This window comes from Lepisosteus oculatus, chromosome 4, assembly GCF_040954835.1.
Source record: "Lepisosteus oculatus isolate fLepOcu1 chromosome 4, fLepOcu1.hap2, whole genome shotgun sequence".
NCBI lineage: Eukaryota > Metazoa > Chordata > Actinopteri > Semionotiformes > Lepisosteidae > Lepisosteus > Lepisosteus oculatus.
Window position 1 is genome coordinate 38780648 of NC_090699.1, and position 576716 is coordinate 39357363.

At 36.5% G+C, this 576716-nt stretch overlaps 8 protein-coding genes across 55 annotated transcripts; 3 read left to right on the forward strand and 5 right to left on the reverse strand.

Moving 5' to 3' along the window:
* Positions 1-463: 463 nt before the first annotated feature.
* On the reverse strand, positions 464-109625 carry tcf7l2 (transcription factor 7 like 2). 36 transcript variants are annotated; one of them, XM_015347543.2, is made up of 16 exons: positions 108691-109623; positions 108470-108536; positions 108197-108321; positions 71916-72017; positions 63560-63619; positions 24710-24842; positions 19500-19602; positions 17580-17666; positions 12994-13134; positions 12343-12505; positions 11577-11684; positions 10105-10168; positions 9527-9577; positions 8467-8539; positions 6938-6965; positions 2485-2573 (listed from the first exon to the last, which is right to left on the reverse strand). In XM_015347543.2, the coding sequence occupies exons 1-15, from the start codon at positions 108877-108879 to the stop codon at positions 6956-6958; spliced, it is 1476 nt and encodes a 491-aa protein (XP_015203029.1). In that variant the 5' UTR covers positions 108880-109623; the 3' UTR covers positions 2485-2573; positions 6938-6955. The 36 variants fall into 36 exon arrangements, with proteins under 36 accessions (XP_015203014.1, XP_015203013.1, XP_015203015.1 ...); XM_015347546.2 differs by having other exon boundaries at positions 6938-6962; positions 108691-109621; XM_015347541.2 differs by lacking the exon at positions 6938-6965 and adding an exon at positions 7741-7813 and having other exon boundaries at positions 2486-2573; positions 108691-109624.
* A 30702-nt stretch (positions 109626-140327) lies between these two features.
* On the reverse strand, positions 140328-320941 carry vti1a (vesicle transport through interaction with t-SNAREs 1A). Of its 6 annotated transcripts, none has more exons than XM_015347644.2 (9): positions 320726-320939; positions 314976-315034; positions 312523-312633; positions 290185-290262; positions 284644-284664; positions 277501-277585; positions 213420-213490; positions 205397-205458; positions 140328-144070 (listed from the first exon to the last, which is right to left on the reverse strand). In XM_015347644.2, exons 1-9 carry the CDS (start codon positions 320817-320819, stop codon positions 143977-143979), a joined length of 675 nt encoding a protein of 224 aa, XP_015203130.1. In that variant the 5' UTR covers positions 320820-320939; the 3' UTR covers positions 140328-143976. The 6 variants fall into 6 exon arrangements, with proteins under 6 accessions (XP_015203130.1, XP_006630835.2, XP_015203131.1 ...); XM_015347645.2 differs by having other exon boundaries at positions 143984-144070; positions 205386-205458; positions 320726-320940; XM_069189200.1 differs by lacking the exon at positions 140328-144070 and adding an exon at positions 158914-159077 and having other exon boundaries at positions 320726-320941.
* Positions 320942-321272: 331 nt separating this feature from the next.
* Positions 321273-332612, forward strand: zdhhc6 (zinc finger DHHC-type palmitoyltransferase 6). Of its 3 annotated transcripts, none has more exons than XM_015347573.1 (11): positions 321273-321342; positions 322784-323300; positions 324952-325043; positions 326712-326871; positions 327781-327942; positions 328045-328098; positions 328289-328456; positions 329983-330024; positions 330383-330528; positions 331592-331638; positions 332231-332612. In XM_015347573.1, the coding sequence occupies exons 2-11, from the start codon at positions 323034-323036 to the stop codon at positions 332332-332334; spliced, it is 1242 nt and encodes a 413-aa protein (XP_015203059.1). In that variant the 5' UTR covers positions 321273-321342; positions 322784-323033; the 3' UTR covers positions 332335-332612. The 3 variants fall into 3 exon arrangements, with proteins under 3 accessions (XP_015203059.1, XP_015203060.1, XP_006630836.1); XM_015347574.1 differs by lacking the exon at positions 321273-321342 and adding an exon at positions 321349-321742; XM_006630773.3 differs by lacking the exon at positions 321273-321342 and adding an exon at positions 321751-322036.
* A 273-nt stretch (positions 332613-332885) lies between these two features.
* Positions 332886-353514, reverse strand: acsl5 (acyl-CoA synthetase long chain family member 5). The gene is made up of 21 exons (XM_006630774.3): positions 353393-353514; positions 350034-350209; positions 347628-347736; positions 347357-347421; positions 347157-347258; positions 346172-346271; positions 344830-345008; positions 343755-343787; positions 343256-343307; positions 342821-342894; positions 342142-342219; positions 341257-341391; positions 340782-340916; positions 339798-339893; positions 338564-338636; positions 337920-338008; positions 335914-336030; positions 334917-335060; positions 334369-334470; positions 334212-334283; positions 332886-333679 (listed from the first exon to the last, which is right to left on the reverse strand). Exons 1-21 carry the CDS (start codon positions 353508-353510, stop codon positions 333542-333544), a joined length of 2187 nt encoding a protein of 728 aa, XP_006630837.3. The 5' UTR covers positions 353511-353514; the 3' UTR covers positions 332886-333541.
* Positions 350108-383252, forward strand: gucy2g (guanylate cyclase 2g). Of its 2 annotated transcripts, none has more exons than XM_069189202.1 (23): positions 350108-350234; positions 361384-361487; positions 362029-362377; positions 365961-366085; positions 368477-368659; positions 369803-369947; positions 371009-371144; positions 371402-371505; positions 371618-371781; positions 373058-373207; positions 374570-374653; positions 375950-376054; positions 376145-376216; positions 377433-377601; positions 377973-378128; positions 378485-378662; positions 379468-379608; positions 379729-379921; positions 380182-380356; positions 380812-380910; positions 381364-381455; positions 381883-381990; positions 382932-383252. In XM_069189202.1, the coding sequence occupies exons 3-23, from the start codon at positions 362041-362043 to the stop codon at positions 383115-383117; spliced, it is 3102 nt and encodes a 1033-aa protein (XP_069045303.1). In that variant the 5' UTR covers positions 350108-350234; positions 361384-361487; positions 362029-362040; the 3' UTR covers positions 383118-383252. The 2 variants fall into 2 exon arrangements, with proteins under 2 accessions (XP_069045303.1, XP_015202921.2); XM_015347435.2 differs by having other exon boundaries at positions 350109-350234; positions 365961-366070.
* Positions 383253-383399: 147 nt separating this feature from the next.
* Positions 383400-389990, reverse strand: tectb (tectorin beta). Of its 2 annotated transcripts, none has more exons than XM_069188224.1 (11): positions 389882-389990; positions 388842-388919; positions 388315-388505; positions 387923-388074; positions 387745-387817; positions 386540-386643; positions 385864-385947; positions 385547-385709; positions 384720-384795; positions 384361-384393; positions 383400-384276 (listed from the first exon to the last, which is right to left on the reverse strand). In XM_069188224.1, the coding sequence occupies exons 2-11, from the start codon at positions 388861-388863 to the stop codon at positions 384200-384202; spliced, it is 975 nt and encodes a 324-aa protein (XP_069044325.1). In that variant the 5' UTR covers positions 388864-388919; positions 389882-389990; the 3' UTR covers positions 383400-384199. The 2 variants fall into 2 exon arrangements, with proteins under 2 accessions (XP_069044325.1, XP_069044324.1); XM_069188223.1 differs by having other exon boundaries at positions 388838-388919.
* A 3403-nt stretch (positions 389991-393393) lies between these two features.
* Positions 393394-411030, reverse strand: LOC107077398 (EF-hand calcium-binding domain-containing protein 6-like). Of its 4 annotated transcripts, XR_011189455.1 has the most exons (19): positions 410631-411030; positions 409692-409786; positions 408913-409013; positions 408631-408708; positions 408037-408210; positions 404891-405019; positions 404200-404351; positions 402674-402819; positions 401950-402146; positions 399290-399397; positions 398825-398890; positions 398540-398650; positions 397591-397699; positions 397373-397497; positions 396536-396779; positions 396271-396440; positions 395773-395935; positions 394860-394948; positions 394559-394648 (listed from the first exon to the last, which is right to left on the reverse strand). XR_011189455.1 is itself a non-coding variant. In XM_015347558.2 (18 exons), the coding sequence occupies exons 1-18, from the start codon at positions 410935-410937 to the stop codon at positions 394382-394384; spliced, it is 2742 nt and encodes a 913-aa protein (XP_015203044.2). In that variant the 5' UTR covers positions 410938-411029; the 3' UTR covers positions 393394-394381. The 4 variants fall into 4 exon arrangements, 3 of the variants coding, with proteins under 3 accessions (XP_015203044.2, XP_069045304.1, XP_069045305.1); XM_015347558.2 differs by lacking the exon at positions 394860-394948 and having other exon boundaries at positions 393394-394648; positions 410631-411029; XM_069189203.1 differs by lacking the exons at positions 394860-394948; positions 404891-405019 and having other exon boundaries at positions 393394-394648; positions 410631-411028.
* Positions 411031-411729: 699 nt separating this feature from the next.
* gpam (glycerol-3-phosphate acyltransferase, mitochondrial) lies at positions 411730-443445 on the forward strand. The gene is made up of 21 exons (XM_006630843.3): positions 411730-411888; positions 417983-418114; positions 418992-419111; positions 419500-419573; positions 420033-420146; positions 420439-420588; positions 421307-421406; positions 423332-423468; positions 423994-424093; positions 425193-425405; positions 425931-426044; positions 426562-426647; positions 427368-427483; positions 427579-427649; positions 430298-430562; positions 431630-431772; positions 432788-432865; positions 434476-434613; positions 434976-435165; positions 436013-436071; positions 437042-443445. Exons 2-21 carry the CDS (start codon positions 418013-418015, stop codon positions 437156-437158), a joined length of 2487 nt encoding a protein of 828 aa, XP_006630906.2. The 5' UTR covers positions 411730-411888; positions 417983-418012; the 3' UTR covers positions 437159-443445.
* Positions 443446-576716: the final 133271 nt, after the last annotated feature.

The following is a 576716-nucleotide window of genomic DNA, read 5'->3' on the forward strand; positions in this document are numbered from 1 at the left end:
TACTGCCTACCAGTGAACTGTAGTTTAGCTTCACATTTTCTGTAGAACAGACAATTCAGTTTAATAATGGAAACACACATTTTCTGTGGTCCCAGGAACCAAAATAAACCGGCTTCCCCGATACCTGGTAACTGGTGCACTTCCCTTCTGTAGGTTTATCTTGTCACGCTACATTTAGCTGCAAAACAGTCCGTAGTTAAGCCTGTAACATTAGACATCTGTTTATTAAAACGTGTTTCTGGGTTTTCATGGAATAAAATTAAGACTCTTTTCCTTATTTTTGTTAAGGGCCAGACCATAAAATGTGGAACATCTGACACAGTCACTTTAACTAGAAATGACATTCCCTCCCACCTCAATTCTTTTAACGAAACTTTACCAAAACCCTTTAGTTCAAAACACACCAAGTCAGCTCAGGAGAGCAAAAGAAGAATGAAAAAACAAGCAAAAAAATGACAATGAATTATCTGCACATACTAACTCGCTTTTATTAATCCAGAACTGCATGCTACAGATACTGTACAGCATAAACATTTATTCATTACAAAAAATGGTCTTGAAACCATTAAAAATGAAAACAAACAAATGGGAAAAAAGGGAATAAGAGCATAAAATAGAACAGGAACATCACAGCCGTTAGGAAACATTCAAACTATTCACAAAAAATGTCATCATTAGCATCTTAGTAAACCAGAGAGAAATCGAGACAGGTTACAGTCGCGTCATGTCAACTACAATGGCACCGAATGGATGATTTTCTTGTAGCTTTTTACAGCCTCTTGCAACATCAACATGCCTATTTTTGCTATCTACCTATATGTAGTAGTGTACTTAAAAGTGGCAGTTTGTGTGTTTTGTATTTAATCTTTTTTTATGAATAACCTAATATACATAATTTGGCCCATGTGGGTTTATACCTCTGTCTTTTGTTCATTTTGATTATTTGACAATCTGCTACCAAACACATCTGTTATAGCAACATTTATACTACATACATAGCAATCTATGTAACGTCACAGCAAAATATGGTTAAAAAAAATACAGCATAAAATTGGGGAGAAGAAAATTATCACAAGTTTGGCACGGAAAACTGTACATAATTCTACAGTCTGGCAGAGATAAGACTGCGTATTAAAAAAGGAGGGTTTCAGACTTTTCTTCCCCACTCTTGAAGACACTTTCCCCTTAACGCATTCAAGTTTCTTTTGAATAATGGCTTATAGTTTTATTTTTGTAAGTAATGTTGTGCACATAACTATTCCTCAAAAGCATCTACACTGTTCTTTTGGTGGCAACTGGATTTCTTTGAGAAGAAAACAATGGAAAAAAATAAAACTTTTAAAAATCCTTGTACAAATGAATCATTTTTTTATATATATAAGTTGCTTACACTACGAAAAAAAATCTTTATACAATGTGTTAAGAAAGGAAAATATTTTAAAAAGGGACAACATACAAGCAATCTCTAAAGCAATAAATACTACTGGTCCTATAGCGTTGTGATTTTCTTTTGTATTAAAACCTCAGTCCCCCCCACCCCCCCCAGTTAACTCAACCCTCAACCCCCAACCCCAACTCCCACAGAAACATCAACGCCATGGAACAATGCATATTAACACAGTACCCCCCCCCAAAAAAAAATATTTCTGTACATTTAAACAATAACAAATAACATCACGATAAAAGTTGTTCCGCACAATTGAAGAAATGGCACTGCATTCATTGTGCCCTCAAGATATGAACAGATGTAAAATGATTGGTTCGCAAGCTCGTATTTAATACAAATAATAAAGAAGAACCAACTCCTTCGGACAGGGCTAACGTAATATTTTTTTATTGTTTTTTGATTCTTATTATTATTTTATATCAGTCTTTGAGATGTATCTATCTATTGGAACTACATAACAATTATGCATTTTTTATTGTTTTCTTTTTAAACACTAAAAAGACCTCAAACAGTTGTCGATAAAAATTTTGGCAAAATCACAAAGCTTATAATCTACAATTCTTTTTTTTGTTTCTGAAATAATGATGGGTCAAATATTGACCAATGAACTCGATAAAACAAACTAATTCATAGCCATATGGCACAAAAGTTTAAACAAACAAAAAAAACAAGAGAAGGAAAATTACAAAAGGCGAAGACAATAAAGACTAAAGCTAAACAGGGCTATTCTATAGACTTGGTTACGAGCGAAAGAGGCTGGGGCTGTGTCCCAGAGAGAGGATTATGGGAATGCAACAAGGACGTAGAAGGTCTTGCCAGCGATGAAGATCCAGACTGTTGGGAAGTAACAGCTTGGTGTTCCAATGCCCCGTTCTGGGTGCCTGATTTGCCAGCCGAATTTTCCAACAGAGCTAACGGTGATGGCATTGTTAGGTGAGCCAAAGGATCGGGTTTCATAGTCAGTGAGAGAGGTTGCATTTGTTCAGTCTGTGGTTTTGAGTCTTTTGAAGGGGAGGCTATCAAAGAGGGAGAGGAAGGAGGAGAATCTAATAAGCTTCCATCTGAAGAGGGTGGACTGGCGCAGCTGCCTTCACCTTGTATGTAGCGAATGCACTTTTTTTTTCTCCTAGAAATAGGAAAACAGTTAACTGTAAACAAGATGGCAGAGGCACTCTGTAGGACAGCTAGCTGTCTGCTTAACATCCATGTTGCCACAGGTTAAAGAATGCAAAAAAAATCTGTGCTCAATCATGCTAGTCTCAGGTTTTCCAAATCTATTTTCTCATATGACACACTACTAATTAACTACGCTCAAAAGTTAGGTTTAGTTTGTTGGCATTTCATAAAATAGGTCATTAAAACTGGACAACTCCCTTTGTCTGTCAGCAAACACATCAAATTGAGAGAAGACAAGAGTGAAGAAAAGCGTGAAAGAAGAAATGAAGAAGGGCAAACATAAATGGAGATAAATTGCACAAGAACGAGAATAACTGGTTCTATGGCCTGCAGGCTGTGAGTCTGAAATAACATAATTAAGGGTTTGGTAACATAGATTTTCATTTGGTTTGAGGACTTAAGTTGCTCTGCTCATGATGCAGACGGCAACGTTGACAAGAAACTACACCCGTGTATTGTGAAATAGGCTAAAGATTTATCCAACCAGCAATATCTATGGATATGAGGGGGTCTACTGCGTATTGCCTTGCACAACGGGTTAAGTTGCAGCTTTCTTCTTTTTTCTTTATCTCTGGTAGATGCGAGGTTTGGAGAGGGGGGTGGGAAGGGGGCGGCCTCAGTTAGCTTAACCACAACATGATACACATGATCTGCCCCAAAGATATGTCTGTACTGGTGAAAAGTGGCGTCGCTCTGCCACATTTCCGTTTCGCTCCAGTAACTGCCGGGTCACGATCTCCTCATCTAACATGCCTAGAGCTGCTGAAGCTCGTCAGAGAAACAAGCGTTGGGTCTCACAGAATCTCCACGGTGTCGGATGCAGCTCGGCCTTCTTTACCCTGCATGTCTAATCGGTATTTCTCAGAGGTGGCTGGAGCCGCCAAGCCAGGCCTGTCTAGAATGGCTGGAGAGTTCCCTCCAGCCCAAGCTCACAAAGCCCTTTCCTACTTTAGAGGGGAAATGAGCTGAGCTTGAGGAACAGCAGCAACAAGAGAACCTCTTCAAAACCCCTTCCTTCGTAATGTCTGGTCTTGAGTTAAAGAGAATTAAGATTTCAGAAGCCAAGACAAGTCCCTTAAGATGGCTCATTCCAAGCAGCCTACTAGACCCCCCTCACACACACACACACTTTCTGCCTATAACCCTCCTGAGCATCTTCCTTCGATTTTCATCTACACTCACTATAGCTCCTTTTCAGCATGGCTCTTAGTATCAGATTCCACCATAAACTCATATTTAGGAATAAAACTTTCGACTTATGATGTTAAGTGCTGCGATCCACTTCCCATTCTGTCCCTGTTTATTTGATATTGATCGTAATAAAAACATTTCTGCTGAGGAAAAACAAAATTTTGTAATTGTTTGGAATTAATTTAAAATACTCGGGTAAGAATCGTTCCGCAAGTCATACCCCTGCCTGTACCCACGCAGGTTCTGCCAACAAGCATTCAGTTCTTAGACCAGAGTGAGACACAGAGAGAGAGATAGAGAAAGTCGTGTTGGGAGGCGGTTCTGTTAAAGCCACATAAGCCTGCAGTGTCAGTACATGCTAAACTAAAAAAAAGTGTTTCATGCTTTCTCTCATGAACAAGGTGAGTGAAGAGCTGAAAGATAAAGAGTACACAGGGAAAAGAAGGAAAAAACAACAACAAAATGTGTGCAAGTAAAGAATTACACGACATGCCACATTAAAAACAAAGCAAACAAAAAAACAACAAAGAGCTAATGTATCAATTTGATGTGCTCTGACAAATCCCAATAAAATAATCTGACTATAGCCAAATGAAAAGTACAAAGCAATTCAGTCTAAAACAAGAATATGTGCCAGTAAAATTCCTGTAAATAATGTAATCTATTTCATATTTAATATAACCAATTGTTCCCTCTCATTTCACCCATGGACTGGCAATAGTGGTCTATGAGAGGAATTATGCCAAATACAGGATTCGCAATACTGCGGCTCAACTGAGCAAACCTTTTTACCTCCTTGTAGCCTTTAAAACATGAACAAGACCCCTTACTTGACTGAGTCTGACGGTATAAAGATTATCCATGAGAGGACTTGTAGGAGAAAGCATAGTTAATAACTGACTGTCTCCCTGGGAATGTTTTTCTATTAAAGTCAGAAAAGGTCTAAATCTTGTCCCATTTTCTTACAAAATCACATGGAGTTTGTTTTTCAAAAGTTCAGGGAAGCTTTCGCAAGCTGAAACAATTCAGATCCAAGTATGGTTTGGGGACTGGAAAATTATCATTCCTCAGGCAAGGGGATTAAACAATACTTACTTAAAAGCCTTTGTTATGTTATGCCTTGAAATGAATAAAATGATGTCTATATTCCTTAGGTCTCCTTAGGTCTTTACAGTATATACTCTTTAAACAACTATGATGTCTCAGCTGAATGCATCATCTATAAAGCAGATTATTTTAGTACACTACTCCATAGAAATGTGTATGTGTGAATTTAAAAATTCAGTTTTTTTAAATTATAGCAAAAGGCTGGGGAGATTGTGGATGGCATAATTCCTTTTCAACACCACTCATGACTAATAAGACTTTCTTTTTTGTACTTTTCTCACTTCAACCAAGGTCAACCCTACAATAAGCTTCCTATTTATTCATATACTTGCATTCTACAACAGAATAAAGGCAAGACAATGTGTATTTTCAGTACTAAACATGGTTATTCTCAACAGAAATCACACTGTACATGAATAACAAAAACCTGCCAGATGTGAAAGGTCAATCATTTCATGTTGCTCACTGAGATGATTAACAACTGAAGCACAGTTAGAATGTCAGATACTGGGCATGCAAGGGGACAAAACACAAGTGATAGGTAAGCAAGGTAAGAAAAGAAGCTCACATGCACTAATAAAGAAGAATCAGCCAGTGAAAGTGAAACTAAGGAACGTGACTTGCCATCTTAATATTTAATCACTGTGCTGAAATGTTTCAATCAAGATAATGAGCAGTGGCTAGTCTGCATGTTATTCCCTCTATCCTGGCATAGGCTAGGAAGCTAACACCATTGGTAAAATAGTTAAGAGAGAGACAGGGAGGGCCCTCTAAAAGTTAGATTATAGTAGAGTATGACTATCAGAGGAAATAACACAAAAAAGTGTTAATATCCCTTCATTGAGTGGTAAGTCTCACTCCAAATACAAGCCCGGTTTCCTGTATTTATCCTATGTTCCTATTGTGCCCTTCTGGTATGTTTTTTTCCAGACTGCTTCACTTGCAAAATAAAAGTTGTTTTTTTTTTGCAGAACAAAGGGGTTTTCAGTAGTGTGATGAGGATTAAATTGGAGGCTATGCATCTCATTTTTCAAAATGTGTACTCTTAAGTCTTAGCCTTTAACACAGAAGGTGTCAAATTCAATTATCGGAAGGACTTAATGTCTTCAGATTTTTGTTCAACCTGAGCTTTCAGTTATGTAGTTGGTCGAATTGTGTAATTAAATGCATAACTCAAATACTTCTATCCAGGTTCTGGCGGTTTTTAAAGGTAACAGTATTTTTAATGACATGAATGGTTTGCATAATCAATTGCAAAATATCTTAAGAAACACCCTAGATGTGTCTACAAAAATAATGAAGTTAATTGTTTAACAGACTGCTCAGGATGAAACAAGAACCAGAAGATATCATCCCTCCAACAACTGGGTTTCATAACCCTACTCCAAAACTGGGCTTTTTAAGGACTTGAAATAAAACTTAAGGAAAACTGACTTCATTGAGTCACCTCACTAAGGCTCCCAGACAGCTAATTTAAAGCCTACAGATACTGTATGGGCAGCCACTGCTAAGTATGGAGAGTGCCTACTCAGACAGACTTTTATTAAGATTACCAATATGTATTTAAGAAGTGAAAAAAATCTGAGGTGTTGCTCCACTTTATTTAATTTTTTTTTAAATCAAGTTTATATAAAACCTGGAACAGGTTGGTTACAATATGATCGTGTACTAAAGACCATCTTTCATCAATGTGTATCATAGAAACGACCAAGAACTTTATCCTAAAATGTGCTGGAACTTAAGTTATGTTCCACTGATGATGCATAATACAGGCTAAACCCTTTCATTTGTGTTGCATCAGTGCTTCTCATTTTCTTCTTAAAGGAATGGAAAAAAAACAAACTTGTGAATGCTTTAAATGCTTAAAAATAACAATGGAATGACAGTGATAATTCATGCTTTGCTCTTGCTAAAGCAAAGTACAAGCAGTTCCACGAGACAGGACGACACAATGAGTGGAAGACAGAGCAAGCGTTACACAGAGAAGGGTATTACTTAGCAGAAACAAATACCTACCATGAAAATATTCCAAATTCAAAGACTGCTTGTGTCAGAACAAAGAAACAACAGATTTGAACTAAGTAACATTATTAGGGAAAGGGTGTGCAAAGAAGGACAAACCACTCTGGTCCCTCCACCAAAAAAGCAATTGCAAAATGAGAAAGGCTAATCAATGGCTCGGAAATGGGACACAGAATAAGCAGATACTGCATTAGACCTGTAGCAGAAAGTGGGTTGTGGGCTAGAAGTATAGAAAATAATCTGTGTCACTGAGACTATGTAATCTATTTATTATTTTTACTAATGATATATTTAAACATGTATGTTTTCTTAATTAATATAAAACTAAACATAGATATATGTAGTGAGATTATCATTATGGAATATCAAGGTTCTATATATAAGGTTATTTTAAATACATCAGAAGGAAACAAATAAATAAATAAACATAATTGTGTTAATATTACGAACAAACTGTCTACAATATGTATTTCAGTTTATACTGTGTATTTAACACCAAAAATCATCAGCTATCAATGTATCTTTGAAAATCATCATAGTACAGCGTATTTTCTCAATAACTTCTGGATATAATTAATCATAAATTTGCTACATACAAAGCCAGTTTCTGCCACAGAACATTTCTTTAAGAGAACATTTAATTGCTGTGTTACAGCATTAGGCTTCATTTTAGCAAAGGGATCACAGCGTGTTAGAGAGTTTATTTGCATAGGGAAGACAAAAAGCACACATAAGAGGAATACTGCTGGTTTCATTTTGTTCAGTCTCATCCCCAAAAGTTACTATTGGGAATATACCTGCATGGTTTGCACCATAAACTCTGTTGGTCAAGCCCGAACAATGCACGACACTTCTTTGGGGTATTTGCATCTGTTAGCCAAAGGTAAACACAAAAATAAAACAGAAAAGAAAACAAAGTGGACACTGGTCATTGGATATGGCATCTAGCTAGAGCTAGGGTTTCAGCTGTAGTAATTGGTAATCTCCCCTTACCAGTTTTCCAAACATTCCCTCGCCCTCCCAACCAAGCAAACACAGTGAACACCTACACGGTCGATTTGTTCATATCATCACCAATGCAGGTAACTCCACACTGTCGTAGACTGTTTCTGAGGATCGTTTTATCCAATTTTCATTTATATTTTTGAACAATACCAAAAACATCTGGCAACAGAAAAGCTTCCAATTTAAGTTCGTTTCTGGCTTTTGGTATGCGTTGCCCAGAAAACGCACACGCACACGTGACATGAGACCTGCAACTCGAAACAACGACAAGAAAAAAACAATGCCTGTGCAGATTACAGAAGCTGCAGAAATATTGTTTGGGCATAGTCTTTGGGGTCTGTACCCGGCTCACCAATAGCTCACAGAGGCAGGGGAGAAGGGGAGGTTGGCAAGGAAACGGGGGGGGAATTTAACCACAGAAGAAAACATAGATGCGATAGCTGGAAAAAAGGAGAAAGTACCAATTTCAAAACCAGCTGCAACCACAGCCATAGCAAGTCCGGGAACACTATACACACCTGCAAGGGCCGCACCAGTTATTCTGCTGATCAAGGCCAAAGCGCGCTCGGCATTTCTTAGGAGCGCTCAGGTCTGAACGAATTGGAGAAAGAAGCGAGCAGAGAGGGAAGAGAAAGAAAGAAATAAAAAAATAAAGGGAATAAATGAATCTGCTTGATACCAATTACGTAAATAGAAAAAAAAATGGATGCAAAAAAGGCAAAAAAAAAAGAACAAAGAGTAAACGTGGCAATTAAAGCTGCAGTATCCCTTTTCTAAAGGACTGCCGTTTCACAAGTAGAAAGAGAAACGTTAAGTGTTAATTCAGCCGTTAGCAAATCAAGAGAAGAAAGATGTGGCCGGGGTCTCTGTCATTAATGAGAGCCATCCATTTCTGTTTTAAGGTCGTATCTTAAAAGTGAGTTTGTTAAATTAGGAAAACAACATCATGGGAGATTGCAGCTTTGATTACTTTTCTGCAATATACATGATTTTTAGTTCTACATTTTAAAAAAAGAGATAGTTCAGTAGTAGGAGTAAGCAGGCTGCAGAATAGCACTTGTTAGTCCCAGTGAGGGAAAACACTAGGCATTGAGCTTGCAAGAATTAGATCAAAATCAATACAGTATTTTTTAGGTGGAAAGGTTGTGCAGAAAGAGCAAGGCAGGTTAACTGCATATTCATGCTTATAAAAAAAGGACAAGCATAGCTACTAAGCAATTAGATTAAGGAGGTTTACTTTTGGGTTATTTTCTGCAGATTTCTTTGAAACAGTCGCTTTAAAACATACTGCATATTCAATTTGCCAAATGGGGAATGTTGTTAAATAATGTATTGTTTTATACAAAGAAGCATCATTATAAAAACATACTTTTGTGTTATGAACATAAAAGAAAGAAATCAACCAATTAAAACAAACGCTCCAAAAAATAAACATGTCCACGTTACTGATTAGCATTTTTGCAAACGACTTTGCAGTATTACACATGTGGAAAAAAATGAAATAAAAGAAAAATAAGTAAATAAAAAGGGGAAAAAAACAAAAGTTAGTACTTTAAGGACTCAAAATGACATTAGCACCTGTAATCGGAGGAAGTGAAAGGCAAGGGTTTGGAAAATATTCCCTGTGTTCTGAAAAAAAAGAACAGATAAAAGGCCTTCAAAAAATGATCTAGACTGATATTGGCTGCAATAACAGGTTAACTATGCAGTATTTGTCCAACGCACAAAATGGATAAAAAATAAACAAAACAAAAGAAGCAAACCTCCTTAATTTAAGATGGGGGGTGATTTTTTTAAAAGCATGCATCAGAACAGACAGGTACAGCCCACGTTAACATTCTCAACACAAGTTAAGCAAATTGATAACCAAGGCACAGGCATTAACTTTAACACTGGCAGTTAATTGCTCTTGAAACTGGGACTTCAACAACTATTAAAAAACCATAATTATCACAATGTTGGGTTCATGCATTGGCAATTTGTTATCTGCATTTAACAGAGCACAGTAACAGGCAGTACATAACAACAGCTAAATGTTGTGCTCGACAGCAAACCACATACAAATGTGCCAGGCAAAAGCTGCACTCTTTGAGATGTCACAAGTCTGACACATGATGGGTATCCTCTATTATAAGAGATAATTGCTGCTCACTTACCATTGGTCTCTCCTGGTTGTTTATCCCTTTTTCTCTTCTTCTTTTTCCCCTGTTGATTTCCAGTCAAAAAAAAGAAACATAGAAACCTTAGTTATTATTTTGCAGAAAAATAGACATGAAACAAAAGACAGAGACCACATTCTACTAGAGCCCAGAGCCTTGTACAGCCACAAAAGAACATTTTCTTTGGACATTATTTCTGTCTTTTGCTCTTTCTACTTTATCTACTGCTCACTATGACCTGGGTCTGAAGGCTCACAGCATGAACAAATATTTCACAATCTCTCCTGTACACATGTGCTCCAATGTCATTATACGAGACAACTCAACCAGGATTCAGCAAAGATTAACACCGCTGGCCAATATTTAAGAGAGTTTTATAACCATATGTGTGTGATGGATGCTGAATATAGATATTTTTATTCTGATGTTTTTGGTTGCGTTTATAATTATGCGTTTATTGTGTGAGCAGGTATAGTTGCTGCTATGTAGAAGCGATCATTCTGGCGACCATTCCAGACCTGATCCGGCTACTGGAATGTTAATAGATTTGTTACAAGGCTCCATATTGATCAGTTTGGTGCTTTGTCAAGTCTTTTCTTCCACGGCCACAAGACAGTACTTATGGTGGATGGGTAGGCTCAGGATAGCCTAAGTGACATTTATGGTGCAGAACACCTCCCAGAAACACTACCGGAGCTTTCCTTTTCCTTTGAAAAGCAAGGTATTCACACAAAAATAGATACTTGGATTTACTGCCATTAAACACAGTGGCGATATCTTTAAGGGCAACAAACTGTTATTTTATGTGCATACATTTCTTTTGCACTAGCACACAACACATTTTCTAACATACTTTACATATAGTGTCGTCATTTCTTAATCAGGGCATAAAGAACAGTGCAAAAAGGGGATATACTCTAATACTGTCTATAGGTACATTACAACAAGGTGGTATGGCAGTTAGCAGTTCTTCCTCGCAACTCTTGAGTCCTGCTTTTGATTCCTGACTGCTTTTCTATGTGGAATTTACATGTACTGTCTTTGTGGAGTGTTGCAATTTCCTCTGGCTAGGCTGAATGGTGTTTCTACACCGTCCTTGTGTGTTTTTGTATGAGTGCCCTGCAATGGAACAGTGTCTCTTCCAGGGTGTAATCCTGTTTTGAGCCCTGGATAGGCTGTGGATTGCTTTAACCACTCAAAGATTTTCTGACAGTGGATAAATGGACATTGCAACAGGTTACCTGGAGTGCAGTTAACAACTAAATATTTGCGTTTCATTCCATCTGAGGTAAAACATCGCAAGTTGTGAAATTACCAAAAAAACGTGCTGAAAGGAGGAGTCCTGATAAACAGCACTGTTCTACCAGACAAAAAGGAGTCTGAAAAGAGTTGACTTCTATAACCATTCTCATGGAGTAGCAAGCAAATAAAGTCAGTTTTTATTCCTTGTTGAAAACTTAAAAACTCACATAGTTGTCTCGTGCTGACCAGCCCGGGTACAACTGCATGTGAAGTTGCCGTTCTTTTCTTGCCAGCTCATAGTACTTTGCTTGTTCTTCCCTAGATAGAGCATGCCACTGACAAAAGATAAAAAAGGCCCACAACCAGATTACTACAGATTCATGAAAGCTCAAACAGAGAAAATCATGAGCTGAGATCTATAATAAACTTTATATAAATATACCATACAACAATTTCAAACCTATGAAAAGCTAGTATTGACTTAAGAAGCTAGGTTTACTGTCTCTTGAGCCAATTAATCAACGTTCTTATTGCTACAACCAAAGGCCTATAGCCATAGTGGATGCTGATGTACAGGTGTCTCTGTAAATTGCTTTAGGTAGAGGTATCTCTGCTAAATACAACTAATAACAGAGAATACATTTATGGAAATAAAAGTGTGATGTTAACATTAATGATCAGGGAGATATAGCAATGCATTTTGTAACAAAGCCATAAAGCTGTTTAAAAAAAAACTTCTCAAGCAGTTGAACAAACTCACTACTACAGCACTAAAGACAAAAAAAAACGTTCTGGCACTACTGAAGGCTATCGTACTATTTCCGCTTAAATGCGTGGGTGAAGAAGACAAAACAGTCCAAGGCATCTTAGGAGTCAGCGTGCCACCTACAGAGTTCCCAACACCTTATGCAAATTCTACATTGAAGATAATATCAATTCTTCGTTCTACACATGGACCACCAATGTTAATACGGAAAGAATAGGTCTTCCTACCCGCCGGCCAAGAATTTGATTGATAGCTGCGCTTTCTTTCAACGTGCACTCTGCTACTACTTTCGCTCGCATTTCCTTCATATACAACATAAATGCATTCAAAGGTTTCTTTATGTGAGGCTGCTTCTTCTTCTCTTCCTCCTTTTTTGAATCCTGATGTTTTCTGGGGGTAAAAAGAAGGGGAGGGGGGAGACTCAGTGAAAAGACACCGTTTTTGAGTTTTATTTCAGGAGAAGAATAACATCACATTCATCAGTTTTAAGGCTGAGTGAAGACATATTACTTTGTACCTATTTCTTTTCTTGACATTCAAATATGTACACAGACATCACCCAAGAAAGAATAAACACAGCTCAGTATTTTTCATTGTATTTCCAGCAACTACTGGATTCATTTTTTTTGTTTTAATAAAAACAACCTTCTTTCAAGACTAAGTATGTGCCACAGGGTGATTTTAGTTTAAAAAAATGCATTTTAAACAAGAAGTACCAATTATTTATTTCACCTTTTATTTTCTTAAGTAAATTTATATTCTCCTGAACACCTCTGGGAAGGCTTATATTTACTTCTTTAGAGCACTCTTAATTACACAATGTATAGACATTATAGTCAGCAGAAAGAGAAGCAAGAGAATACTAAAGGAGTACTTACGAACTATTTAGAGAGCCAATGTCACTCTGGGAAGACTCTTGTTTGACGCTGGGTGTGACAATAGCCGGATGAGGAATTCCTGTAGTGTGTAAACTGTGGTGTGGAGGGACCATGTGTGGGGGAAACCTGGAGGAGAGAAAACTGTGTAAATAGTCAGAATAAAAATGAACGAAAAAATGCGCAGACAATTTTAATACACTTTGCTGAGAGTGGAGCGAGCATATGCAAGCTGTCACCACTAATCAATCAAGGAAGAATTAAACTTAATGAATCTCATAATGTTGCCACTACACTCTCAGTGTCTCCGTTAATTACAATTGACACAGTGTGACAGTGACACTCCCACATTAGCAGAATTGCGCTAGAAGGAAAACAATTGTAGTTACTGCACATAGAATAAACAGAGCTTTGCTTCACTTAGGATTTGTAGCCTTGAAAATTTCTTCTGAGCTCACAGTAGTGCATTTCCTGTACCCCTCCCAGTCATGTGAGACTCATATCTCTAAAATACAGTACAAACTCTAGACAGCTGACATTTAAAAGCAAGGCATTAAGGGGTTACGTGTAGCCTGCGTGTGTGAACTAAAAGTACAGTATCTGATGACTCAATACGCTCATGTCGAAAAGACAAGCCTCAATCTCAGTACACAGATTTTAAAAATGATCGACCATTGCTACAGTTCCACGAAATGCAATAGTGTATTGACATTAACTCCCCTTAAGATATATTTTTTGCAAAACAACTTTTCTGTGAGCGATTTCTGTGTTTCGTTCTCTCATCTAAAAATATTTAAGTTAGGGCACCTTTCTGGGATGCAAAAACAAAAAGGAATGCCTTTATAGAACTCCCAGAAAGGTTTACAGCTGTTCTTAAAATTGCCTATTTTGTACAAAAGTTCTATTCCACAGGCTTTACAATTATGTATCATTGTCAAAGAACTGCAGCTGTACACTGCACTGAGGCAAAATGTGTAACGGAAACAAGGAGGACCCAGTTTAATCATCACTATCCGAGTTCTCAATAGCGTTACCACAAAATCAATAAAAGGGATCTATAACGAAACATTGTTACAGACTGTTAGTATTCCAGTGTAAATGTTGCCAGATGATGTGACAAATGTCATTTTCTTGGCTTTGAACTCTGGGAGGCCAATATAAGCGAGATGACTTGCTGCTTGGATTTTGTTGTCAATGCCATTGATAAAGGCGAGTCCTGCCTAGACGTGCAACTGCATAAATATGTAAATTCCTCTCTGGGGACACTGTCTGAGCTCAATTGAGCTTGGTGATTATGATGCACTTGGGGTAAGAACTAGGATGGTAAGACAGAATAAAAGCTGGGTCAATCCCTATCTCATATAAGGTCAACAGGCCCTAAAGTGACACCGTATTGGGATCACATGCGAAGTGTGGGACATCAAACTTTAACAGGTGAAGATGCTATAGATGCTTGGTCCTTTCTGTAGAGAGAGGACAAAGCTGTTCATGAAGATAAACCACAGAATAAGAAACCAAAGACTGACATATATCATTAAAAACTAATTTCTTCAATCTAATCTTTGACAGACTTTTGACAAACGTCAAATGTTTACCCCCCTCTAAAAAACAACAACAACTGAAAGATCACCTCTGAACTGAGCTCAGGTGTTAACCCAAACACTAGAGCTACTACAGCACATGCATGGCAGGGCTGAATTTCAATCCAATCTGCATTGGAATATCTTCAGAAGTCGAGGTGGTGTTTGTTCTGCCCCTACCAAATCACCTCGTCCTTCCCTATTATTTTTACGATTATTATTGTTATTATTCAAGGATCCTTTCACTTAATCACAGAAAAGAAAGTATATAGAAGCCCTCACTACAGATCACCTCACAAGTGAAATAACCGTCAGCTACATGGCTGTATACAAATTCAAGGGGAAGAATGAAAAAATTCTAAACAGCTCATTATTCATCACTGTCTGGCTGCATGGCTCCAAGCCAGAATATAATGATGAGCCTAAACTTGCTAGGAACAACTATTTTTTGTTCCTCGGCACTCTCTAGGGTTTTGTTTTCCCTTTCTCCCACCCCGGCACTATTGCTTCATCACTGACATGCTCCTGTTAGCGGCGTGTCATCTGCCTGCCTTTATTTTATGCACGAGCTGTGGGGATGCGTCTTCCTGCAGCACAACCCCCTTTGAGCTGCAGTAGGTCCGTCATTATGCCTCATTCTCCCTGTGCTCTTGTTACATTTCTTCTATTCCAGGATCCAATTTTTTTTTCAAGCCACCGCGTACCCACGTTATGGTTTATACATGATGCTGCTCTCTTTGAAGCTGGCTGATTTCAGAGTCGGCCCTTATCGGGAGAAGCGCCTTCTACCAATTTAGCAGGCAAAGGGCCCCGAAGCTCCAACATCTCAATCTAAAGGGGGTCACCGGGTGGCGCGAATGAGTGTCAGCGAGTGCCGTTTAATTGCCAATCCAGGCTGCTCTGCGGTGTTTAAAGTATAATGACCCATCACTTAATTCTGAGAAACTGCAGCCAGGCATATGGATGGAATGCATATCAAAGGGTTAGCCTGAGCAGGGCAAGGAGCCTACATTTCCTATAACTGTCACATGGATAATAGACGTGTACTTTTGTCACCCCTTTATCAAAATAATGTCTTTAATTTGCTGTACTGTCTTCTTTTAAAAAAAAAACGGGTACCTGGTTATATGCTGTATCAAGGGAATAGCGGGTACAAGAAGACGAGTAGCTTTTGTCATACTAATTCAGCACACAAAACTGCTGTGGACCCCTGTCCCCCTTTCTGTGCCTTTATACTAAGGAAAAAACAACAACCTAAACTGAAATATCACCCAGGTATTCCTGTACAAGAGTCCTTTCCTTGCTGTGTTTATAATGGCCTTTGAACATGCCATTAGGATTAGGAGGACAGATAGTCTCCATTACTGCCTTAATGTTCCTCTGTTTCAAGCACATCAAGCCTGCTTCTGTTTGAAGCCTGCTCCAGCGGGCACATACGTCCTCATTGGTGGACAACTCCATGATGAGAAAATTACGAAGAATTTTAAAACGGAATGGGTAATTGACCAGAAAAAAGTCCACGTGTTCCCTCTGCTCCATTAATAATAATAAAAAAAGACTAGCCACTTTTCTCTGTTTTAACATATAAACGCTAACCTTCTGTCTCCAGAGACAGAGGCCTTGCCTATTAATCTATGCTAATTTAATTACATATTATCAAAATGCATTAGCTGCTTCAGCCCATCACAAAACTCTAAGCATCCACCAATTCAATTAACTGTACTGGAAATCAGATGATCAGAAAATAAACCCATCATTAGGGGCAATTAGTGATTACTTAAACACAGTTCTACTGACTAGTTGGTAAATAAACTAGCAACCACTGGAAATTTAGCTGTAAATAATTAGGGCTGAAAGGAAGGGGGAGGGGGGGGCTTGGGAAACAGCTCAGGGGGGCTTGCGAAGCTTGCGGTGCCACACATCCAAAAAGATCCCTTTCCTTCCTGTGGCTGGTGAATGTTCTGGAGATGGAAAGTGTCACCACCACCATCTTCCATGCCAGTCTGGATGATTAAAATGTTCTGGGTAAATGAGGCTTTTGTTCTACTAGTTTAATTTAATGTGGTATGTGATGTGGTTACATTACGGGTTTTACGTTTTATTTTACATTTATTTTATTAAAGCAAACCTTATTTCTGCAATATCAGGCAAAACCTACATAATGTATTACACAGTGCTTTTTATCCAGACTTTATTCTGAAGCACTGTAGCATGTAGCATGTTTGCACGTAGAATTTATTGTGCTGCCATTTCTGAATAAAGGAAGGCTGTAGTGCATTACAGCACCTCACCTATTGACTTGGCAGCTTATGCTGGGCAGCACCAGATAAATGACAATTCAAAGAGACAAATTCAGTCTTCTCCTTTATCCTCCATTTAATGTGAGATTTACAGACCAACTTTACTTAACAGTCCTTTACCCTTGAAGCTGACCAGTACAAACATCACTTTAAGAGGGGTATCACAACTAAGACTGAAGAATGTTTATTTAAAAGATCATGAAATAACTCCCAGAGCTGGTCATTCACCATGAACTCTTCCTACTTATGCATAAGATACTGCACCCAAGACTGCAATTCAGTTGAAAAGCTATGTTGTCAAACATAGTGGTCCGCAAAGAGCAGCTTAATCTATGAATTAGGTGTGTGATCAGATAATCTCTTACATTTTCTAACAGAAGTACCAAAGCTCTTCAAAACAGAGCGTCTTTAATATATATATATTTTTCTACTTAGTCTCATTAAGTCACAAGAAAATGTAGTATAATACCTGGACATAGTAATTATATTACAAGCAGTAATACCTCTGGAGCCCAAATACTACTAATTAATCATACTTAAAATAATGCTACCACTGCCAGCACCACTAATCGAACCAATTACCATTCCAACACTGATAAAAGATTACCTGCATTGCTAAGATCTAACATTTTACCATTGAGTTCATCATAACAGTGTTCACGGTGTCTGTTGGCAATCAAAAAGGCACACTTTACAGAGCGCAACCCACCTTGACATGGACGCGTTGACAGTGAGCGCAGTGGGGTAGGGGTGCCGAAATCCTCCCGTTGTGATTGGGTACACCGGTTGACCTTGCCTAAAAAGAAGAAAGGCAGAAAGGAAAAAGGTAAAAACCTCTTCCCACGCAGCGAGCGTTCTTCTCATTTGATCAGAACAAAAATCTTGGGGATTGCAGAGCGGGGATCAAAGGGAGCAAACTCTGAACAATTTGAATGCCATAAATCTGATAGGAATGGCTAATTAAATTTTATAACCCCTGCTTATGTCAATAGAGACCCTCTCCCCCAGCTGAAACTAGGTGTTTTGTTGTGATAATTAAAGGCGAAGCGTCGACTGCTTTAATGGAGCCATCACACTAATTGAGGTCTACACTTCCAAAGGAAAACAATAATGAATGTAAATTTATACCAAAATAAAATACAGTGAATCAAAGGGCTGCGTCTGTGCTCGGGGCCTCTTTCGGTATTTAGATCGCGGTGAGAAAACATTAAATTAACAGAGCTTAATTTGTAGCCTTTTGTCATATTAACAAGTGTTGACAAGAGTTACCAGGGGACAGTCCCCATATGGAATTCTGGGTAACAGACTGGCAATCATGGTTCATTACTGTAATTGGACAATACAGTAACATGCAAAATAGCATTCTTGCCACAAAGCAGCAACTAGCGTTTAAAAAAGAAAAGAAAGTCAACTGTGTTGTTGCAAAGTCAAAGCAATGTCTACATGCATGAACTAAGGGCTGCCTATTTTATTTTGCCTCAAGTGTTGCAGCATTCTTAGGCACACAATTGGCAAGATGACTTTAAAGTCACTCGTGGGAAAAGTGGACTGGATTTGGTCATTGCTGTCTTCTGAAAGCTTTAAAACTTTCAAGACAATCACCAGCTACAAAAAACAGAACTAAAACTACAAGTGAACAGCTGGTAGAAAACTGCCCAATGAACTCTGTGCATCTTACATTCCTTGCACCCCTCTCCCTTACCCTATATGCTAGATCCTGAAAATTCAAGCTACACATACAGACAAAGCCATATGAGAAACAAAACAACAGAAATACCTATATGACATTACATCTGACTTTTTAAAAGTTAATAGGAAGCAAAGAAGTGAACATGTAAAACTCACTCAATACTCAAATATGTGCATGGGAGAGTGACTTTGATAAAAAATGATCATTCTTTCTATGCAACACCTTTATATAGGGTGCCTTGATATTGAAGACCTGAAAGGTTCGACTGGCGTTTTGCTTTTTATTTAAGCATAACAGCAAAGGGCCCAATAACAACCGCATCATATCATGATAAAAGTTAGTTTTGTAATTCTTCTGCTTCCTCTTTGCTAAATTGCTCTGATGTTTCTGTTTGGTATAATTTAAGCATTACTAACATTAATTATTCCAGATGTCTCACTGCAACGTCATATTTTATATATATATTTAAGATTTATTTATGTTGTGATAATAAACTGGTAAACACATAAAATGTCCTATACAGTGAAATGTACTGTACAATTAGACAGTGGTTGCACTGCCTCTGTTTTATGGCTGCAGGAATGTACCCACATATCTAAGGTATATAGACAGGTGTCAACCTTAAGGAATGGTAGATTAAAACTTACAAATGAATGAAAATAATTCTAAATTGTTACATAATTTGTGCTAGCTACAAACTACAAGGCATTAAAACAACAAATATTACTGTTTTCAATACTCAGTTGTGTTCTTATTTACTTTTGTTGTGCTGAACGACACATTGAATGTCTGAAATACTGTATGTTCAGTAAGAAACAGTTTAAAGTCAAGTGTCTAGCTAACAGCCACTGTCAAATTGCAGCATCTCAATAAGTTAGACCCATAACTCAACAATTCAAACAGCAATATTAATAGAAAAAGAAAACTGGAACTGCTTACTGTGGTACTAACCATCCTAGCGGATGGGGGATTTGGCCTACTGTGCCCGGCGACAAAGGATAGTATGGAGATATATCTGGAGGATGTGGAGGCCTTGGGATTCCTGTGAAGGAAGAGAAGCATTTTCAGTCTTTCAAAATACATTCCCATTACAAATGTGTACACATCTTATCTGAGAAATTATTTCCTTCTCCAAATTTAACATCTCAATCAGTATCTCAGGAGATTCAGGTGAGCTTCACTGCTTAAAACAGCAGTGTTAAACCAAAACAGGTTTGATCCACTTTCTTCTGCTAGTGAGGTTAAAGATTATAACTAAAGAATCAATAGGACCTCGCTACACCTAAACAGGACTTTTTACACTATTCGATAGGCAGCTTAAAATTCAAAACATTTCATGGACCATAAAACATTTTTTTATTTGAAAAATTATAAATGATTTAATTTATTATTGGAATCATTTGAATGCATCTTACCACATTGAAGATTACATTGTTCAAACAATTCTAAGGGAATTTCTTAGTTCAACTCTGTACTCTGATATAAGAACAACTAATAATGTTCTGAGAAGACCTCAAACGGGCTTATTCCAGTAGAGAGAGACAATGGTCTGTGATACAACTGTCAAAATGCTTTAAGTATCTCCCCTAGTTAATACTCTTGGTGTGATGAAACATGTGCCATCCAGGCCTTAGAAGAATAAAAAGGAACTTTGCAGAAGGAAGGAATATATTGTGTAATATCTCTTTGCACAGTTACAACAGAACAAAAAGTAAACTCTGGCATTAGGTCTAAATCCTGCCTTTCAAAATAACAACTGACCATCTGGAAACATATCACTAAAATGACATACTGAAATTAGTTTCACCACAAGCAGACTCATTTTCCTTAATATATAAATTTCTGCTCCTGACAGATCTCATAACAGATCTTTAAATTGTACTTTCACTAGCCCTCCCTAGAGCTCTTCCATAACTCTATGACACCAGATGATTATATCCTATAGTTATCCTACAGGGTGGATATGCATCTTAAAATGGAAGTTGGGTAATATGAGGCTAAAGGGCTTTGAGTTAAAGATAAAACCATGAATACATAAACTATTTCTATTCTAACACTGTACGTAATGTAAATCAAGAAAGGACAATATTGGCAGACCTGTTGAAAACTGAGACACTAATGTACTGTACAAGGTACCGAAGCTCTGGTGATATGACCGTTAAGCCTTGCTTTGAAATGTCCCTGCTCTCTCTAGCAGGCTTGAGAAAACAATTCTCTGCAGGAATTTTCCACAACTGATTAAACTGTCCAAGATTTCCAGTAAACCTTCTTTTGGCCAGAAGGTAACAAAATGATATGTTAGAAGTAGATCTGTGCTCCACCTACAGACTTTGTACTTAAATGCTTATTTTCAAACGCATGTTTTCAGAACCATCATCACTGCAGTGTAAAAAAACCCAACAATTAACCATGTAAGGTAGTAAACCATGGGCAATTAACACTTAGGAGCAGGAAATTACTCCATGAAGTCAAGTTACTTTCTAGGTAAACAAAATACGCCAAACTGATTTACTGAAGTATATTAATCAGTTGTATGAGAAGTTTCTTAAATTTAATTATACATGAAAAAAGATTCAAGAAACACAGACTAAGGTACTTCTCTAGACATAAATGGATTAGATATGTCTTCAGATACAGGAAGATATCCAACCTTCTGTAGTACCTTGGAAATAATAAATACAAGGTATCTTTATATATGTCGACACAAAACCCTCACACCACCTGTAACTGTAATGAATAACCTGTTCTAGCATGTTGTACCTGAAAACCACTCAACTGTAATTTCACACTTCAGTTTTACCTCTTCTCATTAATTAAAGCTTATGCTCAATTTAGCCATGCCATTAACCATGCCATTCAACAGACCCTAAGTCATTACTGCTCCTTCATGATACTTGGTTATGATAAAAGGACAGGACCAACAACAACAATATTAAAACCAATGAAAATCAAAACTGCACAAATTGAATTACGTACAATAATCAACAAGTCAAAATATATGGGATAGAAAAGTCGCAAAACAAGTTTGGTGTTAAGTTTATTACAGTTCATGCAAATAACGTATTGTCCAAGAGAAACAAGAAGAGACTGTGACTCAATAATGATGAAAATAAGCGATCTTCAACTCACAACAGTCTTGAAATACTGCTGATCTTTATAACACTAAAAACCTTAAGCAGCACTGCTTTAATTCAAAATATACTCTTCTGCTAAGTGTACCCTCACAGCATCAAATTAAGCTATATACCAACTTGAGAGAACCTTGGAGAAACCTATTTCAGAGTCATCATTAAAAAATAATTACCAAATATTTTGCAACTAAGAAAGTGAGCAAGTATAAGAAACTGAAATTTAGGCTTTCTCAAAAACTCAGCTGGTGAGATAATTGTTTACCACCTGATCAGATACTGGAGAAAAGTGCATCACCCTAATTTTTGCTGAACTCCTCCTATATGTAACATTCCCTGGAGATCCTTTGCCATAAAAAGTGGCATACAAATGTTAGAACATTTTTTAACTTGAATGCAGAAGGGATAAAAGAACAACTGAGCTCTTAAAAAGTTACAGCAAGACTTCAGTCAAACAAGACCTGAGTTCACCTTTGTCATCTCTGTCCATTTGCATTTTAACTGCAAGGTCTGATAGCTAATATGCCTTTAAGTCTAGATGAGTTCAGTAAAACTCTTGGTCGAAAGGTTTTGGAAGCACTGGAATTTTGCATATACGGGGCAGTTAAAAGGCAAATTCATTCTTGGAGAAAGACTGTGAAACCAGGGAATTCTCCTGAGAAACCAAACATACTGACTCTGACAACCAAAGATATTGCGATACAAGATCAATAATATCTCAGTTTTTTATTAACAGAATAACAACACTTTCATAGTTGTTAATAAGTAAAATAGTGGAAACGCATAAGTATTTGGTTTCTGCTCTCAAATTGTGGCAAAACGTTGGTTTTGTTTTCTTTAATGTAATTTAATCTGAATCTGGAGCACATTGTAATTACATATTTAAATATTTCAAAAGCGTTATTTTAATACTGCTTTCGAAACGTAATTTCCATCTGAGCTATAAGAGTACTCCATCTAGCAGTAGGTGTAAAGCCCTCAAACTTGTGAATTGTAATTTGTGGAGTTAAAAAAAAAAGAGATCAATCCAAAGAATACGACACTCAAAAAACATTCTGTTCACAGATGATAGCCTATTACAAGATGACAAATATTGCATGTTTTATGTCATCAACAGTGCTATTTTACACACTAGAAGAAAACATAAATAAAAACCTTTATAAGAAACTTACATCTTGTTCCAGAAAATTAATTATGAAAATTCACAGTATTTCTGAATTAAATGATAAGCATGTCAGATCCCTTGATAAATCATTTAAGAAAAATCAACAGCCATAAAAATTCTGCAATTATGTCTTTCTTAATGTCCGGCCTTTAGGCATTTTTTTCATTCTGAGTTCAATGTGATCAATGAGGTCCGGTTGCTACTAAACTGTAATGTGTCCACCTTGAAGAGGTAGTTTCTGTACAAAGTGGGTAAGGCTAACTTTATAAACCTGAATGTGTATTAAAGAAGGAACTCTTTTCTTTTGAAAATATAAGAAACACATTTTATGATAACATTTCAAGAACCATTTTCCTAGCACTACAGCAAATGTGTCAACACGGCAATGTCAAGAAAAATGAAATGGACAGAATAGGAGACAATACAACAACCAGACTGAAGAAAACTAATAGAATGCAACAATTTCAATCCAATTAATTTGCCAATCAATTTCAATTTTCATGCAGAAGCCTTTTAAACTTACCTTTGGTCATTTCTGTTTTCCAGTTAAAAATACTAAAATTCTTCTACTTACAAAATAAAGTGGACTGCTTTTCTCTTAACATCAGAGCTACTACTGTGGGCTTTGTCAAGTCAGTCCTTTAAAGTGCAGTTATAGTTGATGGCGATGTCTAGTATTAGAAGAATGAAATATCTATACAGATATTATTTTCAATTGAATAGAGATGTAGCACTGTATAATTACAAGATTGTATGATTTTTTAAATATACTGTGTAATAATAATAAACACTCTAAACCAAAGGTTGCAATGAATAACAGTTGTTAGAACTCAAGGAGTGCTTGAGAAAAAGAAACAAAACAAAGAAAAAGAAGAGGTCTTCTCTTGCATCACAACTGTATCTTACGCAACAATACATTTAATGTAACTAATTATGTAAATATCTGGGATAAAAGAAACTTAATGCAGCAGGTTAGGCAGCAGTGTGGAGCAGTATTTAGGGCTCTGAATTCTGAATGGGAGGATCTTTGCTTCCAAACCCAGGTAGGATGCTGCTGTGGTACCCTTGAGCAAGGTACTTCATTCAAATTGCTCAAGAAAACAGCCGGCTGTGTAAACGGGGTCTCCAGGTTGTCACTGTAAACTAACTCGCCTTGTTCAATTAAATACCAGGAGCCAGCCGAGTCTCCAACAAATGTCTGCCCTCTTCCAAACCTCTGTACAGTAAAAGAAGTATGAAGAATCGAAGCACTGCTTCAAACTAAACTTGAGTTTGTCTGAAATGCATCCAGAGTGAATAACCTCTAAGGATAATCATCCTTGGGCATATTTTTAATTACTTTCCAAAGATATGCAGGCAGTCCTACCACTCAAATATGCCTTTTAACCACTGAAAATAAAGGTTCATCATGAGAGTTTGCTTGCAATAGGAGAACAGACAGATTGATTCCATCATATTATGCTACATAAAAAAAAAAACTTTGCAATTACATCTTTTCAGACCATCAGGAGCTATGAGAGAACACTTTCCACAGAGATGCCCCCATCAAGACATTTTCCCTTGGACTTTACCTCGGATTTCTGCGAACAGCTCTGGGCCAATTTATTTTGGATAATGAGAACTCCCAATGACACAATCCCCCATTGCTACTCTGTAGATTCCTGTGGCCAAGTTGCATAAAGCGCCTTTCTGTTCCTTTAAACCCGCTTAAGTTTAAAGGTGTTGCCCAGAGCTGCTGAACACACGTCAGTTAACAAAAACGAATCCATGTTTAACTTCTAAGGTGGTACCCGACACGTGTGGTGTTTCGTGGAGCCAGTTCCCAGCTCTTGGACGACCACCATTCCTGCCCTTACCTGTTTTGGGATCCACGTCGGTCTGTAAGTGGGGAGGAGGGTTCCCTGGCGTAAAGTGTTCATTGCTGTACGTGATCAGGGGCGTGAGCGGATGCACATGATGAGGGTGCTGCACTACGGGCACTTTGTTAGACTGCAAGAGAGGGGAGAAACAAGATCAGCTGTGAAGGCTTCAGCCACTGGCGCAAGCACTACAGATTAAACAAATGGGCAGGGGCACTGCAGATTGTGAGCAGAGAAAAGAAAACTGTGATCCTGAGCCACCTGACCGCACTAATCATATACACCGTTTTCAAAATGAAAAAAATGTGGCTAAAATTGTAGGAAGCTTGCAAAAAAACAGTTAGAACCAAGTGCGAGATTGCCATATATTCTCCAGCAGCAGTCGGAGATCTGCCTGCTTGGCAACGTTTAGGACATACGCTTGCAAATAATGTAGCCCAGTTAAATCACTTGCAATCAATGAAAATAATAAAATAATGCTGTATACAAGACAAGGTTTCTTCAGCCAGAATGCTCTTACTCAACCGTAGAGAAGCGTGAGGTGTGAAACGCAAACTGAGCTCTGACCAATGTAAGGAAAAAAAAATAAAGGATGAGTTCAGTTTTGCGATTCAATGTGCAGATTTGCTACACCTCTTAAGCAATCACCTCCCTGGCCTGCATTATAAAAGAAAATATAATTTCAACATTTGCTAAATTGGTCTCAGCAATGTAATCTACTCTTTGTGTTGATAAGTGGCAAAGGCCTTTTTCAATTATCTAAGATTACGGTTTAACAGGGAGTACTGAACCATAACACGGCTTTATACAACTGCAAGATTCCTATATTCCCAGCAGAGGACTTTGACTGAAGCTCTGCAGTAAGGAAATTTAACCAGATTAGGCCACGGCATGGATTAAAAAGGCCAGGAGTAGGTGATGGATGGATTAGAGTCGGGTTTCATTTCAGAAAGTGTCTTTATTTTCTTTTATCTCTACAAGCTCAAGCTAAGACTGGCAGTTCCTAATCAGAATCACAGCAAATGTCTAAACAGCATTAAAATGGTAGCTACATTTGAAGAGTCGGTTGAAAAGATATGCTGTACATAATAAAAGTTTTTTTTTGTCTTCTTTGGCCATTGAATGGTAATTTCAAGCACAATGCCTTGTCAAGGACTCAAGAGCTCCTAACTGCAAAATTTCTTGTCAGTTTTTGACTGAAACAGCTTTGAAACAAGGATAGCTGTTGTCTTGGAAAATAATCTGTGTAGCATCCCCCTTCATTGTGTAGATCACCAAAAGAGAAGGGAGGACTGATTCTGAAAGCATTGAATTTTCCGCTTCATTTCATTATGAACAGCATGGCATAAGTAACATAAATATAGGTATATGAAGTTTGTATCGATCAATTGTTTAAAATGGTCATGTTTAAGAACAATTGAACTGCAGCAAACAAACTAAATAGCGCCACCAGAAAATGTTATACATCTATTGCCTATTGTCCCACATTCCTCAACCATTTCCTAGGTATGGAAAACAAAGGCTGATGGCCTATATAATGTTGAAATACAGTAAGCAGAGTCCCTCTCTTTGCAAAAAACTACCAAGAACGTAGATTACACTGACCACCTTTTTCTGCAGCCCATCTAGTTTCTGACAGATTAACCTCTAGAGAAGAACTACTCCATTTAAATCTCTCAATCTGTGAGAGAATGAACAGACATTTGCCAACGGACTTGCTTCTCCGGGCAGTAAACATGGATCATGGAAACCACCCAGTGACAGAATCGAATGACACCCATCTGCATGTGTGTGATACATCAGCAACAGCAGCTCTTTAAAAAAGCTACAAAAAAAATACACCACATATAACAGTTACTACATTCCAATATTAAGACTTCTGGCAAAATGAAACCCCTGTTTTGGGGGTACCTGGTATCTTGAAGAGGAATTTAAATGTGAAAACCTAAAAAGTCTATAGAAAAGAGGAAAGGAAAAAAAATCAAGGTGTTTCCCTATTTTAGCCCGTCTTGAAATCCAGTCAAGAATAAAAGAAGCTTTGACAGCTGTCAAACATGCCTGACAAGTCAGCCACTAAGTGTGAGTGCTGGCAGCACAACGCTGCCTGTTCTCCTCTGGTAATGATGTGAAAGAATGTTGTCAATTCCCCCCTTTTGAAAGCTTTAGTAAACCATTTAAATTAGTTCTTTTGTCAGGTTTTCTATTCAGAAACCATCCAAAAGGCCATCTAGTATATATACTGTATGTGCATTTTTTTTAACAAGTCAGCGACCTGCAATACGCAAGTATCCAAGCAATGATTTACAACCCAGCTCCCTAACGGTTTATGTGCCTTTTAAAATAAGGTTAGATAAACAATATCTAGTTGCACAGTTTATTTTTCTTTTGAGCAACACACTGCCACTATAAGCTAAGTATACACTGCACACAAGTATTTCTCGTTCATTTTCTCTTGGGAAGAAAAGATTTTAATAGCCCTAGTTCATGAGGACCGGACCGAGTATATAAATACGTACATTTTGTAATCCCCTGTTTTTTTCCAGTTATTGCCTTATCTTTTTTATTCAGTGACAAATCTGATCCTGAGATACCAAATTAAGAAATCCAAAAAGCAACCGCCAAACAACAGGTCAGGGGAGAGTGTATCATACTGCTCCTCAGTGCTGTACTACAATATAGAATGAAAAGGGAAGGCTTGGTATATGCTTCGCTATGGGTAGATACAGTCAATTCTACCCTACCATGTTCCCTCTGCCTCTCTACTGCTACACTGTGACCCCTGAAGAGCACTTAATCAAGATCCACAAGCTAGCAACACAAAACAACCCCCCCCTCCCCCACCATCAAAACATTCACGGTGTGGAATGTGGCAAGCCCAAGCCTTACTGAGCACTTGTACCCCTGCAATGGACCACATCTTTTTCTCCTGCCTGCTAGCCCTGAATTGTACGAAGGGAAACCAAGAGGAATGAAAGCCTGCTATTCACCTCGGAGGCTATTATCAGAGACAGTGGAAACTAAATAAAGACCACAGGGTCTCCCGGCTTCCCTCCACTCCTCTCTTCAGCGTAATGCCACCCCCTAACCCATGCACATTCTCTCCAGCCAGGCTGCAGACGGGGCCTGAACAGTGCTTCTGTGAGCTCACAAGCACAGTAAAACAATTGATGCACAGAGGAAAGCTTGCTGGCTCTCTTGGTTTTACTTTATCCTTTAGATATCAAGACACCAGGCAAAAAGCTACTCCTACTTTGAATTGCAGTTAATATTCAGAAGACTTACTGTACAGATTTGAAATCTACGTCACATCTTACCACTAAGTTCTTGTGTTACCCCGTTGTAGACAGTAATTCTAAGGTTCCACAGAAGGTATGAAACAATCTGGATCTTAATGTTTGCCAAAGCACTTTTGTATCTATGCATACAGATAATCCTGTATACAGAATTAAAACCCTAATTGGTGGCATTCATACAATAGTCACGTGAAGCAGTTCTATATTACTAAAAATGTACCTGAAAAAATGAAAAAAAGAGCCAGCAGATCAACTAGAATAGAAAAGGTGAATTCCCAGATGAAGAACAAACATTCTACATTTCAAAGCAACTAGAAACTTGCAAACCAATCACAAAACAAAACTGGACAGATCCCCAACAATTCCTAAATCTAGAACCAGAAGACAGTGTACACACAGAAGATGTGGTAACCTAGTCGAGCGAAGTAAACTTTTGTTTTAAGAATCTAAATGATTTCCTTAGGGACAAACTTGAAATTAATTCCTTTATTCACCCAAATCTTCCCCCACAAAAAAATCACCCTAAAAGACTTCACACTTGACTAGACATTTTTTCCTAAACCCTACTTTTTGAAAACCTGCTTAAAACAGAGCCCAGCACTCTTTCACAGTATAATGTGGCTTCAGTTGTGTCGAAGGTTCTGCCCAGCGCTAACTGCCCCATTGTTGCTTTGGACAAGGCCTTCTTTCACGGACTAAAACTCTTCTCACTCTGAAAAAAAATGGACTTCTTTTTTTACACTATTTAACACAAATGATGACAGAGGTGCTAATACAATGTTGTCCCCAGACAATACCTCAGGACTGTGTGAAACACAAAACCCACTCCAGTAAAACTCCCACATATTTCCATTCTTGATGTAAAAAAAAAAAGATTACTTCCTGGCTATGGAATTCTCAATACCTTCCAGCCACCCCCCTCACCCCCCAACTTAAAAACAGAAAAGACCAACCTAATGGCCTGAGCTCCCTAACCCTTCAGGAATCCCAGCTTCAAGCCTTACCACACACATACTGCATTGTTGTTGTTGTTTTTTTGAGTGTAAAGTAGTTCCTGTGTCAGCCTATTCAAAATTACAACAGCTGCATGACGGCCATTTTTTCCCCAAAGCTAATTGGGACTGAGAAACAAAACCTTCATACAATAAGCATGATTTATAAGAAACATTCAGTTTCTAAAATGTGACCTATGTTAATTCTGATATAATGATGAACACCTTAAATAGGAGTTTTTGTTTTTAGTAGGGTCCAGATCTGCATCTGGAGTATATTTTGTGACTACAGTGATGCAATACTGCACACGGATTCTTCTTAACATTGTGATACAAACTGTTTAATCCAACATGTAAATAGTTTTGGAGAAAGACTTGCTGAACACTGTGAATCCTGTCTCTAGCTCTAGAAAAAATGAACAACCTGCTTGGTCGCAAAACTGAGCACTGACACACCAAACCACAAATCGCTGCAAGTTCTGTGTGTGGCTGTAATTTTAGTAATGCCATTAAGCAGAATGTCATTTCATTAATCGTAATTGACAGTTTCTAAGCTGGGTCATGGGGGTCCTTGCCCTCACATTGTAATCTCACAATAAGCTGAGCTCTCATCATGAAGTGAGTGTATGTTTGGCCAGACAATGAAGAGGTTAATTCATCTCGGTGCTTGGTCAACCTAAAAAGGTTAAAGCACCTTTATTCCTGATTGCAGCAGTAGTGACAGACATAGCAATAACACCTTTTTCTTCTGGTCTGTGCAGTAAACAATGATTATTGCTGCATTAAATAATAGTCCCGACATTAAAAACCTGCATGTTGCATTAATGTATTTACATGTTTTGGGTACTTTAGGGAAACGGGAAAAAAAAGAAAATTAATTAATTAGGGTTTATTAAAAACACTGCTAACTTGTTGGTCTACATTGTCCCACTCTGAACTAAAGTAAGGAAAGCCGAAAAATGTCTGAATACAGAGAAAATATGCCTTTAGAAACGCAATATTAAACAGAACCATAGAAGTTCCCTTTTCATTTATGCTTTGTGGCACCTCACTGAGCAATTTAAACACTAAATATGAAGGTTGTGACCTCCGGTACCCTCAGGGTCAGTGCGTATCTCCGTGCTTTATATCATGATATGATGATATGTCACCACTGCTCCCCATCTCTAATGAGCTGTATTGTGTACACGAGATGGTTCAGGGAGGAAGTGACCTGACAGGCCAGTGATGGATAGGGGTTCTCAGGTTGACAAATTCCAGCGCGAGCAGAAAGCTGCCAAACATGTGAACCGATAAACAGCAGCGCCAGGGGCTTACATCCAAGTATTCATTCTGACAAAATGCAGAAATCGCATATGTGGTGTATATCCGTGTGTGTGTTAGTGCATTCAAGGGAGAGAAATCCATGACCATAATACTCCCAGCGTCCCCCACTCGCACCATATGTCTTTCCAAAAGGCAGATTATATACAATACTGAGCAATGTTCAAGGCAACCAGAACGATATTTCTCAACTTTCCTTGGTGTTATCAAAATCAGTTTAATAAAGAAAGTAGAATTATTGTTACTTTAAGCGTCAGGAGTTAAAAAGCTTTCGACCTGAAGCTCATTTTTGTTAAACCATAAAACTGGCAGTATTTCTAAATAAGGATCTTTAAAATTTGCGTGTTTAAGCCACATTTACCAGAAATAAATACCAACACAAAAAGATTTGATGAATGAAATAATACAGGCCTGCTTTCCCCCATATGGACTGTTCTCATGAGTAACTAACCTTCAACAAACGGCCTCCTGCAAGACCATGCATGAATATTTCCACGTTAGGCCTCGTAATTGTTAGGCTCAATTACTTCAATTTACTTATGCAGAGCATCACAGGACAAAATAGGGGGGAGAGACGGAGCACGTGGAGATAATCAGGTCATGAAACAGTGATGTCATCGCCACAAAACCTGCAAGTGATCAGCCATCAAATTGGAAACTTTGCTGGAAAAAAGCCCCGGGCAAAATTTTAGCTGCAAGGCCTTGTGAAATTCCAGTGTCGCAGTCAAATTTTTTTCAAAAGTAATTGCCTTTTTAATTTTATTTTTCAACTGTTTGTAGGGAAGATCAAACCGAATATACATCCAAAATATATATACAAAATTGACAAATAACACCATGTAATATTTGACTTCCTTGGCGCGCCCACGCCAGAAGAAACTCACTAAAATAACAGCAAATAATAAGAGAAATCCAGATAAAAATGTGTTTAAATTTTAACACAGAAACACAGCACAAATATGTTATAACCTGATACCTCAAATGCTCTATAAAATAATTTTTAAAACCTTATTGATTAAATTTAGTTTTTATCTGCCACACTCAATATACAATATATAAAAACTGACATTAATTGAGATGATTAAAAAATGTCTTTTCACAGGATCCATAATATCTCCATATGTAAGACACACATACAGAGAATAAAACTATTGCAAATGAATAAAAAAAACTGAATCTAATTTGCCACAGGTTAAATTAATATAAAATGAAGAAAAGTCGCATACATTTTGACAAATGGCAAAAAATCCCAAAACCTTTTAAAAGACCTGTGTTTGTCTTCTGTACAAATTTGATAGAAACAGTATCGCAAGTACAGCAGTCCTTAATGTCATTTGAGGAGCAGGAGAGGGGTCATACTTTCATATTCTAATAACCCCAAACAAACTTCTAATGTAATGTCACAACCCTTTTAGTTTTGAATTAGTTTTATGCAAGATGAACTTCCGTGGTACAAATCAACCATTGTTTGTGTGCAAACCTCAGTAAATGATAAAACCTGAGGTTTGATGATAAGTTGGTGCACTTCTGTATGCAAATGTAGAGTACAGATCTTGCTGGTGGTTGAATTCTGTAAAGACAGAGTTTCACAATGAGCCCCGTTTCTAACAAATCATTTCAGTTCCAATCATTATTTCTATTTGGAAAAAAAAAAGAAAATCAGGGAGCTCTTTGCTCTAGGGAGAAGAGTATATTTAAAAGTTAATCTATTCACTTTATTGTAATGACAAGCTTGTTTCTGTGATCAGAGGAGTGATTTCAAAATTTCTGGGCCAAAGTCTTCCATTTTATTGGCATGTATTACTGTTTTCTTTGTAAAAGCTAAAACAATAAAGAAAAGTTCCAAAACCTATTTTTGTATTGCCGCTTGCTGAAATAATCCCTGAAATTTTGTCTTTCATTGTTTCCAATTAAACTAATGCAGAACAAATAAATGAAAGTTAACAGAAAACAAAAATGTATTATATTCTGCAACATTATTTGTGAGCGCACAGTTTTTTTCTGCTCCATAAGAGACAGAAAAACATCAGCGTAGTTCTCATTTCGGAAAGACTAAAAGGACAGGGACGTTAACTGTTTTCAGAGGGTATGATCTGATAGAACATGATGATACTTTGTACAGTGTGTGATGTACACATGGATGAAACCTTAACACAGGCACTCAGACATCTAAGAATGGAAGGTGTTAGTTAAACTGCATCACCAGACCCTAAAGCTAAATGGCTCAACCTCAAGATTGAGGTTTCACTCAAGAGTGCAATGTCTTCGGGTTCTTTCCAAGATTTCACTCAGGCTTGTTTACAATAAAAGAAACTGACAGACACAAAGGGCAGTGCGATCTAAACATTGGCGTAATTTTAGATACTGTACATGAAGGTGGGACAAGCTCTTTGAGCACATTTCCTGCCGCAAAGCTTCAGAAGGGATGGAATAGGAAAAGAAAAATTACATGATGCAGCAGAGCTTCGTTTTTTGTTTGCTTTTAAATTCACTCTAAAATACAATCAGTTTCATAGTTTGCATTTATATTCCAAAAAATAAGTTTAAATTTTGAATTCTACAAAGGTTCATCTAAATCCACATATTTCTCTTATGCAGATACAGATTTTAACTTGAAGATTTTAAACATTTTAGCTTGAAATTGTGCAGACTGTCGAAAGCAAAAAATATGCACTGGAAGTGGGAAATAATTTTTGTGGGAAAAGTGAAAAAAACAAACAGAAAACGAGTGTCACATCTGGCAAGAACAAGAAGGCAGATCTTTATCCAGGATGTTTTCTTTTTAACTTGTATGTTAAAAAAGAAAAAGTGATTAAAATAAATAATGGCTGATTTGAATAATATTAAAGTAACGCAATAATGTTTTCCTTTGTCAGGCGTGTGGGGGTCCTCCTTAAGAATAATATACTGTAATAGATGCTGAGAAAAAAAAACTAAATTGTTTCCCCGATATCAAAACATCTAACTACTTCATGCAAGTGTTCCTCCTAGCACAGCCACCTTTTTTAACAATCAATTAAAAATTAAAATATATGTATATATGCACTATCTGCAATACACCCCCCCACCCCACCCCCCAAAAATCGACATCCTACCACACATCGCACTGTAGCACAGAGGCAGATCAACTTAAAGAAAAAAGGGAAGGAAAAAAAAAACTGTCCAGATCTTTCAAGCTACTTTAAAGCAGTTGATAGAAGGTCACCTCCCGTGCTGTCCACTTTTATATCACTGGTATTCACGAGTATAAACCATCTGATACGAAGTTCAACGGTCACAGAAGAGAGGTAACAAAAAACCTGCTACTCACCCAGCAATTGAGATTGAGATGCCAGCAGCCGATCTGCTGAAGTAAAGAGAAGCCAGAGGCAAGCGCTCCTCCTTTGCTACTCAGCTCTTCCATTCCCACTAAGACAGCATCCCTCGGGTACATAACCGCTTTGTCTGCTCTTGTCTCTTAACCTTAAGAACTTTTTCCTCGCTGACTAGATGCCGAGTGGGCTTTTTTCCTTTCTTTTTCCCTTCTTCCCCACACAGCTTTTGTCTCTCAACCTCCCCCCCCTCAACACACACACACCACCTTTTCTCTCTTTTGTTTATCTTTTTCTTTTTTGGCTCAAAGTACTAAAAAAGTTGTCTCTCAAGATCAAGAGGTCTCCAGTTTTGTGGCCTGGCCTTTCGCGAACGCACAGAATCCTCCGACATCCTGGGCTCAAGACGCATCTCAATTCTGGTGCGGTTCCGCTCAAGGTGGAGAAGTTTGGAAGGGTAACCGGAAAAAAAAAAACCTCAGCTGCTTGTATTAGGGCAGTGTAGCACTAAACAACAAAACAAAAGAAAAATAAAAGTAGGAGTATTTTCTCCCAGCCAGGTATAAGACACCGACTTGTGTGGGCTTTGCGGTGCCTTTGGGCTGACAGTTCGAAGGCTACAACAAGGTGCAAGCAAGCAAGGCGACTGGAACAGAAAAAGACAAAGGGAAAAAAAAAGACAACAGCGTCCATAAAGAGAGCAAGATCAGCAAAGTGTAGCAAGTCACTTATCTGCAAGGCTGTCAATGTGCTCAGAACGCATTTCCTGGGGAAGGAGTGTCGTGAGAAAGGTATTTTTCTCTTGTCACTTTGACATGGATGTGACACCTACGTGGGGTCTTACAACTGGCTCTTGTTTTTCAGAATGAGAACGAATAGATGAAAAAAAAAAAAAGAATTTCGCACTTAACTCAGACTGACCTCTACCAGACAATGCAACTGCGGCTTTTTTCCCCCTTGCTTAACGTGGGTCGGCATTTGGGGTTGTGCTTTTATTTACCTACTGCTGTTTCTTTTATTTTTGGTTTATTGTACTTGAACTAATACCCCCGACGTTCATGCTAAAAGCTTTTTATCCCTTCCCATGCTGCCACACATTAAGAGCTTTCAAAATAACAGCCAATTGCTAGAAATATAGCCTTTTTTTCTTCAAAAACACAGGCATTTATAGAGAAAGGAGATGCACACTCAATTATTCATCATCAAATAATAGTATCGATTTCAAAAGGTAAATATGATTTGCTGAAAATGAGCATGTAATTTCTACTGACAAAGCTTTCCCAAAACAAGACAACTTTGCTAAGTGAAATCAGCTGTGAAACAGAAGTCATTTTTATTAACTGCGTGGTTTTTTGATTCAATTCAGTAAACAAAGGACCAGAAAAAATAAAATAATCGCTATCTCCTCTGAAACAATTCTTTTTCTTTTCAAATCCACTTTCAATACTCCTGAGAGAAGCATTCATATTTCCCACACAAACTTTTGAAGCTCCAAGGAGAACATTTGAGTCTTAACGTGGTTTTCATTTGGCTTTTCATTTTTTTTTAAGAGAACTGCAAGACAAAAACATTCAGAAAAAAAAAATGAAAAAAAATAACGTAAAAGGGTTTGGGGGTGGCAATGCAAAGAGGAAAAACAAACTAAAGCAACATTTCTGGGGTTTTTTTAGTCTTTTTTTTCTGTTCCCTGCACTTATCTGGCCTTCGCGTGCAAAGCGTCAGCCAGCAATCTTTAGGCCCTTAATACCAAAACAAAACCCTGAGAATTTCCTTTACATGCCAATAACAAAAGCTACAAGACTCCAGTTTGACAAGTAAAAAGCCCCAACAACGTAGCGGCTAATTGCCTTCCCTCCCTCTATTCACAGCCACCACCACACTCCAGCGGCTGCTTTTGTCACACGTGCAATTTCTTAAGTAAACTGCTAGTTCGCTTGCCGGTGATGGACAGTTCCCAATCATTTAGCAACAATGAAGTGCTAATAGTGTGGCCAACGGGATGGGCAGTTTCAGTGAGGAAAGCCTTCTCCTGGGCTTTTCTAAACACGAGGAAGTAACTGAGCAGAAAAAAAAGGGATAAGTGTCTGAAAAAGAGACAGCCAGGTTGAACTATGCAGACGGGAGCTCCATTCAGAGCCGTTCGTTCACGTAACTTTGAACTAACCAGAGAAGCGGCCAGTAGCAAAGTACAAAGAAACACACCTGCCAAAAGTCAGCCTGTTCAGCCTGAAGACGAACCTTGTTCATTGTATCTATCAGAGTCCAAAGAAACACGGAAGTACTTCCTGGCCAGCATATTACAGTAACTAAACGAAGGGGGAAAACCAGAACATGAACAAGTCTAAGAAATGATTTCTTTTTGTGTGAAATTCTCAAATTGGTTGCTTTCCTCATTTGAAATACAGCAAATCTAAGAGAAACTGAATTTCTTTTAAAAAAGAAAAAAGAGTTTCAAAGTATCGGTGCAGCAAAGAAATACCCAGAGAAACAAAAAAAAAAAGCATCAGATTATAGGAGGAAAATGTGAATTGCCATGCGAACTGCCCAAATAACAAAAGGCACAAGAGTTGCATTTCAAAAGCTGAAACTACATTCTTAAATTGAACATTAAAAAGTTTAGCGCCATTTTCCAAGAAAAAGAAACCCTTTACCCTTTGAAAAGTCTCAAGACTACTTCAGGGAAAACAGAAAATATATTATTTAACCAGAGAAAAGATGACCATGCAGACAGTACATTAACAAACCACAAACTGGTACTAATTAACCAGAAGTGAAACAGATCAGATAAAATATCAAAACTAAATATTCTCATAAATTTAGAAACTAATATATAAATATATGTTTTTAATTCAGCTGTTCTCACTAGGCTTGGAAAAGATATGAAGAAAAAAAAACTAACAACCAAAAAAAAAAGCTTAGCTTACCATTTACAACAGCTCTATTTGGGATGCTTCTCGGTTCTTGGTTAAAACAAGCATGCTGCCACTTGCTGTAGCAGACAGCCTACAAGATGCACATCACACTGTCATTGACTAATCCACTGGAGGGCAGCACCCTACCTACAGCAGCCTCCACCAGATTTCAGGAGACGATAACAAAAGCTGAGACAGGCACGCAGCAACATCAGGTCTTCCAAGGAAAGGATGCTCAAGCACCGTCCCATTCACAGAATTATCACGCTTGTTGGGAAAATTCACAATACCATACATCTTTCCCTGCTCATCATTATATCTCCTGTTTAGCCCCCTTTTGTGTCCGTATTTCTTTCTCAGACAAGTTGAATGAATAAAAGCCAGGACTTGCTTTCTGCAGCTTGGCGGACATAAAAATACTTGAGCCCCTTCTACAGAAGTTGCCCTAACGTGGCAAAACTTGAACACCGTCCATCCTCCGCCAAGAACCCGTCCCAAATGTGATCTTGGATTCAAACGAAAGGGGAAAGGCAAACGCATACGCGCACGCAAAAAGAAGTGAAAGGTGGGAGAAAACCATCCGTGCAATTTTTTCTCTAGGATTAATCACTGCTGGTAGTGCCTTTTGCCCATGCAAGAACTTTTTGACATGGTTTCAGGAAAATAAGAATAAAGCAGAAAAAAAGAATGAAAAGATATCCCTAAAAAGCAGTCTCCTTGCTTAATGCTCTCCATGTCTCTGAACAGGACAGAGAACAAGGAGGACGAAAACCAAGAAAGCAAAAAAAAATAAAACTAAAAGAAAACGGATACAAGACAGAAATTCCTGAAGCCTCGGCAATCTATAATTTTGCGCGGCCAAGTAATGGCATCATAAAGAGTGGAAGCCTACTCTTAAAGCCGCGATCCTACCACACAGTATACCACCGCTGTGCGTCTTTTAACCATAGTAGAGAAAAAATGACTATTGATCTTCAAATAGCGATAATTGAAAAGATCAAAAAGATTAAACAAAATCGAGAATGTGCTGACTTACCATGTTATGCTTTTTTTGTTGCAACTTTATAAAAAAAAAAATCACTCAAAGAAACTGCATCGGAGGTGTCAAATTTTTGCAGCAGACTCTGATCGTATTACTTCCGCAGTCCTGCCTTCCAATGCTTCAGAACTTTTCCCTTTCTCTTTTATTTTGTTTGTGGTACCTAGCTTTTTTTTGCTAAAGACTTTAAAAGCCTTCAGCTCAGTAAACCAGCACAAATTATCTTGCCACCTTGCGCTGCTCTGATGCTTTGGCCGCTAACTTTGGAAGGCCCTTTACTACTGCATCAAAATTAGCATTGTCAAAGCAGTTAATGAATATTAATATTGTATTTGTCATTGGAGCTGGCCCGTTGCTGAACTCCAAGTCATCCATCAGGGACAAGATTAAGAACACAATTATTTCTGACTGACAGGGACCAAATCTGCGAGATTTTTTTTAACAATTTAAAGAAAAAGACACAATATCATCTTAAGGAGTCTCCCTAGAGACAAGAGGCCAGATTAATACACTTTTAATGAAGCAGAATTTCATTGTGCGTGAAAGGAGAAATAAAAAAGATGCAATATTCCAACTCTCACAAATTCAGCATTTTGCTGAAAGAAATGAAACCACAAATGGCACATCTTTTCCGACAGCTGTCCAAAATTTTATTCATAGCGTTCTAAGAGGAGACAACTTTTTTTCTTCTTTTTCCATGAAATCTGCATTTTAAGAAGCAGAGGATGAGATATTTTGTCCCACTTGGGATAATTTTCCCTATGCATTGCCTTTAACAGAAGGGAGTCAAAAAAGACAGCATAGTAAATAATTCCTACACAAATCTGACAAGAAACACCTTTATCAAATGTATCAAGTTCCTGATCTATTCCCCATAGTCTCTGCACACTGTCTTTCTCATTTTAGACCAAATGAATTGCTTACACTAAGACCAAAATTTGGAATTCTCTTTTAGTGTGAACATATTAAATGGAAGACCAACTTTCTAAATTTTTTTTCCCCTCTGTGAGTAGAATAAACATCTGTATAAAATGTTTATGCGGTGTTGTGTTCAAAAGATTCTACAAGCCCTAAAGAATTTCAGCCAGACCACTCTTCCATTTGCCATCTTTCTGACGAGACATCTTCAAAAACCCGCAAAGAAAATTAACATCCTCTTTAAAAATACTAAACCAAGTATTCCATGAAAACACTGCCTTTACCTACAATATAAGGTCAGTCTATAACAACAGTCTAAATAACATAAATCAAATCTTACTCGAGAGGCCATGTAAATCAGTTCACATAAAAAAAACCCCGGCAGAATATAAAAACAACATTTGCACCCTTGATATTGGTTGGTTTCACCATTTGGCTTTGTCAAATACAACAACCAACTAAGCTCTAAAAAAAGAAAAAAATGCAAACCCAAATATTATCCGAAAGACCTCTCAAAAATGGGATATTCAGCACTGTCAGTGCTCTTTTCTTTGGGAGAGAGCTGAAGAGCAATCTCAAGACCGCCGTTTTTTACTCTTTTTAAAATAAAATTTGGGGGCAAGAGAGAGGGTATAAAAAATGACAGCTGTGGGCACTAATGCTATCAGACTGGTGAATCGCTGGGGTCTAGGTCAAGCTGTGGTGTCTTCACATAATCCACAGCCCCTGCTGACCACCCCATCAGCCCCTAATACCATTAGCAACCCTTAGATGAACATTCTAAATTGGAGTTTTGTTCTCAAGGTGCCAGTCTGACCCCCCAGTTCCACAACCCATGGGCTGCAAATACAGATGGCAAAGTCTTTAAGAAAACGCAAAGCTGCTTATAATCTAGAAATTTCTGCATATTCTTCAACGCTGGCGGCGGCGACGGCGCCCATTTTACTCTTTTCTCGCACACAATTTTTAACGGTGAACAAAACGAACGCCAATGTTAAAAGACGAGCAATCCTTTAAAAAGATATTTCTCTTTTTAAGAAATATTGAAAAATGCCAATAATATCTTTTACAGGGGCTTACTATAAGCAAACATTGCAAATGAGGTTGAGTTATTTGTGTGGATTAGAAAATCCAGCATCAACACTCATCAATAAAATGGAATCTGCTAAAAAGAAAAGTTAGACATTTTTGGTTAAAATGTTAAAATTAAAAACAAATATACAAGAAAATACTAAAATAAAAAAAGTCTTGTATTTTTTATTTTTTGGAAGTATGATACATTTCCATCAGATTTAATGAAAAGATAATACAGCTACACAAACTACAAATGATTTTGTTCCTCATTCATTTCTATAATTTAATCATTGATAAATCCTAATTTTATTTTTTACAAGGAAGTGTTTTTAATTCAATATTAAAAACATTGAAAAATGAAAGCATTGTGACTACAATTATCTAGTGCTACATAGCATTAAAAGTAATTATTATTGCACGGTGCAATAATTAGTCATTTTTATTTGTCTAGTACAATACTGTAGTGATTTAAATGCAAAAAGGCCTATTACATGTTTAATATTAAATAATGTAAAGGCATAATAATTATTTTTAATAACAATACATTTATATTAGCACTTTCTTCCAAAAAAATCCAAATCCATAAACAAACACCCACATTATACATATTGTGTGTACATTCCTATGGACACGTAAAATTATCCATAAAATTCACAAAGGAGCGGCAAGTTTCTACCAGCCCTGAAACAATAATAATAAGTACAATCTCTTTGTAAAAAAAAGAAAACTAATCATTTCTAATAGACATCTCGCTCTTGCTCTATTTGCCCAGCATGATCACATCAGCACTAGTATCAAATTAACTCTCCGACTTTGAAACTTATTGATCTGCTATTAAGACACTAGTGAACTTGATGAAATGAGTGCTGTAGGTGCATTCGAGACTTCAAAGTCTCATACAGCCACATAAAACAAGCTCCTTTGATCCTAACTCCGATCTGGAGAGGGTTTAAAGCCCAATTCTCCCTAAGCCGCCCTTCACACTCGTCATGTCTGATTTCTTACCAACCGACAACTTGATAATGTTAATTGCGCAGATTTACCAAATGATTAATGTGAAGAAAACAATATCACAGACCTCCCGACACTTCTAGCTATGCATATAGTCCTCTCGGCAGCCAGGCACAAGGATACAGAAGTAACCCTCATCTCAAACACAACTGCTCACTAAAGCAAACTGCTCAGAGCTCGCTGTTTGAGGTTATAAAATACAGATTTCATTGCAATACTGGATATAGCTTCATCCTCTTTCATAGTTACACACAAGCTTAAATATTAACAAAACAGCTTAGGAGACAATTTGGAGAACTGATATTTTCAAGCACTTCATTTGCATGCTTATTTTTATAGCGCCAAATAAAACATTTAGATCAATATTCTTTCCTCTGTCGCATCAAGCCCGCTCAACCTTACATGCCTTTGTGTGGTCATATTCGGTTCAGATGGCATGTCAGTGTTTTGAGGTCAGGTTTTCTCTGTGCCACTGGGTGGGGGTACACGCTGGTACTTCAGTTGCTATTAGGATGAAAAGACCTTTTCGGCAAGGAAAAGGAAAGAGACTGTGTACTTTCACACTTAAATACAGAAGGGTAATCTCAGGCTTTGCCCAAAAGGAAATGGGAACGGAAAAGGAAATGTCAAAAAAATATAAAATATTACATTTTCCCAACACTGCACTGTTTCATTGGTAACAATGTCAGATTAGCAAAATGTACATTTACAATCGTGTAAGTAAAGAAATAATTTTACTTTTAAGAATGATTACTTTTAATCTCATTACACTTATAACCAGCAAAAAACAATCGTGAGCAGTAAATGCTTATTCCTTTAAAAGCACTTCACATTGCCTTTTCTACGCAAACTACTGCTCAGCTGCTTTGAAGTCTATTAACAATACAGTTACTTATTGGTAAAACATATCTACATACTGTTTCCAGTCCTCCTGTGGTATGTCCTGAAAGTCAAGTGTCAAGGCTAAACAACTGAAAAGTAGGATAAGCAACAAATGACAAATACCAGATATTTAAATATAGTAGGGTAAATATTTAATGTTTTTTTGTGCTAATTTGCTTAGTTTTGAATATCAGAGTAGAGAATGCTGAGCACTTTGATGGAAGGCATGAGGGGAAAAAAGCCTGCATAAGAAAATGATGTGACTCTTAATCCATATTTTAAAGGCTTTAGGCGGGAGGGTTCAAATAGAGCATTAATAAAGTATGTTTCTTAAGTGAAAAATAAAAGGAAAGAGCGAGCACTTAAATTCTGAGAAAACAGAAGAATTGTAATTTATACAAAACACAAAAAACATACTAGCCAATTTTCATGAAAACAAGACCTAGCACAGCTATATAGTTATATAGAAGAAACCAGACAGTAGAGGGATTTCAGGAGGTTAAATTCTATGAATGTGAGAATTGCAGACACAAAAATACAGAAGAGAAACTTTTATGCATGTATCATTTTATTGATGTTAGCTATTTTATCTGTAGTTTAAGAAATATATATTTACTTGTTTTTCCACATATATACTGAGAGGCATTAAAAACACAGAAAATGAGTTTTGAGGCCAAAATATTTTTTTTGCATTCTTAATAGCTCTCTGTAGCATTCAAATTATTAAGCCACTTTTGTTTTTTGCCCTAAAATACAGATTATATTAATTTGAAAAACTCAATATCACCTAATGAATCAATGAGAAAAAAATGGCAAAAAAGGTGGGTTACTATAATATGGGTAATTAAAAAACAGTAACAATTCTAACGAAGTTAACACTTCATTGTGACAATGTTTTTTTTATTTAAAAAAAACCCTATGCCACAAGCACAGAAGAGAACTTTCACCAATTAGTGTGGAAAAATAGGAAGGAAAAGCCACAGCGCTGGTGCTCAAAGAGCCAGGCCTCGCGGCAAAGCTGTCATGTCGGCAGGATTGATCAACAGGACCGCTATTTCTAATGGCATGTTGTCATGAAAAGTCAGCCACAGGGAGCCACCTGCCTAACTCCTTATAGACAGCTGAGGGAGGGAAAAAAAAGAAAAATAAAAAAAAACTCCATACCTATTCCGTGCCAGTGTCTTTTACTAACAATTTGAGAAGGGGCTTGATTTTTTTTTTCCTCTGTTGAAATATGACAGGTGTGCTGCACCATCTTTACTTGCCTTGTCCTACTAAGCAAAGCACACATAATGGTTAGAAGCACACAGAATATAAATGTGAGAATTCAAGAAAAAATATCATTGCAACAAAATCCTAAACGGAAAAAAAAATTAAATGGGTCACAGAAAGGTATAAAACAAAGGCTAAGAATTATGCTCTATCCAGAGTTGCCGTTTGTGTACGTGCGCGTTTAGGCTAATATCAGGATTACGCAATCCTGTTAACAATGACGTCAAACTTAAGCACAACGATTTTATATAAACCAATCCCAGCTGGCTTTTTTTTCCATTTGAAAAAAATATATATGGTGCAAAGTAATTTTGACGAATGTCTATCTACTCGATCAGCATACGATAGGATTCACAGAGAAACTAAATCAAGTCTTCCACCGTTTAACACTTCAACCGTTCACCCACCTTGGCATTAACGCATTGTTTTCTCGCCTTTAAGAAAATCTGTTAGAAATCTCTTTTATTAAAAAAAACGTTTTACTGACAATTAGTTTAGCACACTGCACGAGATTCTTCTTTGTCGGTGAAAGAGAACGGAATTTTTTTTCACCTCTCAGCAGCCCCACGCGAGTCTTACCTTGCCAACAAAAAAAGTCAAATAAAAGTTACAGAACTTTCGAGTTCAAGGTAGCGTTCGCACTTGGTGTGCATGTCACGTATGGTAACCTTTTATCGGCGCTGCCTCTGGTCTCATCAGTCGATGAAATTCTCAGCCCGCGGCAATAGCTTAGCTGAGGGACACAGACCAATGGAAAAATTTTCATTGTGTTAGCATTTCAAATGGCGAGGAAAGGGAGAAGAAGCGCTAACTGATCATTGCCAGCGGAATTAATTGGCTATTCTGAGAATAATGTCCCTTACCCAAGATCCTTGGAGGCTGAGCTCTAGTGGAGGCCACATTTTGTTCAGCTTCTTCAAAAAGAGACCGCTTGGGGGTACTGACCGTATTAGGGTTTTAGCGCATTCCCCTAAAGGCCAGAAAAATAATCAGAAGCGCTGAACCAAACTCGACTAATCCGTTTCCTAATTAAACACAGAAATCCATTACACCTTGCCATATTGCATCGCGAAAAAAAAAAACAATTTATGGGAAATTGGAACTTTATGAAATTAGTCAAGAGTAACAAATAACAGAGAGAAAGAAAAGAAAAAGAACAAAAAAGTATAAGAATTTAGAACAGCAATGGAGAAAGTGCTCGGCTTTTTGCCAACGCTCAATAAATGGCTCAAGATGGTGCCACGCTGGTTTCTTTCTTTTTATTCTAAGGGATTTAAGTTTGAGCTTTATTTCGCATCGCCCAAGCATATGCAATGACCCTGACTGATATTAGTGTATCTTTAGACATATCTTAATCTAACCTTTTTAAAGCTCAGTGGCTTTCAAACTCAAAACAGCATAAAGAATGAGCATTGTTGGGCAGCCCTGGGAGACTCCACTGAAGCTTTGGCTGGGTCCAGGGCAGTAGCCCTCTGGATAAACAGCTGCTAATGCAGCCAAATCAGCTCTGCAGACCAAAGTGGGAAAACAACAACAACAAAAAAAAGGATCGAGATTAGGGAACCTTCCCCAAATGTTCCATCTTTCCATATCGACCGCCGGCCTAGCACGAGGTGTCAATTTCGCCCTCCAAAGAGAGCACACGAATTCGCAGCGGTCCCATTATGCGGTCTCTGCGCTCATTGTAAATTCTGTCAACGAAGTCAATCTTATTAACTTCCGCGCTGGTTCACACATGACATTTTCTTCAATTTTCTTCCCGACATCAAAAACATCAATTAGCAGCTCGAAAATAGGAAGGAGCGAATGACAGAGCCCGATAACGTCAACCATTTGAAGCCGAGGGTAAATCTATTCTCCGGTTTCTGAATGTGTTCATTACAATTGCATTTTCAAAGAAGACCTCCAAATAGCAAAGAAATTAAATTTATCATCTAGAAATGTCCAGAAATTGTTTTTTTAATCCTGTGTCTATCTCTTGGTCTCAGTGTGCAACACAAAGTGGAGCGGACTGGATTTTTTTTCTCATTATTACAGAGCACAACTTCCACAGAAGTTGAAACCAAGGAGACCAATCCAAGCTTCCCTATCGCATAAAAACCTACAAGCCTTAAGTAAATTTGCCCAGAAGATAATAGTGTTGACTGGGATTTGAGGGAAAACTAAGCCCTAGGAGCTTCAGCTTAAATTACACAGTCAATTCAAGAAGTACTGCCTTCAGTAAAACAATGCTAACTACAGGCTACACAGCTCCATTAGCAAATAACTTTATCAAAAAATACTGTAAATACAATACTACCATTGTTTGATAATAAATACGATTAAATCTTAAATCATACATGTTTGGTTTAGAGGTGTCAATTATTATTTTTTAATAAAAACTATATACAATACACACATATTATATATAAAACATAGGTGTAATATTTATCAATCATATTCACAACTATCACTATTTATATTAACATATTAAGGAATACTTCATTTCGTTAAGGGTTTTAGTCTTTCTTTCATGCAAAAATCCCAAAATACAATTAAAATTTACATATTCAAAATATTCAACAAAAATGCCTTGTTTTCTGATTTTACAAAGGTCTTCTGAAAGCTAAATCGATAAAGTACTTCCCCTTAAAATGAAATAAAAATGATCAATAAAACATCAAATCCACATAAAAACAACAGTGACAATGAAATATTAAACTGAAATTACAAAAATAATTTTGAAATAAAAATCACACAGGGAAAAGTCTAGAAATCACTGAGTGGAACAGGCTTTGTCTAAGTTTCAGACGCACAGAATGCCTCTTTAAGGAAAGTAATCAGATTACCGCATTAGGATACTTAAATGCCGATACTGAGATATTCTTCACTAATTGACCAGTCCCCCCCAACACGCACACAAGGCTCCACAAAATGTCATTCTTTACATGGAAACAAGATCCTAAACGTTAATAAACCATCTGCTTTGCTCAGCACCCTTGATTATGAACCTGAGACACTTTTGACTTTGCTAAATATGTAACCCAATAAACCCGGGTTAATAACCTATAAGTAAAAAGCTATTTTTTGCTGCGATCTCCGCATCACAAGAAGGGTTCCTATGCTTGGGTTACATCTCCTAGGGAGTGAATAAAAGCAACTTTAGTGGCTGCTACAGACACTTGCTTGGACTTAATGCGAATAGAAAGAGAAGCTCACGCTCTAAAATGTGGATCACATTCCTCCAGCCCATTGATTTCTTGATCTTTTGACATTATTTGGTTGCTTTTTATTTTCTTCCCTGTCTTTTTTTCAATGTCACGAAAGACAGAAATGTCTAAACAACTGATGGTGGGAATATCTATTATCTGTCAAGCCACCCGTTTTCCCGGCATTGAACAATACAGTACCTGATAGAATGCCGAGAATTGGTAAGATGAAAATATATCATTATTTAATGGGCTAATCATATTTCTATGCTATATGCTTCTTGCACAAGACAAACGATGGTATGTAACAAGTGCAGTGTAAACTAATATACTTCAGGTGGCAATTCATAGCCTCTTTCGGAACGTGCAATTAAGTCTCGTTATCAATGATGCTATTTATCTGACTGAATAATGTTACATACTTTATACTATCTCAGTGAAACTGAAGACTGCTATTTTAGTTCTGTTCAATGAAGCAGCACTATATGTTTTCTTTGCTTATGTAGAAGCTTTTGTAATGATGATTGAGAGAATGTTATAAATTTCTATCTAACAAAAAATCTTCACCAGTATTTAACAAACATACACACATTTATATTACTCAGCTCATATTTAAGTATTCTGCTATGTGTGCATCTAGAATACACAAAACAAAAATGACAAAAAACATTTTAAAACTAAATATTTTTTTTTCTTTGTGCTTTGCCGGATGTTTGCAATGTCTGTATTTGTTAATAGTGAATAAGAATTAAAACACACCACTGTTTTTTCATTACATTAAGAACATCACTAAAACATCCTTCAAAATTGAACTGTATGTTACTTAGAAGAAATATATACATTTTTATTGTTTTAAAAAACCTTTCTTATTGTCTATTTTTTTACAGAAATATTCTGCATACAAAGGTATGCTTTTGTTGTAGTTTTTTTTACATTATCTCAATTTCTATTTCAATTTACACTTCGCTTATGACCACAAGAATGTATGGCTTAGTACCCGTGAAGTGTGCTTTGTAGTAAAATAAGACCAAAGACTGTTAAGGCCTTAGGAATTTTTTAAGGCACATTCTGAAGATACTAGCAACATTACTACATATATTATATTGATATTTAACAATTCAAAATTTTAAAGCTAGAATACACCTAGAATATAATAAATAGTAGGACCATAAAACAGCAAATGCAAGAAAAATGCTTAAAAATTGATTAAAGGGCAGTTTTTGTTTCCTTTCCCATTTATTTTAAAAAATCTGAATTTTAAAGAAAAATAAAATTCTTCATCTTAAGAGAATCAAATGGCTGGCAGTTCCATTGTTCAACTGTTCTACTTTCTTCTTTGCATAAAGAAGAAAAGGATTTATAGCAAACGAAACAAAATGAAAGCAATTTTACAAGTGTATTGGTTTCAGTCAGTCAATGAAAGCACATATACTGTATCTTTCATTGCAACAAACAATGACCACAGGTTACTAACAGGAGGCAAGCTTGTGGTCGGGATGTAGTACCACACACTGTCCCTGAAACTCAACACACACCCATCCATTAAGCAGAACTCTAAAATAACTGATCGTTTACAAAAAAATCACTTTACCTGGTTCTTTTTCTATTCCATCTTTAAATTACACATACATAGATTCAGGGAAAAATACATAGATTAAAAAAAAACCTTTCTAAAAATTTTATTTGCAATACTATACACCTTCGTACACCAGTTAAGATAGGGTTAGGACTTAATCTTTTATATTACCAACACCATGCTTTGTTCATTTCTGCTGATACTCCAGACCCTTTGCAATGTAATGGGCTGTGCCATGATAAAAATAAATTTACATTTTCCAATTTTTTTAAGGGATTCTGTATTTTTGTTACAAATTTTGTGACATACTGCTCTGTTAGTATAAAGCATTCGGCAACTGGTAATGCTGTATACTAACAGAGCAGAATGTCACACTACTGGTAACAAAAGTTTTATTTTAAGCGAAATAATATACATTGTGGTTACATTTTGCTCCAAAAACCCAGGAAGTAAGAAGTCTGCCTTGAAAATAATCTATAGGGATGATCTGTTCTGTTCTCTTTTGCCTCTGTGCATAATCAACCTTTTTAGGAAGAAAATGTTTAAAGCAAGCCAGAGATTAACTAAGCACACAATGAACAATTCACAGCATATAAAGCATTTATTTTTAGAAAGCAGAGAACTTACAGAAAGTATGTTCAAAATCAGTTTTTCTTAAAAAACACAGCTTCATCCCTTGTGAAAATAATCATGTTTCCCAAACTACATTAACACACTAACCAGAATTGTTTTTCTTAGTCAAATTAAGTTCACCATGCCACTTTATAACTAACTGTTCGTATCTACCTTTCCAATTACAGACAGAGTTTGGGATTTACAAATTCTGTCTTTCATGTCCTGTGTTAGCAGATAAGTCACTCTACACCATAAAAGAGTGTTTTTAATGAGCTGCGCCGGGGTTAATTGGTTAGCTAAGATCCTGTAGTCATGTGTTTTAATATGAAATTAAGCTATTTCCTGGAGTTTCCAAGACTTATTTAATTAGAACACTTCAGCCAATTTTATTTCCTACAGTGCTCTGTACTATATTGCTGATTTTGTTGTTTTTTTAATGTGATATTTAATAAAGAAAAGGATAAATAGACATAAATATGTAAGAGGTAGATCGTCATCGCTGAGTAGGCCTACATACCTGTTCATAATGCAAAAAGATACAAATGAATACAAGATGGCTATTCCTTTACTATAACCCACTGTTTCTGCTGTAGCCATCTGACTGAGAGTGTGTACAGCACAACGAAAGTATTTTATCTGTCTTCACAAGTGTCCTTTTTTTAGACAGATTTCACTACCTATACAAAACATAATTTACCTTCTTTTAAAGGTTTTCCCCAACTGTTTAATGTCATTATCCAATATGCATTTAAAAAATATTAACTGATCCCAAACTGATAAAAAAAATATCAGTACAGTTCGTAAGGGACCTATAAATAGATTATTTCAGCAATTAATCTAGTAATACAATCTTCGCCAAGGGTTTACTTTTTGCTTTACTTGCTATGAAGGGATTGTAGTGTTTATTGGTTATGTCATGTCAGTCAAAGGCCAACATTCCCTTTCACACAGTGTTCACAACAAAGGCCACAAAGCAACACAGAAGTTGGCATCTCAGCAGCAGAAACTGTTTTAAAAGCTGATACTTTTCCTCAATTTCACAGAAATCTGCTAATCCCCACTAAATGACTAACATTCACTTGTTATTAAGAACTACATTAAGTGAATCCGCCCGTATAAAGGACCTTATACTAACTAAATGTGTTAGGTTACACTTAAGGAATCCTGACAGTCTAATTACGCCATTTGCCACTGAACTCTCAGTTATACTAATTCAATTTATCTTCATTGCCCGCCACTGGAGATTGATGGATAGTTATCATTAGGAGTGACAAAGCACTGCACCAGAGAAAAGCACAGGAGAATGCAATATTATAGATAGGGCTGTTACAGAGTTGTTAAAGCTGAGCAACTCAAGGTGGCTTTTCTAAGGTGCACACCATTGCCTTTGCTAAGCAAAGTCCATGCATAACTTAAAAAATAAGATTGCAGAACGGTAGTTAGGTCAATACCAGTGCAGTCTAGAAACTGTATGTGCTGACTGCAACATTCAGTACTCGAGCAGTCAACTCACAAGACTTTATCACCACTATTGTGTCAAAGAGCTCACCAGTTTTGTTCTTTTTACCCCAGGGGTGGGCAATCCTGGTTATGGAGCACTGATGTATCTGCCAGTTTTCTAGGTCCCTGCAAAGCACCAGCCGGGAGAAGTTAATAATTTAGTCCCATTAAGAAAACAAAGAGCTGATTTAGGTTAAGAGTCGAGTTGGAATGAAAACCTGCTGGCCTGATAACATTAGGATTGCCCACCTGTGTTCTAAATCCAATTATTAGTGTTGGAAAAGGGCAGCGAGTTTATAGAACCAAAGAGGTTTTTGGCACATTAAGAAATTAATATCTAACCAACATGATAAAATCCGGCCTTTTCAGCAAGTGTATTGTAACATTAGATATAAAGACACTGACAAGGTACCAATATCTGCACACTTTACAATTAGCTTTAAAGCTTTTAAAATTTCCACAAATAAGTTACAGTCATAAAGGATGCACACTGCAAGGTAAGAGGGAGCTAAGTACTTCAATTATGCCCTGCATCTATGAACAAATCCTGATTCCTCTACTGAAATGAGATTTTTTCTCTTTCATACTAGCCAGTGCACATCTTATAAAGTACAGCTTGTTCTTCTCCACTCCCACTTCTCACAAGGCCTTTCTTGCATTTGGATCTCTGTTTACTGTAGAGCAAAGTTTCAAACATTGTCTGTTTCAAATAACATGAGAGAATGCCATAAAAGCTCTTTAATTTCTCCTTATATGTGACCTTAATTCCCAATGATGTTTACATTAATGTCAGGTAACCTTGGCAGTGAAAATACACAGATACCAAACATTTGCAAATGTATGATACCGAAGGGAAATAATTATACTGATATCACTGTAATTCCTTTCTTTCTTTCCTTGGTAAAGAAACAGTCCCAAACAACAACTAAGGTCATTCTTCAGAAAAGCAAATAAAATTAAAAATCTTGTTAGATACTGCTCCGGCTTTTGCAAAACAAAAATTCTTGGATGTTTCTCTGTGAATGGCATTCATACAGTATTTTTATTATGCCAAACATTCTAGTCAAACAGAAAAAACAATTTTTACTTTCAGACATTTAGAGTAATGCCTGCATTTTATCCAGCTCAATTTATAACCTGCTCATTTCAGGTCTCCGGGCCTGTCAGAGCTACAGATGCAGAGAATAAGGAAACTACACACACACTATCTGTAGAATCTTCCTTCCAGCTCAAGCCTGGAGTTTCATCATCACATTTACAACTAGGATTTCCCAAATAGCAGACCAGGTGTCACTAGGTTTAGCTCAGCTTGACCACTATCCTTACTTTACCATGTAACATTGACCACTGGAATTTTCCAGCACTGGGTAAGCTTGGGGAAATATCAGTGAGTGATGACTTCACTCCTCTGACTGGCACCTCTGTAGTGACAGCAACACAACAAAACTCAGGGATGTTAATAAAACTCAAGATACAAAATGGTTCCCACTCTAAGGATACTCCTACCCTGATCTTTAGGTACTAATACTCTATTCTGGTTTTATTTTGTGTAAAAAAAACAGCAAATAATACTGATAGTACAGTACACCTTCTCCCTAGCAGATGGTAGAATAACATGAAAAAGGCTCCTGACAGAAGCTCAAAACCTCAATATTAAGAGCTAAAATGATCCAATTTCAACCTAGAGTAGGTTTATGTTGGCTCAATTTTCAGTTTCTTTGCAACACAATCACACAGCAGTGCTATGCCTTATTATGTTTCAGAAGACAACAAGGCAACTAAAATGCAGCATAAAAATCTATTACACTTTCTAATAAACTTTCATATACCACAAAAACTACAAGAAACATAGCTCTTTCTGTGATTATTTTAATTCCTTCTCAGTCTGGGTCTCAAATCTGGGAACTGTCAAAGCTCAAGGAACAGGGGGGTCAAAACTGCAGAGGTCCACCACATCAGCCATAGCCTTGCCATTTCAATTATTAAATTGTGCTTGAATCTCTCAATCAATTAGGTTCAGTGAACCCTACAGAGCCCTTCTGAAATCACCATTTGCAGGCTTTCAGCCAGAGCCCTGAGCAGGTAGCCCTTTCTTTACATCACATCATCTGCTTCATGGTCTTACTGATCTGACAACATGTTCAAAACTGAATAAATCTTAACTGTTCATTTCCATTGTCACTTAGGTAAAGAATTACAGGTCCTGCCTTTGTAACTTCAAAGATCTTTGGATGTTTCCGTGACAACATTCAATTGTGCACATTCTGTATGCAGATTTATATGCACACAAGACAAAAATGACATTAAATGTTTTTAAAATATTGATACATTCAACATGTCAGTTAAGTAATAATCCAGCATGTATGCACTCACTTAAGAGGGCCTGAGTGTATGTCAGATTATAAGGAGCTACATCATACTCGGTCCTGGCAGGGTCCTGTAGGCTCACAACTCTACAACAGCCTGTGCTTAAAGAGATTGAAAATAAAAACTTTAGGAGGCCCGATCGCTTCAGAGCTAATCAACCATTCCTCCCTGCCTGCCCATTCAGCGGGAGAATTATGGTGAAACCCAACCAGAAACGGCCTGCCCTGCTGTAGTTTGTTTAGTAACACTCCACTTGATGATGCCCAAAGGGTGCAATTAAGTTCAATTACAACCAAGTCACTTTTATTAAGGAGTACAAGCTGGCCACGCTGTGGGAGGAGTTGGGGTGATAAGATATCCCTCAACCTCTATGCTAGTGCAGACTACACCCTCCACCTCCCACCAGCCCCTCCCCTCCCCAGCCACCCCTTGCAGAGAACTGGTTACTGTCAGTGCAAACCACCAGACATTTCTGCCCAATTAAGAGAAATGTGTTGTGAATTATAAAAGATAAAACAAAAAAAAACTGGCCTAAGTGACCTAAACTACCATACCCTTACTAAACAGAAACATAACGAAGCACAAATCACCCACGGCAGACCATAATTCTGGCTGGAAAGCTGTAATTTAACCAAAGGAGGAAAAAAAAATTTCACTAACTCAATCTGATTTTGCTTTTTTTATTTGAATGAAAATGGGACAAAGTGTACCAAAAAAGGTAACTTTTTCTCCCAAGAATCGCTCAATTTCAGGAAAATGACTCAAAGAAGGCACTGAGTATCCGTGTTATCCCAGCAGCCATTTCCTTTTAGACATAATATTTCTGAAAAACAAGTACATTTTCCATGGGGTTTTTGGCATTGATTCAATTTAAATTTATAGAACTGGGACAGCTAAATGACACAACTACCCAAAACCTTGTGAAATCATTAAAGGTATGCAAAATATACATGTTAAATATGATCATTGCTTAATACCTTTTACATTTAATAGTGGCCACCTCTTGAAGTACTCCTCATTGGATTTACCTCAAACGGAATTTTTTGCTCCTGAAACTAGGTCCAGATCTGGGGGTTAAGTGACCTCACCAGCTTCACCGATGTCATAATCTGGATCAACATTTGAGCCCTTGGAAGGAAAATGTGGGCACAATCTGTTCTAATTTAGTTCCCAGCGGACTGTCCCCCCTCCCTGTATCCCTTCCTCAGGCATAACATCGGACCACACCATGGACAATACCAGGTGGCAATGATAAAGAATGAGCTCAGCTGAGCTGGCTCATGCCATTAACCTCTCTGCCCTCTTGTCCACATTCACAGAAAGGCAAGCAAGCCTTTTAACGCATGTCATGTTCCATTCATATCTTTTTTTTTTTAGTGGATTATCTGTGGAATACACTGTCCTCATCTTGTTGAAGGGGGGAAATGGGGCTAATTTTTTGGAAAGGGTTCAGAAATGTCTTAACACTAGAATAAGCCTCTGAGGGATGCGATCATCTATTCTCAGGGGGAGATACAACGACTTCCGAAAAACAATCGCACTGAAAAGGACTGCATGCAATGTTAAATACAGCTGTTCCTGCATAGAAAATGTATTCTGTACTTATTGTCACTTAGTTATTTTATTAATTTAAAAGCAAGACGTGCCCCCCCCCCCCCCCCCCCAAACGATTAATTAATCTGTCAGTTCAGGGAAAAGGGTTTTTCCTTCAATTGGCTGTTTACAGACAAGGATCTATCTGCCCTTTTTATGTTGCACTTGGACAGCTTTCAAAAGGACAAGGCTTCTTTCTGCAAGGAAATTCACATCCTTAATAGTTTTCAAAACAGGAAGCCTTACAAAAAAAAAGGAAAGAAAAAAAATAATGCTTAGAGCAATCCAACAGAGTAGCAGCATCCTTTCTTTAGGCAGTAAATGAAGCCTGTGGTTGAAATTTGGTTTGTGTGACAAGTATTAGTTTTCACAGGCTTCTTAAGACAGTTTTACTTATCTGGGATTTTTAAAGAACAAAAAATAAAAAACCATGAGCCCGTTGTGTAATTACCTCTTTAATTTCCAGTGGACTTTTACTTTTTCCTCAACAGTTTAAACAACAAAAAATCCAGTCAAAACCAAAGATGCCATATTATAACCACTTCTGCTATGTTTTTATTTCTCACACTTGCTATCCTCATGTGTATTTCATTCTGAAGAGCCTTCCGCCTATTCGTTCATTTTAATTTGTCTTCATTTGCACACCAACCTGTTCAGTGTTTTGTTAGTTTCTAGGGACAGTGACTGATGTGAATATTTTTTGTGACAAGTATTGTCCAGATATGACACTAGTAAAACTCTGTAAGGAGCCTTCAATAATATTGAAGAATACATAAGAAATTACACATTTAACCTACAAGGTAAACCCTCCTTCATTTTTATATCTTGTTTTGTTTTCCACAGGTTTAAACAAAAGACTCTCTAGCATCCCTCTCAAAAGTACAGCACACTTTTTTCTTTGTATTGTTTGTATCTGTGTATCCTCGATTGATTTTCGCAACCAAAGAGGCACTCAACATGGACAACTTCCTATATTGTGTCATTTCACTGTTTTTTTTTCTTTCAATGTTTCCTCTAGTGACATACCGAACAAACAATAATAAAAGAGAGAAAAAAGAGCAGAAAAGTTTCACATATTGATTTCTTTTGATGCAGAAGGAAAAAGTGAAGGATAAGTTCAAAGCTACAAAGACCTTTTTTTGATCAGCACTTTCTTTTAAGCGAATTTAAACGTTCTGTCCATGATCGATTCCCATACTGCCAGTGATTGGGGAAAACATATTGAGATTTCGGAACTAAAAAGAGATAAGTAAGAGGAAAAGTTAAAGTTACGCCTTAATTATTGCCATCAAATCGTGGGAAGTTATGTCTGATTTACCATTAATATCTGAGGCATTGGAGAGTTCCTGATGCTTTACAGAGAGCAGGCATTTACAGTAAAAGCTTCCCCACACAAATACCCATACGAACTTTCAATCTAGGTTGTCAGGGACCAGATCAGACTTTATGCTCCATTTTCAACCTCTCACCTTAGTGTATCCCGGAAAAGGAAGGGTGTCCACTGGAGGCTCCAATTAGACCATTTCACTTAAGAACTAAACCAAATCATAATCTTTGGCTTCCAAAGGCAAGCAATGCGAAATATCATTTGAAGCCCCTATAAATTATCCCGTATGCCTCCTTCCTTTTGGAAATACTAAAACAAATACAACCATCTAGCATTTGCCTACTACATTTAAGCTGCCCATACTTTGTGTACACTATTGCTATTAAAAACAATGCAAAAACAGGTTCATAACAAATCAGACAAAAGTAGAACATAAGACATTAGCATTGCATCAAAATATAGATGTGCCTTTCTGACTGAAAAGGTATTTTTTTCCAGACAACAAGGGCAGAAGAAAAAAATACTTTAACCTTTTTGAGAGTTACCTCATCATAAAAAAAGCTTGTTGCTATTTTGCTCCTTGTGTAGACCTATGGAAAACACAATCTCACAGAAACAAAGGTCTGCTAATTTTTTTTACTATAAAATACCAAACCATATGAAAGGGAAACTTGGGAGTACCAACCTACTGCATTTTATAAAAACACCTATTTTTTTTATTCTGTATGACTCAAGATAGCCTCTAGGATTTTCATTTCCCTTCAAACTTTCCAGTCCCTAACTTACGATGCATTTTTGTATATACATATAGTTCTTAATATGTGTGTGTGCTTTTGCAACTATAAAAATAAAATAAAAATATATATTTCTTATGTCACTGTGGTTATTTCTCAAGCAAGGTAAACTTTTCTTTCCTCGTTTTTAAAACCGCACTGCGATACAGAACAGCTGCAGTATAAATTAACCTTGCTCTGTTGCATAACTTTAAGAGGCATTATAGTGAATGCTCCAATGCTTCATGCTCCCCACAGGGTTTAAATGGCAACCGTCCAAGTAATTACATAGTAAGGAATTACATTACACTGAAGCAAGCTTGTCCGGGATTGGTTTGTAACAACCCTAAGCACAGTTTAAAAGAAGATAACAATTACTCGAGTGTGACCACACTCCATGACCCTTGAGTGCTACTATTACGGGGCTTGTTAAATTAATTTATCTCCCCTAGCTCCTCCCCATTTCAATCACTCAATAAATCAATCGACACTGACTATTTCAAAGACAAAGTCACATCTTTTTTTAGAAATCGAAACTGGCCAACTCTCAGTTCTGTCCAGTTCTCGGTTCTCAGTCTCACAATATACAAGTTCATTAGAAAAAACAAAACTGCTTTGAGGAACAGGTATTTAGAGAGCTGTGTTTATCATCAAGATTTTCCGATAAAAGCTAGATTACAAATTTAGAAAAGGATATGCAGTGGTTACTGAGCATTTGGCACAAAACTGCTTCTTGCTTCTTTCCCTATATAGGAACAAATGTTCCTATTATATTTTCTACAACATACTATACAGCAGGGCCTTTTATACAAAGAATTAAAAAAAAAAAACATTAGTCATTAGAGAAGAGCCTGGTTTAGGTCAAATACTTTTGCTGTCTGAAGAAGTGTAACATTTCATTTAAGAGCCAGCTTTAAATTGATCAGCAACAACAAGCCTGGTTTGTGGTAAAAAGGTCAGACAAAAGCATTAATATACTGAAGAGAAATCCTACTTACTCCACAACTGCAACACAAAATACACCAAAGGACAACAGGGAAGACAAAGGAACAGGTAAAGGTTAATTCCATGCTGAAAGGAAAAGAAACGTGACACAATGTTTCGGCTGTGGTGCCTTCTTCGGGTGCAGGAAGAATTTCTATTACACTTCGAAATGCCTGAGCAGCATGAAGTAACTAGTCTATTTTTTCTTGATCTTAAAATAACATTTCATTCTCAAGACAAAAATAGTGGAAGCGTAAATATTTGTAAGAATCCAGCAATTAAATAACAACAATACTTCAAGGTAAACTGATTGAACACAATACTGATGTAGCATGCTCTACAAGGGAATATTTGTGATAGAATATAAGGGAAGAAAAGAAATAAAAGCCACTTTTATTGAACTGAATACCTGACAAAAAAGATTCCATTTTATGTACTATTGATGTCAGATGCAGCCAAAAGGCCTTTAAATAATAATATGAATAATGTTCTTTAATACAGTTTTTATAAGCCACAGAAAAAGTCAAATATAATACTTCATTCTGAATATAATCCTCTTTACAATAATTGATGGATATGCTAAATCTGAAGCAACAGGAGCAGTCACTGTCTGCAGTCTGAACACAAGATGGAGACAGTGCTAAACCTCCAATTAAATTTCACTCTAAAATTATTTAAAAAAAAGAAATGAGAACTCTACATCCTGTATGAATAAATTATATTTTAAATTCCTAAGAAGATACTTGCAACTATTCCCATCAAAAAGATCCAGTGATGGAGAACCTTCTTGCTGGAGATATAACAGTGGAGCTTTACACAGCTGTATCATTAAACAAACATGGCGACAGGGATATGTTAGGGTTAATAATATTGCAATAGCATCCATTTAGAGACTTCACATTTGTGACTGATTCTTCCTAGATAGTGGCTATACAAAGTTCATTCACTATTATAAAACGACTAAAGTTCAGCAATTTCACACGTACTTTATCAACACATATTTCTTGTTCGGTCAATATTAAATGATAAAATCAAAATACATGCAGACTTCCCAGAAATAAATGCCTCAGTCTTGAGAGAACAGTCTTGAAGAACGCAGTTTCTGTTAGCGGAGGTCACTTAATGTATGTCGCTCACACGCCTGAATTCTGTAGTTATTTAAAGTTTTTGTGCTGTGGTGTATGGTCAATAAAAACAAACTAAACACCCCAACTCTGTGCACCAGCCTAACTCTGGAAGTAACACATCATCACAGGACACACTTTCCCCACCAAGCTGCTGGCTGATGGGTTCTGTTCACATATCCTCCTGTACACAAGAGTTCCCCTCACCTGTCACTGTAGGTTGTTGTAAATACAGCCAGATCTGACAAGGGCTGGTACTGATGACACATAAAAATGGATGTCTGCTGACTGAGAGCCCCCACGCTCACCTCCGACCCTAATCCTGTCTCATGTTAAGCCCCAAACATTATCTCCCTGCCAACTTTGTTTTCCTAAGAGAGAGAAAAACTAGAGGCTCTGGCTTAGCCACACGCTTGAGTGAAAAGCATATCGCTCTGAAGAGACAAGAGATTGGGAACCACGCTGACTCCCACTAGCAACAGGCTGCTCACACAATTCATTTCCTGTTTCCCTGCCTTCCATGGATCTTGCAGCAATGGATTGACCCCACAAGCTGGATATAATGTTGTCGGAGGAAATTTAAGAGATTCGCTGAGAGAATCAAGAGGTCTGATTCCGAAACAAAGAATTCCAGGTTTTTGAATGAAAGAGTAATATCATCATCATTTTTTTAAGCTTTTTTAAATTAATGCTTTTATGACTGCCCAAATACTGCAAACTTTACCCAATGAATAAATAAAAATTACACACGCATAAAATGTGCAATGATAGGTATGTAAGTAAAGTATAAATAACTAAGTACTGCAGCTGTACTCATTTGTGTCTCAGAATTTTAATGTTTGAAAACTGATTCATGCTTTCCCTTTTTAATAAATATGCATGATAGTCTCTCCCATCCACCTCAATGAGCTTCTACAACTTTATTTTCTAGTGTGCCTTTGGTGGGGGAGTCAAAGCAACTCAGTGACACAATGCTTTGCTGGCATCACAGCTCTGACTGTCTGGTAAATTAACGTGTGGGTTATTCAGAGAGCAAGTCACACTGGAAACACAAAAAGATAACACAAAGCTCACTGCAGATCCACAAGACTTTACGACACTAAAAATAAAATCGTTCAGGTGGCATTTTGTGGTGATTTTCCAGAACCGTGTCAAGAAAACCATGTTTTTTATCTCAATTAAAAGACCATTTAACCACCTACAACCTCAGTCTAAATTTTTAAGAATATAATATCAAAGATTTGATGCTTTGGTTTACTCTTTATCAAGCCGTTAGCCAGCTGGTTACCATGATAGACTCTGGCTCACTATGACCTTGTATTATACTATGTGGTTATTGAAAATGAATGTTTTACCATTAAGTGCTTTGCTTACAATAACATTACATTGTTGCGAGATGGGTTTATATACTGGAGTTAAATGACAAAGACTTGGGTGTTTAAGATTAAGTTTCACAATTATGTCTAAAATATTAATATTACAAATAAGCCACATCCAACATATTACTTAAGAAAAATATGTTTATACCAGCTGGGAGGAACTGCCATACCAACTTTCACCCTTGATCTCATTTTTTAAAATAATTTGAAAACAAACTTCCTATAAATTCATAACATGTAAAAATTGTTACACAAAACAAAAACTGAATTTGGGTATTTGGTCACTCTGAGAGTAAGCTGAGTGACACACACATCTGAAAGTAATAAAGAAAAGAAAAATGAACAATGCAAAATCTTTTTTTTCCGGAAATCAGACACCAAGTATTCCTAAATAATCCTTTAGCACTTTCTGACACCATCTCTGCCGCTTTAACTTGCAGTTGGACCAATCAACATCCTTAGCCCATATTCACACATTCAGAAGGTGTTAAACTCAACTGTCACACAGAATTCAGTCATAACAATAAATTCTTCTGTGGAAATGTCAGCCATACCACCCTCATTCCCTAGAGTGTAAACCAGCCAAACTGACCCATGAATAAACTCTCTTTAATTGTCCTTCAAACTTCAGGGCTTCCTTCCAATCTAAACAATGGATTAAGGGCTAATGTGCTGTAGATCCGTAGGTGGTTTGAGTGGCTTACAAGCATTTTTTTTCTAGCAACTTGCTAAAAATCTCTTGCTTAATGAGATGTCTCCACATTTATAAAAAAAAACCGAAATAACCCTTTTATTAGTAATTTCAGTTAATTATTTGACAGCAGTGTAATACACACTGCTTTTTTATGGACTAGACAGGTGCAAATGCCATTTTAATGAGCTTTTTCTCCTACACACCCCCTGTCCACTTTGTGCCAGAGTACTCTGTGGCCTGGTGTGGTTTTCACACTCGAAGGTGCCGTCAGTCACCTGTAACCGGATGGTCTGAGCACATTAAGAGGAGAAACGGCTGGGAAAGCTTTACGGGGAAAAAGGTATCTTTTGCTAAACTCATGTCTTCCATGTGCACACAGCGCATCATACTCCATCCTCTCCAAAACAATAAATTTGTCATTTAAATGGAAACAAAACTAACCTACCACACAATGAAACAACAACAGATGGAAAACACCCAGGCAAAGCCAATAATACTTTAAAAATGTAGAAATGATTCCCATCCGATTCTAAAATAAACATTCCACAAGTTCAGCACATGCATTCCCTTTTGTAAGTATAGCATGTTGACTCCAAACTGACATATCGGTGAGTGACGAATACAAAACATGGTGCCAACAACAGTAGGGCCCATAGGATTTATGTTTTAAAATCACAACTTAGGGACACAAAAAAATTATCTGGGACTATGATTAGTCACTACTACATTTTCCAAAGTACAGGGTCAAGGCAACAACACAAACCAAGGGGACAGGTAAAGAATTCTTATGTCCCTCTTAGCCATTGTTAGACGGAGTTAGTATTTGTCACTCAACACTAAACTTTCCCAAGCCACTCCATTACACTATTCCAACTGAACGCCGGATATCAACTTACTGAGCGCCCCTTTCGCCACATGACCTTCCAAATTACCCCCCTTCCCCCTCCACCCCTCCCCACTGGACCTGACACTAATTGGTAAATCTGCTGAACCATAACCGGCCCAACAATGAGACACCTGGAGTTCTGTCAAAACAAGTTCTCCGTGAAAACTGCTGAAGCAATAATATGGTGCAACCGCACTCAGTTCCACCACAGAAATAAAGTATGGGGGGAGCAGAAGAAGGAGGAGCAAGCACTACAAAAATTCTTGGCTTCTCTTGTCTTTTACCTCAACCAATTGAGGAGAACAAAACCCTAAAAAACTGTGATCTTCACAGTTCCTTATCCATTGAGCACAACAGACAACTGCCAGTGGCTTAACCTCAAGAAGTCTCCATCAGACTTTTCTTTCCTTAAACATCCAATGAGAAAAGATGTCACAAGCTCTTAACGTGTCAGGAAACAGCAGGCAAAGAACACTTGTTGACTGCATCCGCTTCTTGAAAGGTTTTCAGGTAAATACTGCTTAGAATCGGTTCTGCTTCTGGTATAACTGCATGAACTTAAAAAAAGTCCAGTTAAATGCACTTAAGCCAAGACAAGAAATCATATGCCTATATTTCATTTTTACATAATTCTTTGGGATGTCTTGTATGAAAGGAGCCACAAAAAGTTCAGTACATTCTCTCCTATGTTTTCTTGTTAATCTTTAAACAAAATGTCAATGTGCTTTTTTCGTCCGAACAGAAAACTCTGCACTGCTTCTAAAAGATTCTGACACATTTAGAAAGTTGCTGCTGTTGTTGTTGTTGTTTTACACTTTAACAAATAGCTACAAAGCAATCCCTTCAGAATTCAGGGTTGAGTGGACACCTCACACAACGACACATGCAATCATCCGTCCCACAATGCAAGCTTGGCTTTCTGATTAGCACAGTTATTCAGAACCACAGCCAGCTAAATGGGTTGAAGCCAAGCTGTGGGCCTGCAACACTCCAAGCCTAACACAACATTTGAAAACTTGTAACTGCCCACAAACAGATATACTAAACCAAGTATATGGACTGAGTACACCTCACTGCATCTCTGACTGCACTTCTTCACAGATTTGATTTCACTAAAGCAACTGTGCAGAAGTGATTTTCTTCATGAATGGGTCCCTACTACTCATCTCTGTTGCATAGGAGAACCTCCACATACAACAGCCAGAAAACAATGAGGTAATATACCAAGACACCACAGCTTCCGTGAAAGGAGTGCAATTTTCAAACAGCAACCACAGACATGCTATAACCTGTATAAAAACCCTCAAATTAAAACAACCATTACAAAATGGACTAGAGTGTGAAAATACACAGACAAATTCCTAAGTATACCATCAATGTCACACACCAAATCTCATTCCAGTATCACAATCAAAAACTGAAAAATGAAACACCAGCTGAGAGCAAGACTCTCTTCTTAACCTGTCAAGGAATTAGACAATATGTGATGTACACAATGACTTGATCCACTGGGCTTCATTATTACCAATTAATCCTGTAACCAAATGTTGGCTACCCAAATGCACTGAAACAAGGATGTTCTGTTTATGAATTCTCTAGGTACCAGTAAATGCAGTTTGTGTGCTGCTAAGCTTGTCAACCTTTGACACAGCTCATGGTTCACTAAACTATTACAGAGAAAATTGAAGACAGAAAATGACACACCCAGAATTTCCATCTGAAGCTAGCAAAACAAGTTCTAGCAGTCAGAGATCTTCCACAGAAAGCAGATATACTCCGTAAAGCACAAAAGCTATCCCCAAAAATGTATTTCTTCACCAAAAAACAACGGGCAATAAGAGAAACTCAAATGATACTTCTAAATATGACAAGTGTAATACAGAACTGCAACAATATTCAATGTTTTTGAAGCTGCTTTAAATAACAACTTAGATGGTGAATGTACATAAATATATAAATAAAAGTTGAATGTTTCTGAAGGACAGGAAAGAGATTATAACATGCTGATCGCTATTCTTTACCCTAAGGGAAAGTGAAACATTTGGACAACAGAAATGTACTAATCACACCAAAGTATATACCTCCTACAGAAACTCTGACTAACCAAAATAACACTGCAGGGGGGGCAAAAACTTGGCATATTTTAACACTCCACTCTGGGTGTTTTTTTGCATCATTCTGCACCAAATAATTAAATGAAAAAGACAGTCATTTTTGTTCTAATACAGTTAAGCATATCTTACCAAAGAATTGCTTAACCTTTTTTGAAACTTTTTTAAATCAACAGGTCAACAGTTAGCAGTGTACCAGAAATGATGGCATCTTTTTAAAACAGTTACACTAAGGCATTTCGTGAAAAACAGCATTACCCAGCAGTAGAGATTACCCACCAGCCCTTCATACATGTGTGCAGTAACTGTTTCCTCATAGGTTAAAGGGATTTCGTTCCTGAAAAATGTAAAGAAGCCTTAATGATTCATAGAATATAACCCTGTAAATAAACAAAAAAACAAAACAAGCATCTTACAACCTACTCCTTTTAAAGTCAAGAACAACCACAAGAAAGAGCACTGTAGTATTTGATTACTCAGTCCTGTGAAGCTTCTTCCAGGTTTCCACAAAAAAAAAAAATAATTCTAATCATTTTAAAACAGCATCCTGCTGAGGTGTAATGGGTAGCTTTGTTTTTTGGAAGCACCTACTACACAGAGCATATGGAAGACAGTTACTGCACACGCAGCAGTCACAAAGTAGATTATAATCAAACATTGCATTTTAAAACCAGCTACAAGATACTTGGAATTCAATTCTCACCAACTGAAATTGGTGAAGACTCAGATCTCCCTGTCCGGGGAATTCCAAGCAGAGGGGTCCCTGAAATGGAAAGATGTACGTCCCGAGTCACACAATTATAAACGCACATTATCCAACTAGGGCATGAATGTAAAGAATGTATTTCAAAATCCTACAACCTATTTCTTTAAATCTTAGGTCTCCGGAGAGCATGCCAAACCACATTAGACATACAGATACAGAGAATATGAGATTATCGTTGGTTTGATATCAGTCAGCTGCTTCTGCAGGTTATTAACATTGGGCTTTGCTCACATTTTACTTGATGTCCTTTTATAATTTTATACATGAGAGCAGAGGAACAAGTATTTATTCACAAGGGTGGTTAACAACCCACTCTATATGTATGCCTTTAGGCCTAGGGAGAACAACGAGGAAAAGAGGAGAAGAATGAGGAGATGAAGAGGAGGATTTAAGAAGGAAAGAGGAAAAAGCACAATATAATGCTTTCAGAGACAATTTACACTGAAAGCATTACAAAAGCAATGGGTATCTTCAGGCCTCAAGGGTCCTATAGGCTTCACAGATATCTTTCAATTTACACCTGATTAAGACCTAAAAACAACTGGTTCAGCCTTTTTCCAAGCAATAAACTCAATTAAGACCATATTTAAAATAAAATCTAGAAAACTCAGGAATAAGTAAAGGTTTATTCCACATAGAAAAGTAGAAATAAAGAAACATGTTTTGTGTGTGTCACACCAGAAGCCAAAACATTTTTTTTTTCAATTTTCAGTGTGGAATTAACATTTACGTGTTCCTTTGAGCCAATGTGCACAAACATCTGGAGAACTCTGCAGACGTTGAGTCCTGGAGTTTGTCAGTCCCTTTGAGACACAAAAGCTACACTGTCATCAGTGACATTTTTCAGGTAGCAGCACAGAACCTAGACAGAATGTGAATCCTAGGTCAAAGCTGGTGAATTAAATTAAATAACACAGCCCCCCAAATCCTCTCTAGAATTATGTAGTTTGTCCCCAGAGCAGTCCAACATAACAGTCCCTTTTAGCCAGATCTACCAGTACAGCCAGTGAACGTGTTTCTGTTTCTGTGGACATTTATTCCACAAATAACTGCTGGCAGCTGGCTTGAACCTCAGAAACATGAACCGCCAACTGGTGTTTGAACCAAAAGTTAAATACTATGATTTAAAAAGAGTTTAAAATGTCAGTCAGCTGCTACATCTTCATTTAGACAGAGTCAAACAAATAGGTACTTAAATACAACTGGTGTGATGTCACATTAATATGGAACATCCAACTGAAGAGTGTATTATCGTCAAAACAGCTGGCCCAGGTCAACTGGTTAAAGCTTTGTGAATCCAGCTTATCCCACTTACTAAAAGAAACCCGGTGGGCATTTAAAAATTAAGTTATTAATTTTTTGGATCACTGACTGAACAAGGTGGATTTCTGAGATTTAGTGACTCAAAAAGTATGACACTACTTTTAATAGTCAAAAACCCTGCAAATTACAAATGACCTTTCATTTTTTAAATAAAATATTGATATTACTGTATATTCCCTTGGAAAAACAAGGATAGATCACACATTGTGAAGCGAAGTTCAAACGGAGTTAATGCCACAGAAAAAGATCTCAATACAATAAGGCAAGTAGTTTTTAGTTTCAGAAAACGTAACAAGAAACTCTGCTTTGTCTAAGCTGGATTGTTACGATTGCTGGTATGTGACCTTAAGTGATTTGACATTGTACACACACTCTTGGTGTCTGAATCAAAATCATAACAGCAAACACAAAAGTCTTCTATTGACCTTCTGACTGCCATATGTTATAGTGTCTGTTACAGCTTCTTTTTATTTTACTGCATTCTTGTGCTTCTATGGATATGGAACAATTTATTTTCATTGAAAACCATACATCATCTCTGTTCATGGAAACAATCCAATGTTCAGTGTTACAGGTTGCCTCTAAAAGTTATATAAGTTAGGAGTTACTGAAAGTTATGTTTCTAAAACAGAGATGGCAGAATACTGTACAAAACCATTTGAATTAATTGCACTGCTTTTGTATCGCTAGTTTTAAATCTCCTGCACCTGATAGCCTTCACAGCCATTGCAGAAAATAATTTTAAAAATTACTTCAACCAACAACAGAACTGCCTTAAAAGCTGACACACAGTCCAGATCCTGCACAGGGGTACCTATTAATAGTATAAGTGTTGCAGTGTCACAGCTGGGCTTATTACCTTCCGAATCTGCAGGTGCACAATTCAGAGGAAAGAATACACTTTCAAAATCGAAACTAAAACCAAGAAAATATGTATTTTCTTCCACGATATATAAAAAAACATTTAGAATCCTCTAAGCACATGCGAGAGATACCCTTTGACTTTTGTCTTAATACCCTGACATAGCCAGGTAAGGTTATATTGAAGATAGCTTATTATTTCACTCAGTGTGATATAGTATTACAGTGAATGTTCTCCACTGACAGATACTATCTACCCATTTCAGTTTGTACAAAACAAATATTTCTCTTTCTGCCTAAGGCACAGAAGAGGGATCACTGGTTAATAGTGATATTAAACCAAGACCTTTACAGCACTTCATTACCTTTAAGGCCTTAGAGGTCTTTATACGTGTTGCTTCCTTTGCTTATACCAACCTAATTGGAACATCCCATGCAAAGGGCAATGCAGCATTTCAATCAATAGAAAATACTTGATTGTTGCTGGAAAGGAACTGGTTAGGAAACGGTTAACATTCCAATATCCCCTGCTGCATATGAAAAGCCCAGAAAACAATGGAGACATTGTCCAGAGAACAAGACTCCCAGGGAATGACATTTTTTGTTTCTGCCCCAGTTCCCAGCCTGTCAATTTTAACTACTATCGTTAAGACCTGACCCGCTCCAGCGCAGAGTGAGGTACTCTGGAAAAGACGTTCGCTCTCTAAAGCTCTGGTATCCGTTTTCAAGTTTTTTTTAAGGAAGCAAACTAGCAGCTCCACAGAAAAAAGATAGTGCAGCACATTTTTACAGATGTTTGCCTCCTGCCTCCACCCTCACCGTCTCCTCAACACTTGACTTAGTTTGCTCTAGTTATTGGTCTGTTTTCTGAAGCAGTGGAGACTGGTTTTCTGAATGCTCATCAATACCACAAGAAAACTGAACTATACAAGTAAACGGTACCAAGCTAAACAGCCTTACTGCCATCCAAAAACTCTTCTTTCCTTTCTCATTTTGAAAGCTAGCCCTAATTAAATCCTTATTTCAGTAAGGAAAAAAAAAGATTATAAATACATATGAATCATCCAATATGGAGCACTATTTGGAGAAACTAAAGTTGAAATTTAATCAATTAAGGCTAGAGTGAAATCAGAACTCTTTTAAAAACTATGCTTTAGTTATTTGTTATTATGTTTTAGTTTATGTGCTGCAAATTCCACGTATGCTTTCTGATAACCTTTAATCAATTAACAAACATTAAAAAGGGTTAATAATGCAGTACAAACTAACCCCTAGAAATGTTAAATCTGGTAGATATTAACAAAAAACAGGTTTTTCTCTGATATAACTGTTTTATATATATATGTTTAATAAACATATATAAGTGCTGTTTATTACATGTGTATTAATTCGCTGTCCCTTGCAGACAAGATGACTGTCTCCCATGAAACCAAAAGTGATCAATAACATGCATCCACGTATAAAGTATTTTAAAGTTACATAAAAGTTCAAGTGTTTTCCAAAAAAAAGTGTTTTCCCTTTTTTAAAACATTAAAAAAAGGGAAATAACTTCTCCAGGTCTTAAAAGGCAACGCACCTGGACTTTCTCTTGGAATGCAGGCTGTTCAAAGCACTAAAAGCTCAGCACAGGCGTTTAAAGCAATAAGTGAGGGCCCCCGATATGTCACCCACAGTCCTGCCACTCCAATAGTGCACCATGCCGCATTGTCCTAAGGGTGACTACTGAATAGTGCAAGCTCTGCTGTCATGCTGCTTCATATCACAACCTGTCATGGAGATCCTGAGCTATCCGAGGCACCAGTTGAGTGTTCCTGTAAAATTCCAGCACGAAGTAACACATGTTTCCTATCGGGGGCTAGGAGTTTATCCTCCTCCTTGCACTCTAAAGTCAGCAGTTCCACCAAACCTTGGCAAAAGCTATCCAAACACATATGATGGTTTAATTAGTATTTGATTTCATTCAGAAACCTCAATGCTAGCGAGTGTAGTTTTGATAGCTTAGGTGTACGTTTGCTCTAAGTAGACCGAGATTTTTAATATTTTCAGAAAAAACAAACACTCTTCAGCAGTTTGCAAAATAGAAATAATAACAACTGCCTGCCACATTTCCCTAACCAAACACAGTCTGATTTTTGTTTAACATGAGGCAAAATATAAGACTTTGTGTAATAAAAAGCATTAAATATGAAACACTTTGTATTAAAAAAAGTTTAATTTTTTTCTTCGCACAGATGTTAAAGAGTTTATGTAAACATACTGAGTTTTTGTTCTTTATAAATATTGTAACCTAATTCTATGCCCCTTAACAACTAAATCTGCATACAACAGCAAAATGTGTTAGTGTAAGTTCAGATGTTTGCTCTTACTTTCTTTTCACTCTAAGGGTAGACAATGAGACCCATACCAGACATAGCCATAATTATAGCCAGTATTTTCAATGAATCTTAGTTTCTCACAATATTACAAAATAAAACTAAAAGTAAAAGCAAAACTCAAAGATCAGGATAAGCCATGACCTGACCCTTATCTGTCAACAAAATGAAACTGACAAAACGCTCTTTTAGAAAACCAACAATCTTAAAAACTCCTAAATTGCTGGTAATTATATTTTAACACATTGTAAGACTATTCCAGTGCACTAGAAAAAAGAGGATTTGCTCTTATGGTCAACATGTATTTTCTTTTATTATACATTTGCATCTTCCCTTTAGCTATTATGCACTTTTTTCTTTGGACATTGACCCTTGTGACTTTTAGAACAGCCCCAAATGCCTTTGTGTAAAATTTAAGAAGAAAAGGACAATTAAAATACGGTAGTAGAAAAAGGGGCAGAAAACTGCAGATACTTCTTTACACAAATAGTTGAAGGTGCTTGGTACAAAGTGTTTGATTGTCAATTCCTAGAATCCCACTGGTTTCCTGTAGGATTTATTGAAAAATTAAGCCCCCAGCAACTAGATGACCAAGACATACGAAAGGGCCTGACTTCATACTTGTAAACTTTAAATAAAACATTAAAAAATGTTTAAAAAAATAATCCCACAGAAGGATGATGGATGAAGTACAGTTGCACGGTATCTCTTCAAACCTTCTCATGAACCTGGTTGGGAACTGCTGTAGATCGGATTGATTTTACTACTACAAAATAAGGTGACAGCATCCTGGCACAGTTCTTTATTTCAGAAGCTTTACCTGAGGTTGTAGTAAAAAGGTGCAGAAAAAGTTCAATAAAAAAAAAACATTAGCATGGATCTTTTGGACTCCTCTGTACAAGGAATCCACACCTTAAAAGTCATTTCACTCTCTCTCTGTTCACGCCTTTACCTAATCCAGTTAGGACTCTCTTCATTCATTTAGAGGCACTTGAACTTCAGATTGCTCCTTATCTTCACCACCATCAACTGTGTCCCCCTTATCTCTCCTGTTCAGATTCACATTCCCAACTCTAGGGGTCAAGGTGCCAATCTCTTCCATTTGAAAGGAAAAAAAACGAAGCAAAGCAGAATGACAAAAAAAACATGCAGCACGGTTCATCTCAGGATTTATTTAGAAGGAAAACAATATGTACATAAAAATGACTGGATAGTTTCACACCTGAATGGTCAAGTTCAGTAATCCATGATTCCATGCAGCCAAAGGCACATGGAGTAAAATCAATGCTTCGAGGCATGCTAATAATAATGAATAAAGTTTTTCATCCCAAGCCATTGTACTTATTAAAAGAGATCCTCTTCATTCACCACTGAAGGGCAGCACCCACCTGGGTGATGCACCAAATTTCCCTTCCTATCACCTTTCACAAGATACTGGTAGATAATTCATGTGTAGGATGTAAAGAAAAAGCAACTGGCATCATTGTTATATATACACTTCAAATTGTATTATGCAGTGTATTATGCTGTAATGAAAAGGGTAAAACAACCTTTTCTGTGTGTAGGATTCCTCTAGAAATAGATTAAATACCTCAAATAAACAAAAACCCAGGTATGACAGCATTTAAATTATACTTCTGCTTAAAATCATTTAAGATGAGGACAAATTTCTAGTTTGTGCCACAGATACTTCAGATACTGTGACTTAAATTCAGAGCTAAAGAAGTTTAAATTCTAGAATAAGTAATTACAAACAACACTTACAAAATGTCTCAAGGCACTATAAAAAGACCTTACTCAAGAAGTATTTACAATGTTGTGACTCACAGCCTGATAATTTTTTTTGTTGGCTACCCCCACTTCTTATGGTAAAAGTTAAAAATGTATTGTTCTATTAAACCTAGATATAAAAAGAACATATTGCCATTGTAAACAGGAAATTAACTACTTTGTTTTGTTCCCATAAACATACCGTCAAGACCACTTTTGTGCTATAAATAATGCTTTATAAGTTTCTGTTTCAAATAAATGAAGTTTTCTGTCAAGGTTATTTTAACAGCATTTTGTTAAAATTAGCACACAGTGTTGCTTTCCTGTTTGACAGTTTTCAAAAATATTTTTCACTTACAATACTTTAAGAGCAAAGTCAAAACAAATAAAGGCTTGGTTCCCACAAAATGCAAGCCACTTATTAAGTCACAAAGTAGGGTGCCAACTCGCTAAATTCGCATGACGAGATTGCCCGATTGTTCTAGGATTTACTTTACAACATCCTTTCAAATCTTCACAGACTGACCTTTGGGTGAGAATATTCTGTAAGTACTGTAACACTCAAGGGGAACTTGCAGGTCTTACTGGGAATCAAACCCCAGTCACCAGCTTTCAAGACAGGTGAGCTACCTCATCACCGAAAGGTTCCAACCCACTGTCAAGGCATAAACAATCTCTCTTAGCCCCATGCCCCTGAGGGCTGTGTCTGTTACAATACTTTTTTACTTTCAACTGTCTATAACCACTTTTTTTTAAGTTAAGTTGTTTTTTTTAAGAGAAGGTGAAAAATCCTGGTCATGCATTTTAGTTTCACAGAGAGTAAGAAAGTTTGCATCAGAATCTGGCAAATCTGGGGGCTCCTTCTACGGTTGCAATTAAATTTTATTTCTGTACAACTTGCTGAACAGTCTCGTTATTATACTCTGTTCCTTTCGATGACCTAATTTCCAGTAAGTTTAATTTTTTAGTTTTAAGCAGCATAATAACAAGGCGCAATACAGCAATAACACCTATGCTCTTTTAAAGCAACACTTGGGCATTTTACTGTGTAAGAACCGTCCTTTAAACCACAAGTCAAACTTTTCCATGGCACTGGTGCTCGCATTAAGACGTCAACATCCAGCCAAAATAAGATCCATATCTTGCACTTCCTCATCGTCAGTTTGACACACCTTGTTAGGCAGTATTTTTTTTTAAAGGGGGGCTCAAGTTAACAAATCGACCTAACTCACATTATAGCAATAAAACAGTAAATAAACATTCCAATAAGTCAAAGGTCAGTGTTAAGCACATAATAAGCACTGGCTACCAGGTTTGTTCATCTAATTATCCGGTTCAATAGGAGCACAGTTTCCTCTATTTTGACAGCCTTATTAGGACAGCTGAATATGACAAAAAGAAAAGCCCTTGCTCACATGGTGTTGAAAGTGCTAGGCCTCTGCTAGACCATGAACAATGGGTTCCTATTATGTAATCCACAAAATGTTTTTTTAAGATAAAAAAATATTAAGCGTAATTTGAACCCCCAGGTTCTTCATACAGAGTCAAGATAATTCAAAAAACAAATAATAAAACCATTTTCTTTGGAACACCTGGGCTTTTACATGAGGCTTTCAGACAGGCTTTCAGTTTGCCTCTGAGTACTTCTCATTACCCCTGAACTACTGTATCTCCGAGTGCTGAGGTGACAGAAGCATAGGAACAAAAAACACACAAAAAAGAAACTATAGAAAGAATGTAATTATTACAACTGTCCTTAGCAATGACACTGTGCTGTATGCAACTCTGAAGAAAGACAAAAACAAAAGGATGATTTTAGCACGGTGGTCTCCTACACTGCATTGATCAAGCCTTCACCAGTGCTTGCATTCCTCATTTACTCAAACTTATATCTGTAAGTGTCAGAGAGATATGGCACATGAAAAACAAAGCTTACAAAATTGAAGGACTGACTGGCGTTTACTTACAACGATGTGTGCTGGAGATGGGGACCTGGCATCTTTAAGTGCTTGCCTACTTTGTAGGCCTCCTGCTTGTACATCAAGTAAGGGCCATTTCATCTGGAGGTACTGAATGGCAGAAAGAAAAAAAAATGAAGAAAAAAGAAAAAAATCATGTTAACAATGCAGAAACAAAAAAACTAAAAAATAAGAAAGAAAATGATCATATGACAAAAATAAGACTAAAACCAGGTACAAAACAATGATATGCTACGTATGAATAGGGTAAGAGAGGTGAAACTCGATCAAACATAAACAAGACCTAAACAATTCCAAACTGAACATGTCCAAAAAAATAAAATGCTTCAGATATTTGTCTGATACCAGTGAAATATTTGAAATTAGGTCAGCAACACAAAGTACAATTGTCTCTCAATGGTTGGGGCACAACCCCCATTTGCAATGTTTGAGCAGAACAAGCTTACAGGCAAAGCGTAAAATGCTTTTCACTGCCATAACTTCAAATTTAGCACTTGAAGATTCACAAAATAATAGGCAACCACTCTAGTTTTAGCTTTTATAGTAGTTCCCCATGTCAATAAACAGCTGCACTTTGCATTTCAGATTGCTGCATGAGGAAAGGCAGCTATATAGGCAGCATGGATACTACAGAGGTTTCTGCTGCCAGCTATTTTGAATGAGTGACTATGTTATCTGGTATGAACACACCTGCATTTGAAATACAATGGCTGCTGTTAAACAGTTTAGTTGTACTTCATATTATTCTATTGTATTTGCTGCATTAAGGACCCAATAGCTTATCAGTAGAGAAATGTTCCTTGTAGGCAAGAATCCCAGTAACATCTAGCACGTCTTATCAGATTACATGCCACTTCATTTATTTACTTTTTTCCCCTGAAATGGAAAGCCATTTTAGCGCACAAAGCCAGGCAGACTTTATTCTCCTCCGAGAATTGAAAGAAAAAATAAAATCCTTCATACAGGACCTTTCTGTAATTCAAAAGAACCAACACATTTTTAGATGGTATTCCTATAAATTCAGATGTCCGGGCTTGACTTATCCCTAAATATTTGGGTTTCGCCGTGGAATTGATATCAGTGTGGGGAGTGTCACAGCCAAACTGTTTCGTGAAATTGTTCATTATGCACCTGTGTTTTGCACCAAAAACGCATGACAGTAGGGTCTTTCTTAAGAGTTGGCTATCTCAAGAAAAATAATTTGTCCTTCTTCTGAAATAAAAAAACTGGGCTATCTATGCATTTCAAAGATAAGGTATTTTGTTAGCAAGGAGTTCATGCCAGGTGAAAGTGTGTTGGATTCCCAGCTTTTGACCTAGTAATCTAGGAGAGCGTAAGAGTGGGCCTCCTAACAGGAAAATGCTGTGATTCTCATTAATAATTCTGTGCATTTTATATAGCTCTTTTCATCTCAAAAGATTCCCCAAGCACTTCACATACAGGATTGGATCGCTACAAACCACCACTGAAGCACAGCACCCACTTGGATGACGTATGGCAAGAACCATTCTTCTGCAGCCCCAGGAAAGCAGGCCAGATAGAAAAATGAGAAAATGTTCCACTGCTTGGAACAAAGAGGTAAGTTAAGGTACTGTGCAAGCCTAGAGTACAATTTAGCTAAAACACTGGGGTAGACAACCCTCCTCTTACAAACTGTGCTGTTTTGAATGACTAAAGTGGTCAGGAGCTAATTTTTCCATCTCATTTAAAGGACAGGGGGCAGGGTCCCCAGTCACTGGGAAACTGGTCCTGACAGTGTGCCACTTTCTGCTCTATCCACACTTCTCATGAAAGTAGAGATACAGGAGTACTGACACTAAGGCAGTACTTGAAAAACAAGATTTCATACTCATATAAAGTACAAGGCTTTTCGGGAAACACCCCTCCACAACAAACACGTTGAAAGGAGACCCTTCAGAAATATATTCAACAATAGAAAATCAAAACGCTATGTATAAAAGAATTACAGAACGTAGGAATATTGAATATAAGCTAAACACTAAAACACAAAGACTGAAAGAAACTTTCATAACTAAAGGATGTTAATTCTTCATATGAACTCTTTATCAATAAAGAGGCAAAAATCCAGACTGTTGTAAACAGCGCGCAATCATCTCTAAATTAAGCCATTTTTGTCTGTGCACCATATGAACATAATTAAATTGCTCACTAAAGGGGAAGATTAGGAGGAACTGAATTCATTTAAAACTGTCAATTCCCCCCTCTCTTTTTCTTTTTAAATTCAAGATAAACTCACTGTTCTCACCCCTATTTACAAGGCTTTCTCTGCAAGCTCCCTGCCCTGCATGTTTCTGTACATCTACATGTCAACACTGAGTCTGCAACACCTATAATTTTCTGTTCACTGAAGATGGGACAGAATAGGCGCTTGTAGAGAGTTGCTTATTGGAGGAAATGAGGATCAGTCCTACTGCTGAGAGAGCTAACTTAAACCAGATGGCCTACAGTAGGCCTACAGAGTTACGTTGTGGTAGCCACCCCTAAACAACTCCCGCACACAATGGACAGAGACGCCAGATAATTGCTGTGGCCCCATGCTTGGAGGCACAGCAGATCTTGTTAAGGTGGAAAGTCTGTCTAAAGCAGGGCTAGAGAAGCTTAATGATTCTTGTACTGTATGGCCGAACACAAATGCTTACCTAATGTAATCCCACTCATTTTTTTATGGATTTAGAGGGTTAAAACCAAGTCAGCTCCAGGAAAAAACAAATTGTAAAATGTAGTATATTGCCTTTTAAGAGAAAACTCAGACATAAAAATAAATACAGCATAACTTCACAAATACATAACACATTTAAAAAGAAAGCAGCAAACTTTCATTAACATAGAATTGTAGAATTGAAGTGTTTGCTAAGGAATGCAACTTAAGACAATTTATGGTTCAGTTTGGTGATACAAGATTGACATGGACTTTTACATTCTGCCCCCCCCCACATATTACTGGAGTGGAAATATCCAAGTTAATAATTATTAATCAGCAACTGTCACGAAAGCCAAAAAGAATTAAAAATCAAAAAGACTGCTTCACATGTGCTCTTGCTATAAGAACCTAAACCCTTAGAGGCAAAGGTTGAATTAGTCAGAAAAGGCGCCTCCAAATGACTCAGTAAGTGACACATCAGTTTAACTGTTGGAAGCTTTTTAAAAGGCAATAAAATCACAACCTCGATACATTGACAGTAGTGCAAATGGCACCCATTCAAATCGTACTACGGGAAAAGTTCAAGGCAGCAGTAATCCAAGGAATTCATCCAGCAAACCAAGACCAGAACTAAATCTTGCTGGTACACCACCACTTACACAAGCAAGGGAGGAATATTTCCTGAAGGCATCCTGTTGATAAAGGCATAAACCTGAGCCTCTTGGACTTTCTTTAACCAGGCTTTAAATGCAATTCTTTACTTATTCTAAATTACATTGCCTCATATAATTCAATCCATGGGACTCCTTTTAGACAAAGAAAATTACTGTAATCAGCACAGCATTTCCCACGAGCCCAAGCATACCTCAGGCATGTAGGCTAGTTCTTACAAGAGGGCTTCACTGTCCTCCTGTCAGACGCAAAATAAGCTGAAATAACTTGCAAACATTAAAGTACTGCAGTGCTGAGTGAAGACATCACTCAGAAAAAATATGCAAGAACTCAGAGGGAATGTGCTGTTTGCAAAATTTGCATATAGTTTCTGAACTATACTCAAGAACTCCATCGTGTCCTAAATCGGTAGGGACTTAACAAAAAATTTAAACGGCACAACATGAGATGACGTCGAACATTACTGCATTAAAAAAAGAATACAAGATGATAACCAGGCACTAAGCACCAACTAAAGAAAACTTCACAATACAAAAATAAAGGATTTACTACCATATAACCTTACAATTAGTTTTGTTACTGGAAGGTAAGAATGAACCGCATCACCTAGGCCTGTATAAAACTTCTCACATTCTATGGCAGTGACCTGCACTCAGGATAATGCGCTGTACAATCCATCCTTTGCAGTGCTTCGTTTAGTCTTCTGCTAAATGCAACCTTAGTAATAAAGTCTATTCAAAGATGTGCCTACAAGGCATTTATAGTAAGCAAACCTACATTGTTCTCTACAAGGTCCAAGGATCTTAAAAAATCAGAACTTCTACTTGACTGGTAAAAGAAAACAGAAAAAAAACAACTTGAACAGGCCTTACCAAGGAAAAAAACGAGTAAGGAGCACTGTATTAAATATAGTTATTTGTTCCTTAACAGAGGTATGTACCATACCTAAGCTACTTCTGCAACAGTCTAGGAATAATGTAAAGGGCACACGATGGAGAGGATTTTACTTTAAAAGAGTTTAAAAGCAACATGCAAAGGGGATGCTCCTGGTACTGACAGCCACCATTCCGATATTCCTACACTTCCTAGCCACTTGAAATAAAAAAGGCGAGACAGAAAGATGGCTTTTCTCTCCCCCCACCCCGTGTAATCGTACCAGCTTCACAAAAAAAAACGCTGAATCAAATTGAGCCACGGCGTGTTGTAACTGTGAGCAAAGATCCCCACAGGGGGGCCTGCCTCAGTCATGTGTCTCTTTTCACCCACATTCCGGTGAACTGGCCGCCTCCCTGGTTCCCTTCTGCCAGCCAGCCAGTGACCTTTGCTCTTTGAAAACTATTCCAGCTCTCTACAAATACAGCAGTGCGTTTGAAACCACTGTCTCCTTGCAGTGCGTACTACGTGCCAGTACTTTATATGCTATTCCTTCTATAGCTTTTACAACTGCTGAAATATTGAATGTTCTTGGACGTCCGCTCTAATTAAGACTCGATAACTACAGTAGCTTTTCAGAATTAAATTGCTTCGAAGATTTCCACTCATGACATTTTAAATGCTTTAACAAATGTGAATTAATGTTATTTCTGTACCAGATTCTTAAAGTATTTATCTTTAACTTGCCAGGAAGAGCAAAAAGCAAGCTAAATATTTCAAACTGGGTTTAATGATGCAGCATTGTTCTTTATGCATGCACGCATTACAGCTTAAAGCTGGTTTTCCATTTTTTCTTTCAAATAACAAGAGACACTTTGAGAGACTCATAAATGACAAAACCGACTGAAAAAAAGAGCCAGAAAGCATACAGTATTCAAACGCATATTCAAACAGTTACACAAATGAACGCTTTGGTATTTGCATATAGCGATTCACAAACTGAAACAATTAGTTTCATAATTATAATGGCAAAATTCATCAATACTTAAGAACATGTCCTATATGAAGCATTAAAAAGTAAATAAAAACAAAACAAGGGCATTTCAGAAGCAATAATACTTAAAACCTAAGAATGGGTGTACAATTTAAATTCTATTGTAACATAAAATAATTTACTACATCTTACAGTAAAACAGGCTTTAGCCTATCAAAGCATTTTAATGATTGCATTCAGAGTAAGTTTAGTACTTTTGTTTCTCATGGGTAGTAACTTTTGGTTCCATAACTAAGACATTTTTTTTAACAAAACTATGCCACTTTAATTCTGGAAGGATTACACAAGCTCGACAACACACAGTGAGCTGCTCCCACATTGTAAGCACAGGAAAGGGCTATGTAACTCCTTCACATGAAATACAATTTAAGAGAAAAATGAAAACATGATAGATGTCACAACTCTGAGACCACTTCCACTCAATTGTTACCCCGTTTTTCTTTTTCTGGCGACACAAACGTGGTGCCTTCCCCAGCCTCTCCTACACAGAAATCCCCCGTTTCCTCTTAGACATTTACGGGATGGATCCCATGGAAAAAACAACTCCAGGCTGATAACAGTTGACGTCACATCTGCTTGTTTCTTAACCTTGGGACCCGAGGAGTAGATCCCAGTGGTCTATGCCCACAACATTAAAAATGGATCTCTTGAAAGGGTATTGCATTTATTACTTTAAATGTAGATTTTTTTATAGCACCCTGACCCCTGAGGAAGCTTTTAACAAGTCAGCTGACCTTGCATCTCGGCCTCTGAAGCTTCAGGACAGTAACCGCTAGCTAAGGTTCAAGCCTACTCATGGCCACGAAATGAGTGGTACCATCCCTAGGCCTGTGCTCTCTTAACGAGAGAATCCAATACTCCAATGGATTTCTGGAATTGTGGCATTTTTTGCTTGTACTTTAATTAATCCAATTTAAGTTGCACTCCAAATCTTCAGAATCCTCTACATAGAGGGTGAAATTAACAAAATGCATAATGTGCCATTACATATGTAAAAGGATTTTCACCTTTTCTGGATACAAGACCCCTTTTTCCCCAATAAGGAGCCCTGATTTAAACATTCAATCAATCTGAAGTCCATATATTTCATATATGAAATTCTACTATTAATTTTAAAATATTGAAAGTAGAACCACAGGTCAAAATATCCACTGAAGGTGCTGTCAGAGCAGGTCCACTGTGTAAAGGAATTGATATTTGAACACTGCAAGAGTTGAAGTGAAAAGTTTCCCTTTGTTTCTTTGGAACTCCCAAAACCCCTTGGTTGAAAATCCTAGAGCACTACTTCTATTCCTTGACTAATCTAAAGTGGAAGTAAAATTACAAAACTTTTCCCTTCTCCCTCTTAAGGCACCACAAAGACAAAAAGGCAACTTGCCCGCAAAGCAGAAACAAGAAATCTGGTCTCTGAACCCCACTGGCCTCAAATCGGGAAAAAAAAATCTGAAATGTCCACAAATACAGGAATTTGTAATTCTAATAAACATTAGAAAAATATAACTATCATTTTGCCAAAACACAAAAACATATTTGCACACAATCAACACTGACAAATACTACAATTCATTTTAGTAAATGGTTCCATTAAACGTTGTAACCTCTGTAATGACGATCACAGAATAGATGAGATTAACAATTTTCTGTTTTAACTATTAAATGACTTTACATTTGATGTTTCAAGCACAACCAAAAAATGCCTGATAAACTGCAAATTTCATGTTGCTTGCTGCAATTCTCCAAGAAAGATTTAATTCACTAGTGTAAGGGATGAACACGAGTTCCAGCTGAGAGAACTTTCTTTTTTGTGCTGGTGCTTAAATTATTCTGAGTGACCTTCAATGAGCCACCCAACTGCAGATCAGAACATTTCATAGCATGCTTCCTGGTGCCTCCCTTTGTGGCTGCTAAATGTGATCAGGTCTTCGCTAGAATTAACAGTTTACTTCATAAAACTTGCCTCTTGCGGTTTTCTCCTGCAACTCAATGAAAATATGCAGAAACTGAGCTTTCCAGTAAGTATTGATTATTCTCTTATTTTAAATGACTCCTTATGCAGTATATTAGTGAAAGCAGGATTACTAAAATTAGGGCTATCCAGCTCGATTTAAGACCTGAGAGTTTTTTCTTTATAAATTAAACAATAAACAAGGACAACTATACTATTAAACATAAGAAATTATATAGGCTACATTTCTGAAGTCTCCAACAGTGGCAGGAAACTAAAAAGATACTAAAATACTCATAATAAGTGCACAATTCCTACTTTTGTGATAGTTATCCATAATAAACCCCTTGCTTCATCATTTATAATTAACTCAATTAGCAGTGGCTGGCCAAAGGCCTCTATTGGATTGTAATGATACAGTCATTTTCCTACCTTTAACATATTTAATAGTCAGGTACAAAGACAAGGCAATACTTATCTACAAATAGCTCAATCCACTTTTTGGAGGTAAGGTCAATATTTGTCCGGTGATGTAGTCAGTCTACATAATTTGTGATCCTTAACTGACAATGGTAAGTGGTTTCCTTAAGTACCTAAGCTTGCACAATACCAAGATCTTAAGAGTCCTCATTGTAACTTCATCTTTAAACAGCCTGCTACAGTTTATAAAATAATGTAGTCATTTTTTTTTAGAGACACCAAAATATGCAAAGCCTTGGCCTTACATTGGACAAAAGGTTAATCACAGCTGAAGCTCACGAATGCAGAACAGTCAGGTGACACCCGGCTTAGGTCACTATCACTGCTGAAATGTAAATGGCAGATAAAACCAACAGCACATGTACTGACAAGTATCTACTTCAGCCTGGTATTGCAAACGTCCTCAAATGCTAATCCTCGTTTGCAAGCTTGCCAGGAAAGAAGAGACTGCCAGCAAGCTGACACAGATCCACCAGGCCTCCAACGGGTTAATTTCCAACTGCCTGACAGACGTGCTTCTGAGGTTCAAGTCAGCCTGACCCCCTAGGCCTCAGCCTCCTCCCTCGGTACACTTCAGCCAAGAGCCTCCTCGCCACTCAAGTATCATTTTGTTGTAACAAATTACTCCAACTCCAGGATTACAGGGTGTTCCAAAACCCATTCCAGAGAGAACTGGGAAATAAACATTCCCTCCCCTATTTCAGAACCAGTTGTTTTGCCTTTATAGTTTCCCTCTCTGTATCCTCAGCTTCCACACAGTGCTGGTCCTTACTGGTCTGTTTACCTACACCCCCCTCACTACAACCACCCTCCTTCAGGAAATGAATGACTTAATTGTCTATGATAAAGTGAGAGACAAGGACTTTCCCTAAATCTTCACACACTGAAGAACAACCTGGACCCACTTGTGGAATTAACAGGGGAAGAAACAAAGAAGGTCGCAGTAAACAGTGCTGGCAAACAGCACATACCTGTTTCCCTTTGATACTTTCAGGCAGAATTACTATATGCTGGCCAAAAAGAAAAAGCAGAAGGTGTTAAACCTTGTGTCTACAAAAACATTACAGCTGTGTTCCCAAAAGGGGCAAAACGGGAAAGGGATATAAAGACCGAGACATATATGGTACTACACTGCAGCAGCTCTAAAAACAGTATGGTGTATATGTAAAAGCTATTGGTTAGAAAAGGTCTACATGTGGGATGTAGGATCTAAAGTGATGTATTGGTTTTCAAGAATATTCACAAAAAAGGTAAACCCTTCCAGTATGAACAGATATTACAACTGATGTATCAAATTTACAATGCTCAAGACCAGAACCCTTCATCAAAAGAACTGTCTTCAATGTGTATCATAGACAAACACGCTTCTTCTCCTGTGGAGAATGTGAGTCTGATCACTGCCATCCTGCATGTACAGCAGTACATATGTGGGCATAGCTAAAACCTAGCTGCTTACCAATGTAGCTGCCCCAAGAAAATAATTTTTTTAACTTGTACTTTGAAAAACCAACCTAATTTCAATTTAGCACGCACTTCCTAAATGTGGCAAGAGAGATTATTTCCATTCGGTTTTCAGTGGTTTCAAACTTAGTCCTGGTTACACGCCCATTTTACACCCACTGTGGCAATGTAGCTTATCTGTCCAAAGTGACATTTCAATGGAGTAGTTCAGATGAAGCTGTGCTTGCACTGCAGTCAAGCAAAAGAGATGTCCACCAGTACAACAGAAAGATGCAAAAAATCATACAGCTCATAAGTGAAAGCTTTTTTATGCCCTTTTGACATTTAACCTTTCGTTTGCTTAAAGTTTGCAGGGCCACTATCTTTGTCTGTATGGATACCCACACATAAACAGAGATTGTTTAGACTGAGTTTAAATGCTCTTTAAATGTAAAAAATAGAGCATGTTTGCCTTTGCGCAAACATTCATTCAGATTCCAGGTGCAAATTATAATAACTGGAATTCTACATTCTGTGCATTCCCATATCAGGGATGCAAGAATGGATAAGCCAGAGAACCATTTGAAATGAAAAAAAAACACGGGTCATAATTTAAGTGGGCAAGAACCTGAGATGTAACGCTTCATTTATTTTTTAGATAAAACAGCTTAGTTTCAAACAAAGAAATGTGACTACCCAGAAGAAAGGAAACATCCTCTGCTGAACTATGTTCTGCAAACAAAATTCCTGAACTTTGCAGCTTGCTTTTCAATGCCATTCTTGTTTTTTTTTCATATTAAATGGCAAACATGATTTTTGTTTTCTTAGCGCCATTATTCCGATTACTTAATCCGCAACGGTTATGGTCCAAGCTGTTTTTTTTTTTACCCCCTGCTCAGCTTAAGAATTTGACCCAGCCATACCCTAGCTGTCATCATAAAGTAAACAAGCCAGGACCAAAACCTAGTCAAAATTTGTTCAGCATTGTGGAAACCGAGATAAACATCAAGCCACTTAATGAATCATTCCAAATAAACTTTAGAGACTTATGTGCTTAAAAATGAAGTAAATCCTGTTTGCACCCACCAGTTCCATGAGGCTAAGACAGACATGGAGTCTAAAGTTATTTCCATGTTTTTTTATGTTCCTTGTGGCAAAGGCAGATCGATGCGATAAAAGAATTGTAAAAGGCGAAATGGGTACCAGATACTTGAGTTCCCAGACTTGACTCATTCCTGTTCAAGGAACTAGATTCTTGGCTTGGAGATTTGTTTACCAGTTTGTAAAGGTCTAATTTGTAGTAACAGAAAAACATTTAAATAGTGTTGCATTCATGTCAGTTTTCACGTGTTTTTGTGTCCCTTGTGCCTTTTGCAACACATTGTTGTTCTGGGGAACAATTGTGAAAGATTTATAAATATGGAAATGTCTGCCTTGAAAGTTACAATGAGCAGAACTGCTACCAATAAAAAGATACAGCATGTCTGGTTTGGAAAAATAAACACTGCAGTGTCTTACACTGTCTGAGAAGAGTGTCAGTTTAAGTTTACTGCTACCTCTCGCTACAGTGGCACTCAAGTGTTTTGCAGTTGAATCTAAGTAGCAATGTTGCTCAATGTAGTTCACACATATTAAGACACTCAGCACAAGACTATTTTGAAACGGCCAGAGAAAATGCTAAAACCCTTCTGGCATTAAATACTGTGTATTTAATAACATTCATAATGTGAATGTAATTCAGTTACTTTAATTTAGCCTTAGTGTCTTTCCCCTATCACCTAAGTGGTCCTCTAACCATGTGTAAAATAACTTGGTAAAACTTGGCCACTCTACACTCTCATCTACATCACTGTCCATGCACTTATACTGTGTCATGAGATTCTTACATCTTCCCCGGCAAAGATCAGGCAGGTACAGAAAGCGTATCAACAAGAGTGGAGGGGAAAACCCAAGTGTCAGCTGCATTAAATATGATCAATGAAGTCAGGCAAAGACTAACTAATCTGAAAACTGTCCTCAAAAGCTCAGAGTCTGTTCACTTATTAATGACACCAAAGAAGAACCAGAGAGACAACAGAATTAGGGAGAGTCAGTGTTTATTAATTCTTCATCCTCATTTGTGACTTAAGAGTGACAAAGTAAAAACTAAGCTCTGCTCTCTGATTGGCAAGTAAAACAAATATTATAACATTTTTAGGATAATCTCAAAATATTTTAGAGTCAATCAAAAACATATTAACATCTCCAATGGATTAAGAATACGTGTACTTACCTAGCTCACATGCTTTGCTATTTTAAAGTTCAGTAAAAGCACAGGTTCAGGACTCACAAACAGGAAATTAGGGATACTCAGCCTATGACTTTCTACCTCTCAGCTGAGGACACAAGACAAACAGGTCTACTTTCAGATTTAAAAGAAAAGTGTTCTATCTGCTAGCTTGTCACAATCATTCCAACAATGTAAACAATTGGAAGAGCCTGAGCACTGAAAAAGGGCTGTATTTAAAGACAACATATGGAATTGGGGCTTTGGAGAAGGCAGTAACAGATTTCCAACCCATCTGTGCAGAGGGGTCAATATGCAGAGTAATTACAGAATGGAACACAATGTTTGGACACACACAACTGTCCTACCATGTTAACATCTTCCAAGGCAAACAACTAGAGGTAGGGTCATAGCTTTCAGATTATAATGGAATATGAAATCTAGTTTTTTCAAAACCTAAAATGAGGAATCTTTTCAGTTTAGTATAATAAAAAAAATACATGTAGAATTCCAGTTATGCATACAAATGAGGTCTGTCTCTTTATTTGCTTTTATTGCAAGGCAACTTTTGTTAGCACTTTTTGACTTTTGTTAGCAATTAGTTGACATAGACAACTAATTGCATTCTCAATTATCAATCTCAATTGCTGGTTCAACTGCAATTTTAGGAAAGATGGCCTGACATCACAAGTCTCAAAAACAAAGTAGTGTGCATATCTTAGCATAAAAACACTCCACTCTCTCCTTTGAACGTAGAAGGTTAAATTGGACTATTTGGACAAATTCAAAACTACATTTTACTTGCTACAACAAGTTATGAAAGAATGAAATAGTTTTGTGCAGTTTGTATGTCTTCAAATTGCACAGGACTTTAAGATACAAAGGGTTGTTTTGTAGCATAAATAAATCTGTAAAAACTCAAATTAAAAACATTTGTTATTAGGATGCCAAGTGTAGAATTTTTTCATATCAAATAAAACCTGTTTCAAACTTGTTTTAAATTGCTGATTTATACTTACGAGCCTCACACTAAAAGCCTTTGTGGATTAGTTCTGACTGAACACAAGCATGTCACGGCCTCTGCAAATAAAAAAAATCTATGCTGCAAATCAACCTCTGTATAGTGTTTAGTCACATTTTATCTATAAAATGTGTGTTAAACTAATTTTATATGAGATGTTTGGAAAAAACCTTTTGTGAGTGGTTAACACAGCCCTATCACTTTTAAGTATTAATATCATTAATATTAAACATTATACAATATCTGAATAATATTAATTAATATTAAAAATTAAAAACCTAGAGAAACAGTATAGCAACAGCTGAGTCTTCAGTGTATCTCTTCATTCTATCTAGTCATGTTTCTGTTACAGGTACTATCACAAAAACACACCAAAAATGACAAAAGCCATTTTCTGTAATTGCACAAAAAATGCAATCAAGAGCCTTTGAAATCCCCCTTTCAAAGACCTGTCCTCCCCCAATGCCTATAAGTAAGAGCAGAGCAAAATTAGCTCTGTTCTGTATTTTGTAACAGGCACAAACCTAGACTCTCTTTTCAAATAAATCTGTGAATAAAAAAAAACAGAAAAGAGTCCAGATAAAACTGAAAGATAAGCTACATGCAGCTCTTCATAGCTGCTTAGCTCTTTTAATACACATTTTATGAGTAAATAAAAACCCCAACAGCTCTAATAGCCAGAGGCGGTTTGCAACCAGGAAAATAAAACTCGAATGTGGGAAGGCCTCAGGTTTCTGTGCCTCAGGGCATATGTAAGAGACTCCAACTAGCCTGTATTTACTCTACAGCCAGAAATGCTAGGGGTTCTGAAAGCTGACAGCAGGAGCACAGGCCACTGTACTCCCTCTAAGGCTTTACTGCGCTCCCTCTCCCCCTTCCGAGGAAAAAAAAAACTCCACAGGTTATCTGAAACATAACACTGCACAGACTGGGAATGTACACCACTAAAACTGCTTATGCAAGCATCTACTTACTGCCTCTTTTGTTTTTCTTTTCTGAAATATACAACCAAAGACAGGCCCATGCTCTTAATTCAACATGCCTGAGCCTAATTTTGGCAAAACTCCAGTTCATAGGGATACCCCACTTTCGTACTCCTGTAGTTTTCGTTCATGTTATCATTATCGTCGTAAACAAGAGCCTGCAAGTCTTATTTGAGCTCTTGCATTGAGTGCTGAGCATGTGATTCATGCAGTTGCTTCAGAATCTCCCAAGGCCATTATTTATTCAACAGGTGTGGACAATGCACTGTTCAAACATCACCTGATATTCCAGGAGCCTTCATACACTGTCTAATCATATACCTCAACTCCACTGCCATTTATTTTGAGACAAAGGGCCAGTACCAATATTTTATCAGTGTTAAACATTCAAGAAACTGTCATAATACACAGTGCATTAAAATTTGTTTCTCAGATAGAAGTGTTCAATTTAGACACAAACCAACCCTTACGAAAGGGCAAGGGTCAGACCGGCAGTAATTCTGGACATTAAATCCTTAACCAAAATAAATGCCATCTGATTGAAACAATGAACACAGGAGGAATGCAGTAGGATGCTTGTTTACAGCCTTCACACTAGTACAAAATCTTAGAGCGAGTCAGGCCTCGTTTCTGGTTACACTGTAACAATATATTTTTTAAAAAGGATAGAGAATACAGGTTCAGAGAAGACAGACTGTGGATGATTTGGTTAAATAGGATGTCCCTCATTGAATGAAAGAAGGTAGACAGAGTAATAAAAATGTGGTTAATATTCTCACTCTCATTTGTTTGACTACCGAAGTAGCAATAAAACGCACAACTGTCACAATGCTGAAGCTCTGCCAAACAACCAATACTATTTCAAAAAGGGAAAAAAACAGTTCTTTGGCTAAGGAGGTGGAAGTGTGTCTGGGAAAACAGGCCAAAGGCCTCTGCTCTCCTAAAACAAGTGCAGCCGATTCCTTACGAAAAGCAAGCTTGACCTTACGTTTGCATTTTTAACAAATGACACCACCAAGCTGGGGTGATCCTACATGGCACAGGTACAGCTCCTTCCTGGGCCAATTTTCTGTCAAGTGCTGCTAACGCTGCCTACAAAAGCAAACAACGCCCCCGATAAGTCACATTTGAGACCTAGGGCACAGATAGGAATTCAAATAAATCTAAACATAGGAATGTAAGCAGTGGCTTTTTTAAAAATAAAAAGCAGCCTCAGACAGTCCTTTGAACTGTGGCAATGGGCTTGCTAAGAACAATACAAAATCAAGTGCCCATAGTTAGCGCTTTGCTAGTTTGTGTCACGTGAGCTATCAGTAATTGCAATCATATTGCAATTTGTGTGACAGGGAGGATATTTTTTTACAAAAAAACGGAGAATCACTGGAGAGCATGTGATGAAATAAGACATAGTAGCTACACCCAGGCATCAGTATTTACATTCCAACTAGAAGATGACCGCCTCTTTCAACAAGAGTTATCTTATACTGAGTCACAAACATATCTTCCTGATATGCTGCACAGGTCTCTCGCACTGTCAGCAGTACAGAGAATCAACTCCTGTTTATCAAACACATGTGCAATGCAAACGGAAATCTCCGTTTCAACTTCAATAGCAGTACTGCAACAGCTGCCAAATGATTTTGCATAAGACTAAGGTTTTAAAGTCAGAAGGGCACAAGATGAAACCTCAGACACTGCACAGTACAGCTAAATCATATGCATTTCGGATTTTATTAATTGCAAATGTCAAGGCATCCTAATTTAATGCGATTCCTGATCAAGAGAAGCTGCAGAGTTCAAAATACACAAATAGGGCATTGTTGTTAGAGCTCATTAAGTTGCAGGATAATTCACAGAAAACAAGTACATTTAAGGTCAGACAGATTATTCTGTGTGTATAGGATTTTTTTACCCTAGTTCTCAAACCTGACTTTACTCATTTACACAACCTCTATGCCCTCATCCCCACCAAACTGCCCGTAGTAGGCTACTGTGAGTTGACACTGATAGGTTTATGCAATCTGCAAATTAAGTTAAAGCCAAAGATGCCAATACTGCATCTAAACCCTGTCCTACACATTCTTAAGTTTAAGTCTTTAGGAATCAGTTCTTAACAGCAGTACTTCATTTAAACCTCTTCATTTTCTTACACCAAAATCTCGAGCTGTGCACAAACAAAACAAGATAATCACATAAACATAAACAAAATATCACATAAATCCGACACTCTAGCACTTGTACTAGAGAGTCCTTTATCCCTCTTTGGATTCCAGACAGATATTCCACTCTCCACCATTGTCTTGCACTTCAAGACGAACACTCAGAAAGGTGATATGTGGCAAATTCAAGAGCAATTACAACTTAAAAGAGCATGTTTAGTTTTCCCTATTTAGCAAAACACTGCCTTCCTCCTGTGGAGGTTTGCAGCGGTAGTGTAATAATCCACTTCACTGCACCAACAGTTTGGAATCTGGCTGATTATAATGTTTATCTGCCCACAGGACTAGTCCATGAAGACTGTTTTCTTCTCTCTTGAGATTCTCCATGGTGTGCAGGCATGTGTACCAAAAAAACCTTTTGGAAAACCTGAAACCCTTTCAAACCTGAAAACCTTGCTCATTACACCTCCTTAAAGATGAAAAAATGTAACATAATCAGCCTTCAAGATCAAGATCGGCAAGATCCAGAAATACAATTAAAACATGTAAAAATTGGTGCTACTAATACTGTACTATATTATTTATTTGCCAAACAGATGCAAAGGACATGCACAACAAACAGATTTCTTTATTCCTATGCTCGTGGCTCATTAAACTAATGTTGGAATCTATGTGTGATTGACACCAAGATTAGATGGAATTTGCAGAGTCAAAAACTGGGCGAGACAGTCCGGTTAATGACATACCCTAAAAGAGAGCAAGTAAGCCAGGAACAGTCTAGAAACCAGGGCTAATCTGAATAGTGAAACTGGCCATTTCAAAAGAGAAACTGAAAAAAAAACTAACATGTGGCCTACATAAGATGAAACAGATAGCTAATTTAAAAATTGATATTACTAGATTATCTACATCTTTCATTGGCGCCATTATTCACTGCATCAAATAAGCTGCTGCTGACATTTTACACATCTTCATAAGACGCTGCATTTCAGCAATGTTGATTTACATATAACTATATACAAAAGTATAATACTGAAAATTTTTTAATGGAACCTGAGGCCCACAAAGGTTAGCATGCTTGGGGAGGGGGGGGCAAAAATAAAATGTGGACGAAAAAACTCTGTGGGTTCTTGTCAGCTGAGGCAAAGCAGTACAGTAGAGAGAAAAAAAAAACCCTCAGCCAAGCCATCAACTTGAACATTGAACTTCACAGTAGTGGCTGCCTTTCTCAGCCTTTCTTTTGATGTTACCTCCAAAGCAAAAGATCAAAGGCTTGGAGTGTGGTGTGGGGAAGTCCCAAGCTCTTAGCCTGCCAGCCTGTGATATATGCAAAAGTCTGAGCCAAAAAAAAGAGAGAGAGTACGTCTGTGCTGCAAGCAAGAGAGCAAGCTTGCGAGGAATGTGCCTAAATAGTGCATTTAACTGCAGCCTAATGGAATGGACTCATGCATTAGTTCATTACAGATTAGAAAGCTGCAGGAAAAAAATGGATTATATATTTTTTTACAGTCCTCCCAAAATTTGCCCGCTTGCCCATTTTGTTAATGTTGCTTAAGAGGCTGGGGAACATTTTTTTATTCAAACAACATCTCTTCATTTCTTGTTTAAAGTGTCTTCAGCTGGTTTCTGAAGGGACCTACAAAGTATGTTGTAATGTTTATGCAAACACAGAATACACGGAACAAGACAGCCAGACACAGACGGACTTCTGTGTGGATGCTGTAATTTTGCTTGACATGCTCTAAACTGTTTTCAAGAGTTTAACTCTTTTGGAATGACTGGAGCAGTTGAGAAGTGTTGTGGTTGGGACATGCTCAAGACCCACCCCTTACCCTACTCCCCTTAACCCATTCACGTGACCCATTATTATGAAGAGGTCCAGGTAGCTGACAATGCAGCTACACTCTATGGTTTCTTTTGGCCAAAATTAAATACCTTAACAGTGTCAAACAAACCAGAGCACACTAGGACAGAAGGAGCTGACTCTTCAGATCCGTCAAACACTGATTTGGGGAGAAAATTCAGGGGCCATCGATGAGAGCTGGCAGCCCAGTTTCTGTGGCAAAATCCATCTTAACTCCTGTTCTCTACAAGGGGAAGACAATCACTACAGAAGGAAGATCATGAGTGCACTCAGTTGCTTATTGTGAAATGATACAGCCAAGGCCTTCTTCTTCAGGCCAGTTGCCAAGACTACAAAATTCCTTTGCGCTAAATAAACACGAATGCTGCGGAGCAATAAAAACAGTATAAACAACGATTTTTAATTAGAACTATTTATTATAACTAAAACTGTACTTTAAATACAGAGATGTAAGTCCGATTGAGAATGTTATGCATCTCTTCCTCCTTCACTTGCAGCTTTTTCAGAGTTCTTTTCACTCACATGTCCTCAGAGGACTAATCGCTACACACAAGATTTTCATTTAAAGCAATAACTGTTAAGCCTAGATGTTTTGACGGTTATCAGGTAACGCAGGTTGCAGACTGGTCGCTCCATTCATTTTTATTCATGATTCAGAACAACTGTTGTCAGGTTACAGAGTTTTGCAAAGCTGTGCGGCCTCCAACAAGAACAAAAATAGAGGCAGGTACAATGAGACTTCTGTTGGAAATTAAGGAAGAGAGTAAAAAAATATGCATATAATGTCACAGTATCTCATTTCACCACAGCTGCCAGGCTGTCCTGTTTTTTGCTTTCTTTCGTTGTTTTTACAGGAATTAAGTTGTAGCTCAGATAACCGTTAATGGCAAAGGGTTCTTCTTCAAGGGTGCCAAATCATTTGTATAAACTCCATTTAGTGGCCATGGAAAACACAAAAGAAAAAATGCTTACTAAACCACCAAGCCTCCTTTTGAAAGGAACAAAGTTGATTATACATTCCTGTTTCCTGTTTAGTGTTTCCACCACCTATTTCACACAGGGAACATTAGATAATAAGCCCATGACTTGTCTCCGTTTCTGAAGAACTGTGGCCAAGAGCTAGTAAAGTTGAGAGCCAGAGTTTTCTCCATGGCAACAGCCTATTGAAATGGGTCTACCTGCACGCTACAGGCCAACAAGGAGAATTCAGAACAGCAGCACACTAAGAAAAATACTGCCGTCTTTTATGCAAGATAAGGGACAAACTACAAAATGCATTGCAGCCTTATAGGACAAACTAAAAACTAAAGAAACAAATATTTTAAGAATTCTATGAAGAAGTGCTAAAAAAATAAAAAAGTCTCTATTTCAAGAATCTCAAAATGCAAAAAAAAAATGAATTTCAATTAAACCTACTCTGACTGCACAACTTGTTTGGATATGAAAACTGAATTTTTAAACTTAAATGCAGTATCTTCATGAAATGTCTAAAACCATTTATTGATCTATGACTGTGTAGAAGCCCACAAATTTCAAGCTGAGTATTTTTGTTTTGGAAACATGTATGCATTTGAATTGTGCTGGAATTAAAACTGACAACTGATAAATGAGTCATAAAAAACTCAGCGGGCAAGTTTAGAAACATTGAGTATGCATTCTATGTGCAGTTTCTTTGTGTTGGTAAACCATGTTTCAGTTTGCTTAACTCTGTTGGTTAACTGGTGGAAAGAGAAAATCCCGTACTACAGTAAAATATCATTCATACTCAAGAGTGTTCAGCTAATTCCTTTCACTGACTAGTTAAAAAAAGGGGAAAAAATCACAATACTGACATGTAAGTGCAAAGACCGATTAAGGATTTACTTTCAAAAGAGCTTTCATTGATCTTTTTTGATAGACCTGCGATAAATCAAACTAGATTGACTCACAGGAGAATGGAGCCTAATCCTTTAGTCAGATCCAGAAGAACTCAAACCAAACCAGCTGTTAATTTAGGCTTTACAAGATAAAGCATGAGAAATCCAACCTGATGTACCCCTGGGCAAAGGCTTACATCATCTCTGTAAAGCAATCAACTTATTGCCAGTTTGGAGAGCTAATCAGAAAGCGCTGTGAGTCAGAGCTGTTGCAGGTTATGTTCTGGAGACCAGGGAGCCTAAACAGAAAAGGCTGAGGAATGCAAAAAAAAATTAATATGAAGTGAGCACAAAAAATAGTTCCTTGTTTTTTAAGATAATAACACAGGAGAGATGCACTGCACACAGATTGCAAACAGTACACTAAGATTGTCATGTATGCCCCAGTTTATCCAACAGTTTACCTTCAAAAAATGCTTTTGTGGAATCAGAATGCACTGACAGTTGAGTTCAAAGACCAAAAGCGTATTTTGTGTCTTTTAGGTTATTCGTGATTTTCTCTATAGAGACCTCAGGTCCTTATCTTCACATTAATGTTAGGTTCACAAATTAAACGGGCCACAATGAAAGTTCCAGACCAAAAAGCAGTTTTACAGTTTCCATCTAAACGCTCTTTTAAGACTTAACAACTAAGACTAAAACATATCACTGATTATTATTTTAGTGTTATGTGTATATAATACGCCACAGCACAGACAATTTAAGCATAATAAAATATGTTACTGCTGATAATGTGAACCAATTCTAAAAGGTGCCCAATGCTATCCATAGCTATCCTTGATATCTTCATTTTTATAGTACACTGCTAACTCGTGACAAAAGGGCAAGTCTAAAGAACAAAGCAATTAAGTAATCACGGAGTTTACAATGACAGGATGACTGCACAGTAATTGTACACTTTGTGCAAGGTGCTCAATACAGGTCAAAAGCTCAGCGGGTCTCTACACCATGCAAACTGCAAATACATATTGAAGTACAACAGATGACGCCTGTTTTCTATATAAATACATGAAAACATGCAGCTTTCCATAAAACACATGGATGCCCTTATTAGAGCCTCTCACTCCCTTTAATGTTCTGTTTACCATAAGCAACAAGATCAAATTTGAAATCCAATTTTAGGAATTACAGGGCCTTCATATTGGTTTTGTAGAAGGGTGAAAAAAAACAGACTTGTAGGTTCTGGACTTAATCCAAAGGCAACTGATCCTTACAGTCAAAACAAAACTGCACGTGAAATCTGACTTAAAACAGGACTGCCAGTTACAGTGGCTGCTCCCCGGGATCACAATGACTTTCCATATCAAAGATTAGGCTAAATCCATTTTCCCCCACCTTTCTTACCAAATGACTTCAAATTTAGACAAATATGAGCATTGGTTCATTCCTCCGTGTAAGAGAAGTAGAAAAAGAAGCCCTTAAAAATGAAACCAAAGGCCTTTTCTTTTTCACAACAGAAAAACCTTCTGTCACTTCCTTTTTTTTATTTAACAGTGCTGCAGATAAAACTTCCTTTATTGGTCACAGGGTCAAGAGTTTAATTATGAAGACAGAGTGTTGTAGGAGACACTAAACACACACAATTGCTCAACTATTCCAAGCCCTCTTAAATGATTACCAATGTTATTTGCAAAGAAGGATTCTGGGAATTATCTGACATGCAAAAAAAATACACAAAAGAGGATAATCAAAACTGTAAATAAACCCTTACACTTTCATCAAGCCTGTTATCATAATGTGCTGAAAAAAAAGGAAAAAAGCAGAGAAGGCAGTAACTGTCCTTCAGTGCTCCTCAAAACTAGGCTCAATTTCATGCGTGTTATCCAATTACAACTAGTTTTTCATTTACTACATAATCTGCATAGTGGAAGAAGTAAACGAAAATAAGTTTCTTTCTAAAAAGAAAGTTTGGCCCAAGAGTTCACACTTCACCACAATGTCTTCAGGGACTGTCCCAAGGCTTAATCTTGCACACAACTTACTCAAGTACATGAATGCGCTGCCAATGGCCTCTGTAAACAATTAGGGCTTGGTTTCAAAATGTGAGGCCACAGGTCCTAGGCAACAAATCGTAAATCACAATCAACTCAGTCCAGACCTCTCTCCCAAGTCGCTGGAGGAATACACAGCAGAGAGGACACGATACGGAAAAGATCCCTCTGCCTTGAACTGGAACTGTGTATTACCTCAGGCAGAGAAGTGGAAAAAAGAAATAAGGAAATGCACACCCATTATTTTAGCTTGCCTTCCAATCACTGAACCATCTGAATGGTGTCTTGGTAGAGCTGCACACCCTTTTGAAACAGGAGGTAAGGATCTGATTAATTTCACCACCTAAAGTTTGCATTTCCCCTAAGTTAGGCCTGGTTGCTCAACTGTACAGGGATAGTAAAATGAGCACAGGGATCCAAGAGAGCACACTGTTCCCAGGGCTCTCACTACTGAGGAGAAAGGCACCAGCAGCCATGTAAGTGTAATAAATCTATATGCAAAAAAAGGAAAATAAAACCTCTACAGACCATCTGAGCAGAAGCATAATATAAGATCATGAATATTTTCCCTTTGCAAAACGGTAGGTTCTGCATAACTTTGTATAACAAGATTTCTGAGCAAAACGTCATCAGTGCCGAGCAGTGTTGGACTACATCGTTTCTTAAGGCTGTATTACCATGAAACAGAGTGTAGCACCTTGATTAACAGAATTCATGCAGAACTTCAGATTATGCAGAACTGCCAGGAGCTCAATGAGAAAATGCCGCTGAACAGCAGGAAAGACCACATTGATTTTAAACAGATTCAAGTTTACTTTCCTTTAAAGAAAACTACAAAAAAGAATGAGTATTATTATCCATTTTACAATAATACTTACAATTAGAGAACTTACATGGAGGGAAAGCATACAGAACACTTCTGCAGTTATTAACAAAGATTAAAACAAAAGCAAAACAAATTATATAAAAATCACAACTGCTGTAAGTTTATTTATTTAAATGAACATTTCCAAATAATTTTCCCCAATTTGTTTTAAACAAAACAAAATGAGATGCTTGCTAATCTTAAACACAAGACAGTAGAAGACAGTCCTGTGGATTAAAAGCCCACTGTGGATACAATAATAATCATGGCAGCAGAGAAAGGCATTTGTAGAAAGGCTGTGGAATTCCACTGGCTTAACTAGCAAGGCTAGCAGTTGTTCTTCAGAGAAAGGGGGATGGGATTATAGCCGATCCCTTGTTGTCAGATACAAGCTGAGGACTGGGTCCTTATGTTAACAGGATCTGGTAGCAAAACATCCCAAGAGGAATACCAGCTCAAGTGGTGGCACATTTTAAGTACAAAACAAATGATTTGACAGTAACAGACAGTAAAAGAAAGTGAAGCCTCCATGACCTGTATGTTCCGTAAACAGGCAAACAGGCTCTTTGAAAAAGCAAATCTTGAGGCAATCCAACCTGTAGGGTCTACCATGACATCATGTTGTCAATGTCATTTTCTCTTCAATCACTCTACTTTCTCAATCTCTTAAAACAAACAATGTAAATGTGGCCAATATGAAATGTGCGTACTTGCTAATTTCAACTACACAGATCATTTGTAAAAGCCTGTTGTTCTTCACATAACACAAGAGCAGCCTATCTGAAATAACAGAACCTGACATTTCAGTGCTGATCCCTTCTTGCTCTTGTGCACACCATGGGACAAACTGCTGTATATCAATGTTTCTCAACCTTTTTTGTACCAAGTTCTGGAACAACCGGAATGATAAGGCTAAAAACCTTTCCACAGGAAGAATACATTAAGTAATGGTAATGGTGGTTCACTGGCCACCATTGGTCCAGGAAATGGTGCCTTATCAATGGACCAGGGGTTGAGAAACTTGGCTGTACGTACCCACCTAGGAATTCTACTCTTTTTCAGAGGACTGAAAATTACAACACAAGCAACGTGTTATTGATATTCAAGGTAAGCTTCAAGACTATCAAACGTGCGTGGGGGAGATGCTTGTTCAGTGTAATTGAAAACTGGCTCACGAAAAAGGAAACAACAGCTATCAGCTATCAAATGCTATAAAATGACACTTGATACTTAATTGGGCAAACGATATGGTATGTTCACATAACTACACGTTATTTCTGAAAGAGATATGCACGTTAGACAAATGCAATGAAGGAAAGTGTACTTAAGACTACAGATCCCAATTCTGTTTTATGGCTGGCAAACCCTACCCAGTGGCTTTGCTTTTCTTAACCTATCAGCTGGTAACTCCAGTGAGGTATACTGCTCAGCTCTTTGCATAGAAAACCACAAACCAAATTCTCAACCAGAGTACAGTTAATACAAACTGTGCCGCTCAGATTAAAAAAAAAACAACCTCTCACTTCATCTGTTGTTGATAGTAAACCCATCTCTTAGAAATCAAAACCCTACACACTTCGAATCTGTGGTTTTCAGCTGTAAACCGACTCCCCTTGCTGTTGCTTCTTCTACACTAACCACTGATTTGCATACTGCTCTTGCGTAACACTAAAACAGTTTAAAAGCTTACTTCATACTGCAATCTGTCACAGTGCCAGAGTATTTGTGCAGCTCTCAGCCTGCTGCAGCAGTGTTCTGCACCTTTACAGATGCTCATGAGAAAACGGCCCCTGCTTTTGTTCTCCTACAGTAAGAACAAGGTAGATATTTGTGCATGATAATGTAAACAAAGCAGTTTGTAAATATAAAAAAATATATAACAGGCCAAAGAAACAAACTAGGGTTAACCAAACACTAACATGGGCAATTTCTTCATGCCAAAACACATGTGCAATAAAAGTATGAGCTAAATCCAACTTTCTTGTCTACAGCTGACTTTCATTTCTCATGATTTGACCAGCCAACAATGAGAAGACCCTCACCTTCTTTAAAATAAACTATCAGACCAAAAAGTCCTAACAGCTTCTCACTCACAAATATAGTCAATGTGAAAATGAAGATGTATATCTTTTTTGTTTTCAATGGGGAAACTCTACCTGGCAGCCTCAAGAAGACATAATTGTAATTGCAAAACGCAGGAATTCAAGGTGTCAGTTTACATGAAGTATCAGTGCCACACTAGGTCAATAATATTGGGCAAACAGGCACAGAGACAACTCTGAACGAAAACCAGCAAACAATTCACACAGCACTACAGTACTTTGCATTCAACATGTCAGCAAACTTATAATAAAGTGGAGGCAAAGAGGCATGTCTCAATTTATTCAAGCTAACAATAGTAGTTAAAGACAATAGAGACACTCTTTCTGCCTCATGGACTTTTCATTGGCTCATTTGCACAGCACATCCTCCAGCACTGCAGTTAGTGCATCTTTTTGTCATTTCAGACCAGCCGATCCATTTATATTATCCGCTGAAATGGCGGGGGGGGGGGGGGGGGGGAACTCTGCTGCTGTCCCAAGGATACAGCTTAAGACTGCCACAGTGCATCTCTTCCAGACCGTCCCCCTCTCTGACTAATGCTCTCCGACACTCGTACATCACCCACAAATTGGCCAAATGAATTAACCACGGCTCTGCTTAACATTACGAGATTTAAATGGATTTTCTCTCTCCAGGTCTGCCCAATAATTGCATTTATCCATCTTGTTGAAGTACAGTTTACACTTGCTAACATCATGCCAATTCGAGCTACATTTTCTGCTCCAGTGGCGGGAGCGCAGGAGATTTGTCATCGGATCATAACAGGTAATTCAAACAACAATTAGTTCGATGACTGCCCGTATGTCAACGTCTGCTCCCAGTCAGCACAGCTCAGACCCTCTGCTCCCTGCTCGCTAAGATGAATTGTGCTCACAATTCTTCAATTTCAATCATCAACAATACTGACTGAAACAGCTGACAGTCCAAAGCCAGCAGCCCCATTATGTACGCCACCTCTGTGTGTCTGCAATTGTGGCTGTTTGTACAAGGGAAAAACAGGCTAAAACCAAGGCTTTTGAATATGCAGGCCCGCACAAAGAGGGCCAACTCTTAAAACTTTATCTAAAAGCCACCAAGTGAAAAAAAACAGGTATGTAAAGACACACAAACACCCAGGTCCTTTATATAACTGCCAAGGGATCTTTTTCCCCTTACTTCTATGTGTTTGAACAGTAATGCATTAGGCACACAAAGGCTAAAGGAACAATTCAGCTATGTAAACAAAAAGTAACTTCCTCCTTTTCATACCAACTCTGGAGCTGTACACAATTCAAACAGTAAGGCATTCCTCAATCTGGTTATAATAAACATTTGTGCACTCCAGCAGGGTTAAATGTAGGCCCTGCAAGTGCTATAATGATTGTGATTTTAAGACGAACGGGATTTATTTAGCCAGGAAACACTCCTCACTGATCTGTAGGTTGGGGGTGGGTGGGAGGGCACTGTGAGATCTGATTTCTTACAGTCTCTCAAATGCTTTAGGTAGAAAATTAATTTGCCATATAATTGTACACATGTAAAACATAAAAAAACAGAAACTAATGATGTTCACAGAAAACAAATACATTGAGTATTGGAAGTCACAGCAACATACACCACCACATATGTTTAAAAGGATCAAGTAAAAAACATAATCAATGCTCTAGGTTCAGGGTCATCACATATTGTAACCTCAGTAAACTAAATTTAACCACAAAAATTAAGAACTTTATTTCTCCAAGTTGAGCAAACATTGCCCATGTTGCTGTTTCCAAACTACAGTCATTTCCATTTGAATCTAAACCCCTGCTAGTGTTTGAAAATGCAACACCAACTGAAAACTGGTCAAGAAATGCAGAATATTCAGTCAAATCAGTAGTAACAAGTTTAGAGGAAGTGCCATTCAAAATAACATCTTGGCCTTATCATAAGACCGAACTATGAGGTATAACAAGGACTGCCATCTTAAGATTAGATCTGACCACACTATTAAACGTTAACCAAACAGAGACGTACATTATGACTATACATAAAAATAAAACAATAAAAGTTAATTTTACACAGATATTAAAGTGGGATATTAATAAAGTATGTATGTTAAAATATATCTATTGTATGACCCCAGAGATCATACACAGGAGCTATGAAGGAGTGTAAGAATATAGTGAAAGAATTGTATTTAATGTAAAAAGGTCTCAGACTAAGAATTAATGCCAATTTATGTCTATGTCAGTAAAAGTTAATTTTGTGTTTTTTAATTTTAATTAAAAGAAAACAAAAGGAAACAAACCCTAAAACCAAAACGCACCATCCTTTCATACGTTTTATTTCCAAGAGTTTATTTAAAAAACCTCACGGTGCACTCAACGTGCAGTGTCAGACTGAAAGGCTTGCATTTCATTAGCCATCATAGTTTTAATGCACATTAATCTTCGCAACATTTTGCTCTAAATCCTACAATAATCTCACGATTAGTAAATTAATCTATTTGTGCTTTGGCAAAGCAAGATCCTTCACCTTTTGTGTGGATAAGAATGTAGCACCTTGACAGGCAAACAGACAATCATCTCATAATCATCCATCTGTCCTTGGATTTAATCACAGAACAATTAATACTTTTAATTAGAGGATTAACAATATATAGAGAACTCAATTGCACCTGGCAGCTTTTTATGACTTTACATTATAAAGCCATTTAAAACCCCCTTTTCAATTAATTTTCCTTGGAACTAAATGATTTTCCATACATGAACATATACAGTATGTTAAAAATACATATCTAACCTAAACTGAATGTAAAAGCTATTAGGAATGTAAGTGCCATTTACAGAAAGTAATAAATAAGTATCAGTCTATAAAATATTTCCTTAGTGATTTAAACGTTTTTCATTTTTTTTATATTATAAATGGTGCCATAGGGTTTCAAGGCTTGTTAGGTTGGTGGCCTTTTCAGTATAGAAAAGCACCTTCAGTTTTTTTTCTAAGCAAAAAGACTATTTACTAGACTGTACTATCTAGTTCTGTGCTCCTGAGTAAAAACCTAACATTAAAATATGACAACAGATTACACAAAGATATACAGAAACCTTTTTTCAGTCTCAAATGACACATTTTACAGTAGATTTATGATATACTGTTAATCTCAAATGCTTTTTAAATAAATGACAAATCACAGTAAATTCTGATTATTGTTTTTTACAATTGCACAGAACTGAATTTGAACTATGAATTTAGTTGCTCAGGTGCAGGGCCTTGTTGAGCCACAGGTGCTTCTTGATGCATTTGAAATTCAAGAGAAACTACCAGGTCTATCTCTAGGAAATCAGACGCAATAACAGTGGACAAAGGAAAAGAAAAAAAGAGAAAGATGTCCCCTATCTTCTCACCCCTCATACTTCTTTTGGAACCCTCTACCCTGCCATGCTTGTCTCAAAATGGTGACAGAAGTGTTGCTCCCTTTATACACAGTACGTTGGATGTCCTGACCTAGAACACCAGCCTCGATTACTTAAGAAGTTAAAAAAAGTCAACATGAACAGAATGTCACTGTTCTGTCACCTTTTTCTATTTTCTCCCAGAACTTATGCTGACAGGTAGTGGGAGTAAAGAAAATTAAATGGGGAGGAGGGGTATAAAATATCCAGCTGTACGCAATAAGCAGAGGGAAAGAGCAAGATTTAAAATCAAGAGGAAAAGAAACCACACACATGGCTTGTCTATCAAGCTCTGCAATAAATTTGCCACCCCCCTTTCGGCCAATGAAAAAAAAAGATAAATCTGAACCCTGAAGGCCCTATTCTTTGGACATCTAACCAGGAACTGAGACCCGCTCTCATTACCGTGACATTAACAGCAATTATGCGCCCCATTCAAACACCTATTGTGTCCTGGACGGGCTTCTTTGCGAGCTTGAAATGTTTGGCCTGAGAACTGTTCTCCCCTGAAAGCAGCTCCTGGCTCCACAGTCCATACGCAACACTAACAAGTCCCTTTTTTTCTGTCCCAGCTAGTTTCATTCTCTTCCCCTACCAACTGAAAGCCCCTTGAATGCTTGAAAAAAAAAATGGAAGCATGTCAAGGATTTAGTAAAATCTACAATTGTAGAATTCTTAGTGTCAAACTGTAATTCATTTTTTTAAGAGCTGTAAAAGCGTTTTCTTTCTTTAAACATTAAAATACTAGATACGGTGCCTCTCCATTTTCCTTGATTCTCAAAAGCTTTTTTTGCATTCTACATGTTCTGCTGACAAAAAATACCAACACACTGAGCCGCAAACCCTCTCTCCCCTGCTACTAGGCCTCTCTGCCCTCTCTCTCAATCCAGGTGTCCATTCATCACTTTATTCAAGTTTCTCCTGAAGAAACAAGCACTTGCCTTTGTCCAAGTACTTTTGTACTATGCATTTAAAAATCCCAAAGGTCTTTCTAGTCAGTAAGCAAGGTATAAATTAAATAAATTCAGGTTTACAGCATTGCTCAGTTGTTGTATTCTTTTGGTTTTCCTTAATTTATTTGTGACTTGTCTCAGTGGCACTGCTGGGTTTTTTATAGTTCAAATCTAACATGTAAAAGCTGAATAAGGCAAAAGCTTTCTTCCCAAAAGAAAAATTATTGCTTGAGCTACAGACAATAATTCTATTAAACATACCGATGTTGAATGTTTTAACACAAAAATGAAAAATCAAAACTTCCAACCTATAGTTTTTTTTAGTTAAACACGTTTCAAATAACAGTCTCAATAAATTCTATATATAACCCTCAAAAATGAAGTTTTGTTTTCCCCAAAAAATAATCATGCCTTTGAAAGAACATGTCCTGTAGCTTTATACAAGTGACATTCATTTTCTGTGCTAATATGTAATGTTAACTGTTAATATCTCACAACATAACACAAATGGAAACAATAATTCAACCACCTACTAAGTTGCATTTTAGTTCAGATTCATACAAAAAGAAATTTTAATAATATAAATAGCAGTAATAAAAAATAGATTACACAGTGCACATTACAGAATTACCATTGTGCTAATTGTGCACATAAATGAATCCTTTCAAGTTCATCACACAATCTCCAATGTACAATAACCTTAGAGTCTATGAAAAGCTCATCTCAGGGTTCCGCACAGTTAGCCTACAAAAGAATTCTGCTACTACTGACAAGGAGCTGAGTCCATCAGCTGAAAAACCTTGACATCTTCACTAAGATATGTAAGTTGCCACAGCAAGGGTATAGTGCATAACACAGACCTATTAATTTCTTAAAACCTGAAAGTAATTTCTTCCAACAATCCAGGAATTATACAGCATTATTCATATGGGGGGGGGTGGAAACACTAACAAAGGCAATCAATGACCAAATATAATTCTTAAAAATATCATAGGAATATCAGACTGCTGCTGACTTTTTTAAAAAAATAACTCTCCTAAAAATAAATTAAAAAAACGTATCTTGGAATTTTTCCACCTGGAGTCTTGGGGTATGCATTTTATTCCCCACGCATACAGTGAATAATTTAATTTCCATGTTCCAGTTTTGAGGAACCGTGTGGGCCTATGGACTATATTTAACAGATGACAAAAGTTGCATTCCAGATGTACAGAGCAATCTTTGTGTTTAAAGCTTTATGGAAATGCATTAGACTGGGGCCCGGTGCACAGCTGCAAAGCTAATGCTAGTTTCAAGAAGCAAAACCAGGTTGCAGTGGCCTACTGATAGTCAAACAGAGTCTGGAAACACAAAAGACTAAGGAAAATTGAGTGCTCAAGACACACCGAACACACTTTCAACTCCCTGACATATCGATTCTTTGTTCATTTTATCCTCACTTCCTCCATAACATATAGGCTAGCCTTTAAACAAATTAAGATTTGCATTTTGCTGTGCTTTGTTTTTTTTTTTAATCCACTTCAATTTAAGGTTAAAGGATGGTGAAAAACAGAAGAGATTATTGTATTTTTCTTTTAAAAAAAAGTTAGCACATATGTCGTGCCGATATTGTTACGAGCGCCTTGTTGAAAGAAACTGTAAGATCTCACACCCAATATGATGACTCGCAGCAAAAAAAAAAGAAAGGGGCATCACACCAAAGAAATTTTTAGAAGCTACCTGCTGACTAAATAAAACCCTCTTTTTCAACATGAAACACTTAAGAATAGACAATCATTTCTATGACACTACTTGTAAACAATAAAGACTAAACAAAACTGAAATACAATTTAAAAAATGAGTATCAAAATTCATTAGTACACCCACCCAACATAACAAAAGAAGGATACAGAACTTATTTGCAGAGGAAAATTATGTTTAGGTTGAAGAAAACTGAATAAATCAGTTGTAACCACAAACAGCTTGAGTTCTGGTACATACTTTCAAGTTTCAATAACAAATAGGGATTATCTAATTGCTGAAATAAAACCACTGCATTTTTATACAACAAAAACGTTTAAAAAATACACAACAAAACAAAGCAAGATGTTGGCTATGTAAAATCAGAATGATCAACTTTCCTTTGCATCCAAATAATGCAGTCTGCCAACATCATCAACACAAGAAAATTAAGCCCAGCTAGCAAAGATCCAGTAATCTCAGTAAATATTTACAGCGTGAATCTTTTCCATTCATTCACCAACACTTACAAAACCTTACTGTACTCTACATCTGCAATTCATTGACTTTACAATTTACCACATGTTGAGATGGGAGAGGACTCGGCTCCATTTGAATCACTACACAAATATGCAAGTGATTTATTGTTTTAAAAACTGTAGGACGATTTAGTGCAACTCCACTTTTCCTGAACATTACTCCTATTGGCAGACCATGAACAATTACAGTTTGGACTAATTAAGCTCTGAAAATGTGCTGTGCCCCACTAATGCCTACCAGGCCTCAAATTTATTTTAATGGTGCCAAACTTTAGTGAGGAACTTAACTCCTTCAAATCCAGACCAGACCTTTTAGTTAGTGTTTATTAAGATGAAAAATATAATAAAACAGGGATTTTTCCCCAATATGTGTCAAATGTGAAGAGCATAACAACACAAAAAGGTGGCCTAAAAGCAACTGGAGGATTTAAACCATGTTTCATAAACAAAAGTAATCTGCAAAACAAAAGGTTGCCTACATTCTAAATAAGCTTGGCATGTATTTTGTAGCAACTTAAACAAAACAAGACTCACTACCATTAAACCCCTGCGGATAGCAATTAGGGACCATTAACATGCAAAGCCAATTTGATAAGGTATGGGCCTTTCCTAAATCCTTATTACACCATCGTATTCACCTCTGAGGCACTACAGTTTAAAGCTGCACCAAAAAACACACATAATCCAGACGACAATTCACATTCCATTGTTATGCTTATCCCGGTAAATTAAAAAAAGATATCTACAAACAAGCAAGAACACGGTTTGACGCTTCTAGTCCAAATCTGGCAGAAACGTTATAGCCTTCTCAGCTAAATGGAATTTATTTCTGCTTGGAAAAAAAAAAATTACCTTCATAAAAAAGCAGAACATTTATTTCATTAATCACTCAGTTCCTTCACCGGGCAGATTTTTATTTCAGAGACGAGTAACTGCCACAACATAAGACAAACAAAACAAGTAAAAAACTGGGATGCTAAAAGACAATTGTCAGTAATGAACAAATAAGAGAACAACAGAATGACCAACAAAAATACATTAACAGTCTGGGGTTTGGATATCAGTTAAAATATTTATAGACAGTGGTTTCCTTTTGTTTAATTTCTAACTGCTTATAATTATATAGGGAAACCTGACCCTTTGCCAGAGTCTCCAGACCCTGGATATTATAATGTTAGAGTGGCGTCAAATATCTTAACATTCTTAAATCTTCCAGGCTGTAAATAAACCCTGTGGATTTACAACACTGCATGGCCTGCCAGCAGACGTCTATGGCACATTTCTTTCAGTAGACCTGTTGAGGTGTGATTTTTGCCTGAAGCAGCCCAGTTAACCCTTTACCTTTGGATTGCAGTATAATCTAGCCATTAGACCTGCTCTGCATTTCAGAAAATGTGGACACATAGATAAACAGAGAGATGAGACTTATGAAATGGAACCCGCTAAAGTAAAATAGCATGTCTTTATCTAGAAAAGAAAAACACTGATCGACAGGAATTTCTGTTAATTTGTTTAAACGATGCTAAATTCTGAAACACTTCAGACATAGGTAGTTGGAAAAACAAACTATCAGTTGTTATAGCCACGGAGGTCAGACAAATTAGACAGCCCACCCTTCTCTAACCCCTGCCCCCGAGGAAAAAAAAAAGTGCAATATAGTCACTATACAGCAGGAAGCATGTTAAATCCAGCCTCCCCTTCACAAAGAACAGCCAGACAATATCCAACTAAAATACAGCCCCATGGACAGCTGGAAAAATCTCCTTCGAGTTTTAGTCACAGTATAGAAATGCGCATTATCACAAAAATCTGCAGCTGTCAGAGCCAAAACCACTGTCATTAATATTACTTTTGCAGCTAGTGATGAGACACAGAGCTAAATAAACCATTTTTTTAACCTGTCTTTTTAGAAACTACCATTAGCCCTCAGCTAAGCAAACAAGAGAAATATCATACCAACACTGTAATTATCAATCTGAAATAAGGCATAAGACACCCAAGGCAAATGCATGGCAAACAAATGCTGCTTCCCAAGTACCGTACAAAGCAAGGCTCTGACTATTCATTACGCTGTCTAAGCAAGATGGTAAACCCACCAAACCAAGGGGAAAAAATAAGGTTGGATGCAGTTTAAATAAAATTTAAAGTTCATCACACCAGCATTCACGTATATTTAGCAGGACATAATCATGTCTTATAATTTTGTTTTTTTAATATAATCTTGTGCACACATTTTAAATGATCATACGAGCCATTTCATAATGTCCTAATGTTTGTTGCAAGATAATCACCTTCTTAATTATTTATGCTTAACTATGTAACCCATTTATGTATACAACACAGATAGGTGTTCAAAGCTTTAATGGTATTACACAAAGCCACTCTAAAGGTAGTGAACTTGGCAGAGAATCTACACACCATTATCTATTGTACTCAGCCTAGTAAAAAGGGATGCCGGGCTGATGAGGTCCACAGCTCCACAATCTTTCAGCTTTAATTTCCAGTCATTAGAAAATGATTGAAAGCCACATGGATTTGAATCCACATTTAAATAACTGACTATACCCCCTTGTAAATAAAGCCCAGAATAACCAGTTCAAATGGATTCATTCATTACTGAATGACCCCCCCCCCCCAATACAAGTGCAAAAAAAGTCTACCTTGGATGACAAAAGGACTGAAGAGACCAAAAAAAAGGTATCTGCTAGTGAAAATTTAAAATGCGTGCTAGGCAGAACCAGTGAAGTTCAGCATTCTTTTTAACAAAACCCAAAGAACACCTGTGCTTTTAAAGAATGGTGTGATTTTACCAATTTCCTTTTCAGATGTAATGGCCTGTATAACGATCACTAACACTACAATATAGGGCAAGATTCTGGAATGTGTCAAATGCCCTGTTATCACAACATTTCACAAGGGTGAACAATCACTTTTTATACATTCCTTCATTTCTGTCCTCCACTGCAGGTGTTTTGGAGTTTTATCATAAAGATTCCAGTGCTGCAGTTATTCACTTGTATTTGAAATGATTTATACCATTATATATAAAACTATACTAACTTGATTAACACAGGTCTATATTCAATACTGTTAATATGCACATTATTGTCCAACTTAACGGACACCAGCAAACAAGAAAATGGCTAAGGAAGAATTCAGCATACATGACAACAAGTCAAAATACTGACTCAATCTGAAAGCCTGTTATACTTAAGTATATTTTATAAGTTAAAATTCTTGCAAATAAAAATGCCAGTTCGAAAATATATAAATGAATGTTTCTTTTTTTTACATAACTCTGATGTTACCATCTCGATTCTGCTTTTTTGCATGTTAAAATTGGTTAAGGCCTAAGTGTTGGTGAAATATCACAATATGCAACCATTGTGCCTATGTTAATTTGTTTCTGTATTATGCTGCAAAATCACATGTCTAAAATCTGTCTACTATTTTTAGTTTTAAGGGGGAAGTAAAGGAGTAGAAACAGTAAACAAACCACAAACAAAATAACACCCCCTATTAAACGGGATATAACTAATGTTAATAGGCAACCCCTGCTTGCTGTAGATAATATACACCTTTAAAGATAATTCTAAAAGCATCTGAAATGGAAATGTATTCAAAATATGAAGCAATAAAATGCAGATTACATTTATTTTAATGTACTTTGAAAATAAAGTGCATTCATCTGCATTGAAAATGAAGAAAAATGTAACTTTGCTGAAGAGGATAGCGCTGTTATATTTTCCTGTGTATTTGCTGCTATACCTACCCTATAATACGATATGACAGTTTCTAAAGCAGGGAGTTGTAATTAGAAACAAATATAAAAACCACTGGGTTTAGAAAATTGCCCCAATTGCATTTATATTGTCCCAGTGGGACTGCTATTGTGCTGTGGGATAACGAGTAAATATGCATAATTACAACTACTGCTTAAAATACATAAGCAAAGTTGATAGATGCTATTAACTAAATACTGTATGAATACCTTAATTAAGCATCATCTTTTTTAAATAGCTTATGATTTTAAAGAGGTGCCGTTATTATGGTAATGTTTCCTAAACAGCAGTATTTACAGTACTTAAACATACACTAGGAAGGTAATAATGGCTTATATTTTAAAATATATGAATAACAAAGCCACATTATAAACGCCACCATATGACAACAAGTGGTAATATTTATCTAGGCAGATAAAATAAACATACAAACATCATTCCTATGCTATGACAATTTAAAGCCAAAATCAAAGCAAATACGTCTATGAGGGCAACAGTTTTTTTGTTTTTAATTTTTCATTATAAAAAAGCGACAGGTTATTTGCAAAAATGCATATCAAAATACAGACGGTCTTAAAGTTAAAAACTGCACTTTTAACATCAGCGTAGCGCAAATACGTATTTTTTTGTATCATTTCGTCAAAAACTTGCTTCTGTACATTCAGCGAAATACGAGTATTATTGTCATTAACAGGAGCTCAAAATAAAGTTCCCAATTAGATCAATGATTAGGTCGTTAGTATTTGTATTAAGGTGAAAATCTTACGATACTGCAAACAAATTTCCGCTTCAGTAATAATTAACTTTCGCGTTAATTGTGTGCGGTAAAGAAACTAAGCTAAACACGTCGTCTTGGACTTCTTTGGGAAACGTGGAGTAAACTACATTACACAAATAATAAGGAAACATTTTAAATATATATTTAAAAACAATACCCCTTCCAAAAAAGTTATTTTCAAAAGCAACGCTGACCTAAAAATAAGTGAAATACTAAAAAAAAACAATGCGCTCCTGTAAATTAGCAAACCAATGTATTTCAACGTTGTTTTTGCAACATACAAAAAGTGTTCAGTGAAACGCAAGAAACATGCTCTGTAACAACAACGACTGAATTTGTAATGATAAAAACACTTCATTTTAAAAACATTTGGTTTGGTAAGCAAAACGTTTTCGGATTCGTCTACTACGTTCTTCAAGGTGTTTCAAATGCATATATGTGTATATACTTACACGTGTGTAAATACATTAAAACTCGAACTTCATGTCAATTTACATTTAAATTTTGCAACTGATTTGCATTACAGGCATAGTAAAATAAACATTCAGAACACAACAAAAGACAAATGAAAAGCAAACTAAACAGTTGCTTTGATAATCACCAGATGCAAATGTTAATGTTAACACATAATGGTTATGGTAGGTAAATACATGCCATTGCACAGAACTTGAAAAAAGTTGCGAAACTTTTTTTTCAGTATTAACACACCTATGCATGCATAATTAGCCAGCTGGCTTTTTGTGTGACTTTCGGAAAAAAGGGATAATTATTTTTTTAAAAAAAAAACTTACTGTTCGTGCAGTTGGTGAAAGCGATCCATTTGGAAGATACGGACTCGTAAGATCGGGGATCATTATAAATGGATAACCCGGGTATGGTGGGCTCTTAAACAAACCTCCATCTTGCCTTTTCGCAGCTAACATGGCGGGGGAGAAGAAGAAAACTTTTGTGAGTGCCTTGAAAACTTTTTTAAGCATCCGAGAATCCATTAAAAAACACGCGGCACGCTTACATGGTGCTTTAGTGTGAAAGTCTGTGTGTGAGTTAAAAAAGTAGAAACTCACCCTCCTCTAGACTTTCTCTTGATTTGTCTCTGAAAGTTTCTGATCTAGGCGGAGGCCGTCTTTCCGCCTTGAAATACAATGAAACAGAAGAATTGCATTAAAAATAAAAAAGAAAAAGTTAGATTATTTTTGGGAACAACGTGGTTGCAAAGTAAACTATACAGAAACGGAGAATGCAATGGAAAGTACACGAGAAACGATCCCCGTTGCTTGCTACTTACCTCTGAATCTGACGAGCTGTTTTGATTAGTTTCTGATTCGTTTACAAGAGAAGATTTGACATCTGCTAAATCCCTTTCTGCTGAAGAGTTGTCCGAAATTTTTTCCTCCTGTTCCCCTTCGTCTTTGAAGGAGATCATTTCATCGTTCGCCCCCAGGTCGTCCCCTCCACCGCCGTTAAGCTGCGGCATTTTCCCGAGCAATTTTGGGGGCAAAAAACAAAGTTTTTTAAACCCTTGATCTCTGTGCTTCCGAATCCGAGCTAAACTTTAGGGTCTGTATTAGCGTTTTCCAAGGACTGGCGGTTTGTACAAACTAAAAAGAGGGGAATCTTGGCAGAAAAAGAAGCCGGAGATGGAGCTGAGCCGCTCGGATTGAGTGAGTTGAAGTTGGTCGGAGTGGTTTTCAGTTCAAAGGCGGCGCTGATTGACAGATAGAGAGGGATGGAAATAGAGAGAGTCTGGATTCGGGATTATTGACAGGGAGAAACACACAAGAAACTAATGAGATTCAAACAGGGAGGGACTTGAAGTGACGTTTTCATAAATAGAGAAGGGCAGGAAAGTATTAAAAAAACGGCTTGAGAAAGCTGGCGGACGACTGTGCAGTTTTGAAAAGCAAGTGAGGAAAAGACAGTTTTGAGAAAAGCGTGAGAGCTAAAGCAAGTCACTTCTGTTTGCTTTGTGCAAGCATCGCAGAATAAGCGGAAGGTAGTTAGAAAAAACGAGTAAAATCATTTGGGCGGTATTGGTTAGTCAAAACCCGAGTTCCTAAAATGCCCCTTTTTTCGTTTTTTTCCAGTCTGGAGTTCTATTCTAGTTCTGCAATTTGGAGGGAATATATCATGTTAGTTGTAAAACGGTGGTATGTACAAATAATTAGAATTCTTCACAAAATAACCTTATTTCAGGCTGGCTTTGTTTAAAATGTACTCAAAGCATTTCCCTTTTATCAATTGTTTTAATTTGTATTATTTATATTTTGAAGGAAGCTGTGTACACTGTATACATTAACATTCTATTATTTAAACAGAATAACTTAAAACCATTCGTTAACAATAGGTACCCAACTCGGTGATCTGTACTTTCTAGCTGTGAATAGACCCATTAAGAAAAGGAAAAGGGACGTCATGCATTGTCAATACACTCTGTCATTAACGAAACGAAAGAGAGGCATTCATTTTTTGGACATTTGCAAAATGTTTTTATGTAAATGTAACTTTTGTTAATCAAAAAGATGACTCCTAGATCTGGACAAGAATACGCGTCTACTGTGCATGCTGAATTTAAAACGTAAATACCCTTCAATCGCACAAGAACTACACCTTTATTTTTATTACCTTTTATACGGGCCTATATAAAATTGCAAAATGCCGTAAAATGATTTAATATAGCATATCGCAATTTGTCGTTTCATTTTCTGTATTCGTGAGCGCGAAATAGAAAGTTTGCATACTGGTATTTTTCAACAGAATCGCCAAAAATAAAAGGGCGCGTTAGAAAGAAAGTGTGGGAAAAAGCCGAGAGGGATTCGAAGATCATCACTGATCACTGAGGTCTTTTGAATACAATGCAGTACGGGCGCAACGCGAAGGGCTAATCAGACTCGACAGGTCTTGGGACTAACCTGTATATATCATTAATAAATGAACAGGGGACTGGATTGTGTAAGAATCATTTGTGATGGGTTTCCAAAGATCTGCTTAAGAAATGCCACTATTAGAAATCATCAGTGTGTTAAGCTCCTTATATTACTAATTGAAACCCGTTTGTGAAACCCCTCCATCTATTAAATGTATTCTTAGAAATTATTATAGAATTATTTCTGCCGTAATAATACAGACCATATGTAATTCATTAGGATTCAAATAAAATATGCCTTTAAAAATATCACTAATGAGGGGAGGTAAATGCAGCATGTATTTCTGTGTTCTCTGTGTGCAAGAGTCAGCGCCAAGACTTTTCTGTGTTGTCAGCAAGATCACTGGAGAAAACCTGGAAAAAGACCTTTTTTGCCACTTGGCACAATGGACAGAGAAAGGAGGAAATGGCTAACAGAACTAATCTCATGGCAAGTGTAAGCTTCGCTGCATTAGGTATGCCATAAAGAGGAGTCTTGTTGCACTGTGAGGGGAAGGTGTGGTATGTTGGAGGAGGGATTGGGCGATGTGGAGCAGCAGGAAAATAAATAGGGAAATGGTTTTCAGGGCTGAATCATGATGTCTATAAATCCAGGCAAGTTAAGGCCAAAAAAATGTCTGTAGGAATACATTTTATGTTCTGTCATCTGATTGTTTTCCTTCAAATATCTTTTGAACAAATGTACATTTTAAGAAACAGTTCTTGGTAACACAACTGTACCGTTATGTTTGCTTTGTCTTCGAGTGTGTCCACCCTTGAAGTTTTTAAGCTTTTAAGTTTTCTGCTCAGTAGTACCATCAGTGCTTCCACCACATCTGAAACTTTCCTTGATACTTATGGAACTGGCAAAAACATGAGTCCACTTTCAGGGTTAAGCATAGATTCATGAGTCACCACTGTAAAAAAAAGAAAGATAAATTTGTTTTCAAATACTTAAACTGAGAAATATTCCTCTCTGCTGGTTTATGATATCCCTTGCATCAAGGAAAGCAGGCTTGCATTTCATGAAAAAGAGGCTATTTTTTACAGAATCGAAGGCATAATTTTTTTACGACCCTGGAAAACCAGTTTGTGTGCAAGAAAAAAAATATCTAAATAAGCAGCCTGGAAATAAGCAATTTAAGGTGACTTGCTGACACTTGCTTAGCTTCTCTGCGAATATGATTTTAAAGGTATAGGCACAAAGCATAGCATAAACTATTTCTAGTTCAGCATTTGTCGGGAACTACCTAGACAAACATCATGCTCCAATACGAATGCATGCCATGTTCTGCATCTAACCTAGGCTGCCAAATAAATGCAATTTTTAAGTATGATTTATTTTAATGAAATACCTGTGGGGGCAACGTTTACACTAGGCATAGGTTTGATAAACAAAAGGCATGCAGAAAAGCCACCATGTTGATCCCGTAGCTGTCAGCATCCTGACTTTTCATCTTCTCACTAACCTACATTTCAAAATAATTCCGCTATACTGGGCTTTCCACCATTGATTTCTATACTTGTCATCAGGTCTGAAACCTCCCTCACGTGTGTCGAAACTGTTTTACTGTGAACGGCTCTGTGTTCTTTATAGCAGTGTCACAGTTTTGGTGCTCTGTATTATTGTACAGAATGATCAGTAACTGGTTGCTTGGAATGAGGTAGCCTGACCATGCTTTAGAATCGTTAGCCTGCTGGTTCACCTTCAGTACACAATGGTTGTATGTATTGTGATCTCATGATGGTTATTTTTTTCTTTTTAAATTAGGGACAAATAAATCTGGTGTGACAGCACAAATTATCTAGGTAACGTTCTAGATTTTTTGTCTGTATGTATACTTGTTGAAAGGTAAGAAGAGGTGGACAAATGGACATACCCAACGTGTCTGGATCCCATGTTGCTTGGATTCTCCATACCAGAAAGTCTTGTGGACTAATTGGAGTTCTCCCAAAACCTTGGTGTGTTTGGTGACAAGAAAATAAATGTACACCCGTCACCCACTGTATTAAACATTTGAAAAAGTGTCTGTTACTGCTTCTTTTTTTTATTGAGTACACCGGCATCCTACAGTATATCACCAGGTGGAATCTAAAGCCGAACTGTCTTCAGTTGCTCTCTAACCACCTTTCCAAAGTTATGCTTCTGGAATGGATTTTTTCTTCTCAATGAAGAACATCAATAAATGCTGTTTGAACAACATCCCAAATGGGTGAAAAGGAGCACTATTGGTCACTTGGCATTTTGAAAACAGTTGCCAAAGTGTAATGAGCTGTGCAGTCATATATTCTGTTTCTTCCTCTTATTATCCTTTTCAGAGAGGCTGAGACAAAAACCATTCCGATTGGTTGTCTGGGCCTGATTTGGACCTTGTCTTCAGAAGTTAAGTGAACATGTCAGCTGTCTGAAGAACCAAATGCACTGATAGCCGCAATGAGTGTTGACAAGTTAAAATACACAACGTTCGTAACAATGTTAATTCAGCTGGGACAAAATACTAAGCACAAAAGGGAGCACGTATGGTAACATTCACATCGTAAAGGCTGGACTCATGCAGGGCCTGATGCTGATGTTCATGTACAGAGGTAATGTTATAAAACAGGAATTGTATTTGGGATGTGATTGTTTTGATGTGAAAGGGCTCTACATATGTAATGCTCTATATGTTTGTCAATTCTTCAGTTAAAAACTCCTTTTGATTATAGTTTGAATCACATAGTTTGAATAGTTTTTTTTTCCATTCTTATAATTGTGAGCCATGAGTACTTTCATGATCTTTGTGAAATAAATTCAACCATTTACAAATTCAGTACAATTGCTGGAACTGCTTAAAGTGCCATTGTAAAAACACTTTCAAGACAATGCAGAAATCATTCTTTAAATGGTATCGGTATCAAAATGGTACAAAATTAATCGTAAAAAGATGTGGAGAACAACTTTAAAAGATAATCTGAAGTATTTTTTTTCCAAATAAGATCAAGTGTAAATGGTTAATAGTGAAATCCAGTTGTGGTCCAATGCAAATTTAGCCTCACTGAAATATTTCTGTTCTTAATTAGAACATTATGGGGCCTGTTAATGGCTTAGTCTTTTAATTTCATAGCAACAATCTGTGCATTTTAAAGCTCTTTTTTAATAGTTACTACTTCATGATTTGTGCCAAATCCCCTTAGAGTAAGATATAAAATTCTCTTTCCTAACAAGTGGAATTTGGCATTTAACCTTTAGAATTCAGTCAATTGCAAATTTCCCCATTGTGAGGAAAGCTTTACTAAACATTTTAACACTCTATCCAGAAAGCACTTACACCAGTTCAGATGAATTATATCTTATTAATAGTATGCTGGTTAACCAACCATTATTTGCTTGCAATGTTTTTATATTATGTATATGGCAGTAATGGGAAAATTGATTTCAGCTTTATTTCATTATGCATTCTTAGTTTTATGATGTCTATTTACGATTATAAAAAGCAAATTGAAAACCATTTTTTGAAATGAAGTTCATGTTGTCTTGATGCATGTTAGTATTAGTACCACAGTCAACTAGGGAAGTAAGACCTTTTAAGGTCAGAAAATTTAAAGTAACCATAACCTGCTGAATATTTGAGATGGCTGCTGAGAATGACAGAACTGCAAGAGAGGGAGTGTTTAGAAACTTTCACTGTCACATTAACTTTCCAGTAACCTATGACCTAGGATCTTGGGGCGAGTGTGTAAAAGCAAAATTAACTTCATTATTGATTTATTATTTTACAGATATACCAGTGTATTTGTGAATCTCTGGCAGCTGCCTTTGAAGCTGGCAGCTTCCACATATAAACCTGCTGATTAGGTCAGATATCATTATTTACCATAAGTCTGACAAAATAATAGGTCACATTCAAATAGGGCATTAAAACAAGTTTTCCCATTCCATTTCTTTGTTTTTCCAGAGCCTGTTTCTTACCTAAATTTTCCTTCCTTGAGGTGAACCAGCAAGGCTGAATGAAAGCCCATGTTAGAGGAGAAGAGACTGGGAGCTGGTCAACAGAAATGAAACCTACAGCAGTGAGAGACAGATTCAGGTTATAACTGATTTTAAATACACCTTAGCCAGCAGTGTTCCTGAAGCGAATCAGGAGCTCAGTCCTTTGTGAATATCAGAGCAGACGAAACAACCAACTGATCATTACATTCCTCGGCATGAGTAAACATATTTTAAGACATTGTGTTGAAATCTTGCTGAACAATTAAGTGTTTAATACCTTATAAAGGCCTGTTAGTCTGTCCATCTGAAAAATGTTCCATTTAAAAAGCACCAGGGCTTAGGAGTGACTCAACTAGTAAAAGCTCCTTAGTCCATGCATCTGTGGTTGAGGTTTGGGTTATTTCATTGACAGACTGTGCCAGGATTTCCAAAGTAATGGGTCACCACTGACTGAGCACTGCCAGAGATGGTTGTGTTTGAGTCAACTAGAGCCCAGTTTCTTAACCCCTACACTGTGGCCCAGCACCTGGACCAATGCTGACCAAACCCTGCCATAAACTGATGTAACATTGTTGATAAAACTATATTCTCCCTCTGGACCACTTTTTAGTCTAAGTGGTCTTCCAGGAAGGAGGACCTTAGCGAGCTAATCCCAGGTACAAACATGTTGAGAGACACTACACTGGAGGGTTCCTGTGAGCTTGAAGTGCTGTCAGACACTTGAGATTCACATTGTCCCTCCAATCAGTACTACTGTAACTCTGCTCGTGCGCATCGTGAGACCTGCAGTTTGAAAAACAGAAAGAGCAGGTTATGATGTTCATTGAGACAAAGGTGAGTTAATTATCTTCTGACTCCAAATGAGATAGGTACGAAAAGGTATGGAAGTGCTTAATGATTCAAAAGAAACAAATGTCCATAAAGATATCAAACAGATCTATGGAAGCTAATAGTACATAGTACAGGGACATTCTATGAAAACATTTGTTAATGCATCTGCAGATATACCTGAGTTTCCAATTTTGTTTCTTATGGTAGGTGATGACAACCAGAGCAACTTATGACATACTGTCATGAATGTATTTGTAAAACTATGCTAATTGAGCTTTCAGTCCTCTTCTTTAGTGAACATGGCTCTTAAATTCCTTCTAATTAATGGTGTTCATTTTTATCTAATTTTATACTTGATAAAAATCGTTTTCAAAATACAGAGGGTAGCTTTTTAGGAAGTATCATACTGCTGTGCATTTGAGTTGATAGTACATTTCTGGACAAAGCTTGAACAAAAACTATGGACATACAAAAATTATAAGAAAAATCTCTTTAGGTCACTGTATCATGATAGTGGTGCCAACCAGAAGTTTATACAGGAAAGTCTGACTGAAAAGATGAACTTAGGTACCTTAAACATACTTTTTCTCTGAAAAACAAATGATCATTCATGTCGAGACCACACAATGGAATATGTCAGTGTTGTAAAATTTCAACACTGTGCCTTAAAGTAATAAAATAAATAAATAAAACTGTCTTAATCATTGACAGTTCGTTAGTCCTCACAATGAATAGTGATCTGATCTACTCAACAAGCACAGACATAACAGTAAGCAAACGCTCACTCTAAGCGTGCTCTCAACATTTGGTCTACAGTAGGACAGGACAGACCTCTTTAGTGAAAACTAGACCTCTTAACTACAGAAATGTAATTAGTATAGCCTCCTGATTTATCAGGCACCCTGTACCTAAGCTGCAGAATGCTGAGATGTGTGCTGAATATCCAACAAAATATTTTTAATATAGACATGTTGAGGTTCTTGAATTTTCAAGAATGCAAAGGCCTGTACATTTGTCAAAATGGGTAAAACCTAATTTAAACATACCTGTTTCACACAATGTTGTGTGTTTGCTGCTGTATTCGGCTGACCCAACAGCCATCAACAGCTCTCCGAAAGTAGAGTGCTAAACTTGCACTGCAAAAAGAAAAAAACAATTATAGTGCATTTCATCATTGTTTTTAAAAATGTAAATAGCCTACACAGTAATTTCACACTTGGTACTGTAGTTACAGAGTTAGCATCATTTAGTGTAGTAAAGCACATGAAATATAGTAAATGTCTGTTCACAATGTTCGTTTGACATGATCACATTTGTTGCAAACAGAAAGTCCTGGTATTTTTGAAGTCCAGTATAGAAATCACACTCAAGGCATGGTAATACTGTAACAAAGAAAAGTCTATAACCTTTCTTTGTTTTCTTGTGTTTTTCATTGCCTTCCTTATTTTTTGTCAAACACTACTGCATTGTTGTCTGAGCAGTAGTGAATCGCAGGCTCCTTCTTAAAGAAACAAAGACTGAAAACATTTTAGTCCATAAGCTATGAACACTAACAACAGAGAAGGAGGTAACATTGTCAATGAAGTGAAAGTCAGATTTCTAATCGTGTATGTAAGCCTTCATTATGTTTTCTATGTTTCATGAATGTTTTGGGGTTTTGTTAATAATCTTGTGTTCTAATAGTCTCTTTGCCAGGAACCACACTATCTGTTATGCTCTGAAGCATTCATTGTTATTTTCATTATCACACAACAGCCTTGAGAAAAGAACCTGGTGTTTGTTCTTGTTAATGGAATAATATCATGTGAACTGATGACATTTTGTAGGTTTGGATGTTTGTGCAGTTGATTGTCTAAATTAAAACTACATTATGAAAAAAAGATTAAGCAAAATTATCTTTTGGCTGAAAAAGAAATTTAAAAAGACCAAGGATCATTCAATAAACAGCAATAAAAAGAAATGCTGAAGATCATGGAATGATATTTTTTTTCCCAGCTACACATTCTGGTACCAGGATTGCTTTTTCTTCTAGTTTTTTAGGCAGAAATCATTACACTATGTCACATGAGTGTAAAAGACTCTTCAATGGAGCAAAATTAGAAACAACAGTAGCTGATAGGTGAGGGGCTTGTTTAAAACATGGTCCCAGGTGCCATGGCTCTGTTTCCAATATGTTGAAATAGTACCTCATAGGATTTAATCCTGGTATTTCAATTAAGAAATTAATACCTGAAAATCAATTTGCCCTTCATAAAGTCCAATACATTCATAATGGCTTCAAGCAAAAGACAAATCAATTGATTTCCAGGAGCCACAACACTAGCAGTCAAAGAGTCCATTTTTTCTTTGTTTTTAACTTCTCGCTAGAGGTTTTTGGATTCAAAATGAACCAAATAAAATATTGAATTTATTTTCTGAAGTAAAATGCAGCTTTAGTGCCTGTTTTATGTATACCTTATTCATTTCTCTTCTGCAATTGCATAGGAGGTGACAATTTCTTTTTTTCAGAAATGTAACACCCAAATCTATAGTTTTGAAGATGCAATACAATTTAGTATAATGTCTGCTGTTTAACAGTACATTGACTCAATCACTTTGACCATAAATGTGCAGTGTAATCCTTTTTTCAGACTTATTTGTAAGAGTGTACTCATTTTTCAGACTTTTCAGCCTGTTCAAACCTTTGTTTTTGTTTTTCAGTTCAAGTTTCAATGGGAGATTTTGCAATGGGAGAATTTCAGACTAAAAAAAATGATCACAAGGTTAACTTATGAAAAAAAAGAAAAAATGTAAATTTCTAGTAACATACTAGAATCACAAAAAAGCTTGGTGTAGCCTGTCAGAAAAAGAGCAAATGAAAAGAAGCATAACATGGTGTTGTAACTTTAGCAATTTTTGCTTTTTTAAGGTCTACCACATACCAGTTATTCTCAAATATGCTGTCTACCTTTTTTGTTAATTAACAGGCACAGAAATACATTATAAGTTTACAGATCAGATACTGTATATTTTATCAATATTAATAAGGATACACAAACTCTACTGGTAATTAAGAGAGTCCCTGTGCTTTGATTCAGCCCATTACTAACGCCTCTGCATCTTTAGATTAAAAAACCGACCTCTTTTATTTAATAATATTAAATCCCTACATGTATCTTCTAAAAGCTTTAATAAGACAAAGATAAGATTTGCATCCCTATGCAAGTGTCTTTTTCAATTGATTATGAAGCTGCCATTGAAGTGTGAGAAATTGATGTTTTCCTCTGTTCTTAAGGGTGTCTAATAGAGGAGGAGGGAATTGAGGAGGAGATTTGACCACTTTGATCTTCAATCAGTAAAATTCCCATTTCTTCTTTGTCAGACTATATTTGGTAAATAACAGTGACAATCCACGTGCTTAATAAGATGAAAAAAGTGTTTCACTCATTTGTATTTTCCAAACGTTTCAAGGTAGGAAATGCAATGACCGAGATCCAGCCTTGAAAACCTTGTATGACATTTTTTTTTCAAAATGTGCTCCTTTTTTCAGTCCTGCACAACGTGTTCATTCATAATATTTTGGAGTCAATTGAGAACACAAGTCAATGTGTTCTTAACCATAAGAAGAACATAAAAATTGATTTTCTCCAGGTTTATTTTAATTATTACACTTTATTTTTGTATGAGACTGTAAAATAATATGGTTGTAAATGAGAAGGGGCATTTGATCTATCAGTTTATTTAGTTGCTAGTAACTTATTGATCCAAAGGGCTCATCTAGCTATTTCTTGAAAGTTTCCAATGATTCAGCTTCATCAAAAAAGTGCATTCTAATCTCAGTTCTAATTTTGCTTCCTTACTGATAAACAGCTATTGACAATGTGATCCAACAAATTTATAATATGAATAATTTTCAATATGTGTTTCTCTTCAAAATCTGATCTGTTCCTTTAAGATGTTTGTATCTGACAATCCATTTTAATCCAGAATAATTCTTGTCACTCTTCTCTGAACTCTCTAGAGCACTGGTTCTCAAAGTGTGGTCTGTGTACCACTGGTGGGCCGCAAGCGTGCACCAGCTGGTCCTCGGGCTGACCTCTCTTAAAGCAAGTCTAAGCAGCTCCATTCTTCACATGAACTTTTAAGGTAACAAAAGCATTTGCAAAATATGCAAGTTTGTTCCTAAAAATATTAGTTATTTCATAACATTTTATTCAATATTAATTTTAGTACATGAATAGGTGATGATTTTTACAGGGTAAGAAGTGGACATAGGGTGTATTTGTGACTTGGTGTAAGTGATCCAAGGACCATGGAACTTTGAGAACCACTGCTCTAGAGCACCAATATCCTTGGTGCAACCCAGATGTGTGCACTACATTCTAAGAAATGTCTAACTAGTACATAGTAACCCACCATGGATGTAACTACATTTTTCACCATATGTCCTAGAATTAGTTTGGATTTTGAACTACTTTGGAAGAATGGTCCTGAAGAACGATGGTGATGATGAAGAATCAAAGCTGATGTACTTTAGCCCCTTTAATATATTGTACTACCTGCATGTAGTATTTTGCACTTGTCTACTTTACCTGTAATTGGCCAGGTGTTTGCCCTGTCTGGAATTCTGCATTTCCTTAATTATTTCTAGACGTTTTGACACTCCTCTTACTTTTGTATCATTTACAAACTTCACAAGTTCATTAGCTACACAAAGATTTTGTCTTGAGCAGGTAGAGCAGCAGAATGAATCCAGTTCCCTGTTGTACTCCACTGAAACATCACTCCCTGTCTGAGGCTTTCCATCTAACTAGTCTCTGTTTTATATTCTCCAGCCATTTACAGACATCCTTTTTGTTTCCTGCATTATCTTTCAGCTTCCGGGTGAACATTTTTGGTGTAAATATTTTCTGTTCGTCTAAATATACCATATCAAATGTTCTTCTTGTATCCATAATACACTGTTACTTGCTCAAAGTAATTTATCAAAGTTAAGAGGATCAGACTTTTCTAAACCCAAAATGACCATCACTCTTCCTTCTACAATATATTGTATAGTAACTACAATAACCCAGTGTAAACTCTTCATGTTATACAGTATATATATATCAGTGATAAGAATGGTCTGTAAGCGGATGACTGTTGTGTATTCCTTTTTGTAGATTTAAAACATTTGCATTTTTTCCTAAATTCAAGGTAATCTGATCCTTGTGATGTATTTAAGTGTCTTCTGTGATACTGCCACGGTTATACTTTAAATGAACACTTTACCATTTCAACCTAAGATATATCAGTATCTGCGTCACAGTGAACAAATCTGTGAAAAAAACAACTGAAAATATTTGCCATCCCTTTTCAGGGTGTACAATTCCTCTATTATCTTTTAAAGTCTTTATCTTTCATTGTTCTTCTGCTACTGTAAGATTAGAAGTCCTCTTCTATGGAGGTAAAAACTAATATAGTAATATTCCTTTCTACCTCTCTTTTAGCCTTTCAAATGTCTTTTTCTGATTTGACCTTGCAGCTGAATGAACTCTTGTGATGCTCTGCAGAGCGTGCTCTTGCTCTTGATGTTTTTCTTAATTAAACTCTTAAACCATTTTGGCCACTATTATGTAGACTTCACTTTACTAACTTCTGGGCTGCATGTGTTTTGTGCCACAAGCAGTGAGACTCATATCTTTCTAGTGGGCTTTTCTAAAATTGTAAACCATTACTTTCCACCACATTGCAGGTGGGATATCAAGGTTAGTTCCCATCTGAATCAACCTGCAATTCCATCGATCCATATTCTAACTGCTTCTTCCCATTCAGGGTTGAGGTGGAGCTAGAGCAAGCAATGGGCACAAGGCAGGGTACACCCTGGATTGAACGCATCTATTGCATGGCAATAGATGGGGGATGCATGGGGGATGAGCAAGACAACACTTACCAATCTTTACCGTAATACGATTGACAGTGTCCTGATCGGTGGTATTACTGTGTGGTATGGTGGAGCCACAGTACAGGACAGAAAAGCCATACAGAGGGTTGTGAGGTCCGTGCAGAAAATCACTGGGACCGAGCTACCCTCCATCAACTCGTTATATCTCAACCGCTGCCACAACTGGGTTCTAGCTATACTTTGGGACCCAGTTCACCCTGGCCACGATCTGTTTTCAACCCTGAGTTCTGGTAGGAGGAATCGCAATATCAAAGCACTGACGAATAGATTAAAAACTAGTTTCTTCACTCAAGCAGTCCACATCATAAACAACTCAAATTAGCACCTGCACATATTAGCACCTGCACTTTAAGTTACAGCACAGTCTGCACTATGGCCTGTCTTGGCTGTATTATAATGTCTATTGTCTAAATTTATTGTCCATGTCTGTTTGTCATTTGTGCCTATTTTTTTTCACTAATGTTACTGGGTACAGCTGAACGAGTAAGCATTCTAATACACTTGTTTTAAAATGCAAATGAAGAAATCTTGAATCATGCTGTGATGACAGTTCCCCGATGGTTCTCTTTATTCTATTTTGATAACCCCCTTTTTGCCAAGAAAATTGGCAATAAAACATTTTTACCATTTCAGAGTCAGCTCCTTTCCTCACAATTACACTTTCCCAATCCACACAAAAAATTTGGAATTCCCCGTCAAGACGTCTTCTTCCTTGCTACATAAATTCCGTACTCAATTGCCTAAAGAAATTAATGAACAATGCATTTATATCTGTGGCTGCATTTGGTAGCCCATAGGCCACCAATATCATTAAGCCCACCTAATTGTTTGTCAGTAATGTGATTCACATTTGAGTTTTCTAGTCTAAGTTCTTGGCATGTACTGTAGGCCTTTTTGATTTACATGCTACATTGCCATATCTTTGTTCCATCTGTTCTTATAGAAAAAAACTAGGTCCACTAATATTATATTTGCCCTTGTTACTCTGTTTTAGAACATCACGGTTATCCTCTATCAACATAGAAGTAATTGTTCACAGATGATGTCCATCCTGAAGATATCCCATTATTTTCCTTTTTACTAGCAGGGTTATTTAGAATGTCCCAAGATTTCCACCCTTACAAAACAAGAAAACAAACCTGATGCTTTGACTGAGGTTGTCTATACTTCTCTCCAGCCCAACTGGAAAGTTGTGGCTGATACACTTTCTTCAAGAATTCCCCATGTCATCACCAAATTGCCAAACCAGCCTGAGTATAACAATCTGCTCCCTATGAAAAAGTAATGTTCCTTTGCTCCACCCTTATCTACCCTGAGCACAAGTCTTTATTGTCAACACCTGTGCTGAGTTAACACCTGAGTAGACAATGGAGTAAACATCCCTGGAGCTTTGGCCAGATGGGAAATATAGTCATACCACTAATGTTTAACTCCTAGAACTACAGAATTGAAATGTAGAAAGTTAAAGAGGGTAGAGCCATTGCCAGAACCTTTAATAGTCACCCTCTAAGACTGTCACATTTCTTTTTCAGAATATTAATATAATCTTCATTTTAATTGAACTATTGTTCTTAGTACTTTTATGCCATTTTTTGCCTTTGTATTTCCCTTGCATTTCTTTTACCTTCTTGGTCTTCTCCAATATATTGTGGTAATCGATTATGTATTGTGCATATGGCATGCAGTGTCAATACTGATACAGATCAAACTATTTTTACCTTTACTGTTTGGGAAAAAAATGATTTTCCGATTCCATTCTTGTTTATTATATTAAAATCAATTTGCTGTAGCCACTTCCAAGAATTTAGAGTTGGAGGGCTCTTCCATTTTATTTTGTTGGTCTGTGAAGTTTTGTCCAAAATTAAATTTCCCAATATTTGGTACCTATATTTGAGTAATGAGGTTAATCGTGTGGTATTAAGTCAGCAAATAATCCACACCTTTATACCAATAGCTGGAATATTTCTATGTTATTTTAGCTTTATTTTATTTTATTCTGACTTGATTATTTAAGATGTGAGATTTGCAAAAAATGTCAGCAGATTTTTTTTTTCACATTTAGAAACACCAGATTTGTTTTCTTTCATGTCTCCTTGTTTGAGTACTTGTATGTGGCATATTAAATATTTACTGTAATGGGTGTTTGTGTTCTGTATGCATTTGTTATACTCTAAAAATTAATCTCATAAATATAGATTCACAAAAATAAAACATGTACTTTCAGGCCACCTGCTTCCAATCCATACTCCAAGCACAAAGCAGCAATGAGTTAACAAAAGAGTATCAAATCGAAGGACAGACACATATTCTGTACATAACATTACAAGTTTGCTGGCATTTGGCAGCACACACGGGTCAGTACAATAAAAATTACTGAGGCCACCTTTAGCCAGAGGAAGGCTACCCAGCTCTGCCAGTGTTCCTTTAGCTGTGCCCCACAGTGTAGAGTCACATTCACTTGTGCAACCCAGATTAGAGTTAGTGATATTTGGACCCGAGGGCCCAGCCTGTATACTGAATAATGTGCCTTTATTGGCAGTGCCAATAGGAAGCATGCAAGCCAATGGAATGAGCATCTTACCCAGTGAAGGCATTTGCTGTCAGTGGGAATGGAGACCTATTGTCTAGACATTGCAAGCCTGCAGCCGACTGTGAAATTCCCCAAACACCAGGTGCCATCATCACTGGGTGGGCTCGAAGCTGCCAGGATATCCTTGGCTTGCTGCCCAACCATGACCCCTGGGGTTTCCTGGGTGGCTGCGAACTTTCAGTATTGTCACAAGAGCTGCACGAGTCATGCAGTCAATGTTTACGTATCAGGACTAAGTGCACTGAGCGTGGAGGTGCACTGATGTCACCCCCATCTGAAGTCTAGACAGTGCAGACCTGTGATGGGCTTGTCCACTGTCTAGAGGGTGGCACTGTGCACACTCAGGGCCAGCAAAGGACTGCATTTGAATCCTAGGAAAGGCCAGGGAAACCTGCACTTGGCACATGGGTGTCTTGACCTTGATTTTTCACCGAGGTTGCTTTGAAGGAAAAGGGGAAATTTATAGGGGGAGAGTATAACAGGGCTCAGTGCACAGAAGAAGTTATAGAACTGATGTCACCCCCTTTTGAGTGTAAAACTCTGCTGCAGCAGATAACCCGGCCTTTTGAGTTGTCCAGAGTTGTTACTGTCTAGTCAGTGGCTACATGTAGGACTGTAGCCCATGAGCGACCAGGCTTGAATGCCAGCAGTGAAATGACAAACTGGAATGTCAATGGTGAGCACATACAGTCCTTGTCTCCCCTGTGTAAGCGCAAAGTTGTGTGAGTGAAATGGACAGTTAAATATTTGAAAGATATTCATTACACAAAGACTTCAAATTTACACTGACGTCCCATCCAGGGTGCACCCCACCTTGCATCTGTTACTTGCCGGGATAGTCTCTGGTACCCAACAACCCTGAACTGGATTAAATGATTAGAAAATGGATTTGTGGATTATATACCCTTATAAATTCATTACTACAGTATATTATGTACAAATTATATACTTTCCAGCAGGTGTTGCACATACAGTTTTTGCAATTGTAATGCTAACAAATGTGTTTATAGGTAGAGATAGCTTGTTTTTTTTTAAAAGAAAATCACCAAGGAATTAGCCCTGGTTAAACACTGCAACAATGTGGATGATTATATTTAATTGGCCTTCCTTCACTCGCTTCACATGAGCTCTCGCATATTAGTCTCTGGTGGCCAATAAGTCACAAAAAATTGCGTCTTAAACATTCTGAAGAAGAAGCAAAGGAGGGAGTCAAATCTGATAGCAGCTTCAGAGAGAGAAGGCGAGAGCGGAGCATGGAGAGGAGGACCTAGGGGCTTGCTGGAGGCATCAGAGAGCAAGGGGGGATTTATTTAGTAGATCAACAATATCACACTCAATAAACCCCAATGGATAGAGAGAAAACTGATAGAAGCAGACGTATGTGAGTGATAATTTACAAATGTTTATATCCTTTAAGGAAAAAAAGAAATCGTTCATACTGCTCAATATGGCAAAAGGGGACTATGAATAAAGAAGAAAGCTACGAAACCTGAAGGTGTTACAATAGATTTTTGGGTCTCTTTGTTAGTATTTATTTATACTGATATGTTTTGTTTCACTACCAGTATCAAACATAATGGAGCATTTTTACATTATTTGCCTTTGTTTTGAGAATATGCAAAATGTACCAAATGTTTCCAAACTGGTCCTGGAGTACACCTGTGTCTGCATACATACATATGTGCTGAGATTTAATTGACTAAATTGTGCTAATGACTTGCTTGGTTACACATCTGACTCTGCATGAAAAACAAAAGAGAGATCCCCAGAAATAAAGATTGCTGAATGGCAAATTTCCACTAATTTGATATCTTCAGATATTATTAAACATTTTTTTTATCACATTCCTAAAAACAAAATGACGTTCAGCAATACAAATTTCTGTACAGCAGTTCTGTGTATGGTTTTGTTTTCTCTCAGAGCTTTAACCTTGGCACCTAACCGCAAAAGCTGCTAAGCTCAAAGAATCTGAACATACACAAATCTTTCTTTCACATTTCTGAAGAGAATATACTGTTAAACTTATTTATGTGGAGTCTTATAAACATGTCCCTTGGCAACAGCAGTAACACAACGAGTTAACCATCTGCTCCTTGACCTACAGTCTCCTAGACCACAAGTCCTTCACATTCATGTTCTGCCATTTTATTTTTGTTGCTTTTGTGGAAAGCCATTAAAAGAGACCTTAATTGATTGGATTTTTTGCTTTTTAGTATATTTTATCTAGTCACAAATCTGAGGTGTCTAACACCCTTCCTTTCTTTTTACCAGTTACTTCATGTTTACAGTCTTTTAAAACTTTCTAACTCCGACACGTAACCTAAGACCTTCGAATAAGAGGAGTGAAGCATTTATCGATGTGAGAACTAACCCTCTTCACCAGTGATGAGCGGGGTGAAGTCAAATTCCAGAAGGACTTTGGCTCCTGTACATAAACTGTTCTCTTATTATCCATCTTGTGTAGCCTAGTCCTAATAATCAGAAAACCTGTGTCAGAAAGACTGTTTTCTAACTATGTTTGATTTGCATATTTGAATAATACATGCTGCTTATAAGCATATTAAATGGAATATATCTACAAGTTATTTGAAGACTGAGATTAGCCCTTCCAACTTAATTATAAAGATGTCAAATGTCATTCACTGAACTGCAGCCTCAAGGTTACACCCCTTTAGTTTGCTTTTTATATTCACACAGTATAGATGAAGTGACATCATACAAATTGTCAAGGTCTATTCAGCTGAATACAAAAGTTTGTTTTATTGCTTTAGTTTGAGTACAGTTTGACACTGTATCTTTTACCCTTCCGCAACTTAAAAGGAAGGTACTGACCTGGAATTCCTTTCTGGATCACCAAATGTTTTTTTTTTTGGCATAATACCAGCACCCTAGAAACATCTTAAGTGTGGAGGACACTCACTACAATTCAGTTTCTCTAGTAAACTAGATCTTCTTCACATTAACTACCTCTGTTTATCAAATGACATTGAAGCAGTCTCAGATTTTAGTAGCTACGGTGTTAACAAGGGTCTGTGAGGAGCAGCACAAGTGTTGATTAAGCAAGAGGACAGACATTTAGTAGGAAACCATGAAATGATAAGAAGCTCGGGAATAAAATCAGGCACGGAGTTTATCGTCCCTAAGACCCTACCATCTGAAATATAGAGCTCTTCCAAAGCATTTCACAACCAGACTTAACCTCAATAAAAGTCTGAAAGCAACTAGTGATTGACTGTTAGCAACAGCTTATACCTGCCCTGGGAGTGTCATGCCTGTTAGATGGTTAATTTTGAATTGTTGTAGAGCCAATATTTTAACATACAAAAAGCAAAACGCAATGGCTTATTTTTTATTGCTTTGTGACAAATAAATCCCCTGACAGCTCAACTGCTTAATTCCTGCTGCCTTATTTTACCATTATCCATTATTGTATGTTTTACTACCTTATTTTTTAATGTTGCTCCTTTTCGATATTGTACAACAAACTCCTTTATTCTACCAAAAATAGCATTGTCATTGGCATATATTTCTGTGAGGTACAATTTGACCTTTTGAAGAGCTTCCACAGAATGAATCCATAATAATGGTCCTTTATATCCAAGGAATTGTCCAATCTTAAACGTAAGGTTGGACCCATCATGGAGAAAGTAATATTCACAATTTAGAGAAGGTCACTTGTCTTATGCTTGGGTCCTCACGGTAGCACACCCAAATCTCTCCTGAGTAAGCACATTGGGCAGAGCTTTAGGTACCTGAAGAGTGACAGCCCAGATCTCCAACCACTCATTGCCTCAGCCAGGTGAGTTAGAATCCAAGTATAAATACGCTACCTCTATATATTAGCCAGCTCAATTAATTTTTGGAATTGTAACAACCACTAACCAGCCCAGACCAGCTCCGAAGAGGTCTAATCAGTCCCAGCAGGTGGGTGATAATTACAAACGCCGCCGCACGTGTTAATTCTCTTCAGACGTCTTACCGTGCGGCAGGCTGCATTATTTAAGCCGCTCTTACTCGCATATCAATGCTCGGTATTGAGTTTCCTACTTGTGGCTCTACCTAGCGTTTCTTGGACTTTGCCTTCTGGATTTTCTGACCTCATCGTTTTGCCTTCGGACTACGTTTCTTGCCTTGCCCCGTGGATTGTTTACTACATGTGATTATTTTTGGTATCGACCCTGTTGCTCTTGTCCCGACCACGTATCTGTCTCTCGTTTTGGATTGTTCGCCACCAGTGCTGTTTACTGATCTTGACCTACCTTTCGCCTCCGGATTACGACCCAGCTCCTGGATAGCTCTGTCCGCCTACTCACCGCCCCAGGAATCCTGCATCTGCATTGGATCCTTTCATCACAACCCAGCCATCGTTACAGGAATTCAACCATACAATTAATAAAAGCTAGTTACTTTATCAGTAAATTCTAAAGTCAAATTTTTATTCTTTCTCAGGGCAATTTTAAAAAGCTGCATCCTCTCACAGTACCCCAGTGAACACTTGGTCTTCAAACATATTGTGCCTATTGAAGGATGGTAGGTCCATCTGTTTGGGTACCAAATGTGATCAGATTACTGCTTTGAGTCCCAGTAGATTATCCAATCCTGAAAATTTAGGTCAGCACTATACCAATTGTGAAATTGTAAATGTTTTAAGCCACACATCTCCAACAGTGTGGTCATTGGATCTTCATATGACCCCAGTATGCTCAGCATGACATAAAAATGTACTGGTAGTATCCGTTTTTCACATTTGCATGGTCTGTCCTTGTCTTTCACCCCCTTCTGGGATCGAACAGTTTTATTTGTACTCCAGCACTACAACTATCTCATTACCAAGCACCAGATCGTGATTAGCAACCACTAATTCCTCTCACTAGCTGTGCCAGCTGATCCTCTTTGGCAAGGGACAGCAATCTTGAAGCTGCACCTTTAACAGCAGCAGCTGGTTTGAGGTTTCCTAATCAATCCAAGACCACTCTTCTGGCTGCTAATGGTAAAGCCAGGGAGTAAACCTGCAGTATCATCTCTCCCCTCACCTATAAAGGGGAGGACACACTTCTATAACAACCAGCAATGCGTTCCAAGCAATAATGCCTCCTTCCAGCCCATCCCAAGCTTCTGCAACGCACTACAACCCCATCGAGCCTGGCAAACCGAGACCACCTGTCTGGCACCTCAGTACAGACATAAGCCTTATTGTCTCTCAAGTATCATACAGTCACTGAATCTCACAGGCCTGTGAACCAGCTCAACCCAGAACTGAACAATCCCACTAGTAAACTTCTCATATACCCACTTCTTTCAAACGTGAGACTTTGATTCTGGATGCTCTTATAAGCATCACAATTAGCCCAGAGGTGTGACCAATCACTCACAGGCCCTATCAAACCCATTCCTTTCCTTCATGTGGACTGTCACTCCCTCTGAGTGGTAATTACTCACTAAGAGCTGCTGTGTCTAAACAATCAGTCTGACAGATCCCCTTTTTAGTAAATCCATCCTGACGAAGACTCTCAGTGTGGATCTACACTGGGACAAAAACAGACTTGTACTTGTACAGACTTGTACATACTTTCACAAACCTTTGAAACTTTCACAACCCTTTAGATTCTGAATCTAAACCTGGGTTCTGAGGAAGTACCAGATTCTTCTTATATCATCTTACATGCACTCATTCTTTATTCGATAGCTGCTTTTTTCAGGTCAGGGTTGTGATAAACCCAGAACTTATCACCGAAGCCAATGGCACAAGGTACAGCTACACCCTGGGTGAGACGACAGTCCATCACAGGTTACACAGGAATAATTTAGACACCAGATAACGTTGTCTGCATATTTTCGGAGGGTGAGAGGGAATTGGCTGTGAAAAACACTGAAGAACACAGGGAGAACATATAAACCCCACACCCCAGTCTGGAATTGAACTAGGATCCCAGAGCTGTGAGTGTTAAAGGCCATACCCCCAAAAAATCATATCATATTCTTTCTTTCTTTTTTAGGTAGGTATGAACCCTGGTCCTTTGGGACTGTTACCTCTGGAATTTGTTCCAGCTGAGTTTGTATTTACATGCTAATAATGATATAACGATAAATATTCCCTAAAAAGTATTGAAATAAATAACCTTTATTTTATATAGTGCTTTTCATGGAACATTTTCACAAATAATTTAAAGTTTCTTTTTTAGGCATACTTTTAAATGGGGTTGTTTTAATTGGATTTGTTATTGGTATCAAGCCTGTTCCAATGTCTGAGATTCAGAATGTCCCTCATTCAGGTGATTTTCCTTGAAATTTAGCTAATTTGACCTGTAAAAGAAATAAGGAAATAAAGTGCTCACTGTTGGTGCTACTGATATGTTCTCATTCATACATGCATCAGTTCATTATAAATCATTATTCAGCCAGAAATAAGGGAGAAAACATTTAAAGCAAGCTGAGCAGAGACAGCTCAAAATGTTGTATGTTGAAAGTATTAAAAACAATAGATTTGAAATGGGGTATTTTCATAATTAATGACTCAGTGTAGAAACATGTAGACAAAACAAATATACAGAGCAAACAAATCAATTAAAGGCATCAATTAGCACCAGGACTTAAAGCTGGAATGAAAACCAGTAGACACAACAGTTTCCCAGGATCAGGGTTGGAAATCATTGCTCTATTTCATCTTTCAAACTCAGATTTAATAGATTTTAAGCTTGTACTTGTCAGTAGGTAATATATGTATTTATGTACAAGTTGGCAATGTTTTCTGTAGTTTATTGCAGCAGACTATATGTGTTTGGCCCCTGTTCAGAGGGAATTTTTAAGGTGTGGTGCTACCACATCATGAATAAGCAAACATTCTGCATAGAGTAAAACAGAAGGCTTATAGGTCAATGTTAGTCTATGCATTATAGCTCTGGCCATTGTTGGCCTGTTTCATTGTTTTTTTTCTGTTGCAATGCCCTTCACTTTTGGTCTGAAAAGACACTAGCTGGCTTGTCTTTCAAAATGTGACATGTCAGTGGAGTCTTGGAGTGCTTTTGGTAATTACGATATGTTTAAACAAAAATTCAGGCAAGCACCAGGTGGAAAATGTTTTGGAAAGCGCTGCCATGCAGTTTTTGACAGAACCTCAGTCAAACAGTTGAGCTCTTTCTGTGTTTCTGTCAATCTCTTTTCTCTGAAGTTAATTTAAAGTGAAGATGGACGCCTCAATAGTTTTTAAAAGGTAAAGGAGCTATATTACGTACTCCCTTAAAAATACTGAATCTGATGTGTTCTTTCAGCTGTAGTTAACTGAACCAGACTGAGGAACTGGACTTTGTACTTTGAATGCTGATGGAGGAAAACTGAATGGGCACCTGTGCAACAGTAATGGTAGGTAGAGCTTCAGTATTTTCTGCATCTCTTACAAGAGCACTGGAAGGCTAAACAGTTCATTGGCAGGTGGAATGGTGCAAAACTAATACAAAAAAAACTATGCACCCTAGGACTGCTCAATATTTCATGAATCAGGTTTGAAGCTTTCAAGGCTAGGTCAGAAAGTCTCTGTATTTCAAATAAGGTTTCCATAGGCTTTATTTTGCATAGTTCTGGAGCCAGTTTAAAGACTAGGAACTCTTGACATTAACTTGGGGAACCAGCTGAACCAGATATGTTTATACCTTGAGGTGATTATTTTTAGTGTTTTGTGTGGTGCGCTTTATGACAAAAAGAGAACATAAGATATTCTCTTACAATTTCACAGCTACGCCTAAAATAAAATGGGCAGAGAGTGACATTTCCAGCACACGGAACTCAAACATATGCCTGTGTGCGTTAGTTTAAAAATACATGGTTAGAATTCAAGGGTAAGGTCAGGTTTTATCTTATAGTGGTAATATTTCAATATCTCCACATTTTCTTGAGAAGATAGTATTGGTGCTGATAACAATCCCTAAAGAGTAAGTGGTCTTTTGTCAAAAAAGGAAGAAAGAAAGAAAAGGAAGAAAATTATCCTTAATTGGGTTTTATTTCTAATTCACATTCAAATGAAGTAACTCATTTCCTGGTACAGATGAAAGCCGAATTTTTTCCAAGTAGTAAGTGCAGCTGGGAGTAAACTGAATGTACATTTTGAACCCTTTTACGCCTTTTGTTTTGTTTTTAAACTTATAAGATCCTTTGATGTGCTTATTTTTTTCTAAGGGCCTTTCCTCAAGTGAGGGCTTTTGGTGCTGAACATTGCAGGGAGTGCAATCAATCAGTCGCGTGTAGCACAGGCTGTTCTGAACCCGTGCCCTCTCCTTTTGAAGACATCTCGGTAAAGCCAAGGTAACCCATTTTCAGGCCGAGCCCCAGAACTGCGTGCCTCCGTGTTGTCAGCAACGTGCAGATGTGACTGTTTTCTTGTGCTTCTAAAACAAATATATCACAGGATGCAATTTTTAGAAGGCAGAACGATGGTGTTTATCTGGAAAACATAACCTCCTCCCCCACTGAAAGCTGGCACATGAGTGATTCCTAAATAGATTATTTCTGTACTAATTTTCAGTCATTCTTCAATGAACTTTGTGTTGGTGGTGAGGTGTGGGGTATGCATGTTTATTATTATGAAGAGGATGATGAAGGCAAAATTAGATACTTTATCCCGTGAGGGAAATTGCAGTGCAACAGCAGCTTAGCACAGTCAACACAGAACAGTGCAACGAAATGGAAAATGAACATACCTGGTTGTAGCATCGCACGTAGTTGTACATGAAGACTAATCCAAAAGGGTAGCTATGAAGGGCTAAGTGAAACTCATCAAAGAGTTTCACCCGACGTTCCAAGCTTTGCCACCACTTTGTTTTTAATTGGCATGAGAACTGTGTGTAACGAACAGTTCTTTCCGGACCCTATGCGGACGACACAATCCGACGAAGTGGGGGAAACACTGGGGAAACGTCATGCAGGAATACGGGGCTGAAGACAGGGGGGCGTGTCCAGGGTGCGCTGGTGCACGGGGGAGGTGTGGCCGAGGCGAACAATCCAAAAGAGTAGTCCTTAGGGAATATCCAAAAACACACGAGAAAGTCCAAAACCAGGAGATCCATCAGAACAAGGAATTAAAAACACGAAGGCCGGGTCGGAACCGGCAGACAAGGAACAGGAACAGGGGTTAAAACCTTAACGGGACCAGGCGCTTCCAGGTCCCGGACTCGCAAGATATGGAAATCAGATGCAGAGCCCGGATGAGCGTCAGCGCCTGGGTTTTAAGGTGGGCTGGGAATGGGAAACAGGTGCACCGAATAAAGTCTTGAGTGAAAGGGCTGGAGCACCCTTAAGGAGGGGGGACTAATATGAAATGTACATGAATGCATGCATGATGAATTTCATATGTGAGGAATGTCGAAGTCTTTGTCAAACTTTAGATTTTAAAATGTACAGCTCATAAAGCCATTTTTCCATTTAGAACCACCATTTATTTTTGATATATTCATCCAAAGAACCATTTGTGTGTTTTTCAGGGCTTGGACTGTAGCTTGGACTGTAGCAACAAACCTTACAACTGCACACAGGGGAAAACGAGGAGGTTTAGACAGTCAATAAGTCCCTCTATTCGCCCACCTTTCAGCCAGTCGTCTCTTAATGCATTATAGGCAGCACAGGCGGATACAGGAGGTTCAGCACTGATTGTTGGAGAGGACTGTCCCTCACTGACAGCACCCCATGCCTACATTTGCCCCGGAGGCTACTAGTCAGCCAGCTGTGTTTCACTGCTTCGGTGAATCCTGATCACAACTGGGTTTACCTACAGTACATGGCCTAGGCTCAGTCCTGCAATCATGAACCAACCTGCACTTGGGACACCCCCTGTTTATATCTTTTTATCCATCGAGTCAATTTTGCAATATATTCTCGGATATACAGTTATTTTCAAAGGTCAATTAATCTATTATTACAATTGATTTAAAACCAATCTCTTTTCCCATTTGCTATCTGCAGACTGAGCTATAAATAAAGAGAGCAATGTTTTACAATTCTCAAAACAAGTTCTTTAATTCTGTTAATGGAAATGACCTGGGCAGCATCACAGCTGCTCAGAGAGTTCTTTCCAAGGTAAGTTAAAATAGCACGCAAAGTTTGATCTTAGCGAAAATTAAATGCTTAGGAAATCTATGAACACATCGTTTATTTTTTTTCAACTAAATTGTAGCAAAGATAAAAAATACAAGCATCGAAGTAATGTGCTTTTATATATATAGCGTAATTTAAAACTGAGGCAGTTTATTCCTCTTGGGCAGAGTATTTGCAATTTTTTTCATTCAGTACTAATGATGCTGCATGTGTGAAACATAACCACAACCACAATTTCCATAGGACAAAAAAACATGTTATAACTATAAACTGCTTGTTTATAGTTTTTAAACAAGATAATTTTTGGATAATCATCAAACCAGTGATGTACAAATCTCAAAATTCAACTAGTAATCACTCCAACAGGAACCTGGCATTTCAGGATGATACAGACTGGACTTGGACAAAGAAAGTTTTCTTTATTGTAAGTCTTCCTGCATAAAGGAATCTTTTTGTTACATTGTGTAGCAGCTTTTTTGTACATTTTTGTATGACTTCTTGAAGTTCAATGCGCAGTTATTCAATATCCAGTAAGAAAGCAATTATGTAGCTTTGTACAGCTATAAAAGACTCGGGGCAGAAAGGGGGCTGTTCCTATACAATATAAATGCAAGGTTTTGAACTGGGACATTATTTATACCAATATAGTTTTCCCTGAAAAAGGACTAAAGAGCAACAAAGGTTAAACAATCTGAATTATTTTGATAATTTTGCTATTGAATATGCCTGCAGGCAGTAGTTTCTAAAACATTTTTTGTCATTTGTGTGTTTTCTTTTATTTTACTTAACCAATAGTGAAGGCCAAAAGTTTCACTCTCCTATGTGCCGAATTGCTGAATTTCATATACAATGACAAACAACGTCTGATTCACACAACTTCTGTGAGCTGTTGTGAAGCTGGGAATGAAAAAAAAAAGAAAGCCTATTGAAAAACCTGTAGTCAACAAACACATGAGCAAGTATATGTGTTTGCTGGCTATGACATACATGTATTCAAGGCATCTACATACAGACCTCATGCTTAAATTAACTTGGTCAGTTAATAACATACAGTGCACGTCAGTCCCAATGAGCTGCTTACTGTGCAACTGCATAAACACCTACCATTCTCTGGGAAAAATAAATGTGAGTGAATAATTAATGTTAAATTGACAATCCCTTAATATTTCCTTAATTTTCTTCGTCTTTTATGCAGCACAAAGTGAGCTAAGGTACTGTAGCCCTTTGATTTTGGTCAATATTTACAATAGCTCTGTGGTTAGTCTGACACTGCAAGGAGTCTATCTTATATTGGATTCCTGTCCTGCAGGATAGAAAACAATTGAAATGTTATTCTTATTGATACAAAACCCAAGGAAATGATTATTTTTACAGTATAGATAAGACAAGAAAGTGAGGAATGGGAGGAAGGAGTCCAGCATGGTCTTCTTGAGGAAAAGCACCAAAATATAGATCTATGTTTTTTTTTTTCAGGTGAGGGGGAGTTGTACACACATAAAATTTGAAAACTTTGTGATGAGCCACTAGTGTTTTTTTTTTCTTTTTTAATGGATTGCATATACTTACATTTTAATTGGGATTGGAACACCACTTATGCTACCAGAAAAGAAGAAACACAAATAATAGCATAATGAATTTAACCCCCTTCCAACACGCATGGCTCCCCCGGGGCCAATCGCCACTGCTTCTAGATCACTTTCATCGTTTTCGCACACAAGTCCAAACGGATGCCAAACGATCCTTTGACATGCCAGGAAAAAGAGAATATGGAAATTAGCTACAATAAATGATTAATGAATATACTTTATCTGCACCACTATCATTATTATTCGTTTTTTTTTTCTTCAACTGTTTAAAAATGATTTGCTGCAAGTATGCATGATGCAGGACAAAAAAAGAAAGCGTTTCCAATCCCACGTTTATTCAGTGAAATAATATCACATGTAGGAAAGCTGCCGTAAAATGAGTCGACTCGAGGAAAATAGACCCCAGAATGACTAATGAAGGAATTATTTAAGTGAAGAAAAGAGAACTAACTGGTTCTGCAGAGCACACACACACAGGCACCCACGAAAACAAAAAAAAAAAGCCATGGAGCATTTTGTTGTCTAGAAAGGCATTCTTCTCTGAAGGTCTTTCGATTTTTTTTTGATCAAGGCATCTGTGAATTCCAGGAATTCAGATCTAAAGAAGTGTTTGAAATGCTGCATGTTGCAGTAAAGTCAAAAATATTCTAACCTTCACTCACGTAATTTAAAACTAAAAATATATTCACAGGTTGCCGGCCTCAGAGTTTTGATGTGCAACACTGCAGCAATTCAGTACTGTAATAAAGACCTTCGATGAGAATCAAACCCACCTGGAATATTTTTTTGACACCAAGCGAGGCAATAGTATTTCATATGTCGTCTCATCAATGCTAACTAGACATCTCATCTGTAAATAAAAATCAACATTAATTTTTTTTCTTAAAACAACAAAACAAAACAAAAAAAACAACTAAACAAATCAGGCAGTATAGCTCACAACTCTGCAATACCTTTGGGGATTGGAATGAAATCCGATGGTAATACATTGTGGTACATTTGAAGGATAGTGAAGTCTCATTTGGATCTCTTCCAAATTCTAAATAGTTAGAGTTCAATTATTTTTACTAGATGTCTTAATATTACTTCTCTGTTTACTCAATGGTTATCCAGGGGCCTATCTGTTTGGGAAACCTCTGGACTCGAAATTACTACAGTATACTATTATTACCTTGTGCGTATTTGAGAAAGAAAAACTGTTGCCAAAAACAAAGAAAAGAATACTGAAAGGGTGGTAATGAAGAAATACAACTTATAATCAATAAAGAAACAAAGACATATTTTTGTAATAAATGCTTTCTGAATGAAGAATATACTCTACAGACTGTGAAAACCTCTTTCAGAAAGTTGTGCACACTTTTCTCTCTTCATATTTTTTACTTTGAAGCATATACATTGAAGTAGATTCACTTAATTGAGGTTCATACAGCTAAGCAAATTTGTCTACTAAAAAAAATCAGGAAAAAATCAGGAAAAAAATAAAAAAATGTAATCTGGGTTAAATGGAAATGAAGAGGGGAAAAGTCCTCTACAATAATACCATATGTGTATTTCCCTTGTGGAGAAACACATGAATGCTTTTCTATTCAAAACTAAATGGTTTCTCAATGCATCTTATATTTTAGCCCCTATTTTACTTTCTGTACCTTCTGTACAGTTTTACTACATAGACAATCTTCCAGCACTCCCTTCAATGTAAACATTTTCTTTTCTACTTTTTCTTTATTGACATGTGTTAGCTGTATTAGCTGCATTTTCATTCAATTTATATTTTTCTTTTTCTAACTCTGAAGCAATATGAACAGATATTTCAACTCCTTGCTGGCTCTATGCTGTTCTAATTAGAATTTCAGTCGCGGCTTGTGGGATCTAGTGATTTGGACATATTTTATTTAACCACTTTAGTAAAAGGTAATATTCAGCAGCTGTGATCTATAGCAGAATTACAATTTTCAGGGTCAAGGAGGGATTTTGATATTAGAAGGTTGGGCAGAATTGCTGTAAAATCTCATGAGTTGTCTTTAAAAATGAATGAGAAAATAGGTAATCCAGGAGTCATTGTAAGGGAAAAATCAATAGACCATGTCTATTCGCCTGGGCGATCAAAATCCTTGAAATGAACAAAAGTTGTACATTTTGTTGCACTGAGGTATACACACTCTAGTTCGTTTATATACTGAATGTGCATTGTTTCTCTCATGGCTATAGGTGCAAAGATGTACAGGTACAAATCTGTCTAACTGTAGGGAGAGAGTAAAAAAAGATTGAGGGGTTTTATACTTTTTTGCTGTTTGTCAAATGACCTGGTAAAGGTTATTGCAACTCTTTATGTAAATGATTTGTCACATCAAATAGTTAAGCACTCAGTGTGGAACAAAACCCAGAAGCACTGTGGACCAAGAGGCCTTGGGTTGGGGCACCTCTGCTCTAGACTAAAGAATAGGATAAAGTCTGTCAAACTCAGACAAATTAGCATGATACACAAAACCTTTTTGCTGTGTGTTAAGATTTCCTTCACAGCTTTATTACAGCTGGCTTTTATTGTTACAGAGATAGAATAAAAGGACATCACACAGACCGGTAACCTTTGAACCATCCATTCACTTGACCCTGCATGCCAACCCATATGAGGTCTGTGTGAATCAAATTCCATTTCCTTCCCTGTGAAACAGAACAGGAGCCCTCCGATTGGACTCCTCTTCATGCATATTTCAGCACTGTCTGGGAAGCATCACCAGGGATTCCTTCACTTGCCCTCCCCAGTACGACAGCAACAGTAGTGGCCGCAGAAACTCTCTCTTTCTTCATGAAGGCACAATCATATGGACGTTGATGCTTATGTTCTTGGACCAATAGAAGACACAATCCCATTCCCTTTCATTTAGGTACTCATAGACTAAGCGAAGCACCCGCCCAGTTCATTAGAACGTTCTTCAATTGCCAATCAGGGCAGGACCACCCCATCAAAACTGATTGACTCCTATTTCCAGAAGGATGTCCCGGGTAATGAATTTAAGCTTACATCTCAAGCTTCAAGAAACATGAATGCTATTGCCTTTTGAAGATGCAGATTTCACTGAGACTTCCCAGTAGGACATTTAAGACTTCACTGGTTAGTCATCACATGCAAAGTAGATTGTACAATGGAATTCAAATGACATGCTTTTACCAAGTTCAGGCCAGGCACCACAAGGCTCCTGTACAAAGTGCATTGAGAAATAGTCATTTTTCATCTAAGCTCTCAGTTAAGACAAAAGGAATTTAGTGTTCTTCAAAGAACATGATGACATGGCTTCCATTGATGTGTATGACATTACACAGCTACAAAATGACAGAATTCTTCAAGCCTCACACAGCATTTTCTAATGGCTGTAAAGTTAAAATCAGGATGAACAGTTGTGTGTTGCTGAAACAGGACCTAAAGCTGATATAGCTTTGTACGTGAGCATAAATATCTAAAAGCAATAAAGTAATACTCCTTTTAGGTGCATTATATAATGACTGTAGGGTTTATACAAGAGAATATCCGATATGGCAATTTTACATTAAAAATGTGAATCTATAATGTTATAGAAAAAAAACTGGTGCAGTTTTCATTTAGGGTTCAAATATGAAATATTAGATTTTATGATTAACAATATATTGTTTTTGTTGATGCCTTTATCCATGGCATGTGACAACACAATTGAGTTGTAAACATATAGGGATTAAAAAAAAATGTTAAACTAGAGATTGGTTTAATGATACCACAGAACATAGTATAAATCTAATCCAATAAAGGATACTGTTATTAAATTAACACATTTGCATTTTCTTCATGCAAGAGCACGATAATATGAAAAATTGACATTTTCTCTCATATTTTTCTCATATTTGTTAAGAATTCTAAATCATTTCACAAAAAATGAAACCAATATTTTATCGTATGCATGCCAAAGTACCCCAAAAACCGTATCTTCAACAAATTATTACTTCAGCAGCCAGAATAATCATAATCATACAGTGAATAAGTGAGCTGCAATGCCGATTAGGTGCTGAAGATCAGAACTGCTAGTCTGAATGTCTTCTCCATTGTCATAACCTCTTCCACGAGTTTTGTGATCTTTCCCCCTCTTAGTCTGTTCTGAATAGAACCTCACTCAAAACAGTTATCAGAAAAACAAACTTTTAGAAATGTAAAAGTTGTAGACTGTCCTCCTTAGCAGATGTTCCTTTACCACAAATCTGACTTCTGAATGTACCTGAATGCCAAACACATGGATTACTTTTCCAGCGACTCTCTGGTTGTTTTATGCTGTTTAATATTTTTAAAATGTATTCAAATTTGAGCTGAATCTTCCCCTTTTTACTAAAATAGTCACATCACAACTGATGAGGTAAGACTGAAGATCTGTTTCCCTGTAGCAGTTTTTCACCCAATATCTAATAGAAATGTTAAGCTGACTCCAGTATGAGACAGTTCAATACCATGGATGTATTAGCCAGGCTTCACTGTTGGGCAGTTGAGAGCTGGCAGGGTTGAAACAAATTACAGTGAGCATAAAGCTGACATCCTGAGACAGAGATGACATCTTATTGTTTCTTATTAATTTGAGACAGTATCACAATTATTATTTTGAATTTGATTACTTGAAAGACCCTTTCTGTGATTGTCAGACAAACTGTGTTACTTGGCATTCATTTAAAATTATAATTAATTGTTATAAGTAAGGTTTTATTGTAAATCTAAGCAAGACCAATGGTGTACAACGGCCTGGCCATTCTAATTAGGATTCTCTGTCACCTTGATGAAAATGCACTTTAGTCAGGCTACATTTTTATGTTTAACAAACACAAAGTATTCAAATATTATACCACCATTTGTCATCTGCTGAGGCGACAGTATTTAGCATTCAGCCCTTTAACAAAAGCCATGAAACAAAAAAAATGTAAACTAACTTTCTTATCTAACTGTGGTTTTATGTGGGTGATAATAAATGAAAAGCGCTTCTCAGACCAGCCAAAATGAAAACTATGAAACATAAAAAAGACACGAGTCTCTTGTCTTTTACTTAACACAATACAGCTTTTAATGACAGCACTGTACAACATACGCATTCCACAGATCTAGTATATTCATGACTAAAAGTAAAACAGTCTAGAATGGGAATTGCATGTACTGAATATGGTTAAAATTATAAACACAAGAGAGCAGAAGTGTTACATGGATTGTTAAAACTGGAAAAAAAACAGAACAGAACAACACAAAATACCCAATACATTATTGATGAGTCAGTAGATTATTTCATTTCAATTACTTTAACTGTGGTGCATTTTTAATTTTTCCATGACTTTTAGCAGAAAACCATTTAGGTTATTTGTAGACACATCTTCTGCAAAAGGACAGGTAGTTATTATAATTTCATGAGCAAAATAAGCAAAGAGAGAAAAGAGAGCCTGTTTAACTCTTTCCTTATGTACAGAGTACAAAAAGAACTCCACTCCAGCTTCAGACTGCGGGGAACCTCACAACTGCTGTCAACTGGATAAGAAAGCCAGCAGACGCAAACTGATCTGCACCGTCAAGTACCGTCATCACTTAGGTCCATTCTGGACATGTGCGTCACTCATAGGAAGAGGAGACTTCTAAGTAGACAGCTTGTAAACAAATAATGGACACTTACTCATGCCAGTAGGGGTTGGCTGTTGAACGATTCACGGTTTCACTCAGTTTTGTATTGTTATGGCCTCAATTGATTTTTTAAAAAACGCCACCACTACTTTTCTATATGATGCTGTAAATTCAGAAAAAACAAACTTGCGCTTTTTTCTTTTGGAGTGCTGGACCTTAATGCGCGTTAGTTAGTACATCTTCACAAACATTTAAAAATGTACTATTAATTTAGACTAACGTGTCAAGTCACATTCAAGTTTTGCAACATGAGAGATGTTAATACCTGTCTAGGATTTCTTCTCACTGTGAACCAGTGAGAACCGGCAACAAAACTACATTATGTCTAATAATCATATCAGTACACTACCACTGCTTGCTAGCATAATAATCTCCTGCTATATTTTTTTTAGATTTCTCCATTTATGTTAGAAGAGGAAGAAAGCTTAGTTTAGGCTATGATCAGCAACACATTATCGATAATAGTGCAAATAAATCAAGGTCTTAATTTTTAATCCTGTGATAATTTATTATCTGGTGACACATACCATACATTCAGTTGGATTACAGGGAAGATTGCTTGTGGTCCAGCTTGCAAATTAAGAGTAATTATTTCCTCTCCTGCACTTGTATGTTACTCACAGCTAAAGTCACTTATAGGGGTTAACATCAAGCTTAATTAAATATTAAAGTGTGTCTGTACCTGCTGCTATTGTTGCCCCTTAGAATAAGATATAACCTATTTTTGACAAGTTTTCATCTTTCTCCATGGAAGACGCTACATGAAACCAAATCAGTCGCAAGGAGGAGGGTAATGAATAATCTATTTCATATTCCAAAGGCACCCGCAGCTCCAAGAGGGAGAAAAAAAATTCAACCAGATGATAGTGAGAGTCTGCCAAGGTACCACATGACACAGCTAATGTTTAAATAATAAAAAAGGGGATATAAACAAATCATTAGCCCCCCTAACAGTTGTTTAATGCAATTTCTTAATGAACATAATAGCGGGGACTAATAATGAAAGAAAATAAAAACATCTAAACGGGCGCCAAGTTGTCGGTGATGCTCAATTATTTCCTTGTCAAGTTTTTATGATTTAATGAGCTCCTCTGGGACTGACGGCTGTCAGTCAGTCGTGACTTTTTGACACCATTACAACTTCAAATACAGCAGCAGCCACGCTGTTTTCCTTGGATTTGAAATACTGAAATGATCTGACAGGTTGAGAGAGAAAAAAGTACAGCATGCACACACACTCGCATACTCTCGCATGCACACACACACACAAAAAGCCATTTTTTTCTTTATGGGGCAGACAATCTCTCAATGCTGTAAGGTAATGAAAAACCAATCACCGAGGTCATTATCTGATGAGGTTTCTCATACTGTCAGGATTTTTTTTCTTCTTCTCCTTTTTTTCCCTATATTATTCCTCAACTTAATGATACCTCTCAACGGGTTTGCCCCGCATGGGATGGACAGAGCTGCACAATTTTGTTCGCCATTAATTTCAGCCTTTGAAGCTTGGTGCTCTGAAGCTGCAGCAAAGAAAGCCCCCCACTAAGCTGGTTCCAAAATAAGACAATCCGGCCTGCCTTAAACAGAATACCAAATGGCCTTTTTACAGCTGACGTCAGCCTGATAGCATTTTCTTTACATCCTTTGCAACCTCTTTACATATGCACACAATTCTGTTATTAAGTGTTTAAAATCTTAATAACTTTTTATTCAACTGCAAGATTTCATAATTTGGTACACCCCCTACTAAGTCTGCTTTCTTGGCTTGAAGACAGAAAAGGGGATTTGATCAGCAGAAGTATATTCTGAACGATACCCTTCTACATACAGGCTGCTGCCTCTAGACAGCAGGTTAAACAAATATGTTAACATCAAGCATCAGAAATAAAAGGAAATGAATGAAACTGCAGGGAGAGAAGAACAATGATGACACACTAATTGACAGGAAAATGGAGTCACGTTTGCAGGCATGATAATAAAATATGTTAATACACTCCTCTCTATTTTACACACAGGATAGTTACAATTTGGTCCTGTTACAGCTGTACTGTATTTAATTCCTCCTAATAAATATCAGTTAGGTCTCTGACTTTCTCCACCAAATGTACGTTTATATCTGTCTTTAAACAACACTTTGAAGAGTGAGTAGGATTATCAGGCCACATTTATCATTTAGTTCTTTCCATCCTTATTAAATAACCAAGTCAGCAGTTTTGTTTTGTCTGTTGGAACACACATACACATACAGTAGCTAAATGCTGGTACATGGTCACAGTTTTTTAAATGGAAAAACCTCTCACCTAAAAAGAACACTACACATAGTTGTTTTTCTTACCTAATTAAAAACATGGTAATCATGGGAAACAGACAATTCATTCATTAATAGCTTATTTACTAGCAAGGCAATCAGGCTATATCTGAGGGGAAACATTCTTTCTTAATTACACTGACCTTTGTTTGGGCTAAACTGCTTACAATTTCAGATCACACTAAAATGTCTGTATACTGAGAAGTGCATGAAACCGTTGCATTAAGTTTGATGGTGTTCATAAAGTACATGGGTGCTGACATTAATATTGTACATGATGAAACCCACCAAAATGGTGCATTATTTGAAGTCGTCTTATCTAAATTTTCTATGTGCAATTTAGACTGGGTACTACAATATTATTCTTATTTCGAACACACACAGACAAAAAAACTGGAAGAATTGAAACGTACACACTAGTCACAAATACAATCCACAAAACCATAGACAGGTTCCACTGTTCACTGATCACTCTGTACCTTTCAAAATTTCTCAGGCCTTCAACCACCACAGCAATTCTTTCGGTAAAAAGGATTCCATGCAATGATAAAAACTACAACATTTCCTTAACTGCACTTGCACCTGAGTCAATGTGTGCTTAGGAGGAAAGAGTTCTGTCAGTGCAAAAGAATGATTCATGTGACCAATTTGTCCTAATTACTCCGAACGAATGCTTTGTCGCTATTAATCACACTGGGATTTGAGACGAATCAGTGTCCTCTGACAGAAAAATAAATAGCCAGCACGATGGTGAAAAGGATGATAGCCCCCAGAACAAACATCAGGACACGATTTTGGATGATTCTGTAGGAAAAAAAAAGAAAAAAGTTACTAATGGATAATATGTATGAAAATCCTTCAAGCACTCCCTATGGCACAAAACATCAAAAACTATTGTTTCAGTCTTGCAATAATAATAATAATAATAATAATAATAATAATAATAATCTCTTTTAAAGAACGCTGTGAACACAATATAATTGCAAACATGCTACAAAGGATATGACAACCTGAAATTATACAAAACACTGCACATATTAAAACATACAGTACAGTATAAACACAGCCAATGCATTGGTACTTAGTAACATTTGTATTTGCCAAAATACGAATTTAAAGAAAGTTTAAAATGTAGATATAAAAATGTCAACAAACTTACAGTCTCTGAAGGATAGCCTTTTGAATAACCTAACTACACATTATTTAAAATATTATGGTATCATATACCAACACTATCATATATAATAATTATATATATAAAATATATATATATATTTAAATGTTTCTTCTTATGATTATGATCAGGATATTTTTTAATGGCATGACTCAAAAGGATTAAGTACACACCTTTTAAAAGAAGGAAAAAAACAAACCCATAAGGAAATATAAAACCTTTAAAATGAAGCAGAATGAACAACAGTCACTTCATAGTCATAAGATTAAGGAGCGTGTCTTTCAAGGTCTTAAACAAAGTGTCTTTTGAGGCGTACATAATTAGACATGCAGTACAGTGTGTGAGTTACAACAAGCATGGCATTAAACTTCCTTTACAAATATGACTATCAAAAAAGTTAATTCAGCACATGTCCTGTATGCCTTTTAAAACAATTACTTCAACAAACTGTTTGGCTAGGAGTGGAAAAACAAATTTGACCTACAATGAAAACAAGTACAAATGTTAATTTAAATGTAAAACTAAAGTACACCAAGATGTAAATCATACCTCAAACATTCATTGAGACAGTCATTACCACTTTTATTAATAAATATATGTAAAGCATTTTACACTCAACATGTAATAACTATTTCAATTAAGCTTGTCTTGAGAGGCAAGATCATTCCTCAATCGTTCACAGAACGCAACACACAGACTCACAACAAATGTGGCTAGGCTTGTAAGCCTCTTCTTTTACTGTACCATGAAAAAAAGTACTTCATCTAGTCCCTAGGAATATTAAAATCAATGAATAACTAATGGAATTAGCCCAAAAAACAAAGTTTCGTATATTAAATACTAGACACTAATTTTTCCTTAAAATAAAAAAATGAGACCTTTTAACCAAACAAAGGTCCTAAATGACAAAAAAAGCATGAAATTACGCAGTTATTCCAATGACACACTGAACAAATGTTGTCTCCGGAGCTTCCTTGATAGATTACAAAATTATCACACTTGCTGACATGCCCTGGTAAAAACAGCACCCGTGTCCACTCTCTAAGCAGGAGATGAATGGCCTAAGTTATCACCATTCATCACTCATACACTGGACACTTACAGCTTATCCTTCCCTTGCTCTTCCTAACACAAAATGTTACAGTGTACAAAATCTTGCAAGTCCTGTGTCAGCCATTATAGGATACTTTCTAACAGTCTGCTACAAGTTAAGAATGGGCTTCATGGTTTGTTTGTTTTTTAAATGAAGTTGCTCGGGAGTGTCTTAATGCATGGTTTGATTGCTTCTCTCAGCTTGGCAAGGTGTTTATTTAAAGTAAACCCCTTGTAATTTGAAGTAAAACAAGCAAAACGGAACAAAGCTGGACTTGTCACTAGTCTCGGATGAGAATGAAAGACGTTTTCTGGGAGGAGACATTCGGAAGTGTCCAGACAGTACTACACCACCCCCAGCAAAACTTGTCTAAAGTCTAAAATGTAAAAGTAAAAAAAGGAAATAAAAAAAGAAATCAGCATATGTTACAAACCCACTATCTCCCTGATGTCTCTTTAATCTTCATGCATTATTTAGGGTGATTATTTCCCAGAGATGCCAAGTTTTATGTGTGGTGAGGTCCTGCTGGTACCCAATTTTACAGCTGAGTGGACTGCTGTGCAGGGACAGGAAGGGACTGGATCCCCCTAGGGTGAAGCCATTATTTAGGAGCCATTTTGGGATTTTAATCCATATGTCCAGGCAGAAACCGTTTGATTAAGCCTCTAATATAGTACCAGTTATCACTATAAAATTCTCTGTAAAAGGTGGGCAACAACTTCAGTGCTAGGCAGTAGGTACTGCTCTCTCTCTCATCCCTTTAAAGGTACAAGAACAGCCTTAAAGGTGGCCTGTCATTTAGAAGTTTCTGTTTACTGTATACCAAAGCTGCTTCTCCTGTGGAACAGCTGTGTCAAGCCCCTGTTGATACAGGGCAGTTAAATGGGATATAATGTTAATAAAATTAACAGAACAGCTTACCAGTAGGGCATTTGTTTTACAGCTCTCAAAGGACCTAGGAAGAATATCCATCAGCATCACACTCATTTAGGAAGATGATTTGTATGTTTTTGTTTTCAAAAACCTTCTAATCCTAGATAAACAGGAGTAAAATCTGTTGCAATGAAGAACATATCAGCTTTGTTCTCTTTTAAATTCTGAATTATAATATTGGAAAGCAATCCACTTGTGTTTTGGGTCGCTTGTTCAATGTTTCAGCCTTAACCCCCCCCCCCCAAAAAAAAAAATCAAAGCTCTCCCCCTTTACTTATGCAGACCACAAAGCACAGCTGACAATTCTGGAAAATTGTGCACTTAATAATATTAAGTCCAGTCACTTTGACAGTGACCATCTGTAGCTCAGAGGCCCAAAACACTAATGGAAAAAAAATCCAGTGCTGAGGACTTAGATCTCCTCAGTTTAAAGGCATATACATATACACAGATGGATACGCTGAAAAAACTTAGAAACATTTATTATCTATGTAATCCCAACCAATTAACTCATTTAAATGTGATATTATGGGAGATTATGATGTTTTAAGAAAATGTCAGAGCTCATATTCCCTATTCTTCTCATTACACACTGCATATAAAATGACAAGTGTGAAAACTCATGTGTGGTAGAACACATGTACTTATATGAATTTGCAAAGGCAATATCAGCATGAACAATACACACACAGGCTCACTAGTGTCAATCACATGGCCTCAATACAATGACTTTGTGAAAAAGAGAGGGAACAAGTGCTGGATAGGAACACTGCACTATGAAATCACTAAGGCATTCAGGGCCATCCAATCGGCATCACTACATTCCACTAGTCCTTCCACACTGCAACCAACACAGACTTAGGTATTGTATTTACAGAGTCAACTACAGAGCTGACTTTTTCAGAGAAACCACCTGAGGGACTGCTTCCACAACTTCATAGTATGGTCACTTAGACCCAAATTGTATTATTTTATTCTATTACCATGCTTGTCTCCACATGGCCACAGGATTGTGCAAGGCTTTCTGAATCAATGCGGGATCAGTTTTATGCAATGCTTTGCTGTAAAGTTAAATCTCATCCCGAATGAGTGTCTGCGGGCTCTGTAGATGTGGTTGGCTTTCAATGTCTCTGCCATACCATGAGCTCTAAAGTAGGGATTTCTGGCTTGAATGAACTACTTGACCCATGCCATGTGTATCTTTCATGCCACAACATTGTTTAGAAAAGATGGAATGATTTCTCAGGCAAAAACAAGAAAGAATTGTAAAAATAAGCCTAACTTGATCCTGTCTTAAACTGAATTTTGAATCTAGTATTATAGTTCTAAATCATTTAAATGTATGTACAGAGAACTTATAGCAGATGAATCTCTGCTTCCAATCAAGCTGTTAAAACTTATTCCAAAATAAAAATACAGATTTTGTCACTACCTTTTGACACTGCAATAATACAGTACCTACTGTACAAAAACAATGTGCCTCCAGTGCATACTGTGTAAGAGTTGTACACAAATACCCAAACCAACTTAATAGGGCATTCTGTAAACAAATAATGTTGGAATTCACTATAGCCTAAATACACTGTAGATAGATTTCAGTTTTAACTTATTTTCCAATGATTAAGCAATTCACCGTTAAGTGATTAAGTAGAATTTCCATTAACTTGATTTTGTCACAGGGAGCTTGTTTATATAGTTTGTCTTTGATATGTAACTCAAAGAAATTTAGAAGAAAACCTGCAGTTTTTATTAAAACTGTATTTAAACTCAAAGGATTGCTTTTATTTCAGGTATCTTGGATCTCCTTAAAAGTCCTTTCATATAAAAAAAAACAATAGCATTGTTGTTATTAAGATAACTCGGCAGTCAAGTGGATTAATCTTGTATCAATGCAGTGAAGACCCTCAGACTCCTGCCTACAGTAATATAGATTAATATTCCTGTAGTTCAGATGGCTTGACAACCATTTCATAGGTAGAAGGAGGGCCCCAAGGCAGCCCTAATGCTAATTTAAAAGGGATTAAAATGGAGTAATACTCTCTTAAGCATGTTTAAATAGATATAAATGTCGTCTTTGACACTCTAAGCTTTGCCCTAACAGTAAGCAGAATTAACCTTACTCCCCAAAAGCCATGACTCATTCCTCAGTTTTAAACATCCAAAGAGGCTAAACTGGCAATCCACTGTTATGGGTTTTAACCTGTACACACCACGTTTATTAAGTGAGGCTAGGTGTGTGTTGCTTTATTAAAGCTGCTGCTCCAGTTTTATGCCCATCACTGGTGACTTTCTCTGAGGTTGTTGGGGAGTACCACGGACTTATTTATAAGTTTTCAGTTCCTTTCTGTGGCCTTGTCTTTCTATTGCTGGTTTACAACAAAAAAAGAATCGGAATGAGTACCCTGCTGTGAGCATGTTATTTAAAATCTAACAAAAAGGGAACAGAGAAAGCAGACAGCCAATATCATACACAATACCAAAGACAATAACAACATTAAAATAATCTTTCTTTGAAATATCTAAACCCCCAAAATTAAACATTTAGAAATAGTGCATTAAAATATTTAGCCATCAAATGCATCGAAACCCCAAATGTCAGTTACACCATATAGAAGGAAAAGTGTTCTTTCTTTCTGTGAACGGCAGACGAGGAGAAGTATTACTATAATGGATCCCATGTGGTTAAGTATAGACAATAATAAAAAGTACAACTGAGACTCATAAAAAAAGTCAAAACAGCTGTATGGCGCATTAACCCTGAAGAATGAATTGCCTTTCACTATGTTTTTTCCTTAAAATTATTTTTTTTCTTAATTTAAGCATTATTTAACCTTTTTTATGCTTTAATTTACCGGTTAATTCAAATATTAAAACAATGGGTTATTTTCAGGATGGCAAATATTGAAATCTCTGCGGTCCTGTTAAAACATTAATAAACTACAATGTTATTACATTTCTAAATGACTATACACAACTTATTTCTGAAATTCAGCATGTCATAATAATATATTATTATTCCTAATAATAAAATAAACAGTCTCCTGAGTGGCTTGCTCCGGCTCACTTTGGGCTCCCCAAGCATCAACGTCAGAGGAGCCTGTCTGAAATTCCTCACTCCCATTGTGTGGGAACAGGGCTTGTCATTGTGAGCCGAGGAGCTAGCAATTTCAATATGGGGTGGATGTACGGGAAAGGAAATTCTTAAATTTCAAAATAGGATTAATAAGTAAAAGAGACACCCAGCATTGTGAAGATGTGTAAATGTGTGAATGAAGATTACAATATGAAGACAGGTATACAGAGGAGACAATAACAGAACACTTGACATTGTCAAATTCCAGCAATTTCACTGACTCCATCAGTTTCTATTTTCATTTCATACTATTGCTTTCGATTTTTTTTATATATATACAGTTGGGGCAGACCAACACAATGTAGCACCCAAGCCCAGCTGATGGCAAACCTGCAGCTAGCTAGGCCTGCCTGATGCAGCTTAGCTGTTTACTGACTGCACTACTGGAGCTCTGCTGCATGACATCACACACAGTGTGAGCAGAAAGCCATGGGAGATACAAGATTCTCAGAGAGAGCCCCAAGAAATATATTTGGTCATAAATTATTTTTTGGCACTCTTCCTTTATCTTTGTTTTGTGCCACTGCTCTGGGTTCCAGCTTTTGCCCATTGCTGATAATTCTGAACTAATTCAACTCCTTTTCATTTCTTGCTCTTCTTTAATACTGGAATCCCATCAAATAACTAGTGACAGGCTCTACCGGATCTTCCACAGAATCAAAAGATGATCTGTTGCGACTTTTTGGAATTTACCCCTATTAAGTCCTGGCTGACTTATACATAGATAGAAAAAATCAACATTTTTCTCCCATTGCAGAATCCCCCAAGAGTGATACATCTGGTTACCATGTAGAAGTAAAAGACGTTAAATGACATTGTTTGCAGGTGGTTGTGCGAGGTAGCTATCATGTTAAAAAGCCAGCCTAAGCCCTTTAAATGAAAACTCGTCACTGTTGATTAACCCAAAAGGCAACTCAACTTTACCCTCTTCTTCCCCCCAATAATTCTGCGTAGGACTTTGATGAAGTTGATGCGATAAAGTGCTTAGCATTCGCCAGGTCCAAGAAAGAGAAGAAGAGAGAGAAAATCAGCCCCATAAATCCAGCAGAAAATTGATAAAAGAAAAAACTCCCAAGTAAGGCCGTTTAACAGGGGAGGTGGTAGAAAAGAAATTCCTCAGAGACGGATAAAAATAATGAGGACTTTTCTGTCAGGAAAGATTTACAAAATCGTACCAGCGTTATTAAAATTTAAAATATTTTTTTTTCAGCAGTTTTTCAGCACCCCTTATTACCAGCTATAATGAGGGCAGCAATACACCTCCACAATGTGAAGGCTTGTTGTATGCAATAAACTCAGCTCCCCCCACCTCTTTCCCTCTTGGTCTAAAGGTAGAAGACAAGGGGTTTGACTGCTGCATGCTTACACTCACACGCGTACACACACACTCACCCACCTACAGTATGCGCACACATACAGAAGCTCAAACTGCTTCAGACAATAACACGTTGCGCACTCTGATTTTTTTTCTTCCACTAGGCCAATAAAACAAATAAAAATCAATCGCTGTCTGACCCGTTCAAGGAAAAAAAAATCCTGGGAATAAGTAGCAATGGAGCAGTAAAGAGAAAAAAAAAACGGGAAAGAAATGAACGTCGGAGGGATCAATGTATTCACAAATGGGTTGACTGATGGACAGCTTGCTATCCATCCACCTCAAAGTTGGGAGGTTGTTTAGAAGGTGTCGCAGCTAATCTTTCCTTTCTGCTTGTAATTTTAAGACTAACAAAAATGAATTTTTTATTAGTCTTTTTTCCCCCTTTTTTCTTCTTTCTCTAGAATGCTTGTACTTGTCAAGACAGCCTTTTTTTCTGTATGTGATCTGTGGCAAATCACTTGACAAACAGTGATACCTTTTATAAAAATACATTTAAAGTACATCAATGCAAGGTTCGATACATATGAATGAAATGAAATGAAATAAAATAAATCATCACTTCGTGGGCTACCAATTATCCAAAGCCAGCACACTGAACTGATTTCTAAAATTCTGGTTCTGATTGAAGACCTCCTGTTTCACACAAACATTTCACTTTTTTTTTATTTTGCAGCTCGTACAGGCTGCAGGCATCTATAATGCTTTAAATACATGGCTTTGGGGGGTTCCTAGATGTTCAAAGTTACCTTTTGTGTTACCAGCTGCACTAAAAAAATACATTTTTGCACGCAAGCTTGCAGTGCTGTATTCTCTATAAATAATAGACTACAAGAGACAGTAAAGTGGACAAAGTCATAGGCAGATTTATGCAGTCAGGTTGTAGGCAATTGCACCTGAAGAGGACTTTGATCAGTCAACAGTGGATAAATAAGATGTGAACCCAGTGCTATACCTGCATCTTTCTGATACCTCTAAATGCCTCTTCAATCTATACAAACAGAACCAAAGAGTTTGATATGTTACATCAATACTGTGAAAATCCTGAGTCTTATAATATTTCCAGTGCAAACTGAAGATGCTTCAGATGACAGAACAGGCCACCTGTCTCATCTCTGCATTGCACAACATGCAGGATCATTAGCTGTCCAGGAAAAAAGGCAAAGTATCATGGTACACAAGACACCTTTGGCCCTTTTACGGTTATTTACTAATTGATAAAATGCCAATATGTTATGTTTGACTTCTAATTCTCCCAAATAAATTCTAATTCTCCCAGGATTTGCGAGCATGGTCAAAAAATTACTCCTATGCCACAATATTAACACATTGCTAAACTGTATAAGATTATGGGTTCAAATACTTGGTAGTAAGACACTGTGTAGTGTAAAAATAGCACATTTATTTTTATATTATATTTAATATAACATGCTTTTCTTTTTTCTCATTTTAGTTGTGTTTTTTTATTATGAGTGTGCTATTGTACAATGCCTCTAGCTTGTCAATAATAACTAACAAAAAGAACAACTATTATCTTCACTAACACTGGTATTGGGGGTATAAAAGCCTTCTTGCAAAAGCACTCTGATAAGTTATCTAATTTCATTGCAAGGCGATCATTGCTATATCTTGATTGGTCTATGGTGGTAATATTTGCCCTAATTATATATACACACAAACGAAAAAGAAAAAAAGAAGAGGAGACTTTCAGCATGTGTGCAAGAGGTATGAATGACTATTTACTGGTACAAAACTTTTTTGGGGTTTTCTTTTTTGTAGTCTCTTTTTATTTTCCTTATTCTGAATCAATATCTGGCATCATTTAACATCATTTAAGATCCAGCAATTACTCCATTTAATCCACTGGTACTTTACAATGCTGTGGGCACTGTGTCTTGAAGGCGTTATTTCATGAGTATTTCATACTCATAAACAGCAATTAGAATGTCTGCACAAAATCACCAGAATCACACACACATCATTTACAGTCCTTATAATCAAATAATGTCTAATTTCTCCTTCAGCCAAATCTTATGTTTGCAGAGTAAGAAAAAAATCTGAAAAGATTTTTCTGAGTTTTATTTGAAACGTTTAGAGCCAGTCAGATTCTGTGAACAGAAAACTGACTCTACATGTCAAAAAGATCTTTTACGAGCCTCGCGGAAATGTATAAAATGAGCTCTGGAACAATCCTTTGCTGTACAAGTTCATACATTTTTTATTTGGCAGCTAACAATCTGACTAGCTGCCTAGGCTGGGACTGGGACCTTTGGTGAGAAAGGTGCTGGAGAAAAAAAAAAACACCTTGTTTAGTGTTGTTTGCAGCACTTTCTGGGATTTTCAAGAACTTTTGCCTACAGCACATTTTCACAGCTGTAGTCCCCCTTCACATGATATATGGGTGGCTTTTTTATTTTTCTTATTTTTATATATACAGATCACTACCTCTTCTGGCTCCCAGCCAAAGTGGTAGCTCCTCTCTTTTGTTTGATGGAAAGACAAGGGCCTTAGCCAACTTGAGTGCAGGAGACATTAAACAAACCTGGAGCAGAAGGTCTGAACTCTTCAATGTGCCTGCTCCACTGATTATACACCACAGTCCTTTATTTATTAACTTAAGATAAAGCCACTGCTTCCTAGCTGGAATAATGACTAGGCTCTACCTGTGCCATACGTTTTATTTGGTATCCAAAAGCACCATAACTTTACAATACAGTATTACTTTTATTATAAGATCATCATTCTAAAGGCTGCTGGTTAAATTGTGAAAGAAAATGTGAATCTCATTCCAAATAATACTGTACGTTTACTAAGCAACTTACTGCGCCTCTGATCACACCTTTGCGTAAAGCCAAATTTGGCGCACGGGCTAAGGAAAAGGCTGAAAAAAAAGCATTCTGATGGGTCTTATAAGAGTGGCTGATTAGCTCCTCTGGTTTCGATGTAAGAGACAACCACATTTCTCTGAGGGGGTCTGGTTCTGATCTGTGAAAAATTTACAAGCTGTATAAGCTTCATAGGGAAGCAGGCACCAATTGTCTCAAAGCTAGTAAATAAATTACTTGTTGAGGTCCTGCAAGTTAAAAAAAATCGAGGTTTCTTCATTAAGGCTACTGACTACAGGGGAAGAGCACATGATCAAAATGAAAAGGTGACTATATTTACTTCAGAGAATTTGCAGAGATGACATTTCATGGAATATGTCTACATTTTTTTTTCTTTACCAAAACACTACGGATCCTTGTCAACAAATGTGCTTTGAACTCCTTTGAAAATTATGAAAAGCACCAATTATATACTGTACTGCAGAGGTCTGAAGCCAAGGCTCAAGTCCATAACTGAGGGTGACCCAATAGGGGTGACAACAGTGTGATAATTTGTGGCTTCCATTCACAGTTGACAAAACAACATGCAGCCATTTACTATAGAAGAGGAATCTTTTACATACTAGGAAGCTACTGTGGAACAGCATTTTGAACTGGATTTAAAGAAGCTTGCACCAGGGAGGATCCCTAGACTACTGCTCAACAGCAGCTCATGTGGCAGGACTGGGTATCACAAGTGTCTGCTTTGCCTGTCCTCAAAAGCATACTTAGACCTTGCCTGTTGTCTGTGCCAGTTCAGCGTGTGAAAAGAGACAGCTGGTTTGATAATGTGACCACAATGTTTCATGGTTTCTTCAGGTCAGGAAAGCAGGAAAGGGTCTTGTGACTGCATGGCAAGTGATCCCTACAAAACTGTAGCATAACTGGAAGTAACTTACATGAAACTAAAATGAAAGAAACAGGGAAATGGTGTTGTTTTAAGAAGCACATTTAAAATCACAGTGCTTGTGTTCTTTAATTTTAATGTGTATTTTTTAGATTTGTACCTGAAGCACAGTATTTTTTCTATATAGTTAATAAACACAGATGGCTGAATTTCTTTCCATTATAAAATAAAATATTTACAAAAAAAACAGCAATGTAAGCCTAGGAACACCACAAAGTTAGTGTCCACTTTTCCAACTTTCCTAATTGAAAAAAACATATGATTTATTAGTATATGCTACTTTCATGGAAATTAGTTTTTTCAAATGTATTTCAAGTAACCTAAATATTGGGGTCACATTATTTAAAAAATTATTTGCGATGTAACCAGAGAAAGGATATAAAGGAATGGAACAAGTCTTCGACAGCATGTTAATCAAAAAATACATTTATATTCCTGAAAAGCATCCGTTAATTTTCTTTTGGCACACATAAATACACATAAATCCAGGTACATTTAATATATAACCGTTTTACTCTTGTTTTCTAAGGTTTGATATTTGATTTGGTAGTTCACAAGGGAAAAATCTCATGAGTATTAAGAAGCAGCAAAATAGTGGTGAACAATTGCTGCTATTTTCAGTGAGTGATCAGTGTACTAAAGATAGACATGTTTTTTGTGAAACCAGGAAACTCCATGATTCTAGGTAATCTATACACATTGTCAGACTATAGCAATGTGAAAAATCTGAAGTGCGTTATAAAATGCCTGCTATTAAATTTGTCATGGATTGGAATACAGTACTTAAGTCATTCTGAGTACCAGACAGAATTTTATGATGTAGAAAATGTAATATTAGCAGTGCTCCAGGATGATTGTGAATATTGCACTGTTTAAGGCAAAGAAAGTTGAGCATTATTTCTCACAATTTCAATTCATTGCTAAGATTTCCAACACAAAACCCAGTGCATTCCTTTCAGGACCAGCTGTGTATTATATTACCAAGGTTGTTGAAAGGGTGTAACACTACCCATGAAACCATAGGCCACTAAAACTATGATGTACATAAAAATTTATTGTTTGTTCAGTATTGAAATCTCATTAGGGCTCATAATTCATCGGCATGAGCTGGCCATTCGCTTGCAGCAAGCAAAAAACAAAAACGTTGACCTGCTGTACACGTCATTAGCCAAATCTGGGTGATGTGTTTTTTTATACAACTTTATTACGCATTTTAACTTCTCAGCCAGGTGTCTGAAAGGCTGTCATCGCTTGTGCAGTCTGTACATGGGTTGTATTTGTTTATTTTTCTTAATGTAAAACTGAATGTCTTTTTAAATAGTAAAATTAGAATAGAAGTGTCAATCCTGCCATCCTTAGTGCTATGAAGGGCAGATATAACATACAGTATGATTTGACAGTGTTCTGCCAGTCCTACATGTAATGTTTAAATATGAACACTGTTTCTCTGAAATGGCTCACAGTTATCACCACACTACTTGCATTTCAATTTAAATAGGTTTGATTTTGAAAAATCCAAACAAATGTATAAACAGCACAAAAACATCAAATGTAAAATACATAACACATAACAGATTCCATGACATAAAGCCATTTGTAGGTTTCTTTCAATTATAGGAGCTGTAAATGTTTGCTTTGGTGAATATACAGGCAGTGTGCTTGCTTTTTTTCTGTTGGGTTACAAGGTCATGGGCATTCCACAGATAACTATTACAAAAGGCACAATTGTTACACAAAGAACTAGTCAGAACTTTATAAACCTACAATTATCAAGACATTTCTCAATGTTTTTCTTTTCCCCAGCAAACTGCCAAACACTACTCTCCTAAAACTAGTCCCTTTAGACCTAATTCTCAAGATTAGGATTTTTAATTCTCACAGATTAGCTCTTGCATGTACACTGATTTAATACGATGATCTCTGCAAAAGTAAAAAGGCTACAAAAAGATAGCTATGAACCTTTTAATACCTTCTTATAACATTAAGATTTACTTACAATAACCAAATGTATACAATACACACAATATTTGTTAGAACAAAGTTTTCTTGCTTGTTTTAATGTGAAATGGGAGATTTAAAATTCTTTTATTCAATATTTAAGCACTGTCCCACTTCACATTTTACATATGATAATTTTTTTTAAATGGTATATTATCCATTCTCAATTATTTTTACAGAAAATGATTCTTCCTGTTATTTTACTATGTTTCCTAGTTCTGTTGAGATCTTTCTTTGATTAGTGGTCCCTCCTTACCTTACTATGTCATTCTTGACTAAATGTAACACTGTTCTGCTCTCGGTGCAAGGAAGCAAAGTGAGGAAGTATAATCTCTCAGTGCAGCACTCTGTTGCTCAAGTGTTGAAGATTTCACAAGCGCACTGTCTCTCAAACTACATGCCACTTTTCTAGTAGTCCCCTGCCTTGTTCATTTATGGACTAGGAGAGGGAATTGCTCCTCGGAAGATATTCTCCCACACCCTGTGTAGGCTTGTACCACTTGCACCTACAGTACTGTTATTCGTCTGAGCAATAACAAAAGTCTTTTTCAACACTTTGTGGGTTCCCACTGTATATGCACAAAGGTCTTCCCGCTAGTCTAGGGGATCAGTTCTGCCATGTACAACAAACATATGAAAAAAAGTAAAACCTCATGTTTTTAAAAAGACACAATAATTCCCTCAAGAAAACAATTAAATTTTTGCTGGTGTAAATTTTAACTTGCCTGCTTTTTGTTGCAGATTTTCAACAACAGAGCCCTTCAACAATTAGTCATTAAACTGTAATTGACCTGAATCTCTGGGATGGATGTGAGAATCTGCAATTGACAGAGAAAAAAAAAAGAGTCCAAACGTTTTTACTGACTCTTACAGTTAGACAGTGTTTACATCAAAACTCAAGTTCTTCTGGAACCTAGTGAAATGGGAGCACTGTGACAGACTGCTAAGCGTCTTCAGCAGGTGACAAGAAAGAATCCACATGCAGGGAGGAGGACTCGGAAGTACCTGGGGTCCTAGAGCACATAATTGTCTCCTGGTTTCCATTGCAGCTGAGCTCTCAATAACTAAACTGAACTTAACATGGAAGGCAGTTTTAGCCCATAATGAAAGAGTCCTACAGAATAACATCTGAAAGAATGGGGGCTCTGTAGGATCTAGGCTGATGGTCCCTAGGGTACGTAGTGTTTAAAACTATGAAATAGGCCTGAACCAGAGATCTCCTTTTGGTTCATAATGCTTTGCAACACTTGTTTTTCTAGATCTGATTTTGGCAGAAAAAAAGCCACAAAGATTTATGGACCGTATACAACAGTATATGAATAGAATGACAAGGAAAAAGAAAATACTGTAAAAAGACAAAACAATAAGAAAACAAAATCATTTAAAAAAACCTCATAAGATAACAGAAAGGCTGTGACAGCATGGTCAGACATTAATCTTAAAATCTTTAATTAGCCCCCCATTCCCTTTCTATTAAAGTAAACTCCCATTTTCTATGCCTTTTGTATATATTGTACAGTTTTTTGCCTGATACAAATCCACAAAATATCTGTGAGAAAAATAAAATTCATTCATCCCTCTTAAATCACACTAAAAACAACATTCTATGTAAACATGGAGTTACACCATGACACATCAACCAGTTTACGAACATGTGTGAGCAGCCACACCTGTAACCCTGAGGGCAGCACATAATCAATATGACTTTCAACAGCTGTCACGCTGTAGTTGAACTTTAGCTGAATCTCTGGGATGGAGGTGAGAAACTGCAATGTAACAGTAAATGACACTCATTGTTGAGTAAATGGAGGGCACTTTGTTTAAAAAGCTGCTCTGCTTACATTAGGTTCAAATGGCACTTATCAGAGCTTCAGGGACTTCATTGTGACAGTAGCTCACTGGTTTAAAATACTACTGTCGCAAACATTGTCTTATTTGATGAATAATATGTTATGGTAGCTAGTTTGAATTTCATGTTTTCTGCTGCAATTCACGTTTCTGAGGAAAGCTAAAGAAAGAAAATGTTCCTGCTGACTTGCAGTAGTTGGATTCTGCTTTGCGGACAAACTGCCAGACGAGCACAAAGAGGGACAGAGATACTTTTCCAAGTATAAGATGTAAAAGATGCAGAAACTCTCTTTTGTAAATAGGGTAAGGAAATGGACATCTCAAATGTCAAAAAAACTTTAATGGGCCTGCAATACTAAGTCAGAATTTTAAACCGATTTGATGTTGTAAGAACACAAACAGGCTAAGTTGTGCTTGTTGTTAAAAGCCAGCTGGAGTGAGCTTGACCTCGCCAGGATTTTGCAAAGTTCTTGCAAGTTGGTCTCCCTGCATAAAAACAAAAAAAGATTACACTACATCCCTGCATTTGACACTACAAGTGAGGTTTTAGTCTCTCTAAATAATCTATGTGATTGCATTAAAATTGCAGGGCCTCTTCACTTAACGTTCCCTGTACAGAGTCTGGCTCTCTGCACAGTCAGGGATGGGGAGCTGTGTGCGTTGACGCAGGCTGATTTGCCCATGATTGCTCCTTGCAATCCTGTAAAACAATTTAAAGCGCCACAAGTGAGTGGAGTTTGTTGCAGTAACGCCTTATTGACTTGTTGCTCTGACTCTATTTGGTTATTACCCTGGAGGCCACAATCAATAGACTTTGCACTGCATCAGACTAATAAATCCCAGGGTTTTCTTGGGGCTGGGCCAGAGAAGTGCTAGAAAATCTATGACAGCCGCGCACTGAACACGGAAGAGTGAGGGAGAAAATACAGAAGATTGCACTGGCAGCTGCAAAAAATTAATTGACAAGAGATTTTTGTTTTGTTCACTTCACATAACTTTTTACTGAGGCACAGTGGGTGGGTGGTTTATACATATCTATTTATCCATCTCTGTGACCCAGGGTCAGGGGGTACTGCAACATTTTGAGTGCTGTGGTATTAATTTTGTAATCTGGATATGGCTTGTTTGTAGGAAGGGTGTTGCATTGTTGAGCTGCTGCTACAAAGAAAAGGAACCTGCACTGGCAAGACTTAAATGCCCTTTTCATGTTGAAAGAAATGGACAGGAATTTTTGCAGATAGTTTTAGATTGTTCTGTATGTAAAGATATTTTTATATACACTTTGTTTTTTACACTGTAACCTGCATAATAATGTATATATGCCACCGAATTACACTGTAGAAATATCATTATGAGAATGGAAAACAGTTACAGCAGCACAATTTATTTTTGACCTGCTAGAGGGACTTTGAGCATATCTAAATACAGAATACAAGAATGATGGACAAATGTAACGTTGAATTTATTGATACCTTTTGCCATCTTAAGGGTCTCCTTTTCCTTCTTTTCTTTATTGCCTTTATTCTTCTTAAATGTGAAAGGCTAATGTCTTTGACTAAGAGCAATTTAAACTCGAGCACTTTAAGAGAGGTTTACAGAATCATATTCTCATTTGGTTTAAGAGTATACCTTAGTTAAATATTCTAAAATATACACAGTTCCTTTTCACACTTTGGTTGGATGTATTTGTTTGCTTTTAAGGATTATTATGGGTTCTTTAATTCCAAAGTAGAATATTTCTGTTCTGTCTTTTTTTTCACTTTAACGTTCTATTGACTTCACCAGCAGAAACCGAAAAGGCACGCCTCCAGGAGCCTCGTGTAGGTAAGACTTTGCTACCTGTCACATGTACTGCCAGAAATAGATTTGAGAGAAAAGAGGACATATTGAAATCGAACAATGCCTAATGCAAAAGAAAACTTGTCTTACAACAGGAGAAAGCTTGCTTTTATAATGCTGCCGTGGTTTAATTTCTCTATTTCAGCACCAACAAAAATGAGATCCCAGGGCAAGGCTGCAGAATCCACATACACAGTGTACACCAAATTATTTTATTCTCGGGCACAGACTTTGTCCTTCTCAAACAAGAAAACGGAGAAGACTTAAGGAGAAACAGACCCGGGATTTACATGAGCATAGGCCTACAGTACAAGCACAGATGTAAACATTTATCATAGATACACGTACATCTGTATATATGGATTCTCTGCGTAAATATTGGCCCACATTGTCAACAGCTTTCCAAACAGAAGGAGCCTGTGCTCCTAAGAATTTGAACATTCTGATTAGATAAGGGCTGAGCCTTATGTAAATCACACCTTTTTCTATGATAGATGGTAATTGTATGTACAGTACTCAGTTCTGTGTTTCCAAGGAAGCAAACATGTTTTCCACATTTTCAATTGAACTTGCACTTGCAGATACTCTAAAAAAAAACAAAAAACAAAACAAAATATATATATTGTAACATGAAGAAGTGTTAAAGGTTCTTATTTTCCTTGTGGGCAAGCTGCCCACTCTGTAATAAATAACCTAGATGGGCAATTTACCTGCAGTTTGCCCACAGGCAAAACGTGGCCCCAAAGTCTTACTTAAAGGTACTACTTAAAATGCAGCATCCAAGATTTATGATTACTGCCCTGCCTCGGGTATTATAGAAAGTGTAAACGGTTGTGAAGCACTGCTCTTTCATATTGATCTGATTTGAAAAAAAAAAAGATGTCATGTTTACTGGTCATATATTTATGATGAGGCATCAAGACATGCCATAGCCTTAGCCATGAAATGCATATTTTTACTTTATTCCTTCTATGACTTTTATGAACAACCAACCACTGGGTTTTTTTCCTCTCTCTCTTTTTATGCATGTTCTTTTTCAGGGCTATAACGCAAAAAGCTAGAATCTGAGCCATCTCCATTCTCAAGTTCACATCTGACCCCTAACATCATGAAAGGGGCTCTAGGCATTGACCATTATGTGAGCAGTATCTTTATTTGGCTCTCCTCTCACTACCGGGGAAGCGGCAGAGGGTAGGAGCTTTCATGGCAATGCTGCCGATTTGATATTCAAATAATCCCCCTTGACAGCCATACTGCTGCGTTTTTTCACCTTTCCTTCCCTTTTTAAATCAATGGTATTTCATTTTAATAGAAGTCCTGCTTGGTGATCAAACGAGCAAATACCTTCTGGGTCACCAAAGGGCTAACCAATCGCGGTTAACTCAGGAGCAGTAACAATGCAACATTTAAACATCACACATATGCAAAACACCACAGTATACAGGGAATACAAAACCTGTGCCAAGTCTTTCTGTTCATCCGAAAGTAGAATAATAAATAATCAGAAGAGCAAGAATACCTAGAATATCAGTTCTATACTATGGCATGGTACATGCACTAATGTTTATGTCAGGGGTGGCCAACCTTGGTGCTCGAAATTGATCCTCAATTGCATAATCAGCCCAGATACTTCCAATCACTTTTATAATTCAGGATGAGCTGGAGGAACGAGTTGCAATGAAATGAAATGCAGTTTAACCACCTCTTGTTGATGCCCAACAGATTGCTACTTTCTGTCATGTGCACAAATGATGATGAAAACATCCTACATCCTGTCCCATGTGCAAAGCAAAACCAGGTAGAAATTAAATAATGACATAATACTACTTTCAATTTTACTGCATGCCCCCTTGTCATATGCCCCTTGTGAATCTTTTTAAGATGGAGATATGGAAAAAGATAATATCAGTCTTTATAAGTAAAGACCTGAACTGATCTCTATGACTCATATATCTTCATACTTCTTTTTTCTTGTAGAGTTTAAATCATTTACAAATTTTATGTGATACATTATTTACTGGATGGATTCCTACATACCCTCTTGAAACTTGAAAATAAGAAAAAAAGATCATATACATGCTCAAGCAGAAGGACTTTATGTTAAAATAAGATCAATCTGTGTTAAGCCATGAGAGCACAAACACTCTGAAAGTCAAGATTCATTCTTCTTTCGCCCTAGAATTCCTTTGAACTTTGACCCTGTGCAGCCGCAGGGACCCAGTGTTTCTTAACTGCAAATGAGACACAAATATGAGAAGGAATGACAGAGTAGTGTTGTAAAAAAAGAAAACTCCAAAATACATTTCTATAGCCCGTCTGTGTGCTATGACTATACATAGGAATTTTTCACTGTAACAGTTGTGAAGTGAAAGGGATAAGGAGGAGGTTAAAAAGCAGTTTTCGGTGCTTGGTTAACCAACTGACCTACAGTCAAAGACGTCTTTGTGAGCATGCTCTGGCTTCCTGCCAATCAGATCATCTTGCTGTCTGTCTCCAGGAAGAAAATTGTACTCCTGGTATGCGAGCCATGCCAGAATGTGCAGACAGGGTGACTACAGTGCTTGCCCAACCTGTCTTAGTCGACCCAAAAATATGCTGAAGGGAAAATTACCTGTTTGGCCCAGCACCAAATTAACTCACACTGTAGGTTTATTTTTTTTTCTTCACCAGTAAAACATGTACCTATCTTGTACAGACATTTATACTATCTGGGTGTAATCTTTTAATACCTGAAAGAAACTTCCTAATGCCTTGTGGCAAAACCTCCACAGACAATCCTTGTATTAGATACAGTCTTGCAGGGTGTGAAATTATTTAAAAACCTGCATGTTTGTATATGTGTTTTTTTCCAATAATGTTTATTAGTGGATCATTTTATGCATTTTCTTGCAAAATATTAACAAAATAGAACATTTAGTATAAATCATTGCTTATATATAAATGCTATTACACGTGTGTCAACAAGAAAGAGGTATAAGTGTCAGAAAACAGCTATATTACAAAAAGAAATATCCTTTGATTCAATATTTTGGTCTGGACACTGATAGCCATATTCCAGCAGAAAAACAATTGGAAATTGTTTAATTGGTCCAATTAAGTGAACAATTAGTTTATCTATCTAATTAAGATGTGCACTGAAAATCAGACCCTGTGTCTTATAAAAACCAGAGGAATTCGTATACATTTTTTCACTTCTATATCTAAATATATACCATTCTACAACCCAAAAACTCAGTACATAAAGATACTTTGGTCGACAAAAAATGCTTGGTCTACAGCGTACACAGTATTTGAATTCTGTAGATATTCAAATGTATATGTATATATATCTACATGCATATAAAGGTCTCTTACAAAGGTTGAATAGCAGGTTAGGTATGCTCTATTTAGTAAACCTGACTATCTTTGCAAAATAAAGGTTTCAACTATTCTCCCTCAGGAAACATGTATGTTTTAAATTCCCACTCCACATATACCTGCAACTTAACACACTGCATAAGTCTCTTCGGTACAAACACATTTATTTTGCAAAGCCTTTAAATGTTCCCTTTCAGCTATGCCTATCATTTACAAGCTATTGTTAGTATAGAGTACCAAGCAGAAACTGGGCAGACACATTTCACACTACAGGGCAAGTTGAGAAACAGGTCTAATGTAATAGAAATAAAATACACCATAATAGAATGGAGAATCTTTCTCACAGTTATCAATTAACCCTTTCTTAATGGTTGACCAGTGAATTAAATTTCTGTGGTGGCTCATGGAGATAATATATATAACAAGTGTTGAAATGCTTCTAACTTTTTCCTTTTATAAATGTTTAAACATTTGTGAATAGTGTAATTCAAAGGTTGATAAAATGTGATCTGAAAATAAAGTTTCACTACTGGTTTTCACAGCCTTTAATACTAAATGACACTGCATGCAACATAAGGCACTCAGATCCTTGGAAAAGGTATAATGTAATACAGCAGGCACTGGAGCAAAATTCAGCCAGGTTTTCAAGACTGACATGATCGGTTTCAAAGTACACCGTATATCATTACAAGAAGTTCCATTATATAAAGAGTAATTGAAAAGAGAGCACTTCATGAGGAGGCTCAAACTTGATTAAGAAGTCTTAACAGGCTGGGTTTCTGTGCCCCTAAGCAGTTTGGGAGTATAAGACTCATGACTGGATGGGACCCGAGTCCATCAGGGGTTACCCCCCACACTGCTTGTAAAAGGAGTGACTGGAGCTAAAGATCTTGCTCAAGCTTACAACAGCAGTGTCCAAAGTAGGGACATGAACCCACAACCTTACTTGTATGAGTCCTACCTAACCACTACTCTGGAATGGGCCCACATTCATCATTTGTGGGAATAACAGAGGAAACCCTGACATTGCATATGACAAAATGGAGACACTTTATTGCTGTATCGGTCATTTAAATACACAGGCTTTACACTGAGAAACAGTAACAAAAAACAAATCAAATGCAGAGCAAAGAGGGACAAACCTAGCTTACTATATGTATTAAAACACAATGGACATAACAGAATATTTTGATTGTTCTTATTAACATTATCATTCAAAATAAGTGTTGCTTCTTGCTGTGTCTTGCATGTTTTTTTTTGTCCTTTTTAAGCTCTGCATGCTGATAACAAAAAAGAAATACCTCTAACTACAGTACATGCGGTTACTAACTCTGAAATTTGATAAATTACCATATCAAGAGAGTTATCCAGACTTGTACCACCTGTCCAAAGCAACTTAAACTTTCTGCTCCAAGCTGTTTTTAATGTATATGCTTCATACTTAGTAACCCCTCTGTTAACTGCTGAAAAATTAGGATCACATTTCATTGCCTTTATTGGGAAAATAGCCTTTACACAGTTGGAAATGTATACATCTGTAAACGTTCCAGCCCGTATATTGTAGCACTTAACCCTTTCCAACTGGGAAAATAATCAAAACTTATGGATACTTTAATTCAAGGCTTGTATTGGTTAGTGTCTGTATGTTAATACACATGTGCGCCACACATTATATTTGGCAAGCCTGCTAAGAGTTAATGGGCAGATAGAGATATAGATATCTCTCTCTGTTTTCAGCTTAGGATCTACTCCTTGATCACTTCATTTATGCAGGGTTCTTGGCTTGAGAAATAAGTTCAATTACATGTTAAGGGCCTAAGATGGGAAAAAATGTCCATGGGTCAATAATATCCTGGTTACTTCACAAAGGGAACTTACAAGGAACTGAAAAGAAAGAATCTCTAATCACACATGGGGTTTGCAACAAGGCACCTACATGATATTGCAAACATGTGGCAAAAGGTTTTGTGGTCAGACGAGACAAAACTTGAAACTTTCGGGTAAATGCAAAGTGTACATCTGACGTACACCCAACATAGAGCCAACACTATCCCAACTGTCAAGCATGGTGGTGGCAGCGTTGCGTTATAGTTTTTCTCATCAGTGGGGACTGGGAAACTTATCAAGACTGATGGCAGCATAGACAGAGCAAAGTACTGGAAAATTTTAGAGGAAAACCTGTTTCAGTTGTAAAACTGGGACAAAAATTCCATTTTCAGCAGGGCCATGATTTAAATCACAAGGCAGAAGTTAAACTGGAGTGGCTTAAGAAAGCGAATATCCTTGAGTGGACCAGTCAAAGTCCTTGAATCCTTCTGAGAATCTGTGGAAAGACTTTAAAACGGCCAGCCATAGCTGTGATGTGCTCTGATGTGAGAGTGATTGAACAAACCTGCCAAGAGAAAATGTGGGCGGAAATTGCACCAAGCTGGTAGAAACTTACCTAAAAAGACCTATGGCTGTTAAATGCTGTCATAGGTGATTCCACCAAATAATTAGTCCTTGTGTCTGAATACTTCTGCAATTAACATATTTCTTTATTTTTTCTGACATTTACTGTAACATAACTTAGCCTAAGAAGTTTCAGCTTAAGAATTCAGGTTTTAATTAAAATATTAAGTTTAAAAAATGTGTACCACATTTAAGGATTTTAATATTTTCTTCAGAAAATTTACAAAACCAGAACCAGAATTGAAATAGAGTTGAAATTGTTTCTTTCTTTGCTTCATTCGTACAGTTTTAGAACAATCTTGCAGCTGAAAATATCTACAAAATGGCTACTATGCAAAAGAGTCTTACTTTCATTCCTGGAACTTAAACAACTTGCTCTTCCAAAACCAATTGGTTCAAGGTTAATTCTACACATTAGGTCTTAGATTGTGGTAAATTTATGTTTTCAAATGTTCTGCGATTATAAGGCGATATGTACCATTCGTATTACACTCTGTTAATATGAATGGATAAATGTAATGTGCTGTCACATTTCTATTACATAACGACCTCATTGTAAATAACCTTTTCGAACACCTCCAATCTGGCTTCCGTCAACTTCACAGCACAGAAACTGCCCTGGTCAAAGTTACTAATGATCTTCTAATAGCTTCTGTTTCTGGTTCTCTCTCTATCCTCATTCTTCTTGATTTCAGTGCTGCTTTCGACACTGTTAACCATTACATCTTTCTCGTCTTGAGACTGTTTGGAGGTCCTGACACTGCTCTCAAATGGTTCCAAGTCTTAACTCACTGATTATTATCACTTTGTCTCTCTTGGCAGATTTAGGTCTGAAATTGGTCTAGTTAAGTCTGGTGTTCCTCAGGGCTCAATACTGGGTCCACTACTTTTAAGCATTTATATGTTTTGACTTGGTCAGCTTAAGATCAAATGGCCTCAACTAAAATAAACCTCAAATAATGGACTCAAATAAACATCCAAACCAAACCTGATATTGATATGGCTGTCTCTATTCCATCTTATTCCATCTCTGACATAAAAACTTGGATGGTTCAAAATTGCCTTCATTTTAACTGTGACAAGACTGAAATCATGCCTTTGGGACCCCCATTATCTTTATAAAGCCAATCCTGTAACCCTGTCTGTGGATGGTACTGTACTTGAGCTTCAGTCTAAATTGAAAAACCTTGGGATGATATTTGATTCAGGCTTAACATTCGACCCACATGTGCAGCATATTGTTATAGCATCTTTCTTTCACCTCAGAAATATTGCTAGACTATGCCTTATGTTATCACCAACTGTGGCTGAAAAGCTGATCACCACATTTGTCTTCTCCCGAATTGACTACTATAATACTCTACTTGCTGGGGTTTCTAAATCCACATTGAACAAACTACAGTATGTCCAAAATTTGGCAGACAGAATCCTGTCCAGATCTAGTGCAAGTGATCACATTTTTCCTATCCTGGAGACCTTGCACTGGCTTCCTGTCAAGTTTTGTGTCGACTTCAAAATCCTCGTGCTCACCCATAAGGCTCTGCATGGTTTGGCACCTCAGTATCTGTCTGAGCTATTATCGCCCTACTCCACATCTCGCAACCTTGGCTCCTCGAATTCTGGTCTCCTAACTGTCCCCCAAGCCCGTCTACACTCTATGGGTGACAGGGCCTTCTCCTGTTATGCCCCTTAGCTCTGGAACTCTCTCCCCAATGATATCAGAAAATCATAGAGTCACCTTCTCTAAACTCCTTCAAATCCAGACTTTTGTTTATTTTTAATTGTTGTTGGTGCTGTTGTCATTCTGTAAAATGCTTTGAAAAGCCCACCTTTAAAAGCGCTATATAAAATAAAGTGTATTATTATTATAAATAATGCAAGTTTGAGTTACTTTTGGGAAACAAGTCTGAAATGTTAGTCAGCATATGAGGGCACAATTTCACTTGATACATCTTTGTTTAACATGCTGGGCTTGATTTGATTTAAGTCACATGTAAACCCTTTGTTTTTAAGATGCTGAAAAAAAAACTGCAACTATGCCATGTGGGAGGAGGGAATGGGGTGCCCTTTTCTGCTGCAGTGGTGGAAAACTGTGAGAAAAACAGGAAAACCACATATGAAATGCAAAGGCTTAAGCAAATCCAACGTTCGACCAACTCAGTACAGAATAACCAAATGGATTTTGGGCATTTACAGTACCATTAAAAAAACCTGCCAGTATAAATGACCATGTCACTCTAAAATAGGATTCAGTCAATTCAGTTTATTTTAGTATATTACCACATATTTTAGTTAATGAGAGAGCCTGTTGTGTTATGGAAAATCTAATTTAAGGCTTTTATTTGCTTTGCTGGCTTTATTTTGAACTGTGTGCCGTTTCTTCACTTCACTTTAAAATGCGCTGTGTATTCAGCACTCTCTTGCTGCAAAGTGATTCTTTTCCAAGCTTGAATCAGCATGACTGGAAATTGACACAACTCAGGAGATCCTACTTTAAAGTATTCAGTACACCCTGAACAGAACTTTAACTTAGGGAATTAATAACAGGGTCTTATTAATTTTAATACCACATGAGTGAAGGCATTTTAGTACACAGGTTTTAAGACAAGCTAGATAGCCATCTATGATCTGTTAATATTTATAATGATTAATGTGACTTATTCTCCAGGGGAATTCTTTTCTAAAAAATTTTAAATTATTTTGCTATAGCAAAGGATTTTTTTAGAGATCATTTCCTCCACCAGTTTAAATTCTACTGCGGCCATCACTAAAATAACTAAAAAATTACTAAGAAGTATAAACTTTGTCATTTTTCAGGTTTCACATATCTGATCAAACAGAACGCCAAGACCAGATGGGTGCTTTAAAATTTGTAGCAAACCTTATCATCTCTAACTTTAGCATGCTTTTTATGAATTCTGGTGTAAAATTCTATCATCATCAAATTCTAAAATCAGACAACTGACCAGTTATAATTTTTACATTACAAGGCATGGCATTTATTTAGATTTTCACTTAACCTATGGTTAACAATTAATTGGATGGAAAATTTCAATGGTGAAAAAAGAGTCATATCTATTGCCAGTAGGCAATCACATAATAGTTAATAACAGCTACTATTACATACTGCTGTATGCACTATGCTTGCCGGTAGGCTCCCGGCACCCCTGTAACCCTGTATCGGATAATTGGTTAAAAAAATGATGCAAAGATAAAATACTAATATTAAATTCCTGAAACCCTAAATTCAATACATTTACATTTTTTAAATGCACTTTTGAGAAAAAATGTCAGAAATGTTGCATTGTTCTACTCTTTACACTCAAGTGTTTTTCCCTCTTTATGCAGAAATATTATTCTATGGTGATTAATTCAACTTTAGCCTTTATAATTTTAGAAACAGTTGATCATGATAAATACTGTATTTTGCAGTACAAAAACTATCCTTCTAGTTTTATGGATGTGTAGAAAGGAACAAATATGTAAATGATGCGGAAATCATTTAATTAACATGATTGGTAATGTGATAAGCTACAATGACAGTTTGTGTGGACTGATAAAATGTATAGTTTATATGGAGTTGTCTCCTGAATGTGAATTAAATGGCTGTTTGTCTCTTCACATAATGAAAACTGTATAAACAAGATTCAAATTTTCATGTCATACTACAAAAAACAAGTGGAGGCTTTGAGTAAATTGTTGATGCTCACAAAATACAAACATTGGAACGCTTGATTGTGTCTAAGACGTTTTCACAGCAACTTAGATGGAAACTTTTTTTAAACTATTAACTAAATCTGCATAATACATTACTAATTAATTTCACTGCTCATCCACACTCCCTTGTAAGGTTTTCACTTTTTTCTTGATCTTCAGCTGTCTCATTATTGTAAATAAATCTATAATCCGCAGATTTTTATTCACTTTCTTTGATGTTTTCCTCCTTTTCCCCCAGCACATTTCTGAGCCTTAAGAGTGACAGACAGAGTTAGGTTAGATCACATACATAAATATTCACTAACTGCAGGTTATCCAAAGGTAAGTATATTCAATTAAATATGGGTTGTTTCCTTCTTATTTATTCTAATCCTCAGGTCACTTTAATACTACAACACACTAAGCACTTTACTTACAACATGCAGTTGGCACTGATATAAAGAATTTTATATATTTTTGGCATTATTGGATCATTTTCTAAAGCTATTTGTTTCATCTGCAAAGAAAAAGCATGCTGGCTGTAGAGAGCCAAAGTCATGCAGCACTCCACTTTGAAATTTGCTCTTTCTAGAATTTCACTTCGTGTGCTTCCATTTGTCATGACAAGAATTCTGGTACCTTATTCCAGAAGGTTTGACTACTGAGAAAAAACATGAGCTGACAAGTCCCTTGGATTGCATCCCACAGGTAAAAAATACGCAGAACAGGTAGGTTCAGAAACACTTGGCACTGTTTCTTCCTAAGGACAAGAGATGCAAGTAATGCTAAACCAAATTTGGAGCTGCCTAATTATTTAGGGGGGCTTTGGTGATTAAGTATTAATTAGTATCGATTTAAAACTGCAACTGTTGAACTGATTTTTCAGCCTATATTATTTTTGAATACCACTGAGCGCATCTCACATCCTCTCCTTAATGTGCTTTTGTACTGCAGTTATTTCACAGGTGAAAGGTGACAAAAACTTGTGAAATGAGAGTATATGAGTTTGATCATCTGGTTTATTCTAACTCTCAGCCACCCATTATTAGGGTCACAGCAAGCAGTAAGCACAGAGTGCAAGGCTGACTGACAGCACGTACCTGTTCATCTCCTGCATAAGACATTAGCCTATCATAGGGCCATAGAGGAAGAGAAAATCTGAAACAACCAATCAAACCAAGTACTGTATATCACTGGGAAGGGGAAACAAGTGGGAAGAAAACTGCAAACTCCACACAGACAGATAACAGAGGCCAGAATCACACCCATAAACTATGAGACAGCAGTGTCAAGTGCCACGCTACCGTGCTACATTCTTGTTGTCTCCATGTGTTTAATTCTTCACCAACTGACCTCCATTCAGGCAGGTAAGGAGGAAAACCTCAGGTTGATGATTTTTTTTAATACCCTCAGGATTATTATATGGTACAGAATCCTGATTGTATCCAGCTGGGAGGTTTAAGGTCGCATGCACATCCAACTTCAAAGGTTTTTGTTTGGTTCTTGTACAGTTTCTGTGTGTTTTTACACACCATGTGACATTTGCAAAATACTTTGTTGTGGGTCTTGAATTTGAAGGATTTTTAAATAATCTAATGCCAATGAAAGTGGTGCCTTTTGCTTCTGTTGTGTGTTTTTAGTTGCAATGTGCTTGACTGTAGATCTGGGAAGGTTATACAGCTACACAATATTTTGCCAAATCAACAGGGGATATAAAACCACACAAGGAAAATGATTAGTACAGTACTAATAATTTAACATTTTCCATATGGCAGTTATTTAAATTTTTGGTTAAAGTGGATTGCATTGCATTTGTTTTCAGGAATAAGTCTAAATTACAGAGACAAAATCCAATAAAACATTAATTAAATTTGAGTTTGATGGTTTATCAAACTTTGTTTCATTCCTCATTGTCTTCGTAGTTTTCTTAATTATATCTGTATTTTTTCACAACTTTCTTATAACAACTCTTTATACAATTTACTTCTGAACAACCAGGGGTGAAGAAAGAGGTTAGAAAAAAATATTTATTTTAATCAAAGAGCTATCAGATAATGACAAAAGGTAGTTATCTTAGGTGTTTAGTCAAAGAACTTTCAATTTCTTATCTGGATTATGAGTGAACACCCAATCATCGACTTGGTACTAATGACAGCCACACCCTTAATGTTTTTGTGAACATTCTGACTACGTATGCTTCCAGCATTTCAACATTTTTACAGTGATATCTCTATGTAGGGTTGAACAGAGAGGGTTTGTGGATAAGAATAAGGAGTAAAATATGAGGAAACATTTCTTTAGAAGTGGATTTGCATATAAATAATAAATATTGATACCCTGAAAGAACTAAAAGACTTTCATTCCTGTACTTAACATAATGTTTAACGTGCTGGTTAATCTCTTGCAGATTATTGACAGCTTCTGATATGATCAAACACAATAACAAGGAATAGTTCTGACAGGATTCACATCAACCTGCAAAAGCAAGATCTGATGCCTATTCCAAGCAAAACACAAGTATATCTTCTGACAGCACCAAGTCCCAACTGTCAACAATTGTTGCTTGTTTCAAAGGCAAGACCTCTTCATGTCAACCCAATATCACGAAAGATTAAACACAAACCACGGCATGTTCCATTTAGTTTAATTTTGTATGCTTTAATGTACAAACTTCCTAGAATAATAATCAAAAGTTTTCTGTTTTTATGCATGCAGCATTATTTGTTTTCTTTTTTTCTAGAAAAACACAAATCATTTACAACACTGATCCCAAATATAACAACAAGCCATGTACTCTGAAGAATAGTCAACACCATTCAGGCAAAGGTATTCAGTCTAAACGTCACTGACATATAATAAGCTATAGGGTAACTGCATGAATCTACCTGATTAGGATCCATGTGCCCTAACACTTCACAAAGCAGTTTTAATTAAACAGAACAATAAAATGTTGGATCGGAACATGGTGTCCTAACTCTAAATTATTGTATCTAATCAATGAAAGATATTTGTAGATATTAAAAACAATATGAAAAACAGATTCTGTATTCTTAGAAATTCCACATTTTTAGCAAGCCTTAAGTACCCGAACTGCTGTGTAAGTAGCAAGCTTCAACAAAATAATTGAAAATAACCAAAAAACAAATACCTTTACTGTATACCTAATTTAAAAACAGCAAAAATACCTATGTACAGTGGATATAAGAATTCTACATACCCTTATTGAAATTGCAGGTTTTTGTGATGTTAAGCCAGAAATCAAGATAAATCATGTCAGACATTTTTCTATCTTTAATGTGACCTTGCAACCAACAAAATTCAAGAGGAAAACAAATAGATAATTGTTAGGAAAAATGATTGAAATTAAAAAACCTATAACACCCTGGTTGCATAAGTGTGCACACCCCACCAACTAATACTTTGTGGAAGCACCTTTTGCATTTATTACACCAGTAAGTCTTTGTGAATAAGTCTCTAACAACTTTGCACACCAAACACAAAAACAATTTTATCCCACTCTTCCTGAAAAAGTTCAAGCTCCTTCATATTGTTAGGGGATCTCCTGTGCACAGCCCTCTTTAGATCATGGGATTGAGGTCTGGGCTCTGACTGGGCCATTCCAAGATCCTCCTTTTCTGAAGCCATTGCTTGGTTGACTTGGATGTTTGCTTTGGGTCGTTATCATGTTGGAAGGTGAAATTCCTCTTCATCTTCAACTTTCTGACAGAGGCCGGCAGGATTTGTTCCAAAATATCTAGATATTTGGAGCTAGTCATTATCCCATCTATCTTGACTAGAGCCCCTGTCCCAGCTGAAGAGAAGCAGCCCCAAAGCATGATGCTTCCACCACCATGCTGCACAGTAGTTATGGTGTTCTTTTGATGATGAGCTGTGTTGTCTTTGTGCCAAACATATTTTTTAGAATTAAGGCCAAAAAGTTCAACCTTTGTCTCCTCAGGCCATAAGACATCCACATGGTTTGGGGTGATTGAATGTATTTTTTTGCAAAAATTTAGATGTGCTTGAATGTTCTTTTTTGTGAGAAATGGCTTCCGTCTTGCCACCCTACCTCATAGCCGAAACACTTGCAGAATACAGGAAATTGTTGTTCCATGCAAGGAGAGACCAGTACCTGCCAGAAATTCCCTCAGCTTCTTTAATTTTGATGTAGGCCTCTTGGTAACCTCCCTGATAAATTTTCTCCTTGTCCTGTCATCAAATTTGGAGGGCCGTTCTGATCTTGGCAATGGCCCTGTGGTGCCACATTTTCTCCACTTATTGATGATAGTCTTCACAGTGCTCCATGGTACATCCAATGCCTTTGATATGCTTTTATACCCCTCTCTTGATTGGTACCTTTCAACAATAAGATCCTGTAGATGTTTTATTATAAAAGAGTGTGCACACTTGTGCAACCAGGGTGTTGTAGGTTTTTTAATTTTAATTATTTTTCCTAATAATCACCTATTTGTTTTTTTCTTGAATTTTGTTGGTTGCAAGGACACATTAAAGATGGAAAAATGTCTGACATGATTTATCTTGATTTCTGGCTTTACATCACAAAAACATGCAATTTCAATAAGGGTGTGTAGACTTTTTATATTCACTGTATATGCTAAAATATCCAGAGAAAATGAGCTACAATGTGGTAAATTAAAAAAAATCTTAACATCCAGGTGGATGCTGCACATTGGTGGTGGTGGAGGGGAGATCCCATTACCTGTAAAGCGCTTTGAGTGGAGTGTCCAGAAAAGCGCTATATAAGTGTAAGCAATTATAATAATAATTATTATTATTAACGGCAAAAGCAAAAATATTTACAAAAAGTTTTTAAATCATAAACATGAAAATTAAAAACAGAACCAATAGATGAAGAATAGGCTTTAGATGCTGCTTTTAATACAAGTTGAAAGTGCAATTTTTTAGTTTATACTTATTTTATCCTTCTTCCTTTCTTTGTATTGTACTTTTGAAACTGATATTTTAGTTTAATTAGTTCCCTTTCCCTGGATGAACAGATAGTTCATCACTATTAAAAGGAAAAAATTGAAAAAGCATGATATTTTTTAATCATACAGCACTGATCATGTAGCAAATTCACAGTATTTCTGAGGGTGGCAAAGCTGTACTAATGTATCACACATGACTGTAATTGTTTGCAATTAAGTTTAAGCCCATTTGGAAACGCAGTAACGCAACATGTGTTGATCACCAGTTACTCATCTATATGGGATCCAGTTCTTAAGAATGGGGGGGGGAAGACTTTAAAGAAAGAACTGTGTGTGATGCCTGCTCATAGTGTTACAGACCATAGAGCTCCACCTGACTGATTAAACACTAGTCTGTGAGAATGCCTGTGGTATCCTTCTCCATAAGTAGACAAGAAAGGACTATAGTTGGCAAACACTTTGTGGGAGTGGATGACGCAACTGCTAAGGGTTCATGTTCAACCTCAGGTTTGGCTGGGCAGGGATACACACTTCAAAATACTGAGGAGGATGTTTGTTAATGGATTAATAATGATAATGACAGTGAGAGGTACCATAATGTAGGGTTAAAAACAGCAGTGCAGTTTTAGATTTTTATGCATTCAGAAAATGGTAAACTTAATACCCATCATTAGTGAGAGAATTCATAAATTAACGACTACTGTCATTAAACAAAATGTTTCTTTCACATTTTTGTTTCTTTATGCAACATGCATTTTTATACACCTCCAACAATGCTCTTGTCTTTATAACAGAGTATGGGTCTGTATATTCTATCAAATTAATATCAAGACAACACTAAAGTATTGATGAAACCTCAGCCCCCTACTGTCTCTTTCTAAGGACTTTCTCCTTAGATTATCAAGTTCTTCCAACTTTCCTGTCTCAGGTTGGTGTGGCATCTCACAGGTGGCTTGAAGATACAGGGAGTTGTTGGGTGTACAAATCACAGCACCTCTAGCTTCTAATCTTGATACCTGTACTTTACTGATCAGCTGTAAAGATCGACTATGGGCCATTACAATGAATGCAATTCAGGTCTAGTAAGGGCTGCAATAATTAGGGAGGAGAAGCTGGAGTTTCCAAAGCCTGAGAACAAATGAGCCTCCATCAGCATGTCTCAACTTAAAAATTGTGTTTTCTGTGATTTTCCAATGTTTTTTGGAAACCCGCTGATGAGCTGTACACTGAAAGCCAACTTTAGACACACGAAACAAATGAACATATTTCTAAAATCGAAAGAATTACAATTAAATGTATTCAGGCTTGGTGTCACATTGCCTGGAACTGTAGTTGGTATCATCCCCTTGTAACCTAGACACCACAGAATTTTTCAGCAGCAAAATACCTGGTCTTGTGAAGTCTGTCACGGTCTAGGGAGTGAGACTGTGTAGGCCATGGGCAACTGTGATTGAATCCAAGATACACTTGCCAGAATGGAACCTATCATAGAAGCACAATTTTATGTGAAATAATGTATGTTTATGTAACTAGTTTCATGTTTTGGGGGCAAAATTCTAGGTTTGGTGTGCCAGATTTGGTTGGCAAGTTTTAGAAGTTTTAAATGCCAAGAAACAAAAAAGCAGGGGGTTAACAGCTTTGCCACTTCGGAAGAAAGGATTTGAAGTTGATGCACTGAAAGATCAGATCAGCTTTTAACAAAAATGGGTGTTTTTTTAGCAAGAAACGCAACGGGATTGCAGGGAAAACAGACAAAACTCAAATTGTATTGAGTTTGCAATGCAATTCAAATAATTTGCAATGCAAATCATGTGAAAACAACATACTCAAAGGTAACTGTATAGACTTATTAATGGGAAAAGCTGAAAATATTATATAATTTATGTGTGATTAATATGATGATGCCTGGTATGATAATTGTATCAGTGCTAACTAAATGTATACATTTGTGTTTGTGTATCAGCAAGGTGCTGACTGTAATGTCAGTACAAATGAACTTCACTATAGTGGTTGAGGCTGAACTTTGGAGAAAGGGAAATCTTTCAACTCAATTATGCTGACTCATTTGAACCACAAAATGATAATTCCTTTAAATATTTGTCCGGAAATGGATAGAGACGCAAAGAGCAAATCTTGCTGAATTTTGCAGTTCCTGTGCTTGCAAAATTGCCCTACAATTCTCTGCTACTGGATCATTACAGTTACTGTATGTGTGGGATTACATTCTGGGTTAAGCCTATTGTCAAAGCTCATTTAAGATTTTACATTTCTAATGCTTTCAATGATAGCATTTGCCACAGCAGTCTGTATGACTGTTTTTGATTTGTTTATTACTTTTGCCCCTCTTCCATATGAACAGTTTTGAGTTTTGAAACATTGTTTCTGTGACCTATCACCCATTTTGTTGTCTTGTTTTTTGGCTGCAGAGGTGATGCATAAAGCGCCCGGCTGGCCCATACTGAGTCTCCCTCTAACTGCTGCTAGCTATTCCTAAGTTTTCAGGCAGCTTGAAAAAAGTAAAGGTTTGTTTTAATTTTCCATTTCTGTTCTGACATTTGTTGGCACTTTATTACATAGAGTTGTGGGTGGCTGGCTTTTGTTTTGAGGATGAGATCACTAGATCAACTTTCTACTAGCAACCTAACAAGTTGGCAACGTGGGTAAGTCTAATGGCGCATAACTGATGGGTTGTGGGATCAGGTCCCCGCTGAAGACACTGCTGTTGTACCTTGGTACTTTATCCCATTGCTTCAGTTGTCCCAGCTGTGTAAATTGTGCAATAATAGAGATTCACATGATTTGGAAATAAATACACCTGTTGTTGTAAGGTCCCTTAGTCAGGTAGTGAATTTCAAGCAAATATTCAACCACAAAGTCTAAGGAGCTTTCAAAGACACTGAATATCCAGAATATCATGCATGGCATGGTGAAGTCAATCATTAAGAAGTCACTTCCTAGAGCAGTTAGTCCCTGGGTGAAAACAGACATGATTCCACAATATCTACAAAGCTGATCTGTATTGCAGAGTGGCAGCCATTCTCAAATACCACACGGGGTTTGTAACAAAGCATTTATTTGATACTGCAAACATGAGACAAAAGGTTTTGTGGCCTTTGTTTTCCAAAAGGCAAAGTGTTATGTTGCAAACCCAACATGCACATCACCCAGTCAACACCATTCCTACCGTCAAGCATGGTGGTTTCAGCATTCCGCATGTTATAAGATAAGACACTTTATTAGCCATATACAATTTCTTGTACTAGGAATTTGTCTTAACGTATACCTCAGCTTGCTCTCCATGAGACACAGACACACAGACAGGGAGAGAAGCTTGGTGTCAGAGCGCAGGGTCAGCCATTGTACAGCACCCCTGGAGCAGTTGGGGTTAAGGGCCTTGCTCAGGGGCCCAATGGAGTAGGATTCCTCTGTCGGACGCGGGATTTGAACCGGCAACCTTCCAGCCACAAGTGAAGATCCTTAGCTTTATCCGTGGTGTTGCTGATCAGAAGTGTGATGGAAATACTTCCATAACAATATTTCCATAACAGGGGAAGGCAGTCAAGACTGAGGGGCATCTTTGTGGTTTTGCTGCCATTTAACTTCTTTCACTCATGTTTAGTTTGAGTATTCAAGTCTGATTAAAGATTATTCACTTTAAATATGTGTATATTTGTAATTTAACAAAAATTGATTTCACAGGAAGGGAGTGAATAGCTTTGTAAGGTATTTCACTAAGATTGCTTCAGTAAAATGCCCAGCTGTATTAATGAGTACAAATTGGACGTAGATTTAGATAAAAATGTACAAAGCACATATGAAAAGTTACAAACAAGAGGAGCCATTCGGCCCATCAAGCTCGTTTAGTTGTTAGTAGCTAATTGATTCGAGGATCTCACCCTGCTCTTTCTTGAAAGAATCTGTTTCCCATCCAGTTTTTAGAGTTAATATTTCTGCAACCTGCATGTACCACTTTGTCTTGATTACATTTAATGTCATCTGCCGAGTGTTTGCTAGTATTGAATTCTGAATTGAAAAGTGAAAATATTCACTTTATGAATATGTGTATACAATATTTGTCATTCAACAAAATTGGAGATCACTGGAAGGGGTGAATAGTTGAGCAAAGTACTTCACTAAGATTTCTTCAGTAAAACGCCCAGCTGACTTAATGAGTACAAACGGATATAGGTTTAGCTATAACTGTCAGCCAAATAATAAAATAATAATATGAAGAAAATATTAAAAAGAAGAAAATATTTACAAAATCTCTGTGGAAGCAACCTTTCAAAGTCTTTTCTTTGGGTTCTTACAAGCAGTAACCAGGTGCTCTTCCTGTTGAGGGTTGTCAGAGTGAGTATGCATGCACTTTTATTGAGCACTGTTGAAATGTGGCTTAAACCAGATAACCCCTGTGCCGCTTATGCATGCCCACAACATACAGGCAACCACAGACCAACAAGTTCAAACTTCTTCCCATTCAACTTTTCACAATTCATGTCATTTCATTTATTACAAGGTGAGACAGAGTGCATTACGGGGGAAGTTAGCTCTACAGACATATATTAGAGCCTCCCACAATTTCATACCTCAACAGGTTAATAGGTAAAGGTTACGTTAAAAAAACAATTGGAAGAAAATTCAAAAAATTTCAATATGTACCTATAATAAATGTCAATACTGCAACATACAGTATATGAATAAATAAAAAAATCTTCAAACACATTTAAAATTAGCACATTCTGTAAAACACACTTGAATGTTTGACTAAGTATAATAACTCATTACTAATCCTTTGGCAAAGATGGAGAAGTCCAGATAGGTGAATGTGTTTGTCCCTTAGGTTATGCACCATGCAAACATCTCCCCTGGGATGAGGCTTGATGGCCTATTGTCATCATTCTGTCAAGCAGGTGAAAGGCTCATGGTTATTAATGGGACTAAAGCACTGTATCAGGTAACAGTGTCAGTGAACGAGGGTTACACTATTTACCTCTGCTAGGCCCTCACTTATCTCTCCTCCCAGAGATCTGATTTCAAATTCCGATTCGTTTTTTTACAAGAGAATCTGAGCTGTGGGATCCTTAAGGTCAAAACCTGTTACGCAATAGGATATGCACCTGCATTTTAAACAGCATTTACCTATAATTGCTCTCTCACGATTTTCCAGTGAACTTCTCAGATACATAAGCACATATGAAAGGTTACAAACGAGAGAAGCCATTCTACCCATCAAGCTCGTTTAGTTGCTAGTAGCTAATTGATTTGAGGATCTCACCCTGCTCTTTCCTGATAGAAGCCAAAGTATTAGCTTTGACAACATAACTGGGTAGCTTTTTCCAGAACCTGACAGCCCTCCATGCAAAAAAGTCCCTCCTATTATTTTTTGTATTGTTCCTCACATCATCTAAAAGATTGAAGTTTCAATATAAACACCTAAGTCTTTTCTTAAGTAGCTTCTTCAGAATCACTGTTTCCTATCCAGTTCTTAAGAGTTTTTGTTTCTGCAACCTGCATGTGGCACTTAGTCTTCATTACATTTAATGTCAAGTGTTTCCCTAGTATTGAATACTGGTTAATCTTTATAAACTCTTCTACAGTGTCTACAGTGTTAAATGATCCTCCTATTCTGGGATCATCATTGATTTGAAATAGTTTGCAGAATATACCATTATCCAGACCACTTAGAAAAACTAAGAAGGGCTGTGGTCTTTCTTTAAATTCAAGCCCTCAAACAGGCCTGTACTGTCTACACTGGGGGTTGGTCACCTACAGCACATGTGTCATTATTGGCACGCAAAAGGATTTTTAATGGCATATGCAATGGTACATGCAATAAAAGTTTTATAAGCCACAAAGAAATTAAGTTACAAACAATAAAAACTCTAATTGACTATCTTGTTATTCTTTACAACAGGCTACCCAATGAAAGCTCTTTGGCGTAGAAAAAAATTGATTCACTTGGTTTATTTACTACATTATTTTTTGCAGGGCTAAAAATCACTTGACTGTTCTCTTTGATCTTGAATTCTCTGTCTCATACTCGCAACTGGCTATCAGTGGACCAGACTAGGTTTGCTGATTCTGTTTTGTCTTACTTTGTCTTGCTTTTCTAACTCTGATACTCTAGAAGACGAGGAACAAGTGTTTAAAGGCTCTCTTTTAACCACTCTTGACAGCTTAGCTCCTCTTAAAACTGGAACCAGCTCTGGTATACTGACCAATTGCACTCAAGAAAGCAGTCTCCCGCAATCTATAATGTAGGTAGTGTGTTTATGGCCTGAATGTACATCTTCAGTCTTGGAAGGAGCACTGAATAAAAGAATGCAAGTCCTGCTAGATCCAATTACATCTCACACATCATTGAAAACTGCCGTAACAATCCTAGATGCCTGTTCTCCACCATTAACAGACTGCATTAACCAAGCTGCCCTACTACTTTACCTGCGTCATCTCAACTTTGCAATGCTTTTTAGAGTTTTTTACTTCTAAGATTGACAACATCCAGCATCACATTCTCTCCACCATGCGTGTTACTACTACACCTTACCTACAGGCCTATTTTTGCTGGTTCTCCTCTTTCTTGTTTTTCTCAACTTGACACTGCATACCTTAGTAAATTAGTACTGTGTATGAAATCAACCACCTGTCTAATTTAGATCCCACCCCTACTGTTATATCTCAATCTTATTTTTTTCTGCCCATTCACATGGTCTGACTTATCCTTTCTATGCTAAAGATGCTCGAATCTACATCCATACTAAACCTGACACTGAAGTAGCTGTTTCCGTACACTCTAATTTATCTGTGACGTAAAATCCTGTATGACTCAAAATGCCTTTAATTTAAACTGGGATAACACTAAAGTCATGCTTCTCAGCACCTCCCGTCAGTTATCTTAAACCAATGCAGTATCCCTGGTCTGTGGATGGCCAGTGAATTTAACTGAAGAATCTGAGGGTAATATTTGATGCAGGCTTAACATTTGACCCACATGTGCAAAATATTGTAAAAACATAATTTTTCCATGCCAGCAATATTGCAAGACTATGTCCTATGTTGTCTCTGATTGTAGCAGAAAATCTGATCAAATCTGGTTATATCCGTCTTCTTTAGAGGTTTTTACTGCAACGCCTTACTCAATGGGGCAACTAAATCCACACTAAACAAACTTCTGTATGTCCACAATTTGGCAGCCAGAATCCTTAAAAGGTTGCATGCATGTGATCACGTTACTCCTGTCCTGGAGTCTTTGCACTGACTTCCTATCATCTTCAAAATATTCATTCTCAGTACTCAGTACTCATACCTCAGTACCTAAGTGACTTATTGCAACTTTAGATTGTCCGATTCTGGTCTCCTGTTTGTCCCCAAGCTCACTTACACTCCATGGGTGACAGGGCCTTATCTTGCCATGCCCCAGAGCTCTGAAATTCTACCCCCAAAGGACATCAGATTTGAAGCATTCATCTTTTATGAGGACCTTTATCAAAACCAATCTGAAAATCTAAACATACTGATGGAAAAAAGAAACACAACATTTTCTGGAATGAGAATACCATAGTTATAGCTTATGTACTTTCACAAAAAGTTGTCATTTTGTTTTAAGCCCTCTGACCAGCAATACAGCTTGTGCAGTGAGGCATTGCAACTTGCCAATCACATGCAAGCTCATTAGGTGCACTTTTACCCAATGAGGTCCAGGTGGAACAATGCCTGATCAGGTCACTATTAAAAAGGCCTTAATTCAAAGCTTAGTTCACTGAAAGAAAAAGGCCACACTTAGTTTCTGTGCATTCCATAATGCCTCAAATGTCACCAGAAGCAAGGGAGAGGGCCATTGGCATGCTGCAGGCAGGCATGTCATGTCCCAGCGTTGCCAGACACTATGGAGTCTCGACTGTAGAGAAGGTTTCAGCAGACCGGCAGGACAGATGATCGTCCAAGATCCAGTCGCCCTCGAGTGACCACACCAGAGCAGGATGGACACATCCGACTGGTCCATCTGAGAGATCGTTTCAGATCTGCCACCCGCACTGCTGCTGAAACTGCCATCAGACACAATGCCCACATCAGTGACAGGACAGTGAGGCTTCATGCTGCTGGCATTAGAGCAAGGCGACCTGTCAGAGGCCCTCTGCTAACAGCTCCTAGACGTCACACCTGACTGGCCTGGGTCAGACAGAGGCTGTGATGGACTTGTCAGCAGTGGCATCAGGTCCTCTTCACAGATGAGTCACACTTCAGCCTGTTCCATGCAGACGGGAGGGCCAGAGTGTGGAGATGGAGGTCTTGTGTTTCTTTTTTCCATCAGTATATATCATGTCAATCTCTCTGCTTGTATCCATTACTGCGGTTACTTGTACAAGAAAGTCTGAGAAGTTATCAAAGCAAGAATTACATTTTGAAATCTATGTTAACTATGCTCTATAATCCTACTACCATACAAATTATTCTCTAGTTGTAATGATCATTTCCACAACCTTAAATGTAGTAGAAGTAAGACTTATCTGTCTGTAATTACTGTCTGTAATTAATTCAGTTTTCTAGCCCTTTTTATGGATGGGTGCGACCTACACAATTTTCCAGTCTGTAGGTATTGCCTCTATCCTCAGTGACTGCTGGAAGAATTGTGTTAATGGTTTTTAAACAACTGTACATCTCTTGTTTCCTTAAGTACAATTGGCAGAATACTATCAGGCCCTGTAAATTTATCTGAAGCGCTTCTAATACTTGTAACATTTTTGTCTCCTCTATGCTAATACTATTTAATAAAGAACATTGACTTTGCTGTGCCTGAGGCATCCTGTCTATTTCTTCCTGGTAAACACCTGAGTGAAACATGGATTTGATACATCAACCATTTCCCTTTCATCATCGATACATTTTCCATTTGTGTCTCTGAGACACTTCATCATTTCCAATTATTTTCCTGTTAAAAAATGGAAAACATATTTTTTTAGCCCATAGTTCGGCAATGTAAAGCATTCCAAACATGAATGTGTAAAAACATTGCCTATACTTGCATACTTTGTTACCTTTTAAAGTTTCATGACAGATGTATATTGTCTTAATAAAAAGTGAAAACAGTAGGTGGGTGTAGTTCTCCCAGGGGGAATAAAAAATAAATACCTCATCCCCTTGAAATGTTGTACTCCTTCTGATATGAGGAAGATGGGGGATCTTTTAAACTTTCACGATATCTAAACTTTCAAATAAATCCAATGAAAAATGAGAGTGTAGTGAATTCTTATTCTTAACCTGCTATTTTGAATTGATCTGCTTATTTAAGAGATCAAAGACATCTACTGCAGTGCACATTTAACCTTAGTGGGATTCACCACTTCATTTCTAAATATTAATGATAATAAGCCCCTCCTACCTTGTGTTAGTCAATTACAACATGTATTGATCTACATGTCTCAGAGCCAATTAAAACCCATCTGATTTAATGTGGCCAGGCACTTCAAAGGCAAAGAAATCGATCTAATCTAGCTAACAGTTACTGTAAGAGCAAGAACCCAACACAAGAATCCTACAGATTGCAAATTAAATTCTCAGATGCACACTTTGCTGTTTTTAATATACAGTATTTCTTTAACCAGATGCTTAAGCCGCCTTGCCTTCCTGTCACAAACTAAGTGCACAATACTTTGCTTCCTGTTTAAAATGCTTCCTTCTAATTCAGCGACGCCAGAATGTCTAACGCAGTAAACAAGCAATTCTAGATGCACTCTTTAGTAGAGTCTATATTCATTTGTCACTCTGTGACGTGTATTAATGTGAGTAATTTGTAGTCTTTAACTTAAGTACACACAAGCTATAAAATTTCTACAACTGGGCCATCTGGTTAGTTTTACCACATTTATTTGTGACTCTGGGAGAAATTTCAATGAGAAGCAGAGGTGGTTTAAAGCTTTAACTTAAGTAAAGTAGCTATAAAATATCATTTAATTCAAAGCACCTTTTTACATAAATCTAGCAACACTCCTAGCTATTCAAACCAGCTCTCCTGTCTCAGCTTTCTCTTATTCATAAGAAATCAATTTATGTGAGAATTCAAACATCCCACATCAACTGTGTATTTTAATATACTGTTTTTATATGAAGAGGAGCTGAATTTATATTAATTTTACATCTGAACAGAAATCAAAGGAAAATGCAAGATGTGTATGATTTTTCCTGATTTAAAATACAAGTGAAACACAATATAATTCAATCCCCGTGATAAAATCAATTCAAACATTATGGCGTTACACTGAGACTTTAAGTACTTGAGCTTCCACAATTTTACAGTTTTTCACACAGATAAATGTGTTTTACAAAATTTCAGATAGTTTCAGTATTGTCTGAATAAAGAAAGTTTTCAGATCTGCTAAGCTACAAGGCATGTTTTGAAGTCGAATAATGTGGCAACTATATGCAAACTGATTTGTAAGGTTATAAAATCTAATCAGTATTACAGGTTACAGTGTGGCAACATTTCAATGTCAAAAGGTCTTCTCACTGTAATATTTTATTGCACCACCCATGAATAACTTCAGAATGCACCTTTGAATGTAAAATGTGGTTGTGCTAGAATATTTGCTGAGCTGCTGGATCTATTCTATTTCCATTACTATGAAAATAAATTCAACTTAAGTACACAAGTGAAAAAGAAAAGGACTATTTAATAAAGTCTGACATAAGAAGCGAGTTACACAACAGAAAATGCAAATCTAATCATTACAAATTTGTTTTTTATATACAGTATGTCTTTTATTTATAGACTAGAATCCCTTCATTCCCTGCTATAAGATCGACAGTGTGTGCTGACCTCTTCAACGCTCTCTTTGTGCTGGCTGTTCATGGCTGTGGGTCCATCTATACTGTAGCAACAATGCCACTGTTCATATTGTAATAATACTGTATATGTGGACCCATTAGTCTGCACTCCCACATAATTTCAATTCACTGACCGCAACTGGTGAAGGACTATTGAAGCATCTATAAAAAGAGACTGCAATCCTTTTCAACGCCTCTACAGAGGAAGCCACAAAGTATTCGTAACAGTGAAGGCAAACAAACAAAAACCAACAATAAATAAAACGCTTGTCAAGCAACTCGCAAAAGAAAGCCGTCTATTTCAGCCAAGTTATTAAGACACAAACCTCAATAATTACCATCATTGTGCCAGTATGTGTACAACAGTTGGACTGTGCAAACAAAAGTGCCTGAACACTGGTGAAGCAGAGTCTTTTAATAACGCTTAACGCCATGAATATGCAGGGTCAGTGTGTTCGAGACAAGACAATGGATTAGTTGCAAATTATGAAGAGAAGTTGCCAGGGGATTTTATTGCACTTCAGGGGGCAATCAATTAAGGGTTTTGCAAAATTACACAGATCGTCGCTTAGCTCATGCAGAACTTGCGTTAGAAGCTATTCAGATCAGGAGTGTGAAGCTTTTATGCCGTCCCCTGCCATAACTTTGGAAGTCAATACAATGCGGAGCCGCACAATAACACTCTGGGCAACAGTATCTTTAGTAGATAAATATCTATTTTGTTGTTTGGCCTTGAAAATTGTAAATGTAGATACATTTTAGGTCTCTATGGAAAACAACAACAAAAGAAAGAAAGACCAGTGTATGTTTTTGGCTGGATCATTTTTGTTTAAAATCAAGGCAAGAATTAGCTTGATGACGATAATGGAGCCGGATTTAGTTCTTCATTATTTACAGCTGAGCAAGATCATTTCCAGCTATTTAACTAATGTTGAAAATATGATACAAATATTTGCCAATCCCTTTTAAAAAATATTTATTTTTTAAAAGACTTATTTGGGCCTGGACTGAAACTGTGTTTGACAAAATATGAGACAAAAAGGGCAAAATATAAATGGAATCTAAAAAGGAAAGAACCCAAGAACTCATTTTAAAATGGTCAGTGTGGAGTTTCACACAGTGAAGCCTCATTACCACTGCAAAAAAATCTTTATTTTGTACTTTTTTTCAGCTGTGACTGCGTTAAAGTCTTCTGTAAAAACTCTGTAACCTAGGTCATTTCTAGGAGCCAGAACATGTTTTTTCCCCAATTTCAGCTACACAACAATTCATTCAGTTTAGGAATCAATTATGTGAATGAGAGCTCAGCCGGAATAAACCAGAAAGCATGGACATCACAAGGACAGGGATGGGAGACACTATACCTGGAAAACTGTGATATGGTCAGCAAAAAATCCATTCCAAGAATAGACAAAAAAAATAAAAAAGCACAGACTACTATTTCCTGGAAAGTGCCGTGTACACTGAAATCAAAGAATTCTGGTTTTGGACCACATTAAGGAAGAAGTTTAAACTTGAACATTCAAGAAAAAAAATCAGAGCGGTGTAAAGGTATCTTTTTCTGTTCAGTTCTTTGGTCCAATTTTGCACTCAGCAACAGGGTAGCGCAGCTCAGCTGGTTGAGACAGAATTGTGTGTGCCCTAGCTCAGCTGGGTGGCAGCTAAGGCAATGTAGCACAGCTCAGGCTCCAGCCAGGAATGTGTGTGCTGTCCTCCTCAGCTGTCTGGCATGGCTGCCTGTGTCTCCCCAGTGCAGCAGGCTGGCACTAATACCTGTGCGCCCTGGCTCAGTGCGAGACACTGCTTCAAGCTGCACGCGGTCAATGGCAGGGCATTAGAAAAGGATGCTCCTTTGCTCCCAGCCTTACAGACATGCTAGAGAACTCTGGAAAAAAAAAAGGCTATTTCAGGAATGGCCACAGAAGGAGCAACACCCTTCAGCTTTGCAAAGTGGATTTTAACAGTGACAATCTGATGGTCTGTAATTATTTAAATGCACTTAAATATCTTTTATTGAAATGATCCTTCCTAAATCCCTTAAACACCACAGATGTACAACTTCATACTCTGAGAATTCCTGTTTTTATTGTGCTGGGCAACAAAAAAAAAAGACTCCAAAACAAAACAAATCTCGCTGCCTGAAGGCCGCATAGGACCACACTGTAATTAAAACATAAGTGTCCTACCTTGCTGTTTAGACTTTGTTGGTTCACTGGTTGATTGTTCGAAAACAAATATATTGTCTGCCAAATATATAACTTCAGTGCAGCTCCCCTCAGCCATCAGACATGCCTTTCAGTACATCTCAAAATGTACATTTGTGGACTGACTCTTACCCCATTGGTGGTTAGGCATGAAAACACTATAAAATTCCTGTGGAAATAATTCCTTGTGACAACATGGTTCCCCACGATCCTGCTGCCAGAGTTTGCATCCCCAAGTACAAACAGCAAATAGGAATCTGACCATGACAACCACTTGCTTTTGGAACAATAAGGAATTTTCCTTACTTTAAATATTTTTTGGGAAATATTTAATGTTGAGTTCTTTTTTTACTCTGAATTATAATCCATCCCTAAAGTTGAATTGGGTGAAATCCCTGATTCCTACAATAAACGCTCCATTTCATGAGTGCCTCCTAAAGGACAAAAAGTACGAGGTGTAATTCCGTTGATTCTATTGGTATCGTTAGATGAAAATAATAAAAAAAAAACAATTTTAAAAATAATTTCTGTACAATATATTCGTATTGAATATGCCAATAAAAGATCTATGGCCTAAAGAAAGAAAATTTGAAACAAGGAAGTCTTTTAGACCACCTCTCTGAGGTGAGCTGTTTAGGTTAAACAGCCAATAAACTGGAAACACCAGTCAAGTTTTTCATCACTTCTCCACAGCTGATGTGAGGGCTATAGCAGGTTAACATGGTTGAGAACTAATCGCAGATCTTTATTTTATTTTTTTGTACTTTTCAATCACTTTCATCAAGATTATAATTATTTATAAAGGCGTCTAGGAAATTAAATATGTATATGCCATTTTACTGTCCTAAAAGTAATTATTTTTAGCTAAGATTCAAATAATACCCCCCATAAAAACATGTTGCTTTACAACCAAATAAGAAAATCTAGAATAAACAGCAGAAACTGCTCTGATTTACTTAACTTATATCATACTAGTTTTTTTGTAGTGACCATCACATTTACCAAACATGAACATCTGCCAAAGATTTAATAAAAGATTTGCAAGAAGGAAACCAGTGTTTAAATTGTTTATGTCAAGCATATCCTAAAATACTTGACCACAAAGCAGTTTTTAGATCATATATATCAATGGCTTGTTAAATAAAAACAAATCGAGTCCCACAGTCTGGCAAAAGGCACAGAACATAACCACATCATGTCTATCATGTTTGAAGATGTGTGCAGTTCAACTGGAATCTGGTTTTATGGACTTTGCAGTAAGTTGTAACAAGGACACCATATTTTGTGCGCAAACACAAAATTTGGCTAATCAAAACAGCTTTGTGATCATTGATAGATATTAAGTAATTTGCTATTTGATGCCAAAAAGGTGAGATTTAACCAGAGAAATACTGTGAGAGATAATTAAAATAGTCTTGGTAGCGTACAGATACTGTATTGGTTTAGACAAGAAATATACAAAGGACAAAGTAGGACATGTAGGACAAAGGAAATGCCATTAATCACAGAAGGACCTCAACACCTGACTTTAAGAAAACTGTTCTTTTGGTAGAATTACATAATAAAATACTTTTGCAATTGTTCACAACAAGAAATGACTGAATGCAGAAGAATGTAGTCAGCGTCTTCAATTTTTCTTCTGCTTCCATGTCCATTTCTTTTGACATAATGTATGTTATCAATTCAGCATCAGTGTTGTGTTGGCTCCCCTATTATGTTTCATTTCTTGTTCTATGAACAACACTGCTGCTATTTTTTTCAGAACACCTGTATGTTTCCATTTCTGATGAGAAATAATGACATTTAAATCATTAAGGATATTTAATTACAAAAGATAGGAGAATAGGACTTTTCTGGTGAATACAGGTAATTTCAGGAGCAAGTCTGAATAATTATAGACTGCTGAAAGGCCCCAAAGATTCCAAGCTTAGCCAGTGACCTCCAACTGCCTTTGTCCATGAGCAGAAGAAAAAATTCTCATTTGGTGGCTATTGTGACTAATAATTGAGTTATGTAGAATCTGTTCAACTTCCATGAAAAGGCTGTTTTCTTTTTTTTGTGTGAGCACTGCTCCCCCATCCTTTCAAGAAAGATAATGCAAATGTTTCTATACATGTGAAATAAACATTTTGTTGCCTTTTGACTTCCCTGTGGGTTGCGACTTCCCTGCGATTCTCAGATATGTCAGCTCGTACTGGGGGGGGGGCGGTGGTGGTGACCCAGTGTTCTGGTAAAAAACACTGGGCTGACCGACGGCTGGCACCCGTTCCACCAGTACAAGTTGTGAGGGAGCCTTGCGGCCAGCTGGCGGAAGCAGATCAGAATTACCAGTGAATTGAGGAGGAGAGGCAGGAGGACCGTGTTGGAAGCAACTGTGCCCATTCAGCTTTGACAACAGCCAGAGCAAGCAGAGCCAACAATGCTAGATTTACATGGCAGTACTCTTTTACTGCTTGTAAAAGAAAGCTAGAGCTTTCTCTCTAAAAAAAATCAGTGGTTTAACTAAATCTTATATCTATATCTGGGCACAGTGGTTTACCACTTAAAACAAACAACAAGCAAACCATATACAGTATATATGTACTTATATATATAGAAAGAAACAGTAATACCTCTTTTGTAGTCCAAAAGTATGCACAGTAATTTGAGTGCCAACTACATACGCCGTCTCATTTCTCACTCCTGTCAAGAGAACATCAGTGCCATGTAAAAGAGTCACTGTTTGTACAGTTTGAGATGCATGCGGTGTATCTGCATTAGCTAGCTAGCTGCAACAAGTATTTTTTTCACTCATTTGAACAAATGTGCCAAAAAACAATAAAAAAGATGACAGTTGTAATTTAATCTGCCCAGAAGTGAAAGAGGAGAAGTAATTTGTGAAAAGAAGTAAAAAATAACATTTTTTTATCTGAAGTGAAGAAGCAAGCTCATGCCTAAAAAGTTTAAACAGAATGAAATTAGCTGACATGAAATAACATTCATACTGTCCTTTTTTATTTATCTAACAAGCAAAAGGCTGAATTTTTTCCTCTCCAAAGCTGAAATCAGCTACTTAGGTGTTTATTTCCATTCTAATTTAGATGTTCACTAAGCTGCAATATATTTGATATAACATAAATGTACTTCTCATTCTTTCCAAATATCATGGAACAAATTTACACACTGTCTCAATGTACAATAAAGACAAAATAAAAAATAAAATGTTTTTTAAAAAAAAATGCTGTTATTATTCATTGTGTCTCCATTATTCATCAAATGATGTGAAGGTTCTAGAAGACTTTACTTAAATACTTGGATTCTCAAAGCACCAATAAGCAAGGGGTGAGATGGGGTCCTATTTATGGAACTGGATTTCCTTCAACAAAAATAATATTTTGATACACAGCACAAGATGTCTTTAAATTTAATCTTTAAACTATAATCAGTGATAAACAGGTTTCATTAGATAAATGTTAATTACACTTTTCCCTTTTTATTAATTTAAGCTCCCCAAAACCCCTTTCGAAAGAAATGCATTAAGGACAAAAAAAACCAAAAGATTGAAAAAAGTTAATCAAGCAATTTTTAAATGCTGTACAGAAGCAGCAGTGGTTCTCTCAACTACTTTAAAACAAAAAGACAGTAGTTCATCCCCCAGTGCTCAACACATTTCTTCAAAGCTGTGCAAGTGTAATTTCCCAACCTACAGAAAACTCAATGCAACTTACTGAACAAGGGGCCCCTTAATTCCTCTTTGCTTATTAAAGTTGAAAGTACGGTAATATTGACTCAGCTATTTTCTGAAGACAAACTAACAGTGGGGAAAAACAATCACCCTGCCGAATTAAAATGAGCACTGCACTTGACAACACCAAACACAAAATGGAGACAAACACTATTGTGCTTGACCTTATGTAGTCTCATTCGCAGATGTTTTATGGGAAAAATTAATCTACATCCTTGAAGGAAACTAAATATGATGGGGTTCTGTACATGAACAGGAGAGGGTGGGGGTCTTATACGTCTACATCTTCTAGGTATGTAATCTGACAAAGGGAAATGCTTTTATTCTGTCTAACCCTCTCACATACCATGCAGTACTTTTGTTTTCACCATCTAAGTGGCTGGTGCTGAAAAGGGTCTAATTTTCTTTGTGGGCACTAAAAGACAAGCTTTCGGCCTTCATGCTTCTCTGTTATACTGTGACCATTTGTGGTGTTTTGTCTTTCTGCTATATTTTAAGAGATACTTCTAATCATAATTTTTCTTATTTAAAATTTTACAGAAAATAACAATGGATTTATTGCGTTCTTGTATGCTTCTGCAGCCCCCAGAGTTCTTTCACAATATCCTGAATGAGTAGGAAGCTACTGCTTTTCCGTTTGGCCCCAGTTCTCTTTTTAAAGTTAACCTAAAAAAAAAGACAGCAATTACAAGAAACAATAGCCAACACAGGAACAATGGGAAAGCACCATTTTTTTATCTCTGAGACATTCAGAATATGTTTTTTTTTACCAATTAGTTTTCTTTTCAAAACAAAAGGAGACTTCATTAAAGCTCTCAGATTCCTCTCACTGAAAGTCTGTGTCCTTGTACATCTTTTCAAATGCACTCCCCCTGCCTGCTGAATATCTTTCAGAAAGTAACCGAAAAAAAAGTGACATTGTTTTCTATCACCCAGTCATTAATTTAAAGACAAAAAAGTTTTAATTAGACATAAGAAGGAAACTGAGGGCAAAGAAAAGACAATTCGTGAAAGCTCTACCTTTGTGTGCCAGAGACATGTTAAATGAATGTGAAAGCTAGTGGCGAATGGCTTCTTTCATTAAGAAATAAGAATGAATCAAGTCACAAGTGCCACGCATATAATTTGCTTGGCGCTTCCCTTTACATATTCACGCTGAGCTGTAGTTGATAAAGATTAAGCAATTAGAACATAACATTTTATCAGGCAGCCTTAATTAAAAAGCAATATCTCCATTATAATGTTCCCTGTCATGCAAAGCCCATTTCAGCAGCTATGCTACAAACCTAAAAACGGAGTCTCATCTGAAACAAAAGGTGTTGCTGTACACTGTTTAGGTAAGAACATAATGAAACGCACAAGCTCTAAACTCAAATACCCAAGGCTTAATTTCCACACTACACAATGACTTGTATCTTAGTGGAATCATAAATCAAGGCCAATGTGAGTAATACAAAGCAAATGGGGAATACCCACAGTCACTGAATGATAGCTTAATGATTACACTGACTAAACCGCAACAAAAGCAGGATTACTACTCTTTTATTTCTATGGGTTTACAGACCACCTGCTGTCCCTGGCATGATAAAGATATCATCTTTATGAAAAAAACAGAATTCTGGACTGTCACTACTCTCAAGCTGCCAATACAGTGCCATCACAACATTTCTGGAACAGATGACAATATACTGCTCGATGGGCTTTTCCATAATCTCTCTCGCAGACATTCCATGTACCTGGCCATAATTTTCAAAAGGTTGTTTCATGAAAGGGCAAATGGTGTGTGACAAGTTAGATTTCAGAGTTAATTTAAGGCTTATGTTAGCACATAATTAGTGAACAAAAATCCTTTTATGGTTATGGTTGTGAGGCAACTAGAGATATGCTAGCTTATTCTGCATTTTAATACCTAACAATTTTTTTGTTCCAAAATACAAAAACAAGAACATTGAAAAATGAAAGGGGCCTAGCTAGAAATTAGAGGCCTCCAACTGTAGCTAGCCATGGGTAAAGTAGGACAGTGGCCAGCTGGGGTTTGACCAGTATTTGAACCCCCAGCCTTCAGGTTATATGTCTGGAGAACTGACTTCTTCTTCATTCTCTACAATTATTACAAAGTTAAATAATGGACACAAATTTTTATCTTGGCCAATTGGGGAAATTTGTCCAAACACAAAAACATCTGATAAAAAAAGGAGTTATAATATTAATAGGTATCACTTCCAGTCTTAAAACATGCAGATGTATTTTTACGGCATACTTTTGCTGACAGTAACAGAATTGTATGTCATTGTTTCTGCTGTTTCCACAGATGCAGTTGATGTGGTCAGCCTGAAGAGCTACAGTGCATATGTTTAAAAAATATCTGCAACATTCTAGAAGACTTTTCCCAGGTGTTCCTGGAAGCTGCTAATATCTGAACTGTATCTTACTGACATTTTTCTTCGTTAAAATGTAAAGACAAATTCTCTGTTTTTGTTCTTGTACCCGTCCTAGTTTTAAACTTCAATTAAGCAGGAGTAAAACAACTGTCCGCATATACACACCCTCACCTACTTGACCTGGCTGTGTAAGAGATCCAGTTTTTGCTGTCTGAGGTATGGCTGAGTTGCAGAGGAACTTCCTCAAGCTATGTATGCATCAGACAGACTGACCGGCTCATCTATTTTTGGAAAAAATCACAGGAAACAAGATTGGACAAAATAGCTTTTCATTGTGCAAAACAAAAATGTAATCCTCTCACAAATATTAACTATATTAATAACATGACTTGGTGCAAAAGAGTATTAAACATACATGGACAAGAGTATTTTTAAGACTTCTTTATTTCATGAAGTTGAAAGATCTAGTAAAAAAACTACAAAAAGTCTTATGATAGAGTTTCCTGGACATATCTCCAGAATAGTGTGTTAGTATTCACATGATTTTATAACCTTTCGACTTTTATACACACCATGATAAAAGTCTTTAAGTTGTCCGTTGAAGATTGTATCTCGAAGAGTACATCAAGAGCTCCTGAATCCTAACTGTAGCATTGTACTCACTACAACTCTGACATTTTAAAAGGAATCTTGGTCTGTTAAGACAAGTAGAACAGAGGCAGACAGGGTGAGTGCAGTAAAGAGGAGATACACGTTACAAATTTCAACACAGTGAGCTAGTATATGTTTCACACTTTACAACAAAGCAGAAATAAGTCAGAAGGTTCTCAGCGCAACTTAAATGAAATTCAACTATGAACAGCTTTGAACATTTTAAATCTACCTTAAAATGTAATGATAAGAATTCCACCTGCCATTTTTTGGGTTTCTGATTTAAGGTCACGTTTAAACTTTGACCTGTTGTAGCAAAAACATCCAGGCAACAACACACAGCTTAGTAAATTAAAGCAAGGACAAAACACATTACACAAGTGAAGCATCCATTTGAATTGATAATGCCTACAGAGCTTGAGGGGTCTGTAGACAGAGTATTAAACTTTAATTAATGCATTGTGCAGGGTTGCACAATAGGGTAGGAGGATCTCTAATGTATACCTCCATAGCAAACTTATCCAAATTACACCTTTTTGAAGAAATATTTGTAGTGAATTCAGAGGTAAATGTTTTGCCTGCAGGAAACCAGTCCATCACAAATTTCTGCCTGATAGTCAGCAACCTAGCAGGACTAGGTATAAGGTCTGCTCAGATGTACAGCGGAAAATCAGAAGCATGAAGGAACAGATACCAAGCTGTGTGTTGGAGAGAAATGCTGTAGCATGAAGTGACTGGGCAAAGCAGGTAAAGCTTTTACAGACAGACAAGGCACAAATAACTACTCAGTTTTGTATAGTGAACCTGAGTCTGACTCAGCGTAGCGTCATAACTTCATACAGTATCATGAGATTAGAATGCACATGGCACACTGAAAATAGAGAAAAAAGGCCATAATGCATAGATTCAGTATCAAAATGTAAATAAAATGACATTTGCTTTTATTTTTAAATGCAATGCTTCTACGCTTCCAAGGAACAGCTTCATGACTGCTTAACTCTTCCAAAAACATAATGGCATTCTGAAATTAATGACAGGCAACAGAGACAGTGTGATGGGTCCTAATTGCTTCAAAATGTCCAGAAGGACCCCTATTATCTATTTAAATAGTTTCGTGATATACAGAAGCAGAGTATACAGTTAGCGCTGTGATTCCTGTACTGTTATGCCTCATTATTTCATCATGACAGCTGCCCAACTTGAACCTCATATAAATGGCCTCTGCTGAATAAGTTATCATACAGTGCACAAAAGGGGATTTCTTCAACGAATAATTCAGTGTGTACACAGTTTATTCTAGCTGGCCAAATACTAAAACATCATCCGTCTTAAAGTGACAAAAAATACAAAAGCAAATGATAGCATCATCACCATAAAATGTTTTTAAAGATAAAAAAAGAAACTTAAGTAAATAAATAAGTAAATAAATATTATTTAGAGAATAAAAGCATTCCCTGAATGTTTTTTTGATTCAGTGGTTCCAGATTCTCTTTTGTAATGATCAATTACACAGTGCTTTGTTTTACACTGCTTGAGCCTGGATTAAAGTCAAAGGTAATCTCGCACTGCTAACAATATTTAAATTCTCTGCGTCACTATTTCTTTTCATATAGACAACAATCCCCCCCAGAAATGGCTTTGATACTAATGATTGGCAGGGGAGGTTGAAGTTTCATTTTAATCTGGGCCTTAACCTTGGAACAAGAAGGCTTTTCTATTATTTCTAAGTCTCAAGCACTTTAGAATGTGTCTGGCAAGAAAGGCGCTATAAAGAAAGAGAGTCACTCACTACTGTTATTCAGTACTTGTGTGTCTTACTGGAACTTCTGGTTTAATGCACCCCCTCCCCCACGGGAGGGTTACAGTGGCTCTGATTTGTCAGTCACTCAGCACTAGATCAATAGTATCTGTACCCTTGGAGTGGCACTTTAGCCACTTCAAGAGTGAAGATACTACTGATCTAATGTCACAGATGTGAAGGCCTGTGCACATGTTGCAGACAATCAAATAATCAGGAAATGCATGGGTGAATAAACCTTCACTTTAGTGTCATAAACATGAAATACATACATATCTGTATTATTATAAATGAAGAGAAATACAATAATTAAATTGCTGTTGCTAGCAATGTTGTTTCTTATTTTACCAAATTAAAAAATAAATGTCTAAAATTTCTAATTTTTAATTCTGCTTCATATACAGTATATAGTCAAGGTAAGCTAACAATATTTGCTTATTAGAGCTCAGCAGTGTGGTATAGTTAAACCTTAACTGGTCTTAATTATGAGAATCGGCATTTAGTTACTGGTTACAGTGTCACTATGAATTATGGGATATATGCAAATAATTTGCTGTTTGTATTACTGTTGGTTAAGGTAATTCCTTGCGTGCGCTTGGTTATGAACTATTTCTGTAGCTGCTTTCTTACCATCAGAAATGACGACTGATATAAGCAGTTTCGTGACCTTTGTCTTGACATGTACCAAAAATGACCTAATGTGCATGTTTTTATTTCAAACTGTTAAATGAAAAAGTAAAAATGTTGGTTCAAAGCAGTACAACCAGTTAATAAAATGAAGAGCTGAAATGGTAGCCAGTATCTGACCTGGTCTCAAAAAAATATAGGCTCTTTGAGGTTATGCCACCATATGAAACTAATAATCATATCAGCTAAAAAAAAGAGCTTTGAAGGATCCCAATCCAATACTTTTATCTTTATAAGTTCTATAAATGTGGTACTGTAATAGCTAGGTTATTAATAAAAATCAAATTAACCATAATCAACCTTAAGAATTATGATCAAATTTTGCATAATACTAGTTATGCAAAATAATCAACAGAAATGCTCTCTCATACAAAATCACACATACTGTAGATGTATAATCCTTTGTGATAATTATGACATCACAATTTCCATTCATGTTAAAGTCACCTTTATGTACACAATAGATTTTTTCTAAACTGACCCTGTTACCAACTCATTGGTGTACATTTTACATACATAGAGTAACTGCCTAATGTTTTCTCCAATATGCACATATAACTTACACTGCTAAGAAAGTAAAATAAAAGCACCCTGCTTTTAGCATGTGTCATGGAAATGAATGCCATTATTTCTGTGACTACAGCACATAATTAGCCTGCAAGGCTTCAGATACAGGCTTTCTAATAACATGTCATTTCTGCAGCAGCCTGTTTCTTCAAGAACTGCAGCCCCAGTGGATAAAATGCAAGCAGCCTGAGGATAATAACACTGCAGACCTTTCATCTTTTGTATCATGCTGAAAAAAAAGTTTAGTGCTTCTAGAGATATTTTTTTCTTCTTTTGCAAACACACGACCTATAAATAAAAATGAAACTAGAAGTAATGAAAGAAGTTCAGAAATAGGCAGAAAAGACACCACAAACCTGTCTGTGAGGGGTCAGAGGTTTAATTAATGAAACAAAGAATGACAGATACCAGCGTGCACCTGCGTGAGTGAAGTGATCTGGAATTTGAACGACACCACAGTGAGGTAATGCATTTGCTCTGAATAATAAACAGGCATCTGAAAAACAGAATACATTTGATTCTTTTCTTCACAGAGCACATTAAATCCGAGAAAACAGGTTTAAGAGTCAAAAACACAAAACAACTCCATAAAACAGAAAAAAACTCAAACAGGTTCACACAGCATCACAAGGATTGAGCATTTACTTCACCATGATGTCACATTTCTGCAACAGTTCTAGTTTCAGTCCAAAGTCAAAATCTGTAACAGCGCCAATTAGTTCATCAAAGAGTTGCAGCTTTTTTTTTTAAACACATAGCTGTTGGCACTGCATCATGATTTGGAATTTAGCTGAATGAAATAGCTTGCAGGATAAATGGACAGATGGGCTTCAGGTTGTTTGCCAGGAAATGTTAAAAAGTTCACAGACAACCGATAGTTAAGACTGATAGTCTCTGAAGACCACGAGGTAAAGATATCAATGATAGATATCAATGATACTGAATAAATTCATAGAAAGGAAGAGTACAAATGTAGTACAAGGAATTATCTACACCAATAACGTGAAAAAGATCAGAGCGAGCTGTGAGAGAATATCCTATGGGATAGCAACCCACCCAAGGGGAAGAGGTTTTAATAAAATAAGATTCTCCTCACTTGGTTCCTGGTTATAAAGTTGAGTTCAACACATTTAATAAACCCATTTGGCTGAAAATAATAAGTTAAAGGTAAGAAACAAACAGTAAAGCCTTATTTGTATTTTATTGAACACTTTGGCTATTCTTCTGTAAGAAATGTAACCAGGAAACTATGTAATATCGAAAATAGCATCAGAAAAAGCTAGATTTAGTCTTTGGCAATAATAAGAAGAGAAATGACTTACTAATTAAAAGTAATTTTGAAAAGAAATGTATTCAATGAAAAAAAATCAGGGACTCATTGTTCTTTTAGTGGTGCAATTATTCTCTCATTTCTTTACAATACAGGGTTCAGTACTTACAGCACACTTATAGAAGTATTCTGTGGAGAGCTTTTATGCTTTAGTGACCAGATTTTTCAGATATCAGATATTTATATACACATACCCTGTATAAAGATAGTATGATTTGAAAACAAAAATAAAATATGACACTTTCATTACAATCAGGAATAATACCTTTTATACAGCATTAACATGAAATAATTATTGTCAACAATATGAAAATACAGACTTTAAACAACAAACAACAGCGACTACAGTCTACAGCTGATTTGTGAACCATCCTCCAGTGAGACTTAAAAAAATTAGCAGTTCAGTGATCAGTCTGATCCACTGTTGAGAACGATTCTAAACCCAACTGCTTCTAAAAATACACATTTTATTCAAAACAAAAATAAGTTTCTCAATTTTTCTGACATAAAGAAAGCATATGCATTTTATTCTCTTTTTATAACATATCCTAACCACAACCTTTGAATACGCTTTAAGCCATTTCCATACAATAAAGTCTCCTTAACCAAGCCATGCTGTCAAGATGAAATCTATCAGTGGTTAGCAAATTCTTGCTTGTGGTAAACTAACTAAATAAAGGTTACGGAGTTCATGCCTTGGGATTTAAAAAAAATGGCAATTTGTTTATTCATTATTTGTAATGTCTTCCATGGCATTTAATTATCCATTGCTGATCCTAATTTAATAGCAAGGCACCCAATCCAACATCTTTACTTTGTTCTGCGATTTAAAAAAAATACTGGCATGCTAATGTGGTGTGGAAGTAAAAGTTATTTGCTTTTATCCACATTATAAACTATGCTTAAACTGGATTTTTTTGGGCGGGTTTTTGACAGTTACCACATGATTTTATTGTCTTATATTGTATGATTCATCTATAACAGATGAGAAAAATAAATAAATATGGAGGGAACTCTCGAATTACTATTCCTTAAATTGATTTCTTGAAGCTGAATTTATAATTAATGGCCAGTGGTCAGAATTTTGATCATCATAATTACCTGTTTTGGACTGTGATTTGGACAATGGCACAATTATTTGCATGTGGGTAAAACCAATCATCTTTTCCCACTCATTTTAGCCTAAAGTAAACAAATGAGTACTGCTTTTAAGATTAAGTGTATTTTTTACCTACAGTACAAATTGTATGCATCGTATCGGTTTGTCTCACATTAAGTAAAATAAGAAACTAGGATGATCTGATGATTTCTCAGTTGTAGTCAGTTGCCCTGCCACATTATACCCAACCTAAGCAACATTTCAGTCCCAGGGCCCCTGCACTCCAAGCCTGCATTTTAATGAGTGCACAGCATAACATAAAGGAAAAAAGGAAACTAAATAAATAAAAGAATAAAAACAGACTGAACTATAATTTGTTATATCTTTCAGCTCCAATTAAAAATAATATTAAATCTTTTTGTTAGACTTCACTACTGACTTGAAGAAGGCCCCAAGACTCCCTCAATTTGCATCCTTCTGCAACCCACTGGAATTCCTGCATTTCATTAATTATATGACCTACATATCAGATCTTTAATATTCCAAGCTGGAAGAAAAAGCAAACCTAACCAATACTAAGGAAGTCTAAATCTGGAAATCTTCAGGACATCATCTTTTTTCAGATGTCTCCAGGCTATGCTCTTTGATCTCTTTTCCTGACATTGTTTGCAAATTTGTGAGTAACTAAAGGACTTGGCAAACAACAGTGCAAAATTCAATGTGCATCACTTCATGCTATCAACGTGACATCATAAACCTTTCCTTTACAATTTCATGTAAACCAAAAAACATATCTGCATGATATGTATAGAATATGCCACCCTAAACGTTGTCATTGTTATCATCTTTAAGATAAAATAATGATCCTTAATTTTCAATAATTATGTACTCACACTTATATAAAGATTACAAATACATAGATACATGACAAGAGATGTCTATAGAGTTGTAGAGATATTGGTATCCTGTATGATAAATTATCTACTGTAATTCACTTCAAATGTTTACCACTTATTAGGCTTGAAGGCTGTACAGTAAATGAAGATTACAACCTCCTATGCATTCCAAAACAAGCTCTTGCTCTGTCAGGCACCTAAATGTTTCATGTTTAGTCACACAACTCTGAAATCAGGGTTAATCTATGTATTTTTAAACTATGGAAACAACTACATATTAATGCTCTAGGTTTCCTCAATGTTACATTTTATTGTATGTTTTATTTTTTCTCAACATTTAATTTAATTGTAAGTTGCTGTGTTTAAATTCTTTTTATGTAGAGTGCATTGGTAAATTATTAAACAAAGGCATATATTATTTTAGAAAATACACTGTTACCATTCAAAAGGTGTCAATGATAAATATACCATAGCATTTACATTAATTAGAGATCAGAACACAATATTATATTTAAGAAATTTAAAAATAGTCTTGGTCAGTTACATATCATCTATAATTACGTCTACAACTGTATATATATTACTAACTGTTAAAGTGATATTAAAGAGAGTTGAAATGAATATTGAATATTTGAAACTAAATAACTAGCTGTAAAATTATAAGGTTTTGGTAGGAAAAATGAGAGAAAGTGATTAATATGCAGAAAATGGAATAGAATTCTTTACATAACTCTGTTTTGAGAGTCTATTTGTTGAACCTAATCAAAAGAAAAACTGTTTTTAATTAAAGTCATTTTCACATGAATGTGTATTTGGAAGAATTAAGACAATGAACATACAGTAAAATGACTGGACGAACTCTCGACAATCAATCATTTTTAACTCCTCCTTGCAAATGGAGCCTGAATAATTGAATACTTGTTTCATTCAGCTCTAATGTCAACTTATAATTAAATAAAAATACCAACTTACAAACACAGCATGCATGCGGGTTGCAGAAATCATATTCTGTATACATGTGCTCACTGATGTCTTATTTGTTTTCACGCACAACAGTTCTTTAAAAAATCATGGTGTTTTGTGCAACACCATGAATATGGAACTCTTTCAGTGCAGTATGTAGCCTTTTTTCAGTCTGTCTGAGAGATAAGGCTTGCCTTGTCTCAGCCACATACCCATTTCAAAGGGAGATTCACAGAAGGATTTGACTTTTGATCTGCGTGGCGACTGACTCGACCACCTGCATGCTATATCAGCCATCTCTGAGCATGCGCCCACTCCTTCAAAACACAACGCCGCTGTGATCCAGGAGGCAAGGGGGTTGAGGGGACACAGGAGAGCTTGTGCTGCTCAGCCCCTTCAAATGCTGGTACCTACTCCAAATCTTTACGCTTCCTAAATAAATAATGATGAAAAATAAATAAGATACAAACACTTCACAGGGGCTGTGAAGTCCTCTCCCACACATAACTCTGTTTTTAAGAAACATAAAAGTTAACCGTATCAGGCTCAAATAAATAAATGCTCTACTGTTTTAACGCTCTCGGACGGAAAACAGAGAAAAACATTGTGTAGTCCATTCACTGGTCGTACCAGGACTACTCATCCCTCTAAGGCACTGGTACTGGTCTGTGGGGCTTGAGAGCTCTTCCTGCACATGAGTTTGTCCCCTTCTATATTTAATTGTTTATTGAGTCCTCTGAATCATAATTAAAAGAATAATGGTGTTGCCAGCAGGAAGAAGGTTAGACTCTAAAAGCTCTAAAACTTTTCACCACAATTGTTAAATAAATTGAAGTAATGCAACGAAATGTGTGAATATCACCTTATAATTACAACCATCATCCTCATACTCACAGACAAATTCAAGAAAAAAAAATAAGGCCATCATATAAATATACAAAGAACATAGAGGACCTTTCGTTTCATATGAATAGTTTAACCTCACCTCATTTCTTACTGTTTTCTTATATTCTTTTTCTTATAAATGACTGAAAACACCTAATGCTTCTCATTCCATGTTGGCAGAAGGAAACTAAAAGAGCCAGGCTCTTATGTCATCTGGGCACGGCTTTCATCGACATTATAAATAACTTGATGGAGTTCAATACTCTTTGTAGTCCCTATCTGGGAAGTTTCTGTGATTTTGAGGTCTGCTCACAGAGCCTGCAAGCCCCTTTGGGATAACTCAGCCCATGTTTCATTTTATATGAGATAAGTGCTAAAGGCACTTTTCTCCACCTTGTCGCACGACTGCAGGATGGTGGAACTGGAAGCAATTCTGTGGATTTGTCTGCTTTACAGTCACTTTAACTTGGAGTATTTAGACACAGACATGCACACACTGACTCAAAACAATATTCCAGTTCCGTTCATTTGCATCTTATAAAATAGATGCAAAAGTGCCTGTAAGGCACAGAACTCATTCTTGTGAGACTTAAGCATTAGGGCCCCCCATCCCTAACCCTGACCACCCGTTACTCAAAATCACAAGCTTTTCAAGCACTTTATGTTCCATTGCAGCTTAATAAGAATTTTTACCATACAGCACTCTACTGCACCAGTACTTCAAAATTAACTTGTTAGTCCACGGTACTTTTATGCTTACATGAAGCTTAAGTGAGGCCGTGAAACAAAAGAATCTGAAGGAAAGCAAGTCACTATTTCTACATGAACATACGCTCTGTGGCACAAAATAGCTGTGGTTTAACTGTGAACTGGTGAAGTCAAAGTAATATGTACAGTACCCCCGTCTTATTATGTCTTATTATAAAATAACATTTCATACACTGCTTATACACTCCCTTATAACCAAAACAAAAATGAAGCTAGCCCTAAAACACAGAAGCAAAAGGCAATAATATTAATCAAACAGCCAGACCTTACAGATGCATGCACTTTAATGAATGTGAAAGAAGAGGGGTATTCAAGAGAGCCTTAACAAAAGACAATGGGAGAGTTTGTTTTCTTTGTGCTTGCCAGTTATAAATGACTTTGAAAACCTATACAAACTCAATATTAAGAAATGCTTTATTTTTATTTAAAATAGCTCGTCTCTGCTTTCATACAAGAGAGGCAGACTCTATCAAGCATAAACGCAGCGAAACGCATTGGGCTAGAAAACTCATAAATCCTGATTTGAATCCGCTAACCTGAAAGCCAAGAAAAGCCATGTGTAGCCGTATATTTCTAAATGCTACGTCTGATTAAGTCGTCCCATTAAGTGACAGCTGAACTTTAACATTAATATGATATTATTTAAATAACTGCATGTTATTTACTTTACACTAAAAATGATGAATGATTTCTGGACAGCTCCAATGACATAAAGCAGGCAGGCCCTCTAATGAGATTTGACAAAATGGAGACATATGCAGAATATTGGTTACAGTCCGCATCACCGGGGGCCTTTCGGCAAGCCGTGCTGGTTTTGATTGTCTACAAGCATTGAAGCATCTATTTCAATTGCTACTTCCTTTCTGCCCTGGATTTTAAATTTAGCTGGTGTCATTTACATATTACTGTTAATAAAAAATTTAACGTTACGGTTCAGAGACAGAAATGGAAGCGGTTTGTAAAATGGAGACGTGACAGACGTTAAACTGAACCTTTTTTTTGCTTTTTTAAAGCCTCCCTTGTCTGTGTGGAGCTATTTTTTCATTAGGCTTTGAGAAAAGGATAAAGCCTCCCTCTGAAGTGAAACTCAAGGAAGTTCTACCAACATACAAAGACCTTTATAGCTCCTATATATTGAAGGCTTCTTGTAGTGTTAGACAGGATTTTTTCTTGTTTTCTCTTAATGAAAGAATTAACCATTTCTCCTGTAGAAACAAATAAAGCCTCAGAACATCATGCACTTAACTGCTCTTCAATAAAAAATGGACAACTATGAGGGTAAAAGACCAGTCTCCTCTTGATGGATTATGTGATACTTGCTTTTAGTTAACACACAAGTTGTATATATATCTGACAGGGAGTTATTGTGTTTATTCACTTCAAAAATAAAAAAAAAAACTATAGAAGTTTTTAACACTGCAGCTCATGTATTAATGCAATATTGGATGCAAATAAGAATATGAATTGTCATGCGTGGAATATGGATTGTCAATTTATATAGTGGTTAGAAAAGTCAAAGCAAGAATCATATCTAGTAAAATTGTCATAATCTTAGTAAGAGGCATGTTTAAACTTAAAATATAAACCTACTATACAACCTACTAAAGACCATAGAGAGATATTGTTTGCATAAGAGAATATTCATTAACTACGACAAAGTACCAGTAGACCTGGAGAGCACGTAGGGAAGTAATGTCAGTGTTTTTTCAAAAAGGGAAAGGGCCCTACCTTCTTCTTACCTGCGCAACATTCCTGTCAGGATTCGAGAGCTCTTCCCCAGATTTGCATCTGTTTCACGAAGCTATGCACAAAAAAAAAATAAAAAAAATACATAAACAGAAAACAAAACTGAGGACGCCTAATTTCCTATGACAGTCAAAACGTACACAGCATTAAGCATTAATGTTGTTCTCTATATAGGTATAAGTTCAAAATCTGTACCCAATTCCCCCTATTTTCCCCACTTTATTTTTTTTCCCCAAATTATCAGTGACCTCACCTCCAATGGTGGCCTTCTACTCTCAGTGAGATCTGCACAGTGATGTTTCTGTGGTGCAGAACAAAAATCAACCCCAACTGATTTCACCTCAACGATCCCTGAGAGCATGTGCACCAATCTGGAGCTTCCCATCAGTACCCCAGGTAAGAGTGAGAGCTCCGTTATGCCAGAAATCAAACCAGAGGTGGTCCACCTGACACTCATAAGATGTGTTGGGGGTGTGCCACTTGGAAATTGCCTAGAAATCATCTTTTAGGACCACCTGAAAACAAATCCTTTTGCCTTTTGAGATCCTTTCCTGAACAGATTTAAACCACACTGGTATTAATTTAATGACAAAAAGCTTACAATGTAAAAAAGGTGCGGTTCTTAATGTGTCTTTTCTGACGGTACAACTGCCTGTCATTAGTTAGCATTTTAAAAAGACTTTGAATCGGATCAAATACTGATAAGGAGACAGCGTCTTCTTTTAATTGCAAGTATTCACTTAATTTCTTTTCATGTTGTACATCTGTTTTCGTTTTATGAGTTTGTGATGCAGTATGTCACATTTCACATGGGACCTACAGGGAACATTAAGATGCAGAAACTCAGGAATTCTAACTGTGGTTACAGCAAAGTTCTCTACAAAAACGAATCAGCTAACAACCTTGGCCTCGGCAGCTGTTCTCTTTTCATTTTTTTAAATTTTAAAAAGAAGACAAGAGGGAAACTAAGCATTTTACATGAATAATCGCTCACTTAAATCTATCCTATCTCATTACTAAAGCTTGGGAAGGCACATGTTAGGAACTTACAGTAGATTCGGTATAGAGGCTATGGAAGGTTATTCGGGTCAGAATCATATTATTTACAATTTCCACTAGTATTACTATGAGTTAAAATGTGATTTAATGATGCCTGTGGTGAAACGTTTAATTAGTGTCCATAAAAAAATGGGTGGAAAATTGTGGAAAAGAGCTGTGCAAGAGGTGGTGATATGTATTGTAATAAAACTATTCCAAGTGAATCCAGTCTAGAAGGAATCCAGTCTAGAAGAATTTAAATGGATGATAGTTTTGCAGGAAAATTAGTGCTCTTTCCCCATTTGCAATCTAAGTAATGGCAGTGTAGGGAGGTTATCCAGAAGATATGCGCTTTAAGAAGTTCATACATTATAATATACCAGCTCATCAGTGGACATTTTCCCAGAATAAATTAATAATTCCATTTTCCACATTTTCTCAGTCAGTAATATAAATTAATATAGTAGAAATGAAAACTTATTAAGCATGAGTAAAAATACTTTTGCTGTAGTACAATTTATCAAATATATTAGAACGACACTGAAAAGCATCTGTCAAAATATGTAAACACCTTATAATGGCATATTAACACATAACGCTACATTTTAATTTAAATTAGAATACAAAGGTGGTACAGCAGACTGCAATGCAACTGAATATTTTCTGTAAAAATAACAATTAATTAGTAAGTTTGTTAATTAATAAATGTTTGAAGAGAAGCACTCACCAGATCCCACTAAAGGATCTACAATATACAGCAATTCTACTCAGCAGATCCATTTTGGAACTTGTGATTAGGTTCTCAAACTGTATACTGCTGATTCAAAATCATTACACCATGTATCAGCTCCCTGTGTAAGCATCAGGTGCTACACTAGATGTTTAATTAAGAAATTACCCATTCAAAAATTGATAGGGGCCTGGGGTGCTATCTGCGTGGAGATGATATGTTCTCCCCTTGTTTGCATGGGATTCCATTAGCCAGAGCACCCAGAGGAAGGTACTGTAGGTTAACTGGCTTCTGGGAAAACTGGCTCTGGTGTGAGTGTGTGAATGTGTGTGGTCCCGTCCACGGTGTACCCTGCCTTGTGCTCACTGCTTACCAAGAGAGACAGACTGTTTTTTTTTTAAAGAAATATTAAAAAGAGCTACATCCAAAATTGAGAAATAATAGCATGTTCGCTAAGAGCTACAAAAGAGAAGAAAAAGAAAAATACATTGTGCTGCTTATAGGTAGTAGGCCCATCCTGAAAATATATAAAACACATTCTCTCTCAGCATCTCCTCAAGTCAGTGTCTTAACACCCCTGCCTCCAGTGTTGACAGAAAAAAAATCTAAAAAGCAAACGAATTTTAACGCACTGTGGAACACAATATTACAATAGTTAAGGTGGTAGGTCACAAAAGCTTGGTCATGTATAAAAGCTTTATCATTCAAAATATAACTGTCGTGAAAAACCTTGACTGTTGTCTTCTTTTTAGTGGATTATGACAGATCCGCTCCTAAGTTCGCTGTTTGCATATCAGCATGGCTCAGGCATAGAACAGTGAAAAATGTCAGGGGACATCTGTACCCTGTTCTTTAACCTACCATATAAAAGTGGCTTTAGTGGTACTACAAGATCAATTGCTCCATATTTAGAAGGCTAGAGCTCACATAATGGTGAAGCACGAACATCCTTCAAAGGATGCTCAGCACATGAGGCAGTAACAGGGACAATGATGACTACTGCCAGGACAGATGGAAAGAGGTATGGTCTTCTTGAACATCCCTTGACAGCAGGTGGCAAGAGAGCTGTGGCTGTGTGGTTAGCAGCTTTCAAAGCATTAACTGATGAATGGCTCATGTGTGATTTTAAATGAAACACAAATGATAGTCAGTTGCTCCAAAATGCATGCCACCGAAATTTTCAGCTCAAAGACCTTCAGTAAGTCTGGTCAGCCACTGACTGGACTTTGAAACAATGCTGCTTGATCGAAACCATTACAGCTTTACTAATTTCAATGTCTGGTTGGCATAAAAAAAAAACTGTCACCATTTCTCTTATACTCCATCGCTTTAAATGCGTTAATCAAATGCGTTTTTCTCCTATCACTGAGGGATGTCCGAACTATTGACTGCAGTGAAAGGGAGCCCCAGAGCCGACACGTACCAGAGAACCACTGGTCTCAGATGCTGCGTCTATTTTTTCCCCGTTCTGCTCTAATGTATTCAGACCTCATGAGATGAGAGCTGCTGTGTCCTCCACCATTAAATGGAGGTTATCTGATCACAGTTTATTTGAGGTTGGTCTGAATGTGGAGGTGCGCCTGAGAGAATACTCTCAAAATGTGTGTGTCAAGAGCGCTGACAGTGCTGCTGACAGGGAACCGCAAAATTCTCAGTGTAATCAGCTTTCTGTGATGGGACCGTCCCTGTGAAAATGCGAGGAGTTCTCTTCAAAACTCCACAGGGCGTCATGCACTATAAAATATCTGGCAGCACGAGATAAAATCCAAGACAGCTCTCGCTGGTCTACAGCTTCTTCGCCACAGATGTGGTTTGGGTGGAATTAGGTTTTTGGCAAAGAAGCCAGTCCAAGAGCCGCCTGATGTCTTGCTCTCAAGGATAGATACATCCCAAGGGACTTCCCAGTCTTCCTAAAAATACTTTTTTTTCCCCCAACAGCAATAGCAGGGGCCTGCAAGTATCGAAGGAGCAAACAAGCTACAAGGCCAGAAGACTGCCTCTATATTTGCTTTTTTGCGATGGAGTCAGATTCTAAATGGGCTGCATCATTGCGCAGGCATTTACAATTATTTAATATTGTCTCGTATGCAGAGATTTAAGCTAAAGCCTTAAAAAGTGAGGCCAAGAAAGGTGAAGGACACTTCCAGCAGACAAAGGGGCATATGTTTTATTTCATATTATATTAACATTATAGAAACAGCTACAGCATGGATGGCATCACTTCATTTGCAGGTCAGGGATATGAATATCTAGCAGTTAGGTTTGGTAAAAGCACGTCTTCCTGCTGCTGCATACCTCTTTACATGTTCATTATTCAGCAAAGAGAAAAAAACAACCATTTGTATATGTATTACTAATGGAACAAGATACAGTATAATCATCTAATAAAATCTAAAGGCTTAAAATGAAATTTTCTAATAAAATAGTCAAAGTATGCTCTTTTTATTAACCTAATATACGGTTATGTTTAAAATATGTATAATATTATATATCACCCTGTATTTAATATATACAATAATGTTTCATTCAGAAATGAATGGTTTAAAATGCTAATTCTTAACATTCTTCTTATGTTTCACATCTTCAACGTGTCAAAATCTGAATCTTTACAAAAGCACAGTCTGACACCTGCGTTGCATTTTGCTCCGAGCCAAATAGTGGAGTCAGAGATCACTGCCACGTCACTGCCAGCGTTCTGGAAGAGCCAGGAGAGAACTACAAACTCCAGGATTCTCCAATCCTCATGTGGCAGAGAGAGAGAGTCAGGGGTCATGTGAAAGGCAAATAAACTCAAGGAAAACAAAAAAGGTATTTTTCCAAGGCTGGAGAGTAATGGACAGGAGAAAAGGGGTCAAACAGAGATTCATGCTGGCCGTCGGGATCCGATAGTGTGATGGACAACAGGAAAAGAAAAACTGAAACTTCCTTGGGGAGGAAGGACACCAAAGCTGGCAATGAAGGGCAGGAATGAAGATGATGAAACACAGACCACTGAGATACAAGAGGCAAGACTGGTCATTTCTCAATAAAAAAAGACTAGGTTTTGAGAGTTGGATAGCAGATTGATTGTCCACAGATAGGGATGAAAAAGTGTTCTTGATTATATTGAAGAACCTGTGTTCTGTGTGTAAATAAAATAATATTCTGGCTGAATTGCATACTCACCCCACCTAATACAATAATGATGGATCCATTGAGCCAGCTTCAAAACAACATGTAACAACATGACTGTAATAAGACTGAAGTCATGCTTCTTAGCATCCCCCCATTAATGTTGTAAATCTAACGCAGTAACCCTATCTGTCTAATGGCACTGCACTTGAATTGCAATGGAAATTGAAGATCTTGGGGGTGATATGTGATTCAGACATGACATTAGAATCACATGTACAAAACATTGTAAAAACATAATTATACCATCTCAGAAATATTGCCAAACTATGTCCTACATTGTCTCCAACTTTAGCTGAAAAGCTGGTCACAACATTTGATTTTAATGCCTACCTGGAAGGCATAGCACTGTCTCTTGCTATCACTCTGATTGTGTTTTTCACAGCGTATAACCTTCCACAAGTTAAATACAAGGCTTCATTCAATGCATGTTATACTATGGGGCTTCCCTACAATGAAAATCACAATCACTAATACAACTCGAGCCATATGCCTTATATACAGTAAAGAAGAAAAACCAATGCTGAAAAGAACATTTAATTTAAAGCCTTATTTATGCATATCAACATTTTTAAAAATGTTGCTGTATGATTTATCTTCTGAGAATTTATGCCACAGAAAATTCCCTGCACTATCTTCTAAAGAACTATATTAGATTATTTCATTGACATTAAGAATGTTCATTTCACAGCAAATGTTATTTTTGTTGCTGAACACTACTGCCTTAACTATGTTGTTTTTTTACTTACTGTAGATGCAAAACATACAGTTTAACACTCATGTTACAACTTCTATCGCAACATTTATATTTTTACCAGGCAAAACATCCTTTGGGGAGGGCCAGCCTAGACTCATGGGAGTGCATTATTCTCTGTAGACAGCAGACCTTTGAAAGGAAATGTTTTATTTCCTTTGAAATAGTCTGCAATGCCAACTGACATGTTGTGATCTTTAACCGTTCTTCATAAAAAGCATTTCAGATGGCCCCTAACTGGGATCTGACAATTTTACATCTGCCTAGTAAGGACAGCTATTGGAAACATATCACAAAAGGATTGGATCTCTCTTCTGATGGAGAATGAATCCACTGTTAGCAGATGATGTCTGAGTTCTAAGAGCATACCACAATATGGAAAGTGGACGACTCTAGCTTGTGTTTTACATGAGGAAGAAATGCTTGAGAAGGCGTGCAGTTGTTCAGAGAGAATATCACTTCTCTGATGTGCCATGATCATCCGTGGTATGAGCCTTCTCACCCATGGTATGAGCCTTCAATACCTCAATTTCACAACTGCATTAAAAAAAATAATTTAATTTGCACGGGGAGAGCATCAGTCCTAATTTCCTGAAAATCAGATTTTATTTTATTCTGTTACTTATTATTTTGCTTTAGGGAGTGTGCTCTTTATATTGATAAAAATGCTTCTTGCATTCAATAGTATCACTTTTATTTTGTTCTTTTTGCAAAAATGGGATTGGAGATGATCGTTTGTTTGGTGGTGCTTTACAAATATGTTTGAACATTTCCAAACTAAAATACAATAAAAGCTAAGCAACTATTAAAGCAAATAATATGACTGAATACACAATCAATGTCTTGGTTAAAGAAACACAAATAATTTTATTTGAAACAGAAATGCTAATTTCTTAAATACAAAGTATCTATTTTAACCTCACAACAGTCCTATCAAATGAACCATCTTCTTTCAGTGTGTTAAGGTTTAGAATCTGGGACTTGTTTCTTCATATTTTTCCAAAATATTAAATTCATATATAAATGAGGCTAGGTACCCCAGATCCTAAGAAAAGGTCTTGTGTCCATACGATTCAAACTGTGTACTATGGCCCTACTGCTGACTCACTGTCAGTTATTTATCTTCTTTTAGTTGAGAAGTAAAATCAAGGAAGTGACTTTGCACCAGAAGTTATTAATGCACAGTTGATCCCCCCCTTCCGAACTCAATGAGACAAAAGCTTCCATATTTACCTCATGAGTGCCAATATTGCATGTGTCTTATCAAAAAGTGTTATGGAAGACAGATAAACACAGCGATAGCTTAATGCAAGTTGGGGCTTTAAAATGTAGGCGTATGTTTCATATTGTGTATATGAATATATATTGTGAATAGGCCTTGAGCTAAAATATCTGGAGTACAAGTGACTTCTTGCTGCATAAACATGAAGAAGATATTCTTATCCATCGTAAGTAGCCAAAGTCATAATTGAATGTTCAAAATCTAGTAGTATATCCAGATCAACTTCTGAATTTTAGAATTTTTTTTGTAATACATAAATACATTTTTAAATACCACATTTTAAACTCAATATTGCTGATATTTCTCAACTGAGAAATGTAACTCAAATGTGCTAGACAGTCATCTTGTACTCTTGGAAAGTTTCACATATCAAATTAAAAATGACAGAACATTTTGTGATTTTATGGTTTAATTCACCATACATGTATAGTCTATATTAGTTAGACTGCACTCTCACAACTGTCCTGTGGAAATGCAAAAAATGAGGAATAACAAAAAAAACTCAAAAGGAAATAAAAAAAAGCAAAGCAGGATTCCTAAATGATTAAAATTACATATGTATTGACAAATCACAATAAAGAATCTAAATCTGAAGTACTGTACTTATTCTGTCAAGCTGTATATTGCACACTTACAGTATGTCAAAAATTAAGTGTGTAAGGAACAAATATCAAATATGGTGGAGATGAAACAAGCCTTTACAATCAGACTGAATTTATAGCGTTTCTTTCTTACACATTGTCTGACTGCAAAGGCTGCATGCAAGCAGAGTATAGCATGTGTGGATAATACTAGCAGGTCTAAAAATCAAATCAGTTTGGAGAAATATTCCAAAGCAGCTTTGGACAGTTCTCCCTCTGGAAAACAACTACAATAATATAATAACAGAAACATAATATCGTCTTCATAGTAGGAAGATAACATATTTATATTTTACATCTTAAGCAACTGTTAGTATTGAGGATTTGTGTGAAGCTCTTTTTATTTCAACCACCTAAACAGAAATAATTAGAGATTAAATACAATAGACGAGAAACTCACCCGGTCTCTGGATCTCTGTATTTTTTCTCTGTCAAGGTGGAGATTTTCTAAAATTTCCTGGCCAACTTGCTCTGCAAAATATGAAAATTAACTAATAAATAAAATAGAATTAACAAGGTAGTACCTATACAAACCCATGAGTATTCCTGTCTATGGAAACAAAATTCCATTTACTTCTTTTGTTTTTGCTGGCACATATACAGAAAGACATAATACATAAAACCTTTTTTACACACCTATTACCACAAGGAGATCATAAATGCTAGGCCGACACAGACTCATATCTATAAACATGAGGTTCATGATGTAAGCACAATATTTTTTTGATTAATGGCAAAACAGTCATCATCACTGTTGCTTTCAGAATTATATTTATTTCATTGATTTGCTTTAGATATATTGGCTAAATTGGCCCAGTTTCAATGTCACCAAATCAAAGGAGTGTTTAGCAAATAAGATTAATATCCAGGGCTTGCCGCTTTAGTAGGCTAGTTTATTCAGAAAATAAAGACACAAACATTCACATAATGCACTTCATGAAAATATTTTTATCACACACCTTCACGTGAGGCCTGCTGACTGTTTGCGCTGAATTCAACCTTTGTGCTTACAGCTGCCGGCCGTGACATAAGCACATAACAAAGCGGTTTTATTTTCTCTATTACTTTTTATGTGCACAAGGTTTAAGCTGCTGTTGAACCATATGAAAAAAAGCTGCTTACAGCCTTCAGCCCCCACCTCCTGACTGGTTCCAGTTGGAGCAGGGAGGACTGTGGAGAAACCAGCTGCCGACATTTTCGACATCTCTACCACATATCTGAGGATCAACAACTGCACCCAGTCGCTGACAACAAAGATTCCCTGATGGGGTGACCAGCAAAGTGCCGCACACAACTTGGCACATCTTAAGCTGAAAGTTCAGGTCTCAACACAACCAGCAGTCAGTGCAAAGTAATCCACTCACACCCCCTCCACCCGACTCTCTGACACAGAAGGGACAAAACATTGGCGCCCAGGCGTAGTGCACTGGCTGAAAAATTGGCTTCCAGAATTTGTCCAGCAGCCAACAGGCCCTTTTGATGTTTCACAGTTTGTGCCCTCTGGCTCTCACAGGATTACTGCTGAAATCATTCCAGAGTTGGTGAACACGGGCTAAAGCAATTCCTAGTAGGCAAAGGGGTCTCAAAATGCAAAGGGCTCCATGGTTATTTAATATTAAGGGGTTACTGGATCCAGGTGGTTAGGTCTGGAAGCTGGGACGCTTTTTGCTTTGAAAATAAAAACAAACTTGACCTCCTTGTTCCTCCGTCGTATTAAGATGCAAAGCTATACTAACCCGGGTATGGCTGGATGTAAAAACAAACATAAGAATAATAAAATAAATCCAAACTTAAAGCTTGAATTTGAGGTCCCACCAGTGAGATCATACTGTATTTCAATTTTGCCTTTGTCAACCAACACTTTCTTTTGAGCATTAATTAGAAACACTCTTACATTTTTGTCCTCAAAAAGAATTAATTAATTGCATTAGTTCTGTCTGCACACAGCCAATTTTCATCTTTGAACAAGATGTTTTCTGGAGTTAGTTAACACTATTCTTGCTTCTAAGTTTTATGAGCATTGAACTATACAGTACATACTGTATGCCTGGACAAAAAATGAACTTGTGCTTGTAGAAACACAATTCCTGACTGGGTACTTGCCAATGCTCCTCTTAAAATCTCTGTACAATAGGTTAAAGATGCAACTGCTTTGGATACCTTCTCAGTGTCTAACCTGATATCTTACAGCAATTGAGATCCTTGTAGCAGTCATGCTTCAGAATTACGATGTGAAGATCGCCCCTGACTTAAATTTAAGTAATATTGAACTGTTTAGGACAGAAGCAATTTCACTTTGGTATAAATGATTAAAAGGTCTCAACTAACCAAAAATTCTAATTTAAGAAAGACGTTTCGGATATTTGATAGCATGATAAATATATATCCATCCACTTCTTCCAATTTAAGGTTGCTGGGGAGCAGCAGCCTATCCCGGCAAGCAACAGGAGCAAGGCGGGGAACACCCTGGAGGGGATGTCATCGCAATCCATCCCAGGGCACAAACACACACTCACACCAGGGCCAGTTTTCACAGAAGCCAATTAACCTACCACTATGTCTTGCGATCGTGGGAGGAAACCCACACAAACATGGGGAAAACATACAAACTCTACGAAGATAGCAACCCAGGTCCGAAATTAAACGCAGGGTCCCAGTGCTGCGAGGCACCAATGCTAACCTCTGCACCACTGTGCTACTGGCGTAACATATACAATATATATCTAGATAAATATCTATATACGAAATCGGTGATAGTCACTTAATACAGTTTTTTTATTTTGAAGAAAAACACGAAGTAATTCAATATTTGATTATAAATGTGAGTTTCTTCTCGGTGAACAATGATATCTCATTATAAACAATTTTATTTAATACATGGTGTATTAAACTTAAATCTAAAAGTCTTTAAATCTGAAATATAAGTATAAGGTGTTTTTAAAACTGAAACCTGTATTAGCTGCATTTAGTGCATTGTAAATACCCTAAAACCTGATTTTACATTCACAACCAACACTTAACTAAAGCACCAGCTTCTAAAATTAGTTCTATCCATATTTATTACAGCATTTAGAATTAGTTTTTTTGTTATTTGTAACTAAATACCCCTCTTAGTCAACAGATTATGACCTCAGTATTGATCATATTTCTTAATTTAGTTAGAAAAGTGTCTCAAATGTGCTAGACTGTCCAGTCTGAATCTTATATTCTTAGAGAGTTTCACATTTTCAAATATAAAATGACACAACATTCGATCACATTGAAATCCTCTTCATTCATCATCCATGCATTTACTAGAACACACTGCAGTTGTCTCTCACATTTGTCCTGAATGGTTAAAATCTCACTAGTATTCACCAATCACAATAAAGAAAAAAACTACAAGAATGAACAAAATAAAAAAAAATAAAAATGTATGAGTTGATCAAAAATAAAATTTCAAATGCCTTAAGCAATCCTAAATAAATAGCTACACTCATGATTCTTGTTTTATACAGGTGTTGCATGCAAAAGGGCTCACTTGCAGAAAACAGCTTGTGGAAGTGCTACACAACGGACTACATCTGGTAGCTATACAATCTCCAAACACAAAAAAAATGTGTTACGAGCACCAGTCCTTTTGTTCTTGATGTGTGGATAAATGCATCCCTGCCTTCATTAATTTGTAATCAGAGACAGACAGATTGAAGAATACACAGATTAAATAAGGCAGTCAGACAGATATATGACAGATTGACCAGATTAAAAGAATGAACACAAAGATTAATAATATGAACAATGGAAGACAGGAAAACCTTTCATTGCTTTAAATGCACATCTATCTCATCTGCACCCTGACATGGACAACCCTACAAGGAATCACCACATTTTATGAGGCTGTAGATAAGTCACAGGATTCACATCAAATACTATTTTGTGCAAAAAAAGAACAAGAATGAAAAAGGAAATTCCATGTGGTTGAAAGCCACTGCTTAATATTATTTCCAACTTTATTATATCTACTGTATAACACTGAAGACAAAAACTGAAACATTATCATATTAGCTTCTTCTCTTTATTCTCATAGGGAACACAGGAGACAGATAGTACCTGGATAATTTATACAGAGACCAGTCTTTTTTTTTTTAAACATAAGAGGATTGCCTATTTCTCCCAGAAAACATATGTTTGACAATCTGTATCAGGACCTGATACAGCAATTTATGCCAGCTCTGTTTTGTAACTGGTGTTGTGGTCTATGTGTCTTTTTCCGGTGTCAGGGTAGCTGTGTTGGGCCTTTGGACATGCACCAAGAAGAACAAAAAATATCTAAAAAACAAAAGGTGTTGTTATTAGTTAACTGGGGTCACTGCGGTGCCATAGATTGCTGCCTCACAGTGCTGGGGCCCTGGATTCAATTCCAGGGGTTCTATCTGTGTTGAGTTTGCATGATGTCCCCGTGTTCGCGTGGGTCTCCTCCAGCAGTCCAAACACATACTGGTAGGTGAATTGGCTGCTGGGAAATCTGGCCCAGGAGTGGGTGTGTGCGTGTCTGTGTGTCTGCCATCCTGTCCAGGGTGCACTCTGCTTTGCACCCATTCTTCCAGGTCCCCCATGACCATGACCAAATGAATGGATTATTAGTTAATCTGAAATGTGGGGGTATTGAAAGTGACAATATATAAATAAAGTAACTTGACATAAATTCATCTGACAGCCATTTTTAGATGGAACATTCAGTCAATGATAAATTATTTGAATGACACTACTGATAATGCTTTTTTTTATTTGGCTAATAATCAGGCTTCAGTATGACTCATGATCAGATAATCAAAATCTCTGATTTCAAACTTGTATTAAAAATCATTATCACTTTCACAGAGAAGGTCTTGCCAATCCAAAGACGTGCAAATACACTGTACTCACAGACAGGAGAACAAGAATGAAGAAACTGAAGACCCCCTACAGTAATAAAGATAGATGCAAAATATTTTAAAAATTAATCACTTTTTTTACTGTAAAATCCATCAAAGGCTGATTAAGTCCCATCCAAGCCAAAGACTGTAAAATACATTAGAAGCTCCAATTTCAACATCCCTTGCCAAGTACCAGAAAGATAAATATTTCCCTTAGATATCTGACCACAAATTGATGTTCCCATTATGTTTCCCTGTCCCTGCTGGCTTTCCCTGCTGAATGTTTAGCTGTATATACAATGCCTCCCAAAGGTGAAATGTGGTATATGGTGTGGTTCCAGGGTAAGCCAGTGGAGTACAGCTCTTAAATGGAATGGGATTTACATTTTTATTTAAGAGATATATCCTTAAAGAAGTAAATCTGCTGGTAGGTAAGTCATTACAACATCCTAACAGGTGACCACAGCTATTAAACTATACATTTGTATTATTTGAATGATTTTTCCTGTCCTCATTTTAAAATAAAGTCAGATCTTTTGTTTAATTATGTTTTTCATTGAAAAAGAGCAACTAACATCTTTCACTAAAAATATCTTTGTGATGTGACAGTAGCATCTGAAGCAGAATCTCCTTTTACCTTTTTTTCTTTTACAGAAAAGGGTGCTCATTTCAATCCTGCACAAAACTGCATGAGATTGTTAAACTTTTAAGAACTAATGTTGTTAAACGTTTTAAGTAATTTGAATGGTATTTTTTCCACATGCCCTTAAACACAGGTGTTAATGTTTGTGCCATTTCCCTGTATGAATAATAAACGCCAAAATCCCTCTAAACGACTTTAAAGCTTTAAAAAGCTTGTGTTCAAAAATTAACTGGAATGTGGTACAATATTTTTATACTTGTATTTTAAAATGATATACTGTACTACACGCTAGTACTGTTTTAATTCTTGGCAGTCTCTTAGCTTTTTTATACAATACCAACAGGATCTTATTACACAAGAGCTCTAGGTTGACACTGACAGAAACCTGTCCTCCATTTGAGCCTTGGAATAAATAGCACGACAGAAGCATGGTATCAGAAAATATCCAATAGACGATGAACAGAAAACTACTTTGTACAGGATGTCAGTAGATTCTTTGGTCAAACTATTACACTTTTGCACTGAACTGGTTAATGCTCTTGCAAAGTGGCCTGCTCGATATACAACCAATATTACTTGTTGCCTTTTTATTTTTTTTTAATGAAGGAAGTAGCATAATAGCAACTATGCTGCACTGAATATGAATTTTTCTTAGTTTTCTCTCCACTGTAATTGTTCATGCCCTAAACTGCATCTTGATTCCACTGTATGTTTCTTAACCAACCTGACAATATTGCCAGACTGAAATAGAAGGTAAAACACTGTCACTTTGATGAATTGCATCTTTTTTTCTCTTCTTTATCCCCTTTCTTCATCTTTCGAAGAGGTGCTCGCCTGCTGGAATATTACAGAATGAATTGTCTTTCTGACACTCAGAGATCAACCTTCTGTGAATTAATATCTGAACCAGCAGCAGGCTTCCCCACAATGGAGGCATCTGCTGTCCCAGTGACTCCCTCTACAGATAAATAATTGGAGAAATCATCAATTTTACAAGAACTGTATCATTCCATCTACACACTATGAGATCTCTGGTCTTCTTTTGCCTGGGCTGAAAGGCCAACCCCGACACTTGGTGACACCATAGTTGTACTATACTTTTTTAAAGTTCAGTGAAGGTTGCTACACAATTCTCTCCTGATACAACAACACTACACATAAACAGGTCCATAAGAGGAGCAAAGGTTTGGTTATTGTTTTCACAGGACTTTGGTAAAGGTCAATTAGTGTTCATGAACTACTGCTGTAAGATCCATTAACTGAGCATCTGGTCTTTCTGAATACAAAACTGTGTAATGGCTGTGGTGGGAAGACAAAAAAGAAGCAGAACAAGTGAACAGCCCTGCACACACAGTCAAGACAGTAATGATATTATCTGTCCATTGGGAAACATTGAGTGACAATATTGAAGAGAATAAGGTTTATCACATGAATGAAACTCCTACTCTCCAGTATAGTATTCAACCAGTTATCATTCACAGCCACTTCTTATTTTACACACTACCCTGAACTGAGCTAAGCACAGGCAGATAAAAAGATTTAGACACTTTTCAGATGAACATCTGGAACCAGTGTTAGCGGCGTTTGCTAATTTTCCATTACCCTGAGAAAGCAATAATGATGACACAAAAAAAAGACAAAGTCGTGAAAAGTTTAGTTTGCCCCCTTTATGATGACACATGGAATAAAGTTTGCAAGCTGATTGTGGATGTACTGTATATATGTCATTTTAAACAGAATTATTTTACTTTATACCAGAATCCCTTAGCTTATGTCTTCTTTTTATTATCCCCAAAAGTATAAGCATGAAACCATTTTTCACTATTCCACTGGAATCTTTTCCACATGTTAACAATCTCCTGAATAAGTCAGAATGCAAGAAATCCTGCTGTAATAAAGTAGGAATCTTACTCATAGTGTGACTGCAATACAACATTAAGACACAGACAAAGCAGTGTGCACCTGAGAGGGCTGGACTGATATTTATACTATGGGTAGGGATACTTAATGAAGAAAACTGGAAAATTTCTTAGTTAGAAATGCTCATTCTCATATGGCAAAGCTACATGTTTCATCCTCTGCAGTGCTGATATGACTTTGACCTCGATTAATGTGTGGATAAGGTACAATATGCTTAAACATATTCTGCAAGAGTTTTAATTACCAGGGATGAAACAGAGGGGGTTGATATGATCATTAAAGTTTACACTAAAAGTGATTCGAAATGCTGAATCAACAGAATATTTTGGCCACCAATGTGTGAGTGAGTGTGTGTCAATGTGTTTCTCAAAGAGGTCATACCAAGAAATCTTTAACAATCAGGTGATCAGCTCAGCACCTTTGTGGCTGACCAGGCAAAATCCGTCCTTTGAATATGAATTAGCAGTGGGTAATCACAGCATATTTATTAGGCCTTTCTTCTATGGTCCCAGTCTCCAGTGTGCGCTCTATTATTCATTGCCTGTGCCCTGACCCCACTGCGCTCCTGTTCTGACAAATCATACTTGATTAAGACAAATCTTTATTAGTTAGCTAGTCAACTTTCCCATTTATCACTTGCAAATCTCATTCTCCCTTTCAGTGTGCACTAGATATGACTTGAACAATTTTTAGTGGCTGTTTAAAATGCTTATTACGGACAATAAGTATACCCAGAGACGTGAAAGTCAGTAATGGATGATAAAACACAGGTTTAATAGGTATAAATGACCAAGGCTGCAAGAGTCTAATAGAACAATTTATTTAAGCAGGCTGGAGAAGAAATAAATTAGTTGTTTTTTTTCCTCTTCAACTCAAGACTCTTTTTAGTTCAATAAAACAGTTTCACGTTGACTTAAACAAAATGCCCTTTTACATTTTTTCCACATTTTAAATTAGAGGGAAAAGCAGCAGGAACACAGGAGCAGCTTTTTTAAAAAAAACTGTTAACATTAGCCTAAGGGTTGTACATACATGCACAGGCATATATCAACAGCTTATTTATGCTGTAATTAATGTTTCTTTAAAACAATCAAGGTTCCCTTTAAATACTACCAATGTCCTATTTGCTTCCAGTCAAAAAAAACAGCAACTGGCCAAATTCAGGTATCTTACAATGTGGTTAATATACATTTTTATATTAACTATACAAGCAGCCAAATACAACCCCACAATTGCCTTTATTTTCTTGCTGCAAAATTCTTGGACTTATTTCTTTCAACCAGTGTAACTGAACCATCCAAATCGGAACTAATGGAATTTCACCAGAATTGTGTATTACCTCACATGCAGACCGCAGCCTAGAAATCTTTCAAATTAATGCCTGAAATTACTTGGGAGTAGCTGGATTAACTTTTTTTTTAAATGTTACATATCACCAAAATCCATCAAAACCACTCAATAGATCTTACTCACAATTCAGCAGGCCTACTCTCTACATTCAATTCTTCCAGTTTGTAAAGCTACAATAAAACCCAGGTTTCTCATGAAAAAGTAATACGTAGAATGTAATCGTTGTGTGGCTAATAGGCAATCCTCCAGTTTATATGTTCTGAGAAGACATTTTTAAATGTCATAATTAAATTTAATTCAACTTCTTTCTCATCTAAAATAAGAGCTCAGAACCCCAGTGCTAAGTGAAAAGAAACTAGATGAACAATACAAAAAAGATGGATCACTCGCACTGTTTACATATATTATTATTATTATTATTATTATTATTAGTAGTAGTAGTAGTAGTAGTAGTAGTAGTAGTAGTAGTAGTAGTAGTAGTAGTAGTAGTAGTAGTAATATTAACTGATATTTTTGGCATTTATTTGTATTCATTAATTTTCTACACATCTGAAAACCAATATAAAACCACTGTACAAATTGGGTTTATTGCCAATACAGTAATCATGGTATAAAGAACAGCAAAACTTCTTATTCTACATCTGAAAAAAAAGTATTCCTCACCCTGAAACAAACTACTTACTGAGTTGTCGGAGGCAGCAGGAGGTGAATGTATTAAAACATTTCACTTTTTTTAATCACCTACTGCAGACAATTTATTATCCACATAAAAACATCACAGAGGCGAAGTTGTGAGATTAATGTTATGGACTTGAGGAAACTTGACGTTCCTTCTCTTCTTTTAACAGTTAGGAACGTTAATAACAACATTACACTTGATTAAAGAATTTACAGCTCTAATCAAAACTTGACAGCAAGATCAAAGCCTGTAACTTAAATCTGCCTTTTAATTATCTGTACAACACCACACCTCAGGCCTGTCTCATTCTCTATCTCTACATTCTGCTAAGAAAAAAGATCTAACACTTCTTAACAGTTCATTATCCAATAAAACTATTCAAAGCTTAAAATGCAATCTACACAATTAGTGAGGACCTTGGGGAGCCCACCAGTAGTCTTTATTATAGGCTTTAAATTGAAACACCTTAATTACGTTTGTCAAACAGATTCTATTAGAAACTCTTGTCATTGTAATTTCCATGTTTTGACAGCTCTGGCAAAGGCCTGGCCACCAATTGGCTTGGAGCAGAGCAGAGGGAGACAAAATTATCAAATTCCTACACACACCAAAAGCAATTGCTTTTTGATTGTATTTAATTTATTCTCATCTCTAAAATATATCCCACTTCATCTAGGCAAATCAAAAAACATTGAAACTGACACAACACAAGGCATATGGAAAAAAAAAGACCAAATGGGTTTTCTAATTTTGGGCTTGTGTTTGTGAATGTTGGTTCTAATATAATTCACTCAAAAATGTACATACTGTATATACGCATATACATAGAGAGATTTTATTCATCTTCACTACACGAAAGAAAATAACAATTGCTCTGAAAGCCACAGAAATAGTCATCATAACATCCATTCACAGAAACCAAGCACTTGAACTCAGCTGAGCATTCAACTGCTCTAAAGTTTAGACTTTTCCTGCCCTCATCCTTATTACGTATAACCACAAAATTGCTTTAAACATAATGTGTGTATAGTGAACATCCAAAGCATTTGGCTTTAACTAAATGTGCTAGGCACAAAAGACAGAAGAGGGCATCTTCTGAAGCTCAGGCCTGTACTGATTTATATCATCACTGGAGTTCAGCAGACAGTACGGCACTTGAGACAGATACAAGGATGTTCAGTTGAAGTGAGCAGAGGGCTGTTTTCTTTGTTTTATGTTTTTTTTCCAAAGAAGTGCTTAGTGGTCAGCACTACCATAAAAAAGAAGGTCAGAGCATTCAAGAGAGTGGTCTTCTCTCCCACATTGCCAATGTGTTAGCAAAGAGTTTCAGCCTACAGAGAACATCAGACTAAACTAAGGACCCTGACTTACAGATGTCTGTACCAAATAAATTTTAGGAGTTAAGGCTGAAATACTTTTACTAAATAATAATACTAATACTAAACTTTTAGTTGTATAACATTTACAACAGAAATGATACAGTGCACATTGTGTGATTTCAACCTTGTATGAAATACATACTTTTTTCTTTTCCTACAAATGCATGTAAAATTGTAAATGACAAAGCTAGGGACAGAAACTAGACTAATTCCAACCCGTCTTCAAAACAAAAAAGGAAAAAAAAAACATTCCTGATGATCAATTGTACCATCTAAGAATTCAGTTCTATATAAATTCCAGGTTTTGAAAAGAGACAAAGTATCTCATATCTTTCAGGAACTTGAGCATCTAAGGGAACATATCTGAATGACCTTGTTCCTCAACAAGTAATTAGCAACCAGCTAGCATAAAGGAGATAAGCAATAGATTTACCTCCCATTTTTATTTATTGATCCTTTTCAACATTATCAACATATGACCATAACACTAGTGTCAAAGTACCAGAGACTGAAGGGAAATGTTAGTAAAGTTTCTTGCTCCCTATTTTTATAGAGTATCATCCTACAAATTTGTTTTTACAAACTTATTATTTAGGTTAGGTGGGTGGGGTGGGGGGGGGGACGGGGATGGGGACTGTTCCTTTCTGTCAATACATTGCCTAAAGGCCTCTACAAAAGATCAATCACATCAGAAACTTGTGATATAGTTAGCTAATTAGAGACGCCACAGACCAATGCAATGTTTATTTCTCTTAACTCACAGGTGAATTGTTCCATGTCAGAAAAAATAACTACTTTTTATTTTTATTTCAAACAAATATATACACACCTGTAAGAGCAACCGCAATTTTAAATAAGTTTAGGTCAGATCATGAGTTGAAGAGCAATACTCTTAAACTACCCAAATGAAAAATGCCATTTTGGTGGAATCAAGATTTGTCTGGGGATTTTGTGCTTTCTGTATATTACATATATTCAAATGTTCTTATATTACACAGAGTGACTGGGGATAAGTGTATCCTAGATATTATACAATGCAGGCTCCTGTGAAAGTGAATACAGTTGGCGTTTTTTTAATCTACTATGAGTTGTACACTAATATAAATGCTTACATTTCTCGAATCTAATGTGAATAAATTAAACAGCCAAGACTGAACAATGTCTGCTCTTTTTAAGGAAAGGCAGCTTTACAAATGTTTCCTTTGCCACAACACTTGCTGTAAGGCTAAAGTCAGCCTTGGAAATTTCTCTAAGTTGTTGTTTTCATGTATTCCTATCAAAGCAGCAGCTATGAGATCAGAAGCCTCAAAAAACACACACAAGCAGCAGAATACAAGCTTTGTATTTCGAAAAGTAAGCCACATGTATTTGGATATGTAAATACATCCTTTCCTCCTTTTAGAACCTCGTCTTGGACAGGCACAAAAAGCGAGTCAGTCTTATGAATGGGCTGATGTAAAAAAAGCCTGGGAATATTCAACGGATTGCTCAAAATCTGGAATCGCCTGGAAAAATCTAGTCCCATGTTCTATGTCCGAAAAACCTGTCATAAGAGTTCAAATAGGAATAAACAAATTAGATGATGGTCACGGGCAATCAGATCCTGATCCAGATCCAGATTCTGCAGAAACAGGGCACAAGTTTCACAAGGGCACAGGTTGGAACTACACCCTGGACAGAACTACACACACAGGGGCAATTCAGAGATTCCACTTAACCTAGCTAGCACAGAAAACATACAGCAAACCCCTCTTTCTCACTGAATGTCACACAGCACCATGCAAAACAGAGTGAGAAAAATAATCTTACACATTCATGTCTCTTTTACAGTATTTCACTGTTGCTTTTTAACGAAGTGGCCACATGTGAATACAATAATGTAAGCAGAGCCATACACACCACTACTAAGAAATAACCGCAAACCTCCGAGGTGTGATATTGATCACCAGGCAAAGCAACAATAAGAGCAAAAGTCCTAACACCCAATTTTCAGACTCAAAGCTGGGGCAAACAGACGACATAACTGTTGAGGCATGGGTTCGGTAGCATTTCCTTGCGAAGAGGAGCTGTGATAGAGCCATCTTGAGCAGGCTTTTCTTCAGCACAACTCTGTGTACAAGCAGTTCTGCAGGCTATAAATGCAGGTACTGAAATGTTTGGAATTAAGAACACAGGAAGCTGATAACTATCAATTATAAGAAGCTAATAACTATCGACTATTGATTAGAAATGAAACAAGAGTAGAGTGTAAATGCTAATGGAATAAAATATTTACTGTGGATTAGGTTTGTCTCCATGTGTGATGAAATACTGGCTATTTGTAGTATATGTGGCATATACTGTACAGTCTGTATAACTATATTTGTATCTATAGAGAAGATGGTAGTTTGGTATTTTACAAGGAATACTGCATGCAATAATAGAACAGATACTTGAAATAACATATTCAAATCATAATCAAATTGGAAACTGCATCTTTTGTTAAATAGTACAGACAATGAATATTTATGTCAGAGACCAAATGCAAGCCAAATGCAAGCCACTATAAACATAGTGTATTGCCTACTGCATGAAAGGTGATTTTACCAGTCAGATTAGTCATATCTTCAACCACAGGCTACTGAAGCTTTAGCGAAACATGCTTGGGCATTTGTTTTCCCATCACAAGAGCTTCAAGAGCATCTTCATAAGTCTCGGCACCCTTGAGCCCACACTGCAATTGATCGTAGATACATTAATCATAAAGGCACGCATTCTGTTTACATGCCTACAACTAGTTAAGTACCATTATCATTAAAATATCATTACATGAAATAGCAGACAACTTTAAACATTAAATGTTCATTGTAACCAAGATAGTATTCTAATTAAATGTTACTAATAATCATTAAAGAATTGCTTCTATTTATATAGCATTCTTCATCTCAAAGCATGCCAAAGTGGTTTGCTGCTCCCACCACAGTGCCGCACCTCCCTAGGTGACCCATGGCAGCCATTGTGCACCAGCAGCCCCACTACACATATAGGTTCAGGTAGCCAGGCGAGAAAATGCTTCACCAGTTGAATTAATGAGAACATTTAGGAAGGCCAGACTGCAATAAACCCAGAGCGGAATTCTGCCAGGATACTGGGTGAACAGTCCAACTCATTCAAAAAGTACTACAGGATCTTATGTGACATTTACCAAGTGACTCGGTAGAATGTTTAAACTAGTATGTGTGGACATACAGCTAATAGTAGACACAAATGTGCATATTTAGGCTTATTTAATTTGGGCTCATTCTTTTGAATGATGATAGTTGTAGCTAATGGCTTCTTAAATTGTATGCTATTGGCTTACAATTGGCTACCAGATATTAGTCCTCCTGCTTTACAGTGACTAGCTTTTCACAAACTAATTTTACTGCATTTCATTTGTCCTAGGTGCTAATTCTGCTCAGAGCCATTCCCTTCAAGATCTAGGGCAATGACTTTCAAAATCGGGCCCCAGGTGTGTTATTAGACACAATATGGCTATATCCTATAAAGTAGCATATGGCTCTTAAAGAGTTTGGTGTCACTGCAGAAATAAATATAAGATGAATAAAGAAAATGGATTTATCTCATTTCTTTTCTCACTAGACAATGTGAATTTAAATTTTGAAAGTTCCCACAGGTGAAAGGAAGGAAAGAAAATAAGAAAATATTTCAAACTTTTAGCTTTTTTATGCTTGATTCAGCTATTGGTTTCTGTTTTAACTTCTAGAAAGTATTAGTGTTTTTATGAAGAAATGACAAAAATGCCTTTGTGAGAACAAATGCAGCAAATCTCGACAATAAACCAAATGTTTTCATGTTTGGTCTCTTTCAAACGTTGCTATGGAAAGCGTTAGCAACCTCTTGACATCAAACCTAATGCAGGCCTTCCACAAAGACCTTCAAATGAAAGAACTTTAATTATCTACTTAGATGTACCAATAGGAAGGATGACCCATAAGGTGAAAGTAAATAAAAGCAGGTATGTAATATACAGCCTAGTTCATGAGAGCAGCAATTTAATGTATTTTTTTAACTCTGGACCTAACCAATTGAGGCCTTTTGTCTTCTGTAGTTCTATTAGTCAGCTTTAAAAGAATCGTGCAAATAGAACAGTGTTTCATATTTTTTAAGTAGCAAAGAAATGTATGTTTTGCAATTCTTGATCACTCTTTACCAATTTATTTTAAGTGTTTTTCACAGGGTCTAATTTTCTCATATAAAGGAACTTAAATTATGTCTTCAGAAGTAATCATACCACAGGAAGTTGAGATTAACCGGTTTCACGATTAAAAATGTAATGGTTTCCAAACCGTGAGAATTTTAGAAGCTATGGTAAAATTCAATTTTAGAAGCCTCGCGTTACATGTTGCCCTGAAAAATTCCTCTCGCGAGTGAGTCACGTGTGTGTGTGGTGTGCCTGGCTCGGCTCATGTAAGAGAGCAGACGTACTGTGAAAATGACAGAGGGATATGATATCTCAGCTTTACATCCACCAAAAAAGCGTCTTAAATCGGCAGTTTGGGATATAATTTTGGATATTTAAAAAATGATCAGGGGGTAGTAGAAGACGATGGATATCCAATTTGCAAAACGTGTCGAAAAAACATGGTGGCCAAAGGCTCAAACCCATCTCATCTGCTTCAGCAACTCTGTGCTCACCATCCATCCCTCTATACAAGTCAAGAGAAAGTAGTTAACATTACATTAGTTAGCTGAAGTTAGGGCTTGCCCTTGCTGCAGCAGGTCACAGCAGAGCAGTCCTCTGTGCCTGTTTAACATTAGTTATGTTTTCATTCGAGTTGATTTTGCGGGGATACCTCTATCACTTATCAACATTTTTTCTATCATTGGTGCTCGCCACCAGTCCATCCACTGGCCCTGGCATTAAAGTAAATACACTTTTCACTGACAACGAGTGACAAAGTTCCAAGTGAGCAGAGGGACAGGCTGAGACTCTGACCTCTCTCAATATTTCCACTTGCCCACTATAAAGTATTTCTAAGTAACCAAACGTTACACTATAAAAATCACTGGATAGTTGATGAAGATAATATTTTGGTTCATTTGCCATATTAGAAATATTCTAAAATCATTAAATCTGCTATACACTTTCTGACATGGATTAGATTAATTATCTCACTTGTTAATTCACTTTTAGCCTAAAACTACCTCTGATCCTGATGCAAATGCAGGTCAACCAACTGTTGCAGAGATTTTTGCCAAGTCCATGAAATATACTCCTTCATCAATACAAAGCCCAAGAGCTGACTCACGCTGTGGCGTATTTTATCTGCAAGGACATGATGCCACTTGTTGAAATTGTTGAAAAACCTGGATTTCTTCATCTGATGAAAAAGGCAGTGCCACAATACAAAAATACAAAGTTCCAGTAAGAAGCTACTTTTCCACAAACGAAATCCCAAGGATGTACAAAGAAGTGAAAGCTAGTGTGGAGGAACAGCTGGAAGAAGGTGAATGGTTTCGTGTAACAACAGATCTGTGGACCAGTGGTGGGGCTGGAGGAGAACCCTACATGAGCTTTATGGTTCACTATGTTTCCTCTGATTGGCAACTAAAGTCTCACTGTCTTGAGACGCTGTATTTCCCAGATGACCACACAGCAGACAATATCACAAAAATGGTGGAAAACATGCTCCAGGAATGGAAGATAAATAAAGTCTGTCTGGAATTACAACTGACAATGCCACTAACATGAAGAAGGCATTTAAAAATTTCCTTTGTGTTTGGTTTTCATGTTTTGGTCACAATTTAAACCTAGCAATTTCCAAAGTCCTCATGATACAAAGGGTGGAATCTGCCATTTGAGCATAGTGACACCTGATCCCGGGGTTTTCGAGAAGCTTGAAGAGGAAATGAGAATTGAAGAAAAAACAGGTAGATTTGAACATCCCTGTGCATTCACTGATGCATGACGTGGTCACCAGATGGGGATCAACATTTGAAATGATTTCTAGATTCTTGGAGCAGCAGCAGGCCATCTGTGGAGTGCTAGCAGGAGACAGAAGCACATGGCATCTCATGCCCAAAGACAATGATATCAGTGTCCTGGAGGATGCGAACCAGCTCCTCAGCCCTCTCCATGATTTCACTGACGCCTTGACCTCAGAGAAACTAGTCACCCTGTCCTCCTGAAGCCAGTCCTGGAGCACATCAACAGTGAAATATTCAGAGATCAAGAAGGAGACAGCACACTCACCAAACAGATGAAGCAGATAATAAAAGAAGACATGTGACTACAGCTAAGGCATACGGAGGAAATGAAAAGGGTGCTGAACATCTCCGGTTTTGTGGATCCCCAGTTTAAGGGAAACTTTGCTGAGCATCTTGATGACTCAGTGAAGGCATCCGTGGATGAAGCTATGGCACTTGTACCAGGAGAACCTCCACACACAGAACACCCACCACCAGCAACCACACAAGGTGATGACAATGGAGAAAGAAAGAGGAGGAACAGATCCCCTTCCATCACCAAGAAGAAACGCTCACGTCTATCTGGATTACTGCAGCAAATCACAAATGCAAGACCGAACAGGACAGCATCAGCAAATCCACTCACCAAGAGAAAAAATACTGTAGATCCTCAGGTGAAACTGCACTTGTCCCTGCCTGCAATCAGTGCTGATGCGGACCCATTCGCACACATGGAAGAAATGCCACATCTTTTCAAAGTGGCCAGAACGTTCACATGCATCCCGGCTACAAGCGTGCCTTATGAAGGGTGTTTAGTATGAGTGGCCACATTGAATCCCATCAGAGGTCAAGACTGAGCACTGAAAATGTTAACATCCTCACTTTTCTGCACCATAACATAGACCAAATAGTCTGGAAAAAGTTCTGTTCAACAATCCTGATGCAGCCCTTGACTATTTTATTCAAAAGGTAGATACAGATTTGTATTTGTATATATTTTTATTTTGTCTATTTTTATATATTTTAAATATTTAATTTAATTTATGTTTATAGATACTGTACTATTTTGGTTTCTAAAAATTCTACAGTAAATGTGCTTACTTTACCTCATCATATTTATGTTTTTAATATAAAGGCTTCCATGTTTTATTTGCAGGACCAAACTAAAACATGTTTTTAATATTAAGGCTTCCATGTTTTATTGGCAGGACCAAATGAATGTTATGAAAAAAACAATTATAATAAATTACCTGATAAAAAAATCGTAAAACTGTGAATACCGTGATATTTCCTGAGACTAAAATCGTACCATCAAAATCTTACACCGTGGCATCCCTAATCATACACTTGCAAAGCTTTCACATTTTGAAACTTAACATAACATATTGTACATATTTACACAAAAAACTAAAAAGAAAGAAGCAATGTTATGACTGCTAAGTATTGCTGTGGCAAACCCACATTCTCGTGATTTCAGAAAAAGCGAAGACTTACTGTACCCATGAAGACTAAGAAACTTTCTAAAGCGTTCAATGGCTGAAATGGGGAAAAATGTACTGTACATGAGTCAGCATTGTCATGGTCACTCCACAAAGCTGGATTGTTTGGAAGAGTGGCAAACCCAATGCAAAAAAACACATTTTGTTTGCAACATAGTACTTATTTTGCAAACATGTGGCAAAAGGTTTTGTATTGAGACAAGTCAAAATCATAACTTTCGTGTTGTAATTGCAAAGCGATCCATACATCACAGAACCAGTACAGCACATCACCCATTCAACAACATCCTTACAGTCAAGGACGGTGGTGGCAACATCAGGCTATGGAAAGCACTGAAAAGTGTATTAGGGCTAAATGAAAAATGGAAGGAACAAAGAACAGGCAAATACTAGCATACAACTGTTATCATTTTGCCGTTTTTCATCAATTGCAAATTGCACCAAGCTAGGAATGCAAAGCTGATACAGACTTATCCAAAAGTTCTTGGAGCTGTAAATTGCTAAAGGTGCTTTAATCAAATACTGAATTCACGGGTCTGAGTACTTACACAATCAACATATTTCATTTTTGTCTCTTTGATTTTGGCTGACTTTAACTGGAACTACATCACTTTAGTTATTTCACCCAAGGGACACCATAGGTAGGGTCTTAATAATCTGGCATTTTTACAAGTTATTGTCTAGAAAAAACTGCAAATCCAAAGTAAAATGACAAAAAAAAAACATGAGGCAAAGTGAAAAATCTGAACCACAAAGAACACTGTGCACATTAATGTTATTAACATTACTAAGTAAATCACTTCACGATAACAAAAACATTCTCCATCTAGTAAAGACAATCTAACAATCTAACGCTTTTGGTTCCAAAAAACAATCCTTCACCAACTATCACCCCTTCATTTATTAACGAACCATATCTAACTTTTTAGACACAGCAGAACTAATTTAATTTAACCTCTGAGCCTCCGTCCCAACCAAATTAATTATTCATAAAGGATGGGATATAATAACTCGACTGTCAACACGGTAACCATGTCCTTTTTGATAATCCTCTTTGTTTCTTGTTTTCATTTGTAGAGCATTTGCGTTTAATCTATCATTGAGCGTTGCACTTCATCTTGTGCTGCAGTCGGACAAATAATTTGCCACGTTTTGAAGCTTCTTGGCAGTATGCAGAATTTCTCTTTGCTCACTCCCCACGGGTGTGCGCATCCTTCAGCAGGCCAAAACCACAAAAGGCAAAGACACAGTGATAATAATAACATAACCCGGATACCATTCTGTTGCTTATAAATAATACATGCTGTCTTGTAGAGACAACCTTTTTTATGTTGTTTAGATCACTGGACACCGTTATGATGAGTTATATTTTACAACAGCAGAGCATACGGTGTGGATCATGAAATAGTTGTTTGTCAGTGCAATGCAACATGACCTGTGCATAACTGATATTCACTGAAAGGAAATAATCAAATGCCCTAAGCACTTTGAAGCTATCCATATAGGTGAAATACAGAGGCTTCTGGCATCTACCTCATTCATACTACAGCATACATTTACTGAATTCTCGCATTGTTTTTGAAGTTTTCTTAACTCATCATGTTATTGGTATTTCCAATACTTTAACAAAATTGCTTGAAAATGCTTTAAAAGTTAGAAAAAAAATGTAAGTTGTAATAATTCAAAACATGACATGTAAATGTTAACCTGCCCCCCCCTTCTCCTCCCTCAGTGATTCTCAGCAGATTCATAATATTAAACAATGGCACTTTGCATTTTTCCCATGACAGACACATGGCATGCTGTTTTACAACTGTAGCAAACAACTCACAGTCAAGGGAATTATTTTTCTTTTTCAAATTTCAAAATCACTTTACTTGCAATCTGATATTGAATACAATTGGAGAAAATACAGTGTGGACAGACACAACTTCACACCCCAAACCGGAAAGGTGAAACACAGTACATCACAGAAGTATAGGATGCTAGAGGAGACAATACACTGGATGGGACACCAATTCATCACAGCCTGGAACCTTGGCCTGTGCAATTCAGTGCATTTCATTTGCCTTGCACTGCAGTTTCTTATGCTACATCAATTAATTAATATCAGACTATTATTTTTTAACAGTTATCTATGAATTCATGACATTCCATTATACCTAATTCAATTGCATTATTAATGGTAAGTCATCCTGGGTATACACATAGGAAGAATAATTTAATAAAAATAATGAATAATTCAACAACAAAATGGTGAAGCAGTCATACTTTGCAATATTAATAATACAAAGTACAAAGATGTAATATACAGTACAGTTTACTTAGGAATAAAAAAACTTACAACTGCAACAAGTTCACAAAGTATCAGGTAAAAAATCTTTTTGTAGCAGGTGTACTCACATTTTATTGAACAGGCATTACATTTGTAAATTAACTGATTAATGTTTGCAATCAATGCGGTTGAACAACAAGCAAAACTTGAACACCAGCAAACTGTACATCTGCAATGCATGTTTTGCGCCAGGTTGCAAATACTGTCTTGTGGGATTCTGTCCCATTCCTCTCATATACACAGGACAAATGACAAATATGAGCATGTTCACTGATCTCTGAGCACACACATGTTCCATGTGGCGTAAGTCTATCCTGTATAGCATCCATGGTATAACAGTCATATCCCCGGGGCGGTGGCTCTGTGGCTAAGGATCTGCGCCTGTGGCTGGAAGGTTGCCGGTTCAAATTCCGCAGCCGGCAGAGGAATCCTACTCCATTGGGCCACTGAGCAAGGCCCTTAACCCAAACTGCTCCAGGGGTGCTGTACAATGGCTGACCCTGTGCTCTGACACCAAGCTTCTCTCTCTGTCTGTGTGTCTGTGTCTCATGGAGAGCAAGCTGGGGTATGCGAAAAGACAAATGCCTAATGCAAGAAATTGTAAAGGGTTAATAAAGAGATGTTATTATTATTATTATTATTATTATCATAATTATCTTGCAAGACTGCATAGGAGCAGCATGGTTATATATGCTGTTCTAGTAGAATATTGTCATGTCAGGATAGCCCTGCAGGAAAGGCAGCTAGTGAGGTCCCAGGACTCACTACTGCTCCATACAGTCAAGTAGTGATCAATCACATAACAAGTAGAATTCTGTAGTGACTAGTCAAGGCTGCCAAAACCATAACACAAGGACATCTATTGGTCTTTGGTACATAGAGATTAGTGTATGATTCATCACTAAAGGTTACTTGGCTTCAAATCTGGTAAGTGCACTTTTCCATCTTCTGATGTACAATACAAATGGCAAAGACAATGCTGTCTTGATAAATGAGGTATACCGGTTCCCTTCTGTGCTCTTTTCTTCATTTTCACTACATTCACAACTGGTCAATCAAAATGATGTCACTCTATTTATGCATGTTTGTTTTATAGAGAATATGCACATTTTGCATAGGTGTAATTTGAAAACGTTTCTTTTGATATTTTATATATATATATGTGCATAGGAACCACATAATACATACTATATGAGCACTACCTTTTCAATAAAGAAATGGAACAGCTGTAAGAGCCTGTCAGTCCCTTGTACAGTGGTGCTATTGTTATCACGGTTTTATTTATGGACTCACAGCAGACATTATGAGATGGATAACAAACCATACTGTATACTTGACACAGAGCCACTCTTTCAACTCAGCTTATATGGGCAAGAAGCCAAAAATAAATATTTTATAGGAGAGAGTAAGAACAAAATAATCTGCAAAAACAACATTATAAAAAACACATTAGAGTATGCCTTCAGTGGACAAATAGTATTTTTTCTTGGTACATGAAAAGCTGTTTCTACAAGTATTTTAGTGCATGAATGTCTCGAGTCGGATTATTATCAGATTCAAAAGGAAATATTTTTAATGGAAAACTACATTTTGATTGTGTCCTACCTCGCAGTAATATTGTTATAAGGTGGATTAACTACTGCAACCTTTTCTGATGTTTTCATCTCTTGAACAAATTTAAAGACAGAACGTATCTTACTATGTTTTCTAAAGAAAACAAGACTAAATCTCCCTACCCATCTGTGTGAAAGGAAACCAAAAAGACAACCCTGATAAAAAGGTCCTTTTCTTGAAGTTTTTTTTTTATAGCAGACGTCTTCGTATATCAGCTCAGACACACTTCGGATGAAGTGAGGAACAAGTGTATGGCCCTTTGGATAATTATTTGCAAAAAAGGGGGTCTTGAAACTGAGAGCACATGGCCTTCATTCTCACCCCCCTGCCATTCTCAGGTCTCTCGAGGTGCACAGATCGTCGTGTGCTGCATCGGAAATGAGTCCTGACATCTTCAGGAAAAAAAACAAACTCTGGGGGATCTTGGGAACTACAAAACACAGGAGCTCTGAAAAATTAGTACAAATATCGTGTGATTTGGGACTCTTCTTACCAGGAGACATGAGAAGTAAGGTGAGTTTTCGTGGGTATAGATATGATTGATTCTGGACCAAGGGGGAAAGCAGTTATTGTCATAACCACACTATTATAAACCCTGCATAGTTGAGAGATTGTTTAGAATAAGGTGCTTTGGCAGAAGAAGATAAGACTAAATCTGTTGCTACTGCTTCAACAAATATCTATTTTTTTACAAGAATCTCCATGTTCTTGGTTTTAGCATTGGTACACCCAGTTGCCCGCTGTGAGCACAGCAGTAAAATGGTTAAAAGCATCCGCTTCTATTTTCAAGTGCAGCAAAGCTGAGCCTAATTGAGGCTGACGCATGACAGACTTGTGTGTACAGCGCTGCCTGGTCTCCAAGAGAAGCCGCTGACAGAGGGTAAATGGTGCATGGCACTAGGTCCTGCCCTGGCATGGCATGCTACTGTTAGCACAGTCTGCCTGTCAGGAGATATCATGGAGGCTAATGAAGAGGGCAGCTATTGTTTAAAAATTCTACTACATCCAACTCCCTCAATGTGAGAAATCAACTTTACACAACACAGCACCTTCAACAGACACAACCTGTAGCTTTCATGAAACAAACACAAAGTAAAAACTACTTTTCAATTAACAATTCTCTTAAATTGTTTAGGGCAATGCAGTGTTGACAGGCATATGTAAAAAAAAACATAAAGATAACATTAAAATATCACTTTTCCTAAATTCGATTACAGTCCTAAATCATAGCCATCCAATCAAAAATTGTCCTCATTTTGTGGGAATCCTAACCCCAGCTAAGGATTTGGCTTCAGAGTTTCCACAATCGTCCACGCATTTGAGAGGAAAATATATTTAATTGAATCAAAATATTAGTCGGAAATGACTAAGCAACTTTACATAACCACAGAAAATGTATCAACAATGGTAAAATTCAATTTTTTAAATAAAAAATGCAAATATAGGGATGATTCCAGATCTGAGAGTTTGTTAAGGGAACCCTTCCCAAGCAATTCAGGATTTTTTAATTACATTTTCTTCTCAACAGATAAACGACACACTATAAATTCCTGCAACTATAATTATGTGGGAAAAAGTCAATTAATTGAAGACATTGAATTAAAAAATATATAAGCGCTTTGTATGTTAAAAATAGTTCATATATTTGGAGGTTCAGCCAAATCATTCTGAACCGATATGTCATGTACATTTTAGATATCAGTAAGGACAAAACTCTTCATTGAATGAATGACATCCTTAACAGTTTTTTGGCACTGTAATATGAGCTCTTTTTTAATTCAGACTTTTTTTCATCATGCTTTAAGAACTGATTGATTAGAACATAAATTTAATCCGGTGCCAGTAACCAAATCATGACACAGACAAAGTATAACAAATGGTCTCCAAATTCTTGACCAAACCACAAGTTCAGTGAGACAGTGAAAATAATATCTTTCTAGAAGAACAGAATTTCTTTTCAAATAAAATTGTTTCCATTTGTTAGGCTAAATTTTTTTCTTGGATTTACATCTAGGCAGGGCAATACCTACAGAGAAAAAACATACAAACAGAAGTGCAGTTTAAAATGTTCTGAGGCTTAAAACAAAAGGAAACATCAGAGACTGTTGCTGTTAAAATATAAACGGTTGAGTGGCACTGCTCTGGGTGGGTTTAATTTATATGTATGGGATGACTTAAATGTGTGGGCCATAGCAAATGCAGAACATATATGCATAAATCAAGCTTCCATCTTATTTTTAATTCTAAAGGAAACTTTGAACATGAGTTTGTGTATTTCCTTTGGCTCAATATTTGCTGGTGCAAGTAAGTTGATGACAGCTTGTATTTCTGATTTGTCTGTTTTTAAACACAGGGTTAGCAGTCTTATAAACGCTCATCCAATCATGGATTTGGACTGCTGGGCAGATCTCACAGACGCTGGCATGTGAAGAACACATAAATAACATCTGTTCACAACAACATTCCAGTACCTCTTCCTTTCTGTTTATGGTTACTTCTCTAAAGAGTTCACATAATGAACATTCTCCCGAAGTTTCAGTGTAACCACCCAAGTCTGTCAAAGTATGAATGCTGACTAGTGCTGCCCAAGTGTGGCATTTTAGATACTCTCTCACAACAGTAGAGACTCACACTTAAGATCAGGTCCCACCAAAAACTGCTTTCTGTGATTTTATACAAGCATGTACCCAAATGTGTACAGAAATTGGAGCCCAAAACGTCTGAAATTTACACTTTCTTCCAAAGATCTCCCTTTACAATTAAAATTCTGACATGATCCAATCTAAGGAAAGGAACGGAGGGGGAAAAAATTAAAAAACGGAAAGCCTTATTATCTCTGATGTCATTAACAGCAAATACATCATAAAAATGAATCTAATTAAGCATGCGGTTTGCCCACAAGGCAGTGGTAAAGAAAATGTTAGTGGAAGCTGCTCATTTGAGCAGTCAACTTAACCAAACAACAAAAGTACATGTATTCAGATCTGAGCTACATACAAAACACTCCACTTCAAACTTAAATTAGTTAAGATTATAGCTGTTTTATAAAAATTTGATTAAATAAAATGAAAGGCCCTGGTTAATGAGCTCCCAAGGCTATGGAACAGTTGGACAAGTTGTTAGCTTTCAGCAACACACCCAGGGCCCCATGATTCCAAAAATGCTAAGAGCTGGCATTTGCCACAGCCTACCTGAATGAAATGGCACTGCCATTAGTTAGTTGGGAGACTAAGTTCACCTTCCCCGGGGTTACAAGGTACTTTGGTTGCCATCACATACAAAAAGAAGGCCTTCAACTAGGCCTGGGCATTTTCAAACCCAGTTGTGGAATGCCCCCTGCGTTTGACAGTTTCCTTTCCTGCTGTGCTCTCCGTTACTCAAATGAAGATTTATTAATTGGAACCTTACCTAAAAAACATCTGTTTAACATTAAAAAAATCTCCTAAAATGCTTTTTCTGAAGAAACTGTACTTACAGATGTTTACAGGTACAGAGACATCTCCACTCGTTTAAGAACTGAAAATAAAAATTAAAAAAGAACTAATTAAAGAATAATGCAGGGTTCAATGAATTAAGTTGGAGCTCAGTTGGAAGGAAAGGCAAAAGACACTGGGGTACTCCAGGACCAGGCTTAAAAACCCTCATGTAGGCTAGATTTAAAAAAGAAAAGTAGATGAACATACATTTTTAATCTTACTTAACTATTTATTATTTATATTTTAGCACCTCATTTGTTTTGGCAAAAGGTAAGAGATTACGTGGGCCATGAAGAAATAACAGATTATAACATTTAAGATTCCAGTGAATAGTTAATTTACCACTGCCATCTTCTTTATTTCAATTTCTTTTTTCTCCTCTAGTGAAAGTGACACCAGCGGGATAACACTGCAGTCTTGGCTTATTTGATCGTAAATTCACTCTAACGCATTCACATGGGGAGTTGATGAAGTGAAGCACATGCAGAAGAAAATAACGCAGAGGTTAAATCTGCTTTTTACATAACCATATTAATCAATTATGTATTTGAAAATTCTACGATGTATCACTTACATACCACACTACACTGCATCTACTCCTTTTTTCTTACTATTTCAAAGTTAGTTGGAACCTCACAAAGCAGCTAATAGCTTGTTCAGCAGAGCTGTAGAGTTGCTTTCAGGGAGCATTCACTGTATTTAAGCCATAAAACCAAAACCTACAGAATTTGTGTTGAGTGAAGTTCTTTTTTTCCTTTCAAATTCAAGAATTGTACCATTATGAAGACAGTAGCACGTTCCAAGTCTAGAGTTCATTTAATGGGGACTGACCATCACAACATCTTAGAAAACATAATTTTAAGCAAATTCCAACTTTAAGTTGCATTCATGTGGAAGAGGAAAGACCGCCCCACATACTCACTTTGTTCCCTTTCAAACAAAAAACAAAAAAAAAGAGCATTCTCATTGCTTTCTCTAAGGTTACACTTGTTCATCAAACACCATTGAGGCTTCTGCATTATTGTGTATTAGACAGGTAGCTCATTGAGTAGAGTGGGCACTGAATCAGGACCTACAATCTTTAAACATGTCAAGGGCTGGTGACAGACAAATAGCTTAAATGAAGTATAATGGTGATGACAATAGGGGCTTGGACTGGCGTGTGCTTCATACAGAGACTTTCAGCATCTGGTTGATGGCTCAGAAAAGGACACACTCACCGACCTAGCAGGTAGTTCTGGAAAGCTGCCAGAGAAAGCTTCACATTCTTCTGGTACTTTTCCTGTCGGCGATTAGCACCTGTCAGTGCCCCCACGCTGGGACTGCTGTCATTACAAATAGTGGAGATTAAAATACCAGGCTTCCACAGCAATTCTCAATCTCCTGGCCTGCATGGCATGGAGCAAGAGAGACCAAAAGAGCTGGAAGACTGGCACACCCCAAAGGGATCGAGGTCAGAGAATGGCCGTGATTTTCAAATCTGATTCTCAGCTCCGTTTGGAAGGCACTTTGACAGAAATCTACAATATGTATTATCTTCTCTGTTTCTGTGCCACAAAGAATTGACTGACCTTTTTCTAGCAGCAAAGAGAGAGAAGCCTTCCAGCAAACAGTACAGAGACACACTTCCTTAACGGAAGACACTGTGGGTCTGAGCATATTGCTGTGGCTATATGGTGTTTGTGGCTTGCAGACTTAAGTTCTGTGCTTTGATCTTCCAATGTCTTAAATTAAATGAAAGGGATACAATGTAAACTACGGTAGGAATAGGTGAAAGGTCATTTGTTATTTCTACGATGTTTATATTTGTGTATCAATAACCAGGATTATTGTTTATTTTCAGTTTATGAGAAATGAACGAACAAAACTAAATCTTTTCTGTTCTACCTTAGTATTTCTAATAAGTTCAAATTTCCATCCAGGTCCACATCCATAGCACTCATACAGCAGACTAGAATAGTTTCTCCATTCACACAATGCTTAATCTATTATTCTAACACTGATTTGGAGCACTCGATAAGTTAATTAAAAATGGATTAAATGTTGTGGCATTCTGAATCACCATGCTGTTAAAAGCCAATATATTGAGATTAACCACATTTTTATCTTTGAAAAACTTCAGTAAACTCCTTTGTGATTTTAGACAAGTCCATGAGATCCAACAGGTGTTATAAATTAAGTATCCAGTTCTGTATCCATAGATTAAGAAGGGAACGAGAGGTCACATAACTTCCATTTTGATGATAACCAATGATGTATGTGAAAGGTCTGAACTATGAGAAGTGGAATCATGTTTCCAGAGCTGCTATATTTATAACAGTTCTTCAATGCTAAAATCTTATTCGTTCACTACCTCTCCTATATTTGTGTTATGAATGTAAGTTGCCATAGAAAACAATACTTAACATGAAACGGATTTAGAAAAGACACGTTTTTAAATGTGTAGAGATTTAAAAGATAAACAGTAACTGTCAAAAACCCTCACCATCTTCAATCTCTCATCAATGTATGTCTTTACCTTGTGTTCTGTAATAGCAGTGGTATGCACTTAACATGTATTTAACTGTGTTGCATGATCAAGGAAGACATTTATTGTGCATCCTGCCTACATCGTTAGAATTAATTCCTTAGCAAAATCAGAAGCCTGTGTTTTGTAGCAATTCAGAAGCACTTTCCATAACACGAACTGCTTCAGATTCTTTAGGAACTTCAGATTAGAAAGTGTTTTGAATATGCTTCCTTGTTTCAAAGAACCATCCATTACCAACATTTGTTTTATTGCTGAATAAATGCCCTTAGCTTATAACCTTCTTTTTTAAAACACTTGCCCTTTGAAAGGCTGACAAAATAAAAAAGTCCGCTTTCTTTATGCATTGTAAAACATTTTTTAAAGAATTCTTGCTAATTGTGGGGAAAAGAAAAGAGAAAGAAAATTAAACAATTTGACTACCATTTTCAATGCATTCAGTCTGAGGAATTTCTTTGCCGAGACATCGATCCTCTCTTTTCATAACTACTACAGTAAAAACGTCCTGTTTCCTGCACTTTTTGTTAAATGACAAAAGAATTTATCCAAACCAACTATCTCTACACAATCTCCATTCTGCAAAGGAAAGTAAATTTATAAGTTACTGTATCAACACCAAGATGAAAAAATGTTGGTTTAAATGTTACAGTGGCTTTAAGTGAACTAATTCCAACCAACCAAACAAAATAAGGTACAATATTGTAACGACCCTGTTGCTACAAGTCCCTCCAAGATTATCTAGCTTATAAATTTACTGATGTAAGAACTATATAGGTTGCATCATTCATTGTACTAAACTTGTAAGATGTTTTGACACTGACTAAAGATGGGTAATACTGTAAAAGCATCTATAGAAGTTCTGGTAACTGCACTCCTTCCAAAACATTTAGCAAAAGTCGAGTTGCTAAATGTATGTATTCAAAATCCTTCATTTTCATGCATATATGACATTCTTTGATAATGAAATAAAAGGTATATTAAGAGGGATTTATTTATTTTTATTGATGAGAACTAAATCATTATGTTTCACAAATTAAAAAGGATACAAATAAATCAGAATTTACAAAATAACTGACAAATGAAAACAAAACGTTAAAGGCAAAATAAAGAAGATGATTAAGCACAGTTTCTAAATATAGCTAGCTTTCCCTAAAAATATCATAAACATACAATTGCATTTCATGTTTGAGTTTGAGGTTCATGCAATTGAGTACATACATTGGATGCACTTATTCTGAAACTCAGATAAAACATTTTCAGCCAACTAAACTTCCCCCAAAACCACACTGACAGTAACCTTGTTCATCTAACCACCAAACACAAAACGTTTATGACAATAAACAGAATGCAGACAATCAGAGATCCCGTTGGATAGGCCCAGCTATGGCTGCAGTGAGTGTGACAGAAATTCTTCTGGAAATACTGTTTTGTACCACTGATCCCCTGCAAACATTCCAGGTTACACAAATACTACTAAGTGCTGCTTACATTCAACGTGTTTCACTAGTCCCATTTATTTTTAGGGACAGAAACGCAAAATGTACACACTTTTAAAATGACAAAAGAAAAGGTGAATCAGAAATCTTTCAACATACCATTCCCCCCCCCCCCCAACAGAAATAAGGGTCATCTTTTTACTTTTCTTCTACTAAAGAAACATTTTCAATGTGTTAAGAGCAAAACATTCTCTTTAAAAGTAAGAATTGGACTAACAGGTTTTAAAGAAAAAAGACTGCAAGACACCAACATGAACCAGAAAGGAATCCCACCGTAAAAATGCAAATCCTAAAGCCCATTGGGGTTTTAGTTTTCTAGGTTTCTTCCTGGTACATCACTGCACTACTAATATAAAACTGAAAACATGGACACAGATAAGAAATCCACAGCAGTATGAGGAAAAGTACAAGAAATAAAACTGTTTTTTATATCAGTACAGCAGAATCCCTGTAAAGGTTAATAAAACACAGACAAGTTCTTGAACCTGAAGCTAACACGTCACCACTTTGCCAGTCAGTGAATCATGTCAGTGAATCCATTTCACTTAAGCTTACTGGACGTTGTTTACAATGGCATGCCGTTGGGCCTCTGACAGATTAAGCAACAATTTTGCCTCGACATGTTAATGCATAAACAACTGATAGTTATCACTGAAAGATGCATTAAATCACTTTCAATTAGAGTGCTGCCCCTTAGAACATCTTTTTACAAGATTCCTTGTTTGGGAACTGTTGATCATGTCACTAAAAACACACTCCAAAACATCGGCCTTACAAATAATAAAAAAATGAATCAAATTCAACAACGGCACCTGGCAGTATTAATCTGTTTTTAATTCGATCTGCTGGCATTTTAAATTGTACTATTCCAAATAAAGAAAAGAATGAGCAAGCACATAAATATAACATCTTACAAATAACAGGCATTTTCAATTCTACTATTCTAAATGAAAGAAAGAATGAACACGCACAACAGTTGCACACTAGCTCTTTGTTTCTGCAGACAACTGGCCTTCCAAAAAGATCCTAAAACTCTTTGGAAATCAATTTCATTCTGGGTGCAAGACCTCTTGGGACTAGGGGGCAGGATTTCAATCAAAGCTAAATCATCTGTATTAGATATGGCCCAGGGTGAAAGTAAAATCAGCCAGTCTGGTCTGGAAGAGAAAGTGTAGAGACTGGAAGGCTGAAAACACAGTTGATGAAGGGCGATGCTGTGTGAGAAGAAACCAGTGGAACACACAGAGGAGGCCTTAGAGGCCTATATCTTAATACCAGAAGTATTAGAAGCAAGATATTGGATTTAGAAGCAACAAGATTAGCAAGCAACTACGATAGTTTAGTAGTTACAGCAATGTAGCTTACAGAGTGTGATGGAGATGAATTTATTATTAGTTGGAATATAATTTTCAGAAGGGCGGCACAATGGTGCAGTGGTTAGCACTGCTGCCTTGCAGCACTGAGGCTACTGGTTTAATTCATGGAAAAGCTATCTGAGTGGAGTTTGTATGTTCTCCACGTGTTTACACAAGTTTTTTCCAGGTGCTCTAGTTTCCTTTCACTGTCCAAAGACATATATGCAAGTTAATTGGCCACTAGGAAAGTGTGAGTGTGTGCCCTGTCCAGGGTATCAGGGCCTCATCTGAGTTTTTCACATGACCAAGAGTGAGAAAGGAAAGTCTAATGGAATTGGCTAACACTTTAGTAAACATTAAGAGAATGAGAGAGAATTTTTAAAAATGAGAGAAATAAATAAATGTTAACACATTTTAAGGGTCTACACATTGACCTAAATGGTTTTACAGATTGCTAAAAACACATAGAAAGATTAAGAAGAAAGAAAATGGTTTACATAGAATGTAACAGAGACCAAGTTCAGACTGGGAGTAAACTAAGATTTTAAAAGATTCAAGAGGGAGATAGAAAGTGAAATAGCAAAGGGAGCCTAAACTAATGTCAAGGGCGTTTTTTTTCAAAAATACAATAGCAAAAGATTAATATGTGAAGACAAGATTCAAACTGGTGTATTATAGAGGATCAATGGCTGGCCTATGGTTGTCTCAGTGCATGAGGGTCTAGGAGAACTTTAAACAAACAAAATACCTGTTCTAGGCCATACAGTATACAGTCCTGTGAAAAAGAAAGTACACCCACTTTCAATTCAATGGTTTTACATATCAGGGTATAAATAACAATCATCTGGTCCTCACCATCTTCTATAATTAGACAAATCTAGCCTCAGATAACAGACAACACATAACAGATTTTACGATGTCATTATTTATTCAACAAAAAGTAAGCTAAAATGCAAAACTCATGTGGGAAAAATTAAGTACACCCTTAGTGCTTCCATAGGAATTAAGAAGGTAAGTAGCAGCCAGGTGCTGCTAATCAAATGCACTTGATTAGTTGATCATCAGGAAGTGTGACCACCTCTATAAAAGCAGAACGTTTGGCAGTTTGGTGGTCTGGAGCATTCAGGGGTGTGTTAACACCATGCCTAGGAGAAAAGACATCAGCAATGAACTCAGAGAAGCAATTGTGGCTGCTCATCAATCTGGGGAGTGTTATAAGGCCATTTCCAAACAATTTGAAATCCATCATTCAACAGTGAAAAAAAAAAGGAGAACATTCAAGACAGTTGCCAATCTTCCCAGCAAATTCCGCAAATTCAGCAAATTCACCCAAGTATAATGCTCAAAGACCTGGGCACCTTGCAGTCATCGAGTCGACAATGAACTCCTCTTTATACCAAAGCATTCTAGAGACAAATGTGCGACCATCTATATGACAGCTAAAGCGTGGCCGAAATTGGGTCACGCAACAGGACAATGATCCCAAGCACACCAGCAAATCTACAACTGAATGGCTGAAAAAGAAAAGAATCAAGGTGTTGGAATGGCCAAGTCAAAGTCCAGACCTCAACCCCATTGAGATGCTGTGGCGGGACCTTAAGAGAGTTGTGCATAAACGAATGCCCTCAGACATCAATGAACTGAAGCAATGTTGTCAAGAAGAGTGGGCCAAATTCATCTAAAACGATGTGAGAGACTGATAAACTCATACTTCAAGTTATTGCTGCTAAAGGTGGTTCTACAAGCCACTGAATCATGGGGTGTACTTAGTTTTTCACACATGGCTTCTGCATTTTTTTAAATAAATAATGACATAGTGGAATCTTTTATGCGTTGTTTGTCTAGGTTAGAGGTTAGATTTACCTCATTTTAGGACGATTTTTTGTTATGTCCTGATATATAAAACCATAGAATTGGAAGAGGGTGTACTTTGTTTTTTCACATGACTGTATATCCATTACTGTTCAAAGAAATGAAGGCAGTTATTTACACAACACCTATCAACTAGGATAATTTCATCATGCCTACAGAGAAAAAAAGCAAAAGCAATACCTCATAATAAAGACTGGAGACAGGAGCAAATTAGATATAAGAGGAAACATTTGGAACAAAGCATTTTTTGCTTTATAGGTGGTACAAATGAGAGCAACTAGTCTAATTCCCTGTCTAAAAGGAATGTCAGAAAGACTCAGAAAGACTACGGACACTGAATTTTTCTAGCCTGGAACAGAGAACGTAGAAACTTATTTCAGGTATTCAAAATCCTGAAAACCATTGGCAAAGTCAACTAAGGGTACTTCTTCAAGATCGGTGGCATTACAATGACTTTGAGACACAAGTGGGAATTAAAGTTTAGAAGCATTTAAGACAAAGATATGGCGACATATTGTAGACAAAGGATCACTGGAGTCTAGTCCAGTCGGTTGAAGCAGACTCCATGGAACCTTTTAATTAAGGGACAAAGCTACTTCCAATCAAACAAGCAAGATAAACTGAAGTGTTTGTTTATAACCTTGTGTGATTTGTGAAAGCTCATTTCATTGAAAGGTGCTATACAAAATTAAAGTGTTATGGTCTAAAATGTATGGAATACATTTGTTGAACTACAACAACTGCTACCACATACAATGCCAATAACGTCAGTAGATGAATGAGAACGAAACATTTAGTGCAATGAAAATAAAACATACCAGAATCACAATTAGGATATATTTGGAGTAACACACAATCGAGTTCCTTTCACTGCACAAAGCTGACCTTACTCACCATATCTCTGGGGCATAAATAAACATGCATACACTGTGCAGGCTCTAATCAGAAAGAAAGAATAAAATATATTCCAGCATTAATATTTTAGGGGATAGCCATGTGAAAGAGCATGAATGATTAATTTAGACATCACCTCTGTCACAATATGTTACACATCCTGCCACTGATCCCCCTTTGAGAATTCAAAACAAAGCTTAGTTTTTAATGTCTGGTTGAAAACGATACCCAGTGCATATCTACTTGTAAGGCCTGGAAAATGACTACTAAAAAAGTTTGCTGTACAGAGATCATTTTATTCAGGGAGCTCTTACTTGGCTTTTTCTTGCTTCTTCTTCCCAGTCGTCTGTAGAACGCCATGTATAGCTCTATCCATATTTTACACAATTTTCAAAAGCGCTAGCAATATTCTGAATGCACACAAACATTCAGGGGATAAATTAAAGACAATTCCAATACATTGCAATAATACAACAGACACAAACCTAATTGTGTTCATGATTTAGCTGTCATGGTTATCTGTTCCAGACTCCACTGGGTGTTATCAAGATCTCTGCCACTTATATAATGCCTGTTAGTTCAAGATTTGTGAATGAGGGCCATCAACTCTTTGAAACTGAACAAGAAATGGGAATAACTTGAAAACTAGCACCCTGCAAGCTAATATTGACAAATGTCTTATCCACAGCATTTTCCAAATGGTTCAGTTACTTGAACGGCCACTAATTTAATATTATAGATGTAAGACTGTCTGTGGACATCAGATATACACAACCTTAAAGTCTCACATCAACATAAAAGAAAGTGCAACACAGTAAAAAGTCTCATGTGTAATGCAGAAAAAAATTCTACATCCATCCATTTTCTAACTGCTTTATCTAATGCAGGTTGCAGGTGAGCCAGAGCCTATTCCAGCTAGCAACTGGAGTAAGGATACATTGTAGGGCACACACTCACACCAGAGATTTTTTCCCCTCAAGCCAATTAATCTACCAGTATAAAATAAGATAAGATAAGATAACTTTATTGGCCATATACAATTTCTTGTATTAGGAATTTGTCTTTTTGCATACCCAACTTGCTCTCCATGAGACACATAGACAGGGAAAGAAGCTTGGAGGAAACTCATGTGAATATGGGAAGAACATACAAACTCCATGCAGAAGGCATCCATGGAATATAACCCACGCCACAGAAAAACTACCAAATATAACAGTGGCTTTGATGTGAATGTAATAATAATAATAATAATAATAATAATAATTGCTTATATAGCGCTTTTCTGGACACTCCACTCTAAGAACCTTTACAGGTAATGGGGACTCCCCTCCACCACCAATGTGCAGCATCCACCTGGATGATGCGACAGCAGCCATAGTGCGCCAGAACACTCACCACACATCAGCTATCAGTGGGGAGGAGAGCAGAGTAATGTAGCCAATTCATAGATGGGGATTATTAGGAGGCCATGATTGGTAAAGGCCAATGGGGAAATTTGGCCAGGACGCCGGGGTTACACCCCTACTCTTTTCGAGAAACACCCTGGGATTTTTAATGACCACAGAGAGTCAGGACCTCGGTTTTACGTCTCATCCGAAGGACAGCGCCTGTTTACAGTATAGTGTCCCCGTCACTATACTGGGGCATTAGGACCCACATGGACCACAGGGTGAGTGCCCCCTGCTGGCCCCACTAACAGCTCTTCCAGCAGCAACCTTAGTTTTTCCCAGGAGGTCTCCCATCCAGGTACTGACCAGGCTCACACCTGCTTAGCTTCAGTGGGTTGCCAGTTGTGAGTTGCAGGGTGATATGGCTACTACCATATCTCACCCTGCAACTCACAATGTATGTAGTATGGGATTATGGGTGGGACTGAACTGCATGTTTCACTGATTCAAATGGTTTATAGCAGGACTGAGATATCTGGATTTTTTTTTACTAAAAATGAGGTGTAAGTCTTGGCTGGTGCCCCCCCACTAAACCACACATTTCCACTTAGAGAGTCCACTCATACGGGAGATCATTATATATGGGCCAATTACATCATTCTGAAACACAGCGAGTGAAATATTCCTACAGAATTATTGTATATTCCCACATTAATGATATTCTTCTTTGGATTTACAAAGTAAAACAATCTTATAACATAGGACAATTTCAATTAAAATGTCTGTTTCATTGAGGTTTGTCCACTTCAAAAAAGCAGAATTAAAAAAAGTTTTCAATGACCTATTTCCCATTAAGGGGCATAATTAAAATGACTTAGCAGGACTAAGTAGCCTACTTAAACACTAAATCAGTTAAGAGAGAACAAGGGAACATTGTGAATGTAAACATGTCAAATTGCTGCATTGCATTAAAGATATCAGATCAGGTGAAAACAGTTAACAAACAAAGTGGCCTACAGTGTAATCCCCACCACTTAGGTGACTTGCAACATTTTTTTTAAAGTAGCATGTTTATTACTGAAGGTATAAAATACTTTTAAAAATATTTTCTTTAATTATCAGACTTAGAGACAAAGGTGAGAGATAAACAGGTCTATTATTTGTAAAGCTTGCTTGTCACCTTGTTATTTGTAGACCAATCAGTTCTAGTTAAATGCTTTGTACACAGTCCCTTTCTTACATAAGGCACAGTACAATTTGGCATAATACACCATTGGCACTGTGTACTCTTTAGTAGTTCAGGTGGGTAGCTGCGTCAGCATGCGTAGGCTGCAAAGGAACAAGTAATAGGTTTATTCCATGCTGAATAAAAGAAGAAAGAAACACGTTTCTGCCGTGGAGCACACCTGAAGAATAAACCTATTACTTGTTCCTTTGCTTTGTACTCTTTAGACATATTTGTATCCCTGCATTACAATTAATCTTTTAACACTACAAAAGATAACGACTTTCACTATGCACTTGTATTGTCTGCGCTGCATTACAAACTACACACGTTTTTTAAAATAAATACATTACAAAGTATCATCATAGATTACACCTGAAACAAAATCAGTCCCTTTCATTAGATACACAGTGACCTAGATTGTACTAAAAACTGGAAACGTGTTCCAATAAAATGAAAAACATAACCCATAATACACATGATGCAGATTTACCTGTACACTCTGTTGACTTGAACGATAAATTTCAAGCCCTAGAGAATCTCTGATGACAACGTCTGATCACTCATCACTCTGAGGCCTCGAGCCTAATCATTTCTATGTTCAAGTTCCACCAGGTGTGGAGAGATTTCCAGCAGCCGCTGGCTCTTGAATCAACAATCACAGTTGCTCTGTTACTCAGAAAACTTATATCCATGTTTTGAATTATTTCTTTACTTTCCCCTTCCAAAAAAACTGATATTGCTCTTAGCGTGGCTATGTAACATTCCCTCACCCGTATTAGACAAAGCACATTTTGTACTCCTGTCATGTGTTCTTGCTACCCATGTCTTATACCTTTCATCAGTCAAATCAGGGTTAGTTCTTCTGCTTAATCGTAGTTTGTGCATGGTAAACAGACTTTGCCACTGGCAACTCAGCTAGAGTGGACATTAGACCTCAGAAAAAAACTGACACCTGGAGATGATGAAATTCTTACATTGTGCCATGATTCAAAGTTATCAACAAGTAAACCATGAACTAAATTTTTGTTAAATGTTCGTTGTTCTTACTTAATTATGACAAAATGCTCACCATGTGCCAAACTGAATGGAAAACACATAGAGTTTGTTAAATAGAAAACTCTTTTATTTAGGAATACATTACAAATTAAAGTACAAAATGTATTAAAGTGTGTAAAAATTATGATAAAAGTTAGTGTTTTATCTGTGCCATATACAGAACTTAAAAATGTCTTTGGTTTTTGAAAAACAAATCATACAAGACATACAACAGGATAATCTACATAAGAAATACAATCTACAGAGGTCGTACTGTTCGAAGACTAAATTCAAAGATTTTTGCCCTGAAATATGTGGGACTTCAGAAAAGGGATATAAATCAATATGTGATATAACTGTATGGTATGCTGCCAGAGGTTATTTTTTTTCCTTTCTTGGACAGAGAGGAAGAGAGAAAGAAAAAAAAACTTCCGACATTAAAGTTTTCCTAATAGATTTTGACAGAGAGCCTCCAGGCCTAAAACGATATATAGCCGAGTCAATATTTTAGCAATTTAGTGATTGGCTAAAAAAGAACACAAAAACAAAAAAAAAACACAAACATTAATTCCACATACTTTCACACGGGGCTGACCAACGATCATTATAAAGTCAATGAAGCCTCATCAGCTTATAGCCAACTTGCAACCAGGGACACACAGAGGTTCGAAAAAAACATATTTGCTATTTAAAAAAAGTATTCTGACACTTATTATCAGTTCTGTAAAAAATGTGAAGATGTGTTTATAGTGTACAACTTTTTAAAGGCATTAGGGATTTAAAACATTCTTGTTTTTAAAACAATTGCATTAACCTCTTCGAAATCAACGCTGCAATGCAAACCAGGGAACTCAAGTAGAAACTATGGGGGAATACGTTTAAAAAAAAGAACAGCAAGCAGTAAATTATTTTACCTTGAATATATGTTGCATTTGTAAATCCTTTCATCATTCAATAAAAAAACAAAGTTTGCGTTTTTTGTATTGGGAGACTGGAACAAGATATTAAAGCTGAGACTCTGGGTTCTGTCAAGAAACAGCTGGATGAGATACTCAGAACCATTAGCTACTAGCAACCAAACAAGTAAGATGGGGTCAATAGACTGCTCTCATCTGTGACTTTTCTTGGGTTCTTATGACTGGAAGAAAATGGATCAGACACATACTTGAACAAGGTGCTGATCCGTTTAGTCTAGATATACAGAGAGGTTGACCTAGGGAGAAATGGGCAAAGGCATAAAATCAAAATATACTTATTGCAAAAAAATCAAACACTTCTTTATGACAAATGTTAAAAACAGGAAGGGAAAACAATGGCAAATTCATTACCAATAAAAAAACACAATCACACGCACATGTACAAAGGTAATTTGCATAGAATAGAACACTTGAAGAGTGAGAACTGTCACCACCACATTTGATCACACACAGATACTGTATCTAGCACAGTTTCCACAGTAACAAGACCAAAACCCTAAAGGTATAAGATAAGCTTTGCATTATTATTTTAAACAGGTAAACAAATAAACACTGGAGTGATAACCTATCAGATATAAAGTGAGTAACAAAATAAAAGAAGAAATCTTCTTAAAATATACAACATTTACCCGTTAACTGCAGATTTAGTATCATTCAGTGTAGGTATTCACCAATGTTTTAAAAATTTAGCAGTGATCAGATCTGTTTATTGAAGAAATGTGCTCAGTTTACCACAAATGCTTTGAAGAAAAAAGGTTGAATATATATTTGTTTTTAGAGAGACATTTTTAGGTAGATAGTTTTTTTATGTATTTGGTATAGCGGTCAAATAGTTCTGATTTATCTTTAAATGCCTCTAACAGAGAATAAACATTCTTGTACTCATTGTTTGGGGACAGTATAATTAACCAGTCTGTGGTGTGCTGATTGCTTTAACCTACAGACCACTTTCATTCCTGTAGCTTCATTGATGACTTGACAACCGTTTGTAAATGAAGCAGGTTTGTTTTGTTTTCTGGATCAATTTCACAGAGTTGGTTATATCACAGAATAGCTATCTCTGCGCCTGCCTTTGAAGGGCTCCACACAGCCAGTTCATAGGTGACCATTAAATCATAAGACCTGGAAAAATGACATGTGGTCAGCTCCAGGTTATTTGTTCAGTGAAGTTCTAGACTAAAAATAGAACTTCTAGATTAAATATCTAGGGCAGATGTTCCCCTTAATTGAACAAAATGGCTTGGTCACTTAATCAATAACCCACAAGTGCTACTAATCTATAGAAATTAGTGATTTAAGGTGACCTATTAAGGTTACTGGGTTGGAGACCCCTGTCATAAAATAACCTTCATCTGCTGTAAGCCACATAAAAAATGTAAAGATTATTGTGGTGAAAGATTTTGATCTGCAGAATGATGGTCAGGGGTAGACTGTTGCACCAATTCTAGTGTGCAAAATGAAAAACATATATGCTTATATTAAAAGTGTTGGGTGGCATTAGCACTGATGCCTCATAGTGCTGGGGCCCTGGGTTCAATTCCTGGGGTGCTATCCCCTCCATATTTGCCTCTGTTTGCATGAATGTTAGTTTGAAACCAGTTACTGCCAGGCCAATTCACTATTATTTTGTGTTTTGTGTCGTTTTGTGTTAATCCCATAAAAATAAAATCTGAAACAACCATCCAAATATTTTACCTGCATTTTTTCTTTTGTTCGGAAAAGGTGAGAATGCACCTCAGAACTCTGGCTTTTCGATACTGCCTCATTCCATTCGGTATCATTTTTTCCCAAGCAAGGACACTAGTAAGACTAGTAACCTTAAACTAGTAACCCTCGACTTGACCCTGAAATGCTTCAGCATAGCACTTCCTAATGACTTGGCATAAAAGGCGCTATAAATAAATAACCCTGGGTTAAATAAAGCATCACTCCTGGCAGGAATTAGCTCATCATAAGACAAGGGAGCAACACAGGCTAAGAAGCAGTGAAAGTTCCTGGCATGAAAGCTAATCCAGTGGTACAGATAACTCCACTGTGTATTATATATCCTGCTTTTTCAAAATGCTGGGTTTTCCAGAGGCCTGAGTAATTACCTTGGCTTGCAGGGGCAGTGTTTACTGTGATTGCTGCGCCTATTCTTCTCGCAACTACTCAGCCTGGCTCCACTCAGTTTCCGAAGCCACATGCCGCACTGCAGCCACATCCTTGCCTGTGGGCCCTTGCTGATATTCTGGCGGTCTCACCACAGAGCAAAAACACCAAGACCTCCTGACCATGCTTAATTGGGATGGCTTTTTTCTTTCTTTCTTTGAAAGCCTTGCCTCTTGTAAAGCAGACAGTAATAAAACTGGGTGCCAGGAAGACACATCTCAATTAAATGCCTCTTGCAAAATAAGGGACATCTTCACAGTCACAAATGAGACTCGACAAACGGTGTTGGTTCTACCTACATAGGAGGTCCACAGTTGTCTGAATGGCAATTTAGGTGCAGACGTGTCATTGCTGCCCACTCAGCATGAGTATTTTTAGTTTGGACAGAATTTACTTTTTTGTAACAGATAATCACAGATAAGTGATTAACTCTGATGAGCAATTAATCAGCCAGTAACGAACCACAACTGCAAAGACTTCACATGAATTCCACAATCTGAGATGGAAAGAAGACAGGAAATAATCCCAATACATTTCACAGTGACTTCATGTTAATACACATTGTTTATTCATGAATTCATGAAAAATCACTATTTTCCAAATAAACCTGGTGGGTTAAGTATGTAGTACTAGTGCCACTGAAGTAGCTATTGGCTATTCAAATGATTTAGTTGATTATAACATTTTTCACTTAATGGTGATTTCTTGTACAAAGCAGGCATAGTTGTATAATGGCCATGTGTCCAGCATGTATGTTTAACTCAAGCTTAGTAACAGGAATCTAAAATATCATTAATGCTTCTCATTGAGATTATGATGAAACCAACTACTATTGAAAAATGTGCAAAAATACGTTTTTACCTTATTTTGGTAGTCCTTTAATTTACTTTTTACTTTTTCACACCATGGTTCTCATAAATTCTAATTCCGAAGATGGAAGAGCAAACAGAAAATATCGCAGTATATAATCAAATTCTTTTGCTTTTAATACCTGTGTGACTGCAGTCTTAGGGCAGAAGGAATTCTAGATTAACCACTTGATTTCTACAGTTGGAGGAAAAACAATAATTCCAATGAATTCTGATTTGTTTCATTGAGTGCACCAGTAAGAAGAAAAGTAATATGAGGAGAAATATTAGGGTTGCTAAAAACAATATAATGAGAACAAAAAGGTAACATCAATAAATAACCGACTTTGTTATAATTACAGAACCTCAGAGAGCAAAACTAAACTGGCAACTTCCACACTCCAACGTGTTTAATGTTAAGGTAATAATTGAAGCTGAGCTGAGAATGCTGCGGGTGGAGCAATGAGCTGTGCCATTAACAAGGGATTAGGAAAGCACTGATGTAGTGTTTCCCTTTGATGGGATTATTAACACTTTCTGATTACTGTGGTCCAGTTGTCACTGAAAATATAACCTCCATCTGAGTATAAAACATGGAGGGTTGTGTTTTCTCTGTCTCAAAGCAATTCTCTAATTACTATTTAATACATCTCAAAGAGATGGACTGATAGTCTGGCAAGGAAATTACTTAAAGTCTGTCCCAACACAAAATCATGTTTGTTTTTTGGTTGAACTGAACTGTGTATCAGTTAATATTTATCTTATTATTTATTAGGCATCTTTAAGACTTAGAACAAATAGTTTGGTCTTGTCACATGCTCTTATGTACATTTCCTGACACAAATGTGCACAGGAAATGTTAACCTGTTTTGTGTCATCTGGTTTTGAAAGGAACTGTCACGCCATCTGCAGCCAGAGGGCGCTCCTTCTCTGTCCTGTCCCTAGTTTTCAGTCTGCTGTCCTTCCTGTCCCTCTCTTTCCCTTGGGCTATATATTTCCGGGTCTTGCACTCTGTTCTAGCTCAGCATTGACGTTCGGATGTCCTGAGACCCGCCTAGCACCAGGGCGCCCCACGTCCGCTCCCTGAGGGCATAGGTTTCTATACGGCATTCCTGAACTCTTTGCACTAATGAGCCCGGGCCTTTTTCCCGTCTCGCCGCTACGCATATGGGTCTTTTTCCGCTCTCCTGCTCCCCACGGTTAGTCCCTTTGGACGTCCGTGACAGGAGCGTTAAGATACCTAATGTAAGGTTTATCATCTAAAAATGAACCATAACTATGGGGAATCCCAAAAAATCTCTTTAGTCTAGATCAGTGGTTCTCAAACTTTTTGGACCAAGTACCACCCCTAATCCAACCAAAGCATCCAAGTACCACCTACAAGTCATCATCTCATAGGAACCCCAGAAATTCTCAATGACCAACATGAGCGCGCGCGCATACACACTCACACATACATATAATAAATATTATAATAATTAACTTTATTTGATATAGCGCCTTTAAAGGTGGCTTCTCAAAGTGTTTTACAGAAAAAAACATTAACAACAACTAATAAAAAAGCACCATTTCAGTGAGAGGGGTGAGCCTGTTTAGTTGAGCAAAGCATAGGTGAATTAATTTTTGGAGCCTTGATACAATTCACAACAGAGTCTAACAGATATTAAATCGTCAGGCATTTTCTTTGACAGCAAAGGACTTGTGGTGGATGTTGTAATGTGTACATTAATTTCTGGAGCAACCTCTCTAATTCGTGCAATGTCGGCTTGTCATTGCTCTAGCACCGTCTGTACAAACTCAGACGCATTTTATCCAGTCGAGGCCATTCTCTCCAATATATTCATTCAGAAGCTGAAATATTTGCTCTCCTGTAGTTCCTGTTGGTAGCGGTTTACAGAACAGAAAGTCTTCATGGGACATACCCTCAAACTCATATCTAACGTAAAAGAGCAAATTGACCAAATCGACTACAGACTCATCTAATTGCAGTGATAAAACATCTGCTCATCTTAACGCGCTCTATGAGTGTACTTTTGATATAACCCTTCATTTCAATAATTCTATGAATGACTGTGGCTTTCACGGGGAGGGTGGCAGCAGGTCAAGCTGTTTAGCAGCTTTTTCTCCACACATAATACGTGTCAGCTCTTTTGCCAACGGTAAATAAGGTTCTTCAAAAATAGTGTAGCTTACCTGCTTTAGCAATCTGCAAGCCTGCATTTTTCCGCGTTTCCGTTTTTATTTCCCTATTTATTTAAAGTTTTTATTTAATGCGCATGGGAGCGAAACAGAGACGCTCGGTGTATTTTTCTCAAATTAGAACAGTTCTTAAATATTTTTCTGTTATCACACTTTCGTGTGCTCACAAGATGACCTGCGTTCGTAGCACGTATTTCTATGCATTCCTGTGTTTACAACGTTGGCATTGTTCCAAAATCACGCACATTCTCCTTTCTCCCTATTTGCTGGAGATACAGTAGCTTTTTTTAAATACAATTGGTCACTTGCATCCGTAGCACGCATTCCTAGAGTGGTATAGAATTACAGAGTATCTCTTGTGTCCACTGAAGTATTAGCGTGCACTGTATCGTAGTACGTAGGCTGCGTATTCAACACGTATTAAAATACAAAATATGAAAACCCGTCTCGATTTTTCAGCGCACACCACACAGTTCCAGGGTCATTTGGCGTACCACCTGGCGGCACGCCACGTATCACTGCCGGTACGCGTACCACAGTTTGAGAACCACTGGTCTAGATTGTATTAAACGAATTCCATAGCCAAATGTTAAAGGCAAATTTCCATCAGGTTTAAGACAGATACAAGAAGATTCTTTGGTAAACAGTTGACATCAGAAGGTACATTTGGAATTTATGCTGGCGAATGGAGTGAGGATGAGATTTAACCCATATCATAATGTAAATTTATTTATTCTTACAAACCTAATCCTGTGATCAGACTTTTTCAGGAGTAAGGGATTTACACAAGGTTTCACCAACCAGAAAAACACTCTTTTCCCAATTTTAAACCAATAAAAAGTATATTTCACAGCCAACTTGCAACTTGGAGTACTTTCTAGCCATCAGATGTGGCTGAAGATTCTTTTACTAGTCCAATAAATTTACACGGCAGAAGTGATCGTAACTGCAGTTATGGTGTACTTCATGTATTCCCAGAGAACCCCCTTTGAAAAAAACAAATGTCTATACTATAATTGTTTGGTTACCTCGGCAACACATGCCACCCACCTGCTCCAACCCATTTCAACTTAATCCGATCGATACAGTAAGAGCAAGGCAACTTCAAAATTGATTAGGCATGCTCTTTGTATTAAAGAAGCAGTGTACTTTTCTGCAGTGTTTTCAGACCACATTGGCCCAAACTGACAAAAAAATATATTGAAGTTAAACTTTTTTTTCCCTTTGAATGTTCACTTCTCTGGCATTTTTTTTAAAAATGCCATTACAATGTAATAAACTGTCTTATTTTTTAAAAACTTTCTACCCACCACAGTTTTTCAAATCATCTTCAAATGCATTAGGAATCACATTCTGTTTTTTAAGACAATTTGTTTTGTGTGTTTTGTTTTATTCATTTATTTAACACACAATATCATTTGCTAAGCTTTTCATTACCTTACAATCAACGGTCGAAATCATGATATGTCGCAAATGCATGTTCTACTGAAATGAACAGTCTGCTACGTTTCAGCAATACAGTTGGCTAAGAAGCTATGCCTTCTGACTCCACTGAGGAAAGTGATGCTACTGTTACACTTTAGTTATAGTTTTGTTTATTCTCAAGCGGCCACATTTCTCCCATGGGCTCTCCTGTTAGCAAAGGGCAAACTCTGACAGGGCCATAATGGCACAGTTGTACAACACATACTCCTACCAGCACCTCGTGTACTGTTTGCAATCCGGCTCCAGCCTAGAACTGCTCTAAAGTAATTAAAATTGACGACAAAGGTGAGAGAAACACACCATTCCTTAATTAATGGAGCTCACAGCTAAACAATGACAAAAATACATTAAATAAAATCTCACTGTAATTATTCAAATTGGTTAGACACTTGATATGAAGTAACATACACAGAAATTCATGACTGACAGACAGAGCAATGGGTGCAGCTAAATTAAAAGTGATGGTGAAAATGAACCTGGTGGAAAAAATGAACTTTTCACATCTGGAAAACATAAAAGGTCAGAAATTTTGGCAAGACAGTTCTCTCTAAGCTGTGGCAATTAAAGACATATAATGGTTTCACTTCCTTATTATTTGTTTGTTTGTTTCTTGATGACATGTAAGAAAGTTTAAAGGCTATGTCCATCTCCTTGTTAAAAAAAAAGGTGTTAAAAAAGGGCCACAATTCTGTCAGGAGCAAACACAGAAAAAAGACAAATATATGCTGCGATTCCACATCCTGTAGCTATAATTTATGTAGGTGTTCAAAGAAGAAATGGGCAACATAACTTATTTTCTGTCTCTCTCCAACTTTACATATGATAGAACACTTTACACGCAATATATAAACCCCTTTATGATTAAATGATTATTAAATATAAAAACAGATAGGAGATATTAATTAAACAGATATTAATGATGCGCAGCAGTACAGCAGTAGTTGCAAAGGCAGTTTGCATGGTTCTCTTTCATTGCTTACGACGCAAACTCCTCTTGCCACTACCACTGGCCTATTATATGATGACAATAATCGCAAAATGGTCACTGGTCACCTTTCTTATATTATACTGTCTGAGACTCTTCATGACTGGGAGATCAGGGACACTTGGTTCTACAATTAACAGAAACACCTAAGGTTCCCATCTGAGTTGGGCTGAATATTAATTCAGGAATTTCAAAATAACACTGCAAATAAAAAAATATATTTAGTTAAATATTTTTTCAACAAACAAGTTTTTTATTGTCAGGAGATTCAGCAGTTTGAGTGAAACTTCCTCCACCAGCTTGAGGAAGAAGCAGATTTTTGAAAGCATAGCATGCCAAACCTGCCAAAATAAATGTGCTCTTTCCCAGACTTAATTTAAACCTTTAGTTTTCAACAAAGTATTCCAGTTTAAGGTGCCTGTTAGGGAATGTCAGTTGTTGTTTGCAAACATGGGGATGAATGGGTAGAATGCAGAGTAAGAGCCATATGTCACAATGCTGTCATGAAAGCTTTGTGATGCTGTGAAAGACAACATTCATCAGCTATTAAAAATGTCCCCTGTTTGTTTCACATTGCATCAAAAGCTTCACTAATGTGGTCAATTATGCTGATATTTCAAGATAAAAGCGAATTTTCATCTTTGCATCTTCTTCAGCAAAGTGCCCAAGAACATCTGCATTGATGTCCTAGAAGAAAACACCTACTGCAGTTTACTTTAAAACATACAGCCAGTATAGTTTTCTTCAAACTGGAAAATATTTTGCTCTTGGCATGGTGATATTGTCATATTTCATTGTTGTAACTAAATGAACCCTCAGAGACCACCACTGGGTATCAGTCATCTGTGACTTTCTCTTTCAAAATTACACTATTTGAGGTCAATTATCAGTACACTGTTGTTGTTTTTTTATCTTAACAAGTTCTAAAAGATATCTTCAAAGGAAAGGATCTGTAGGTAATATTTTTGTATAGATTCATTTGACAGAAATAGCGAGTAAAGCTAGAATATTTACAGTACAAACTCGTCAGAATTTCTAAAAAAAAATTCTAAATTTACCACATAGTGCCTAGTTTTGGAAGGTCACTGTTTAGTACTTACAGTATTTAACTTTACATTTTGAAGATCTAGCGGTTCAAACGGATACTGCCCGGATTCCAAGTACCTGTGTTAATGTCTTGTCACAAAGCTACTTTCAACTTCTCCTTTTCTGACCACTTCACAGAAAGAAGCCACAAATAGAAAAACACGTTTTTTTCGATATTAGACCAATTTCCAGAAATTCTGAGGAGAAATACTTCTGAAACACAAAAATAGACTGATGTGTGAAAAGAAAACACCAGAGTTCCAAGGAGAAACGTGCCTGGCATCTATGAGATCTACATTATGCTTACACTATCTTCACAGACAGAAGTGTCTCAGTGAGTATTAACTACTTATTGGTTTGTGAAATTTATATATAAACATGGACTGGGGTGGAGGGGGGAAGTATTAATAGCTCAAATCAAAGGCACAGCTTCTCAACGTGGCACACAGAAAACTAGGACACAGCATGGCTGGAGAGGACATGAAGGTTCTCCCGGTTAGGGAAAAGCTCAGGTGTCACTTCTAACAAGGCCTTCTGTTCACCGCGTTCCTCAAGGAAAACCTGGCCAGACATGGGACTGTGTGTGCTCAAATTAATCCAGGTGCCATGCATTACAACATTGACTCGTAAGTCCATATCCATCAAAAAATTAAATAATAATTGGGGAAAAAATGAAAGAAACACATTTGAAAAGTTCACCCAAAACTACCTCTTAAAAGAGAAACTGAAATAAGTCAGCTGACAACCCACATTAGATGCTTAATTTATTGTCCTCTTGTGAGTTTGGCGTAATCTCTTCAATGTGGAGTATCTGCCTTCCTTCATCTTGACTTGCATATACTTGATCTAAATCAAGGATATATATGGGTCTTTCAGAAAGTTACATTTGTGACTTTGACAAACCTGGTCTCTCAACTATCTGAAGTTTATGAACACATATCAGGCAATCTAAATTCTTTAAAAAAAGGTCTCCCATAACACCTCTAAAGCTCTCTTTTGGAACTGGTCAATTAAAATAGAAAATAAAAATATCTGTAGCTAAAATTGGCCCTAAAATTCCTTGTTCGGGTAAGTTAATTTAATTTTTCAAAACAAAATACTGTATATATGTGAAACGTCACATGATTAAGATCGGTTCATTCTTTAACAGTTAGGAATAATAATAACAGTCTGCTGTTTTGAAGGGACAAACGAACGAAGCTAAAATATAATTAGACAATAATGCCATAACAAAAGCAATATTTAAATAGCTGGGTGGTTGTCTTGTGCCCTGTATAGATCTCTCAAAATGTTTTGAACTCCAATGAGCATTCAAGCAACTGAACCCCATTGAAATCATAATGGCATTTACGTGTTCTATGATCCTTCTTTACAACAATTTGCATTATTAATTGCAGTTATGATTCACTAAACTTTTATTAACACCTTAAGATTTCAGTTGCAATTATTTCAATTTTTTCTTTGTTAATTACCCTTACTATGCAGTCACTATACGGCTCTCTGTGCGGGTGTTTGCGGCCATCTCTGCTTAAATGTTAGATTGTAATTTAAATTTAATTGAATGACATCAACAGAGACACCTTAACATTACTAAGTTTCAGTTAAATACTTTTAAGACATATACAGAAGAGAAAAAGTTCTAATGTTCTGTACACCGCTTTAAGTAAGTCATATCGCCAGTGTAATAAAAACTTAAACATAAACTTTTATCCAGTTTTGCTAGCAAAATGCTTTTCTCTGCGGTTTACAACATGACATTCATCTTTAAAAACAATCTTAGCAGCATGAAATGTGATTAGTTAAACAAACATTCTTTCTATCCTGATCTTAAATTTGTTTCTGTGTCACTGTCTTATTAATATTCTTCTGCAGATTTTTATTATTAATTTTGCAATAATCTTTGTTGATTGTGTTAGAGTCTGACAAGCGAAGGGCTGTGTGAAAGACACAACAAAAATATACCAATATTTTAATGTGAACTAGATTTCTTTAAATAATTTAAATACTCAAGAGAGGGGGAACAAAAAATAATAATGTTAACATGACACAAGAAACAAAAATGATGGTGCCTAAGGAGAAACTTTCAATCAATGTAATCCACAATGCAAATAATTGTTTTTGTAGGGGAACCCAAATGGAGCCACTGCCAAAACCCTTGTGATAGAAAGTCCTAATTCAAGTTAAACACTTTTTTGTGACACATCGAAAGAAGCTGCCATCTGACAGGTTTTAAGCAGCAAGTCTCAGATACTTTCAGTACAAAACCAGTGTGCATCTCTGTATGTGTACATGTACTGATCTTAATCATTTTTCTTTGTATTTAAATTTTTCTAAGTGCATATGAGTAAGGAATTCTCCACAGGATGAGAGAAAGCCCAAGAGCATAATTATCCAACATACAGTCTCTCGGCACAAAATGCCAAACAAATACGCTGTGGTGAGCTAGCCATGGGTCAGCCAGAATTTATGTCAATGCTGTGCAATCCAAAAAAACTCTAATAAAACTGAAATTTCCAGGCACTTAATTTATTAAGAGCTCTGCTGGCATCAGAGGAGTGAAGTAAAAAAACTATAAAATTATTTTCAGGTTCAAACATACATACAGAGGCAAACCTTACCAGAAAGTTAGATACTAATATGATTAGATAGGTAATAATCTTGAAGGAAGTGCCTTTCCCACATCAGTTGTTATTGCAATTCCAGTTTACATGCAGTAGATCTTTTAGTGAAATGCAGATAGAAAACAACTGCATTGTGCATTAGAGGCAATCGACATACTACCAAGGCCTTAAGAACCCCTTTAAAAGAGAAAACTTCATATGCTTCGCTCATTGTGCTCATAACCTCAGATTGGGGTTGAACTTCATTATTACATTCGTAGCACTGTAATGCAAAAATGCAGAAAAAGTACATTTCCACAGAACTACCTGCCGGGAGGAAAAACAGAAACTTCTTAACCCATTACAAAATCTTACAGTTTTGCAACAATGGTGGAGTTTCAATTGCCAGCAAATGCTGACGTTATGCATTGCTTCCAAAAATTTTCAGACGTAAATCCACACTTGCATTTTGTATTTTTCCTAAAGGAGTCTTCCTAGTGTGGCAGATGCTACTGTAGTTATAGCACCCCTTGCTAACAATATTATTGAGGTAAAACCTGACAAATGTATTTCACAACTGTGCAGGATAAATACAGGACCCCCTAAGGTTTACACTGTACATCTGAGCTACAGCAACAGTCCATCTGGCCTAGGACAGGGATAAGCAATCCTAGTCCTGGATGGCCAGGGTGTCTGGATTGAGGTTTCAATCCAACTGCTCTCTTGATGACCTAGATCACCTTATTAGAGGTTTAACGGGACCGATGAACAACTTCTCCCAGCTCTTTGAGTGATAGTGCTTTGACAAGACAAGACTGACATATCAGTCGGTCTGATCAGTCAGTCCCTGCTGGACCGGGGCTGCCCATCCTTGATGTAAAGAATCATTCTAGTCATTCATTCTCTCCGAAGCCCTAAACAAATTATCCCAGCATAAAAAAAATGCTAAAAATTGACCAAACCTAGTCAGTGAATTCTGCTCATTTCTTTATCTCATATTTGCTAACCATGTAAGCATTTTTTTATTTTTATAACATAATGATGATAATGTTTGAAACCAATTTCCCTTAATAACATTAAAAAGCTTCAACATTCTGAAAGGGGATCTTCATCTTTGTTTGTTATAACGTCTTTAAAGTTCACAAATACCATAGGATTAGTGCTCCAGTTGACTTATGGATTTATGGAAAATACCAAAGTTTAGAAATGCTATGCTGAATTGTTTGAAGCACATCAATTTAGAGTGCTGACAATATAACATCACAATTTATGTTCAAAACTTGGGTTCATTCATATACCACCATACCCTTTTAAATTTTTACTACTGCTACAAATGCTTTCTATAGAGCACATAGAGATTTTTAAAGAACTGATTATATTGCTGAGGGGGAAGATAAGTGAAAAAGGTGCAACACTTCACATCTATTTTATACTAGCTGACTTTTGTCTCTGCTGAATGTAATATACCATCTAAACAGGCAGATAAATGGACACATGGATCATATTTGTTTGGGGTTAAACTCAATTTAATGTTTTTAAAATACCAAATGCACACCAAGAATCGGTAATGCAGTTTGCAGATTATGTCTTTTGTTAGATTATTATAAAAAATATATAGAGAGTGATTATATCTGATGAAATTTGAAACTTGAATCTTTGTTACATCCTCCACAACAATCACATACAGATCAATGTTAGAGATGTATGGTTTGTTTTAAGTTAGTAATTCGTAAGGTTAGAAATTTACTGGAGCACTGTATACATTTAAAACAACAACATCTGCATGTGCAGTTAAATTAACCTTTACAGGTTTTATATAAACTTACAGCTTTAATCTATGATCAGAGAAGGAGATTCTGTGTTTTCATGCATCAGTAACACCAGTCTTGTTCTTTAAAATTCAGTGAAACTGACCCTAAAAACTACCAGAACTACAAAGGTAGTGTAAGCTTGCGCTTGCATTGAAGTCCTGCAATAGTCAAGAGGAACCTCATTTGTATATTTCTGGACAGGAGAAAATTACTATGGTAAACTTGTCACTATTATAAGGTACTGCTGAGGGAAAATGATGAAAGAAGAAATGATGATGCTCTACACACAATAAACAAACAGAAAGTTATATTCATAGTCTCATCAGGCTTGGAACAGCAAACAAAGGTCTATTATTGGTAGAGAAATAAATGTTATGTTTCTTTTCAGGAATCATCTTCATGGAAATAGCCATGATTTTAAACACAGTGCTGCAGTGTGAATGGACCCAAAGCTTTCTTTTTTAAAGATTGTTGCCGGAGAGCCTAATTTCCTCCTACAATGGCTCAAGGGCACAGCCTATCTGTGAAATATAATACTGCACTTTCATTTCTAGGATCAAGCTTCAAGATTTCAAAAGTTTGAGATGCATACAGGCAATATGTGATTATTTAAATTACTCCATTTCAAAATTAGGAAATATGCAGCAGGAGGCAGTCCACAAAGATGCTCAGATAATTAAAGCACACCTTACGTCCAGAGAAAGTAAATTATATTTAAGTGTTTGAAGCTGTATTGTTAAGAAAAAAACAATTCAAGACTTTCAGGTAACAAGGATCTGGTTGAAAAGGAATAGAATACGTTGGTCACAAAATATGCATACAAGAAAAATAACTGTTTTTGCAAATAAGAAGAGAAATTCAGAAGAAATAAGCCTTTATATTAACCATATGAGTCAACTGAGAACAAGGCCTCATTTACAAAGTAGAAGTAAATAATTAGAAAAAGAAAATTAAAAGAATGAAGGACTTGTTTCTGATTTTCACATGATAACAAAAAAGTTTAAAAAATTAACTTAATTAACTTAATAAAAAACCTGGGTATATATTATCTCTGCATATACACATTACTTGTTTTCGAATGCATATATGCTGTAAATGCATATATTCATGTGTACAAAAATTGACATATATATTTTAACATAAATGTCTTTTCAATAAGAAATACTCCAGCATTAATTTTACATAACGTTGATCTGATTCCCCTCAAATGCATACTCATAACCATTTTCTTACAGTGCCAAACGAAGCCAATTTCAGATAGGTTTAACTTTGGTGTGTCATTTCAGACCCGATGCCATTCATGCTGATGGACCAACTGGCTCCCTGACAGCAGTGGTGCTGTCCTGCTGACTGACAGATGGACAAACCAGCTGACTTTCCAGCCCAGGCTTTCATCTGCCCCAGCCTCCAAACGGGCTGTGCAGGCGACTGGCTGAAGGCGTGAAGAGGGAGGCTGTTTAACAGGCCACAGGTCCGAGCAAAGTACAGGAAACAAGCGCCATTCCCTGGCAAGATGGTTCAGGTTCCAGAGGAAAAGAGAATATCCAGCAAGAGCTACAAAAAGCAGGGAAGTAGGCTGGAGGTAAAACTGTTGTGATATTCAATGGCTGACAGATTGCCTATCAGACCTGACAGATAGGCCCCAAATAACAGTGACTTAAATAAAAAAAAAATGACAGGACACCATGTAGTCGACAGGATTACAGCACCTCATAATTCTGCTTGCACATAAAGATCGGGAACAAAAGTCGCAAATGACTAACTACACCAAAATGTACAGCAAAAATAATAATAATAATAAGAGGAAAAACATTTGTTTTTCTACAAAAAAAATAATCTTAAATCTGCCTTCCAAAATACAGTGATGTGATAACTTTAGAGATAATGAAATAATGACGAGAATTCACCTGAGGACAGAAAAACACAGAGGTAATGAGTGAAGCACTGCGGAATAATTAGATGGGTGTCATACCAAAGCTGTGCACACCTTTCCTTCCCAAGCCACGCTGTCCTGTGCATCTCATCCCCACCGCATGTGTTCATTTCCCCCCTCTCGTTATTTAATTATGTACTTTAACTGCTATCAATCTACTGTCAGTGGTGTGTCATTTTCATCACATGATTAACATTTATGATCTGAATCCCGAAGTGATAACCGCGTATATTTCGCCTTTCCTTTGGTTCATTTCAGTTCATTTTGAATTTCACTGTCTTAGATCTGTCAGCTCTTTAATGCGCCAATAAGGAAGTGCCCATGGGGTTCCACTTCTTCCTTTTGTCTCCCATTTCCTTCTAAAACACTTTATTAAACAGAATTGAGGCGAGTTATTTTTTCTTTTCACTCCGCATGTCAGCCAAAGGTCATTACAGCTGTTATTTTGTAGGGGGGACAAAGCGGCTTATTTATTTCTGACACCTTTAGAGAAGAGAAATAAGCATTTGAGCATTTGATTGATTTGGTTTTTTTTTCCTTGAAGAAGACTCTTCTGTACTGGCATGATTATAAGACAGTGTTTCTGTGGAGCGATTTTCTTTGCAGTGACAAACATTTTGGCTTTCCACTGGAGGCCTGCTCCCCCAGCAACACATAGTTAAATATGCAACAAAAACTGACAAGAAACTTTCATTAGAGAGGACTTCTCTGATAATCTTTACTTAAGCTTTACAACCTGTTCATTTTCTAGAGATGTCTGTTGAAATTAATCCCATACTTAGTTAAGGCTAATAGTCCGACCAAAGCCATTCTGATTTTGTGAGGTGAGTATTTAAGTAGGATATACATCCAAAGCACTTGCTTCATAGCCATTGCACAATGTATGTGGCAATGTATAAGTACTCAGATGTTACGCAAAGCAGAATAACAAGACTTTAATGCAGAAGCATCGCCTGATACTAAACTATATCTGAGAAGTGCAGGTCATTTTACTTTGAGTGTTCAGATACAATAAAAGAATAGAAAAATAGAAGTAGCTGATATAGTGTGTTGATTACTGAGTTGATGGAATAAAAACAGATTGTCAAACCAAACAAAATCTTTACAATTTAAATTTCAGGCTAGCAACCTGTTTTGTTTTTTGCTTAGTCAAAAAATCTTTCTATTTGCTGCCTGAAATAACACTCGGCAATTCCACTTAACTCGAGCTAATATTATAATGCTGAATTCAGGCTCATAAATGCTATTGAGTCTAGTGTTCCGTTGGTTCTGGCATAAAGTGTTCGTATGCTGGCTCACCATTGTGTGAGCCCCGTTCTTTGTCTGTATAGACTAAACCAGAGATTGCACCTTAGCTACCACATTTCAAGCGTAAAAATACTTTGTGTGTCACAATATATACTGTTGCCAACGACCCACTAAATCCGCAGACCAGCTGAGTCCTACGGTGTCAAAGATAATGCCGATTTATTGCAATGTGTGGCTTTCTTATTCCCCCCCCAACTCACCGATTAAAATTAAGCCGTGAACATGTGATGGCAGAATTAGCACATTTAGCGAGACACTTTTCCCACATCCCATTTTGCGCTAGTGTGGCTGATCCCTGCAGCTGTACGCGGGTGCAATTTTAATGACTCGCTCGGTTTTTGAAGTCCAGATGAAAAAAGCGGCACTCGCCGTTTGTGGTGGCACTAGATATGGAGGCTGAGTCGCTGTGATTGGGGAAGGCGCTGACACGGACTCAGTCTCTTCGATAGGATCGGTGTCATTTTACTCTCCACGATAAGACACCTTGCTGACAAGGCCCGATTAGGGAGAAAAATTATTATTACATTTTCTTTCATCTGACAGGGACTTTGCGATAAACAGTTCACCCTCGGGGGGGTTTATGGGGGCAAAAAGTTTAAAACATACACACACAATACATATATACATACGTGTATCGATAAACTTACGTCTGCCTATAAGTGAACATTTAAGAGATGAGTGAAGTCGTATTTCCATTTTAATAATGCAATTAAGTAACTTTACAAGATGAAGATTAAATTCCCTTGTTTTCCAAATACTCTTTATGAAAGTTTAATTTTGCAAGTACGAAAGCAGAATAAAAAGATTTTTGTAATTTTCAGTTTTCTCAAAATGTACCTTAGTTTTTACACTCATTCATTTATGTAGATCTAGCACTAATATATAATAATAATTATTTTTAAATCTTAACAGATATGATTTTTGTAATTTATATTTTAATTGTGTAATTAATGTGAGATGTTTAATTAATATTTTTTCACATTTTATTTTCCTAAATATAAATTTACCAAATACTGTAGCGAAATTAATCAAATTAAGTTTATAATGTACACTGTATATCATGGACATACTTCTTCAAAACTGACATAAAAACTAGAAAGGTACTGATAATTACTCAAACACTCACTTGTTCATGTTTAAAACTAAAGGTATTTACAATCATTAAGAAAAACCACATATATTGCTTAAATGTTTAATTTAATTCTGAGGTTTACTTCTGTGTAAAAAAACAATGATGCAAAAAATAATAATACTTTACAAAGCAGGACAAAAAATAATAACTGGACTTTTTTGTAGTAAAATCTAACTTTTACATTTACATAAATGTATGTATGAATTACATATTTTCACTTATTACTGTAATTATACAATAATCATTGTTGTGTCATGGACATGATGGATACAATTTTCTGAGAGTAAAATTTAATGATAGAGAACTCATATACAAGTATACTGATGCAGAAAAAACTGAATTACAGACATGTAATATAAATATATATAAAAAACTTCATTACTCTGTTGGTTTCACCTCAAGACTCTGTCAAACCCTTAGGCTTCTGTCAATTATATTAGATTTAATGGATCTTGTTTAAATTTTTTATCTAAGGCTTTTCCTGTCCAGGGATACTACCAGTATTTGCAGCTAAGTCCTATTAAATTAATATTAAAATTAAAAATAAAGATAGAAGACAGGAACATGCCCAATGTTAGGAGAGCAGCTTAATACAAATCACACACTTCACTACACGGAATACAAAATGTAGACAAACAAAACTTTCTGACAAAAAGACAGACACAGACTTAGGTAATCAGACATCAACTTCATGCAACTGGCAGAGCACCTTTTTAAATCACATTAGGAAACACTGGATGCATCAAAGGATAAATTGATAAATCAAAGGTACATGTGGGACATACTTTGTAAAGCAAAAGCCATAGCTCATTGCCAACTCTTTAATTCAATTTTATTTCAAAAAGAAAACAGATTATTTATATAATGTGTGGGGAGGATGTGCTCTTTCCTCATTTCTTGTAATTGCTCTTCCTAAAAGTGCTTTCTTTTGAACGAACGCTAATGTGAGACCAAAATATCATATAAAAAGAGTTCAAAGTAAATAAACTTTTTAAATAGCAATTTGGTTCTAATTTTTAAATTAGAACAATGCAACCTCAAAATTAATCTCACCTAACATAGAGTCAAATGTATGGCTATTTTTTTCCAGAGTGTTTCAGAGTGAGAAAGTACAAATAGAAAAATTAACTACATGTAATAAGTAGTATACTTTGCCATTAACACAGGCTAAATGCAGTCTATCCCAATCTACATTTCTGTTGCTGTTTATCAGTACTTAAGGTAGGTATAAGACGGGATAAAGATCAGAGCATACCAGTTACAGGGACACTTCAGCACCCATTGACTGACACAGCAAGTCTCAAAGCCACGGTAGGCTTCAAAAGCGACTATTTTTTCACTTTTTTTTATTCTATCACACTTTGCTTTCGAGTAAAGCTGTACCAACGATGCTCCCCTCTCTTAATACCACTGCAAAAATCAAAACGCTCTAAACAAATTGATGTACTCTTTAATATAGTCGTCACATCATCATAGGGCCCTCACGTCTTGCTTGGTGACAACTGCAGGGCTGCTTACCGCACGTCTGTAAGCTTTGTTGGTCGCTTCAATGATTTATTACAAAAAAAAGAAAAAAAAGAAGGGACTGTCAATTGAGCTCCTGGCACCTCTGATTGACAAGGCTTAATCAGCTTATCTCTGCACTAATAAAGTTGATGGCCTGTGGAGCTGTTCTGTACCTGGCACTGAGTGAACTTTCAGCAGCCAAAGCCTCCAGGGCCAGGCTAAGGCTCTCTCTGCTTATCTAAACTGGTTGAAATCAATTCCTAATGAGCTATTTCATTTTCAGATCAATTCAGATTGAAGATGAGGAACAGGCCTGACTGACCCCAGTTGGTCTATCCCTGATCATGTTGCTGGGTGTTTTCAAAAAGGGCAAGAAGGAATAACTGGGGTTCTTTTTGTTCTCCCTACCACCAAAATAATATGCTGACACCACATCTGTAAATTAAGATGGTACACGGTATGTTGTAGGGCTTTTCAAAACTTTTCCATTTAAAAGCTTGGCTTGGGGAGTTCTCATGTTCTCGGTTCAGGATGATTTAGCTAAAAACACTAAGAAAGAAAACAACCTTAAGAAATGTTTTGTGCAACATAAAAAAGGATCTTATTTTACTGATTTCTTTCTAAACATTGCCTTGTCTGTGAAATTGTACCATGCACCCTGCTTCTTTTATAAATAAAAATAGTGATTCTTAATGTTCTCTGCTAAAAAGTAGTATTGCCCAGTTCTTATGCTTTTTCAGCTTGTCATTTTATATAGCTCCTCACAAAAGGTTTACTTATAAAAGTTATGTTACTCTCATAACTTGATTTATCAAAAGAATAAACACACTGCACTGCAAAATTTAAGAATGACAAACTATGTAACAGCATTACAAATAGTTTAAAAAGCCAAATTAATACAATATCCAGTGAAATATTTCTAGTTTATAAGCTGGTAAGGCTATTTTTAGATTTGTACAGGGGTATGCCGAGTGGGCAACCTTTCAGAAGGGGCGTGCCAACAGTTAGCTCATGCACTTGTTCTTAAGGATTTGCGTGCTATTGATACATTTTGTAATGTCAATAATAGCCCTACTTACATTTTAATTAATAAAAAAATAGTAATAAAATATTATATTATATAAAATTAATTAATAAGCATAACATACTGTAGACTAAACTGACTTCATGTGTTAAAACACCTGTTTTACAGAGGTTGATCCAAAAGCTGAAATAATTATCAAATTATCTTTTAAACATTATTGGTTTGAAATCTATGTATTTTCCTCCAGTTATTAATATCTGAAATGTCTCAAAAATAAATAGGCATTAAGATGTTAAAGTAAAAGTTGTGAAAAAAATCACAAATCACCCTCAACAAAACACAAGGTTTGACATCTCTAGGTGGCTTCATTAAGGTGCTATTAAAGTTCCAAAAAATGAAAATCAAGTGAATATCGAACTTCAAGCTAACTACATTGTAGTATTGTAGTGCATTTCAAAATCCTCAACATCCATCCACAGAAACACTGAAAACTCCATATTGCTGGTATCAAAGCTGTCTGCTTTAATCAGGAAAGAAAAAACAAATAGGCCAAAATGTTGAAAATCCTGAAATCTGGCATAAAAGTCTGATGCCAGTTCTCACGTACACTTCAAGCTCAGCAACATGAATTGTGCAATGTATTGAAAGTTCTTTAAGGTGTTGGAAATAGAGGAGATTTGAGGTGTCAATGTCCCAGGAAAATGGCACGTTTTGCAAGAAATGCCTTCCATGTTTTAAAAAGAGCTATAACAGATTGATCTGCGCCCTGCGGGAGGAGATTGGTTTTATTTATATGTCTGGTGATGGTGGCTAGAAACATTAGCTTTTGTAACCCATTTTTCTTTGTGTAGTTTGGGGTAGTATTAACCATTTTCTGACAAAAAGATCTTGACTGCATCAAGACAGTCCCCAGACCATGCCAAAACCTTCCCATGCCTTTACAATGTTTGACTTTACACTTAAGAGTGAAAAATGTTAGCAGCAGCATGGAATGAGAGTTTTTTTGTGAAAACAATAGGCTGCCTACACTAAAAATAGTGCAGTACATAAAGAAAGTGAATTCTTCTTTTCTACACCAGAGAGCTTTCATTGGATAGCATGGTGGAGAGAATTACAGAGCAGGCCAACATAGTTTTAATTATTTTTTAACAATTTATTTGTGGCTTATTAGACATTTATTGCACACAGCTCTTTCATTGCACGTGCTGTTAAAAACCTACGTGATCCCTGGTGTATGCAAACTCCTGTCACACAGTAACCTCAGTCAGGTGAAGACTAATCCTGGAGAATGTCCTTTGACTCAGGTGGTATCAGCCTGACATCACTCAGAACCAACTCAGTACAGGTCCTTGTGGCAATGCATGTAAATGAAGCACTGCAGACTTTCCTCCCTATCCAGGAACCATCGCAAGCACATTTGCTACATCTGGCACCCTAACAAAGTCAGTAACTACTGCCTCTCAGGCTGGTAATTTCACCTCACACACAGTTCAACCCAGTGTCGCATTAGAACAGTGTACATCACTGGGGACTTCGCTGATGCAATGTGCAACCAACCTTAAGTTATACAACACCTTCATAGCACATTGGTCTGAAAACACTAGACTAATGACAGCTGTTTCAGTAAAGAAATCAATTAGAAAACTGATTTCAGGTGCTGAATGAGTTGAGAGGATTTTTGAATATTGCATTTAATTGATTTTTATTACATTAAAATGAAAAGCACAAACTGAGATGAAAAATTAAAGCTACCAGGTGTAAATAAAAGACAAGTACATTTAGTACATTGCACACCAGCTTTAAATTTCTACATGAAAGCACTAAACTATTTGACATCTTACATTAGTTCTAAAATCACATAAATTGTAATATGAGTCAAAATGTTTGTGTGTACAAAAAGCATTCAGTGCAAAACAAGATAAAAAAAACACAAACAGAATTATGGGAAAATGTTTTCACATTTACACCATGAATTCTACAACACATGTTTTAGGCAAATATAACTTTGCCAGCTTATTGAGGATACCTAGAAATAATTAATTCTCTAATTAATATTACAGAATTATTTCAGGTCCAACAGACTGAAATCCAACTTTTCAACCACTTAGTCCTACTTAGGAGAACTGTTAAATCTCTGACTGATTGTTACTGCAATTTTTTCGTAATGTGTATCACATGCTCTGAAAAACTAGCTCTAATTCTTTAAGCTGCTGCTGGTTCCTTGCTCCTGTAATACATTATAGATGAGATGGAAATGCTCTTAAGTGGTATCACAGCTTTTCTTTAATGTTTTAATTAGGAATCTACCATTAAACAAGCAACAGTTTCTCTCTATATATGATTTTAGTATGCATCTGTTTAATTTTAACATGCTCTGTGGGAGCATTAAATCCAAGTGTGCAGCTTAGGGTCTCTAATTTATATCTTTAAAAAAAAGGCCAACTTCATTATCTGCTAAGTTTTCCTTTTAATAAGTAGCTCCCAAATACACTGTTTACATAATATAAGCACTCATCAGTAATAACATTAAATTATTTATGAGAAATACAGCAAGCAGCTCAGGTGCCAGACCCTGGCTGGTCTTGTGGATAACAGCACACTGTGTCTGTTAACCATTTTCAATTTCCTGTGGTTGTTTTAAAAATACTGTACTATATTGTGCCTGAAAAATCCCCTTTTAAATAAAAAGTATATTTTTAACTTCTGTGAAAATTATTTAGCCATTAAATGTCATTTAAGTCCAGCCTTTACTACTGATTGTGATTCAGTGACAGCTCAAATATTTCTAACTATATTGCTTCATTCAGAAGCCATTGATTAAAGTTTTATTGGAAGAAAATAATCAGTGAATCATTTTCTCTCTCCATCTTTAGTGGATGAATATACTCATTAAATATTTTATACAGCGTGTTCAAAATTCAACCATTACATAAAAAGAAATAAGTTCCAAGCACACCTACCCTTCCCCTAACAATAACTAACACTGTAGAATAGCATCTTGTGCATGTCCTTTGCACCTACTGTATGTGCAATTGACATATTTAAAGAGAAATACAAAAAAATTATCTCACTGGCCATGCACTGGTTTCCTGCTAAGAAGAGGAATAAACACCCAGTTAGACACATTATATGAGCTGCACCCTTAAGAGAAACTGAAGATGTACATGAGTAGTGGAGATATTTGTAATGGGGATAACGAGGTGCTGAAAGGAGTCGGTGCTTCTAACGAATCATGGCCACACAACCCAAAGTTACCAGTCTCCAATACAAAAGGGCTGCACAAGATCCACAGGTCACATAGTTGCAAAGTACCAAGACTTTACAAGAGTAACTAGAATGGCCACCACTTGTGTGTACCTTTTTTATAGTATGTTCCTAAAACAAATTCACAGAACTTTCCTTAAGATTATGTCCCTGCACCCCCTGAAAGAAATAGGAGGTTAAATAAACCTTTCAACAAGAGATTGGCTAGGCCCTGATTTTCATTTACTGTACCTGTAGCTTAACAAAAAGCATAAACCCTCCATAATTTCATGAAACCCAACAAATAACCCAACCCAACAGTGGAAAAACAGGACAATATCACAGAGGATTTAATAACAGTTCAGTTAATAAGAAAACATGTGCTGAGTCTTAGAATATATATTTTTTCAACATATTATTGCATCTGGTAAGGTTGGTTCCATATTTTGAAAACTGCACCACATCAATGAATATATTGACAATATACTGACAATTCATTCATATAATGAAGATATTGATATCTTTTGCACTGGTTTACACACTCATGCACAAAAAAAGCATGATAAGTGATCTTAATTACATATAATGACTTAATAATCTACTAGCAATTTTCATTAATGCAAACTTTTAGGCCACTTTCCACATCTCTGAGTTTCAACTAATCATACTAATCATTTAGCATGGAGTTGCTTTCAGTAGTATTTATGATTATATGCACTGATATTATTTAGTTTTGAGGAAAACCATAATCAACTGCCCTTAATTCAGACTCATTTGGTATGAAATTCATATTGAATTCGGTCCATATGTTTTTATATTACATATAAAAATATACCAAAATGCTGTATATAATGAAATATAAACAGACATACATACAATAAACAGAAAGGTCCATGTTTTTAAAATTATAAAACTGTGCATCTAACATTTAAATTAAACAAAATGCAATATCTATCCTTTTCTAAAAAAAGAAAAAGTGCACAATGCATATACTGAAAAACGAGGACTACAGCTGCCAACTGTTTGCATTTAGTCACTGTCTTTATACATCAAAATGTTGGTAAATGCTTTTACTGAATCTTTTTCCTAAACATATATCATTTCTATTTGTTATATTAAATACATGAAGTACATCACAGAAGCTACAGCTGCCTACTACAGCTAATTATGTGAGTATTTCAGCACAACTTTTTCTGACAATGGGAATCACTCTTCCTTTCTCTTATTGTAATTGAATCAAATAACACCCAGTGTTTCCGTTTCACTAGCTTTAATAGACTTTTGGAGACAAAACATAAAATAATTAATTAATAAAGCTCTTCAGAACAACAGCTTGTGAAACAGGCCCACCAATTTCAACCCGTTTACCAGGAGAGTCTGAGAGCTTGGCTTGACACCGCCCTGCAGGAAGGCCTCCAACAGCAAGGCTTTCAAATTCAGCATGAGAACTGTTGAGAGCTTTTTCTTTCCTGCCGCTGTCTCAAACAAAAGGCCTAATGTTTGTGCTCAGTCTTCTCGCTTAGCAGCCTAGCAGCTTACGTTCATGTGTATTTATGTTGTTTATGTACTTGCAGGTCTGACTCACAAAAGGCATCACAGGCAGTGCAGTCAAGCAGGACCTTGAGAGAGGGAGGTCCCGGGTTTAAAACGTGCAGTGAGATGGAGCCTGTACAACTATAAAACACGCGAGGCAGCCGTTCCGATGGGCCACACCGGAAAAACAATCACTCTTCTCTCTCACACGTTACTCAATAAAGCACCTTCCTCTGGAGCACATTTCCTTAAGAGATAGAAAGATCCCGATGCATGTATGAAAGGCCTCTGGTTTATCCCTCAAAGTGCCAACAGATACAATATCATGAAAGCCTTTTACGGCAAGAATTGGGCAACTAAATTAAACACGAGCTAATGGGGTAAAGAAAATCTCCACAAGTCTACAGATTCCCAGTCAAATAAAAATACATGAGTTTCTTATCCTCAGAATCCATTGTAAAGTAGATTTTTAAAGAAGGAATGTAAATTGTATTTATGCATTTGTCAGAGTAACTAAGAAAACATCAAACAGATACCTTCTTCACAGTCCTCCTTCGACCTGAATTATTAAATCTGTCGACACCGTACGGATTCCACGCTGCCATTATAGTGTAAATTAATAAACTTTTTCAAACTATAGTGGAAGCAAGAGAAAGTGGGATGATACTTCAAGAATGAGCTTTGATACCTCTCAGAGGAATACAGTGAGCATCAATAATGTGGTGACAGCAAACTAAGAGCGTCAATCTTTATATTTAATCTGTTTAATCCAAATGAGATAATTTTTCTATATTTAATAAATCAAAGCAAAACCAAACAAAAAAAAAACACCGTCAGAGACTTGATTACGTTTATATTGGCATTCTTATTTTTAAAGATTGTTTCTGACTGAAAATTAGAGATCTAGGAGAATGCTTAGGAATTTTATTCCAATAGACCGCTGTCTTTTTTAAATTTAAAAAATACATGGATGATCGAAAATAAACTCACAATGGTGCACGCTATATGTAAAACTGCATCTTGAGCGACTGTCTGCGCTGCTCCTTTGATGTGCTCCTGAAATGTCATGTGTCGTCAAAGCTGCTGTGCATAAGCAAGACAATTTGCTTGCACTCAGAATGCCTACCGGTTTCCACAGCTATCTGGTACCCAGCTTCTAGTCTTCGCGATGACCTTTCCAACCTCTCTGTGTTATCCAGCAGATGTGCTCTCTGAAACACAAACACAGATCGAGAGAGATAAAAACATTTGAGGGTGACACTAGCACAGACCTACCGGATACTGAGCTCCTACAATTGCGTTCATCTAAGTAATTTCACCTGGACATATTCTGCTGATCTACATATTTTTTAAAACACGTATTTACCATATTCTGAACTTATAGTGACTGATAGTATTTTTCTAGAAAACAGTCTCAGTATTTAACCTATCTTCTGACATCACATACATTTTACTTTCTATATGCACCAATTTATGTAGCTATTCACTTACATATTTTCTACAAACTTCCCATTAACTGTATCCATTTAACGCAAATAATGTCCATCTTAAAAAGTCTACGGCAATGGTCTCTGCACAAATACCTCTCACAGATCTTGTTTTCATTCAGTGATATAATATTCTTTCAATTTTTATGGCAAATATATGAACAACAAAATATATAAAAATAAATAAAAATGTATATTTAACTCATCTCTGTGGTTTGTGTTTAGTGCAAGGTCAAGAGCTGATAAAGGGTAAATGAGATCAAAAATATTTGTGGCTTTACATAAAAACAAAATGATTTAGGAAAAACATTTCCTACTTAAGAAGGACCATACGTTATACCTTATACATTATAAGCTAGTGCCTATTTTTCAGAACTAGAACAACTGATTTGCGATAATACTATATAATCACATCAGTGTAAACACTGGTTTAAAACACAATTACAAGTAAAGCAATGCAGGGCATTATGCTCCTAAAGATTTTCAAGTGTACTTCATTAGCCTATTTTAAAGTAATTTTTAGAAGGTAGTGCTCAGATAAAACACCAATATACAATCCCCAAATAGAAAATGTGTTGTACACTTAATTAATCTTCCCTTTCTGAATTGATAAGGTTTTATGAATGGCACACTACATCAGAGAGCTAAACACATTTCACAAAGCAATTAAATGGATAGCTTTTACTTTTGTAATAACTAATTTGTGCACGTGTTATACTGAAGGGACTGGATACAGCTAAAGTGCAGAAACAAAACAAAAACACCAATGTTTAATGCACTAGCAAAAATAGGGCTGAATGATGACTAAGACCTAATGGTTTAAATTTAATAATTAGATGATGAGTGACAACACAATCTTAAGAAACATTAACTTCATTAGGTTATAAATTCTTCACAAAAAAAAGCCAATGGCACTGTCATGCAGTCACATTCCTAACTTTAAATTTGAGAATACAATATTAAAGATGGTTATAATTGTACGAGAGTTGGTTTTGAGACAGTTTTAGGTACAATCTGCAGTAAACAGGCCAGACTACAAAACTAGCCAGTTTCCACTAATTTGAAAACAATGGAATAGGACCCAACTTTGTATGGTATGGCTTTCTTTACTCATAGACTAGGATACAGAGTATTTATAAAGCTGTTTAAATAAGTAGAAAATCGAAATATATTCAAGTTTAAATGAAGAACAGAATTTAGCAGATATTTCATTCATGTTAGGTTCCAATAATGTTTTTGTGCCTGACTGAACAGATGTGATGCATTTAAAACTATTTGTAACTATTTTTTCCACTTTTTGCAGAATGACTACTCACAAGTTTTACTGCAAAGAGAAAATAGTATTTTGGATAATTCAGGTCATCACAGTATGAGTGTGCTTTGCTGCATTTCACATATTAGACTGCAATTGTTGTTTCCACTGTGTGTAACATTTTTTTTTTATTTTTGTATTTTGTGACCAAACGCAAACACACACAGTGGACTCCCGTCTCTCATCTCGCACATTGCCACATCCTCCTCTTTTTAATAAGACAAACTTTTCTTAAGAGAATTTTATTCCCGCTTTCTTTCATTGAAAAAAAGCAAAAGAACTGCATCCTTAGTTCTAGTTAAGCTGTCAAAAGATGTACAAACTAATCACTCCCGGAGAAAAAAAAGCCAAGACGATGTTCCACTTTTCAAAACCGGTTTCAAAGTTTGACAATCAGAAAGAGAAAAAACCTCCTCTGAACTTTTTTTTCCCCCCACCGTTGACAGATGTCATTTAAAATTGCAGAAATACTTTTTAATAGTTTAAAAAAGGGGGGTGCGTGCACATAGGGAGAATGAGCCAGCTCTCCCTAATGAGCCCCTATGGATCTGCGAAGATGCAGGCAGTATTGACATGCACGCTTAAGCTAATACACCTAGACCATGATGCCTGTGTGCCTCGGAGCACCGGCAGCCAGGGATACTGACAGAGTATCTCGCTCCCATCTTCAAAGAATTCAAGTGATTAGTATGTTATCATTACCATTCGAAACGTGATTTCCCTATTCCCTCTCGGCAAAGGTGACACATCTCGGAGAGGCGGCCAGCCGACTGTAGCAGTGAAAGCCACTTCAAAGCTTTCCTTGAATTTCTCTCTCTCTCCCTCTCCCTCTCTCTCTCTCTTTCTTTTTTGGGGGGTGATCGAGGGGAGAAATCATTAGAACAATGTGCTCAGATTGGCATTGACAGGACCTGATGTAAAGGTCAAGGAAGCCATACAGGTTCTATAACAATTAATAAGCACTCTCACATGTTGTATATGTATCCATATGTGTGTGTGCGTGCATGCGTGTGGACCTATACACACAAATACAAACACACTTCGAAATGTGTTAGATTTATGCAGGATAGGATGGACTGCATTACTGCATAGTAAGCTAACTGGAGCAAAATGAAACAAAGAAATGAAATGAAAGACTGCACTGTACAGTGTTAGAATACACTAGTGCTCCCTCTCAGTAGTTTTAAAATATATTGCATTAAATCAGCCCCTTTGCCCTACAAATAAAAAAATCTTTCACTTGAAAATGACTCAAGTTAGAGGAGGGGTTTTTTACAACCTCAAAGTCCCAAAGATATCGTTAGCATTCTCATTCACCCTTCGGAAAACGGTATGATACCAAATCTGGTAACCACACATCAATATCATAAATAGAAAAAGAAAGACTGTTTATAAAGACAGTTAAGGAAACTGGAAGCGCTTAACAGCAAAAAAGCCCATCAATTTTGTATGGAACAGGTGGTAAAATGACACTTATCATAAGCAGGCAGTAACAGGGTGTATAGGAACTTTATTTTATCCTTTTCCCAAATCTTTTAACAGAAACAAATTGGTGCAACAAATCGGAGTTTCACGACTGACTAAAAAGCAGAGATGACTAATTCTGAAATATCACCTATATGCTCCTATGAACAAATGGATTACAATCAAATGTTTTTGATCTTTCCTTCAGAAATGGAAACTCCTACAACATTTCAGAAAACAATTTAATGTGTTTCAATTTTTATCCACATGCAAACTAGCAAAAGAGTTTAGATCACCATCAAGTTGCATTGCTAAAAATAGGTAACATCACATCACACCTTTCTGATGTCATAAACATGAATTAACGCTTATTCTACAATAGGACAGATATACATATATTATACTTAAACATTCTATATACACAAAAATGGAAAGGCATCAGTGAGATAAAAGAAAATAAGGTGGCATTGTTATCTTGCATCTCATTGGAAGCCATATACTCATGTTTAATAACCCATAAGCTACACAGGCGTAGCACAAAACACCAAGGACTGTCATCCAGTTTTTGATCATTAAATGAAAAGTATATAGATTGGAACTCCAAGCTAAGCTTAGACTGCTCTCTTAACTTTGTCACCATGAACACAATGTGCCAAGCACATTTCCAATAGCGCCTTACTGAGAATGTCCTAATACTAACTTTAAAGCACTTTCACAAATGACATCAAATCAACGAAAAGAGAAATACAACTGTTGCTTAGTAAGTTAGCCAATCAAAGGTTTTGATATTCTGATTAAACTTTGTCATTGTGTTATGGACCACTTGGAGGGATATCTTCATGTTTCATGCAACGAACATTTATCTAATAAAAAATGTATTGTTTTTGAAGTATTTTCATTTTTCTTAAACATTTTAGTGTTGTCTGGTGTTTGAAAGTGATGCATGTCTCTGACCATGAAAAGTGTAGGCTATATTATCGAGAGTGGCTCTCGCTTTTTCAAAGATGACCTATAATCATCAAGACGACTACAACAGTTTTACGCTGAAACAACTGTGGCACGCTTTTCTTATTATCGTGACTCACAATGCAATTACAGTCCACATCTTAACATGTTTAACCTATGCAGCTGTATATTCCCAGAAACAGATATATGCACCTGCATTTCATAGAAATACACATATATCAAAACGAAGACCTTTGTTTCTGAAACTAAAATACTCGATTTTTTGTTTTTAGACAGAAGCCTATTTCATTTGTAGTTATTAAGAGTGAGGCAGGGAACAATGCAGCTGTGCTCAAAGATTTTTCTGCCTTCTCCCTTTTTAATATCAAACACTGGTTAGTATCACAATTTTCAAAAGTACAGATGATTCCTTATTATTTCAATGAGGGTGAGCGTCAAACTGAATAATGATGACAGCTCTGATTCATCCTAACTATGTGATCTTCTCAGGGTTTGTTTGGAACATGTAAGACAAGGAATTACAAGTGTCAAACAGCTGTGGATATGGGTGCTAAATATTTAAACATGTTTTTCAGCAGAAAAAAGTATAGTTTTTAAAAGAGAGCTAAGTATATATAAGCTGAATGTCTTTGATGAAGATACTGCAAGAAACAAAATAGCACAGTGAAAAAGGAAGAACAAAATATAATTAAATAACTGCACATTCAAAATGAAAAAATAACAAATAAATAGGTAAACTCATAAAAGTAAAAATGCTCCAGAAAAATTGATGGCTGATGTACTCTTCCCTTTGTGTGTCATCGTATAAGAAAGAACACCGAAATATAACATAAAAACAAGTCAAAAAACACCAAAGATTTCACTCTTCTGATATTTTTAAATTCTGAACTTAAGAACAGCTTTTATATGACTGGGATAATTTATCTCCATTTTCTTTGCGATGGGAAGAGAAAGATGAAAAATGCCTATGAATATACACAGTGAATAAAACAGATCCTTAAAATTCTATTGCAAAAATCAGTAGAAGTACAATGAATACAATCAATAGCTTGACTTTTCTTTACAGTATTATGCATACCAAATATAAACTTGTGTGTATTCATAATATATAAATATATTTACATAACACAGATAAGAAAATCAGGCACTTACAGTGCATCCATGTACTGTATGAGGCCAACATTAAGACAGAACCTTGGCCTGTCTTTTTTGGCCCATTGGGAATTTTTAAAGGGTAAACTGATCACAGTGAATATTTATACATAACTTGCAAAATTATATTTAAATAAAAGTCAAAATCTATTTTTTTCTTACAATATGTCTAGGACAAAAACAATTTCTCTCTCGTGGACGTCATTCTTAATGAAGGAAAAATTCAGAGATTTGTGAAATTGTTTAAGGTAACAGTTATGCGCCTGGGTTTAAACAAGAAGAAATGAAGATTACAGTGCAGCAAGTTACTTATAAAAAGAAAAACATATTTCTGTTAAGTAATAAACGATGGATTAAATACATATTTCTCCAGTAAGTACATTGGAGGTGCACAGGCATGTTTGTTTTACAAAGAAGAGATCTTGGGATATAGACTTCCACTATGTACAATATCTGTTTGTGTCTATGAATACTAAACTAACAATTGCTCTCCTAGTCTTTAGCTGTACAGATACCCCGTGGTATAGAGGCAGTGAAGGCTGGTTCAACAGACAAACGTCAGCCCATTACTCTTTCGTGTTTACAAAAAAAACAACGGAAAATCTTGCCCTTTGCATCTATTCCATGAGAAAGCAGCTGCTAAGCAAACCCTTGTGAAAAAAAAGTTGAAGGCGGTGCTGGCAGGGGGAAAGAATGATCATACTGATGATACGCCTGTAGTTGTGAAATTCCAAAGTTTTCAACGGGCACAGAGGGAAACAAATGCAAAATATGTCTCAGTGAACTTGCAGGACAGCTCAAAACAAAGAGAAAACCTATCACAACAACCAAATATAAAGATAATGTCTAAGCATGTCCCTGAAGCACCAGACATCTTTGAATGGTAAAATATTTCTGTCTTCAAATCTTCTAAACTCGTATGTTTCCTCCTAACAATAGATATGATTAATTTATCAGAAGAATGTATTCAAAAGTATTTTAATTAAAATTTTAACATTAGAGTTTAGCTGTCAGAACTATAGAAAAACATTTCATTCTTTTTGCTTCCAAACTGTTATAATAATAAATAATAACAACAATAATAACAATGTTTGAATTATCAGTCACACTACCCCATTCAAATCGAGATATGATATTTTTTTGTAAAAGCATATTAATCATATGTGTTTACAGAACTGCTGTCCATGTATATAATGTAACTATTTTTTTTATTGCATTAATGAAGACAGAATATGAAACCTACTAAATGGTGTATTTTATTCCTAAATCCTTTTGCTGCAATTAAAGTTAAATATTAAATAATTTAAACTGAATATATTAAAATAGAACTATACTAAAATTAATATTTTGGGACATAAGGTATATGGATTTTATTTTTTTGCCCAATAATAAAGGGAAAAAAAATCAAATGCAGATGAAGATCAATATAAATCTATACAGCAGATCTTTAGGTGTTGATCAATAAGGCATAGATCAATAATCTATTCTTATCTCTTTTTAAACTAACCTTTAAATATCTTTATTATAAGGAAAAAATCTAAATTGTACTGAAGAGCAATCTTCTGGGTTTGGTATTAAACTTCAGCACATGCTTACTGAATTATCACAAGCTGCATTTAAGCACTAGCTAAACTGTTTCACCTGTTGGATGAGGGGACAGATGTCTGAAAGGAGAAATAAAACAATATTTTTTTCCCCCAATGGTAAATGTCTTTAAATAAAATACAAAGCACAATTGAACAAATGTGAAGCAGTTCAAGCAATGGTCCAAAATGAGGTAAGTTGTGAAATGAAAGAGCAATCAAGAGTGTTTTCTAACTAGGGGGAAAAATCAATTGGAAGTTCTGAGGGAATGCCAGACTAAAATAGCTAGCGAGGAAGTACTTACCTCTTCACGTAACTTTATCAACTGCAACATGAACGCACAGAGAAAGATAAAAAGGAAAGAAATGGCAGGAAAGAGATCAGTCATGCGGCAGGGTACAGAATTAACCTTGACGATTTATCTGTTTGCATGTTTAGCATTTAGAAATCACAGACAAACACATTAAACGAAGCTAAACACAGATTCATGCAGAGTTTTTGAACAAACAAAGATCACTTCTTGCGCTGTCACATTAAACAAAGAGAGTGGAATGGAATTCTCTACTCTTTTTTTTTTCTTACTACATCTAAAGTATCATCATCAAGGAAAAAAAAAATCCAAGTCACATCACAGCACTCAATATGGCAAAGGAGAAAAACAAGAATCATTCTGTTCAGTTTTAAAACAGTGAACTAGTAAAGCAAGGGCTTGGAGTAGCAGGCATGTGCTCAGTTTAATAACCATAATACAACTGCTTAAATGCCTTTAAAACCTGTCAGTGCTTCTTACTGCAGATCTACAGGGCATAATTCATCTCACATTTAGATGACTAATGAAAATGTCGTAAATAAATTGAAGTCTTACAAATAATGCTTTTCACATCATAAAGTCTTTTGTTAGCTACACCTCTGGTAAAAATAGGTATTTTAATTTTAAGAGTACAATCTACATATATATGCACATTTTCAATACACATACGATCCTTACTGTTGCATTGCCAAGAGCCTATTTTAATTGAATGCATGTTGCATGATTATCAGCATCATAATACAAGAAAAGGGACAAGCAGAACAAAATCTCAGTTTAAAACATTGCTTGTCTTATCTCATTATTTAAAAAAAAGTCATCTCTATGTGCATAGTTCATACAGACAAATGTCACAAGACAGTGTCATTTAATTGTGCTTATGTTTGCTCTCCTTTATATAAACATACATTGACAAACACACCTGGAGTGTGAAACACACAGAAACTACCCTATCATGCATTACAAGACAAATACATTCTGCAAGAGAAGGGAACAAGTTTCTTAATTTGTCAGTCATTGCAGGTAATTTTTTATCTACATTTTCTGAAAGATTAAAGGTTAGTAGATCTAAGGGGAGGCTCAAGGCCATTATTAGCGCCTCTTCTCATCTTACTTTGTACTGTTTGGTCATTTTGAATTTTCTATTTTTATCATTTGCAAATCTACCAGAAAAGGGCAGGACAAGGATCACAAATTATAAACTCGATCCAGAAAACGGCTCAGGAATTGAAGTTAAATGGCTGCTGCAGCCACAGTGAGACGCGTTTGGTCTGAGTGTTTGCAAATGTAATACAATGAGATGACCACTCATCAAGAATTTCTTGAATCTTCAGTAAAAACATTAGGAATGATAGAGCATACCATATCAATAAAACATTAGTCATTAGTCTCAAGAAAGAGAAGTTAAAAAATATTCAACAAATACATCAGGGGTTATAATACAAAACTCCTTTACATTTTTTTTTCATTTATACTTTATCTCTTATATTACACAACCCTAAAGAAGATATAACAATATATGCTTTCTTGTCAATCCTAAATTACATTTGATCTTTTCTCAACATTTTCCCTGATTTGAGAGATTTTTACTTGAAACCAAAGACAAAGGAGGGCATCACTTACAACCAATACAATGTTCTAGTGTCAGTAAGCTATTTTATCAAGAAACAAAGCAAAGAAATAAAATAAAAAACATGCTTAATTCTGTTTTCTTTGAATGTGGGAGAACGTCGCTGATTATCAATTTGTACAGTTCCAATGGGCTGCCACAGAGGTAAAAAAAAGCACTTTTGGAAAGGTAAATTAAGAAAACAAAAATCTTAGTTCGATCATATGTTTAGTTTCCAGGAAGGGTAGTGCTTTTGTGATGACCAAAAATTTCAAAGCGTTACTATTTACAATTTCAAACAGAGATATGGCCATCAAACACAGTGAAAAACACATCTCTGGCCTTGTTTCTACAAATACACATATTGTTTCAGAAGATGAGCTTCAAAGACAAATTTAAAAAAAAAGTAAAACCAGCGAAACAGGGGAGCAGTTTTACGCCAGGTTCAGAAAAAAGCTTGGGAAACCACAGCAGTGTTCTCTACTAAATAGGGAGGCCATTAAGAACGTCTGTCTTCAAGTAAAAAGCCCACTGCTGATGCGAACTGTCTTTTATTTTTAAGGTCACCACCCCTACGTTAAATGCATTATTTAACGGGCCAAGGTTTAAAACTACACTACAGATGTGGCTATTTAGAGTTTCGCCAACCTGCCATCAGCAGTGATCACTTGCAGGCCCACCACTGGTTTCAATAGGGAACCAAACAAAACTTGCCCTATCTCGTTTGTGCTGCATGGTCGACTGCAAGGCTTCATGAAGGATTTGTAGAAAGCAATACGACCAAGATTTTTTCCACCGTCCCCCAACATTTTCTTGTGCCGGGTTATATATGGATAAATATTAACACTACATTATCGGGAAAAAGTACAAGCTAAATACAGTGAATGCAAAGTATTTTTTTAAATGTTATAATTAGACTTTTTCATGCTCCTGCTTCGACCGGCCTATATTCAAAATTGCACTGCTGCAATTTTCTGTTATGATAATCAGTGCGTTTTTCAAACAAAGACTCTTTTTTTTATTCAACACGGAATTTGATACAAGTGGTAATCTTCCTTTGTAGCCTGTTAAATCTGGTCCACGCCGGCTCAAACCAGCAAAATCTCTTGTGGCCAAGCCTTCTGCTGTGACTGAAATCGAAACGATGCCGCAGAGTTTTTTGTGTGAATGTATGTGTGTGTGTGTGCGCGCGTGCGTGCGCGCGCGCAAGTATAGACCTGTGTGTGCGATTGTGTGTGAAGCCCCAACACGTGCAACGGTAAACTACCGAATTATTAAAAAAAATGCGATAGTGCCAATTCTGTCTCTGTCCGCATACAGATAACGAATAAATGCCGAACTCTATTAAACCGGCCTTTACACATTATCGCAGGGCAAACACGCCATTTTCAGAACTTATGAAGGCTCCCTATTTATTTTGTTATAAATCCTTGGCATGTAACGAACAGATTTGTGTCTGGTAATGATCTGCTCTGCCGGGGCTATATGAAATGATCCTGACCTCTTTCAGATCTTCAGGAATTAAATTGACCGACTTGCCCCAAATCCCCCCCACCACCACTCCTCGCCCTCCTCCCTTCCATCACCCTGCTTCGTTCTATAAAAACTGAAGTTCGTATACTCCATACACAGCAAGACCGAGTCTCGCATTATCACCAGAAGTTTTTAAGATGGAAATTAAGTAAATACAGCATCTAAAAACAGGAAAAAACTGCCACTCATTGCTTTCCTATTTTGCATCGTGTAAGGGTTTAACTATGCGAGTTCGGACGGTGAATCTTTTTTTTCTTTAAAGCTTTCTTAGATTTAGGCCGTAAAAAGGTGAGACAAAATCAATGTATTGAAACTGGTCTTAATGATCATTATCAGTTTTAAAAGTTAAACCAGCTGTTCTTATTATTATTTAGATGTTCCTCTGATTACAGATAAGTTTGTGTTCACACACATTTTAAACACGAGCAATTTTAGATATTGTTAGCATTGACCTACAAATCACAGCGTAAGTATTTTAAATAGAAAAATAGTTTAATTGTGATTTCCCCCCCCCCCCCCAATGTCTTTACCCTGATGAATGCAAGTACAAATGTCAAAAGAAAAAATAAGTCTTGCATCCATGTTTGACTGTTCTTTTAAATAATAAATAATTTAGACACCAAGACAAAAATTAATGATACCAGTGACCATTCGGCACCGAATATACATTTCCTGTTAAGAAAAAAAACAACAGTCAGAGATTTACATGTCACTAAATGAGGAATTCATTGGGTTGCAAAATAATCCCTCACTTGAAATAATAACAGACCACTTAATTAAAGATTAAAAAAGGAAGAATGCTTTTTAAACATTTAAAAAACCAATCTGTTCTAATTTTTTGTGAAAAGTAGATTTTATTTAAAAATGACTTTAAGATCATTATTTGAAAAATGGAATTTATCATTAACTGGTTTATTTTTCTTAAATCTGATGAGCAAAATATGGGTTACCCGACTGTTATTAATATATTTGATAGCACATTTTTTTCATATGTGACAGTTCTGGCAGCAAATCAACCCCCCAACTTCCATAGTAAATGTCACCATTGTTGTTTTTTCACTAATTTGGAGGGGAATATGCATATCAATTACATATTTCAGCTAACGATACATATGTTTGTAAGATGTGTGGTACAAAGGTTAGTATTGAAATGGTAATAAGAGGGATATCAAAAAGCAAACTTTATTTTAAGACAGTTCAGCTGCAGACAATTTCATTCTTCTTTTACAATTTGTATGACGTACTTTAACTATTTAACTGCACAGTTGGCAGGATAATTAAAAATATAATATGTAATTATTCAAAGTGCTATAGTTGGAATTCCAAGAGCTTAGTTCTGAAGACCAGCTGTTTAGGTGAAGGACAGACAGTACACATTGAAGTGAAGTGCTTTTGCTTGTTTGATGCTTCAGCACTTCAGAAATATGACAGAAGTACTAAATCTACATTTAAACATTTGACATACATTGTTTCTGCAATTAAACATTTTAGCGTGTTTTCTTAATAAAAAAACGTACATGCATTGATTCCAATTTAACAAGAAGAATAATAGCATTTGAAAGTATTTAACATCAATTCAGAAAAAAGATGTAATTTATGTCCAAGTTTAAATAAACTGGGTTATTTTAACAAGTTTTACTTAAAGAGCAATACAAGCTTATGGCTATTCAAATAATCATATTTAAGAACTACATAGTCACTAAAAATGTACCAGATTTGATGGATGTAGTTGTAGTGATGTTGATTTTACCAGAAAGCATACATGATGAAACCCCAAGTAATATCATATTATTTAGGATTTGATCCTTAGTTTATTATTTCAGTACAGTTCAATGCAGAGAGATTTTAATAAAATGATCTAAGGTAACAGAACAGTAAGTAGCAGTGAATATGGCGTCTCCTGCTACAAATACTTGTTTGCTCCTCACCGTGGGTTAATTACTGTTTTATTCTACAAAGTGGAAGGTCAGCGTTTAAACCAAAATTATACAAGTACTGTCGATCATCAGGCAGACAGTAAACACACATTTCATCAAGGCTACGCATATACGAATGGACATATTGTAGCTTGGCTTCTGTTGCTTTACTTTTAAGGGTTGGAAGATTAGATACAGCCCATTGTAGGTATGGGGTACTTTCCCAGCAGGGAAAAAGAAAACAAAAAAGAGCATTCTGAAATGAAGGCGACAGACAGTGAGGAGCTATGAGAAAGGAGAGCTTGCGATCTTGTGCCCTAAGATGGAGAGGTTGATTCAGACCTCAGCTTTGCATTGAACAGTATTTCTTCCACATGACTTGCTGCCAATGCTGTTAGTGAGCAGCTTGAGCTGTCCTGTGCAGCTCTGACCTCCCTCACCTTCCAGCCACCCACAAGGACTCCCTGATTAGCGGCCTACCTGACTCTCGGAGGAATTCCCATCATCCCCCAGGAGCTCATTCCGCACCTCGTCACTGTAGGCGATGCGTGACCTTTTCTGAAAAAAAAACAAGAGAAAAAAAGTCTTAGTTCGGTCTTAAAATAATTGGTTCTTCTTAAACACGAGGGCCCCCTAACGGAACTTATGTAAAATAGAGCCCCTTACCTGAGCTGGTGTTTCTTTCATATGAAAATATAAAATCCTTCAGTAAATAATAAAATATATATATATAAGAATGTATTTTAAAAAAAAGTACTGCTTTGCCATGATAAAACCTTTCTCCTATGTGTCACTGCTGTCAGCTCACTATTGTTACACCTCTGTGATAATCTGGATTCAGGACTATATAGAGAATAATTCATCATCTGGGGCTGTGATTGGCGTTGCATCAGATTTGGCTCCCCTCTTACAACAGCACTTAGAGGAAGAGTGAATAATGTGATGTCCAAACTACACTTTTGAGTGTGATCGGGAATTTTAAGAAGGGTGAGCCATGTATAGATTGTTTACACATATAAAGTGGCTCCACATGCTTTTGAAAGAAAACATATGGGGAGAAAAACACATGAGCTTTCATTTGCGCGTTTCAAATCATCTTGAAAACAGTTTAAATTTATACTAAAAAAGGCACAAGTGAAATGGTGGTTTTACAAGTAAATCATTTTTTGCTACCTTCAGATTTAAAGCCCTCGAGTTTAAATGATAGATGTATTGATTCAAACAAGTTCATATATCTCACACATGGTGAGAAACTAAGGCCTTCACAGCTAACTCTCCACAAGTCTGCAGGAGACTCTTACATGAAATACATATTCAATGCCTGAAAACAAAGGCAGGAGGAAGGAACCGCTAATGTAAACACAAATACAGAGACTTTCAAAGCTCTGTGCTTCATTGGACGAGTCTAAATTTCCTTTTACCATTTCCTATTTAAAAATTCCCTGTCAGATTTCTAAAACCACGTATATGTTATAATATTAATTGTACATATTTTGTGGACATCTATTTTGTCTTTTAACTTTAAACATTTACAATTCACCTTTTGATAATATCCTGGAAGAAAATGTGCATTAAAGCATAAAGCTTTAAGTATATCCTAAAAAATTCACTTCTTAAGTCCTAAGAATAACAAGCATCAGATAAAATTGCAGCAGATGCCATTGGTATCATTATATAGTGCTGGGTTAGTTTAAGTGTTTTTTTTTTTTATAAAACAAAAAATGTAAAGATTACAATATCCGACTCTGATCACATTCAGTACAGTCCTTTTACAAATTCAACATAGTAACATGGTAACAGTAAAAATGGTTACAAGTAGGGTAAAGTAATAAAAAAAATCCCAAACCTTGTCTTCAAATGTGTCCTTATTAAGTATTATTACTCCAAAAACTGTACTCTTGAGAGAAAAGCAAGTTTGACTAAAATATCGCAGCTCCATAATACAGGACCAAATGCTGATACATGATTCCATTTATTCGGTAAACACAATCCAACACTAAACTTTTTAAAAAGGACCATATGTTTGTGGCAGGGTGTTTCTTTTCCTTTCAATTTTAAAAACTGCGTGTGCAATTTATTAAATGTGCCAGCAAATTCAAGCAAACAATTTTCCGCTTAGTACTAAGTACAAAAATAAACAGAAATACTCTATGTACAGTAGATGTTTATTCCATACTGAAAAACAGAATGAAAATAAACAAGTTTCAGTTTTGTAACTTTCAGGTGTGCCCCTGCTGATATGCTGTTTTTAGTCTCTATTTTTGAATACTGAATTAATCTTTGCTTAATCCTCTGAAGCACCAGTGCTAACACAACTCTTAACTGTAACCTAAATAAACAGGATATGTTCACAAAAATATATATTTGCACACAAAGCATAGAGAGCCACACATTTACAAAATGGGGTTTAAACAGAAACTATAACATTTAAAAATAAAATATAAATTTAAATTCTCTTTAATAAATCTGAAAAATCAATCCGACATTAATTAATTGATGCTTTTTAGATTCAAAAATAATTTTTATTACTACATTTACAATTTTTAACATTTAATTTTGGTTTCTAAAACTATTTAAAGATACACTGTGTTCCTTTGGCCTATAATAAGCATGTGACAATACAGATAAAAAATACTAATTTTATTGGCCACTGCAATTTAATCTGAGCACCGAAGTTAGCAGTAAGTCAAAATTTTTACAACCAAAAGTTAACAGCAGCAAAAACAAATAGCTCCCATACAAAAAGTATAATTTGATTGAAAAAAAATAATACAGATTGATAACTGAATTCTTAAGAGTTGTTTATTTTGCAGTAAAACTTACATTTGGCTCCAATTTACAATTGAGTTGCCTAGTAAACATCACAACCCGAACAAGCAAAGGCCATAAAAACTTGAGACGGGTGTCAAGTCTGATTACAACCTATTTTCAGTTTTCAAAGAGCAAGTTGTCTGTAATTGACATTTTTGTGGGAAGGTGGTTTCATGATACAGAGATGTTAAGTATTGCAAAGTTACACTTAATGTGCATTTTCTTCTCTTTTTTAACTACTCTCATTTTCTTGATAAACAAAGATAAAAATATTTCAAGCACACTACCGTTTTCCTGGGAAAACACCCACATATTCCATTTTTTTTGTCTGGTTTTTATCTTAAAGCGCTGCTCTGCAACTTTGGGGAATGCTGGCTTCCAGGTAATTGAGACTAGAAGCATCAGAGAAGGTTTGATTCAAATCAGCAGATTGACATCTTCTTCAGACCGGGGTATAAATAGCTGCATTTTAAGTATTCCTAAATTGCTGTTTGTTACTGTTGAGAATATTATCAGCTTTGGCAAAGTAACCTTTAAATGTTTAGCAAACAAAAACAATGGAAAAACAGCGCCTTTTATTCTTCTAAAAGCAAAAAAAAGTGACTGAAACAAAGAATATACATTTCAACAGACATCTGTAGCTTTTCTTATTTCATTTACAGCATAAGTTCCCCTCAAGTAAAATTCTACACTTATAATGATTATTCCCCATTCATTTCATGCTGAAAGTGAGTAGCTGTACTACATATTCTGTTTTTGTTATTGTTCTCTTGCATGACTTTTTTGTGCTTCGTTCAATAAAATACTGGTACATGAAAACAAATATTTGTCTGTATACTGCACACACTGTATACTTCCCAGCATTACTGGTCCAGTAATTTATCCTGTGTTGAATGTCTTATCGATGTTTACTTCCATTTAAACAAAAATCTTGCCTAGGTCCATAATCACATTTTTAGCATTATATAATAACAGCTGAAGAAAGTCTGGGCAAGTGCAAAATACATTTTATTATTATATTATCATTTTTTGTTATTATTGTTGTTGATATAATCATTATTTTTTTCAGTGCAATGAAAATAAAATTGGAAATGTTGTTTTAATACAATTAAAAACCTCAACTAAAACTAACTAACTATTTCACACCAAACCAAACACTTTTGCTCTAGGTGCAGGAATGTTAATCTAAAATGACCAATTGCTTTCAAAGGAAACATTTTGGGGAAGATAAGAGGAGAATAAGAAATAAAACACATATCTAATTTTCATCATTATGAGTCCTGTATCCAGTCATCTGACTTCTCAGATTACAACCACAGAAAATTAGATCAGGTTGGAGCAGAAATCAGCTGGATGTCTTTGAAATTTAACTAAAAAAATGAGCACTGATACCATACCATACTGCAATAGAAAGAGAAAAGAAAAGAAATCCTTTTGAAAAGTTCCTTTGTCACATTTTTTAATCTTGGGCACACATTTGTTTCTATTCCCAGAAGCACAAAAAAGTACAAAGGCCTTTCTTAACTTTGTGTAAAATGGGCTTTGTGGCTCTTAAACAGACGCACCCTGTCAAATTTAAAAATTACTTTTTTAGTGTACTGTAGGTACATTTTACAATTGGTGAGTAAAAAAAAACTAACTTCTGAAGGCATTATGAGTTTTAATTATTAAATATCAATTGTATAAAGTTTCCCCCCCCTAAAGTCTATTACAGAACAAGTTATTTTTCAATCTAGATTAATTTTGCTCAATGCACAAATGCAATTATAATTATAAGTTGCATATAGTAATATATTAAAATGATCAACAGGAGCACTGAATAAAAATATAGAACACTCCTTGAAAACAGATCGTTTGCATGTGCACACCCACATTTGTTTCATATAGTCTTCTTTGTCAGAGGGGAGAGGGTCATTAACAGGAGAAAAAAATGAAGGTGAGAACTCTACTCTTCATCTTCAGTGACAGACAGGAGGCATAATCTATTATTTGTGGAGAAAGCCACAGTCCTGTTATGAGATTAATTATTCCCAATCAAATGATAATCATGTTTTCCCATTTGCACTAACAAAGGTGACATGGTTAAGTACAAATAATTGTTTCTATCAGAAGCTAAAAATATAAAGTGTTCATTAAATTTCTAACATACGGCATAAAATACCCAGGGGCAGAGTTTAATGAGGTTCCCTAAAATTGAACTGCAACTGGTATGGTGAAGTGCTGTGTTTTGTTTTTTCCCTCCCATTTCCAACTCAGTTGGTGGTGTACCATGAAGGGTAATTAACAGTATTTAATTTCTAAAGAGTATTTTACTAAGAAATTCACTGTTAGAAGAAGTGAGCCCAGTCCTGGATTTACTTAAAATTCTGTTTCACTGTAGAGGAATTAAATGGCCGCTTAACCCCCTTTGCTCTTCTGCCAGATGAAATCGGCATTTATATCTGAAGTGTTACAAGAAGAATCCAAAAAGCTGCAAGTCAACTCGAGATTCTTCTCACTACAACTACAGGAAGTTTTATTCTCGCTGTACAACTTCAGATAAGAGAGGAACTGGGGTACTTCCACATTACACAAAAGGATACATCTGCATTTGTGTATAATTATTAATATTATAATTATAATGGCAATATCACATTGTCAAGATCAATAATATTAAAGCAGCTAAAATGGACAACCCCCCCCCCCCAAAAAAAAACAAACAACTTCACTATTTCTATAAACTCCCCCTCCCCCCTAAAAAATATTGTGTAGCCGATGAGGATGACAGGTCAGGTTTTGAAATCTCAATAGTGGCAGTTTCAGACTATCCAGGCAGAGGTAATGTGTGGCATTAAAGAAAGAGGAGACCTTTAAGCAGGCAGTGGTATCAGAACAGCCTCTTTAATAATTCATTTCATCACGGCAGGGGGCTAAAACGCTCTGCGGCGAGAAGGAATATCACACCGAGATTATTTTTGTTTTTCCCTTCTTTTCACCAAAAAAAAAAGCAAACAAATTGGCGGAGGTTGTTCAATTAAGTAAGTGCTCCTTTTTTGTTTGATACATATCAAATCAAGGCAAATGCTAGCAATTGTGGAGCTGCTTCCATTTTATTCCTTGACAGGCGCCGAATCCCACAACACTGAGGGTCCCTTTTACTGTCCATCATCTGTACGATAGGATTTTCCTCGGGCCTTTGGTGGGAAAACGACTTTTTCAGGCGGCACAAAACAATTAACAGAGTTTCCAAAACAGCCAATTGTTCATCGGTTGAGCTGCTGAACATATCTGAGTTAGATTTACAATGCAGTGTAACGATCTACCTTAACAGAGATCGTGTAAGTTAGCTGTGCCTTCACCTAAGAGCTCCTGTCATACTATAATGAACTATATTCATCACTTCTGAGTCTATCCATTCTTCTTCAGCTTCAGATTAAAGTGTGGCTCCCGAGAACTTCCGACTGCATTGGTTGTTGAATCTCTCTTCTCACCCCTATGCTCCGACCAGTGCACCTCACCTGCCCTACTGCAAATACTCTGCACGGATACTGAACATATCAGGGAAACAGAGAACTATGAGCTAACTATTTAAATGATGTGCATCCTCGACAATTCTCAATCTGTTCAAGTTCCCAGGCACAAAAGAAAACATTTTAGAAATATTTTTTTTAAAAGCAGAAACATTTCAAAACAAGTTAAATAATACCCGTGCCATTATATGCCTAGATATACACTGCAGCAAACAGCGGCAGATTTAGTTTTGCATCCATTTAAGAATATTTATTTTTTGTTAAATTAACACAAAACTAAAACACACTCTTACAATAGTTGAAAATGTGTTCAATGTCATCACATCTTTGGAATATGAAATTTTACGACATCACCTTCTACCTTCTTGGAACAGAGAAATAATAGTGAGCAATAATAGAATGGTGTTCTACAATAAGGTAAAGATTCAAAACTCTCTGTATTTTACCATCTGTATTTTTCTTCTATGCTTTTTTAATGTATTATTTAAATGAATTGCATGTGTGGGACATTAAAGGCAAAGAATTAGATGTTTTAATAAATGTAGAACTGTGTATATATGTAATTAAAATGTAAATAAAATATATGTACAAAAGTATGGATTTGTAGGTACATCCATTCTGGTTAAAAATACTCCTAATTATTTTTACATTTAACATATTTTATAAGGAATACAAAAAGTAAACATATTTGTGTTTGAAAAATCAATAAAATATATTTAAAATACTTACCATTGTTATATTTTTCAAAATAGAATTGATTAAAATAAATAAAATACAACCCTCTATAATCTAGAATTTCTTTTTATCGTATAAAAAATCCTAGGAAAAGGCCTGGGGAGTTGGCACTGACCTTTGCTTTCCCTTCCAGTGACCAACTGTGGAAAATCTACTGTGTTAAAAATAAAAGTCCGGATCTTTTAACTAACAAAATTAGGACCACAAAACGATCCATTCACCATGCATAAAATCTAAATCTTGAAATCCTGAATCAAAGAAAATATTTTTTGACAAAGGTTTAAGCCCAACACCACACTTCAAATTTCGTTTCTCTCGCACACTGTCTTTTCAATGGCTGACTGGACTACAACTAAATTCTCTGCAGTCTGAGGAAAAACATCTTTACTTTATTATTTTAGTCAAGTTCTTACTCTTAAAAAATGTAGGGCTGTTAAATCAATCAATCAGCACAACAATTCTGCACACTGAAAGAAAAAGCAAGAAGGGTCTGGAACTGAGCTTCAGCTGAAAGTGCAAATTTGAGTTACTTTGATTGAAGAAGCAGCATATATTTTTTGAAGGCCGAGTTCACTCTGAATTGTTATTTCTCAAGGCATGAAAGCAGATTAAACCTAATATTAAAATATGGAAGCAGTTCTAATGAAAAATCAAAGCTCTTTTGCTCGACATTAATACTTAGCAGTTGGAATGCCAGTATTGCTATGAAACAAAACAGAAATACATGTGAAAAAAATCAATAGAAAGAGCCGGTGGGATGAAGCACATGAATAACCAGAGAAGGTCCTAGTCAGATCAGACCAGTATCTTCTGGCATGCAGTGGGGAATAAAGTGGGACTCCCTGGGTCAACACATGAGAAAAGGTGAGATTAGAGGGAAATGGAGGAGGGATTTCTGGGGGGTACTTCCATCCTGATACCTGGTGAGCGAGGGACCAATTGCCCATTAGCCTGTGGCTACCTACATATGGTTCAGTGAACTCTAGCCTGCAAAGAACAGTTTGCACACTTTTAACCCTTTCCAAGGCTCAGAACTTGTCAGGCAATTTTTTATATCTCGTATTTTAAACAGAAATCAGCACTGGCACTTTTTTTTTCATTTTAAAGCTTATTTTCAGCTGCTAACATTTTTTAAAAAAGAATAAAAACCTTTTTTAAGTCTTCCCTTTCTTTATGTTATGCAGGTTCTCTTTATGCTGTCTGCCTACCTCATTTGCATTAAAATACAGTAGCATGCAAAAGGGGCTTAACCACATCATTAGTGCTGAATATTTATACCTTTCGCAGACCAAGTTTCAAACTCAATTTAAGATTTCTGGCTACTACTTGTTGTGGCATCCCTTTAAATTCGCCTCTGTGGTACAGAAACTAGGCTTTGTGTAGGACTTGTACAGGGGGGAAAAAAGATAGAATTTAAATTTGACACCTTTAATATGCAACAGTCAAGCTTTAAGAATTGTCTGTTGTGGAAAAAAAAAACATTTAATACGATCTCTTGCTATTGATCCTCAGGTAAAAACACTACAGCTTCCTTTGCCTGCATTATTGACATTGACTTGTAGCAGAAGTAAAGTCTTAACATGACACAGAGGTACAATAAAAGTACAGAGGTAAGAAGCATTCCTGAGAATAGTACCAACGATAAGCATACTTAACTGAGGTATCAAGAGATTAAAAACAAAGGAAAATGGCTTTTACATTCCCTGATTGTATGTTCTGGACAAATGTAAGCAACCAGGCATGATACACTTCCACGAGAAAAAAAAATTCTTTATGAGCAAGATAAACAGCATTTTATGAGGTAGCACAGTTACTGATGTCAGTGTATTTTCTCAGTATACAAAGGGCATGCACTTTGAATTATGAAGTGAAGACAAATCTGATCAAAGTAATTTTAGATAGAGTTCCCAGAAACAACTTCACTTCTGATCAGTTTATACAATAGGTGAAAAACATTGATCATATCATCACCTGCATTACATGTTGAAGAAAATATTATCTCTTTTCTTCAATCAACACATACTGTCAAAATGTGCCATTGTCTTCTGTCTACTGTTGGATTCCAAAATGGTTTCTTGTATCTTGAAAATTGGCACATCTCAATTTGCTCTGTGCTACATCAGTTAAATTACCAGTTTAAACAAAAAACAGTTTCTCAAAAAGGCTTTATGATACTTCAAAGGGTAAACAAGATACAGTATCATGGGACCACAAAAAATAAACAACAAAAAAAATATCTGTTTTGAAAGTGCACCCTGAAAAATCTCCTACTCTTTGATTTAATACATTATAAATCACTACCTAAGTGAACAAAATCACCAGATTGTAGGGCTATGTTTGCAAAGCTAAATAACTTATGAGGACAGGTTTACTGATAGAAATTTATCAGTGATGTTTTAATATGTGCATGTGATATAATTAATGTTTCGATCCTAAAAGAAATACGATTGATTTTAAAATTACTATTAGAGATGACAATATCAAATAATGATAATGAATTTTAAAAGAAATCAGTTTGTATTTTATAGATCCATGTTAATACAAATACCCCATAGTATTTTGCACCACCAGCAGCTGCAAGATTCAAAATTAGAGTGAAGTATAAGAAGCAGCACGTGCAAGCAACGTTTAAAGAATTGTTGTTTTTCTTTTGTGTACCTCATTATAGCTTGTTAATTTGTAAGAAGTCAAATTCAAGCTGATGTGCAAGGGTTCATCCAATTCACAGTGTGAATCTGTAAAGAAATTGAGCGAACAGGAAGTGTGTGATTGTTGGAGAGGCAAGTGTCAGCGACTGAGAGTCGCAGTTTGAAGCCACCAAATTCATAATGCATTTCATAAATAGTTTATGAATTTACCCCAAAACTAGCCTGGCAAATCAAGAATTTTTGTCACCTTTTCTAGTCCTGCTTGTCAGTTACTACTGTCTGATGGTGCCACATGGCAGCTTCGGCTTATACTTAAATTTGCAATGAGCCTGGAAGGAGATGCAGTTTGTCAAGGGAAGAACCACAAGTAGGTACCACAGGATCTAACCGGAAAGAACTAATGGCTTCGTTGGCGCAGTAATTCCAGTTTGTGTGTTTTTGTGACTCCTTCTTCTTATTGGGGAAAAAATAAGATTATACCGTTGTCACAGAAGTACATCTCAACCAAATCAAAATCACACAATGGAGACAGTTAGGCAAATACAGTAGATAAAATACAGAATTCTAGAAACAGGAATTGTATCCTGTGTCTTAAGCAAATTATCCATTAAGCAGAATATTTTATTAAACACTGTCAAACTCTTAACATATGTTATATAACTTAATCCACAAAAATGCGTTGACTATCACTTGCTAGGATGAGTATTAAATTAATTTAGAAGCATGATTGTCAAATAAGCATGGTTTAACAAAGAATATTTATCAGACTTAAGTTAGTGAAGAATACTTATTTTGGATACAGAGAAGTCAACGTGTATTCATATTTCAATAAAATTTATCCCTGTTGCACACTGTGTAATTTCTGCTATACTCTGGCATTACAAAAGGCTCTCTTTCTCCTTCATAACAAACAGACTAAAGTCCTTCACCTCTAGTCTTTTTAACAGATTACATTTTTATTTAAATTGTAAACAAGTGAGAAAAGCCATGACAAAATCTTGATCTGAAAAAGCCATTATAAAATCTTTATGTAAAACCAATCTTTTAGAACTGGTTATTGACTTTTAGGCAGTGGTAAGCAGATTTGTGGAAGAACAGCATGATGTAAAACAACTTAAAAATAAAAGGCAAAATTCATAAGAACAGAAAAGATTGTTGTATTTATGCCATAGATCTGTCGTGGTTAAAAAAAATCCCCCTCAATCCTAGGGATTTCCATAATAAATGCAATCTTCGATCAGAATGTCTAACTGGTAGTTAAACTCTAAGAAAACAAAGGATAATCCACAAAACTTTTCAATGGTTTGGAACATGCAAAACAGCTCTGTATTGTACTAAGGCAAAGTATGAATTTTAGGAGATCAAAATGACTAACAGCTTGCTCATTTTCTTTATTTCATGCAAATTGCAAAGTATTATGAAAAGGTTATGGAAGATGGTACTGGAAATTCAATAAGTCCATTATTTTTTCACATTCCTAAAAATCAGTCAAGACTAAAAATAATTCCCTTAGGTCCGAACTAAAAAAATATATAAATTGATGATGGAATCTGCAAACCAATCTGGTTGTTTTGGTTGTATTCTAAGTTAAATTATGCCAAAACATTACACAACAGGTTCTTGATCTGTTTGCAAAACATAATGTAGTACTATGACAGTATTATTTCAACATTCTATTTCCAGAGATTAAGATGTACTAATAAATATATTTTCATAGAGCATATATCACAGGAAATATCACAATATTAATACCATACACAAACAGCATATATTGTAATATTATGGTTTCAAATCATTGTGATAATACTGAATTTTGTTTCAATCGTACTTGTTGGGACCAGTAAATCAATTAATTGAGTTAATCTAAAAAATATATTTAAGAATAAGGCTTGGTCTTGCAATTTTGTAATTTAACCAAATACAGTAGTATGGACCTAGTATATTAATACTTATATATTTATATTTCTGCATGGATAAAATCTTTCCTCAGTAGCCATTACAATATTCTAATGAAGTTCCTGAAGTTTCTCCAAAAACTTAGGACTGTTTTCTAAGTACTGCGGGATACAGTAAAGTTGTCACATTTAGTTTCAAGTACTACTTTGTAAATTAATGTTATTTACAGAGTCAAAGTCTAGCATCATTTTATAGAATGTTAAAGAAAAAAAACCTCTTTATCTTTTAATACCATAAACAAAGATCAGGAAGTTAATATTAAAAAGCTCCTTTAAGGAAAAAGCAAACAAAAACTGGAAGCTTTTGATTTAAGCCTTTTGACACTTGAGTGTCATTTCAATAATTGATTTATTTGCAACATAAATAAATAAAAATATACTGTATTTTAATTTCTATATTTAATGCATGTATTCTATTTTATGTTATTTCACAATCTGCCCAAAACCAATAAGAGACCGCTTTTATTGTCCTAATGAATTCAGTTTTGTTTTTGTTTTACATTTCTAGTGGTGTTCCAGAAATGTTTAACTTTCTTTTTAAGCAATGAAAATCTGTAACACTGGAAGAGACAATGAGATTCTCTCTAGGTAGAATCTGTTCCTTATCTATCATTTCACTGAAGGCTCTTTTTAGGTCACAAGTACAACAAAGAGGAAGAGAAAGCACAGAGAACAATGATAACTGACTGTGGGTAAAAGACATTCTTTGCTAATCACAAAAGTCCTTTTCATAGAACTGGATGTTTCCATGGTTTAAGAAACATATTTGTGGAAATTAATATGAGAAATGAATTATGTACTGCACTGTAGGTATAGACGCATCTCTTTTATTCAGGTGTTTTGAAGAAAGATATAAATGGAACATCTCTAAAGCAGTCCTACTTATATCTCCGTTCTTCTCAAAATAAAATGAGGTCGGAAGCAGTCAAGGAGTTCTATAGCGGCTTTGTACGAACCTCTACCAAACAAAAACACTCTCCTGATCAAACTGTCTTGCTGCTCTACAGCAGAGGCGCATGGCCAAAATTCCTTAAGCAACATCACCACCTGCTGGATATAGGCAGGCAGCACAGCCCACTCTTCCCTTTCCTCCAAAGTGGGCGCAAATCAACTCTCACTTTAGAGCGGAGACAAGGATCACTTGTCACTGCTTGTCACTTGACACAAAACCCCATAATCTCAAGAATCAAACCTTTCTAGAAAGCTTTCTAGGCTCTCCCTTGAAACACTTCTCATTGACATCAGTATGAAGCAATGCGGATGTTTTCTTTTCCTATAGCTGTGCCTTCTGGATTACGGATTCTTCTGACTCCCTTGCAAAATCACCCATGTTCTGCGGTTTTCACACAGAAAAGACCCGCTGAGTCTGTCACTGCCTTAATAAGATCCAGCAGCTCCTTCAGACAGAGAGGGCTGCGCTGTCGACCACCCGATAAGGCAATCTCAACACATCACCGTTTCTCTGCAGTCTTACTCAGTATTTTTTTATTTGGTCTGATCTTCATTTTCCCCCTCACCACTCTTTTTATTCCTTTTGTACTATTTCCAACAACAAGGAGGATCTAGAAAAGGTGGACAGTGAATCACCTAACTGTGGGGGTACTTAAAAAGAACACAGCTCTTCATAAAGCACTTGTCAGTATCTTTTCTTACATACCGATTGTTGTAACTGGCTTAACTTCATCTTCATGTGTATATAGCAGAAAGGTAGCCTAGTGGTTGCTAAAACAGAACTCTAAGAAAAACCTGGAAATCAGGAGAAAAAAATATTTTGCAAAGAAATAAAAGTTTCCCAGCAAATAACAAGAACCTCAGGCAAAAATATATTTTTTCTTGAGATGTATTTCAAATGCAAACTAGCCCATTACCTGAAGCAAATGCGCATGTAAATTTAGATGATATCAGCAAATGTTATGCTAATGTAATAAGAGAGAGGGTCAGACAGAAACGTCTGGATTTACTGGTTTTGATTTCTGGTTCTCCCACTGTGAACGAATGTGTTTTTATGTGAAAAAAAATGGGAAGTGGCTACTTATTTAAAAAAAGGTCTCGTTAATGTGAGGCGACAATGCCTCCACTGAGTATCAGATGTACAGAAATGTTTGGAATGAAAATTCTTAAATTAGGTGCAGAGGAGAAGGTGCAGAGCATCCTTTAAGGAAGCAGTGCACAGTGCACTGCAACCATTTCCCAAAGTACAAAAGCAGTCAAAAGCATCTTTAGGGTCCATGAAAAGCCACACATATTCATACTGGAGAGTAAGAATATTCGCAAAAAAATTTTTTAATGTGAATATGAATGGAAGCTAAAAACATTATACTAAAAATGCATTTTTTCTATAACAGTAGGTTAAGTACCTTATACAGTTATAAGACAATGATTTTATATTGAGCTCATCAATATTAAATGAAAAAGACATCTATATCGCATTACAATGAGACATTTTTCCCTCAGTGTAATAAATGATAACGTATTTAATCAAACACAGCTAATGTTATGTAATTGTGCAGTTTATGGTATTACTTTTCTTTAGCTATAATGGCATTTGCCATTTTCCATGCAGGTAAATAAAGTGAATTTTTTAGGGTATTGAGATGCCCCCTTTTCAGGAAAAAGACAGTTTAAAAAAAGCAAGGAAGATGGCAAAAACTGGTACAATTTTTGCATTCAAAACAGATGTATATTAGGCTTTCCACGTCTCACTAGAAAAATGAGTTCCAATGTCTATGCAATGAAAAACTTTACTACTGATGTCCTACTACTGAATTGCAGAATTGTTTTTTTTGTTGCAATGCTGCTCCCCACACTGAAGATAAGAAAAGAATTAGTAATAAAATGATTAGGGATCGCAAATTCAATAAAGACACCTCTGTAGTTCACTTCTGTAACGACATTAGCTTCGAGCAGAACTGCAGAATTACACAATAAGGCAGTACAGATGGTCAAACTTGAATTCTCCATTCATTGTGTCAACTTTTTAAGGTTGGGTGTAGCAAGGTAAATGTAACATTTTATTTCTTTTTATACTTCCATTTTAAATTTTCATATAAAGCGAGATGATTCCTTCAGCTTACCATGTCATTCCTTTCTCAAAATCTTTTTTAAAAAGAGATGCCACTGAACTCAGCTTGTGCCATTTGTTGCTTTTTGAAATCTTTTAAAGCAAAAACAAGCATTAATTGGCATGCCTCTACAAGGCTAAACAAGATTTTTCTCCACAGTGCCTTCAATGGCCAGGGAGGCAAAAAGCCAGAGTTGTCTAAAATTATGTGACTTGAAGAGAGTTAGTTAGAATAGAAATCTTGCTTTTTAATTTTGGACGTCTTTACATACAGCATCTGAGACCTTGAATTGGGCAGCATGTAACAAAAAAAAAAAGAGTGCATGAATTTCAAATGAGGCCTCCTACAAAAAAAGGCCCTAACGGGAAGGGCAAACCTGATTATTGTGGGTTTGAGTTTAATGTCTGGCCACATATTCATCACCTCTGTTTTGGGGGACAAAATGAAGGCTTTGGTTTAATTTGTTTCTTTGCTTGCCAGTTTTTTTTGACCAACCAGTATTTGGACAGGGACCTACAAACTCCGAAGAGGATATAGTAAACACACGGGTCTGTCGCCTTATTTTCTTCTTAAAACTGGTTCCTGACCTTTGCTGTTGGTTTTTTTTTCCCCGTCTGGCTTTGGCTGGATGCCGCACACCAGATGCCGGGGGCTCAATAGTTTAAATCATGCTGCTGGTGATCTTTAAAAGTAAAATCAAATGGCAGCGATTTCAGTCACAAGAAAAGCAGCTGTGTTGACTATGTAATCCTAACATTTAGACGGCGTCCCACTTTGGCAGGTAGCCTTTTCAAACAAACGGCGCAGAGCTAATTCAGAAAAGTAACATCTTTACGGGCTCCGGGGTGCTCATGTCTATTTATCGCAGGCTAAGTGGAGCCTGTTCTGAAAGGAGTAGCCTTCAGCCAAAGCAAACAAACTCATCTAAAAATGTTACAAAATGTTGGGAACGGCACCAGAAGAGGAAAGAGCCACTGACAGAAAGGAGAAAGACCTGTCATTTCTGGCCTCACCACCTTCTTTGCTCTACTATGAGTGTTGGAGAAGAGTCACCTCCACAATTATTGGCACCCTTGATAGAAATTAGCAAAAAGGGCTGTATAAAACAAGCACCACAGGTAATGAGCTGTATTTCCCACAAGTGGAATATACTTTACTATAAAATAAGTTCCACTGTTTTTAGTACTTTATGCACCCACTTTTTGCAAGGATTACAGCACAAAGCCTTTTTCTATAAGGTTTTATGAAACTAGAGAACACATTAGTAGGGATTTTATATAGTATCATCCCTCCATTCAGAATCTTTCCAGATTCCTTTAATCTGTATTTATGGGGTGGAGTGCCCTTTCAATTCAATCCAGAGATTTTCAATGGGGTTCGAGTCCAGAGACTGAGATGGCCACTGCGAAATGCTGATTTTGGGGTCGAGCAACCACTTCTTTGTGGATTTTGATGCGTTCATGGAGTCATTGTGGGAAGATCCCCTTGAGACCAGGTTTCAGACTCCTGGCAGAGAACACCAGGTTTTTGGCTAGAAGTACTGGTACATGGTAGATATCATGATGATGATGGCTCTATCAAGGGCCTCAGGACCAGTAGAAGCAAAACAGCCCCACCAGCATCTTTTAAAGTATTTTTTAAAAATATTTTACATGTTTTCTTTTCTGCATACACATCCTTCTTTTGATGCCAAACTGTGTGAGAAGTGCCAAAGAGCTCTATTTTTATCACTTTATCACTTTATCAGTCCAAATGCTGTTTAGAAAACTCAAATGTGCTTGGGGGCAAGATATACTTCCATCCTCCATCAGGCAAGTGTAGCAGTTATTCCAGTGGTTTTAAAATTCGTAATTATTGCTCTAATAGTGGCAAGTGGCATATTTAGTTTATTTTTTGTACCTACTATGTGATTTATGAAGGTCAACAACCATTTGTCTCTTTTCATTTGTGAGGTCTTTATGTTTCTCCATTGTGAGGGTGACAAAGGTATTTTACATGTGTGTTACCTCTTTTATATACCCCCAGTGAAACTAGAAGCCTTGGAAGCTCACAGTCATAGTAATGCTGTTTAATTCTATTTTAAAGAGTCTACTGTATAGGGAAGCCAATAACTTTTTAACCTTTCTTTTTTGTGAAATAAAATTGTTAACAAAAAGAGGAATAAATTGCTTTTCTGCAAGCAATTGCAGTAGAATACAAGAATATGGCTTTTCCATAATTTTTATATACAGCTTATATACACACTCTTTTTGTTTATTTTATGCAGCCTTTTCTTGTTCGTATTTATTGAGATGGATAATCACTTGGACGCGACTACAAATGCAAAAGAAATTCTCACAATAAAGCTGCACGATCATCTAATGTTAGAAAGCATGCTCAGAAAACTAACTGGTGCATTTATACATCATAATATGCACATATGAGTGAAAGCTGGATGGAACAAGTGGAGAGAAATAACTGGAATAATCTGTGACAGGAAAATTCCCAGAAAGTTAAAGTGCAAAATGTACAAGACTGTGATTAGACCTGTACTACTATATGGAGCTGAATGCTTGGCAGTTGGAAAGAGGGAAGAGAACTTGATGAGAAGAACTGAATTGAGGATGTTGAGATGGATTCTGCAGATTTCAATGAAGGATAAGATCAGAAATGAAGAAATCCGTAGACGATGTAGGGTGGTGGATGTGGTTGAGAAGATGCGAGAAGCGAGGTTGCGGTGGTATGGACATATCATGAGGAGGGACGTTGAGGAAGTAACAAAGAGGGTAATGGAATTTGAGGTGGAAGGTAACAGAGGAAGAGGCAGGTCCTAGAAAGAGATGGATAGATTGTGTGAGAAAAGATATGGAGGTATGTGAAGTGAGTGAGGAAGATGTGCTCGACAGAGACAAATGGAGAAGAGCAACCAAAGCAGCTGACCCCAGGACAGTCTGGGACTAAGGCTGTGAAAAAGAAGAAGAAGAATATGCACATATGGGATGCTAGGCCAAGGTCCTGACTACTTGAACATTTAATATCCCTTTGCAGTTTTCAAAACAGTAGGTGTTTTAACCCTGGTGTCCTGACTTAATTCCACTATGGGTTAGTACAATCTGTCTTCCTTAAAGTTCTTCCTTAATTCAACTGGTGGAGTTATTTCTCAGTTCTCCATTCTACTGATGCACAATGACTGGTCTTTATTGGTGGAGAAAGTAGGTTCCTAAGTCTTTTCTATACAAAAAATATAAAATTATATTATACCATAATACATCAGTTCACTTCACCAACAGTTCATCAGGTGAATAATAATAAAATAACTGTTTTGTAATGCACAATAATATTTACCCACAATAATATATCAACTTATCAGACTGTTACAAATAAACTTCCCACTTTTTACTCAAACAGCTGAATAGTCTGAATGCATGTGCTATTCCCTGCTTTATCCTGACTTTGCACATTTTACACAATCCATCCTTGGTGACTTTACGAACACCACTTGCATGAGAATATTCGTCCTTGTGAATTTGTCATTGGATAGCAGGGCTCATTACAATCCATCTTTGGTACTGGATATATTTTAAGATAAGAATCAGAGAATGATTCAATTCTCAGACTGTTGAATGTGTAACAATACAGAAAGAGATGATACTTCCTTAAACCACACTAGGGTTGGTAATAGGACAGCTTCTGGTCGTTCATTTGGAATCCAGGTTCATGAATGTTCATGAATCTGCTTGAGAAATTTGTCAAATAAGTGTTTAGTTAAAAGAAGGGACTTCTTGCTTTTTGGGAAAATACAGTATCTGCATTGGCTTTATTTGCATAAGCAAAGGCGAACATAGGAATGAATGACAGATTCCAACATTCCAGGGTATTTCAGACAGTTCTCTGATGCACTGACAATGTCTAGGCGCTGCCTTGTTCTGTGACGCCATCTCGAGAAATGTATTGATAAAAACTGCACTACAGGTGCAGACAAAGACAGGACTACTGTGTTCTCAAAACTGTCAGCTACTACATTTGCTGGATGCCACAATCTGTATTTTTTGTGCTGGCAGTTAGAAAAAATGTCTGTACTCAATAAAAAAAATACCCAACAAAGTTTATTGATATTTTTAATGATGTGTAAATACCTTTAACATGTTCTGGCCAATTAGGCACAGTCAGAGTAACCATAAAGCTGTCCTTTTGAACTGTAAAATTTAGATCCCATTAATAATGTTTTCTTTTTTAATAATACATTTCATGCGTGATTTTCTATTCAAGTCCTCTTGTGCTATAAGTCAGGTGTTAGGTAACTGACAGAAAGATGATAACTTTAAACCTCTCAGTTCATACCACTCTCTTATGAAGAGCAATTGCTTTATGTGTCAGAAACCTCTCTACATTCTCTACTGCTGCAAACAAAGTCTCATTAATATGTTTTTTTTTTGCTTAGGAAAACTGACACAACACCATTAAATTTGGCTTTTCAATCCATGATTATTAATACATAATAGCAAATTCAACTCCACAAAATTATGCAAGCTTCCTGTACTTGCAAGAATTCTAAACACATTAGCTAAAGTTTATTCGTTTGCAGAAAATGCATATCTGCATAGTAACCTGAAGCTATTTAAGTTTTAAGAGCGAACACTTCTAGACCAGCCAACCAATATGAACTAAACGTTAAAAATATTAAAGAGAAGGAGGAAGAAGGGAGGGGATCTAGAATAAACATAATAAATACATGCACCTCTTGAACTCAACAAGTATTATAGTGTTTCCCTCAATGGTATTATGTATAACAGCTACTGTGAGGCTGGAATATAGCCAGCGCCCGGCTGCCAGCAAAAACTTTGTCACCTCCTTTGAAGATCTGAAGTATGTTTACCCAATAGATTTCATTAAATTACACTTCCATTAGGAAGCGCGCAATGTTGATACTCGTCTGCTAGATAAAAGGGATCGCTAAGAGGCATGTCATTCTGGTCCCTGTGCTCTCTGCCGTTCCTAGGCCAATCAAAAGAATCATCTCCAACAATGTTTTTTTTTTTAATTTTGTCAAATACAATGTCTCCACGGGGTTACCGGCTTAAAGATTGCATGGCCATTATCAAAATGAACCTATCATTACAATGCACCTTCGGGATGTCGCTTTAATAGTTTTACAAAGGTTCAATCCGGTTTTAGGGTCAGCCCCCTTCTGGGCCCTGAGCAGGAGGCATGGGGGGCTGCAGGGGGGTGTGGGGGGGTGCCAAGTGCAATCTGGTGACTCAACTGGCACAGCAAACATCGGATCGGGGTGCAAACAGATATATGAAAGAGGGTTTGGGGCCCAGCTGCAGGGGGGCGAGTCATTGATGTCCCTGTCAAAGTGCCTTGCCACCTGACTGGGCTCAAAAGAAGGACAGGATGGAGAGGAGGGAAGAGCTGATGCGCGTTCTTGTGAAGCTTGTGGAGCTAAACCTATCAACAGTGGCAAAGATAACGGGGAAAACAAAAGGGCTTTGGACTCTTCTCTGGGGTTGAGTTATGAACGCCAGCAAAAATATTGGTTTGGGCAATCGGTCACATCTACCTTTATATCATATGATTTATCCTCGTTACTTCTATGCCTTTTATCATCACTTTCTTTTGTTTCAATTACTGCAGACTCAACTATATCCACTGAGGCATTCAAGAATTGCAGTGGTTCTTGTGTGTTGTTTTGTTCGCAGTATCATGAGAAAATCTGTATTACCCTATTTTTGTTAGTTGTTATATTATGTATTTTTGAGCTGTTAAGAGTTTCAAATGTAAGTCACTTTGATAAAGATGTCAGCAAAAAGTTAAAATCACTGCCTGAAAATATCCATACTGGCAGTTCTCACTGGCCTGTATGCTAGTGGTACAGTGGAAGCGGAGCTATTTATTAAAAATGTAGTCAAATTATTTTTTCTCCTCCTTTGAAGCATAAGGAAGTAACAGGTGACAATAAGTGTCACCTCACATATAATTGGTATAATTAAGCTAAACAAAGCTTTGTGCAGACTACATATATTCTGTCATATCTGACGCAGTGGGTATTAATTGCTAGTTAATTAACCACAGCAACAGTCAAGTGTGCTGAGCAAAAGATTAATTATCTAGCAATTAAATGCCCACCATGAGGAAAGCGACTCCTTCTAAACCAGCATTTTTGATTGTGACGCAAAATATCTTTTTTCTCGAATTTTATAATTTTACTGTTTTATGTGCATTTCTTTTATCTTCATTTTATTATTGACTTACCATTGATATTGTCAGTGAATCAAACACAGGCAAAGTTATCTATTCTTCCAATACACAAAAGGCTTTATACAACTCAACAACAACTGAGCGAAGACATATGTTATATGTCCAGATATTTTTCTGTGTTTTTGATATCAATGGGTTGACTTTAAACATTCTGAAGCCCAATGTGAGTCTATGCTTTCACCGATATCAGTGTAGATGAGCCTTTTGGACTGTTTGCAGTGTTGCAATAGTGAGTAATAAATTGTCCATCTACAAGTCTATTTAAACCACAAGTAAAATTCCAACAGACTTTTTTTTAAGGTACAATGATCCACAAAAATAAGTCCTCCGGAAAAAAAAATCTACTAAATATGGAGTCTTTTAATTTCTAATAGCACATTAAAACAAAGACAGACTCACTTTTGGACGCCTAACTGGGACCTACTTGCATAAATTTGTGAAAACCCTGAAGCCAAATTGCACCTCTGTTTAAAGCTCTAAATTGAAGATTCCCACAAAGTGATTTTCAACCACTGGGTAGCAACCAGCTGCTCCCTGATGAGTTGCTAATTAAGCACACTGGCAGGACAGGGTGTGTGGTACTGCAGGATATCATCACTCCTTGCATGCCTTCAACAAGCTGCAAAAGTGGTGATATTCCAAAACAGCACACACCCTGGAGTACTAAATTGCACAGTGATTGTAGAGTGCTGAGGAAGTCATTATAAATGAAAAAAAAAAACAGAAGATGTATTAAAAGCATTTTGTTTTTGCAATTCACCATATGGAATAGTATCTAACCACAAAAATTCAAATTTGACATTGCCAAAGAGAATTTTTGAGCAGTCATTTAATCTAATCCTGCTGAAAATGCCATTTTAAATGTGGAAGACACAAATGGAGGAACAAAGTTTTGTTTTTTTAACATTCCAGAGCAAAGTTTCTAGCCAAAGCTCCATTGAAGCAAAGAAATCTTACAAAATGTGGTTGAATGTAAGACATCAGGGTATACCATCAACAGAACAACACACTGCCAGTTGAAATGAAGAAGAGGGGATTATGCTGTATAATTACTAGTTATTGAAAGTACAGTAACCCTTTAACATTGTGCCATTTTCCACTGGATTTAGGGTAATGAAGGAGTGTGGTTCTAACTAATTTTGACAGTACAGAATCACATGCTTGTAATACACTAGTACTCACTGAAATCCTGCTATGAGTATGAAAATGGATCTCAGTGATACCTACTGCTACATATTTGGACTTTTATATTGTATCTGTAGTCCGCTATATGCCTGCAAGGTAGCCAAAATGCATGCTGTGACTGTTTACTGTGTCTATCAGGCCTTAGAATGGAATTTTATTTTAAATAAATTGTTTGTACTCCGGGGGGTCAGACAAGTTCACAACAAGAAGTAAGTTATGCATGTTCTGTAGACTTTGCAGCAGGAAAAAAGTTAGGAAAAACATTAGCAGCATATATTGAGGGTATTTTTCCCCCTTAGAGGATCAAAATAACCTTGACACTTGAAATCCTTCAGCTAAAGGGAAGAAAAGGAAAGACCACAGCATATAAATTTGAGATTCCCTATATAGCTGAACATAAAGAACTATTGAAAACAGAAGACCATTAAATAAATAAACAAGGACATCTAGTGGCAGAAACAAAAATGTGTCAGGATTAACAGTGCTTATAAAACATGTACTGTGAGATGTGCCTAGCAATGGACCTGATTTAAATAATACAAAGATTTGGAAATTAACCCCTGGTGTCTTGGGAAATTAAGTAATTGTGGATTGGCTGTGCATCAAAGTGAGCCCATGACAGAACGCATGTGTGCACACTGCATTTGTGCAGGTTTGTGATTCAAAGACTTACGAAATCCTTCTCCAGTTTGTCGAGCTCCTGCTTGTAGCTCTTCAGCCTGCTGTTGTACATGCCTCGGCTCTGGACAGGGATCTCTCGCACCTCAAGGTCCATCTGCTCCAGCTGCAAAATCCAGACAAAGCGAAAGGTTCTTTCATCCCCCTCCCACTTCCAGAATGCCAGGCAGCTAAAACAACCTCTCCCGCAGGTAAGGCTGCAATTTCTACAGCTGCTTGACAGTAAAGAGATGTCAAAGGCTGCTTTCATAGCCAGTGATTGATCACCGTGCTGTCAAAACGTGTCACTCTGTGGGCCCATTGTACCTGCGGGCATCTGTAAGGACCAGAGAAATAACGAGGCCAACAGAGCACATTGTCTCCTGACCCTTCATTCATGGCTGCACTAGAGTAGAAATCAAAACAGGATCACATTCGTACAAAGAAGTGGTACAACATCCACATATGTTTGGTGTTTTTGCTCAAACTAAGCACAGTACACAATTTCCTTCAGTTATAACCAACCTAGCAGAGTGCTATAGTAACCTCGAGGCCCTTATCACGGAGACCACTACTTTCAGAATTTCTGCAAAGAATGTGAGTTAATGCTACTTGTACGATGATTTCAGGCAAGTTCTGTCATTTATTTCTTCCCATTGGAATGATAGTTGTCATTTTATTTTGTGTACTTCCCCAATGTTGAAAACTAAGATGTATAAAAAGTATTGTTCTCCTGCAAACAAAGGTCACTGTGCACCTGCACTTCATTAATGAAGTCAGCTCCCTCCTAATTCTGCTTTAGGATATATTGTCCATGTATGTTTGTTTATACATATACAGTATGGGTTTGTACACAACATACTTGTCATTAGTATTACAAATAAGCAAATAACATCTCATTCCAAATTCTTTACAGAGCCACAATGAAGCAGAGCATCAGTAGACACAGCCAAGGAAACTGGGACACAGCTCAGCTAATTTCCTGAAAAAAACAGCCTTCTGGGCTGGTTTATGACAGGTTTTGGCACTAGTAAGTGGCTTAGCCCCAAACCAAATGCAAGGAGTCTGTACGAGCTATTACAATAGCAAATTCTAAACATTTCATTGGTGTGCCAGTAATGGATTCAGATTTTTTTTTTAAAAGGTGATGTTCAGGGTAAACCTGAACTTGTTTATCTTGGACGGGACACCAGTCCATCGCAGCACAGACACACAGACTCAGACATGCACACACTCGTCAAGCCCGTTAACCTACTCGTATGTCTTAAGACTGTGGGAGGAAACCCACGTGAACAAGGGGAGAAAATCCACACAGACAGCGACCCAGGTCTGGGGTTGAACCCAGGGCCCAAGTGATGAGAGGCAGCAATGATATCCACTAAATAAACTTTGCTTTATGTAAATGCATCTCTCTCATTCCAATATTTGATCCCTATCTGACCCCATTAGAAAACTATTACTCATCCTTGAGAAGAAAGGCTCTAATGCCTCCCTTCCCTACAACCTGAACTGACACATACTCCCTTTGCCATTTCAATATGTACATACCCGCTCCAAATCAAAATATGGTATTAAAATGCACTTAAAAGACCATATAATGGCAAATGTGTCTCACAAAATATCATATGATCCCGTATGCTGTATTGTAGTTATGAATTTAAAGTTTGTTTTCCCGAGCATAAATTGAAGGTGTCTCTAGGGAGAAAAAGTTTTCAAATTCTGACAGAAAGAGAAAGTGTGCTATTTGAGATATATACAGTGATGTAATCAGAAATGACAGTCAATTGTGGATTCTATCTAAACTAAAAATCTACCTATGATTCATTTTTATAAGAATCATAAAAGATTGATTTAATATATTTCGCAGAAAAAAAGATATACAGATAAAGAGAGACAATAAACAAGAGGATTCCCCCCCCCCAGTTTAGAGATAAAATAGATCTAGGCACATACATACATGTACAGTATGTCCTCTATATGTTAATGGCATGTGATAGTGCTGTAACAACCACAAACATAAGGAAGAGATCGTGTGATTAACTTTCTGCATTCCAGAAGAGTCATCATCACTGCCAGCTAATTGTTGGTTGGGTAGACATTCTCAGGCAGTGTGACCTTGTCCCCAGTACACAGCTGCAACAATATACATGCGATACTATTTGCTCATGAATAAGATTAGTAATGATCATGATAACAAAACCCTTTATTGGTATAAAATCATTGTTTGTGCTTTCACGAATTGTCATCAGAGGAGCACATAAATAATAATTGTAATAGAATTCAGTGATGAATATAGCTAACATCCCTCCATCTCTAAAATGCTATTAATTAAGTGCAAAACATATAGTACAGGTACCCATGACTGATAAATATGGATCATTGTTCCTTACAGGTCTCTACACAGATGAAGATGTGTACTTCTTACAACTCAGATTTCTTAAGAGTACCAAACACTGATCAAATACATACCAACTCCCTTGCTTCTTCAAGCTGTTTCTCGACATTTAGAACCATTTGTTTCTTTTCTTCTGAAAGGGAACACAGAACAACAGTGATGAATTGCAAGATGTTCACTTTCTGGCTTTTGATTAACAAACTGCAAATATAACAGCTAAAAAATAACACTCCATTCACGAAGTATTAGTCAAAAACCAAGTGTTAAGTCATATACATCATAATTCTGTCATTGTCACGTATATGTCTGAGTATTGATTCAAAAAAAAAAACAATACGCCACAAATCAAAATCACTGTAGAATTCATTCATCCAAACAATCACCAGAAAGCTCCTAAATGCCATGGCAACCCAGAGCCTATTGCTGAAGGGCAGGGCACAGACAGGGCTATACACAGACAAAAGCCCATAAGGAAAGTTTACACACAGCATATAACCTAACCAGAATGTCTTTGGAAAGTGACAGGAAAACCAACATGAAGACAGTGACAGCATGCAAACTCCACACAGAAGGTGTGCAAGCTTTTAAATAAATCATTTTTCTGTAGTCCAAAATGCATTATTAATTTTACGTGAATATATTGCATTCGCTCTTGATTAAAATCTGCAAAGGGCTGTCCCTACTTTATACTGAGAATGTCTTAGAAGTTAGAAAAGGGAATTCATTCAACTTTTTTTTCATTTCTCTGCCTCCAGTTTAATCTTTTAATGACAATTACTGTAGCAAAAATAGACTTTGCCACACTAAACGCTGGTGAAGCTAGAGATGATCTATCCCCTAGGGATTTTCTCAGATCTAGCCAGATATCAGAATCCATGAGACATGTCAAACAAACTTTGAGCTAATCCTCAGTGTGATGCGTCACTCTATGACAAACCTGACTGTGAAAGAAAATACATGTTTCTATATTTTTTAGCTTATCAAGCTCTTCGATTCAGGCAAGAAGACAAATGTTATATAAAACCATTTTCAGGAAAGAACTTGGATTTTCTTACTTAATTCCATCACTACTTAAAAAAACTAATTAACAAAAAGTATCACTGTTAGTAAGCCACTGTAGGCATAGATAGATTTAGAAAGGTCTGTGAAACCTTCATCAATTTTATCTTCAAATATCAATATATATCGTAGAATAAACAAACAGTATACACAATAACTTTGTTTTTACACATACAATTGCATACACTGTGAAGAGACAGCATACAATGACATCCAAATGTACTGGGGCAGCAACATTAAAATTTACTTTTGTTTTACATTTAAGCAAGAGACGTATGGGATCATGAAATCAAAACATCTTCACAAAACAATGCGTTTATTACTGCATAATTTCATGTATATAAATGACCATATTAGAACAAAAACTGCTCAATCCAGTGGTTTAAATGGATTTGAACACATTCACTTAAAGTACGTTTCAGAGCTTATTCCTTTGAGGCTATAACTTCATGAAGTCTGTGACCTACCAAATTTAACAAAACTTCATCATCTGATATGCTCTGCTGTAGAAATGGTTTCATAACTTAAAAATGTCAGTTTCAGATCTATTGTAATTACTGGGCTTATTACCTATATTTTAGCCTAGGATTACAAGGGGTTCTGTCTTTTTAGACTCTTCTCTTACTAACTTTGATAAACAGGTCAATCTGCATTTTATCTGTAATCCATAGTGATCTGTTTTCTTGAAGACACTAATATCCAACCCTGCTTAATGCTGCTTTTCCTTACTTTTGATCTGCACTGTACAACTTTCTTCACTGAATAACAACTCACAGTGGAAAAGCAGGAATGCAACAGGTAGGTGGCAACTACTCTGACTATATATCTCATGGGTGGCCAAGATCATAATTAAATAATTGTACATACACCTAATAATTCAAAAGAATAAAAAAAACGTATACAAGTTTTGTTTCGTTTTTTACAATCGGGCCTTAATCAAAAGGGCTACAACACTGCTAATGAGAATTCTACATCTTTAAAACAGATCCCAAGCCTTTCTAATCCTCATTTTGCCCTCAGGTGCAATGCTCATGCTGGTCATCAAATGCATTTTTAAAACCTGCTTGTACACATCAATGGTGCGTACACAATAAACAGCCTGAGGCATGATGCAAAGAATGAAACACTCTTCTATTTATTTGTGTCTCCATTCCTTGCTGTAAGCATTTAAAATATGCATGCCAATTTTAGAGATACAGCGCATTTGCAATTTTTTGTTCTGTTCGGTAAGATAAAGCAACCAGTGGATCGCAGCAGAAAATCTTTTGACATCTTCACTCAAATTTTAATCACCTGTGATTGACAGACACACACAGCTAGTCTTAATCTGACTCAAAATTGAACATTTGTACATAATTGAAGCTGACCTTGTGCCAGAGGTACTACTTCTTTTTAGGCAACTGAAAAGGCAAACCCCATTTGCTTCGGCAGGTGAAAGCTGAATGCTTCAGAAAAATGACAATGGAAAATTTAAAATCTTGCATGACATTTATTTCCAGCCAGAATGATGCACATGATAAATCTAACAACAATGAATCCTCTGTTACCATTGTTAGGATAACTGTAATACAGCTGGAAATAGGGACTGTTGTCAAATAAATACTATATATGCAATTAAAAAAATCTTCCAAACATGAAATTGAAATTCAACCTCATTGTTGGTGGCGTTATTACCCTCTACTTCCAAATAAATCATTTTGCCTATTTAGAAAAATATATAAAAATAATATTTTGTCTTGCTCAGTTTATTGTGAAATTGCATACCATAGTTTAAAAAACATTCTCTTGGTTACTGTAACAAAATTATAGTAATTACAAATATTTAAATCCTACATTTTCTTTAAGCATAGTGCCAGTTAAAATTGTTACAGAATTTATTGTTTTTTTGTACACTGACAAATGTTTAACTTTTAATTGTGAATTCCTTTATTTTGTACCCTAGTCTTAAGATGAAATTAAAACAGTTTATTATGGAGGAGTCCAATAAATAATGGACTCGGAGAGATTCAAACACCGTGGCTGTGTGGCAGAAGTTGAAATGATGGATTGCAGAGATCAGCTATGTTGGGGAAGAAAATCCGATGGAAGAAAACCTATAAGCACAAGCATGTTCAAAGAATCCCTTAATATAAAACTGGAACTCACATTGCTTTGAAACAATGACACATTTGAAACAATCCAAACCTCACACTACTTAGGTTTTCCCAATAGATTTTGGTGTGTTTTCTGTCAGTTTGTAGTTTTTAAAACTCGACAAAGAGGGGGCTTTGTCTCATCTTGACAAAGAACGCTCAGCACTCACATTCATAATCCCATCTAGTGCCACTGCAATCAAACCCTGTCACTTTTTATTCTAGATTTAAACCAAGACAGCGCAAAAAGTGAGAAAAAAAAGATGACTTGGCCTGTGTGGTATGTTGATCTTGCCAATATCTTAAATGTTATTTAACGGTATTCACCAAAGCTGTGACAAGACACTACAAACCTTATCTACAGCTCTCTTGATAGGTTGTTACTTACAAGGCATAATCATCCCTCCCATCTGATTCTATTGACCAAAAAAAAAGGTTTAGGCCTTAAACTGGGCCTACTAAAGAAATAAATACTTCCTAAAAACAAGTGATCAAGCGTGAGCATTCAAAAACTATTGCACATACACAACATATAATATAAATCTAATAATCAAGACATTAAAAAATATTAAAAATAGCCAATTATGCTTCAATACTACAATATACAAGCTCTTTGGCAATTTTAACACAGCCAAAAATCAAAACACTCCTTTAATAATAGATATGCATTTTAAGATATAAGACATGGGAGCTAGTTATGGCACAAATATTGCCATTATTACAATCTAGGTACTAGAATATAGTGCTGTAAAATTTGCACTCCATTGTCAGTTATTTCAACTGTACTTAGTGAAAACAGAAATTAATACTTCAAAGGAGGTTAATGACCAGTGAGATTATGTAAAAACAAAGATGTTTACAAAATTGGGAATCTTACTGCAATATTAACACTTCAGAATTTAAATCCTGACAGGTATGGATTTAAGTTTAAAAAACAACTAGTCCAGAAACCTGCCAAAAGTTGGTTAGGGGCTCCTAATGATTTGTTTCAAAAGCCATACTCATTACAAGTTAAACAGGGATATGCCCCACGATCATAGTGTCTTGATTTCTTTTAGTTAAGATCATTTTTTCACTTGGGTTTGGTCCTTGGGTCAGGTCACCACAGGAAGAGAAATAGTTCTGAACTCTGCATTTTTCTAGAAAAATATGAGATGGCCAGCCAACAGCTATGGAAGGAATGATGAAACACTAGCAGAGGTAGTGCTTGCTTCAGATCTATTCAAGAATCCATTTTTGAAGTTAGCAATAACAAAGATGAGGGGTCAGCAGTACCTTAAAAACCTATACAAAGCTTTCTATATAAAGACTATATGTATTTTTTGGTTTTAGTTTATAAATTCATAGTTTTATCATGATAATTTGAAAATGTTGTACTACATTTATTACCAGCCGGAATGGTGCACATAGATCTATCAACAATGAATCCTCTGTTATCACCATTGTTAGGATAACTGTAACACAGCTGCAAATAGGGACTGTTGTGAAATACTATATATGCAATTAAAATAAAACAATTACAATACAATTACAATGTAATTATAAAAGCATTAAATTATATTTACAGATGTATATAGATTTGTTGATTTCTCTTGGTTTGAAGTCAAAACTGTTTTCTAGTTTTATACAAATATCCAAAACAACAACAATGCCTTCCTGTTTGCACATTTACAACACCATAAATGAGACCAGGTTACTGAGTCAATTACTTTACCAAAAGTCCTTCATAATCTCATTTAAAAGTGTTCCAAAGGTCAGATTGTTATCTCAGGCACCTTTAGTCCTTTTGTTTTCAGATTCAGGATGAAAGGCCATTAAATTATCTGCGATTGTAAGCAATATAATTTCTGCTTTATAAGGAATACAATCGCAACTGTGGTACTTCTCGTGCATGAGTTACACCAAATATCTACATCATTTTGTTTCATACTTGACCTTATGACGTACTTTCCACTACATGAAAGAGCAGCAAAATTAAAATCACAAAGAGGTATGATGCGGTTTAACAAACAAGGAATGAATGACTCATGCATACTACATTCTAACAGGTTTTCTTAAGAAAGAACAATATTAGTTGCACGTCTAGGCTGCCTGGTCTGAGTGGGCTTTTATTTGTTGAGATATATGGTAGCCTCCTGTAGGTACATAAATCAATGTAATTCTAAACTATTCTTGATTTAACTCCTGACTTAATCACTTTCAAATTATTATTTTGTCACACAATGCAACCCTTCATCCTGCATTAGTCTCCAGTGGATAGTAAATACCAGCATGCAACACATATTTAGTCCTTAAAGCAGGCATCCAAAAAAAACAAACAAATATTGAAACAAAAGTCAAATGGCTATCAGAAAGCACTTTAATAAAGCTGTGTACAATTTAAAACATTAGTGCTATCAACAGTAAAGTAGCTCTCCATACAACCGGCAATTGGCTTCACTATGACTCTGATAACATTTATTGTGAAACTGACAACAAGTAACTAATCCCACATAAACACAAACAGTATTCCGCAAATCTGGGACAAGACACTACACACTTTTTTTTAATCAACGCTCATGACAGGCAGTATATTACAAGATAAGCTTTTGATTCTGTTGACAAATGCAGGTTTTTAAAACCTTTCTACGTACCTCCTCCCAGTTTGGGGACTTTCCCGATCTTATTAGTAATTTCTGCCGTCAACGTGCTAAAGTCCTGCTCGTAAGTTTCGAAATCCGAAGACATCTTCACTCATATATTTTATAATAACGATAGAAAACGATTAAAGAGCCCAAAAATGTGTATTCCTCAGTGCACAGTAAGTCCGTCACTTCCTGGTTGAATCCTCACAATTTCCTACCGATGGGGAAACAGAAGGATGATACTTCGGGTTCCAGGGATGTTACGTAAATGTAACATTAAACTTATTGCTCACGTCCAAAAGTAGAAATTAATAATTAAAACATTCTTAATTAATGTATATTTTAGTATGTCAGACGTTTCTGCAATAATCTCTTTGTATGTGCTTTTTATTTTTTTATGTTTCTACGTAAATCTAGCGCTCAGCAAATATTTGTCTTTTTCATTTACATTTTAGTTCATAGGAGTTTAGAGAAAATGTAAAAGCCCCTAAAGTATAGACTTGCTAAAACTGATCACGCTCCATAGTCTTAGTTCAGAGTACACTGATTGACGGGGGGCGGAGGTGCTGTAATACTGTAACACCTTCAGGAAGTGTCAGAAAGAAGCTAGGAAGCGGAGAAGGGAGGTGGGTCTGACTTAAAGAGACAGTTAATGTCTCTACACTTAAAAAATGAGCTTTTGTCCATTCAGTCTAGTTTATTGTAACTTCAGGAAATGAGCGGGAATTGCTAATTGTTTTTCACTTATTTATTTTATTGTCGTACATGTTTTCTTTCTATCCTCAAGGCTGGAGGTACTGAGAATCTGGCTTCATCATCATGAGGTCTGAAGGAGTTAGAGCAGTACGTAGATTATGAAGCGTAAGATAAGAAAGTGCTCGGCTTTCATACTGCGATGAAATAGGACGATCTTGCAAATAATTCAGTTCCAAACACAATATTTAAAAACCAGACAATTAGAGATTTTAAAGTTCAGACAAGTTAACGGCATAATGGGATTCAGAAAAGGAAATTCTGCAACAGAAGGTTCGTAATAGCAGCAATAGTTGCTGCCTAGTGTAGTCCTTGCTTCATGAGTGCAGTACAGTTGAGCGTTTAGTGCCATGGATCTTACAAAATTATTTTAAAATATTTTTAATCTCTATGCATAAATTAAACCCCAAAGCTGAAACAGGAAAAGTTATAGACCTATTGGAAATTCATCTAACCGTTTAGTATTGTTGTTTTTCATCAGTGCAAGGTCAGTTTTTTAAATCAGTGATTACAATCTATGTGGTTTTTGGTTTAGAAAATCACAAGGTAGTTGATATTTATTTCTCGGTGAGTACAATATATCTTTTTATGTTTATAAAGCTGTTTAAACTAAGAAAATCGCACATGTGCCTCAATTGGAAGATCGTGAGTGATCTTGTAAAATTCTTAAAGACCTTTGTCTGAATGTGTGCACTTCAATGAAATGTCGAATTGGTGTAAATAGTACTGTTGCCTTTATTCCGACTTGACTCACGCCTTTTTTAGCCGGACTCGGAAAGGGATTGGAGATGATTCACAGTTAAAAATAGTTTAATGTTTCAGCTCAGGCGGAACCGTGTGCTTTCTCCGGCGGGACTAAATAAGATTGGGGTTTGACAGGTGGTTTAGCAGAGCAACAACAAAGATACCGTAGAACGCGAAGATACCCGTTGAAAAGACGGCTATTGTCCAGACATGTATCTTAAAATGATTTTCAGTCTTTGAAACAAGGATTTAATATATTATTTAATTATATATATATTCTAGTTCTGTATGAAACACGGTCAAACAGGTAGCAGTGAGGCAATCTAAATGTGAAAGAAACTGTTGTTACAGGTACCTTAGTTTTGACTTCTATTTAAGTAGACATTTTTTTACATGGGTGTGGTTCTCAATGACGCATTACAAACAAACCTGTAGCAAATGAGTATTTCTCTAGTTACATAGAATTTAAGTTTTTGTATACTGTATGGAATTCACATTCCCTTTCATATATTGAACTACAAGACGCCTTGTTCATTATTTAAAACGTCACTGTTTTATTTTCATTTCTAGATGGAGCACATCCTTCTGTTAGGAGATCAGCTAGCACTCACCAAGTTGTGAAGAAGAATGCTACACCTTACCCTAAGAGGATGCACTGAGAATTGGACTGTTCAGACTACTTTGAATGTGACAGTCTGGATCTTTGGCAGGAAAACCAACAACTGCACATCAGATTTTGGGGGGATTAACCAAGAAAAAGTGGGGGAAAAAACCACCTGATATTTTTTCACAAAAAGCATTTAGCTGCCATTTAAAAAAAATGAGTATTCTGTCTTCATTCATTAAATTTGAAAATCTACATGAGCTGAAGCGATTGTGCCATTGGGGTCCTATCATAGCCCTGACAGTAATAGCTGTGTGTTCAACAATGGCTGTTCTGGACTCCATCATTTGGTTTTGGCCTTTAGACTCCACCGGTGGAAGTATCAATTTTATCATGTTGATAAACTGGACTGTTCTTATCCTCTATAATTACTTCAATGCCATGTTCGTAGGTCCTGGCTACATTCCCCTAGGATGGAAACCGGTAAGAACTTCGAGGACAGAAATCCATTGCTTCAACAGAGACATTTGCACATAATTTTAGTTTATTACCTGCTATTCACATTTCTCTCCTGCTGATAGCAGGACACATATCCACTTAGTTGTATTTAGTGGATTTCTTGAAGAAATGTGATTTAATTACATTTTTGTATTCTGAATTTGTGATTGCCCAAAGTTCTGCAGGTATTGCTTGCATTAAAATGAAAGTAGGAGTAGTATGCTTGCATAGAGCTGACCATAAAAAGATTTAGTGATGACAGAAGTACAGTATTCAGAACAGTATGTTTTTTTTTTTCAGGAAAATTCCTACTGCCACTCTTATCACTCGCATAACTTATCGGTGAATATGGAAATAGGAATCTGCTTGCTTTTAAACTTGATGAGCACAGGTTTAATAAACCAGTATGTGGACTGGTAGCTTACGTTCCACATTACCAAACTAAAATACAGTCCTTCCTTTGCATGTCATTTCTCATCATATTACATTTCTTAATATGTTAGAGAAGTTGTGGTTCTATAAAAATCTTTGGATAATCATTATTTCACTTTCAGTTACTCGCAAGTATGTACATGCTAGATATTATAGTATGTAAGTACAACATGTATAAATATAGTAGATGTATACACCAGTAGTCAGTATGATCACGAGACTGTTGAACTGAGCGTAAATGCTTTAATACCTTGTTCATGAGAAGGCATCACTCTATCTCTACAGTAGCTCTTATTGTTGCTTCATTTAAACGAGGCTAACTGAATGCACCTTGTAGGCTGCATGCTGAGTGAAGTTTGCTTGTAATACTTTTCATCTGCAGAATTTTCAACAGAGCTGATTCAGTTTTCTTTAACTTGTCTCTTCATATGCATTCTCAGAGTGTGGAATTAAAGCTTTTACTTTCCTGCCCCTTACTGCCCCATGTCTTTCATAGTAAATTCTATCAGTTATAAAGAATATGTGAAAAAAGACTACTTCAATTTTATTTTGTCAGGTAAAAATAAAGTATTTAGTTCTGACTTTTTGCAGTTATAATGGTAAGAATAAAGCCCACACAAGCTTTATACAGAAGACATCATAGATTTTCAGGCATTAGTGAGAATAATGTCTGTTAAAGAAGCAGAAATTTTAAAGAATGCCCAAACATTCTCTTGTAAAAGTAGTGACTCCCTTTTATTAGCCTTAATTGTATGCATTCCTTCTACTTCATTCCTTCTAAACCCTTTGCTTTAGATTTTGTAAAAGTAAGCAAGATCAAATACTAAATAAGTACTGTATAAATCAGTTCCTTTGCAGAAAAAAGAGAAGAGGCATAGAAATTATTTTATGAATTAGGTTTCCTCTGGGGCCTGAGGACACTGGGCTCTCAATTCAGTGCTGAGTCACACTAAGTAGAATGAGGAAACTTTGCCAGGTTGCATACAATCGGCCACTTGAGAGTGAATATTGTTTCCTCACATTCAAGAACTTGTATGAAGTTTCTTATTCACTTCATATATTAGGTTTAAGAAACCTCTGATTATATCTGTATTGGTCCACCAAGCCTCCAAACAGTGTAATCAGTTGAGGGGAATCGATGGGCATGGGTTTTGTACTCTAACCTCATGTTAAACTTAGACTGCGTTGCTTCTTATTTCAATAGGAGAACCCACAGGATATGTGTTACCTACAGTTCTGCAGAGTTTGCCAAGGTTACAAAGCCCCAAGGTCACATCACTGTCGCAAGTGTAACAGGTAAGGATATGTTACAGGCAGCTACGGACAGGTAATTCCATAGTGGTTATTATATATTCTGGAAAACTTGAGACAAACTCATGACCTCATCAATTATTAAAAGGTAATTTTAGGCTTATTAGGTTATTGAATAAAGTGACTCATATTTAACATCTTCAGGTAACAAAATGCAATTGTTTTATTTCTGTAATTTCAACTTGGCATAGTAACATTAAGAATGAATGGTAATATTTAGCAACAGTTTTATTTAACTGTTATATTTTAGTTGTGTACTTTTTTGGTTAGAAGTATGTAAGCCTAACGAACATTTCAAAACTCTGAAATCAGATTTGTTTTTCTTTTGAAGCAGCTAGGTGTGCCTTCTTGTGGCGTCATGGCATGGCACCTCACTGGTCTACTGCGATAGAAATAAATAAATGCACGTTGTCTGACGTTCTGTGCTTGAGAACTACTTCCGGGCTCCAGACCACATTTTTGGGCCTGGAGCCCAGAAGCAGGACTCTTTTTGAATATACCAAGCTGAAAAGGAAAGGAAAGAAACACAACATTATAGCTCCTGAGCCTTCTTCTGACATTGTACTCTCTACAGCCGAAATGTTGTGTTTCTTTTATTCTCACTGTGGAATAAACTTATACTTGTTCCTTTGCAGCCTATGCATGCTGACACAACTACCTACTTGAAACTCTTTCTTAATATACTACTATTTTGACTAAATGCACATTCCATGTAGGAATGGAGTTGGTTATATAAATCTGTGTCTGCTTGAAAGAAATCAGTGCCGAATGATATATTTCCACATTTATATATTATCCAAAACGGATATTTAGTAAGGAAAAATTGACTCAATCACTGTGCTCATTTGTTCTGGATCTAGATTGATCCCTATAGTCCAGAGATCCCCAGAATATGTCTTTAGCTCCCTCTGACATAGAGTCCTCCAATATAAGTACCACAAACGCTGATTGAATTTGTATTGACCAGAGTATCCTCATCTGGCCATACAGCAGACACCTCGGTGCATTGCCTGGTGCCTGTGAGCTTGCAGTCTTGTCTGTGAAAGCTGCATTGGTCCTTCAGTCATTAATTACTCTCCTGCGCACTGGGGGACTTGCAGGCTTGCAAAGAAACTTAGTTGATTAACTATTGGCATCTCTAAATTGTGGCAATAAAAAAAGATTCAACTGTACAGTATGCAATTTCAGCTCAGGCTCTACAGTATAAATGGAATGGAGGATCTGAAAACACAGGAAGTGAAATGTACAGTAAGCGGGGTAATAAATATATATACTGTATATACTCTAGACAGGTTTAGATTCAGGAGCCTGGATATTATTTCAGACTGTCTTAAGGGATTCCCCCCATAAAAGGAAACTTTTCACAAGCTTAGAAGTGTGTAAAATCATCAATCTCCCACAATGGACACAAGTTATAGTGAAGCTGTTGATCTTTTTATAATAAATATGAAGCTGTTGATGTTTTATATAAAAGAAATATGTCCGTTAGCATGACCATATGATGAAAGTGGGAGTCCTTATGGAGGCTAATTTCTTGAAAACAGGTTCTACAATTAGAAAAGGTTGAAAACACCCCTGTTCCAGATTTCCGGAGACTTTAAATGTGGAGATAATTAAAATTTGTAATGTTTGACCTTTCTTTTGTTTTTTCAGGTGTGTGATGAAGATGGATCATCATTGCCCATGGATTAACAACTGCTGTGGTCACCTCAACCATGCCTACTTTACTAGCTTTTTGCTGTTGGCCCCACTTGGGTGCATCCATGCTACTGTTATTTTTGTAATGACTATGTACACACAGCTGTATGATAGGGTAAGAGGCATCAGGAGAGTTAATTCATCGTGAGAATTAAAAAAAAACTCCCTTCTTATTTCTGTAATCACACTGAAAGAATAATAAGTAAAATATGAATATTTTATTTTTATAATAGTTACAATTATTTATAATGGTTTAGAATTATTTTGATACAACTCACATGAAAGTCTTCAACAAAGATGTAGTATCTGGTTTCAGACCAGGGATATTGTTCCTAATACAGTACTTAAACCTCTTTGTAATGAACAACAGAATCATCAGTTTAGAGTTTTTATTGAATATACTGTTTTTGTTGGCAGTATTTCTATCACATTTATAGCAAAACATTCTTACTTAACCTTGAATGTAAACAATGTTAAGAAGGTCTTTCTAGCATGATAAACTGATAGAGTAATTAAAATATCATTTAACCAGAAATTTCCAGATTATTTCACTGCTGATTGGGCTACAGACTTCTTTGATCAGCAATTAAAAGGACGTATTCTTTCGGTTTTGTGACTCGGCAAGACATGCTATTGGTTGCAATATTCAGAGTGCTTTAAATGTTTTCATCCCCAAAGCTTCTTCGTGGCAAGAGGTACTCAGGGCATTATCAGTGTTGCATTATATAAGGACTTGCAGTTCTGAATAGTCCAGAAACACCTATTGTAGGGCTTGAAACCCACTGCAAGATACAAGTTTGAATACCATGTATTAGATGCATCTGAAACTTATATTTTGTCATTTATTCCACCATTAAGCTCACTTTCAAGAATGTCTTAATTTATGATCAGCACTGGCATTCCTGACCAGAAGAAACCTCTTTCCTTAGCCACTGAACTAGTAAGCATAGCTTATGTGATGAACACTGACAGAAGAAATGTTGCTTCAAACATTCGTAAGGAGTTTTGTTTCCTGTGGTGACAGATATCGTTTGGGTGGAGCTCTGTGAGGATCGACATGAGTGCTGTCAAAAGAGATCACCGGCCCATCATTCCCTTTAGCGTCTCAGCCTTTGCTGCAACTCTGTTTGCCTTTGGGCTGGCACTTGGCACTACAATAGCAGTTGGCATGCTGTTTGTCATTCAGGTACTAGAGACTCTGCTGTACTCCTTAGTGTTTTGTTTATGTTTGTGCAGTTTTATATTGTATAAATTAATGTTGTATAATTTGCTGGATTTTAATCCACAGATGAAAGTGATTTTAAGAAATAAAACCTCAATAGAAGCTTGGATAGAGGAAAAGGTGTGTACGTCATTTTTTTTTTTTATAACCAGTATTTGCTTTGTATTTTATTTGTATTTTAACAACAGATTTTTCTTCCGTTTTGTTTTTAATTTATGACTCTCAGAACCTCTGCATGTTTTATGTACTTTTAATTTTGTTTTCTTGTGATCTTTTTTTCATAAATAACTCTGCCAACATGTCTCTCCAGGCCAAAGACAGAATACAATATTACCAAACAGGAGAAGAGTTCATCTTCCCCTATGACCTGGGAAGCAAGTGGGAGAATTTCAAGCAAGTATTTACATGGTCAGGTACTCCAGAAGGAGATGGTGTTGAGTGGCCAGTTCATGAGAAATGTCACCAGCACACATTAACGGTAAGTGTTCTGTCAGTGCTTGTGCTGGCTTGTGAAATGTGCCACTGGGAAAACAAGTTGTCTTTAGATGTATCCAGTAATACCAACTGTTTTGATGCATACACTCAATAAAATACTTCTCCCAGTAGAGTAAGATGTTGTTTAAAGTTTATTTATGACTCAAAAAGATACCTACCTCTCTTTGTCTACTAAATTCCTGTTGGAATTTGATGGATCTATATTTTAACTTATTGCATTTTAAAACAATAAGGACAATTTTCAAATTGAATTTTGAAAACAATATATCTTTTTCTTCGGAAATGTATATATATATATGTTGTGCTTTGTGTTTCATTGCATTAAAAGGACTTAATATTCCTAGTGTTATGTACCGTATATCAGAGGAAATGGAGAAAGTAATAGCAATAGAAATCGCAAGCAATAAAGAGATAAAAGCTTCTTTAAAGGACAGCTTAAACTTCAGATTAAATCATTTTAGAGAAAAGTAAAAAATTGAACACAGCTTTGTTACCACACTTGATAGTACAACATGAAAAGTGTCTGACATGGTAAAAACAAATGATCATTCAAGGTAGCATTTCACACGGAATGTGTTTTTTCAGCATCTAATTATAGTTTGGGGGAATGTAAAAAGTATATACTGCTCAAATTAAATTTAATACATAACCCATCTTTAAAAATCCCTAAGCATTACTTAAGGGTTTTAATAAAATCCAACAATTCATACATACCTTTCCCCATTCGTTTAAACTGTACTGTATCATATTCAGCATAAGTACAATTTACTTAAACATGTTGTTTGTGCACTTCTTGAAAGCATTTTTTTTATTTTTTCTTCTTTTATTTTTGTCTACCCCAACCCTTTCTGTATATTATGGTATGCTGAATCTGGGCTGGGTATCACCCCTGTAAAATTCTTCATATTCAAGCTGCACTACACTAGTGAAAAGGCAATTTACTACTCTGAACAGTGAGAACAAACCCTATAAAAACCTCATGCAGGTAAATTCAGGGATACATACAGGCTGTTGTGAGTTTATTACTGTTTATTGAGAACATAGAGATGACAGAACCCAGGTATTTTAATTAATAACAGGGAGATTCTGAAACCAACTTTAAAATTACATTAAGTTCTTATATAGTAGAGTCGTGCATGAATAAAAGATGATCTAGTCTGTATGTATCTTTAGGAACAATGTTTCCTTTCTTAGTACTGTCAGTTGTTGTCATGACAAGGGATGGCATCTGGCAACAAAAAAAACTTTCTCAAATTGCCTGCTTGTCATGTTAAATCAGTGGAATGCAATCGGAGTAGACATTCGTTATTAAACCTAACTGCAGTCCTTGGCAAAAATCACATGGAAGCACTGCAGCAAGGGTGCTGTTTGAGCTAATTGCATTCCAGTGGTGAGTGAAGTCTTTAATGTTTGTGTATGACTGATTCATTATGGATGTTTTACGCCATGACATTTCATGACTGTATGGCAAAGTGAATGAACCATAACTTCTTTGTTATTTTTTTGCAGATTGAACAACTGAAACAGAAGGCTGATAAAAGAGTCAGAAGTGTAAGTACTGTGCTACTAAATTTAGAACACCAGGGGGCTGTAGAACTCTGTGCAGCTTAAATAAAAATGTTCTTAAGGCTTGTTCAATGTATACAGTATGTAGGCCGATTTCAAGCACAGCTCAGCTATTTTAGTTTTGTTATGTGACTGGAGGTGTTTTGAGGCAGCAGCTTGGTTTGGCGAATACTTGCAAATGCTGTGTTTTGCCAAAAACAAATGAGGCAGTGGGAGAAAACCACTTTCTTGCTTAAAATACCTGTCATCTCACAAGTGCTGTGAAAACATTGCGGATTATATTAAAGAAAATAGTTTTATTTTTTCAATATAAAGCACAAGCTTTTTTTCCCCTTATTGACAGGTACAGTATCGAGTGATCGAAGACTATAATGGTGTTTGTTGCCCACTCAGTAAGGGAGTGAAAACATTCTTCACAACCCCCTGCACTGAGGAGCCTAGAATTAAACTGACTAAAGGAGAGATGATCTTTGCCACCAGGAGCATAAAGTAAGTTCATTCAACCCATTAAGGATGTTAATAGTCACAGCTGTTCAGACGTGAATTAAGTTCTCATTTAAAAGTAAGAATATAGGTTTTCTTATTCATTCTGTGCTTTCTTATTGGAGAAATGCAAACATCTTGTTTTTAATAATCGGTTTGCCTTGTTTACTTGAGTAGTTACAGTTCTTAAAAGACAACTGATACCTAACTTTAAGGGGGTGGGGAATGAAGTGCCTGCAAATTGTGATGCACAAAGAGCCAGATTGCTTGCATCTTATCCAAGAGAGTTGCATATTAGTTAACAGTTACTTCATAATTTTCTTCAAAATCTATCATCCTTTTTTCCTGGTTAAAAAAAAACGAACCGCCCTCCCATTTCTTGTCCTGACAAGTTCAAGATTGTCAAGATTAATGTACAAGTGCTGGCTAGAAAAAGAAACGCACTTTGTACTAGCTAGCCAATCAGACTGCAAATATCCTTTCGGTTTCTCTTCCTGACTCCATCACCTTCCCAGTCAACAATACAGTACATGGGCTGTCCAGCAGTTGTACACTTACTTTTTTGTCTAGATCAATTAAATAAACAAATTATTACCTATGTAGTCTAAAATTAAAAACATTTTTTTCTGTACCTGTGTATTGTTTTTGTGTTCTAATTCCTATATATTATGGACTATTTTCCTCAAAGTTACCAGACAAAATATCACTTTCAAGGTACATATACAGAGTTCTTTATTAGAAACTTGTTTTGTTTTAGTGATAGTGCCCTCTCATTGAAGGCTCTGTTAGATGACCTTGGCTACTTTATGGCCGTTGGCTTGACAAGTGACAGATAAGTGCGCTTATCCTCATCTTTCAACCATAGAACCTTTATTGAAGTGCTGGGCAGCGTTTGCTGAACACTGTTAATCTCAAAACAAAGCAAAAATTATTTAGCTTAATATGTGTGATTAAATATACCACTGACTGGTGAATTCATGAGTAGTTCATCACCATACATAATTCCATAGACACTAGTGAATTCCAGGACATGTTAAGATGGGAAGTGTTTTATTTCTATATTTTACAGATGGTGGATGTATGGAGATAAGGTGCTTGGTGAGGAACAGACAAAAGGTATAGCTTAAACTGGATTTGTATTGCCAGGCTATATAACAAACAGTGTTTAAAAAGACATTGCTGATGTCATTGAAGAAATTGTTTCAGCGTTAGAGACTTTTTGGCCTGTTTATAGACTTATAGGTCAAGTAACAGCAGCAACTGATAGGGTTGCTACCGTTACATGACCTATAATTTTAGAAAGAAAGGAATGAACCTACTGAAAATAAATTGCAGGTTACAAATTATCTATTTATAAATATATTTTATGATATATTATGTTAATCGTTCTGTAGAGGCTAGATAAGTATATGCTTTATAGATTTTATTTATTAATGTTATAAATGTTTTAAGTAATCATTAAAGACCATAAGAAAAATTTTACATATGTACAACAAAGAAAGTAATTAGGTTAATTGTTTAATTGACTACTTGGATTGAGACAAAAGCAGAAGACACTGGGCCCTTCAGAAAGCTGGAGCCCCCCTGTTATGTTTAATTAATTATGTTTCTCTTTATTTCCGCATTTTGTGAAGATGAGTGATGGACCTTCTTGGGAATATTTTATAAAGACTGATTCTTAACTTTGTATTTGTTTGATTGGTTTTAGCTGGAGTTCGTATCCGAGGGTGGTTTCCACGGAGATGTGTTGAGAAATGCCTTTATGACACAGCAAACGATGCAGCAATGAATGAGGAGAAAAAGGAGAAGTGATTTTTTTTTCTTTTTGGTGGGGATATTGAGAGGGGTTAATATCTGGACACATTTTATTTGGTGGTTTTTGACATGTTCTTTTGACAGAACCCCTTACTTGAACCTTTTTCTCTGTTATTCTTGAATTATGCAATTTCTCTGCTTGTTTGAAGCAGGGTTTTGTGCGGTTAACTGTATTTCTTTGTACTGTGCGAATACATTTTTATTCTATTTTGTAACACAACCCTCCATTGTATGCCTTTGGATTTTAAAAAATTAAATCATGTTGCACCCCTGGACAGTTTGTTGATTACATATATACATGTCCTTTTTATTTCTGTAACTGAGCTAATTATTAATCAAATGTAACCTCATCACACAGTTATGTGAATTAAATTACATCTATTTTAACTATGCTTTTCATGAAGCATTATGAAATTGAATTGCAGCCGCAGTACCAGTACAATACAGTACGGTTACAATACCAGTAACAGCATCAGTTTCAATGGATCTCTGGAGTCTTTACATCCCATAAATTAATCTGGGGGTAGTTTACATAATTAGATTTTAAATCATCTGCAATTTGTATTTTTATTTGCATGACAATTTGAGTTAATACAAAAGCTTTCATACAACATTTTCATTGTGTTTTTCCAATGAGTAGGAATGTTTTGATTCCCTTTATACTGGTACAAAGATGTTAGCATCTGCTCTCCAATTCTAAAGCTTACCACTTTAGAATCCAGGCTTACGTATTCTCTGAGGCCTCTTTAAGATTTCCAGGACTGCAGATATACCGAAACTGTTTGTTGTTTCAGCAAAAGTGTTAATAAGAAAACTCTTTTACTACCCATAACTACCGCTCATTTCAGAAGCAGGTAAAAAGTGGTAGCTTTCATGGGTTTAGGGTTTTCATACAGCTACCTCATCTATTTGACAGTTGTTGTGACATTTCATGGCTCTGTAGTAAGTACTGGTTTGGGTATTTTATCTCATAACCTCATCTTAGTCATCCATATCTTCTAAATGTGTTCTCAGAGGCCTAATACAAACATAAAGAAATGCTTTCCTGTTAGGGAGATGATAAGTAGATATGAAGGGTCATATTTTACAGCATATAACTGTGACATTCCTCTGGAATGCTGCAGTTCTTTAGTGTGGCTCTTTTTTGTTTTGAAGCACACACGAGTCCACAAAGATAAATCAAACACTGAACTCCTTAAGATTATCATTGGAGTGCTGCATAGAGGCTGTCAATCTGGTCTTTGAAGAATTTGGTCAGCTCTGCTCTTTTTGCCTTCAGTGTAGGTGTCAGTAGTCCATTTTCGATGGTGAACTGTTCTGGGTGGAGATACAAGTCCTTGACCTGGATTAAAAAGAGAAGGAAATCTATTATAGAAATGCTGGACAAATCTTCCATTCAAAAAGTGTCTGATATCATTTAAATGATTTATAAAGTGACACATACAGTGTCAACTATTTAAAATAATTTCCCCACTGTAGTATAGTGTTCAAAATTGTAAAAACAAAGTGTAAACATCTGTTCTGATGAAGATGTCGGAGCACATTTTTAAATTATTTTCACTATAAAATGTGAATAGTTTACAGTATGTAGGTTTCACATACTGTAGTTTCACATTTCACATGTTGGTTGTATGTGAGCAATTCTTCTTTATTCTAGGTCATATTAAACCGAAACATTGGAATACGCAAGAAAGCCAAATATTAAATATCGCATGATGATGATTTTCTGTTTGCCAGAGGTTTCTTGTCCAACAAAAAATCCACCATTGAGTATTGTGTAGTGTGATATTTTTTTTTAAATTTGAGTGACTCAAAGTTTTGATTTAAAAAATGCCATAGCCTCAATTGGAATGAAACACAAAAAAGGTGCTTACTTGTTCAAAAGACTTAAGCCCAGCCTGTTTTCCTAGCCTCACCATGTCTGCAAGTATTGCTTTTTTAATTTCCTGCACAGAAACCAGACCAGAGGTTAGTTAGAAAGAAAAACGAAGCAGTAAAAAGGTAAAAAAAAAATTTGATTACATACTGTACCTTGTTTATGCAGAGCTCTTTATAGGAACCTTTGATGCCTAATTTTACTGCAAAATCTGGAAGCACTTCTATATCTGGTACCACAATGCCTACCAAACAGGACTAAAAAATAATAAAGGGAAATATAAAACAGTGTGACAAGATTTATGATCCCATGAATATCAGATGCTGCATTAGCTATGCTATGCATTAGCATGCAGGCATTTCATGTACAATTTCAGTTTAGTGCAAGGTATGACACCCATTTCTAAATTAGTGCAAACACAACGAGTGCTGAATGGAGATTTTAGGCTGGCATGAAAAATGTCAGTGTTGTATACAGTATGTATGACTGCACCAGTTACTCTATATCACCACTTAGAAATGCTCCAGAAAATTGTTTACATGACATTAAAAATACTTCAGGAACAGCATGAAGGTGGTACATTAGTACAACGGAATTAACGTATGAGCTTTTATCTGAAGTCTACAACTCATCCAAGGTGAAGTCCTATCCCTGTTTGCTGAACTTTACTGAAGGATAACCTAACAAGCCAGCAGTGTTTTACCTGTAAGCTGTCGCCATGCACAAATACTTGAGCCACAGGCTCACTCCGCACATACACGTTTTCAATCTTCTCAGGAGCAATATACTCTCCTTGTGCCAGTTTGAAGATGTTCTTCTTCCTGTCAATGATTTTAAGCACTCCACTCTGAAAGGAGAGAAGTTATATTTTTTACTATTACTGAAGAGGGACAAATACTGTGCCAGAAGTGCCTTCCAACAACATGTTCTTTTGGCTTCAAGGATAAAGTAGCGGTTAGTAACATCAGTGGTATGGCATGACCTCATAATGATTTTATTGCAGAAACTGAAAAATAAATGACCAATAGGAATACTTGAGGCCCTAGTAAGAGGCCAAATTGAGATTATTAAAATTAAAAAGAAAACATTTTTATGTAGTAAGCTCTTCTTCCAGCAAACAATTCTTTTCTGTTTGAAATCCTGTCCCTAAGGAAATGGGTTTCTGGGTGTCGGGCATGTTTTTAATTACAGGCAGTTCCAAGCAGGCTAGGGCAAGTCCTTAATGTAAAGCAACAGGTCTAGTAGCCAAACAAAACTAACTGGGATGCCCACTGAGACATTAAAGCAGTGAAATTAATTAACATTTCCAATATCCAGGGCCCCTTGTCCAGCTAATAAACTCAAGAGCTATGTATTATACATTATTAGATATACAATACAGCAGATTTTAATAATGTCAGTCTCTGAATGTCATTGTTTTGTTGTATGATATGCTCTTTGAAATTTGGATGCATAAAGGCAGTTCTCTACAAAAGTGAGCAACATATGAAGACATAATCTAAAGTGAATAGGTTCTAGTACAGTCCTTTTGTCAGTTTTGAAGAGCTTTTTAATACTTGATTTGCAATTGATGGTTAAACAGGAAATAGTTTAAAATAGAGCAGTGCAAGTTAATTCCCAAGGACGTGGTCCACAAACACACAAAGACATTGCAGATGAATTCAGTCAGGATTGGGTTTATAATAAAGGAAGGCTCTTACAGGAAGCCACTTTCCAATGTCTCCGGTATGCAACCACCCATTCTCATCTATAGCTTCAGAGGTTTTTTCTGGGTCCTTCAGATATCCTTTAAACACATTTCTGCCCTTGATACAAACCTAAGAGACAAGAAAACCAATAAATATATATGTAATGAGTCAAATGGACCTGGACTTAGGGTCCTCTAAAACATTAAAACCCCAGCCCCTTTCTGTTACCACTCTCAATATTTTTAAAGATGTAGAAACGTGCATCTCACACAATACACAGTACACAGTACACATCAGTCATGCTTCAAACTGTCTGCACATGGTGTTTTGACGCATACAGTATGACAGATCCATGTTGCACACACTCATAGCATTTAACAGTAACACTGAGAAACAAAGGCCAGAATAATAACATTTGCATGATTGGATTAACATGACTAACACATAATGTAGAATTAATCAACTTGTTAGTCCAATTAAGGCCTCGATTAGGTAATGAAAGTCAGCAGGTTTAGAGTTTGGTGTGTAGGCCACCAGAACCAGGATTGGGAACCACTGTTATATTGCAAAGAAACAAATATTGTCAAATAAATATATGTTTTTTGTTTATACCAAAGGGTTAATACAACCTGATTTGCTCAAAGATAAATCTCCTGCTATAAAATTCAAAAGAAATGCACAGATATACAACTTATTTTTTCAACTCAATATTTCCAAATATAGTGGCCTGTGAAGGTTTTATTTACTTTGTCTTGGCACAAAGATTACTTTAGCTGTCTTTCTAAGAGAATAAAAAAAAAACATTTGTAAGTTAAATTAGTTATATTGCAACAAAACAAATATAGTCATCATACAGTATATGGAATAAGCATAAGCAAAAGAATTTTGTTCCTACTTGTTCCCACACTGTGACCCCATTCTAAGTGTATTTGTGAGAATGGCTGAAACCTGCCCACAGGTCTATTTAGAGTCTGCATGTGCAGTAGGGCTGGCAGCAAGCAAGTGGGATCTGAGCATATGTGGGAGGTGGTGTCTGCTTTCAGGTATCACTGCTTTTTAACAGTACAGGGAGCACAAATCCCCTGTTGTGTGCTTAGCAATGCAATGTTTATTCCGTAAGCAAAAACGTATTTATTATCTTAAATCACACTGTAACTCTAAATGCTGCTATTAAAAATTCAATAGATTGACCAAATCCTAATGAAAACAAAGCAGAGACATAATGTATTGGGTCTGAAAGGTATTAAAGTTTGTTGGGTGTAGCTGGCGTGGCTTAGGTAGCTACAGCCTGCCCTGAGGACGAAGCTGGCAGATCCCCACACCCGTCTTCATAAGAAATGAGCCAGGCTGCAGTAAACAGGGAGGGAGACATGCGAGGAAGAAGAGTAAAGGAGGTGCTCAGTAGGCAAAACATTTAAAAGTGGGCAAGTTTAGAAATCACACTTCCCTCCCACAGTTCTGCATAAAAACACTATACAGTAATATTACGGCTGTTTATAATCAGAATCCAACCCTACGCAACTCCCACAAACTAACCTGCACTGTTCCTAATAAGACTCCAGTCTTATCTAATTCCTGCGAATGGCGTCGCATTGACTAATCAACCAATCAGACCTTTCCTTCATCACCTCACCCGCTACCTCCTGGAATACTTGAGATCTCATCACCTTCACCTTCACCAAGTGGAGCTCCTTGTCTCAGTTTTGAGATTTCCTTGCTTATAACTTGGCTTCTGAACCTTTGGCTTCCTGACCAGTGAACCTGTCTTTGATCATGACTCTTGAACTGTGATGCAGATAAGTACACTCAGACTTTCCTTCTACCTCCCCTTGCTTTCACTGAGATCTATTAGTCACTGCATTGGTTCCTATAATTCATCTGGCATTAGTGCTGTGACAAGTACTGTACATATCATAAAAATAATTATCTGTATGAATCATAACCTCTGCTTTCCTCAGTGATATTGAGCGTTTCAGCAGAATATGATTGACAGGACACCTGTGTCAGGTTATTATTACCTCTCCCTCCCCATTAGCTGCGAAATAGTTCATTTCTTCAACATCAACCAATTTCACAATGTTGCACGGGACAGGAACCCCAACATGGCCTGTGCATTCAAATGAATGAGTTTGTTAAGCAGTTGTATCACAGAACTTACAGTACCATACATTTTAAATTATCTTTTTAAAAACAATCACACAAGTTTTCCTTAATGCCTTTAACCCTATTATTGAGTATCTGTTGTACAGTATATTGGTATTCACAAATCACAAACTTTAATTTGTGAGGTAAATGTTAACAATGAAACTAGGAGATAGTTAAATTGGCAAGAGGAAAGCCATTCTGAAAGTCTACTTTTCAAGCATACATACAAAATACATAATTTCAGTTATTGATGCATAAATATTATATCCCATTTCAACAGTGTAATAAAATAGATATGTATTAATGTACTGTAGATGTGTGCAATGGAAATTATTAAGATATTGCTAGCACAGCTACCCGCATCTCATTCTATGAATGAGTCCCAGATATTATTTTCTACAAAGTATTGTTCACTATATATAAACCTTTTACATAATAAATCTATTTTTATCTCAACAGAGATGGGGTACTGCTTGTAAAAAGTAGCCTGTTTCTGTGTTTGGTGCAAGTGAATTACCTGTTGTCCAGTCACCAGGCATGGAAAAGGTACAACCGGCTGTGCACTCAGTTTGGCCATAAGCCTCAAATATCTGAAAGAGTGAAATATGTTTGTTTGGATTAAACAAACCTTGAAAATTATTCAAGGCACACACATGCCCAGTCCCCATAGCTCAATTATTTTAAAATAATGATAACAAAAAAAAATTAAGAGAGTACATTAGTATTCAACAGACGTTCAGGACGAAGTCATATTATAATCTCGCACTTCCACTTAAATGCATATACAATAAATATTTCACCTTTTGAGAAGCCTGTGTGGGCATTTTTCCAGCACCCCTCCCTCCAACCCTTCTGCACACTTGCAGCACCCTCCCTGGTTCATTCCTTGCGAGGGTGCTTGTCAGCCTTAACCTTACAAGTGTGTTAATGCTAGATATTAAAATATCAAGTACACTATCCTTTTAAATTTGTCATCTTGTCACATTAATTAGAATGTTTCTAAATTCCTGTAATGTTTTTTAGTTTAAACCAAATGGTTAATACAACTTTGCTCAACGGTAAATCTCCTGCTATAAAATTCATAAGAAATGCATAGATATACAGTTTGTGTTTTCAATTCAATATTTCCAAATATAGTGGCCCGTGAAGGTTTTATTTACTTTGTTTTGGCACAAAGATTACTTTGGCTGTCTTTCTAAGAGAATAAAACAGAAGCATTTGTACAGTATCTTACCTCAACCTGATCTAACTCTAAATTTCAAGCAATTACAGTAGTTCAGCATTGTTCCAAGACCAGTTAGTATAGCTGGTGGGTCTAATCAGACTGCTCTCGAGAGGATGAGGGATAAATTATTCTAGCAAAGGAAAATGTAATAAAAGCCCACAGCTCACAATGTGTTTAATAGGTTGTAAAGCCACCCTTGGCTAGTCTTCTGTAACTAAAGAAGGTACCTTTTCCTCTGTGCTTAGACAGTGATTGGAGGCATTTCATGTTTTAATTCCTGTTCACTGCAAAGGTTTCCCAGCCAAGACTGTGTGGCTATTACATGCTTCTAACACTGTTCTCCTTGAACCACAATTTTAAATTTGAGGTTCAAGTACACAGCTATCCAAAATATCATAGACCTTTTTGGATATTACATGTGTTCATATGTTAAATTAGTCACTTTTCCCAAACGCATGCTGTTAATGTCAGTAATGAGATGCCTGACACTGACTGTCAATGCATATTAAATAGAAATAGAGCTCACCTGGCACCCTAGGCATGCTCTGAGGAAACTAAGCACCGAGGGAGAGATGGGGGCTGCCCCTGTTACCATCACACGTACTCGTCCTCCCATGGTTTCCTTTAAGAAAGAATGATGCTGCTAAGTTAAGAGGATATAAATCCACATAAAACAGTGGATTCTAGACCATTAGCCCAAACAGTATTCGTTTGCCTGCATTGAAACTACTTGAACTACATTGAAAAATTATACTTGCTTCATATTCTTCTTGTCCTCTTACTTAAAACATTCCACAACAATTTCAAGCTTATTTTTTCAACTCATTCCTCTAGAGCAATATTTGTTGTCCATTTTCTCAATACTTTGGACAATTAAAGGCACAAATCTAGAAAGAGGGATTGTAGTCTTAGGAAATCCAATGAATGTAGACTGAATTTTAGATTTTTGTTTTATGTTTGGAAGAGGCATCTTCCTTTTACGTAATAGAAGGCCACTATCACATATTGCAATTGGAACTTGCATTTTGCAATTGGGTAGAATCTTAAATTTAGTTTGGTTATTAATTCTGAGGCAAATTTTGCACAGGATGTAGTAACAATGAATACTTTTTTTTATTAACAGTTTGTTTCTAGAAACAAAAGAAAATATTCAAGGTGTCAAGAGAAACTAAATTATCATGCCTAAAATACAGTACATCACACAATTTGTTATCAGGAGGTGTAAATTTAAGGTGTAAAGGTGTAAAGTTAGATTGGTGCCAGACAGTTTATGAATATAACCCTCAATGTGACAGCAAAGATATCTATAAATGTTCGCATTACTCAGTCATGGAGAGTTAACATACTATATTTGAAAAAAAGGAAAATCTTCCCTATTAATCATGTCAGCAGGAAAATATTACTTTCACTTTCTATATGAATAATTACAGCTATCACAGGCTGCCGAATTAGACCTTAACATAAGGTGAGTTTTAGCACAATGAGGCTTATTGATTTCTCTGAGGGATACCTGAACTTTGTGGAAGATAAGCTTGTCCCATATGCTATCATTTCTTATGATTCCCTGCTTCACTTCAGAATGTTTTCTTTCAATTGCAAAGTTCAATAACCACTTCTTGAAAGGCGTTTGGGCTCCACTTTGAACCTGACATGAAAATAAAACAAAACATATTGTCTATGTTAATATCTGGTACACAGTCAAATCTATCAAGAATGTGGACTTTTCATTCAGATTGAATTGAATTCGGCACGGCAGTTTTCAACGTCAGCCTCTTCAGCTGCTTCATACTTCTAGGCATAACTGATCTCTTATTTTTCTTCTCACATAAAGATTGATGTTTACCCCAAGTGATGTTGTGCAGACTATTTTTCTAAAAAATAATCAAAACCTTTAGGACCTGCAATCAAAAGTCTTTAGGAAAGATCCAGAAAGGTCCACAGAACTTCACCCACTTTGCAATTTAAATAATATCCCATACTGGTACCTTGTCATATACTCTGTTCAACAGCCGGGGCACAACTGGAAACACTGTTGGGCGTAGAGCTTTCATATCATCAGGCAATAGCTTGATATCTCCTTGGAAAAAGCCCACCTTGGCTCCACTTGAGTACATTACCGTCTGCAAGACCAGGAATAGAATTCATTACCACATACAGTATAACGTTGTAATCATCCCTGAGAGTGTATCTTAACCAGCGACAACACTTACAGTAGGCAGTGTGCTTTATTGTTCAATGGCAAATGTAGTTGTTTTTTTTTGGGGGGGGGGGGGGGGCATAGGTCATATAATCTTTCTCATAAATGTCCTCAATTGCCCTTGGAAAAATAGAAGATTTAACAGACTGCTAGCCGAGACTGTCTGGATTATCTTTATAGCGGAAGTTACTACCTCATTTAAGAGACTTCAAATTCTCAAAGCCTAGATACCAGGCTGTTACCAGGCAAGAGTAGACACTGCCTTAATTGCATGGTTTCGTCAATGCAATCTTACACAAACAGAAAAATAAAAAGTGCATAACATATAGAAGCAATTAATTCTAGCTGGCATTCCCAAAAGCTGTAATTGTGAACATTATAAATGATTGCCAGGCTAAATAAAATATGGATTATAAAATAAGAGGAAAAGCAAATTTTTTTTTAAACCCACCCACACAGAACCTACATTTTTTTAGAAAGGCTGTATAAATACACACACAGCAAAGCAAAATCCAATAATTACAGTGGCAAGCAAACAACAAGTTCAGCAATCTTTAGTGATATATAAATCAAACAGTTTTTAACATATTCACAAAATATAATGTATATGTTTATAGTAAAAAATAAATGTCAGACAAGCTGTTAGAGTTTATGGTAGGATATCTTACGGTACCTGAACTACTCTTTCAAACATATGAGCCAGTGGTAGGAATGAGATTGAGACATCCTGTGGGACAGGGCCAAATGCTGACTGAAAAGAAAGTGCACTGGGATTAAACTCAGATTAATAACAAGCAAACATTCATACCTCAGGAAGGGCCCAGTGTATGATTCTAGTTAAGGTAACAAAGATCTGTGTTTTTACATGAACTTTTCTCTCATGATGTATTACCATTTAAATAAATGATGAACACCAATGATACAGTGTGAGCATCGTTTTAGGATGTTACTTTTACTTTGGTTTAGGAGTATCTCTGCCGCATGCTCCGTGTAACAGCAAAAGAGACTTGAATTCAAGCATGAAATTCTCATCAACAGAAAACAAAATCCACCAAGGCTTACTGAAGTTTTCTGCTGAAGTCCCAGCAGTCCTTATTTTTTCATTTTATAAATAACTAAATAAGTATATAAAACCCAAACGTTTTCCCACTGATTACCAAACAGTGTAACCTTTACAGAATTCATTTTAAACACTGTGCTTTCTATCACATCACATTAGTTTATTAATAGATTGTATCCTTTGTCTCAGTATTAGTGATACAGTTGATTTGATTACAGTAGTCTTTCACAATGTTAAAGTGTTCTGAGAAGCTCACATAAGAAGCAGAAGAAGAAGATGACGATGAATATACCTCAGTGCTTTTTATAAAACCAGCAGCATCTGCTACTACATTCTCATGAGTAAGCATAGCTCCTTTGGGATCACCTAAAGTGAAGAAACATATATAGAATTGGCTTCATGCAGAAACTTCTCTTTTTGCGGCCACAGTACTATAGCACTGGCACAGAAGTATAATATATGAGTATTGGGGGAATAACATAACTTTCCTTGCATAGATTTGCTTTTGATTTAAATTGAAAGTAATATGGAAGCAGTCATCTTCAGTTTACCATGAATCTGTTGTATTGTGAAAAGACTCAAAGCAAAGAATGTGAATTAAATGAACTGGTAAAATGTCAGACCTGAATGTACTTTGTACAGTATAGACTTTATATTATTTGAATTAAATTGTGAATTTAGGCTAAACTGTTGTAAAATGATGTAAAATCACTGACAGAGAACATACCTGTTGTTCCACTTGTGAAACACACAATACTGAGGTCTTCTGGCTTAGGAGGCTGCAAGTAAAGAAAGCAAAATGTATTTGATAAAATAATGAGTTAGACAAAATAAAACAAAAATCTATAAACTAAAATCCATTAATATGCAAGTGATAATAATGTTAATAAGCATCTTATATACATTTTATACATATTAATTATAGAGTTAAAAGGGGAATTTAGAGATACAGACAATTGGAAACATAGTAAGCTAATTGTATGCAAACATCGCACTTTATGGAAGCAAGAAATCATTGGAAATCATATTGTGACTTTTTGATCACCTTAGTTATGCTTAGTTATCACTAAGTAATGCTTGGTTAATAGTTTTTAACTTTATGAATGATCTATTGAAATTGTATAATTAATAAACAGCATATTAACATTTTATTATGTCTCACACTTGTATGCTATTTAGTTTACAACAAAGTTTTAACATACTAAACAAATATTCACAGTACGTACAATTGGTTTCCTCAGGTCATTTTTGCCCAATGTCTGAAAAGCAAGGAACAGCAATTTAAATTTTAAGTGATCAAGTTACTAGATTAAGTACAAACGACACAAATTAAAAAACCTGGCTAATTTAAAGTTAATAATTATGCCGCTATCTGGATTCAAGAATAAAACATGATCCTCTAACTTAGGGGATATAATTAGTGACAGGATTATAAGACTGTTGACAGATTTGCCTGGTCTCATGGGATTTGTTCATGTTTAATAGTCTTGTATTCTTTTTTTCTTCCCAAGGAAATCACATGTATTTTATCTGTTGGCTTGGGCACAATCCCTCACATATGCTGATAGTAGCCTAACAGTAAGTAATAAACTAATGGCCTGTGCAGGTACAAAAAAAGAAAAATCACACTAAGCAAGCATGGAACAGTAAATGTAAAACATTATTATACAGTGATTCATTTTATGAAATCAATATTTAATCTCTGCTCTTTTGCTGAAATGTGGCACGATACTGCTTCTCTATGGTCAATGAGTCAACCCCCCATTCAACAAATCAACAAATCAATCATATCCTAGTGACTGACCTATAAAACCCCACAGCATTTGTTAGTTGTGAGATAAAGTTCATTTGCTCTTCCTTTCTTTGGTAAAAGCACTGGATTTTTTATGTTTCTGAACAGTTTTAAGTTATTTAACTAATTTTATTTCTTTTGTATAATCTTGTCAAGTAAATTCTTTATTTTGAACCTTAACTTTGCTGACCTCTCCTTCTCATTTCGGATCTCAAATGGGCTTTATCCTGTCTAATCAATATTTAACATTTAAGTAACATTGCAGTAAACAAATCTAAAAAATGTATCATTGGGCATGTGTGGAAGCAGAACCACAATAGTTTTGCATTCTTCTGTAATTTATGGAAATTTCTCTCAAAATACACATTGACTAAATCAAAATAATAGAGGTAGAAGAGTTTGAGTTGTGTAATAATCCTTTCAGAGTTGGTATTCAAATGTCCATGAAGGGGCCGACACATACTGTACAGTACAATTTCTGTTGCAAAACAAAATTTGGACCCTTATACCTCCACTTCCTTGAGAGCAAGTATCTCAACCCCACAGTTCATGCCTCGATCCTTCAGCTCTGTGCTGAAAGGGTCCATGAGGACAATGGTGTTAAGCACTGGCGTCAGGCCCTTCTCACAGTTTGTCAGGAGAATTGCAGCCTTGTCAGGTTTGTCGCATATCACAGTGGATATTTCAGCTAAAAGAGAAATAAAAATGTTTTCTAACATAAGACCCTTAATCAGAAAAGGGGAGACAGTAGGAATGGGGCACTTATGAATGACTCACACAGTTTTGTTTTTGCTGCACAGCGTGGTCAAGGCTTTAATCAAAAACTGCTGAAACATAAAGAGACAAACAAACAAAATACTATAACCGTATTTCTTATTAAGAGTTAAGAAACCCGTTTGTATCGCAAAAAATAAATAAAAAGAAAAACCTATCTCCATTATCTCTTATGGGGAAAAATTTGAATCTGTTTGGGCACTAAAAAAACCTCTCTCCCACTTTTACTTTTTTCACCCAAAAAGTGACAAAAGAAACCTTCATACTGTTTGTTTTTAGTAATAATAAACACTGCTTAACTAGTTAGACATCATTAATCATACCTAAGCACAGTACTGTACAGTAATCACTTCATTTGCTTTCTGTGTAATTACACACACTCTCACAATTTTCATTTAATGTCTTAGCACAGTTAGGGTCCATGATAAAGTCTAAACAGGAAAAGTAAGAATGCATACAATAGCGAACAACGCACAAAGCAAGGCGAGGTGAACTGTATCACACGCGTCTCTCTTGCCGCTCCGTAGGCTCTGTGCTAGCTCTCACCCACACTGGGTAGTGGACTGTGATACGAACACAATATGAAAGGAGTTGTATGACGCCTTCCTCTTCACTCTCTACATTTGGCAGAGGTTTTGAATCGCATCTTCGTAGTTCCAAATTTGGTTTTCGTTTTTCAAAATGTGTGTAACAATTCATAAAAGTTTGTTTTAGTTTCATAAAAGTACATTAGTAAAAAGAGGTACTGGTGTACCGTACTAATCTTTGCCTTCAACAAATTCTGGCCAATGTTGGAACATTTGCGAAATAATTCCCAGGGGTAACACTAATTTCTGTGGTTCAGTTATTTAAAAGTGTGATAACACTCGCTTGCGTTTTAAAAAATAAAAATAAATCATTACCTCCGATTTCTACTATTGTATTTGTTGGATATTCATTTTTTGTATACATTTATTGTATGAATAAATGCAAACCAGGTCCTTATGTTTTATTTTGGCTTCAAACAAGAAGGATACCTGACAAATGTGTGGTATGCAATCTAAAGCGGAATATGACCACTAAACCTCAGTTAGTTACCTTTATTAACAATGTATACCAGTGCCTCAGGTCCCAGTGTGTCGTAAAGTGGAACAGCCACCATGGAGTAGGTATAACAGGCAAGCTCAGAAATAATCCACTGGAAAAAGAAAAAACAACCCATCACCATCTGTTACAATCTGTTTTTGAGCATCAGCAAGAACAGGTTAATCATGCTCATTGTTCAGTTTGCTTTCATTGAAGATGAATACCATATGGGACTAGTTCCTGATAGCAAGCACCTAATTTTAGCTCCACAGTATTTGTAATTTATAAACTAAATAGTCTGCAATATGTCCTGTCTATTCTTGACATTGGAATCATTAATCATAGGAGACAGTACCTAAATACCTTAAAATTAGAACTTTGACATGCCTTGAAGGGAATTTAATGAGTGAGCCACAAAAACAGTGTTTAAATTCCACATAATATAAATAAATAATGTAATAAGAATGTAAGCATGGTTGCAGTTAATAGGACCCCCTTCACCCAATATAACTAATTTGCCTTTTTACTAGTTAATTGATCTGAGGATCCCATTCAGCTGTTTCTAATGAGAAATACATCATATCCGCTTTAACAACATGGATGGGCAGCTTGTTTCACTCTTTCACAATTCTATGTGTGAATAAGTGTGCTTTTTGTGAAATAATGTCCCACTGGAAAAGAAATTCTCTTTTTTTTTTTAAAAAGTATCCTGAGAAATTCAGACACAGAATTATCAGAAATAGTTGTTACTTATAAGAACAAGCCATAAGGGTTTAGTTTGACTTGCATGTGAAAATAAGGGAGTTTTTCAATAATCTTAAGAAAAAGGGATTCAAAATTCACTAAAACCATTGTATCTTATTCATATAAGCTGTTAATTTTACTATACAACACTTTGACATGTTTTGATGCATCTCCCTTTTAGAACTTCATGCTTACTTTATGCTCACTGTGTTCTAAATGATCACTCATTCCTTTCCTTGGTAATGTACAGTACCTCTGGCCTGTTCTGGGCAAAAATGCCAATGAATTGATCAGGAGATGGTTTCAGTCCTCTGTGCAGTAATCCTGAGCCCAAATATTCAGCTCTGTCAGACACCTTATAAGGGTACAAAACACGTTAGATGCTACTGTCACAAGATTAGTTCAAACTAAGAAAAGACAATCATAATTACCGACAGCTTTCAAATTAGTTACCTGCTTATATTTTAGCCATTGATAAGGCTGCCTTGGCTTTCTATAGCCCAGACACGGTCCATTTCCTGGAAATGAAATAAAAAAATAATCTTAGAAGAATCTCAAAAGCACAACAGTGAAACCAAAAATTGTAAAGTGAACACTGAAATATAACAAAAGAAAAAAGGGATTTGAATAAAGTATTTTAAAGAATACTTGATATTGAAAGCACCTTCAATATCATATAATGATATAATAAACTTATTTTAAGCAAATCCTTCTACATCCGTACCTGATACATGTAGACCCCTCTGGAAAACTTCATACAATGTCCGGGCATCTTCATAATAGTACGACATAAGTTTATCATCTTTGAGCAAAGCACTTCTCCTTGCCCCATCCTGTTTGTGAAAGAAAGCATTTGATATTCCAAATGTTTCACACATTTGGTGGCTGATGGCTGATCACTATCCTTACGGAGGTTACACGATAATTGTCAATGACAATATGGTTCAAAAGAGTGCAGCATGGCACAGTGGTTAACATTGATGCCCTGCAGTTCTGGGGCCCTGGGTTGAATTACTGGGCATGATCGGCATGGAGTTTTTCCGTTCGCCACATATTTGAGTGGCTTTTCAGATTCCTCCCAGTGTCTAAAAACATATTAGTGGGTTTATTGGCGTAAGGGAAAACTGGACCTGGTGTAAGTGTGTGCATGTTTGTGTCTTTGTGTGCCCGGCAATGGTAAATCCCGTTTGCACTTGCACAGGGGAGCAACACTGTTGCTCACTAAGTGGTCTCTTGAAATGGTTGATACAGAGACCCATACAATCACTTCAATCACCCTCTGCTGAGTCTTGCAGGGTCAAGCATGTTATCAACCTTTAGATAAAACATTGTATTCTATAGGTGAAGTCTGTATATCTGTACTTCAGGTCTAATTTTCTTCCTAGGATCTATTGAGTTTGCCACAAGTGTCACACTCTAAAATCACATAATCCCCTGTACTTTTTTGGCTCCCTGCTGATCTGACACAATCAGAATATTTACCAGGCGACTAAACACATTGTGCCACGTCAACACAATTGTGCATTAGATAACAATTTATTTTTACAAAATATATTACTGCTGCATATCTGTACAGTGGGTGAGATTCCCCCTGTTTGTACATACGGTAAATATTTCTAAAAAAAACACTTAAAGGACTGGCTAGGTGAAATAATTGCCAAGTGTATATCAAAGTCAATTCTACTAATTCAAAGCAATATTGTAATGAGTTTTAGCCTTTTAGCACAATCTTAAGTACTTTAAGAACAATGTTAACACAACATCAAGTACAAAAAAGCGGAAGTAATTTTGTGACTTGTTTATAACTGTGTAATGTTGTGATTTGTGTATAATTCTGGGCATATATACAGTATATAGAATATGAGAGAAAGGTGGAAATACAGTGGGAAAAATGGACAGTGAGCTAATTTTTACATGACTGAGTTCTGTAGGACCACAGATGGTATAGCCATACGGGACCAGTGTGGATCTGATCATGCTCACAGAGGGTTCTCTGTTCAAGTATAAACAATCCAATACTCTTTCTCAGATATGGATAAACATAAAAAAAAAAAAAACTGGTGACACTGATTTTAACTCCTTACTGACTTTGGGTTCAACATTTGCCTCTTTTGCAAACAAATATAAAAAAGCCTTTCCACTATGAATGACCTAGTAATTGCAGGACACACCTTACAAGCAGCCAGACAGACTGCCAGCTCTGTAGATATGGAATACTTGAATTGCATTGAATCGCATGTCATTGGCAAATTTTTTGCCCATCAGGGAAAAAATAAAGCACAACTGTAAACGTTTTTCTTTGTTTTCTTTATTTCACTTGCACAAAATGTGAAAAAAGCTTTTACTTCATTTCATATTGTATGGCCATGGTGAATGGGAAATGTAGCCCCTGCAAGAGTGCAGGGAAGATACACATTGAAGCACTGAAATCACCAGTACATGGGGCCACTGCTTTACAGTGTATCTGCATTATAATTTAGTGTTGCTGAAGATAATTTAGATAAAACAACGAAATACACAATGTACACTGCAAAATGTGACTCCCCTTTACTCAAACCTAACTTTGGTTGTGTGTTTCGGGTCTCTTTGTCTCTGTCTCTTTTACTATTGTGTTGTATTTAATACAGGATATTGTTGTGATCTTTATAGGGTCTATTTAACGGTAAAGGTTGTGCTTAGATTATGCTCTTCATAATCTGACAATAGAAGAGACAAATGAGGACATGCTGTATATGTGGCAGTAAACTTTGTATTATATTAAAGTCACCTTGGAGATTTTTACCATTCCCGTTTAACTTGATTTTAAAGCACGTTTTTGAAGTAAGACTCATCTTTGTGTTTCTTTTCAGAATCTGTGCCAATTTCTTAATAGTTTATGTGAAAAAAAGACCTGAACCACTGCAAAAAAAGGTCACATACAGTAGGATGACTTTAAAAGGTAAAAATTAGTGATTCCCCCCTTATTGCTGTTTTTACAAACCTCCACTTTTTATAAGCATCGCTTGTAGGTGGGAGGTTTATACAAGTCTTCTGGAGTTGAGGGGTATTTGATCCGTGGCATGGAAAGGGCTACTTAATATCACCACGGAGTTTTCCCTTTTGTATGGGTCTTCAAAACACACTGACTTACCTTGATTCCCACAGTCTGCCTGTTGAGGTCAACTGGAAGCTTGATGGGTTTGGGGCGAGTCACCAGCCAGATTAGTATACCAGCGCCAAAGGTGAAGAGACCAGCGATGGCAGGAGTCGGCAGTGGAGAAAACAAAAACTGAAGAATGCAACTCATCCTGAGGTATAATTCAGATCCTGAGAGGAAGTAAATCCGCAAACAGTAAGTCTCAGACAGTTGTGGTCACCTGCAGATGTACAGAACAGAAAATCCAAGAAAGGCCCATTCCCTTGCTTACTTTGCATCTTTTTATATTGATATTAGAACTGACGTCTCAATACAACATGTGAGTAATTATAAATAACTCATCGATATGGAAATGTCTAAACATCGATCTAAGTGCAAAGGTGCACTTTCATCAGTAGTATATGCTTTTGCAGCAATAAGTGTCTTCTTGTGCCGGAAACCACATAGCCTCAAAGAAGACATCAGATCTTCATAAGAGTGGTATATTGCATAACTAGAACATTTTTTTCTCTGAACTTTGTAATATATTCACATTTTCATCCATTTTGCTTTGCTTAATACTGCATATTAAATGTGTAATAGAGGCTATTTATGAACGTTATTAGAGCTTCTGTTTTTACATTTTTGTAATGTTAAGATAGGAAGAGGGTGAAAGTGACAGATATTGTAAACAGTATGTTAGAGATAGAATGCACAATCATATCAAAGTCAAAGTACAACACCTACACACAATGACTCAACAACTGATGAAATCAGAAGACCTTTGCTTGAGTAAAATCACAGTTTGTCTAATTTAGGTGGGAGTGTGCTATGCAGAGTCAACACCTCACATTCACAAATTGATACCGCTGTTGGTTAGGGATTGTACTCTTCTTTTTGCAACAGAAGGCTTTTCTTTACCTCTGACCTTAATTGCCAGTGTACATCACATTTACCTTTCCTAATCTTTAATATGATCATCAAATTAAATGCTGAAACTACTCAAAACTAAATCAGTGACCTGTTGTCCCAAACCAACTCATCGGGTTTCTTATTTAAATCTTAGTTGTGACATTTTCATTGCTGCACAATTTTTAATAGTTATTAATTTTCCAGTATGGCCTGATGAAATAAAGATTCTTGAAATAGGAAATGATAACAATTGGCTGACTGAAACACGTAAAATAATGTCTTTCACGATGATTTCAAAAAGGTGCATGATAAATGATTGTTCCTATCACAGTGGTCTTTCGATTTACGTTTTTATGTGGGACTCTTTCACTAAACAATGCTATAAGAAAGAAAAATAGTATATTATACTATACATTGCTGTCTTGCTGTACTGGGGCCCTGGGATCAATTGTGGACTTGGGGTGTTATGTGTGTGGAGTTTGTATGTTCTCCCTATGTTCAAACGGGTTTCCTCCAGGTGCTCTAGTTTCCTCTCACAGTCTAAAAACATACTGTTGAGTTCATTGCATTCTGGGAAAATTTGCCCTGGTGTGAGTGTATACTTGTCTGTGTGTCTGCCCTGCGATGGACTGCTGTTCTCTCATGGGTGTATCCTGGTTTGTGCCCATTGCTTGCCAGGATAGGCTCTGGCTTGAACCTGAATTGGAAGAAGCAGTTAGAATGGATGGATGGATTTTAGAAGCTCAGTATAGGTAGAGCTATCACCTATCATAATTAGGGGAAATGTTTATTTTCTCTTCATAATATTTTTCTATCACCCTTTTCTCTTAAAGCTTTCATAGTAAAAAAAATGCGCTATGACAACTTTGCATAACATGAACTTTGAAATCTTCTTCACTCCTCTCATACAATGCAATGCCTGTGACTTGACATATCTGTGCTTCCAAAGTCCCACTACAGTGAAATGTCTGTTATAAAGATCATGACTTGAGGTTGATTAGCTCTTCTGAAAACTACTAGCTTACAGAATGTAGTTGGTTCTTGACATGAATCTCTATTCTTGTAAATAAACCAAGTTCAATACATTCTATTGCTGAGAAATCAGTATAGGTAATTTTTGATAGAGATAATTCTTGTATACATTCCTAATTTGGGGCCCCTCAAGAATATATACATTTTCTTAATTTAGGATGTTATTAGTTTACTTCATATACAGTACACTTGTATGGTCTTGAACCTAACCATACTAAAGTAGCAGGTACCCAGATGTGTGCTGGCATGAAAAGTAGTGCTTGTGTGATACACATGCAGCTGGGCAATATTTATCTTCCTGTTCAGAATCACCTTTGAGATTCCCATAAAAAATAATTAATAGATTTATAATATTATTCAGACCAGTATTTCCCAAGACTGGTCCTGGGAGACTCTAGTTTTATCTAGTTTTTGTTCCAAATGACCAGTTAATCACTTGTGTAAATTGATGCTTTTAATTGATCTGTTTGCCTATTTAAACTTTTGTTTAACTGTCTCTGCACTCAGTCCTTAGTTTAAAAAATATGATATTTTAAGTGTTTCACCCCACTCTCTTCAACGTGCAGAACTTCATGTAATCTCTTCTTAACAGTTCGTTGTCTTACTTCTGTCTACACACCTCTAGCATACACAGGTGGAAATGACACAGGATCAAACACTCCCACATTTTTTTTTTATCTTGTGCAGAGGTTCATTTAGTTACATTTAGCTTTCATGCCTCAAAAGGGTAAGGCTTGAAACTCAGAAATTGGTACAGGATTACTACCAGTTACAACCGTTTGTATTCAACCTTTTAAGATCTGAAACAAATTTTAAAAACATGCCTCAGATAGAGTACAAAACTGAAATTAAATACACTATGATTAAGAACAGGGCTGGACCGAAAACTAAAAGATACAGGGACAAAGACCAGTAGAAATCAAAAAGAAATCAAATAATACACATCTACTCAAATAATAATGAATGTACCTCTAATTCAGTAAAATTAATCTCTCTGTAATGCTGGTACAGTTCTATCACAGACAAGAAACATGTGTTTTGCAGATGGTATTGCTACAACTTATATAGTATTTTTATTTCTTGTTCTCCTTCAATATGGGTAACAAAACCAATGGAAATTAACATATTAGGAGAATTTAAGTTTGCTATTAAGAAAGATTAATTTTACAAAATTATATCTTAGTTTATCTCTAAGTCAGTTCACTGTACAGAATGGTACAGCGGTCAAGTAGTAGCATACTGTATTTCATATAAATCTTTCCCTGTCTGTCTCTTGACTGTGTGTCTCTGTGTGACTAATACGGTATTTACTGTACATCAGCTTTTCAAAGGATTATGCCCATGTTTGAAAATAAAAGCCATTCAAGGTAACACATCTCTCTACCTAGAAAAATCTTTCTAATATTAAAAAAACAAGACAATTACCATACCCTTTTGCTGACAATAATCTTCTCTTGCTGTTTTGCAAGCTGTTAGTTGGCACCCTGAGAACTGGGCAGGCGCATTCCTCTTCCGAGCACTGTTTCCAGACTGCAACTGGAGGAACATGGGAGACAGCATTCATAAAAAGCTGACAATGCCACACAAACTTTGAACCTTGGCTGCAATCATTTCAAAGATAACACCTGAGGTCACTAGAAGCACCGCACAGCATTGCACAAGCATAATGAGCAATTGTTTTGGGGAGTAATTAATATTTACATTGTATAAAATGTAAAACATACATTGCTTTATTAATATTTAACCACTTATAAATGCAGCTGAGGCAAGTACTTCTCATTGCTTCATCCTTAAGCATTGTTACACATGTCAAGGAAAACATATTTCAGCATTTTACTGACACTGTGATTACTCGTTTCATTGTAAAAAAAAACAGTACAAAGAAATCATTTGTCTACGATGTAAGGCTCAGGCCAGAACGTTTCAACTTTCAACTTTTGCCGGAGTAACCTTTTACCTAATAACCTAGTGATCATCACTCCTGGTCCTGGAGGGCCACAGCCCTGCACTGCGTGGATCATAGTGAACCTCATTGACTAAAAACGTGGAACCAGGCATAATCCACATCAATTAAATTGGTTTTGGAATTAGGTTGTTCATTAACAATTCAGGCAGAATGAAAACCAGAAAACCCTGGGGCTCTCTGGGAGCTGGAGGGAGGATCACTGCAAGAAATAATAAAGTAAAAATAAATTTCAAAATATAAAAAATGAACTAACAGATTCTCAGTGCATTCTAGCTACATGTCAAAATAGAAATAAGACATAATAAGGGATGCGTTATAAAGAACATACTATATTGCTGATTCTTTATAATCATACAAAGGAAAAGTGCATGAATTGGTGGATTTGTGAACATGTGGCCAATGGCATGTTTAATTACAGTAGTTATCTTGTTCAGAATCAAGTACTATAATGTTACTGTTGCATAATACTGAATACTGAGATAAAAGATTTCTGAAATAAGCCTCATTAAAAGAAAATCTATCAATGTCAGTAAACTACTAACAACAAAATGTGAGCTAAATGTCCTTCACCAGTTGGTAAATTTTCTCATGTTGTTTCTAAGTTCTTAAATTAAATACTTTTTGCCTATCCAAAGAAATGAAAGAAACAGACATGAGTGTGGTGGAAAAAGTATTTGAAGAAAGGCTTTCCCCTAGTAGATAAATGCCACCTGTGAGGGGAGAGATAATGTCAAATTTGTATCATGTTTAAACCTTTGAAAATCAGACTGGATAGCAGTAACACAATTTGTCATTTGTAGTTTATTGCCACAGTATCAGTACTATGCATATACAGTCCCTTGATTGCTGTATGTATTTCATGGTTTAATGTTTCGATATGATTGAAAGGTCAAGCGCAGTAATAATAAAAGGGTTTTACAGCTCTGAAATTTGTACACAGCAGAACTTGAGAAATACAAAGCTGATGTGTTGTCAGTTACAAAGGCCACTTTTAGACAACACATCTGGGATACCTGGATGTGTTATAGCTGTCAACTTTCCATTCAAAGTTCTAGGTTGCATTTCATAAATTATTTACGATAACCCTTTTAAAAAAAATCAATGTCTTTTAAATAGTCCCTATAATGCATTAATGAGAAAAAACACACCTGTGGACAAGTTATAAAACAAATTGCCAAAAATGACAGGATGGCAAGATTCTTTCCAGGGGGAAATGTCTGGTACTTGTTTTGCAAGTGCTGGATAGAATCTGGCACAAGAGAAATTATTTTGGCCTTCTTAACGTGCCTACCTGTGTGTATCTGTGTAATAGATTGCACTATACAGTTCTGACATTTACTGAGATCTACGCCCAAGAGACGAGAACGAGCCCATATGAGGACTGCCCTACAACGTGAATCTTCTTGCATGAGTGCATGACTCCTAGCATGCTGAAAAAGTATTGCATGTGATTTGGGAGATGGCTGTCAGTTAAGACTGACAATGCCTTACAAATGAAAGTGGCCTAGCTTTACCTACTTAAAGAGTGGAGCAGCAATAAATCCTGCCAAATAAGGTAAAAAGAGCAGCTACGGTAATGCATGTATGAATAGAAAGCTGTTAGCCCCTAAACCCATGAACCACATGTTGCGAAGGATCTTTCAGGACTCTATGTAGATGACACAATCCGGAAGGGAGTGAACACACACAGGGGGGAGACGAGGAACTGGGCTAGTAGAGGAACCAGGGGGGCGGTACGTGATGAAGGTGCTCCAGGGGGCGTGGTCCAGCCCTTTGGACTCCAAAGGGAGTCCAAAGGGAAGTCCAGTGCATGCAAAGGTCCAGAGCCGGGTAATAAATCCAAGACAAACAAAACAAAGTTAAAAGTCGGAGCAGGATCCGGTGAGGGGTCGTAGACAGACGAGACAAAGTTGAAAACCGGAGAGGGATCCGACGAAGGGTGTGGGGGGGGAAGGGTTAACGGAACCATGCGCACCTGGTCCCGGGCTCGGCTGGTTCAGGACACCTAGGAGGCGAATGCTACCTGAGCCGCGGACATAGGGCGACTCGGTGATAGGCGAGCCTCCGGGCGTCCGTGTTCCAACGCAGAACAGCATGAGCGTCTGGCTTTTAAAGGTGGGCTGGAACAGGGAGCAGGTGCACAAAATCAACTAAAAAGTGAACGAGCCGGAGCGCCCTTAAGAGGGAGGGACTACAATCGTGACACCACAATGCTTCTCCAGTCTCCAAACCCATTGACTACAAAACCAGCTCATCGAATCCAGTGTAGTAGAAATCTGTGAAAAGATCAGGGAGCCAAGGCTTAAATGCCTGTTGTAATTGGGTGCCAGTTGTCTGCTGGACAGGGGTTTCATTTAAGGGACCAAAGAGATGGAAATTACTGGGAATCAGGGCTGTGAGCTGTGCGGCCCAGCACCTCCTACTTGTAACACTGCAAACATCAGAGATGCATATTGCTTATTAACAAACATCAGCTTGTTTCTTTACCACACTGGGATCATTAACCCTTATTAAAAAAAGATCAGAAGGTACAGCAGACATCACAATCTCATAAACACCGTACAGTGTAGCATAGCTCTGCCTGTTTTATCTTCCAAGAACCAAACCCCTTGGTAATTTTCTTTCATTAAAATAAGTCACTTTTCTCAACATTGATGTGTACAGGTAATGTATACAGTGTATACAAATGTGTACAGGTAATAAATTGGATTAGTTTATATTTAACATCAGTTCACAGAAACACAGATTGAGGCTTACAGGATGTAGTATACTGCATTCAATGTAATAATAATAATTCCTTACACTTATATAGCACTTTCTGGACACTCCACTCAAAGTGCTTTACAGGTAATGGGGACTCCCCTCCACCACCAATGTGCAGCCCCACCTGGATGATGCGAAGGCAGCTATAGTCTGCAACAGTATTTTCACCACACACCACCAGTTATGAGTGGGGAGAAGAACAAAGTGATAAACAACCAATTCAAAGATGGGGATTATTATAGATGTGACCAATTAACTATCACCAACCTTACCTTCATTGTTAGTTTTTGAAATAATTAATCTTGTGTATGGCATGTGTGGGCAGGAGACGGCATGTCATGTCATGTTTCGTTGCCTAAGAGGAACGAGGGATAATAGCCAATCAACCCCAACCTTCATGCCTTTGGGAGGTGGGAGGAATTTGGAGCACCTCATGTGAAATAGGGAAATAGGGAGAAGATACACACTCTACATGGAAGGCACCCCAGAGTGGAATAGAACCCATGGACCCAACTCATATGTCATTCTTTCTCCAAGGCAGCTTTTAAAAGAGTTACAAAGTCAAATCTCTTAGTACATATTTTATTATTTTGATATATTTCAGACAATTTCTAAAACATGTGCTGTATATGTATCACCAAAACTTCAAAGATAAAAAAATTGATAGGTGGTGATTAATCAGAAGCTGCAAATTTAGATTACCGATCAACAAATTAAATTGGTCCTGTGTTCATTTCATGCAGTTTAGCAAACCATTTCCCTTGACACAGAGCGTGACAATTATACAGCACACTATTGAAGAAGATCTTTAAAAAAAAAACATTTTGGCCTTTTTTCTGGCCTCACTGAAATGTCGATGGTTGTATTAATGAGAAGTAGGAACTTCACAGTACTAAACTACATGCCATACTTGATTTAATCATGAAACCATTATATTTAATTATTATATTTCAATTGCATATTGTATTTTCCAATACAACAATATCGATCCACTGCATGCTGTGCAGTATTACTGTATGTAAGTTCCACCTTTGCTTCCACTCTTGGAATACAAAACACAAGTACAGGAGCTTGCTTTATTGAACACAACCCAAGTGAACTCTGACTGTTGCCCCATCAATTGATGGATATTATCAGATAACGAGCACCTTTGGAGTTTGGTTTCCATAGCTGATAAAACCAAGGTTTACCATACTTTTAAGTAAATGTGTGTGAGAACCAGTGCTTTATTTACTATACTGTAGGTATTCTAAATTTAACCTGAGGAGGCAGGACTGCCGAGTGGTTAATATTTATTTCATATTGTTTCATGATCTCGGAAAAGGAAAAAGCAAAATGGTGTGACCTGCATTTTATCAAGAAGAGTTTCACATGGATTTTAATTTACAGCAACATGGGATTCAGTATACTTTATTATTTTAAAGCATACTTAAATTTGCTTAATTTTTTTTAGTTTAGTGGATGGTTTTCTTGAGTTTCAACATGACTTGACTACAAATAGCTACATTGGACTACCTATATGAATTAATATTGTCCTGTTACCCAAAATAAAAAAAGCTGTTGGGTGAAATTCAGAATATCTTTTTTCATTTCTTTTATTAAGAGTGATCCTGAAGGTTTTATACTGTGTTAGGTGTTGTCTTTGTTGTCTGATAAGGGAATTGCTCTCTGTGTTAGTCAATTTCATTTTTAAAGTGATGTTCTAAAAGGGAAACAGAAATTCTTGCAGGCTCCATTTACTCCTTTGCCTTTATTGCCAGACATTTTCAAAGCCCTTTGGACTTCGCAGTATTCTCTTTTATCTCTAAATAACAATTTGTTGTGACTGCTTTGAAATAGCGACTATGTTAATGAGAAGAGAAGAAGGGCACTTCAGGTAAATATCTAATATAGTTATACTATATACAGTACTGTAGGTATACTCTAGGATCATTTTTTATTTATCCCTTTTTTACCTTTAGGCCCCATCACACTGCCTGCAAAAACTCAAATCTATTGGAAGCTACTTAATACACTTAATTAAATGATTATATTATTTATAATCATGAATTACAGTATGTAGTATATGCATTCACTACCACAAGTATAATCCATACAGTGGCAACAGATGCATTGCACCTGATCACTAACTTTTGAGCCCTAGATGCCCCACACTGTTTCAGTGCATCCCCACAAGTTTTTAATAGAAAAGTGTGAGAAATAGAAGACCCACACCATAGCTTTCATATTCTCATCTTGCAAGAAAGCCATAGCTGCACAAACAGCATAAGAATGTGTGATGTTCTGTTGGAATGTTGTTATATTAGGATGAAGTCACAGGAAAGGCAGTGAGTAAGGTCCTAGGGCTTGAACAATGTACTGTAGCACCCTGTAGTCAGAATATCATCAATCATTACAAGTCTTGATATGTAACAACTAGACGCCCCTGTACTGACTGTCACCGCTGGACATCTCCCTATCAATGTTGGTAAGGTGTCATGACTTGTGGTCTTCCAGATCATGGCCAACCATCGATAGGCTGTGTCTGGGTGTAAAATCTGCCAGGTTGCTTAATGTGACAGTAAGCAACAGGCTTGACATTCAAAAGCTTAAATCCCCTCATCTGCAACCTCTCAACTTTCACTAATGAGCTGGATTAGTTGTTATGCAACAGTCAAAGTCACTTAAGTGTATTAGGTCTTGAGTGATCAATTAATCCACATATCTCCAAATGTCCAAAATACAGAAGATGTGATAAATTCCTTTTTTATCAGCAATCCTGAAATACATTATCTGAGTGAAACTTATTCCAGCATTGAAAGATCTGTAGATCAAGGAAACCAGAGCAGTCAGAGAAAACCCACATGAACATGGGCAGAAATCACAAAACCCAGTCATAATAGTGACCATGCAGGTATTATTTATATTTAGGGTCTGCACTGTATGTCACAATGTCTACTCTAAGAAGGGAAGATTTACTAACAAGGTTTTGATTTATGTTGTTATCACTTGCATCACTGACACTTGCATCAGAGAGCACTAGCAAATATTGTGGATTGTAGCATAAACTGCTTGATGTGATAAGGTCTTATTTTGGAATGAACCTGCAGATTGTAGGTTTAGGCCTTGTGCTAAAACATGATATGACTTGTCTTCATAGGACACAGTTCAGGTTAATCTGATCATTTCAGTAGTTGGGAATTGGGGGTGTTACTAATCAGAACTTTTTCTCTTAATATTTGGAAAGTCTTTCCGTGGTAAACTCCAAATAAGTTTATCAGAATTATAGTAAATAAATATTTCAGTTTACCTGTCATCTAAATTTTAGTACAGATAAAGATAACAAATTGGTTGAAAAGCGTTGTTTTGTATTGCCTTATGCAAGTGCAAATATTTTACAATACTGGTTTTGGAAGACAAGTTATTAGAAATCAACAATTTATAGATTATATTTAAGAGCAAACATAGAATCTAAAACAAACAAAAAATGTATGTGCATTTATGTTTTGAACAAAAATTACATTTCTCCAACTAAGTCAGCAGCTGTGTCACCCTGCAACTCACAACTGCCAACCCACTGAAGCTCAGGTGATATGAGCCTGGCCAGTACCTGGATGGAAGACCCCCTGGGAAAGCTAAGGTTGCAGCAAGAAGAGGTGTTAGGAGGATCAGTAGGGAGCGCTCGCTCTGAAGTCTGTGCTAGTCCTAATTTCCCTGTATACTGATGGGGGTCACGATATTTTACAAAAAGACACTTTCCTTCAGAATGTGAAACCAAAGTCCTCACTCTCCTAAATTATTAAAAATCCCATGGGGTTTCTTGATAAGAGTAGGGGTGTTAAAGATGTTGTTCTGGCCAAATTCCCCCTTGACCTTTACCAGTCATGGCCTCCTAATATACCCATCTATGAATTCTGGCGCACTACGGCTACTGTTGCAAAATCCAGGTACTGTAGATGCAGCACATTGGTGGTGGTTGAGGGGAGTCCCATGACCTATAAAGAGTTTTTATATCAGAAAAGTGGTATATGTGTAAGGATTATTATTATACAAAATAACATCACGCATGGTGAGATCATTCAATGATAAATTAAGCTTCAAAAAGGCTCTAGATTTCCATAAATTCACATAATTCTTTTTTACTAAGTCATTTTGCAAGACAAACACCTGGCTCTGCTCTGACCAGCTGAAAAGTGAACATCTTGAATTGACTTTGTTTAAGCAAGCTGATTTTGGTGTAGAGAGCAAATCAGCACAGTAGTGATGCTGGGCTAAAGTCTGTCCTGTTAATTAAAGGTTTCTTTCTGGATGACACCGGAATAGACCCTTGAGAATTAATACGTGTTTCAGTCTCTTATCAACGTATAAAGGCTAATCGTTTCATCACCTGAACTACAAGTGTCTCTCTAGCACTGGAGAAGATCCAATCAGGAAAGATGGAAAGGGTGTTTAATAGGGTGATGCTTTATTGTTCTGGAAATTTTTCTTTCAGCTTTAGAGCATCGTTATCTTTTGTTATTCTTCTTTTAGTATTTTCTAGTGTAAGAAGTAGTGATCAAGAGACCAGATTATTTCTGGGGTTGCAAGCTCCCAGGAATCTCTCTTATCCGTTCAGTGTATTGAGACTGGGATCTGCAATGCAGCTGGCTTTAGACAAGCTAAATTCTAATCCTGCCTTCCTTACAAACTACACTCTGGACTTTGTGTATGCAGACTCAAACTGCGATTCCAAGACTTCACTCAGTTCCTTCATTGACCAAGTGTGGAAGTATAATATCTCAGCACTCTTTGGTCCTCCTTGTGCAGAGGAAGCAGAGGTAAGGAGGCAAAATCTGATACTAAATGTACTGTATAAGCTTGTTTGTAACCATGACATTCTGAATCCTGTGTAAGCCTATGTTGTCTTACATGAGTTTCTCTGTGACACCTTTGACTTCTATAAAAGCAAGCTGATTGCTAGAAAGCAAGCTTTTATATCCTGCTTTTGTTCTGAAGTAGTTTAATGGGTTGCTTTAATTACTGAGCCATGTAATGACATCTTTTCTCTGAAGAAAAATGGGTAAAATGTATGAATAAATGTTTACACATTGTACCATATCCTAAGAATACCTTACTTTATTTTATATATTAGTTAGTGACTCTGAAGAATCTATGCTATCTTGTGAACAGTTATGAAGTCAGAGTTGCCATTAAGGTTAATTCTAAACTAATTCTTCCCTATAGTTTATGAGATTGCAAGTTTTATATTTAATAAATTGTTTTAACCATCATATTCTCTAGAATGTACTGTAGCTGACAAACCCAAAGACTGCTTGTGTTGAACAACAGCTTCAGAGGTGATTGGTTTTCTTTCAACAGGTAACAGGTCTCATGGCATCTCAATGGAACATCCCAATGTTCAGCTATGCCAGTCAGACGCCCAAACTGGAGAATAATGCTGTATATGATACTTACATTAAACTGGTGTCCCCTCTCCATAAAGCAGGAGAGGTCCTGATTAAGACACTGGAGTACTTTGGCTGGAAATATGTGGCAATGATTGGAGGGGGTTCTTACTCAAGCACTTGGGACAAAATTAATGAGCTATGGATGTCAATGGAAAGGCAGTTGAAATCACAATTCATTGTCACAGCTAGCATAAAGTATGATACCAGCAACCTTGCTCTCACCCACAAGAACATTAAGTACATCTCTACTGTTGCTAGAAGTAAGTACACACTCTTTTTTTCCAACTGATTCAGAATCTTTGGGGTTGTTTTCTTCAAATTAAAATGTTGACTTAGTCTGTTTCTGTGATGGAAGGGCAATGTGTATTTTTGATAAGAAAGGTAATATGCCATGTATCTAACAAAATATTCCTAACAAGTTGCTAAAATATTAGCTATATTTGAAATCTATTTACTAATTTTTGCAACTAGAAAAAAAACTTTAGAAAACATTTTTGTTCTCTGATGTAACGTTATTGGTTCCCAACAGGCTTGATGTCCTTTACGATAATCTGATATCTTTTAAACAAGCTTTTGGATGTAGCAGCTATCAAAGTGTATAAATAACCCATTTATCTACGCAGAAAGAGAAAAGCCATTTTTAAAAATAATATTGAAATTTTTGTTTTATAAAAGGTGCAACATTTTGAAGATGTCGGTTTCCACATCTTCATGGTCAGATACTGCTCTGCTTGTTTTTTATTGAAGCAATTGAAAAATTATTTGTTATCTTCATGTACAGTACTATGTGCCTTTAGTATTTTTTAAGAATGTTGTTGAAATTGAAAGTCAGCCCAGGTTTGGTTATGTACAGTATATTAACCCAACTGTGCAAGTGTCTCAAAAATACTTGTAGCTTTGGGGAATGTTCATGGTTACTCTCATTGCAACAATGGTTTGGGAAGACCAACTTCAAGGGCTCAGATAAGTTCCACACTGGGTGGTTAGGATGTATTTTATCCATCCATATATTTTCTAGTATCTTCTTCTGATTCAGGGGCATTAGGGAACCAGAGCTTATCCTGACAAGCTGTCAAGAAGTCTTAATTTAGTAAATCAGTGTAGTTTGACAGGAATGTCCTGAAAGTTTGGAAATTTTTCTAATTCTCTGCTGATAGTGTATTACAGATGGTGGTATTTCATTCAATAGGTGTAAATTCAAACATGATACTTTAACTTTCAAGCAGTTGTTTTCAATATGGCAGATAGCCTTACTGCACCACCAGAACTGTCTAGATTATGTTCACACTGGAATATCTGGAAGAGTTTGGTCTACAACTGGCACAATTCAGTATGTTTAATGTTATGTGTAAAATACAAGCTTAAATTAATAAACCATACGGTACCAAGGCTAGGTGAACAGTGAGCCTTTGGAGCAGAACAAAATTTATTCTCATAAGAAAGGAGAGATGGACTAAAGGAGCAGCCATTGGGTCACATTCCTGTGAACCTGCTCCCTGAAAAGCATGAATGGCAGCAAACTCATTTATTGTTCAAAATGCCTTGCATTTCACTCACTGTGAATAGGACCTAAATTAAAACTTTAAAAATCACCCCATCGATCCACCATACAGAATATACTGTATGTAAAATGCACTGGCTTGATTTAAAATGAACAGACATGTATTATGCAAAGGAACAAGTAATAGGTTTATTCCATGCTGAAAAAAAGAAGAAAGAGAACACAACGTTTCGGCCGTGGAGCCTTCTTCAGGTGTGAGAGAGACAGGGCAGTAGGCAAAGGTAAAGTAGCGGGAGAACAAAGGTTGGGAGGGAGGAGGAGTGAGAGGCGGGAGCAGGGGACAGAAAGAGAGGCCAATCAAGAGGTGTGAAGTCAGAATGGGTGCAGAGAGGTGTGAAATGAAACTTCCAATGAATGGAGAAAATTTAAAAGAACAGTAATCTGTCGTTAAGGGAAGGGAGAATGTGTGATCCTAACTGCAGAATAATTTTAGTTTCGGTGGACTTTCTGATGTATGAGTTCGGAAAACCATCTTTGAGAACACAGATGGAAAGATTAGTGTGGTCGTGGCCGTCAGAGGTGAAATGAGAAACAATGGGCTTGGAGAGATCTTTAATCTTCACAGCCCTGACGTGTTCTCTGAAGCGGTCTCCGAGTCTCCTTCCTGTTTCTCCAATGTAGATGGCTGGGCATTTACTGCAAGAGATACAGTAAATAAGGTTGCTGGAGGTACAAGATGCTGTCTGGGTGATCCGGAATTGTCCTGAGGGGCCTTGAATGAGTGTGGTGGTGGCTGTGTACTTGCAGGTGATACAGCGAGCTCTGCATGGAATAAACCTATTACTTGTTCCTTTGCAGCCTACGCATGCTGACGCAGCTACCCACCTAGACATGTATTATGGCAATTATATGTCACATTTACCGTATTCGGTGCAGGAATAAAAGTACTATTATTAAAGCGGGTGTGAGTCTGGTCAACACCTGAACTGGAGACCTCCTAGGAAGCTATGATTGCTGTTGGAAGATGTGTTAGTGGGGTCAGCAGGGAGGCGCTCACCCTGGAGTCTATTTGGGTGCTAATGCCCCAGTATAGTGACGAGGACAGTATACTGTAAAAGAGGTCCTGACTCTCTGTAGTCATTAAAAATCTAGGTGTGTTGAAAAATCCTAGGTGTCCTGACCATAATTTCCTCCTGGCCCTTATCAGTCATGACCTCCTAATAATCCCCATCTAGGAATTGGCTTCATCACTCTGTTCTCCTCCCCACTGACAGCTGTTGTGTTGGGTGTTCTGGTGCACTATGGCTGCTATCACACAGATCGTCCTGCACATTTGTGGTGATGGAGGGGAGTCCCCATTACCTGTAAAGCACTTTGAGTGGAGTGTCCAGAATAGTGCTGTATAAATGTAAGGATTTATTATAAGCGAACAAAAGCTTTCTGCTTCCAGTTCCATTTTGAATTTTGGGACACTAGTGTTAGCGGTAATATAGCAATATTTAAAAATGCTGGTTCTTAAAGCACTTCGCTCTTTAAAAGTCATTCATGCTTTTTTAAAACTTCTGCAAACCTGATATTACTTAAAAAATAATTAGATAGAGATGTAGATTTCCACTGAAGGAGTTTATAACAGAAGTTCTGGAGGGAGGTAAGATCTTAATTCATTCTGCACACAAGTCTCACACCCAGGTCTTCCTTTCTTGTATCTCTGTTGCATCTCTCCTGCTGCTCCATCTACGTCCTTGCAGCTCTCTAGCTCACTTCTTTCAATAGTGGGGGTGGGGGGTGGCCAGCCTCAGCCTCACATCTGACTACCATTTCCTCAGCTAGATGAGTCAAATACTCTGATAATCCCCTAATTGCAATCAATAGAATCTATCCAAGATACTGAATTCGTGTTTAGGATCAGCCATGATTGAGTTTGATTTTTAACAAGTAGTTGAGTTTAAAAACACTCCAAAAGGTATGGAACAAGTTGAATGGTTAGTTAAGGTGTAGAGTCAAGATATTTTCCAAACAGAGGCCAGTTTTGCTCACTTTAGCTATTTCCTCTTACCCCTAATTATACATTCCTGGATCAGTTAGTCTGAGAGAGAATGGGTTAAGAGACAATCGTATTTCAAAAACACAATGTGAAAAATCTTAATAATAGTTTTATTTGTAAATCATCATGCAGACGGCATAAACACTGTATAGGCAGGGTCCAGGTGTTATCTATTTAACGCAACAGAAAAAATCTTCAACACACTCACCAATCTTCAGGTTGACCGTTGAAATGAAAAAGGAGGGAAAACTATAAATGTCTGCTATGGTTTTCTAACTTCTTATACCTTTTTTTGCAGTTATCATTGTAATTTGTAATTCTGAAGATGTGACCTCATTAATGCTGGAAGCTGAAAAGCAGGAGTTAGTGAACGGACAGTATGTGTTTTTCATTATCCAGCAGTTTGAGGTCAGTGGCTATGTGGTGAGTATATTCTAGAAAAATGAGATGCGGGGAACTTATTAAAATACCTCAGAACTTTGTGCCACAGTATATAGTTGAGCTATAGACATGTACTGTACATAAGTTTTTCTGTCTTTGTGGGAACATCCCACTGACTCCCATTCTGTTCACTACTGTCTAATTCAATTCAAGCTTTATTGTCCCATAGGGGAAATTTGTTTTACGGCACAGTCAAACACAACACAATGCCAAATAAACATCACCAAAAGGGAAGAGAATACAGTAGTGTTACAGGAGAAAAAAAAAGGGACAAGGTAGTTACTTTCAATTGTTTAAGAGTGTAATTACACTGGGAATTAAAATTTCCTGAAATGAAATGAACCCCACATGAGGTGAAAGACCTCAAAACAGTTCTGTTAGTGTTAGATTTAAAAGAATGTGTCATGCCCTCTACTGCTAGAGGGCGCTCCTACTCTGTCCTGCTCATAGTTTCCCTGTGCTTTGCTTATTCTTCCGGTGTGTTTTGTGGGGCTATACATTTCCGGGTTACCCTTTCCTCCTCGCTCACCATTGAGGGTTCGGATGTCTTGAGACCCGCCTAGCTCCTCCGGGGCATAGGTTTCTACCCGACATAGTCTGACCTCCTGAGCCCGGACTAATCCCCGTTTTGCCGCTACACATAGGATCTTTTTTGCTCTCCTGGCCATTCCACGGCATGCCTTTACGACATCCGTGACCGAAGGTTTCTATTGTAGAGACATCCCCACATTGTCTGTCAGGAGTTCCTATCTTCCTAGAGACATTTTGACACCAACATTTAGTAGAGAAGTTCTCTACTCAGAATATTTAAAAAATATTGGATCACACTTTGTTTTTAAACTTTTACAAACTTGCTATTAGTAATATTTTTCTCTCAGTATATTCAGACTTAGATTAGAGACATAGATTTTCAATAATGGAGTTTATAACAGAAGTTCAAGAGGAATGTTAGATCCAAATCTTGCACCCTTTCTCTCTCCGGTGTATATAAGACTCACACCCAGGTCTTCCCTTTGTTACAATAGTAACATTTGTTTATACAAAGGGCTATAGTTGTCAGTTATAAGATTTCTGAAGATGTTTCAGGCAAAAGCCTTATGATATCCATGAAGCACTGCTAGTTACCAAATAAGCAAGATGTGCTTAACATGCTTCTCCCATTCATTTCCATTTTTAAATTTAAAACTAATATTCGTTTTTTGAATTTTTCACGTCTGGGATTATTATCCTTCCAACACGATGGAACTTCATGAGTGCAAAAAATAACCCGTTACTCAGTGAACATTTATTTCTTCCAGTCAGAATGATGGCCAAAGCCAATTTTAATGCTATTTTGTGAATTATTTAATCTTATTACATAGGCATTTGAAGTAAAATAAACAGAAAAAAACAACATTTAAGACCATGGCTAATTTCTGAAGTACTCAAAGAAATACAGAAAATTGATTTTGAAGACTTCAAGAGTGCTTATGCAGTTGCTCTTGTTTAATCACTAATTATATCTCAAAAGTAATTATTAAAAATAATGCTTAATTAGCTATCACAAGTTATCTACTAATTACATGCGGCTCTGTTGTTCTAAATTAAGGCCAGGTGCAACATGAGAAATTGCACTGGTTACTTTTATTGGATTATATTATTTCTTTTAACAATGCAGAGACAGATTCTCACCCACTGGTGTTTTAAAAGGCATAGAACTCACTTAACCAAAGTATGCTCTCTAGTGGTCACTGTACAATTCAAGTGTTACATGTTTTATATTTACCTGGGTTTTTAATTACTTTTTTGCTGCTTTATAAAGCACAACATCAACTCATTATCACTTACATACCAGTACTAATGAGTCCAAATCAAAGGATTACATACAGTATGCAAATGTTCTTGAGATTAGACTAATGATTGAAAGCAAAAGGGGCAAAAGACATTGAAAGCTTTCTAGTTCACAAGATTCTGGCTAAGAAATCAAAACCACGGTTTTTGGGAAAGTTAGGATCAAACGTATTTTGCAGCATTGTAACTTTTGTTCACTAGTGTATGTAAATGTAGTGGAAATGTAATTAACAAATATGAAATTTAAACTTTTGGGTATTGCAAAAGAAAAACTTTGAGAAGGAAATGAGATAACAAAGCCTGTCCACTTGCACATTCTTGATATGTTATCCATTTAAAAAATGGAGAATTGCTTTAGATTTAAAGCATTAAGAAATTTATTTACAGCCATCTTACAGTACGTATAGTATGTAGTACTTCAACTGCAAAAACCCTTGCTTTCATACAGTATACAGTAAATTGAATTACTGTTATTTATTTCTCTCACAACTAGATCCAGAAATTGATTTAGTAAAAACATGAAGTCTTTTTTTTCTTTGCTAGGATTACCTATGGAAACATGCTTCAGAACAAGGGACTAGACAAGATATTTTGAAAGCCTTTGACATGGCATTTGTGATTGCTCTGAAATCCTACAACGGATATGACTACTATGATTTCCTTGAAAAAGTTTATCTGAGACTGAAAGGGTCTCCATTCTACAGCAACCTAACTTCAGAGAAAGAGGTATGTCCCTCATAATTAATCAAATGAGGAAAGCAAAATATAATTATTTTAATTTGTCCTATGAAAAGCTGAAACACTGAAAGAATAAAATTGGCTGATTGTTTAATAATTATTCCACTTGACTGAAGAAACCCAAATAAAATCAAGTGCGTAATAAGTCATACAATAACAAAAACATAATAAAGTTTTCAGATTCGTTGTTACATTTGAGACATTTAAATTCTTCTGCAATAATGCTGCACGTTTATTTCTGTTTTCTATTTCTCTATATAGGAATAAGACCCATATTAAACAAGCATAGTTCTCTCACTTTATATAGTATCTCTGAATGGCTTTCATTTTACCTCAACAATTCATCATTGTTTTCTCAATAATATTTCCATTAATTAAAAATGTTACATAGTAATATATCATTTTAGTTAATAGGAATTTACTGGATGAAACATGAAATTTAGAATTACATATGCAACATGGATATACAAATGTATGTGAAATGTCATCACTTTTTCAATTATAAGTAAAACTTAAACTAAATTATAAAACGTAAAAAATCATAGAGAAAATTTAATACAAACCTATGACAAAAGGTTTAAGCACCTTCATTTTATCAGTGTTTGCATTATATTAAGAAATATTCCGATGTTATGTTACAGCTTGATACTGTTGATACTGTAAGAGGCAAGGAGTCTATCCACTAAGAAGAATTTAGTAAGAAAATAGTGTCATAATATTTTTTGATCACACCCCATTTCATCATGCATGTCGCCAAGAGCACTGAAGCAACATCTGGTTTTCATTTTCGTCATAATTTCCATTTAATAGCACATGGCCAAAGCACATGCAGACATGTGATCGTAATTTTAAAAGCATTTCATCATTCATTCCAGGTACCAAAGTCTCACACGAGGTCCTATACTCTTTGGGAAACAAAACACGTAAGACCTGAAGGACATGTGAGATCCAAAAAGTGGCTGCAAATCCAAGATACTGTACAAATAAACCAGATGCTGTTGACACCCTATACTGTAACTGGAGTTTAACAGTCCTGCTCTACTACATTCTGATGTTCAGTGTCCCACACACCAGACACGGGCTGAAATCCAATGATGCTCTGTTGTTTAATTGCTATTGTTTGTCTTCCAGGTCAGCTCCTATGCAGCCTTTCTCCATGATGCGGTTCTGCTTTATGGGATGGGCCTTAAGGAGATGGTTAAAGCAGGCAAGGATCCACGCAATGGCAGGGAGCTGGTTCAGCTCTTGAGAGACCAGAGCAATATCATGTTCTATGGTAATTTCTTGATCTCAGCCTCAGATCTATGGATGCATGGTTTTTACAATACCTCTTACAGTGAGCCTTCCATATTGTCTGTTTTGGAGCTATTGAATTTTCACCTTTTTTAACAACTGAATGACACCAAAACTTTACATTACACATGTCTATAGGACTTTATACGGTACTTTAAGATTGCACAGTTCCGTCTGGTTGGTTACAGTTCCATTGTTTTGCCACTAGAGGGAGCCTCAAGCACTAGTTGTTGGCGAAGCCGACAGTGTTAGCCAATCACGAATCGACTAGTGGACTGTACCTAGGGCTCCACGCCTCCTCTCCTCAGCCTTACTTAAACTGTGCTTTAATTTTTTTTTCTATTTTAAGTATTGTTTACTTCTACTCTGAAATCAGGACATTTACCTGTTTTTTCCCTGCCTCTAGTATTCTGCTCCTTACCTTGCTTCCTTGTCCTGCTCAGTTCAGTCCTTGTTCTTTTTTTCACATTTTACCTCCTGGTTTCTTTTTTTCTGTCTCCTGCTCCAGGAGTTTTGTGTCTCCAAGGACTGCCTACCTGGTTCTTGATTTCAGTCTGTTTCTAGATTTCCGTTGCAGACAGCGAAATATATACATTCTTTTAGACTTCCCTATCAGCTGGAACCTGCACAGGGTCCACTCCTTTGTTTTTTTGCAACTGTCTAGGCAACCTTAATAATGTACTCTTATCGACTTTTTTGTTTCCCTTGGTTCCAGTTCTGTTTGCTCTATGGTACTCTTTTCTCATGATATAGTTATTTGAATAATTCAAGCTTAGAAGCTCTCAATACAAATATAACAAAAGGTTTGCACTTTTCAGTACAAAAGTCAAATACAGTATTTTGAAAGGTATACCTGGGAAGATGACATTAAAACCTCCAGAAATATCCTGAAATGGGTATGCAATTCTTGTATAACAATAGGGAATAAGGATTTTAAAAACTGATTAATAAAGGTATGAGAAAATATAAAAAACTGATTAGAGTGTAACTGTGGTTTTAGAAGCATAAAGCAATTTCTTTGTAACATTTTGGTAATTCTTTTAGGTGCAACAGGGCTTGTGAAACTAGATGCATCTGGAGGAAGAAATATGGATTATGCTGTGTATGATCTGCAATTGTCTAAGAACATGACCAAGTTTGTACCTGTTTTACAGTATGACAGCTTCAAAAGTACTGTCAGGTAATTATCATTTGTAAAAGTGTTTTTCCACAGGACTGAAACTCTATCAGCAGACCGCAGTGTACTGTACTTTTGTATAAGAAACAAATCACCACATTTGCTCATTAAATGTGGTGATTATGCAATTATATCGGTACTTGAATGTCAAACTGTGTATCATCACTATGTAGCCACTAAATACATCTGTATAACAACAGTGTTAAATCATCTCTTGTCCCTGTAATTCATGTGTAATTATTCAGTATTTCCCATTTTAGCCCCACTCCTGAATTTTCCTACATTTCCTGGCCTAGTGGCAGACCATCAGCAGATAAACCAGACTGTGGATTTGACAATGAGCTGTGTGGACTGCTAATTAATGGTAATGTTTCATTACAATACAAAAATATGTCACTTTTGTAATGAAAGTTTTATTTTTTGTTTCACAAATGGACAATCAACCAACCTCAGCGCATTGAATGTTTCTCTTGCAGATTTATCGGTTTTAATCTTGGTGGTGATTCTGCTTGTCACAGCTTTTTTCGGGGCATCATTTATTACTTTGCTGATGGTGCAAAAATACAGACTCAAAACTAGATTAGGTGATGCCTGGTGGCATATAAACTATAATGACATCACCATTGTAAAAGATCCAAAGGTAAGTCTTTTTTCAGTTCTCCCTCAAAAATCGGTTGATCTTTCCCCCATTGTTTACATGTACAGTACATTGTAGCATTCATAGGAAAATATAAAAAAGTGTCCTATTTCAAACTGAGCTTGCCCTTTTCAATCTCTCCAGTTTATAGAAAAGACAAAAAATACTACTGTGTTTTCAGAATTTTACTCCTGCTTTCAGTGTTATTTTTTTGCCAACAAATGAAAAAAAATGTTTTTCTTTGGTTAAAGTAATAAAAATAAATGAATAAAACAAATGAGAAAAACACAAAAGAGTCTAGTCTAGGCAAATTAATGACTTATTTTAAAATTGGAAATATTACATCATTAGCACTTGAAATGGCCACCCTTTTTATGTACCACTGCTAAAGAAAAAAGGGTTCATTTTTAGTATAAAGTAAATATAAAACTGAGCTCAACAAAAATCAATAAGTTTTCTTATGTTTTCATTAAGAAACAGCATTGACTAAAAGGAGGTACCTGTAGTTACAAAAATAACCGAATACATTGAGACCTCCATAGATTTCTCCACCAACATATTAAGTGATTACATGCTCCATAGGGGGCAGCACAGTGGTGAAGTGATTAGCACTGCTGCCTCATGGTGCTGGGGCCCTAAGTTCAATTCCAGACCTGGGATGTTATCTACAGGGAGTTTGTATGTCCTCCCCATGTTTACTGTACGTGGGTTTCTTCCAGGTGTTCCGGTTTCCTCCCAAAGTCCAAGAACATACTAAGTCAATTGGCTTCTGGGAAAATTGGCCCTCGTGTGAGTGTGTGGATGTATTTGTGTCTGTGTCTGAGTGTCTGCCCTGTGAATGACTGGCATCCTTTCTGGGTTGTACCCAGCCTTGTGGCTGTTGCTTGCTGTTTCCAGACAGTGGTTATTAAAATAAATGAAAAATAAAAGATAAGTACAAACAGCAAGCAGTTTAGGTGGCAAAAAAACATTGAAATAAAGGGAGAGATTGCAGGTTCAAGACCATGTAAGAGGACCACTGAAGGGTCACAAATAACCTCCACAGATGACTGTAAATGTCAATTGAATTTGACACAGTAACATGTTACAGCTGTAATTGATGCTGGTGGTGGATTGACCTGATATTAGGGTTAGTTTTTTTGGAAGGCAGTATATAATATTGATATACATCCTTAACGTTTCTGAAAATATAACAGCAAAATTAAAAGACGAGGATTTTTTTTTTACATTTGTTTTTGCTAATTATTGTTAACTCTGCTTCATTGTATCTCACTCTTAGGGAAACCACAATTTGTCTGTAGCTACAACACCTACAATGAAGGAAAATGGAAGTTGTGGGACCCAGACTTTGATTTCTAGCAGCAATAGTTTTGGCTTGAGAGATAAAATGGGGAAAGAAGTTGTTTATGCTACAATCGGCATATACAAAGTAAGTGCATTACTTTGTGTGATATCATGGCAATTTTTCTCTCAGTGCTCACACTTTACACTTTACACTTTACCCTCTGGTTTTCTTTGTTGTGGATGGGGTTGTTTACATACATGGGAACTTGCTGCTCGTTTCTTCACTAGATAATAACAAACAAAGTTTTATGGATGCTCAGGTAGGAGGCCAAAAGTGAAGAGGTTTGAACATCAGGTACCTTTGGACTTGTACTGTATCTGAGAATACACCTGTGGTCTGGTTCCTACATTTTTCAACTTAAGAAATGGAGTTTATTTAACTAAAATTCGAGAGGGATGACAACAACCACGCTCAATCATTCCCAGCCGTCAGTGATTAGCAATCACTCCCTTCGTCCTTCCTCCACCGAACACTATAAACACTAAATGCAATATCTCTCTCCCTCGCATGCGACTTTTGCATCTCACCTCCACCCCAACTCCACCTCTGCAGCTACCCCTTGGTTACCTTGCGTTGGGGTCCTGGCCTCCTCGTCCTACAGTATGGCCAGGAGGTCGGCCCTCAGCCAAGCGGGTTAAGCCAAATATTTGCTCCACAATAGTTCATTACGTTTTGATTTTGGGCTTTGTCATTCCCCATGAAACAAAGTAATTTAATTATATCAAATAAAGTTTCCTTAAGCTACTTAAAAAAAAATCAGATATTCACCAGCCCTGCTTTAAAAGGAAAAGGTTTCAAAAAGAAACAAACAATCACAGTCTCAATTCTTACTGAAAGAGCACATTCTCACGATGTGGAAGACACATGAAAACTTTTACTTTTAGGTCCCCACAGTAATTGGCATGGTAAGACCTTTCCAGATATCTGTTATAACATTTGGAAGCTCAGATTCACTCTGAATAGAATACAAAATTCCTGAAATAGGTTCTCACATGACTTACAAGACAAGACCAAGACATACTAAAACTTAATAAACCATTTTCTTTCAACGGGTATCATAGTGACTTATTCAGGCAATTAATTAAGGTCCCTCTATTCATCTTTACTCTTGTTTTCAAAAATAACACTTTCTTCCTGAGTGGGATGAAAGTTAAGTTGTCAAATCCATGTGATTTCCAATTACCTTTGTGGTTCAAATATGTGGAATGTTCTAATTGTTTAATGTTGATGATGCATGGGCAGAAAAGTAAAGGAGGAATTGTGAAACAATGCTTTGAAACTGACCGTACCATAAATGGATATAAAACAACTATGTGAAGCAACTATTTCAACAGCTTCATAATTCCAGTGGTTTGCTCCTGTGAGTGATGGGGAGAGTGTAAGTTTGCTGTGCTTTTTTGATATTAAAGTCTGAAGCAAAATGTTTTCATTTTTATTTTCTCTCAGGGTAATGAGGTTGCAATCAAATACATTGAGAGGCAAATTCTTAGTGATATGAGAAAACCATCAATTATTGAAGAATTTCAAGTGGTAAATATTGCCTTCTTATTTATTACCTTACCTTATTTTTATCAGTTTAAGAAAATAAAGGATCTAACAGAAACCTACAAAAGAAGGATAGCACATGTGAATCTTGTAGGGTATGCTCTGTTTCTAGATATAAGGTACAGGTTTAGAAGAAGTTTCGACATACAGTAAACAACTACTTTTTACTAAATTGCTTTCATATGTAGTGTCTTCTAGCTCAACATTTCATATTTTACATATATAGTTTACAATTTTTTTTCCTACATGCATACAATACCTTGCATGCTGGAAGAGGTGTTAGTGGAGCCAGCAGGGGAAGCTCAGCTAATGCCCCAGTATAGTGATGTGGAAACTATACTGTAAACAGGCGCCGTCCTTCGGATGAGACATAAAACCGAGGTCCTGACTCTCTGTGGTCATTAAAAATCCCAGGGCATTTCTCGAAAAGAGTAAGGATGTAATCCTGGTGTCCTGGCCAAATATCCCATTGGCTCTTGCCAATCATGGCCTCCTAATAATCCCCATCTATGAATTGGCTTCATTTCTCTACTCTCCTCCCCACCAATAGCTGATGTGTGGTGAGTGTTCTGGCGCACTATGGCTGCTGTCGCATCATCCAGGTGGATGCTGCACATTGGTGGTGGTGGAGGGGATTCCCCATTACCTGTAAAGTGCTTTGAGTGGAGTGTCCAGAAAGGTGCTATATAAGTGTAAGCAATTATTATTAATTATTATTTGTCTACTGTACATTATATGTCATCTGACTTGTGTCTGCCCAGTTTTGAATTTTATCTATTTTCAGTTACTTCTGCAATGTGAGATGATCCTCCTTATCTGGTATCATCTGCAAACATGACCAGTTTACTTATTATTCTGCTATCTAGACTGATAAATTGTATATTAAGAACGGTGGCATCGTGCAGATCCCTCCAGTACTAACTGTTGGGATCCCTACAGTACAGTACTCTACTAATTACAACACCCAATTTTAACATTCACTCCTTATATGTACCCTCTATTTTGTATTCAATAACCACTTCTCAATCTAAACAAATATGCTTTCCTGAATGCTTACTCTCTGCATTTTGAGAATTAATCATTTATGAGGAACTTTATCCAGTCACCTGATAATCGAAATACACACATCACATGCCCTACATTATGTGTATTCATTACTGTTGTTGCTTGTTCAAAGAATTCTAGTAAGCTGAATATGAATATGGCCTACCTTTTAAAAATGTATTAGTATGAGTGACTTCACATCCATGTTTCATGTTATATTTCTATCTTCAACTACAGATGCGTGAACTGAAGCATGAAAATTTGGTACAATTTTTTGGGGTTTGCATAGAACCACCACATGTCTGTATCATAACGCAGTACTGCAGAAAGGGAAGCATAAAGGTACAATATTCCTTTTTCTTTGTGGGAGATGTTGCAAATGACCCAGATTCCGCAGTTTCAGTTTTGCTTAACTTAATAATATGTTGCCAGGATGTTCTGAGGAACTCGGATATTGAACTGGACTGGATGTTCAAACTGTCTTTCGCTTATGACATTGTTAATGTGAGTATGAGCTACTCAATGTTGCATCTGGTGTAACTACAGTAAGTTCTTTAATCTACCATGTTTAAGACATTTCATGGGGAGACAAAGCTCCTTCAAGTCCCACTTCCCAGGGCTAACTATTTTACAGCAAAATGTCAGTCAGCTTAAAAGGGAGTTTAGATAAGAGGACTTTTAAACACTTGAACTTCTTTTGAATCCCTGTGTTTATTCACTTTGATACTCTCTCATAGGCAAGATGTACTTTTACAAAAATCCAATAATAATGTTTCAAAAATATTTTACTTATTCTTAATGTACTTGAACTACACACATTGTTTCCTCCCTGCTTTTCTTATAAAACCAAATTAAAACAAATTATGTTGTGGAACACCGGAGTATATAAAAGCTTTTTTAATTTAATAATTCTATAGTTAAATTCCCTCATCAACGATATGAAAACAAAGGACATTGTTTTCACAGAAAAAGCTATATACTGTACAACTATTGGTTTTTGTGATAACAGCAGGGGTATGATTTATCACTTAACAATTCCTGTATAATACTTTACTTAAACCAGTTTCTTGGAGGCTAATTGTTTCTGTGAAGTGACTGAGACCTTGAAAAAAAAAACAGGATGAAGTTATAAGCCTTTGGGATCATGGATGGAGAATCCTCTGCTTGCATGGTGCAAAATATGCTGCCCCATGTATAAAACATTACTGTTGTGATTCTAGTGAGTGCTAACTTCACAGAAGGTGAATGATGTGTATAACATATTGTACAGCTATCCAGTTTCGAACTGCTTCTTCCAATTCAGGGTCTTGGGGGAGCAAGAGCCTGTCCTGGCAGGCAATGGCAGGCTACAATGAGGGGGCCACAAGGGGGTACACCCTGGACAAAACGCCAGTCCATCTTAAGGCAGACACACACACTCATCCCAGGGCCCCCTTTTCAAGAAGCCAATTACAGTAACTTACAGTAGCAGTCTGTCTTTGGACTGTGAGAGGAAACCGGAGCACCCGGAGGAAACCCACGTGCACACAGGGAGGACATTCATACTCCACGCAGTGAGCAACCCAGGTCCGGAATTGAACCCAGGGTCCTAGAACTGCGAGACCGCAATGCTTACACTGCATCACGGCACCACCTAGATCTTGTACATGCAGTGTGAAATCAAAATCTTGTGCGGATTGAAAGTGGTTGTTTCAGCTTTTGTTTGTAATATGTTCACTAGGGCATGGTGTTTATTCACAATAGTAATCTCCGATCCCATGGAAATCTGAAGCCAACTACATGTCTAGTGGACAGTCGCATGCAGGTTAAGCTTTCTGGATTTGGCCTGTGGGAGTTCCGTCATGGGACCAAGCATAGGGTGATCCCTTTGGAAAATCCAAAATATGAAGGTGGGTTCTTAGAAAATAATTTTGATACACTCAAGTAAAATATTCTGTTCACTGAAGTAATTAGGAGTTTTCATTTAAATTAAGTAAAAATAGAAATATCTGTCTTTTTTATGCCTTTGAAGAAGCTACCTTTTACGCACTGCACAGCATTTACTCAAAAAGATCTGAAAGAAATAAGATCTGAAAGAAAACAAATAGGTATAAAATTTTATGTTCCCCTTTTGTTTTGTATTATTTTAGTTGTGCAAAACTAACCATCTGGTTGTGAATCTAGTCAAGTTCTTAATGAAGACAATTGTGTTATGAATGGACAGATAAGATTTTAATTCTGCTTTATAGCAACACATGAACAAGTGACTGCTATATTTTAGAGCTCTATTGGACAGCCCCCGAGTTATTAAGACTTGTGCAGCACCCATTTAATGGAACCCCAAAAGGGGACATCTTCAGCTTTGCCATTATAATGCGGGAGCTGATCTGTGATGGTGAGGTGGGCCCATACCATGATGTCCAACTGGAACCTGAAGGTAATTTATTCTCACTTTTTACTTTGACATTGTCTTTTGACCTTAAACTGGAATATTTCACTGAAAGCTTTCCTATATGAGGAACAGAAAATTTTTTATATAGTTGTGTATGTATAACAAAAATGCTACATTTGTTACACAAATATGCTTTTTTTCCATATAGTGTTTGCTTTTTTATTTCAAATTTAGAGATGTTCATGGTGGATTACATATGATATCATTTTATATTTGCCAATATATATGTTCTGCACAGAAAATTGTTTTAAGTTGACTATTTACATACTGTATATCAAGATAATGATTTGGTTTTCTTTACACAATGTTCTAAAGTACTAACTCAAGCTTTTTTTTGTTAGAAATTATTGAACGAATAAAAACTCCTCATTCAGATCAACCATTCAGGCCATCCCTGTTGATTGGTAAGGTCAATGAGGGGATATCGGCCCTACTGAAATCTTGCTGGGATGAAAATCCAGAGCGTAGACCCACTTTTTTATCCATCAGGAGACGATTACGAGAAGCCAGTCCTGAAAGGTTAGTTTGAGAGGAGGTGGCAGATTGCATAAAATTAGAGGCAAAACATTTAAAAAATATTAAGCATACAGGGTAGCAAAAGTCTTGCACACAAACAGGAGGTAATATATATAGTATGTATGTAATGAGCATCAACAATTATGAATCCACTAGTTAGTAGTTCCTACCTTTATAAAAACTTTAATTATTAATTTATTAATACACCTTAGTGAGAGTAAAGAGATGCCAGGCTTGCCATTTAGCCATTTTTAATTCACATACTGTAGTTTAGAATCCTCAAAAACATGATCCCAGCCAACCAAAATCATGAACTGTATACACGAGCAGCTTATGGGAAGTGTTGAAGCAGTAAATCCATCACAATTAACAATCAAAACTAACTGACTCATGTAATTAACATTGTTTTTTTCTTTTTCAATATTTGATAATTGAATTGGCCACATTTTGTATTAAATAATATTCATTTATCAGAAAAAAATCTGTTGAAATAAAATGGCTAAAATACAAGTAGATGATCATTATTTCTGCATAAAGAAATGAAAATAATAAGTGAAAATAACAGAACAATACAAAATGTAAAAAAAGCACTTTTTCACTACAGTATAGATCCCTGCTGTTTGAAATAACTAGTTTAAGTAACAAGACGATGCAGCATAACAAACATACAAAGACACAAACACATCACATCTGGTGGGTTGTCCTTGTTCATCACACAGTGACTGACATGAATGCAAAATGCCTTGAGCCTTGAAGTTTTGTGGGAATGCTTTTTTTTGCAGTGGATTTGTATATTTATATATTTCAGTCATGTCAGTATTCTTGACAACATGGTGTGCAAGCTTGAGAAATATGCCAACCATCTAGAAGACGTGGTTGAGGAGAGAACAAACCAGCTCACAGCAGAGAAGAAAAGAACAGACAAACTTCTTTCCAGCATGTTGCCCAGGTACCATAAGTGCAACTTTTACCCACCTCCTTTTAAAGACTTCCCTTGGCCCCATTAAATGCACTATCAACACATTTCAATCTGTACTCTAATCTGTACTTGATTTTTTTTCCCTTCAAGATACATTGCAGAACAGCTGATGGCTGGGAGATCCGTGGAGCCCAAAAGCTATGAGACAGTGACCATCTTCTTCTCTGACATTGTGGGCTTCACCAGTATGTGCTCCATAAGCTCTCCCTTGGAGGTAGTCAGCCTACTCAACGACCTCTACAGTTTGTTCGATGAAATAATAAAGCTTTATGATGTCTATAAGGTACAGTACCCTAATCCATTTTCTGTACCTTAATCTCATTTTGTGACTGAAGTATATACTGTTTAAGATCATCTGGTCATTAAGATCGTTAAGGATACTTAAGTGCAGCAAAGCTTTGATAATTATACACAGGGTAGGAGTTAACTACTTATTGTTTAGTCATACAAATTAATTTTCTATGATGCATGTGTATTCTTAAAATCATGTTGCTGTGCAAGATCAGCTTTGCATTTTAATTTCTTCTGTTAATCCCATGTAAGGTTGAAACTATTGGAGATGCATACATGGTGGCAAGTGGGCTTCCCATTAGCAATGGCTTGAAACATGCTGAAGAAATAGCCACCATGTCTTTGCACTTTCTCAGTGCCATCATGATGTTTAAAATACGGCACCTTCCAGACGAAACACTGAAACTTCGCATAGGGATTAATTCAGGTAAAACCCATTTCCGTTCAACATGGATTGTGAGTTCTGCAGACTTGTATTTGTTAACTTGTAAAAAGCAAGTAATTGAAAAATAGTATATGTAAAAAAAAACAGTGCAGTTATACATTTATTTATATTTGAAGTGACCAAAAAAATATGAATTAGCTAGTAGAGGTAAAAAGAAATAACTGCTGATACCTTTACTTTAAAAAAAATACTTAAATAATCAATTATCTACAATATGCATTACAGTATGCAAAAACTGTATACTGTAGGTTTTATAATGCTTCTGTAGTATAAACATTGTTTTAAATGATCAAAGTGAATGTATTTTAAAATGTATATGTTCAAAATGAATTTACAGTATGATCACTTGTATAAAGCTGAAGCTAAGGGACACACTGTTGTAAGCGAATATTTTTATAGTAGTTCACTGACTTAAATACACTCCCTTGATTCTGCAGGGCCTGTTGTGGCAGGAGTTGTGGGAACAACAATGCCAAGATACTGTCTGTTTGGAGACACAGTTAACACAGCTTCAAGGATGGAAAGCAACAGCTTGCGTAAGTCTGATAATCAGCATCTTCTACCTGGGTTAAGCAGCTTCTTTCCTCGTTTTGTGGCACTGTAGTAGAATACCTTTCAAAGCGTATCATTATAAGTATATTAAGAAAACAGCACAGAACTGCAGTATTAGAAGAATATAGCTGGACTAGTAAAAATAAAGAGCCTAAAAGCTGGAAAAATATGCATTGACAGAAAAAGGGAGCTTCTTAACAGTTCATAATCTCTTGATTGATATGAGGTACTGTAGGCGTTTTGGGAAAATACAGAGGAGTATTTGCTTCAGTGTCACAATGCGAGACAAGGTTCTTTAATTAATAGCTTATTATTAATGACTAAGGTAATTAATACCTGGATTTAAAATAGCATCATGCAGTACCTCTAGGTATATGTTTTGTTTTGTAAAATGAGTACATATTTTAATGCGATACAATTGTTTTACTTTCAAACAGCTTTGAAGATTCATGTGTCTGAGAGCACAGCACAAATTCTAACCAAGACTGGCAAATTTGAAATAGAAGCAAGAGGAGACGTTGAAATCAAGGTAAGCCTCATACGCCTGCAACACACAATTAAATTTATCAATGTGCAACTTAAAATCACACAAAGTAGGCATTTGCATGACAGGTCCTACTATCCATTCTGGTTACTACAATTTTGATAGTTACTTTTTGTAATTATAAATGAAGTCTACCTTTTCTATCTGCATAACTGAAATAGTGGCATATTATCCGAATATTATCACCATCTTTACATGTACATAGCTCTCATTCTTAAGACTTATTATTTTTTAGCAGTTCTGAAGACATTTTTGCAGTTTACTTTGATTTTCAATAGAGACTACATTTTGTGCTATCCAGCTACAGAGGGGATATACTATAGGATATTTGTACTATGTGAATTTTTAAATAAATGTGAACCGTATCTAAAGTGCATTTCACTAATTTGTGTTGTTTTGGTAATATTACAAGGGAAAAGGAACCCAGAAGACTTATTGGTTAAAGAGCAAAAAAGGATTTATGATGCCCCTACCAGACTCTGCAAGTACTGCAGGAAAATCCAACAAAAATCTTTTGAAGGTATTTAACCTTGATTATCCAGAAAGATTGAAAAAAGGCAGTGTTTGTTGGCAAAATATCAAGCCATACCCTTTACTAAGTAAATTATTCTTGTTCCAGTTGTTTTTCTTTCAGTATTCCAGGCAAAATACTTGCTATTAAAAAAAATCAAAACACACTAACAGAAAAGTTTGAATGGTGAATGTGATTGTGAAAGGTCAGAAATAATGAGAACAGTAATCTCAATTGACCTGCCACTAGAGGCTTTTAGGCCTCTACTGTATAAATTGATTAATGTCTTAAATGGTGGAGAGCAGAGAGTCACATTCTCACATGGGCTTAATTTAGGCTTTGGTATATAGAATACATTTGGCTAGCTGGTATTGTGTTGTTTAAAGTGGGGTTTCTTTTGTTGTTGTCAAGCACTTTATAGGGATAAATTATCCTTGTGCAGTGTCACTGTTTTCCAGTTTCTGTTCATGTGCTCAGGTCTCATGAGCCACCTGCTGAAAAGCAGGCCAATCAGTCATTTTGCAGCAATTAATTCAACATACAGTACGATCTACACAAGTTCTTGCCTCCTTTAAAAATCCAGGTTGACTCCTTTATAAAGCCAGTATGTGAAGACTTTAACAATGCAGAAACAAATCACACAGTGACACCTCCCTGTTTTCTTTTATCAGACTTTGGTTTTAATGACTTTGAGATTATGTGCCTGTCTCTATATAAAATCTTCTCCATAGCCCCTAAACCTAAGAAAAACTGTAACAATGCAAACCTGAATAGTACAAACAGAATTGTGTAATGAATGCAGGGGAATGTGGGTATTTTTAAACAAGATAAAACAGCAATCTAAGTAGAGTCCAGTTCTTCATCTGTGACAAAATGAAATTTTGAAGAGTGTGTGTGTATCTTAGCAACCTGGTTCTCTATTGTGGTTGTGGAATTCTTTTCTCAATTAGGACAGTGAGAAGTGGACTGATGGAATAAAAACCAAAGATCCAGAGAAGAGGGAGAGGAGAAGGACACAGGGACGCAGCAGAGAGGATAGCGGGCAAAGTGAAACCCTGCTGATGAATATTTTGCCTGCAGATAGACAGTACGAAAAAGCCCAAGTCCACAGCCAGTCTCACCTGAGTCCAAACTAAACTAAAACGTCTTTTACTTATAAACTCAGTTCAACACATGAAGTCCAGAAAGGGACAAAAAGACTTACCTAACTTAAAAATGAAATGTAATCAACATCGCTGATGTAATTTTTCAATAAATGTGCTAAGAAAAAAGATTCCAAGTCTCAATGGGGCTGTTTCTATAATAACAATAAAAACTTACATACATAATTATATTTATAACATGATAATTACATACAGTATTGTTTATCACTTGTTTTTTTCCTCAAAATGCAATATTGTGGTAGTTTTCCAAGCTTAACAAATGGTATGCTTAATCTGAACGATGTCTCAAAATTTGTCATGGATAGTAATTTCTTTATGTTTAAATCTTTTATTGTTAGAAAGAATGACAAGTAAGATGGAACAAAGGCACACTTAATTTGAACAGTATGCACGTCTATATATACACATTCCTATAAAATGGGCAGAAACTCTTCATGGAAACACAACTTATGTTCACAAATACTGTATGTTATTCGATTTCTTAGGAAGGCAAAAACATTCACATAAGTCTTCTAATCAGCAAAGAATGATACATACTGTACAATCTACTAAATAAAATGAAGTGTATGTGACTTACTGCATTCTAATGCTTTTATGAATTGTGTTCCTTTTGAAAAACTGTCAGTAATAGAAAAAGTGTTAAACCCTATTTTAGACTGCAGTTTTTAGTGTTAAGAGTGAGGAAGGTCCTTTCTTCCAATCATAGAGTAGAAAAATAAATCAAGGTTGTCCAAACTTCAAACTTTCCCAGAAGCTTTTGCTTGTATAAAACATGCTTTGCATTTTTTAATGAAAGTTTAACATCTGTATAAAAACACAATGCTTGTGACTGTCTGAATTATAACATTTAAGAGCAAAAGGGAGAAAGGGAGACCTTAGATAATCTCCCTGAGACCACAGCATGAAACTTGGGGAAGCATCTTGTTCCACTCTCCTGAACACTGTGTGAACCCCTGTACAACATACAGTACATTGTTTAACGCCATTGTATATTTCACACTTGGCATATAAAACAAATAGATTTAACATGAATTTAGCGCTTATACTGCCCTTTTTTAGATTACAGAAGAAAGCAAACTTCCTAACAGGGTGTTCACTGTGAGCATGAAAAAGATGCAGTATGGCGCCATATCTGGAAAAAAACACAATAAGTCAAATGGGCAACATTTCATTTCTAAATATGCAAGTTTGAAATTGTTTGCACTTTTCTAGTTACCTGCAAGTTTTCTGTTGCTAGATGAGCCAATGGCTGCCAAGAACAAAAGAAACAAAAAGATAATTATCTCTGAAAACACGTCATCATTCCAGAAAAATGTTATTGGATTTTCCTGGCCACGTATGATGGCATCAGCTATACAAGAAATGAAGTCATTCTGATGTCACTGAATGACTCACACTCAAGCAGAAAACACAGATAGAATGAGAGTGCACCAGTAAATGAACATGGTAGGGAAACATGCATAAGAAATTGATCAACTGATGTTGTTACAGTACATGGGACTAACTGATTTATTTATGTGTTTTGATTCTCATCACTCATGTACATTGTTACCTAGTTCAACAATATAAACATACCTTTAACACGGAACTCTGCAGTTAGCACACCTCCATTTGGATCAGTCTGGTGACTTCTTAAATTGCATGGAACAGTCTTAAAACGAAAAAATAAGAGAATACAAAAGGACTAACAACTCCTACTTTCAATATACTGTATACTGTAGACATTCTGTACACATCACTCTGCCAGGAATACAGGGAAGTTGTGCTATCACAGCAACATGTCATATCGTTGAAGACAAGTAAAAAGATGAAGTGATGTTCTGGTGGAAATACGGTGGTGGCTGAGGGGAATTTAGAAATTCTGCAGAAGAACAGCAACTCAAATCTGTAGGCACAGCATGGTGTGCAATTTGACAGCTTAATCCCCACTCCAAGGGCACAGTGCTAGGCTTGTATCTTTTAATCCTACCCAGTGAGTACTCGGTGAGTATCAGTCAAACAGCACAGTGGCAATGGCATGGACACAGAACATGCCAGGCAATAATTTGCCACCTACACAAGGCAATTGTTTCATTAAATAATTGAGAGACAGTTTGAAATGACAACATCCCGCATTTCTTCAGAGTGTAAATCAATAGATCAACTCAGTAAATTATTCAAAACCTTGCTCATATTGCAAATCCTTATTCTCATAGGTTAATGAGCAAAATCCTTTTGGATTATAGCTTGCCAAAATCAGAAGAAGGCACCTCTGTATCATGATAATCTACTTGAATTAGCTATGATTACTTAATGTAATTCTAAGATGTTGCTTTGTGGCTTCATTCACATGAAGAAGCTTCATGAAGATGAAGAATCTTCTTCCTCCTGTAAATTTGTGACATTATCCTTGTCTTACTTACTGGTTGACAAAAAAGCTTTTCACTGTCACATATGTGGACTTCGCAGTGCAGCCAGACAGTTGACACTTTTTCCAGAAGCTGAAACCTGAATGAATTGAATTTGAACATTGACCGGCTGTCTTTTCCATTCTCAAAGATGGTCACTGTATGGTCTGATGAGCAACTGTGGGAAAAAGAGCACTTATGAATCACTCATCTGTTAGGTGTATGGAAAAGTCACAGCTTCAGAAGCTGTAATGTCAAATTCATGCTAATGCAAAACAGGTTGTCAACACAAAAATTAAGGCTTAAGTGAAATGACTGCAAACGAAACACACCTGTTTATAATTAGACTCCATCTCTTTTTGTCAGTGAACTGGGGAGAAGGGGTAGCCCAGCAGTTTTTAATCACAACTTTGAACCTAAAAAACAAATCCAGAAGCTACATGTGATACAATTGTATTCAACAACTGGTATGCCTTAAATCCTAGTAGACAAATACAAAACAAAACAACAAAACAGTTGCAGTGCAAATTGGATTTATGTTGAGTTTATTGTACCCTTGTGTCTATAAGAAGAGTTAATCCTTTGAGGAAACGAATCTGTGCTGCATTCTACACTGTTCAAACATATTTAAAGCACTACTTAAAGTAATGCTATATTTACATTTTTAAGGGTTAAGATAAAGTCTATTCCAGAGCCACAAACTCATCGGGCCAGAGCTCATCCTGGTTTTTGAAGTGTTAAGCAGACTACAGAGCATGTTGGATGGAATGCCAGTCTATCACAGGGATGACTCCCCAGCAATGCTGGTTCCCACTTATACAACTGGGTAGACTGGAGCAACTTTGCTAAGATACCTTCCTCATGTAAACTCACAACCTGTCAGTGATGAGTCCAAAGCGTAGTCACTACATTACATTACATCATGATTGAATTTGAGCTAATTTATTATGGCCAGAGAGAAAGACAATGTCTACTCAAAAATTAAATCCTTACTTAGTGAGAGCATACCTGTTACTCAGTCCTTTTGCCTCAATGCCAATAAATACTTCAGAACCAATCTCTGATGTATCAATAGTGTAGGGGACATCCATGGTATGTAAGAATTTTGAATTCTTTAAAAGAAGGGAGAAATCTTAGCAAATTAATGTAAACCCACCTATAATACAGCAAAGTAATCTAAGGTATATATATTATTTACTGCATAGTATTTAAAACATCTTTTCTGCGTAGGCTTAAGAGAACATGAATATAAGAAATAAAAAATTAGAGTTCTTTACTTCGTTCTTTAAAAAGGTACAAGAAACTAATTTCAAGCTTCTTGAACCTTATTGACATGGCTGACTAATATCTCTTGTGGATTACTGGACCATTTTCATATCAAAGTAACATTTAAAACTATTGTATAATCACTTCCACAACCTCATACCTTACGTAGACAGTATACCTTTAACTCTCTTGTTTTTTAGGGGAAGAGAAACATCACAGTTTCAAAGTGTAAGAAAAGCCTTTCAGAATGTAAATATGGATTCTTTTTATATTTGGGAAAATTAGTATCTTCTTTTCTCCTCATATTTCACTTAGCGTGGCAGAAATACGTTGTGTGATCCTTTACAATACCGAAAATAAAGCCGAAAGTTATTTACAAGGATGATAACAAGTGATCTCACCAATACTGTACAGGCTAGAAAATGTCCAACAGAAAATATCTAAGTAACTGTCAAGTGTTCAAATGGTTGCTCTTTAGCACATTAATTTGATTTTCTAAGGATCCTTTCACCATATTTCAAACAGCAGGATCATTAAGTTACAATGCAAACTGTGAACTGTCAAAACTTTTTTATTAATAAAAGACGAGCGCCCGTAACTCATAGGTTAATAAGAAGTTTTCTATGCTCTCTACTGGCCAGAATTCAAGAGAGATATTGTTTGATCTTTGTTTCAAAAACATAATGAGACCTCTAGAATTTATTGTATAATTATCAACTCTGATACAAGCCAAGGGATGTTTTAAAAAGATTCTACACTAATCAGTTTACTGTATGTAAGATATACCCTGTGGAAAAATGTCTTGCTTTGTAGCGTTCTAAAAATATACATGCATGACAAACTGAAGCTTTGTGCACTGTTTTACTTTTGATTACCATTCCCACATATTTGATTTAAAATTACATTTTTCAATTCCATAAAGATAAAGAAAACAGTTAAATACTTACAGTAAACACGTTCATAGACAGCTGAGATTTAAAAGAGCCTATGCTCCCATTGTTGACATAAACTGTCGCCACTCTGGAATAAGCAGATGGTTTAGTGAAAACACTGCAAGTTATTATGTGAGAATGTCTGTGTAATGAAATAAATTTTGTCCCAAATTATTTCATGCAAATGTCTTACCTTTGACTAAAGATGGCATTGCTCACCAAATAAGAAGCTTTGTAGGTACAGCTGAAGGAATAGTTCACAGGCTGGTTTCTGACCATGAGAGATGTGTCATTGGAGACTATTGAGTTGTAGAAAACATATTTGGGATCTTTGCCACCGAGATACTGAAAGAAACAACACATGAAAGTTTTATTTTTCTGCTCCCTGCTCCCTGTTCTCTAAACACAGAGCTGTTGTTGTATTTAAGATGAATGCTGCATAAACATTATTTAATATACTGTATATGTAAGCAGATCAAGCAGCTGATTACACAGAAAAATCTGTTTGGCACTCATGTCATACATCAGTCTTAGATTGCACAGGTTAACCTGTGTCCTGTTCTTTCATGTCTGTGAAAGTCTTACCTCTGATTGGGTTCCACAGTATGAATTGTTTTTAGGGGTCAGATCAGGAATAGCAAAACGGAAATATCCTGCACTGTTCACCCCACTGTAGCACACACCTCCCAGGGATAATTGGTTGATTTTCCATCCATAAGGACACTCAGGAACATTAGCAATAATAGCATTTGGAAAACAGGTGACCAAGACAAAGTCTAGTAAGAAATAAAAGTACACTAGTTATGTTATTAACATAGAAAATGATTTAAACACCGTACTGCATTGCAGGATTGTCTATCTTAGCAGGCTGTGCTAAAATGTCTGGTTATTTATAATTGAGTCAGCTGTTTGAGTCAGAAGGTATGACTATATAGTTTAGTCTTCCAAACAAGATCCATGAAAAACTGTTCTGCTGTACCACAACAGAAACAAATACAATGTATAATTATTTTTTAATTAGCTGTTTTTCAACAAAAATATGAGGAAGGTTAACTGAGAAAGATTGTAGACAGCAATCTGGGTAGCAGTTCAGTTTTTTAAGACTTACCTACTTTCTGGGGATGACAGGTCCATGCAACAGGCACTGCAATTATCAGAAGACCAACACAGACTAAAGCCATTTCTTATCACTGTGCACAAGGGAAAAAGAAGATGAAAGAAAAAAATAGAATCCTGTCACTTCCTGTAATTGAGGAAATTGTCAATACTATTCAACTGATATTTAATGATCTTTGTGGTTACAAAAGCAAGAACGTTCCAGGTTCAAATCAACAAAAGTTACATTTGAGAGAAAAATCTAGCATTGATTCTGTTCTTTGTATATGTCTGGTTTGCACTGTGCTCCAGTAGCTTTGAACCTTTAAACTCTTCACTATGTTTGGATAATTTCTTTTGAAAATGGAACAGGCTGCAGTATTTGTGAGAGAGTAGATCAAAGTAATTCTGCTTTTACTACCTGTTGCATACAGTGACATTTACTCCTTTATTACCTGAGCGAACTTATAAGCAAGTCACAAATGAAAGCAGCTATGGACAGCATTAATATGCCAAATGTTAAGTATGCCACAAGGAAAAGTATACAGTCTAAACAAGTGTTTCCCATTGCCATACATTTGTATTTTAATTTTCATTTGTAGATCTTCAGTCTTAAAAAGGTTAAATAGAGAGTATGTATACAATTTATTATTTTTCAGATGTCAGCATTTGAACCCTAGATCTTAAAGATCCAAATTTTAAAATGGTCACTCACTAGACCAAATGATAATAATTTATAAATAATTAATTCGATTTATAATTTTGTGTTTTGTGTTTTGAAAATGTGTTTCAGTTCGTTTTTGTATTTTAAAATGTATGTATCAGAAGCTGTTGTACAAAGTAATTTAGTATTACCTGATTCTTACATCATACTCCTTCATTGGCTTAATCAGTTTAAAAAAATATTTCTTACATTTAGTAAACCACTAAATATGAGAATTCTAGATTTGGAATGAAAATAAACTTTTTTTATCAGTAGCTATATCCTGTACATCTGTTAAAGTGTATCCATAAATATAAAAGGCTCTAATAAAGGAAAAAACAAATAATACTGTACCAGCACCATAGGAAGAGAAGATGTCCAATAAGTTTTAAGAGAAGATGTTCATAGCTTCTGTATAAAATTACTAGGGGGAACATCAACAATGAGTAGATGTTTTAGTGACTATGGGTACTCTATGTCTGTAGTAAAAATGGCATGGCCTCTTTGAGAGTATTTATAGCTAGTCTTGTAAAAGAGTCCCTTCTGGAGTGATCACTCATAAAGTGCCTTTGTGAACTGTGTCACAAAAGAGGTCTGTGCTGGTGAGACATTGAGATTCAAATTGCTACCTCTCCTGGGCCGAGAGTCTCAATCAGCATTGACTTTGTCACTCAATTTGCTGCTCCATTTCCTTGATCTTTTTATTTTTACAATTATGGAAACAATGTGGATTTATTCAGGTGTTATTTTTGCCTGCCGAAGCACTGACGTTCAATTGAAGTCAATGTAGAATTAGTGCATATTTTTTATATCTTGCTTTGCCAAAAAAGTAAAAAGTAAAGATTACTTCTGACAAAAAGTGAGCCCTAGCCACACGATATTGCATCATTTTGTTTTTAAATTCACAGACACAGGTGTTCATTTCTAAAATGCAGTGCCTAGGGGTTACCTGATTGCAAGTGTAATTGTCTGTCAAACTCTTTGAACTCAGTAAGATGCTCAAGTAGAGTGCATGCATTAAGAGTGCATTAGTCTGCTTTTAAAACAGGCACAATGAAATAAATACATCACCAGGTCAAACACTGGAGTTGCCATACAGTATATGCAGTGACAAAGATTTCCTTTCATATCTTTAGAAAAGACAAGATATGTTAACTACAAATCAAAACCAGAACCGACTGTATATTCTACATGAAAGCATTCTGCTTTTCATTCTTTAATTAAAAATAGTTGAAGTTAGTGAATCCTTTTTGTTCAAAGCGAGTTTCTGAGAGGTAATTCCTTCCACAGTATGTCAAACCGACATTTAACAGAGTATTGTGCTGAAATGGTTACTGATATGGCTTTAGGAAAACATAGATACTGTACTGTATGTATCATCAAACTGAAGAACAACTAACACTGAACACATACAGTATAGATACTGTATATGTAAGTTTAATCTGTGAAAACAACTCATAGCATCTGACATGAAGATAAGCATAATAATACTTTTTTGTGAAGCCTTTTTTGTTACTGTATTGTATGTGAAATACATGAACTCCTTGAAGCAGGCTGTGTTATTGAACTCAACCAACCTAGGCTAAATCTATCATGTATTACACAATTAGCTGTACAGGTAGATGATGTTTGACAATGCCACCAATATGATACACTGTAGAAGGAAAGGGGCCAATTTAAAAGAGTGGAAACTAGATCATGAATGTATAGTCACCTCCATCTTCACTGTAAGGCAAAAAGAGAGAGCACCCATCAAGGCACAGGTTATCGAAATGGAGTGTCAAATACGTACAGCTCCATTTTCACAGTGGTCAACAATCTGATACAGGCGACAGACAAAGGGCTTTCAAATGTTCTGTCATCTTATGGAAATTGTGGGATTCTGCTTTCTGAAAAATTCACAGAGGTTCAGTTTCACTTAGTGGACTCCCTATAAAATACTTAAAGATGCATGTTGTCTCAATAAAGGTACTGTTTTCCAAAACCCTTCCACATGTGAAGCAGGAATTACCTATACTTGTACTTTAAAAGATGCTAAGAGCAATGAGATCAGGGGGTCATGGTCCATCCATTTTTATTGTTATTGCAAATAATCTTTCATTAGAATTAAGGCATGCTTTGTGTTTTAAACTAATTTAACTAATTAAATCCTCATATAAATCAGTTCCGTTAATTTATTTTGTATAATTTTAAACAACAAATATTTTTTTTTAATGAAAGCTATAAGCAATTTGTTTTGAGATTCATATTATACTCTTTTTCACTGTAGTGTGTGAATAAGTACAGTATATATTATTTACATAATTTCAAAAATGAGCTGTGATTTGAAGTAATTTTTAATAAAAATAAATACAGCTGTTATTTAAAAAATGCAGCCTACTCTATCCCTGCTACTTCTAAAGGGTCTGTTTTACTCACTTAATCTGTTAATCTAGGAAATCCCTGTTGTAAAGCCATGCTAATGATAAAAGCTATTGATTTTGAAAACCCTCTTAAAACAAGGGAAGTCAATGTAATCAGAAAAAAAAAACACATTTCCATTGCAAATATGTTTAACATAACTATAAACTGTGCCAAAAGAGTGTGAAAGCAAATTGATGGTGGATACTGGGTGAGAAAAAGGCTGATGTCAATTGAAATTATCCCTTCTAATATCTAAATATTTCAAATGATCCTTTTACTTCAGTTTACCATCTCAGTAACAAACAGTACAAAAACATTCACTGTCTTTGCGGAGACATTGATCCCCATGGCTGTGGATGCTGCCATCTGCATTAACATAAAAACTCAGTGGAATGCATTTAGAGCAAAGTCCATTTAATACTTACACCGATAGAAATCAGTATACTGGCCCTGCCAGCAGGTAGATAACATTTCTGTCTGCTTTTTCACTAGATAATGGGGAGTGCTCAGTGTCAGAAAAACCACCAGATTCTGTTGTTACGTAAGGTAATTAAAAAAGCTAATGAGCTTCCTTGGGAAGATCGCAATCCCTAAAGAGTAAATTATCTTGATTATTATGATTGAGGAAGCAACATTTAAATCTCTTTTAAAACTGGACAGTTATATAATCCTGCTGCAGTATGTGCTTGAAATCCACCCAATTATTGCATTTATTTTCAGCTCGTGATTCTCAATTTGTCTTAATTCTTTTGATTTTACCAGAATATAAACACTTTTCTTTCTAAACACTCATTGCTATCTTTTTCACTGTTTTGCCCAAGTTAAAAGTTCTCTCTCCATTTATTTTATGGCTTTAGAAACAATACCACTAATTATAATAGTAAATCTGTATATGTACTGTATGTATTCTATTCCTTTTTATGCATCACAAGACATGTTTAACACTTTCTCGCCTCTGGAGAAAGAGTCAATTTCCACCTGGTATGATGTCCCCTCAAACATTTTGTAATATCTCTGGAAGTTTATACAGTAGAAGACTGGTTTATGGCCATGCCATGCTTTACCTTCACTGACTATGCACAAACAATCACAAACACAAACACAAACAAATCTTAAGGGATACACAGTAGATGGATGCATCCCAGGAGAATGGGTATTATACTACAGAATATTAATTTAGGAATAGGAAATGAGAATAGAAGGAAGAATTGGAATAACATTAGTAATTACCAGAGAATAGGAAATAACTCTTTACTTTAATTGTTGTGGGTATCCAGAGACAGGCTTCCCAGCAAACTTCCCAGCAGCTGAGGCCTAAAGACCTTTAAGAAACACCTGGACAAAATCTTAGATTTACTAAGCTACAAAACTACTAAATGACCAAGATTGGCTAAATCATATACTGTACAGGCTAATCAAAATGAAAAAAAATGAAAGAGCAAGTTGAAAAAAATCCAGTCATATTTATAGTCAACTGATACTTTATTGTTTTACTAACATTTTGGTTTACAAATGAGAGAGAATTTAATTTGTGATGAACTTTTCATCATCGCTATTTCCATGACTAAGGAGTTTGAATCTGGTGGTGGCGAGGGAATCATGCTGCACAACCTGATGCTTTCTTGTCAAGACATTATCAAATGGTATAATGCTGTTGCATAGAAGTACAACCAGTTTATGGAACGAGTGTTATGCTTCTGATATAGACAAAAAAAAAAAGTTATTCATCATTTATCCAGCGTGGAAATTTTGCAGACGAACAATGCAGTTTGTGTTGAATAAGCATGATTTAACTTGAGCAGGGAAGAGTGGAGTCCCTGTGAGAGAAGCTTGCCCTTTACTGTCAGGTAATGGGAGATTGATCACCTTTCACAACATGTGCAGCCGAGGCAGGTAAAGATTTCAGCTTCCTTAGATAATCAGTAACCTGTAGGGAACAGGCAGCTTTCATCTGCCTGTGATACAGACTCAATAATAAGCATTTAACTATTGCTTATAACTATTGCAACTATTATTAATTACTATTAATTATTATTAAAAAAACAAATGAATGGAAAATATGTAACTGAAATTGAAATCATTATGTTGTACATTAGTATCACCGCAAATTCATTGTTTTAACAAGGATTCAAAATATTACTGTTACAAATGCACATTATTTAAAAGGGGCTATACATAATCAAATATACACAAAGACATAGCATAGTGCATAGTTTTTCAATATAGGAGAAAAACACGGATAGAATAGAATATCTTTAAATTTCAATTTTTAAATTTCACTTTTAATAGAATATTAAAATTATTCCATACATTTTTTTAATTTGATTGTATAAATCAGTAACATTTTACTTTTTATGACTTTAGTGATGCATACATACAGGACTAAAAGCACTGTTACACCCAGTTCTGAAACATTAAAAGATTAATTCAAGTGTACACAGCACTAACGGCTTAGGATATGGAATGTATTTTTCTCCTCTGGTTTGTTTCGTGAGGTGCACCATTATTCTTTGTAGCATAGTCAATGAACTTTGCGTAGTTAATTTTCCCAGTAATATTTTTATCAAAAACAGACATGAGACGATAAAATTCCTCTTCATCAAGGACAGTGTTGCAAAACTTCAGGACAGATCGAAATTCCGACAGTGAAAGATATCCTGAGCTGTTCCAGTCCAGCTTCTTACAAGCTTGTTGAAGGGACTTCCAGTCTCCACCCAGCTTTAACACACAAACAGGTTCGTTTAACACTCAATGAATTTACTATTAATGTTGTTTTCATGGATGTCATGATCAGCCCCCACACATAATATAAAATCCTACATCATTTTTAAAATCCTACATCATTTTCTGGCATAAAGCTTTAAGGATTCTTACAGATATCCTGAAGTGATTCCTGTGAACAGTAATAATAATATTTGCTTACACTTACTGTATATAGCGCTTTTCTGGATTCTCCACTCAAAGCACTTTACAGGTAATGGGGACTCCCCTCTACCACCACCAATGTGCAGCATCCACCTGAATGATGCAAGGGCAGCCATAGTGCACCAGAACACTCACCACACATCAGCTATCAGTGGGGAGGAGAACAGAGTGATGAAGCCAATTCATAGACGGGGATTATTAGGAGGCCATGCTTGGTAAGGGCCAATGGGAAATTTGGCCAGGACACCGGGGTTACACCCCTACTCTTTTTCGAGAAGCGCCCAGGGATTTTTAATGACCACAGAGAGTCAGGACCTCAGTTTTACGTCTCATCCGAAGGACAGCGCCTGTTTACAGTATAGTGTCCCCGTCACTATACTGGGGCATTAGGACCCACATGGACCTCCGGGTGAGCACCCCCTACTGGACCCACTAACACCTCTTCAAGCAGCAACCTTAGTTTTTCCCAGGAGGTCTCGCATCCAGGTGCTGACCAGGCTTACACCTGCTTAGCTTCAGTGGGTTGCTAGTTGTGAGTTGCAGAGTGATATGGCTGCTGGCTACAGTGACTGGCTGTACCTTCCTTGTGTGTCATCTGATATAATTCTATAGGATTATTGCTAGAATCCATAAGAATTTTGGAACCACAAACACAAAAATGCTTACCTTTAGCAGGGAAATACTAATTGATTCAGAGACCAGGTGGTGGACATAAACACCTCATAAAATAAACACGTCTGAAGCCATTTTCAACATATGTTCAACATATGTCCAACATGGATAAGCAATAACCATCAGGTGTCACTTAATGCACTTTTGAAAATTGTTCTTAAATGTGAAACTCATAAACAAAAGCTGTATGTAATCTCTTTTCCTAAGCAGTAAGAAAGGAACAAAGTTGGTTCCAAGAAAAATACCTTTTGACGCAGTTGTTGGGTGATGCCACTCAGGCCCTTCAGGGTGATCTCGTTGTACATGGCGGGATTTCCTTCGGACCTTTGTGTTAAAGCTTTGGATTGATCAGTTCTCAATGTCCTTTTTTGTTCTTCAAATGGGTGTAAGAAATCTGCATATGAAATTCTGAAGTAAAGAAAGGCAGACAAACAACAATTAATCTCAAATGTCGCTTTTGGATTCTGTAATTTTATAATAATACACAGCAAAGAGAGGGGATATTTTTAGTTTGAATGCTAAAGTACAGGTAAAAGTACAAATTATTGAAGAGATTTAAGAAAAAGTGAAATTGACAAGAAAGTTAGAGAAAAAAATGTTTTGTTTGCTGTCTTAAGCCTCAACATCCTGTAGAAAATGACATTCCAGTCAAAGCTGTAAATCGTTCTGCAATATATCATGTTGTACTGTGAATTGTTTGATTATTATTGCTGCAATGCATTTAAACAAAGGAATAAAGGAACCTGTTGTCCCCACAGCTGAATTTCCTTGCAATCGCCTCATGTTGTGAGTCTGTTAACTCCGGACAGAAGTCTGTCAGCACGTCCTGAAACTCCTCTTTAGTCACAGCTCCAGAGGCCACTGGGTCAAGTTCTTGAAACTGCTTCTGAAGGTCATCGAGCTGGATCTGAACCTGCAATAAGAGTGTGTGAAGTCAAAACACCAGAAATCACAGATTGTTTTTACATATAGTGTTTATGGGATGTATTGGAATGAACGGTACTGTACCTTTGCACAAAGGTGGCTCATTGTTATTTCAGTATCTGAGTTGAGTTTTCGGGATCTTAACAGGAAGTCACTGTCCCCTTTAACTGGGGGGGCTCTTTTGGAACTCGGATAGCATGCAGAGGACAGAGAAAAAACAAAGTGGCGGACAAAGTGGTGGAAATCAAGGGTGCCATCTTGATTCATGATTAAAGTCTCCCAGAGCTTCCTGACCTCTTCTCTGGAGATGTGGGGTTGTATGTTAAAACTGAACAAAAATAAAGCTTTCAAATTAAGAAATAATTTCAAAAAGGTGGCGATGACTATAACTTGCATTGCATACTGTAATAGGAGTCCAATTTTTTTGGACTTTCACAACTTTTTTCTTTTCTTGTGGACATTTTTCCAGTGTGACTTTTGAGTAAAAAGGCATTTATTAAACGACATTTAAAATGCAGTATGTATTTTACAGAAAACAGTGTATTCTAGCATAAAAAGGACTTATAACTAAGAAGTCATGGATTCATATCCCAGGTGAGCCACTGCTGTTACTCTCATGAGCTCATGAGAGTTCTCTAGAACAATGGCATATCATATGAATGGGTAACTTGCTGGAATGGGATGGGTTTTTCTCAGTTGATTTCTGTAGCTAAACAAAGGTTTATTTTATATACAGTACATACAGTACAGAACAAAAGAAAGATTTAATCTTTTATCCAAACTCAGAACATAAACAAACATAAAACAAAGTGGCACTTCAATATATAAAAATAAACAGCTAAGAAGTTAACTATAGTGAGAAGTAATACTCTAATTGCCTTTCTATTAAAACAGTTTAATATAATATACTAAACCTGATACCTTTTCAACAGCTGATACAGAGTTTCTCGAGAGAGTCTTCTGGTGTTCATTTCATCCAGGTTGTTGAAGACTCTTTCAACTTCCTCGACATTATTTTTCACAAGGTCCTTAATAATCTTTGTTAGCTGCCCCAAGAGTGCAATGTACAAAGGTTAATAAAATTTCAAATGCTACATGCAGAAGAATTATATGAGTACATTGGAGAAAGTGCATGAAACCTGGTCTGTGGTTTTCTCTCTCCAGCTTTTCCGAAGCAGATCAGTCTTCGGCTTCCTGCTGATATTGGTTACAACAGTTCTACCATCATCTAAGAAAATCTCCATATTTCTGTAAATTGCAAAAAGAGTAGATTTTTTTCTCTGCCATATAGCACAGAGCAGTTAATATACAGTACATTGTCGTCATCAACACAGGACAGCTGTTTTGTTAACAAACTAACCCATACTGTGAATAGCAGGGAAGAAAATTTTCAAAACTTCCTCTAGCAATTTATTTGTCCCCCAGTCTGCCCTAACCGCTACCTGCTGTCTTGGTTCTGTCCATTGACAGGTGCTGTGAGAACATACAACCCCCTGCCCCCTGCTGCTGAGGGACTGTGAGACCAAAGTGCCGCTTGAAGGGCAAAGACACCTTGAAGAACAGTACTGTTGTCATGTGATTGACCTAATGCTTTATAACCACCTATTCTCATGAGATCACTCCAGAATGAATACTTATTTCAGTAAATACAGCCAATGTCTCACAGCTTTATACAGTATGATTCTGTGGTTATATAAGAAAATAACAGCACGCTTGAGCATGATTGCCTGATATATAACATCCTGACTTTTTGGACTTTAGAGGTGGAACTAGGGGAGGTGAAGGGATACATACTGTACTAGTGAATACTGGGAAGGAAGGAAAAGGGCAGGCACGGTGAATGAATGGGACTTCCCAACCAGACTTTATTGTCTAAATTACATTTCAAAGGAGGTCATGTCATATTAAAAAATAACATTTCAATCCTCAGGGCCGATGAAAATGTGCCAGAAGATTTGTAATACATGTTTTTCCACAGCCCCTTCAAAACATCTGCTTTGCCGTATTCCTACTGTAAATGTGATTGTTGTTTTTATTTAAAACTCTTTCTTGTTTCACAGTCTTCTGTTCAACAACCCGTATTCTTACCTTGTACCAAATTTACTCAGAAATTCTGAATATCTTATGTTTCCATGCTTGTCAAGAGGAACTTTCTCCAGCAGGTATTCAAATTCTTCATCTGTCATTTTCATTGAAAATCTGCTTGGACAAGGGAAGGTTATAGTAATAGTAATAGTAATAGTAATTATCTCTAGTTCCTTTCATGTCAACTGGATAATATAATTTTTCCATGCCTATAGTAATTATAAAACAGATATTTACTCATTATATAAAAACAAAATTAATAAAAATATATATTACATATTGTAGTACCTTGTCTCAATGGCTGCTCTAAACTGCTGCTGACTCACAGTATCCAGCTTTTCTGTGTCCATTTTTCTAAAGAAAACAGATGATTTAGTGAGACCAAGAAGGATCAGTCTGAAATCTCATACAACTGCTACGGTATGTTGTGATGTCAAGCTGCCAGCTATGACTTACATTAACAAATGTTCTCTACAGATATTGTTGCTCTCAACCATCTCTCCCTTCAGTTAATAGTAAAAAATAGCTTTAAAGATTGTCATATGGTTGGTGGTTAAGCTTTACACTTTTTTAAAAAACAAATATAAAATGTTATCAAAATTATTAATCGGAAAATGTAATCTGTTACACCTCATCATGATAAAACAATAATGATTCAACTTACAAAATGTGCATTAGATAATTTAATGTGGTAACCTTAGTTATACACATGTACATGCCTGTGAAGTACAGTATTCTATAACAAAGACTTACTGAAATTCACTTAGCAGAGAAACAAAATCTGTCTGTAGAATGTTTAAGAGCTTTGCCTCCAAAGCAGAGAGTGTGGAATGATCACCGAGACTCCTTGCTTGGTTAAACCTGCATCAAATACAAAGTTTAACACCAATCACAATTGTAGTTGTGGTGCTGCACTGTACTGCATGAGTATGCATTTTGTTTAATGTATTGTATATTCTGTGCCTCTGTTGAAGTTTTGCAAAAAGAATTTTTGTGTGGGATCATGTGACTGAACTGAATATTTTATTCAAAGCAGTACAAAGGTCATTGCTTAGAATTACCACAGGGCAAAACATGTTTAGATTTTATTTGCTTTTATCTGTTCACACTGTGACAACTATTCAAATTGCTACTTATAATAGCAAATGTCTTTTAGTGTTGTACAATGCAGAACACATGTCTTAGAAACATAACAAGACATACTGTACTGCAACAATAGTTAATTGAATACTTATTGGAAAATATAATCCACTCTTATTTGTATATTATTGGTCCAACTACAATTGAAGCCATCAAAACCATGAGTCTTACTTTTACAGGTGATAGATGTTTCCAATTACTGTATGTGCATAAATGGTATGCCAATTTCTGTTTACAGTTTCTGTGATTGTAAATTCAGTGTTGTAACAGGAGCTTTAAATAATTCCAGGCACTAAAAACAGTGCATACAATTGTTTCAGTGAGGCATTTAAGAGGCACAGCCTCTTAAATTCTTTCTTATGCAAGCATGATATACCTGTACATTAAAATGAATGTCTATCATGTCATAATTTAATGTAGAAAAAAACAGGGCAATGTACTGTTTCTAAAATAAAAAAAAATAAACTGGGAACACAGTTAACTCAGTTAGTCTTGCATTTAAAGGGTAGAACAACTATTGTTTGAAATACACACTGGAATAGGACACAGGAAGATTATCTTGTCTATTGTGCTTACACTATATGCAGTTCTGTAAAAAAGCAAGCAGCAATCACATTTTTCACCATAGTGAACAATGGAAAACACAATTGTTTGGTAGAGAAACAACGCTGAATCTCAAGCTTACAGACAGGATGTTCCTTCAGCTTTGCTCTGGCGCTGAAGGGAGAATTGTGGACATTCACCATCGCTTAATAAATCAACCCTACTGCCAGCTCAACTGACAGTATCCTGATATGGGCAGACATATCTTTTTCAACTCCTAGTATATCTTACAGGTTTCCAATGAACTTAGAGTACAGTATGTGTCCATTAACATATAATGAAAGATAACTCTCACTCCATCACTGCATTTAAACCACTGACCAGATGTTAACCAAGACCAAACAATCTAAAATGTGTTTTTTTTTTAAATAATAATTATTTAAAATTCCACATGTATGAAACGTACAGTTCAGTTAAATCTGTAGAATTATCTTCTGGAGCTGTGCCATTATTAAAACAGTAGATGGCAGTAGTATCACATAATTGCAGTATTCACCTTGGTTTATATGGATTGTTGCTCTCCAAATATTGTTAATCAATTTCAACATGCAAGTTAATGAAAATATTTAATTAGTATCTATTTATTTTAAAGAGTAAACTTTGAATTGTAGAACCTAACTGAAATCAAAGACTTGCACAATGCTGTGCTGTACTGCACACATTCTTTAAAAAAAGAGTATGTCAGTTTGAAAAAAAAAAGCATATACTGTACAGTGTATTCACTAGATGATCATTAAAATGTTCACTACAGGCAAATTACTTTGTTGATATTCAAACTTCTCTTAATCCCAGAGTGTTAGTTGGTGGAGCTCCAGAGAATTTCTCCTGATTCCATTTACAACAGATAAATGCATAAGAATCAGGATTTCAAGATTTAAAATGGTTCCCAGTCAGAATTACTGTATGTGCTAATTTATCGGTTTAGGTCCTGTTTATGCCATGGCAAAGTAACAACCTATTCCAGATTCTAATCTGATCATAGATGACCATAGATTCTATTCTTTTATTTTTATCTGGCTGCAAGCATCATGATTGAGTTCAATTACTTATGCCCTGAATTGATCAAAACAATCACTCTTTGTCATGACCACCAGCCAGCAGAGATCAACACGTAAGCGAGCTAATCAGCACCAGCAGCGGATTACTATTAACAAGCGTCGCCGCACGAGTTAACACACCTGCAATTGCTCTACTGTGCGGCACGCCGGGTTATTTATACCATTCTTACCTGATTCCCGTTGCTCGGTATTGAGTTCACTACTTGTTGCTCTGCCTAGCGTTCTTACCCCCTTTTGGCTGCCTGGAATTCTGCCTACACCTTTTGCCTTCGGACTTCAGATCTCGTCTCGCCCCTTGGATTGTTTGCTATCTTTGCCTGTTTTGGATTTGACCCTGCAGCCCTCTTTTCGACCACGATTCTGTCTCACATTTTGGATTGTTCGCACCAGGTGCCTTTACCGGATCTCGACCTACCTTTGCCTTCGGACTACGACTCAGCTCCTGGATTTGCTCAGTACGCTTACTTACCTCCCTGCGACTCCTGCATCTGCATCGGATCCTTTTCACCTCTACAGAGCAGCGTTACACTCTTCCTATGTAATTTAAATAATCTTTTACGTTTTGTAGGGCTCTAGCACCTGAGAATGAGATTTGTGAAGCCTGGGCCTCACCTGTGACTGGGATGCACAAGGACCCTGTGCATCATTCCTTTCTCGCTTCTATCCTGGTAGCGCAGCAGAAAGGCTCTGTAGTCAACATCAGGGGACATATCATCCAGCCCACAGCGTGCAAGGAAGAGACTGAGCTGCTCCTTTTTCAGTGGGAGTTGGAACCTTCTCAAAACCTGTAAAAAGTCTTCTCTGGACACCTGCTCAAACAAATGTGTAAATGCGGTAGATATTTGAGAGTATTCTTGATTCATGCCTTCCCAGTATTTAAAGGAGGAATTAGCATTGATGAAAAATTCAAAGATCATCAATGAAACCTTAGTCAAATCAGAATCAGATGGATACAAGGAGAATACTTGGCCTGTTCTTATACTGTAGGTACAGTATAAAGGTGATATACAGTAGGCAGATAAGGAAATGTGAAGACAATTAATCACATTATTGTTATGTAAGAGAGAAAGATACAGTATACAGTAGACAGTTTTTCATCTGACGTTTCTGGATCAAAAGTGCCACATTAAACAGAAGTGCATTACAGACACACACTAGTGGTTTTAAAACCTGGAGATGCAACAAGCTGAAATCCTATAAGTCGAACAAGAAACCAGTCTTTTCACAGATTTGAAAGACAAAAGCAATGGAAACACAATGACAGAAAGGACTAAAAATCTTCAGATCATGAGGCTACTTCTGTAAAAGGTGAACTAGGAGGCAAGAGCAGTCTTACTTTGCCTGAGGTCTTCAGATCAAAGCGCTGAAACTCCACCATCATGTCCTTGAATCCCTCAGTGAGTTTTTCCTTAAGCCACTTCTCCACATTCAGTGAAAGATTCCTCTCCTGCAGGGACTTTGAAGATCTTTTTTCTGAAGCCTCTGCATTATAAAATTTTAAATCTGAAGAGCTTTGATGCTCTTGATTTTAAACCCAATGTTTCACATTCTGCTGTTGTCCATACTTTTGCTCTCTGTTTCTTTGGTGTAAAGCCCTTACATCACTGATAAGAACTTGGCTCAAAGATATTTTATGCTTTTCTTCATAAACCATAAGAATAGACTTACATCTTCTACAGCTAAGTTTATAATACAAAATAGATGTACCTACAGCTTCTACATGTACAGTATATAATAATAACATACACAGTATATATACAGTACATGTATATAATGTATTTAATAATCAAAAGTGATGATACAAATGTGTCCAAGACATTTACTTTATGGCATGATATATCCATTATACACTTATGTAAGCTATATGTACTCAACATCAAATTCAAGTACATTTGGGTTACTCTATAGCACATAAACCAGGTATAAGTCAGTGTTATCAAATCATTAAAGGAAGAGTGAAATTAATATTTTTTCAACTGCAATCTCATTTAGTTTTTATTAGAATCATGTAAAATTTAAAATGGGGAAGAATTGCAGAAGAACACACTACAGGAAACCCAGGGTTCAGATTTGTCTGTGTGCTGACTGTTAATCTAGAAGGGTTGAATTATCAAACAAAGAAGCTTCACTGTTATGTGAGCTCCAGACTTCATGGTGTGTGGGTAACAGGTAAACCAAGCTCCTGAATTGCACGGCGTTGCAGCTGTCAGCACATGTGTTGCCGATTTGCACTATGAAGCATTTAGACGCTTACAATTCTGAGACCATCACATTCTTGTCTGTTTGGCATGTTGAAGTAAGCTCTCTGAGATCAGAACTTCAGTTTTGACAATAGATTCCACATGCAGGAACGGGCCAGAAAGTAACCCAAATGAAGGATATTCATGCCCCTGTAATATGGTAGCAGAAGTACTGCACTGTATGTGGATATACTGTACAAGGGGAATGTGCTGAAAGAACCCCCCTACTGTGGAGCCTCTCTGGTGGTCCATTAGATAAGTTACACATTTACTTTAGCCTTACCCTAATATTTCACATTTTGAGTGTGAAATTTGCCACAAGCAAACTAAGGAAAGTAATCTTGAGAACAAACCTTTCAGATTGTGCCTCTCTCCAAGCAGCCCATAAATAATATCTATACTAAGGCCAACTCTGGTCTGAGCGCACCATTCACTAAAATAAATTCAGTGCAGTAACTGTAATTGACAATACACAAGTAAACTGTGTTAATATTTAATGCACATTTTCTTCTGCTGTTAAAGATAAAAAAACCCTGATGTGGCATTAGATATCCACTAAATGCTTACTCTTAATTGATTGCTTCTATGTGCCTGTGGGATTCCAGAGTAATGAATTTCTTACTTGGCTTGCCCTGGGGCAGAGGTGTGGTGGATACTCTGTTAAGGACTGCCAGAAGACTTTGCCTTCGTTCCTCGGCAGGGCTTGGAGCTTCAAACCCTAATATCCTCATCAGGTTCTCGACATTAACAGCAAGCTTTCCTTCTCTGTCATACCTTGATGGAGCAGTATTTGTGTAGTTAGGAGAAAATGCTGAGCAATAAAGATGGTGTGAAGAATAGTTGAATCTAGTTTTCTTATAAAGTGATGAAACTTTAAACCCCACACCGTAGATACATATTTCATTAGTTCAGTCTGATGAAGCTACAGTGTGAAGTATCATTTTTGTGGTCTAAGTAATTATCACATCAATACAATGATTCATTATATTCTGACATAAATGGGTAAGATGCTATTGCCAGTGAATATACACCCACTTTTCCCGCTACAATTTAGTGTAAGATTTAAGAGAAAGAAAACAATACTGCCTTGTGGATTTCTGACTTCGGTTTCTAACAGCATATTTCTCACACTTTGATTTTCCATTTATTTTGGGAAGCACTTATTATTTATTCCATTTATTTTGGGAAGCATTGTAGGTAAACAATCAAATGCATATTTATTTTGTTAAAGCTGGCCTTTCCAAGCCAGTTCAGTGAAAGATTGAAAGAAGAAATTGCATCAGAAATGTAGTCATTTGAAGTCACGTTGCTACCTTTTCCAGAGTCTCTCAAACTCCTTATTGTTTGTTACTATTCCCAGCTGACACAGAACTCTCCTCATGTCTGATGGGTGCAATAGAGCCTCCTCCTTCTGATCAAATAGACTGCGAATTTCTAAGGGCCTGAGGTGAGAGAGTAACAGATTGCTATCATTGACTCTCAGAGGCTATTTTGTCCAGTGAGTTCAATGCTGGAACTGCAGTGCAATCACCGTTTGATATCCTACAGTACAAATTATTAAAGACTGTTTAATAAGATCATAACAATAAAGGACTAGATCTATGCAATAGTTATATAATATGAAGATAAATTAAATTCATATGCTATATAAAAAGTGAGAAAATAGTAATGCATTGGTGATTGGCAGTTTTAAAAATAAAATGGTAATGCTCTTCCTGTTGCGTAAGGAATATACTGTAAAGTAATTTAGGATAATTTAGAAGCATGTTTTTAGGATGATTTAAAAGCTAGCATAGATAATGGTTATGAGTCGTCCCCCCCCCCCCTAGACTGCAGGATCCATTGCTAATATTCATCATTATTCGGAATTCAGTATCAGTAGCTTGTCAGTGAAGAGATCTCAGTTTTTGTACAGTTGCAGAGATTGTTTTTATGGACGAAGCTTTAGGCTAAAGCACTGGTATTTAATTAACAATATTCAAGCAACAAACAAAAAATGGTAGTTTCAATAACTTTTTTGCACAAAGACATAACATTTTGCAATGTTTTTGAACCCTATAAGACCAAAGAACAGGTCAAACTGTTATATTAACTCAGTTAAAAACAGCGTGACTTTCCCCTTAAGCAACACACATTTGGTTGTAAAAGCTTTTTGGTACAGTACATTGGCTAAACTTCTGTTTCGAAACACAGTGTGCTCTTAACTGTTTGTTCAAATGTTTGCATGGCACAAAAAGGGACACCAGCAAAATGGGTTCTGAGGCTTTGTACCCTAACTAAATGCCATTGCTCTAGTCTTGGCCAATCTGGACAGATTAGTTATTCAAGCTGAGAAGTGGGCTGATAAACAGGCAACTCACAGTACATTGAGTAAGTGACCTGGCTCTTATTCAAAGAGGTTATCAGAATGTTTAATGTTCATTAGACTTTACTCCCACTATGCATTAATATAAATTAGACTGTAGTCTTGATTTGGCACTGATCGTGTAATGGAGTGCATATTTCCCCAAGTTATGTGAAGTCCAAGATTTCCCGTTTTATTAGATTGCTTTAATTTGTAATGTATTTATTTTCACTTTGGCATTTATCAAACACATTTTTAGTTAATGTGCACAGTAAGCACAAATATATGTATTAGAGTATTTTGTTATTCAGTTAAGCACATGTTGGTTGCACAGGTAAGCAGGCTTGTAAGTACTGTAGGCAGGTATAAATACTGTATATTAAGAACAGAGGCATAACTGTATAACTGAACATAAGGCATATAAAGATGTTGTTAAGGGATTAGTACCAGAACATGTCTAAGTGCTTTGGCCAAACTTTTTTCTAGCCAATAAAGCCAATCCAACTTCCACAAAAATGAACCATCAAAAGATGCTGTGAGACAAAGTGCTCCATAGAGACTCTAGAGTGAGTTGTACATGAACAAATTGCTGCTGGTGTCACTTATCATAGGAGCTCAGTTTCACATCTCACCCCAAGGCTGAAACACTTACTCAGCAAACCTTTGAAGCTAAGCTAAGTTGTGAGCTAGGTGCTGTACCTCCTAACAAACAAATCATGAATTTGTTTTCCTTGATTAGTGACTCTCATAACCTCTTTGTTTGTAAAATCTAGTACAGCTGCTGAACTGATAACTGAGATTATAAAAGTATGCAGTCTTAAACCAAGCATATAACACTTAATGGCCAAAATGGCAGTAACCTCCATAGGCTAGCATGTTAGGTATGTCACAGCAGCAACTAGTGTACAATTAAGAACAGGATATACTGTAATATGTATTCAACAAGACTGAAAAATCTGCCCCTTCAAACAGGATTGCCTTCAGCTCAGGTTAAAGTAAAGTAGAAGATTGGAATTGACCTTCAGGCACCACTGGTTCAACCAGTTTTCAAAGGAATGAGCTCTGGGGATTGTTGCGCTCAGAGAACAGGATGAAAGTCCGTCTCACACAGGCTGCCTGCCACTATCTGCTTATTTGCCTGCTGGTCCTAAACATTTCCAATTTAATTAAATTTTAATCTGCAGTTTATGACATACTGTATTATACCCTATAAAATAACATGATACTGCTATAAAAACCGTATCCCTTTCATGCTCCTTTATGGATGGCGTGACAGTACAGTGGTCAGTGCTGCTGCCTCACAGCTCTTGGGGCAGGGGTTTTGGTTCCATGATGAGGTGCCTTTTGGATGCAGAATTCACCCTTTTTCATGTGGGTTTTGTCCTGGCAGTCTGATTTCTTCCCTCTTCTACAGACATGCTGGCTAGGTTTTATCAGCCATTTTAAATTCTCCTTCTCTGTGAATTTGAGATTTGAGAGTCTTGTGTTTCTAGGCTGCAACACCTCACCAGGACAACTATATTGATAACGGACAGAAGGATGATCAAATTTCCTTTGAAAGACAAAACATTTATCTCTCCTTTAACCCTTGCATCTACTGTTAATGATGTAAAACTGGGATAGACCAGATGATCTGTATTTAAAATAAACACACCCCTACCGGAAATATCATGATCGCACCAACCTCAAAGTGTAGGAAACTGCAGCTGCTGCTGTGTATGTAACAATGAAAGGCTGTCCAGTATTGTTGTCAAGTCAAATCAATCTTACGGGAGAGTTGAAAAGCCAAAGTAAAAGTCATTTTGTTTCATTTCAAACTCTATACCTGAAAAAACTCAACTATTCACCTTTACCTTTGAAGGTCAGTGATCAGCATTATGCTGCCTCCCTGCCTGTATCATCATTTAAAAGCCGGAGGATTTAATATGAGTATTCATATTAAAAGAAAGCACCCAATTCCAACAGATGAGTTTTGTTTGCATAGCTGGAGTTTCTCATCACCTTATATTCATTTTTATTTTTCACACCATAGAAATAGCTTAAAATATACTTTCATGCTGTGGGAAATAACTGAAATTCAGTTCTGTTTTACAAACAATGCATGCATTACAATACCTTTCTCTCAATAATTTCTTTAGGGCCAAATGAGCCTGAGTTGCAGTTTTCTTTGTATCGTCTTGTTTTCTTTTAATAGGATCCTTCCAATCTGCTTTGCTGTCATTGTCCCACTTTCCCAAACTGCGACAAAACGTTTCAACAGAGATGGTGATTTTGTCTGTCAAGTTTAATCTGAAATAAAAAGAAAAAACACATCACATACAACATGCCTAAAAACGTACTGGTGTGCACCACATGTCTGTATTTTTTTTCCTGATACTTGAGTGCCAAATTCATCCTGGTTTCTTGATGTTTAAGACCCCAAAATGCAAAAAAAAAACTTCAATTTCAATTGATTTCAAGTAATGTGTATATTAGTTGTACAATTAATGTAGTATAACAATAATTCCTCACATTCACAGTATGTAGCGCTTTTCTGGAAACTCCACTCAAAGTGCTTTACCAATGTGTAACACCCACCTGGATGCAACAGTAGACATAGTACACCAGTACGCTCACCACACATCAGCTATCAGTGGAGAGGATAACAGATTAATGAAGCCAATTCATAGATAATAAGCAGTATATTCCTTTCATTTTGCATGACCTCACCTGGATAAAAGAGAGGAAAATTCTTTTCCACTGATAAATCTTCCCAAATATTTTGTGACGATGATGAGAAGAGCATCCCTGTAATGCATAGATTGACATCCAGTAGCATTCCAAATGTAAATTCAACAATTCAAATTTCATTTTGGATAAATTAAAATGCATACAGACATAGATTTTGAATACTTTAAAAGACATAACTTCAGGTCACATTCTGCATTTAAAAACATTCACAATGTGCAAGACTAAGTACACATATAGAGATAACAATAAAAAATGAGGTACCTGGATACATTTCCTCTGCCTGTTGGATCATTGGAAAGGAACAGTCTTTTCAAAGAATAAAAGTTACCCGATTTAATCTTCTCACAAAGAAGGAGCTCAAGCTTTAGAGAAAAGCACAATAAATGAATTATCCGTTTAAAGCAAATTCAAAAGGTATTCACTTAATTAAGCAATTTGGTGGCTTTATGCTCCTTGTCAATTAAAAAACAATCATTAATCTGATAAGAAAAAGAAAAACACAAGAGCATTAGAATGATTTCAAATGAAATGTAGCATTTCAAGCCCCGATCTCGTTTTTTAAACACTGTTAAATTGCTACTCACAAAAAATCAGATCCCATACATGGAAATGGAAAAATCCTAATCAGATCAGCTGCATTGTGTTAAAAATGCTTTAGTCAAGGGTGATCTCTTACAAATGAAGGAATAAAGGATGATTATTATCATTTGGCAATGATAAAAAAAATGAAAATGAAAAAAAAAGATCTAATAACCCAAACCCTGTAGTTACAATAATATTGTCTTCCTGTTTGAGATTATTGATTGATCAGAAGACATATTCTCAGCCTGAATGACTCTACTGTACTGTCTGTTGCACTGTCTGTTGAAAGAAGGACAATTATTCACATACCTACAACTGTACACCAAATACCAGGATCATGTAAAATATGCCATGAACAGAAACCAAGCACTGAAAGGCAGGAATTAACAGAACATGCTGTTGTGCAACATGAAACAGAATGAACAATGGATTGCTTCACACCCTTGTCTTGTCCTTACCTCATCAGTCCGAAGCTGAATCTGGGTTCCAGGCCGAAAAGAGGTTTGTCTTTCATCTTCAGACATATATGCGTGATCCGGCATTTTTCTGTCGCCTAAGCATAACAGATTTTCTTCAGAATTCAAGTGCTAGCTCTCAGCACTGGGACAGGGACAGGGACACAGGGACAGCACTGAAACAAACTACTTCACATACTGTATCTGTATAGTTTGTTGTTAGTCACCCACATCTACCACAAAACCAAAATGTAAAAAGAACAGAAAAAATAATTCACAGGATAGACATCAACACTGGAAGACAGCCTGCTTAGGCTGTGTATCATGGACATAGACATGGCTGTGTATCAGTGCCTTTGACATCTGCCTTAAAATCATCACTATACTGTAGCTCTTTTGATTGAACTGACAGTACACACATGTCATTGACAGGAAGATGGGCCATCCCAGTTTATACTGATACAGCATTTCAGGTTAACCACCTATGCTGAGGGTCATGCACTGTTCATGGACTGTGCAATATCTTGATCAATGACATAAGAATGGTGTCCAAATTGCATCTAAACAACCACTCTGTTGTTGTGACCCCACTACCCCATGTGCCTTGCCTAATTGTGAAGAAGCAACATTGAGAGATAATGTCAAATTATTCTAGATGTCATACTATGACAGATAGTTAACAGTCTTTTTACACCCAATGCCCCCCAAAAGGGTCTTGTTCATCTTGTTTTTAGAAACTAAAAAATCCCTGCAACACATATTTTAAAATTCATACAAGAAGTCAGAAAAGATAAGGATCCTGCTCTCATCTGATAGGATGGTTGTCTTCTGGCGAAGCTTTCACAGGTTTTAAACTAAACTTGTGCAATTGAAAATAGTAAAAAAAACAGTTATGCTATCTACAGTATGGTGAAACAAGACTACAAAATATGAAAAACCCACCCAAGTTTATCCAATAGTCCACCTTTTTCCAGGTGTCCAGTTTGTTAAATTTATGCCTTTTCACTGTTTCTTCCAATGAGGGGTGAAACCGTCCTTCTCTGGGTGACGATTTGTCAGCTTCCCCACGACAGCTTCTCTGAGGCTGGTCCCAGGAGGCAGACTTCACATTCCTCCCAGCCCGAGTGGAGATTCCATCCACAGAGAAAGAGCTGGGGTCCCCGAGTCTTGCCAGGGGATGTGGTATGTCAGGAAGTTTGGACGGGATCCCCGCGTGGGAATTTGGTCTTTTCATGATCGCCACAGCCATCTTGCCTCTGCGTTTATGCAGAAAAAAAAACAAAGAAAGCAAGCGTGAAAGACAGAAAAATAGTTCAGTTAGATCTCTTTTTGGCTCTGACAACATCAACAACTCTTGGTTGCTAATAGTAACCAATCCTTTTCCCTTTCACCAGAAGACAAAGGCACTGCAGGGGATCAGGGAGGCTATAGAACAAGTGTACTGTATATCATGTGTATTATTGCACATGAGCGTGGTGTTTATTGTGATTGAAGTGAACTTATCATTTGCCTGTACCCATTTGACAATTTTTATGATATTATTGTTAATAATAAATCACAATTGCTAATAGAGTATTACACACTAATTGGTGCTGAGCTACTGTATATCAATTGACAAAGCTTTCTTCAGGACAAATGCATACAGATAAGAGTGACAAAGAATAGCAGGGCAATACCAACAACACAATGTCAGAATGTACAGTATAAACTATCGATATGCAAAAATCTGCATTTTAAGCCAGCTCCTACAGGCCGAGGTTTTCAAAATTAAATATACATACTGTACAAAACTTACACAGTTGGAAAACAAACCTCACGGATAGAATATAGATCTTGGGAATTAATAAACTTCGAATCAGCCACTATTGTTATTGTTTTCATTAACCGTGTCAATCATTTTTTAATACAACCTAGCGCAGAAGAGATATTGAGGTACACTGAATAAATGCTGGAACACAAGTTTAACCAGATGAACACGTAAGGTGAAACAGCGCCACTTATTTGCCTCTCACAAATCGAGGAAGTACAAGCCGCATGTGCGGACGTTAAAGAGAGCTGGGCTTTCTTCTGCAGCTGGGAGCTGCAGTGTGAGCATGTCGGTGTGTTCACTTTAAGCTTCTTCAAGGACGGAAACGACAGGAACGGGGGGCATCTTTAGTTAAACACACCAGAGATGGTACAAAGAGAGCTTGTTTATAAGGTAAGAGCTGAAACTGCCATCTACTCCGTTGGTCGCAGAGATCGGGAACTTGTATCAGTACAGTTATAGTGTCAAAACGAGTTGGTAAAATACAGTAGGGCTTAAGGGCCTTATTCTTGTCTTCAGCATGCTTCAGCTGCAGCCGGTATTCGCATCACAGTGCTGTTACTGTATACGGTAGGTTATAGTGACGAAAGGTTGTGGACTGTTGGTAAGTCGTGTCAATCTGTTTACGTGGTATTTTCATTATTATATTGTTTTGAGGATATGAACTTAAACCTACTAGGCTGAAAAATGTTAGCGTATTAAGTGGAAACTGGCGTAATGTAGTAACCTTACAGATCAGTGCAGTACCGTTGATCACCGCAAAGCGAAACGACTGGTTTACACGCAAAAGAAAAACTTCAGGATTCTGCTCAATAAACCTCGTAAAGAATCGAGGGTGTCGACAGCTGATGTTGCATGTACTGTAGTGCGGTCCAAACAACGTGGGTGATACGCTTTGAGAAGAACCACAATTTAACATAGAACGGAGTTTTATTTTTCCATCAGGCAAAGTAGTTTAAACGCATGCTCAAGTTCATTATGAAGTTTCAGCGGCTTGAAATAGACGCTGTTATACAAAAACGTGTTAAAGACATTGACAGCTGAGCAACTTCAAGTTTTTCCGTATATTTTTATTTTGTTAGTTTTCCACAGCTGGATACCGTGTTCCTAGGCTCTTAAATAGTTAAAACTACTATTCTGGGGAAAGTAACTTTCACAAATTTAGCCATGTATTCTTGCAGTTGTACGTTAAATATAAATGAAGATCTGCCAAGTCTAAATTTAAATTAGTAATCTACCAGGTGTGAAAATAGAAGGGGATATTTACTCCGTGCTGGCAGGATAAAACAAAGTTTTATGTTGAGCGTTTTTAGAGGTATCTTGACATTACAGGAAACTGATATATCATACAGTACAGCTACGCCTGCCGACGAACAGTACCTGGGATGAGGGTGTATTAATCATGACAAAGTTACAGTTTTTGTTAGCGTCTGGTAATGGGGGAACTGCTTGTCCATCTGTCTTTGCTTCTGGATGTATCATTACCCCCCCTTAAATTTAAAGATCTTGTCAGATAGATTATACTTGGTTTGTTAAGCTATATTTACATGTCAGTAAACATTTAACTTCTTCTTATTGTTATTATTATTGTTAATAATAATTCACTCAAGACCCTTCCAATTATTATATTTTACTTTTAATAGTTTTTTTTCTGAAAACAATCCTACAAGCCTTGTGCAAGATATTTTTTGTCTCTGAAGTCCTTTATAAAAACCTTGTTATGCACCTAGGATCTTATGCATACTTTACATACAGTAGAATGAAAAAAGTCGCAGGCTGTTAAGTACACTTTTGTATTTTAAAAGTTTGTTTGACCGTATAACCAAACGATATTTAATAGTTGAATCAGGTTATTTTGTCATAATTGTCAAATGGTTATTTTTCTGTTTAGTAAATCTATTGTGTCTTAATTAAACTACATGACACAGTGAAATTTTATGTACCTACATTTAACAATATTGTTGTTAAAACAACTACAATCGGCTGCTCGAAATATGAAGCCTAAAATTGAATACACAAACATTTTAAGATTCTGTGGTTTCTTATCATTGAAGATAATCATTTCTGCTTATTCTTTGCGTAAACATGTTGTGTATTGTATTTTGAAACTGTATGTGTCCCATTAGTTCTCATACCAATAATAGTACAAATTAATCAAAATAAGAAATTATTAAAGATTCTGTTTTTTGTTATGCTATTTTTTTCAGTGATTAATATTAGATGTACAGCAGTAGTTTTGGAAAGCATGACTCATTAGCTCTATGACAATGCTACAGGTATATCTTTTTCTTAAGGCAGTTGCTAAACTACGGAAGCGCATTGCTGCCACTAAGGGAAAAAAATTGCTCCCTTATATCGTAATTATGAGATAACGAATTTTCTTGTAATTACGAGATAGCAATGCTTACGTCAGTGTATGTACAACCTGTTACGTTGTGCACTGAACACATGTAGAAGTATGGTGAACTTGGCTGGCGCTTTCAGTTTAATGATTGTGTCCAGCGCTGCAGAATTTGTACAGATTGCAATTTTTATGAATGATGAAAAGTTTCACCAAAATATGTTTTGCTGTAGGTTTAACATTAATATTGGCATCTCCCTGCGTTGGACTAGTGTCCCATCCAGGGTGTGTTCTGTCTTTCACCCAATGACTGCTGGGATAGACTTCAGGCCACTGTGACCCTGAATCGGATAAATGGTGATTGAAAACAATGAAGATGATGTTGACGATGTCTCTAAATTGATACTCATGTTTTAGAATAATTGAAATGATATAGATGAAAGGAATTTTCACATGTTTTAGTGCAGTAACTGTAACATAATGAGGGCAAACACTTTCTCCTTTTCTGTGCGAAACTGTGTGAGAATAATTAAAAATTGATCCTGCTACCTGCAGTGAAAAGTAGTACAGACCCTGTGGCTCTGCCGTGTTTAAAAAAATATGCATCTTCGAAAATAAAAGGCAGACCATTCAGCTTGTTTATGTACAATACAGCCCTATTAAGACAGGATTAAATCAGGTATATTTATCAGCCTCAGCATACTATCATGCTTGTACCTTACTTTTACTGTTTTTTTTCAGCAGATAAGCCATTTTCAATGTATCGCACGGTCAGATTTACTTTTGCTTCTCTAGGACTTAAAGTGGTGCTGATTCAGGCTGTTTTCTTCTGCAGTATTTGTTTGTCCACAATTCCCAGGGTCTTTTCCTTTTGTTTCTAATTAGCGTTTCCTCTAAATCTTATAACAGAAGCCCATTATTTATTGTGTTAAGTTAACCTAATTTCTAGTATTTTACATGCCTACTCTAAAATCTCAACTCTGAGTCTTTGTAAAGGATATTAATCCTGACTGTATTGTAAATTTCAACATAAATGTTATTTTTTAGCATTTTTCAGGTTAACTTTGTTTAGGATTTTCAAGACAATCGTCTCGTGTGGCCTTGTAATGTGCACCGCAGTACTTTTGGTTCAGTGTTTGTTTCACCTTGGAGTCTTGCACAGTTTTTTTTGTTTGCCTTCTGTTTCTATAGCTGAAAAACAAACAATAGAAAATGCTATCTTTCCTTGTAGTTTCTGCACAGTTTGTTTATTTGCATACGGCTCTTCTTTTTCCTTTGCAACGTGAATTATTATCACAACAGTTCAGTTGTTGAAATAATATAAATCGTAGTCCTGTGTTTGGATTGTGTACTGAATGCTTTCCGGGCTCAGCTTAAGCTGGACAAACAAGACCTGATATGGTATATAGCTTCCCATAACATAATGCATCATGTAATAGTTTTAAATGCGATTTGGCAGTAGGGTGCTTACAGGAGAAAGTGTAAGCAGTGCATGCAAATGCCAAAAGTTTTTTTTTTTCAAAACAATTATTAACTATATTTAAATAATAGGAAAATGAGACTATTCAGTTTTGATTCCTTGGACTCTCTTCCCATTTTTTTAAATTGCCCCCCTCCCCTCACATACCGTCTTACAACTGGAGGGTACTCCCTATTTTGTTCTTCGCTGTTGCTTGGTTACTGTGTTTGCTAAGTGGGTCCTATGATAAAGCAAGTGAAACATGCTTGGAATGACCAGTTTTAGACCTCTGCACTTAATGTTTTGTGACTCTTTGTCTTGAAGTATTTCACTTGTAACGTGTACAGAATCCGATTGCTTATGCCACTGTTCCTGCAGACACTTTATCCAAAGTATTTATCTTGAAATACTTTTCATCCCAGTGTTTGAATTGCAATCTGTATGATGAGATAGCGTAGCCCTGGCCATTCAGTTCAGTAGACTGTGTTCTACATCCTGCAAGGTCTTATTAATATGTCACAAACACCAGGCAGGAGCTACTAGATTGCAGTTTGAGGTCAGTTGAGTCTGAGCTGCAGGGCTTGAAGTAAAAGTGTTTTTGTTACCACATTCCTTTTTAAACCTTTTTAACATTTTGTTTTTAGAATTTCTCCTTTTAAAATGTCTAATGCTGACATATATAAAGTGAATGCAGCTTTTTAAAAACGTTCATTGGCCGACGAGATTGAAATCTGACAGGTTTCCAACTTGATTTTGTGTTTTGTGTTGAAGCAATCTAAACATTTGAAGTGTGAAAGATGTTTGCATTATGTTTACCTGGAGAACTTAAATTAAGTAAAAAATATTGCACTGGTTTCAAGTGAATCCATTGTATTCAAAACGTGTTTTGTCACATGCCATGAACAAGGAATTGAACAAATAGATTGTACATTAACTCCCAATTAGCAAAAAAGTGTAATAAAACTTTATTTTGAAACATATCAAAGTGTCTATCAAAAGATTATTAAAGATCTTGAAACTGTCTTATGTACTTCTTTTCTCAGAAGTTGTCTGTCAGTTTTCTATTTTTGCTCTTCTCAGATATGTAGAAGCTTACAAAAGTTATTAAACAAGCTAAACTGCCTAAATGATATTTTGTGCTATACTGCATGCTACAGTAGGTCTAATTATAGTACTTGATACATGTGTTGAAAAACATTTCCAATGTAATAGAAAGTGTAGATTTACAGTAGCTCTGTTTGTTGTGGTACTTACAGGTCTGGTTGAGGATTTTTCTGGAGAGACAACCTGCACTATGAAATGTCTGTATCTTAGCAGGGAGTGTACAGTAGTGAGGATATTAATAAATTAATAAACACAGTATTTTCATCCAAGGTTTGAATATGCAGAGCTTGTCTGAAAAAATATATCCCCTGAGCAGAACCATGTTTGTGTGTGTTTTGTGTCTTTTTATTCCTCGGTTTTCCTACATTGTGCTCTAAGTACTAAAAGTATCCATAAAGATGCTTTGTATAGAATGCTGAATTCATCCCACTTTTCAAGAACATTGTGGTAAGCTTAATCAGTATTTCTGAGTTTGTTTGTGTACATACCTTGTGATGGGCTGCCATACTGACCAGGATATAAGGTTGATTTGCATATTCCCATTTTTTTAGTCGCGCTGTGCTCTAGCCATAGTAAAAGAACACCGTCTGGGCCTGGAGAAATTGATGTGTCGGTACACAGTAAATATTCCTTCTGACAACAGAGCCAAGGATGTTGATCAAACCTTAAAGTGAGACGGCAGCACAGACAAGACTACAGCTTGCTGAGTTGTACCCAGCACCCACATACTGTATAGTGTGTCACTATTTGTGAGCTGGACACCTGGGGAAATGGTTTTAAAAATCGAATTCAGTGTAATGTGGACTGAGGCCAGAAGACCTAGACTGGGGGTTGTATTACCTAATAGGAGAGACAGACCAAATAGCAAAAAAAGTCAGGGAATTAGTGTTGTGTAGTAATGCGGTTGGCAGGAAAGTATAGATGGGACAATTCTCCTAATTGTTTTTACCGACTGCTGAGATACAGGTAGCTTGAACTTGCTGTTAGTGATTACAACTCTGCGCCTGCAGGTACTGTAGGTATAGTGCAATATGCAGGATAGTATTTCTCTTCACTCTGGAAGTGTGTTGAACGTGCATGTATAGTGCCTATAGAAAGTGGATTTCCAAAGTGGAAATTAGTATTGTGTACTATTGTGTACTAAGAGCCTGAAATCTAGATTAAATTGGAAGTTATTTACACAACAACTTCCAAGTAAAACACATTCAACACTCAAACATTCTGAAAAGTAATTGTAAATGAAAGCCTAGAAAAAATGGATTGGATAAGAATACACACCCCTTTGCAATAGCAAATGTAAATTAGTTCCAGTGTTACTGATTGCCTTCCAGATTATTCAACATGCTAATTAGCTTCCACCTGTGTTAAATTGTACGGATTCAGATGATTTTGGGATCATTAATGCAGCCAGTAACTGTAACAGTGATAATTAATGAAATCATTCGAAATATCAATATAACAGCACCAAAGTGTTCAAAACACTCCAGAACTGATTCGAAATGACCCTGATTTCTCACATTTTAAACAAAAGCCTTAGACTAGTATGTTTGTATTTTCATCAATGATATACATTTCTTTTCCAGATCTATTACTGGTACGGAATATAAAGGGTGATGGAGGAGGTTGTGGTCTCCTTTGGAACCCAGGACAATGTGTTTATGGCCAGTTCCTTTGATCAAGGTGGAAGTCGATGGAAGTACCCAGGTGAAGAATTGGTATGGAACTATTTTATATTAATTCTTAAATTGAACTTTACAATACACTTTTGTACCTTAAGAGTCCACAGTGCCAAGATACAGAAACCCTATCGTTACAGCAGTGGGTTTTTTTAATTTATTTTTTAGATAACTGTATGGGTTGCTTTTGTGGGTGGGGATGGGGGGGGTGTCAGGTGGGTAGGAGGGGCTGTTATCCGCAGATTTTTGATAAGTGTATTTGACTACAAAAATAATAAAAATGTATTAAAAAATAATGTAGTTTAATCCCTAACATGTAGGCTTTTAATGTAATGTATATACCTTACGAAGGGATATAAGGTATATAAATTGCATAAAGGGATGTGTATTGAAATGATTTAATTTCAATTTTTGGTAACTGCTAGTGGTTGGCTTGGTGGTCCAGTGGTTAGCATTGCTGCCTTGCAGAGCTGTGGTCCTGGGTTCCACACTTAGGGTGCTGTCTGTTTGGAGTTTGTATGCTGCCCATGCGGTTATCCTCCGGGTGCTCCCGTTTCTTCCCACAGTCCAAAAACATGCTGTTAATTGAATTGGCTTCTGGGAAAATCGGGCCTGGTGTGTCTCTGTGGGTCTGCTTACTGGCATCCCCTGCAGGGTGTATCCTGCCTTGCGCCCTGCTTGTTGGGATAGGCTCTGGCAGTCCTGCTACTCTGAAATGGAAGAAGTGGTTAGAAAAGGGACGGATGGGTAACTGTTAGCTAGTTGTAATGACCCAGAATACAGTTGTTTTCACTTCCACTGTCCGAGGTGCTGTGTCGAATCTTCGACCAATTCTGCGTGGTTAGCCAACACAGCCCCATGTTTTAAAATGCAAATGTATATATTTTAAGAAAACAAAATTGATTTTTCTTTCCAGGAGCGCAGTTCTAGCCCTTCTGTTTTGAGATCTATAACCTCAAAATGGAAAGAGGGCCTTCTAAACAGAAAGAGACCCTTTGTTGGAAGGTGCTGTCATTCCTGCACTCCTCAGAGTCAGGTAGAAACTCCAGTTTCTCGAAATGCATAATTTTAACATCTTCAAGGTTCAACAGATTTATAGGGTTAAAGAGGAATTGCCAAGGATAATTACAGGGATTAGAAGTTCTAAAAAAGCTAGTTATATCCTCTTTTCAGAATTCCTGTCTTAAGAACTCTGTTTACATGTGGGGATATAATGCTACGCTTATCTGACAGATTTCTTTCTATTTAAAAATCATATACGAATGTGTACATTTAAATCTGCTCTGTAATGGATTATATAGATTCTTACATCATGACTTTCTGTCCCTGATGTATAAAAAACTTTGTTACCAACACAGACATTAATCTGGGCCAATTGACTATTAAAGTGAGGCACAGAAATACAACATATTTTTGTCTTGTAGGAAAAGCTCTTCAATTCCAGTATTCCTTCTCTGGGTCTGCGGAATGTCATTTACATTAATGAAACGCACACCAGGTATGTCTTGACTCAGATGGGACATTTTTTTTGCCAGCATGTGGGGATCAGTCACTGACAAGTTAAAGCAGTGTCTTGATTACGCCTATATTTTTCTGTTTGAAAACTCACTTGATTGTTTTCCATGTATGTAGTTTTTCCCACTCAGTGCATTAACTGATTAACCTTTGAAAGATCTAACTGAAAGATTTCTCCATGTCAATAAATATCTCATATGTACACATAGTACATTTATAACTCAAGAAGGAGAGCCTGTTTTGTATACATATTTTCCAGATTAGTTTTATCCCGTGAAACATTGTTAACTGGAGTTTCGAGCCAGGTGCTGTGTAAGCGGTTGCTAAGTCCTAATGATCTGCCTTCTGCTAGTGCATCCATGTGTTCAAGATGGCAGTATCGATGTGGACTGTGTGCCGCAGTGGGTAGATTGTCATTTTTCCCCATATTGTTTTGCTGTAGGCACAGGGGATGGCTGGCCAGGCGTCTGTGCTACGTTCTGTTTGTCCTGGAGCGTGATGTTCGGAAGGACATGTTTGCTAGGAATGTGGTGGAAAATGTATTGAACAACAGCAGGTAGACACAAGCTATTCGTGCCTGTTTTTTTAGGTCTCGCAAAAAATTCTGACATTAACTTAGTTTTTTAAAAAATTCAGTTTTTTACAGCATGTCTTCAGATTATGAAGTTAAATGTATCACGGTTGATAAGATATTAGCATCACTAGTTCCTCCTACAGTATATACATGAAAAGACAGGCATATTTCAAATTAGTGGGCCACAGAAGCGCACTTAGAATGACTGTAATGCATTATCACGTGCCTACCTATTAATTTTCTTTAAGAGTTTTTTTTTCTTCATTTCTTATAGAGTGGAGAAGGCTACCATAGAAGTAGCTTCAGAAAACAGCCCAGGTGTGATGGAGTCCAGGATCGACCGCAAAGCTGTCAGCAGAGTGAGGAGAAAAGCCAGAGGAATTCTCCAGGAAATGGTGGCTAATATCTCTCCCTCCTTTATTAGGTACATGTCCACTTTATCATATGTGATCTTTATTTATAGCGTGTCATGTGAAAGCAGTAAGCATCACTGAGGTAGACAGCTTTACATCTAATATTACTAATTATTTTATAAATTCTGCATTGTCTTTTTAGAAACATTTTTGTGAAAAATACCCAAATTTTCAGTAGTAAAAGTAGTATATTTTTTATAATGGCAATAGAATTTTCATTTTTGAAGATGCTTCCATTGTATTTTTAAACATATTTTGTAATTTCTTGTTCTGATTGCTATTGTGGAATAGTACCTTGAGGTGCTGGTTGTAATTGAATTTGGCAGTAGAAATATGCCAGATAGAGGCAGTAGTCTTCTTTCTTTGTGAGCCATGTCTGCAAATGGCTTTGGAAGGGTGCCAAATTGTATGCGGAATGCTGCTACTTCCTGTTCTGACAAAAGCCATGCATCGTTTTAAAAAGCGTTGCAGAAAGAAAACGTTTCAAAAGAAGCTTTTGTAAGATAGTGCAAGAAAAAGGCTAACAGCCTTCCGTTTTTTTATTAGGCAAAGCAACTTAAAGATTGATGTAATTTGTTTGCTTTTACAATTGAGCTGCATTGTCAAATTGTATGTTAGTCTTCAGAGTAAAATTGGATCGCTGGAGACTAGCTTTAAAATCTGAAAAGTAGAGGAACAGCATATGCAATAGTGGGTGAGTAAAAAAAAAACTGTTTTGTCCCTGAACAGGTTAACTGGCTGGGTGCTGCTGAAATTATTCAATGGCTTCTTCTGGAGCATTCAGATTCATAAGGGGCAACTTGAGATGGTGAAAAAGGCTGCCACAGAGGTGAGGAATTATGAATCCCTAATGCCCATTGAGCCTTCTATGTACTGTATTTTCTGAAATATTTGAATAAGATTAGATAAGAAAATTCCCCACTTTGTACTGAACTTTCTGAGCCACATTTTGCAACAATATTTGCTTTGAAAGGAAACAAAAGACTATCGGGCAGGGTTCAGCTGTGTATTAGGGGAAAAAAACAGTTAAAAGTTTATAAGATAATTTTGCCACATAATATTTATTTTCTTTGGAAAAATAAAATATTTATTTTGGGAATATTTATTTTTTAGAACAAAATGCAAAAACCTGACCATTGTGAAAGTACTGTAGTTACAGAAGAAAATGTAGAGGATGTAAGAAGTCACAGTGCAGTTTAACAAATGTTTGAAATTAGTTTTAGTTTGTTACATACTGTATAAGACCATTTTCTGGAGAACACCCAAGAGGGCACACAAGATGTATCCCCCAGAGAGCTTTGAACCAACCCAAGCAGTATTTCAGGAATGTTTTATAGTTTGAGTACAGCTCTGGTTACTTTCTGTTACTAGCGTGAAAGGGTGTTTAGAAATGATCATTACATATGCATTAGTGCCTATAGAAAAAAATATTTCCACGTGGCTCATGGGCTATTTCTGTAAGGTTATTGACACGTTTCAGTTATTCCTGAAATGTCACATACAACAGGTGTCCGTCTCACTCTGCAAAGAATACATTTAGAGTGTGCACAGCTCTGGTCAGGAATGAACCCTTGTCAAGCCAAGTCTTACAAAAAGGTGCATTCATTGTAGATGAACAAAGATAGCTTTAAAAGTAGCAGTGTCATAGAAGTTCTGCTTTGCATGTACTGACAGGCCTGCAGGTTAGTGAATGTTGCTTTAGAGAAATCTGGTTTCTGAAGGATAGCAGGTGGGAAACAGTCTATGGCTGTTCTTTTTTTAAACCATTACCGAGGGATTTGAATCTCAGTGTACAATTACTTTTCAGAAGGTAATTAACCATTCTCGGTAACCTGGTTACAATCTCTTCCACAGCTCTTAGTCTCATAGATTCTCCTGTTCTTTTTAACAAGAAATCCATACCTGAGATCTTGAAGATTTCAAGTTCCCTGCATCTGTCTCCATTCGGCAGAACTGTCGGCATTTTCATGTTGCATCGGAACATTTTTTATAATTGCTCCATGGAGAAAGTTGTTGATTTTGTTGACACAAGTCTTTATTGAATTATTGAGTACACTAATGTCCCTGCCAAAAAGATACGTTGTGTTAGGATGACCTGACTGAGGTGATAGCTCAATGCCCTTTCCATGGTTAAAGATTACACTGTGTCCTTTATTTATCATTATTGCAACATTAGTAGATAGCTGTCAGTTATGGCAAAATTTTGAGGGGGTGTCACTGGTTGTAAGAACACTTGATTTGCTTGAATATATCTCATGATTCCTAGTGTTATAGGATGTTGTGCACAGGGTGCACTTTGTAGAAATTCAGTAGAAATGTGGCCTGGGGTCATTATCCTGACCTGGCTTGAGTGCATTTTAAACACACACCTGCTGTATGTGGCATCTCGGAAATAACCGAAAGACAGGGGTAACACTGTGCCATAAATGAAACTATTTTCTATGATTCCAATATATTAGTAATGGTCATAAACACCCATTCATGGTAATAATAAAGGGTGGCTATGGCAGTACATGGACTATAAAACTCCGTAACAGTGCTGGAATTTGGGGCACTGGGGGGGATACACTTTGTGTGCGTCACCGTCCATGTTCTCTAGAAATGTCCTTTTCATCACAAATTAAAACTCATCTCAATCCTCTGCTGAGACATCTGGTATCCCTACAGTGCATTAATTGTCACAATAGTTTTTTTGCCCCTTAATAACTGGTGAATACCTAATATATTGAAATGTGATTTGTTCTTGTTTTTCAGCAAAATGTTCCGTTAGTGTTCCTGCCAGTTCATAAATCTCATATAGACTATCTGTTGATCACCTTCATCTTGTTCTGTCACAACATTAAAGCTCCACACATTGCTGCTGGAAACAACCTCAATATTCCCATCTTCAGGTTAGTAAACCTGCAAGTATCATTCTCATTCAATGCAACTGGGTATACTGTATCTGGAATCTGGGAACTGAAAACATATCCTTAATTATATATTGTGGTATTCAGTAACGGTTCTTGGTGCAGTAACATCTTTTGTAGGTTTGTGACTGTAATGTGACATAATGTCCATTGCTCCCTTTTTCCTCTGGTGCATTACATCTTTAGAGTCTAAGTTCTTTTCTTAGATAAGCAGGAGTATAACTGTGGAAGCCCCTGTTTCCTGGTTTTTAATGTCACCTCTCCGTCTTGGAGTAAGACGGTTGGTAAAGTAACAGTGGACAGTAGGTCATTATCAGTAGGTTTTTGGGGAATGTGGTGCAGACAAGAACTACTACCTTGTCTCCCTCTGCCACCCTCTTAGACTGTTTTTTTTTTATCTTTTTAAATTGGAATTTCACTCATTGCTGATTTAGGGTAGATTTACGCGTTTCAAAATGGCTTTTGTTTTAAAGAGAATGGGTGTTGATGTTTCTTGTGTGTCTGCAGCACGTTGATACGCAAACTTGGAGGTTTCTTCATTCGTCGCAAGTTGGATGAGAACCCTAGTGGGAAAAAGGATGTTTTGTACAGATCTCTTCTTCATGTGGTGGGTTTAAAATATTTGTTTCTAACTGTACAGATAATGGCAGAAAATTGTCTGGTAAATCAAGCATGATGTTCTTCCTCATGGAGGAGTGTAATGGGGTTCTTGTGCTATCCTTAGCATGATTATGCTTGTGTGCTTTAACAGCATGCTAGTATTATAAGAATGTTAGAAAATCCCAGATGAATACAGTACCTTTTTGTCTAAAGCACAGATTTTGAGACTACGGATGAAACCTAAAATATTTTTTTGTTTCTCTCCTTAACCCTAATATACAGTATCTCTAAAGTTTTAACAAATGAGTCGGCTCCTGTGCTGAACTGTCAGTGTGCTTGAAGGTTATATTCACCTCTGAGTCAGCTTTTGAAAGATTATACATTTAAACTCTAGTGCATTGCTATTGAGGTTAAGATGTGATTGTGCTAGACTAACCAAGAGACATGTCTAGATCAGGCCACTGACCATGTCAAAAGTAGATTAGGTGGCATAATGTTACAGTATATGGCATCCATGTGTTCACTGCTTTAGTGGTTCTGGAAACAGGCCTTAGTTTTCATAGAATTAACATGAGTCAACTTAATCCAAAATGAAATACTCTTGATCCGGTTTTCGTGTGTTTGGTAGTTTAAATTGAACCCTGAATAAAATGCAAGAAAAGAATGGAAGAAAATGCAAGAAATGTATTAAAAAATAAATTTTAAGAAATAAATCAAATAATAAAAAACGCTGTGTTGGTTCTTTAGTGCTGCAGTTTTAAATCCAATAAATGTCTGCAAATTATAAACCTGTTTTTTCTCCCCATCTTGCTGGGAACTGGCAAAGCTGGGGTTAATCGTGGTCTTTTCACTACCCTTTTCATGCTCAGTACTAATGCAACACAAGCAAAAATCTCTTTAACCCATTGGTTTAATAGAAAGTTTAAGGTCTAATGTGCATTTGTTGATCTTACCTTCTTCTTCATACATTGCTCGTAGTGGCAGAACTGTTTCATTTCTCCCTGTTCTTGGCTGGTCTCATCATGGCCTCATCACGAGTTCTGAAATGAAATTTGTCCTGCTTGTCTGTACTGATTGAATTGAGTGTTGTGTGTGTCTCTCTTCAGTACACTGAGGAGCTACTCAAACAGCACCAGTTTCTGGAGATATACCTGGAAGGCACTCGTTCACGCAGTGGGAAGCCCTCCCCTGCCAGAGCAGGCCTGCTGTCCATCATAGTCGACACCCTGTGCTCAACTTCCATCTCAGATGTGCTTATAGTCCCTGTGGGCATCTCTTACGACCGCATCATCGAGGGCAACTACAACAGTGAACAGCTGGTAGGACAGTTGAAATTGAATTTTAATGCCAGTGTAATTAAGGAAATTATCCACCTTAGTTCTCAGTTATATTGGGGATGGTTCACACTGTTAAATAGTTACTACTGTACTTTGTAAGTAGAGTACAATGAGCATTAGAATATTGTTTCCGTCTGGAGATATGTGGTGGCTGTACTGTATGTTTCAGATTTTCATTATTGATGCCTAACATTTGCAATTCACTATTGGGTAAACGTAAGTTAAACTAGTTCTTCTTTGCATCTCACCATAAACTGCTGAAATGATTTTGCCCCGTTTAAAAATTATGGCAGCTCACTGTCTCAGCAGTTTCAGCTGCTTTCCAATTTGTGTTCATACCAAAAATCAAATGCTACAGTGAACTGCGAAATTAAAAAAGCTACAGACCCTAGCTAATGGGCCAGCAGTCAGATGGACTTTGAATTGGCGTAACCCCTTTCATATGAAGGACTTCACAGAAATGCCAAAAGATCTGTATTCATCATCCTTATGCATCTCTCATTCCAGGGGAAACCCAAGAAAAATGAAAGCTTGTGGAGTGTAGCGCGAGGGGTGTTCCGAATGCTGCGCAAGAACTATGGCTGTGTCAGAGTGGACTTCACACAGCCTTTTTCTTTGAAGGTGAGGTGTATTGTGACCTGCATTTCCACTCCGCACTTATTTTCCCCATGAACAGCTTCCATCATATGGAGTTATTTAACATTTTATTGGAATCATTGGATTTCATTTGTCATTTAATAAGATTAAACCAAACTCTTTTCCCTTTGTCATAAAGCAAATGCACATTGAATTATTTTAAGAATGTATGCATTATTAGTATGAAGCAGGGGAAAGGACTTTGATAAAATGAAAGATGTGCATTAAAAGATAGTTTGAGAGTTTTTGATCTGGGAAGGTGAAACAGCTTTGTGCTATTTAAGTTGTCTTTAAATGGACAATTTCCGTATTTTCCTAGTTGCATTCCAGTTTAAACAAAATACAGCAGTTTCCCCAATTTGGAAGAAGTGAACTGTTTGCAAAGACATTTTTAAACATCACACAAAATTCTCAGTTTTCCCAATTTCCCTGCAGTACATTATGTTCTGCCAGACATGAATTTAATCACATTGCCCTGAAAGACCTTGCGTATTTATTTCAGGAGTACCTGGATAGTCAAAGACATCGGCAGCTTCCTGCTCCGCTTACACTGGAACAGCTCCTGGTTCCCACAATTATTGCAGCACAGTAAGTTTTGAAAGTCACCCAGAATTATAAATATCAAATAGCAGGATTTAAAAAACAAACAAACTGATAGGTGGCTATTGGAAGGTTTTTTTAAATGTGGCGTCACATGTGTAACCTCTTGCAAGCTCAAGATATTCTTGCTTTTAATTCTGCAAACTCAGAAAGTCTGGTGAGTTGAAGGATAACATGAATATGCTGCTTCCACACAATGCTCATGCTTCAGCATTGAAGTGAAATGTACATTAGTACACCGAGCAGTCTCGAGTTTTGGCCTAACTTTGTTTTGAAGCATGCATGGAGGTGTTTTACTTCCTGCTTTACTCTTTTACTTTATGAACAGTGTAGGGTGAAAGTTGGTAGATGTTCCTTATACCATGTCTGGAGTCTTTGCTTCAAAATGGCACTGTGGGATGTGGTTCAGGCAGTGATTTGATCACTGTCTTATTTTGGGACATTACTATTTTTTATCTTTACAAATCTCCTTTTTCTTCTTACCTCATTTGATATAAGTCTAGTTCTCCTTGTGGTTTAAAATTTGTGTCACGAGTATTATACAGTAAGTATGACTGCTGATCAAATTGAATTTGATTGAAGAGGCTGAAGAGATGCACAAGTGGTGTTTCGCTGTTGCATGCTTTGTGCAATTGTGCTGCGTTTGTTTTATTTGCTGTGAGGTTGTGAGGCTCTGTTTTGGTTTCTCAATGGATTGTCATTTCATAGGCCAGACCAGGCCCTTTTCAATGGTGAGGAGGAAGGTCATCTCAGTTCCTTGGACCTTACAGATGAACCCTGGAGACGTCAAGTGATTGGAAACTTGGCCAAGCATGTGCTCTTCAGTGAGTGAATCTCTTTTGGTCTTCATTTCTATCTCTGATTATCTCTTTTTCTCTTATGACTTTTCTTATAAACATTCTCATTTTAATGTTTCCAGCCGCCAATAAATCGTCAGCTGTGATGTCCACCCACATAGTTGCTTGTTTGCTCTTGTATCGACATAGACAGGTAAGTCATTGTTCTTCTTTTTTTTTTCAATATTATTTTTTGAACATACATGGGCTTTTCTTTGCCTGTGTCATTTAGCAACCAAACCACAATTCTTTGTTTACAACTTTAACCTAATTGTAACTAAAGGTGTTTTGAGTTTCTAGTGCTTTAATGTTCAGTAACGACTGAATACTAGTTAAAACCTGTTGCTGAGCTAGTGTGGTGACATTTTGCCTACTTTAGTTCAGACAGGAAGATTAGATCTTCTACCGCTCTCTTCAGCAAAAGACTGAAAAAAATCAGAGTGAAGCTAAATGCTTCATAAATGGTAGAAAGCCACTCTTCCATACATTATGGTTAAATACAGTAACTATCCAGCTAATAGCTTTCAACTATGCGATGACAAAGACCTCTAATTGCAGCTTCTAACTTCATCAAGAACTTTCTACCGTTTATACTGACAGTTTCCTAAAGTGTATTTTTTTTTGGAATTTCCTGTTAGACAGGAGACTTCTCTTGCAGAGTTAAAATCTGGTGTAAAATGGGGATGGAAATCTGTTTAATTTCTTTTAATAGGCTTTAATATTGAAAAGGTTTGTAACTTATGTTTTAGTTTGCGTTCTGAACTAGCAGCAAAAGAAATCCCAAAATAGATCTAACTGGTATTTCAATTAGCATACAGAAAACTGGGTTCTTCTTTCCTAATGTGATGTTAAGGAAGTAGAATGAATACTGTACTGTACATTGGGAAATTAAACATGAAATTAAATATAATTTATTTTAATTTATTCTATTGTTACAAATGGGTTGTTATGAAACTGGCAAAAATCAGGAATTGACAGAGCGGTAAAGTCAATAAGTAAAATAATTAATTAGAATCCCCAATCTATAAGTGATATCTCTAGAATATAAAAGAGCAGTTGGTGTAATTAAAGGTACGTGAATTCTTTATTCTCTGGCACAGTTTTGGTGAAAAGAGTAATAATCCAGGCACACTTTGTTAAACAAATGTTTATTAGCAAGGACAAGACAAACACTAGGCTAAAGACAACAACACACAAGTTACTCTCTACAGTATTTACAAACAAGCTGTTTCAGAGACCTAACATTCTAATCACCCCCCAAAAAAGTACCTGGGTGGGAGACCTCCTGGGGAAAAAACTAAGGTTGTTGCTGGAAGTGGTGTTAGTGAGGCCAGTAGGGGGTGATCACCAGGGTCTGTGTGATACCCCAGTATTGTGACAGGGACCCTATACTGTAAGAAAAAAAAAAGGCGCTGCCCTTCAGATGAGATGTAAAACCGATGTCCTGACTCTCTGTGGTCATTAAAAACTCCAGGGTGTTTCTCAAAAAGAGTAGTGGTGTTACCCTGGCGTCCAAAATTTAAATTGGGCAAAATTTCTCATTGACCTTCACCAATCATGGCCTCCTGATAATCCCTATTTAGAGCTGGCTTCATCAGTCTGTTCTCCTCCACACTGATAGCTGATGTGCAGTAAGCGTTCTGGCGCACTATGGCTGCCATCACATCATCCAGGTGGATACTGCACATTGGTGGTGGTGGAGAGTTCCCATTACCTGTAAAGCTTTTTTTGTGGAGTATCCAGAAAAGTGCTACATGAGTGTAAGGTATTATTAATAATAATAATTAATGCAATACAACCTGCAGTTATATCTCTCTCTTTCTGCAAATCCGGGTGCCACAAAATAAATGCAAGCCTACATTATCTCTATTCTAAAAAACAAAAATGCATCTTAAGCAAGAGAAATGTTTAAAACCAAGATATTTTTTTATTCAGGAAACCCTAAAAACACAGAATAGCAAGCTCTCTCCAGCAAGGTTCAGATACTTCGCTCCAGTCAGGTTTTGTTTGGATGATGATCATAGAGGCTGTCACCTGGCACAAGCTTCAAGTTCCAGCTCCTCTTGTTGTCTGACCTTCTTTCTCTCCTCTCTCCCTCTTCTTCTTCTTGTCCTTTCCCCTCCTCTGTGGTCTTAATGTGATCTTATGTGATGTGTTTTTTGTATTGCTCATTGCAAACAATTAACCCACAACTTACCTAGATATACCAAGCTAATCTTTACAATTCTTTTTGCTTGAAGGGCTCCCCACATCTCAGCAGACATCCTTTCTGCTTTGAAGCTAGAGGTGCCAGGTGTCACAAACTTTAGCGAAACACTCCCTAGTTGCCTAAAGCTGTCACAATATTATGAATTTATTATTGAACATCAAAAATGGTATAACAAGTAACCAACATGTTTTTTTCAGTCATAGTTGTAATTTTGTTCATGAAGTTACAACTAATGCTGTTAATTGATTCAATGTACTGTACAGTACATGGTGGATATGCATTGTATGTATTGGTAAACTGGGATTGCCATTAGAGATCTATCAATGTATTTTTTAGTCTTATTTGCATGGTGTTAAAGTGTTTATAGTGCCATGTGGTTATACAATCTGATAATATAATTCTACTTGATCCCTTGCATGTACTGTATACTATTAATCCGTTTGGATTGTAATATGTAAAATGGTTTATAAGTGTCACTTTTCTATATCTAGTTCACAAATTCTACCAGATTAAAAGCAAAAAGAAAACCTTTTCAAGAAAAAGTAAGCATCTGTTATAAGCAAGTGTGACATGGCCATTGTGTTCTGCTTCAGGGTGTGTACTTGTCTAAACTAGTGGAAGACTTCTTCTCCATGAAGGAAGAGGTCCTCTCTCGTGATTTTGATCTGGGCTTTTCTGGCAACTCGGAGGATGTCGTCATGCATGCCTTGCATCTTCTTGGAAACTGTGTCAATGTGACCACTTCCAGCCGCAATACGGAGTTCTTCATCTCTCCTGCCACGACCATTCCTGCCTTATTCGAGCTCAACTTCTATAGCAATGGTTTATTTCATGTTTTCATTACGGAAGCCATCATTGGTACGTACAATCCAGGGATATGCCATTACCTTGCATTACAGTGACGAGTCTTGAACCAGCCAGTCTTTTATTGAATATTGCTATGCACAGAGAAAAAAATCTCTTAAGACTTGATATGCCCCCGCCCCCCCCGACAATTGTATTTAATAACACATTCTCCGTAAAGCTAAATCTGCTTTCCGTAATGTAACATTTCTAATCCCTTGTAGTCAAGAACATTTTGAATTGGATTTGCTTGATATATCCCCCCCCACTATTCGGCCCTGAGATATTTAGAAATTAAACTCATTATTCACTTAAGTGATTTAAATTAATTTTTAGCGGTCTGAGGTTCTAGTCTGTCACACTGAATGATCCATCCGTTCCCTAATCACTTTATCGAATTCAGGGTGATGGTGGCCTAGAGCCTATTTTGGCTCACTAAGGGTGCAAGACGGGAAACATTTTGGACGGGGAACAAGTCTATCACAGGGCAGACTCATACCATGGGTCAATTTTCTTAGAAGCCAGATTTCCTACCGGTATTTGGGCTTCTGGAGAAAATTTGGCAAACACGGGGAGAACATACATATACAGTATTCATACAGATAGCATCCCAGCTCTGGAATTGAACCCAGGGTCTCCCTGGTGGGTGCGCTGTACCACAGTGCCACCCATATGAAGGATCGTAGCTAAGAAACACTGGTTTAAGAGATTTTCTGAATGTGTGTAATGAATGATTTGGGTATTAAAAAAAGTGGTCTCTTGTTCATTTGCATGCTACTGGACTGAAAGAGACATGAGCAAGTTCAGTTTATGGGACCAGTTGTACAATATATCGTTAAGGTCCTTCGTCCTTTGGTAGTTGATGATCTCCACAAACCTGCGAACATTTGCATAGATGGTCTTGCTCATCTATGCAAAAGTCACCTATGGTTTGGCTATTTGATATAAAGAAGATATCCTGTGGACCATATTTCAACAGGAGATATGTTCATGATTGTAGAATTCATTCCATAGAACTGGCCTCTCAGTAAGCAAGAGTCATTGATTACCATTGTATTCTGTGTTACTATTCCTCCTCACAGCTTGCAGTGTCTTGGCTATATTGAGGGAGCAGGCTGCAGAGACAGTGCAGAGCACCTCCGAGATGATGGTGAGCCAGGAAAGGCTTATCAGAAAAGCAGCTGGGCTCTCTCATTTCTTAACAAATGAAGTGGCTGTTGCTTTAGTAAGTATAAGGCTTAGTTTTGTCCTGTCTTGTCCACAATCCCCCCTTAACTCCCCCAACAGGCTGATTGAATCAGCATGATATTATTTGTGTTAACTGAGTTTAAACAGGCTGTCCCTGAAGATGTGTAAAACCTGGATGACGTCTGTGGAGAACAGCGATATTATGAATATCTGATAGTTCACATAAGAGCTCCACCAGCTGGAGAAAAAACTAAATCCTGCATAAAGTAAGGGTAGTGGATTGTGATCCAAATTATTTTCATGCCACTCCGTAATCTGTTTTCTGGATTTTTTAATTGGATGATATTTTCAAAACCTTATGCGGTTTGTGGCTGATGTATAAAACTGTAGTAAATCCTAACCAGGCTAACCAGCCCTTGACAATGCCTCCTCCTCAGTGGACTTGACTGTAGTGAAAATAAAAGTTTTGTGTGGTGGATTTTATTCTGACTGTTGTAAAATAATCCAAGTCTCAACATCTGTCTCACTGTCTGTTGCTCCTTCCTTATGAGGTCAAAAGTTTTATTACCTTGCCTTTTGTGTTCAGAGCAAAAGGCTATTACTCAGAGATCTGGGTTTGTTTTTACAGGTGCACACATTTAGTTACCAAGCAGTCTCCCGGCTGTTTCAGCCTTACCCAGTTTCTGTTTTGTATTGGCATGCTTTGCTGCAGATACAGTACATTGCCAGTGACAGGCAGTATAAAGGCGTCTCAGGGAGCGTGACCCACTCTTCCTTCACCTTCCCTCGTCCAAATAATCCCCTGATTTCAGTCCAACCCACACTGCTGCCCTCATCACAACTTCAATTGAAAGCAATCTTTAAAAATGTAATAGGGTTGGACAGCAAGCGTTTTCAAACATCTTGTATAATTCATGCCGTGCCCTGTTCATGCAGTTCTTTTTGAACTGTAGAAAGCAACTTATTATTCAGTGACTCCTCCTATTATTTTGGGTGGCAAAGTTATTCAGTGCTTATTTTCCAATAATCATTGAGAATTTTTCTTTAAACAGCCTTGCCAGATGGTTTATCAGGTCTTTGATGACACTGTGGGAAGGTTAATCCAGTATGGGATCCTCATAGTTGCTGAGGTAAGATACATGGATGCTTTAGTTGAGAAGATTTCCCAAGATATGCTGTTTCCATATGACATTGATATATTCCCATCAGAAAACGATGGTTAAAAAAACATTGTTTTTGATGTACACCAGGACACATGGATCAATTGTGGGAAAATGTTAATGTTTTGTGTTGTTTTCAATTTGCAGTTTGCATCTTACAGGCACTTCTGCAGTGTATGTATTAAGGTGTTTATTCTTTTTAGTAGCTTGAACTAGTGTTCTAGCCTTTTGCATGCATTGCATCAGGGATGGAGAGGTTGTTGAGAAGATGATTTGTGAATTTTTACTAGTTTTGAGTTACCCCTAGTCCTAGGGACTGGTTTAAGTCGCAAATTATGTATGGCTTTGTCTTAAGTATCTCCCCCATCACTGTCCTTTCAGAATCTTTGGTTAAAATGGGTTATTAAATTGAATACAGTGAAATGATTTAAAAGCAGCAAACCTTTAAAATGTGGTGATTTATCCATTATAATAAGAAATTTGGAGTCTTAGCCAACCCTTCCATCACAAAAAAAAATGTTATAGGATATTATATGCATAGGCATAAGTAATTATAATATAACATTTTATAGGCTATTCTACAGACGTTCAAATTAAAACAAATAGCAGCTATGCTACATGCTTAAATAGCGGAATACTATCAAGTATGGTTCAGATATTTTCGTTATCAATAGGTACTTTGTGCTACTGTACATTTGTGAAAGGACTACAATGGTATTACTGCATGTCAACTGCATGAATCATTTGGTTACCTACTATATGCCAACCAATCCTTAAATGCAAAGGTGTGCCAATGTTTATTTTTAGTAGCTGAGCTGAACATAAGCGAAGCCATTGGTTTATGGTATATATTTAGTGTCTGTGTGCTTACATAAATACTAAATATTTGAGAATACTTTAAATGGTACGGTTCCTCCTGTGATATAATACTTTTGAGTAGATATTATTTATGGTCATGCAAATTAATGAGACTTTTTAGCACATTTTTCTGTATTACATCTAGCAATACATTCCAAAGCCTTTCCTTGATACTGTACTGTACATAGTGCTTTGTATGGAGTTAACAGAACAAAATTGTCTTCTAATTCATTGATATTCTATCCATAATCTCTATACATGTATTTCCTAAAACTTTGGTTTCATGGAAAGGTGACTAGAGCATGTCAGTTCTACAAAACGCTTAAACTACAGTATACATGCTCAGTGAGCTGATGCATTTAGATGTCAGCTTACAGTTTATGCTTAGAGTAAGCAAACTGGTGTCCTTTACCAGTTCTTTGTTTGAATTGTGGAGGATGTTGCTCAGTTTTACCTAAAAATACTGCATGTGTGCAAAGGTCACTTGTTATAGTATTCCAGATATTGCACAAAAAGGTTTTGCATTTAATTTTGCACATTTGCAACGCGGACTATGAGCTCAAAGACAAATTGCCTGACGTTTTAGCCGATCATATACTGTAAAGACATATCGCCTGTCTCTCCTCTGATAAAGCTGTGGGCTTGCACTGAAAGCATTCCTACGCCGACCTGCTTGTTCTTCTTTTGGCTCATGTGATTTGATGTGCCTGTTGTCTTTACAGGAAGAGCAGGAGGAGCTGAGCCCCAGTCCTACCGAGGAGCCCTGGCCGAAAAAGTTCCCGGAGCCCCTGTCCTGGAGAAGCGATGAGGAGGATGAGGACAGTGACTTTGGGGAGGAGCAGAGGGATCGATACCTGAAGGTATCCACCATACCATGTGCTCTTGCTTCCAGGATCTGGCTCCTTCTTTCCAGTTAAAAAGACAATGTTGGGAATTTGAAGGAAAAACATTTAAGAATTGGGGATTGCTAAACCGCTTCCTTTGCAGGGGATTTTGACGCCTTAATCTTTCAGTGAATAAGACTTGATTTCCCTTCAGATTGTGCTGGATCACCTCTGAAGTGGTCTTGGCCATGGGGTCTCCACCTTCATGACTGATGAATTTTAGTATAGTGTTTAGTACAATGTTTCGAAGAAAGCAGTTGTTACCGTTTCTGCAATGAAGAATGCGTTTGTATCCCACTATCCAAAACGCTAACGACAAGACTCTCTAAATGTTGTAGGTGAGCTTGTCTCCAGAACACCAGGAATTCTTCGGTTTCCTGCAGAGGATTTTGGGCCCTGTCCTCGAAGCCTACAGTGCGGCAGCCATCTTTTTGCACAGTTTGAACGGTCCGGTTACAGAAAGGGAATACACTAACCAGCTATTCCGATTCCTTCTGACAAGGAGTGAGAAAAAGGTGGCAGTATTTGGTGAGTCATTCTGAAGAAAAAAAAAAGGTTAACGAAGTTTCCACCTTTTTAGGCTGTGCTTTGGGGGAGGGGTTGAATGTTGAATTTGTATCAAAATTGTACTTCTGTTAATAAGTAGGGTTTCCTTCATTGAAGAAATATTTTTTAAATAAGTATTTGAAATTTGTTACAGTCCATTAATCTGTTAAATGAGTGATAGGTTTGTTTGAGGAAAAAATATGATGTGGGCAACTTAGGATAATGATCTCAAAACAAGGGCTCTACATAAGATTGTCCATGTAAGACAAAATAATTTATCCTGATTTCTTTTACTTTTAGCATGCAAAGGTTATTTATTGTAAGATCTAGAAATAAAAATGTATCTTTTCTATAAGAACTGTGTTTTTTATGTTTGTAGAGAAATTATCAAAATTTGATTCAGTTTTGCTTTTAAAAATGCTGTTTCTTTTGATGAAAGCATTTGGAGGCAGTACAAAGACACAGAATGAATGTGTTTACATGGGGAAAGAAAATTAATGTGGATATCTCCCGTTTCACTTAAAAAAATGATAGACCCAGGTTACTAAAGCTCTTGTAATTATGTAAGTCTTCTAGATTTGTAGGCCCCTTAAGTCTACAACTGAGGATTTCTCGAAGTATTTAAATAATTAATTGAGTAATTAAGTCTAAAACTGGATCATTAAATTAATTAGAGTGCTCAAAACTTACATCATTCCCCCGGACCAAGACTGGGAACCTCTGGCTCAGAGAGTACATGAATCTTGAACAGCCTTGACTCTTATGTTTAACTAACCTGACGGCAATCTTCTGAAATGTTTTGTTGCAATTACTTTTCCATTTATTGTAGGAGAAAGTGCCACACACTACCTTGTGAAGAATACAGTGAAAACGTTTAAAGAACTGGGGGTAGGTGTTTTGTAAGAAAGCATTAGTCTGTGAACTTGTATACTTTTGCTTCTTTTGAACAAGACCTTAAATTTATTGTGCATGTTCTAAGATGTGGTATATTGAAAATAACCTACTGTATATTCATGGTTATCCTTCTGAATACCTTATTCTACTGCAATGTGCAGAAATTATTAATTGAAAGCAGATTTTCAGTATCAAGAATACATGCTTTAGATTATTGACTGGTGAAAGTGCCATTTTGAAACCATTGTAATGTTATAGTTTTGGATCTTAACTTAGATCTTTTAGTGCATAAAACTATAGAATGATATAGAAACTCATGCAAATTGCTGTATGCGATTCAAGAAAGGGGAATACTACCTCTTGTGTGGTAGTGTACAGTATATACTGTATCACGTGTTGTGTTTCATACACAATCTATAGTGAAATCTTACATTTTATGTGTCTTCTACCTGTTTCATCTGCATATTGGAATTCTTAAACCATTGTGAGCACATATTGACATGTATTATAATTTTTATAATTATAATTTTACTCAACTCTGTGCTGCTGCCAGGATGTGAACAATTTTTGTGAGGTGAAAGTAGTTGAAAGTACTGTAATCCGTTTCTGTATACGACTGCCGCATATCCGCTGGCCTGTGTATACCCACGGTTTAAGAATCTTTGTATTCTTGAGCAAATTAAAATTAGTACTTGCTTTTTTTTTCCTGTTAAGACCCAGCTCCAGTGCATTTGTACAGTAGTATAATAATGTATTGATAATGTTTCAAAAGTATAGGCCACTCTCAACCAAGCATCTCTCTAAAGAGGATTTTAAGCATACAGTACTTCTGTTATCTACATTTTTGTATATCTTGCCCTGGTATTGTTCTCACCATAGTGGATTATGCCATGGCTAACTGTACTATAAAATGCTGGAAATGAAAAAGAAATGTAGAAAACATTTTTTTCTTCACTGTTTGCAGGTCTTCAAAGAAAGAAGTGAAAACAGGGTGACAGTCCTGGAACTTAGCAGTACTTTTCTACCTCAAGCTAACCGTAACAAGCTGCTTCAGTTCATCCTCTCTTTCAGCTTAATATAACCTGCATTTTAAAATATTCACCTTGGGGAAAATTCTCAGTTAGTCAGTGTGCAAAAGGGCTTTTACTGGATAGTAAAAAGGTGCTAATTTATGGCATAGCTTTACCTGGAAGTGCCTTCATAAAGTACTAACAAATAGGAGACTCATCTTTCTTTTGTAATGAATTGCTGAAATATTAATGTGCAGCTAGTCTAATTGTTAAACACGTTAGCACTGATGCATCAGCACAGCCTGTGATTTGTATTCTTGAGTGTTTGCTTTCAGTTTGTATCCTTTCACTTCCAAAATACAGACGTAGTACTCATCTCTGACTAGGAGATGAATGTCATTGACGGAACAAAAACCGTACAAGTTGCCTTCATTGTGAAAGGTTGAATAGACACTACAGAAAGAAAAGGAAAGAAAATGTTAATAATGATATTTATTCAAGAACCCTACATTGCATGTAATAGGAAACAAGCATTTAAAGGATTTTAAAAAGCAGTGAAAATATTAATGCAAGAAATAAAAAGGTGCTTAATTTAGTGTTATTCCTGAATGCAGTTGGGGTTCTATATTTGGTCAAAGTAAAAAAATGTTAATGGGATTGTATATTGCTCAGCTCCCTGGTGAAGCTGTCGTGGCATCTTAGTTTTAGGGCATAGATTCTAATACTTTGCATACCCTGAAAGCCAAACATTCTTCCAAGGTGTGGGTTCTGGGTTTCATGGTGTTTAGCTGAAACCAGTATTCTAATGGACGTCATACGGTAAATGTGCTTTTTGGAGGTTGAATACTCTTTAACTAAAAGGACTGGCACTGACTATATTGATTTTTACACCTTCTGTGGATATCCTGGACATTTGTAGTGAATGAATAGTCGTTCTCTTGGTGATGTCTGTTTTCTCTTGGAGGTGATTTATTCCATTTTTTTTGCTGTAGAATGGCATGTGTTGAAAGGGGGCATTTTAGTTAACACCACTACCATGAAAACATTAATAGTAGCTTTTGAAGGTTTGTTAAAGGCACATACAGTATTTGACAGCAGGTCAGTAAGTTCGTTGAACAGTGCACTTAAAATGGTTCTAGCCATGATTTCTCTGTACCTCTTGCCAGTACAATCCTGATAGTGTGCAACAAATCATAGTGCAAGTTGAACTTGTGACATCACTTTTCCAGGCCTCCCTACAGCCTTTAAGTCGGTTTCAGTGGACAGCTTTTTGGCATGGCAGTTTTTCATCCGATGCTTGTGTAACTTGGGAAGCTAGTGCACAGAGGCACAGAAATAAACTTCACATTTATTCCAAGACCCACTGGAATCTCTGATACTGTTGACTCGTTGGGTCCTCTGATACTGTTGACCCATTGGGACCTCAGATACTGTTGAACTACATTGTGGTTATGTCGAAGTTCGTAGGGGGAGTTTAGAGAGCTAGTGTCTCTGTGTTATTGGAGACCATTGTGATGATGTCACTCACCAGTACTCCTAGCCCTCTACTGCAAGGGGCCTGGTCTTTTGTGATTGAGGGCTTGGATGCTGATGGTGCAAGCTGTGCACATGAAGCTGCTCAAGAGAGTGGATCATGTCCTGGTCAGGACCACGCATATCATGCATATACTCTTGTAGGCCCATCTTTCTTTTAAACTGTGAATAAAATGGATCTATTTTGGTGGCTCCACAGGCCATCAACAGGACATCCAGACCTCAGGTCATCTTGAAATGGCTTGAAGTCATGCTTTAACATAGGTGATCATTTTGTTTTAATCATTTCAAGAATTATGAGGGTCTGTTACCATATGCACCACTGCTGTTTTGTCAAGGAAGATAGAAGACTGTCAAACACTGGACAACATCTTAATTTTAGTGAGATTCATACTTTGAGTGAAGAAGTTTAGGTCTAGCCAGCCGATACCCTAAAGCCAAGAATTTAAGTAGAGTTGTTTTAGTGTAAAGTAGTGGCGGAATAAGCTTTAAAGTGAACCAAATTGCTGTGATGAATCTGAATTCCTTTTTCTCTTTATTTTCATTTTCAACCCCATAAATTCTGCAGTGTGGCTTAAAGCAAATGCAGACATACTGTAGAAAGTTATGTTATGTGGTTATCAGAACGTTTATTAAGGAGTACTTCTTTTTTCTGACTAAAGCAGACCAAGGTGAGTTCTCGGTTTTGCAAAACAAGCTGATATCCTTTGTACGGTAATTTCTTCCCTTTACAAAATTAAATTTAATTTGCCGTTGAGAAATAATTTCACAATAAACTTCCATTTGTGTTGAGACTGTGGGAGGAAACCATTATGAAAATGGGGACATCTTAATTTTAGTGAGATTCATACTTTGAGTGAAGAAGTTTAGGTCTAGCCAGCCGATACCCTAAAGCCAAGAATTTAAGTAGAGTTGTTTTAGTGTAAAGTAGTGGCGGAATAAGCTTTAAAGTGAACCAAATTGCTGTGATGAATCTGAATTCCTTTTTCTCTTTATTTTCATTTTCAACCCCATAAATTCTGCAGTGTGGCTTAAAGCAAATGCAGACATACTGTAGAAAGTTATGTTATGTGGTCATCAGAACGTTTATTAAGGAGTACTTCTTTTTTCTGACTAAAGCAGACCAAGGTGAGTTCTCGGTTTTGCAAAACAAGCTGATATCCTTTGTACGGTAATTTCTTCCCTTTACAAAATTAAATTTAATTTGCCGTTGAGAAATAATTTCACAATAAACTTCCATTTGTGTTGAGACTGTGGGAGGAAACCATTATGAAAATGGGGAGAGCTGGCAAACTCCATGCAGACAGCACCCCAAGAATTGAGCCCAGGGACCCAGCAGTGCGAGGCAGCAATGTTAACTACTGCACCACCTTGCTGCCCCCTAATGTAATCATATAATTGTATGATATTAACGATTGCGTAATATAACTGTATATATTCTCTGATACGGGTTGCGCTGTTTTGATTAAGAGGAATGTAAAAGAAGGAATAATAAGAAAGGGGAGTGTTTTATTATGAAAGATCTCCAAATTGCATTTTCTATTCAAACTGTTTTGGGAGCTGTCCATATACAGTAATAAGTCTTTACTCCATTTCCACAGAGCTCTGCTTTTCCTGTTTTCAATGTGTAGATTCAAATACGATCTGGATGTGTAAGGGGGAAATCAGGACATTTCCTTTTAACAATTTAAGTTGCAGTTCTTAACGAGTAAACACAAGTAACTGGAGAGAAGTTACAGCAAACTGTGAAAGCAAGGAGGGCATTGTTTAGTTTTGAGGAACATTTCCATCTTCCTTAGTGTATTGATTCTCTAGTCCTTTTAGTGTTTGCATTAATAATTTTCTGCTGTATTTTGGTAGTCGTGTACCTTATACCAGCTTTCGAGCATGCTGCACACACTAATGAAGTGATATACAGCAGGAATAATCTAACTAGGCCAGCAAAGCTGAAATTCTCCCACTTTGAGCAGCTACCTAAGCCACTGTGCTCTAACCTTATTGGTCTGCGGTGGAAATAGATGCTTTTTTATTAGAACATGCATTATTGAGCCATTTTGAACTAAAGCCATATAACAAATAACTGTGAGAACCTGAGGATGTGTGGCTTGTGAATTATATAACATCGCAGGCAACAATTTTATTTGTAATATGCATGCATCTACTGCTGTTGAATGTTTTGTCTGAAGGGTATAGGCTTGGACACCACTGTAGTTTTAATTCACCTTAGGTGTGTGATTAAAAGATACTTGAAAGTTACTGAGAAACAGCATTTTTCAATTTGAATGAATTATGTGGTTACCAGTTGAGTACAAATTCAATTACTGTGCTCACAGAACATACTGTATACAAATCCCTGCCAGCTTAAAATGAACTCCCCCCAGATGTGGTGGGATTCTTTCATTTTCTGTGATATAACATTTTCACCTGCTGCATGAACATCCTGTTTCTTGTTTTTCATGGCACTCAGGGTCCATGCTCTCAGAGACTGCTGCATTTTGTTGCCCTTGTGTCACAATATGGTACAATATTTAATATCTCTATGATAAGACTGCTCATATCATTCATTTTAACATGGCAGGTTGAATGTGGCCTCTTTTTCCCAATATTCTATATATATAATGTTTGCATGATATAAATAATCCTTCCTGTACACTTGACCACCAATTTTCAGTCATTCTGCTCAAAGTTGAGCAACTTTGAAATACATTATTGAGTACTGTAAGTTACCTAAGATGTTGTACAACAAAGTATCTGGCAAAGCCTGGAAGACTGAAATGAGTTTTTTAATATGCTTTCAGAAATGACTGTAATTGAAATGAAATTAATACTGCAGACAGCTCACAAGTTAAATGTGTTTCAGGGCTTAAAGTGCAAGGATGGTAGGTACACTGCTAGTTCTTTATTTTAAATGGTTCTCACTGGGGAATGATAGCCTGGTATTAATGATGACATAGCCAGATCCCCTGTCTGGGGAGAGCCAAGGGGAAAGCAAACAGAAGAAAGAATGATAAAGACCTGCATTTCATTGGAGAAATGTTGGATCTGTGGCATGAATTGATGCTTGCCTCTCCTGAACTTAAAAACCTGGAAATGTACCAAATCTGAATTCAGATGGAAGATCAAATGCTTTGCAGTGCAGCAACATCTAGATCTTTCACCCAGAGTCAAGAAAAAAATATTAAAAACTGTTTAAAGCTGCAGACATAAATATCAGGCTTTTGTAAAGCTGTAGAAAATATTAACACATATTAAATTCATTAGACTGCTGAAAATCGTAACAGTTGCTAGTTCCATAAGTTTTGTTAATTTGTAAATGGTATTAATTTTAATAAAATTGTGAGTATCTTTGTTGGACATTTAGTGTTATCAGCATGTGTTAACCACTTTTTTTGCACTCAAACTTTGGAATGTCTCTATTTTTTATCCTAGCCGTTTAGTAGTAACAGCTGTCACTCAGCTTGACTCCGTGCTAAGCCTGCGGTGCCAAACTGGAGAGAGTAGGACTACAGTATGTATGCTTTCCTCTGAAATGCAGTGTCAGATCATCCAGCATTTTTCACACTGCAAGTCCCACAGTGCCTGCAGGAAACTTAGCATTTATTTGATTGAGCAATGCAGCTCCCACTTGTTATATCGCAAGCTCACAGGTGACCCAGGGGTGTCACTATTACACTGCAAGCCAAGAGCAATCACTCTGCCCAGTCCTGGTCCTGGAGGTCTTGAGTGTACATATGCTGGTTTGTCTGATGCAGCGCTATGTGTTGAGCGACATGAAAGCCTGCTTAAATGTATTGTGCAGGTTGAAACTTAGTAAGGAAGTCCATGAGACAATATTGGTTTTGACTTGGTATACTGGCTGGCTGAGTCTCATGCAAATAAAGGTCTAATGAATCTGTCAGCTTGCTAACTTTGATTGTGCTTGGGGTTACATTGTTTAACACAATATTAAATCTTTTTTTTTATATATTGTGTTAACACTATAAGCAAAGTCCCATTTTCAAAATACTGGCATTTCCACTGATCGCTTATGCGGGTGAATGTAACACCACTGTAATATAAATTATCTGTATTAAATATTAACAAGGACCTTATTTCCAGTGCACACTCAGTAATAGTGGTATGGCATTGCTTCTTCCTCAATTTGGCTTTATGCACTGGGAAACCAGACTGTACAGCAATAAACTCTGACTGCCCTTCTGTGAACATTTAGTGCGCAAAACACTTCTTCTGTCTCTCCCCAAAGGTAAATCAATTTAAATATGAAATTGTGCTATATATACTGTATTAGTCTTTTTGATATTTGTAAATGAACTTGTCCAGAACTCAGCAACATTGTGAATGGATACCGCTTCATTGAGAGAGGGGTGTACATTCCCTTGAAAGTTTGCTGACTGCTGAAAGCAGTGCTGTGCTCTCGTTTACTTAGGTTAGTTCTGAATAGAAACTCAGTCGCAGTAAATGAATTAAAGAACTTCAGGACAGTACCAATAAAAGCACTTATAAAGAATAAAGCTCCTCTATAACCTCTGAACAGGATGCCTTTACATCACCAACAGTATTTAAAATGTTAAAATGCATGCTTGCAAATATTACCAATGTAACATAACCTTTGCAAAAATGAATTCTATTTGATTAACACAACTATAGCATATTCATGTTATTTTTTGATCTAATGGTTTTTAACAACATGTCTAAGAGTGTAGTGATTTGTGCCATTGTTTACATACTTTGTTCTATTTTTTTTATTTTTTGCCTGTTGCATAGTAATTTTAATGTAAAGCACAGTTGTTATTCAGTTTTTTTTTAAATAAAATAATAGATTAACAATAAAATGGTTCATGTTAATGTTGTGGTGAGGTTTGGTGTGGAAATCTGAAAAAGTTAGATTAGGCTTTAATGTTTTAATGGTTCTGGCTATACCTTTATACAGAGACACTGACTGCCATTCACATTATTTACAGGGGAACTGCAGTCCCAATTACACAAGATGGCACTGTGCTTCTCTGGTTATGTCATCTGTTTTGTGATGTAAAAATGAGTTATGGTGAACATTTGAGCTTTTATTGTGGTTTGAAATGCACTCATCAGTTCTGATTCTTTCTTAACCTGAAATATAAAAATAATGTTGCAGTTCCCCTTTAAGTCAACAAATAGTGGCTTTGACCACAATACAGTTCAGGTGTGCACTGTTAATTAAATATTAGTGTTTTTTAAAGCTAAAAACTTCAAAATTAAATTGCAATAGAATCTATCAAAGTACTACCATTGTAGTTGTGATACTCCAGTATTAGTTACCATGTCTACTCTTAGTATAAGTTTCTGGAACAAGTATCAAATTTGTGGCTACTGGCCTCAGATGAAGCACCCGCAAAAAAAAAAAAGAAAAAGAAAAAGGTTCCTCTGAAGATGCACGAAGGAAGTAGTTTCTGGTAAGAGAAAATCTTTAAATACTTTGTTGTTAAGAAAAATGAGTTCTTGTTTTCTTGAGGTCTTGTTTTTAATGATGCCCGGAACGGTAAGTAAAAGTTTTTATGTAGTATGGTACTTGGTTTTTTTAAGGATGGGACCTTGAAAACTACACAAAACCGATTGCAAAGTCTGATGGTGTTACACCAAAAAATGTTAAAACTTACTTTGAAAATGTGTTCTAAATAAATCTTAAAAATCGTATAGAGTATCTTTGAATTGTTCCATTAGCCATTAGTAATAACTGTAAAATTACATAATGAAAAACACTTACAGGGAACACCATAAACATTTCCAAAATACAGACGCACGATCCCCAGACAGTAACACTTATTTTCACAAAGGTTAATTTCATGCTCTGCTGATGTACACTTGCAGATACAAGAGCAACATTATGTGTTCTATGTAAAGTCTTCATTGCTTCAATTTCACACTTCACGATGGCATATTGCAGTTTTAAGTCTGCATGTCTATTTGCATTTTTACATTATTAGCTTTAGCTTGGGTGTTATCTAACTGAAGGTAAAAGTATTTTTTTAATAAAGAGTTATTGAATAAAACCTGACTAAATAAAATAAAGCCTTTAATTATGAACAGTCAGCTTCGGTGGAAAAGAGCAATGTAAGTGGGGAGCAGCATTAGCATCGCAAGTTAATGTGCAAATTCCACATGGAATTAACTTTTACTTGTGTCTCCATAAGATACAATATTTTGCATTGTTAAATGGATTCAGTGATGCTTTAAGTGTAATTCAATTATGCAAATATTGTGAATCTACATCTTATATGCGAAATGAAGCCTTAGAGAGCTGAAGTTGAATTCATTCTAAATTCTGAGGTATAGTATGCTATTGAAATTTAATTGGGAGGAGTCTTTTGTGTTGGACACTTTTCCTGTAAAAGTGAAATGACTCCTCGGGCTGAAAAGTGGGTTTTTTTTGTTCATATCTAGTGAAATCAGCGAATGGACATTCTGATGGAAGATCGTTGTAGATTTTGGGTTACCTGTTGACCTTAGTTGACCTTTGTAGAGCTTTCTTGTTTTTACTCTTAACGCCTCAACAGTTTTTAAGTTTTATTCCCATGATGTTTGATTGGCCTGCAAAGTTCACACCAAACAGTGGTTTAGGTCAAGTGTACTGATGTCATGGTGGTTCACCAACAAACCTTTCCAAGTTTAAACTTTATAGTTTGTACAGTGCCTTTGTAAAAACAGAGGATTATTGGCATTCAGTCCTTGTATTGACAAAGAAAAATTCAAACTCATAAATTCTGGAAATGTATTTGCATATTTTGTTCTGTAGGTGGCAGTGATAGTCTGTTCTTCATATTGCAGGTTCCTAGGTTGCGTGTACAGATTCACTTCAGTGCTGTTTTGATCGGACTAGGGCTTTTAATTAATTAGACGTGAGTGTAGGTTAGGGGTATTTCTAAATCTTTTTCTTGGTGGTTGACGCAAGCCTTGTATTGGCGCTGTTGTTTTTCTAATTGTATGTGATGATAGTTTATTAAGGAGAATTAATTAAAACTAAGGCCTACTTAACATGATGTGGTAGAATTCAAACGAGGAGCAAAAGAATGAAGTTTAAATTGGTGCTCTTGGGCAAATCTGATATACTGAAGGGAATAAACAGTGTAGGTACTTCTCATTAATTCTGGTGCTTTTGTCACATCCTCCTTGGCAGCATTTCCACTCATTCTGCACGTGCCTAGAGTTATTGAAATTTCTGTAGCTTTGATGCACGGCAATGGAACAGTTAGGCTTAAGCCCAAACTTGCAGAATTCATACTTACGGCTAAAAATGTAATTGGGGGAAAAAAAACATATTTTGAGACATGAATTCAAGTGTAATGTTGCAATTGTGGTTGGTAGCTGCATTGTACACATCCCGACATCCTTTGATTTCTGCGACTGATTAATTGTGAAATCAGCAAAGGAAGGAGGAAAGTATTGGTTAGCATTTGTCTGCGTTCAGGATAACAAAAGCATTCTTCTTGGGACTAAAAGAAACTGCATTCCTTTTAAAGTTTAAACACAGATATTTAGTTAACGAGACTTCATTGTTTAAATTGAATCAATGTTATCACTGGGATTATAAATAGTGCATGAGACAAAGGGGATCCAATGAGATTTCAGATAACAGATGAAGATACTGTAGTTTTAAAGCCTTTATGATTTGAGTAATAGTGACATGAAGATTGTTTATAATAAGTCCTTCCTCCCCTCATTTTTTTAAATAACTTGATCTTTTAAGGAGATTTTCTTTCATTAGTTTGCTTGTACTGTACCCTCTTTCATATTTTTCCTTGGTTTAAAGTACCATGCTCAGAAACAGGGAAAAAAAGCTGCTGTTTTTACATTGTAGATTTAAAATTGTGAAAGAACAAACACAATAAGCTACAAAAGATAGCTCAGAAAAGACACATTAATTAACAGCACCTACCCCACAGTGGCTGACTGCTCCTACATTTAAAGGTAATTTTAAAAGCCTGACAAAACATCTAGCTGCAATCTAATCTCTGCTTTAGAGAGTGATTTGAGTACAGCTCACAAAGTGCAACGAAAGGATATATTGTTTCTTTTATTTGTTTTGTCTCAAATTTATACTTAAATCTCAGACTTCAGGTATGTTTGTGGAATCATTATTGATAGAGTAAAAAGCAGAATATTTCATAGATTTGTTTTGGGTGGCTAAAATGTTAAGCCATAAGCATACCTAAGTAAACAAATTATCACAAGAGCACATTTCATTTTCTGACAGCTTTCTCCATATTGTATCTTGATTTACCAACTGATGAGATTTTGACTAAAGTCTCTTAATTGAGTTCAGGAGTTCAGACTTCATATTAGCATTCTTTAGCATGAACCTTTTAGATTGATGGGTGACACCCTGGCTAAGAAATGTTCTGAACCTTCCATGAGGAGCAATCCCAGGAGGACTTATACGGAGTATGGAAGGCTGGGAAGGAAGTATTAATATCTTGAATTTGTAAAGGTGCAGGATGGTATGGGTAAAGTTGTGTTGGGTCTGTCTTCTTTCCTGAAATATAATTTCTAAACACCATTTACTAGCTCATACTATACAGTATATGACTGAGTTACTGTCAGTAATATGTTTCACCTTCAGTCTGCATTTTTTACTTAAAGTCATGATTGATTCAGTTTTGTTTCACCTTCATTGCATATATTTTTTTAATCTTTCTGCAGTGTGCTTCTCAAATCTATTTGCTTTAATGCAGACGTGATGTTTAATACATCACAAAAGCTCCTTGCATTAAGCTTGTTTGGGTTTCAGTATTGTTCATGACCAAACTTCCCAGGTGTTTCTGCGTGATGGTGAGGAGTTTCGGCTGTACAAGAATCTTTCAACAAAGCAGTGCTGCTTTTAGAAAGCAAAAACACATAATTACAAGTGCATGTACTGTAAGTGTACATATGATGAGAGCTCTTTTAGATAATACCGTCTTTGAACTGCTTACAAATTCAGGGCCTTGTCACATCAAAAGTGAAATAATCTGAGATACTTCTAATGTAACAAAAGAAAGTAGACCCAGATTTGTATATCTGTTAGCCTGGCCTTGAGTACCACTGAGGTCCTTATCATCGTAACGCAATTTGCTTTCATATACTGTACAAAAAGGTGCAGAAGTTCTTGGAGAGAGGGGCTTGTACAGTCATGGGGTGTCTATCTTAGCCTGGCAGGGAGCATTACTGTCCACACAAGAAGCAAATTAAGAACACTGTCTCTACTGTATAGACATGCCTTCTTGTACAATAGGGTAGGTGCAAATATGCAATATGATGCAATACTTAAATAATGTTATTAATACATGTTGTGGTGTAAATTAGTATTGATTTCCAGCTCTGGAATGGGGCTTGACTCGACACCTTGTGTAAAATGTAATGTGGCATTATGTATATATGTCCAGCACAACAAAATCTGTGCATAATTATTTTATGCTGTACATAACTTGATCCTTTCACGTTTTCATTCATGGTGTGAGGTGCCTGTGGTAATGTAGTATTACTTGAAATACAGTATGATGTTTGAATTGTGGGGCAGCTAAAGCACTGGGACTGCTAAAAGAGAGGATTGAGATTCAAAAGAAGGTAGCTCTTTGTGATCTGACTGCTCATGTTGCCTTGCAGCAATTTTCTTCCATGATTTAGATGAATTATATATGATTTCCCCAGGAGAGCTGGTGCCCTTTTGTTAGCCAACCTGCTAACTGTGGAGTTAGAACAAGCTGAGTTCTTCTGACAGCACGCTGGGGATTATGGGCATGATTCTCCACATATACAAAATGGAATAGAAAGAAAGTGACTGTTTCAAACATGGTCACATAACATTTACTTTATACTATTATACTAAGGACTATACTTTATACTAAGGACTATTTTTAAGATCAATGTGGTTGTTTTTTATTGCATTGAAATCCTTTGACATTTATCTGCAGCTTGATGTCATCCTGTACTGCAAATAATGTACTGCTTATGCTTATATACTAAGTATTTTGATATTTGCACTGCATTTCCAGGAATCCCTCTTTCCTGATTTCATCTATGTTACATGTTTAATTCTTAACATAGTTTCAGTCAAATTAGTTTGTGCTCCAGTTGGTGCCCACCTCCTATAGAGAAGCTGGTTAGATTTGATTGGCAGCAAACTATTCTTTTCTCCATGGTCCTGCAATTGACTGGTATCCTAGTCATGTGCTCTCAATCTCATTTTAGGCTCTATGCACTAGGATCTGACTTGTCACAATCCTCACTAGGATAAACTGCTTACTTATAATGGATAAATAGTTATTATGAACCAGACTAGTGCAAATGGCATCTGCTTGAATATTATGATGTTATATAACATTATTTTTGTTCTTTTAACGGTACCTAAAAAACTAAGCACATGCAGTACTAAGGTTCATTACTGTACTATTTTCTCTCATTCACAATTGAAGTGGCCACAATGCTACAAAAATAGCATTCATATAAATGCTTTCTATTGGTTAGCACCATTATGTAAAATGGCACTATCATTCTGCTTTACAACAGAAGTAACAAATCATCTCAAAATCTGGCAGCAATTTATTTTGCATCTGTAAATGTGAGACCAATACCTTTAGCAGTTAGAAAATGCTTTAATACTAATGGTGATAAAAATGTATTTTTAAAACTATTGGCCATACAGAGAACATCATATCACTTCTGGCACTGCCACAGTGTACCTAAGTCACTGCATTTGTTGAAGAGTTCTGTACTTTACAAAAGACTCAGATACCTTACAAGGTAAACAAATATAAAACTTGAAATAATATTTATCACTTTTAGCTAATGACGTTGTATTAGATACAGGGTAGTATAACATTTATTTACAAATATATTGAAACATTTTTTAAAACATGAGGTGCATTTTTGGGGTCCTACAGTAAGTTAAAATCCTGAGATGTTATCTGTGTGGAGTTTGTATGTTCTTCCTGTATTTCCATGGGATTCCTCCGACAGTCTGTGAAGTACCGTATGTGTGTGTGTTCCAATTGTGTCTATGAGTGCTCTGTGAGGGATTGGCATTCCATCCAGGGTGTATCCCACCATGCTCCCATTGGTTGCCAAGATAGATTGTGGCTTCCCCTGATCCTGTATTGAATAAAGTGGTTAGTAAACAGATAGAAACATGTATCCTACTACTTAATAAAGCTGTGTTGACCAAATATCCTACAGTTGTGTGGTATTAGGAGTGGTTGTGATGTAGAATACTGTATGTCAGAGATCTCAGTTTGCATTGCTTGCTTACCTCAGTTATGAAGTAATCAATAATTATGAAGTGGCAAAAATAAAGTTTACATAATGACAACATGTTTATGGCAATAAATGTATGTCTATACAGTACGTTTATATGGAGAATCACAAAAGTGATGCCAGAGTGCATACGATTCAGCACAATTTCATGGGTTTTAAATCACATTGCAGGGAATGAAAGAATGATGAATATGTTGCTCAGGGAAACATCACAATTTAAAGGATACTCATGGTATATGATTACAGAAGTGACACCAGCTGGGTATTATCAAGCCAGACCCTGTGAATCACATGGAACTACCCCAGACGTGCCATGTGAGGGCTTTCTTCTGCACAGCAAAACTTCAGCTAGCAAGACAGGTGAACATACTGTAGAAGAACATCCAAACTTTTTCCAATAAGAGGTGGCCCTTTCCCTCATCTGTCCAATTGATTAGTAACTGATTCATCCTCTAATGGTTTCATTCATCTATTTTTGAGCGTCATGGAAGACTCATACTGTATATCTTGCCTGCTTCCTTATATTGGTGGTGTTCGCATAATGCTTCGAGTGTCTCATTTACAGAAGTCAAGTTTGTTATTCATGATAATCTCGCAGTACTGCACTACAGTGACAATTATTAATGTCAAGGTAATATTTCAGCATAATTCTGCTTGTTCCCACTTGGTAAAGATCAATCATGACTTTTTGATTTAGCCCAGGTTCAATGTGTCTAAACCCAACAAATGCCTGATGGAAAACAATGTCAACCACAACCAATTAATGTCACTGATACAGTATACTGTAGCAGGAGCTATTGAGGTTGTGTACATGTATTGTAAAAAAACATATTGTCCATGTGAACTTCTCCATATTAACAAAAAATTAAAAATTCATTAAAAAATCACTGTAATAGAAAACACTGATTAATATTATCCTGGTGTGTTCCATTATATGGTCCTGCCAAAGGTTGTTGTTTATATTTTGTAGGCAGCAGGAAGAGGTCTAAAATATTATGTCAGCATTCCTTGTTTGTATGCGAATCAGCAAAGTGTCCAGTTAATTAATTCCAAATCTTTCTGAAAAGCAGCTTTTTTTCTTTTCCCCTACAGATAATTGCTTAGATGTGGCTTTAGTTTTTTTTATTCAGAAGAGCGCTCTACCTTAAAGCAGTTCCATTTGCACTGTATTCAATGTTTCTTCTTGAAGGAAAAAACAAACTCAATCCTACAAATTGAAAATGAATTCTGTATGGCCCCAGTAGAAAAAAAGTGATCCTGACTGCTGGTCCTGGAGAGCTGCAGCCCTGAAGGTTTTATATGGAACTCAAACCCCTCACTGACTGTTAGTACAGTAAATCAAGGCCATGTGAGTCAATTATCAAAGTCATTTGTAGGTGGTTGGAGTTGGAGACAAAAGCAGTAGAACCTATGGCTCTCCACGACCAGCAGTGTGGTCACTGGCTTACAACTTCACTGGAGTGCTTTCTTATTAGAAGCCAATTTTATTTGTCATTATACTTACACGAGTGCATGGTACAGTGAAAAGTGTTTCTCATTAGTCTCTCAGGTATACAGTATATCAATATACTGTATAAATAGAACAGAAGACAAGACAATAGACAGTAATACAATAACATTAACAGTGTAAACAACAGTATGGTCCCAGTGCAAAATTGTCAAAAACTGTGCAAATACGCAAACAGAGAAAAGTATACAAACAGGACAAAAACAGTGCAAAAGTAATTCGGCGAACAGTGCAAAAAAATACAGTGCTGAATATATAGTACAACTAGTACAGTTTTAAGTACAATTTTGGCTTACATTCAGTTGTCGTGTTTGTAGTGGTGTTGGAGTATGATGGTCACGTTTTGTGAATATGGTTCAGAAACATCCAGGATTCTGCTTCGAGAGGAGCCATCCGATTCCCTTCCCAGACTACTGTTGTGCCACCTGTATGAAAAGGGTTAAGCAGTATCGGGGCTAAACCTGGTTGTTGTTGTTGGTAAGATGCCCCTTTTAGCAAACGAGAAGTGCCATGTGTAATTGTGCATAAAATCATTCAACCTGATGCAGAGTTTAATGAGGTACCTAGGGGAAGTACTGTATGAGCTGTAACAATTTATTATACCAGTAGTTCGCAGCTCACTTTCAACTGTCCATATTTGTAAGGAGCTGGTAGAGGCTTCAAAAATGTTGTGGAGTAGCATGGAGAGAAGAAAAACAAAACAAAATGCACAAATCCTTGTGACAGATTTTATACAGATGCATTCAAGGCACATTTTAGATATCTCTAATTATCTGGGGAGAACTAAAACTTTGGATTCACAGCTAAAGACAAGTCATTTTTAAAAGTGAAATTCTCCTGCCTGTTTTCAATTGCAATGATGTGGGAATTTCTTAGAGTTAAATTCAGGGTCAGAACCTTCCTTGACTCTTTTAGTTTCTCCATCTCTTTTATTTTGTGCTGTAACTTTCTCTTAAGCCTGTGAAGTCGTGTTTATGTGCTTAAAATATTCCCCATAATACCTATTTAATAGACTATTCTGCTTTTCATGGTGTAATTCCCTGATTGTGAGAGTGGGATTACCTTATTATCCATGATTGTGAAAAGCACTTCAAAGGTTGTTTTCCTTATCAGAAAATGACATTAATGGTATCCCACTTGCCTTTTTGGCAATTAGAAAAAAAGTCTTCTTCAGACAAATCATTAAAGTATTTTTCATAACACCCAAGTCTATCACCAATTTTGTTTACAGGATACTTGATAATAGAATAGTAGACTGGACAACACTTGCTATCAATCTCTCTAGCAACAACCAACATTACAGATTTTTCCATAAAAAGTCACAGTTTGTTTTTAGCATTGAGTCTTGTCGGTAGACAGTTGAAAGGTTATGAAATGAGAGCTAAAGACAAACAGAGCACAAAACATCAGAGAATAGAAACTGGCTGACGATATTTAGTCAACATAAAAATAATAAAATTAAATTAAACATTTTCCCCCAGAAGGAAAAAAGAAAGTAACTGTTTAGGCTTGTCAGTTCCCCCGAAACAATAATGCAAATATTAAATAAATGAACAAGACCCTGTAGCAGAATGAAAGAGTATCACTTTTAATACTGAATGTAATGCTTTAGAGAACGCAAAGCATAATAATTTAAGATTTAAGATTTTCTTACCTTTTCCCCTTTTGATTAGTCCATATGTCTCCCAATCAGATATGCCTCACTTCTTTAACATTTTAGTATTTTCTCCTTCAAATGGCAAGCACTAGTAAAAAGCTATGGATTTGTTGAAAATATAACATTCTGGATACAATAAATGCTAATATTGTACAGTATATGAAATATATACTTTATACTATTTTTCTGAAACAAAGACCATCACTTCAGGTTTTTGCTGGCGTTATGAAATCGGCCCTTTGGTAATCGGTAAATTATAGAAATTATTTTGTTTTTAAAAGTGAATTTAAAAGTGAACCCTTTTCTATTTTACACTAATTTTAAGAAAAAAAATGGAATCCTTTCTTTTATAGCAGAAACTGGGAGGCCAACCACTGGAGCCATGCATTTCTTCCTCTGCATCTCTAAAAATGTCATATTTTGATGTAAGAGAATAACAAAGGACTTGAGCAAAGTTTTCTCAAATTCCAGTATCTTAAACCACAGACTCTTCCATTTGTGATGGCTCAGAAGAGAAGAAAAGTGTGTGACAGTGCAGTTCCATTTGAAAAGCAATAAAAAAGTAATGTCAAAAACATTCCTGCCCTAGATAAATAAGCCTGACCCCAAAACTGATTACTCAAACGTTTTGCTGAGTTTTAGGTTTCTCCGAACAACAATTCAGTCAAAATTAAAACAAAAAATATAGTATTCTCTCGTCTCTGTTTAAATGACCCTATCTACTGTACCTACAGTACACATTGGACTTTAAGCTACAGTTTTCATTTTTGATGTTCATATTATTAAACTGCACAGTGTTATCTTTAGAGTTATTTTGAACTCTAATTTCTACTTGAAGTACTCCTTATTTCACAAAAGTCACACAATATGGACTTGGTTGGTGGTTCTGTAAAAATGCATTAATCAATTTGATAAGATGTACTCAGAAGGTTAGGAACAATGTGAAACATGGAGGAAAAAATGCATAAAAAGTAGCAAGCAAACTGATATCTTTGTAATACAATTTCTGTATGAATACATCAGTAGTGTGGCACTCTTTGTTAAAAATTACAATGAGCTTCTTTATTTTCAATTCCTTTTTTGTATTGATAATTAAGAAAATATAATTGCCCAATGTTTAACCAGCAGTGTAGGCTTAAATTGTCAGGAATTAGTCAACAATGTCACCTGCACTTCTGCTCTGATGAATGTCATGATAAAGGGTTTCCCGGCTATACACGCAAGAATGTCCTGTGTTCTTTGTAATTAAAATTTTGTCTGACTCTACAGAAGGCCACTGCTGCGATTAATTAATCTTCTGAAGGTAGCAGAATAGTTAGGAAAACCTTAAAACTTGCCTTGTTTGGCTTATCTCACTTTGAAACTTGTCATATTGGGAACAAGCAGAAACATATGCACACAGTCTGGTACAACTCCAAGCAAGTGCAATCTGAACATTTTAAATGTGAATTTATGTCGCTCTTTATTTTCCTTTAGAGAACACAGAAAGAAATAAAAAGAGAGCTGCAGGTAAGTCATTTCTCTGCTTCCAGTATTGGCTTAGTGTTCTTTTGTTTGTTTCTTTTCCCTGGTTGAAAGCTCATCTCATGAAGTGGCAGAGATGGAGCACAATAATAGCTCTTCGCCTCTGCCCACTTTGTTAAACTAACGCCAACAGACAAGAATCTCAGGAACCCAGGGCCATCATAGATGGGCATCTGTTTAGGCTATTTCACAGATGATGGGATCTTTAATCCTAGCCTGCGCCTCTTGATTAATTCCTAGAGTTTCAAGTACAATGAGTCATCCTTAATGGTCATTGAAAGAACGGGAAGAATCACTTATAATAGGATATTGTAATGCTGCCCTGGGCACTTCATTAGTCTTTTGAAGAATGCCTTCCTCACAACGTGAGATGCCTAAAGGTAAATAGCTCCAAGCAGAAACCTCTGTGACTTCATAATGAATTTTGCATTTCTATTAAACTCTATTATTCCAACCTACTGAAGGAGGCAAAGCTCTCTACACTATAACGCTATCCATTCTTCACACAGCACTGAGCAGCTACTGTATGCTTTCAGAATTGCCAAATAAGGTCACAGGTATTTCAATTGTAAATTACATAGAATTTTAGTGACCGGATTTCAGTCTATACAATTATGAGGGATATTTTGCAAATAGATATTACATTTCCTGGATAGATGGGATGATGTTGATGTACAGATTCATTTGCAATGTGGACTCATGATCACAAGAAAGTGGATTACCGTCCCCACGGCAATCTTTAGATTTCTATTCTTTCTCATTGTCCTTTTACTCCAGATATCTCAGTCAGAGTAGTTCGTTGAAAATGTGTCAGTATTTGAGAGGTAGAGTTAGCCTGTAGGACAGGCACAGTGTAATCTAAGGCATCTCAGTTTGCTTAATGGCACACTACATCAGAAAGGCTTTGAGCAACATGAACTTAGGACAATGCATTCAAATTCAGATTCTTTCTTTCATCTTTACTAATTATATTTTGATTTCATGGGTATTCATTTGTGAGATGGACTCCAAATCTTTGTAAATATATTTTTTTCAAGGTCAATTTGGAATTTTTCATTAAAATAATAATGTTCAAGGATATTCTATTTCCAAAAAGAACACTCGTGCAAATAGCTATTCTATTGCAAGATACAGTGTATAAAATATATAAGAGCAGAACCATTTTTTATATGTACACTGTAGAACACTAGTCCTGAATATTAAAATCAATAATTTTCTAGTGCTTGTGCTAGTAATTTAAAGAGCTATTTTTCTCTTATCTTCAAGAAGTATTAAGCACTTTGCAGTGGAAAATGGTTACCAAGTAAACGTTGGATTTCAGAATTAGCTACTACAGTATATACATATAGTGAAGTGTATGAATTTAGACATTTTCTTCGGTAAGTGTTGATGACATTATAGTAAAGCACAATCAAATAAACAAAATGAATTTAACTTAATAAAAGCTGGATAAAACATCATATTTCCTTGGGAGATCTTGGTAAATCCATGGAAGAACTGGAAAGCCTATGAACATACAGCACAATGGTACATTTTTATAAAGGGATATTTTGGAAAATTAAACAGTGCATAATGCAGCTGAATATGTTTGCATATAAACCGTAGAAACAAACACATCTGAAATAGTGTATTGTACTTTTATGTTTCATAAGAAAGTAATGTATTGCTTTTTTTCCTGTTCCAGGCCATTACAGCAGCTCAGTGCATTAAAATGAAATAATACTTCATAGATGTATGTGGTTACTTTAGTTAGGGGGTAAAAGCTTTTTGGTTCCTCTCTGAAAATAATTTGAAATAAAAAATCTGAGGAAAAGTAGTACAAATAGAATTGTCTGCCTTACAGGGAGATGAAGGGAAAAGAGAAGCTTGCTCATTTTGAAGAAGCACACTCTTCTCTGTTTTAACAGAGGGCTTACACTGTAGAAAGATAAAACCTTTTAATGCAATTCAAGAGGCTCTGTATATGACACACAAGTAAACACATGAACAACAAATCTATTCTGGCTCTTTTTAGACCTCAGTGTTGTTGCATTTGTTGTGACCTTTTATTCTTAGGGGAGATTCAGTTTTACAGTTTGCAGGTTTTCAAAATCAAGTTACATGTACATTTACTAAGCTTTAAAAAGTGTACAGCGTATCATAAAAAGAGTATGCATAAAAATCTTCACCCACTTTCAAGATCAAATAATCTAGTCATCGCTTCTAGTTACATTAAAGCAATGTCTCCTGCTATTAAAACCAAATGAGCATGACAGATTTCAAGATTAAAGATGAAAAGAAGATTCCCGTTCATCAGAGAATGATATCCAATGAAAATGACAGGAAGGAATAAATTGTTTTGCAATATTATGATCAGTAGAATCCATCCATATTCAAACCTCTTTATCAAATACGGGGTCTGGGCTGGAGCTTATCTTGACAAGCAATGGGGACAAGGCGGGAATACACCCTAGATGTGATGCCAGTCCATTGCAAGACACAGGCACAAATACATTCACACCAGGACCAGTTTTCCTAGAAGATAACTAACCTATTAGTATGTTTTTGGACTATAGGTGGAAACCAGAGTGCCCAGAGGTAACCCACGTAAACATGGCAATAATATACAGTACAAACTCCATGCAGATAGCATCCCAGAAACTGAACCCTGGGCCCCAGTGCTGTGAGGCAGCAATTTTAACCACTGTTCCACTGTGCCACCAGATTGATAGAATATTTTAAAGAAAGCATTAACATTGTCACAGGAAAAAAAGGGAAAATAAAAATGTAGAATTACTTTGACCCTTAAAGGTGACCTGGAATGCTAGGAACGTAGAGAGTCTGGATCATAAGAACGTTTACAAATGAAAGGAGGTTCTTTGCCCATCTAGCCCTTTGGATTGCTAGTAGCTAATTGATCTGACAGTCTCATCCAGCAATTTCGTACAAGAAGTCGGGTTAGTGACTTTGTCAAAAAGGCTGTAAGCCTTCTTCCAGACACTTAACACAACCTTTGTGTAAGTAAAGAAATGCCTCCTGTTCTTAGCTTCATAGTTTCCTCTTGAGTTCTCCAGTTTATTTTTTGCTGCTGATTTTGAAGGTCGTAGGGTTTAATTTCTCAGTCTTGGAAAATTATGATTACTTCAGTCAGGTTACTTCATAGTCTTCATTGTACTGAAGAAATTGTTTGTTTTTAGTCTATCACAGTTTAAACCTTGGAATGTATCTGGTTGCTCTGTGCACAGCCATATCCTTTTAGTGATGTGTCCAAAATTGTTCACACTATTCTATTTGAGATAGTACTGGTGCATTTTACAATTTTAACATAACATCCTTTGTTTTAAACTCTACACTTTCAACTAAATTTCCTGTTTCCTGATGCTGAGTAAATCAGATGGAAAGATTTCCCTTTTTATTTCCCATATTATCTAGAAGATGTTGTAAGTCATACTATTTGATATTTGCATACAGTATGTATACTCATTTCTTGCTAGTCTGCATTTACAAACACCAGCCCATCTACTTGAGCTCCACAGCAACGCTCGCACATACACCAGCATTCCTCGCCTTAACAAACCTCCATGGATCAGATGATGCCTACTTCCCCACAAATTATTATCACAATGTTCTGTTCGTAGCAACTTGTGTTTTTCTAATTCTCTATTTCCAACCATTTTCTCAATTCTTTCCTTGTGCTATCTTGAATCCAGGTTGTTAAGCATTGTGTTACTTATCACATTAACTCAATTATGTTTTCAGAGAACATAGCTATGTAAAAGTTAGTGTGGTGATTATCACTAGATCACTAGACCTTTTTTACTGTATACTGTACATTCCTTTGGTGTTTCAATAACCTAGGACACATGGTATGGGTGTTGCCATCAAAAGTGCTTACAACAGGGTTTAAGGTTTAGTCATATGTGCTGTTCTTCCAGAATATGTATCTGTACATGATTGACTGGAGGTTCAAGTAACCCTCCAAAACCATCTGATCCACAATGTAAATGATGAATCAATAAACAATGTGACCCAAGTATGATAATTTATTGTCTTTGCATCTTAATACATAGTCATTAAATATTTAAAAGCAGAAAATAAACTTTAGACCCTTTAGATAGCACTGATACAAACAGGAAAGTCTTCCCACCTCAATCTCAATCTCAAAGATCATCCACATGAAAAATTAATATAAAACTGTGAATGCACTTGCCAGACTCTAGGAATATTAAAAGTTCAGAGTTTTTGGATATCAAATATGCAGTACTGTATATGTACTCTTCACACATCACACGTACAATGCACATCTTACCTATAGGCAATTTTAAAAAACATGAGTTTCACAGTCTTGGAAAAGTTTCTAGGATGTTGTACGCTTGCAGAGACAAATGTAAGTCAAGGGTCAACGCATATGAAAGAAAAAGAATCTGTCAGTGAAAGAGAGGAGGAGAAATCGGGAGACTGGCCAGGAAGGTGCTGAGTGAATTTGATGGTGTGAGTGTCAGAAGTCATCAGTAATGCCCACTATTCCAATCTGTTCCCTCTGAGCTTTATCTCGCTGCTGTTGAGAGTTATGTTTCTCCTGGGTTATGGTTCAATCTTATTTTATTTATGGACTGACTTCTTTGCGTTTTATACCACTAGGTTCGATCGGTAATGAGCTCACAAGAACATTTTTTGTTTTGGGTGTCTTTTTTTTATGGTGGATAATATCCTGTGGTGAAGCTTTACACAAATCACCAGAGAGAGCTTGTGGTATAAAAAACAATCAAAAACAATAAATACTGTTATATGCACTCTTTGACCTGCTAGTAAGTCCCTTTCAATAAAAGTATCTGCCAAAAAAAATTGCAAAATATCTTCTCTTTAATGAATATACTGTACAAGTAAATTGTTTTTAGATGTTAAGGAGCATAAAAGATAACCCTTATAACTGTATAATTATTTGCATTAGTTATTGCTGTGCAGCAGGGAATAAGGCATTCTGTCTTGTTATAAACCATTCCATCCAAATCAGAGATTACCACAGTCCTACAAAGACATAGTTCTGCAGACTTTAGAATTCAAATTTTGTCAACATCTCCACTCAGGACATTTGGCAGGGGCACGTCCTGGTGGTGGAGTGGCTAACCCTGGAACTGGAACTTGCGATCTGTCCCAGAGGGGAGAGAAGACCAACTAGAGATGGAATTATTTGATCTGAAGGCCTTTTAGGTTTCCTGCATCCTGTATGTTTTAACCAAGTCCTCAAGGGTAGAGCATGTGGCAGAAGATCATTTACCTGGAAGAACTTAATGATTGTTATGGTGGATGAAGGCTGCAACAGAGACCTCCAATTGTCTTCGTTTCTATGCCCATGGATCAAAGTTACATTCTGTCAAGATGTGTGGAAACAGATGAACAACAATTTTACCACTATAAAAAATTTCACACAAAGGCATCTTCCAACCCCAGCTTCTGCAATCCTTTGACAAACCAGCTAATGACAATGGGATAATGAAATAAAATGAAGTCTTTTCAGCAGCAGTAACTGAGATTGAGCGATCCTTTTTCGGATCCACTACACTTGAGCTTTTTGGGGAAGAGGCTAGAAAAAGTACCTTGTAACATCATTCCGGACTGAATGGCTGCAAGGATGACTATTCTGTAGGAGAAAAACAGAAAAGAGTGTGTTGCAATGTGGGACATGCAATATCAAGATTTAGGGCTACATAAACAGATGCTGCCCCTAACCTGAGTGCACAATGGTAAGTTAAAACTTGTACATTATGGAGTACTGCAAATAGTGGTTTCACACAAGGATAAAAAGCTACATGTAAACTCATACTGTTTAAATTTTGAGCACTACTGGAAAATGTATATGAATTTTAAAAGCATCATATTCATGGATATAAAATGACTGGACTTACTTTAATGTTAATGTAATGGACTTACTTTTCACTGTTAATGACTAGTTACAATTCTTCACAAACTTAACAATCATTCAGGTGATTATAATTTAGTCTAAATGCACTCCTTTTCAGATATCATAGGCCAATCATCCTAAGAGTATTGATGCACTACTAAAGCAACACTTTTCTAACACTACACTTAAATTTATTTTAAATGTTTCTCTAAATATCGCAAATGCAAGCTTTCTCCATTTCCTCTTAACACAACCATTTATTTTTTTTGCACTAGCAAAACCATTTTAAAATAAACAAGTTAACAGTATAATGCTGGCAACAACACTTCAGACAGAAACTGCACAATGGGGGGATCTTAATTATTTTATCAAAAAATCAAAACAGCACCACCAACTATATATCACAAGACGCATGACAAAAAAAAACTTTTTAGTGATGTTTAGTATCCAGATACAAAAGCATAAAGCAATTATTTTTCAAAGGTATATTTACTTTGTGTGATTTAAACATATTTAAAAAAGTAGCAAGGACCCTTCTATGTCCAATTAAAAAACAAAACAAATTCATTTTCCTTTTCAAAACCCCTATAATAAGGGTTTAATGAGTTTAATTTTAACAGTTAACAACACTCTGCACCAATACTTCACTGCTGACAAGATCGGCTCTGATTAAATTACTGTATGAGAGAGGAAGTAATTCATAATGGTGTGATGGAACACTTTTTTAAGACAACGTATCCTGTATTTTAGGGTAGAAAATGGTATGATGACTAGAGATATGATAAAATCATTTAACTTTAACCATTAACAGCACAGAGATACACAAATGAAAATGTCTAAGGTGGTGGTTAATTGTTTTTACAATATTATAATTTTTTCCCTGTTTTATGATCAGTTTAGAAATACAGTACATGCATCTCTGATTTAATGTTGCATGACTGAAGCTACAGGGGAAGGTCATCTCCTATTTGGAACAGATCCCTGCCTTGTTTGAATAAACACTGTTACGCAGTTACAGTACACTGTTACAGCACGCCTGCTGTGACTCTGTCATTCCCACCCGCATGCTGTGAAAGCAGTACTAGGACTTAGAAGACTAATGATCAAGGTGCAGCTTCAGAAGCCCACATGAGGCTTAAGTCACTTACTGTACATGCAAACACATTGCAACACACTCACTATCTGCATCCTTTTCAATGTCTAAAATAACAAATTCGCTTGATAACCAGGATTCCGAATGGCTGTCCCGCTGCTATTGCTTTTTTTATTTTTCAGGGAGTTTCCTCTTTGTTTTAAGTTTGGACTGTTAGGGTATTTACATTCTTATCACTAAATAATTGCAATAGTTTGGATAGACTCTTGGTCTTGATCTTATTAAGGCCTCCTCTCATTTGCAACTAGTGTTTTCAAGTCTGGTATTTTAAACAGAAGAGGAAGGTTAACAGTGAAAAAAGCATAGTGACAAAATGCCAAGACTTTCACTTCACACATTTGGACATGTTGGCAGTTGGACCTAACCACTAAAATATGATAACTTTTCTACACTCTGTTGCTATCTCACCACTATCTCTCCACATACTGTAAGAAGAAGGTACTGTAAATATCTAGCACTCATAGTCATAGAGCTCCAGTCACTACTTTATTTTGTTGGTGCTTCAGAAAGTGTAACAGGGTTTTTACTGTTCTGGAATGAAGTTCCATATTACTAATTCCATGTACAGTAGGAGGTTAATGAGGTGCTTCTGCTCCTCCAGAATGGCACAACAGAAATAAAAGCCTTCGGCCACAGCTCTGACCTGAAACAGGTGGCTTAGGAGAGACAGGTGGTTGTGGAGACAGTTGGCATTTAGTGGATGGGGAGCAGACAGTGAAATTTAATGGAGAAAAAGATACACAACACTATCCCAAGCGTTCTTGACAGAAGAGCTGTCTACTTATTCTTACAAATACTGCGAAGTCTTTGAATACTTTATTTTGGTGGTAAAAACGAATGCAGAAACAGCAAGCGTGCAAGGGACACATCACATGCACGTGAAAAAGTGTACAGACTAGAACTTTTAAAGTTGAAGTCCCAGCCAGGTCCGGTTTCTTGCAAATTAATCTTCTTTTGAGCGGAAAAACAGAATCCATTTCTTAATATACAAAAGATGAAAAACACAGAAGGAATTCTGCATTGCTTTATCATACCACGCCTCACAAGAAATAAATATTGTGTTTCTATGGAAACGAGAAAGCTCTAGTTGCCAATTAAAGAAATCCTTCGGTTTACTATGTGAAAGAAAAAGGTAATAGAGCGTTAAACAAGCAACAAAATCATTTAAGGCGTAAATCATCAACATTTTTATTTTTTACTTTTCAAACTCATTACAATTTTCTGTTATTGAAAACTATCAAAATATTAATAAAACTCTTATTATTTCACTAATTCCTTATGATGTTTCAACAACTTGCTGCGAACCGTTTTCTCTCATGATACAGAGATGATGGCAATAAAGCTTTTCTGAAAAAAATGCCCCCCTTTGAACTACTGTACGCTGTCTTTTAGAATGGTCATATACTACACTTAAAAAACATTTTTTTTATTTTGTATAGTTAAGTGCAATATGCAATATGACATTAACGAACTGAAGGGGATCCAGTTTTTTAAATATTATATATTAATATTATGATGATAAAAAAGGAGGGAAAACCATTGAATTTGGCAAAGTTGTTTTAGCAAATGATTATTCCTGGCTTCACCCTTTCACTAGCAACACAAGTGCCACCTATCGATTGTCTTTGGACAGTGAACCACATAGATATACAGTACTACATTACAATGTGGCATACTACCCTTATGTTAACACAGTTATGAATGTTAACACGTGTTCTGAGTGGCTGCATCTGTAGCATCTAGTTAGCAAAAACATGTTTCAGATACAAATAAACATCTAGCCTGAAGAATCTACAGTACATCTGAAAAAGACATGTACAGTATGATGACACTTCATTCTCAACTTCTAGGTACTGTCCTGAAGCAGTAAACAAGAGTGGGCAAAATGTTAGTTTGTATACAGTAATTAAAACAATTTAAAATAAGTTATGTTATATTAAAAGCATGTTCTTCTTCAAAATCAACAGTGAAACATGAAGCAGAGGACAAAAGCAGACACTGTAAAGTTGAAAACAGGAGAGAGATCTTTGAGCAAAAGAGCTTGTGGGAGTCTGGAACAAACTATCAGGCTACAGTATGTTGTTGAAGCTGATGCTTGGTTAATTTAAAAAAAAAGAGTTGATAAGATTCTTGGATCAATTAATTAATGAATTCGATGGGCCAAATGGCCTCCTCTCATTTGTAACCTTTTTCAGTTCTTATAACTATATCTGACTGAGTTGTCACATCCACATACAGTTTTCCCTTTTTCTGAATAAATTATTGTGCAAATTGCCTTACTCGTATTTCTACAGTATGACATTTAATGATACAACAAAATTAAATCAGTATTTTATAATATACAGGTAATTACCAGCTGTTCTGTATGGGTTAGAGAGGTCTCTGCTTTAATTAAAATGGTGATAAACACACAATAGGCATTACTGAACTATTTGTCTCATCTTTAGTATTCCTCCATTTTGTTTTGTACTGGCTCTGGATTCCCTTTAGGAACACCATAAATAACCCAGAACAACCACTTGACATTCAGGGGGAGTGAAGAACATATACAACAACCAAAGGTTTTGTTCTATTTTTTATATGCCAAGGAGACTCATTGTTTTTTTCTTTTTATTCATTTGAGATGTTTTAGGCCTCACTGCAGTTTAATTAACAGGCACTCACAAAAGTTTCATTTCAGTTGCTTAACCTTCATACGTTGCCTATTTTTTGTACAATGGTACAACTGCCTCTCATTTTTTTCAGATACAAACTGTCTACCCACACACCTATTGTTATTTTAATTAATTTGTCCAGCTGCATATTACACCTGAAATTTATAGTGCTTGTTGAGTACAATAATTCTTTAAAATGTTCCTTTAAAAGAAAGAATATACATCTTATATCTTCCTTCTAGACTCAAACAGTGGGTAAACTCCACCTTGCATGAATAAACTTGATCAAGATTTGTTGAGACAAATTGATTTCTATTCTTATTTGTATTTAGAAATATTTTTCACACACTGTGAGGTGACAGATGTGCTAAGGAATGCTTGACATTACACTGCAACATGAATATCAATACGTCATCACCATTTTCATTATTAAATTGCCATTTCTCATGAAAATATATAATTATTGGCTCTTTGAGTCAGCTACTCTGTACGCTTAAAGGTTTAGTGTCATAGAAGTATTTATTTTTTTAATTGTAGAAATTAACATCTGCTGTCTGTGAAATTAAAAATCATCTCCAGTTAAATGAAAAAAAATTTGATAAAATTCCACACTTACTGCCTGGAGGAATTTTCATGGTCTGTCCTACATTGAAGAACTAATAAGAATACTTTTAACTTTGCAGACTATGTAACCTAAAATGAATTAGCATTTACTGTGCATATGCAAATTATGTATTTGATAATCCATTTACTGCCCATTTGATGACACCATAAGCAATAAAGAGTTTTCTGAGAGGGAATATTTGAAATAGCTCTCATTAAATTGTAATAAAGCGTGCAAAGCCTCTCAGTAATCTCTTAAATCTCATCCATCAACCACATCCCAGGAAACATGGTATTTTGTGTCTTCTCATTACATTGAAGAGGCAGGAGAGTTGGTGTGAGTGTGAATATGTATTTATTTAATTGTGTTGTAAAGCAAATATGCATTAAAAGCCTAGGGATCACCTACAATCTCTATTTTTAAGAAGTGTAGATTCCACAGTATATCTAAGAATACTATTTGAAGATATTAAAAATGCAATTTATCTTTGCATTGGAATGAAAGCATGTCTTATTGGTAATATTTAATCTCAGCTCTTAGGAGTCTTGCAACCATTTCTGGAAGCTGTTGGAATTCCTAGCTGGGAAATGTAAAAAAATATACATTTTTATATTACACAGTACTTGATGCTGATCAACTAATATGATAATGCTACTGCTATGCAAAGTTCTGTTAACTTAAAAGTATGACAAGAAAATCTGCTTTAGACATAAAACTGGGACTAACAATTATCCTTGAGCAGCACAATGACCCAAAATGCCTCAAAACTATCATTGAAGTCAAAGGTAATGGGTCTAAATACTTACTCTATGCCATCCACATATTTCATTTTTTGTCTTCAGACTTTGCTGACATTTTAACTAATTTCACTCTTAGAAGCTGTCAATTTGAACATTCATGTTTGAATAAAACATGAAGTATGCATCATTTTGTAATTTCCCCATATAGAACGTACAGTAGGAAGGGCCTGAATACTTTTGCTAGGCACTGTAATTAACTTGCTCAATGGTGTGCTGGATAAGGGAATCATAATGTGAAAATGTGAGTCTTTTGCATTTTATCTTAGCCTCAGTTCTATGTAAATCCATACAAATTAGTAAAATGTCTAATGACTTTATGGAGCAAAAAAAAAAGTTTTAACCTAGACATACGTAGGAACCTTTTTGATAAACTACTGTAAAAAGCACTTAGCCGGCAAGTGATAGAACACTAATATGCATTTGATTCAAAATGGTATTTTGATACAGTACCCAGTGTATTTTAATGCACATTCAGTAATGACTGTAGTTTTGATTTTTTTTCAAAATAAATTGTTCCACTTTAATTTCCATGTTTTACTTTGGTGACATTTAAAGCCTAACATTAGCTGAAGAACAATTGTCTTTATTGCAAAGAATGAGCATTAAGTCCTGTGTACAGTATGCTGATTGGTAAATTAGCCTTGTCCTATGTAGCTCTTGCAGAGAAATACATTCATTTATGTACTGTAGTTGCTTAAAATTGAGCAGAATAATGATTTACAGTTCAAACGTTTAAGTTTCAGTATCTGATAATGACAATTCAGTAGAGTGTTAGGAATTAGTAGTGAGGACCCTATGCAGAAAACCAAGGCAAACTCCAAAAGGTGTAGTGGAAAGAACAATCCAAGGTCCGAAAGCCCTAGGTAAACTAGCCAGTGCAAAAGTACAAATAACCAGAGGCGGAGCCGTAATCCATAAGGAAGCCGAGAGTCAAAAGCAGAACGAGACCAAAAGAACCGAAAGCGAAACCAGGAGACGTAGACGGCGAACAAACCAGGGCCAGGAAGCCAAAAACCAAGTAGTAAATAACAATGAGACTGGGAGTAGCTCTAGTCAGGAAAACCCTAATACTGAGCACTGGGGAGAATGTGAAACATCATTAAATAGGCTGGGGTAAAAGGCTAATTTTGAACCGTGCTGGAATGTGAGGTGGAATGCCAAGTCCTCCGGGGGCGTGGTGTAACAGAGGTCCTGAGATCAAATCTGGACCTGGGGTTTACTATCTGTGTGGATTTTGTATATTTTCCCTATCTTCAGTTTGGGTTTCCTCCAAGTGCTCCAGTTTGATCTCACAGTTCAAAGACAGTAGATTAATTGACTTCCCGGAAAACTGGCCCTGGTGTGAGTGAGTCTGTCAAGTTTGTGTGCCTTGCGATAGATTGTCCAGGGTGTATCCTGCCTTGCGCCAGATGCTTGCTGGGATAGGCTGTGGCTCTTCCATTGGTTTAAATGGTTAGATTGTGGTTGGTTAAGTGAAAATGACTCACTTCAGCAATTTATATAACAGAAACTCAAGAAACAGCATGTCTTCCTAACTTACTTAGAAATGTACTCCTTATTCATTTTTGGATATTTTTCCCTGTTTAGTAGTGTAACATGTGAGAATTGTTGCTGTGCAATAGTCTTACACTTCATAGATACAATCAGGAGATACAATCTAATGTACTCTATAAATGTTATCAGCATCAACAGTTTGCTCAACGTTTCCTCTACAAAGGCCTGTAAAACCTATAGGAATGAAACCCTCCAGGACTAGAACTGGGAACTCCAGCCTTAACGTGAGTATCTTGGTTATGAATAACCAATCTGCCATATTTTAATCATATTTAGACGAGGTGTGCTAATTACCTGGCACATTTCCAGAACCATCTATAAATTTTACATAATGTGTTTAGGCAGTTAATGGTCTATGTCAGATTACCTTGGGGGTTCTCTGTTATTGATTGATTTAATTTTCCATGAAATCTAAACCTGGTAAAAGATGCAACACTGACACTCTGCTGCCAGCACTTAAAATACATTGGAGAGAGCTCTAAAGGAACCGATTTTCACATGTAATAAGAGTGACAGATCTGACATTGTTAATAGCATAGGTACAGTACATACACTACACTCTTTTTTCAAATACAAAAATCTACAATTGACTTTACATTGAACCATAAAAGTGTCATAAGATATCATGGTAAATGTTTCAAAAATAAATGTTTGCTTTAGTAAAATACACTGAAGGTATGTTAATATCTCTGTAAACCACAGGAAAAAAATACTGTATGATCGAACTGTGCTAAAAGTTCAAAACAGCAATACTAAATTTGTCAAACTAAACTTTTACAAGTTTGTAATGTTTCAAAAAGCATTACACAAAAAACACAATCTTTGCATTTTTTATATAATGAGAACATTTATTATCTATTACATTCAAACAATGAATTTCATGAAGGGGCTGTTGATCTCTAAATGTAATAAAGGACTGCATATGTCTTCTGAATCCCCCCCCACTACTAAAAATAAAAGTATTATAATAAAAACAAAAGACAATCATCTCAAAAATGATTAGTTCCACTCTAATGTTCAAAAGCAGTACAGCTTCTGCAACAGCTGTAGGCCAGTATTGTGCAGTGGATTGAAAGTCTTCAGGATTTGAAATTTGTCAGGACATGAGCAAAAAAACAAATAGGAAAATAATAGCACTAAAAATAAAATAATTAATAATTCCTTACACTTACAGTATTATCCTGAAATAACTAAGTAACTTCACCCAAACAAAGGGTGCATCAACAATGGTGCAATTATATTAATGATTAGTGTTCTGTTATTGGAATGTTAAGCTCAATTGTGTTTTCAATGAGCATGGTTCCAGGCTTACAATAATAATAGTAATGTTTCTTTATTAGCCCTATACAATTTCTTGCATTAGGAATTCATCTTTTTGCATACCCCAGCTTTTTCTCCATGGAGACACAGACAGGGAGAGAAGCTTGGGGTCAGAGCACAGTGTCTGCCATTGTACAGCACCCCTGGAGCAGTTAGGGTTAAGGGCCTTGCTTAGGGGCCTAATGGAGTAGGATTCCTCTGCCAGCCACAGGATTTGAACCAGCACCCTTCCAATCACAGGCACAGATCCTTAGCCACAGAGCCACCACTCCGCCCAATAAGCTATGACTCAGGAATTACCCATACATTTTGGTTTTATTTGTTAATATGACTGTGCATTCCATGCAAAATGCAAGAGTTTGAAACATATAATCACTTTCTTTGAATCTTTTGCTTTTAGGCCAACATAGCATTCCGTTGTAGGTGCACAGTGCACTCACACCAACCTCTAACTCACCACAACCAACTCCTGGCTCACAACACCCTTAAAATAGGATTTAGGTCGTACCCCTATGGATACACTAGGTATAAAACATAAAATTCACAAGACAAACAAAACATAGCACAGTAGTCCTGACTACTTGGAAACACAAATACATGAATCCCTTAACAATACACAGGACAGACATTCATTACATCTTCTATACCTGGTTGCCATTTCTAGCAATAACATTAGGCTCTGATAACCTCCTCTACCAGCAATGGTATGTTCCACTAGCTCTGTTTCAGGCATATAACCAGTCTCCTATGTGTTTGCAACCTTTTGACCTTTCTGAGGACCCCTCCAAACAAATCGGCTCTGGCTTCAACTCTCATGCAGTGCTGTTAAGAGGTAAGCTAGTGGCATTCTACACTATGCTTGTTTCTCTAGTGCCATTTCTCTAAACAGTGTTCTCTACCATTAGTTTCCCCTCCTTTCCACAACCTATGTGTGCACCTGCAGGCTCAGAAACAAACAGGGTAAATTGGAGAGAAATGATCCACTCTGGTGTTTTTGAAAAACATGAGCTCCGTTAAATTCTGCCACCCCTGTCCTAGCATGTTCCATCTGCTACAGTGACAGACTGCTCTGTCACATACTGTAGGCTGAATTGTGTTTTCAATTAGCATGGTTCCAGGCTTATAGTAGGCTAAGCCTCCAGAATACCCAATACATTTTGGCTTTATTTGTTAATATGCCTGTGTATTCAATGCCACATGCAAGAGTTTGAAACATACAGTATAATTGCTTTGACAGCCATGCCATCAAAATTGTCTACATGTTGTAAGGCATCCCAACCCTAACCCTAACCCTAGCTAAGGATTTGGCTTAGATTAGGGTTAAGACTTTGTTCAAAGAGTATCCACAATCCTTCCCTTATTAAGGTAAAAAATATAGTTCATGGATTCAAAATATTTGCCTGAAATGACTAAGCAACCTCACCCAACCAAGGAGAATGTATCAACAATGGTGAAATTATATTTCTGACTAGCATTCTGTTATTGAAATGTTAGGCTGAATTGTGTTTTCAAAGAACATGGTTCCAGGCTTATAGTAAATTCAAGACAAATGCAAGATTTTGAAACATATAATCGCTTTTTTAAAATCTTTTGCTTTTAGAGCAACATTCCATTGTAGATCAGTGCAGTGTACAGTATATAGCCATGATATACAGTTCTGTATATCCTGTAGTGCTTTTCAGTACACTTAACTCAAAGCACTTTACAGCTAATGGAGACTCCCCTACACCACCACCAATGTGCAGCCCCTCCTGGATGATGTGACAGCAGCCATAATGCACCTGTATACATTGCTATCAGTGGAGAGAAAAACAGAGTGATGAACCCAATTCATAGATGGGGATCACTAGGATCCCAAGATTGCTTAAGGCCAAAGAAGGCCGGAATGCAGGGGGTAACTCTCCTACTCTTTTCAAACAACCCCCCTTCTATTTTTAATTAACATAAAGAGTCAGGACCTTTCTTTTATATCTCATCCAAAGACCTGCACCTTTTTACGGTATAGTGTTCCCTTCTTTATACTGGGATATTTGGACCCAAAGAGACCACAGAGTGAGCACCACATACTGTACTTCCCCCACTAGCTCGTCTTCCAGCAGCAACCTTAGTTTTTCCCAGGAGGTCTCCCATCCAGGTACTGACCAGGCTCACACCTGCAGAGCTTCAGTGGGATGTCAATTGTGAGCTGCAGGGTGATATGACTGCTGGGACTAGCTGCAGGTTGTAAATAGTATGCATTATTCTTCAGACATCTTTTGTGACAGTAGTGTTTTGTTTAAAATGGAGTTTAAAAGTAACATAAAAAATAATTAATAAGAAGGTTTGCTTGATCATTCTGAACTGTCCCTTGCTCCATGGCATTGTGATGGATTGGGTCCTGCCTTGAACCGTAAGCTTCTGGAATAGACTCAGCTTGCCAAGAACCTCAGAAGGATAATTGGAATTGAATTGATAATTGAATCTGATAATGGATGGATGGGTGCTTTGTTCTAAAGCTTTCCTCTAAAAGTTTACTTACAGTGTGGCACAGCATGGGGACAGACATAAAAACACACAGGTGAACGTGATGAAGAGGAGACTGTGAAAAATCAAGCCTTCTATTATTTTTGTGGGTCTCTAATTTGTAACATCAATGTATTGATTGGAGGCCTCTTCATCTCTGACATCTTATCTATATGCTGGGTTGTAAGGCTAATGGAAACTGACATGAAATCCAGTTGGTTCTGAAACTTAGAAAGCTGCATTTTATTGATAGAAAAAAATGGATTATGGACGGACACAAATATTGTCCACATTTAATAAGAAGAATGAACATTTGATGTTTGGTGCTATAAGTGACTGAAAATTACTATATCAGACAATTACATCTTGGCATGTAGGTGTACAGCTTTTATTTTTTGTAAGGTTTTTCACAGTTTGCAGGATAGAAAAATGGTCAGATGACCTAATTTGTCTAGTGAAGAGTGTTGTGAATCACATTATTTGCTGCAAGTATAAACTTTTAAAAAATGTCTTTACATTTATTTTCAATTGCAGTATGCCTATGGCTACATTAAAGCCACAGTTTTTTTTCCATTGTAATGAATTATAGTAATCTGTAGCTTGAAATTAAGGTGTAAAATAAGTTGTGGAGGTGGCAATCAAGCATACAAATATTCTTTTACAAAAACAGCTTCACAATTAACTCTGACAGGGCTTTTTCAAGGCTTATCATAAAAACATCAATTTCTCTGTGTACAGTATATACCAGAAGGCAAAAAATGCACCTTGACAGTTCCTGTACATCTCACTACTGAGATATTGTGCACATTGTTCTTTGCTGTGGGTATTAGGTCTACTTTTGAAAAGTAATGTTCTGAGCCTCCTACAGAGACATACTGTAGTTGCACAGAATTGGCTACTTCTACTCCTCTGCTCCATTTATTTAAAAAAAATGACGCCTAAAATATTTGAGTGCTTCAGGAACAGCTATAAAATACTTTGTATTTCCCAATATGATGTCCCTGCTTTGTTGTACCAATTGTAGTACCTGAGGAAAAACATAATGGATAACAGTCAATGAACAATTCAAAACATGAACAATGTGAAGTGTATAAATATTAATTTATACACTTTAACTTTCTGCATATTGCCAGCTGAATTCATAAAAATAAGAGCAGCAGGAGAGATACCCTGACTCCATGGCTACCAAACTGTTCTGCTTTCTGAAACAAAATACTATCCAATTAAGATCAGGTAATGTGGCTTTTATTTTTACACACTTGTCTTCGTTAACAGTCATTAATGCGAGGCCTTTTCATGTTCAACTTGCTTGGGATGAAAGTCTTTCATTTTGATTCTTTAAAAGATCCTAAAGGGATGATTCAGATATTTCTTGGAAGATGTATAATGGGCTATTACAAAGTCAACAGTAATGCTTTTCCATGGATGATCAGTGTTAAGCTCCCATCTGTCTAACTATAAGTGTTTGATGAATTGTTTTGCACATATCTACCAGAATAACATAAAAAGATCAAGGGAATAAATGCCTCTGGTGGGCTTCACATTGTTTTGGTTATGGGTAGAGAAAAATGCTTTGGCTCTGAACTCTCATCTTTTTAAAAATAATTTTGCCCTGAAAACCTTCCTGACATGCAGGAAGAAGCGGGTTATATTGAGTCATTTACAAAGGTTCTTTCTGTAAGGAAAGATTTCCTGGAAGTGTGCTCTGCAGGTAATTGAGTCTGAGATATTACCATCCACAGAGTTCAAATCGGTATTTCATTTCCACTGAAGTACTGTACATTCACGAAACTCATACAGTGGTCAGTCATTGACATTTTCTTTGAAATAAGGCAGAGCATGCACTCTCCTTTGCTGAGATCTACTCTGGGTAAAACTTTTCAAAATTAAGGCTATTTACTTGTGTGCCATGTGACCACAAGCAGTGGTCTGTGGTGGATATAATTCATGTGTTTCACTTCTAAGGTACTCAACAAAACATGCTGTACAGGTTTGGAGATCTGACAGACTTTTCAGTTGCTTAACATAAATGATAGTTTGAATTGAGCATGATTTATAATAGTGGTTCCTAACCTTTACTGCTTCCTGCACTTCTCTGGTTCTCAAAATACATTATTGGACCCCTTATTATTATTGAAGTAATCTGTGTTTTTGATGATTTACCTTCTAAAAAAATCTTGCACCCTCAGAAATGGGATTTTGCCCCCTCAGGGGTTGCTTGCACCTGAGGTTAATAACCGCTGCTTCAGATGCTGCTGTAGTAGCTTTAGATAATTCAATTTTTGTTTACCAGGGTTGTTAGCATCATTTCATCATTCAGGCCAAAGGGTGTCAGTAGTCCTGAAAAAGACTGTGGTCATTTTGAATTGTATAAAAAGAATGAAAGTGCAGAACATGGGAGTTGACTTCTGTTTTAACTGTGTTTAATACAAAACTTCTAAATTAAGGCCAACTCTTTGCACTTCGTTATGAATGTGGAGACTGAAAACGCACACAGAATTTTAAAGAAAAGCCTTGCACATTGAATAATTGCGTAATAAATGCGTGCTTAAGTAAACAAAGTGGAAGTTAATATCACCAACCTTAATGTTCAGCTCTGGCAAAGAGTCTTGCATCACCTTAGTATTATCTATAAAACTGTTGCCCAAAGCAACATAAACATGTATAAAATGATGAATTGTTAATGCTGAATCTATTATGCTTCAGGATAAGGATTATTACACTTGAAGCCACATAAAATATTGTAGGGTTTGTTAGAGTCCAGGACCAGCTTTTGAAACATTGTAATTAAACACGCTTAAGACATATAAGATACATTATATATCTTCTCATAAAGAAGTCCATTGTCCATTAGCTGGTCTATTTAAGTTAAAGTTTAAGTTAATTTAAGTTAACCTGACACAGCAAGTCACAAGAATACAATCCTTCTCTTGTAGGTTCCTCACATATCTCTGGCTTGTGCACTGTGATTTATGTTAAGGTACAGTGCGTACAATGTGACAATACAGTACACAGTTCCCATTTAAAGTTCCAGTACTTCTTTTTTACTCTAAAAAATTGTATTGTATTGCCATTGTATTATTTGTGAGTCAAAGTACACAATCCTATTATAGTTCATGGTCTTATTATGCTGTAGGAACAGTAGACCTGTTTTGCTTTTGTGGTGAGCTGGAGTCCATCAAGGTTGGGTCCTGGTGTACTGCATCCCTTATGCACCACCTAATGCTGGAGCCTTATTCAAAATTACTGAGAAAAGGTATTACATGGAAGTTGTTGAAGTACATGTAAAGTAATGTGCTTCAAAGCCCATTTCATAATGAGCGGACTACAGCTTTATTTTTGAATTAATAATGGGTGAGGGCAAAAGTCTCATCATTTTTTCATGACGTCGTCATTATCTTTTTGCAGTTCATGCCACCACTGTTCTAAGGCCAATTGGGGAGCTTCGTTTTTACTTTCCAATTACAAGAAGAAGAACTGCTTTAGATCCTTTTGAAAAACAGCTTAAAAACAATTCTATGAAAAAAAGAATTCATTTAAGCTATAGAATAAATGTTTTGTTTCAGTAGAAAAAAAAAGATGAAAGGAGTGCTGCTACTCATTTCAAAGTATAAAACTCTCCCCCATCTTACCTAATGTACTACTAAGTAATTTGCATTTTGTTCTGTAAAAGTAGTTATTTTCTTTTCTGGGGGTGATACTAATGATGCTTTAAAAGTATAGTTTTTATTCCCCTCTGTTGAAATTATCTTGTCATTGTTTTATATTTCTTGCTTTTCTCTTAATATTTTCTAGAGGCAGTTAAGTTCCTACATTTTTGATAAACAAAATAGCAAAACATAATGCTCTCTAAGCAGTCAACACACCTATGGAAAAAGGAATGACACTTTCCATGAACAATTTAAATCTTCATGTTGGATGATGGTCTTAGCGCATCTACAGGACAGTCAAAACTGTAGTTAATTTTTTTTGTTAAGTGCTTCAGACCATGGGAGAAAGTTGCTGTGAGCCAGATCAGCATCAGCAAAAGTGGGGAAGTGTTATGTCGATTTCAATCAGTCTAATTGAGTATCTGGTTAGCAAACTCACCATTGCTATCAGGGTGAGTTTCATCAGTGTTCTCGGGAGAAAAAAACACAACTGGCCAGCATTTCCTAGATGCAAAGGAAGAGTGTCACAAAATCTCACTGCAGTCTTTCCAAAGACTGATTAGGTCTTTGTGTCAGTGCTGCCAGTACAGTTTTAGTGATAAGGGTTTCAGTAGCTGGTAATTTTGTCATTTGTTTTATTTTCATTTTGATAGAATCATGTGTCCTGCTGAAAACATATAAAATGATCCTTAGATCTGTATTTTTGATGGCTGAACCATCCAGCCATCCATTTGCTAACCACTTCATCCAATTGAGGGTCACAGGGGAGCCGGAATCTACCCCAGCAAGCAATGGGCACAAGGCAGGGAACATCATGGAAGGAATGCCAGTCCATTGCAGGGCACACACAGACACTGATATTTTTATCACATTGCTTGTACATTTGTTTGGTGTTGTAGATTAAGCCGACCCAGGGACGCCAAATAATGTAGGGAAAACCGGTTCAGGGACGCCAAATATGTAATCATAGTGGCTCTCTGAAGGCACCAGTTCTGTAGGGTTTGGGCATTTACTGAGAAAATTATTAATCGTAGCAGTAAATCACAAAGTTGATTCTTTTGATGGCTTTAGAATCCAACCATGCGATATAACTCAAACAACGCACACACACAGGTACTAATACACGAGGATACATTTATTAATACATAGAATATGCATATAAACCTAACAGATCTTATCGAGAGGGTTATCAGAATACAAAAGATATATATTCATTCAGTTACAAAGTGTTACACATATCAAGAGGACATACGTTCAGTATATCATTCATTAAGACCGTTTCGTAAAGTGAACTTGGTTACAACTTCTACATTAGATACTCAAAACAAGTACATAACTCTTAGGAATTAAATTGATATCAACTGGTTTGGATAACAATTGAATTCTCGAGCTGTAATGCATTGAAGTTGAATACTCATCCAATCTTTGGGGATTCAGATCTCCTGCGGGCACAAAGAAACAGTTGCAGGCTGTTGCTGTCCAATCCGCGCTCTCTGGCTCCGTGCCAGGCTGTGCTGTGCGGCTTGCGACGGTGCGCTGCTGATGCTCATTGTTGGCATTAACTAGCAAAGTTTGTGCACAGGAGAAAAGATGACTGTGGGTCCCAGCAAGTCAGGAAGAGGACCGGTTCGTTCCTGATGAAGAGCTAGTTCTGAATAGTGATTCAGCTTTCCACAGTTCCGACCTGTTCACGAGGCCTGCTGCTGGTTACTCTCTGGCAACCTCCACTCTAGACTCTTAGAACAAAGGAAAGTTCTGGCACTCTGACACACTGGCCGTTCCGGGGTTGTCCGGGCTGAGTCTCAGGATGGTCAGGAGGCGCGCTGCGAGAATGTCCTGCCCTTGGGAGCCTTCTGCTCCTGGGCCGTCCTGCCCTGGAATTCTCCTTTGAATTCCCTTTAGAATTGTTGAATCTGAATCTGAATCTCGTTGAATCTCTCAGGCTCTCTGTGTTGCCTGTTTTTACCTGGAGGAACTTCAGCTCATTGATTGGCTGAAAGTTCCATGGGCATCAGAGTCCCACGTGGGTTACTCGGCCCTACCAGTCCCTGATTGGTTGATCAAGGTGAGATATGAGTCGCTTACTCCTGACACTTAGTAATGCAGTCCAGATGTCCAACTGGCACTCCCTAGACAGATAGGCGCCAATGGATGACCATTGATCATGATAGCCAGGCTTAGCTAAGTGCATCCCCCTTTGGGAGCTGTCCTTATCAAAAGAAAACATTTTGCATGAATGGTTTCTCTGTGGCTGCACCACAGAGATGAACAGAGAAATGGGGCCTCATTTGGGAAGGCTCAGAACACTTAATTCTTTCTTATTAATAAGCCTCGCCGCTACAGTGTATACAGTATGTATAACATATTTAATGAAATAGTTCTGAGTGCTGCACTTTTATTTTGCAGCAGTGTGTATAGTATAAGCAGCTCTCTGGTTATTTTTTCATTGAACTACTGTGTGCTTTATTGCACCTTTCCACAAAACTAATTCAAAATTAAAGAGAACTAATGATGCTTGTTTACCTAACATCAATTCACAACAGGAGGAAAAAGAGGAACAATAAAGCTTTTAAAACAAGTTCATAGCTGAGGACTGAAAATGAGTTAGTCATTTATTCCGTATGCACCAAAGGCAAAAAAAAAATCTGAATTGGTAACAAGAAAAATGATTAGTTTAAAGTGACTCCAAAACTTTAAACCAGTTTCTACATAATCATTTCTTTGAATCACTAAATGAACATTTTGAATTCCGGTCATGATTTATAATCTCTCAATAATGAATGTAACAGTCCCTGTGCTGAAGCACCTCTTTGCATTTTCTGTATCTGCTTTGCTCTTTGTCTTCCACAGCTTTTCCATTTCAATTGTATTTGCCATTAATTTTTGCAAGATAGAATGCTGACAGGGAAGGCAGTTTAAGCTACTGTAGCAATCAGATCTGGATCCCTGGTACTGCAGGCATGTTTGTCACAGAACTGCAGAATGGTGTAGACCACCCAGAAAGGTGGTCTCTGGCAGCTATATTTGTCACTTTTCTCTGAAAATAAATTTAGCATTTGCATGTTGCAATATTTATAAATGAAGGGTCTCTTAGGAGCTGGTTTTGTCACGATCGTAAATCCCTCCTCTTAAGGGCTTTCCCATTTTAGTTGATTTTGTGCACCTGCCTCCTATCCAGTCCCTCCCTATTTAAGCCAGATGCTCCTGCCATTCTGGGTTCAGCTTTGGAAGATGGATGCCCGGAAGCCTGCCTACCAGTGGGTCCAGGACAGACTCGATGGCATAGGCTTCTCCACGGCATCCTGACCATCTGGGTCCGGGGCTGGGAGCGCCTGACCCCGTTATCCCACTTTTAATCCGGGTCCTGCACTGGATCTTGGTCCGGATTTTTAACCTTGTCTTGTCTGTCCTGGATGGATCACCCGGCACTGGACTCTTGGACTTCATCCTGGATTTACCCTTCAGACTTCCTTGGAATTCTTCCCCAGGACCACGCCCCCCCCGAGCAACAGTGCACAGTGGATACGCCCCCAATATTTGTCAAACGTCCAGTTCCTAGTTATCTCCTCCCTGTGTCTGTTTCACTCTCTTCCGGATTCTACCATCTGCACAGGGTCCTGATCTACACTTCATGACAGGTTTAGACTATTCCTTCTGAAAATGTCATGTTAAACCCACTTCCCTATCCTGCAAATAGCATGTAGGGGAGTGAGGCACCGTAGCCTCTGATCTTGGTTGAGTAATGAACTGGGGAGATTAGCCCTCCTCCCTTTGGGAATAAATAGGTCCTGGATGATCAGTGGTAGTTGGACCAGTAGTGAGGTGGTGTGGTAGGAAGAGGCAAGATGATGATCCTTGTTTCAATCCTGTTCGCTAGAAAGCTATGGGGAATTACATGTTGCCCTTTGTCACTTTATCTGTCAGAGGAATATGACTGGTTAGGTGATGATTTAAAAAACGTGAAGTGAGGACTTTTGATGCTCTGAGAACTGAAAGTAGATCCATTGAGATCACTGCATTAGTGGGCGAAGGAGCCAGAAGAGAAGCCAGGGGAGCTCCAGCTTACAAATCATCATCTTATCTAATCACCTGGTTAGGCAGGTCTAAATGCATCTAATGCAAACACAACATAGTCCATCCCTCAGTGAACACCATCCCTTCTATCAAGCTGGTAATGGCAGCATTATGTTATGGTTTGATTTTTCTTTGTTGTATTTGTTGATATTTAAATAATTTCACCCAAGTGTTCAGTTTGATCATTCATTTTTTTTTAAATTACAAATGAGGTAATAAGTGGTGGCTCTGTGAGAGAGCCACTTGTTAATTGAAAAAACCTATAGAATGAGGCACAGCTGGTATGACTGAGTAATTAGCACTCAGTGGGTGCTTCCCATTCCCAGAAGAGGTGAAATTCTATGTAAGGGAATGGATTGGGATGTGTATAGAATTAACCACTCCTCTGGGCTAATCAAGATGCTTTTAAGAACTGTAAGAGGGAAAACAGTTTCAATCTGAATCTGAGCCTGGAAAAAGGGAGAGTGAGCTACAGTACATAAAAAACAGGTTGGCTTATAGGCTTGTGGAACTCGGCAAGCAAGGAATGTGAAAATACAGTTAAAGACTGCTTACCAGTCTCAATGGGGTTGAAGTATGCTGCCATAGAACAGGGTTATCCAGCTGAGACTGGGCTGACAGCAGGTGTTAGTACCTGGAGATGTGGGGTATTACTTAGTAAGGTAGTGGTGTATCTTCTGCTCATATATAGGGAGAGGAGGCTCAGGCTGACCACTCCTGGTGCCTTACCATCAGCAGACAGATGGGTAGTCTCAGAGTGAAAGAGTGAAAACAGTAAACTGTTGCTGTGTCAGGAACACAAGTGTTGATTATGAAGAAGCTGTAATGCCCAGACAGAATCGGCCATGATAGCAAGTGAAAAGAATAAGAGATACTGGCTGTTGCTCTGGTGCTTAATGAAAATTAAGATCAAAGACTTGAGTTGACATGGTCATTTAAGTAATTGTGATTGATTGATAAAGTGATTAGTGAAGCAAAGATAGCGATTGAGAGACGTGGAGTTAATTGAGATTAATACTCTAGTGCGCGTTTGGGTGACATGGAATACTAATTGAATCCTCCACTCCCTGGTTGTGTTAAAGTGAATAGTGACTAGTAAAGATTAATAATTCAGTGACAGGGAATTAATTGAGTAGAATACTCTAGTGCATGATTAATGAAGATGGAGAGTGAAGAGTTGTTGAGAAGATCTATTAAATGTGATCATGTATAGTATCTAGAGAAGAGTTAACGAAAAGGCTTGGTGACTATTGTGAATAGGGGGAAGAAAACCAAGCAATCTTACTCAAGAGTGGAGTGTCTAGAATCTAGAAACCTGGATGGAGTCAGAAAAAGTAATACAGCCACTTAAAATGCAAAAAACTAAGGGTGACACACTGACACACCAGGTGGTGCCTCCATCAGCAGTTGTCACAATTGACTTACATACAGTATACATACAGAATACATTTGTTTGCATACAGGTATTTGTATTTTAACAAAATGGGCAATAATTGGAAATGAGTATATATGTGGAAATACCTTTGCAAGGTACTGTGCATTAGAAACAAGGCAACCATTCAATTTATCCAGTTTTCCAGTAAGTAGACCCAGAGTTGTTTTGAATCCTCATGAGAAGATTCAAGACCAGAATCTTTTGTATACAGTACATGCAGAACATGATAATCAAGGTCAGTTTATTTCTATAGTTTTCCCTTAGGCTCTTTTTTTAATGATTTTTATGAGATATGGGGAATGTGATGTTTCTTAAGATCATGTTACTACTACAGTATTGCTAAAAATGATTCGGAGTGATCGAAGCTTATTAGAGGTAAATCTGATCAAAATTATAGCCCACAATTAGCCTTAATAGTAGCTTATGAATACCTAATTATTCAATTACACAGATATACAGAAGAGCTCTTCTAAAGGCTTTTTAAATTACTTTTTGTAAATAATACTGAGAGGGTGTACTTTAAATGTAATTTAAGCCTGTCACCCTGTTTTACATTAAATTTTATGTTTCATTAGATACATTCTGTTTTATTATTTACTTTATTAAGGTGGTTTTCCTTTCCTTCACAAAGGCTTTAAGAGGGTTAGTTATACTAACTCCTGAAAATGGTAAGGTATTGATAAATCAGAATTAGATGATTCAAGGAAAGCAATTGGCTTGCTGGGCTGGGGACTAGAGCTCACTGTTGTGGCTTTCACAGTGAAATAATTTTGTTTCTTAATTGTTGCTCTGTGTTGTATGAAATAAAAGGAAGGCAATTAAAATGGTTTCAGTAGTGATTTATCTCTGTTTACACAAACAGAGGTACAGTTTTCTGCTCCACAGGTCTTAATCTAATGCCTAACATTACATAGAACCCTGCATGTTTATACCACGAGACAGGATTTCAAGATTAAACCAGAAGTCTCATACATTTTAATGATAGATACTTTTCTAATTACAAAGAGACTGAAGTGTCGTGGCTGAATGAAAGCAATACATCACAACATCTGAGCTACCAACAGAAAAGACACAGAAGACCTTTTAAAGCTTTACTTTCATTTTGATGGTAAAGGACCTCAATTCTGTTTGGGCTTTAGTGCACCAGTGTAATTAGTTAATAGGTTGCCTTCCTTTATGGGATATTTTTTTTCTTCAATTTTTTCTTTTTAAAATAAAAACCCACTGCTTATTCTGAATCTATTAACAAAATGATTACATTTCAGTTGTTTTTTATAAATATTCAACCTACAAGACAATAATGAAAGGCTGAGCCCTATCAAGTGCTGTATATCACGCATCCAGTCAACCAAAAACATTCAAATTAGAAACAGCCTGACACACCTAAAGCATCTGTCAGACAAGTATTATTCATAGAGGATAAATGAACAGCTAAATGACAGTGTGTTGTGATATGTAACTTAGTTCAATAAGACACCGTTCCAGATGTCATGGTCTCCCAGTCATTCACACATTGGATCAGGTGAGCTTGACCGGTGCCTTGTGACACAACCTTTCTCACAATAAATAACCTGTTATTTTGCCTTAGTTGGTGTCTCTGGTGATCATGAGGAGAAAGTAATGTGTAGAAAACCCTGTCAAAAATAGAATCAAAAGTCCACATGATATATATTTATAGTATGACTCTCTTTAAGTATTGCATTTAGGTCTGAAAGAAAAAGCATGCAGTATGCCTTTGATGTCGAATGTTACACCATTAGAGTCTCAGGTTAAGTCTACTTTGTTCAGCAGTAGAGGTTTGGTGGTGCACTCTGTGACTCTCTGTGACTTTTAGCACATTGCTACTAATTTTTTCAATGCATTTCTTGATATTCACATTTGCATCTGCTCCAGTGAGCCAGTGTAAAGTGTGGGGTATACAGTACCTGTATGTAACACAATCACAATGGTTCCGCACACATAACATGTTTTCAAAGTTGTTTTTTTTATCAATCGGAAAGTATGGTCTTGTTTCCATCAGGGGTCACTTCAAACACACAGCAGTTTGTGGATATGATTGTACTTCTCTTTCAAGTGGACAAGCTACTGCTGAATCATCCATGGAGCACTAACTGAATTTGAAAAAAGGCTAGATATGAGGGGATCAAAAAGCCTTCTGTCACACTCTTTTCTTTGTTTGGATTTGCCTTGTATTATTTTCTTGTTCTTCTTTATATCTGGTATGGAATTCAGTCCTTGAACAAAGAGGGAAGGCAATCATCTGCACTTGGATTTCAACCCTGATGTCTAATTTCCACCTTCTGTTTGTTTGTGGGGAGATGATATGGCACCAGTTGGAGCTCACATTTGAATCCTTAAGTCACAAACTGAATTAAGTTCTAACCTTTTATTAGTTCCAGACAGAGCCCCTTTGTGGATTTTCTTATAATAATAATAATAATAATAATAATTGCTTACACTTATATAGTGCTTTTCTGGACACTCCATTCAAAGCTCTTTACAGGTAATGGGGACTCCCCTCCACCACCACCAATGTGCAGCATCCACCTGGATGATGCGACAGCAGCCATAGTGCGCCAGAACGCTCACCACACATCAACTATCAGTGAGGAGGAGAGCAGAGTAATGAAACCAATTAATATATGGGGATTATTAGGAGGCCATGATTGGTAAGGGCCAATGGGAAATTTGGCCAGGAGTCCAGGGTTACACCCCTACTCTTTTCGAGAAATGTCCTGGGATTTTTAGTGACCACAGAGAGTCAGGACCTTGGTTTTACGTCTCATCCGAAGGAAGGCACCTGTTTACAGTATAGTGTCCCTGTCACTATACTGGGGCATTAGGACCCACATGGACCGCAGGGTGAGAGCCCCCTGCTGGCCCCACTAACACCTCTTCCAGCAGCAACCTTAGTTTTTCTCAGGAGGTCTCACATCCAGGTACTGACCAGGCTCACACCTGCTGAACTTTAGTGGGTTGCCAGTTGTGAGTTGCAGAGTGATATGGCTGCTGGCTATGCTATCTTATGTACAATAAGAAGAATGTTTTTGTCATGGATCAAGTAAAGGTTTATTCCATGCTGAAAAGAGAAGAAAAGAAACACAACGTTTTGCTTCTCTAGGTGTCTGTTCCTTTGCAGCCTACGATGCTGATGCTGTCACGACCGCCTATCAACAGAGATCAGCCCACAAACGAATTGACCAGTTCTAGCAGAGGACTCATCACAACAAGCTCTGCCGCACATGTTAAATCATGACCACCCACTGTACTGTTCTGCACTCATCTCTATTTAACCCTCAAAAATCGCTACTCTCTGCTCTGTATTGATTTCTCTCCTAGAGAGCTCCTACCTGTATGTCACTCCTTTTTTGAAAACCTGTTTCATACAACCACACTTGGCTTTTGAACTTACCTTTACTCTAGATCACAAACTCACCTGTCAATTTGGATTGGAGACGTGTGTAGTTGCTGCCTCTACTCGCTCTTTTGTCTGCATAGGATCCTACTACTTCATCACTTGGATTTGTTACAGATGCAGCCACCTACTTGAACTACATGTTTTTGTCATTGCTAGTTTAAACCAGTGAAAAAGGTTTAATTACTTTTAGAAGAAAAGGGATGAGCAATACACATAGAGGCAAACAGTTCACTGGCATAAGTCATTTAATTCTCTGAAGTCCAGTCTATATTATGAAAAAAAACCTGCAGCAAAACCAATCCAAATAATAGCACCAAGCCCATAACAGTAACACAGAACCAGCCAATTACGGATGAGAGGAGAACTGATGATGGGTGAGTCAACATAAGTTAAGTCATGATACAGCTTCACAGGTCTGAACCCCAGCAGATGAAATTAATTTGCCTGTTAGGCATGCAGGCCTGCATTTATGAATCCCTGACCTGAGGTGACATATTCAATTTTCTGCTGAATTGATTGACTTCTGCTCACCCTTATTATGTGAGTTCTGGTTTGCTGGTTTGCAAGTGATAAGTTACAGTTTCTTTATGTTCCACTGTTTCTCAAAATCTGTTATATATTTCACAGCCTGGAACTGAAGTATGACAATCTGAATGGTTTGCTATGATTTGTAGAATCCATTTCTCTCCCAAAAAAGTAATTCCTCCCCGAATAAGACCAGCACTTTCAAATATCATCATAAGGCATACTATGGCATAATGACATACTATACAGTACATTACATGTTACAGATCTAGGCTATTTTGTGTATTGAGTTTTTTTTTTCAATGAACTCCAGCACAGAGATTTAAAAAAGTGACCATTTAGTTCCTTAAACATCATTAATGTTGCATGTTACCAGCATATTAATAATAGCAGATAATAGTTTAAAGTAATGTACAGTATAGTCACTGAAGAGTTTGATTACCAATTAATGCAGGACTGAAAAGGAGAAATGGTACAGTAGGCCACATGCACTGTTACAAAGCCCTTCATTGAGTGGGAGGTACAAATAGGTCGATACCTGTATAACAGATGCTCAAATAACACAAACTAAGAAGTGAATCTAGGAGACCAACTCAGAATATCAGAGGTTTTGCCATCATTTGTCTCTACTGCACACAATGAGATAGCATCACCATAAGCTGACACATTTTTAACACTTTTTGAGACATCAAGCAACTTTATCTTTCTCCTTGCGTGACAGAAATGTATCAGCTAATTAAAATATATAATACATGTAGAAAACTTTTCGTTTATACTGTATCTTTCTTTTTTGAGGTGCTACCAGGCAAAGCTTTCTTTTGTTTGGAGTATTTATGCACTTATTGAACATAGAGAAAATTATTCCATTCAATTTAACTTCAAGTTATGACATACTGGAGTTATATTGAATAAGAATGGCTTTAACTTCCCTGTAAGGAATGTGTGTCTTTTTGGAAGAGTTTTGGGATTTGTCTGCCATGAAGAGACCCTGGGGAAAAAAAAACGATGTTAGGTCTAGATACTAATACTGTACATATTGTAAATATTTGTAAATAATATTCATTTTACTTTGTGTTTTGTCCATAAAACATGTCTTGTGTCATTTAGTTTTTTTTAAACTTGTCCAAGAAACATATATACAAAAAAAGAAAAACATTCTACAATAATCAAAAATGCAGATTCTTTAAGGAATTTCCTACTAGTTGTTTTAGTTTTCAAGCTTTTAATTGCTTACGCTGTGTAACAGAACAAGTGTACTACAACAACTAAGATCAGGGCCAGAACACTAACCTGCCAACTCTTATTGATTAACCTGCAATATGCAATACCTGGTGGTGTCATTGCTGGGATATTTTTATAATACAGATGTTCTTCTGTATTCTGAAAACGATCCTCTCTTTTCCAAGAGAACTTTAACAGTCCTTGTATTTGTCATTCTAAAACCAAACATAGTTTTTGTAGGTTAAACTGAGTTTTCAGTGCTGAAAAAATTAATTTACGACCCAACTGAACAAAATGTGTTCTATTGTGTACATGTTGAAAACTGTGAAGGCCAATACAACAGTTGAACATTGTAAGCATCAAGGAATACCTGTTTAAATCTTGGCTGTATGGCTTTTGATCAGTTGGTCTGTTTTAAGTCCCAGAGACACCATTTACTATAGAGACTCCAACATTGTAAAAGATGAATGTTTGGGTTCTGTTTTGCTGTAATGACACATTGGGTGCCAGAATGAGGATGATCGCTAACATTATCTGTCATCCTGACACACTTTAAGAGATGAGAATCAACTGCTGGGTGGGCATTAAAATGATGTGCAGGCAGCTGCTGTGACACTCCAGAACTCTCCATCCTAAGTGCCGAGTTCATCAGTCTTCTTATCTTGCAGCTGAATAGTAGATTCTATTAATCCATTAATTAGGCAGAAAGGGTGTGCATCATGGTGTCCTCACACCAAAGTGACATTCCATATAAATTCATGCACTGTTGTGTTTGTTTCACACCTGTCCCCTAAGCAGTAGCACCTCCCATCAAATCATTCCGCACAAACCAAAGTCCAGGAAGGGTTTCTTTTATGTACACTGGGACACAAAAATAATCTTTGGATGTATTGCATGACTTCTTCCTTTAAGATTGTCATTGCATTTTTATTGTCTCTCACTGTATTTCAATTGGGAATAGTTTTGATAAAAGTTTGTTCTGAATATCAGACTTCTAATACTACTCACAACTTGTTGATTTGTTTTAAATATAGTGCATATCACTAGACAGAGGTGTCATTGTAAATAGTGAAAATTATAAGAAAACTTTTATCTTTCATCTGTACTTTCATGGAAGAAAGAATTAATAGGCATTATGGGTCAAATCACTCATCCCATACTGTATATTCCATTGCAGAATAGCATAGTTCAAGTTTGAAGTCTCTTCATACAATGTGCTAACAAAAGTGAGTTCTTTACTTTTATTGTTTGTGATAGTGCTTCATTGCTATAAGAAAGCTCAGACTAAGTGGATGTAGTCTGTTGGGAACTCTGCTGACTTGTAAACATCTACAATACATGGGATAAAAGTGAAAAGTACAGTAGCCAGGTGAACAAAATATCTTCCCCATGTCTTTGCGACTTATCTGCTAGTTAAGTCTTAGAGCTCTTGGTGAAATAGGATAAATATTTCTATTGTCTGTTTTTATCACAGCAGAAAATTCATCAGAGATTTTTCACACTAAGGCGTATGTGTTTGTGAAGCTGAGGAAAATGCATTTTAATCAGTCAGATAACTTTGTTTCTTAGGTGTTTTTGTGCTACTGTAGCTTCCTGTTGGAAAGATGTTGAGCGCATTTGGTTGTTCAGCAGCCTCTCTGTGTACATTTATGCTAGTAGAAGGCTGCTCTTCTTTTTCCACTGCAAGCCTATATTTTTTTCAAGATACAGTATGTCTCTTCTTTTGAGATCCAGTGCTGCAGGGACAGAACTTCTTCTGACTGTCCATCTGATTTGGGTCTACTGTATTTTTTTTTGACAAAAGAGCAAACTTAATTTCTTCACGGTTATCATACATAATACTGCATATAAATGCTACGTCGGTGTCCGAGCTACACAGAAGTGAAACCAGTGTGATTCTGCCAAAACACCCTGGGAAAACATTGGACCAAACGGAAATCTTCATCTTACTAGAAGAAGTAACACTGAATATGGTCCTAGTAAAATATATACTATACTGTACAGTATATTCTATAGATAGATAGATACTTTATTGATCCCGTGAGGGAAATTCTTCTTTTTTTTTCAGGATATTCCAATGCCATTTATGGCATGTGAGTGTTGAAATCTGCTTGGACAAGAATTGGAAGCTGAGTAAAATAAGGTAATACACCAGTATTGTTTTTTAAATTTATTTTGAAAGAATCACTTCTGCTATTAATCTGCAGAGGAATTGCCTGAACACCATATACAGTAGTTTTATAAATTAATGCAGGAACAGGTCTGAAAAAGGGCACTCAGCGTTTGTTTTATGAGAAATTTCTAGAAAAAAGAGCCGCCTTCCAAATGATGTACTGTATGTTTTCCACTTGTTGATTTTCCTACAAAGTTTCCTGTGTATTTTATGGATGTGGTTTCTAGGAAATGTTCTTAATCATGATTTCATGTTTATTGAGCATTTTTAAAAATACATTAAATCATGACATACCACAGCTCAAATGAGAAAGCTTTTTAGGGTCTGTTGACTATTTTAGCTCCAAGCTTTTTGTCTCCAGGTCATGTATAGTGACAATAATGAATATGAAGCTATGTATGTTTTGGTAAATCAATACACATAATATGAGACAGATTTTCATCTGTTTCTGATTCACACGAATGTCTTCCAGATACAATAAAAAAAGACATTAGAAATGAATAAAATAATCAATAATTGATACAGTATGTGGGTGCAACAGATGTTTAGCCATTAACCAAAACAGTTTTACACTAAACATACATTTAATTATAATTTAATTGCAAAGTGCATATCGCCTTGACCATATCCACCTTATTAGTAAGGAATTAACAGGAACTACCCCATAAGCAAGGGCACGGTTTGACCTGTGTTTTAATGTGGCAAGATGGACCACAAGCATTAACATCCATTATTTAATGTAAAACATTGTTTTTTGTCATGATGCTACTATTTTTCATAGTATATTCCATATAGATGTCATATACCGATACTTTCAGTCCAGAAAACCAGGCTGTGATATGTATTCAGTTAATCTTTTGGTAATTCTGTCAGCCATTACTTATGCAAAGACTTCTATGCTCTTTAGCAGGGATATGGTGAGTGGAGAGAATGTTTGAAAAGCAATACTTTTGTTCAGATGATTACAGTACTTTGACCTATTAACTGTACATCTTCAGTGAGTGAACCAGTTTCAGTCAACAGTACACCTAAAATACAGTATTTATGCCATAATTGAGGTCCAAAATAAGATAAAACAGCAGATATAATAATACATTTAGCTTTTCTAGATTTACTAGAGAACTGCATATTGCTGATAATAATGTTGGAAACCTAGAACCACTCCCAGAAGCATAGGGCTCAAGGCAGGACTGCTCCCTGAGTGGGAAAGCATGCAAGGCACATGTGTACACAAGCACACAGGGACAATCTAAGCAACATGCCTCTGGATGGTAGGAGGAAACTGAAGTGTCTAGCAAAAACCCACTCAAGCACAGGAAGTACAGTACATCCACATTTATTGTACTCCAGCCCTTTGTTGACTTCTGGGAAAATTGGCCCTGGAGCGAGTTTGTTTGTGCTTGTGTCTGCACTCCGATAAACTTGCATCCTGTCCACGGTAAAGTATATCCCTCCTGAAACCTTTTGCTTGCTTGGATAGGCTTCAGCTCTCCTGCAAGCCTGAATTAGTGGTTCTAAAATAGATGGAGGGAATATACTGTTGCATGTTTCAAGATTGTTCTTTCAAATAAAAGTCTGGATTATAATTACAAGTTATAATTCATACTCTTTAAAAGTGAGCATGCTACAGTAAATCACTTTAGTAAAAAGTTTTCATAGCCATGGATCAAGGCTAATAGTCCAGCTTTACATCATTTGTTAGGCATCTTGTGTTTGGAGGAGGGTATCTACAGTTATTGAAAACTAATAAAACCAGAAGATTTTATGTGATGCTTGAGCAATTTGAATTAGATCTGCTATTAACCCAGCTCCATTATTGATGAGAACAATATTCTTAGAATTAATTGTGCTTTCTGCAGGTTTTTATTATGGCTGGAAAACACTTATAAAGTAATGTCTCACAAGTTTGTTCTCATGATAGCATTTGGAATTGTGTGTTCCAGGGCTGCGGCAATCATCAGCTACATACATTTCAAAAGAAGTACTTTGCAAATGCTGTCAGAATTCCTTGTTTAATGAATATCTATAAACTTTTGAAGCTTCATTGTCCATGAGTCCCTAACAAAATGTACTGTAGTAATCTCTGTGCCTGTAAGAACCTCCATACTCTTACTTACAACTTTCTTTTGAAACATGAACACCTTGAATGCAATCTGGTAAAATGTATTGGCAAATGGTTTTTTTTAAGTCATGACAAGTAAAATATGACATGTTTTAAAGATGTTGTTTATAATGTACACAAGCATGCATTTTCAAAAATGCAAATTACAGTGTATTAAATAACATGGTAATGGTTGTGTTTCTTCACATTATGCAAATCAGTATGCACCACCACTTTTTAAAACCTAAATTGTTTCCCAATAGGTGCCACGTTACACATACTATACTAGTGAATAGCAGTTCTTACAATGCAGTGGGACTGTGTAACACTGTGGGCCTATTTCCGAAGAATTTTTCTTTCCAGATTTAAAACATTTGAATTTTTCTCTGCTGTCCTGTCCATTGCCACTTTTACATAATTAACATTTAATAATGTTTTTTTTTTAATTAATATATTTTTAATATGAATATTTTATCAATGTTTTTTCAGGATGAGGGCAAATACAATTTGTGATTTTTTATTTATAAAATTAAAAGATCAAGTTGAAATATTTTAGGACACTAGTAAGGTAAAACATTTAGCACTGTAAACTGGACCTTAACTTTTAAGTTTATATGGTATCATCATCACATTAGTGCTCACTTTCAAACTTACTGTAAAACATCTTTTTTGTAAGCATTTGCTTTTGACTAAAACATTAATGTTCCAATAATATTGAAAAATTTGTGAGAGGAAGGCAGGACAGATGTACAGTATTTCTGCAGTCAGCCAAAATATAGTCTCAGCAAATGTAATACGATTTTATTACATTTTCAGCTTCTAATTCTTTTATGTAAAGAAATCATTCTCGAGATATTGCATTTCCCAAGGGGATTCGAGGAAATTTTTTCATTTTGTTGAGAAAAAGCTGAAGTTCACTGACAATTTAGGTAACACAATATTGAAAATAATTTTGAAGAGAGGGGATAAAGTAGGTACATAATCCATAGTAGAGACAGAGTAATGTTGTATGTGTAAAACTGAAATATTGTTTAATGCAAAGTTGTACTGCTATAGTAAATGTGATTGGTTGCCATGAAAACGAATCTGTACAGGATTGCCCAGTACAGGGCCCATGTAATTATAAGCAATGATACAATGATATAATTCCAGAGTTTGAAACTTCTGTAGAGCACATTGGCAGCTGAGAAGGAAATCACACATAATAAGATAAGTATTGTATAAATTTGCAGTTTTAGCTAAAGGTGGATACTCCAATAAACACAATATACTGTAGTTCAATTGCAAAAGGGCTTTTGAAAATGGTATTGTTGATAATAGAAGTGGTTGAGAAAAATCTCAAAACTATCCAAAAGTTTTTCTGATTATTTTTTTGCATAAGTGATGTTCCTGCAGTTATTGTGGGCATGACTTTGCTTCAAGATCATTAAGATATATCTGTACCTTAACGCAAAATGGTCTCAGTGGTCAGGTAGGCTGAAAACTGCAACAGAAATTAACATTGGGGTGATCATATGTGGAATAAGTGTTCTTTACAGATCAGTCCGTGATTGAACTGTTTGGAGATAATCAACAGCAGTTTCTAAAAGACAGACTGGAGAAGAGTATCTCTGTGTACAGTATAAGAGCTACACTAAAGCATGGGAATGAATCAATACTATTGTGGGGCTGTATCTCCTCCAAAGGTGACAGGGTCTTGCATTAAAGAGAGATAAATGACTACACAACAAATCTGATCAACTGTGGGCAATTTAATAGGATATCTGGAATATTATTCTACTGTCCTTCATTGATCAACTGCATGGAGGCATGATTACAAGATGTCATCCTTACAGTTAATAAAGGACATACATACCATATGTTAATGTTCTGAATAATGTTTTGAATTTGCATATCATCTATAATCATGAACTTATTTTGTGTGTATTTGCATAGAATAGTATTTGCATTATACCTGTATACCCAATTGATCATTTACTCAGCATTTCTGTACAGACGTATTTCCAATACTGATGAACAAATTCACTAGACAGAGAAATACTGTATACAGTAACTTCTATATTGTAATAATTTCATTTTTTTAATTCTTCAAGCTATAGTTTAATTTTTGTTGCTGCTTGTTTGATTCTATTTTTTGCATTCCCTCTGCAAAATGTTCAATTTCATTATGTGAAACACAACCATTATTAACTGCCATTTTGAACGGTATAATTTCATTGAGTGCTGTTGAAGAGAGTCCAATTTAAGATAAGCAAGTTTTTTTCAGTTTTACAAGAGGAATCTGATGATAATAGAAGGTTTAAAGGGTTGTTTATCTGGAAAACAATTTTCTCTGGATGTGCTCTGAGCAAGGAATATTTAGTTCTTATGTGACGCAGACACTAGAAGGTAATTGTATCCATGCTATGTTGTTGCATGTCTTAAATGATTAAACTCCAGTGACGGTTACTTATTTCATCCCACTTCATTACTGTTTTCACTGCATTGGACATTTGTGCATCTCTTAGAATCACTGCAATCACAATAATAATTACTGTTAAATTGTTTTTTGTGGGTAAGATATACTTACATTGAGAGCAGAGGAAGGAAAGTGAGACAGATACTGTGAAGTGTTCATTCTATGTTTCCTGAATGCTAATATTTATTCTAAATATACATGAAACATGAGTTAGGATCTGGTAAAATGCGTGGAGATTCTGGATACTTTTCAGATCATCTTACTGATGTATGTGCCTATTAAAAAAATATATTATTTTGGGATTATCTGAGGCTGACTTTGTGAATCATGGTTCTGTTAAACAAAGACATTGGCTGATGTTCTATTTGGCATAGCAACAAACATCTATACTCTGTGTATTTTTTTTATTTAGTCACTGAAATACTTATTTATATATTCCCAGTTTAAAACAACAAACCCCGCATCACAAACGACAACTTTAAATCTTCAACTTTTCTTTTTCCACTTGTTGATAAAGACCCAACTTTGCTTTCCAACACAAGAAAACAAAATATGTTCATTTAACATGAACTCCATCCCCTTTAATAGAGTTTAGACTCTTGTTGACGAACCTTTTTAAGTCAAAGTTTTTTCTCCATCTTCATTTATAATCATTTAAACAGACAAGACACAGATATTAAAGAAATATCTTAAGTGTTGATTATGTGATGCCATTAGATCTCATTTTCAGTATCGCTTTTAAATGTGGAAGCAAATGCCCCACAGTTTGAATCTGGTAACTGCACTGTATAATTCTTTAATTCTTTTGTAAATATGGTGGTGTTTATGCTCAGAATGGGAATCCGGTTTAATCCTAAAAATAAACTAGTTTTATCATAATAAAAATATGGAACAAGCTACCCTGTCGTGTTGTTGAAGCCAATACCCTGGCTTCATTCAAGAAATGGAGGAAATATCTACTAACCGCCAAATGGCTTAAACTCATTTTTAAGTCCTTGGTTAAACAAAAGTCATTTTCCCAAGTTGTGGACAACATTCATCTTCTGCTGGTTTAGTTGGCATTTTCTCGTTTTGACCTGCTTTATGAGGGCAGGTCCATCACTAATATGGGTAAAGAAAATGAGGTACAGTACTTTGCTGTACTGAAAAGCATGATGGGAAAAAAAGAGCAATATACTGTATACAGTATATGTGTAGCAGTGATCTGTCACTGCAACAATCAGACCCTTGTGCTGTCAAGCTCTACAAGACTTTGTAAGTCTTATATTTTTGTTTTCACATTCAATTTCAAGTAATTAACAGCTAAAGAGCTGAAAAGCTATTACATTTGTTCACTTAAGCAATTACTTAGTTTAGTTAGATGTTCAGGGTTAGAACCTTCTCCTTGGTACATGATTGACAAATATGCATTAGTGCTTATGCACTGGAGGGTGACTTTAGTACAACCCTGATTAAAACGAAAACATCTGCCTTTAAAATAATAGAGTTTATGACCGGAGTTATGAGTCTGTGAAATGAAATTGTTCTAAAATTGCCTGGGTGTATACTGAGAGAAAACTAATTCAACAAATATGGTCGAGCAGTGGAAATGATAGTTCTGTGAGTTTAGCAATATTTATTGAATTTGACAAGACTCAGAGCAAGCCAGACACCTCAGGCAAACAAAAAAAGCCATCAAAGCATCCAATCAGTAATTTGTGATTGGTGGGTGGGTTGAAGTTTTGATTTATCTGGGCAGTAGACATAAATGAGTTTCAGGTTATTTAGTTTCACTGGAAACAGAAGCCCATTTTCAGGCAGAGATTTGATTTAAGTGTCAGTGTCATATACTGACCAGCCACTATAGGGTGTTAAATGAGCGTGGATTTCAAGCATTATTCTGTTAAGTGTTGTTACGTACAATTTTTCTAAAGGACTTTTTCTGTTGTTAAAAATAAGCTTTTTAACTTCTGTTAATTAATGAGCTGTAACTGTAAAAGAACAGTACTGAAATGACATTTCATTACTGCTAGGAATTGTTGCATTATACAGTATTGCTGAACCACTAGTTTAGATGGAGGTCCATTTTTGTTAGAAGGTCACATTTATTAATCAGCCTTTTTAGAAGTTGAAACCATTTATTCGGGTATGGGTTATGCCATTTATTGGAGAAAACTCATTAAGTGAGTGATATCATGAAGCTAATTACTGTATGCTATTTTAAACCAGTATTAGCAACAAAAAAGAGGTGCGAAGAAGTTACAGTATCACTTACTGTTTTCTTAGTGAAATGGTATCTGTCAACCAGTCCTATACAGGTTGTTTGTCAAACTTTACCCAGAATATATTTGGGGAAAATAAAGAATTGCCTTAAAGGTCTTATGACCTTTATGAAAAGGTCAAAGATGAAAGATCAATAAGGTAAAACAAGAAGTTTTAAAAACTATAAGTTGGACATGTTTCTAAAATGTTTTAAAATCCAGCTGTTCAATTATGTTAACTATGGACTGCACTTTAGCGATTAAACTATTAAGCAAGTAAACAATAGAAAGCTGACTCACTTCTAAATGTACAAATGCATTTGTCTTACCCACTGCCCTACAACACTACACCATAGCGCTAAACGGGTCATGTCATAGATCTCAGTTTGTGTTAACAAGTGAGAACATTCTCAAGTTGACACCCATGGCCAGGTCTTAGCGTGTGTACATTTGTCAGGAATTTTAGAAAGCAGAACCATGCAACCTGCCCAAGCGGTAGCAAAATGTTATGATGTACAGTCCTGTAAGGTTAGGAACCCAGCTGCATGCTCTTTCTTCCTTTCATTTATTAATTCAGACCCACATTAGCTTCTTTATCGGCCTTTTTTTTTACAATGATACAGCACTTCACTGTATTTTATAGCATTGCTACAGAATGATTGCCCTCTTGTGTTTTGACAAATAATAAACCAACAAGCTTTGCTTCATTGATGGATGAGTTTGTCATGCCCCATAGTGGGCTTTTTACACATGGGTGCAAAAATGTCTTGACAGCATGGCCGACAGGGTTGTCTACTAACTGTATAGCCACATTTATCTTGAAGTGTGCAAGAATATTGTCCTTTTCCAAATCAAGTTACTGCTAAGCCCCCGGTTCTCATTCCTGCCATCCCGTACAGTTCGTGACTAATGGCTCTTTACTCAAGGCATTAATTAAATCCACATTGATTTAGCTCTGTCTGGTCTGGGGCTAATTCAGAGACTTAACATTGTGCTGAATTCTGGCACTTTCTAAAAAACCCCAGCTGAAAAGTTGCATCTATTAAACACAGCTAGTGGTCCTAGAGCTTTCACATTTTTCATTCAGAGCAATGATGTAAAAGGCAAGGATATAATATTTTGCATATTTAAATCTCTTAAAGTCTCTTAAAATCACTTTTTTTCATTCTGGAACGTCATTACCACAACCATCTACTTTTCTGTTAAAAGATTACTTTAAATAGATGGTGTGAATTGTAATGTAATAGATGATTTTCAAATTTCAATAGCAGCAAGAAGGATCCTTTTAGCATTTTGAAATCTGAAATTTATGTCAAAAAGCAACTTCTCAGAGTTGTTCTGGCTAGCAAAATTATGTGATAAGCATCAAAACTGGAGCATTACATTTCAGATCTTGTCTTTAAGAAATACTTTTTCTAAACCCTTTTTTTTCCTTACAGTAGCTTCCTGAAGATCCCAAAATAAATCTGTGCAGCAGTTTAAGTTTGGATTGACTTTCAAAGTGGAACACAGATAAGATCATAAGAAAGGTTACAAGTGGGAGAGGGCCATTTGCCCTCTATAGCTCCTTTTGCTGTTAATTAATCTAAAGATTTCATCCAGCCTTTTCTTGAATGAAGCCAATTTCTTAGTTTTAGCCATAAGGCTGGGTAACGTGTTCCATACTCCCACAACCCTTTGGGTAAAGACAGGCCTCCTGTTCTTGCTTTTAAATGTACTTCCGCAGTTTCCACTTGTGTTTCACTGTTCCTCTTGAAGAAAACCTCTGGAATGGACTTTGTTGATGCCTTTGATAATTTTGAAAACTTGGATTAGGTCCCCCTCATAGTCTTCTTTGTTCCAGATTAAAAAGGATTAATACCTGTAGATTGTCAGTGTAGAACATTTAATTAAATCCTGGAATCTGTCTGGTTGCTCTTCTCTGGATTGACTCCTCAGCAGTCATATTTATTTTTGGAATATGGTCATCAAAATTGTGCACATTATTCTAAATGAGGCCTAATTTGTGGATTACACAATTGTAACATGACATCCCTGGATGTAGGTAAAAATGTTTTAAATCATGGGTTGTAAACCTGTGATCTGAATTGGGCTGTATTGACACTCTAGAGGATTGTATTATAAATATGGTCAAGAATACCTGCCTTCATGTTTGGAGTTCTAAAAAGAAATAAGTATTACAAATTGAAGTTCAGCTGGAAGAACACTTTCTGGTTCACAAACACCACTAGTAGAAGTAACCTGGATTTCCTTAGAGGTCTTCTACTGTATCCCAGTACTGACTAGGCCCAGTCTAGCTTAAGTTTCTGAAATCTGACACAATGATGCTACAAGGTGGTATCACTGCAAATGTATATATATATAAACGCCCAAAGAAACAAAAGAGACACCTGCTCTGATTTTCTCTGGTGTCAAAATTAGCTTTCAGAAAGAAAAATAAAAAAGGAACAGAACATTTTTTTTCAGTGAAGTAATACATACAGTACAGTACTGTTATATAATAATAAAAGCAATAAAAGGTGCTGCTTTTTACATAAGGCAGAATATTTCTTCTGTGAATAAAGATCACTACATTTTAGGGGTTTGACAGCATCTGCAGATTGTAATACTTCAGCTGTTTGTTTTTGTTTACTGTCCTTTAGAGAAAGATGACAGAGTTCTTTCAAGCTTGACAGCTAAGTGAGAACTGGTAAGCGGGCTGGTAGTGGTGCGTGGGTGTGGATGCTGGGGAACACTGGCACTTGCAATTAAAAAAACATGATCCTTGCAGCCTGAGCGATCCTTATCTTTACTTTTCTTAGTTCTGCAGATGCCCATGCTAGACTAAATGCTTAATATCACAACATGATGTAGGTCTTGCAAGTCCCTCTAGTTTGTGCCTAATCAAATTCCTTAAGTATATTTTGTATCTGCAACTGATTTGCCTGTTTTGTTATGCTGTTCATTTTAAAAAGTTGCACTAAAAACATTTCCCACAATGACCTGTTAAAGAAGTGAGAATAAAGTCTCATGAAAGTGATTAATAATAATAATAATAACATCACTTTATTAACCATTTACAATTTCTTGCAATAGGTATGATTTTTTTCACATACCAAAGCTTGCTCTCCATGAGACACATAGATAGGGAGAGAGCCTGGGGTCAGAGCACAGGGTCTGCTATTATACAGCACCCCTGGAGCAGTTGGGGTTAAGGGCCTTGCTCAGGAGCACACCAGAGTAGGATTCCTCTGCCAGCTGTGGGATTTGAACCAGCATCCTTCCAGCCACAGGTGCAGATCCTTAGCCACAGCGCCACCACTCCACCCTTTATGGAGGCAAAAAGGTGTAAAGTATAGAACTTGCATGTGGCTTGTAGCCAGTGTTAATAATAACAGCAGTATTCAGCTAATAGCACTGCTATTTACACTTCCAAAATACACTTTCTCCAGCAGAAGGAAATAGCTGTTTCAGAAATCCACATACTGTAACTAGACCATGTTCTCTAAGAAGGCTCCTATAATATCTCACATCTTTCTTCAATTATGAAAATAATTTCAACTTTATTTGGGATTAAGAACTGTATTTCTTTGTATTAAATAATGTAATTATATTATGTCAGATGCAGGGATAACTTCAGTAACTGCCAGATAAAAGAAAAAAATGTTTATTAATCCATAGACAGTGGTTAAATCTGCCTCCTTCTTTACTAGTGGAGGTAAGTATGAGCATGTGTCCCTTTTTAGCTTTGTGTTTGCCTCTCAGCAGATTTACAGAGTTTCTGGAATCTCCAGAGATGTACCCTCCTAGAGCAGCCTACTTCTGAATTTTAAAATTTCACTTTCCTGATATAAGCACTTTCATATAAACTTAACTTTAATAAACTCTTAAACAAAGATTGAGCATCTTGGCAGGGGAGTCCAACTGAGACACCAAAAAGTTGAAGGATATTTGCTTTTTTGCTGAACTTCTTTTTCCCTCCACCCATCCATCTATTTTCTGACCACTTCATCAAATTCATGGTCTCAGGAGAGCCAGAGTCTATCTTGGCAGGCAAGAGGCTCAAAGCGGAGCACATCACTGGACTACAGTAGATGCCAGTCCATCAGAGGGGACACACAGATATGGTTACACACACTCCAAGGGTGGAGCGGTGGCTCTGTGGCTCAGGATCTGCGCCTGTGACTCGAAGGTTGCCAGTTCAAATCCTGTGGCCGGCAGAGGAATCCTACTCTGTTAGGCCCTTGAGCAAGGCCCTTAACCCCAACTTATCCAGGGGCACCGTACAGTGGCAGACCCTGTGCTCTGACCCCAAGCTTCTCTCCCTGTCTGTGTCTCCATGGAGAAAAGGCTGGGGTATGCGAAAAGACGAATTCCTAATGCAAGAAATTGTATAGGGCTAATAAGAATCATTACATTACACACTCACATCAAGGCCAAATTTCCCAGAAGCCAGTTCACCTACCAATACAGTATGTCTTTGGACTGTGGGAGGAAAGAGGAGCACCCAGAGAAAACCCACATGAACATGAGGAGACAAAACAAACTCCATGCACATAGTACCCCAGGTCCAGAATTGAGCTCAGGGCCCCAGTGCTACAAGGCAGCAAATGCTTATCACAGGGCCACCATTTTGCCCATTCCCTTTATCTTTATCTAGAAAAAACTATGAAATGTTACTAAGTAGCAAGTTAAACCTAATCTGTTTCACCTGTGTCTAAACCAGGTTTACAATATACTGTAAGTTTTTTTTAACAGTATTGTTGCTTCAAGTCTCTTGGAAATTTATTCAGTTCTGATGCAGGGTGGCTTCTGTGTGCAGTTGGTGCTGTAAGATTGTCTCTTGTCCACATACTGTAGGTTTTCTTTATGTGCAGTGGTTTCCTTTCATCTCCCTAACACACGCTGAAAAGGGTAACTTCTGCCTGTGTCTGTGAATATCAGTAGCATGTAAGGAGAAAGAAGGTCATTTATAGAATGTTAAAAAGTTAGCTGGCTGAAAAAAATGTCTAATGAACTGCAAGCACAGGTTGGAAAGGATCCTAGAAAATTAAGAGAAAGATCGAAAGGAATATACTGTAACAATAGGATTTAAACCTATTATATTGGAACAACTAAAAAAAAAAGGAAGAAATGGTTCAGATAAAAATAGAAAACAATTTGATGATGAAAGGTACAGTAAATGGACAGTCTTAATGAATATTTCACTTAGGTGTTTACCAAGAAAGAAATAAACAGCATGCTTCAGGCTGAACAAACATAGATATCTACTAAATAATATTAACCAGAAATAGACAGAAGTGCCACAGGTACTAAAATACCTAAAGAGACACAGATCTCCAGAGCCTGATAGTATTGTACCAATTGAATATGAGAAAAAGATACAGGATATTAGCAAGACTCTTCCAGAAGTCCCACAAGACAAGGGTAATTCCTTTGGATGGGAAAATGTCTAATGTGGCACCGAGCCATCAAAAGGGTATCAAAAACCCATTATAGATCAATAAATCTAATTTCTCTTACATGCAAGGTTGTGCAAATAAAATAATTAGCACTATACAAAATTATCATTTGGAGGATAGGATACAATTATTTCATAGTAGTGTCTTTTTATAAAATCATAGTAATGTCTTTTTATTACAAAAAATTTAGACATTGTTGCTTAATTAACTTACTTGACTTCCTTGAAGTTGTAACGGTATTTATAGCTTAGGTTACCTCTTCAAATGCAATGTGGGACATAGAGCTCTCCTCACACCCAATGGCAGTGTGGTTTACAAAAGATTCATTTCCTTGCAGGGTGGTGTACACCATTTATAATTATCGTGTAACTCGCAAATGTTATGTCCTGGGGGACATTTTAAGTTGTGGGAGCTGGAATTGGGGGATCTTGATTTTCATCTTCATTTGGCACACAGTATGGGAACGTACTTTTGAGTCCTCCAAAAAAAGCAGCATATCAGTTTATCCATTTCAAGGTTATCCATAAGACCAACGTCACCTCCCCTTAGGCATGATCAAATAAAGATTTTATCAGAAGCCCTGCTGCACAGACTGTGGGAATGGCAGAGTGAGCAGTATGTTTCACATGTTTAGGAAATGCCTTGTTGTGTCTAGTTTATTGTCCTCATGTATGTATTGTATTATATTGTCTCTTATTTCTGAAACAGATACACCCTCTCTCCCTTTCCTTGTTACATGATAATTCTTCTTCAATCTCAGATGTTGCTAAATTTGTTTAAGGATGTTGTCCAGTCAGAATATACTACAGCTCAAATTATAACAAAGTTTTCATTCTTCGTGTCTGGCATCTTTTGCCATTAAATATCCATTGAACTATGTTCAATAAATAATATATCAATAACATCTTTGTAAGGTGTGTACTATCAATATTATCCACATATGCTTAAGAAATATATTTTTCAGAAGATCTAAAATATGAATTAATAGTTTAGTTTGTTTAATGTTCTGCTGATTGAAAAAGTATTGATTGCGAGTCAAAATGCAGAACAGGGTAAGGTGAAGGAGGAGCTTTCTTTCTTATTAAAAGAAAAAGCCTAATAATGGTAGAATTTGGTACATTTTGAAAACTGCTTTTCCAAAATAAAAGGTTTATGAAGAACAGGGGAGCTTTGGATTATTATAATTATGCATTAAACCTTGCATGACGTCACCTGAACCAATAGTGGATAATAAGTGAGAGCAACCCTTTTATTAGTTACAGTGTATGAGTCTAATATTCTCAACCTTTCTGTAAAAAAAAAATATTGCTATTAGATATAGTACAGTACTTGTGTTGCCCTTCATTATTTGAATACTACCTTAAAAACTTTAAAATTTAGGCAAGTAAGAATTCATTTAAGTGCAAAGGGATGTGAGGAGAAATTCATAAATATTTCAAAATTGACTACATTAAACTATAATATTAATAGTTTCTAATATTCCTACTGTTGTAATATGAAAGAGCCACGTCACCTTTCTGAAAATTAATCTTTTGGGTCCTGCTCATTAATGTTCCTATGAGAATTCTGGTAAGAAGACATTTTAAATACTTAATATTAAGCAAGGATGGAGAATATATTAATAGTTTATGTGTTAGAGAATTGTCTGTAGTTTGGTTTTATTTGCCTAGGATGGTATCCACACCCCTGCTTGTGCAGGGTCCATCTGAACCTAAGAGTTTTTAATTTTAAAATTACATATCTTTGAAGACTTCACTTAGATTAATGTAGTCATTTTTTTTTATGACTGACAAAACTAATGTACAATTCCATTAAACTACAGCACTGTATATGCAGTATCCATAAAAAAAATGTGTGCTGAATTCCTTTGTCTTTTTCCCTACCACAAATATTTCATTTTTGTGTTTTATGCAGTCCTCCTAACACTCTTCGGATAAAACCAGGTTAATGGTTTGTTGAGGCTCCAGGCTTCTGAAGAACGTTCATGGCGAGAAATACTCCTTAGTAAATGAATGGCAGGGGGTTTTGACATTTTGACCCTTTGGAATCTATGGAGTTCATTTTCATGTCTGTGGAGACTCCAGTCTATGCAAAATAACAAGGGGAATTGTTTTATTTATCTTAATGAGAGGAAGAGGTTTTGCCCAGAGGATTGCAGGAGTCTGGAATTATCTCCCAAGTCATTTAGTCGAAGCTGACTCTGTGGCTTCCTTTTAGAAAGAGAGAAATAATTATTTGATCTTTAAGCTCCTAGCAACTAAATGAGTAGGAAGGGCTGAATGGCCATATTAATAATCTTCCTTACATTCTCATGAATTTTTTTAATAGAAAGAACAGAACCTCCCCTTGTTTCTCTTACTGCTGTATTTAAGCCATTTCTGGTATTGTGGTGTATTTTAAATGTAACAAAAATAATAAATATTAATTTGATTAAGCATAACAGAGAGGAGCAAATATGTTGTTGAAAAGTAGTTTGAAACACAACATTAATGCATCAAAGTGACCAAAGACCAGGAAAGATCAGAAATTAAAATGCCGCACTTAAACCAATGTCACTGAAAGCTTTCTTAGCAAGCAGCTCAAGCTGACAAGAGGTTGTACTCTATGCACAACAATTGTGGAGGCAAAACACACTACAATACAGTACAACTTTAGCATTATCTATGGCATATTTCCCTGTTTCCTAGATTAGTACATGCACATTGTACTGTAATGTAAATGATCATTCTTGCTGTGGTGGTACCACAAATAATAAAAAAAATAGTGTACCCTTTGTCTTTGAATGGAAATGTTCATGAACTAAAGGTAGGATTGAATGTGAAATAACAAAATTAATAAGGAACACATATTTGAACATTATGAACACATACTGTATATGTGCTTGTGAATGAAACTGACTAGATTTATCTGCAAGAATTAAGCATTTGAATTACTGTACAAATAAAGGAACTGAATTAAATTGGAATTCCAGTCATATAAATTGAAGTGATTTGATTAATATGAGCAGGAATCAAACACGATGTTCAATGTATATTATGTCTTGTCTCATACTCCACAGTTAACTTTAATCCATAAGTTAATCGTGATTCAGTTGATTTTTGGTTAATGACTTATCAGTGAATCATAATGTGATGCCAATTAGCAAACGTATTACAGCATAACAGGTAAAGCATAAAAGGTGCTATACAGTATGTTTAAAAAATGGCACAATTTCTAATTGGGAAAACCCCCTTTACAAAACCCCACCAACCCCTGTACTGTATCTGTATTCCATATGAATTTTGGATGCAACAGAAAGTGATGTTCCAATGAGTCTAATGTTGGCGAGGAAGCTGGCATCAGAATCTGTTCATAAAAGGCCAGGCATTTCAGCCAACGTGGACAAAGACAGAATCTGCAAATATGAAGATCAACACAAAGGTTTCTAATGAAATGTGTGTAATGACATGCAATGATAAGTTCTACTAAGAAAAATGAAAGGCACTTTTGGTACCCTGTATTTGGAGAGATTCTTTTTCACTGCACACATTGGATGCTTCTGTGTACTCTGTCATGCACTGTGCTTCTCCTGTGCTTTATACAGTATACCCTTGTACATATTGTTCCTTGGTGTACCTGTTCTTACTGGCTTATCTGCTCTTATTGCAGCCTCTTGGCTGCTGTTTAGTGTACCCCGGGATACTCTATTACCTGTGTATTCAAGAAGGCCACATGTTCTCAAAAGTGCATTTTTTTCCACAGTAATTTGTACCAAAGCCTGTGAATGTGGCAGTAAGACCTTCTCTAAAATTACTCACCGGGCAACAGTGGTTATTGCAGACTCTTTCTATAGATAGCTTATAGACTTGGACTCTGACACAAGTGATATGCAATGAAATCAATATGGAATGAAACTGAAATGTAATTTAAGGCTATTTGTAAGAGCTGATCTAGAACTAGCATCCAGGTCAATGGCCTCTTTGTACTATACTGTGCTGGGTCATTACAGGTCAAAAATAGGCTGCAACAGAATGACAGAATCTGTGTCCTTGAGCAGACCAAACAGAACACACTGACAGATGCCATTTGCCTTCTATGCCTCCAATGTTGGATTGTGGTGTTTTAAAACTAAGATAGCTTTTTCTTCGTTATTACTTTACAAAAATCTCTGATATATTGAGTAAGTGCAGTTACAGTACATCTTTTTTCATGATTAAAGTAAAATTGTGTTTTCTTTCTTTCTTAACACTTGACATTTTTTGTTAGACATCATACTAAAAAAAATACAACCCATAAATCCGGTCTAAAATAATGACATTACCGAAAGGGCAGCATGGTGGTGCAGTGGTTAACATTGCTGCCCTGGGTTCAGTTTCAGACATGGAGTGCAATCTGTGGAGTTTGTATGTTCTCTCCACGTGTGTGTGGGTTTCCTCTGGGTGCTCCAGTTTCCTCCCACAGTCCAGAAACATATTGGTAGGTTAATTTGTTTATATGAAAATTGGCTTTAGGTGTGAGAGTGTGTTTGTGACTCTCCTGCAATGGACTGGCATACCCTGCCTTGAGCCTGTTAGCTCTGGTTCCTCCACAGCACTGAGTTGGAAGCAGAGTTTAGGAAATGGATGGAAGTAAAATAATAATTTATATAGAAAGTTTATTCAGTAATTTATACAGAAACTAAATATAAACCTTTACAATTATTTCATAGCATCGGTTTGGAGAAAATTAACTTAAACATTTTCTTCAATTGTCTGTGTTTGTATTTAACAATTCTACCAATTTTCTCCTTTGCTATTAAGTGCACATTCTGCATGAAAACATCCACACCTGTCTTTAAAGCCTTGCTCGGGGTTAGTAGTCACGGAAAAATCAATGAATCTTTAAGTGTAGACATGCAATGAATCAGAAATTGTCTGACCCTCACTCCCAGGGTAAGAGGGTTTTCTTTTGATGTTGACTGTAGCTTTGTTTTTTTTTTCTGTGAACTTTGAATTGTGCTTTGTTTATTGGAAATAAATGCATCTTAGCTACAGCATCGAAAAGCATTTCTGAGTCTGCTGCTTCACTTCTTACATTAGAGGCTGAGGTTAAATGAGGCATGCTGAGATTAACTGAGCATACTGATTTGTCACAATAGAGAATGGTAATTAAAAGTGTTGCCTGCAATTGATTCCTAATCAGTGACATATGGTGTCTAATCAAGATCAATTAGTTATTATAAGTTGCAGTTATATACATATAAATGTTTTGTGTATAATAAGTAATTTTTCATTGGGTGTGTTTGAATTTTATAAGGTCAATGCATTTTTTCTTAAAGTCTAATATTTTTGTCTTGGGAACTGTTGCGGTGATTCTAATTTAACTGTCATTGGCTGTGCTGACTACTGCACAATCCTTCAGATCCTGAGGAGCTGAAGCATGTGATATACGGAGTTCATTTTCTCCCTATTAGGTTTCACTTATGTTTTTAGTGGCAATTTCTGCTGAGCTCATTAGAGAGATTGGGATCTGACAGTGTGGAAATCAAAGCAGAGTACTAGAAGATCAGAAAGATATTGAACAAAAGAGTATAAAAGGTCTCTTGAAAGATACCAAAAAAGCATGCACTATATTAGTGGCATACCATCCTTAAAGATGAACTAAATGATGATGAGTACCTTTCCACTAAAGCTTTGCACAGGCCTTATCAATTTCTATTAAAAACTTTTTTTGTGCATCACACCAACAATAATTTTATTCCTCACCACAATGGTTTCTAAATTAAATTTGTTGTCCACTAAGTGTAAGATCACAATGTTGCAACGATCCATGAAAAATTGCACTTACAGTCAATAATCACCAAATCATCCACTGTTTGGTTAACAACATCTAAAGCAATTTGAGCTTGAATTTTAGCTTGGCAAGAAGCTGATCTTTAAGGGGTTACAGCTCTAATTTATCGAGTACTGTATGTCATGTTAACATGTTTACTCTTTTTGTCACAATAACTGTGCATGAAAACTTTGCTCCTCTTTTCTAGTGTATACAATTGAGATGGCATTTATTACTCTATATAATGAATATTGCTAACTATTATTTTTTTCTTTTACTAAATTAGTAAAAAAACAATGTTGAAATAAGTTTGCAAACCGTTTTGATGTTTGTTATTTATGTCTTTGGCAGAAGACACTTGCTTTCATATGGCACTCTGTTTTATTTTGTGATGTTCCATGTACAGTACATATAGATTTGATATGGACATCTTGCTGAGAAGAATTTAGTGCTTTTAAGTTTGTGTACATATGATAAGAAAAGGGAGTGGTTTAATTTCATTTCTGCTGAATACCCCCCATCTCCTTTAAATTCTTTACATTATGTGACTAGGAGGCTTGCCAGCTTCCTTCTAGCCATTAGTGGATATTCATCAAGGTGCCCAGAATGATCTTCGCAGGTACTGTATTGAATAGAAAGCATGCCTCTTCTGGTGCTATTTCACAGAATGAATAATTTGTCTTTTCTGTGTCACTGGAAGTCATTTGTTTCTGACTGTACAGTCTGAGGGCTGCCTAATATTTTAGCATGCTAGAAGGTATAGCTGGACAAGCTTATTTTAAAGACTGTGCTCAAGATGATATTCTTGGTAAATGTAAAGTCAGTGATAATTTAGTAAGCTTACACTCATACTTGCATACTGAAGCACAAGTGTAAGTATTGTAAGTTTTAGAAAAAGTTGAACATTATTTTGTGAACCATTATTCTTCTGTCTTATTGTACAAGAACACAACAACAAAGGGCAAGACACAGATTCCTGTTTTAATTAAATGAACCAAGCCTTGACTTAACAAGAATTCTCAAAAAGGAGTAGAAAAAAGAGTTTTGCAGGTCAATGAAAATTTTGTTTTCATTGGAACCCAACAGAATGCGAATTTCAGTGTCATATCATCACATAATCTATTTAGTGCGCTCTGCATCAGTTACAACAAAACAACAAGAGGACAAAATGAAAAAAAAAATGTTTTGAAAGAGCATTCACTTACAGTGTTTAATTTAATGGAAGTTTGGAACTGAAAGAATGACAACAATGAAATAATTTGCAACGCAGCTGTTCTTAATCCTATTCATTCCCAATGTAATTCCTCAAAACGTAATTCCTATATCACATATACTGTAGATCCCTCTTGTTTCACTTTCATCTCATGCATTTCCTCAACCCCATCTCCAACTTTTCAACTACCCCTGGGTTAACTCCTCACTCTGCATGGGGGTCTTGTCATTCTATGACCATGTGGGCCTCAGTCAGGTGGGTTAAGCCAGGTCTTATAATACCTAAATACTCAATGAACATCCTCAAATGCATCCCATTCCTGGGCTTTGTTATTCCTCAATAAACGATCATTGCATTTAATGACCTCTAGAATGACCTCTAACATTCCATATACACTGAGTTTTCATAAAAACCTAATTGAGCAAATAACAAATCTTAAATACCTTAGAGATTGTATTTTTATGCCAGCAACAAGCTGCACTTTCTAAGAACATTATAAGATGAAAGGTTACTGCTTTGGAGCTTTACCAAACTTTAAAGAATGCTATAGCACAGTCTAATTCAAATGTTTAATTTGTACTGTACTGTATGTTCTGTACCACTGCCTGAGTAAGAAGAAGCTGGTATCAGCTGCATTCCCCTTTTCTACACTGCAGAAGCACATTTCCTTCCCTAATGTGTTTCTACATATTGTGACATATTCCATTTTGTCATCACAGTCTAATGTTCCATGAGACTTGTTATACACCATGATCATTTAGACCAGTGTTATCAGTGTTCCACTCTGACTTTTACATATCTAATACAAATTTGAGCGTGCTAAACTGTTTTAATAGAATGTTATTAAGTGCAAATTTCTTTGAATAAAGAGATCAACAAAATATACTTACTGTATACAGTATATGTAGGAACCACTCTATAAACCTGTATGTTGTCGTATTTTGGGATCTTGCTTCTGTGATTTGTGAATTTTTATTTTTTCTAGCAATACCACTTTAGCACTAAGTAGCTGTCAGCCTCATTATTGTATCGGTGTATTTTCTTGTTTTGTTAGGTTTGAGAAAGTGTCCAGAAAGTGTCCTTAAATGATACCCATCCCTCCAAAATGTCCTCTTCCACCCAGGCCCTTCTAAACCATCTGCTGAATGCAACTGAAAATGTCCTCTAATTGCCAACCCTGAGACCCCATTCCGCTGAATATTTCACAATTCATTTTCCATGTGATACTTTCCACTCATACCGCTTTAAAGAAATGTTCTTTTAAATTATTATTTAAAATTATATTGTAAATTACAACATTGTACATTTTAAAGATTTTGTTGCAGGGAAGATTTGTTCACTATTGTTGCTGGCAGTTTTTTCCACTTCGAGGCATTTCATTTGCTACAATACTGTATATACTGTATAGTATACTGTGTACTGTATATACAGTATACTCTACATACCTAGGCACAGTGTTTGGGGGAAAGTTACTTTAAAAAATGCAAGTTATAAGATACTTGTGTAAGGGGTTGGTTTTTAAAATGACCATGAAATTAGGAGTGATGGGGAATTAAAATCCTTTCCTCCAATTTCTTATGCAGAGGATTGCTTTTAAAAAAAAGTAAATTGTAAGTGTGATGCATTACATTTTAAAAGTAACTTGTATTCTTTATGTACAGTATGACAATTCCTGATCTGTTCATCTGTCTGTATAATATGTAGGATACATATTGCTTTCTGTCTGAGTCCATTACTTTACGATGATGTGGGAGCAGAAAGTACAGCTCATGTGAGTAGTGTTCTGCTGACTGTGTCTCAACTGGACTAAAACAAAATCAAATGTTTTTATCGGAAAAAGTCACTATGCAATCTTATTTCAAGAAATTGAGTTGTCTGCTTTTAAAAAAGATATATTTTCAAGAAAAATAAATGATCTCCCACTCTTTAAAAAGATTCATTTGATTCAAATTCATCACAGTCTGTTAAATGAATTGCAAGTGGTAGAGAGAAGACTTTACAATAAGAAGGAATCAATACCTAACAGTCATCTTTTTCAAGTTTATGTACTGTATAGAACTTCTCAGTACAAATTATTGCAAAGAGAAACAGTCCATAACTGATGATGTTAGTCTGTACAGATAACTGGACAACGTCACTAATTACAATCAATAGTAGTAATCCATTACCCACTTTACCTTATATGTGAAACGAATCCATTTTGCATCTTCACTAAATATTTTCAAATTGAGAATCCTCTATAACATTTCTTTCATTAATGACAATATTTATTCCAGAATGCATTAGCCTTCTAAAATAATTGCAACTACACTAAATTCTTATTTTTATTACTTAAAAGACCAATTTCCTAGCCTCTCTTAGTCATATAACCATAGGCAGCACTTTTCATAATCATTAAATCAAGCATTTAGGGTTATAAATGATGCCTTTTTAGCCCCACTGCACTGTATATTCTGATAGCATTAATAGTACACTGACCTATGTTTAAAACAATTGAATTAAGAACAGATGGACATAAGAAGAGGTCATTTGTCTTACTTGGTTGTTAGTAATTAACAGTATATGAGGATTTCATCAAGCTATTATAACAAAAGTTCAGGAGGAAGGATAGATTCTAATTTCACCTACTTTTGTTTTCCTACCTACAGCATATGCAACAAATACAGTATTTGTACATCTCGCCTTCTAAACTTCCCTTTACTTCCCTCTCTCACACACCTTTCAGCACCCCAACTTCACCTTTGTAGGAACTCCATGGCTCATTCCTCCTGAAAGTGAGGCGGGTCCAGTCAGCAAATAACATCAAATATTTTTGGTTTCTCTGTCACATTCATTACGATCTAACCACTGAACTTTTTTTTGAGGGTCAACTTCAGCAATATGGAATATCCTTTGTTTTTCACTGCTGTTACTGAAGAAGTATCAGACAAAGTAAAAGAAAGCTTTACTTTGTCAGTACCTTTGTAAGTGAATGGTGTGAATGTTAACCTTTTTTAAGAAAGACAAATATTTTTTTTCCTCAGTGTAAAATGTACTGCAGTTTTCCTGACTCTGAGTAAATTTCACCTTAATAACAACATTTAACAAATTTTTGGTCAGAAAATCACTCACCTAGTCATAGTCGCAAAATAAAGGGCCAGCAGGCCAACAGTGGAATTATAATAATGTGAAATTTCAGCAAGAAGCAAGGTAGAGTGCTACTGTAGATACATTTCTAGAGCCACTGCTGTTATTTTCCAGTGATGCAAAGGGAACAGCACTGGCCTCTATTGACGTAATTGAAAAATCAGGATTGATACTTGAAAGGCCTGTGGAAATCAGAACTGCTAACACAACAGTGATGATAGGAGTAAACACTTGACTTTATAAATCACTGAAAGGAATATAGATTACCTCTTCTTATTCTAATTGGCTGTGTTATTCTTGGCAGCCTCATGGCACTTCTGAGAACCATTGAATTACTTATACAACTGGCATACAAAATGCTTTCTGTTACAATCCTGGTAACAAGCAGCATACCACTATGTACTGTTTATGAAACTATAAAATAGAAATTAGATAATGAAAATGACCAAAATGTGCCCCACATTACAGTTGGTACATTTAACCAACTGTAAGTAGGCTTTTGAGCAAATAAGAGAAACTAAAGTTCTGCTTGCAGTCCTCTCAGCAGATACAGTATACAGTATGGCAGAAATACAGTTTTCTGTGTATAGTTTAACTAGAGTCTCTTAAAGTAGAGGTTCAGGACACAGTTAAGGCATTTGAAAGCAATACAGCTGACCTTGCTAAAGTTATTGATGTACTGTCTTCTAAACCCTATTTACAGACGTTTCCTGATCCCTACAGAAGTAAATAACATGTTGACCACTTTTTGTTAAAAATCACTTGGATCCAGCACCTTACCTGGGCTACAATTTTGAGAAAGCATTGAAAGAGGTTCATTCAGGATGTCACTGGAAGTTAAAGATGTGCTCAGGTGAAAGATGCATTGATTTTGCTGCCCATGGAAATTCAGCACAGACTTCCACTGAACATGAAGAAGAAGAAGCATTTAAGACAAAGGTGTGATGGAAATAATTGAGCTGCCTCAGCACTTTGGGTTCAATTCTGAAGTCACTGATAGAATTGTGATGCAGTGGAGCAACACATTCTGCCAGGTTGAAAATCCTGTCCCAGACTGCGGTTTTCTCCACTTAAGTCAATTTGTTTCACAGTGTAGCACACAAATCCATTTGGAGAATCATGCTGCTTTTAACCTTCCTAATTCTACTACAATAGTAGTTCATAGCAACTCATTCATTTACTCATGTTGAACAAGCAGCAGCCTAAGCCATGTGCCACAAATCAAGAGCTATCAACATTCAAACAAATGGCATGGGATTGGGATGGAGGACGCTGTGGAGATTTACTGGACTGTAGGTATGCATGTACTGTAAAACCTGAAACACGGGTTTAAAAGTGACTTGCAGTCTAAAAACAATTTCATAGTTTAATGAAATATTGAACATGAGATAATCCAGTGTGTCTCCTTATCAGATGGAACATTTCCATTGTACATACTGTATAGCCTTTACCAGAGTTTCTACAGATCTACTGTATTTAAAGTATATTTACTGAATTCTATAGAGATGTTTGATGACATTTTTAATGCCTGTTTAATGTCTTCATTGTGATATCTAGAAACTTTTTTTTTATTTTTCCAGTGTCAGGGTCGAATTGCTTTTCAGACTGCTCTCTGGTTACAACCCCTTTCTCTCATGATTCCAGATCAATTTAAGTAAATGCACTGCTGTACTTCTTTGGTTGGGATTTTGTTGTGTCTGCAATACGTTTTGAGAGAGATTTTAAAAACCACACTATACAAATGGTCATCAGGGGGTCTTGAATGTTAATCCCTGTAGGCTTTCAGCATTAGGCCTGTCAGTTCCTTGTGTTTTGTGTCCTCATTGTATGCAAGGCACATTCAAGTCTCTTCTCTTCCTCTTACATTTCACATGGTTTTCTTAAGTTGGCTGACAGCCTCTTGTCTAAAATGTTCATCTAGTCCTGATCTCAGTGTTATAAAACCCAGGACACAACAGTGAAATGCAGGAATTCTCTGCATTTGATCTTCTTGTGCTGGCATATAATCTGTTGTTTAGTGTTTCTGGACTTATTTCCGCAAAGTGACAGTGCATATTTTTCATGAATGTTTTCAAGTACATTGACTGCCTGAACTGTAGCATTTTTTTCTTTCTTTTCTTTTTCTTCTATCTCTCTGTCACCAAGTGTCTGCTCTTGACAGGTACTGGTACAAATACTTTTTTCATCCCTGAACAATGGAAACTTTTTGAAAGTCATTTACTGTTGGCAGTGATTGTGAGATGATGTCAACTGGTAGGCTTTTAGGATGTCATACTGTATTTTTCTATTGCTGTGATTTTTTTTATTATATGATTAAAACACTAGCCGTGGTCTATGATACAGTATATAGAGCTTATTGTTGTGTGCCGGTGGTATGAGGGCAAATATTTATTTTAAGAAAATACCATTATTAATTTGTATCTTTATAGGAGAAGCGATTTCCCAAACTTTAGGTCTGTGTGTCTTGGATTCTGTTGAGTGGGTGTATTGGTGTTTGTACAACTAATCCTTAATTCACTGAAGGAAACAAGTAGTGAGGACTGCTAGTACAGATTCTATTGCGTGCAGCATAGAAATTTGGAATCCGGAATTACCGGGAGCTATCATTTGGTGAGCACTGAAATGAAAAGTTTGTGGGAGAGAGTGTTCAGAGAGAAGAGCAGGAATCTGGAGTGAGAGATCTATAGTTGCTTTTAAATTTATTACATGTATTTCTCTTTGAACAAAAACTACCCAGGTACTTGAGAACTGAATGAAGCTGTAATTTCATATGTGAAACTATTTGAGTTTCCGTTTGTAAATTTGAGTTGAAAAGAGTTGTTCCTGTTTTATTTGGGGTGTTTTTCTTTTCTTAGGGCTCAAAGGGTGAGTATTAGCAACAAGCGTAGGATCATCTGTGAAGAATTTAGTCAATGTAAACAGCCCTGTTTACTATTAAGGAAAATAATTTAGAAGGAACTGCAACTGGGAGAACACACCAAGGTTATGAATTACTGTCAATAGCAAATTTTACGTGTTTATGTCTTGTCTTGGAATTGCTTAATTAAAAGTGTTCTTAGATAGTGCCTGCTATTTTATTCCTCCCAACAACTTGTTCAAGTGAGTTAAAAGAATCCACAGGGCCACACTCAATATTCCCTCAAAGTGGTTGTGTGAGAATACATGTGCTGTTTATAACAATTGTTTCGATGCAAGCTGGTTTCAAAACCTGATTTAAATCACAAATTTTACTGTAATTTATGCATCCATTCATTTTTTAATCACTCTGTCTAATTCAGGGTCATGGGGGAGCTGGACCCTATCTCAGCAGGCAAAGGGTACAAGGCAACAAGGCAGGAAACACCCTTGACAGGCTGCCAGTCCAGCATAGAGCACATGCAGATACACCTATACCCATATCAGGGCCAATTTTCCCAGAAGCCAGTTCATCTAACCGTATGTCTTTGGACGGAGGAAACAGGAACACCCAGAGGAAATCCATGTGAACACAGGAAGAACATACAAACTCCACACAGATAGCACCCCAGAAACTGAACTCAGAGCCCCAGTGTTGTGAGGCAGTAATGCTAACCAATGCACCAGTGTGCCGCTTCCTTATTTATTACTGTTAGTTTCACATATGATTGGAATATGTAATTTTTTACAAGCAGTTATACATGCAGAGTATTTTATTGTACCTGCATTAATTCTTTAATAAACTTTTTTATTTTTTACCTAAAAACACAAATAAAAACACAACAACTCAATCTGTATTGTTTGCTCTAAGAAAGTAAGTTCCAGTAAGATCTCACCTTACTGTGTAAAACAACATTTTTAAATATAATTTTAATTACATATTAAACACTAAACATAGTGTTGCAAATGTGGAAACACTACTAAGGATATTTATTTTCTTGTTTCATCTCTTTTAAATGATTTTTAAGTGAATTTGTAACCTGTAAACCTGTACAGAACATTCTCATGTATTTCATTTGTAGACCTAAGGAATTTCCATCAGTGGGATGGAAATTCAGGTGTGATTTACAAACCAATTTAGACTATAACTCCAGTTTTGTCCTACCTTGGCATGTTCCTTTATTACTACGCTGGTGTTATTCAGATTTTCATATTTAATATTAATGTGGCACATTATGTATGCAGTCTACCTTATTAATCATTCATTTAAAAATCAAGCCATAGCAGATTCAGAAAATTAAATTCCCCATTAATGTACTGTAAGACACTTCTATCATTTTATTTCTGGCAGAACAGACAAATTGCCTCAGAAAATTGATCTTTCTCTTACAGATGAAAAAGGAACATTTGACATTAAAGGTTACCCTGCATTTTTTAAAGTGTATTTTTATATTACATTTGCACTTTCATTCTCATTTACTGATAGCCTCAGGATTAAAGAGGATTGCAGCTGTTTTGCAGATTTGTGGTACTTCGTAACCTCTCTGTCTTTTAGTGATTCAGTGAAAGCTTTATCATAATCACATATTGTAATACCCAAAGCTTAAAAAAGTACATGAAAAAATCCAGCTTTTTGTAGAAAAGATATCATCACTTGAATTAAAATAATCTGTTATAATATACTGGACCAAGTGGCCTTCTGCTTTTTAGCTTGTAGGCAGTTCTCTTTGGTGGTGGTACTACCATATATAAGTGATGAGAACAAAAGTAATTCAAGTGGCCAGGACATGCAGCTATGAAAGGCTATAGATATGCTTTATTATCAATAGGACTAACACTATTACAGGCGTACCAAATATTACTGCATGGGGTTCATTGGGTGTTTGTGGCAAAATAAGCTAGGTCCTAGGGGGTGTGATCCCCCTTATGTCAAAATGAGGTCTGTGCATTTGTTCATACTTTTTATGTCTACCCACCAATATCTTGCATATGATTCTGTCAAGAAGGGACACTAAGGTAGGGGTTTAGCAAAGGAACAAAATAAACAGCTTTCCAAGTCTGGTGTACTGGAAAGTATTGTCTTGGCATGAGTAAGAAGCCCAAGAATGTAAATAGGGATATTTTTGTTTATTTCCCAGGGTTCCATCCTGCCAGCTGCTCCTTTGAATGTCACAGTGACAATCACACTTAGTTACAGCACTGAAGATAGATGAAACACTCCTTGCTGTTCTGTGAACATGAAACATTTGTACCTTAGCAACAGGGTGCAGGACCATCAGTCCTTTTAATGTGGCTCTTGGCTGCCACATTCCCCCTAAGACCAGGCTTATTGCAATATGGAGACAGAAGGCATGGGGAGAGACAAAGACAAAAACGCTGAAAGAATGTAAATTAAGGCATAATGTACTGTATATCTACTATGATTATACTGTATATTATTTTTTATTTTATTTGGTTGGTACTTTTATTTGAAGGAGCTTCTAAAGGATATAATTACATTTTTTAACATACTGTACATTTGGTACTCATCTCATCTGAGTGAGTATCTCTCCATCTGAGTGGAGTGATAAAGTAGTGTAATGGGTAAGTTTAGGTTCAATCCCTACTGCAGACACTGCCGTTACACCTTGAGTGAGGTACTTTCCTCAATTCCTCCTGGCCACTCAGTTGTCTGAATAGGGACCAATGTTTGCTGGGTGTAGGCTCTGCAATAGACTGGCGTCACATCCAGAGGGGAGTTTAGACTCTTTTAATAATGGCGAATAATAGATATTATAAAAAAGATTTTTTTCACAAATCACTGAACTTAAAATTTTCATGTCAGACAGGAGAGCAAAACGCTCTTCTATTTCATTGTATTCAGGTGCTGGGACTATGGCTTCTTACTGCACATTTATAGTCAGATTTGTTGGTGTCAGATTTAAGTGATTTTTGGGATATGGTCAGATTCTAATCATGCTATTTCCAGAAATACAGTACAAGCATTCAAACTTTGTCATATTGACTCGGCTGAAAGCATACATTTGTGCCTCCACATGCCAAGAGTATTTAAACAGGAGCACTGAAATTATAAGGGAAACTAACTCCTCTGAAAACAATGTAAAGCTCACAAAAGAATAGTTCGTTCTGAGCTCAATGAGATTCATACCAATTATAAAAAATGCTGAATTTACAAAAGTCACCACTAGCTAATACACTGTTCATTAAAGCAAAGCAATTTTTCACAGACTGGAAAGAGGCTGCACACACAGTAAGTCTGCATTCTGGGACTGATTAACAGTAATCCTGTAGGTGTTTGTGATAAGCCATCTTTAAAGCCCCTCTGTTTCCTTTTTACCTTCTCCCTCCGAAAAAATAATACACCATAAAACAAACATGTAGCATTCCCACAGTGCCCACTTCCCATTATTAATATACATTTAATTCTTCCCAGAGTTTCAAAGGTCAGCATGTCATGCTACCATTTATTTTTATTAAACACACGTTTTGTATAAATATCAATTGGTCTTTTCATGTTTTAGTAAAACATTACTTTTACAGGCTCTGTTTGTTTTAGGTCGCTAACAAAAAACTTTTAATGCAGACAAAGAAAAATATTGGACACATAATCTTGTTTATTCATTATACTTACCAGGCACACATTCTGATTTTCTTTATATATTGATTTGGTACATGTTTGTATCCAGACTGACATGAAGAATTATCTGGATATTTAACCCAAGTCACTTTAATAGACTTTCAGGGTCCATCGGGCAAACAAATTAAGCACATCATGATTTTTTTTAATGTAAAACAATACATTTCTGTAGTTCCACTGCTATACAGTATTCAGAAATTAGAACGTCCAAGCATACAGTACACTCTTTTTAATAATGGAGAATATTTAATATTATTCAAAAGATATTTTATTTTCACAAATCACTAAACTTAAAATTTTCATGGCAGACAGGTAACCAAAACGCTATTCTATTTCATTGCTGGGACTATGACTTCTTACTGCACATTTATAGTCAGATTTGTTCAGTAAATGGTGTGAATTAAGTGATTTTTGGGAGGGTCAGATTATAATCTTACAGAATTTAACTGATCTACTGTATTAAACTACAGAATTTCAGCAGTAGGTCCTTTGGAATTCCTTAGACCCTTTAGTGCTCTGGAGTATTAATCTAAAACTAATTTCCAATCTCTCAGGTATGATGTTAGCTGGCCTATATCAGCAACTTCATAATCATAAGTAAAATCATTATTTTGATTTAAAAAGAGCATATTCCATAGTAGCAAGTAAAAATTACAATAGTAAGAATGATTGGATAACACTGTATAAAGTAATTTGACTATACTGTATATTACATTAAACCTTCGTAATGACTGTATAACTAAACGGTAAGAGTTGAGACCTTTAGAGAAGTATGTACAGTAAGTGCAGTCTGAGCAGAGCAGCCACCAAGACATGAAAATTTGTATGACAAAACAACATATTAGAACCTGCAGATACTTACATCATCATAACAAGATAAGACCACTTTATTAGCCATATACAATTTCTTGTATTAGAAATTTGTCTTTTTGGATACCCCAGTTTGCTCTCCATGAGACACACAGACAGGGAGAGAAGCTTGGTGTCAGAGCACAGGGTCAGCCATTTATACAGCGCCCCTGGAGCAGTTGGGGTTAAGGGCCTTGCTCGGGGCCCAACGGAGTAGGATTCCTCTGCCGGCTGTGGGATACAAACCAGCAACCTTTCAGCCACAGGCACAGATCCTTAGCCACAGAGCCACTGCACTGCCCCTGTGGTATATCTGCGCTGCTGTACAAAGAACTTAATTAAATAAGGCATTACACTATGAATGTTATGACAATTGGCAATTTACTCAGTAGTATTTTGTGTTGTTCTTATAGTTATCATAACAACTTTGACCATTATTGATATCATTAAGGTTGAATAAGAAGCTTTATTTGACTTTGATCAACATTTCTAAACACCTGATTACAACAGCCCACAGTAAACTGTACATGAGTGGCAAAAGGGAAGTGTTTCAGTAGTTAATCCATCACATTTACCAATGAGAACTAATTGGTTCATTATCAGGTGTTTCTCATTATTAACACCATTTGCTTCTCCCTACAAACTCATACATCTTTAGGACTGAGTTGTCTTAAACTGGCTAGACGTTCAGTAGACCAACACAATAGAATTGTTTAATTTTAAGGAAAAACTTCCAAGGAAAGAATAACAATGCAAACTTAGTATCTGCACAGCAGTGTGTTATGTATTCCAATACATGTAGATATTTAGTTTTAAAATCTTTCTTTTTATGTTACAACAATTTTTAAATTTCATTAACGCTTTTGTTCTAATTCGTTTATTCTGTTTCTTTGAAGTGGTACTTTCAGAGGAGCTGTTGAAAATTGTAAAATAAGTATGCTTTTCATAGTTAATACATATACTCTTTGAAAGATTTCCTTTGAAAGATGACTTAAAATGTCGTCATTTAGTTATTACATAAATAACATTTGTAGGATTAATCTCTGCAAAATAACTTTGTGCCAGTTTTTTGCTGAGGGATTAGGAAAGTGGAATTGGCTGTGTTTTATCATTTTGTGAACTAATTAGCATCAAACATTACAGAAACAAATCAGTAGCAGAAGATATTGTTACAATGGTTTGGCACTTCCATAAACAAAGTTTATCTGAAGGTATGCATTAAAACCTCATTAAGGTTTTTGCTAAATGTTGAAATAGGAAAAATAGAAATTTCAAGCACAAAATACAGTATGTGCTGAAAATTTAGAAGGTTTGTCTTAAAAGGCAATTTTTACTTAATTACTTAAGGGCAACTATAGTTCCATCTGTATTGCAGCACGTAGTGCTGTACTTTCTTGTTGGTTGGTATAATTTACATAATCGGCTGGTCTTGCAGCTTCTGGATAAATAGCCTTGTGAAGTCAGTTCATGATATTACTGGGAGAAAGAAACTGCCCCTAGAACTTTACCCTGCCACCTTAGGCAGGCTTACTCTTTCCTTTCTTTTTTGTACTGTAAATGTAGGGGGAGAGTTTTCTCTCTTTCTCTTAGCTTGTGTGCTTCTATTTGATATCACTCTCTTTTCACCTTACTCAAGTCTGTCCACCTGTAATTCTCAAGGACTACAAAACTGAGTGTGAATGAAGGAGACTTAGTATGTATGAAGGTGTGGTTTAACTATCTTTGTCATCCCAAAGAAGGACCATAGTATGTCAAAGGGAAAAAGTCTATTGCAGGTAGGTATCTAGAAGGTGGTTATACAGTATTATGTTGGCACAGAAACTACAGTACAGTAGACATACAATACTGTAAATCATACATTGTAATCATACAATACTGTAAATCACTGTAAACTCTAATTTAAACCATACCTCAATTCAAAACAAACAGAGATTGCTCTTACCTGGGCTATAACCGAAAGATAAGAAAATCCACATTTCCAAAAATCTAACACAATGAGAATTCCATATTGTACAGTAAAATATAAAATGCTGAAGTACCAAAGTCCAGTTGTCTTGGTCATATTAGCATTTTCTTTTTATTGGGAATCTATACCCTCTTTCTATCAGAAAACGATATAGGATTATTAAATGAGTGACTAGCAAAACATTTTATGCATTTAGAATGTGAATATACATAGCATGTGCAGCGTATTCTCTGCCAAGACTGAATTCTGCTATGCCAAGAGACTTGTCTTCTGTCACCAAAGCATTCAGGGTAATTAGTCTGTAATGAATTGTATATACTGTATGGGCATAATGTATATCCTGTACAGAGAGGTGATACAAAGATCTTTAATTTCAAACTGATAACTACATACAGTATCTTTGAATTTGTTTTTACACCAAAAGCTGGATGTTCATCTCATAAAAATCTATAAATAAAGAACCAATGGAAGCCTGAAATCTATTTTCAGAAATCAAAACATTTCTGCTTGTCCAGTGTGAATGCAATTGGCCATGAAGGTCTACCAAAAGGCATGTCTGAAGGCTGCACTAATTTGGTAAATTTAATGTTTATTTGGTACATAATTAGTACATACTTATGGAAGCTGTCTTCATTTATACTGCAACTAACAGATATTTTACAATAAACAAAAAAGTCTGAACAGCAAGGGAGCTCACTGCATGTTTTAATTTTAACATGTGGCCTTAAACTCTGGTCTATTTCCATAGCATACTCCTCAAAATTTGGCAAATAATTTCTGACACATGCTTCTTAATGCAAATTTGTAGACATGTACAGTACGTATGCTTTTAAGTAAGGCTGAAACCATGATACCAAAAGATGAGTGATTTAAGTTAAAGATTGACAAGGCTGGATCAATAGAAATTATGTTATATGGATGTGAATGTCAGGTTCTGTAAAAGGCAATTTCCTATTATCCTTAGCGTGGGATCAAAGGAGAGTGAGTATTACCCTTTCTCTTGCAGCATTTTCAGAGATGAACCATTCTATGAGATTCTATGAGAAACATTGATGACCTTGGAAACCTTAAACAGGAGGAAATCCATGCACAGAGAAAGAAGTGGAGTTTGTGCTGAAAGATGTTGCTTTGAGTGCTAGAGTGAAAGCAGGGGCCCCTGGAGTCAGTTGAAAATGCACTCTTGTTATGTAAAAACAGCAAGCCTGTTTAGCTAGACTGCAGCTACAGTATGTGCTTTTGGGAAAGCCCACTAAGAGGTGGGCCTCTTCTGTACCTTGATGGAAAGCAATGAGAAATCCAACAGTTTGTAGGAATATTGAATTAATATATGGAGGAAAAGCATCAGAGAATCCAACATAATGGGTACAAAGAGAGGCATAGCACACAAGCCTAAAGGAGCAGATGGAGTCAGGTCTTGTTTGCACAGTACTTGCTTACTATACATTTACTATTTCAAATGTAAATAAACTATTTTCATGGCTAGGTGTCTGATTTTAAACCATGCTGTGTGTACAGCAGTTTCTTTCAGGTTTGGCTTATTTGGAAGTTAAGGAAGTTCTAAGTGTGATACCAGCAAGAAAATAACGTTCTTCCCTTGCTGTTGATGTTTTGTGAATTGTACAGTAGCTGCAGTTTGTCAGTGTTGTACGTATATATAATGTTTAGGAACAAGTAATAGGTTTATTCCATGCTGAAAAAAGAAGAAAGAGAAAGAGATGATATATATATATAATGTAATATATATAAGCTATATTTTTTATACATAAGATATATATAGATATATATAATATATATATAGGACGTATATATAATGTATAGGAACAAGTAATAAGTTTATTCCATGCTGAAAAAAAGAAGAAAGAGAAAGAGATGTCTAGAAACGGAAGAGTAGTCCACTCCTTTTCTAGACATCAACTTCTCCATCAACTACCCCCGACTGTCCACTACAGTTTATTACAAACCCACGGATTCACACAGCTACCTCCTGTACAGCTCATTTCACCCCAACCACACTAAAAACTCTCTTCCTTTTTCACAGTTCCTTAGGCTACGACAATTATGCAGCGACGACATCGACTTCGAGAACCAAGCCCTCGAAATGTACTCCTTTTTCATCAACAGAGGATACCCCAGCAGTGTGATTGACAGGTCCCTTGCCAAAAACACCCCCCGGACCATCAACCAGATCAGGAACTCCAGTCATAACAACCGCATTCCTTTGGTGCTTCCTTACCACCCTAACACACTTCCTATCCCCAGGACCATTAACCACAACGTTTCCATCCTATAGGATGATCCCTCCATTGGGGCCCTCTTTTCTGATCGCCCTATCATCTCATATCACCAACCACCTTATCTGCGTAACCTCCTTGTTCACAGCTCCCTTGACCGCCCTCAACAACCATCCACACCAGGCACTTTCCCTTGCAACACAGCTCACTCTATCACCTGCAAGTACACAGCCACCACCACACTCATTCAAGGCCCCTCAGGACAATTCCGGATCACCCAGACAGCATCTTGTACCTCAAGCAACCTTATTTACTGTATCTCTTGCAGTAAATGCCCAGCCATCTACATTGGAGAAACAGGAAGGAGACTCGGAGACCACTTCAGAGAACACATCAGGGCTGTGAAGATTAAAGATCTCTCCAAACCCATTGTTTCTCATTTCACCTCTGACGGCCACGACCACTCTAATCTCTCTGTCTGTGTTCTCAAAGATGGTTTTCCGAACTCATACATCAGAAAGACCACCGAAACCAAAATTATTCTGCAGCTAGGATCACACATTCTCCCTTCTCTTAACGACAGAATACTGTTCTTTTAAATTTTCTCCATTCATTGGAAGTTTCATTTCACACCTCTCTGCACCCATTCTGACTTCACACCTCTTGATTGGCCTCTCTTTCTGTCCCCTGCTCCCGCCTCTCACTCCTTCCTCCCAACCTTTGTTCTCCCGCTACTTTACCTTTGGCTACTGCCAAAGTAGCAGGTCTCACACCTGAAGAAGGCTCCACAGCCGAAACGTTGTGTTCTCTTTCTTCTTTTTTTCAGCATGGAATAAACCTATTACTTGTTCCTTTGCAGCCTACGTATGCTGACGCAGCTACCCACCTGAACTATATAATGTATATGTACATATAGAATGTTTTATTAACACTGTTTGTAATATCATTGTACTATCCATGCCTCTTAATTGCTCTATAGAAAAATTCATAGAATGTGACTTTATGGATGTACTAGTTTCATACCCTGCCACCACTCCCACTGGTGCTCTGTTGAGAGGACTACTGTTTGTGAAGTGTGTGTCTCATAACCAGATTCTAATTGTTTTTGCCTTAAAGGTATCAGAAATGCACGAGTCTTATAAAGTCCCATTTTAAATCTCATTAAAGCTCATTGGCATGGGTGATGCTTTTGTTTGTCTTATTTAGAACTTTCATTAAAATCCATTAATGAGATATGGAGCCCAAATCGAACCTCATTTATTTTAGGCTTGACAGGAAATGAACTGATACATCTAACCACAGTGATGACAATATAACCCTAATTATATTCATAGAGTAAGCTATACAGTGTGGAATATATGATGTGCTATTGTTTTGTTAACTACTGTATCTTTTTCCCTTGCATTTCATCATGTGAAACAATTCTATGACAATACACCCTCCAAATCTTCTGAGAGCACATAAGTACCCATAGTATTAGTTGTCTGAATAGCAAAAAACAAATTTTACTAAAGCATTTCCTAAATATTTTTTTTACACTCCCAATTTGTATGTACTAGTTATCTGTATAATTTATGTGAGTACAATTTTCTGCTGCCTTTGATACCATACAGTACTTTCACTGAGATGTGGATTAACATTAATCAAATTGTTTTCTCCACGTCTGAACCTATTTAAAATAAGATGGTTCATATCTGAATTATCTGTCGAGGCTGACAGTTATTGATTTGCTTTCTGTTTGTAACTTTGGTTATTCAAATTGGATTATTAGCAGCTTACATTCACAGCTAATGGGGTTGTAACAAACAAACAAAAGCAGCACATTCTGTTTAGAAAAAAAAATCCTTGTAGTTTTCACTTTTTCCATAGAATAGCTTTAATGTACGACCCATCACTCATAAAATGTTAGCAGGATCATTCATCATCAAGTAAGTACAGTAGTACATCGTTAGAAAAAGGACATTGAGGATCAGTGCCCAAAGTGTAACCTTAGTGCTTTGCAAACCTTTGTGATAAAAACAGATACTAGAGGACACTATGAGTACTGTATCTGTTTTCTGTGGCAGGCATGTGTGAATCATTTATTTTGGAAGAATATGCCTTTACTGGTTTCAGGGCTGAAACTACTACGATAAAACAGAGTATCAACAGACAAGGGTAGAGGAACTGTGAGTTCAAATACTACTACTACTACTACTACTACTAATAATAATAATAATAATAATCATCATCATCATCTACCGTATCCATTTATACTTAACAATAAAAACGCCCAAGTCTCGCTTTTGTTGATTACAGTTCAATAGAAATTGTCCATATTCCATAACTGAAAATTCCAAGGAAAGTGTTTTTTCCATTCTTTTTTTAGAGATGTGATAGCCTACCTTATCCCAGCCCATAGGATGGAGGCTCTACAGTATCTCAGAAATACTAAGGGTTTTGGATAAAATATAAGGAAGAATGTTGTGATGGGGTTCCTCTTTTAGCTAAAGAAGGTATTGGTGCACCTGCAAGAGGTGAAAAGAGTTTGGCAGTGCCACACAGTTACAGTAATGTAGCACACCTGCTGGTAATTCGGTGTTGTGATTCCACTGTGCTGCTGCAGCTGTTCCAACCCTATTCAATGAGTCTCTTTTCTCTTCTAGTAGTTCATGGATCTGCATGGTTCATGAAATTCATGGTTTGCAGAGGCAATAACAACCTTTAAGGGTAGAAGCATGGACCAAAATAATTCTTCTCCCTTGAAACAATTTTGAAAACTAGCTTTATTTAAACTTCCAGATTCAGCTATCCATATCTAATTTGCTGTTAAAGATGTTCTGACTTTATCCTGCCATCTTACAGAAAGGTGTCAGGTATTCTTGTTTCTCTTGAGTTCCAGACCAGTATTTTAAAACTCCAGATTTAGTCCAGTCTCTTGCTGGCTTAGACCTATTTTGGATTTGTGAGAAGTATTTGTACTCATAAAGATGCAGAATTTATAAATTGTTGATTCTAGGAATTGTAAATCCCTTAATTTAATTTCCTGTGCTGTACTCTAAACCCGTTAAAGATTTATTGTAAGCCATTCCTTTCATTCACTGTAAAGGTAATGGAGGTAAATACAAAGTGATGGGAATATGAATGAAACTTTAAATAGCTTTCTTAGCTTTGTTACACAAAATTATTAAGAATGATTAAGTACTGAACAATATCAAACCAATGTTTTGGGGAACTGCTTTAGTGGTCAAGTTGCCAATTAACAAGTAGAGATTAATTTCACATTGAAATGTAACCCCACTTCTTATGAAAATGTGAAAAACTGTATTTTTTTAGATATAAAAAAATAGATGTTTTCCAATAATTTTGTGTTTTTTTGTGTGTTTTTTGTATGGATATAATTTTGCCCCTGACATTATTTCAAAAGTACCTTTGTCTAAGGTGCAGGGTTTTCTATATGTATTGTCCGCAGTAGAGACAGCACTTTGAATAGTTAACCACATTCAGTGCCTCAAAAAAGACAAACTTCTTAGTACAAATATGTTATATGAATTTAACTTCACCTTCTTCACTTGATTCACTTTTGTCAGTTCTGATTGTCTGATGTGCAAAAACAAATGACAATTTCAATTTGACAGTGTTCCAGCAAATTATTGTTCTGTACTTTTTTATAAATGTTTCCCTGATGCCTTTTTCTGCCTATTTGGCTGCCAGATTACTTTGTTTCACTTGTCATTTTCACAGCCAGGCTTGTTGTGACTTGCATTTATCATAATGTTCTGCCTCTTCCATTTCTGAGCACTACAGAAGTATTGCAAAGCTCATTAGATTAGATTGAAATAAATGCAATTTCTGAAGGTCACAAGTTTTAACATGTTCCTGGTAAGCTGTCTTTTTCCACAACGCCACATTGCTCCATAAAAGAATGAGCAGATCTCTTAATTTGTTCAGATGTATTTGAATTGGAAAAGTATACACCATGTCACCCAAACACAAATGTTCAATTTGTATAATTTTGGTTAAATGTTTAATTTACTGTTTTTGGATTAACATATATTATCCTTACATTATAACATTAATAATTTAATCATTTAACCTTTATAATTCTATAATTGATCAAATTGTATATTGTAGTTTATATAAGCTTTTGGAATATTTAGAATGCAAATACTGCTACAAGTTCAACCTTTGCTGGAAGGGTTTGCAGGAACAAGGAACAGGAAGAAGGACTCTATACCAACCATTTCTGGGCTGTACATCACATTGCCGCAGTGTACACTCCCCATACAAGTCTACTGTTTGGAAACATTCTTGTTTAGGAAATTTTAAGAAATAAAGAGATCCTTTCTAGTTGGAGTAGCTTATTTTGCACTCTTACAGATAAGCAGGGGCTAAAATGTATACAGCCCAGCTGTGATACCTGATAGTAAATCATTGATCATTTATTTATTTATTAAGCAAAACATGCAATTCACATTCTTTGGCCTGGGAATATTTTATAGACATTACTACATTTTCTGAATATTTCAAAATCCTAAGCTGACCAGAGAGAATTCTGATAGTGTTATATTATGTCAACATTGTAAAGAATAATATAACATCACTCGGATCCCACACATTTTCATTGGCATAATGTTTCTATACCGGACTGCAATTTTTTATGATGTTCCCATTATATGATTTAGTTACGTTGGATGGACATACTTTGTATGGAATAATCGTCTGTAATGTTTTCCAGTAACTTTTGAATTCTTTCAGTGTTCTAGGTGGCATTACTTAATAATTCTTTAGATATGATATTATTATTAGTATTTATATTGGTGAATATAATTTAATGTAAGCCTCTGATAATTAAATCTAAAGAACATTTTATTAATTTGAGCATAAAGTTCAGCAAGACCTTTGATGTTTGAAAAAAAAACATTTTTTCTGTCCTTTGAATGAATATTTTCACTGAGTAAAGTTTTTTTTCCTCATGTGGTTACATTTGTCCTCTTATACCCATAAAAGCCATTAGAGTGCAAAAATATTAAATTGTCTAAAACTTGTGAAGCTACTGAATGGCAGAAAAAACTAGCAATTTAGTTGGTAAATTGATCCATTTACATTATTTTTCTTCTTGAGAGGTTTAAATGGAGAGAACTGATTTATGTCTCCCTGAAAAGGTCCATTTGTTCTTTTACCCATTGCATGGCCCCAGACACTGAAAAACATGTAATGTTAGCATTTACAGTAAAACTACTGAACGTTTCACATATTTTTATTTCCAGGGGGAGAGGAAGCAGCATTTTGTACAGAAAATGATGGTCTGATCAAGAAAGAAACACATTAGTTTCAGCATGGTAAGTGATGTATACTTTATTTTAAAAACTGATACTACATATCATTATTTTATTCCTACTGATGGTAGTATCCCTGCTTCTCACAAAAACTGGATCATATTATTTTTAGTCCAGATAGTCCATTTGTGGTTGCTATCTACAGTAGGATAGTCTTTAATGTCTTTCAGGCAGTTTGATATTCTGAAATTAATTTGCCATAAGGTCATTTAATGTTGATTTAGAGAGCTTCATAACACCCATAGATTTTTCACAGTGTGAGAGAAACATGTTAATTAGATTATTACTCCACATATCTAAAAGAATAATCATGGGAAGCTTGATACATTAGTGGCTACTTAAAATATTAAAGAAGAACTGTTTGTAAATCCCTTTTTGTGAAGCAAAGTTCTGACCACAAACATACAGTAGCAATAACTGTTTCCACTGACTCAAGTTACTTCATGGCAAAGTGAAAATATTCCTTATGCTAGAGATCATTCCAGGTTTAGCCACTAGCAAATATGTTAAGAAAATTAGATTTTGCCCTTTTCTAAAGATGGAAGTTTTCATTTTTAACCAGAGTATTCATATAAAATGTATTCATTTTTCTTATTTTTCTTGTTTGAGTTGTAATGCATGTCTGTTAAAACACTCTTGATGCACTGAGAAAAAAGCAGCAGCATGCTTCAGAGTTGGGGGAAAAACTTCAAAAGGTCAGTGTAGGCTATGAGCAACATTTGCAAACTGAGACGGCTTTTCTATCTGGCAAATGAGTAAGCAGTGTTCTGTTCTGATCAGGGCTTATTTGTAGGTACTCAAAGCTGTCAGTAGCACAGTTCTCTCTCCTGTCCATTAGGAAGCTTGAAGTGCAGTACAGCTTTAGTTTTACTTTTTGTTTTGTAGTTTTGCTCTTTTGTGTCAATCACAAGGCCAGTTTCCCTTTTTTTCTGAATAGATGAGACTGAATAAGGAAAATACAGCACTATAGCTTTATTTGTAACAGTATCTGTCTTGATTGGCATTCAGTAAATGTTACTGAATTACAATAATCGTATTATTAGTAATATTATTAATAATACTATTATAACTATGTTACATATATTATATTATTATTATGTACTAATTACTATCAGTAAAATTATTGTTAGTAATAAATATGACTCTTTATTTTGCAATGCTGTGTATGACATGAACTTTAATACTTGTGTGAAAATGAAAAAAAAAATCTAAACTATTCTATCACTCTGTTACACATATCACAGCAGAAAGGCAAGGGAAAGACATTGATTTATTACTTAGGTTTGTTAATGTTGAAGAACATATAAATGTAGTTCTGTTGACTCCCAGTGCTTGAAATTATAGAAAGATATATATATATAATAGATAAATTGTCCACTCCTAATTAGTCACTAAAGTATTATGCAGAAAAATGCAGATTACATTAAAAGTAATGTACATTTTCCTTGGCTTATAGGATCTATATTGGCATTTATTGTTACAATAAGATATGTCTTTTGTTTTTGTATTACACAGTTTCTATTCTAATAATTCTCTGAACTACTGTACAATCATTTTGGCTGTGTTACTGTTTTAAATGACCAAATCTAAACAATTTACAGTAACAATAACTGTAACAGCAAGAACATTGTTAAGTTTTTCTTATTTAATATAGTAGGGGATTTTAAGATTTTTTTATTGCGCTTGTACTTTTTTTTTAAACAGCATATGTTTCAATTTGCAAATATACAGAAGGATTACTATTATAACTATGTTACATATATTATATTAATTATATTATACACAAATGTTGTTTTTCTTTTCTTCTCTTTCAGCATGAAATAAACCTTTACTCGTTCCTTTGTGCATATTGTGTTGCACTTTTCTCTCGTCTTCTTTCTCGGCAGGCAAGTGTTTTGAGCACCAAGGTGTATTCTCTCCCTTTTATTTAGGGTGGCAGCTTGGTACAGTAGGTAAGTCTGTGTCCTCAAAGCTGCTTCTGCCTTCCACTGCATCTTTCCTTTATCTGAAGGTGGGGTTCGTCTGTTTTTGGTTGCATTACTTGGGTCGCTCTATTTTTGTGACCTTTGATATTGATTAAAAAGTTTGTTCATGTAACAATTAGTAGCATACTGCAGACCCAATTTGTTTTCTCATTGCAATTATATTTTTACAGAAAGGAACATTAACCAAAGCTTTTCAAGCAAGTCATTAAATCAAAGAAGGCTCTTCTTGTTACAAACCTGACTGCTGAAACAATCAATACTTGAGCTTTTGCCTGCAGTTAAATATCCTAAAAAAAAACAAATATATTCCTGCATATCTTTTTATGACAAATAAATGTGACAAAGTATGGCTCAGTTTGAACCTTGAGGGTGTACATATCTACAATAACAGCTAGAATGAATCCATTACAAATATCTTTCTTCATTATAAAAAACAGGGAAAAGGTTTCAACCAAATTTAACATGAATTACCCATGGCTAGAATTTTCTCATGACAGGTCTTACAGTTGTTTTAAAACATGCAGTGATATGAACTTACATAATCAAATTAAGTTAATGAGCAAAACCAATGACATTTTTTTTTCAATCATATTTTAAAATGTTTAATAATACGGTGGGGAAGTAAATTTCTTAATTTCAGAGATCACTGGGAACTAAAACTACAGTAAGTTTTTGGACTTTCCACCTCTGTAATTGCATTAATACTGTACACCATTTTTAAAGGACAGATTTAAAATCAAACACACACAGATTTGAATCACAATTTGCTAGTATGATTGTACCTCATGTATGGTTAAGTGTGACTCATTATGATGTGACACTAACTTGCTCAGGATAATTATGCCAAAGACAAGGCTGTTATTACTTTGTTTAGTTTTAATTTTTAACATCTTGGTTAGTAAATTAACTGTCTGGCATGACAGCCTTATAGTGTTCTCAAAGACGTCTGTGTTCTCAAAGACGGTTTTCCGAACTCATACATCAGAAAGACCACCGAAACTAAAATTATTCTGCAGCTAGGATCACACATTCTCCCTTCCCTTAACGACAGATTACTGTTCTTTTAAATTTTCTCCATTCATTGGAAGTTTCATTTCACACCTCTCTGCACCCATTCTGACTTCACACCTCTTGACTGGCCTCTCTTTCTGTCCCCTGCTCCCGCCTCTCACTCTTCCTCCCTCTCAACCTTTGTTCTCCCGCTACTTTACCTTTGCCTACTGCCCTGTCACTCTCACACCTGAAGAAGGCTCCACGGCCGAAACGTTGTGTTCTCTTTCTTCTTTTTTTCAGCATGGAATAAACCAATTACTTGTTCCTTTGCAGCCTTATAGTAAGTTCTGTTTTAAGTGTTGTAGTGTTTAATTTCAATGATTAATTAAAACAAGGTTTTATTAGGTATCTTACTGCTGTTATAAAGCTCTTTATAATCTTATGCCGAGATCTTCTTCATTAGCTATTTCAATGAAAATACATGAAGAGCCTGTGACACATTGTAATAGATTTATTACAATGTGAGCACACAGAAGAGGATGAATATTTGTCGCAGAAACAGGCATCCACATTACCCTGCACTAGATTTCCAAAAGCCGGAAAGCCTGTCCCTTTTCATCCCCCCTGTAGGGAGCAGTGACTCTGGAAAGAGAGCTTCACATGCATAGGAAACACACCCATTGCCCCCAGGTCCATCAGCTTATTCAAGACTCTTCCACTCACGATCTTTCCCTCTACACTGTTGATCCTGCTTGAAAGCTGCATGTCCAAATCACTCAGTGACCCATGAACACATCTAGAAAACCCCAGTAACAATGTCCTCATGCATCCATACCTCTGCACAGACACACACATGCATCTACAAGCAGCATAACAAGAGAAAATAGTACATGGGAAACAACAGAACACACCTTTTACAATACAAACCAGTCTTCTCATTTTTGACCATTAGAGTACATCATCATTGCAGGTTTCTGTCCTTGCAGGAGGAATCAAAATAATTCTACAATAAGGGAATGGTAGAACCAAAACACATTTTAAAGAAACTTGAAAGGATGGTGTGTTTACGTGGCGAGGGCAGCCTTACATGTTTCAGTTGAGTGGTACAGTAGGTGTGTACACAGGGAGCAGCCTTTGAAAAAGATCCTCTTCCTAACTGACAGTAGTGCTGTGACACTTTGAATGGTCAATACACTTCTGAAGGTATCTTAGACCCCCCCCCCATATGTAATCAATAACCTTTCATGGCTTTTTGTGATTTTCCACAGTTTGTATCTAAGTATAATCATATATAGCAGTGCCACATTTTGAAAGGTCATTTTCTATAACTATACCATGTCATTTCTTAGATTGACAAACTAATAGGGTGTGCTATGCCCATTTGAAACAATAAGAATAATATCATTTATCAAATATATTTAAAGACAAACAATAATATAGGATGGTGTGATGGTGCAGGGGTTAGCAATGCTGCTTCAAAGTGCTGGGACTCTGAGTTCAGTTCTTACCTGGGGTACTATCTGCATGGGGTTTGTATATTCTCCCCATGTTTGCATGGCTTTCCTCCCATCTAATGGGTTTACTTCCACATTTTAGTAGGTTAATGTTCCACATTCCATTGGCTTCTGGGAAAAATGGCCCTTCTGTGTGTGCATGTTTGTGTCTGTCTTGCGATGGACTGACTTCCTGTCCAATGTGCATCCTGTCTTGCACATGTTGCTTTCCAGGATAGGCTCCAGCTCCCCCGCCATTCTGATTTGGAACAAGTGGTTACAAGAAGGAACAACAATAATATGTGCAGTACAAGTCAGTCATATGCAGTCAGCTCTTCCTAACCCTTCTGAGAAAGGGTGGCAAAAAAGGAAGAAGAAAAAACATGTTCAAGTCATCTTCAATAAATAATTACATATTCAATAAATAATTAATGTGCTATACAGCAATTAATACAACAGTAAACCAATCTCACTTGTTTGGTTTCAAAATAATTTACTGGATTATAATCACTGGATGAACATCTACTCCATGTGTTCTCTCTGAATGGCACTGACACAGAGAAGCTAGTGTACCATCTATAGTTTTCTAGAAGGGTCTCACAATGTTACTGTATTTAAGACAATGTTAGCTGTCATTAAGACGATGACAGTGACATTGTCCAATCAGATTTTGAATTTGAAGTAAGGGGATTGCTTCAATGGGAATCTGTATTTGCTCCATGATTTGGAGAAGAGGTTGTATGTGTTTGTCAAAATCAGGCTCAAACGTGTATGGATTTACTTTAAAATCCATTTAATGATGCCAGTACTGCTAGTTTTCCCTCTCTTTCAATAATGAAAACAGAGATGTGTTGTATAGATATGGATGATATTGTGGTGAGTTTGACTGCAAAGCCTTTCTCAATTATTTAATGATTCAAAATAAGTCTCAATCAGCGGAGTTGATCAATACACCCCTTACTATTATCCAGACAGGGAAGTTTTTTGTATGGCACTTCGGCAAGACAAACAACCAGTGGTATGCCTGGTATTGAAGAAGCTCTTCTGTGGTGTGATAGAGAAGAAGAGAGCAAACTCTGTGTGCATCTACGGTGACACTCAGATAGAGTCTTGTGTGTCTAGCCGGAGGAGGAATCCCACAGAAAATGTGCGTGAACACTACCAACAGCTGCACAGTTCAATCATTGACAATATTCTAATGCAGATCACAAGTAGATTTGATGACCACAGGAGGATTTCCTTCCTTGCTTTGTTGTTTTATTGGGTCCTCAACTCAATTTCAACTCATACAGGAAAACATCCCTTGTAGCTGCATTTGCATCACTGGCTCAGCTAACGTGACGTGCTCTATGGCCAATTTTGAAATGTAGAACTTGAGTGGCATCCTTCTTTTCCATCAGATGTAGAGACTTACCAAGAGCCTGTCCCGGCTCTATTCCCTGCTGTGCCTGGTTCTCACTATTCCAGTATCAACTGCCACAGTCAAGCGGAACTTCTCCATTCTGAAAAGGATACAGTCTTATGCAAAGAACTTAACAGGACTAACCAGGTTGTCATCCCTGTCACTCTTCGCAATCGAAAGAGATCTTCTCATCCAACTCAAGGGAGAAAACAAACTTTACAATAAAGTGATTGAACATTCATTGATAAGAAGCAGAGGATGGACTTCATTGTTAAGAGTGTTAGGGTTTACTACGAAATGTTGCCAAACATCACAAAATAAAATGCTTACAAGGGTGATCTTTCACTTAACAATGTTGTCTATTTAATTGTCATTGTTTTTACTAGTGAGCTTTGAGGGCCTTGTAGTTCGCAGCAGGATGTGTGATAAATAAATATGAGTGCTTCAATTTGTGGTGAAAATATTGTTTCAAATTTGTTTTGTGTTGACATTGCTATCAGGGAAATCATGTTTATCTGCTACTTGAGGTTGACTGCCGGCCTGTGGTTTATTTTGTATACACAGCTCAAGAAATATGCAGAAGTAAAACATTTGAAAACCCCACAGTATTTTGTATTTATGGCATTGTTTTGTTCTCTGTTGTTGTAGTTTCCATTTTATGAAGTGGACTGATGATAGTCTGTGTGTGTTTGTTGAACGGACGTTTTAGCATGTAACAGAAGGGGTGCACTAAGTGCACTTATGCCACTGGTATAAGTCATAACTATTTCCCTGATAATATCATGCTTTCCTACTTCAGTCTAGTCATGCTAGAAGTGGTGCATTCATTCTGAAAAAAAAGCATCATTTTATAGTTCCTATCCATTCAATTATTTTTCATCTATCCTTTCTTAATAGACTTCTATAAAAACTATAAGGATAGCAGCCCTGAAATACTCTTATTTGAAACCCAAAAAATGTAGATACCCATGAGCTTCTTCTACTGTTTTCCATTTTCAGTAGATGATCAGTCTGTAAGACTTTATTTTGAACTTATTTTGGTCAGAAGACAAGTACTGTATGTAATTCCCTTTTTGGAAACGTCAAAAAACGTTTTATATTTTATACGAAATATTAAAAAGTAAAAGGCACCAGCATTCCCGAAAATTTTAAATAGAAAATCATCAATGTTCCTACAATAATTTCATATGCAGATGCATCCAGATGCAGACTTTTTTTCTGATTAGACAGACAGGTGGCTCTAACCCCAAGGAAACTAGATCTGTATTTGTTTAGTATTGATGTTTTCAACAAAATAAATGCTTTGTAAATTAAAATATCAAAAGGACAGTGTGTGGTCTATAGGTGTAAAAATGATTTGGGTAATGACACACTCGCATGAATATAAATATTTTATTTCCTTCTCGGATGTAAAAAATTGACTAAACAACCATGGGCTATGTAGAAAAGTATGCATTTCCGTATTTGCCCAAGAAAATATGTCTTGAAAAATGAAAAGGCCACAGGTTGTCAGGAGGCTTAAAAGTTTTACATCTCTAGAAAATGGCAGTACAGATTATATGATAAATAGATATAGGATATAGAAGAGAACACATCTATTTTTTCATGAGGAATTAACATGCCATTAAAGTTTTTAGCTGAATAACTCTGCTTATCATTAACATTTTCTGGTCTCAGCTGACTCAAATGTTTTTTTTTCCCTGTACTTACAAAGAGGCTTCAATTCTATACCTTCCTTAGACAAGGTTGTTCTCAAAGTAATGTCAGAACTGTGAAGAATATAACCATCACAAAACTACTGCCACACATTTAGCAGCTTGCTAAATATATCCCTCTTATTTTAGTAATGAAAAATACTGTCATATGTGCAATGTATATTCTACACAAATAACTCAGAAAATAGCCTGTTTAATTGAGGTCAGATAATTACAGATTTTCCATTTTTTTATTTTTAATTAGGGAATTCTATTTATCTAGTTCATTTGTATTTGCCAAAAATGAACTTGTTTGTTTCAATCTCATCTAAAATAATAGCACAGATTTTAGCATGGGTAGAGGATCAGCTTATTTTTATCAGCTTCAGTTTTAAAAGTAGATTTCAGAGTTCGATGCAGAATAAAGCAGGTGAAGGACTCAGGGAAAGGACACATTTGTTAACCAGAACCAGGGAAAGGTACACACACAAGGACAGCGGTTACAACGCTGCACCCACACTAACACAGACACTGAAGGGAAGAGGCCGCCTCACAGCCTCCGCCCTCTTACATAAAGTCCGGTTCCCCCAAGTCCCGCCCCTCAGGTGCTGTTCCCAGCCATTAAAGTGCCCCACGTGGACGCTACAGTACCATCTAAAATGTTTCCAATTCATAGATTGTAGATTATTGGCAATGTAACATGCAGTATAAAAGTGTGTTGTTGAGTGATAATTATTAAAGATATATTACATGAGGGAAACAACTAAACACAAGACAGATTTGGCTAAAAAAAAATGAAAAAGCAGCATCATTTCTTTACAAAAACCTGAGGTATGAATGAAGCAGAGTCAAAACCAAATGTCCGCACAAAATAAACAAAAAAAATTCACACAGATGTCTAGGATGATAGAGCAATCCATTCATCTGATATCATAAAGATACTTATTGTATTTCTGGTAAGAATCATAGAAACACTGTGCTTTTCCTTAAACTAGCCTGCTTATGTTATGGTAATAGCTTAACAAGTCAGAAGGGCAAATGGCAAACTTATTAGATTCCTGTGAAAAGCTTTATAAATGATGAATGCATAGTAAAAAAATAGATTTGTTGAACTTGAAGTACTGTAATCACTCTTATCCTGCATAGCATCTGTGATGTACATTTCAAAGGAATGAACATAGAAAATTACAGAAAAGGTCTTGCAGAAGCAAACTGTACATATGAAAAAAACCCAAAGATTGTTTATCCAAAAGTATCACAGCCATACAAACAGACATATTAATATATGTTCTTTAAAAAACAAACCAACAGGTATTCAATATCACTGTAATTGTTAAACTATAAAAGGGGCATCCTAGTCATATACTGTAATTATGATGTTTCATTTCCTTGTTTACTCTGCAATATTGCTGAATAAAACAGCCTCTAAGGTGCATAAACAAATTACACTCTATGAATTGAATCAATAAAATTGCCTTGAGGCTTTCAATTAATTCTTAATTTCGTCAGGTACAAATGATGGCTTTCATTAAAAAAACATTTTTGCTCCTAGAGATGTGACAATTGTGTATTCAGTCCTTAGTAAATTAGTTCAGTTATATAAACTTTCCTCAGCTTTACCAGACTAAAACTCTTTAGAAATTCAACCATAGATTCAAGATAAAACGTGGATTATTCTTTCGAGTTCTTGCCAGTGAATCACTCCATTATTCCTGAACAGGTTTTTCAAAAGGAAAATTTAAAGTTTCCCATTATATGGCACTTATGATTCATATGAGACAGGTATCCCTGTATAAGTGATCAATAACTCATGTGCCCACCAGTATGTTGAAGGAGAGAAAGGCATTAACATAGACAGACAGAGGAATTGTACATAGATCATGGAGTCCTTCTATCAATTTTCCCGCCAGATTAGTGACATTATATTGTAGAGGTGGACATTGAATTATGTTTTTTCAAAACATGTCTGGAAGGTACTCCGTTTGGTCAGGTAATACAGCAGACAAATGAATGGCAGTTTTGAAAGATTAAAAGATTATGAATTTGGCTTTTTTGCTTCTGTCATGAGAGGAGAAGTACTCTATATGCAACATAGCACTATAAATGGAGATGAGTGCTGTTAGTTGCTTATAAAGACCTTCTTGAAAACTTCAAAGTTTGTTTCTTTTGTTTCCAAACTGATGATTCACTTTTTACTTTTTCCACAGATAGCAGCATACAGTTATTGCAATTGAAACTGTTGTGGTATTGATGTCAATGGTTTGTTATGGTTTCACAAAGCCTTAAAGGTGCTCCGGCTCTTTCACATTTTGCTGATTCCGTGAAACTGCCCTCAATCCTGCTCCTCCTTAGTTAAGCTGGGCTCTCCTGCCTCTGCATTGGAAGATGAATGCCCAGAGGCCCGCTTACCATCAAGTAAGCTTACCCTATGTCCGCGGCTGACTCCAGGGCTCAGAGCACCTGGGCTCTTCATCCCTTTTTTATTCTCTGTCCCTGTAACAGATCCTGTTCTGGGTTTTAACTCTATTTTGCCCTGTCTCATTTGGATTACCCAGTTTTGGACTTCTGGACTTTGCCACGGATTTCCCCCCTTTACTCCTTGGACTTGTTCGCCCTGGCTATGGCCCCCGAGCACCAGTTCACCACCATCACGCCACCTCTGTCTGTTATCCCCTCCTAATCCTCAACGTCTCCTCCCCGTTGTCCTACTCCACTCACTTCCGGATTATACCGTCTGCATAGGGTCCAGCACTATGTTTTTTGACAGCCATCAGTTTGGATTCTTTGAATTTCCCCAACTACAGTTAATATAGTAGCTAATTACAACCCACTTTATTAATTTTGCTCTGTTCTTGATTGCCTGTTTTTCTTCATTTTTGTCTGCTCAATATTAAATTAGTACAGCTCTAGAAATAGTTTTAATGTCCGAGTTTTTCTAAAAATTAATTAGCACTTTTTATCTGCATGTTTTTCTGCACCTTTATGTGGAAAAACCAGTGGATTTCAGCCAGTTTTATACTGTTGTTTTAGAGTATCTACTGTTAATGATACTGGATTTATTTATTTAGCTATAAAGATATTTTCTAAAAATCCACTCATTTGTTTGTACTTTCAAACTTTTTGTGAAAAAAATTAAAATCATTCCAAGTAAATCAGAGTTTTAAAAGATAGGAACAGGTAGCTACTGTAATTTCTGGCATTTGGGAGTGAGAAGTCATGTTACTGATATGTCAATATGGTGGCAGATTGTGTAGGAAATGGTGACTAGTCAAAAGCGTGCATGTTCATTGAAATTTAAGATGGTGGAGAGAATCAACTGAGGAGAATGCACAACCCGTACTTGGGGACTGAGAAGGTTTTATGAAGTAAGAGCAGATAGTCTGGATGAAGAAAGGCAAGATAAAGACTGGGGCACAGTTCTCTTAAGGTTATACAACATCACTTTATTAACCCTTTACAATTTCTTGCATTAAGAATTCATCTTTTTACATACCCCAGCTTGCTCTCCATGAGACACACAGACAGGGAGAGAGCATGGGGTCAGAGCGCAGGGTCAGCCATTGTACAGTGCCCCTGGAGTACTTGGGTTTAAGGGCCTTGCTCAGCTCAGCCTTGCCTTACCTTGCTCTTCTGCCTGCTGTGGGATTTGAAATGGCAACCTTCCAGCCACAGACAGATCCTTAGCCACAGAGCCACCACTCTGCCCCAGTGGCTCTGTCAGTTTACAAACTTGCTAAAGGCTATAGCTCACTACAGGGGTTTGGACCCATTTCTGCATTTGAGCATATTTTAAAGAGCTGACTGAGGAAAATACTTGTGACCATCTTTGAGAACACTCTCCAGTAGGCAGAATATTCTTTAGGGACAGAGCTAGAAGCACTTTGGTGGATGGGTTCTTCTAATCTTCAGTACTGAGCTAAGGGAAGGTTATCAGATCAAATTTATTAAGGAGCTGTTCCAGCCTGGATTAGTTTAGTGAAATAAAGAAATACATGAAAATGACTGTAGTGATGGTTTTCCACTGCTAGGTTACATTCACCAGACTCTTTAATCTTAAAATTAAAATACAGTACTTTGTGAATGTAAAGTGATACTGTATCATCACTGACCTTAGACAAAATGAGTGTTGGAGAGTTATCTGTGGGCTGGATTTCATATAAAGGACTGTTCTCCTAGTCCACTCTGACATCTCCTTTGTTAGCTGGTTTCTTACTGTACATTGCTATGTATACTGTATATTGTCGGGTCTTGCATGTGTTAGTTCTGCAGTGGAACTCAAGACTTCTTTGGATACAGTAGGTTTAATATTTAGTTGGCTGGTTAAACTGTTACAGTATGTCAGATGTTTTTGCTGAGCGAAACAAAATTCTGGTGTTTGTATATACAATTTGCTTTGATCCTATTACTGTATATTGATGATACTGTATCTTGAAATACAATACTATTAGAGGAAGAAGCTGTTAGAGACTGATAGACAGACTGATATCACACAGACTGATAGAGTTAAAACTTATCAGTCTGTGTGATATACAGTGAATAAATCTTGGTTAATCTGATAATTCTTAATGGATACATATATCATTAATTGTTCTTTCAGGAATATGATTTTGCAAAGACTCCTGGTCTAAACTGAGTGTACAGTTTTGCTAATAAGCAGGTTTTGAGGCATTGTAATAACCTCATTCAGCTACATTTGCTGAGTTATTGATTAGTTTTGAAAATGCTTCTGCTTGGCAATTTTGAGAGGAGCCTGTTTTCATTTTAGTTTCATTTAAAAAATGAGTCAGCATTTACTTCACAAACACGAAGCTGTTGTTTGTGGTTGTCTATAATCCATATAGTTATTGTTTTCTACACCATTTAAAAAAAAAATCAAAAGTTTACTGTTTCTTCAGAAACCTCTTAGAAACATACAGTGTAATTTAATAAACTTCTAATCTTTCTCACTTCTACTCTCCTGCATATAAATATCTCTCCACTAGTTACCCCCTTTACAATTCTATCCTGAACCCCTGTCTACTTCCTCATGAAGAGGGAGGTGTCCTTCCTGCCTGTCCTCACAAGCAGGGTCCCATCTCAGTTCAGATGGAAATTTATTTGGAAACCTCTTGGAAGGAACAGTTCCTTAACACTGCAAAAGAAATCGATGTGATGGGCTAGTTTAATCTTGTCTTGGTCCATCTGGATTTTAAAGGCTTGATGACAAAAATGATGACTCGAGGACTAAGAACATCAAAATAACTATTTCTTATTCTCTTCATAATTGTCATTCATTATCCTTGTAATATAAGGATGTACACGTACACGTACAACAGGGATGTCAGCTGCCCGGGCTGAGGGAGGTCTCCTTTAGCTCAGCTGACATGTTCCCTGTTGCGTGACACCAGAGACCCGGGTTTGTGCCCAGGCAGTGAAGAGCGAGCTAGCAGGACAGGAGTGGCAAGGGTGTTATAAGTGGCTGAGCTCAAGGATACAATACCATCATTTGAACATTGGCCTCCTTCTTAATACAACTAAAACATTTTGATTTATGCAAGGAGTTTTTCCATTGCAGATCAAATCTTTGATTGCTTTTCTCAGATGGAAAGCATGTAACGTATTTTTAAATTACTGAAGATGTGTGACACTTCTAAAGATGAGTTTTCCTGGCCTTTTGCTCAAAGAGATTTCAAAGACAATTTAATCGCTTTAAGAGCAGAACAATTAGATATCAATGTAAAACATCAAACAAAGCTTAACAGCTGAAAATGTGCTGTTTAAGTTGGCTTTCTTAAAACACACAGGACTAATTTAAAACATTATTGGTTTGACAGGAAATTTTTAGATAAAGGTTAAATGTAATTTAACTATTCATTGTCACCTTTTTAATGCTCTATTCTATAATTACTTACCATTACTGTCAGTCATGCGCCATGATGCAAAGATTTCCATTCTTTCGGTGATTACAATCTGTATCTCTAAATACAAATCAATGTAAATGATTTAGACTTAAAAGATTGCACAGAAAAGGCCCATTTTTTGTACCTCCTTTTGATTCATCTTGAATTTGAGATAATATAAGGGTTCAGATGAAAGAAAATGCATTGCTTTGAAATAGCTTTTTTCTTACATTTCTACATTTGCAGTGAAATAACTTACTCATTTTAACTTACTCAATACAAATCATTTTAACTTTTTTTTTCTATGCCCTCAGACACGGGGGCTGCTTTTAATCCTGGACAGATTTTAAAGATGTAGGTACAGTAAATTAGTTAAATTTTCCCAAATAATACCTTTAGAGCATGAATGTGTGTATTTATTTTTAATATTTTATTATGTGTCTGTATTTAGTTCAGTGATCATTTGCCATCAGGCACAGCTAAAAATATAATAATATGTTTACATACAGAATTCTGTGTTTCACAAGACATTAACATGAGAAGAATCCTGTTCTCCCTATTTTGCTGTTTGCACAGGTTCAGGAGGTTCAAGGGTAAAACATAAACCAGGGAATGTACTGTGTAACTCCAGAAGATGTGCACTTGAGAAGGAACAACACACAATGCATCACCTGTGGTAGCCTGGATGAAGTTGCTAAGCAATTTTTAAAGCTAATATTTTCACATATTTCAAACAATGCCAAAGCAAGTTATCAGATCTGGATGACCTGGCTACTGACAACCAAACATGCCACATGGAGAAAATAGCCTCCTCTTGCTTTTAATCTTTATGTTTGTATTTTCTGGAAGTATCTATCAGATACAGTACCAAGCAACAAACTGCAGTTGTTTGGAAAAAATGATGTCAATTAAATGGCTTCAAACATTATTTTTTAATGGGTTCCATTTTTCATTTTTATTACCACCAAGGATTGGATTAGTTATTCAAAACAGAGGTACGCTGTCTGAAAAGAAAGGCTGGCTTATCATAGAGTTTGTGTTTTTGTTCAAATGCATACATACTGGAACATTAATTATGTGAACACATACCAATTACCAATTGGCAGGTGTCAACCTAGCAAAACCAGTTTGCATTGTATACTTAAGAGATCGTTGCTCTGACAAGCGTTGGTGGTGTCTATTGTCCAATAAGCACTGCATCCTGTGTATCAAAAATGAAAGGAACTCAGTCATTTGCAATGGTAGGTTGAGAAATGGATCAGAATGTGCCAAATTAAGTGTTAAAGTGCTACTGGCAAACATGAGATATTTAGAGAAAATGTTAAGGAGTATACGTACTATACTATAAACTGATACTTTCTGAAAGCTACAATATAAAGTCACATACTGTAAATCTTGTTCAAAAGAGTACAATATGTGAAAAAGTTTTCTTTTACCATAAACACTCCCTAGCCAGAGGTAAATCCAAAACAAAGCTCTTGAGCTCAGAAAGACCATCAATCAAGACTGCAATTAGGGTGCTGTTTGCTGTGAGCATTTTGCAGTGTGGGAGTAATCCATACTGCTGAGTGTGCTGTCATCTCTTCTTCAAGAGTCCATTTACAGACAGAGAGAATAGAAGTCGTCTTCATCATTTAACATACATACCCTGGGGTTGGTGAAAAATATTAGCCAAAACTCAGAAGGGTGATGTACTGTAATTTAGACCATCTCCATAGCTGTCTTTAGGGAACTGGGATGTATGCCCTGCAGTAGTTAAACTCATCTTTATTTAAATTTGCCCATTGCTGTTCTCTGCTTTATTGCTTTAATTTGTATCCTGCTGCCCCATTGAACCTTAAATACTTAACAAATATACATTTAATTAAAAATACTGTCACACAGTTTGTCCAGATCATCTATAAATGATGCTTCAGAGGATTATGGTAATGTTTGTTCTTAATTGATTCATTTCTGACCTATTAACTTAAAGCAGAGTCTAAGTTTCTTGACAAGAGTACACACACAAACACAAATTTGAAGAAAAGTAAGAGCAAAACCAATAAAAAAGCTTGTCACAGATCTCCGGAACTTGATTAAAAAAACTTTATTGACGTGTTTCATCTAGAGCCTTCCTTGAGGTGTTTCAAATCAATTTACCTTTAAAGTCGTTAAACATGAATATATTTTCTTTCAGGAAAAATACAGAAAGGCACTTTAAAGACCACTTCTACATGTAATAAATCCGTGCACAATTCTTTCATTTTCTCATGTGGTTACATATACTGTAAGTGAAACTAATCATTTCCTACTGACAACAATCACTCCCTCAGTCAAACGATTCTGAAAACAAACAGTACAATTTATAAATCAGTGGCTTTTGTGACTTTTTTATGGTAGAATGATTTGTATCTAAGAATTAACATGTGATATAAAGTTTTTTTAACTGAAGTGAGACAAAGAAATTACGAATAATAAACATTTTGCATCTTTAAACATATACAGTAGATACCAATATCAGGACCTATAAAATAAAATGTAAAGAGAAATAAAATGTCCATGAGTCAACAATATCCCAGCCACTCCACAAAGTAGGCCTGTATGGAAGAGTTACCTAAAAGAAGTCCACCTACAGTATCTATCTATCTTCTTAAGATATGATCAAATACAGGATCACGGGGATGGACCAGACCCTCTCCCAGAAAGTAAGGGGTGCAAGATGACATAGTCCCTGGATGGGCCAGTCCGTCACAGGGCACATACAGTACAAACACGCACACATTCACACCAGTACCAATATTACAGAAGCCAATGAATCTAACAGCCTGTCTTTGGACTCTAAGGGGAAACTGGAGCACCTGGAGAAAACCCACCAGTACACAGAACATATAAATGCCAAGCAGGTAGCATCCCAGAAATTGAATCTACAGCAGGGCTCTATTACCTAACCACTGCTCCACCTTTCCACCATCAGAGGGAAGTCATGAATGAAAAAAAATGCATCTCTAATCCTGCACAGAGTTCGTAATAAAATGTTTGATACTGCAAACATGTGGTAAAATATTTTGAGGTCCGACAAGATTTGTTTTAGTTATTTTATCGTTTTTTAGTTGTCATATAAAACCCACACATTTTTGTAAATGAATATATCAGTACTTGTGAATATTGATCAGCAATCTAAATAATTAGATAAAACGTGTCACATTTTATTTAAAATACAGTTCTCAATCAAGAAGAGATTAAAGGAAAGAAAATTAAAGAGCTTCAAATAAAATATTCTGGTCTGCTGTATAACACCGCCTCTCAGATTATTACTGAGAGAGAAAAATGACACTAAAGCAATTTTTCTTTAATCAGTGTGATCTATTCTGACAATTCAGTTTTTGAGGAGTTACCGCTCTGCACAGTAATTACTTTGTGTGGAATTTATTAATAATATCTAGTCTAAAATTAAGTGTGTTTGAATAAATGAATACATAAATAAATGCCCTTTCAAAAACCAAGCAGATAAGGCATTTTGGCATGATGTGGCTTAATCAGAAATGTGCTCTGATTTCTTTAGTTTACAGGAAAATGTGTTAGTGTTCTAAAACTATTTCTGTATCAATTTCTACTAGTAATAGTTCAAAGACAATATTTCAAAAAGTAGGTATTTCGCGGTTATACATGTACTGTATTAAGAAGAGAGCCAACCTGCATACAGTATATTGTTTAGCATTCCTCCTTTCTCCCCTCTGGCTTATATAAGAAGCTCTCTGGCTTATTCAAAATACAGTAAATGTGTGTGTGTCCATGAGCTTGTATCACTGCCAATATAGGGGCAGCAATAAAGAGTGTCCTCACATACTGTATATAGTAACTCCTGACATAAGGTAGTGGAGATCTCCCCACAGTATGAATACCTACAGTAATGTAAAGCATATGACATTTTAAGTCTAAACATAATGGACCACAAATGCTCCCTGAGTGGAATTTCATTTCAGTGAAATAGAATAGTAAAGAAAAAGAGAATGAGGAAGTACGTAAGTCCCACTGGAAACAGGAACACAAACATGTACTGTATGTATTGGATGGGGGGTTCTCTCAGCTATTTCATCCTGGCCAGGATATCTTTCACTAAGCTAAAAGGGCCAAGGCCAGAACAGTATTTGAAATTCATCATTCTCTGAAGGATAAAATGCTGTGATTGTTGGCTAAAGGTGCTGAAGTGTGTGATCATTACCCAGTGGCTACAAGGCTGATCTACAGTATGCAGTCTTGTATATTTTAGGAACAATAATCCAAACGAAATATGTTTGAATTATTAAGGGGAATTTTGTTATTTTCAGGCCAAATGGAACAAAACTCAGATGATTTAAGAGACCTGTCACACATGGGTGGATGAGAAAGCAGGAGAAAGCCGTTTCATTAAATTGAAGCATAAAAAGATTCAATGATTCGGTTTCTGATCGAACTAAAGAAATCACCTAGGAATCTGTCTAGATTGCCCACGCTGGGAATAATTTATTTTGAAATTTTACTTACAGTACCATGAAGGAGTGATATGCAGAAAAGACTCACGAGACCTTCACTTAAGATCTGAAGTTTCCTTGGAGAACAACAAACATGCGTTATTGACAGTGCACAAAAGTCTTTATGGATGGCTGTAAAGAGGCATGTCCTGATCTCCCTGGCCGAGCATCATAGAAAGGTAGGAGATCACAGAATGCATAACGTTTGAACTCTACTGTGATCTCATCATTCCTCCACTCCATGTTTCACAATTAAAGAAGGCAGTTGCAGTGTGAATATTTCTTCCTCTATCTACTACAGTATATTGTTTTTTGTAGTTTTCAAATCTTTAACAATTGAGTGGAGTATATACAGGTATTCCGTATTTTAAGTTTAAGTATAATTTGGCACTTGTTTGGCTTATGATTGTGACACCACTTTGTGCTTCCTTTGTTCACTTTATGTTTCTTTGGGTTCTTTATAAATGACAACAATAATAATTAATGGTAAATATAGCTCAATGTTGCCAAGCTGCACAACTGCAGTTTGTAATTGATGTTACATTGTTTTTTTGCAAAGGCTGAAAATGGTAAAAATGTTTTCATGTGTTTCATTAGGTAATAGTACAGCACATACAGTACATTCAGGAGAATCCAGATTATTTGAGGCCAAAACAAGAGAACAGAATGGTTTCGATGAGACAGAGCAAGGGGCTGGGGCATGCCAAGTTTTAAAGCTACTGTACCTTGCTACTGAAGATGGGAATCACACCAAAGAGTTAATTTTGTTGGTGAATCACATTTAGAAACCCATGCTCTGTGTGTAATCCATTAGTCTTTTAGTGTGATAATGCTTGTACAGATGCAGCCATTAAAAATGGGTGGGGTATTTCGCGGCATACCCCGGTGGGCGTGTCGCGATATCACACAGTATCACGCAGTATCACACGGTTAATCGCGTCATTTGACGTCATGCCGGAAAGTATCCGGCGTCACCTTGTAAAACCGCCAGGGGGAGCTTAACCTCTCATGTACAGCATTTGAGCTTTTAATTTTGAACTGTTTATTACAGCATGTTAATCATCTGTCATTAAAATGTTGGTATATTTTATGAAAGCAAGATTGCTCAGTTGGACAAAAGTACACAACCTACCTTCATCAGAAATATTTATTCAGAAATATTTTTTCAAAGTATAATTTCTTTAGCACATTTGTACAAGCACTTGGAATCTGTCCAAGCCATGCTTTGTCAGGCATTTTGTTTTACTTCAACGGGCATAAAAAATCCCTTGCTTTTAACAGGGCGTTTCATAATTTCTAACTACAAAAATGATTTAAAATGCGACACTTATCATTCAACTAGAGCTCAAAATATCACAAGGATCCTCAAGAGCACAGCAAAGACTGTATTAAAAGATACTTGTATGAGATACATGAGAATCCAGGCTTTTTTATCAACGCTTTCTTTTCCGTATACCAGATTTTATGGAACCACTTCAGAAGGGTGTCAGCCAGTCAGATTCCAGGAATCGGTACTTTAAAGGAAAAATACACACCGATATTCCATTTCTCCCTAACGATTTTAAGCAACGAAGTATTTAACTAGCATGTGAAATAGCGTGTGAAAAAGTGGAAGTTTTAAGCTTTTCTGCTAATATAATATGGAATCACGTATCTAAAGAATTTAATAACGATATGATTATATTCGTGTACTGCGACAGGACTGTGTAGGGCTGTTTCGCCTCTCTCTTCATGTGACTTCCCTTGTAGCCCACTGGTCTATGTGTCCGAATACCAACTCACAGGTTGTGTGTTCAAATCCAGCTGGTGCTGGACTTTTCTTTTAACAAACATTTCTTCGAAAAAATAGAATAGCAATATTACGGACAATCAATTGACTTTTATATTTCAAAATATCACAACATGATCGATTCTAAGTCATTTTTGATAACAATGAATAGTCACCTTCTTCCCTTCTGACAACAGTCCCTGCTTCTGCTTCCTGCTTCTATTGTGTGTGTGTGTAGTAGAGTAAATTTTTATAGAGAAATGGAGGCTGAACAGTATGCATTACAATATAAACATTTATATTGATTTAAATCGTGTTTTGATTTAAATCGCAAATGCGTGTTTAATTATATGTGTTTTTTTAATCATAATCAGGCTAATGCAACATAAATTGATACAGTATCTTTGTCTTCTAAGTACCTTAATAAACTTTCAGCATAGCTTTCTACCCATTTAGATTTATTTTTCTTGGGATTTTGGGATCAAACGTGGAAGGATTACATTGTAATCGTTTTTATTTTTCAAATACGTTATTTTTCAAATACGTTTAAGTGTAATCTATACCTGCCCAGACTGGCAGACGCCTTCCCTACCTTTCACTCCTGTCCTGCTCTTCCCCGCGCACCCCAGCCGGGCGCTCTTCGGCCTCTGCCCGGGACGAATTTATATTTTGATATTTACACCCGGCGCGGCACCGAGGGAGCGTCTGCATTTATAACTTAGTTTTTAAAATTAGTCAAGCAATATGAAGCATCTTCTTTTACTTTTAAGTGCCTTAAATACATTGAGCACAGCTTTCTCACCACTTAAGATTACTTTTTGATACCATCCTTACACAAAGCAGAAACTTTCTGATGACATACAGTACAAGTGGAAAGATTACAGATTTTAATCGTCTTTAATTTTGTTACGTTATACGTTTTAGGAACGTTTCATCTAAACAAACACCACAAAACTATTCTCGATTGTATTTCTGAATGTTATGTTACACCTACAGTAGTTCACTGCTTTAAATACATCGAATTAAGAAAGTTAGGTGTAGCACTTTAGATCTTTTTTTCTGAACCAGGGAAAATCTGATCATGTTTCTCTATAACAATAATAAAAAACTTTATTTTACATATCACCTTTAAAAGTGGCATCTCAAAGCAATACAGTAGATGGAAAAACAGTTAAAAGGGACCAAAGTAAATACCAGACAAACGCAAATGAGTTTTTAATAAAATGCTTTTATTCATTCAGCAGAGAGTGAGGGGGACATCCAGCAGAGAGAGAGACACACCGGTTTCCATTGACAAAAGTAATTGTTTTTTTTACATTCCTCTTGTCTAACAGGAATGTTTTGTTTGTGGACAGACTGTTAGACTAGAGGAAAAGAGCGCCTCCTTCTACGAAGCATTTCGTTGATCCGATCACGAATTATTTTCCAGTCGCACGAAGTAAGGGTTGAGAATCTCCGATTCACCATGCTACTAATGGTTTCCCGGAGATTGCAAGGCAAGGCACTTTTGCCTCTGGACCCATCGAAATTTACAGACGTGGTCCACCCCCAGTAAATTTCAAAAGTCACAAGATTTCGAAACACAAGGGCTGCGTAGCTGTCGGCTCTTGCTTTCCCATCTATGCCGATGCACTGCAAGTACAACCCCCCCTCCATCTCTTGAGTGATAGGTAACAGTTGGAAATCTGGGAGAATTATTCGTCCCACTGGCATCTGTGAATTCCGCTCTGTAAACGGTGCTTCCTGGGGGTAGATAGACTGCGGGGACAGCATCAACAAATTCCTGCGCGGTGGTGAGCGGAGAGGCCGGGATGGAGTGTCCTGAGGCGGTGTGTGCTCTGTGGGGGGCAGAGCTTCCTCCAGGCATTGCAACCTGCGCGGCGGGGAGAGGCACTTTTCGGGAGACAGCTGCTCAACTGTTTGACTGCTGGAACATACTGTCTCCTCCCTCTGCATTTTCAGGAGTGTCTCTAGCCTCCCAATCCTCCCCAGTAATGCGTCGAACTGCTCCCACTGCTGCCAAAATGTCTCCACACAGGTGATGCTTCTACAGGTTGGCACCCTGGCCAGTGGCCGAGAGCAGAGACCCATGGCCTATGGCAAAATAACATAATTCATGTAAGAAATAAAGTCACACAGTAGTATTCATCAGTCACGGAACAGACATCAAAATAAACTTTTCTTTTTTTCTGTCTTACCGCTTTCTTTTTTACTGTCCTGTTGGTAGATTTCGAGGATCGTTTCGCCCGTGCGGCGTTTTCTTGAAAAAAAAAAGGCTACGAAGAAATAATTATAATTGATTTTAAAATTCAAAACGGCAATAATACCTTGTAATATGCGCTGTAATCGCGTATTTCAGATGAAGTCTGCTGTATTTGTTTACCCTTCGCTCTTTAGAAGCTGGGGCGGCAGAAGCACCCCGTCTCTTCCCGTAAAAGGTCTTGGTCTCCATACTGTACTGTGGTCGCTGTAGTGCGGGATCACAGTTTTTTGGGTGATGGGAGCTCACCCAATCCCTTGGTGTATTTATGCTATATTCACATGTACGGCTAGAATGTTCATTGTCTTCCAATGAAAGGCGGGTGCCTTTTGCCGAAGTCGGGAGACATTAGAGGCTTGCCACACCTGGACTGTTAAACCAACGCATTAGCACGTCAAAGCCCATTGAGGACCCGGGCGCAATAGTTGTTTTGTCCCTTGAATTACTGATCTGCATTAATTATGGAAATCGAGTTCCTGCTCTTTGCAGACGACCTGGTCCCGCTGTCGCCCACAGAACAGAGGCTGCGCCAGAACCTGGCACTGCTGGAGCAGCACTGTCAGACCTGGGCGCCGACAGTCAATCTGGACAAGACCAGACTTATGGTTTTCCAGAAAAAAAGCCAGACCTCAGGGAAACAGGTACAAATTCACACTTAACAACACATTAACACCTAACAACGGGAGCAGGGACGAATTAGGCCAGTACCCACTATTGTTAAACATACAGAAAAGAATATTAAAGTATTGAATATTAGTATTGGCTTTAGTATTAGCCATACAGAACATTAAAGTGCCCCTTTTCCATTCAGAAGGTGCCTGAGCCGCTGTGTCCTATCTTCTGACAGTCGCCGTTGTGAATGTCTGTAGAGTGTATCTTATTTTTAGTACTATATTTTTGAATCATATTCCCTATTAATCAAACTCTAAGAGTATGTATCGGCTTGTCCCATCCTCCCACCCCTCTCTGTGTACAGTAGAGCCTCCTGTCCAGCCAGCACATGTCCACAGACATTCACAACAGCGACATATAAAACATTTGCACATATAGTTAAATTATTAGTTGTTTTTCAGGAAGTTAAAAAAAACACTTGAATTACTTATCCAGTCTCTCGAAATAAAGTTATTTTTCAAGCAATGCAACAAACGTCGGACAATGTGTTTTTTTTAATCCAACATTGACAGCCACATCTTAAATCTTGTCAGTCAGCTCTTTTTTCTCTATTTGAATTGTGGCTTATACATCGCACGACTTTAAAAGCTAGAAAGACAGGTTTCGATTCACATTAGTTGGCGAGCCTTGTTAACAAAAAAACAGACAATACACAGGGAGGGGGAGGTCAAGCCAGAGAGAGAGTTTTTTACCCTCTGTCTAAAAACCCAAATAACCCGGGGCAGAGACTCTGGGGGGATCATTGCGTGGTACAGAGCGGAGCTCAGTCAATTCTTATGGAATGTGTTTTCTTTCTTCTTTTTTTCAGCATGGAATAAACCTGTTACTTGATTCATATTGATGCCCGGTTACATTATACGTTTTAGGAACATTTCATCTAAACAAACACCACAAAACTATTCTCGATTTTATTTCTGAATATTATGTTACACCTACAGTAGTTCACTGCTTTAAATACATCGAATTAAGACACCCAAATTAATAATGTAACATGCCACTGTTTTTTCATGAACAAAGTTATACTGAGATTTCCTTAGATACGCAATTAAAAAAAAATTAAAAAAATTTTGAATCCCCGGCGGAACACATTCCATAAGAATCAGCGCTTTTACAGTATATATCGCCTTTAAAGGTGGCTTCTCAAAACGGTTTACAGGATAAAAACAACAAGAGCAGCAACAACAACAATATTGTATTTCATTGCACTTTGAAAACCAAGTAATAACTTAACTATATGTGCAAACGTTTCATATGTTGCTGTTGTGAATGCCTGTGGAGTGTATCTTATTTGCCTTACATCCTGGTTATCTCGCTCGCCCTCCCTCAAATTAATTCAATTCAAGGTGTTTTATTAGCATGACAGATGGGCACAATCAGTGTTGGGTATTTACTTTGCTTTGAGATTCCACTTTTAAAGGTGATATATAAAATTTTGACTAAAATAAATTGATATCTTTGTCTTCTAAGTATCTTAATAAACTTTCAGCATAGCTTTCTCCCCGTTTAGATTTTTCTTAACTAGTATACTTTAGATCTTTTTTTTCTGAACTGGGGAAAATCTGATCATGTTTCTCTATAACAACAATAAAAAAACATTATTTTACATATCACCTTTATGTGATATCACCTTAAGGATGCGCAAAGAGATTTTTTTAGGTGTGAGGGTAGGAGTGGATTGCAGCAGGCATAATCGGCAAATTAGGAAAACAAAGAACTGGACAGGCGAGACGTTTATCCAGAGAGCGAGTGATCAGAAAAAGGAACAGCTGTTACACCCAGGTTTTACGCTTTCTCTCTGTGTTGAATGTGTAGCGGTGAGGCTTATTAATAAGGCAGAATTAAGTGGTTCTGAGCTTTCCCAAATTAGGCCTCATCTCTCTGTTCATCTCTGTGGTGCAGCCACAGAGAAACTATTCATGCAGGCTGATTTAAGGTTTCCTTTGATAAGGTTTCCTAGGACAGCTCCCAAAGGGGGATGCACTTAGCTAAGCCTGGCTATCATGATCAATGGTCATCCATTGGCGCCTATCTGTCTAGGGAGTGCCAGATGGACATCTGGACTGCATTCCTAAGTGTCAGGAGTAAGTGACTCACATCTCACCTTGATCAACCAATCAGGGACTGGTAGGGCCCAGTAACCCACGTGGGACTCTGATGCCCATGGAACTTTCAGCCAATCAACGAGCTGAAGTTCCTCCAGGTAAAAACAGGCAACACAGAGAGCCGAGGGGATTCAGTGAGATTCAGTAAGATTCAGTAAGATTCAGGAGAATTCTGTGGACTTTTCTAAATGGAATTCAAAGGAGAATTCCAGGGCAGGACGGCCCAGGAGCAGAAGGCTCCCAAGGGCAGGACATTCTCACAGCGCGCCTCCTGACCATCCTGATACTCAGCCTGGACAACCACGGAACTGCCAGTGTGTCCGAGTGTCAGAACTTTCCTTTGTTTTAAGAGTCTAGAGCGGAGGTTGCCAGAGAGTAACCAGAGGATCCACCTCAGGTTAGCACCAGCAGCAGGCCTCGTGAACAGGTCAGCACTGTGGACAGCTGAATCACTATTCAGAACTAGCTCTTCATCAGGAACGAACCGGTCCTCTTCCTGACTTGCTGGGACCCACAGTCATCTTTTCTCCTGTGCACAAACTTTGCAAATTAAAGCCAACACTAACTAGCCGTCAGTGAACATCAGCAGCGCACCGTCGCAAGCCGCACAGCACAGCCTGGCACTGAGCCAGAGATCGCGGATTAGACAGCAACAAGCCTGCAACTGTTTCTTTGTGCCGGCAGGAGATCTGAATCCCCAGAGTATTCAACTTCACTGCATTACTGCTCGAGAATTCAATTGTTATTCCAACCAGTTGATATCGATTTAATTCCTAAGAGTTATGTACTTGTTTTGAGTATCTAATGTAGAAGTTATAACCAAGTTCATTTATGAAACGGTCTAAATGAATGATATACTGAATGTATGTCCTCTTGATCTGTGTAACACTTTGTAACTGACTGAATATATACCTTTTGTATTCTGATAACCCTCTCAATAAGATCTGTTAGTTTTACATGCATATTCTATGTATTAATAAATGTATCCTTGTGTATTAGTACCTGTGTGTGTGCGTTGTTTGAGTTATGTCGCATGGTTGGATTCTAAAGCCATCAAAAGAATAAATTTTGTGATTTACTGCTACAATTAATAATTGTCCCAGTAAATGCCCAAACCGTACAGAACTGGTGCCTTCAGAGAGCACACAACATTACATTTTGGCTATGGCAACATTACAAATGAATGAAAGCATTTTATTAAAAAAGCGTTTGCGTTTGTCCGGGTATTTACTTTGTAATCTGTGGTTTACATCTACTGTATTGTTTTGAGATGCCACTTTTAAAGGTGATATGTAAAATAAAGTTTTTTATTATTGTTATAGAGAAACATGATCAGATTTTCCCTGGTTCAGAAAAAAGATGATTAAAATCTGTAATCTTTGCACTTGTATGTCATCGGAAAATACAATCAGTTTCTGCTTTGTGTAAGGATGATGTCAAAAAGTAATCTAAGTGGTGAGAAAGCTGTGCTCCTCAAAGCGCTTTACAGGATAAAAACAATAACAACAATAGTGGCTGGGCAAATGATTTTTTTTATAGAAATACAAAATGAGATACTGTATAATGATGTGCATGAACAAAGTTATACTGCAATTTTCCTTAAATACGCGATTAAAAAAAATAAATTTTTTGAATCCCCGGCGGAACACATTCCATAAGAATCAGCGCTTTTATACAGTATATCGCCTTTAAACACATATATTTAAACACGCGTTTACGATTTAAATCAAAACGCGATTCAAATCAATATAAATGTTTATTTTGTAATGCATAGGTGACTATTCATTGTTATTAAAAAGACTTAAATTCGATCATGTTGTGATATTTAGAAGTATAAATTTGTTTGGTGCTAGTGAGGTTTTATTTAATCTCTGACCAAGGGAAACGTTTCATTTTTTCAAAGAAATGTTTGTTAAAAAATAAAGTCATAGTTCCATGGGATTCAATCACAGACCATGTGACATGAAAGTCAGGAAACTAACACACAGCATCACCAGCGCGGTCACATGCTGAGGGCTGAAAAAGCACTACAGAAACATTATCGACAGACAATGTACAGATTTGATAAAGCTATATAATAATGTAATTAGGCACAGAAGAAGTTTAGAGCACAGTACAATAATAAATGCTGACCATGACTTTAGAAGCATAAATTACCTTACACTCAATTTAAACACAAGCTGTCTTTAGCCCTCTAAGCTGGTTCATACAGAAATGTAGAGAACCAGGCTCAGAACACACAGCTTCATTAGCCAATACATATGCAGGACAAGTGGAGAAGACGTTTTACAGTGGATGGATTTTTAGAAACATCCCATCAGGTAACAGTCGTGTGGATAGTTTCACAAGAATCAGACAAAGGTTTAAGCATCGCTTGTTCTAGATAAAACTGCAAAAAAAAAACAACAACCCAGAATGTACTTCTTTTCGGCTCTGTTTGCCCAAATCATATATTCACAACGTGAAATTAGAAAATAATATTACTTAACCAAAATCAGCAATATGGAAACAGAACCTGTGTAATTGTTGACAGATGATGTACTTGTAACATTTTTATAAGACGAACTACAACATCTAAAAAATGACTTTTATGTACTTGATATCTCTAATCAATCCACTGCACTGCATTAAAACAAAACTAAAACTAAAACGCCCTGGGCATACCGTTTCGCGCTTCTTATCAGTTGCTCAAAAGTAATTTGACCGTATGAAATGCATAATATAAACCTAGAAACATATACGTGAGCAGTATTTACGTAGTATCAGTGTCAAGACATACCTCTCAAATACTGTAAATCAAGTTAAAAATATCTCAAGACCGATACTGGTCATAATGAAACCATGTTTCGTGTATGTTTTCTTTAAAGTACAGAGACCAGCCATATACTGTATGTTTATGTTCCAAAATTAATATCGTTTATGGTCTTCACACGTGTTGCAGTATGCTCCTATTCTTTTTATGCTCAGCTACTAAGATTTCCCTTCAGTGGTCAAATTCCATATGAATATTCAATACTACAACGGGCACAGTAAAGACGTTTACTGTAAATCTTTCTACGACAGACCAACGGACCACGAGTGGTCGGTCAACCAATCACGTACCGCGGTATCCCGCGTCATCTTGCGTCACGATGCGCGACGCCGTAGCCAATTACCTCCGGTACGTGTCTGTACCGCGCACTTTGAATGGCTGCATCTGTACGAACATAGATAAGGTCATTTCAGCCTTTTTGCCTCAATTAAGATATCAATATTGTGCCTGAGGTTACTTAATTTAGCACATTCACTCACCTGAGGGAAAGATGAGTAAATCAATATATCAATAACAAATACTGTACTTTACGCAGTTCCTTTGCTGAACATCTTTGGGGTCTGTACACAGTATACTAGCTCATACCACATTGTGCATGATCACAGGGTACATGCCAGGTGTCAAATGGTATTCATCTTGCTTGCACTACAGTGCCGCTTGGCACTCCAGGCCACTTTCAAATGTTCTTGTCAGATAACTTCTTTTATGTGAAAGTGATCTAACAACATTTGGAAAACAAGCATAGCTTTATCCCACTTAATGTTTGTCTTCAATTTGTGTTTTTTAATTGTTTCTGTATATCACCAGGCCTAGATTTTAGCCTCAAGCAAACAGTTACTACGATTTTTTAGAACACGTTCACTTTGAGCAAAATCAATTCTATCTCAAACTTTGTGGATTTTTTCTAAGCTTAAAAATGAGCAAAAACAAATCAATTCCGATGCTAAAAAGCTTTGATTTGTCATAGCCACAGACGTACCATAGCTTGATAACTATAATTTGGAGGAAAGTGGTCTGGAATAATAAGACCTGTCAAGAGAATGAGGCAAAGATGAGAGGTGGTTTTAATGTTTTACGACAAAACAAATTACCTCCTGCAGCAAGAGAATGGTGACATTCTGGAGACTTCTTTTTACATATCTTTACAATAGTGACGATGATTATTACTTCACTATTGCAAAGCAGGTTACTGTTTTGGAAAATAAATCAATATATTGTTTTTGTTAAAAAAACTTTGCCTTGAAGCACTTGGGACTGGAAGACTCTTGTTTTGTTTTCCTGTTGGAAATTAAGACATTCTTTCACTACATTGTAAAAAATGGAAAATAGAAAGTGAATATAATATGCCAGCAGAATTAAAGGTACAAAAGGTAAATATGTACAAATTATAGATTTTGAATATTTATAATTGTCCTAATGATCTATTGAACAATGAACAAATCAAGAGTGTACTGTATCAATTTTAGACATGTCCAAAGGTTGCAGTTTAGAATTGTTCATAGATTTTTTCCTCCGGTTTTGGTTCTGTTGCCTACTGTTTGCAACAGTGACAAAATAATTTAGATAAGTAGTAAAGGAAAGGATTCAGGGTGTTTCTAATAAGGGGGAGTATTTCAGTAAAGATAGATCAGTGGTTGCTTACGCTTGCAACCCTTCATTAAATCTAACCTTAGTGTGAACAGGGGAGATTAAAGGATGTCAAGATACTGCCTTACCAAACTGCACATTTATTAAAGTGCCTTCGTTTTCTGCTGTGACAAGCTAAGTGACTGGTCACAGCTGGGTTCTCACTGACAATGCAGATGGAGACAGTAGAATCTCAATTAACTCAATACAGTCGTAGCCAGATTCTCTTTTCTCCACTGTCCACTGTGTCTGACAGACACATAAACAAGCATAACCAAGAATGGTAAGAGTACAAATCACAATAAGTTGTAATTGTACATTAAAATGAAAAATGAACTGAGGGCTCTAGTTCAGGCAAGAAAACACAGACACTCACTGGGACTCAGGTGCTGCAACATATTTTAAATTAATTCCATGATTGAAATTATACAGAGACATACAGAGGTCACTGCAAATATATTCAAATATGTTATTTTGTTTTGTAGGGAGATGTTATCCATTGATCACTAGCCTGGTCTTTTATCAAATATTGCACAGGCACCAGACATTTTACAATAGGAAAAGAGTGAGAGAAAAATAGCTACAGTATATTCATAGCAGTTCTAAAAAAATAAATGGACAGAACATGAGTCACTTTGAAAGCCCTTTCTATTTTAGAAGTCCCCAGTTCAATTTGCAATATTGCATATTCAATTTAAATTTTTAAATATTGCATAGTCCTACACACAAGCTTGTAACAATCCCATTAACTAGATTTACAGATGTGTCATTTATGGTTTTCTGCATTAATAAGGCTGAGATAATTGCTGAACTTCAGAGTGTCTCATTAACTAAAAGCTGTAAAGCAGGACTGTTTGTTCAGATTTTACAAAACATGACTTCATATATTTTTTAGAATCTCTATTCTGTGCAGGTGTAAGTCAAGTTGAAAGTACAGCACTCCTCAAACAAACCATTACAGTAACACAAAATCCCTAGATACCAAAGAATGGGGACAACACAGTCAAATGTTTCACCAAACTATTTTTCAGTGGAACAAAATTGAATTTTGGCACTTGTCTTTTGTGAACCTTCAGACCTTGTCAGATTACAGTAATTAGTTGAAAATGCCATGCTGTTGTAATGCAGAGCTACAGGTTTATTTTCTGTAACTCTGTTTTGTACTTTTGTGATTTTCATATACAGCACCATATGTTTGAATTTTCATTAATAGTTGTCTCTTCTTAGCTTCTGGATGCCTCTTTTCTCTTTAATAAAATGTTGCATGGTCTTAATGCTGACCAAGCTACAAATCTCTCCTTCCAGCTGTGGTTTGTTTCTGTCTATCCAGACATTGGTTCCTTTTTTGCAGAACTGAAATGGGAGAAACATATATTTTCTCCTGATAAAGAAATCAACTGCTGTTTCCAAAATGAAAGATTATGAATCAAGGCAGAACTGACCTTGATGACAGCTTTATGACTGTGGAGAGATGCCTTCTCTAGGGTTCAGCTAACACAATTCACTGATCTTTTCTAGGCTGTCAAAACACAAATAGTGTTTTTTGAAAACACTATCCAAAATTATTTTTCTACTCTTCTGAGTGTTCTTTGCACTTACAATTCAAAAGAAAGTATTATACATTTTAAACACCAAAGTAATAGTAAAAACACACAAGAAAAACATGTGTAGGAGAAGAGGTTACCACAAGCATGAGGACAAAAATAATATTTTCAGGTTTAGAATTGGGAAGATTTATCTGTTAGAAAATTCCTTAAGTATGCAAAATGTTAAAGCACCTACAGCAAACAGGAATCCAAAAATTATTCTTATGTTTGCTGCTGCTGCATTGCAGAAAAATGGGGTACGGGCTACTATGTGGCACCTTCAATCCACTCTATTACAAATTCCACATTACTTCTATCTGCTCTTTTATTAGCTAATTGATAATTGGATGGATCAATGTAGCAATTAAGGAGCAGGGTGTATCAGAGCAAGGCAATGTCGCAGATAGGAAGGGGCTACAAGCTGTGTAGCCTTGAGCTACTCCCACAGAGCTTTGATGGCAAATGGTGTATAAACTGTCTTCCACGGTTTGGGTCCAGTCCATAAATTGTAGCCAATAATACTTTTTTTGGGTTCAGGCACTATTTCACTTTCCTGGTCCATATGACTGCAGTGCCTACTGATGTCTACTGAACTCTCAGCTGTTTAATTGCATTAATCATTTATCAGACATCTTTCAACTTTTAGGTTTTCAAGGAATATAATTTGGAGGAATACAATTTATCCAAAAGATGAAGATTGGCTTTAAAATCAGGCAAACACTTGGCAAAAGAAGGTACTAAATAAAAGAATACATTAGGTGTTTGTTGACATTGATTGCATGTTCCTGATTGTTTTAGGAGTACATTTAAAAGTGGTTAGGAAATGTACAGTAGTTAAATGCATTTATTTTAAAACAAAGGAACAAGTAATAGGTTTATTCCACGCTGAAAAGAGAAGAAAGAAAACACAAAGTTTCAGCTGTGGAACCTTCTTCCGGTGTGTGTTCTTTTGCAGCCTATGCATGCTTGATCCAGTTACCCACCTGAACTATTTAAAAACATGTGATGTGTCATGTGATGTGACAAGGTTTACAATGCATTGTAATTAATATTTAGTTACAAGTTTTGTCCACGTTACAAGAAAGATATTGCTACTCTGGATCCATGGGAAGTGTGATGACATACTGTACTTCTCTGGTCTTAAATGAATCATCAACTGTACACCTCCAGGTTAAAATTAATGAACATTTTTAGTCTTGTACAGAGAAGCATAAGGAAGGACCTGTTTCAGGAATTCAATATCCTCAAAGGCATTGACAAAGTCATCCCAATGGGCTTCTGCAGAACCAACAATGAAACAAATCAGGCGTCACATGTGGAAGATAAAGGTTTTGAAACCAAGAAAGGGGGTCACTTCTTTATACACAGGGGTTATGGATGTTTAGAACAAGCCAGCCATGTTTTGGAAGCTGATGTCCTTGCTTCTTTCTACAAGGCACTGGGTGACCTTGGGTTTCTTAGATGAATAATTATCAAACAGGTTAGAAGGGCTGTATGCTGTACTGCATACTTCTTTTTTATTAGGTTCTTAAACAACTAAGAAATGTCTTATGAGTAAATTATTAGTTAAATCTGAGGAGCTATTAAAAGCTATAATTTTAATAATTAATTTAAAAAGTGGCAGTTGAAGGGTTCATGGATGCCTAAATTGGCTTGTGGTAAAACCTTCTAACTCTCACAAGTGCAGAGTATAGTATGGCTCAGGGCTTCTGTTCTCGCTCCCTTCTCTGTGTTGCCTTAATAAAAACTGCAGGGGGCAGTGTAGGCACTACCATGCTATCCACAAATAGACACCAGGACCTGAAACCTGTAGTAGTAACATAAGTTTTGTTTTTCAAATTATTAAAATTGTATTAAATGAATTGGGAGCTTTTGATAAATGTTCTTCTGTACGGTTTTGACCTGAGGCATTTAATTTTCTTCCTTTACTTTTGTGTACAATTGGATTTAATAATCAACAAAAAGTAGAGTACAGGTGTTAGATATTCTGGAGGTGTCTTGCAAGTCTTTCATGTAAGATCACTGCAGTACATAACAATAAATGTGACATAAAGGGTAATATACACTACAACAATTTAAGTCTAAAGGCTCAATACCTTCTTTCTTCACATGGGCAAATCAACATTACCTAGAACGTTTTTCAGTTAACTATTAGATTCATGTTTCTAGGGCAAACAAGACAATTGAAGAAAGTATGCATGCACATTCTTTAATCCATGTGCTTCTGATTAATTTAACCAATGATTTTTCACAAAACAGTGCGTTTTTCAGGGTTTGACAATAAAACTATATTAGATTGAGCTGTCAAACAGTGACAATGAAATGGAACTGACTTCAATGTACAAATATTATATTTTTTAGGCATTATCTCTACCAGCCTTAATTTCTTAAACACCTGGAGAATTTTTTTTTTAAATGAAAAAATCACACCCTTTGACATTTCTTTTCCATAAGAGCAATCAAAAGGATGCAGTTTAGTAGTTAAGGAAAACTGTTAAATAAAGGAAAGGAAATAGAACTATAGACCTGGACATAAAAACTAATTGAACTATTCAGTAGTCATCACTATTCATTTTGATTCCATTTCTTATTTGCTTGGGGTTGCAAGGTTGCCCACCTCATTGTCATTCAATTAATCAGAAGGGCAGCTGAAGCGTACACAAATAGTACAATATTTAATGCAATGTATATGATTAACATCAGCGACATTTGCAGCATTGTGAGTTATTGTTCTAATGCAGGAAAACAAAAATGCTCATCCCTTGTTTTCACATCATTTTCCCAGTAATTTTATGAGGATCAAAAGACCTAATTGAGCTGGTGCTCAAAATATGAATGATGCATAAAATTCCTCCTCTTCCAAATCTACCCATTCAGCTGCACTAAAGGTATTAGTTTGTGTGGAAACTGCAAGAGAAATAGTTTTATTTTTCCCATCACAAAAATACTGAACTACAAGTTCTAGAATACTGGAACAACATATTTTGCTCTCCCTTGATCTTACTGTACTGTATGTTCTTTAAACTTGCAAATGTATCAAGAGACAAAGTAGGCATCAAAAAATAGAAATCATTCTTGAAGACAGTTTGGGAAGATAGGAAGACATTTGTTTGAAGTGCAAAGATGGAAAAGCAGCTATTGCACTAGAGAAGAAAGCTTTGAACAGTATCCCATTAGTATTGGAAGAGACTCAAGTAGAGCCTTAAACAAGTACTGGCCACACAACGTCTGATGTACTGTAAGACTCATCTGTCTGTACAGCTTGTTAAATGTCTAACTAAATGATAGAAAAGAGCACGGAATGTTCCCCCAGTACAATAGATATAGAAACATGTCATTTACCATTCACTCAGTATCTGTATTCCCTGTTGCTTCTTAAAGAGTGGCAGCTCCAGCAGAGCTTCAAATAGGACCCACCTCCATTCAGTCCCACTGAGAGAGGATCATGAAGTGCAAAATTACATTTTGTCCTGTAAATATTTGTCTAACCACATAAAATAATAGCACTGGTTATGTACTCAACTTGTCATCAAGCTTCATATTAACAATTCCAGCTTGTTATTCAAACCCACACATATTGCCACATTGCAGTAAAAGTACTTATGGTGTGAGGTGTGCCTTTTTCCTGACTTTTTGTTTATGTAAACCATGTTGCACCCACAAATCACACATTATTGTTGATGTGAACCAAATAAAAATCAAACACAAAATCTAAAATGCTTCTAATCTAAGATATGTGAATTTCTGGATTCTATATCCAAAATATAATTTGGATTACATTATCTAGGGATTTATACAAGATCTGGCTATTGCAACCCTACCATTTAAAAGTAGCTCTCGAAGTTATTATTCCTTTAGCTAACTTCAGCTTGTGTTACGACAATGGGATTTGCTCCAGGCAAGCTGAGAGTTGTCATTGAATTCTCAAATCACTTGCTTTTGTGTTTTGAGGCTTCATTACGATATATTTAGAGGTTATTATTTCTGTGGAATGTTTCCTTGAATTGAATCATGCCTACATGAAGAAAAGAAAAGGACCCAGTCACAATTTTTTTTTATTTTTCTGAAGAAAAGAGATCCCAATACGATAACAAAATGTGATCATGTAAAATAAAAAAAATGTTTTAAAGGTATTTTAAATGAATAATTCACTCACCGTTTTAGCAAAACCTATCAATTTAATATAAGTTTCAACAAAGTAGAGAAGCACATCCAGAGAGGTCCTTCAAAGGGGATTGCTGTGACAAGCACTAATCCTTCTCACTTAGCTATCACAACCTTATCCAAAAGTGTATGCAGTGATAGCCCAACTGATACAGAAAAAGACAAGTAAAATGTACAGTACTGTATAAAACAAAATTCCCTCTAAAAATACATGTGCTTTTTTTTAAGGTAAAGGCTATTTTTATATTAGCAAATAAAAGCTTTCAGAGAAGTGTCTTATGTGTCAGCATATAAGTATATTGAGAGTCAAAATAATTTATTAGAACTGAATCAAATTCACAAAGTTATTATCAGGAAAACTGATAATTGTATTGCAGGTGCAATGACATTTATTATGTCATTTATTGACATGACATGTATTATGTTGCAGTTCCTGCCTTGTGTGATTATAACCCATTCCGCTTGTAAAGCCTGGACATGCTTGCACCTCTTCAATAACCTCTAAGCCCTAGATAACACATTTTATCCTAGAACATTCCACAAGTGCTCAAAGGTGATTCAAAGGGTGTGAGTAGAGTATCCTCTGCATACCACTTTCACATCTTGCAAGAAAGCCGTTGTGTTGTCGAACAGAAATGGTAGCAGCAGTAGTCATCAATGTAGAACTGTGCAATTGAGTTCTGTAATGACTAGCACTCTTGCCCAGACCATCACATCAATCTCGCATGTATATACAAAAGTTCACACAAAAACACAAGTGAACCAGGAATACAAATAAGGGAAAACAAGAGTAATCAACAGGAGCAGGGTACAAAAGAACACAAAAGTTGAACATGTAACACTGGGGCAAGGTAATGGCAAACCAAGGATGAACACACAAACAAACGAAAATACAAAGAAACTAACAAAAAAAACAACAAAACAACAAAGCCGAAGCTATACGAAAATACACACACAAAGCAAAACAAACCAACAAACGAAGCCGAAGCAATAACCAGAAGCGAAGCGATAACCAAAACCAAACGGGACCGAAGTCAAACGAAAGGCCTTTTCTTTCTGAAAGCCTTCATATTAAATAGTGAATAAAATGAGTTCTGATTGGCTGAAGGCTGATTGATGATGACAACATATTGAAACAGTGGTGTGATGGTTGGCCAATGGGGAAGGGAGAACAATCAAGGGTCAGCGGTGTGGACATAACAGAAAAAACACACACAGAACACACACTGGGACGTAACATCTAACAATGATGGAGTGCATTTGGGACTGAATATCTTGTCTGGTTATAAATTTCTGGCTTTAAACACTAGATGTCCAACCATTGGTATTTTTTTATCTTGATAAGTGGGGCATGTAAGTTCCTTCCTGTGTTTTTTTTTTGTTGCTTTTTTTTGCTAGTCATTTTACAGGATAAATAACTTCATCATTGGGTTCTACTTAACACTAATTAACACTCTCTGGGGGTGTTACCCTGGTGTCCTAGCTGAATTTCCGCCTGTCCTTTACCTGTCCTAGTAACACCCATCTTATGTAGGCTTTACTACTCTGTTCTACTCCCCATTGAAAGCTAATGTGTGGTGAACGAACACAGCACTGCCACTCACCACTCACATTGGTGGTGGTGGTGAGTCCCCTTTACCTTTAAAGCCCTTTTAATGGAATTGTCTGGCAAAGCCCTAAATAAATATAATGTAAGAAATTATTATTAAGAAGGTGATTTATTGATTATTCTGCAGTCCAAGTCAATGACGTGTATTAATGGTTGATCATGAATGACAAATTAATCAAAATAATGCCTTAATCGTTATCCAAAACCATATACTGATTTCATTATACTGTAGATACATTATCAACCAAGACCCGTGTTCATTTAAGTGTTAATTAGATCACTGCAGTTCTGGTTTACTTATACCTTAAGAAAAATGGAGGGTATGAGGTGTTGCATCATAACAGAGCCATTCTGGCAAGCAAGTATTCACCTAAACAGAAAGAAAACAATTCAAGCATGCAATCTTTTTCTTAATCCGTACAGTACAGTATATTTATTACTGAAGTTTACCTTTACCTTTAAATGGTTTTGTTGAGCTTCTAATTATCATCATATCAGCCTGAATTTTCACAGACTCTTGTATTTCAACCTCTGATCAGCTACCTATATTTGAAGGGGCTCTAGGTTTTGTCATTTGAATGTCGCCAAATCAGAAACAAAAAAGGGCATTATGTTTTTGAGGTATGTTTTCTGAAGCATCTGTGAAAACAGTACCAATAATCTTGCTTTTACACTCTGAATATATAAAGATTTATCAAGGAAGGTACATTTGCACTAGACCCCTTGAACTATAAATCAAATGCCTTGAATGCGCTTTCATGCTCGGATGTGTAGGGTTCATGAAGTCCATGAAATGCAAAGTGAGTGTCCAACAGTAAGTGTTCTTGCTTATTTAAGGATTACATTGTGCTGAAGAAACCTTATACAGTTTGTATTACAGCTGTTATCACTAAATTAACTTACATAGTCAATTACTTAGTACCAACATTCTTACATAAAATTTGATGTATAAAAAGCTGATATTTTTATTCACTGTTCACAAACACCCAACCATTAAAGATAATTTAATTTTCTGATACATCATTTGTACTGTAGCTGGGTTATATGTTTTCTACAACTTTGAGTTGAAGGCATTAAATATTTAATCTAAGCTTCCTATTAAGCCTACTTTCTAGTGTGAAAGATGCAGTATATATTTTAAAACTGTTATAATTCAGACAAGCCGCATCTCCTTAAAATCAATAGAACAAGAATTGTCCACATAATTCACAATTTAGGTTATTACTTTCCAGCCTGCATTCCTGTAATGAAATCAAGGCTCTGGATAGAATGCTAACACCAGCTTTGACTTTTTATTTGTGTAATGGATAGAGATGTTCACCCTGACTTTATAGATAATGTTTTTGTACTCCTTATGAGTGTTGACACAATTTATTTTTTAATTTTAATTTTGTTCTCCAAAGCAGCAGTCATTATGATTTTTCAGTTGTACAGAATCAAAACACTGACTCATTTATTTTCATGAGAAGTCACAGCAGTATTAGAATTTCTGAAAACAGGAAAGCAATTTATACTAGATAATTGTAGTTGTGTTTTATTGTTTGTTTTTTAATCAGTTTAATGTTCTTTTGGAACTCAGAACTTGAATGATACAGTCTGTAAATAGACTAATCCAAACTTTTCCAATATTGTTTTTGCAGATCCTTTCTCAAGATGTTTTTTAACATTTGTTTTACAAAGTGTAACCACCATCTCACACAGAGAAAACCTGTTAAAATGCCAATAAAAAAATATTGCACATCAATAATGAATTCACTTTGTTCCTGAAAAATACATCGATCATACATATTTAAAATCATGCAATCTAGCAGAATCAGTTATGTGAGAGCCCTCCTTTGGAGTAACAGCATGAGAGTCAAGTAGTCTCCAAGAAAAGATTCTAAGAATGTTTTCAATCAGGGACTTGGAATTTGTGGGAAATACACAAAGAAAAAAACATTATTTGGAATTAATTTAGTCTCTTTATTGGAATGTTCTTTTTATGATCCTAAAGCCAAATCATGTGCTCTTTTTGTATGCTTTAAAATAGCAATCTTTTTTTCTCCATTTTTTTAATTTGGACGACATGGTTCTTTTTAATACTCTTTTTAATACATTTTAAATACTGTACATCATTTGTGGTCAGATAGGAGTTTTTACTTTATACTTTATGAGCAACTATCAACAACAAGCAGACTGTATGTTAACTAAAAAAAAGTACACTAGTCATGCAATGTCAGATATCAATGAAACTCTAGGTCTTAAGGTAAGGCAGCTTCTGCCACTACAGTATATTGCAGCCAAATACTGTATATTGCTAACATGAATGAATCATGAAACTGGTTCTTAATATACTGTAAATTATCAAATAGATCTACAGTTCAATTTGTCTTTCATTAAGATCCACATTTTCTTTCAGGTAACATGCTTTTAATACCCCTTGTCACCTGTTCACATCCATACAAGTTTAGAAATGTATTTTCTTCCTTGACAGCTCTATATTTCATATTGTATTGTTTGCAGGACTGTGTCCGTAAGTCTAATGTCTGCTGGATGCCATCCACAGCTGCTAGGTTTATGTCCTGTTAAAAGCCTTCATGCAATGGCTTGAAGCCAATACCCTGTCTTCTTTCGTGAAATGGCTGACTGAGATCTTTGGGTCAATTAACTGCTCACTACCAAAAGGTCTAGGTAGGCCGAATGGCCTCCTCTAGTTTGTAATGGTTCTTATGTCTATTGTAACCATTTTTCCCACAGCTGACTTTGACATCAGAATGACAGCAGCCTCGAGGACTGAGCCTCCCTGCACTGAATGCAAGATAGCATCTTGAAAGGTAGTGCAGTGGAGTAACAGAAATTGAATAAATTGTCACAATGCGAACATTGAACAGAAATATTACAGGCAAATCACTTAAACAGCTGAAGCAATGTGTGGGTATACATTTTACACTATTGAAGTAATCTTAGTAAACTGGCAAGAAAGTAGGGACAATAGTATTTCAAGGAGAATAATTATTTTATTAAAGTCATTTCAAAGGAGCATAATACAATAGCCACCTTTTCCAGGGACAAAATCTAGACATAATTCTCAATTAGCCTAGGTCATACATAATATTAGATTTCAGAACAAATCCATAGACACTAAGAGTTATTAGAACATAAAAACATAAGAGGGATTATAAAGCAGATTAGGGTATTCTGAATATCTTGATCTGAAAACCTCATCTTTTCTTGACAGATCCTAGGGCATCTGCCTCAACACTGGCATAAAGTAGCTTATTCCAAACACACAAGCCTGTAGAAAAAATGTCTCAGTCCTATATATGCAGTACAATGTTTAATTTCCACTCATGTCCTTTTTTCATTAATTTTCATTAAACTGATTTAAAAGTCACATTTAACTTTATCTAATGTGATGACCAAACTGCACACAATATTCTAAATTACAGTGGATCTTCCTACTTGTAATTTTACTAATAGTTGTAATAGTTGTACACTTCTACAATTTAATTTTATAATAACTTCCTTTGATTTTAAATCTTCATTACTCACTGTGTGTACTATTTATTATTAAATGTTATTTTTTCCACCTACCCAGAATCTGAAAACTGAGTGTCTCAGCAAGACCTCAATAAATCTGGGAGAAAATTTTCTCTTAGATCTCACAGTCTTTATAAACCAGAGAGGAACCAAATGCTGGGAACTATGGAAAATTTCTTGGCATCATCATGGAGGTTATATTTCTGATCAATTTGCTCTCTAAGCCTCTCTGTGATACTATATTTTCAAATCCAAAAATCAATGACTGTCTCTACATTGTTATGTTCCCAACAATGTATCTAATCTCACTGTCTTGATTACATGGGCACAAAAATCTTATGATATAATTAACCTATAATTACTCAGCATAAACTAACCACACCCTGTCACAGTGTAATGTGTATTTTTGTTAAAAAGAGTAGGAGTACTCTTCCTAGCTACACTGTAGTTTTTGATACCTCGTAATTTGTGTTTAAATTGAACTTTTGGAGAACTTTGTTCCATCAGTTATGAACAACATTTCTCTGTTCTTTTTTCCGGGCTTATTTTCTAGACAGTGTGACCATCTATCACAACTACAAAGGTAACTTTTTCAATATGAAGAAGGAAAAAAAGCACATAAAAGCTTCATTTTTTATTAAAAGTCTTTTATCAAAATCCGCACAGGAGGGATTTTGTCTAAGATTCCTCTGTTCTTCTGTCTGCAAATAAAGGCTAAAGCTGTTCACAATGACTGGGAAAAAGGAAGCTTGATTTTATTTCAGTTATGTTTTTAAAAAATACACATCTGGGTGCAGATGTTTTGAGCCTAGCTTCTTGCAAGCTGTGTTTAATAAGAAATATTTAGGGGGATCAAGTGTTATATTTAAAGGCTACAGGGGTGAAATTAAGACTTTCCTTGCATGGTGGGTTAAGCCATTCCAGCTCGTAGCTGAAGGCTTCTGAATGTAAAGTATGTCCACACCAGAAAGCAGCAGGTTAACAAAGGCCAATGTGGAGTTACAATACTGTTAAATTACATTTGCTTTACTGATTTAACCATACTATGTTTACAAATACCTATTTAATAATAATATTAACATCACTTTATTAACCCTTTACAATTTCTTGCATTAGGAATTGTCTTTTCGCATACCCCAGCTTGCTCTCCATGAGACACACAGATAGGGAGAGAGCCTGGGGTCAGAGCGCAGGGTCTGCCATTGTACAGAGCCCCTGGAGCAGTTGGGGTTAAGGGCCTTGCTCAGGAGCCCAACGGAGTAGGATTCCTCTGCTGGCTGCTGAATTTGAACCAGCAACCTTCCAGTCATAGGCATATATCTTTAGTCACAGAGCCACTGCTCCACCCCAAATATTTAATCATATTTAATATGTAATATTAAAGGCTACAAAGGTGAAATTAAGACTTTCCTTGCATGGTGGTTAAGCCATTTAATGTCTGTTAGAATCTTAAACTATTTTCCATTCCTGGGCAGCTTAGAGTTTCTGGACCCGTTCTCTTTTGGAGTGTTTTTTTTTTTGCACCATTTTCAATAAGCAAATTCATTCACAAATCACTTTTGTTGTAAAATACCTTTTACAGGTTAGCAACCTTCTAAATAAATGTGACCAATAACCCTGATGTCCTCACTTTCATTAGTTGCTTTAAAGGTGTTTTAAAAGAAAAGTGTTATTGTTGCATGTAAGAGTATACCCTTTACACAAGCTGCAGTGGTTAGTGAAACAGAATGACCAAACTGGTATTACATGTATTTTGTTTTATTTGTGCTGCAAGGTTTACAAGGAGAACAGAAAGTATGTCTATCAGAAAAAAGAAACATTTAATTTCATTGCGTTTCAAAAACCTATTGTTGCAACTGATGTTATGCTACATTTCTTTTTAAAAACACAGATTGATTTCAAAAGACAAAAAATGGTTTGATTTGCATTTAAAAAAGGGGGTTTATTGAGTTGTGTTATACATTTAAAAAGAGATTGGTATATATTTGAGAAAGAAAAAGCAAGTATTAAGTGAGCTGTAAGTCATCAGACTTTAGTTCTGAGCATTCAGAATTATTTCACTCTCTTTCAGTGTTACCTGTTTTACCAAAAAGTTTAAATTGCATTGCATTAGATACTGTATTGGCTTTCATTGTAATGCATATATTTCACACACAGATATGTATAAGCTCATCTAAAAATGCAATAGAGCTCTTTAATGATTATTCTCAAAGTTAAGGTTCTACAAATATAATAACTTAATAATAAGACTAGAAATTACTTTAAAGAAGGATTCAACTTTAATTTCAAATCATATTTTTTGGGGAGGACAGTAAACACGTTTGTGTATATAAATGTAAAATAATATAATCTATTGAACATGCACCTAGTGTACACCTCAATGATGTTCAATGATTACTGTCTCTTCGCATTTTCTAAATTGAAGCCTTTTCACGATTGTACCTATTGTATCTCCTTTGTCATTTCTTAGTATTTTTAAACTGTTATGTTGTAGTTTCTAGGCAACAACCTCTGTTGCTGTACATTTTTAAGCCAATTTGTAGAGCAATTTAAATGCATACTGAAGTTTTTGTAATGATAATGAGTTCTATGCTAATTCAATAGAAGGCAATATTGTTAAGATTGTTAGTTAAACTTTAATTTTGCCTTAATATTGGAATAGGTGTTTTTTCCCATGTAATTGTTCTGACATTCTAGAAAATAAAGTAGTGTGTATCTGTATATATTCTAGGAGTCTCTGATTTAAGAAAACAGACTGTGTGGTTCTGTATCAAAGTAGCTTCACTCCTTCCCTGTAAACAAAAGTACAATAGTATAGAAGTAAACTATTCAGTTTTAACAATGAACAAAATTAATAGCTTAGCTTTAACATTTTTAACATTTATCACAAAATGCAGTAAATATTAAAAATATAATATTATAGTATTCTCCTTTGCAGTTGCTGTTTTAAAACTGTGATCAATACAATCTATCATATTAATGTATACAGTATCGGTTATTGTCGATATGTGTTTTTATATACTTATATATATATTATTTTATTTTATATATTATTTTTATATAAGTGTGTTTATATACTTTTATACAAACCTACAGTACTTCCTTTTTAGATGCTGTGACAAATAAAGGGTTTAAAGGATGTATATTGTTTCTTTTCAATTACAATTATTAAAACAATTTTGTTAAACAAAATCAATAAACATACAATAAATCCTAAAAAAATTATTTCAATTTCATACTACCATACATGGATTACTTATTCTGTACAAGCTGCATATATTATTTGAGAGTTCTTCCTTCTTTCTCCTAGACTGTGACTATTCATGCCAACTAGTCATTCCAACAAAACACACTCCACAGATCTCATAAAAAAGAAATCGGATGGGACAGAATGTCAGTTCCTTTCAAATACAATACATGCGTCACTAGATTTGTAGTCAGAACAGTAAGACTTCTTATTCTTCTGTAAATTTAAATTGTTGGCTGTACGAAGCAAAGCATTGTACAAGAGAAAGTAATATTTTTATTTGTTAGTAGTTAGATGTTACTCCTGAGAACCTAATAAGCCAAGCCTGCCACATTTCATTTGTTCCTTACTGGAATAAAGTACAAATGTGGCTCATACTAATTGAGTTCTTTGGGAATCATGGTTAAGACATCAAAAAAACTCATCAGCCTGACAGCCTTTCACATGCATAACCTCTGTGCTCTGCCATGGCAAGAGTGAGTAAGCATCCTTTTTCAGAACATCAACTGTCATAAAAAATTCCTTGTGTCAACCATGAGCTCTAAAAGGTCACTTTCTCAGAGGCCGCTAGCCCCTGTGAGGAGTAAAGCAGGAGTTTTTTTCATGGAGATATTACACATCAAGATGCTACTCTACTGCACGCAACATCTTTTCAAGGGAGACTTTGAAGCTCATTTAATCTTCTGTTGGTCTTTAAAAAAGAAAAGATAAGGACTGTGAAGGGACACTCCTTAGGCATATTAAATATATCCTTCCTTGCAGAGAAGTTTATAAAGTCTCACAAACTTCAGAAGAGGCCTCTCGTTCTCCTTTTATTTGGGTCCTGTGCCCACAGCACAGCCATAAATGGTCAGCCTGCCCACCCTCATGCACACACATGGGTGTGTGGAATTAGTAGTGTTGTGTTCCAAGGGCTCTACACCATTGATTTTCTCCAGCAGCTTGTAGGCTAATTGCCCTTATCTAAAGCATTATCTGTTAAATGATCGCAATTGTAATCGCACACACTTTTGCCAGCAGCAACTGACATTCAAAAAAGTTCATTATGCCAAATATTGAGGGAAAGGGCTCGGTGGCAAAATCAGACTGCTCTTCGTAAATTAAAGGGTAAACAGATTGAAGCTGTTAAGTTAAACCTTGCTAGGCTATACAGCATGCCTGGCACACACATGCCATCTGCACTAACAAGCATAATCGACTCTATCAAGAGACCACGCTTTTGCATCCATGGAAATGCCATTTCCGAGAACTGGATTTTATTTAAATCTGCTTCAAGCTGAGCCTGCTACAGTACATTACATCCAAGAGCAGCAAAACCCTAGAACAATGACACAACTAACATATAACTTTGTTTTCCATCTTGTATTTATGGCACATTGATTTTCTTCTGTTTTCCAGCTATGTAATGCAGCAACTGTACTGTACTGATAAGCAATTGGAAAAAATCCTGTATTGCAAAAGTCTTGCTTTCACAGTTTTCTTTTACATACAGCCGACTGTTATGTTATTTCAGCAAATGTACCGAAAAAAGCCTTAAAAAGTACTACTGTATATGTTCATTTGAATATTGTGTGGGATCAGACTGAAGAACTGTAAAGCAGTACACTGTATTTATTTACAACATCTAATTTCAAGATTCTATTAAAATACATTTGTAGCACATGTATAAGCAGTGAAGCAGTGAAAATATCTGAAAATCTGTGAGATGTGCAGACTGTGCGCCACGGGGGAGCAAAAGGGGGTGTCGCCCCCTCAACTGAACTGTGCTGCCCCCTCAGTTTGGGACAAAAGGAGTTTTGAACACTTTCGCTTACTTAACTTACTTAACCATAAAAAAGAGTTATACTTTGTCAATGGTCAGATAACTACACTAACCCCTAATTCACAGTTACTACATCGGACTGTTTGATGTGCAGGAGGGCTATCCGTCCAGGAACAGCATGTTACATAATGTAGCATCTATATTTTTGGGTGTCAGCATTATGATGATCTTGTTTGCTCAGGTGGACCGATTCCTTGCAGTCATTTATCCTCATACTCAAAATCATTATATAACTAGGACTGTTGTTATAAGCGTTTGTGCTTTCTATTGGTTTTACAACTAGTTTTTCTTAACGATTCAAAACCTCATTATCGTCAAGGTAGCTGCAAAAACGAGTGCTTGTGATTTTGTCCCTCCAGGCATTAATAATCGTGAGCGCTGATGAACGTGAAACTGTACTTCATCGCTAAATACTAGATTGCTTGTCATTATCTTCTATCATGAAGCGTAATCAGTGGCATGGTTGAGAGATTTCACTTGGGTAGTTGCAACAGCTCCGTTTCAATCGAAATATCACCAACCCCCTCTGACACCCCTGCAAACTTTTCCCCTGGTGCCAGCCCTGGAGATTTGCGATATAGATTTTTAACGCCGACACCTTGATTCTCCTCTAGAATTCCAGTGTCCAATATCAGATCTGAAGGTAGGGATATACGTTGTACTTGTCCTTTAACTGAATTCTGAAAAATATTTTCTGGAAGGGAGTGGGACAGATAGTGCAAAGGTTAGCATTGCTTCCTGGTAGCACTAGGGCCCTGCCTTCAGGAAGTTTCTGTGTTCTCTGTGTGTTTGAATGGGTTTCCTCCAGGTGCTCCAGTTCCCTCTCACAGTCCAAAGACATACTGGTTGGTAAATTGGCTTCTCGGAAACCTGGCCCAGCTGTTAGTGTGTGCCTATGTTCACGTTTGTGTCTGTGTGTGCCTGGCCTGTAATTTATCCCATCCCATCTAGGGTGTATCCCACCTAGCGCGTGTTGCTTTCTGAGAGGCTCTGGCTCCACCCATAACCCTGTATTGAATGAAGCTATAAGAAAATGTGTAGATGGATTTGCTGGAAGTTATATTTTTGGTTTTAAAATCACATTCTCATCACGACACTCAGGTATGACACAATATTATACCCAGTAGAATAAACCCACACTTTCCTGACACAATTCCTAGGAGTCTTGGGAGGGATATCACACAGCTATGAAATTTAGAGTCAAGCAACAGTGTTTTATAAGCAGTAGTGGTTAGTAATGTGATAATGACTACAGTAAGATGACTGATCAATTTAACATTTTTATGTGGTTTGTGACAAACAAAACGATTAATTAAAATATGAACATACTACATTTAAGTGTAGTTACTGACAACTCTGGGCTTGTAGGTCGGATTACGGGCTGAGGTGCATTCTGTGTGGATTTTGCATGTTCTGTACTGGGTGCTCTGATCTCCTACTAACCCTGAACACATGTATTTTCGATGGGCTACCGTACGTTGCCCTTAGACACCCTGATCACCAATACCTGAACAATTTGACCAATATCCCAATCACACAAGACACATGTGAATTTTTTGTTTTAATTAGTTTGAATATTTCATTTTCATTTGCAGTACAATGGAATATAAGATAAGATCAGATCACTTTATTAGCCATATACAATTTCTTGCATTAGGAATTCATCTTTTCACATACCCCAGCTTGCTTTCCAGGAGACACAGACACGGAGAGAAGTTTGGGGTCAGAGCGCAGGGTCAGCCCTTGTACAGCAGCCCTGGAGCAGTTGGGGTCAAGGGCCTTGCTCAGGAGCCCAACAGAGTAGCATTCTGGCAACCTTCCAGCCACAGGCGCATATCCTTAGCCACAGTGCCACTGCTCCACCTTCAGTATATTGAAATAAAAGATTTTTCATCTAGTACACACTAAACGTGTTGATTTGGGATTCATTAACAAAACAAATTCCTCCCATGGCATACTTCACAAACAGTTTTATCATTTAAAACCAGCATTGTCTTCAGTACCTTAGTCTGTATTGTGCCCATACAAGAGTTGTTTCTACACACAGTAAATGTATAGGTTTTCCAGAATGTTTTTTTTTAAATTTTTTGTACCACATTGTCAGCTATCAGGAGCTGATGAAAGGATTTCTTGTACATCTTGTAGAAGTCAGATGAATCTTTACAGATATACAGTACAATACTAGATGTGGAGAACAGATAAAACCAATGAGCTTTTCACTTCATGCTTATCTAAGTGCATAGCTGTGCTATGTAGAATTCACTGCTGCTGCCACTGTGGTAGGAATGCATAATATTTCTTCTCCACCTCAGATCAAAGAGCATACTGTAGGTTTGTTTCCATCAACAATGCCCCACAATAAATACAGATATGCAGCTACAGTACAACAGGCAGCAATTTTAAATGTTGCTTTTTACTTTAAAATAACAGAATCCCCTGACAACTCAAACCTGGTATCATTGAAAGGAATATATGTTCTAATGAACTCATAATTTTACAACTAAGACTTAGCTACAGCTTTCATTGACATATGGTAACAAAAAGTAGCGTCAATCTGAATTAGTGGTCTTGCAAATGTTAGCTCGTTCATACTTACAATACTCATATACAGCAAACTGAGGAAGGTTCTGAAAGCTGCTAATAGGAAGAAGCATTTTTCATGAAAGTGTGTCATTTAAGCTTGATAGTACATTTTCTGATAAACATTCTGTATTTATACCTCACGCCACATGGCGTTTTTATTTATTATTATAAATAAGAATGCTTAAGAATGCACTTACTAATCAGAATTAGAGAAACCTTTATTTGTCAAATACATTTCATGTACAAGTAATTTACTATGTGGGTGGTGTATTAGGTGCTGCAAAAACATTCTACATATACTGTACTATACACAAACAAGACAATAGACATGATTTCTTACTTTACCAATCAGATTTATATCAAATACATTAAACAGGTTAACATAGTTACTGTATATCTTGTTTTATTTGGAGGGAAGGCACTCAAAGATTTCATACCTTACAGACCTTAATGCTCATGGCAGGACCTTCTATTGGGCTTAATATTTTACGACCCTTAATGTTGGATCCAGTTTTCTAGCTTCTTGGCTAGAAAAGAAGAAAAGAAAAACTGAAGAGGTTTAGACGCCAGAATCATTTGTTTTCTTACCCTATAAGTAGGACCATCTAGTTTCAACTGGACTTAATTGTAGCATATTTGGAGAAAAAACAACTTGTTTCCCTGAAATGCTTAGGCTAGTTTGGAACAATCTCTTCTTACTCACTGGTTATCAGACTTTTACCTGTCCATAGTGGTCAACAAATATTTTCAAACTCCATTTGATGCATTTGTAATATATTTGATGATAATAGATTACGCACATTTTATTTATCTTGTACTGTGCTGAGTCCTTATAAGACATTTCCACAGGACACTGCCCTACTTTCTCATCCAGTAGCTGATTTAATTGTTTCCAAAATCTTGCCAAGAAACCCAGACCCGATGGAATACCCCCAGAGGCCATCAAACAGACCCAGCCAAAGGGAACAGACCTGCAATACCAAGTCTTTGAGCAGAAGTGGGAGAAAGAAGAACTACCAATGGAATTGACAGAAGGTAAAATGCCCCAAAATAGGCAACATCCAAGACTGCAACAACTACAGGGGCATCATGCTTTTATCCGTGCCAGGCAGTCTTGAGCAAGATAATTCAAGTAGGGTTTCAAAAACTCTGGATAAAAAACCAAGAGACCAGCAAGCAGGTTTCAGACAGGACAGGTTATGCATCAATCACATTGCTACTGTACACTGGGTCTCATTGTCTAACAGACCACATAGTGGAATAAAAACTTACATCTCACATTTGTGGACTTCTGGAAAGCCTTTGAGAGCCTTGATAAAAAATAATATTGAAATTTATGGCATATTATGGAATCCTAGAAAAGTTCATGATCATCATTATAGAACTCTGCCGACCATCATCCTGCAGAGAAGCTCACAATGGAAGCTTCACCAACATTTTTACACTTTTTACAGCCCTGCTGTCCCCATTACTCTTCCTCCTGGCAGTTGACTGAAGAAACCATCACTAGCAAAAAAAAATCGGAATTCAGTGGACACCAGGTCTTATAAGTCCTGGACTTTGCTGATAAGATTGCCCTCAAAGAAACAGATGCAACTGTTGCAGCCTCCACAGGAGTCAATATCAACAAATCAAAAACACTAGTTTCAATTATTAAACAAAGACAAGCTCATCACACTCGGAAAACAAGTCGAGGAAGTGGACACCTTCATTAATTTGGGATGTGTCATTGACAAAGGTGGAGGGAGTGACAAATACATCCAGCCCAGAATAGAGAAGGCCAGAACAGCTTTTCTGATGCTATGACAAATATGGCCCTCCAAACAGATATGAACAGAGACCAAAATCCGAGTATTAACGCCTACTGTATGTCAAATCAGTTTTATTAACAAGAACAACAAGAAACCCAAGCAATAAAGTTCAAACCTTTATGAACAAATGCCTGAGAAACATCCTTGACATACAGTACAGTGGCCAAATATAATGATGGAAAAACGAAATGCAACATTTTCTGGAATGAGAATACAGTAGTTATATCTTATGTACTTTCACAAAAAGTTGTCAATTTGTTTTAAGCCCTCTGACCAGCAATACAGCTTGTGCAGTAAGTCATTTCAACCTGATAATCATACAAAAGCTCGTTAGGTGCACTTTTACCCAACGAGGTCCAGGTGGAACAATGCCTGATCAGGTCACCTTTAAAAATGCCTT

Coding starts and splice junctions, on each gene's coding strand:
- gpam (XM_006630843.3), top strand. CDS start 418,013: ATGGAGGAGGTTGTGGTCTCCTTTGGAACCCAGGACAATGTGTTTATG. Junction 419,112..419,499: donor CCTGCACTCCTCAGAGTCAG/GTAGAAACTCCA, acceptor TTTGTCTTGTAG/GAAAAGCTCTTCAATTCCAG. Junction 420,147..420,438: donor AATGTATTGAACAACAGCAG/GTAGACACAAGC, acceptor CATTTCTTATAG/AGTGGAGAAGGCTACCATAG.
- gucy2g (XM_069189202.1), top strand. CDS start 362,041: ATGGCATCTCAATGGAACATCCCAATGTTCAGCTATGCCAGTCAGACG. Junction 369,948..371,008: donor GAGCAATATCATGTTCTATG/GTAATTTCTTGA, acceptor TAATTCTTTTAG/GTGCAACAGGGCTTGTGAAA. Junction 376,217..377,432: donor TCGCTTATGACATTGTTAAT/GTGAGTATGAGC, acceptor TATGTTCACTAG/GGCATGGTGTTTATTCACAA.
- tectb (XM_069188223.1), bottom strand. CDS start 388,910: ATGGCTTTAGTCTGTGTTGGTCTTCTGATAATTGCAGTGCCTGTTGCA. Junction 386,644..387,744: donor TGTCTATGAACGTGTTTACT/GTAAGTATTTAA, acceptor CTTCTTTTAAAG/AATTCAAAATTCTTACATAC. Junction 385,710..385,863: donor TGGAGTCTAATTATAAACAG/GTGTGTTTCGTT, acceptor TTTTTCCCACAG/TTGCTCATCAGACCATACAG.
- zdhhc6 (XM_015347573.1), top strand. CDS start 323,034: ATGAGTATTCTGTCTTCATTCATTAAATTTGAAAATCTACATGAGCTG. Junction 328,457..329,982: donor GTCACCAGCACACATTAACG/GTAAGTGTTCTG, acceptor ATTTTTTTGCAG/ATTGAACAACTGAAACAGAA. Junction 331,639..332,230: donor TGGTGAGGAACAGACAAAAG/GTATAGCTTAAA, acceptor GATTGGTTTTAG/CTGGAGTTCGTATCCGAGGG.
- LOC107077398 (XM_015347558.2), bottom strand. CDS start 410,937: ATGGCTGTGGCGATCATGAAAAGACCAAATTCCCACGCGGGGATCCCG. Junction 408,709..408,912: donor GGCAGAGGAAATGTATCCAG/GTACCTCATTTT, acceptor TATGCATTACAG/GGATGCTCTTCTCATCATCG. Junction 399,398..401,949: donor CTTGTGCATCCCAGTCACAG/GTGAGGCCCAGG, acceptor TATTTGATGCAG/GTTTAACCAAGCAAGGAGTC.
- vti1a (XM_069189200.1), bottom strand. CDS start 320,819: ATGTCTTCGGATTTCGAAACTTACGAGCAGGACTTTAGCACGTTGACG. Junction 312,634..314,975: donor TTGAAGAAGCAAGGGAGTTG/GTATGTATTTGA, acceptor TGGATTTTGCAG/CTGGAGCAGATGGACCTTGA. Junction 205,459..213,419: donor TACAGAGATCCAGAGACCGG/GTGAGTTTCTCG, acceptor TTTTGTGCATAG/CTTCGTGAAACAGATGCAAA.
- acsl5 (XM_006630774.3), bottom strand. CDS start 353,510: ATGTTCCTCCAGTTGCAGTCTGGAAACAGTGCTCGGAAGAGGAATGCG. Junction 341,392..342,141: donor TGTTTGAAAGAGTAGTTCAG/GTACCGTAAGAT, acceptor CTGGTCTTGCAG/ACGGTAATGTACTCAAGTGG. Junction 334,471..334,916: donor TGCATGGCGACAGCTTACAG/GTAAAACACTGC, acceptor ATTATTTTTTAG/TCCTGTTTGGTAGGCATTGT.
- tcf7l2 (XM_015347528.2), bottom strand. CDS start 108,879: ATGCCGCAGCTTAACGGCGGTGGAGGGGACGACCTGGGGGCGAACGAT. Junction 19,603..24,709: donor CGACGTGGATCCCAAAACAG/GTAAGGGCAGGA, acceptor CTTCCTTCACAG/GAATCCCAAGGCCTCCACAT. Junction 11,685..12,342: donor ATCAAATTCTTGGCCGGCGG/GTAGGAAGACCT, acceptor ATCTTTTGTCAG/TGGCATGCTCTATCTAGGGA.